The following is a 463637-nucleotide window of genomic DNA, read 5'->3' on the forward strand; positions in this document are numbered from 1 at the left end:
TTAAGACAGTTACAATATCATTTTAAGACAGTTAATGTGGCATATTTTTACTAAAAAAGCATTTTTAGTAATGTAAAAATATTAAGATTTTTTTTCAATGAAGGAAACAGTCAGTAAGAGGTTAACCAGATAATACTGTTAAGGCAAAAAAAAAAAAGAGAACAGATTATTACTACATTAGCTTAATCAAATACTTGCTAGAATAGCTTTACACTGTCATAAAAACCTCTGAATGTTACTTATTTTTATATCAGTTTAAAAAAAACTAAAGAGGGAAAGTAGCAAAGGATTTTTTGGAGAGTAAATGAGTTGTAGTTACCACTGCAATGATAAGGTATTCTCATTTCAATGGCAACTCAAAGCAATAGCATTTTTGTCTTTCAAGCAAATAGCCTTCTTTATGGGTGCAGTAGAATTCCATAAACAATGCCTTACTAACTGTTCTTCCATTAAATAGCTATGAAATCATAGCTTCATGGAATTTACTGTAGGACATAACACTATTGTTTTTATTGGTGATCAGAGAAGGTAATTGCAGAGCTAACACTACTTCCAAGTCATCTTAACGCAAAATACCCAGCAAGAAAGGAAACATTTGAAGTATCTGTGACGAATAAATTAATCATACAAAACAGCACTATCAGACTATTTCTGCCACTGACTCACACCTTCTGACCTCAAACAAGTTTTGTGCCTGTTTTTAAGTCAGGGGTTTGTGGGGATCATAGCCATCAATCCGTTTCTACGGTTTCACAACGAGTCTAGTTTCTGCTGATGCTTTCCATAGCCAGGTTCCAGCTTTTGTACATCCAGCAGCAAAGCACACCAATCTCTCTGCCTTTAGCTCTACTCTGAAATACAAAACCACTCCCTTCTGCTGTGATTTTTATCTGGCAGATTCCTTTACTGTATCAAATTCCATCAGCCACTGTGAGTAATCACCAAAGTCCACGTGACTGCTTTGATAAAGTTACACAGGTGAAGGTTCCCTGAGGCTGGGTGGCCTCCAGCTACTGAAAAGGACTCCTGTGCTGAGCTGTTCGGAATTAGTTATGTGGAATGAGCTTCTGTGCTCGGATCACATTCAGCACATGGGCGTTTGTCAAATCTTTGATTATTAATAGGGTCAGAATTTCATTCCAAATATAACCAGGGAATTTGTGCCCTGGGCTTTGGCAGAACAAGATTTTACACACTGAATTTACAGGAAAAGGCTCACATGATGTTAATCACAACAAACCTGAATGAGAAAGAAGCCTGAAAATAAGCTTTGCCCATGTGCACGTTCCCCTGGGGGTTTCCTGAGAAAGTGATTAATATTTGCCTACTCATATGGAAGAAACACTGTTAAACCACTCTTCCCTTGCTCCAGTCAGAAAATGTGCACTGAAATCAAAGTGTATTAGTGACAATAAAATATTAATGCTCTGGATTTCTTATGCAAACTTTTTCAACACTGCATTATTAATGACACCTAATTGTAGTGGAAATTGCTGTAGGGCAAACTGATTTTACTATATACTTTATCTTATTAACTATAAAATTCTTTCTTGTGAAACCCACCAGGATCTTAGTAGAATTTTGTCATATCTTCTAACACTCAGTTGTTAGCATTTATTCAAAATTATTCACAGGAGCCAGTAACAAGGGAAATATTGTGAAATGTGTTCATTTTTTGTTACAATTTTCTTCTGTGATAGAACAATTTATTTTAAATTGTACTTGCACAGACTGCATTCAAAGGGTGCTATATCCAGACCTTTTTTTTTTTTTTTTTTTTTTTTTTTACTAGAGCAAGAAATGTCTCATAATTAGTATTGGCAATGTGTAGCACACATCTGTGATTTAGGCTGAGGTGGGCAGCATTCAGCTACTCCAAGTTACTGAAGCAGATCCTGAAAGCCAAAAATCACCAGAGCAGCAGCATAATTTAAACACGTCACATCGTTCCTACAATATCTAAAGGGACTGGAAGATCACACAGGATTCCCTTTACCCTGTCTCTGGTGTCTAGGGACCACCAGCTTCTTTCAGTGGCACAGCAACATAGACAGCACCTGAAAAGCAATATCATATTTATAGCAGGAAAGGACGGTATTACTCCAGAATGGGGCCACTCAGCTGCAATTAAGACAGATTTCAGACCAGAACATTTTTGCTCTCAGATACGAGTTTTTCATGAGAGCCTCAAAGCATCCAGCCTTCATCTCCTGCCTGGAGCCCCCTCTTGATTGTAAATGAGCACATTCCTCCTCCTGAAGGAGGACACCTTCTGCAGCAATAACCACATTGCTCTATTGGATACAAAATAGTCTCTGAGGCACTTCAACAGAGTAACAGACACCCCAGTAACTGTGTCTGATTACTACAGCTTGGGCACGGTGAGGTTTGTGGGCTCCTCAACAAACAGCAGCTTCAGACATCTGTGACTGGGAAGAGCAGCACGCAGGGAATCTAGCCAGGGAAATAATGGCACAAGCAGCCCTGCAAAGCCAGGGAAATTAAGAAGGTGCCATATTGCAATGAGTCTTGCTCACTGCAGATCACTCAATTTTTACTGGCATTTTACCATTCTCTGATGTGTGGAATAACTAGAAACAGTTGTAGATGAATGTTCAATTTCAGCAGAAATACAAACTTGTTGAACAGAATCTGACTTGTTTCATTACACTGATTAATAATGGCTCTTTTCTGCAGTGTGCTATGAAGGATTTTTAATAAGCAACTCCCTGTTTATTTCACCTTGTTCCAAGAAAAAGAATAAATTCACTCAGCTATTCTTAACCCAGTGGATTCATGACTCACATCTTGGTCTACTGCTGGTTGCTTTTCTCTTTCCAGTGTTACAGTCGTAGTTGTGATACATTTAGTTATAAAACAGAACACTTAGTTCTCCCTAATTTGAAAATTCAGTCATTTGAACAGAAATTTCTCTGCTTGCTGAGAATGGGAACAGTAATCTGTTGTAACGTCATCCTCTGTGTTCCTTATTCCTACAGTGGATTTGCTTTCCCTAATGGCACTTCTACAGCACAAAAGCTGCTCCTAAGTACTAAGTTATACACCATGGCTCTTGTCATTCAAGGCATGGAGCAGCACAATAATTATCTCGATTAAATACCATGAAAGCACAACAGGCAAACCCAAGTGAAGCAAAAACTACAACATCCAAGATAAAGCTGTTGATTGTACCTCTGTTATTCAGTGCATTATTCCTTCCTAATAGGAAAGTCCATGAGAAAAACCCTGCTACATACAACACTTATCATTAGTTCCTAAATATTCACATTACTAATAGCAATCAAGTTAAAGAGAAATCATACATATTTGTGTTATTAAACCCTAACACATCTGTGAGCCTAATGTAAAGATACCTGGATTTAATAAAAAACCAGCAGTTCTAAGGAAAAAAAAAAATCTGGCCATTTTTTAATGAGAAAATTAAGGAAAAAATTAAGCTGAGGATGTATGAATAATACTGTCCTTGAAGTACATTTAACATTTACCTATTATTCCTAAAAGAAAAAAATAAGTTTTAGACCCTGAGTTCAAACTAGGACTAAGACCACACCAAACCTTATTCCAACCTTGCTTTTAACCATGAAAAAGCTTGCTTTTTTGGGCATTCTAGAATTTTTGGCTTTGTTGAAGAAAAACACCCAACAGCAGTAAGTAATTGTGCAGGTGCATTTGCACTGTAGAAGTTAAATGTTTGCTAGGCTTTCAGATTAATAAAATAATGCCCCTGTACAGAGCTAGCCAATTCCTTCACAAGTTTGCATTTCACAATTAATCTAGTCCCATACCTTAATCATGATAGTCTGGTGCATTACACCAGGGCTGAAAGAGTGTGCAATTATCTGAAAGCAAGATTTTCATGCATGAGATAATTACAGTGCTACCAGCTAGCTGCACAATGGAGACCAGAATAGATGAACCAATTATTATTTGTTTATGTTTTTATTTTACACAACTCTTTCCTATTCCTAGGTAAATATAAGAGACAGTACAGACTGCCACATTTACATGACTTTTGACCTTGGATACTTGCTGTCTCTGAGGAGGGACCCTTTGGAATTTGACTGAGGTGTGTGAAGGTTGTTTTAGCATCTGTACCCATCCTTTCCCCCCAGTACAGTGACCTAAGTGGGACAGCTAGGACACTCCCCATCGTAGTTGGACGAGAAAAAGGTTTAGAGTCTCTGTTTCCTTTTCCTTCCAGCCTGGCTCAGCCAAAGCAGCTCAGCTGAGCTGTGCAGAGATGGCTGCTGCAGGGAAAAGGCAACAAAGCCAGCACAGCTCAGATAAGGTAGTAAAATAACAAGAAGGCAAGAATAAATATTTGCCACCAAGGACAAGAAAATATTCCATTCTCTGTTTTACTCATGGGCAAGACAGAATATAGATCCTGCCAGACATCCCTCAGCCAGAAGAAAAATACAGGGGACTGATTTAGATTCTGTCATATAACTTATTTGCTCAGCAAACAGATAATTTTTTTTCTGTATTTACTCAATAGAGAGCATATCCACTAAAGAAATTTTTTTTTTTTCAAGTATCAACCTGAAAGGGATTATCTACTGGTTTATAAATATGAAATAAACACTGCCTTAATGCTTAACTTTTTTTATCATCTCTCCTTGAACTTAGGAGAATTAAAATAGGTAGAAATTCACCCTTATTTGATGTTGCCAAAATAAGATCTGCAACACAGCATCAAGTTTGTGTTGCATGCACAGACATGACCACCCTTCTACCTAAAACTTCAGCTGAAAAATGGTGCTAAACTGGCAACATACTTGCATCCTTTTCAGGGAGGAGCTGTAATGAATATTCAGCTTGAATGAATGTCAGTACAGGACAGAATTGTAGACATGAAGGATTTTATACTCCTCATGATCTACTTCAGACTTAAAAATCGGGATCACAAATCAGGATGACATAATGTAGATCTCCTAAAACACATTACATGAAGCAAATGAGCTTATTTCTATCACTGTCTTGCCAGTCTCCATTTCTGTAGCAGACAAACCAGAGAGGTCTAGGTTTGCTTTAACGCATCTGAATAATTCTAAATTGATTTACAGTGAGGCCTAAATGGGTAAACACAATAGCCAGTATTCATTAAAGTTATGGATTTAGAAATACTAACAAGGTCTTATAAATGCATATTCCCTTTCTGAGAGGCACAATCAATCCTAATGCAGATCTTACCAAGCACCACAGGTTGACTGTATGCCATCACACAGCCAATACATGGAAATGTGGCAGTCCAGACAAAGGTTCCATGCTCACAGCCTGCAGTTAAATACCCAGTCTGAGCGCCTGAATCTGGCACCTTCCTAAAGGGAATACCCAATCCAGTAACTGCTGAATGAGCTGAGAACAAGCCTCTGACCTGCTGGCCCAGCTGTGCTTCCTGTCCACCTCCAGCCTCGGAGCCTGCCACTTCCAGCAAGTTCCAAGCAGCTTATAGATCAGTAAAACACGGCTGTAGGAGCTATTTAAGTGTTTGAAAAACTGTAAGAACAAAAAATTCAAAGGATCTTGATTGTGTACCCATATCTCTGGGATTACACCTGTGTACAGTACATATGGAAATGCCCCTTGGCAGAGAAATAACACTGTAACACCAGGAACAGTGTCTCAACACAGCAACATTTCTATCTGTTACTTTGTATTGACTTTGGAACTGAGCAACAAAAAACCAAAAACAAAGCTTTCCTTCCAAGCACTTACCTGAAAATTGTGAAGTTGGCACCTACCAGAGACATTTTACACTGACACTGTGGATCTACTGCTGTTATATGCACACAAAATCACAGCATGAATAAGGCAAGGAAACACAGGACACACTTTCAGTAAAGCACGGGCGTCAAACCTCAGCTGTTCTGAACCTCATGGGACAAACTCACTGCCTCCTGTGCTTTTATTGAAAACTGCAGGCCAGCAGAGGCTGTAAAAGGTGCCTTGAACAGGCATGAAGCAGGATTCTCCTGAAAAGCCAAGTGAGCTCTTTGAAAGCAGGCACTCTGAAATGAGAAAACATGCACGATTATCTTTCACACAGATTCACATTTCCACTTAAACAAAGCAAATATTTCTAGCAAAGAATGGAGCACTCTTGTTTGTCACACTTTTATTAGCACTAATTAAGCCCATTTGTTAAAAAGCCTAAAACAGACAAAGGCAAATGGAAAAACTGAAGGGTGCTAATCTATCATAGGAGCCAAATATCCTGGCAATATTCACTGAGCTTTATACTAAAAGCTTGATCTAACCATAACAAAAATACAAGTCCTGTCTAGTATTGGCAAATTCCCTAAGCCCTCAAGGGATCCTAATTCCATAAAATCAATGTAATAAAAGTATTAACACTGAACATTTTCTGGTTCATGCCATAAGAATAATTTACACATGCACATATGGTGTTGATGTCTGAAGCTTTCCTTTCTGAAGTCATTATTACCATTTAATACAAGATTACTATTTGTTGTGTGTATGGAAGTTCCTTACACACCATTCAATGCTTGTTCTCAACCCACACCTTCTACTTTCAAGAAACTCTCCTGATCTCTCCTTCTAACATGAACCCTTTTTATTCAGATGAATAAATGTCAGCAAATAAAATGTTTATACCCACTACTTAAAATTTGCTTTTGTAGAATGAAAATCATACTGGAGGCAGCCTTTTTGACACCTCTTTGGCTGATGCTACTACTTGAACCTCATGAGGGCCAAGGGCTACCACAGACCTTCCCCTGGAAGGCTGCCAGCAACTACAAATGTTTATTTCCAAGCAAAGAATGCTTTAGTAAGTCAGTTTCAGGGAGAAAGTACCAGCATTTCACATGTTTGGGCCCCATTTCAAAACAAACAAAAAGATTCAAACAAAACGTAAACACACATGCTTTTGTCTAACTAATTCTAATCACCGGAAAGAATAGCAATGAAAACAAAATCCAAAAGTCATAAAAATAACATCACACTGCTATGTAAGAGCCATCAGTGCTATAGAATAATACACATTTACCAGCGGGGTAAGAAAATCTTTTACCTTCTAGCGGCCTGTATTTGCTGTTCAAATAGCAAATAATAAAAGTTGAGGCAGTTCGCCATTTCATATCTGTAATATTTTAAGCAGATGTCTTCAATAAAGCAGTGCCCAGAGATCAAATAACAACCTGAAACAGCACTATTTTACTAAAAGCCTTTTGTAAAGCCATGAGGCTGCTGCTTTTTTAATCAAATTTCATTTCCCAGTAATAATTTTAATAGCTACTTTAAACTCCCCCCTCTCCCTCAGGCAATGTTGGAGTCTGATAAAACCAAAACCATGGACTTGTTTCCTTCTATGATAGAAAAAAGCTATAGTAATAGCTATTTTTTTATTAGCAGCCTGCTGGTTGGTTTATTAAGTACATAAGATAAGGGAAACAATTATCCCTCACACATCAGGTTTACAAGCAGGGTTAACCCTCACCTGTCCAAAAGCGCTCAGCAGTGTCTTCTCTCCAGCCTCAGGGATGACAGATAAATACATATGTATACACATACAGTGTGTGTAGATATATAACTACGTAAAAAAGATGTTATCTATATATATAAAACCATAGGCAGAAGGAAAGGACTTCATACCTCACCCAGTGCCACAGCTGAAAGCAAAGCAGCCGCAAGGGGAGGCGGCACAGACCCGCCATGAACAGCCCCTCAGAGCGCTACTCTACTTAAACCACAAAATTTTACTTTCCTGAGGGAGATGAGGGAGGGAGCTCTTCCCAACCACACTGCATTCAGGAAAGACCTCCCAACCCGCCGGGAGAACGCCAGCGCCGCTCGGCAGCCCTGAGGAGCGAGCGCTACGTTGTGCCCTCACAGCCTGAGGAAAGGGGCCAAGAGACCTCTCAAAGTGTGGGAACACCGTCCCCTCACCCCCTCACAAGTCCTCAAAAGAGCGAGAAGAAGTTGCACCATACAGCTTCCCACCCTTCTGAGGATTTCTGAGGGCGGGAAGAGCCCTCCCCTCACGGCGTCCCGCCCTCAGCAGTCTGAAAAAGGGCGGGAAGCCGTGAGGGAGCGGCCTTCCCGCCCTCAGCCTCGCCTCAGCGTCAGCGAGCGGGTGGGGACGGAGCGGCGAAGCCTTCCAGGTGTCTGTTTGTCCAGCTGCCCTTGGCAAGTTCATTTTTAGCTGTTGTTTTTTGTGCGTTTCCTTTCTGTCTGTTTGGGGTTTTGTTTTGTTTTTGAATTTGGTGCCCAAAGCCCCCATCAGAGCTCTGTGGGATTGGCAGGGCCCATCTCCTGAGGGGCTGTCCAGGTGAGCCAGCCCTTCTGTGGGATGCCTCCCTCAGGCCCCAAACCAAAATAAAACACCCTCAGAAAGCCCCATTTAACACAGCACACAGAACAGACTTTTCAGAGTTCCTAGAATATTTAAGGAGAATCTTTTCTGATGTTTCTCAAATACTAGAACTGTTCCTGGAATGGTAGAAGGCAGATCAGCGCAAAAAGTGGTTTAAATCACTAGATTCTCAGTCTAAATAAGTTCTGAGAAAATATAAAGAGAGTGACAGCAAAGACTTGCATTGCTTGTGCTAAGGCCACTAGAAAAATTGTGAATGCATTTTTTGTTATAGATAATTTCTGAAAGGGAACAGAGAAATACCAAGGCGGCATTGGCATGAAACTTGCAAAAGAAATTGATTGATTTATACAAGGTGTGCAGGTGTTTATTCTGAGGGCTTTTTTATAAAGCAACTTATATTTATAAAGCATGAATTTTATTTTAAAAATCTGAAGAAACATGGAGAAGCAGAAACTGACAATCTGCTTTAAATCTAACATAGCATCTCCAACACCAAACGCTATCTTATGCAATGTTTGCTTTCCTAAGTAATTTTAGCAATGCATTTTTTAATGTGCCATCTATTTTCTATCTCTTGCACATTTAATGACTGTTAGAAGTCTGGAGGATTCTAGGAAATTTCTTATACATGGCTTACAAATCTTACTAAAACCACAATTGTTCCCATTTTCAGCCTGAACCTGTACCTCACAGTATCTCATCTTTAATAAAAGACGAGGAATTGTTTTGCTTGTCCCATTTTTCGCTGATAGTGTTGCAAGCAAATCCTTTTTACTTCAGTCTGGCTGGTTTTCACATATTTAAAAATCTGCTCTTGCTTTTGATTGCTTCTCAGATAGCTCTGTTAGTATTTCACTCATGATATTCTGCATTTGTGATTTTTCCTGATTCAGACACAATTAACTTTACTTTTAAAGGAATAGTTTTAGTCATGATTATCCTGACCTAAGCATTCCCTGGCACGTGTTAGATTTCCTAGATATTAATAAAAGTAATATCTCTATATAAAATTGACACTCATTTCTAGTAGCTGAGGTATTAATGATAGATTGAGTAGGTTCTTTTACACCAAGGGGTTGCTCTAATTCCAGATAAAGTTTCACTGCTCATTTTTGTGCTATCTCTTCACTTTTGTGCTGAGGTCCTGGTCCGGATTCAGGCGAAGGAGCTGCAGTGCTACACTGACAGATCCCTGTGTCTAACAGCAGATACAAAGAAGCTTTTAGTAACTCTAAAGCTTTCCTGTCGCTCAGGGCATCGGTTTTCCTTGTACGTGTCACAGACATGGGAAACACAGCTGGAGATATCATTGTAGGAGCATAGGAAGCTTCTACCCAGCCATTTAAACAGTTCAGTTTTACTCTGTGCTGGTGGAACTGTGAGATGTGCTCTCTTTGCATTCCTAATGAGCACAGAACACATGGGAAGGTTGCTAGTTCAATTCAAAAAGCCTGTTTTAAAAAGTCTGTGGTAATTCCTCACTCTTAAAGAAGTTTGCTGTGGTCTATGAGTGTGTGTGGGAAAAAAGGTTTGGGTTGTTTTGTTTGTTTTTTTTAATTTGCTTGCATGTTGCTAACCTGACATTCTAAATAACTCCAGTATGTTTTCAAAGGTTCTTGCTAGATTTGAAAAATTTCCAGAGAGGAAATTGATCTAGAGTATTAGTTTCATCCAATTGTAGAGGAAAGATCTTAGGAAATTTGTAATACCCTCTCAGGTTCTGAAAAATCTTTAGAACAACTTTATACTGATAACTGGGTATAATACTCTGCTTTTCATTCACAAAAACAAAAACTTGGGTCTAAATTAATGTATTATAAAGTAGGTCTACCTCTGTTTATCAGTTCTGTCAAAAACTTTATTGAGTACTAACAGATATGTAATGTCCTTTTGAAATTCTATCCATGAATTCCATGTTGGAATCCCCTAGTTTGGGAAAGGCTTTTTGGGAAGTCTTGGTGAGATAATTTTGCGTGAAGTCTTAACCTGTAGCTGTTTCATCATCCCTGCAGTGTTACCTGTGCAGATGAGCAGTGGCATTGCACTGTGAGCCTGCTGAATACATTTCCTGTGCACAGAAACCACAACAGGCAATTACACAGCAGATTTTTCACTTGGCACATTTGCATTTGTTCCTTCTATAAAAATTCTGTGCTCAGTCTGTGCGAGCCAACAACAGCTGGAGTAGGACTTGTGCCATTCCGGTTTTGTTCCTGGCGTGTTTCACTGAGCAGTGGTTATTCCTGTAGAGAAGGAGCTTTGCAGCTCGGGAAACCACATTGTGACTTCTCTTCTTCTCATGGATGTGGTGAAAAGGCAGGAGTGTGGACACGGGAAGTGAAGGGGTGGTGCCAAAGGGAGGAGAAGAAGAGAAAGCAGAAATGCAATGAACAGCGTGCTGGCTTTAGCTCTGCAAGCCACACAGGAGAGAAAGGCTTTCCCTGCAGCCAGAGCACCGAGGCACAGAAAACCACTGAGGACTGCTTAATTTGGGTGTGCAAATGCCAAACTCTTGGATTGATTCATCAGCCAGAAAGTGGCAGCTTGTGGAAATATTTGGGCATCCTCTAAAGGAGGAAAATGAGGGCATAAAACTGGCAGTGAGAGAGTGATTCTGCATTCATTAAGGACTGTGCAGTGTGAAAGGTTTAAAAATGGCTTGTTCCTGAGTCAGTGGAGTTTCTCTGAGGCAATGCTCTCATACAGGGTCTCTGGTGCTTTTTGGTATAAATGCAATTATTCTCTAACACAGTATTCAGTTGGACTGCAGCTTTTAGTATTGCTTAGGTAATCTCAGCTTTGAGAATTTATATCTGGACTGGAATAGATCTGCCTGGCGTTGACATCTTTGAAAAGGTTGGCTACTTGAAATTCAGTTTTGCCTGGGTGATCCTGCCATTTTCTAGAAATAAGGAAAGCGTGACATTAACGATTTTAACATTTTGTTACAGAGTATTTATGAAATGACACCTCAAGCATTCTATATTTCAACAAATTATTACTGGAGATGCATTTTGCTTTTAAATTCATGGGATGATGTTTAATTTAATATTCATTCAGAAGTACTCGGTGCCATTTTCTATGACAACCAAAAATAATGAATAATATATTTATATCATCCATTAATAACTGTCCAGCCATTTAAGTTTCATCCTGTGTTCTGAAAATCTGCAAATCAGTTATACAAAACCCTGAATGAACATAAAACTGAAATGATTAAGAATTTAAATGATGCAATTAAATGCCATTGCATGTAATTCAAAGTTATTTTCTTCTAATACCTACTCATCAATCTTAATTTCAGTACGAGAATTTAGAAAGAGAATCAGCTTTTATATAGTCTCAAAATATTGGATTTTTGAGCAAAGACTGTCTTTTTTTTCCTCTGATTTCCAGACGTGAATTAGAAGTCTTTATTTAAAAAAAAGTGGTCTTTTTAAAGACAGATTACAATGCTCATCTAAAGAAGGAGAGTGAGGTCAGAGGTGTCAATCCTTGTTCTTTAAAAAAACCCCAATGAATCCAACCATGAGGACTGGTCTCAATCTGTAATCACAGCTGCCTAAAAATCCTGATTAAACTCTGTAGTGCTGGCAAGTCCATACACAGCTAGGACTAATAAGTAAAATTTGCTGACCAGGCTGCCTGAGAAGTTAATGTGTACGTAAATATCTTTACCATTATCACAGTTAATTACCTAACAATAGCAACTGAAGGGTAGTTTTTGCAAAAAAATAACTTAGGCTGTAAAATGCTGAATAAATAAGAGGTCATGCAAACTGTATCCCAGTCAAAAACCAGCACACTGGTGCAGAAAATCAAAGCTGTTGAGTGTACATGAGGTGTGCAGTGAAATCTTCAGGCAGGACAATTGCTTTGAAAATGAAAAAAAAATTGTGATTTGAAGGAAGAGCCAATTTTAACACCAATAGAGAGGGTATATGAGCCTAAGGAAAAATACCCTGAAGTGTCAGGAAATCTTTGATTTGTTTATTTCTATTTGCTTCACTGATATCAATGCTTTTGTATTAGCTCAATCCTTTTGACCACAGCCAAATGACTGTGCTTAGGTAGTCAGTTTTAGGTACTATAAAGCCTGAGAAATACTGAACTCTTCAGGAGTATATTTGTATCAGAAGTTCCACTTTCTCTGTGTATCCCTTTAAATCAGCAATTAAGGGGAGTGAGACAGTTGTTTTAAAATCTCTTCATGGTGTGGCCTGGAAGGCAGCTCAGGAAGCTGAAGAATGTCACCTCACTAAGTCACCCTCACTGCTCAATGCATCAACCTGGAAACCCAGGTTCTGAGACAAAACAAGGAAAACAGAAAATAAAAGCTCAGGTGAAGACAAACTGTAGAGTAGGCAGGGCTGAAATATTTTTGCTAGAAAAGTTTGAAAATAATTTGGTTTAAATAATCTGGTTTAAACTCTTGAGGGTAAATTTATTGAAAAAATCATTTTGAAGAATAGCTTGTGAAGGATATCAATCTTACAGAAACTAGATTCTTTTCTGTACTGTTTTCCTTCTCTTTTCATGGACAACAGGAAAATATATGTACTACAGTAATAAATTATCAGATTTGGGTGATTTCAAGCCAAAGTTAATCTAACAAAAAATTTGGGGGAAAAAGTAATAAGAAAGTGAAGCGGGTTTTTTTAAATTTTCCTCAAATAATACTCGTTTTGATGTTGCATTATCATGTCATATATTATAGGCAAAACCCATTACTTATTTCTCATATATCCTTAAACACAACCAGCCCAAGTCTCTCAGTTCCAACATTCTTTCCTTAAATTCTGAGAACCTGAGTGTTTTGTGCAGTTTTGCAATAATACAGGTGTGTTGGAACGTGTGATTATGTCCTTACATTATGGTAGATGTGTCAGACAAAATCTAACATTTGAGCAAGGTGCTGACTGTGATATTTTTTTTATTTGATAGCTGTTACTGAAATTTCTGTATGACATTATTTGGCCTGGAATTTTCATTTATTCATTTTGATTAGGTTTTGTTGGTTTGTTGTTTTTTTTTTTAATTTAGTAAAAAGGATTTGATTTTATTCCAATTCTCCTTTCATTTTGAAAGCAGAGCAGTGAGTTAGGCAGTACTCCAAGCTTACAGAGCTGTGTTGCTGCTGATTAGAAAGGGGAGGTTTTCTCTTTCTCTTTCAGTGAACAGGAGAAGGGAGTGCTGAAACACTGGGGAAGAGGGAGCCCTTTCCTGACAGCCAGATGTTGGCCGAGCGCTGGAAAACAGCATCGGACCCTGCCAGAAAGGTAATCCATGTCCGGCTTCAATCTCACCAGAGCTCTGCAATCCCATCAGGAGCACAGGAATGGACACTCACCTTCCTTCCCCTTATCCCCCACCGAGGCTTTCTGCATGCAAGGCCTCAGCCTTTGCATCAGTTTATTGATCTTTTAATGTAGGATCTATCTTGCTGCAGGGGCACTGTGAATAAAATATTGCTAAAGTCCTGCCATATCAATATTCATTTATTTTTATTGATTAGTTGCCACTTCTAAATTCTGGGTACTGAACTAATGGATGCTGAATAACTGCTTCGATTAATGAAGCTGGAATTGGCTTTAGCATCCTACACTAACTACAGACATTTTTTTCTATACAAAGCTAATTATTTCTTTTTTATGATCCCAAATTACTTTCATTATTTGACTTATCCTTGGCACTTCACTGGAAGCCACAGAGTAACGAAACAGAAGCTATTTATAAATGTTCATAATTTACAGTATCACACAAGAACATCCTTACTCTAACTCCACATTTTAACACTAGAATTAGTAGGTGAATTTGACCAAATGACTGCATTTCAGAAGGTAAAATTTTAGAAGATTAATTCAAGGTGCTGCCTCTTTTGCCACTGTTTTGGGACATTGTGGATGTGTCTTATTCATGCATAGTTATTAATTACTAGAGGAGATACAGCTCAAGGTGGATGAACACATTCATGAATATTTGTTCTGACACATGGTCCAGGTACCATAGTGGTGTTGCCTTTCCTATTTCCTTTTTTGCACAAAAAGTTCCATCTTTATGTATTTGACATTTGATTTTTACTGAACCATATCTTTTGGAATAGAAATATTTTCCTTTCTTCCTTGGTAAGTATAATGTGGGCCCATTTTTTCTTTTTTCTGAGTCTTCTCTACACAATAAAAAAACCCTAGTGGAGCTGAGCATTGCTCACCCTCCATAGATGGCCTGGAGCCTAAGCACCAACAGTATGAGAGTCACTAGAAGTGTGTGTAAGAAGCAACTCATCACAAGGGAAAATCAGACACTTTTAAGGCAGAGAATTCCCAGATCTGTTTGGCAAACTACTTTTTAGAGCTGCTTGGAAAATGTGACACACCGTGGTGACTTCCCAGTGCTGTGGAACACAATCAGTGCCAGGTGACCAAAGGAGACACAGCAGGAGATGAGGAGTCCAGACTCCATCACTCACACTGTGAGGGTATAAAACCCCAGGGCTTCCTTTGTTTGGGGTTCCTCATTCCAGGCACCAAACTGGAGTTGCTATTTCTCTTATTGCACCATGAATAAAGTACTTTAAGGGTCATGATGTCTGAGACTCCACTGTGGTGGTCCTGGGTCGAGCCGATGAGGAGACCTGGTGTGGCTGTGAGTGTGGAGTGCACAGGTGAGAAGGGGCCTCACTCCCAGGCACAAGAGTGACTCCAGGATGTCCAGACAGGCCAGGTTCCTTAACAACTGCAGTTCACAGCTCTCAAGGTTTGCATTAATTTTTATTTGAGAAGCAGCCCAGGTAAGGCATCTTTATCCGTTGCAGTGTTTGTTCACGTCCTAGACTCTTTTGACTAACCTGAAACTATGGGTCTTTTAATCATATTACAAAAATGCAGAGAATCATTTTGAGAGAGAATCAGGAGTTGAAGGTGTGTTAATTTATCTGGTGTGTTGGGCTGAAGTTCTGCAGGGTTTGAGATAAGGCATTGTCATCAGAGATTCTTTTACACAACAAAATAAAACCATCACACCTAATCTTGATGGGTTTATTTAGATATGAATCTAGAGAAGACATCAAAGAGTATGACTTGTATGTGTATTTATAGTGTTACAGTCCATTGTAATGAACATGTTACAGTGGGGAATAAACTTCGCTCTGAAATAAAAGAAGGAGATGCTTAGATTGTTCCTATCTATTTATTTACAATTTTGTACTTATAATATTTAACTATATTTTGTTATATTTGTGATAGCCTTATATTCTTGGCTTTTTTGTATTTCCATTTACTTGACAGTACAAATGACATATATTTCACTCCTCATGGAGGGGTAAAGTTATGCCCAGTTTATTCATGCCTTTCTAGACTTCCCTGTTAAAGAGGAATGCTGCATTCTTGGATTTTTTTTTCGTCTTAGTAAGCTGCTAGATTGTACAGCCATGCTGTATGGAATGCCTTCAGCTGATTTATTTAAGTAGCACAGGCATGGGCTTGCAATGAGTATGGAGCTCATGCCATGTCTTCTTGATTTGAACACAAAGATTTGATGGCAAATTCATACCCTGCTATGGGAAACTGTCCTTAGACAGAATTAAACTCAGAAAATGGAAGGGCAAAAACCTCTTTTGGAAACTGATGATTGATGAATGTCAAAGTTTGGGAGGGACCCAGCAAGACCCCGGCATGTGCACTGGATTAACAAATAGAAATTATAAGATTTGGGAAAATCTTTGAAATATTTTCTTTTCCAAACACCACCCTTTCAGTTTTGCTTAGATCAGTTTCCACCAGCTGCTCTTCCAGGAGGTGATTTTCCATGCTAGTCAAATATCCATGGAGAAACACAGGCTGAATATGCTCCTGTTACATGACCAATACAGCAAATGGCACACAATCAAAAGGAATGGTGTAATGCTGGCAGATAAAGCAAATCCTATCTTAGAGTTTCTCCCCAAAGAGAAAATCTCCCAGACTCTCCCAATCAAGTGAAGCCACTTGACATCAGACAAGAATAAGATCTTCTGACTTCTCAAGTATCTCAACAATCTGAGTGTTTGTGACATCTACTCTTAGCTACATCACTCATGCCTTGGTACATAGCTTGATGCATTGTAGTGTAATGTGATGGATACAGCCTGACCTGCAGAGCTCCCAGTGACAAATTTCCTTGGAGAACGGATAAAAAAAGAATTTCTTTGTTGTTATTGTCAAACAAAGAGTTTTCTTCTGTAAGAACAACTGGTTTAAAGGATTATCAAGAACTGAAGATGTGCTCTGTGTGCTGTTATATTAGATATGGGTCAGGAGTTTGGGAGTTGTTAAAAATAATTAACATTGATGAAAAACATTTAAATAACAGTCTGTGCATAAGGATGTGTTCTGTTTGGAGCTTTTAAATCCAGTTCTGGCTTGCAGGTGTAACTCAGGCACATGGGGCAGAAAGATGGAGCTGCTCTCTCAGCAGCTTTGCAGAACACAAATTCTCACCAGCTTTGGCTTCAAAGAGAGCTTGCCTGGATCTCATTCCCTCAGACACAAACCCAGTGTTGTTCTGGCAACCTGCCTGTTAGAGAACAGGGCATTCTAAGTCTTTCCCAGACACACACTCCACTTTCAGTGGAGTTGTTTTTTTCATGTTTTTTTTTGCCTATTGAATAACATAAGTGTTTAATTATCTTATGCCAGAATTACCCTATTTATAAAGTACTGATACAGATGCTGCTTACTTTGTAAAATGCTTTCAGATCTATGGTTTCTGTCAGAGGATTAGTTTGTATTGCTGTCTGCAAACCTACCTATATTAATCAATATCCCAGTCGTAGCACCAGTAATTTTAAAATTTGGGTTTAATTCTTTCATTAAGGTCAGTTGTCTGTCAGTCTGCAGACAACACTGTAGGTAGGCATTGATGTGTCTCAGAAGCTACTCCATCTCTTCTCAGCCTCAACTGCACGTTGTGGTGCTCCTTCTCCCTCCTGTTCCTGAGAAAACTTCCTTTCTATTTTAGTCAGACAACTGTTTCCAAAACAATCTTTGGATGAGGGCTCTGTAAGCAGTTAAGTGAAAAGAGAAATCTGCTGTGCAAAGCTTCTTTGTTTCTTGCTTTTGCTGACTGACTGGAAGTGAGGTCACAGTAAGCTGGGAGGACTTGATATAAATGAAAGAATTTAACCAGAAAATACATCTTCAGAAAGATGACTCTGCAAAATGCCACACTTACCAATCTCACATTCATACCTTTAATAGTTGTCATTAAAAAGTGATTATATACAAGTGAAAATGTATATGGTTTCCAGATTGATGCAACTCAAGCATATTACTACTGTGACTTTGCACGAAAATGCACCAAGGTATTCTCAGCCAGCATCAAAATTAATGAATGAAAGCAAATAATTTCAATTCCTGGGGCCATCAGAACCTCACTGATATTGGTAAATCTCCCAGTGGCACAGAGCCATGGATAGTGGCAACATTCTCTTCCTGCTGCTGGCACCAAGAGGGGTGGCTGCTCAGCCACGTGTTCTTTATGCTGGCCCACTGATTCCTGGGGCTGGGGATGCATTTACATGAGCAACAGCAAGTCTCTTTTAGGGAGTTCAAGAGCCATAGTTTATAAAATATTGTTTATATTGGCTAATTTAATTGTTGAATAAAATGTAAATGATATCTGCAATTCCTGTGCCAGTAACCAGGTGTAAAACCTCTTGGATTTTAGCCTATGGTGCTACACATCCCGGTAAAGTGTGTGTAGGAAGGTGGATACCTGTTCACACACTTTTTCAAAAGCAAAAGTAACTTTCAGGCTGGAGATCAGAAGTCAAAATTTGCTTCTGGAATGGACTGTGCAGAGTAGCAATATTTTTGTGCAGGTCTATAGAAACCTGTGCATAACAAATAAAAATAGCATCTCAGGTGTTTAAAAGTCAACAAAGAACAACTGCTGTCCTGTTCCTCTCTGAGCAAGAGCTTAGCTGCTGAGTAACAGCTTCCAGATCAATGCTGATTTTTTATTTGCCATTTACCAATGCCAAGCATGAGCCTCCTTCCCTTTCACTGCTTGAAGTACATATGCCTTCACTGCTCTGTTTTTCATGATTTCTGCTTTTCCACTGAAGCTTGATCCATTTAACAAGACCTGTATGAGGTAATTTGCAGTAAAAAATATGGATTTTTTCGAGTATCTACTGGTTTCTGACTTTTACCTATTGCCATGTTTGTAAATGTGAAGCTGAAACATTAACAAATATTGCAATATTGTACATTTTTACTTGTTATTCAAAACTATTATCAATATTAAGCCCTGTTCATGGATGACTAAGCAAGAAAAATGAAACACAATTGAAAAAAAATTTGGCCAAGAAGGAGCAAAGTCTTGCCCACCTATGCTTTAAAAAACCAGTGTTCTGAGCGGTGGCCTCAGGCAGATAGTTACATGTGGAGTGATGGGAGCAGTCTACTGGAAATAATTATAAACAATTGATTATTTGATAACATAATGCTATCAAGCACCAGCTTCACCTGTAGCTTTTTAGAATGCAGGAAACATTGAAATATTGACACTAAAATGTTTAGAATGGCTGGAAGGCATTTGATTCAAAAAAGGGGAGATATAAAGCTTAAAATAAGAGGCAGATTAAACTTCTGGTGAAGTTATCATTTCAACTGAGCTGACTTTTATTGGACTGAATTCCTGTAAACCATCTAGTGCATCAAAGTAAACCAAAAGTGTAACTGAAACTACATTTTGTAGCACAACATCTTTTATTTCAATATAAGTTAAGGACAGTTTGAACAGTAGAAGAGGAGATTTTAGAGGAGGGGTTTTGCTTTAATGCAAGATTCAAGATTAGAATGTCAGCGGTGAACAGTTTGAGAAAAGCAAATATTTTTGAAGGTATCTCTTATGATTTCTGTTTCTCCTTGTAAAGAATAAAAAAACCAGAATAAGTCACTAAGGTTCCTTTAAAGTTCTCTAGCAAGATTTTAACTGCACATGTTGGTAACTGTCTGTATAGCAAAAGTACTTTATTTTCAGGAAGTGGTGAGAGAAATAATTTGAAATTTTTGTTTGAAAGATGATGTTCATGGCAGTAATGGCTATAAGTTGTCCTAGTCTTTTTAAAAAATATTTCTTTGACAAACCTTGTCCAAATCAGGAAAAAAGAGTCTCAATTGATGAAAATAAATTTAAAAGGCCACTAGTACTTTAAACAAAGTTTAGAAGTATTCACTTTCAACCTACCATTGCTCTTTTTCATTTTTCCCATAATTATAAGTTCAGTAATAATAAATATTTTCTTTTCCATATTCCTGTTTATCACTGTATATATGGCACCATAGCCATGCTTCTTCATTTATGGCTGTAACAGACACACAGGAAAGTTGTGCAGTACCTTATTCTAAATGATACGGTAACCTGGCCAAAAAAAGAAATTAATTATCACTGTACACACCATCTGAGTGAAAAGAGCACGGCTCTGGTTTTGGTAGGTAGTGCGGGTTGGTGCAAGGTTAAGAAACAAGTAATCTTTACAATCTTACAATTTTTGTGAAAGTGTTACTATTTAAAAAAAATTGTCTGCTCAGTTTTTTAAGGTGTAGTTAAACTACAAGAGTCAGAGGCATGCTAACTTTTCATGTGCAGGAACAAATGAAAATAATTTAAAAGCAGTATTTGTACTTTATTTCATTAGTTTTCTCGTATTGGTATTCAGGCTTGGTTCCTGCTCGTGCTTACCCACACATCACCACCAAAAAATCCACCAGGCATTCCCTAGCCCTGTGAGCTCCAAGGAAAGCACTGCAGGAATCAGCAGCTTTCTGAAGGCTGCACACACCTGTACAGGAGCTGGGGTTTAGCTGTTATCCCACCATTCTCACTGTCTCCTGGCTTGCCACAGACCCTTGTTTTTATTCTGGCTGTCAAAGCTGCAGGAGGAGCATTGGTTCCAGAGCGAAGTTTGGGCGTCCTGGGTTCTTGACTCCAGACAGAGAATTCTGTCATTCCTGGGAGCTTGGACATCAGCAAAGCTGAGGGACTGATCTCCTGGGCTGGGGGTCAGCGTGATCCAGTGACAAGGACATCAGCAGTCAAAATATAATCACAGTTGTGTTGTTTGGTAATGTGGGAATCCCAGTAAGGTGCTTTTCAGAGAAGGATGCTCTTTGACCAGAGTTTCCATTCAGAGGTTTATAAGGCATGGTGCTTGTTTTGGAATTTGCTAATGTTCCATTTTCTCTGGCAATTAAAATTCACACAATTAGTGATGGAGATAGAACAATCAAGGTTGTGTAAAGACCTGGCCTATTCAGATTTTTCTTGGAGGAAGAGAAAAGAGGTGTGTGAGGGGAATCAGGTAAAGAAGGCAATACTTCTGTCACCTACAGGGTACATGAAAGTTCTTGTTTATTTAAAGCAAGAAGCCGTCACAGTAACTTTGGTGGATAGTGCCCAAAAAGAGGATTAAATTCAGGCATTTTTTTCATACACTTGTGGCATAATGAGTGGCTGTACTTCTGGCAGGGTATCACAGCACATAAAGTAAGTTCAGGTCACCTGTAATCTTTATATCACAAATGATCTAGCATGGGTCATAAATGCTGTAAATTTGAGGTTGCCTAAAATAGAGAGCAAAATGATCAGTCACTCTCATAACCTGATCTAGCCTGGGTAATCACCAGGAAGAGTTGTGACAGGAACTAAAGGAAAATATGGTTCATTGAATCTTTTATAAATTGATAAACTCTTGCTTTAAAGGAATGACCCTTTTGAAGGAAAATAATCAAATCCATCTCTTGTCAGTTTGGTGAGATTTATAAGTGTAAGCTGATGACTTTTTAGCAATGCTGTCAGTCTGCTTTTCAGATCAATGCCAATGAAATATTTTGTTTACGATTTAACCTCCAGCTCCCCTGGAATTTGTGAGTTTTAATACTAGAAGTAGTTGTGTCTAGCTCTATCGATCCACTGGTGAATTAAATGGCAAACAAAAGCAACCTTATTATTTTGTCAAAATGCTCTCAATAGGAAGCAAAACTCTTTATTAAAACAGGATATGTTGCACTGAAATGAAAAAAAAGTTTCATTTCAAGAATGGTGTTATAAAAAACAGAGAAAGACCTTCGCACAGCTAGATTTATTTGATGGGAATAGTACAAAGGTAATAAAACTGAAATTGTATATTGAATTTCTTTTCCCTGGAATAAAGACAAAGGACCCAAAAAAAGGTGTAAAACCTAACTAAAATGCACATATGATAAATTTGTTCCAGCAATGTGTTTTCTTTTTTTCCTTCAAGTAGTCAATGGATAACTTTTCTGTTTGAAATTATAGGGTTTATGTATTTCTGTTTCATGCCAATTGATCTCTGAAATATGTTGTACAAACATACATTGTGTGTAGGTTATATATTCACGGTAACATTACTGTGGTACAGGAGCACAACGAACACTTGAAGAAAGAGCTTCATGAGAAAGGGAGGAGTGCTCCATTAAAGCAGTAACAATCTTTAGGGGGTATTTCCAGTGATGAGTAAGTTAATATTTCAGCCACGTTCCAGCCTGTGGAATCATTTACTTTTGAAAAGAGCTTTAAGATTATCAAGTGTGTTGACCCTCCACTGCCAAGCCCACCACTAAACCATGTCCCCAGTCGCCACACCTATGTGGCTTTTAAGTAATTCACTAGGAGAGTAGACTTCTAGATAAAGACAGACACATAAATGTTTATTCTTATGTGGCATGATAATTCCATAAAAGACCAAATAGTTAACAAAATAATAATAACTTTTTTAAAAAATCCAAACCTGTACATAATACTAAACAATGATTTTATTTTTTTTCTTGATCACACCAACCTGAAGTGCTGGCATCAGTATTGGCCTTTTAACAAATTTCCAGAGATTCAGATTTGTGCAGCTTACAAAAGCTAGTGGTTATAGAGCTTATCCATCTGTTAATATCTCTTTTAGATGGTATTGGCTATTTAGGCTTGAGGCAACATGAAAAAAATTGGTATTTTTATGATTAAATTCTACCTGCTACAAGTAGGACATCAGGATTCCTTTTAAAGACAGTCATCTGCTTTTGGGATGCTCCCATCTGTCTCTGAGAGCAATATTATTGTCCAATAAGTGAAAGCACCACAACATAATTAACATGTTTGTAAATCCTACATTTTGGACTCTTTTAACCTTTGACATTATGTTTTTTCAAAGCAGCTTTTGTAATGTTTCCTCAAGTGCTTTGCTGTGGCTGAAGCCCTGGCTGGAAGTGAGGCTACATGTCCGTGCAGGATTAGATGGGCTGTGACTGAGGAGCTTTTTCCCACTGCTCCAGGTGTTCGTGCAGGTTTTGTGCTGCCCCAGTGACAAAGCCTTGTCTCTACAGCCTGGGAGAAGGGCCAGTGCTCTAGGAATTTTCAGCCATTCCATCACCTGGAAAGACAGGGTGAAAATGCTGTGGTAACATTATTGAAATTGAAGCTATTCAGCATTTCAGCATTCTGGGAGTAGAATTTGAAATGCCTCTTTGAGGAGATGTTTCTGAAGTCAGCCATACACCTCGTGATGATCTGGTGGAAAATCTGTGTAGGTTGGGTATGTTGCAAAGGCTCTCAAGTGAAATAGTGTCTGCATGGTAACACTTAGTGGTAATGTTCTCATACCAATACTCATTCAGAGAGCAGTGTTCCACTGATCCAGAGAAATGACAAATCAAATTTCCCAATTTACAGCACAGGGGTGTGTGGGATTTACTCTGTAATATCAGTGTGTAATAATTGCAGGAGTCTGTCCCGAAATCTTTCCCTTACAGGCTTTGTCAATGTTATCTTTATATTTATCAATAATTTTTACTAATTAAGAGCAAAAGCCAAGCATAAAATGATTAAAAACAAGCAAACAAATTGTTTACCCTGTAAATATGACATGTTACAGAAACATTTATGCAGAGACCTCAAATTCCAGAATTAGGTATAGCTTAGTAGGTTATTTTCTTTTTCTTCTCAATGTGAGTTCCTGTTGATATTGATAAACTCTGTTCTGTTCAGCATGGGGACAAAAACATGACTTAGGAATTTGCAACTCTACCCAGCCCTATGACAGGATGATATGGAAATTTGTTCTTGCTGTTTCCACAGATCTTATTGATCTGAAAAATAAATGGAAAGAAGAGGATCACTGTTTCATAGCAAATTTAGATTTTTAATCATGTCTATTTTGGTGTAGATCTGCTTATAGTTGCCATTTCAAATTTTCATGTTAACTGAGAGCAGGTAGAATTCTGTTTCCAAACCACCAAAACTCATCATGAAACAGCCCCGGCTGTTTCATTGCCATTCTTGTCAGAGGTACTGCTGCTATTGGCAGAGAAGCTGACAAGAACACCAGTGTCACTGAGCAGGCAGGCTGTTCCCAAAATCTATAATTCTGGGCAGATTATCCCAAAATGACTACATTCTAATCCACACTCTTTCATCTGAAGCCACAGTCTTTGAAAGTTTATGAACTTTTCTCTTTCTTCTTTTTTGGAAGAAGGGAACTGTGCTTTAAGAAACACCAGCACTCAGAGGGATTGGCTTGATAGAATATATTGTACTGTCCCATTGTCACAGAGCTCAAATTTCTGGCATTAACAAGTGTTAATGCTCCTCATAGTTTCAGCAAGGTCTTTTCAAACTCTTCCTGACATGGGCAGATTCTATTAGTGTCACTGACATAATGAATTGCCTTTGCCTAGGGCTGCCATGGCCTCTGAACCCTAAGATACAAATTTTCTGTCATCATAATGTAAAATATACAAGCACTGCTGAGAGAATCTGGAGATTTTTCTATCAGAACATGCAAATTTTCATTTATTTTCACCCTCTGCAGTGAACCCTTTGTCTCCGGTGAGAGAAAGGGCAAAGGTGTTACAGAGTGGCACCTGAAAATAGCCAGCAGCCTGTTAGTGTCCTTTGCTCATAGCCACGCTCCAGCTCTGCCCAAGCCTACAGAGGCCACCTCATCTGGCTGTGTTTTCCTCCTGGGCTGCCTGTGTCTGGTGAGCCATTACCTGCAGGACAGGTCATGGGCATTCTTTAGAAACTCTCATCAATTGTGGAGAGCAGCTGAAAGGAGCCTTTGCAAGGGAATGCTGGGGTGGCAATAATGGCACAAACAGAGCTGCACTGGGGGAACCCCAGAGTCAATATTCTGAAAGTTGTTATGGTGAGATAGTCCCATTTCACCAGTGACCCTGTGAGGCTGAGCTAAGGTTTACTTGGCTTTCTTCACTTACTGTAAAAATTCATCTTCTCCAGTGTTCTGTAGATTGTGATTGCTCGTGGTCATTACTGGCACACATCTGTCTGCTGAATTAGATTTCAGAGGTAAACTCAGGAACTGTAACAAAAACACATTTAGTCTCTTTTGTGATCAATATAATCTCCCGACCTCTTTAACAGAAACAAATTTATTGCTGTAGAAGTGCAGGTAGAATTTTTTTAAGAAGCCTGCTTTTTTAGAATTTTTTAGATGCCTGCTGCAAAAATAAGCTTGAAGTTGACATTTTGACTGTAGGTCCTTCTAGCTGAGGAACAGATTTATTAAAATACTTTTAATTATAAAAATTGCTTAGACATTTTATACTATGAAAAATAGTATTTTACAGAGGGTTGGGCAGTGTCTATTCAACAGGAGAGTTCATGCAGATTAATCTGCCCACTGGGATGCCAGTGAGCCAAATTGATTCTTACCAAGTTCTGATGTGCTTAGCACTGAATCTGATGTAACATGGCAGTTCTCTAAGTCAAGTGGGATTGATACCTTTACAACAGCTCCACTTGTTTTTCTTTCTGCTTTATTTAATTAAATAAGAGTTAGGGAAATTACATTGCCTGTCTTTGCTGTGCAGACCCACAGCATAAGTATAAAGCTGTCTTTGATGTGCTACGAGCTCATGATTTTAATCTAGCCAGATAAATTGCACAGCTGTATATTTTATGACAGTCACAGTAGCTGGGCTACAGGAGTTACTTAGAAGCATAAATTAGCCATATGCCCAGGTATTTCATTAACAAACATCCTATTCTGAATGTGGATCTTGCTGAATCTGGCATCTCGCCTGTAATAACAGTGTTCAAGTTGCTCTGTTATGCTTGGATGTGCACTTTCATTTTCAGCAGATAGAGTTATTGAGTCTTTGACAAATAAACCAGGTAAAGAAGCAGTTAAGTATGTTAAGAAGCAGCTCCTGTCTGCTGTAAATTAGTCTGGATTTGCTGACTTTCAGAAAGGAAGTTCCTGCCATCCCTGTCCATATGAAGATCCACGCACAATGCAAATTAGGCTGGTCAACTGAGATCACACGGTGGAACCCAGCGTTCTGCCCTGTGTGGTAGCAGCCAGTTGAAAATATTTGTGTACAGACAGGGCTTAAAAGAGCTGCAGAGCAGCCTGATGGTGCTCAGATAATGTTCTGTGATTTGGGAACACTATCAGAGACAATTCAGAGCAGCAGTACACTTGTGTTTTCCTGTCTTCGCTATGGCAGGACTTAAGAAAATATTTCTCTGTTAGCTAAATGCTAACCTGCTGTTCCTGTGCCATTGATACTGATATAGAGACAGATACACATATTTGATCCTTAAATACAAGACTGAAATTTTCAGAAATAAAGCTACAACATCTAAAAACAAATAGAATACTCCATAGCTCAGCATCCATCTGTTTAAATCAGAGCTGCAGAAGTTTACAGTATGAAATAGTTACGTGTAATTTTTAACAGTATGAAATAATTATGTGTAATTTTTAACAGGGTAATTTTATAACCAATAATTAACACCTGAAGTTATGTAAACTGAAATAAGTATCATGCTATAATTTTAAAGAGTAAAAGCTGATTGCCTAGGAAGGACATGGGAGCAAGAAGAAATTTCTTCCCTACTAACATCACAGTTGCTTGGAGGTAGATGATGTGCTTCCATCAAGGAAATCATTATCCTTCTTCCTTTATGCCCTATGTAGGCCCTAACAGTGGATCACAGGATTTAGCAGGGACATTTACAGCATCTCAAGATAGATAGAAGGAAAGGTGTGGCAGGTGTTGTAGGCAACACTGGATAATCCATCACTTGAATAAGTGAGCAGCCCATTCTTCCTTCCTATTCTCTTCAATAAGGACTTGACAGACAAGAAATTATGCTATGTGGAACCTAAACTCTAAAAAGTGTACTGGAACTATTGTTGGAGTGACTGAGACTTGGTTTGTACTGTTTCCTGCAGTGTCTGATGCTCTGCATGTTCCAGTTCTCTTCCCCTGATATCAGCCCTTGCCAGGAGGAAAATCAGGTATGAGAAGGACCAGTTGTCTGACACACATTAATGAATTCACCTTTTCCTCTAAAACTCAAAAGACAATAAGGCATGCATAAATATTTAAAAAGTTAGATTGTGCACTAACATGGCAACTTTCAGGTAGAAAGATATTCCTGAGCTGTGTTAAAAGGATCAGTGAATCAATTCTTTAATGAATTATTGAAATTAACTCTCACCTTAAGGAAGGTCATGGAAAACTAAGTTTGATTTCAAAACTTATTAATCTCCAGTAAACATTTCTCAAGATGTTGCATCTGAGATAGGAATCAATAAATTAATTCACAGTGATGATATATTGCAACAACTTGGCTTTAAATATTTCCTTATATAAGTATGCACATACTCACCTGAGTTTATTTTCAATGTTACTCATCAAAAAAAATCTCTTGCCAGTGTTCAGTGCTCATGAACTGAGTTATGGTTTTCTGAGGAATCAGTACTTATGCCAGCACAAGTGTCTGGATGTGGAATGGGATAATTTCATTTCTTGAATTCAGAATATGAAATCAGTGAGTTGCAAAGCAGTATTTGTCACTTAATGGAATCTCTATTTCTGCTTTCCAGTGTGTTAAATTTTTAGATCTAAATTTTCATTTTGATAAACATTCTTTGATTCCTTACTGAGGTTTACTGTCCAGATAATGTGTTGTGTCATGAACCTAAGCACATGCATTGTTCTTTTCATTATTTTTCAATAATAGAAAAAAAGCCTAAGTAATATTCAGCCTAAAAATGTTTTCCTAATCTTATCTTGCTTCTTCTGTTTTAATTTTATCTTGCTTATTCTGATATAATTTCAAAAATCACAAATCAGTTGCATTTCAAAATATTCTCAAAATTACAGAAGAAGCTACTAAAGGTTTGGAGACATTTTCAAATCCTTTTCATTCCATCATTTGCAGAGAATGATTTTGTAAAGATATACATGTTTCCATTATTTCTGAACCCGATACAATGAAATATATTCTAGAGTTGTTAATCTGTTTTTGTGGATGAGTAGAAATTAACAAAATGTTTTAAAATATTTTTCACATCCAGTGATGATCCATGTTCACCACATTATCTGGGTAGTTAGCTGGAAACAAACAGCCAATTTTGTATTAATTTGTGAACAAGTAGCATTGGCATTGCAAATGATGCAAATGATGCAAATGCAAAAAATGCTCACTATAAAATTAAAATCACTGACAGTATGCCAATATTGAATTTTGAAATATTCCTAATGCAGCTCTATTGGTGTCTTGAAAATGATCCAATAAAGATTCTTGCTCTTTCAACTGTAATAACAGACTAACCATTTGAAATATCTGCTATTTCCCTGAATAATTTCTTATAAGCTATGGAAAACCTACGGGTAAATTTGAAAGGAAAAACCAAACCTCTTTGGTTTTATGTCACTCTCCTCTAATTAACACAAGCAACTGTTTATTTTTTTCTGTAGATGTTATTGTGTCACTTTACAGAAGTGCATGCATTTTATAGACACAAAAATGTTTTAAGAAATCTGTTCTTTCGTGTTGTGCTGGAATTGTTTTTATATTCTCCATTTCTCTTATGTTTTACATCTGAAAGACCAGGACAAGCAGTTGAAGTTCATTTTGCATGGACTTGCATTTTAGTGTCAGGTAAAGCACTTTGTTGAGGTTCTATTTAAATAATTAATATTGTGTGAGACTGAGGACACTACAAGATGTTGTAGCCAAGAAGTGACTTTCAAAAAAGATTCCTAAAACGTAGTCATGCAGAAGTCTCACAGAGGCTTGGAAATCAGAGTATTATTTGCAGATGGTTTTAGGTCTTCATTTCCTTCTGGACAGTTTTTCAGTCTTGAGATGGTATTCTCGGTAGAAAAAGGACTTTCAAGGATTCAGTTCTCTGAAGTCCTTGATCTTCCTTCCAGTTCCATTGAGCATCTCTGATATTCTATAGCTCATTATCACTATCAGAGTATCAGTAGCTCAGTCTGAGTAGAATTCCCTCCAAATCACAGGTTACTTGGATGGGGCAAAGTATTCCAAGAACTTTGATGAGACATTTCCTTGGCTGTTTCCAGGTTTTGAGCAGGGAAACTATTTTCCTAATGCCTGTGATACTTTATCCTCCCCAGAACAGTCAGTGAGACATTGGAGAATGTTCATATACATAGATGGTAAGAAGTTGCAGTTTGTGAAATCACCAATGAAACTGTGTAGCAGGTTTTTTCCATACCTTTGCTTCTCCTCACCAGCTGTGGAAGTACAAAACCAGAGGCTGGGCTGGTATCAAAGGAGGTACAAATTCAGCCAGGCTTCATGCTCCTGGAGTAAAGATTCAGATAATGGGTTTGTGTTTCATTAGTAGTTTGTCTTTATAAACCAGGTTTCTTCAGGCTGAATTTCATACTGAAAACAAGATTTAAGTCAACAACATGTTTGTTGGTGTTGCTTTGAGAGAGGTTGATTCTTTCATTTATTCCTTTGCTCCTATAATGACTGAAATGCATTATTTTCCCTAAAATGATAGGTGTGTGATAACTCTAATGGGCAAAGCCCGGCAGTTCCATTTTGGCTCCTCATTGAAAAAGTAGAAAAAAAAGGAAATAAAAAAAGAAATGAACTTCAGTGTGTGCTTCATTTTGGTTTCTGAGCACTGGGGGAAAAAAATTTAATTTTTTCCCCCTTTTTCTTCTTCATTTTAGGTTCTGAAGGAAATGCTCACCTTTTTAAGCCAGCAGGTGGCCAATAAATGTTCTTTTAGAGTAGGGGAGGCAGTGTGCATCTGTAACAGCAGTTGCCTCCATCTGTTGCCTTTTCCTCATTTTGCATTATAATTTTCCTTTAGTATGGAGTTGCTCTACTTCTTCCCTTTCTGACCACCCTCCTTTGTTCTGGGGTAACATCCTGGACAGGAAGATAAATACAACTTGTGATAGAATGTAAATACTGTCTGTGCTTCCTTTTTGATCCCTGATAGCAATTTCTGGAAATTTATGAATTTTTTTAAACAGCTAAACTTGCAAACAGACTAGGAGAAAAAATAAAATTCAGTGTTGTAGAATTGAATGTTAAGAACACCAAATCAAGGTATTGGAGCCTTACCAAACTAATAAAGTGATTCTTATTTATCTCTGTAAGGATTTTTATTGACCTTCATTTTCTGTGCACATGATAAGATTCTTAACAGAAATAAGAATTTGCTATGGCCTCCCAGAAATACCCAGTGCTGTTTTAATAGTCCTCTGAGGCTCACTGAATACAGCAAAAACACAAAAGGTCATGGGATATTGCTGAGATGGTTAAACTGCAAGTTGTCCCTTTATTCCTGAAGTTACCAAGTGAATCCTTGTTACAGATTTCTGTGTCACGTGAGCAGTGCTGACAGACTTGATGCATCAAATCTGACATGTCAATGACTGATTTACCTGGGAATTTGTTTTAAGGAAAAGTAAAATCAAGGGAAAGTAGTCAGTAAGATTTTCTAGGAGACCCACGATTTCTGGGGGTCTCAGGAGAACTGTGATCTTAAATTCTTGTCTTTGGAAAGTTGCCCTTCCTTTGTGTGTTGTGATTGACTTTGATATTTTCTCAGACGGGTTGTTGTTACTGGTAAATGCTGATCAGGATGAACTTAGGTCCTAAAAAGTCCCAGAAAGGCAAGTAGTACTTTTAAGTAATTTTACTTGTAGAAATATGAAAGTGGAAACCTTCCTGAATCACACAGATTAGGGATAACAGCACCAAATAACTCCACAGCTCTTCAAAATTATTCCCTGAGCGTTCCTTTCAATGAAAAGGAACTTTTCTGTATTCTCAGTAAAGCTGCCCAGAAATTGTATTGATGCAGATGTAAAGAAATACTTTAATCCTCTGACAGAACTAGACTTCCATAATCTGCAGAGGGAGAGCACCATAGGGAAAAAAGCAGATTTGAGTTATGACTAGAAATGTAAGCTTTGAAATAAGAGATTGTTAGAAGGTACACTGCACTTCATAGGTAATGTACTCAGTGCTAGGAAGCTGGCAGCTGAGATTTCAGTGAAATATGAGGATAAAATCATATCAAACAATATGATCTCTATATACTTTTACAGGCCAAGCACACACACACAAAAAAATCACTCTGTTATGACAGTGTGAAATATGAAAGGTAAAGCTGAATACAATATTCTGGCAAGTAAACAGTCAGAGGAGACAATCTTAGCTGAAGTGAGTGTATCAGAAGGTTCATGTAGTGTTTCAAGCCTGTAGTGTTTGAAGGGATCAAAGTTCTCCAGACCTTTGTTCTCCTGTTCATTACTACATTGCCAGAAGCTAACAGAGAAAACACTTATAGCAACTAACATTTAAAAGTATTTAAACAGCTCTCCATTCGAGTAGGTCTGTGATAATGATTGAGAATGACAGAAACACTTGAAGGAGAAATATTCAGGGTGCCAAAGATATGTCCTGTTCAACTGCTCAACTTTTCTCTTCACACTACCTAAAAAGTGGAGTTTGGGAATCACAAGTTTTAATTTAAATAATACTGCAGATGTGCTCTGTACTTCTCCAACAACTCCAGAAGAGGTAAACAAAACTCCCCAACCTACAGACAGGGCTGGCCAGTGACAGATGAGGTTTGCTTGCTGACAGTGTAATTATTGGAGGTCAGAGCAGGGACAGCTCAAACTGTCCTGCTGAATAATGATCAAACTGATCATTATTCACAGACAACGGTGCACAGGCAATTGGATGGGCTGCACTCTGTCAAGGCAAATGTTCAAACTGCTCGAAGGTGGGGAATATCCTCGTGGATACACTTTTTTCTCCTTAAGGGTCTCAGTCAAAACCAGTTGAAGTCAGCAACTGATGAATTTCAGTATTTTTGAATTTGGTATCAAGATCTGGAAAGTGCAGGGTGCCTGAGTTTATTTTTCTTTCTTTGGAAGGAGTGCGGAGTACACTATAAATAGTGTATCTCTTCTAAAGCCTTCACCTTAGGGACAGTGTTTTTGCTCTACCATTCCCTTGTTTGTTTAACTTACTCCTACACATTTCCACATGTTCTACATTAATTTGCTTATTATTTCACAGATGAAACATTGTATTCCCTCTAATGATTGCCTTTTGCAGAGAATCATTCTTCTCAATGCATTTCTCTTCTGCTTCCTCAAGTACCACACTGACCTGCCATGTTGGACCCAGAACACAGCCTCACATCAGAAAGGTAAATTAGTGGATTGAAAAGGCTTCTGGAAAGACTCCTGGCTTAGCTCCTCTAAGTACTGCTTTCAGTAAGAGGGGAAACTGGAAGACAAGACAAACTGTTTATAAGCATTCAAGTTATAAATTGTTGTCTCTGTGCATGGCATATCAGAGAACAGTGTTTTGTTTTCCTTGGAACACCAAAATCCAATTGCAAGTATAGAAAAGTATTTGGATTCTTTTTGCTTGCCTCAACCAAAAGTTCTTAGTTCTTGATGGTCTGAGCATTTTTACAGTTCAGAATTGGTCACAAATATTAGGAGACGCAGATTTGCCATCTGACCTGTTCTGAAAAATTGGACTGTGAAGAAGCATGGTGCAGAACCTCAAACCTCCTCAGTATAAAGAAGTGACAGACACTACCTCTTCCCTCTGTCTAAAGCTAAACCTCTTATGTGTGAAACAGAGGACTTTGCCTGTGTTAGTCTGATAGATGTGTGTCTCTAATGGCAGCTGCCGAAGTGCCTTGGCTAAGTAAACACTTGATGTAAGTAAAAATGGATCCGGATCTGACCCCCTGTTATTTTGGATATACTTTCTATGTGTTTGCTGTTTTAATGGTTCAGTTCTTGAACAGATTTTTTTAAGAAACACAACTTTTACAAAACAGTTCATTTTTCCTTTTTTCTTCCTCCTGGCAAGAAGTATTCTTAAATTAGACCCATTAGAAATCTATTGTATTGCAGAGAGTGCACATGCCAGACTTTTTTCCCCTCACGAATGTGGAGTGGGAGAAACAGAAGTTTCACTACTTTAATGGATTGTGGGGAATACACTCAGCTACCCTCCAGCTTACAAGGCAAAACGTAGCAGCATACAAACTATAACAGAAGGAATTGAGCTGCAGGAGGCTGTAATAAAATGATGGTAAATGAAATCTAGCTGCATATCACCATGAGAAGTAGTTCCTAATAGAATTCACTGATCAAAACTCTGCTGCCCTGTGTAAGGCAAAGGAGCTGTTGAAGCCTGCCCTGAAGGCTTTGTGCTGATAATGAATTGGTGAGATAATCACACTCAGTAGTGGGGACCTTCCTAAGTGTGGGACTTACACAAATCAGAATCATGCTTGTGTTGGAAATGCTGGCATCTGCAAAATTTCACATATTCAGTCTTTCTGTTAAAAATAAAAACTGGCTTGGCAGGCCAGTACTCTCTTCATTTCAATTATTCTTTAACAAAAATATCATCTAAAAGGTCAGACAACTTTTACATACTTACCTGTTTCACAGTGTACAATTAGTTGCATGTATTGAAAGATGCAAGATTATCATCAATACTATGATTCATGGTGTGAAAATATGTTCTAAGTGAAAGAAATTAATAAATCCATGTTGGGTTATGGTCCTGATATTTTTATCTTTTTAAATGTTTCTGTGAGAAAACCGTGACTTAAAACAAGGAAAACTCTTAGCTGGATGAAAAGGATAAGGTTCAGGATGACTCCTCCTATGAAAGACATCCTAATTAAGTGTTGTACAATATTTGAGTGATGAAAGAATTGTATGGAATGTAAACAAAAAGTATTTTAAAACATTTGAGAAGTTTTAAAGTTATTTAACAAAGGTTTAGGTATTATCTGCTTTGTTTTCTTTTTGCAAAGACCAAGGGAAAATTGGCATGCTGCATCACAGTAATCCATGTCATTAAGCTAATTGTTAACAGGCAGTGTAGCAGCAGTTACTGTTTGAGCAATTCTTGGCCAATTTATTAATATCAGAGTCTTAATACTTTGATTAAAATCAGACACACATGTCAAGTGGAACCTTGATTGTCTTGCTTCATCATAATAACCATTTTCCAAAATGGATCTATGTAAGAGTTTTCTTTTTGGCAAGTTGAAAATGTGTCATATCAACGCACTAAGCCAGAGACTTTGAATCAGCTGGCAGAATGACAAAAAGCAGAATTATATTTAAGGGAAAGAAGTAAAGTTTCTCTTGGATGAAAGACCAAAATGATTTCTGGCAAGAGAAATGCCTATTGCCAAGGAGATGTAAGGGCCCACCTCAGCTACCAGCACGTCTGGTGTGGCTAGTGACAGCTTTTGCTATGGGGTCATACATGTCTCTGTGGCCTTTGTCCTTCTCATCAAAACAACCTTAATTCTCTAATCATTTGCATGGGAGTGACCATTCCTGGTTCTTTTCTGAAATATTCCATTTGTGCATAAACATTACTAAACTCTTAATTAGTAACCATTCTGTAGTCCGTGTGCCTGATCTGTTTTCACTGCTATTTAATTTCAACTGCCCAAGGGAGAAAACTGAGTCCTTTCTCAAAGCATATGACAAAAAAAGGTTTTAATGTTTTGGTAAGCTTCTTTACTGTCAGGTGACCCTGCTGATCCTCATTTATCAGGAGAGCAAGAAATAATAGAAAGAAAATATTGGTTATACAATTTTCAGTGTAGTGGTTATACAAAGACCTACTCTCATCAAGCATATAGGTCACTTCAGAAATCAGAGCCTCAGTAAGGGAGTACCTGACCTGAAAATGAGAAAATCTCTGAGAAGGTAGACTCAAATTAATTATAGTCGTGGTCCGAGCTGACTTAGGTCGCACACGGTATGTATTGCTTTGGAATAATCGCCTGGAATGTCATGTAGGAAATAGCACAGGAGAATGGCTAGGAAAATAATAATGAAGATAAAAAAGTGACTGTTCCAAGGCCAGCAATATCTAAAACTCTGAAGAGGATTGGTTTATCAATGTAGGTAATACAATAATGCAGACACACACACTCAACAGGTCTCACCAAACCATCTTTGGGTTCTCCATTCTCCTATTCCCTGCTTCCAGCTCCCAATGCACACTGGTTTTAGCTGACACTTGAGTGTACATTTTGAAAGGTAATGGAGATGCAATCATGTGGCTTGCCAATCATTCCTTGGTCTTGGTTCAAACCTGAGAGAGTAGGGAGGGTGGGGGGAAGGCAGTGCTCATCCACGTGCTTGTAGCTGCTACCTTGTAAGGTGAAATCAGACAGGACTTGTGCCTGTCAAAGAATGATTTCATCAGGCCTAGCACAGACAAGCTGAACATGTCCTGCCCTCTGAACACAGATATGGGCCTTTATATTATTTAATGAAAGCAACACTAATATCAACACAACAGAAAGCAAAGTAATATTGCTGAAAAATAACACACTAATTTCTAAAGACGCAATATCTTCAGAGTCCAAATCTTGAAAATTCAAGGAGAAAAATAAAAGGATTTGATTTGCACACTGGTGAAGATGCTCATTTTGATTTCAACCAGAAAGTGCAATAAACGTGCCTGAGAAAAAGTTTTTGTACTGATATATGCAGTTAATCCACTTCCTCACCTCTGTTTCCTGGTCACAGTGTCTCCCAATTAGATTTCTATTTCAGTACAGTTTCTCTAGCAAAGAACTTGCATAAAAGAGAAGGAGGGGGAGATTTTCAAAGTACCCTTGCTAATTAGGTGTCCAGCACTCATTGATTTGGAATAGGAGCGGGGTCCCTCAGAACTCTTCATGCCTTTGAAAAATTCTTCTGTAATCTCTGCAGCTCTCTGCAGCCTCCAGCTTTCAAAGACTTCAAGTCCACAGAAGAGACGGTGCAAGATGCCTGGGCTGCATTCCCCTGCCTGTCAGAACTGCTATTTACTACTGAAAGGTTTCAAAAGGACAGCCTGTGTGTTGTTGACAGAAAGGAATTTTAGGGCTCTTAATGTTTTGCACATTAACTCCTTACCTGCTGCAATGCCTGATTTAGTGTGACTTGAAAGACAGGCTTTCAGTAGGTCTGTGTGGATTCAGTACATGTGACAATGCATTGAGCACCACTGCTTAATGCTCAGGTTTCATCAGTTTAAGAAACATTAAGTAAGAATCACAGCTTTAAATGACTCTGCTGTTTTCTAAAACTATGACTAATTTGTTAGGCAAGATAAGCTGGGAATTAGTTATTTCAAATATCACAGATTAAATCTCATAGGTTTAAAAAGCATGAAGTATTTATTATTTCCCTTTAAAAATCTATTTACTGGCCAGTAGTCAACAACTCTTTCCCTATGATTCTAAATATTCTCCTATTCCTTCTGGAAACCTACTGAAATAACAGAAAAAAGAAATTAATGAGTCTTTTCAAAAAGCTTTTTTAGGAAAATATTTTGTTTATTTTAATATCTGAAGGGATGTACAGCACACAGTGAATGTTCACTGCCACACCCCACTGATGCAGGAAAGCAAAATTTGTTCACCTCTCACTCTTAACTGTGAGGGACTTCTTGACTTATGGGATAGGGAGAGGGAAAGAGAGGATTCTGTTCTGCAGATGTCACCAGTAACAGGTACACACCTCTCATCCTGTATATCTTAATAAAGGCACAGTTTGCAATAAAGTGCCAATTATTAGTCTAAATGTAATTCCACACCACTGGAAATGACACAGGAGTGCTTCTCATTTTGCACAGGTGAAGCTCCTCTAAAATTTAGAAAGTAAGAAAGTACTCTTAGGCTCTAAAAAACAAGTAGGAATTCTTATTAATGCCTGGTTGAATGCATTGCTGAACAAAATGTAGTAATATCATGTGCGATCAAATTAGAAAGGACCTTGTTCTCCTATCTGTTCACTCATCTATGGTGAAATTATTGCTTCTTCAGAATGAAATGTTAATTATGACCCTTTAGATTTTGAATGCAACTAAAATGTTACCTTCAAAATAAGCCCCTTAGAGCATTCTGTTATTTCAACTGCTTACAACAGCTCCAGTTGAAGTGTCTGGGTTGATGTCACAAGGATTTCCTAAACCATATGTGGTGATAATATTTCATCTCAGAAAGTTAGATGCAGTTTTGGTGCTTCCAATTTTATTCAGAACAAGGAAAAATAAAGCTAATAAAAAACATTTCCATGGTTTTCATCTCGTCTTAGTCTACATCTTGAATGTCTCCACTGGTCTAAGAAATGCCAGCAAAAACTCCAAACAAACAAACAAAACCCAAACAAGCAACCCCCAAAACCCCCACCAAAACAAACTCTCATACTCTTATTGTCCACAGGTGCAGTAACTGGAATGTACCAGGCCTCTCCCAGGTGTGATCTCAGCTATTAAGAGGTAGGTAAAACTCCATAAAAACCTCTGAACAGCACAGTGAAAAACAATCATCAGGACTATGATTATTTCTGCAAGTGTTCAGTGCACACACCTATCCTATGGTGAACTGCCAACAAGAATTACTGTATAAATTCTATTCAAATTTTGAAAAAAGAACTGAAAGTAGCGATGTAACATTCAAAAACGTTTAAAAATTTAAAATTAACTATGCTCAATCATCCGAATCATAAGAGCAAATCTGAATTTGGGGTATTAAAAAGTACTTTTTCTGTACTTCTGTTATTTCAGCTTTTAAACAAGTTTCCAAAATTACTCAGATGTAAATAAATATATTTTAAAATATATTTATATATATAAATTTATATTTAACTAGTTTTATAGAAAATTATATTTTAATGATCTAGATTATAAAGTAAATATAGCCTTTTGTCAGAAGACAATCAAACCATAAGTGCTGTAGAAATGTTGCTAGAATTGTTAGATGTTAACTTCCCTTTTCATTAAATCAACAGTAAGAATGGCAACTTATTTTAAATTATTCATCTCCTGGCTCATTGGCAGTCACAATGTCTTTCATTTGATCTTAAAACTAGCAGTGAGGTTTTAAAGAAATTTCTGTTAATATAAATGAAAAAATACTCTACAGAAGTTCTTGAAATGTTAAGTGCATATTTCTCTTTTTCACCATGGCTGTTGTGTGGGTATTGCTGTATTTTCTGAGCTTTCAAAGACATAAAAAATAAAAGTTTTACCTATGTCCCTAGACTTTGTTAGATAAATAATTTTCAAGGAGTTTTTAATATTTTTAATTCACCTGGGCTTCTTTGGAAAGAAAGAAAAGGTATGGCACTGCCACCTTTGTGACTGGGACAATCATTTTTACTGCAATTTTCCAGCTAACCTGCAGTGTCTGCTCTGAAATAATGTACACACAATTGCCTGAGGCCTATGCAAGGAGTCTGAATATGTCTTTTGTTCTAAATTTTCCAAAATAAATTGAATGAAAGCTCAGTGTTTGCTGACATTACAGCCATAAATAGAACATGGTATCTCAGGCCAGAGTTCAGGAAAGGGTAAAAAAACAAGGAGCCTTTTTCAAGGATTTTTTTTTGGTACATTTTCAGGTTTGCTTACATCAAAGATTGCCCCCAAGCTGACAGGAAGGTATTTCATTACTTGCTTGTAACATTTTATGGTTTTTAGAAAATATTGCCTTTATGTTTGATCCAGCGTTAGAGAAAGAATCATTTCCATTTCTGGTTCTGCATAATTTGATCTTTCTGAGGTAAGGCAATTGAAAGCACCCTTGCAGTCATTGTAGGCATACTATGCAGATACCTTCCAGGAATGCTGCTGATGGATTAATTTGGTTCAAGGCAAGCTGGAGTTTAATCTCACCTAACTATAACTAATACAACGATCACAAATACAGATAATTTTCTAGATTTGCACTTAGAGTTTCTCTCCCTTTTGTCATCACAGGGGACCTTGGAGAGCTCTTTCCTTAATTTCTGCTAAAAATGTTGAACAAAGTAAATCTTCACTAGTTCTGTGTCTTGACAGTGACTTTTGATAATAAATAAGTTTCTTTTTTTTTCTAAAATACTCTAGCCCAAGAAAAAAAGGATGATCCAAAATTACCTCCAGTTTTGTGGGTACAGTGGTAAGCAGCACATTCTGTTCACTAAATTCACTGTAAGGAAAAGATTTACATGTTTTATAGAGACCTAAGTCACTGGCATAGAACAACAAAGGTACCACAAGTGAATACATTTCACTTAATTGCAGGAGATGTGTGATTCTTCAAGGGGAAAAAATTTTAAAAAAAATCAAAATTCAGGGAATTTTGTTTCTTTAAACTATTAGATTAATAATAAGCTTAACATAAAAACCCCCAAATTTTTATTATTTTGATGACTAGAGGATGCTGAATTGTCTCATTCATTTAGAACAAGAAACATTTAAAAATGTGATAGCTTTGAGTTTGCTTGCTCTCTTTTCTTAAGAATTCTTCATAACCCAGAGTAAGGGTCGAGGATAAGAAAGGTAGGAGGTGAAGATGGTAGGGCAGTATCACCAATTCAATTTAATTTAAATTCTAAAAGCCTTTTCAAAATCAAATCAAATATAGAGGGAATATTAGCATAAGAATCACCAACAATAAAAATAAGGAGAAAGAATAAAGTAATTGCTTTTCACTAAAGTTTAAAGCAAAGCAATAGCAGAGAAAACACTGCAGCTTAAAAAATGATTTTCCATTGTGATGATTCATGTCTAGCCTCTAATAGGTGTTATTTCCCTGCTTTGCAGTAATGCATTCATTACATGCCCAATTTAGAGCAAAGTTAGCCACAGAATTCTTTATAAATACACAACAGTCTCTCTTCAGCTCATCTTCAATGCTACATCAGCATGACAACCCAGATGGTAACAGTGCAGCATGACAAGAAAATGTGCACAATCCTTCTCTAATACTGTCTTATTAGCTGAAAGAATAGGCAAAAATGACAGCAGTTCATTCTATAATTCATTAGCCCAGTTTCCATTCCCTTTGGAACCTGCATTAAGATACTTGTTGTTTGGAAAGAGTGCAGTGTCAGGAGCATTTGCTTTTCTCATGCACACGCTGGATAATGATTAGTGCTGTACTGGGAGCACTGGTCTGGTGGAGCTCTTTGTGTTTCGGCACATGTCACGTGCTGTGAGTCCAAACATGTCCTGTCAAACAGGAACCATTGGTAAGACCACTCTGATCTAGAAATACTTCTACAGAGTCTTTGTGTCATATATGAGGTGAGGGAAAGGTGCATCCTTTTGAGCCAAGGAAATTACACCAAAGAAAGGTGGGCTTGGCTGAAGTTAAACCCAGCAGCAATTTATCACCATAAATTCTTACCCATTTAGTGGTTACTGTCAGTACATTAATTCTCAGAAGAAGAAAGATGTACTGGTTTACTGAAGGTACAATCCTGAAGAAAGAACCTTTTTAACTAAAGTAGGTAGCCAACTTTCTCATTCTTGAAGTCTAGGAATTTCCAGAGTATTCTACAGTGAACAGACAGCAAGGAGTTTTTAAAGACATCTCTGTCTTACTCTGATGACTGCCTATGAAACTCTCACATTTATTTTCATTGCCTCAGTCTTTAGGGAACTTAAAATTTAGGTGAAATCAGTACATTTGTAGACACCTCTAAAACACTACATTTTTTCAGGTGAGTGGGTTATGATAACTCATTTACAAGAAATTGTTAAGAGAAATATTTGAAATTAAACTTTTGTTTAGGAAGCTTTTAAAGCACCTGTTTTTTTCCAGGTTATCAATTGTATATTGTATAGGTACTGACCTGTAAATATGAAGAATGCAGTATGTATGTTGACAGCTTAACAAGAAAGCACTGTAAAACTTGTCACTCAAAATAATAGTCCAAAAAAGATTAATTCTGCCACTTTGAACAGTAGCCTTTGCCTACCTATCACAGCAGCTTCCAGCCGGGCTATGCCTGGTGGGCTGCCCTGGCCAGGACAGCTCAGGTAGGCTCAGCACAGCGGCGGAATTCCCAAGCAGTTCCCAGCTGCAGGCAGCCTAAGCAAGCTTTAGTGATTTCTGCTCTCAGTGATTATCAGCTCTTTGTGATTTCAGCTCTTTAGCTTGCTGGTGCCGCAGCAGCAGACACAGGGAGAGAGAGGAGAAGAAGCTGTATAAGGTTCTGCAGAATTCTTTATTGGTCCACAAAGGTTCTCAGTGACAGCTCCTGTGCCGAACCAGGCAGAATTAGGGGTTTATATACCCTCCAGGGGTTTTGGAAATTGTCCAATAGTAAGGGTCAGGGGAAAGTGACCTATGGGCTTACAGAGAGATAAGCAGGGTCCGAAAGGAGGAGGAGAGCGGCTGCTAGGGTCCAGTCAACACGACTTGGCATTTCCTAGCTCAGACTTCTGACCTCCAAGGAGGCCTTGCAGGCCCTGGGCCTGCAACACCTACCGTCATAAAGTGATTCTTAGAGCACTCTCACTTCCTAAGGATTGTCTCTAGAAGCAATAATATGAGGAAACAATCTATCTGTCTGGAAATGCCACTGTCAAAATAAAACAGACATATTTTCAACTCTGGGATGTAGCAGTGATGAAAACATAACAGTGCTGAATCAATGGCAGAATTGCCCGTGAGTTCAGCAGGAACTGAGTTGCATCTCAGAGCTTCTCATTTTTGTGATTTTATGTATTCATTTTCAACCCTAAAAGGGCACATCAAGAAATACAAGCATTTAGTTATTCTGATGCAGAGAACAGGAGAGCAGGCCAGGCCATCTGGCATCCAAAAAAATATTATGATTACTGGAGACTTGTTTCCAAAATATGAATTGCTGAATTGGTATTTTCGTTTCAGCAAAAACAAACAGGTTAAGAGCTTCCTCTCTGAAGCTGATGTTATTTCTGCATAATACAACAGATGGAAGTGCTATTCACCCCACTCATCACTAAGCAGGAGGATTGAGCCTTATTTTGAGAAGTCTACCAGCTGAAGTTTACAGCTTCATCAGGAACATATCCTAACTTCTGGTATCTTTTCTTGAACAAGGTATAGCTTTGTGCATTGTGTTTTGCCTGGGAAACATTCCAAGTTTCAGAGACCCGCTCTCCACTGATTTAAAGTGGGTGTCATGTGAAAAGTAAAATGTCTTTCTAATAAGGGGCTGCAAAGTCACAGCAAATTAATGTAGTCAGCAGTGCACAAAATGACATATGTGTGCCAAGTACCCCTTTGTGGGAAGGCACTGGCTCTCAGCTAGCTGCCTGAGAATCTCTGCTCCTGGACAAGGTCTTCTTGCTGCAGGTTGGAATTGTTTTAACCTCATTTTTTGAAATTTAAAAAACCCAAAAAAACAACAACAACAACAACAAAAATACCCCATACAGCAATAAAAAGACCAGATGCTATTAATTGTTAAAACAATGGAATTGTTTTAACCTCATTTTTTTAAATTAAAAAAATATGGAGATACTATTACCTTAATCAGCTAAAAAAAAGCCACTGACTCAGCTGCCACCGTATTGAGTTCCCGCCTCTTAGACATCCAGTATAAAATCAAATCAAATAATTGAATACAAAGGGCAGTGGCCTTAGGTCCAAGTCAGATTCCTCCCGTAATTCCACTTCATTTATAAGTCCTATGTATTAAAGGCAATAATTAATTTTTTCTCAGCAGTCAACAAGTGTACATAAATCATATCTATATCATCCATATTTCTAGGCTGTTAAAGAGGGCTGGACAAGTTATTAACTCTTAATGTTCTTCCAAACATTGGACAGCAAGTTACATTCTGACAGGCACGTCATGAAAGGAGCAAGCATGATGTGGTTTTGGACTGAGTGCCTAGATTCACAACATTGGGAAAGGTGGTAATAAAAACATTTTGCTGTGTAGCTGTAGAATAAGTAAATGTACAGAGAAAGAGCAAAAAAGAACAGAACCAAACAGAAATAAAAATGCCACATTCTGAAAGGTGACAGAGCTATTTTTCTAAGGTATGTAGAAATGCTGGAGATACTCATTTAAGAGTTTCTGCTATAAAAGTTTAATAACAGAGTAATATTAGGAAACTGAGAATATAGGCTAGCTATTGAAATTACCATTATATCTATATATATTTGTCTGTAGATTGCTTTTGCCAGTAAAGGTGCAACCTCTGCACTCAAGTCAATGAAAACTTTTTAAATAGAAAGTCCCATAGCAACCAAACCAGAAAAAGTTGTGCAGCTGTAGGTGAGCCAATAAATACCACTGAGTTTTATTACTCTGAAAACTGAGGAATGAAGAAAGTTGCACCATGACCTTTGTGAGCTTTTGAGAGAATATTCAAAAATCGGGTTGAATTTTTTTTGGAACCGAGCACAATGGAAGTACAATGGAACTGAATTCATAAGAACCTTCTCTGTTACAAGCCATGTTTTGCTGGCTAAAACCTTTGCTATGCTTTGCTGTAACCCAAGCAGAAAAGAATGAAGGCATTGGGAAGTCTCTGCCTCCTTCTGCCCCTCAAGTATTACTTGTATAAATACTTAGGAGAGAAGAGGGTACCGTAAGGCACACCGAGGTAGAAGACAAATATTTTATGACAAATTAACTTCGGAGGTTACAGGAGTCTGTATTAGGAAAATAAAGGAATGCAAAAAGATTTTACTATGGCAGCCATTTAAATCATTCTTCCATGCTGCAGCCTGGCTAGGTGCTCAGGACTGCCCTCGGTGCATCCAAATAGAAGGACTTCTGTGGTTTGTCACTATTGATTGGTGGGGCACAAAATATCAGTTTATTGTAATTTCATTTCTCCAGCCCTAGACTGTTGAAATCAGTAAGCCTCAAACACATTTACAAAGGGCTGTAAATGTAATTAATAAGCAAAACTACTCTGCAGTATAGGTGAAAAAGCCCACACCTTAGGTCAAAGACGTCCAATACACTTTCAATCTTGTCTAACCCATTGGGACTTGCAGATTTGTATTTCTTGAAGGCAAAACCTGAGAAATTGAAGAAGTATTTTCACTTACTTCAGTTTAAATAAGAAGGTGGTCTCTATTCTCAGCTTCTGCAGCAATCTGTGTCTTATGGTCAAATCCTACTGATACTAATTTAGATGGCAAGGAATAATATAATGAGGAGTTAAGTTTATCAGTCAGGTTGATAAAAATAAAAATCCCACTTCAAAAGAAATTATTTCTGTAATGAGTAAACATGTAAACAATTGTTCTTGCTAATTAATTGTCACAATTACTCAAAGTGCACTTGTGGTGTAGTTAAGTCATAAACAACAGAGCCAAGGCAGAATAATTTGAGACACAAGTGCTTGGGCTTGCTGTGACTGGAATATCCCTGCAATTACATTTTCCTTCCTGAAAATGAGATGTACGTGGGTAGTTCCTTTCCCGGCTGTAGTACCAGCATAGCAGCAGGGCTGTTCTCCTTTACAGCTGAGAAGGGAACATGCAGCCTGTGTTTGAAGTTATTATTGTATTTCCTGAATTAGAACTGAGATCTGTAGCACAGAATGGAAATCTCATCACTTGGGTGTTTTGGTAAACCAGAAGCAGCTGATGACAAAAGCATTCCTGTGTTCTCAATGGTACACTTGATGTCTTCTCCTTAGGCTCACTTTGTGGCTAGAAAATGTTCTACTGACAGCTGTATGTCTTATTTGTGTTTGCTTTGTTTTCTGACGTTGACCTTTACTGATTCTTCCCTGCACTGTATCCTTGAATTTGAATGAACAGTTTATTGTGGAGGAAGAGGAAGAATTGTATGCAGAGGACAGAGAGGAGGGGAATCTGAAGGCTTTGTGGCCTTTAGATTCTGTCATAGCAATTTAATTTCTAATCAGAGACTTTATTTATTATCCTGGCATCACCTGTCATCCTGATGAGGATAATGACTCAAGTGTGGTACATATGTAGTTCTTCTAAACTAGAAATAGGCTCTTTTTAGTTCTGTGTCTTTTCAGGATCTCTTTCATTTTTCTTTGACAACTTAATTCTGGTCTTCATTTTAACTGAGGAAATAGTTCATTAAATACGAGTAGACAAATTCTTCCAGGGACCAGGATTTTTAAAAGCATTTAATGATGCAATTTTTGTAGAGGCACAGCACACTTTCTGAATGTTTTGTCTGTAAGGTAGCTATTAATCAAAAACTTTCCTATGTAACAAACCAAACCAAAATTGAATTCACCTCTTTTCTTAAAAAGGAGCTGTTCATAATGATGGAAATTAGAGATATTTTAGCAAAATTGAATGCTCTCAATCACAGAGCTAAAACCTTGCATAATGCACTAAATGCTGTGAAACCTGGCTGGAAATTCTTATTTTCGTATTCTGTTACAAACTTGATGGGTAAGGAAGTAATGGTTGACCTTTCAAGAAAAGCAAATCATGATGTTTTTTTCAGTAGCATTTATTATGTCCCCACTGGATTCCTTATTTATCTGGTGTGAAGGAATCATATACATGACTTCTATTAAAGACCATGTGTAGCTGTATATATTTCTGCTTGGGCTGAGGTTTGCCCTTTTTTAGTACTATTGTGTGGATCACCTTGTTGTGATGAATTTTTCCATGCAGAAAGAGAAAAAAAATATAATATTATGTTTTTTTAATATAAGGAATGCATGTTTTCCATATCTTGAGGCTATCTGGAGCATTATTTAGGTTAAATGAAACATTATTATGGTTAAATTGGGATTAAATGTTAGGATTCCCACTTTAAGTGAATTAGCCTATGTTGATCTAAAGGGTTAGGGACCGTGGCATTTTCAAAACCTTTCCGAGATGTTTCTCCCTTGTTTACTTTGTGTCACTGATATAAATGTATCATTTTTGGAGTTCATATTTTTCATACCAGACTATGTACATTTACAAGGAAACACGCACATTCAACATCACAACAAAACCTAAACACCAGCAAAGTGGTGAGGATCCTTGAAAGGAAATTTTAATTAAGTTTTAAATTATTTATTATTACTTCCATAATCATTTCATGTCTAAACAGTAGTTTATGATAAAAAAAATCTCCATCACCTAGAGCTGTGAGGCAAAGGCTTTCTATTAGTCATCATACTTTGCATAATGAGCAGCATTACTAATGAGACACAAAACACTTCAAAGTTATTCAATCAGCAGTCTGAATAATGGGATTTTACACAAAAATGTAAATAGTGAGCATGAAAGAAAAGCAGTAAGGTGGATTATAGCTTTTTCTTTTAAGCCACCATGAATGGATAGATTGAAGGGAATTTAATTACATTTTATAAATAATATAGGGTTCCACGGATTCCTAAGAAAACAGAATAGGCCAGGGCACTTGGTGCTTTAGAAGAATATGAAATTAAATAATTGACATACCCGCTAAGAATGAGCTTTATTGGAATCTGTAATGTTGCATTTAAATTGTTGTGGGAAACATCTGCACAATGTCTCTTATAATAAATCAGAAGAATGTTAATACCATATTTGACAATTATGTCAGACTTAGAGATCAGCCTGTAGTATACATTGATGCAAATTACATTAAAATATTTATTATATAATATAATAGACATGAAGCCGGTCAGAATTGAAGGAGCCTCTAGACAATGCTCCAGTCATGCTGCTTAACTTTAGGTAGTCCTGAGAGGAGCACAGAACTGGACTTGATCCTTCTGTGTCCCTTACAGTTTGAGATATTCCATGGTAACAAAATACCACATCACATAACAGCAACCTGAGAAAGGATGATGGGTGACTGAGAGTTGAACATAATTTTTTCATATGTACAATAGTATGGTTTTCAATCCTACTACTTCAGAGAAGCAAAATTAGAGGACAATGTTTCAGTTTTATTTAATTGCCATGAAAATCAGTATTAGAACTGTTAAAACTAATGGCAGCTTCATGGTAGGTATTACTGAAAAATCAAAATTTTTACTGATGGAAACCAGGAACATTTGGGATTTGACTTTGGATGTTTTGGCAGGTCTGTGTTGCAGGACCATGCTTTTTTCAGAATGATTCCTATACATTTAGAGGAAATAAAAAATTTCTTTGAAGTAAAATTGTGCAAATATTTAGATGGAGCTTTACAAATCAATCAGTAGATTATGATTATGAGCAGTAGCAAACTCAGTTTTATAGCTGTGTTCTCCCTTTATAATCATGTCAGCAGGGAAAAGCTTTGCTGCTGGCCATCTGCTGTTTGGGCAGGCTGCACTAACCTTTCACCTGCCTGAAAGAATAAAGGTGTTCTTTAGAAAAAGACACCAGAATTGTATTTAAAATTATTACTTAGAGCTGCAAAAATTGTCAAAATCTGAATCAGCAATGAACAGAGTATAACCTAGAATTACTGAGTTATGTTGCATTTAAGAGAAATCTGTGATATGGGTCTGAATTTCTTACAAAATCTATTATCCCTTATGGAACAAACAAACAGACCCCAAACAAAACAAAAAATTGGTCTGAAAAATAGATAAATTCCTAGTGAATGTTTTTTATGTTGCTGATTTCACTAAATCTGTTTTAAAAATGTACGCCACTAATTATCTCTGCTTATCAAACCAGATTCAGTGGCTAGGAGCTGAAGTCCAATGTATTCAGACTTCAAATGCAAAACATGAAGTTTTTGCTCTCTCCAGTTTGGTGAGCAGCAAGTCAACTGAATTCAATAAATAAATTTCAGTTGTAAGAGGCTCATACAGAAGAGATTGGGATTAGGACTTCCAAGTTTGTCTCTTATAAAGGGCAGAAAATTACAAAGGGCAGGAAACTTATGGAGCTTAACTTTTTGCTGCTCATAAATATCTGATGGTTTAAATACCACTCCTCCCAAGATTCATTGCTCCAATGATGAAATGTGTTTTTAGCTCAGCAGCACATCTCCTGGTATGGGACAGGTAGCTGTAAACTGGACCAAGACTTAAAATAATGGCCCTATAATTTTTTATTGTTCTGTAGTAATAATATGAATCATTATTAAGTCATTTAGTATTAATTTGGGTGTTATAAAATGCTTATATATATCCTCTCAACTAATTAGCTTGACCTTCATTTTGAAGGGTAACCAGTGGCTGTCTGGTGTTAAAGCTTGACTTGGAGCAGAAGGCAGGCTGGGAGCAGATTCCTGAGCCCCAAGTTCAGCCTTTCCAAATTTCCTTCCCTCCCTTGACAAGAACTTGCTTGGATAAATGCAACATTGACCTGGTTGCTGGTTGTATGTGCATAATGAGACTTTATGTTGAAAATGAAAAGCTTTTGTGGATCTCCTGTTCCTGTGGATCTCCTTAATTGCTGTGATGTTTGAGGCAATTAAAACTTTCCCACTCTTCTGGGAGTAATGATGCTTGTGCATCAGCACAGGAATGTTTAATTTAGAGTATCTGGGATACAAGTATATGCCTGAACAGCAAGTTTAAACATAAAGAAAGTCTACTTAAGATAAATTCTTTCAAAAGGGGCAACACCACACCAAGTGGGAGAGACAAATAATTCCCTGAGAAGACAGTGATTTCATCTATCCTACATGACTTCAATAAGATCATAAAAATTTCAGCCTAAGCTCTACAATAAGTGAAAAAAAGATTGTGCATATCACTTCCTTTGCTGTGCCTTCCTTCTAATATTCTAATATATCTGTCTCTTACTAAGAGATTGTTTGAAAATGTTGTTATCCAACTCTGAAAATGGTCTGCAAGTCGTTGATCCCCTCATACTCATTTTTCTCCAGGGAACCCTGCCACAAGGGTATACACACTGTCCTACAGTCAGCCACTGACACTCCTGACATTTCCATTTCAACTAAATATTCCTGGAGGGACAGAGACACTCTGGGTTTACAATTTTTTACTATTAATGCAGTTCCAAAAGACCTTTTTTACCTGCAGATTATTTTCCAGCATATGATAAAACCACCATGTTCATTTTAGGATTGCAAGTTAAACAGAGATGTTTTCTTCCTGGGAATGCACCTCTGTACCAGCTGTGTACTGCTAATATGGATCTCATGCATTTTGTAAAGCTCATTTTTCCAGGGTCACTTTATGGCTCAGAATTTAGTAATAATATGCATTTACTTTTCAACGTTTTTTGGATTCCTGAGGTACTTCTTGATTTGATGAAGTTGTTCTCATATCTCTGAGCTCCCAAAATCAGATATTCTGATCATTTTAGCAGCGAGGGAATGGAGTAATCTAAAACATCCCAACTCCATTAATGTGACTATTTCAGATATGAAAAAATTGATGTGGGGAAATATATAAAGTATAAGGCCCTAATTTAAATATTTTGAGGCATTTTTACTCACCTTCTTAATCACACATCAACAACTAAATAAAACCACCAAGGCTGGTTTTTAGCAACCAGCATTCTAGCAGAAGTCTGGCTCTGATCTTTTTTTTTTCTTTTTTTTTTTTTTCCTTGTTGTTGTTGTTTGTTTGTTTTGATTTGGTTTTGGGTTTTTTTTTGTTTGGTTGGGGTTTTTTTTGTTTGTTTGTGGTTTTTTGTGTTTGTTTGGTTTTGGGGTTTTTTGTTTGTTTTGGTTTTTGTTGTTGTTGTTGTTTTGGGGGGGTTTTGTTAGGTTTTTTTTTTGTTTTTTTGAGAAATAGTGATGATTTTGCTAAACTGAGCTTTTAAGGCAGGAGCCAGTGACCCATCCTACACTGACAGACAGAGATGGATACTGCAAATACAATAATTTGATTGCCAGAATATGACACAAAGTAGATAAGGTATTTTATCATTTTCAAACACTAGATTATTCATTCTCCTTACTTTGGAATTTCTGATATATTTTCTGAGAATCAATTTTCTCTCCTATAAATGGTTCTCTGGAGAATTTCATAACTAGAGGCAGCAGAAATAAAAAATAAAACCTGCCATTAAGACAAAAACCTTTCCCATTGTTGACACAAAAAATCATCCAAATATGCACATGGCCAGGCAAACCACTGTTTGAGTTTGTTCAAAAAAATGTGGTGCTGTTCTGTCAAAAGCAGCACTGGTATCTCATGATATTAGGCAAGATGAGCAGTCCAAGTTGTAGACACTTGGTAAATCACTGATGTTCTTAACCAAAGGAGTCTCAGGCTAAGAGCAATATACATTTTAAAATCAAGAAGCAGTAGAAGTGAAGATCATTTGCTAACAAATATAGATGTGTCTCAAACCCATTGGAAAGCCAAACATTCCCTGTGTGCCAAGAGACCGGAAAGAATTTTGAGCACAGTTGAAACTGTTAAAGCACAACAGCAAGGAATCCTCTTCATTCATTACCAGGTTATGGCTGGAAATAATAATTGCACTGAAAGCAGTGACCACACAATGAATAGAGACCACTCCACAAGTACTAACTGCCTCAGTAAATTCCTGATTGCTTGTGGTCTGCAGAGGATAGAACTAAATTCAGTAATTTCCAGCCCTCCTTCTCATTACCCAGCCAGGGCAATTTGTATCAAATCCCACCTGAGGTTCACATCCCACATCACTGTTGTGCAAACTCAGGCTACACTGATGCAACTGATAAAATGTACTCACCACTGCCAAGGAAGAGGGATAGGAGAGATCCATGGTAGAAGGTACCTTCGTTCTACAGAAGGTTTAGAAGAATGCAGGGGGAAAAAATTACTTGACATTATATAAAGCTCACAACGTTACACAGCTCGTTCTGTTTTCTCAAAATCCAGGTTATATTTTTTGGAATCTCCTCAGACTTTATCAGAACATAAATTCTGACTCTTGTCTGCTCATTTTCATTGCAGCCCAGATTTTCTCCTCTCACCACATGTACCATTGCTTTCCTGCTTTACACCTTCCCTCCTGTGGAAACTTCGCATTTCCATTTGGCATTTCTGTTCCTTGCCTTGCTTCAGAAAACCTTCATCTTTCATCCTTCTACTGCAAACTGGTACAGTTCTTTACTTCAGCTACTTTCAGGTGATTTTGACCACTATCAAGCCTCAACACATCTACAGCCCAAGACTAGAGAGATCTCTTCTTGTGCCCAATATGTCGACATGAACTGAAACCAGCTGCTGTGAGGTTTGGCTTCAGCCCTGGCATTGTGACTGTAATTTAAAAATCCATATAGTCCATGTTATCAGACACTGTCAAAATTTCCTCAGAACTAGGTGTCCTGATTTCCCTTTTCAGCTACCTTTTATTTCCAAGGTGATACATTTTCCTGGTTAGAAACTAGTTGAGATTTCCCTGATTCTTGATAAAATACCCAAAAAAGAGGTTCAAGTCTAGGATGTCCTTCCAGAAAATTTAATCTATGTGCAAGAAAGAGAAAAATGCTGTTTCTTTTTTTATTTTTTTCTAAGGTGATGAGTTACTATCATTAACTGTTTTCCTGTTTCTGCTGCTGTGCTTCCCCCTTCTGTGCAAACACGTGCAGAGTTGTTGCTTTTGTATAAAGAATGCATAGCAGTCGTTTATTTTCTTGTTCTAATTTAAAAATTCTGAACATTTTTTCTGGTGTTCTTTTCCCCTTTCCTGAACATCCTTGTTGCTGTTATTGTAGGCAACATAAACCTGGTTGAAAAGAAATCATCTGTACAAGAAGACTGAATTTGGGCAGAAATTGCTGCAAAGAATAAATGCTAGACTGATGCTCTCAAAAGAATAAATGCCATTTTCAAAATTTGTGGATGGTGTGCAAGCAATATTCTGCTGCAATCTATTTCCAGAAATCTTCTGCATTGTGTAAGTCAGTCCTTTCATGAATGTTGGTGGCAGATCACAATATTGCCAAAAGTTGTTCAAACACAATTACTATTTCAAATGTCAATGGATATTTTCTGAGCAAATGGATTCTTGAAAATTTGAGATGTTAAAGGTCTATGAAGACTGAACTCAGAAGCTGGCACCCAGATTTTGATGTTTAGTAAGAAACATGTCATAAATCAAGAGACACTGTAATTACCAAGGTGCTCTTATATTTGGAACAGTTTCATTTTTAATTTTTTTAACTCTTCTCATTCTTACTTAAAGGATCTTTTTATTCTCTTTTTGGAATTAACATTTAATATTCCACATCTGGTTGCCAAAACTGAAAATGTGTATTCTTTGCTTACAGTAGAGGTTGGAATTATTCCTTGCCATAGCACTGGTATGAAGTTTGTTTTAAAACATGAAAGATCCTGCTAAGATTCCTGAAAACTGGTATTAAAATTTCTTATTAGATATTGCTGATTGTGATTGAAAACCACTTCATTAAATTACAGTAGAGAGAGATTAAGGACATCTTGCAGCAATGAAAATGGTTGCACATTTAATTAAAACATTAAATTATTGTTGGAATAAAGGTCATAATCATAAAACCTAATTGAAGGAAGTACATTAGCATGTACCCTAAGGTATCCTTTCTATTTCCAAATATCTATTACATATTTGACATTTGAAGAGGAAAGAGGCTCCATTTTATCTGGATGGATGAATGGCGATGGGAAGAAGTGTTATACATAATACAGTGGAAGAGGCCCATTTTTCAAAAAATCATTTGCTCCTTCCATAGGTGCAGCAGTCTATTTTTATGTCTCTGACTGAGGAAATTCACCTTATTTATTGAGCATCATGGACCTGCACAGGGCAGAGGACATCGTATCATATACTTAGACTTCTTCCCTGTGGAAAAAAGTGTAACTTCTCCCCAGCCTTCAGGGAGTACTCTGGTTTAACTCTGGGTATATTTATGCCATTTTTCACTCCATTTTCTCTCCCTTGCAGTAGGTGAGGGAGCAAACACTGCACAGGGAGAGAGAGGAGAGGCTGCAAGAACACCTATCCATAAAACCCTGCTGAAAGTACACTGCTAATGCTGCTACAGGACAGCTGTCACCTCATCTCCTGGGAATCACTTTTTCTAAACAGAAAATACCCCAGAATGGAATAGACCTTCTTATTAATGATTTCTCCTAAATACTCAGCAGTAGTCTCTGAATTCAGATAAAGTCTTGCAAAATGTTATCCATACTTTTCTGCATTCACTGCTATCTTTTGGAAAAAGGAGAGGATATTTTTTGAAATATCTCAGAGGGGAAAATAAGAGTGAGTACATTGGAAAAATTAAGTTATCTCTGTATAAATATCTTTTTCATGTATATTTGGGAAGAAAATCAGGATAGCCAAGCTGGATTTCATAAATCAGTGCTGCAGATTGAAATGTTTTATTGCAGCAAATCACTTTACACTGTGAAAACAAAATAAGAATCATGCATCAGTTTCTAATAACAAAGCAATTATTAAGATTCTTAAATATCAGCAGATATCCCCCTAAATCTTCTTTAATGAGCATCATTTTTCATTGCTGTTTCTCCAGACATTGTTCCTGTTGCCATTTCCTCCCCATCCTGCCCTGTTGTGCCAAAGCCCTGTGAGGAGCAGTAGGAGACAGCTCAGACTGTTTCCTCTCATCTGATAGTTCACATCCATGGTATTTGCTAAAAAGCTAATGCTGAGAGAATTAGTAAAATACCTTGTAAACCCCAGGGTTTTTTCAAAGTTTAAATCTGCTTGTGCTATATTTTCTCTTTTTTTCCCTTTTTCTGCAAGTACCAAAGGCTTCTTTGCCCTCTCCTGCTTTACCTTTTTCCTGTTTCCCCATGCTTTCTTATATTCAAATGCATTCCTTTATTAGCAAAAAATATTTAATAGTAATGTTAAAGGAGATGAGTCAGAAATTGGTGAAGATATCAGATATTGCTTCTTGGAATTATGACATGAATTCTTGTTGCCCAAACAGAGGATTTCAAGATCCATACTGCTATTTTTCTATTCCATTATATTGAAGCTTCTTGTGAATCCTTCATTATTTGCTTTACAGAGAATTGTGACGTGTGACAATGGGATACAGATTTCAATACCATTTGGATCTGCATTGGGATCTCCAGGAACCCTGGCATGTAAGTGAATCCTAGAATTTGGCCGTTTTGGCAAATGTCAGCTCTCACAAACACTTAAATGAGCCAGTAGGAACTCTCCATAATAATCTTACAGCCAGTATCTAAATAGGGAGTTTTGATCTATTGTCTCAATTGCTGGTCTAAATTAATCCACATATTCTCAAAGGTAATAGGAACCATTCAGGATCATTTTATGAGACGTGTGCAGCTGCATCCTCCAGAGCTGTACTTTCTGTAGATTATCTCACTACTTTAGTTCTCCTCTGACATGAGCCATTTAAAAAAAATTCAAAGGAATTCAGCATAAATTATTTATTACCAATTTTCTGCTTTAAAAACTGAAATAACTAGATTAATTGCATTGTATTTTTTAGTATTTGAAACATCAGAAAGAAATATAATAGGAAAATTAATATTTGGCACTTCTGTCCATTAATGAAATTGGAAGGGATTTCCAGTTTACTGATAAGGCACTTCTGAAGACTTATTTAGAGTTCCAGCCTGAGCATTACACTGATGAAAGACATCAAGGAAAAAATATACATAGACCAAATGAAAAAGGAGTAGAAAGCAGAAATCTTTAGAGCACGGGGCTAAAATGGCAGTGGGTGACTGCAATCATTTCAGGGAACAAGTTAAAAATTAGACGTGCCCAAGAGGCAGCTATATATTTTAGGAACTAAACTGAACTTGAAATTAAGATTGAGGCATTGCTACATTTCCGTTGCTCAAATAAGCAGAAGATTCTCTCTGATAAATGGTTTGGGCTTTTTCCTTCTGCTTTCCAGCACCTTAAAACTGTTCATTATCACCACATCAAAAAAGACAGATAGAGGTATTCTAGAACAGATGAGACATGAAACTTAAGTGAAAAAGGTGTAGATTTTGTTTACTTGTTCTTCTGCCAATTACTGACAAAATGGAAAAGTAGTTTACTGCTAAGTGAGAGAAGGGTTGTCCTTAATTACAACAGTGAAACTTACTTTTCTCTTATAAGCTATACTTTTATACATTTTTATAGTTTTATACCTTTTTATAGTTTTATACCTTTTCTGTCTACTGTCTCTGAATCAATCAGTATAAAAACATGCTTGTGATAATCAGAATGGTCTCGTGGGAGCTGCTGAAACAAATCAACAAAACAGAGGGACATTTACCATTTAGAGATTAGCAGCAAATAATTCAAAATTCATATCACTTGCTTTAGCATGGAGAAAAATTTCTCAGCCTACAAACAGTTTTGGGAAAAAAATGAAGCAGGATGAGTCTCCTAATTTGTTTATTTTTGATCACTTTTGGGAGTTCCTATCTACATCAGTTTTTTATGTTAGTAAAAAAATATGCAGTTTAAAAGTTTTCTATTTTGAGTTATTGGCATCATTCCATTCCATGTGAGTTACATAAACAGATCACAGCTCATCACCAGTTGTCAAACCTAGCTGGTTCTTATGATATTAGGTAAATTTTTTGAATTTCAAATGCACATCATCCATAATTACTCAATACCTAGCTTCCACTTCATTCATTTGAATTTGAGGCATAAAACTAGTGCCAGGTCCTTTGCTGAATCAGGAACATAGAAAAATTAGAACTAAGAGCTGCAAAGACTGGCAAAACAGAAAACCAGATACACTTCTACTTGTTGTTTGCAAGTACTTCCCAAAGCTGCTCAGAACTGACATGGAAGCTGCAGTATCAAATAAAGGGGCAGTGAAAGCAAACAGGTAAGGAAAAGAAGAAGTCTGGTAGCACACAGGGAAAATGAGGCAGTGCTGCTGCTTCTGTGGCTTCAGTGAATTGCCAGTTTACATCTTAGAAACCTTGCAAGACTGCAGTGAAGTATTTAATGTAATACAGAGGGTTCTGAATGCTGCCAGAGAAAAAAATCACAATACCTTGAAGAGCAATGTCATTATCTCAAAATTTACAGTGATTAAATTTTTTCCAGGCTTTTTATTTTCCATTTTTCATCAGTAGTTTTCTCCCTTCTGACTGATCATTCATTTTCAGTCCGTTGTTAAACAGCTTTATCAAATGAAGGCTGGGTGGCTCTGTAATGAGAACACATCCAATAAAAATGCTTTCAATTACATTTTGAAACTGCAAAAGATCAAATTACAGCTGTATGAGGATACTCCATTGAAAACTCCAGGATTACAAGAGAGGTCATTATGTTTCCCTGCTATATGGCTTTCAAGTAGAATACCAGGGTGTCACCTTAAATATGATTCATTGAAAATGTTACAGTGAACAAACCAATTCTTCATTTTTTGAGTCCTGCAATCAATGAGAGTTCATACAAGGAAGGAACAGTGTGAGCTTTACTTTCTTTATTTTGATCACTACTAGAACTTTTGGTTGATAAAATAGAAAATATTTTTTTAGATGTGGTCTAGTTTTCACTTTATCTGTGATTTACTGAATTCTAATATTTCTCCTCATTGCAGTTATATCCATAAGTGCTACTTCCTTTCATCTTTTGCTTCTCATTCACCAGGTATCGTTGGGCTGGTAGAAAACTGATGGAGTTGCAGGAAATCCAAGCTTAGCTCCTGATTTTATCATTCCCATGATGCCTTTCAGAAATTAATGTTCCAATGTAGTTAAGTTCCATTTCCAAAGACATTTAGATACTCAGAAAGCAGTGGAGCAGAAGTGCTGAATCACTTGGTTTTAGAAACCTTACCCAAATCTCTCTGTGGTCAAGTTCCCAGTTTCTCAAGTCAGTCTTTCTTAGTCACCAGAATTACAGATTTTTCAAAGAGGCCATGCCTGGCACAAATCACTTTATTTATAAGAAAACACCAAGCCTCAGACCTTTCCATGCAGCATTAATTTTACCTACCTAACTACTGAATGTCACACACCTATTAATAAAGTTGCCCAGGGCAACACAGCAGCTGTGTTCACTAGAATAAGCCATGAGTGCACTTTCCAAAGTAGGAAAGGTGGGAGTTGTTTCCTGCAGTATCACCTGCAGCACCCCAGCCTCAGGGTGGACATGAGGTCCTCCAGCAGTTTGTTCCCTGGGCACCAGAGGGGTCCTGTCAGGAATGAAAGGCTTGTGCCATGCTCGAGGTTCAGCTCATCAGTGGCTGTGAAAGAGAAGCAGAAAAGTGGATTTCATTCCCAGCAAACAAAAATCGTGACTGCAGTTCCCAAGTGGAGCCCCAGACCAAACTTAGACTCCTTGGTAAAGTGTGCGCATGGAAACAGGAGCAGCAGAATTCCTGGCTGTGGGAATCCAGAGCTCTGCACAATGCACAGGTCACTCACAGAGCTCTGTCCATGCCCTCTGGCTCTGGAGTAGGTGCCAGAGAGCTCAATGGCTCTGCCATCACACACAGATGGAGGCAATCTCACCTCTCAAGCATCAGCTTTGTGCAATTTTTACCAGCATACTTTTCTTTTTACACATTTTTGTGGTATCACAGAACACTATATTCCTGCTGGCAGATGGAATGCATGGTTTACCAGAACAGAGTTAACTCTCAAGAGCAAATCTGTTTTCTTCTCCCCTTGGCAGATCCTGCCTAAGAACAACATGCCTCTCTTTAGGGCTGCATAGGGCCAAAACCTCAGGCAGCAGGGCCTCTGATTCCTGCACTGCTTGCACACCTGAAAGGGGTGTTTCTGTAGCATTTATTCTTCTAGACTGCAAGAAAAACATCATATGGTACTGAGATTCCAAACAATTTGTACTTATTTCCTGCTTGATTTGTATTGTACATTAAGGATTGTTGTCTAATGATTTGCTTTCTGTTGTTTATTGAGCAACTCAGCTTCCAGCTGTGATAACAAAAACATCTGTCCTTTTGCTGGTGCTAACGTGGGAGACCATATGGGCACTGAGAAGTTCACAGCACCAGAGCTGCATATTAATGATCAGCAACTTTCCTTCCAGCACGAGGGGTTTTGTGGTGATCAAAGGTGTGATAGAATAAAGCCATGAAATAGCAGAAAAATTCAGGTGAGCTCTCTGGAGTTCGCCTAGTCAGAGCAGAGCTGGCTAGGTCAGGTTGCTCACAGCCTGGTACAGTCACAGTCCAGGTAATTATCAAAGGTGCATGAACTGGACTAAAACTGAAGAGGAATAACTCTGTCAGTGCCCCTCAGACCATTTATCCCTATCCAGCCAATCCGTTAATAAACAGAGAGGAGTATTAGGCATGACTTCAAGAGTCCTATGCTCCTTAACATCAAAAAAAATGTATTTGTGTAGTTCCTGCTATTGATTGCACAAAATCATGTCAATATTCATAAATACCTGAAGGGAGGGTGCAAATTGAAAACAGGGAATAATGGCATTTTTTAAAGCCAGCATGACAAAGCTGCAAGGAAATTGTACATGTGCAAAGATATTTACAATTATCAGTCCAAACTAAGTAAAAATGCCTGTGATTGCTCTGACCTTCAACTCATTACATTACTAATAACCTTCATATTCTTCAATATAAAATAAACATGTTTTAATTATATTTATGCACAAGCGCATCTGAAGTTTGGATAAACATTCATGAATAAATTAAAAACTCAATGAACACCAGACTTTATAAGAAAAATACTGACAGAAGATTTAATTGTAGCTTTGAGAGTGGTTCTGATGCAACATCAGCCCACCTAGCATAAGTTTTAAATTATATTTGATTATAATGATTATAATCTTTTACATGAAGCAATCACTTGACTGACAATTGCATGGAAGAGAGAATGGAAACCTAGCAACATGGCAATTCCTGTTATTATAAATGGACCCTTGTAAAAGGAATAATATGCTTGAGTTGTAAGTCAACTCAGTGAAGGAGCCTTTAAGTCCTCTATGTCTGTGGTCAAGAGAGGAATTGTGGTGTACAGGCACCTCATGGATCAAACCCATCATTTGTAAAGATTTGGCAGGGGTTTTCTGAATGATCCATTAAATGATCCTAAATTTGATATTTTTTACGCTATCCCTGACTTTGCTGTTTCTCTTTACCTGTCCACGTCTCCTTGCTAGGATTGCCTTGGTGTGTGATGTAACTCACAGTTTGTTTGCTGTCAACAGGGAATTCTACAGCATGTGAAAGGATGGATCTGTCATACATAATTTCAGACATTATAAATTCAGCCTTAAAAGAGTTCCTAACTTTGATTTTAGGTGCTTGTCTCCAATTTTCCAAAGTGGTGACTACTTTTGCTACTACAAGTACCACGAGCACTACACAACCAAAGTATTGCAAGTGCTTTTATTGTATGCTGCTACTTATAAAATAGTTGTAATCCAGAATTTCTCTTCTCTGCTTTCATGCTGTCTGGACTATTAAGCACAGAGTTAACAGGCGGCTTACAGGTCATATCATATATCCTTTAAGTGCATTGGGTTCCCAACACTTTTATCTTGGAAGACTGAACAGTACAGGGCAGGGCATGTAGGACAGCAGTACAGCTAAATCTCAGTGTGGCTACTTTTTCAGAGCTGACAATTCCCACCTACCCCATTTTCTTTAATCATTAAAACCATGAAAATGTAAAAATATTCTATTTTCAGTTATGTACTGAGAATCCCACATTATATCACTCTTCTGCTGTGATCTGTTTAGGGGGAAGAATATAAATTAAGTATATTTATTTGGTTTTAAATTCTTGTGATTTCTTTATGAAGCACCATGAGGTCTGCAGGTCGTGAAGATGTGTCTACATTTTATTTAGGATTCAGTTAAACTGAGCCTAGAGATATCAAAAACCACCCTCTTTGCCTATGAAATAAAGGTCCAATTGTCATAGCTAAAAAAGTCTCCAGAACACAAAATTTAATACAGAAACATCAGTCAACAACTATGTTGTATTTATAGTTACATTTATATTTCTTCATTGATCAGATTTTCAGTGGAGTCTAGTAAAACTAGACACTTGCTATGAAAAGAAGCAATTATCACATCACTTTCAGGTTAAATGATTTTATCCAAATGTCAGTAAGAAGTTTACTCAGCTATTTTTATGCTATGTTATTTTTACATACATGGCCATGGATTATTCAACACACATGCAGAAACAGATCAATTGAGCACTTACTTACCAGACTGTACAGCACTGCAGAAAATCAGATGGAGTATCAGTAGCTTAATTAAAATTCTTTAAAAGTACGTCAAGACTAACAAAATCATTCTCCTTTTCCCATTAATATAATTCCTTTTTCTCCTCCTGAGCTCAATATTTTTCTATCATAAGAGATCTTTGTAGCAATAAAACCTACTTTTTGTGTAATTAACAGGGCTAAGATTTTTCTAACAAAGCTACAAAAATCAATTACTGATAAGGAAAATGTTTTGTCCCACTCAGGTCTTCTTCTCAAACACACTTGAGTTTTATGCCCTTCTGTCCCACAGAAGGGTGTGAGCTGTTCAGGCTGTTTAAAATGAAGGAGCTTCCTCACAGCCACAGGGTGAAATGTGTGCAACAAGGGCCTTGTGTGGGAAAGCAGGGCTGGGTCTGCACAGCATGATGTGATTGCAAAATAGAACTTGAGAAATATGGTTTCTAATATTCAGTTTCTGCTGTTCTTGTCCTGAGGATGATGTTAGCAACCAAAAAACACAGGTTTTTCAGTAAAGTTAAAATTAAAAACAAAATGAGAGGCCAGTACTACCCATCTGGGAGGTCAAGGAACACAAACTCAGTGTGGCCCTGTCCTTCCTGCCTTTGGAATGAGCCCGTCTGTCTCCTGGGAGCTGAGGGTTGCTGCAAACCTCCCTCCTGTGCTGAAGGTTTGTAGAGACAGACGCACTGCTTTCCATGATGTTTTCCACCAGCTTTGCTTCCTGGCTCCTTCTCTGGAAACTGTCCAGCTGCTTTGTTTGTGGGCCCTATAGGAAATTTTCAAAGAACGAAATGGAGGTTTTGCTTTTGAGGAAGTTGAGTTACTGCAGAGAAAACAGGCACAAGGAGGGGAGCAAGGATAGAGATGCTGTGTGACAGCAAAGACACTCTCTGATACCAAGTGCCTCCAGCCTGTCTGTTATATTCAGCAGCCAAGCTCCAACTGCCTTGGAATTACCAATTAAAATTCACTTTTATTAATGAATCTTCTCAAAAATGTACGACAGCAAATATTCCACACTTATATCTAGTCAGATAAACAAAATGATAAGCAGTGCAAAATAAATACTCTTGGTGGCTTCCACTGGGTTTTGTACTGCATGGTCTCCTTTCTGACATTAGTATTGTGTAACTCAGCTTAATTGGGCAGCAATCCCTCCTGCTTGTCTGCTCTTTCCTCACTTTTGGTAGTCACTATGTCTGCCTTTCATTGTGCAGCTTCTGCTATCTCCAGTGCATGTCCTCTGGGGCTGGCAGCCTCAGGGACCCCAAACAAAGGTCTTTTGAGACAAAATTGCGTGTTACAGTGACACATTCTCATCACAGATGTGTTCAGTGTAATTTTCTGCTGGAGATGGCATCTTCTAGGACTCTAAATAATCTTTTTGTTCAGCCTTATCCCCATCTCTATATTTTTGCAAGTCCTCCACGACTCTGATATCCATTCCTACTCAGTGCCAGTAATCTTGTTTTCAGTTCCCAGCTAAATAAGGTGCCAGCAGGTGTGTCAGCCCATGCTTCACTGCTACCATCTCATCATTGTGCACTCGTGTCTCATACCACTGCCACCCTTATAAGAACTTTATTATTTTGATACACTTTTCGACCAGGCTCTTGGGAAAGGGGATAATAAACCAGTGGCCCCATGTCTAAATCCATATTTCACTGTGAACTGCTTCTTAAACAGTGGTCTGCTAACAGAAATTACTGTGCCTGGTATGTCCAGTGAAACAGATCTGGTGTGCATGATCTTCTGTGTAACTGTACTTTATTTTTCTGAGATTATTTCAAACGAGCTGGGGTAAGAGTTTATGGCAAACAGATATGCCTATTAATTCTAACCTGATGTTTGTGCTAGGCTTTGGCTTTGCTGTGTTAGCTGTGTGGATTGTCTTTATGATTTGGCCTCTATTTTTGGCACATGCAGTAGGACTGGACAACTTCCTCACATCCCTTGTGTTCCTGAGACCATGGTATAAATTATCTCTATCTCTCCTCTTCATTTGTTCCCATTCTCAAATGCCTTTTTTGTAGTATTATAATGTTTTCAAGCTGCTTTATGAATCACTGCCATTTAAGCACTGCTCCCCTTTCCCTCCAGAGGAAGTGGGTGTCTCCTATCGATTAACTGTATAAGCTGGGAAATTGCTCTCCTGCCCTCTCTGTGCTAATAACCTGAATGGCTTTATCTCATCCTGGTAGTACAGCTTCAGCAACCACTGTCTGTCTTCTGGATAAGACCAGTTAAGGATTTCAAATTAAACTGATTTTCTCACTGAATTTGCCCTTGCATAATGCTACCAAAGGCCTTGTGGAAGCCTGTCTGATACCCTTAAATTTCTTCTAGATTTATATTCCCTTTGCAGATCATATCTGCAACTGCAAAACAAAACCAAACCAATGAAAATGACGAAAGGTTCTTTGTCTGAATTTGGGTTTGTGAGGCACCACGTGGCAGTGGCAGCACATGAAGCCCCATAAGAACAGGTGCTGGATTTTGTACTTCGAGCCAAGCCCTGATCCTCACTCTGAGTGTATTAAAAATCATTTGACTTGATAGTAATGGGATTTCTGCCAATATTCTCTGCTTTTGATTGTACTGTTGTGAGTTTATCAGTTCCTGAAGGTGCCCAGCAGCAGCTTCAGCTTGTTATCACTAACACTGTATTTAAAATCTAAGTATCATTCTATCCTTTCAAATTTTTAAAATTAACATCTCATTTTGACAAAGGAGAATAAAAGACATACACATCTCACATAGTTGCCATTCAAAAAATCTTTCCACCCATTACACAGAAAAGTAGACATTATTGATGTGCCTTAAACAGCACTAAAATCACCTTTAAAGTTACAGCTTTGAACCCTTTAAAACTGCTAAGAGGCTGATTAATATTTTTTCATTTTCTTCCAGACCAAAAAGTGACTCTTATAGCTGTGATTCTTTCTGTGCCACTATTCCAGGTCAGGCAGGATTCTGGGCGACATGAAAATAAAAAAAGAAAGAGGCTTTGAATGTAGTCTGAAGTTTCACTAAAACATAAATTAGATAACCAAACTTATTTAAAGTAGGAAATATTCATATAAACCAGGACAAACAGAATAGAAATAAGTACAAGTTTATAAAGAGCTAACTAACTTCATATTTTTAAACTTGCAGAAGCAATAAGCATAAATATGGGCTTCCTGTCAGAGCCTTTCTAGTTTTAATGTGTCTGAGTTTGTCTATTGATTTCTCATTCAATTGATTATTTTATAGCATCCATGTGTGTATGCATAACTATACATTTATTGATTCAAGTCTTTAACAGTCCTTCCTTTTGCACAGGCCAGTGTAAAAGTTTTCGTGTAACCTTTTGGCTTTGAGTTTCTACCAAGGCAAAGCTTGAAAAGTTTCCATGGTGGTTTTTTATTTTATCCAATGTGAGGAAAATTGGCAAGACGTGAAGTTCCTGCTGCAAAGCAGTTAAATGGCTTTACTGAACTCATTTCAGTGGTCTAACTTTTAGAATTGTATTACATGGTCTGAGAGATGTTACTTCCATCTCCAAGTTTTGTCTTTCCTACATTCTTTACACCACTATAGCTACAGTGAAACAACTTTGAAGGAACCTATAATTTAAACAATTTGGGCTAGGAGCTCTCTTCTGTTATTCTATTCCCACTATAACAGCCCATAAAACTTTACTTGTGTGATTCTAAAATTAATTCAACACCTGCATAACTCTTCAAATACAGAGTTTGGTGTGCTCAGCAGTGCTAGGTATAAGTATGTTTGATATATAAGTAGGTTACCAGCTGATTGAACAAGTAAAAGGTTGTTCCTTATATGAGTATTTAAGTGGAAAGCTGGGAGCTCAGATCTCTAACACTCCATATCTTTGTTCACATGTGAATAAATTATTCCACAGCAGAGGGATTTACCACTTGAATAAGAGTTGTAAAATTAAGCTTAACCTTTCTCTTCCTTGAGCATTTTGTTAACTGACAATTTATCTTTCACAGATTAAACTTCCAAAAACCATTATGCAAAACGTGCTCTATCCTTTTAATACTTTTATGTCCACAGCAAAGTCCAGTGCTTCAGGATGTGTGAATAATTTTTCCTGGAAAGGTCACAATCAGGTGCATTACTGAGTTTTGGTCACCTCTTGTGCTTTTGTGACTATGGAGATGTGTCTCTCTCTGCCCTGCAACATTTATTACTAAGAGTATGCCAGAGTTGTAAATGGTGAGTAATTCCCTCTCCTCAGCAAATGACAACTAGAATAATAAAAGAGTGTGTCATCTCACTTGATACATTTTTTCCTGGACTTGTCTTGTTGATGGAAAATGTTCAGAGGTAGATTCCACCTTCTGAATTAGTACAGAAAGTATTGGTCGGATGTTGGTTTAGGTCATGTTAAGGAAACTGAAGTGAGGTTTATGTAACAAGTGAGAAATGCATAAATATTTTCTCTTGAAATAAAATAAGAATATTACAATTGGGAGGCTTAACCAACAACAAAGCTGAGGGTAATAGCTTCAAAGAGTCAACTCAGAAAAGTGCAAGTTTGCATGGCACCAAGACAAATTTCTCCCTCAAATGAAAAAAACAGCCAGCTGCCTTTGGGTGAGTAAGTGACAGTGATTGTGCTGCTAATGGAACTGAGCATCTGCTCCAGCTTCTTCTTGTCCACAGACACCAAACAAGTCAAAACACTGTGGTAAAAGTCTGTTTTGGATATTGAATACTCTTGTACACCACACAGCAGGCAGCTCCTCTGGTGTGTTTCCCTTTTCTTAGTCCCTTCCTGCCCACACAAAAAGGGACAGTATTAGTTTTAAATAACTTACTATATTTGGTGTATTCAAGTGGGTTTTGACTTTGTGTACAATTCGGAGCAATTTAAATCTGTGCGTCCTGCTTTAGTCTGCAAACACTTGCTGTTCAGATATGCTTAGGAGTGCTGGAAGAGCACAGGCTCCAGAGCCTCCTGCAGTACCCCGTGAGCTGATTCTCCATGAAATCCCTCCCCACACTGCTGAGACAGACCTTTGCTCACTTTGTGAGGCAGCATCAGTGTCACTTGCTAAAAATTATGAGTGTTGAATTGACAATAATGTAGATGTTTCCTGCTGTTAGTGCAATGACAAGGAGCCCTCACATCCCATTCCTTTCTGTGTTAAAACTATTCCAAGCTTAGCCTGCTATAATATGACCAGTTTACTGACTGCTCACCATGTGCTGAGTTTAGAAGCAGTGAGGCCTTCCTAAGGGATTCAATGCATATAATGTGTTTGGAGAATGTAAGATTAACACAAAAAGTGAGCTCTCTGCTATGAGATCAGATGCTGGCAGTAACAGCTTCTAAAGGTGCTGTCTTCTTGAGATGGCATTGCAAATAGGAATACATTGAAAATGAAATGCACAAAGGCTTGCTGAAAAAAATAAATCCAACTTAAATTTTGGATCCTCGTGCACTCTCTGCTTTTTTTGAGAAATGAAATCTTCAGTGATGTATTTATACCTGCAGATGAAAATACATCTGATTTGTCACAAAATCATTAATGAATATCCAACACTGTGTGCTCTGCCTGGATAAAACTGATCTGCTGGCATGTGAGTCCATATGATGAATTTTCACTTGAGTAGCTTCAAATATATTTGGGAATGTGTTTTCCTTTTCCCCTTTCAAGCTCCCTCTTCCTGCAGTTTTTTGTTGTTTGTGAGCTGCGCAGACCCAAAAGCAGATTAAACACCGTGAGTCAGAGCATTCCACTCAGGATTTCTTAGTCAAGAATCAACAATGGAGAAAATTATTTGCATGGGTTTCTAGTCTATGAAACATCATTCTGTCCCTTTGAATTCTGAAACACAAAGAGAGAGGATTTTAATTCACCTGCAAGGTCCTGTCCTCTGAGCTTGTTTAGGTAAATTGACTTTGTGTGATGAAATTATCATTGCTAATAATATGTTTTTAAAAGCCTTTCCTACATCAGAATTGTTCCATTTCTAGTTATAGACTATATTGAGCAGCAGTATTACAAACCAAGTAAACATCAGCTAACCAAGACAGCATTTTTAAAAGTTAGCTCTTAGAGATTAATTTATGACTGGTGGGAAGGGCTGCCTGAGCAGAAACCCCAGTTTAGAAGGGTGGGAGTCAGGCACACAGCAGCCTGTCCATCTGGGCCTCTCTTCTGCACAGGCAATGCCCAGTCAGTGGAGCCATCTCCTGCTGCAGCAAGGCTCCAGCACTATTCCACACACCCCTGGGAGGAGAGGAGAGTGGCAGGAGGGGGTCTTAAAAGTCCTTTCCCCGCACAGATCTGGCAGCACCTCTTGCTGATCGAGATCAAGGGAATGTTTCAGGCACTCCTGGGTTTTTGTGTAGCCCTGCCCTGGTGCTGCTGCTCTGCATCCCTGGTGAATTCCTGCTACAGCCCTGAGCACTTCAGGACTGCAAAGCACTGGTGATAATGGCATTCAGTGCTGCAAAAAGCTCTGCATCACACTGCACTTCTACATAGTAAAAAGGAAGGGAAAAAGCGGTCCCCACAAATTCCAGGCTCCAGCATCAGGTCTGAATCATTAATGAGAAGCAGCAGATTCAGTTTCTCCTTAAGTGCAAAATTTATTGCAGCCTGAACTGTTGTACCTTGGGCTGGTGCCTGCACAGTGTTCTGTTGATTTCTGTCTAGGTCACTGGATTTGCCTGGAAGATTCAATGCCATTTGACTGGTGAATTTGTGGGTTCTGGATAGACTCTCAGCTATAGAGGTAGTGGAAAACAGCCATTATTTCTCAGTCCCTTTTCCCCTGGTGGCACAATGTGCAGTTACGTGCTTGTGTCAGGGTGAACCTGCTCACACTGGAGTCCTTCCTGTGGCAGAGCAGCAGATGAGGATATGGTGTCATCTGCTGCCTTTACCAGCCCTTCCCTAAAGAGTAAAATAGCTACATATGGGTTTGTGAGAGTTACTCCTCAGTCCATATGGAGAAACTTCTGAGCCTGTGTTTACAAACAAAACCTCACTTTCGTCAGGGCTGTGAGGGAGACTTTTCAGGATTACTCCCTGTCCAGGTCTCACCTCTTTGCCAAAACAGATGTTACAATGTGCATTTCCTGCAGCGGGTTTTTCTCTTACCAGCGTTTCACTCCCCCTCCCAGTCAGTGCCTCTACATTTATTAAATAGAGTTTAAATATCTCAACATCGTGTAAATTACTTTAAAACAAACAAACCACAAACCGCATGCATTTTCTCATGGTAGTCTTTGGTTCAGAAAGCAGAGTGGCCCATGGATTCTGAGAACTCTTCCATAGTTCATTGTGCATCCCAGTGATCAAAGGATGCAACTCTTGTTCTCTCACTGTTACAGGGTTGGTTTGATCACAGTGGATTTGCTTCCAGAAAAAATGAAAATCCAGTGAAGTATCTCACACAGATAGACAAGATTCATTGGCCTGGGAAGATCTCATTCTGCTTCTTTGCACTGCATAATATTTAGCTTACTTTTTACAATTGAATGCTCTCTGACAGACTCTGTTTAAATGAAAATAGTGCCAATTATTCAATATATTAACAGTATTACAATAGTCGGTGGGAAATATCCAAGAATAATTTGTGCTGGACATTTTGCAGAAGTTGGTGAAGCCAGTATTTTCTTTGAAAAGCATGAAAGATAAAGCAAATGATAATATTTACATTATTAACAACTTGTTTTCTACAAGCACAATGTAGGTGTATGACATTATGAATATTTCTCCTGCATGAAAACCTGGAACTCAGATATATTTGCTTTATTATGACTGGAAAAGTGAAAATGAAGTGAGGCAAGTAAATGTCCTCTTGTTTCTCACAGCTCACTGTGCAGACAAGACAAGCTGCAGTTTGCAGCACTTTATCTCTCTTTCACAGAGCCTTGTCTTTAATTGTGTCTCATTAAATGCAATACAACACTGAACTGGCACCATGCACGAGTGCTTCTCTATCACCTGCTTGGGCTGATCCTCTGTAGCTGAACTGTCCAAACTCTGCCAGTGCTCTCCAGCAAACACAGCGAGCAGGAATGCTCCGAGGCTGACCAAGATTTCAGATGTGCAGATGTAGGTGTGGCTCCTGTGTCCACTGAAAACAGGCACCAAATCCTCCTTTGTTTTCTTCAGTAGTTACATTAATGCTGTTCAAAGGAATTGAGCATTCAGGTACAGGGTCTCCTGAAAATTAACAGTGATTCTAATCCTGTTGCTTTTTTTTCATGTACTAAATAGTAAATTACATCTGAAAAAAAACCCAGAATTGCTTTTGACTTTTATTGCCCAATGAATTATTCACTTCAAGTGGGAAAGGCAATTTTATAGTATCTCATAAAAAGTATTTTAAACACGATGGTTATTATACATTTTCCGTCTCTACCACAGATTGTTTTGAATGTTTTAACTGTCATTTGAGATTTTAAATATCGAACATATTGGGTGCCAGTGAATATTTCAGAAAACACAGACAAGCTTTTCTGGCTTCACAGTTTGTATTATTAAACTGTCATAAAGTGGGAAAAAGCCTCTCCTGTCATGAGACTCTGTCAAAGAGAGAACAGAAGTGACTTTGAAGAGAACCTGCAATGGCAAAGGTCTGAAAGAAGGCAAGGAAGGAAGAGGATAAGAAACAGGAATGTAAGGGAACAAGAAGATACAAAGCTGGCTGGCACATTGAAAAAGGGGTTCGTGTTTCCTGGAGTCACAGTTCTGAGCAGTAAGGCTGCCTTGGCAGATGAATGGCACAGGTGAGAGAGCTCTCTGTGCAACTGTCAAGCTGTAGGATTTAAGCTGGGATTCCAGCAAGTGTTTCAATCAGATAGGGAAATTTAAGGAGGAATGCTGACTGCAAGGCCTCAGTCGTAGTCAGAGAGAGGCAGATCTTATGTCAAAGCACAGTTCTCAGTTTGAGGGAAGTAAATGTTACCTGATAGCTTCCAGACCTATGGGCTTGGGTTTGTTTTTTTTTGGTTTGTTTGTTTGTTTGTTTTTTGCTTTTGGTTTTTTGTTTGTTTGGTTGGTTGGTTTTTTGTTTTTTTTTTTTTTTTTTTTTTAATAATTAAAAAATTATAGTAATAATACTTAAAACTAAAATTTTGTTTTCAGATGACTCTGAATTGGTCATGGCTGCCTGGAACTCCTGAGTCTCACAAAGTCCTCTTACCCTAACAGCAAGTACTTCCCTTGGTTAAGGCTGTCCCAGGAAGATGCTATGTTTTCCACTACCTGACTCTAAGGTAATCATTTTGGGGGGAAAGGTTTTATCAACAAGCTGACAGTATGGAACTGGATGTATTCACAGATCAGAGAAACTGGTAAAAAGGGTTAACCATGCATCTAGGAATGTAAAAAAAAAATTCATTGTTGAAATTTCCTAATCAACAAAAATTTACTTTGCCTGAATGGATAAAAAAAAAATAAATACCTAAAGAGAAGCAAGTCTTAGGAATTAGCAGATACACACAAATATTTAAAACATGCCTACACGGTAGAACTGTGTTGCAGTAACTTTTCTGAAGGTACTGACTAATCTGCTGCTACATAATGTACGAGGGACAGGCTTCTTTTCATGCTAATCTGGCAAATCCCCTTGAACTTGAAAAGATAAAAGACATTGCAGGGGCTGTCTTTTACTTTCATCTTCTCTGCCTATTATCCAAGTCTTTACCTTATAAGTCTCCTTTGTCTCACCTCCTTACCCCATAACTTTCCTTTTGAAAGAGCACATTAGCACAGTAAGGAGATGCAGCAATAGCCTCTTCTTACACAAAAATTATGGCAGTATCTGCAGTACAAAAAGGAAGATTGTCATTTATCTGCTGTTTAGACATGCTTAAGTGGACATACTCCTTGGTGTCCTGGAGAGTCATTTTAAGGTCAATACTCTGTGTAAATAATACAATTCAGCTGAAGTTTAACTGACCAAAAAAAGATGGAGGCTTCCCCATGAAGGTTCAAGATGAAATAGCAATTTTCCTACATAACTAATCATTCAATGTGTCTATGTTCTCTTGAAGTCTAATCCTTCTTTAAAATTCCACAAGAGAGGATTGCCTTTGCTTTTATGCTCCAGAGGTTTTCCATCCAGAAAATAATATCCCATGTATATTGCATAAATAGAGAAAGGGGAAGTCTCCTCGCAGAAAGAATTATAAAAAGCCAACTAAACTCCAACATAACACAAGTTATTTTTCCCTGTAACAAATTTCCACAGTTATTCTTGTCTGCCTACTATATGCCAGTTCAATGGTCTTCTGATACCCTTTGTTCCTTTCTGTGTGAGTAATTCATGTTTCCCTGGATCTCACTGAAGGATGCCCAGGAGCAGACCTACATGTTTGTGAGCGTGCTGATAAACATGCAAGAAACAGTTCTCCCAACAAAGACTGGTTTTTTAGTTGTGGCTTAATCAAAGACTCACCAGCAATGTGCAGATTTACCTATATGCAAATATTTCCCCTCTACTCACATTTTCCACATCTACACAGCAGTTATCTTTTTAGTGAAGTTGTGTTATTCTCCTCATGAAGTCCCCAAAGCAAGTGCTTTGTATAAGAAAAGGTAAGGAAATTTATACTGCAGACTGATTGCTGGTTTACTTTTCTTCTTTGTGGGAAAAGGATGGAATTGATGTTACCTAAAGCATCAGAGGTCAAACTTAATCCATTAAAACATTCCCATCAAGCACAGACTCCATGCTAAATAAATGATAAGTAAAAACAGGAATCATGAAGAGTTGGGCGTTTCACTTGTGCACTAATCTTTGTTCACGACTTCTATTTAATCTCACTGTGAATGCTCCAAATATTAAGAACTGGCTTTCCAAATATTAAGCATGGCTGGAAAACAGTTGGTGAAGGAAATTTCCAACAGTTTTGCTTCCTCTCAATAATGAAGCAGAATAAGTGAGGGGGAAAGTGATGACAGTCCTTATCCAGAGCGCAATTTCTTTTTTCATAGAGTCTTTAGAACAATTCGGTGAAGAAGTTGGAACAAGCAAAAACAAATGCTAAATATCTGGGATCATGTATCAAAAAGCAACCTCTTAAGAGCAATGATTTAAATAGATGATACTGCTTAAACAAAGCAGGACCTGGGGATTTTTAGAAAAACATTTACATTAAATCAGAAGTCAAAAAATGCCCTTGAAAGAGGATTTTTTCATTCTCATGAATCAGGAGTAGGAAAGCATTTTCCAGTAATAAATGGTGATGCAAAATGGATTTTCCTGTCATGGTACTAAATTCAACTGTCAATAGGATTAGCTGGATGTTAAAAACCTGAGGTGTTTCCTTCTGAGTTATAAACATTTTCAAAATAATAGAAATTGCCACTTCATAAACGCAAAGGAGAAGCTAAAATACAAGACAATGCAGGTGACTGTTTTAAACTAGAAAAGCAGCTCACTCTGGACAATGAAATGGAGGAGGATCTGTTTTGCTGGGAAAGCTCTTTTTTTTTTTTTTTCCCAGCCAGATGAAAGATTTTGCATAAAAAGGAAAAGGCAATGCACACAAAGCCTTTCCTGCTCTATGAAGTACCAGCTTGAGTGAAGTCTGAAGGACCTGGGGCCTTCCTTCCCTGGCTGAATGTGATGCCAAGTAGCTGCACCGCCCCAGATTTGGACAGACAAGAGGAAAAGGCAAAAATAACTTCCAGCAGTAAAAAAATTATTTTTGTGATGTCTCAGCAGGCACAGATTTAGAAAACAAACTGCATAAACATGAGAAGATCCATTGAAACTCCAACGTGGCTGTTGAGCCACAGCAGGCTGGATTGTTTTACACTCAGCTGGGGGAATTTTCTAACGTAGTAAAGTGTGCAAATCCAGAGATATGAGTAAGATTTAGAGGCATCTTACAGCTTCTGTAAGAAATTTCATTCTTTCCATGCTTCAAAGTCTTAAATAAATACAACAATTGCAGAAATTAGACAAGGCAGGTGCGATAAATGGAATTTAATGCATTCATCAAAAATTAAGGCTTATGTAATGCTAAAATTGTATGTCATTATCATGGGTTGGTAATCTGCAGGCTACCTAAAGTTCCTTTTTGCTATACACCCCTTAGTTTAGCACAAAATCATTATGGCCATAGAAAAATTTGAGGACAAACAATCAACAGTCAGGTTTTGACACTAATAGAAGGGGATTTCTTGGGCCAGGTGCTGTCACTGACTAAAGACAAGCCTATTAATCTTTCATTTCAAGTGTACTGCTTGACAAGCCTGCCCTAATTTCCACACCACATGGTCACCTGTCAGCCTTCTCCAGCCTGCGACACCAATTCCTGAGCACACACCCAAATTAGCATTTGACCTTTAGAAAGCTCAGAATGCAAGTGCATGGCCAAAACTCACATGAAATCCTCATCTTTTCTTGGCCAAAACCAATAAGAAGGAAAACACTACAGGTTATGAGCACAAGGAAAGAGCACAAAAGGAGGGAGTTTTTCAGGACGTGATTTACTTGTGGTAAAAATAGAAACCTTCCTGCATTCACAGCCCACTGTTTCAAGGAAAAAAATAGAAAAAAATAAATGTGCAATAACATCAGAATGTCACCTGAAATAATTAAATTAGTGTTTTCGGAATGCTGAGGAAGAATAGGATAGCAGAAAACTTGTCTAATTTTTGGAGAAGGTATATAGCTTACTGTTTCAGCTGAGGTGTTCTGCTGAAACAATGCTTTAACTTTGGTGCTTTTTTGTTCCCTCCCCAATGTTTTTACGAGGAAAAATAAGCACAAACTTACAGAGTGTTTGAAAAATGACTCTCTCTCTATATATATACACACATATACGTATATATATATGCATATAATTATATATAACAGTTGTATCAAAATTTCTTTCCCTTGTGTTTTTTTCCCTCTCTTCCCATATAATTGGAGGATCCAAGCTGAGGCATTTCAATCAGCTTCCTCTGGACTCCCTCTGTAGCCAGTGGAGGAAAAAAAAGGACCTCTAGAGAGCACTGCAGCACATAAATTCTGAATCACCTCCAGCAGGGCTCTCTCCCTTCTCTCTCAGCTCTCAGGAGAGCCTTTGAGTGTTCTCAGTTAACTGGGAACAAAGGTACATCCACATTCCTGTCGTGAGGCAGCAAATACATTTCCATTGCTTTAAAGATATGAGGTGCCTGTCTAAAGCTGCTGGGAACAAATTCCTTGTTTCAATCATTTCCCTGCTGAATTTTATTTTTTATTTTCCATAATTACCTATAAACTAGACACATTTACCTGATTGAATATAGCATGACCAGAATTCAAATGTCCTGGCATTTTGAGCTGGGATCTTTTTAACTTTAAAGAAATGGAATGGGTTTTCAAATATTCAAGCTGCACAGTTTTTTATGTTCATTTATAAAATCACAAACTTATACCAGACTGTCAATCCAAAAGCTACAGTTGCTAAAAAAATACTGTTGCAAAATACATTGTTGAAAGACATGGTCTTGAAAATTGTCTTTATGCCTCTACTGGCAGGAAATAAAATACTAAGTTTTATATTTCATGCCATTATCTTTGCAACATAGTGTGCTTGAAGAAGTGTATTTTTGTTTCATTAGCAGATTTTTCAGTGGCATCAAGGGGTATGATGCACAAGTCTCTTCAAAGAATAATGTTCTGATTATTTTTTTTCTAAAGGTTGCTTCAAAGAATTTAGGCACTTCACAAACTCAAGGCCAAACAACTCAATACTAATGAATTGGTAATATGATCCATTTTAGAGGCAATTAAATTTTCTTGACTCTAAAATGATTACAGTTAAGATGAATCTTTAATTTTCATTGCCTCCCCATGCACATTATCCTTTAACACAAAATTAATTTTTCCTCTATTTGTTTGTGCTTAAAATTTCCTTCCCAAAAATCAAATGTCCCTTTCACTTTCCATGGAAAAACACTGAATTTGGTAATGTTTCTGGAAGATTTATTCCCAACATGTTCTGGAATATTTAACCAAAGGTACCAATAGATACCACTTCTGTTTCCTTTAAAAATAACCAGAACAGCTTACAAATAAGTGACATTTTAAATACTTGGTGCTACTTTCAGCAGTGCTCTACTCCAGCAAGCAAAATGAGACATGACACAAGCAGTGTAACTCCATTAAATGACAAATATTTTCCATGTTCCTGAACTCTAAAGTCATGTTAAAGACAGAAAGAATTCTATTAGCATTTTGTCTCCACAATCCAGGTCTCTACATTGCAGGTGTCTAGATGACGTCCAGAAAGAAAAATAATAATTCAGTACACAATAGTTTATCCTGAGTAACCAGAAGTCAAATGTTACTGTAAAAAGCTTTTAGAAAATCAGTGAAGGAGTAAACTTAATGTCTAATACAAGAAAGAAAATGTAGCCCTAGCCAGATTATGTTGCCTGGCATAGTGAGGTAATTGTTAAAAGCTTTCAAGCTTTTGTATAATTAACAGAATTCCAACATTATGTAAATATGATCAGATCAGCTTTAACATTTTATGCAACAAGCTGTGTTTTAGCAATTGTCATTTTGTTTTGGTAGGCAGAGAAAATATTATTGATATTGACATAATAACATTCTTGTTTTACTAACTTTGTTAAAAGTAGCTCCAAAAAGTTCATAAATACATAATTCAAATTAAATCAACCAAATGTGCCCAGCTTTATAAATATGACTTCTTTTTCCACTGGCAATATGAATTAATGACTCCTTTGTTCTGCTCAAAATAAAATTGTTTTCTCACTTGCTAAACAGTTGTTAAATTGGTGAAATATACCCAACATATGGGAACCCCAAAGGACTGATGTTCTTCTGTCAGTCTTTTAGGACTCAGGGTTAGTAAGGACAAGTGATAACTAAATACAGCTCAAGAAATCTGCAGAAATACCAATTCATTCTATTAGCTGTCTCCACTCTTCAATTCCACAGACACTAACTGTAGCAATAATTTCTATTTCTCAGGCCTTCCTTCACAAGGGCTGCTATTTGGATTGTTCTCTCCTGTTAACATTTCTCCATTTCCTTTCCATCTTTTACTTCCTCAGAAACAGTTTTCTGCTCTTTCCTCACTGATCAGTTCATTCCCATTTCAGCCTGTTATGGCTACCCTCCTTATTTTATTTTTTCCTTTACTGTAGAATTCCTTCCAGCCATTTTTTACAGACAGTGCTGTTTCCAGTCATCTTTCTTGTCTTTACAGCCACCTTGTAGAAAGGAGATTTTCCTTATGAGGTCTTCTCACAAGTAATAGAATCAGAATGAAAGAGATTCAGGTTCTGCCAGTGGAGGTTCAGGTTATTTGGAAAAATTGCTTCCAAGAAAGGTTGGTCAGACCCTGGAACAGGCTGCCCAGGGGCTCAGGAGTGGAGTCAGTGCTCCCTGAGGGATTTAAAGAAGTGTGGATGTGGCACTTGGGACAGGGCTAAGGGCGGCCTTGGTAATGCTGCACTTCCAGTCTTAATGGTTTGTTCCAACCTAATTGAATCTGTTTCTGTGGCCCCTGCAACTCCTGCAAGAGTTTAACTGAAGAGAATTTTCCAAATTTATCTGGAGGGGAAAAATAGTAAAAGAAACGCTCACACTCACAAGAAGCTAAAACCTATGAACTTTTTCTACCAAACATTTTGTAGAACTTCGCAGTGACTGTGCCAATCCTTTGCAATACTTTTCTCACAGAAACTGTTTCTCCATGCAAGTCAGTAAAAGTAAAATTTTTCAGGGAAAAAACAAACAAACTGAGTTTTAAAAGAATCCAAAATGCCCACCTTTGAAAACATTTTTCTTTAATTTCATTCGCCTCAAATGTGACACTTAAAATACCATTCATCAAGAAAGTTATTGTGGCAACATTGATAGCTGTGGAATATCTTTTAATGTTGTATATGAGCTTTTAAAAACATTCTTCCTGCCTGATACAACTTAGGGGCTTGCTAAATAGAAATTAGAAAAGGAAGAATAATATTTTACTTCAGAAATCCTATGTTCCTGTGGCATTTCAAAGCTCTTTTCCTTCCTGCTACTGCTGCAGGTTTCATTTGTGGTCCTGGAAAAGTCAGTCCTCATCACCCATGAAAATACAATTTCATTCCTTCCAATCTCATTCAGAAGCAAAATCCATCTTGATTTTGAACTTGCTGGGTATAACTTTGCAAACAATTCTGCCATCAAAGCCTGTGCTCAGGATCCTGGGAACATCCTATTATCTGGGATGCCTGGGTGCTCTCATAAAACAAGTAATAAACACTACCATAAAATTAATTGACACAAAGGCACAAATTAGTGAACACTACAACTTGGCCAGCCCAGGAGGCACTGAACTGATATTAATTGGGGAGTTGCAGTGATTTGGCCAAGTACTGCCATACAGACACAATGGGAACTCACCTCAGTAATTTCTGCTGACAAAATCAGATGAATTTTAAGGCTAAAAACTTTCCTTTTAAAACCCTTTTCTCATCTATTGACAACCTTCATTGTTAGTTGCTAACTTGCTTGGGTATGTCGATCTGTGAGTCTCATTTGAATACATTCATTATTATATTGCCAGAAGAAACAAAATTAAACTTAATTAGAGGTCACCTCCCTTCCAGCTCAAGTTAATTAAAAGCCTAATCAAACCTTTTGGGAAACAGTAGCCTGTCAGTGAAAAAATGATAAGGAGAATAAATTGCATTATCCCCACACTAAGGACAGTAATCTGTCTGATTGCCTTTTCTTCCTCCCCCTGCCTGATTTTGCACAAAAAGAAACACACAGAGCAGTATATAACATATAACATTCTCTCACATAACATTCACATGAAATAAATGAGTTTGCCAGCTTTCCCTCAGTCTGGGAATCAATGCCTGTTGCAGGAGGAAATGCAAGAATTATGCTGCACATCTTTATGCTGCCTAGCACATAAAAATGATTAGCCATTACAAGGTCAACTCAGCTGCATTTGGGAGAAGTATGGAAACCAGCTGGAGGCCCAACAGGACCGAATTTCCAATTAATAAAGAGGAGATAGGCAGAACTCCTCGGGTGCACACTCCAACTGCTGGTGTCAGGACACCCGTGCTCTCACAATGCACTGACCTGCTGTGCAGCCTGGAAAAGCCACTGCCTCTCTTGGATGTTTGCTTTGGCCATTTAAATCTGCTCACAAAATGTGCTTTTTCAGACAATTTTTGCTCCTTGGTAATACACTCTTACTTACTGCTATAATATCAATTCATACCAGCCACGCTGTAAGGAACCTACAAAGAAAGACATTTCTCACAGGAGAGGTCTAACAAGGAAAAGTTCTATCAACAGATGCTGAAAAATATTACAGCCACTTGTTTCATATCAACAACAGCCTTATGCAACAGCCGCTCCCATCAGGAGCCCACAGATGAAATTTATAAAAATAAATACTGATTTTTCAATAAAAATTGTTTATTGGACTTGAAGAGATGTCCTGAACAAAAAGCACCTAAAGAGAAATCTGGGATACTCAATATGTTCATGATCTGTATTTCTTCCACCCCAGGTATTTTCTGAGTCTGGCAAGAACCCATTAATTTTAAGCCCAACTGCTTCCTTGGGCATTGTAAGTAATATTCATTATTGAACAAAAAACCTCAAATTGTGTCAAACTTACAGCTCAGTATCATGTCCCTGTTCCATACTGGATTCACAAAATTCCTAAAAAATGAGATCCAAACCTGTGTGCCTCTGAATTTTTCTGCTTGTCCTCACCTTTATTTGCTCCTTCAGGAGAATGATGAGCTGTTCAAGCTGAGCTGAGCTGATGGTTTTTCTCAAAACAACTTTTTATGCCAAACTCTCAGAAATCACATATTGATTTCAGTGTTGATTTGAAAGGAAAATCCAAAGGAAAGTTTTAGAAGACTTAATTTAGAAATTAAAATTCAGGGACTTGAAGCTTCATTTAAAACTTTATTCTTAGCTTTGCTGCTCACATCTGTTCCAGATTGCTCTTTCTATAATTTCATGATATATAGAATATTATTGCTTCTCCTGAGGGCTCCACTTAATGTTAACTGGAAGGCATTATCTCCTTAGATGAAAATACGTTTCCTGTTTGTGGGAAGAACAAAACCACAAGCACGGCTGTGTTTTCTTGGATTGTGCCAGAGCACTCATTTTTCTTACACATTTGAAGCATCCAGGTTTACCTGAACAGAGCAAAACCAGCTTAACATGGAAAAGCAGAAAGCGAATCTGGAATAAATTGCTAACACTGGACATGTCAACATTTCATTTGGGTATTGTTTTTCTCTCATGATGTGTTTTCAAGGAGGGAAAATTAGGAACACACACAAATTTGATTTTTCACCTCCAGTCATTCTCTCACAAATGTTCTCAATTTCAGCACCAAGTGGAAATACCTGACATGGCTTACAGATTTTTGCAACTGAGCAAATGCTTAATAGAAATTAACATTTCAGTTGCAAATCAAGGCTAAAATAAAGATTTATTATGTTTGGAACTCAACTGGAAGAATTTTCATTCCATTTTCCTTCTTCTTATGACGGTTCCCACCCAGCCAAACAATACATATTGTGTGCTACTCAAGAAAATACATCTGTGCTTAGAGTGAAGGTGGGCACAAATTTCTTAATCACATGAAGGAATTCAGGTCAGTTTTCATCAAGGAAAAATGAAAGAAATTTCAGGAGAATGTTGCTTCGTCTAAAAATAAAAGACTACTGAGGTCTACTAGAAACCGTGGAACCACAGATATATTATAAGTGTTGAGAAGCCAACACATATCTGGGAATGCTAAAATCAGAAGGAAAGGCAATCAGTGCTAAAACAAAGTACCAGAAATTATGGATGGCAGGAATGAAAGAGAAATGTATCATGAAAGGAAAACAGATAAGTGGATATTGAAAGGAAGGTGCATTGGAAAGAGAAAGATGAAGGACAAAGTCAAAATCAATGAGAATAAAATATACATCAAGTGAGTCATAACAGGATGCTTGTATTTTGTCAGATGGAGTCATTAGTCTATGAAAAGCAATGAAAATGCAAAGCTGTGGAATAAAGAACCAGCAAAGCTGGGCTGGAAATGCACTGGAGCTTCCCTGGAGCAGCACAGTGCCTGGGGCTTCCCTGAGCTCCACCACCACAGCTCTCGAGCTCTGGTGCCTCCCTTCAGAGCAGAGGAGTGCCATTTCACACAGATTGTCAGCTCTGAGTGTGACAGCAAAGCTGGCACACAGGAGCAGGGGCTTCTTGGGCAGGCAGAAACATGGGCTTCTAGGAGTGCTTTGCATTCTTTTGAATTTGGGCAAGCCATGCTGAAACCAAAACTGGAGTTTGTGTAACCTCGGTGACTGTAGGAAGCCAAGTCAGTGATGGTGAATGGAGACAGATCATGGCATATTCCATCAGAGCACAGGACAATGAGGAATGTGATACTATTAGCTCCTTGAAAAAGCAAAAGACAGCAGCAGTTCACACAGACCTCAGTATTCAAGTAATTTCTAATGCACTTCTGAGCTTTGGGAGGGAATTTTGGTTGTAGCTGGTATAATTGAGAGATGGAGTTCACAATAAAGAATTTATTTGGAAGTCACTGCTATAGTAGCAAATGGCTTTGTGAAAGGAGTTTTTACATCTTGAAACTCTCCTTCTCTAAAGCTAGCTTTTGAATGAGGAAATGTTCAGGTTTGGAGCAGAAGAAATAAAGCCCTTTCCAGGATTATTTGCCAAGGGTTCTATGAAACAGGAACAGACACTGATGCCACAGACCCTGCAAATGCTTTTCCTGGCTGCCTGCCAGATCAAGGGCCTGCTTAGCTGCCTGCTCTCTCCCTAAAATGTGCCAGAGTCAGCTCAGGTGGAACAAACAATTTTCTCTCTACCAAGAGGAAGTTTCCAGGCAGATTCTGTTGTAACAGGGATGTAGCAGCAAATCTTTAGCTGTTGTTAGGCACGTACCTCTCCTTGGTGCTCCTTGTTGGAACACTGACATGGGTAAGTTTGCCTTGGATATTGGAGTCTAACTGGTAACCAAGACATATATATAGAATTTAAAGTATCAGCTGCTGTTCTAGGGAAAGAAGGCAACCACATTCTTTTTTCTTACAATACTTACCTCAATGATTGGGGAAGAAAAAGGATTCCCCATCCTCTTCTTTCTACCCCCCTAAAGGCTTGATCTTTATTTCTCACAACTGCTGTTCCTTGCTCAAATACCACCATTTTCACTGCTAAATATGGTCTCTTTCATTTCCAGAACCATACACAACTTTACAGCATACAGACACCACATCACTTCTTGCTTGGTTTCATACAGGCTTTGTTTAATCTTTCTGTCTGAAGCTTTCAAAAGAACAATTTAGGGTGAAATTGCAAATAAACCATCCAAAGTGTCTAATTCATAGCAGATAATGCTTGTTAATCTTAGGAAATGTACTTGATGCACTACTCAAGGAAGTTTAAAAATCTGTTTGAATCACTGCTTAAAAAATTCCATAAGCTTAACAGAACAATAAATAAATAAAATAAATCAGCTGTGAAAGGTTCCCTATGCTTAACAGGACACCTCAGCAGAAAAAATGAAGGAGTATGAAATATAAGAATTCATTTCTTCTGTCACAATGATATATCTTATTTTAATATATACTAAATACTGTTATGCTTTTTCAAAAATATTAATATATGCCCTGGTACTTTACTATTTCTTAGGAGTCTATAGAGTTTTCTTCCTCTCACACACTCATTCCATTATTCTGGGCTCAAAACTACTGCTACACTCAATTACTCTATTTACATATGAGGGATGGGGGAGGAGGAAGAAATCTCTATGCCAAAAGTACACAAAACTTTTAAAATAGTTTTAAAAGTAAATCAGGCATCTGTTGTCCTTCAGGATTTTGTCATTCTGTCACTTCAGAATAGCTCTTTACCTCTCTACATTTTCCAACACACTTTAGGGGAAAGGGTGGGAATATTCTTGGAAACATTGACAGTGGTGAGTTCCAGATGCAGACACTTATATCTCTCCTTCTTATTGATCATTTTCTTCAGGAACAGGTTGTGTGATACTAATAGGTTGTGTCCATACTAACAGAATTACTAGTTGTTCACAGAGCATTTGTCTGCTCCAGCTGGAGTGCTGGGTGTTGTGCACATGCATACTTGGATGTTAATCTCTGTGCCTGAATCTTCTGCAGGACAGTAAAGCAGAGCTTGCAGAAAATATAAGCTGTATTTTAGCAAATTAATGAATCGTGTAAAACATCACATGCCCTGAAGCAGCAGGCTTACAGCAGCATTTCTGAAACTGAGACTGTTGGGAGGATGGACAGTGTTAAACATCTGCAACTGGCAGTAGTTCACTTGCTCTCAGGCTGAGCATAGGAAATCACTGGCTGGATGTGAGTATTCCAGCCAGGAAACTGCTAATGAACCAGGGTAACTGTACAAGAGCACTTGTGACCAGGCATAATCAGCATTCACTTCTTCATCTGTGAGTGCAAGCCATTCCCACTTCCAGGTCCAAATTGAAAGTCAAAACTGACCTGGCTACTTTGGACAACTTCCCCCTTCCACAGTTTAGTGTTTGCCACAGCACTGATGGGGCATTGCTTCATCCTGTGGATCACATCACTAATGCAGATCTGAATCTAAACAAAGACAAAACACAGCTTTGATGCCTTTGGTTAATCAATGCTATTGAAGAAGAATTTCCTATTTTCTTATGACTTGTTTACAACTGATACTGGGATTTTTCCTCCCAAAACAGTCTATCTCCGTATATTTCAGAACTGGAAAGAATAAATGAGGGGTATGAAAGGAGACTATTAAATGTGAAATGTCGTGGGTTAACCCCACCTGGCAAGTCAGTGCCATGCAGCCACTTGCTCACTCCCCCCTCTCACCCCAGCAGGGGAATGTACAACATCTACGTGAATTGGGATTTCCTTGTTCCAGTACAAACACCGAGCAACCCCTTCCCCCAGGCACAAACTCTCCTTGCACTTCACAGTCTCATATAGCAGATGGCTGGCAGGTTCCTGAGATCCTGGGATCTTGGGATCCTGGCCTGTCAGGCCAGCACAGAACATGGGACCATCTTCTGGTGCCCAGAAAAGAGCTGAAGAGAAGCTAAGGGGGAAGGGCTGAGATGCTGAATTTGGTGGCAGGTTGCTTTCTGCTGGTGCATGAACGCATCTGCTACAATTCATGTGGGAATCTTTTTTTTGTGTTGGTTTGTTTGGATCATGAGAAACTGGGAGGTCAAAACATTGCCTTAATTATAATATCTTTCTAACTCTTGCAATTTTAAAAGGAAAATGGTATTATTATTTTACATAATGGTATGCAGCAGAACCTGTGTTTGAACAATAACCACTGTTAAATGCATTAATGTTTCCCCAGATAACTAGTTTTTACTTTTTTCTTCTTTCTTCCATTTATATGCACATTCTCAAAGGGAACATAGTGTTCATACTGTAAAAGGCTTGAATTATTCTTTTTTTTAAGAATCCTAGAATTAAATGAAGATAAAAAGGGATATGTATGAAATGCAATTTGATTTTGAATACTATCAGTAATCTCTCTATGCACCTACCAAGACACATACCTCTCCTATTGAAGATTTGCTTCAGAAAATGTTAAAAGCACATCATAGCCTGATGTCCCCTGTGTGCCTGTGCAATGCAGGGTGGTGAACATGCACCATTGAAGCAGCTGTAATTCCTTCTACTGTTTTAAATTCTCTGGGAAGAGGAATTCAGTTCACTTTGCAGCGTAAATTTTGTTGCCTTTTCACCAAAAAGTTAAAAGAAACAAATTCCCATCAGTATTGAAATAGTTTGGTTATTGAAGTCAAGCCAAGGTTCATTGAATTAATATAAGTCAGCATATTTGAGTGAAGTTGTATTTTCTGCCTTTTTATATATATTATCTTCATTATAAGGATAACAGAGTGTTATTCATATTATCTGCCCTTGCACATCTTCTAAGTATCCACAAAATCCATATGGATTTCCTGCAGACAAAATTCATCCATTGGCAAAAACCCCACCAAATTTTTGATTCATTGATAAAACCAGGCAGCAGCAGAACAGAAGGAGGGAGAAGGCTTCAAAAAGATTTGTGGTCTACTTGGATCTTATCCCTGCCAGTCATGTACCCAGGGCTGAAAGGTAACGATTCTTTAATTCATCTCCACACTGTACATCTTCCTGTTTGAACACTACAATGGGAGATGAAGATAATGGAAAAGTGTCTGTTCCAAAGCTGCAGGAAAAATGAGGCAGCAGCTACAATGTATTTTACTGAACTTTCATAACTTCTATTTCAAAACAATGTTAGCTCTGCATGTTGTTATACAAGTGCATAATGTATGCACAACAGATGGCAATTTGGGAATGGATGCGGGAACTGAGGATATATTACATACTTTTCTCACAGCACACCTTGAATTCCAGGACCATTGCAAAGAACATTCTCTTTTTTCCTTTCCTTATAATGAAATGCATATTTTCAATAAAGGTGTTTTCTGTTAAGATTAATAAACTAGGATTGGAGGAACACATCTCTTAAACAATGAGAAGACCTGTTTCATTCTCTTTCCACTCCTGTGAAAGCATTAATATTAAAAGCTGAAGTGGCTTGTGGTTTAGAGTGGTTATGAAAAAAAATCACAGATAAAAGGACTGAAATAACTGTAAGAACAGAAGTACTTCATATTTTTATCAGTAATAATGCTCTTCCATTATAAGACAAGCAAAAGGTCTTTGCCCTGCATTTAAACTTTAACTAATCTCTTCTGCTCCAACTAAATCCATTGGTTATCCAAGGTATTCTTAATCAAAAGAAGCAATTAAGATTTACTGTTATTTGTGGACATCAAAACTCTCTTGAGGCCAATTGAGACCTAAATAATCAAAATCACTTGGAGTCTGTATTCCAAGGTATAATCCTACCATGGCAGTAACCTCATCTGCAGAGTGTGGAAGTGAAGCCTTTCCCTCTCACTAAGGGAATTTCTTTTGCAGGATAGGGTATGAAGAGCAGTTTTGTGCCTACATATAGTACATGGATTATGAAATCTGAATGTCCTGCAGGAAACACTTCTGTAATTAACCAAAGCTTTCTTGAGGGACAAAGCAAATCCATCCATTCTTAGTGCTGAAGTTTTTTAATTTCCTTTCATTCCAGTCCCTACATCCAAACTCTACCTCAATAGAGTTTAAAGACAAGACAACACTCTAAAAGAAATAGAATTACTGGGCTGGGTTTTTTTCTCCAAAGAATATCTGCTGCCATCTGTTGACATCTGAAATGCTCTCGAGTCTTAAACAAAATACAATCAGATTATCAGATGCTACACATACAATTGAACCTCTCAACAGCACTTGTAGATATTGTCAATTAGACACTTGAAACTGAGCCATATGTTTTCATGCTTTAATAAAAAAAAGACACAGGAAAGGCTAGAGTCTGTGAAAACTCCCAGCTCCTCAGTGTGGCATGGCACAAAATCATTTGTGTAGCTGTTGAGGAAAATATTTGTAGTGAAATCAGTGGGAAAGAGGAAGGCTGCAGGATGGTGTTTGCAGGGAGGTACAGAGTCATTGGGGTCACAGCATGGAAGAACAGTGCATGGCAACGCAGGGCCCAATCTGCAGCTGAGCTGAGCATGAGTCTGGGAATAACAGTGGCTTTGTGCTTCCCTGTGTAAATATACAGGATTCATTACAAATCCAAATGAAAAAAGTACTTTGGGAGAGTGTAGGAAACCACAACAAAGTACCTTTATGACTATTCTGCATAAACTCTGTTGTGCTGCATGCAGGACTTAAACTTTTTCAGGGCTCTCACAGTTTTTCTCCCTCAGTACTGCATTCAGAAATCTATGAAGTCTTATTAAGGGAAGGAGGCCTTTTTTTTCCCCATTTTTACATCAGCATTGAAAAGTAAAAGTTATTGGCGGGTATACAAGACTTTATGTCCTGTGTTGCAGTTGATTTGAAATAAGTTCATAAACTGTATTTTGCTCCAGAATTTTATTTTTAGGACCATCCCCTATACATCTCTAACACAGTCATGGCCTGTTGTACAGAATCTATGGGCATTAAGCCATATTTTGCTGCTTTTTTTCATAAGTTGCACTGTACCCATGCCTGACAAACTTCTTCATCCAAAAGACAATGTTGCTTTCTCTCTATTCCTTTCCTAATCAGCTTGTAGGAGGAAATATTGGTCTAAGTGTGGTGAAATTCTGTCCAGTAATTTTCCCCATCTGAAATGTGAATTTTCCTTCTGATCCCTTGCATTCTCAGCACCTTCAGGAGAGCATTCAGATCTTTAGTGGTGATACAGGAACTGGAACACCCCTGTAGCAGTGGGGAGACGCTCCCCAGTTATTGGCAGCATGCACAACTCTTTCCATTGCCAAAAGGAAGAAGTCATTCCTCCAGCTTCAGAGCTCTGTTCACATGGCAGACTATACATGTTCGAGGTGTCAGCCTGATCTGTTGGATTTATTTGGATCCAGCAGGTATTTCTTGTCAGGTTTTATGGAGAGGTAAAACAGTGCCTTTAGAACATATGCACATTTGTTTCTCTGTCAGTTCCTGTGGCTCAGATGGATCCGGGCTCATTGCAAGGCTCACCAGTGTCACTGTAGGCTCAGTGCAGAAATCTCCTGGGAGGTGATGCCTGCTTTCCCCAGAGGAGCTGATCCTGCTTTCTGCCAGGAAGTGACAGCTGGGAATCTCCTACCAGAGGCTCTAGAGATCCCCACCAGCACACTGAATTTGCAATCACTGCTTCATCTTGCATCTTTGCTCCAAAAAGAGACTTCAGGCCTTTTCAAGAGTATTCTGATTATTTTTCTGCGCTGTTAGATAAAATATTCTTAAAACAAAATTTTCTCTTTGAAGTTCCCAGTGTGTATTTTCTTTATCCACCAGCTGTAGAGTAGAAACTGGGGGCCTGCTAGTAAGTGCTATCAATAAAAACTGAACTAATTTAGTTTCAGGCATAATCCCTGATTATTATAAATGAGTTCAGTGAAATCTAATATAATGGAATAATAAGCCCCTAAAGCCTAAGATTTAGGAAAGAAATATCAACAGAGCTTAGAATGCTGCATTCTGACCTGAGTGATGTAATTAATGTTTAATCAACTACTACTGATAAATTTTAAGCAACAGAAGGACCTGGATACAAAAGCAATAGAGTGAAGTTTTAGATTATTTGCAACAATTTTACGTCTCCTTTGTTCTTCATAAAGAACAAACAACAGCTTTGATTTAGAGGTCTTCAAGGAATTTGAAAGGTTAAGAGACAGCAAAAATTGGTTAAGTGCCAGCATAACTAGACACCTCTGTGGCTCTAGTAATATATGTACAAATAGAAGCTGGATGACCCTCTTCCATGGGTATCACGATTGAAAGGGATTCCAAGCTGCAAAAGGTAGAATGCAGAGATTTCAGATCATGCATGACCACAACCTCAGATTTATCAGAGCAAACTGTTCTGACCCCTGCTGAAAAGTTTATTTAGGAGCTCAGCTAACACCTGAACAACAGTGTCAAGACCTGATGTCAGATTTTTCTCCCCTACAGGATGCATAACATTGCAGATGAAAGTGTTTTGGTTCATCTTCCATGTTAATTACAGAGGAAACCATTTCTTACAAAGCCAGCCAAGAGCAGATCCATAGCAATGATTTCTGGAATACTATGGCACACCAATGATTAATTGCCAACTTTGCCTGTTCAACCAAGATAGCAATTGAAATAAAGACTGATAATTGTGTTTACGAAATGGCACACAGCAATTGAAAATAATTTGGGGTGTTGCAGTTGGTCCTAGGGAATGTTTATTAAGCAGATTTACACTACTGTCTTCTATTAGATCCAGATTAATATGGTAAAATTCAATTATTACTCCTCAATTCTTTGTTGCATATGTATTTATCAATATGATGTGCTAGGGTTCTGGAGCTTGTAGGTAGGGAAGAATTATAAGAGACATTCCTCTAGAGGCTGCAGGAAATTTTCTATCAATATAGACCTAAAGTAGGTCTACAGAAAGGGAAGTGGAAATCACCTTTCTCTTCCATTACATACCTTGCTTTTCCCCTTTCCAGTCTCTCCTACTCTCTCTCTGTGGTGGATGCTCCAGAAGAAGGACAAGTTTCTCACAATACATTTTTCTCCTGCTCAATTTAGATTTCACCTTGGAAGAAGGTGGTGGACAGGTGAGAGCTTCCTACTTGGGACAAGTATGAATGTATTCCAATACAAAGCAGCAGAAAATTAGTGGGCAGAACAACTTCTAAATCCCTGGGGTTATCAAAACCAGATACACATGGAACACATCATTAATGCCTCTTCCAGGTCAGAGGGAGCACAGTGAGCTGATGTGAAGGTTATTACAGAGAAATCCTTATTTCACCCTCAGTTTCTAAAACTACTTCCTGCTGTCTCTTATTTTGCTTTGATTTTTTTAAAACACTACAGAATTGAAGGCAGCTGTGGCTTTTCACTGACTCATACAAGTATCAGGTGTGTAAAAGCTATTTATGCTCCTTGATTTCCTTTCTTTCTGGCTTTGAGGAGCAGTTTTGCAATGTGCTCTGCAGGTAGAGTGTGGGTTTCGGAGACCCTTGGCTGCTTGGTTCCTCTGAAGGGTTGTGTTGTCCTGGCTCCAGAAAGAGGTCAGTAATGTTCTTAACCTCTGGAGTTTTTCAGCTGGTCTGCAAATGTTCTGAGTTGGGAAATATCTGCTTATTTCATTCAGATGATCAAAAAAGACTGTGTTTTCCTTTTTTTTGATGTGCTTCTTGCTATTCTAATCCTGCATAATTTTGGGTTAAGTGTCAATACATACTTACGCTTCTGAGTAATCTGCCTGAGTACTTGTTTTCTACTCTTACTGACTGAGGTTAACAAGTTATTTTGGTTTTTTTTGTTCCATAGCTTGTTTGGTGGTCTTGAAACATGTGAGAAGTTGAAAGATAAAGTGAAAAATTTTATCAGGTTTTGGTCCTTTTTTAAAATTTTTTTTCTTTCCCTCTGAAAATGGTTGTTCCTTGGCCTATATTTATGAGGGAGTTCTTTTTATGAAGAAGTTGACTTCTGATGAATTAGATGACATAGGTGTGTAGTCATGGTCTTTCAGACAATTTCCATGGGAAATGAAAATAAATTGGAGGCAGGGTTGGGTTTTTCTGGTCAAATTTCGCTTGTGGTGCTCATGGGTAAAGAGGAAACAACACATATGTACTTTGTTGTTTGGGTTTTTTTTAGTGAAGATTTATATTTTACATTAAAGTATTTGTTAAATAATAAGTGATCCAGACCAACATGTGTAAGATTTCACACTGTAAATATTTTAAGTTAAATGCTAAATGTGTGCTTAAATGTCCTTTTTGTGAGGTTTAGGGAGTTTGAAATGCATTTTACTTGTGCCCGGTGGCTTTTGGTGCAGCGAGCCCTGCTGATCTTGCTCTGACACTTCTGTAACTCTCTATAACATGCTGTTTTCTCTTATTAAATGAGACCCAATAGATGTGGTCAGATTAACCTAGCCTGGTTCCAGGCAGACAAAGGCATACAGGGAGGGAGGAGAGGGACACTATTTGGGTTGGTGCAGGATGTTGGTAGCTTCCTGAAAGCCTTCCAGCTCCCTGCTTTTCTGGCTGCAGCACTGTGTCCAACTTAAATCTGCCATTTTCACAAGATCTGATGCGCTAGCTAGGTGAGAAATTGTTTTAGCACACACAAAGAAAAGTTGCCCCAATTTCAAAAAATCCCTCAGCTGGTGTGAATGACATCAAGACCTCTCAAAGCTTAAAAAAAGCAGCCAGTAAGCCTGACACCCTCATTGGTATGTATCAATGTACTTTTGCCTGACACCATGATTAGTGTGCCATCCAATAGAATATGCAATAATTTAATTAGTATTCACGGGGGGAGATATGTGTGGGGAAGGCTTCTTAAAATAGTTGATGGAAAGAGAAATTATGTGAAGCTTGCAGGCAGCTGCCAAGCCTGATGCCAGCTGACACAGCCCGCTCGGTTAACCGGAAAGCATTTGGACAAAATTCTTCCCCAAACTGCCACTGATAATTGAAGCAGCCAAGGAATAAGAGCTCTTTGTGGAGAAGAATGCCAACTGGCTTGGCTTGTCAGGGAAGGCACTAAAATCCTGTAATTTTCCTGAGAATCCTCACTGGGGACCCCCCCTCCAGGCACCATCTGCCTGGGGGTTGGGGGCTCAGGAAGGCTCAGGCCTGGGCACCCCCAGCTGTGCCCATCCCTGGCTCCACCAGACCTGGTTTTATGCCTGCTTTCCCACTTATGTGGTGTTTTGGAGATCACTGTGGAGGAATAAACAGGGTGGTTTATGGAAATAGCAGGAAACACTATCTGCAGGCATTATGCATCGGTTCAAGACTGAAATGAGTGTTTCTCCCTGCCCATGGCAATAATCGCCCATCTAACTTTTAGCCATAATTGTCACACTGATTGGAGCATTTCTTTCTCACTGTGGAAATAGTAGCTTTTCCTTAGGCTTCTGATTGTTATTTGAAAGTCCAGAAAGGGAAAGATGCTGTCCCACTGCAAGGGAGCAAGGTGGCTGTGATGGGTTTGTGTAACTCAGCACAGAGATGATCAGCAGGGTACACAGGGCTGGAAAGTATTTTAAACAAAACTGAAACAAAGCCTAAATGAATGCGTGATGTCTTCCACAAATTGGCTGGACCTTTCCTCTTGTAAATTCCTCTGTACAGCTCTTTTTTAGGTGAATACAGCTCTTCTTTCCTTTACATATTTGTTTGAAGCCTTCCCCAGCTGAATCCTGCCTGGGAAACAGCACTGGTGAATGGAACAATGATTAGGAGATGTAGACAAAAGATAGAAATGAAGTTTTAACTATAAATCTGCATGCTGCGAATGGGAGTTCCGGTAGGGGACAATTAATCCCCACTGAAAACTTTCTTTTAATGGTATACAAGTTACACACGGATGGATGCAGGAATGGTGTGAGGAGTAGGTTGCTGATGTACTGTGGCAGCGGTTGAGACACAAGACCGGAAATCATTCACCATTATTTGAGTGTTTTTTAAGAAGCATGGGAGTTGTAGTGGACCTTTGCTCCAATACTGATTCCAAATAATCCTTATTCAAAAGATCAAATGCAGTCTCACAAGAGCCTTCAAGGTGGGAAGCTCACTTGGGTTAACCATGTGCTTTTAATTCTGGGTGGTCTCTGAAGGACCAGGGCTGTGGGTTGTTTTTCCAGCTCCCCAGTTCTCCTGGCACAGAGTTCAATTGTTCAGCAATGTTCCTCAGTATCTGGTGTGAGCATGTGTGCACAGTGAGTAGCCTTCCTTTGTTAGGAGCATTTGGGTGCTTTTACTACCCTTGAACAACACCCAGTACATTCAGCATCAATTTCATTCCCCTTTTAATTTAGAAAGGAAAACTTATGATCCCGAATGTGTGGCTCACTTCTCATATAAAATATTGTATTTCTGTGATTTATTGAGATATTAACATGGAAATGGTGATGTTAAACAATACTTGGAATAGCTCTAAAAGTGTGGTGGGAATCATGATTTCATAAGAAGAAAATTAGTTATGTAGGTAACATTATTGTATAATTTCCCAGGGGATTTCTGCATCAGGCAAGGTTTTATTACATTCCAAAACAAAGTTGCTTGCACTCACTTTAATATAAAGTACTGTGAATATGACAGTATGATAAGGCTGCTCACAGTACAAGCAAAGACATCTGTTAATGGTACCATGAATAGTTATGAACTGTGGTACTCCAATGGCTTTGCCAGCAAAGCATTGCCTTCTAATTTGTTTTTATAGCAAGTGGATGCCTCATTTTTCATGGTTTGGTAGTTTGCATTCAAATGTACCAATAACTTCCAGGGCAATCACTTCTACAGAGCATGTTTTATTTGCAAACATAGGATGCAGGAGCTAATGGTGTGGTGGTTGGTAGTCCTCTCCATCAGCAGTTCTGTATGGGTTCTTATGGAATTTTTTGGTTTAGTTCATGAAAAGGAATGCCATACATAAATATATGTTGATGCTATGTATGGTTTAATTTCCTTTCTTATCACACAATTTAGGAGGGACAAAGGCTGTGTAATTGCATTGTTCTGCCATCCAGTGTGTTACTGCTGAGCTGGACTTATTACATCTTGATTGGTTCCTGGAGACATCACCAAAAATTAGAGGGGAGCACAAGTGGTTTCAGCAGACACAGAGAAGGCTTTTGAAGGCTCCTCAGTTGAGGAAAGGAGGGGACAGCAAAAATTAATTCCAATTTGCCTATATGAAGTTTTCAAGTTCTTGGTAGCTTTTACTGATCTGATGCTAGGAGGAGTTTGTGATGATGACATGAGCAGTCAGCAGGTGTTTGCCTGAGGTCTTCAGCCCCTGTGTGCTGTACTGTCAGCTCATCCCTTGAAACTAGCACTGTGTGCCTGGAAGATGGGAATGCTGGGCTGCTGGAACACTTGGATTTGGCTGTGGTGACAGAGGCAGAGCTCAGTGGCTCCAGTACTACAGGTCCTCCTCTGTGCCTGGCACTGCTGCTGGTACTTTTAAATTAAATTTAGTTCCACTTAGGTGATGCCACTCATCACTATGGTGTGTATGGTGCCATAAGTGAAGTGCTACCCCTCACATCTGAGGGCAGATGAAATGAGTGACTGGCAAAATAATCCATCTCTTTATCACAGTAGGATGTGAGGTCTGTGGTGATTGGGATTTGAAAAGACATTTGGAAACAAAAAAACAAATTAGGAACTCATGGCAATGTTGATCAAAATGAAATTCATCTTATTGAAACCCAAGAATACAAATACAGTTTTAGAAGGGCTCATTTAAGGCTTTTATAGGGGTGCTGGTTGATTTGGGTAATTGGATTTTTGACTGACATTTCCCTAGGCCTTATCCAAGCACAGGTTCATTCCCATTTCCTCGTCACTCTCACAAAGCAATGCCCTGAGTGTGAAGCCCTGAACTCCACATGCACCCTACCAGCTGTGGGGCTAAGCCCAGGATGGGATCATGCTGAGTGTGCTCCTGCTGTCCCAGAGGCACTCAGCTCTCCACAGGGGGTTCTTGGCTGGAGCAGTTTCAGTAGCCACTCAGGTGCTGGGGTGCAATTCCCACCAGCAACCCTGAACCTGTGACATGCTCTCTGTCCTGCTCTGGTGGCCCTTGTCCAGACACTGCTTGAGAATTGCATTTAATATTACCATTTCATACTGGTGTTTCTTGTAACTAACCTATAGATTCCTCTTGGATGGCTGAAGGCTTTTACTTTTTCCTCACCTTTTTCCCCATTTTACAGTGTCGCTGTCCTTTCAGTGAGTATCACTTCCACAGTGAAACCCTCCCATAGCACTGAAGCCTTTGCATTTTGAAAGAATCATTTTATCCCCCTTTTGGATAGAAGAGGGGAGAAAATAAAAAAAAGGTGTTTCTGACAAAAGCTTTCTCAATCCAGCTTTGTCCCTCAGCTTTGGGATTTCTATTAATTTAAGGTGTTTTTGTTAGGTCACCAAAGCCCTTTCTGCACAAGCCCACTGCTGCTTCAGCTGCAGCAGGAGCTCCATTGTGATCCAAGGAGTAGCTGGAGGAAAGATGCTGCCTTGCCTGTGCTTGCATTCTGTAACTCAAAATAACAACCACTGCAAGCCTCTGAGTAGCACAGGCAAAACAAAAGCCACATCAAGATCTTGTTGTAGCAGATCCAAGATCCAATTCTTGTAGCAGATCGAGTTTGGGATGCTGTGGACAAATGCCAAGCAGCAGCTTGGCAGCTCAATAACTTCATTGTCTCTGTTTTGCTGCTCCTCTCCCTTTTCAGGACCATCACCGCTTCATACCTGCTGTAAAGTGCAGCCTAGTAACTCCCATTTAGATCTCTTCTGAAGTACATGATGGTGAAATATTCTGGTAATAAGGCATTTCCTTTGTCTGATGCTGACTGTGGGTTTGAGATACAGTATAATTAACCGCGCTTATAATAATAGGTATTTTTAGAGCAGTAGTAGTAAAAAAAGCTGGCCCTACACAACTTGAGAATCCCAGTAACATCTTCCTTGCAGGACTCCTCTGGCAGAGGCCTTTTCCTTGTGCTGGAGCCAGGGAAGTTCACCAGTACCCCACGATGAAGGTGCCATGGGAGCCACCCTTGCCAGATGTACTTTGCATGATGCCCCACTTGGGCCATCCGTGCCAAGGGGTGCTGCAAGGAATTTGTCACTTGTGAGGTCTGGAGCAGGCTAAAAACAGGAGCTGCTGCACTGCAGGGGACAGGGATCACAGCTGGCCAGTGCTCAGTGACTGTGCCACAGAAACCAAATGGAGAGAGGACTGGGGGCTCACTGGTGAGTAAAGCTCAGCTTGAGATGTGATCAATCCACCAGTCTGTAGTGACAGAAGAGCACATTAGAGGAGATTGATCCTAGAGCTGCACTAAATCAGGTAAAATCCTTGTCCTTGGGTCAGTTTGTTTTACAGAAACATAGTTTACATGTGATTTCTTCAGTTTCTGTGAAAATTCTTTAAATGTTGCATCTGTCTTTAACACTTTCCTTGTCAGGACTGCTTTCCACCCTGTGCTATGCTGAGTTCTACCCCAGAGGTGTGTACAATAGTCATTTTGTGAGCAGTGAGTTGAAAGTCAATTGTAAACATTCTTTGTGAGCTCCTCTTCAATTTCAGTCTTGAGTGAGCTCAATCTGAGTTGATGTTTGTCCTCTGAGGATGCCAAAAGGTGAAGGGTTGTACCAGTTCAGATGTTTTATCTAGGTGTCTGCCACAGACTTGTTGTCAAGGAGGATGTGCATTTTTTGAGGGTGCCTTGCTTTATCTTTTTATACTTGGATTGGGGAAATGCCTCTGTCTGTGGTGACTGTATGAAACAGAGGATAAAATTTTGAAAATTAAAAATTTCTAGTTTGAGTAAGACTCAGTTTTTGCAAGGCAAAAGTGTGGTGGTCTCCTGCATACATCTGGATAGCAGTTGTTCAAGAGCTGTGTGAAACCTGCTGTTGCCATGAGGTGTTTTACTTTAGAATAGGCTTGGGAAATATGCCAATAATCTCTTGTTGGGCAGCCAGTAATGGTAAGTGCAGCACACTGCAGACTTGTGATCATCCAGCTGGGATGCAGAGTCTGCTGCTGGTGTATTGGCTGTAAATGGACAGCAGTAGTTTTAAGGAAGTCTCCAAGAAAATTTATTGTGGTCTTTGGTATGTGTGATATCTATCAAGATTATTTAAGTATTGTTTTTACTACCTACAGAAAATCCAGTTATCCTGGTTGATATTCAGAGGTGATTGCATTTGTCTGTAGAGCCATGGGACAGCAGCTTTCCTGGGCTGGGGTCCATGGGGGACAGAGGGAGGGAAAATAAACACACATGGAAAACAGCAACCTGCCTGTTCTGCTACTCCAACCTACTCTGACAACTTGAATGTGTGTTTAGGCTGTAACAGTCTTGTGATGTGAGGATTAGTTTATAAGAGACCTTGTACAAGAAAAGAGAGAAATAGAATTAGCACTTGCAACATAGAATAACTGAGTTTTCCCCGTCCTTCCCTGACTATATAATAGATCTACTTAAAAACAAATGCACAGAAGGATTTGGATTACAGCCTGCTTGGTTGTAGAAGTGCCAATGAAATGCTTGTCCATGAGTGATAGGAAAATGCCAAGTATCTAACTATGGTGACATTTGTATCTAGAGCTTTCAAGCTTCCTTTTGAAGTGGTTTTCAGTAGGTGACTGACATTTGTCAAAGCCCTTTTTTGCTAGCAAAATACTTCATTTACCCTGCTGAGTTATTTGAGAAGTCTGTAATGTTTCTTTTCAATCTAGTTAATTACTTTTGTAGATTTTATCTGTTCATGTACAGAAAGAAAGGGACAAAAGAGAATTCAGGTTTGTTACACAAACTGTCACAAAGGTATTTAACGGGAAGACACTTCCACTTCTCTGTGGGTAAGATTTAAATGATGTTATGGAGAGTAGATACTTTTCAATGACTGAAATTTTATCCTTGTTGGGCAATCCTGGTTCTGTCTGAATCATTTGAAGCACCTCATAATAAGCACTGCTAACTTTCTCTGGATTATGAAATCACAAGTATTAATTTCTTCTTTTGCTTGTACAGCAGTTAGGATCAGGAAGTCCTAATTGTTTGTAAAGACTACTTTAATTCCTTAAAAAGGGGAGAAATATGTAATAGATAACAAGGTCCCTAGAGAATATAGAGCAATGAGTTATTCTTTCCTGTCATGGTTTTCAGATAAGACAATTTTTTCTCCTGCCTGCAATCCAGGAGGTCATACTCTATTCTTACCAAGGAAAGACAGGAGTGCCTAAAATCCTTGAATTAGAGGAGAGCCCAAAAGTCCTTGTCCAGGCTGTTGTAGAAGAACAGTCCACACACTCCTTTATTGTCTTTGGAAGGCAAGGATGGTAGCAAAACTTCTTTAATGGAGCAAGCAACCCTCTGGGCTTCTGCCACACTTAAATGTATGACAGTGAGAAATGTATTAAATAATAAACACACTTGAATAGAGTCTTTTGAGGCAGAAAAAATATTTTTGGGGTTTGTGTTTTCTTGTCCTCCTCCTCTGGTTTTAGCTTTTATTTATCTTTTTCTCCATTTCTGGATTCCTTCTGTAGTGTAGCCCTGAATTTCTCAGCTTTGCTGGAGATTGACATTGATAATTCTTAAATAGCTCATTACTTCAAAGCCAGTTGTTAGTCTATCCCGTGTTTGACATTGTCTCCTAATTTTGTAGTCAAGTACTTGTTTTTCAGTATCTTATTGTGTCATGGAAAAGCAATAACTTAGTTTGAATCTACACTTGTGATCTTCTTCCATGCCTGAGGAAGAGTGAGGCAATTAAAAATGCATCTCTTGACATGGATGAGTGCACAAGCCTCAGGCTGCTTGCAGAAGTGGCTTTTGCAAATTTAAGGTGGCCAAAATTCGTCAAGGTTCTGAAATTCCACAATGCAGGTTTCAAATGTGGGTGCTGCCTGTAATAACAATGGCATTTTCAGGTTTGGGAATAAGGCTGGTTGCAGTGAGAGGCAGCAGTGGTGTGCAATTCTCTTCTGGTCAAATGCCACACATTTTAAATGCATCAGCTTTCATACACCTTCACCAGGTCGCTGTTGGATTTCTCTTGCTTTGTCTGGGGTAGGGCTTTGCTGCCAGCCCAGAGGTTCTCATGATGGCTCCAGCTCATCAGAGATTCAGGAGTTCAGCACAAATCCATTATGCTCACCTGAGTCAAGCAGGATACATCCTGACATGCTTGTAAATTAAATTACTGGGAGTGGTCCTGCTTAGCTTGATGATGGTATTCCAAAGTGAGAGAGTTCAGCACTTTGGGAGCACTAAACAGCAATGGTTTTGGAAGGGCCAGGTGGATCTCTAGGCCTTCAAATGGGGAGGTAGAGGAGGAACAGATGGCAAAGTGTGATGCGCTACAATACCTCAATAAGCATTTTTTACAAGGCTGGCTTTCTAGTTCAGAGTGCTGGGATTCCAGAGAGGTAAAATAGAAGCTGTTTATATCCTCTGTTGTCCATAGAGTTAGAAAATCCATTGTTCTGTGCCAGCCCAGAGATTTTGCTGGCTCTGTGGATACCTTTTTCCTGCTGGAGAGGACCTTTGCTTATCCTTCCTGGAAGGAAGGAAGCTGAGAAAGTCAGGAGAAATAAAACACATAAAAAGAAAAATCTGTTATTTAGGATATAAAGCATCTAAGAATTTATATAGGTTAGCGGCTGAAAAGTGCATTTTTGTCTGTTCTGCTGCTTTGATTGACATTTATCCGTAGACATTATGCAAGAAGAACCAGAAAGAAATGGTATTTAATAAATTACTATGCTGTTTCTTCTGAAAATCAAGAATCGGGTGCCAATTTTCCTTTTGTAAAAAAATTATTTAGAAAATAACAGTAGTAGGTGATTATAGATAAATATAGGTGAGACAAGGTAATGCTTAAACAAAATAACTCCTTTTTCCTTTCATTGCTTTGTTCACGGTGTGCTGTACACAGCCTGACATTTCTGGTCAGGGGGTTTCTTACCACTCTAGAAATGGTATCCTGTGAATACTTCCATTGCTTTTTCCTCCACTTGCTTTGTTGATAAAGTTGATGTAGTTCTTTCAAGATAGTTTCTAATTGATGGAAAAACCACCTTCATGTTCTTGTTTCCCTGTTGTTTTGGGAGTTGTTTGTGAAGTTTATTTTAGTTTGTGGCCAAATCTTTTCCCAGTTGGAATCCACTGGAGTTGTTTGTTACTGCTCACAAAGTGTTTGGTGTGCTGCTTGCATGTCCCAAGTTTCTCAGTCTGTAGCCAAGTGGAAATGGGGAAGGAAAGGAAATACCTGTTTTGCTAAATCTGGGTTCATCTGAGGTGGAAAGGATCTGAGGTGATCTTCAGCCTGGCCACCTGCTCGCAGCAGGGGCAGCTCTGACATCAGGGTTGTTCTGGGCTTTTCCCACTCAGGTAACTGGAGTAACCTCTGAGGGTGAAGCCTCTGCAACCTCCCTGGGCAGGAGCTTTGTAAGATGCAAAAGACAACTCAGCTGCAGGAAATGTATTGCCCTGGAGAGCACTGAACTTCAGGGGTATTTTAAATGCATGATTTAAGGGTGCAGTGAGGACTGGAAGTGCTCAATTGTCTTAACATGTAATAAAGATGTCAACTAGTTTAATTTTCTTTCAAGGCTAAAAAATGCATGGGTTTAAACCAGAAAAATAGAAGGCAGAACATCTGTGAGGTTTGTACTTGGAGTTAAACTCAACACTAGAGATCTCTTTTGTAGAGTAATAATTTTTTGTTACTAAAATCTGGACATCAAGGAAAAAAGTCATAGATAATTCCATACATTTTCATGTAGCGGGGTTCTTTCAAAATGCAGTTGCAAATTATTTACAGGTTGTTGTTGACCTTAAATCAGAACTAAGCAACACAAGGTAGCTCTGTGGAAAAAGTTGAGATAAGGAGCAAGTGTTTTGTTTCCCAACTCTTGGAGCTGCCTTAACAGCAGAGGCTTTGATGAATACTGCACAAGTAGTGAAAGCCTTTTTGTCTGCCTCTGGTCAGTAAATAATTGATTACAGCTCCTCACGTGGCTCTAAGAGCTGGAAGCCTTCCCTCAGCGCTGCGTGTCCCGGGTCATGGAGCTCAAGTAGGATGGGGGTGACATGAGCTGTGCTGGCATTTCCCACTGTGCCAGGTGCATCTCAGTGAGTCCCTGTGTGTGCCCCTTCCTGGCACAGCTCTGGGTACCTGTACCTACATGGGCAGCCTGGGAGGCAATGCTGGCCTCTGGTGATTTCTCTTTTATTGCAGGCAAAGGAATGGGCTGGGTTCTTCTTCCTGTCCCTGCATTAAATTCTTCATTGCAACCTAATGTTCGGACAAACCAGAGTCTCTTCAACTGAGGTGTTCTCAGGTGTCCCTGGTAAGAACTGCACGTCTCTTGCACCAGGTCTTCAGACCATGAGTGGGGTTTGGGTGGGAAACTCCAGGAGCTCGTGGGCTTGGTGTTCTGGCACGTGGCAGATCCTCTGCTCTGCCTCTGGACAGCCCCCAGCTATTGCAGAGGGGAAAAAGTGGCTCAGCCTGAGAGTCAGCATTTACACTTGTGCAATTGTGTTTATGCTTGTGTTTATGGTGTGTGGTACATCTGAGCAAATCACAGGAGGTAACTGGGAATATCATAAAGGGTTGGAAATCCCAGGAGTTTACTGGTGGACTTAGTGCCATAAGGTGCAGTTTGAATCAGGCTCTTTTAATTTCCTCTGGGTTCTACTGTTTGGGGATTCTAGTTTTCTTTGGCAGCTCACCTGAAAGGGTAACTTCTTTTACAATTTTGTCTTCAATAAGTGATAAATATTTAAATTAGTAATTTCACTTAGAACAAAGATTAAATATGCTACATCTCCAGGCTGTGCCTTACTTTGACAGTCCTTTGGTAGCCCCACTCCAGCTGCAGCTCTGTTTTGTTCTTGGTAACCCCAGTCCTCTCCTTTTCCCCCATGTTGTGTGATACAATTCTAAATCCATTCTTAAATATACTTTTGTTTTACTGCAAACTTTGTTTTTTGTTTGCTTATTTTTTGAGCAAGGATGAGAGTGAAATAGCTTTCAGCAAAACCTAATATTCTCTAATTGTTCTGATATTGTTTCATATGGAGAACTTGAGGCGTTTTATGTTTGACAGGTCTTTGCCAAATAATTTAAGTAAAATATTTAATGCTTTTGTAACACTTTGCACAGGCATTAATAAGATCTCCAGAGTTATAAGGGTGATAGTAACTCTCCAGGCCTAGGAAGGGAATGTTAATCAGCATTCCCCATCTGAGTTGTACAGTATGCATGACTTAATTTATATTTGATTGGTACATCCAAAAATTATTTGTCATGACTCTTGAGTTCAGCCAGTTAGGAGGAGAAAAGGGCACTTGTCTGATGCTCTAAAAAATGCCAAGGCTGAAAACTTTCCAGCACCCTTCAAGCTGAAACTGGCACATGTTCCCCAGTCTCTGATTTACACGTGGCAGTGACCTTTACAGAATTTCTGTACAGAACATGTGGCAATTGTCATCAGCACCAAGGACAGAGGCTGTCAGCCTTTTCAGGTGTCAGACTGAACTTTCCTAGCTCTTCCAGAGAAGCCTTGTGTTTGTGAAATTGCTGAACATCTCCAGCTTCCAAGTAGCTTCCAAACTTCTCTCGTGCCTTGTATTTCAGTTATGTCTGGAAGATTGCTTTGTCTGCTGAGTCACAGTTCTGATTTAAATTGGGCTAAAAAAATTCTGTGGAACTGTTTATCACTGGTCCATGTTTGAACTTGATGGGAAATGGGTTTCTTTCCAAATCATACCAAATAAAAGGACTCTAGTCTAGCAGGCTGTTTTATTCACAGAATACTACTGAACTACATTTTAAATTTGCACAGAATATGTTTTGTTATCTGAAGGTAGAAGTAACCTCAAGGCATAAAATTAAACTTGTGAACAAATTCATTCAACTAAATCTGAATGTAATTTAAAAGGAAGATATATGCCAAAGTTTTTAGGAAGAGTGTTGATTCATTTTTGAGAGCTAAATATCACAGAAGAGTGTATTTAATTTATGGGAGAAAGTTCACTTTATTGAATAACTTTGGTTTTTAATACAAGTTTTTTAACAAAAGAGCTTTGATCTGTTTTTTGGTGGAGGCTGGGGAGTTGTATTGGTTCATATTGGCTGTCTTGAACTTCCCAGGTCTCAAATTCAGCAGTTTTCCATAGGTACACTGACAAATTTGGGGGGTTTTATCCATGCACAAATGGTCTCTTCCTGTTTAGCATGGACTGGAAAAAGTGCAGCCAAGAGAGAACATGGGAGGGTGCTCAGCTGGGGTTTGTGTTTTGGCCCAGAGGAAAAACAGGCAATGTCCTATTGTCACCCTTCTGATGTGACAGGGGTCCAAACTCGCTGAACTAAAAATGGAACTGTTTTTTTATTGTTGTTTTTAATCTAGTTTTTCTCCAAGAGCAAAGCTGCCAGCAGCAGGGCAATACCATGAAATACAGTGTAAAACACTGCAGACAGTGATGGCAGCTGGACTTGTGTGGCTGGAAATGGGGATGACTGATCATGACCAAGGACACTTGAATTGTTGCAAGTGCCAGAGTAAAACCTAAATTAAATATTTCTCAGGCCATGTAGGATAGCTGTTGTATTACACACCTGTTATAGCAGCACAGCCAATGAATGGAGCTGTCAGTCTTTACTTTTGGCTTAAACAACAGTCTTCACTGTTAGTCTAATTGTTATAATTTGTATTCCATGCAGTCAGGAATGTAAATGGCCTTAAATGTAAGCATTTAGTGCTTAATCCTGATTGTTCTACCCAGGGCTGGCTTTTTAAACTCAACAGTTTTGTGGGGGGAATTAGATAACCTTTCAGAGATCAAGTTTCTTCTTTAATTAAACAATAACCCTGAAAGTACAAACCACTTTCTGAGAGCTGTGAGACTGCTGCAGACACACCAGAAAATAAATTGGGTAGCTCCCACCTGCCCAGCAGTTCCTCTGGCTGCCTTCTCTGCATCTTCCACTCCATTTGCAGATCAGCCCTGGAAATGCAGATTCAGAGCAGCCATTCATCCCCAGAGGCTCATGCAGCCCTGTCTCGTTTGCCAATTAACCCTTCACCAGCCTCCAGCAAGGCCAGCGCTTTGCTCGTGGCTGTGAAAGCAGCCGTGGGACGGAGCGCTCACGTCGCAGCTCGCGGCTGCCAAGGGGGTCACAGAAAGCTGAAAGCTCTTCCCATGACAAAGTTCTCATGGAATGTAAGATCTAAAATGGTTTCTAATTGTATCAAGTCCTCACACTGGCAGCAGCTCCATGGGATGAAGTTTCTCTGCACATTTCTCTTGGTTTTTGAATGAAATAGAAGCAGAAGAAGTGAACATGTTGAGAGTAGAAGATGGGGGAGGTCTCCTAAGCAGTAGGAAATGGAACCAGAGGGAAAGGGAAACAGGAAAGCCATGGACTGTGCTTAGAATTATTTTGTTACCAGACCATTCATGACTGTTCTGCATACTGAACCTTGATGCATTATTTTTATTCCAAGGCAAGAAATTATCTGAACTTGTTCCCCAAGAAGACCTACCAATCACTGTACCCTGGCACGTTTATCTCAAAGGGCCTCATTTCCTTGTGAGCTTTGAGGGGCTGCTCATGGTAGCCCAAGTTGATTCTGTGGCTGGAAAACCCATATATGACTGAAGAGACAACCCAAAAACATCAGTGGAGGGGAGGATAGAGCCAGAGTGGGGTCTGCTGCCTTCTGAAACCTGGCTGCAATGCTTACAGGGAGAGTGTGGCAATGGCTGGCAGTTTGTTTGCTCCTGGAGAGAGCCCTGCAACCCAAGCTTTTGTTATGTGAGTTTGGCCCAGAGGCATTCATAAAGAGAGAAATGAGAGTTGCACTGTAAGGAAAAAATAAATTGCATGTTGCTAGCTGATAGACCAAGGGACTCGTTCATTGAAGAGGAAGTTTTTGCCATGAAAATATGATGGATAACCCATGTAATAAAAATGTAAGAAGCTGCTTTGTTACTCTTTGTAGTGTGAATTTTTCTTAATCTTATCCATAATGTGCAAAAGACAGTAAGCAGATGGAAAGAGCTCTGCCAGCTCTGCTTGGCTCTGAGCTTGGATTAGAGCCAACAGTTCCAGAAGTTTTCTGCAAGGCACCCTGCTTTTCACTGCAGTCAGACTTGAGCTAAGATACATTTGAGATAAATGCAAATCTACCATTGTCTTCTGTGCCTGTGTATTCATGCCTACAGCTGTTCCCCTTGCAAATCATGTTAATTTTGGAGAACAAGCTCATTTGCTGCAGATCTATCCACATGCATCAGTGGCAACTTGTATGCAGTAGAACAAAAATGTTCTTTAAAAAAGAACAGTGTTTCTGCACTAAAATTTCCTTGCTCCAGTTCTGAGACACAGATAAATTTACTGGCCCCATGGTTTACTTTAAGCTACTAGACTAGAATGTATTAGCAGATAAGGTGATAAATGAAGGGGTTACCAAGTATTTGTCATAAGACCATGTAGTTTTGGCTTAATCTGTACTATTTAGAGTAAGTTTTTCCCTGGTTAGCCAATATTTCAATAGTGGGGGGCTTTTCCCACCCTCTTTTTTTATTTGTCTGATCTTGCTAAACTGTGCGATTTATGCTTCATTCCCAAATCCCTCTTTTCCTTCTAAGCTGCCTGTGCTTTGCTTTTGCTTAGCCTTTATTAGTTATCTTACTAATTATGGTATTAATTCATGTTTTCTTCCCTCCTTACTTTATAAAAGATCCTTGGTATTATAACTGATAATTGTGACTCCTGCATGGGAAGTACTTAAGCTGATAATTTATTGGAAGATTTTGAAGAACTGTGGTTTTATAACAAATGCATCTGGCCTGCAGAATGCACAAAGATAAATAAATACTGAAAGAATTCTAGGTCCTTGCAGGAGTTTCCTGTTGTATGTGAGATAAATCCCTGATCACACCCTGATCCTAGTCCTGGTTGTTGGCATAGTGGGGTCATTATTTGCAGGTGTTAAATAAGTTTATTTTAATAAAAAGTAAACATACTAAGTTTAAAAAACAAGTCACCAGGATGAATGATTTTAATTGTAGCTAATAGTGCCTGTGTTATCAAACTTTGATGTCATCATGGAGGGGGACTGACACTTGCCTGTATTAAGCACTTAATGCTATGTACAAGTAAATAGGAGTTAGCAAGCACTGTAAAGTAGGGATCATGGAGTACTCCCAATTTTTTTCTCACTAAAATTCTAATGTTGCAGAGAAATAATTTCATTTGAGAGCTGTGTGTTTGCTCAGCTTCCGCAAAGTGCTAATGGGCCATTTTGGGTTGATATTGAACCCCTTCTGTGATGTCTTGCTATATCTTTTTCTTGTTATTTTCATTTACTTTGCCTCCCTCTCTTTTAAACTCTTCCTGCTGTCCGAAGTTAAGCTCTAACAGATTTTATTTGTAGTTTCCTTTTCTTGGACAGATATTGAAAAGGTGTTTGATCATCACTATGAAGTGGCTTTTTTGCAGTCCCAACCTGAAATATCGTGTTACTGCGACTTGCCAAAGAGGTTCTTCTCTTGGGAAGTTTTTGAACCAGTGGTGGCTTTTATTTACAATCCAACACCCACAGCATTGTGCTAGAGCAGTGTCCTGCCTGCTCTTGCTTCCATAACAAGGGAGGCCACATTAAAATATTCATTTAAAACCTGGCACTCTTTTTAGTTCACCCTGTTATTGTTTTTGCAAAGACAAATTTGCATATCTCTTATGGCTTCTGCATTTGATTCTGTTTTCATCTTTTATTTCTCAAGATTACTTCACCTTTAATAGCTGCACAGTCCCACAGAGTTTGTTCCTCTGTACCCTGTGGTCCCTAAGTGCCAGCCAGGTACCTTTCCCACTGTTTTCAGAGCCCCCCACTGCTCCGTGGGCTCCTTTGTATGCTAGAATATTTCCTTGCTCTCAAAACAAGGTGATTGTTTCTGTGTGCTGTTACTCAGCCATTCACAAAGGTTCTGTGTGCTGTTACTCAGCCATTCACAAAGGTTCTGTGTGCTGTTACTCAGCCATTCACAAAGGTTCTCTCTGTGACTCGGGTTTTCAGTGCAGTTGTCAGGTTGTTCTCATTCATATCCAGAATTCTTAAAATCTGAATTACATCTCTGGCTCTGGAAGTCAGGTTTTTCCCACCAGTGTTTTTGTTGCCTTGCTTTGTTTTTAAATGCCACTTGCACTTAATGTTACTTGATGGCCTTGTCAAAATTGAGGTTTATTATAAAAGAATGAGAGAAATGGAGATGAAAAACCAATGAACTTAAAACAGGGAGAGTTAACTAAAATACAACACTTCAATTGTTTTGTTTGTGAAAGGGATCCTATAGTACATAGAGTGTCTTAGAAGGAAATGTTTGGTTGAGTCACATTGCTACAAACCTGTACAATAGAGGCCTTTCTGAATTATCATCTTGGGATTTGAGTGGCAATCCATCTCCTTTGTACATCCCTGGTTTTGCTGTTGGCATGGAAGGGCATGTTTGAGAGTGGTGGTTCACACAGTGTGTCTGGAAATAACCTGGCCAAGCTCCTTCCTGAGGCTGAAGGGAGGAGTCTGGGTGATGGCAGAGACCCAAACATCTGCCCTGGGCATTCCTGGTGTGGGCAGGCAGACAGGCCTTGGAATAATCCAAGACCAAGCTTTTACAACCTACAATAAAGCTGTATTGAAATTGCCAGGGAACTCAGGTTTCTTTCAAACCTGTCAGACAGCGAATCAAAGCCAGTGTCCCTGAGCCCCTTGTGCATTTCCACTGATGGAATGACAAAGGAGATGTGGCACCAGCCTCTGACTGCCTGCTCCTGGGTTTGTCTTGGCATGTGAGCTCTGTGCCAAGGTGGGCCTTCATCACTAGTCTGGCTCTGCAAAAACAAAAAGCAGGTCCTTGATCCCAAGTTGTTTACTAGGTTTCAATTGCATCTGCTCTTCCTTCCATAAAGCTCAGCCCAAATGGAAACCCATTTCAGTGTGCTGTAGTGGGGTGAGTTGTACAGCTGGCACCTTGTCATCTCTCCTGTCGTTCATTAAGAACCCAGTTTATGGTGCAGTTCCTTGTGAGTGAAGGCAAAAAGTGACAGCCTTTAAACTCCCTGGCACTGCTTTCAGCAGGAGAGCCCTGAAGGAGATGCTGCTCAACAGCATTTATTGCACTGTTTTTCTTGTGCAGAGCCCTTTCTGCAAGCCATGTTCACTGCACTATTTCTTATTTCTTCTCCAAGCCCTTCTGTGATTTATTAGTTAGTCACAAAATGCATATATATGCCATGAAATATTAATATGCGGTTCCCCCTTAAAATATTGCAGCTGAATGTACAGAGAATTTCCTCACAAGCAAGTTTAGGAATGTATAATAGTCTCAAAGTTAAGTTCTAAACTTGTTATACTTATTTTTGCTAATATGGCAATTGCTTGTCTTTATGGTATAATGATGCTCATTTTGGAAAATGGAATAATGTAAAAAATTGTGACCAAGTCTGAACATCAGTATTAAGCCTTGTTCACCGCTTGGGCATGAGAAGAATGATCATGCTAGCACCTGTTTTATTTTTTTAATGCAAATATGCTTAAACATTGTTTAAGCAGGCCAAGTGTTGCATGATAGTGAATGGTCTATTCTGAGTATCATGGAAGATCTTGAATATGAAACACACAGCATTTAAGGAACAGTAAGTTAACAATTATATGAGTTGCTTGGAGTTTTATTTTCATTGCATTAGAAGATGTCGAGATGTGAGAATGAAGCAGCTTTAGACTCGTGTGGTGCTATTTGCTGTTAGACAGCAGGAATTAAGAAGAAAAAAATTTAGTTGTGTGTTTTCATCCCAAGATGAAGTACTGACTTGGTTCAATTCCAGCTCCAGGCAATCTAATCCCTTAAAGTCATGGACTAAAAGAACTAATGGGGAGAGAAAACACTTCTTCAAGCATTTTAAAAACATTATTTACATTATAGAACTTGAGCTATTCTGCCAGTGTACTTGATTTACTGTAGGTTTCATTATAACCTAGAGCTGCCATCTCTTCAGCTCTGCAATCAGGTCAACACAGGAATTGAAGCCCAGCTCAATGGCATGCAAGATTTTGGGCCTCTTACTTGAGATTTACATCTTTAGTATGCAAATACATCTCCTAGGGAAGCTCTGATCAAAAGTAAATTAAATAAATGTCCTATTTCAAGTCAACAGTATGCATGGAACTCTAAAATGGGATGGTCATTAAGGCACTGTGTCTGTCTGTTAGGAATGGTACTGCTTATTGAAATGATGAAGAGGTGAGAGAGCAGATTGTTGTGTGAGAGGGAGCTATTACTCAATACCTTTCTTGCCACAGCAATAATTAAGAAAACCTCTTGATTTTCTATTTTCAAGCAGCTTTGTTTTTGGGGCGGGGGGGTGGGGGTGTAGTTCTTAATCTTTGCCTACTCCAGAAGAGCAGCTGTTCAGGGCAGTGATCAAAGTGTTACCTGAGTTTGAACACAGAGTTTCTATGGGAAGGCAATTTCCAAACTGTCACTTTCCCCTTCCCTCTTTATCTCATCTTTTGCTACAGAAGTTTGTCCTCATTTCCTTGTAGTTGTTCTCCTTGAGACAAAAGCATTTCTTCCCTTATCCAACATAGGCAAAGAAGGATTTTTGTGTTGAATAAAAGAAACACTACTTGGCCATTTGTTTGTGGAAATTGGTGTGCAACTCTGACATAATCTGTGAGGTCCAACTGGATAATGAGCAGCAGCTTTGAGACAGGCTGGCTGCTCAGATAAACTCTGTTCTCTTAGTCATGTCCTCTGCGGAGTACAGAGGTGGCCCAACACTGGGGTTGTGTGTTTAGCTCTTGTCTACTTCCACCCTTCAATTTCTTTATATCATAGTTGCTGCTTCTGAAACCTCCTTGAGGGTGAAGCTATTATAGGATGAGTTGTTTCCATTTGTTACTGGATGAGATCTAATAGAGTGTGGGGAAATAAAGTTTGCAGAATTAAGGGTTTTAGAAAAGTATTTGTAATTTCTTGGAGCTGATGATGTCTGTTCCAATGTGGTGGGTGGTGAGGAGTTAGGGACAGGATTACTTCCTTCAGGACCTGTTTGATGGGACTGTTTGCAGCCTGGCTGAATGCTGTCCCATTTTCTAAACATGCAGTTAATCAGTCTTTTTAAGAATTACTGGGTAACTGTGAATTTACTCAATGATGAGTAGTTTCATTTAAACAAAATAAAAAGGCAATTCTTTTAACTGATTTACTGATCAGGAAAAATGCTTTTAACTGGTTTACTGGTCAGTAAAAGCAGTGTCAAACTTTTCAAGAAATATTTCTTGGTGTTTTGGAATAATCTCCCAGCACACATTTACACACTGATTTACACATTTTAGCCTCAGTCTACTTTTCTCCTGCAGGTTTTTGCAAAACTGTCCTAAAACATTCATTTTAGCTTTCCTTTGTAAAAGGAAGATGAGACACAATTCCTGCAACCATGTTGCTTCCATGCCTCACTAACAAACTAATGGGTCACTCCTAATGGTGTTTGTATTTTTTTGTTTTTTACAATTAGTGTTGTTGTAGCAATTACAGACTTCACTTCTTCCAATGGCATTGATTTTACACATCAAATTTACTTTACTACACTCATACTTTATGAGTGGGTTTTAAAATTTTATTCGAGTCTTTGTTCTTATGCGTAAAGCACCTGATTGACAGGATGCATCTTGAAGTTGTGTAAATCCTTTACTATGATTAAAATTGAGATTAGTCTCTGATCTGAATATTGCATCTCATGGCAGTAGACCCTAATTATTTCCACACATGAAGCTGAAGAAGCCAGTGTCATGTGTTTTTGCTCTTTGTTAACAATTTTTCTGGAGAGGATGTACTGAGAACACTGAGAGAAATATTTCAAGGAAGACAGTGCAATTCTCGAATAGAAAAATGGCCAAGGCAGTCTCCAAGGGATTCAAGATAGCAGGAATAAAAATGATCTGCCTGATATTCATAATTTCCAAAGGATTTTGGATTTCTATAGAAGCCTTTAATATGCTGAATATCAGGTCAAAGATGGAGTGTTTGGCTTCAGGCAATAAAACTAATTTAGTTATAATTAATGACTCTTGGATTTAAATGGACCAGAAGAGCAGGAGCCTATTCCTCAGCAGTAATCACTCTTAGCAATTTTTGTTGGTTTTTTTGAACTTGCGAATATGATACTGAAAAGCATTATCAAAAGGTCTGCCATCTAAAGTATATTCGTGTGCTCTATTTTAAATTGGGTGTGTGAAAACCTGTGAAATGGCTTTTGAGTTTCCAGGTGATATCTGCAGAGCTGTGAGAGCTCAGAGCTGAGGGAGCAGCAGGTAACTCGCTGTTGGTGCAGATGGGCTGTGCTGGGGCAGGGACTGGGTCCAGAGCTCTCCCCTGATCCTACAGTGGGCTCAGACACCTGGTGTGAGAATCAGTGCTCTGCCTACTGCCTGCCCTTGCTGTCTTGGAGTACAAAACAACAATCTCAACTCCCAGTGAGAAATTTGACCCCTAATTCTTTGGAAAAGCCAAATGCAGGGGTTGTGTAAGCAGATGGGTGTGTATTAATATTGGAAAAGTTATAGCAATAAACGCCAAGGCACTGGAATGTGATAGACTGCAGAAGTGGTTGCAATCCATTCTTAGGAGTAATGTGACCTTTGTGGGCGAGGTAACTCTGGGATTTCTGTGCAGCAGAACCAGACCTGCCCTGGCAGTGACAGGGGGCTTTCAGCTCAGGGCAGGTGGGTGCAGGGAGGGAAATTATTGCTTTGTTACAGTGACCCTTTGCTCACCCTCTGAGAGATATTCCTGTTGGAAGATGGTTACATTTACCCTCGGGAAGGAGGAGTGCATGGTTTGTTAGAAGCTCAGTGTTTCAGAACACGTTCTTCCTGGGAATTTTTGGCAGTTTGATGGGACTCTGAGCTTCTGGTTGTAATGGATCCCTGACAGCAGATGGGATTTGCTGAAAGTCTTGGAGTGGAGAGAAGTTTGGCCTGAGGCAGGCTGGGAATCTGGGCAGTCCTTTGGGAAAGGGTGATTCCTGCTGAAGTTCAGTTGGGTCCCTTCATCTTTCCAAACCACTGGGGTTCAGCTGGAGGTTTTGGTTTCCACACCACAATCAAGGAGTAGAACAATAACACTGGCTTGTTTTATTTATTTTCTCCCACTTTTTTTTTCCCTGACTAGAAAAGCTCCCTTATGAAATAGGTGATGAGGGCTTGGGAGATTTCAGGTTTGTCATAAGTGTCTTGGATCTTGAGTGTTACCCGTGGGATGATGAACCACAACTGCTGCAACTTAGAGGAGAGCTTTTCTTGAGAAGGTTTTTTTCACCCTTTCATGTCTGTCATTCAGTAACCTAAGCAGATTAAAGGAACCTGAGGAGATTAGGAATTGCATGCTATCCATATTTTCAGTATTTCTGATAGCAGTATTGGTCTGTTTGCTGTGATTTCTAATGTCGAAGATTTGAATAATAATTCTTGACTGTTTATGATCTTTTGAAGTTGCCAAGTTGGAATAATTTAGAGGTTTAAAGAACTGTATTGCTGTTTGGTTAATACCTGCTTCTTATCAGGACCAGAGTAGTTTATTGTTGCTTGGATGAGCCCAGCCTAGACCAATAAACCTCCATTTCAGCTTGTGTGTTTCTGTGCCTATTCAGTGCTAATGCATGCAAATCCCTCACGATGCTACTGCAAAACTGATTTTTTTTTTCTTTTTTCAATTAGTTAATTTATCTTTTGTACTGGAAACTGGTGTTCTCCCCTCTTGTGTACAGAATATTTAATTCAATGGTGTTTCTCAGCCACTTTAAAATGTGCATTTATCTCGTTGACAGAAGCGGAGATTTCTGGAATTATTCCAAGGGTAGGAGAGAGAAATCAGAACAATTTCAATTACAAATCCTGTTTTCTTAGTTGATTTTCATTGTGGGGGAGCCAAATCAGTGGTCATGTGCAATATAGTTACTTTTCCTATAGTGCAGAACAACCTCAAATACTCTCAAGGCTTCTTAATAGGTAGAGGTGTGTCAGTAGAATTTGTATTTCCATTCCTGGTAACACTCCCTGCTCTCTGAATCGAGACCCTGTGCAGGACCTTGCATCTGTTTTCTCCAAGGTGTTTTAGCGTTATGATCTTTGGGTGTGAACAGACCATTACTCCGATCTTTGTTTTCCTGTTTGACCTTCGTGTTTCCCAGCAGGAATTCCTGTTTGAGACTCAGGACCTGAAAGGAAGAACCAAACCAACCAGGAGAGAGGGATGGAGGGAACTGGGAGCTCAGATTACATCTGAGTTGTGATAACATTCAGATAGCTAAATTCCTAAATGAAGTGTTAATTGAGCCCCTCCTCTTTGCATAAGGATAAATAATTTCTTTTCCATCTCCTTGCCACTTCTTTAGCAGATGTAATTATCACCTAGCCAGAAGGCAGGGACACCATTACACCTGGAGAGAGCCGATGTGAGAGGGAAGCAGTCACTTCAATGAGATGGAGAAGTCAGCTGGTGAAGAGTACCTGTGTAACTTGCTGGAGTGCTTCTGTGTGTGTAGATATACATAATATATTTATTATAATGAAGGTGACACGGACTTGTTGAAGCTTAAAGCATCCAGCTTAGGTGAGCTGAGTGATGCTTTGCTTTCCTCCCACATTTTACACAGTGTGCTTTCACTCCTTTCTGATTTAAACATTTAGCATTCTTCAGTAGTTATTACTTCTGTTAATATACTGTTTTATTTTAAAAGAGGATATGTGGATTTCATTTATTAGGTCTCTTTGTAATAAATTGCTACTATAGCTATTGGCTTTTATACAATTGATTTGATTGAATTTGATTTAATATAAATCAAATAATTGATTTATATTAAGGCTTTGTTTTTTAAACTACAAGGTGTATCTATGAAATATATTTTTATTTTATGGATGAATAGCTGTTTAGGTTATAAGGGAAATGAATTCTGAATTTCTTGGAATCCCTGGTAGTCTGGCTTTTCACTCCTGAGTACTGGATTAATGTTTTCACAGCACTGTCTACCCTGACCTTAACATCCTTTTCCTACGTATTAGCAGCTGGCTTATTGCTATGAAGCTAATTTTTTTTTCCCTTGTGCATCATTTTACAACAATCCTTCCTGAATTTCATCTGCCTTTATCTCTCCCCATTCCTTGGCTGCAAGGGATTTTGCACTTCTCCAGTCATTTCCTATCTTTACCACCATGAATAACAGTAGCATCCTGAAAGTTTGTCATCACACTCTGCTGCTTTTCCCAGAGAACTTAAAAGCATGCTGAACACCAGGGTCTCTCATAAATCCTGTGAGACTCTGCTGAGTGTCTCTCTTTGGAGAGAGAAATGGCTTTTACACTGACCTTCAATATCTTCCTTTTTTAATCAGCTTTTTTATTCATGTGAGGACCCTGTCTCATGACTGCTCAGCCTGTTTGCAAACACTTTTAAAGATTCTTGTAGGAGGCCTTTTGGCAATCCATGTATGTATATTAACCTCACCTCTTACACATAGTGGCCTTGGCTACAAAGGTAATCCATATGTTGTTGATACATGCCTTGCATTTATATAAGCTGTGTCAATTGCTATGTAATAGATCCTAATTGTTGTGGCTTTGCTAATTTGGGGGTTTTTTTAATGGCTTCCAATAATTTCTCAGGACCAGATTACAGAAAAATGGGTAGAAATATTATTAATAAAAAACAGTGATATTAATTTGGGGGAGATGTTCCATATAGTTTTATTTAAGAGGCTTTCTAGTCATCTCCTCGTTGTTCTGCCAGCCAAGTGGTTTAGCATGACATTGCATACCATGCATAAATATTATTTCATTTTTAATCCCTAAATGCAAGCCCCCTGAATTTGGTGTCCTGATGGCTGTTTGTGCTGCCATGGACTTTGGAGGTGACACTTTGGTGTGCTGCAGGTCCCGTGACACACGGCCTGTGGAAGGGAGCTTTACCTTCTGGGAGTATTTCCTCTCTGCTGTGGCTCCCTAGCAAACTTTACTTAAAAGAAAACTAAGTGTCCCAAGGCTTGCTGCCCAGTACAGGAATAAAAAAATCCTGTTCAATTTCCTCTTCAGAGCAGATGTGACCTTGCTGGGTTTTGGACAGATCAGTAAACAGCCACAGTGTCCTCAGTCATGTAAGTTAGTTTCACAACAGCCTTCTGGGGAGTTAAAATATAAAGTCACAGTCCTAGAATTCTCACTTTCTTATTCATCCATTCCAAATTAACAATAAATAATGTTATGCAGTTCCATGTCTCAGATTAAAAAACAGTCACTACTTGGAAGTTAATTTCTGACAGAAGCTTGCTGCCTCACTGTGTTTTTCCACATTTTTGAAGGAGCAGACCCTTTGGAATATGATGCAGCCTTTGGGTCAACTCCCACTGCACAGCACTGGGAACCTCATCCTCAGGATAATGGGCTTTCCTGGCTTTTCCTGTCTGGAGTTCTGACAGGAAGCTGGTGGTGGAACTGGAGCTGTTCAACACCTGATCCTCAGCAGCTGATGGAGAGATACAGTGTGAGATTGTAACTTTGCATTTGGACTCTGTCGAGTCAAACTGAATTAGAGGAACCGAGTATCAGTGTCCAAATATCCATGATTTTAAATTTTAAAAGGCTTTAAAACACAGGTATTATTTCACATTCAAGCAAGTTTCATCTCTCACCTCCTACAAGGATAAACTGTTAGGACCAAGATGTGTACAGGACAATTTCAAGGTAATTATATAAAAAATAATGAAAAACTTTTCATCTTCAGAGAAATTAAAAACTCAAATAAGCTTTGTCTAGTACTTGTATGGAGGAAAAACGCAAGTGCTCCGAGGGATTGATGGGTTCTGAGAGCCTTATGCCTGGTAGCAAATTGTAATTCCCAGCTATTTATGTTTGCGCTGCTTCACCTTTTTATAAAACATAGGTAACATGTAACTAAATCTGAGCTGACACCCCTGGTTGCAAATGCATTTTGCAAAACCAGAGCTGTGCCACAGGAAATTAAGTAAACAGTCATTGCAGCCATATAGCCAAGTAATGGGAAATGTTCATGCTGCTAATTTACACATGCAAATTAGATCAGGTTCTTGTATCAATAAATCAATACAGCTTAATGATTTCCTTGGGTGAAATTCAAATGTGGGAAGCGGAGTTTTTTAGGAGGAAAATGGTCTGTACCTTAGTTTAGATGGTGCTTTCAAACCATGTCCTGAAACATTGTATTCATTTTGTGGGCAGGGGGGTTATCATCACCAAACTCACTTCGCTTTTTGGCAAGCCCTTCATTTCTGTAATAACAGCATTCTTATTGCTCCCTGTTCCTCTGACCTGAGCACTCCCATCATTTTCCGATGCTGTGGCTGTCTTGGCCAGCACAGGTGGCATTTTCTGCAGGTGCCTTTACATTGAAATTCATTTTGCTGCTTTACCCTTCCTTCCCTTCAGCACATGCTCCCCACTGGATGGCTGCAGGCCATGTGGACTTGTCACTCGTGTCCTTTCCTTTTCTCTGCTTTCAGTGAGCTCAGGTTTAAAAACCGGAATAATCATTCCTATCTAAAGCCATTCTAATGACAAAGATTCAATGGAGGCATAATTTTCTGGGCTCTAAGAGAAATATTCACTCAACTAATTTTCATTTTCTTATTTACTAGTCATCCTGCCATGCTCCTTAGTGATCCACAGGAAAATATTTAAAATATCTTAAATGTGGGTATAGGCGCTTAAAGTTAGGTTGGTGTTTCAAAAACTGCTGTAGTGATCATTCCAATTATCAAGTGACACACTCCTTGTTTTGTGAGAGTCATATTGACATTTTTGTGTAATGTGTATGCAATTTATGTAATAGAGTGCACTTAGAACAAATGGAGGAAATGTGTTCCTTTAGTGGGTAATAGTGCTTTCTTTGTAGCTGCTTTTAGTGACACAAAGTTCAGATCATATCAGCTGCTGTCCTTACAATAAAGCATAACATGTTGATCTACTTGTATAAAAAAAAGATCTTTTATGCATCTCTATGCAGAGAGGTGTTTTAGGTGATCAGTCCTGTGAGTCAAAAGAATAATCATAAATTCTTGGAGTTCTTGGAATTTTTTTCTCAGCTGGAAATTGAAACATACCCAAATGCTATTAGCCCAAATGTTTTCCAATTATGTGGCTGTACAGATATTTAATTTGGATTGCCTGTCTGCTTTTTCATGGCTTTCAAGTTACCTCACAGGACCAGGAATCAAGGTAATACAAACTGCACATGGCCACAAGGTATTTGCACAAATGCATAGTCATCTGAAATGGTTGGCTAAGGATTGTCTCTCAATAAATCATTTTCTTAGGGTTTTGAGATGCTTTTCAAAACTCAGCAGTTCATGCTCTTTACCTGTTTTGGTTTGGTTTTTAAACATGGCATCACCATTCACCCTTTAAACCACCTTCACAGCTGTTCAAAGGTGCAAATTTCATCAGCATCATACTAAAATTGATTGTACAGGCTGATATTCATTGGGTTTTTTTCATTGCTTGCTAAGACATCCAGCATTCCTTCTCAGGCTGAAAGATGAGGGAAGATAATCACAGCACTTGGCCCACAAATAAGAACACCAAAGATCACAATGATTTCTATAAAATCTCAAATGGAATATTACCTTAACTAGAAACTGACCTTCTGGAAAAAGAGCAGTTTTATAATGTGGCCTTCAGTTCAAAGGGACAGGGTTTCTTTGTTGGCACTCGATGATCAGTGTGGTCAAGGACAAGGGATTGTTTTACTGAGAAGAGCTGTTGACAGTCAACATTTCTAAATCACCCCAGACTGAAAGGCATAATGGGTAGGAAAGCATCAAGTTAGAAACGGTATGATAAAACAGTAAAACCATCTGGATGGATGGAGGGGAAATAAAAAGTTCTGAATGACAAACCTTGCAGAACCTTTTGGTCTGTGTTAAGGTACAAATGTTGCAGCTCTGAAAATACTATGTTTTGGATCTTTTCAAGTAAAAGATTTTAGGGTGAATCTAAAGAACTACAGGAGGATTGCTACCTAAGTTATCCAGGCACTATTACAGGTTGCCCAGAAAACCTGTGGCTGCTCCACCTCTGGAAGTGTCCAAGGCCAGGTTGGAGGGGGCTTGGAGCAACCTGGTCCAGTGGAAGGTGTCCCTGCCCATGGCAGGGGAGTGCAACAAGATGGTGTTTAAGTTCCCTTGCACCCCTAAGCCTTCTGTGATTCAAAGGTCTTAGTAAGCAGCTGATTGCTCTCCTTTTGGAAATAGATACTTTGCTTTTATTGAGGTACTGGAAGAGATGCAGCTTAAAAAGAAACATGTGCATACAAAACCCACCTCTCCTTATTCTATCTATTATAGAGAGAAAAGCAGCAGGAGTTTATTTCCCTTTTGAAAAAATGTCAGTCTCAAATGAAAAGCATTTAAACCACAGAGCAGCTCTGGAGATGCTTGGCCTCTCACCAGATGATCATGTGTCCTGTCTTTAACTTACTGGCAGTATTCCAGGGAATTTTTGAAGGTTTTAAGGCATTGCATGGGAGTATAAAGATTAACTGTGTGAAATACAGGCAGAATAAGCTGGGTTTTAACAGGAGGATCTCACATCTGTCAGCCACCTGAGAGCAGAACTGGGTCAGAGCTGCAACTCATGGTCCATGAGGGTTAAGGGCATAACAAATCTGTCATGTGCTAAATGTGTTTATTGCCACTAAGCAGTACAGCAAGGAATTGTGCATGAAGACTGGTAACTGGGGTACCCTGCATTTCCACCTGGGTCAGGGCTGTGGTGTTCTCAGGATTCCTCTTTGCTCATTTTTCATGGACCTATTTGTGTTGCTATCAAACTGCTGTAAGGGTTCTTGTGCTGTGTTGTGGCTGGGAAATCTGGTCCTTAAATCACAGAAATAAAAGAAATAAGCTAATTTATACTGGTAGAATAGAAATTTGTGTTGCACATGAGATTTGTATGGCTCTTTCTTCCTTGAAAGGCTTTGGACACATAAGTAAAGGATGTGTCAGTGCTCATATTTCCTCAAAATCAGAGGTATCAAGTCTAATTCATGCAACAATACACTATCATCTCCTATGTGGTACAAATATAACGCATCGTCTTTTATGGTGCCATCCTTCACAACATTTGCCAAGAATTTAGTGAGCTGTTTTCAAGTGTTCATTCTGGGCTTTTTGGAAGGATAGGTTTCAACAGAGTTAATTTTGAGGAGTAGAATCTCTGCTCAGGAATATCATTACTAAATTCCTGGAAGATGAGGCAGACAGGTGTCCATCCATTGCTGCCAGCTGTGGAAAAATGCAGTGAGATGCCATTTGAAGTATGTACCTAAATGTAGCAGGTATCCATTAAATTCTGCTTAATTACATTTAAACAAGTGCCTCAAGAGCAAGTGGAGAAGGAAGAGGGCAAGTTAGGATGCAGAATGAAACAGCCTCACCCATTATAGAACACCTGGATGCCATTACTTATCCCTGCATTCTATCAGAATTTTGTTTACAAGAAGAAAACAGCAGCATAAAGGACATTCAGCAAGGTCTATGAAGCATCCTGGTGAAATAGCCATGTGTTTTCACAAGCTTTATGGGATCTTTGAGATTTTAAACCATTTCCCCAAGTAATTTCAGCTCTAGGTTAATGTTGGGCAGATTCTGGAAAGGGAGATGGAACTGGAGGCTGTGCTGTGTCTTTACAGTCCTGAGCAAGGCTTAGGTCGTTTTTCTCCTCTATTCCCAGCTGGCTTCATGTGCATTCTCACTTGAGTAGCCTGCTTGATTATAGACTTTATGATTAAATGGCTGAGCTTTACTGTGAAGGTTATTTGGTGTTTTTGTGGCTGCTTGAACTCTGCAGTAGCAAACAGTCTGTCCCCTGCAGTGGCACTGAAGGCTGGAGTATCATTTGAAATGCCCGAGGATGGATCCTGCAGAGCAATTCCATTGCAGAGAGAGCAGCAAAGCCGTGGAGGCTCCAGGGCACTGCGGCACTGGAGCAGCTCACTCGTATTCCAAACTTTTCTGTGGGGAGGAATGTGGAGAACAGAGTGAAATGTTGGTGTGCTGATGCACAGTGCTTTACCAGGATGCATTCCAGCCTCCTGGGAGTTTTATCATGGGCAGTGCTGGAAGCACTCATACATCAAATGCCTGCTTTTGGGGGGCATAGCCAAGCCCTGCTCATTGGTAGTTCAGCAAGCCTTGGTGTGTGACCAAGCAGCAAATCCACTTCAGCTGGAATCGTTGGGAGAATGGAAACTGGGAGGAAGGTAGTGAGGACAAAGGGGGGGGTTAGAAACTGATGTGTTGTGGTAGCGAGGAGGCAAGTGGCTGACTTGCAAGTGGCTGTGTATAACTAAGTATTAGGGAAGTGCTCTGGATGAGAAACAATAGGGATTACAGTGGGACAGAGGGGCCAGCTGGAATTCTTTCAACAGGGACTGAAAGTAATTGAGGCACCTGAGGTGTGACAGTGGACTCTTCTCTATGGGTTTCCTTAATTGCTCTTCATGGCAGCTCTGTGGAGCTTTAGGTGAGCAGAGATACACATAAGGATGCATAATCCTGTGTATTTTTTTCATCTTTCAAAGCATTCATTTCAATAATTTTATCATAACAGAAATGCTCTAGCCCACATCTGAAATTGGTTTTAGTATTTTATTTCAGCTCTGTCCTCATACATGAACAGCTTACCTACTCTTTTTAACAAAACTGTACTGCTGTGTTTTAGCAAAACCCACAGACCAACTCTGTACATGCTGCTGGTTAAGGGTTGTCTTCTTAGGTTATTTCAGTTCCTGCTCCTAGCCAGAGGTAACACAGAAATCCCTTTTGAACATGTCCTTAACAGGAAGTTAGTCACTTGTATCTGTGTGTATTTTCCTTTTTCTGACTCCATCCTTGAGCAGTACTTGGGTAGCTTATGTCCTCTGTGGAGTATCCCTCCCTAAAAATATCAGTTGAAGTAACAGGGAAGGGATTTTTAAGGTGAGAAGGGAGTTTTAGTGGATTCCCATGGATTGAACTCCTGTCAGAACCAATCAAGGGTGATGTGAGTGGGAGGAAATGGGAAAAACCCTTTCTGAGGGGGACAGGGCAAACTGCAGGGGAGTGTATGAAACATATTTTCACTGAGATAACAGCAATGTCACAGGATTATAACAGTAACGTGGTGGCTGGTATCAGGGTCAGCCTTCTTTTCATGGGTCTGGAAGTCAGTGTTCTTCATTATATTAAGCCAGGCAAGGATTAAGGACATGGGGGATTTACTTTTTCACACTGGTTTTATGACTTCATCAAAATATTGTGTGTTTTATTGTGTTACTTTTTTAACAACAATTTTTTTTGAAACAAGCATGTGAATGAAAAATAAAATTGCCAAGAACAAAACACTTCAACACTTTAAAAACAATAAATTTTACATAGGCCAAAAGATCCTAAAAGATAGCTTCAAGTATGTTTTGTAAATGTCACATGTGACATTTCGAGAAAACACATTGGGGGCACTTAAATCTGAGCTGTAAGTCATTCTTGGGTATTGATAACATCTGCCCTTCCACTGTAACACTACATAGGAAGTATAATTTTTAATTCTAGCTATTCCTTATTTTTTTCCACTGCTGTCTGCTATCTTTCCTCATACTTATAAAAACACAGATAATAAGCATTCCAGGTATTTTGGATTGGTATCCTGGCTGGCCAAAACTGAAGTTTTACCTGAAATCCCTCTTCTGGAAAATGGGGGGCCAGTAGCACTGAATTTCTCTTTTGATCCAACTATATACAAGCATAGTTTTCTTTATTAAAATATTAAGTATTTAATATAATGTGATGGTAAACAGGAAATCTGTCACCTTCTCTGTACAGATTAGATTCTCCTGCAAATAGAACAATTGCTGCAGAGGCTGATGATAATTTTCAGTCTTAAAAAAAAGGCAAGCCATCATTTCTTTGCTCTTGCTGCTGATAGAATAAAACCAGCTGTGTGAAGTACAGTCTCCATGAGGTAACCAAGTATATTGGAGGGAGACCAGTCAAGAACAAAGTAGTGACAACAACCCTGAGGGACAAGAGCCCTGTATGAAAATCTAGATAAAGGGGGGAAAAAGCCCTAAAAGATTGAAGGTTAGCCATTTTATTTCCATTTATAAAATATAGCCCCCAAATGTTTGTTTTTACCACAGATGAGAGATTTTTATCTTGTCTCAACCTGCAGTAAAATACAGAGGTTGAGAAAATAGAAGCTGTGCTTTTTTGTCCTTGAGAATTTTCATGACCACAAATAATAGTTGCTTGTTTTTGGGCATAAACTTTACATTGTACATTATTTTTTCTTCTTTCTCTGGGCACAAGACTTAAGTCTATATACATGTTTTTCTAATTTGATCCTGAATTTTCATGTGTTATGCTGAGGACAGCAAGTACAAAGAGAATGTAAAAGAAGCAGACACAAACTTAATAGCAGAAAGACCTATTCCATTGAGAAAGCTGTGCTAATCGTGGAGTATGTGCCACATGATTTGTGCCATGAATTGCTGAAAAGACATAAGCTATGAAATTCACCATCTCAGCTCCAGCTTCACTGTCAATTGTGACTGACACCCTCTTTGAAAGCATTTGCACCTTCTTATTTGCTGATGCCTCAGCAGGACAGACCTGGATACTGTCACAGAGCCTGAAACCCTGACAGGAGATCTTAAAAATTACCCTTGTGTTTATAGTTGGAATCAAAACATTTTTTGTCCTCTTACTGCAGGAGGGGTGGGTGCATAGCAACAATGGCTGTTCATTGTGGGCTTCTATTTCAAACATCTGATCCCCTCAGCACTTTGTACAGCATTGCAGGAGCTCGACCTACAAAGCAGCTTTGTTATTCTGAAGGAACATCCAGCCCTTGGTCCTTCTTATTTGTTTTCCCTCAGATGTTCTGCACAAATTTAAAAGATCTATGCCTGGTGGTTCTTCTTATCTGAGCCTAGCTAGGGGCATTTGCCTGATATTTCTTGATGAAACAGTCACAGAATGCAGTGTCCTTGGAGAAGAGATCTGCCCATGAACAAGACTGTTCTCTTTTGGTGTGCAGGAATTTTGCCTTTCTTTGAGTGGAGCAGCTTATAGGGAAAAAAAGCTGCAAGTGAAGCTATTTCACAGTGAAGCACGGAGCAGTAGTGGAAGCACTTTTCTGGAGAAGAGGTGCCATGGCTGAAATGATTTAAACTAATGACTAGTTAATTTTTATTTCAGGGAAACCATCTGAGCCATCCCAGAATCCTGGACTTCCATCTGCTGCAGGAGTGGCACAGCAGCTCCTTTTCCTGGGGGAAGCTGTTGGCACTCCAGGGAGCTGACTTCCAGGTATAAGCACCACTGCTCTAAGGCTGGGATGTCACCCAGGAGGGTTTTGTCCTGTGGTGCTCTTCAGTGTCAGTGCCTTGTGCCCTCTCTCAGCAGGTGGGCCTGGAAAGAGGTTCAGCAGCAGCTTCAGTAATTCCCTGGTGCTCACCAAACCCATGGCCATGGGTGACTTGGTGCTGTCTGATGATTGTATCAGCTGGTCTGAGAAAGCACATGCCTCTTCCCTGCAGATCTTGTTTCATTTGGAAAAGCAGCTGTTAAAAATAATGGGAGCAGAAGGGATTTTGTAGGACCCTTAAAGGTCACAGCGGAATTCTTTGAGATATTCTGCCAATACTTTTGTTTAGCCATGGAACAATATATCTTGACAATAAGTTTGTGCACAGGAATAGGTATTTATCTGCAAATCTAACAAGATGTGAGTATACACCTCTTGCTGCAGGCCAAGTAAATTTGTAAGTTATGTGATTTTGGTTGTGTGTATGAAATGATTGTTATTAACTACTAGGCAATTTGCTTTCTTTTCCTGGCTATAAAATCTCCTAACAGGAAAAAATTCTAACATAAATAATAGTACAACAAAGGGAGTCATATTTATGACTAGAGGAGAGTACTGTCTGACTCCCTGGAAGGTAACATTTCACAGTTTATGTTGACAAGTAAATATTTATGACTGAGATCACAGAACACCAGCCAAGTCGTCAATAAGGGATCCTATAATGTTATGAAAGAGAAATTCCTCATGAACAACATTTTGCCAACTTAGTTTAACTGGATGATGCCTTATTAATTTTTGTAATGGATGGTGACAGTGGCATGAATAAGATATATTAGTCAAATGGAATGCATGTGCGGAATGCTCAAGTTTAACCATCTGTACCTGCACAGTAAACCTAATTAAATGGTGTGTCATCAAAGATGATTGAAATGAAAAGATAATGAAGCAAATAACATGAAAAGTGTTCAACAAAATTTATGCTGAAAGAATAGGAAAGGTTATTATAATTAAAGAAGTAGTCCTTCATGTTAATCACTTTTTAAAATGTCTCATTAAAATCACCAACTTTAGAAAAACCATGGAAACTCAGTTTTTGGCTTGGGGCAAAAGACAGGCATTTTTGTCGCCTCTTTTAGCTGAAAGGGGTATGTATGTTAATTAATCAGTGCTGAGGGAAAGTTTCAGGTCTAGGTCTACATGGACAGATATGCCGTATGGCTCTTTCTGTGTGTCTGACCAGGATCCTGGTTCTTTCCCCTGTGAAGGTTTCCAATAGAATTTAGGGCAAGTATCTTGCAGATGATAATACAATTTCTACCACTGATGAGAACAAAGGCATTTTTATTGAGACACCTGCCAATACCTTGTTCAGAGTAGCCACAAACAGTGAAAGTGAAGGAAAGAAAAGGAAGAGACTTGCAGAGCTCTTCTGAGCCAAGAAGTCTTCTGTTGTTCACCCTTCAACAATGTTGTGTGCTTAGTGAGAGAGACACATGGCAGTGCAGGGACTGTCACCAGGCTCTGTATTGCAGGGATTTAATTGTCCAGGACAATAGCTTTTCTGTGAAAGATGATGCTCAATGGCAATGGAGCTTCAGCCAGTTTCTCCAAAAGCAGAATAAAATGTATTACTAGTCCCCAAGGCAGCTAAATGGTTTTCTTCAGGGAAGCTTGTGACCTTCCCCTAATGGCAGGTTACACGTAACCCGTTACTTGATGCTGTGGGAGGACAGACCAACAGCCAGTTGTGTGTCTGTTACCTGGATTAAACTCAAGTGACATGCAGAGTACTGAGCCACAAGTGTCAGCACCAGGGTTTGATGGCATCCCCCTCTGCTCTGCATGTGTTTGAGGTATTTCCAATTTGTTAATTCCATGATTTGAAATCATCTTTGTACCTTTTTCCTTGGAGCTCATTCCCAGATTTATCTACTTTCTCCCCAGCCGAATTGCTTGCCACTTCTGCCTTCCCCAACACAAGCACATGTTTAGGCTGTTTGTCCAGTTGAAATTTATTAACTTTAGGTTTTTATTTTGGGCCCACCTCAACCTCACTGGTGTTCTGAGACACTGCTGCAGTGGCTGGCAGCAGACGGCACAGCCAGACTGCCCCCAGAGCCTTATGTGCAAGTCGTGTCACGGGTGGTAACCAAGTAACTGCAGTGAAGAGAACCTGTACAGATGCTTCAATCATCATCAGCCACATCAAGGCAACAATTCTTCAACAGCTCTAGCATGTAGAGCAGGATCTTGCAATTAACTATTGATGGATATTTCCTGAAATGTTAACAACGATATTTTTAAAAAAAATATTTTCGTGGTGTTTATCCCTTCAGTGCTTTCCTGGCTGAAGTGAGGCAGAGCAGTGGTGTTTAATGAGATCACAGCTGTGTCTGAGGTGTGACCTGTTGGCTGGCAGAAGGCACATACTTAAGAACAAATCCCAGTAGGTGGTGTAGCTTTTAAAATAAGGTTTCATTTCCACAAAGGTTCTGAGATCTATTGGCAAAAAAGGCTGGAGAGAGATATTGCAGTGCACCCATCTGAAATTTAATCCAGAAGTTAAAGTTAGTGTAACAGAAATAAAGAGAAAGTACTGCTTTGAATGTACTTGGTGGAAATCAATAGGGAATGGCAAGCTCTATACCTGTAATTTTGTGTCAGAATCTTAACATATCTAATTTAATACATTAATATGTAGTCAATAATTACTCCATCAGAAGTGCTACAATGTATGATTATTTCCAAGTAGAACTTCAAACATAATTCTTAATAACTTGCCTTTTTTTTTAACATCCACTTCATAATCACACACAGTAAAGCAAAAACTGAAAAGGTTTTTGTGGGCAGAGCATCTGAAGTAACTGTAGCCTCTAGTTCTGATCTTTGCAGAAATACTGCCACACTTCTAGAGAATGTCTTTGTTCCTGAGCAGAGATGCAGACTGAAAATTTTAAAACTTGTCTCTACTCAGAGTATTCCCCCCCACATTTAAAATGTTGTAGCTGTGTGTTGTTTGTTGATTTGTTTGGTTTTTTGTTTGTTTTTTTTTCCAAGGGCTGTCTTCTCAGAATGTTGTATTAATTCCAAGTCATGTCTTCTGCCCAGGACACACTCGAATGGTCCCAATGACATCTCCTAAGGTGTTAGTTTCTTAAATATGACCTTGAACAGATGATAGAACAACAGAACCTTAGAATCTGTTTCTTCTCCATTTCACTTTGCTGGTGGCTGACCCAGCATCAGAAGATCAAAGTACAGTGACCCTCTATTTATTGAGGTGCCCAAATATTCCTGGAGCAGAAATACTCATTAAAAAAAAGTACACAAAAAACCTGGGTGTCCATTGGCTTTGTGATGGCACCTGTAAAAGGTCAAGGCACTGTGCTAGAGAATTTCCTGTGCCTTGGGGGAAATCTTTGGGCTTTCTTTAGTGAGCAGTATGGGAGTCTGGGCTCTGTCCTCTCCTTGTTGCAGTCTCCCTGTATTTGTGATCTTTTCCTCAGATGCAATCAGACACACAAAATATGTTGCATCTTTTGATCTGCAGTGCGAAGACAGATTTTACTGCAGTCAATATGCTTTCAAATTTGAAATTACTTGGGATACCATTTTTTGCTGTGTCTTTTGGGAAATGAAATTGCACACAAAACTGTTGAATTTGCACACATTATATGTGCAACCTCTTCTGCAGGCACATCTCCCTGGAGTCATGTGCTCTGACACAAAGAAAATGACACTGTTATATTCCTTGGATATAGCTTTTAGATTTATGGTTAGAAACCGGTATTTTTACTAAGGAAATATTGACAAGATCTTGTGTTAGGCCCCTGAGGAGCTGGACAAAGCATCAACATAAAGCTCAGTGAATGGGTCTCAGTGTGTGAGGTGAATTTGCTGAAGGACACGACTTTGCAGCCTGTGGTTAAAGGAAAGAGGAGCTGATTCCAAGGAGGGATGTGGATTACTGCGTAAGCAAAGTGACAGGATTCCATCTGCCCCATTTGGGTGACTCCCAAGATGAGGCAATATTTCTCTTGCTTGTCTTTTACAAACAGAACATGGACATTTCCAAGGACACGAGGGGCTGAGACACTTTGTCTCGTTCAGGCTGTTTGAGAGCTGGCGAGTCCTGGTGCCCAAATGCCCAAACCACAGCCTGGGAGCCCCGGCTCAGCCCCAGACTCAGGATGGAAGATGCCATCTGCTGAAGTGCAGAGTCCAGTTTTTCTTCGTTTAAATCTCTTATCTGTCCTGGTAGGACTAAAAATAGAAAGATCAAGCCAGAATGTGGTGTGCTGCAGGCACCAGTAGCTCAGCTGGCAGATAAATCTGCCTAATCCAAGGAGAAATGGATGGGGTGCTTTTAGTATTGCTCTGCTACTTTAGGTCTCTTCGAGGCTGTTACTGTTGTGAAGTGTTAATTTGTGTTGTCTCATCTGTGCCTAGGAGAGGAAGTAGGAACTTTGGTAGAGCGTGTTCCAGTTTGTCCTTAATACATAGCAGATAAAGAGAAAATAATGCATTCATGCATAACAATCCCTTGATGCCAGGATTTCATTTGAGAGCATCTGGGAACCTTTGAAAGCTTTATTAGCGAGCGATGAGGTGTGTTACCTGAAGCTCAGAGAACAGATAGTAAATCACCTTGTCAGTCTTGCTTCCTCTCCTTCCCTCATCTCTGTTCTGTTTTCCTTTCTGTGATTTAAGCTGCCTGGTACAACCTCCCACTTTTCCTTCAGAGGAAGAGTGAGTCCATCTGTCCTTTCCCCTTGGTGCTGAGATGAGCACTGCACTGTCACCGTGTTGTTTACCTCCCCAGGCTGGGCCAGCCACCTCTGGGAGTTTGTCAGGGCTTTAGAAAGGGATGGATGTTCTTTGGTACGGGAGAGCAGAACCTGGCACTGCCATGGCTACAATTGCCCTGTGGCTAACAGAAAACAGAGTGGCTTTTTCCTAATAAAAGTGTGTATCTTGTAGCCAAAATGGTGCCTTTAGAAATCCCATATGCCTCTTTTTTTTTTTTTTAATTTTTTTGGTAGTTTTGTTTGGGTTTTTTTATTACTCAGCAGCATCCTCAGGATGCAAAGCAAAAGCATTGCTGGTCGCTTGGATTAACCTGTGTTTCCTGCCTTTTTTTTTTTTTTCCTTTTGAAGTGAATTCATAGAAGAAAACAAATGTCATGGCTTGTCTTCACTGGGTTTACGTTGACCACTGACTACCTGGAAGCCTTGTAGAGGGCTACTGATTATCAGAGGCGTGTTTATTGGTTATTTCGATGGCAATGGACAGCAGTCCCGGGCCTCCGGGAGTGAGCTGCTTGGCTGTGGGAGCTGTGACCTGCGGGCAAAGCCGCTTTCCCCTCGGGCCCTCAGGCCGCTCTCGGGCAGTTCCAGAATTGTCGCCATTTTTCCAGAATTCCAGAATTGGCGCCAAGCCGGAGCAGCTGCTGCTGGCCCATCCGCAAGGGGGCGCTGCGGCCGCCGCTGTGTGGGGGCGCCGCCGGCGCCATTTTGTGTGGGCGAGGCGCGAGGCGGAGCGGCCCTGAGGGGCCGGGGGCGGGCGGGGCCCTCGGTGCGCGGAGAGGGGCATGGAAGGGCGCTTCGGCTCGGGGGCGGTTCAGGTGTTGTCTTGGGTTTGCAAAGAGACAAGAAGTAGCTGGGAGGTAAGTCCCGGTTAGCCAGAGGCGAGCTGAGAGGAGGTGGTGAGTCTTCCTTGCCGCACCTGACCTGTGAGGGGAGGCTGCAATAACGGGGGGGAGCTTTGGCCATTTCGGAAGGGCATGGCTAATGGCTGCTGCTCCTGAAAAAACTTAATGCAAATGGTGGGAGGTGGCAGAGACAAGGTGCCCATTTGTTTTATTAAAAATTGCTCCCAAGGGACCGTGCATCACCAAAGGGACATAAAGTCCATGAGGGCTACAGAGAGGGAAACAGGTTGTGGGGAATATGTGATAAAGGGAAGGCGATAAAACATGCTGACTCTGGTAGTGTTGCTTCTGAGGAGAAGATGGAGCTGCTTTTCCCACTCCGAGTGCTGTGGAAGGACAGGATGGAACGGAACAGGAGATGCCGGTGGAGGCAGCGGTGCAGTGAGCAGATCCCAGACACTTCCCCGTGGAAAAAAATGGTTAGTGACAATGACTGGCACTTTACTGAGGGGTTTGTTGCTCCACACCACCATGGCTATATAACAAATATGTTTGGGTAATTCTATGATTTTTACTACATAAGAGTTGAGTAAGTCAAGGAAAATTAAAAAAAAAAAAAAAAAAAAAAAAACCCAAAACCAAAATAAAAAAAAATTTAAAAAACCAAAAAAAAAAAACCCACCAAAAAAAAAAAAAAAACCACCACAAGCTGGGACTTCCAGCTAGTTTATAAGAATATAGGAAATGTTTAGGAGAGAAAAACCTCCTCACCCAATAACTCTGGTGAAACCTGTGAAGCTCAGCCAGGTTTGTAACCAGGGAGAGATGGTTTTGGTCTTTCTTTGGAGTATCAAGTAAGGTTTTTTGGTCTGTGTTCATTGTCCGGGGTTTTATAAAGCATGACTAGTCTTCGTTGTTCAGTTAAGAATTAAAATCAGGAATTTCATGTTGCTTTTCCTTTGGGACAGCAACAACGAAGAATTTTGTTCTGACTTAAAATTTATTGTAGTTTTAAAGCAACATGCAAACAAATTCCAGACCCAGAGGTGCTAGAATACTGCACTGGGTAACCCAAATATTTGAGGTAGGGTGGCAGAAATACTTACTGCGAGCTAAGTGCTCTGGTAGTTATTTGGACAGAAGAATTGACCAAACAAAAATGTAAAATGTGTTTTGAAGAGCAAATAACGTCACTTGTTAATGGAGTTTTCTTTTTGGGTGTGGCAGTCTCTAGTAAGATGTGCATGACCACTGTTTACTTGGGCAGCCCTTGAGGCACACCATGTGCAATCACGCCTCTTTTTAATTACATTCATTTAAATGCTGAAAAATGCAATTGAGATTGCCATCATTATTCAAGAACACTTAAAAGTAATCATGGGAACATGCTTAGAACCTATAAACAACAGGAAGAAAGAAGATGAATTCAGTCAGGTAAAAACATGTGGAGGTCAACATGTGCTGTAAACATTGAATAAAGATTTCTTCAACAAACAGAGTGGTTTTTTTTAAATGTGTCATGCTTTTTGGTTTGAACAAAATTTGACAGGTGTGTACAGAGGAAAAAAAAGATGAAACAAATTTCAGGAAGCTGGATGCGTTGGAATGGTGAGTGTTTAGTTGATCTGTTTAGCAGGATGCTGCAGGGGTGTCACACAAGGTGTCACTCTCTCAGGTGAGTAATTGTCTGTCAGGGACTGTAAGTCAGCACATGCGTGTTTTGGCTCAAGCAGACTTTGTTAAGCTGTGGCCCAGACCTGAACAATGGAAGTTTGTTTTTGTTTTCAGGACCAATCAGTTGTGTTTCACTGAAGTTGGAGACTTTTAAAAAAATTGGTTTCATTTAAGATGATAAAATCCTTAACTGAATGACTGTATATGCATTTTCCTTACATGCGTATTTCACACAGCATTATTTTACTTTATGACACTCCTGTGTTTCTGTGGTGATTATTGCTGGGTTGGGTGAGCATCAGGTGAGGAGAGCAGTGAGCACAGTGTGAGTGTCCCGACCTCTTACTAGCAAGGGCATGACTGGAGTATCAAATGAACACATTCATATAAATCCATGCCTTTATATTTTTAAACAAGAGGTTCATGATCACTGGGTGATGCTCATGCACAGCTGACCCTGACTTGCACTGTCAGGGAATGGAGGAGGCTGCTTTGCTTCAGTGGCTCATGGGGATCTGGCAGAAGGGACGGTATTGAGAACGTTTCTTCTGCTCAGACAAAAATTTTAATGTGTATGGTTTGTGATTTAAGTTGCCTAGTTTGTGAGGGGCTTTTTGTTTCTTCTTAAGCTGACTGAGCACAGCTCACAATTCAATATTGTGGTTCTTGCATTTTGTGCTGCTGTAATCATCGCCTGCTGGGCACCAATCTCTAAAGCTTTAGTGCCAAAGCTCTTTCCTTGGAAAGTGGGAGGATGAGGAGTACTTTGTGCTTTAGAATTAAAAGTATTTCAGCAATGCAAGATTCCTTCAATTTAAACACTCTAGAGAAAAAAGGTGCAGCCCTGACTACTTCTTTCCTGTTTTCCCCAGTTTGGGGAAGAATGGTTTTATTTTTTATTGTAATGTTAGGCACATAGGGATAAATGGCTGGTTGTTATTATTTATGTGTTTACCGCCAGATTTCTGCAGATGTGCATTACTAGTCCCTCTGACAGGCTGGTATTTGTTAAAACGGCTGACGTGGATCTTTAATGCCTCTCGTGCGTATTTATCTAATTATTGGTCAAGCAGCATGACTTAGAGGACGGTTTAAAAATCCATTTTTGTCGCACAAGTAATCATTTGAAAGCACTTTGCTTTATTTCTTGAGGAAACTCGTGTGTCAGTTCTGTCTAAGCAGTTTGTCTCACAGAGAAGTGGACAGCAAGGACCTTTACCTAGACCTAGTGGAAAATGTTGGTGCATTTTTTTTTTCAGTTGAAGTTCAGCGGGCCATGTGCTGTGCTGATGATTGGAAAGGTGTTGTTCCTTTCCCCCCCTGTGACTGCCTGCTGTGACCTCGGGGAGCAGTCTCAGGTTGGGAATGGTTCTCCTTCCACCCAGAGTCCCTGAGCCCTGCTCAGGCAGCTGAGCTTGTCTGGCTCCATGCACAGTGACACACGGAGGGCAGCTGGAAGGAGGTCATGAGGGGAGTAAGGGATTTAAGGATGGGAGGTGAAACACCAGAAAGAGATGGCAGCTATTGGAGAAAATGTCAGTAGTGCACAGCCTGGATCCTGTTCAAATTACTTCTACTTCTTGTACCAAAGAGAAGGAAAACCGGGCAGCAGTGTTGAGAACAATTTCCAAATTCATTTCTAACACACCAACAAATCTGCATCCAGAAATTCAGTCTAAAGTTCTCTTAGAAGTAACAAGAGAAGTGAGAGAGACTCTCTTCACTGTGAGTTCAGATGTTTCTACTAGTGATAGTCACTAGTGGTGTTGGTTGAATACTTTGAAAGAAGTACTCCTGTTGTGTCTTCTGAAAAAGGCAGTGGAAGTGTTTTTGGGTTTTGTTTGCCAAATGTTTTTCCAGTGAAGGCAGTGGAAAACAGTTTAGGAGGCATACAGATAGCAGGGGAGAGAACTTCCCTTTGGTCAGTGATGGTTGCAGGTTTTTCTCTTTTTCTCTTCCATTTTATTTTTCCATGTTTCTACACTATTGGAGGTAAAATGCATGTTTGCATTTTTTAATATAAAATCAGTGGTTTGTAATCATAATCTGAGTTGAAATTTTTAAGGAGAAATTATGGTTAGCATTAATGGATATTATGGATAGCATTATTCTGTGGGGGTTTATTGTAAACTGAGAAGAGTAAACTGAAACCTAAATGACAAGTGGTTCTTCAGAGGTTGATAGCTCTGAAGGAAATGAGTTGATGCTGCAAAATGCAGAAAGTTCAGTGTTGGTCCTGGTTTGTTTTGTTTGAACAAAGGCAGAGCCTTCTCCAGGTTCCTTTGAGTGGAGCTGGAATAGTGTGTGCAGGTGTTGTCTGTTACCAGCACGTTCTCTTTCTTGGCAGTGTAGAGCCTTTACTGTTGGTCAGGCTTAGAAGACTGAGCCAAATCCATTGATCAAGGGCCTTTTCCCTGCTCGCTAGGATAAGGAAATCTTCTAGTGTGTTCAACATGATGAGCAGTATTACACTTAAGTTATGAATGAATACATTGTATCTGTGACTGGCGGAAACCCTGCCTCACTCTGGCAGGCAGGTAGTGTTACAGTGTGTCAGGTTTCCAGCGCATCCTGGGCTTCCCTGTCCTAGGGGTGGCATCCCTGCTGCAGCCAGTGGCTGCTGAAGTGTCTAACCCAGTTCCCTTGCAGCTGTTGATCAGTTTTCGTTTGGTACTGCACTGTCATCCGACTGTCATAACTTGTGAGTTGTCACCGAGAGCAATTGTTAAGGATGCTGTCCTGTGTCTTTTTTCCTGAAATCCTGGTGGTTTTCCCTGTGCTGAGCTGTGAGGTTACTAACAACATTCCTGTTGACTGGTCATAAAAAAAAAGCCCAATCACCATGTGTCAGTACTGACAGGAGTGCACAGAGCAGAGCACAAAATAGAAATGTACTTGGCTGGTGTTGGCTTCTGTGATGGATATTGGAGCAAAAAGGAGTCTGCAGGGGAAGGACTGGCAGGCTGTCCTGCTACAGGATGTGTGGGCCAGCTGCTCTGCACAGTGCTGACCTTGCTGCAGGAGTAAATGTCACACCAGCTGAGACCCACACAGTGTTTTGGTATCTCCTTAATGCTCACAGCCTCAAACACTGTCCTTGCTGAAATGCGTTCTGTTGAAGTTGTTCTTCCTCCTTTTGAAATGTATTTTTTATGAACAGTACACAAAATGAGCTCATAATGTCTGTTCCTGTAGGAGCTGCTGTTGCAGTAGAGTGCCAGACAGTTCTGCAGGTGTCACCTGGTGGAAGTGCAGGAAAAGTTGATCCTCGTGAACTGTGCAGCTGCTGTTGATCTGTGGGTGACAGATCATGTCTTTAGTATCATTTTTGTTGTTTCTAGATTTCTTTGGTGTGTTTTGAGGGGTTTTGCTGGGTTTTTACATTATATTTTTTTAACCTGAACTGAAACCAGTTGGATAGTGTGTGCAATGCTGAAGGGGCTCAAGGTTGTTAGGTTATTTAATTTTTTTTTCCCTCCTTGAGAAATGTGGTCGAACAAAAAGGGTGAAGACATGGGCAGGACTGCTTGTTAGAAATCATGTTGTGTTTGTTTTGTATCATGAAGTAGGGAAAGCTTGTGTCAGCAGACGGGGAGCTGTTGGGGAAGCAGTAGTGTCCCAGTGCCTAGTAATTCAGCTTCTTCAGAGGCTGTGAGTCTTGAGACCAGTTTGGATTGATTGGAGTAGAGTTAGACTTCCTCCATGGCCCTCCTGTTTAGGAGTGTGTGCCTTCAGTGTACTGGAAGTTTGTCCCTCTGTGATATTTCTTGTTGTCTAGATGTACACTGAAAAGGAAATGTTCCTGCTTTTCATAGAAGACAGCCCATTGTATGGTGATGGTAATAGGGATAGGAAAACCATAGCAGCCTTGTGCCTGAAGAAGTATTGGAGTAGATGTGAGCTCTGTGTTGGTTTTGAGTCTTGTTCCTGCATCCTGCTTTCATAAATGGTGAGGTTCTCTAACTTGACAATGGAAACTGCGTTAAGAGTCTGTTGTCCTTAGAAATGTTGGGGCTTACACGATACTGTAGTTGTAAGAAATTAAACCTCTGAATTGTAGGTACTTAAGAGCTGTGTCTAACATGTTAACAGCCTAAGAGAGTCAGAGGCTAATGAATGTACTTTTCCAGTGCCCCACAATTTTAAGAACGGCTGTTCTGAGCCCTGATGTGCTGACCAGCTGTGAAAATTGTGTTCAGTAGCTCTTGACACTTCTCATTTCTGTCCATGTGGAAGGAAGAGAGATGGAGCAGCGGAAAGCAGAGCTGTGGTTTGAGGTATGGATGGACAGGGATTGGAGAGCTTGTGGGGAGGGGGTTGTGATGCTGCCTGCAGTCAGGCACATCTGTGTGGTTTGAAATGTGGTGACTTCTGCTGTGGCTCTGCTTCTTCCATAAAACAAGGATTCATCAGTAAATCCTTGTGGCCAAGACACATGAAACCAAATTGTTTGAACAATGCTCTAGTTCCTTATTGAAGGTCCATCTTCACATATAGCCTGTTTTATTTAGAAATAGGTGATTCTTAGTCCAAAATGAATTAATATGAGTAGCAAAAAACCCCCACTCTGTATCAAGTTAACTTTGAATGAAGTTTTAGAAAAAAGTTAACCTCAAGCACAATGTTGAAATGAAAGGATTTATTTTTCATCTTAAGAAAGGTTACTAATAATCTGTTCCAACAGTATTTCTGGATACAATGAGGAAGGCAAAGTTTTGCTTCTTTGGCTTGTTTTCAGAGGAAAATGGCCAGATTCTCATGGTACTGGACACTTACAACTTGAGACAGTTTAACATCAGAATTTTTTGAGTCTTACTGAGACAGTAATACCATCTGAAAGAGAATATCTTGGTTAAGAGATTAATTATATAGATGACACAGGTATTTTTCTGAGCTCCCTCCAGAGATTTTTGCCTTTTCCATGAACAAGCCCTGTGTTCTGAGTCTGGGCCAGGTGAGCCAGATCAGATGCCTGTAAATTCAAATCAATTAATCACACAGCAGTTGCAGTGGTCTCAAGGAGAAGGCACACCACATGACATGGTGTGTTTTTCCATGGCTATATTATGTCATGATAGTAACAGGCCAAAATCCTGTTGGCTGAGTTCCTTCTGGCACAGCAATTTCTGGTTGTGTGGGGCACTCTGGAGTTGAGCAGAGGGAGGCACTGTGTTTGTATGAAGGGTCTTCTTTCCTTGTGCTGGCTGCCTTTCAGCTGGAGAAATTCCCCATGAAAGACAGGTCACTCATTCATGTTCTGGTTGTGCACATGGAGGAGTGGTGGCTATTCTGTGCTCATCCCTGCAAGCATGAGAGAGTTTTTAGCCCAGAGCATTTTCGGTGTCTGCAGTGGTATTGAAGATTCTTGCAATTATTCTTTCTGTCCAGGTCTCTTTGAGCTGGATAGCTTATTTCATTTTTCACCTGTATTTTCCCAAAGTATCCATAGCTTATCTCCTCAGCATTTTACCCATGGGACACCATTTATTGATTAGTTCTGTTAGGCACAAGGTGAATAACATTTCCTGAGCCTATTGTGGTTTAATTTTAGTAGATATTTCTTTCTTTTTTTGTTCCCTCCACCCTCAGCATAAGGAGCTCGATATTGCGTTTCCTTTGAATATTTTCGGGAACTGCCAGATGGCTTGATAACCTTGCTGTGTCCTCTGTCAGTACTTCCTGAGCCAAAATCCCCATCAGGTATTTCTCAGCATTCTGGCAGTCCATGTTCCAGGCTCTTTGCTTTTTCACTCAACACAACCCAGAAGTGTTTGACAAGGTCCGGATGCAGCTGATGTGTATGCAAGTCCCTCCAGGCTCTAAAGCTCATTTTAGACACTATGGTAATCTGGATCTAAAGCATTTGTGCAAGTTTATTTTAAGTTGTCATGTGTATTTCTGTTGTCATACTAATCAGTAACATATAGCCCAATGTCTTTAATTTCAATATTAATTGTAAGATGGGCTTTCCTTTCTTGTCTAATTCCTGATTCTTGAGGAAAAGTGTATGTAATCCACTGGTCATCCATCCTTCCTGTGCTTTTTCCTTCACTCTTTGCAGTGACGTTCACCTTCAAGCCTGCTGTTAGCTGTCAGTTGTTTTAGATTGCTTTTTAAAACATAGGAGCTGTCTGTAGAAGCACTTTTGATGTTTACTGATGTTTTCTGTGACTTCACGGTGTGTTGATGTATTCTGTACTTGAGTTGCAAAGCAATAACTGGTCTTGAACTGTGGCTTGAGCGGTCTTAAGATATTGTTGCTCGTATAGTGTGTGAGGGAGCTTAATGAGTTGTTTCTGCCCAGCTTATTTAATTATAAAAGGATACCAGAGTTCTTAACTTTTGAGCAGCTGAACAGTGATGACAGAGATGGAAGCAGCTCCATTCTCGAGGGGGTGGAGTTTTATAGCAGCAATGGACTGTGTTTGCTCTGCTGATCTCCAGTGTTTGCCTGTGTGGAAGCAGTCACAGGGGCTGCCAGGACAGGGAACAAGGTGTTTTCTTCATGTTGTATAATGAAGATATAGGAAGCTATGTGTGATTTAAGGTGGAAGAAGAGAAATAGTAAACTATGGCGAAAGAGAAATCCATATATTATTGGGAAAATATGGGGCCGTATGGTGGATCATAGCTAATATGTGATAATAAAGGCCATAGTATGCTTAACACTTTGGAACCCATTGTATTTCCCCTTTGGATTAAATTAAATGTGTACATCATTCCAACAAATCTTTCCCAGCCGTTTGTGAACTTGGGAGGTGGAGAAGAGAATTAATGGCAGTATATTTCATATTGGTGTTCTTTTGTCCAGTGATTCAATTATTTCCCCATAAGGAATTTACTGTTTCTGCACAGCAGATGTTGGTCAGCTCGTGAACAGACATTGCTGAAGGTAGAGTGAAAAATGACCTTCAGATAGACTAAACTCAACAGCTATTATTTATCTCATTGTCTACAGGATGGGCTTAATAACCCATTGCTGAGTAAGAGGGAAAGGGAGCTGGGACATGGCTGAATTGCGGTGCCAAAGTGGTGCCATCCTGAGCTGGCCTGAAATGGGAGAGAAGTGTGAGGTAGCAAATCATAGGAGCTCATCACTTGGGTGTGAGACTGAGGGAAGCAGTGGAGGAAGACAGCTGTCATTAAACAAATAGTCTGAATATAGGAAGGCAATAATGACAAATCCATCCCTGCTTGATTTTTGAATGTGAAGTCAACTTCTAGGAAGTGATCTAGTTGAATAGCTTAGGAAGTGAGCTCACAGAAGGATCTTGTTTAAATAATTGCATGTTAAACCACTTATGACATAGAAGTACAATTTCTGTGATGAGGAATACATCAGCCAAGTAACAAGTAATTGCAGCCTTGTCTTAATCATTAGTGAGAGAAAAAAAATTAATCCTTTTCTAGCAGTTAAATGCAAAGGGGTTTGTCATATAGTTTTTTGGAGGGCTTGAATTTCTCTTCCAGGAAGCTGTATTTGTTTTTTCATTTCACATATGTAAGCAGCCTTGAGTTGACTTGCCCAGGATATTTGGGAGGGACTACGACTGGTTTTTATTACAAGCTACAAATCTTCTACTGAAGTTTGATAAAAAATGGTAACGTAGAGGTACAAGCTACATGCCTGCCAACTTCACATAAAGCTGAGCCAGAATAAGTATACTGTGTAAATCAGTATTGCAATTCATCCTTAAGTATTTGGTTTGCACAGATTTCATGCATGTAATTCCTGAGCTTGGCATGCACAAGCATAACTTGCTTTGTTTTAGATGAACTGTATGGGTGTAAAGATGGCTGCTTACTAAAGAGCTCTGACTTTGCCCTGTTAATAGAGGGGGAATTACCTTGTTTTCATTTAGAAAGCATATATGTAGAGAATGTACTATGTTTGAGTGTTGTGAACTAACTTGGATGTACTCGTTTGCAGGTGGTGTTAGTCAAGTATTGCTTATGATATTTACAGGGAAAGTATTGTAAGAGTAGCAGCGGGGGTTTTTCCCAAGTTTTCTGTAGTGCCATTAGTAAGTATTAAAAACAATTTCCAAAGTGAACGTAACTTTGCAAACTGTGGGGAAAGGTACCTTTGAAAGAGCTGTTTTGTTTATTTCTCACTTAGGCAGAGGTTCTGTAGCATGGTGACTCCAGAGCAGCTTCAGGCTGTGTAACTTGGACTGCAAGTCCTGCTGTCACCCTGAGAGAAAAGAAAATGGATTCTGTTGGTGTTGGGTCTGCCAGGCACTGATTAACAGGGCCAAGGCCCCCTTGGGGTCAGTGTTTGTTTGGAGCAGTTCTCTGAGCTTGGTGGAATTCAAGCTGTAGCCCAGGAGGTGTTGAAGACACCAAGATACAGCAAGCACCTGGTCAGTATTAATGGGGTAGGCTGAGGTAGGGTGGGAAACAATACCCACGTAACAAAAGCAGCAGCAAAGGATTGGCAAGGGAAACCCTCCTCTGTGTGTTTTCCTCTGCTTTGATCTCTTTTGGCCTGCCTCAAGACCTGTCTTTTTGTCAGATGTTTCACTGTTTAATGCAGTTATGAGCAGGCACTAGAGATGGTGTCCTTAGTGAAAAGCAAAGCAGCAAGCACTTTGGGGTGTTTTGGTCTTAATAGGTAGTACAAGTTTGTTATAGTTAACAAAAATTTTCATGAGTACAGTCAATATTCGTGTGTTTAGTTTCCTCTTGGTAATTATATCAAGTAATAAAATGTGCTATCTTAGGGCTAGAATATGTACAGGAATGTTAAACATGTGGCTTATGTTCCAGTGTGTGGAGCTGCACTGCTGTAGGACTGTTTGTGTGGCTGAGTTCTGGTTTTGTCCTTCAGTAGTGGGCTGGAAAACTGTCCTGTAGGTGTTTGAACAGCTGTCACCACTGGGCTTTTCACTTGACACACCTATTCTCATCCTCCAGCTTTTCCATACCACTTCATGACGCAGCCGTGTGTACGAGGTTCATAGTGCCAGACCCTTAATGAAATGCAGCTATACTTTTCTCAAATTCATGTTTTCCAGCTGTCAGCTACCAGGAGAAATTTTGTTCATCATAACTTAGCCAGGCTCTGCTGTTTTTTGAAAGCTCCGTGTTGTTGAGCCAAGATGTTACTTACATCAGCATAGTAATATTGACTTGGAATCTTGCTTTTTCTAAATTAGAATAATGAAGTAATCAGCAGTATTCTTCCAGACCTGCTCCAAGGGAATAGCTTTGTGTTTACCCACATTTAAGCCACAGAGGGGACTGACTGAAGAATGATGAATGTCAAGGACTTTTAATTTGTCATTCCCTTCTGACAGCCTGCAAGTTCTTGTGCTTAGAGCATTTTTGTGAATAATGCTTGGAACAGAACTGTTACCATTTGGAGTTTGTTGCATATCAGAGCAAAACAATACTCTTGTTACTTGTAAATTATTCCTCTGTCAGGAGGAATGAAGAAAAAGGCGGGATTCAGTTGTCTACCTGCTGTGTGTTGTGATTGATAGGTCTCTAAATCGATAGAAGGTGTCGTGTTTTCTGAGTGCCAACCGGTGGATTTTGCAGGAAGAGAAGGGTATTTATTTTGCGAGACCATGCTGGGAAGTACTGAAAAATCTTAAAACTTTCTAAGGAAACTCATTGAAGTTGGTTATAGATGACAAGCTCACTGGTAGCTGTCTTCATCAGCTGCCAGTTGCTGTCTTATGCTTTTTTTTCCTCTGTGACTTCCAGCTCACTTGTTGCAAGCCTGTGTTATAATAATGCCTTGTATTTCATTACAAAAGTCTAATCAAAGATGTTGTTTATCACTGAAACTTCAGTGTTCAGCTGTGTTGGTGCACACTATGAGAGGGACTGAGGACTGGAATGCATTTGGATGTTAGGCTGGAAGTTTGGAGGGTGGGGCAGACCCCACATTGTTCTGAGGTTGTTTTCAAAGCATTTGGAAAAGTATCTCAGTCATCTGACTTGGAAAATAGATTGGGATGAGGCCTGTATTTACATTCAAGAACACAGGCTTGCATTTAAGTTATGCAAGTGGGAATGCAGTGTAACAATTCCATTTGCTGTCAGTGCTGTGGTTTTTTCTTGTAAAAAATAATAATTATTACTCTGAGTTTTAAAAAAGTTTGCAGTGTATCAGAGAAGTTTAAGGCCTCTTGACACCTTGTTCACTTGGCTGTGCATTTCTTGGTTGCAGCCAAATGGCCCTGCCAGTAGAACCAAGGAAAGGAGAGGCTGAGCTGGCAATTTTTAATTGCAGTTCAAGTTAGGCTTTTCTCATTCTTAATTTTACTTCTCTGATTCAAGAATATTTTCTTTAGGTAGTATGTGTTTCCAAAGTTTCCTGCTGTGATTTTCTACATAAGTCAGGTTTAATAACAATAGTCTGTTTTGCAGTTTTAAAATATCCTACCTGTAGTTTGTAGGCATACTTTGCTGCTGTGGTGCTCTTGGCCTGCCTGTCCACGTGTGGACCAGAGTTGGTTTGATATCCTTTCTGGCTTGTTTAGTTTGCGTCATTGAGCTAGGGAGTAAGAACAGCAGGTGAGGGAAGCTGACTTAATACTAAGACGTAAGTTGGAAATAAGTTAAATTAAATTTTTATTACAGAGAGTGCCGTAATTTTCTGATGCAGTTGTAGCAAGTCACCTGGTATGTTGTTGCTCAGTCTTCCAAAGAGGAAGATAAGGATATTCTATTTCATTTACGACCCAGTGGAAGAAATGGAGTCATACAAACGCTTGGGGAATTGTGATATCAGTAAACAAACCTGAGATTTTGTATGCCAGATGCTGTAGGAAATAATCACAACATACAGCTTGACTGAGCTTCAAGCATCTCTTCTGACCCACTGAATCATTCTTGGGGAGAGAAATAAGGATGTTTTGAAGGTAATGAAAATGTCTTTAAGCCATAGGGAACTAAAATTTGAAAAACCACCCGTATTTGTAATGGATCACTGGAAGTGTCTTCCCCTGGGTGAAAGGGAAGGTGTTGCAAAGCAGCTGGGTCTCAGTCCTCTCTCCACTGACAACTGCTGCAGTGTTCCCTGAGTTCAGCTCAGGTGTCAGTTCTGGGTGAAGCTGCACTGGGTGATTGCTGCAGCAGTGTAACAACCAAGAGGGGTGACAGCTTCTGCAGTGTCAGTGGCACATATTGATTAATGGCCTTGGTGGAAAGAAATTTGAGAGGAAGGTGGCAGAGGGACATGAAAGTCATTCTTCTTGTCAGCAGTAAATACTGCATGGTCTTCTGTGGCCTTGTCAGTGTTTTGTAGACTCTGGTTCTTGTAATCAACAGTTGTCTTCCATGTCACTGGTATGGGCATGTAAAAAAGGTATTCCATGGAACATCTGAGAAATAGAAAACAAAGCTAAATAGAAAACAAAACTCAAATTCAGCAGGCTAAAATGTTAACAGCGGTTATGGTGATTCGCTGAATGAAATTAGGTGTTTGTGGCTTTTGGTTTGTGTTGCTCAAATGAAAAAAAATGGGGAGGAGCTGGTGGGGGATTTTCTGTGGAGGCTGTTCTTTTTATTTTGGGGTTTGGTGTTGGATTTTTTTTTTGAGAGAGAGAAAGGCTTACAGGGGGTATTTTTTTTTTTTTGCTGGGATGGGGTTATTTGATAGATTCCTTTTGTGAAGTGGTTTGGTTTTACATGGTGGTGTTCATGTGGCAAATACATCACTTTGTATCATGTTCATGTGTATTTGTAGATCTTAATAGGTGCAGTTTGTGTAATGGTATTAACTGTCGTGGAAGAAACAAGATGGAAAAATAGAATTTGTTTTGCTTTTTCTGTTTATCAGGTATTAGTTAATTAATTTGCTGTTTGTTACAAAAGGAACACTAGGAAGAGGATGCTGTTTCAATGTCCCAGACTGCAGAGTTTATGAAAAGTAATTGGAATTGATGGCATTTTAGTAAATGTCAGCAGGGGACTAAAATGAACAGCCCAGCAATTAGAGGAGAGTATGTTCTGCTTATACAGTAAAAAGTCTTAAGAATTCTTTTCAGCTCGTGAGTGCACTGCTGAGAGATTACTCTGTTGTTCTCATAAAATCATTCTTTCTAGCCACAATAGTAGTGGCTGTGCAGTGGGTTTGAGGTGACAGCAAATGACCTCAGAGGCTCACTTTTGAACAGAGGACAAACACTGGCTTGAAGAGTAGTTCTACTAAATGTCGTGTGTGCATTTCTGTGTTTGGTATGGGTGTGTTTCTTCTGAAGTTTGGTTTTGTGTTTTCTTACTGCCCAAGTCTGCCCAAACTTTCTCCAGGGTCTCTGTAGTGGAAGTGTCCCTTTTAGAGGCTTGAAGGATGTTGCTGATCACAAGCAGATTGTCTAAGGGTGGGTGTGAGCAGTGGATGTAGATGAGCACAGCTCCCCTTGTCTCCTTCACAGTCCCTTTACTCAAATACTTGTCGGTTTCGTTCTGGGTGAGGTCTCATCATAGTGATAAGCTCCTAGCTGAACACCTCATTATTTTCCATGGATGTGCTAAATAGCTTTGTCTGTCACTGTGAAGCAAAGATGAACAAGTTTTTACTGCTCTTCATTGCCAGTGGTGCTTGATACAACCAGGAGAGTTTGTTGTGCAGCAGAGTTGATAGTGCGTTGGGTATCACAGTATATATGCCATCTCTGCAGGTGTGATGAAGGCAGTGTCTGAGCCAGCATCCTTCACAGCTGTGAGCGTTCTGTAACTGTGACCATGCAGAGGCAGCACAAAGATAGCAGTGACAAGCCGTGTTGTTTTTTCTTAAACAGTTGCTCCTCAGAGTCTGGGACTTAGATTCTATTAATTGCTGAAGCTGTCCTGTTCCAATAAGTATTGGATGAGGCAGAGCCAATTTGTTTAAGGATGGTTTACACTTGTGTATCATATTCCTATCTGAGATGAATCTTGAGAGACAGAGAGAAGCTCTCTCCTGTCTTTGAGGATGCTGTCTTAGAGACAGATATTGCTTGTTCTACTCCAGCCATATTGACGGTGTAAGGAGACAATTAATTTTATTAAAGCAACCTCTTAAACAGCAGAATGTAATTTTTAATACAGTGGTTAGTTGTGTGGTACAATACTAATCAGGGTAAGTATATGCAAGCAAAAAATACACGGCTGTATGTCAGAGAGGGGCATTTCTCCAGTCTTATTCAAGCATCTGCATTTTTAGCAGACTTGGTAGTGCACTTCCGTACTCTGCTGAGCATGAGGACAAATTTTCATTCCTTTAAAAGTCCCCAGGCAACCACAAGGGTGTCATGTCTGTGCACCAGAGTCAAGTGTGGCTGCAGCTGCTCTGAGCTACGGGCAGTTCAGTGAGCTGATGCAAGAAGTTGGTACTGGCTGTCTGGGCCAGCTGCTCAGCTACACACAAGAAGCAAATGAACTTTCCAGTGGGTTTTCAGTTGTTACAGGTTAGTCAGATGGCTCTCAGTGTGTGTGCAGTAGGCTTGGTCACCTTCATTCCGTGGGCCCTTTGGGTATGAGATGGCTCGTGCTTTGTGATGTATTTCCAAGTGTATGGCCTTACAGTGTCATTCTAGGTTATTCCTCATCCTTGTTTAACTCTCACTGTCAAACTGCCTCTCTGCCCTTTCTCTGAGGTTTAGCTCTTGTATCTGCCCAGTGACCAATTCCTTTTTCTTAGTTTAGCTGTTAAGAGTAATTAGTGCTGAAGTAATTAGTGATTCAATTGAGACTGCAGAAGTAGTATCAGAAAAGAGCAAATAAAAATAATGTGATTTGGGATGCTTATGTGCTTACAACTAAATGTTAAATTGAAGCTCAGGATATAAGTTGTTACCCTAGAGTTTCATCTGAATGGCTTGGGGAATGCTCTACTAAAAGAAAATCCTTTGTGCTTTGGTGGGTTTAGTGATGTATGTAGAAATGAAGTTGAATTTAGTCACGTTTTCTGCATAGAGGGAGAAGCCAAGCTGTGATAAAAACACTCCCCTCCAATTGTTCTCAGTGACCATTACCTGTGTGTTGTCTTAGATGGCTGATGGTGGCACAAAGTAATGTGCTCCAAGCTACCTATGGGGTTGTTTTTCTTCATGCAATGTAATGAGCTTTTGCTGGCTTGGAGTATATTTGTCAGTTTTGAGTTTTAATATATCTGTGGAGAATTGATTATCTGTACAAGAGAGCAATATTTGTTTACCCAAATGGGACTATTATTAGCAATAAGTTTATTCTCAGCAAATGCAGTTTCACCCAACTTTTTTTCAGGTAGTTTTTGACAAGTGGCATTTGGACATTAATTTCTTCAAGCTGTAGCAGAAATAAAACTGCAGGGACCTGCATGAAAAATCTTGAGCATCTGCTGTGCTAATGACCATGAGGTTCAGAGCTCTGATAGAGCTGTCAGCCCTTAGGAACAGGGCCCTGATCTTGATGTTGTGCTGTGCCTTAATGAGTCTCTCATTTTACATGAGATGGCAGAGAGCACTGCATGCAGAGTTCCTCACAACCAGAGAAAGCTTTGTCTGCATGCTCTGAACTTAAGTTCAAGTGTCTCTGCAGGCCAGTTTTTTGGAGGTGGTGGGAAGTAGGGAGGGAGGGAGGCCTTGTAGGTGGAAAGCAAGCTTAGCTGGGTTACTCTGGCCAGCCAGAATTCATATCCTGTTCCATGAGCCTCATAAGTAATGGTGATTTTGGAGCTGTCTCGGTGCAGAGCTTAGTATGGGTTAAAAATAAATCCAGCCCAAAGGACTCATTTGTATCATGTTGGGTTCCTCTGTGTAGATGACTTGTTGTAGTAGGTGCTGGTGCACTGTAGAAAAGCAGGAGAACTGGAAAGTGCTCCCTGCATAACCTTGGCTGTTCCTCACCAGAAAAACAGTGAAATATAGACGTGACCACTAAGCTGCAAAGTGCCTTTACTTGTTGCATTTCTGGGGCCATGCAATAGCAGTTCAAGACATAGAGGTAACTATAGCAGAGAGAGGACATGAGCTGCAAGTTATTCGCTTGTCACTGTTATGATTGTTTGTTCACTGAATGTTTTTGTCACGTGGGCAGCTGAGCAGAAGGATTAAGCAGAGATGACTGAGAGGAGTATTTTGCTGAGTTTTAACCCTGCACTGCAATGACTGCTCTTAATTAAGCAGTGAATGGTTTTATCTTTTTGTCTTTGTGTCTCTGAATAATCATACTGTGTTACGTTATTTTGGAACAGTAGGACTGTGGTGAAATAGCGGTTGTTTCTGAAAGAATGTGCTTAAACATAGAGGGATAGCATGTTTGGAAACCTAAACAGGAAATGCTTTCTAAGGTTCAATGGTATCAAGTCTTTAAAATGGTCAGTTTGTTCAGGAAAACCCCTAGTAGTTCTAATTCCTGTTTTTTTCATTGAAAGATAGTCTAAATGACAAACTGTTGAAATATTGGCAGGTGTTACTTGTGAAATCCAAGCAGCATCTTACAGGCAACTGGGTGGAGAAGTATGTCAAATTACATCAGTTCTTGGTGTCACATACACCTAAGCACAGGCTTGTTATTTACTGGGTGCCTTGTGTCATTGGGTAGTTAATGCCAGAGCTGGCTGGCTGCTTTTGAATTCCAGGCAGAAAAGCCTCATACTCAAGCTTGTATGACCTTGAGTTGTTTGATTAATGCAAGTTGGGAGGTTTTTTTGGTGAGAAAAACTGTATAGTGTGTATTACAGTGTAGTGGAACAATTAGGATTTTAGCATGGGGTATTTGGCCCCTTATATGTTCATATAGAAAGTGTTTAAAGCGTGTAGTTGGTCTCATTGTCCATGGTGATTCTCTTTTTAAGTGTGAAAGAAAGAAGAGTCTGTTTTGTTTTTCTGGGCCATTGTCTAACTGATAGTCCATGGTTTAGTTCTTCATAATAATTATAATCCTATTAGTCGGTGAGGGATGCTGTAATTATATACAGTGTTAGGGTTTATACTGAACAAAATCACAAGATAATGGGAAATATTTAGAAAGAAGCTAATGAGCATGGGAGAACCTTGGAACTAGTTTTATTCCCTGCCAAGCTATTTTTGCTCAGAGCATTAACACATTAATTTTTAAAAAGAGAGACATCGAAGTCTGACAATGAAAGGAGTTGAGGAGAAAGCTGTAGAGAATGACTCAAATTCATGCTGGTGTGAGTCTTGCTTGAGCATTGGCAAAAAGCAAAGCGCATGTAGCCGCTTGCCATTCCAGCACCAAGGTGAGGTCACCTGGTCTTCAGGAGGCACCAGACAGGGGGATGCATCTGTGCCAAAAGCAGGTGGGGAGGTGACCCACTGGGAATCATCACAATGGCAGAGGGCGTTTTTGCAGCCAGCTGTCTCAGCTTGCAGCTCCCATTTGACAGCCAACAGAAGCTGCTTATAACAAGTGCCGTGCACATGTAGAAGAGACTGCACAGTATGTATGTGATGATATGTAATTCACTGATGCACACTGTGACTGCACTAGTGGTAGCTTAGAGTATACTGTACAGACACACACAGGTTACATATTGCATACAAAAAAGGGAGAGCTGGGCAGTAATTACCTAGAAACGCTGTTTGTTTTTCTAATATTTTAAATCAAGAATGTTCAGTCCATAAATTCAAAGTGAGCATCAGCAAAAAAGTTTTCTTTGAGCAAATTTGTTGAAGAAGTGCCATGTGTTACTCTGGAATTATAACCTTACCAATTGTAGCTTCCCTACCCTCCTGTAAGAAAGGAACTTGGAGTAAGTCATTAAGCAAGCATGTGACACCAAGGAGACTGAAATTCTCACACAAGCTGCTGGTGCCACAATGTGGTGCCTGTTCCTGATGGAGCCAGCTCAGTGTTCAGTGTGCGTTAGAGGCCCACCTGTGCCCTGCAGTTGTGGAATGCATGTCTGACACTGCTTTAGACTTCATGATTTGAAATGCTCTTGCCTGAATGAGAGAAGTCTGTGCAGTTTATTGTGGACAATGGTATCTGCCTGCTGGTCTCTTTCCTTTGCGTTCATTTTCAGGATCTTGAGTTCCTGGGTACACTTAACAGCATGAGGGTTTTGTGCATCTGTGCTGATACGTGGTAGTGTTCTGTGCTGAGTTCTTAGTCATTTGAAACATGCTCTTTTTTGTGTTTTGCTTGAATTGATAGAATTAAAGCACCTCAGTTTTTATTGATAACTTACAGCCTGGAGTTTTTGGAACATGATGTATTTATATTTCTCCTCAAGACAGCATGTCATGTCTTGATTGCTGCTTGGGGTTGTTAAAAGCTGACACAAGGCATGAACAGCCAGTTCAATGTTAACTTGTGCCTTGAAGGTACATTGGTATTTGTTAGCAGCATAATGAAAGAACATGATTTTCACAGATCACAGCTTGTACTTTGTTTTAGAAATGAATGAGGGCTTCATTTTAGCTTCTGCCTGGAGGTCCCAGCTGTACCTGTCCTCTTGTTCTCTAATGGGGTATGACTTAAGCCAGAAAGTTGAGGAGGTTGAACAGTAACCAAATGGAGAATTGAAGCCATTAGCTAAAAGGCTTAATTGTTTCTACTTATAACAAGATGATGGAGTATCATTATTATACTTACTATAATTTTAAAATTGAGAACTTACTACTTGTTATTGTTTCTGATATTTGACATTATTGTTTCTGATATTTGACATGGAAATCCTTTGATGGGATTGTGCATAGGTTGTAACTGCCGTATTCTCCTTTACTAGCTTTAGGGCTGAACAGATGTAACAGCAAACCAAGCTGGTTCATCTTTGTGTCCATCTTTTATTCTGTGGTAAGTTAACTTCAGGAAAAGTTGATTCCTCCTTAAATGCTAAAATCCTTCTGGTGTTTAAGTCCTTTGAGAGCAAGAAGCAATCAGATCCAGTCTCCGGTGGCGCCAGGGTTCAGCTTATGTGGGTTGTCACTGTATGTGTCCTTTTTGCACAGGCTCAAGCCCAGAAATTGAGACATGATGGATGACCTCACTTGAGGAGACCACAGTGCAGTCCTCAATAATAGTTCATAAGGCACATGACTAGTTTAAAAGAGGCATGTGTATTTTACGGATGAGTTTTACTTGGCAAAATGAAGTAATGTTTTAGCCATTTAGATATAGATATGTATTTCCAGCCTGACCTTTATTTTAGCAACTGCAGTATGCCACAGGGAAAAAATGTCAGGGTCATACTTGAAATTACTGCTGTTCCTTCATTGTGAGTAATCCTGATCATTTTTTAGGCAAAATCAGCTGTTACTTAGATGGCAGTCATGGTGCTCAGGGTATTGGAAACACCCTATGCTGTCAGTGCAATGTTTTAAATGTGGTCTGTAGAGTAAAATGGACAGTGCTGTATCAGTTTCACTAACAAGCAAAGACCAGTTGGAAACAAGTTTTTACAGTCCTTGATGTGAATCCTGGAGAGCCAACATCAGACACTTTATTTCACTGGAAAGACAGTTTTTCATGTCACTCACCCAGGGAATATACAGGTCACATTGCCAGGTAATAAGAAAAGAAATGAAACAAAACCTGTCATCAGAATCTCTGTAAAGAGATTCTAATTGTATCAATAATGCTTTTAAAAATGTAAGTTACTTATTGACTTTTGAAATCCTATGAACCTAACAGCTAGCTTTGATTTGTCAAACACTTTGTTATTGACTCTGCAGCAAGGCTGGAGCAGTTTCTAAGGGTGAGGCATATAGAGGAATGCACTGATCCCAGAAATAAAGCAAAGAGTGAGATGGAAACAGGGATGGTCTGTGATTCCCAATGCTTTGAAAAGGAATCACTGTATTTTCAGAATTTTAAGTACAGCTCTTGTGGGGGAAAAAAAATCCTCCACTGAAGTAGTCCAAAGGTTGATTTATTGATCAATGTGTCTTACAAGTACTGTGGCCACATCTGCCAGTCTTGCTCTCTGTACTGTGCAGAGATTGACCTGTCAATGAAAAAGCTGGCAAAGACAAACATTTCATTTGCGCCAAGTCTGTCAGTTAATGGCAGAGGAGAAATGGGATCAGTATGTAATTTCAAATCTCTCTATCATGATGGTGTTGACACAATAGAATTTTGGTGATGCGATGCCTCTGATTTTTAGAACTTTTACCTCATTAGAAGCTGATGCACTTATTTCTGAAGGGATTTTAGGAAAACTGGTTTTGGCACAAGTCCCTCTGTTTGGGCAGAGGAGTGACATCATTCAGGCTTCAAGTGGCAGTGAAGGGAAAGAACAGACCAGCTGGAAGCAACTGCAGTAGAGTGCTGCCACCTAATTGCTGGACACTTAGGATACCTGATAACAAATACTCTCCTATGAACTTACCCTTCAGGGTAAGTTAGGGTAGGGTAAGTTAGGGTATTTCTTGGAAATACAAGGATGATAAATATTCACATGCTTAGTTTCTGTTAGGGTCTCTAGTTAATCTTTTCTTCTGGCTGTTTTGCAATATGCTATGTGTTCAGGTTTTCAGGATGTGAGTGGGACGTACTCCTGTACTGAGAACCTCAGTGTAGAAAGATGTATTTCTGTTCCAGCTGTCTCCTGTAAAGCTTCTTTGCTGAGACTTTCTCTGCTGCTGTGTTTACTGTTTAGCCTGACCACAGTAATTTTGCCATTGAGCTGTTGTAGATGAAATACTACTGATATGCTTTGAGGTGCATTCACAAATGTTGCCACAAGATTATTGTTTCTTCTGGTAGGAAGAGTGGTGTTAATTTTCCAAGCATCATGCAGGGTTTTAGATGTCATCTGAAGACTTCCAGGTTCTTTGTGTCACAAGTCTTTTACTGATCCAGTCATCTTCAAACTGACAACTTGGTGATTTGAAGGCTTGATGCACAGATCTTCTCTTACTGCTGTGGGTACAGATGATTTTCCTATGTTTATTCCTAGTTGCTATAGTTACTGTCAATTTGGAAAATTGTACTATTCAATAAGTAATGGGCTTTTTGAAAGTATAGAAAAGTGTCTTCTCTGTCCACCATGTGCAACCTTGGACATAAACCCTAGTGGAATTTTGTCAGTGCTTGTCTGCAACTTGAAATTTTTCTTCCAATTCCATTTAGTACCTTCATACCACATTTCACACTCCTCTCAATTTTCCCTTTGCTTCCATATCACCAGGCTGCTTTTCTTTGTCCTTTTCTTTCCCTGTTTTGAGGAGACAGGTGGTAATGTTTTATCAGACAAGAGTGACTCCCAGCTGTGAATTAGTTTACTTGCTTAAGCACCAACAGGTGCTTTTGTGTTCTCATGGGGGGATCACATTTCCTTTCCTCTGAAGTCTTTGTACTTTCCATCAGTGCTGACCTGCTGTCCAAATTCTCTGCTAGCAAATTCTGCTTTTCTTTCAGATGTAATAATTCCCTCAGCCTCAAAGTAATAAGCTTTGTTGTCTACCTTTTTTTCTTTTCTTTACATGTATCTGCTTAAACAGGATCGTGCTCTTAAATTGTTCTTTGATATTTAGTGTTACCATGATGAAATTTTATTTCTAGGTATTTTTTAAATTGGGCTGTTTTACAAACTAGAGCAACATTAGCTCCTGAATGTCAAGTTTGCATGTCTTCTGTTGAAGTCATAGGTTTAAAATACAAGTATTGTAAGAACTTCACTGATGCTTTCCTTGCATTTGTTATCCTGATCTATTTTGGGTTTGGATTTTCTCATTAAAATAAGCCAAATTACCCCACAGTTTATCCACTAGAGCAAGAAAACAATGATTGTGGTTTTTTTGTGCTTTAAGATACCTGTCAGCCTCCAAGTATCAGGACCAAAGGTTCAGGTTTGAACTGAGTCTCCTAGCAAGACCTCTTAGGATCTTTCCCTCTCACAGTTTTTTCAGAAAGATTGCTACTGAGTGTCAGGTCAGCTGCTGTGAAGGCAGGTGGGGACTTTTCATTCAGTTGTTTAATCCACAGCAATTCCTTCCAGGTGAGACTCATCAGGAGAGAAGTACTTGAGGGTGTGAGTACTGTTCCAGTGAAGGAGCAGACTCTGTAGGGATCATAAAACTGCCTTTGAGAGAAGTTAGGTGGAGAGTCATTTAGGCTTTCTCCAAGGCTATTTTGGTTTCTAGGAAGGAGTCAGGTGTATCTGAGGTTGTGTAACTGCAGCACAGTAAGGAACCAACAAACAGGGACTCCTTCAGCAAGCAGCTGCCTCCATGGTCTGGTCTGTGCCAAGTACAGTGCTGTAATGGCTAAAAACAGATAAGAGCGAAGTTGATGGAAGGACATGTGTTCAGCCACAGCACCAAGAAAACAGTGTTGAACTTAACTGGCAGTAATAAGGGGCTGAGCAACTGCAGATTAATATTCATTGCGGTATTGGCTGTGAGGTTAGAATTTAATGAATTTGTATATGCATTCAACTTTTATTAGTTTTCCATAACGCCTTTTTTAGACACTTTATAGCTTTTTATTAGGATAACATTGTGGTAAGTTTAAATGCGATTCAACCAAGAATAGGAATGTTATTTTTAACCAGAGCATTCTGTTCCAGAAATATTGCAATTCATTGCCACTCTTGTAATGGAGCCATGATGTTTTTCTGTGATAGCTAATAAATGTTCATAAGTGTGAAAAATCCTTTTGTGCTTTCCTACAACATAAAGCTAAACCAGGAAGTGTTGTTGGAGAGAGGCCCTTTGTTTATCAAGTGTTAACAATCCTGTGAGCACCTGAAACTTAATTTTTGATGATTCAAAAGGATGGAGACTGGAAAATTGCACTCTTACTCAACTTTTAGTACTTGCTTTCAGTTCAGAGGGAAAAGAAAATAAGCAACTGACCCCCAGCCTGACTGAGGGAGACAAGGTAACTTCTGGTTCTCTCCACTAGAGAAATGTGGTTATTAGTAGTGGTGTTTTCTGCTGTGTTGCTGGATTTTGGGAGATGATTGGCAGGGATGTGGTCAGATGGCACAGTCTCTGAAACACAGATCAATTGACTGAAGTCCAAGATTATTACTACTTGAAATGTGCATAATGTGTTGCTCAGGTTATCACTAGATGTAAATAAACGTGGAGTTTTGGGGTTTTTTTCTGTTGACATTTCTCCATGTACTTGAATGAACTAGAGAAGTGAAGTCCTGGAAACTTTGGCCTTTGCTAAACAGTAGATCAGAGGGACTCACCTGTAAAGATTAGGCCTTACTTAAATAGGGGAAGATGAAGTGTTACTAGACACCAGATTTTTTTGTGACACCTTTTGTACCTGTTCTAAAAATTTGGGTTTCAGGTTCATTGAGCCTGACTTGCCATTGCAAATACCTTTACTATGGTATTAATAGGCCTTTCTAAAATCTAAGTGCAGTAAACACAATGACTGTACAGAATAACAGTCCTTTAATAATAAATGGAGTTGCAGCTGATGCTAACAGGAGTTGTATCTCTGTGTAGATGACTGTTTTTCACCAATCTGCCTGTTCTAGAAGATCTTAAAAGAAACTTGTGGTTGAAGAGGCCACTGGTTCATATCCTATGTAACAATTCTGACGAAACTGATACTCAGTTCATTGATTAGCCACCAAGAAAGCACATTTGAAATCATTACTGTCAAAGTATTTCAAGTGCCCAGTTGGCTTTGAAAGCTTGAACATGTGAACTGGTTGTGCAAATTCAACCCTCCATAAGTATTGAGTTTGAGTTACACCCTGCAACATTTGAACATGCATAAGCAAAGCCAAAATGAGTTATTTTCTGCTTACCAGCCACTGAATCCTTATATTTTAAGTTAAAATGTATTTTCTATAATACAGATAACTGCTCAACTTGGAGAAGAAATGTAGGCATTCTCAAAAAAATACTTGAATGGTGTCTTGCTGCTGGTGTGAGTGTGAACTAACAGTTTGTGCAAATCGAAACTGGTTCTTATGAGCTATAATATGTGGTTTTATGTTATTGAGGATAAATATTCTCAATGTTCTTTTTCTATGCCTTAAATGAACAGTAGTCTTCATGAAGTTTGGAGATGCCAGGATAAGCTAACACATTTTAATGTATCATATTTTCTGTCTTTGAGAAAGGTTTTTAATTGTCAAAACAGACTGTTAGTATTAATCTGATGAAATAAAATTAATGCAGACAGCTCATCTTATGAAGTGATTCATATGCAGAGCACAGTATCTGTGTGTAATTTAGTAAAATACAGAAGTTAATTTGAAGAGTTTTAGGAAAGAGGAATTACATCAAGTGTAATTTAAACTAATTGAGATGGATTTCAAAAAGTTTTGAGTGGAGACCTGATTTTTTTCACTGTACATGCTTCTCAGCATTATAAAGTGTTCTTTTTTAATTTACCTGAGGTGCAGCTAGGTAACTTAGTTTGCATACTGCCCAAGTTTGTTCAGTTCTCTTGCTTTCAGGAATTTGCTGCAATTCCTCATTTTTTTTTCTGTGGAGTAGCTGTCATCCGTACAAATCTTAGTACACAAGAAAACAGTGTTACTGCCAATCAAATCTTGAGTTTTCCTTTGTAAGACATGGTTTTGAACTGGGGCTTTTGGGGCTGTTGTGTGTTATGCTGCTTCTGTGTTTTCTGGACTTTTTTTTTTTAGTTGCAGTGGGCTTAATTCTTTGCTTCATTCCACCAATGGCACTGAAATTGGTGTTCTTAATAGAGTGTAAAGAATTTACCTCCATAGCAGTAATGGATAAGCCAAGCAAGTAATGGTAAAATTGTTGTCCAGTTAGTTGTGTTGTTGCTTATGAATTGTTTTGGCAATTGATAGATCAGCCATCACAGAAGTGATGAATAAGCTAAGGAAAAGTAACAAGACCTCTGTAAATTGTGTTACATACCTGAACAGCATTAGTCTTTCAGGCTGTAAATAGGTGATAGCCTGGTCCTTTTGGAGTCATCAAGTTGCTATTGTTTCTTCAGAGTTTTAGAAAACTTGACATTATTTTCAGCATATATTTTACTTTAGGAAAAATAGATTTTTGTCACAAATGGTGCTAGAACTATGCAAGTGAGACATAATTTACATTCAGTCCTCCATAGTAGTTAAGTTGGGTAAAGGACTGGTCTCTTCTGGGATACAATTTATCCAAATTATTTGCTTTCTCTACTTGGAAGAAAGTCTTTTAGAAACGTGTGTTTCTCTCTGATGTTAAAGGATGCCTGTGTAGTTGAGATTTCCCCTGGAGAGAGGAGTCCTACTCTGAATGAGCTGCAGACAGTGCAGCCCAGAACAGACGGGAGTGGGGAGCATGTAAGGAATAGATTGCAGCTCCCCAGCAAGGCTCTCTTCCAGCCCCTGGACAGCTCTGCCTGCAGGCAGCACTGTTGCTTACAGTATTCCTTGCCAACATATGGCACACAGCTCAAGTGCAACACAGCCCACTGGCATGGGCAGCAGGAATTCAATCAGCTGACAAATGAGGTTAGTCTGGTCTAACTCTGAAGTATAGGTAAGACGTGGAGAAAGTGAAGCAAAGGAGACAGGTGGAGGCAGATAAAGGGAAGAGGGAATAAGATCATGCAAATGATGGAGGATGGTTGGGAGAGGGCTTTGGAGTGTTTTTCTAGACTTGTAGTTTTGAGATGGATTATTAAACCACATTTGTGTTCTATGGTTGCTATTTAGTTCACACACCTAAATACCACGGTTTGTTTTGCACATGTTGTACTTGATGAATCTGACACTTTGCTCACTTTGCAAATTACTGATATTTCAAGCTGCTTGTTTCTTGTAGTTAGGCTGAGTTTGAGATTAGGGACTCAATATTAAGGTTATGGATCTCAACAGTGATGTAGAACCACAAGGCTGTTATGCTAACAAAACACAAGTGCTGTATTGTAATGAATGGTAATCACAGTGAAACAGGGGAGTATATGGTGAATTTGGAGAGCATATGGTTTAAAACAGAAGTGTTGAATAAATTAAGTATTGAGAAGTGCCCATTAAGTTGTATACCAGTTGTTTAATGGCAGCTGATAAGAAGGTGAGGAGTGCTGCAGCAGAGGCATGCTGCTGGCATGCTGTGCATTCAGTCAGCAGCAAATGAGCTGGAAAAGATCAATTGCAAGAAGCACAGAGCACTGTAGGTCAAACACAGAGTTTAATTAATATCAGTGATATTTGGCCCAGCATGAGTTAGGGCTTCTTAGTCTTGTACTTTAGATCCAACTTTGATTTGTGTTTTCCTTAGTTGCTTGTGACATGGCCATAATGTTATTGTAATTATAATAAACAAGAAGTGAGGCATGATAGTTCTACAAAAATGTAGAGAAAAATTAATCTTTGTTGCTTTTTCCTGTTTTCATCTATGGCAGAAATAAATGTGAAGGATGAATGAGCTGAGTCAGAACTGGATCCTCCAAGCTTTTGTGTGAGAGCACAAGCACTGATGTCACCTTGTACAGTTGTGTTCTCACGTTCTGTAGTTAGGTGCTAGTTTGGCATTTAGCACAACCAAGAACAGTGTTAACCCCCTGTGACCATTCCTTACTGCCGTTGGAAGCAGTCCCAAGGTGGACATGCTTTAGAATGGTGCTTCCTGCAGTTTTTGAGACTAATCATGGATCAGTGCTCCTGCAGGTTGTGATGGGAAGCTTTGCTCAGACAACACCTCTGTTATCTGTGAGCAGCTATGGACACAATCTCAGTACTTGAGTTGTGCCAGCCAACAAGCAGAACAGCTGAGACCAAGGGGGCTGCTATGGTTTTGTGAACAGCAGTGGCTGGGTGGAGGGGGGAATTTGCCTTTTAGTCAGAATTCCAAAATGTGAAATATAAGGGTCTGAGAGTAAAAAGCACATAGTAAAATACCCCGCTCTATCAGTTCTGAAATATTGTCTTAGGATTCTGAGATAATTCATTTACATAGGCTTTTGAACAATTCCTTAATTTTGATCCTCAACTTTGTTTATTTTTGTTTTTGCATTTTATTTCCGTTGTGGGCCTGAAAATATTTGCTGAGGAGGTGGGAAGATGGGCAAACAGGAAACTGGGCAGGGTTCCAGTAAATACCAATCTACTGTGGAGAGGGCTGGAAATTCAGTTCTTGAGCAAAGAGGAAGGTGTCCAGTGATTTTCTGTGGGGAAAGCTGAAAATAGTACTGTTTTGCCCAGTGGAATTATTCCTACTTCATGATTAGCGGGGAGAGAGAGAGAGACAAAGGAAGTGCTCATTTTATGGGCAGCTCATTGTGCATCTTCTGTGATCTCCATTTCCCAGAGATAAATTTCTGTTCTCTTGTCTGCCTTCTTTCCCCTTAAAAAGACCTGAATATGAGAACAGACAAGTGGGGGATTTCTTGCATAAGAATATTGTCCTGGTTTTTTTTAGTTTCTCTAAAAGCTTATACTTTTGGCCTTTGCAATTGGATAAGTAAAAATCTGTACATAGAGAAAAGGTACAGTAAGTAGGTTTTTATAGAGACAACCTCACAGAAGAGAAGAGTAGCCTGGGCAGGGAGAGGCAGAAATAATGCATGTAAATGTAGGAAAGAGCTGACAAATGGTGTTTCTCAACAAATGGGCTGATCCTGTGATAAAAAGCTCTGAACAGTTACCCCTAAGGAAATCAATTCCCAAATGGCTGCATAATCCTCAGAGACCAGCTCCAGTCCTCCTTTGTCTCCAGTTGTATTGACAGCTGGTAGTCCCAACTTGCTGGCAATTTATCCCCCCACTGCATATTTGAAAGGTTTCTTGTCATAGTATTGACCATACATTAACAAGGGAGCGTGGATCATAGTCAAGTCCCTGTGGTCCTGATAGATGTTTTCTTGGTAGAGAACTTGTGCTGACAGCATATGCACAACAGAACAAAACATTTTTGAATCAAAATAAAGCCTTAGTTAAATGGGAGAATTGAGTCTGTGATCTATATTCAGTTCCTGATTCAAAACTGGATTGTCATGGTGGTTTTTTTTAGAGACACATGCAAAATTATATGGAGATAAACATGCAAAGCTGAAATAAATGTCAAGTGAATGCTGAGATCATTATGGTGATTTCAGTTTCGTTATGAGAAAATTATTCAGAGGAGAAATTATGGTAAAATAAGACTTGCAGATCCAGTGATGTATTTTTGGATGTATGGAAGTCTTTAACAAAATTTCAAGTGTTTTATTTATGGTGTGATCAAAAAGTCCAAATAGATAAACCAACTAAAACCAGCTTAGTGCTGTTTATCTTTGCTTCTTTTATGTGCCTCTTAACATTACATCACTTGGTCAGGCTGTCCATTCAGCTTGGGCAGGTACTAGGAGCTCATAGCCCTTTATGAAGTCAGCTTGGCAGTAGTCCTCTGTTCATTGAAACTAAGGTGCTTTCTAATGTGCTTTACATTTTCTTGACTTCAGTGTTTCCTTTATGTTGTCTGCTGACCTCCAAGTAAATCCAAAGAGCTCCTCACAATGAGCACAGCATCAGGTCATTGAGATGTTTCCAGCTGAGTTACCCTGAAGCTTCACGAGGAAAACTCATCTCTCACTTGCTGAACACATTTGGAAGTGTTAGAGCCTCATGGGGCGCTTTAACCTTGGTCATTAAAACTCCGCCTTAGTGCTGCTTTCTGTGTCTCAGGTCCTCTGGCACTCGCTTCCCCTGCTCCCAAGTTCAGCCCATGTTCCATAAGTAGATCTGGTTCTACTTGTGGCACAAACTGCTATGGTTGGCAAGGCTCTTCTGCAGACTGGACTTTAAAACTTGTGCAGCTGAGGAGGTAATGAACCCAGTAATGACAGAGCTCATGAGGAGCACTAGAGCTAAGTTAAAAGCCAAGGAGCACAGTTTTAGTTAGACACCAGCATAGAATCCAAGCCTAGAATCCTGCTTCTGAGGTTTACCAGCGTAGTTCAGTAAAGCTCAGCAGAGAAATTCCTAACCCATGATGGGGACTAGGATGTTGTTTAGATGCAGAAACCAGAATCAGGTGATATTAGGGTGAGTTTTATAGTAAGGATGCAAATTGGATGGTCATTCACATGGAAGTGATTCCTCTAGAGATTGTATCTGCCTCTCTGCCCTGTGGGTTAAATTCAGGACAAGTATAATAAAAAATTAATCTTTGGGTTTTGCACAGCACTAGATAGAAGAACAGGTTCTGCTTTCTGGTGTGGCTTCCTGCTGAGCTTGGTCTAATACCCCAGAGGATTTGTCACTTCTTGAAGAAATTACATAAGAATGCAAAAAAAAAAGATCCCTTTTGTAAGTGAGAGGGTTCTTTTTCTTCAGTTGTGCATGTTCTCAATGGTTTAAGAGACTAAAGAAAGAGAAGCCTTGGAAGTTCATGAAGTGACCAAAGGGCAAAAATGAGGACAGGGAAGGATTTGACAAAGAAGGGAGAATTGATGACAGAACAAGCCAAAGGTCTGTCCTGTGGAAGGCTGGACATGGCATTGCTGAGTTTGGTAACAAGGGTCATTGTCCTGGGCCCATCTACAGTAGCATATTTGTTTACATGTAGATTTCATGAGAACAGCACAATATTCTAGATGCATAAACAGACCCTATCAATAATGGATTTTCTGCTTCACCTCTAAGTGAATAAACTGTGCTTTCTGGATGCTATTTTAGAAATTTTACTATCTTTTCATGGCAGCTTGTTTGTCTTAGATGGCCTATTACAGGCCTTCCCCATAAGGCACCTTTACTCGCTATTTCTCTAACATTTGTCATTTAGTACATCTTGCCTGTGCTTCAGAAGATCAGATGAGAAGGAGACAAGGTGTTCTTAGCAGGGTATTTTACTTGGAGACAGATATTAACATTGATTTGGTTTTTAGTCAGTTGTATTTTATGGTCTGCATTTTGATTACATGTGATGAACTTAAGGGGAGGCTATGAGTGATCAAAGATGAAGTCCTATTACTTTGAGGGAGATAAAGGATGATAGATGGCAGCAGCTGAGTAACCTGCTTGGCCAAGCTCATGTGCTCAGTGATCATTAGTCACCTGTGTGATACTCATGGTCCATCATCTACAAATGAGCATTGCAAACCTGATTTATAATAGTTGTTTAATGAAAACACTGATTTCTCTCTACTTTGGTTTCAAATAACATTTAATTTGATTATTTTGATAACAAGAGGTGTTTTTGGGAATAATAATGAATCTCCAAAGCTTTTTGTGTTTAAGCATGAATACTAGTTTATTTCAAAAAATTTCGAGCATGTGTTTGTGATGTCACATATCTGTACTGGCTGTGCAGAATTAGAAATTTGCCAGTGTCAGAATCAAAAGGCTGAGAATTACATGGGAGAAGTAACTGTAGTTTTATAATTAAGAATAAATTTAAGACGGCTGCAACTTTTCCAGGTTACATTTGTCCTGGAAAAAAAATCCTCATGTGGAACTTGTCTCACAAATGCCAGTGGTTTATATCTTATGAGATTGTATAACCTGGCTTCTTAAATCTCATTGATGCTAACAAGTAGATGGGGGTTGACTATGTTGCCTCTTGAGAGTGTTTTTGGCAATCGTGTCCAGGGTTTTTATGTTAAAATCTGTTTTTGGTGGGGATCTGGCTGGATTAGGGGAGAGCAGATCAAAGGCTGGCCTTGCCTGGGCCATATCTATAAAACCTAAGTTGGCAGCTTTTTGCTGTTCGTATTTCTTTGGGTATTTAAAGTATATTTAGCATTCCAGTCTTTCTTGGAACAGATAGCAGTTGTTCCTTTAATTGCATTATTTTGAGAATTACACTGTTGATGTGGTTTTTTAATTTACTCTGGATTCAAGAATCAACAGCAATAAAAAGTAAAGGCTGTTAATCAAATAATGCTCTTTTGGAAGTCTCAGGAGTGTGGCAAATGGCATAAGGTTTCCTTTCCAGTGTGAACTAACCTGGGTTAAGAATGAGCCTCTTTAATGGGAAGGGCAGCTTTTGAATGCAGTCCCTAAGGGTAATTATAATTTTCTGGACTCTGATTAGTATGCCAAGTGGCAGAGTTGAATAGCAATATGGGCCTTGGAGCCAAGTGAGGGGACAGTAATGCATATATTTTCATAGCTTGTGCAGTAATATTTAGCTGTATCAGGGGATACATTGGAAAGACTTCTCTGGCTTATCTGGAATAAATCACCCATGCCCAACAAAAGTTTTCAGGCTTGAGTTTTGCTTCTATCATATTGCAAGATTTGCATGTTCCTATTCATATAAGATTTTTTTTAGATTCATTAATCTCTTAAAAGAACAGAAATTCAACCAAGTCAGTTGTGAGTTGGAATTTACAGTTGACAAATGTATTATATGTGTGGCCTGAAACTTGCAGAAGTTACAGCAGGGAAGGAACAACAAATTCTCAAGACTAATGCTTTTATTATACTGTGAGATTTACTCATATCAGCTGTACATTGGATCCGTTAGATTTGGGGGTGTGTTTTATTAGTATTGATGTGTTGTTATAACTGTCAAACTTGGTTGAAGACAGCAGTATATGTAAAAATTTGATTGAGATGTTTTTTCTTCCTAAAATAACATGTTTCCTTTTGTTATTTAATTTCAGATATTTTCATGATGCTCTTGCATGTCTGACTCCTTTTGACATTAGTGGATTTTATTGACTTATTCTTCTAGCTGCCTTGGAAAGCCTCCTTATATGTCATAATTTTTACAGTAATGGCAATCATTGCTTGATGTAAAAAAACAAAAAAACCAAAAACAAAAAAAAAAACCCCAAAAAACAAAAAACCCAAACAACAGAGCAAACCCAGATGAATAAGCAGGCTTTCCCAACATATCTGTATGAATACTTGGAATTTTAAAGCAACTTCTTCACAGTATCTGGAAGAAAACCCTGAACCTTTGACCAGGTCACTCTGGTTTTACACAAATTTTGTTACTGCAGATGAGTTAATGAAGGGAAATATGTTAGACTTCAAAGAGGAAATGCACATATACATGACATGGAGGAATGGGAAACTTGAGCCTGAAGTGTTTATGGATGTTTGTTCTGGTGTAATACTGGAAGTATAAATGTACTGGATGGAAGAGATTTATTCCTGAAGCCTTTAAAACACATTTAAAGGCTTATTAAAAGCCTTTAAAACGCATCTTAAAATCTCTTGATAAGGATCAAGAGGGACACATCCTTGTCAGAGGCTTGAACACAGATTATTGGATGTACATGTTCTGCATAAAACTATTCTACCCAGATTTTGAAGCCAACTCTTCTGTTGCTTCTGTTACTCATTCTTTCTCCTGGAGTCACAGTTCTGCTCAAGGGTAGAGACAGACTTTGGTATAGTTAGAAGAAATCCGTGACGAGTTTTCACCCTCTGTCTGTTCTTTGTGTAGTAGTTGTGCTCTGTACAGAGTGGATCTAAGAGAGGGAAATGCTGTGTGACAGATGTGATGCTTCTGGGAAATCCTGGAGAGGAAATCTCAGTGATGTTATTGGTAGCACAGGTAGGTGGGGTGGCTGTGGCCCAGAAGCTGACATCCAGTGGATCACCAGCCATCCTTATTTCTCAGGGCTGTGCAGCACAGAGACACCACTGGCAGGCAGAGAAGCTTTGTCTCCCTGAACCCCTGGTCTGTTGTAGTTACTTGTTTTGTGGAGAATCAAAAAACTGGACTGGTGGACTGCAGTTAGGTAAAATGATGGTAAATACTCAAACATTCATGGGAAATAGTCTCATATAAATTGTAGGCTGTGTAATTATGGGAGACATTTATCTTTGAAAACATGGCAATAGTTTCATGTAAACCAAAACCTGATTGCATACGTTTTCTTAATTGTATATGTAATTTTGTAAATGTGTTCCTACTTAGTGTAGGAACACATTTACAAAATTTGGCAGCAAAAATTTGGCAATGATCTGTATTGCGTATGTCTGTTTGTATCTACCATGACAAGGTACTGCACTCCTAATTGAAATGGAATAGTAATCATTAGGGAGGAGGAGCAAGTAATTCAAGTGATTCTTTTGGACTTGTGCTAAGCAGAGAGGGTCCTTCCTTAAGGTCAGGTCAGGAAAAGTGCTCAGAAATACCCTGAGATAATGCTGCCAGTGGAATATCTTGATACAATTTGATATTTACCTTCTGTAGAGTAAAACTTCTGGTGGGAATGAAAGTTTGGGGGGTGCGTTGTGCTCACACAGCATTTGTGTGTGCTCACACACACAAGGGAGCATTTCTGTCAGAATGTCAAATGAAAGATGGTCAAGTTTTGGAATTTTTGGGCTGTTTTCTGTTACATCAGTTTTCTGTCCTTAGAGGAATTGACAATGAGGTGTTGGAGTATGTTAAGCAAGCACTCAAAGAGCTGTTTCAGATCTGTGAGAGTGCCAGTTTTCCTTTCCTTTGCTGTAAGCCTGAGGAAGGCTCAGGAGGGTTTTTGGTGCACAGGTGCATTTGTGAGTTTGTTCTGGTGCACGTGCTTTGCCCTCAGCTCAGGAAGTTGGGAGTGCTTGGCCATTCTCATTACGTCAGAGTTTTTACTTTGTCAGACTGTCTCCTAATGCTTTCCTACACTCACTTTAAAAGCAGTGACATTTCAGTTGGAAATCTCCCTGGAAAAATTCTCTACGGTTTGTCAAAATATTTTTCTTTGATGTGACACGCTATGTTCCTTTTCTTATTTTTGCTATTACTGCATACAGAACACTGAAAACTCACAGAGAGATGAAGATAAAGAATTTAGACTCATGTCCTTCCTCTGCTTAGCCATCATTTGCCAAATATGTCCCTGTACTAATAGCTATGGAGCAATGTTTTATTTCTGTGTGAGCAGAGAGGGATCATTAGATCATCCTTGAAGTTCAGGGAGTGTTTATGACAGTCTGCCATGCCTGGTACAGATCTGCCATGCATGGGTGGCATGCAGTGAGCAGTCTCCTATCGAAAGGTATGAGAGATGGAATGGCACACTGTACTAGGAATGCATCTTATGGACAGTCAGTTTAAATAAAAATTCTTGTTATTTTATATGCAAAAATTTTAACTTCAAGTGTTCTTGTCTATCTTATGAGCAAAACTTATATTGGGTCTAGGGACAGAGGTGGTTCTAGTTCTGCTTTTTAGCCTCACACACGGTCTTAGGGTTTTACTGCTGTTTGGCTCCTTTTTCTGACGTTTGCTTAAAGGTAGAGGCTGTTGATGTGTTGCAGCTGTGCTTTTGTGGGATGGCTTCATTGTCCTTGTGCATCATGTTTTGTGATATTTGTTTTAAAAAATAATCTGTTTCATGGAGCTGGACTTAGAAAAGACCCATAGGATCATCCACGTCAGGATATTCTATGATTTAGTTGATTAAAACAGGGCTCACAGGCAATTCTTTTGCTATTAAATCTGGTCATGTGTTAAAGTCACAGGGAAGGCCTGAGATGAGCAGGAAAGGAGAGTGGAGGCACAGTTCACCTTCATACATTAGCATCTCATGGCCAGGAATCAAACATGACTATTTAGTAGTTTATTCCATGTCTTAAGATAATGAGCTTGCTAATAAATCCAGCTGGAGATGATGCTGGTGCATTGTCTTCACCTGAGAATCTGTTCCTAAGTTTCAAGAAACTTAAGAACCTTGTGTGAATACTCTAGTCAAGTGTCTTGTAAAATTTCATTGTTAGTTATGTATAACAAAAGTAAAAATAAAAAAGTTAATGGCAGTATTAGCACCCTAAGATTTGGATTCACCAGTAGTTTGAAGAAATGCTGAAAAGAACCTGACAGCTTGGAGAATATGAGAAATTTGTCTTGAGTGCTACCTTGCAAATACAAATTAGGAGCACAAAGTCTAAAGTTTGCAATTTAAATTACTCCCCTCTCATGTCCAAATTGACATCCAATCAGTTACCTATAGTAGACAAAACTCACTTGCAAAATAAAGACCTGTTCCTGTTAGAGGGCAGAGTTACCACCACCGAAGCATAAAACCTTTGGAATAATCCTAGAAATGGTCTATCCCTCTTGTAGAAATGAGTCCTGGTAGAGAAATTGAGAGGGTCACAGAAAATAGTTATCCCCCTAGAAAAGAATAAACCCCACGGGAAAACACCTTTGCTACCAAACACCTTTGAAAGGTCCGTTGAAAACAGCAGTGCTTCCATCAGAAGAGCCAGAGCACATGTTGTAAGTCTCCACTGAAATGGGAAAGCTCTTTCAAGTGCTGTTGGCTTTGGTGGGGAGGAGAGCCATGGTGTCTTCTGGGAACATTTGCTTTCCTGCACTCATCTTTTGTGCAGTGTTTGAAACTTTCAGACACTGCAAACCTCTGCATTCTGTTTCTGAAAACACAGTTTTCTTTGCAGTTCTGGGCAGTGCACTTCAAAATGGATCAGGGCAGCGTTTGGAAGCACAAGATGTGTGGTGACAAGGCTGAAAGCATTCTGTCTTCCACTGCTCACAGGCAATAAGCAAGCTATTGTTGTTTTAGCTTTGATCCTCATTCTCTCTTTGCCATGGGAATTGCTTGAAAACACTTATTTAAAAACGGAAATGCAAGAGCCATCTTGTTAGCAGCCATGAGTCTCGGGGGACCTGCAGGTAACTCAGACAGCAGAAATTAAACAGATAGTGTCCTGCTGTGACTGGAGAGAGGTGGGTGCATAATCGCAGCTTAATAGCTACAAAAATTGTGTAGAGTTTAAGGTTCTTTGTGAAATCCTGGAGATAAGGGCTTTATACTCAGTCCTTCAAGGAGTTTCAGGTTTTATCTCAGTAGAGGTATTTTTATTTTGACTCAAAACAAGCACCTACAAATAGCCAGCCAGCCCTTTTCATGATGCTGTGCCGATTCCATTCTGGGTGCCCAAGTACTTTTAAAGAACTGCTGTGACTTAATATTACCAGGGTCTGAGATAAAACCTGAAGAAATCCAGCAATTTTTGTTAAGCCCATAGCAAAAATCAACCAACCAAAAAAATTTTAACCTCACAATGAAAAAAGTCATTACATTTTACTGTAGAACTTCCCCATTATCACCTTCTCTTTGAGCTAGAGGTAGAGAAATTCCCTGTCCAAAACAGGAGTAAAATAAGTATGGAGTGGAGGGAGAAGTACAATAGGAATAAGTCAGACTTGGAAGATACCTTTTACACAGAAAATTTAAAATGAAAGGGGAAGAGGCAGTATGTTACTGGAATAAGGAAAACATCTTTACTTGGTCACAAAATTGGAAATAAGTACTGAAAGCACTCAGCTTTGTAGACTGGATGCACAGATGTATGTGGCCAGGCTACTTTGCCTCCTTTTTTCTGTATTGATAACAAATGCGTACAGAAAATAAATTTATTTGCGTTGAAATCTGGGAGAGGCATCTTTAATTTGTAACTCCTGTGTAAGGACACAAAAAGGTTTCAAGATAGGTGGCAGGTAAATCCTTGAGTTCCATCTGAAGCAGCACCACACAAGCTGGGTTGGTGTAATGGGCGTTTTTTGAAGGAGCTGGTATTAGTGTCGTGCGTTCCAGTGTTCTGGGCCCCTGCAGGGTTTCAGGTGTGCCGAGAGGACGTGAGGGGGGCCAAGAGAACTCCAGGTTCTCACTCCTGGGCTACACCCACAGCTCGGAGGCAGTGTACGTGTTTAAAGAAAACACTGTTCTGTCCCCACACTTGTGTAACTGTGAGGAGCATCTCCTTAGCAGTGTTCTGAGTGGAGCCTGGGTGTTTTTATTTATGCAATGCGAGAGTGACTGCTGGGAGTGCTCAAGGGGATGTGTGTCCTAACAACAGAGTAAGTTTGACCTGAATGTGGACTGCAATGTGAGGTCCTCTATTGGTGACAGATCATTTCCTCTGCTTTTGATGTTATGTCCTCTTTTTAAAAACATGGCTAGCACAATCAGTGGGACGCCCAGTGTGACCCTGGGGTTTTTTCAGGCTTTTACCAGCTGCAGCTCTCCTGCGCAGCGTCTTGGGGTACAGGCTGTCAGCATATGTAAATGTCCTGTGGGTATGATTTTAATGGCAAACAGCACGGGAGCTTTGCCTTACTTCAGAGGTGGCTGGGTATTGTGAGAATACCAAGTCTGGATGAAGAGGTCTGCATTCCTTCACAAGTTTTGAGTCCTTCTCAGTAAATGTACAGGAGTGTTTGGTGGTGTGAGCTAGCTGGAGTTTTTAATGTTAGAACGTTCATTGACTGTCTTCACGTGGACATTTTCTGAAATAATTTTCATGTATTTTTCATATACATGTGTTGTCTGCACAAGTTAAGGAGATTTAAGAGGGGAAATTAATTACACAGTGAATACAATTTGGCAATGTCTACATCTTAGTTTTTGCCAGCTTTATCAGGGTAGAAAACTTCATGTTAAGAGGGATAAAGAGGTAGAAGATTAGACAAGTGCACCTCTAATGCAAAGAATAAGCAGCTGTCTTTTATGTTTACTTCTTTATTGTCAATCTGAATTTGGAAAGAAAAGTTACTGTGAATGTAAATGAAAAAAGCATGTGAGATGCTTTGTTTTTTCAACACATGGCTTATGGTCTGCAGAACACACAAAATTGGAGTAAATATTTGAAAACAGTAGTTAAGAGTATTGGCCCTAAAGTGGAGCTCTGCTATTGCAGGATGAGTTGCATGTTGTGGTGTTATGTTCACTCAGTGCTAGAGAAGTTAGGTGTTCAAATGAAGTTTGAATTGAACTTTGAAGACTAATTAGGAAGCTATCACCTAATTAGGAAGCTGTCTTACCTTTGTGTACATCCTGAGCACAGTGAACATCCTTGGGCAGGGCAGACTACTCATGGCATTGTGTAAGTTACATCTGCATGCAGTAGTTCGTACGTTAAAATGGGTGTTACCGTGACCTGCATGGAATTGAACTCTGGATCTCAATGAACCCTCATTCAGAGTCGGTTCTGGAATGGGCAGTTTCAGGCCATTTTCTGAGGCAGAGATGCATGCTTTTTCTTGGCTTTTAAATATTGAATAAATATATGCATCTGTATATACTTGGCACACTTCAGAAATTCTTTCATATTTGCTAAAGCTTTCCTGTCCTGTAGTTTGTCTGAAATTGGTTTCTTGAATATTATTTTGGGTTGTGAAATATAATTAATTTACTGCTTTAATTTTTTTCTTTTAAATAATGCATTACAAGTATTAATACTGCTGAGTTATTTCCACTTCCCAATAAGACTAACAGATTTAAACTGCTGTTTTGAATATTTGTCCATGTTCCTTCTGAGGTAGCATACCCGCATCTTAATGGGTAAAGTTCCAGTAACAACTGGGAATGGCTACGAACTCCATTTTGTATCAGTTACACTGGGGTTTATCCTGATCTTTGGTGAGCCCTTCTGTTCCAAGCTGGGCTTAAGGAGCAATTTGTATGGCCTAGTCACAACTGGACTTTAAAGCAAACTTAGATTATTTCTGCTTTTCCATTGCATGCACAATGTGCTATAACAGACTCCTGTGCCTAATGCAGGATTCTTCTCTTTAGGATACATTTAGTGTGCTTAAAGTGGTCTTAATTAGCTCAGCACAGGTGAAGAAGCTCACAGTGAATTAGACTCTATTCTCCTCTTCACATAAGCTGTCCCTGTTGTGTTTCTCTTATTCCTGTTAAACCCTTCAAAGATGCCTTCCCTTAGCCACAAGCTGTGATGTGAGCTTATCCAAGGGTCTTCACTTGATCCTGGCTTCTGCTCTTCAAGGGGGAGAAACAGCCAGTGGATCAAAGAGAGGTGTTAAACCTTAATGTGTTCTGGCAGAAAGATCCATAGCCCAGTGGGGACAAGCTGTACTGATATTGACACAACGTGCAGCTATTTCCATAATCCATTCAGGGTAGCTCCTGTTACTGCAACACAGAGCTGGGACCAAGTTTTCTTCTGGTCCCAAGTTAGTTATGTAATTTGTGTAGGCACTGTGGGAGAGAATGCAGAGCTGATCAGAGCAGTAGATAAAAGAGACAAAGGGACAAATTCAAGCAGATAATTAAGTCTTACCAAAACCTAGTAGCAGAGCTAATCAAATGCACTGAATGTGTGCAGCTAGGAATGAGTTTAAGTAGCTGGATCCTGAGGCAGGTGAGGTGTTGGTACAAAACAGTAACCATTTAGCAGAATGAAAGCTGAGAGTTAATGAAGTGATGTCCTCGAGGCTGTGCAGTGTGAAGTCAGTAGTTTTCAAGAAAACCAGGAACACTAGCTTTTAAAACCTTGTTCTGTCTACTGGGGCACTGGAGTATAGAGATGTCACTTCCAGGCAGAGCAGGAATTGGTTTAAATACAGCTCAACCAATAAGTGAAAATTGGTTGAGGAGTGGCAGATGTGAATGGATTTGCTCTTTGTGCCTTTGCTCTAAATTAGCAAGGCAATATTTTACCTTTATTGTAATTTAGTGACATAGAAAATTGGTGAAATACAAGTACTTTGGGAAGTGTAACTCCAAAACATAGGTGGTCTTCTTTTGTGCCCTGCATTGTGTGTTATTGAGCCATGTGCAGAACAAAACGCTGCCAAATGGTGATGCATGGCCTAGACTAATCTCTGTAGAGCAGATGGAGTTTGACAGGGGAAGAGACAAGCTGACAGCTTTTTCTCAAATAAGAGTCATACAGTGTGTTTCCAGTGCCAAGCTGGATTTGACATTTAATTAAAAATTTACCTCATGAAAATAAAAGACCAAAAAAACCTCCACCTCCACAGCCCCCCAAAACAGCCTTTCACAAGCACGCCCTGGTACAGTGAGAGAATCTGTTTGGTCTTATTTAAACCAGAACCCTCAGTGCCCTGACAGCCATCACTGGGGAGAGGGCAAACATGGAGCTATTGTGGGGTATAGAGTCAGCATTAAAAATGGGTTTGGGCTGGTCTGTGACCAAACTTTGCTTGAAAATATAGTGGTGATTAATAGGCAAAATTAATTATTACAAATGTTCAACCTCAGCTACTGTAGCTGGAATATGCTATGGATGGTATATGTTCTCATAGGTTTGAATACAATTTTGTCTTTTTTTTTTTTGGTGGGTGTTTGGAGTCAAGAGTATTGAAGATATAAAAAGCTTAGTACCATTGCAGGAAGTACTTGCAGTCAGAAAGATGTTCCTGCATTTCAGTTTTCAGTTCAGGATCACCTCATGATGCAAACCAAAAGCACCCACAGCTGGCTGTTGTATCCTTTTGGTTATTCATAGATTTTATGGGTAGGTTTTCTCCTGTCTGTGAGCTGGTCCTGTGTTGCTCTCAGCTCTCCCTGTTGCTGTTCTCTGCCTTGGCAGCAGCAGCTACTGGCACTCGCTTCCTTTCAGAAAACTTCTCACCCTCTAAGGAGAGAATGAAGCACGGGAATGGGTGTTAGAAAAGGCATGAGATTGTGAGGAGGGTGCACCGACTTCTCCATGAGGAAACATGTTCGTTTTCCTCAGCTTCTTTTTTGTTGCCTGCTTATGTGGAGAAGGTGTTGAGCCCTTCTGGTTATGTTCTGAAGGTGATGAGCCCAATGATGGTTATGTGGAAAAGGAAGACAAATGAACGAGTCTGAATTGTTCCCTTTGCAGTTCGGCCTGGCTTATTGTAATAATTGTTAGGTTTTTTTCTGTTTTCTAAGGGTCAGATTCTGTGTCAAAAAACCGATGGTTGGGGAGGGTGGAGGAAACACAACACGAAGATCCTTGGTGTTTCTAGGTGAGTTGGCACATAAATATGTAATGGATTTTATTCCTTGTGTGTGTACCTCATACTTACTGCTCTGGAAACGAAAGGTTATCAGTTCATTTTCCAAAGTGTTTTTCAGTGTGGATGACAGATATACAGATAGTAAGATAAACTATCAGGTTCTGACTTGGAGGGGTTTTGTTGTTCATTTTTGTAATAATTCCTGTAACCTCCTCACCATAGTAAGTTTAATAAAAAATAGGTACATAATTTACTATTACATTGGTAATGTGAACTACTCAAGTCCTATACTAATTGCTTCAGTCTGGGTTGGAATGTAGGACAGTGGTTATTTCTACTTCATAAAGGGATTTAATAACTTTGAGTAAGATTTTTAAAGGTGGTGAGGTAGGTGCTTAATGCTGAGATTTTGTCAAGCGCTTAACAAAAGCTGCATCAGATTTCTTAATTGAAATATCTGCCATTATCTGACTGATATTTTTGGTAACTTCTTAAAATCCTAGTAGCTGTTTATTGCCACTTTTAGACATGAGTTTCTTTCAGCTTTTGTCTGTGTGGCTGTACCTGTCACTCAGGGATGCACTCCAAGTGTGTGGATGTCTGGGTTCCTGCTGGCTTGGGAAGTCTGAGCCATTGAGCCCTCGGGCATCTCTGAGCACAAAGCAGGTGTTCCTCTGAGGGATGGCTGAGTGCTGCAGGGCAGGGATGGGCTCTGAACAGAGTGCAGAGGGATCCTCGGCCAGTGGTGGGAGGGCAAAGTGCTCCCAGCGCTGACTGATCCCAGTGGTCAAGGGGGAACTGAGGATCAGTGCCAGCATCTTCACTCTTCCTCTTATCTTGAGTGCAGATCCTGAGCTCAGGCCCCTGGGATTCCCCCTGGGGACAGCAGTCCCAAAATGCCTTCAGCTGGCACCATGCTCCAAGGAATCCTTCCCTGGTGTTCTTTCCCTGCTGCTTTTAAGCATAGTAGTCCAAAGACTGTTGTCTTTGGAGTCCTGCCTAACTTAGACTCTCTTGGAAACAAGTTATGCTTTTATTATTTGAGATGACTCATAATTAGGTACCAGATTTCAGCTATTTTGGTAATTGTCTTAATAGAAAGAAGCTTTTGGAACTTCTGTTTCTACTTAATTTAAACATTTCTTACTCAGGACGATCGCTACTGGTTCTGGCTTTGTTTTCTTAAAGCACTAGGTGTATTGACATTTAAAAAACCAACCACTAGCAACAACAACAACTGAAAATCAGCCATTTCTCTAGACAGTCAAGATGAAACATTAATATAATGTGCCCCTGTAGAACATTTAAGTCCCACTGACAATATATCATGAATGTTTTACAACACTTTTGATGAGAGCCAGGTAAAGAAGTTTATATAGACAATTTTTTTTCTCATTTTATTGCGTATTGAGTTTAGTCCCTGTAGGATTTTAATAATTTTAGCTGCAGCATGAAAAGATACTTTTATCCAAGTAAAGGATAGGTTGTCTACAGTTCAGCGAGTTTTAAGTTTATTAAAAGTTGAAATTTTTTATAATGGTAGTAAAATTGTATGGAAACATTATTTATTGGGTCGGAGACTATGAACATATTGCTGGGCGTTTGGTGAACGAGAATATCACAGCCTGTGCCCAAAACATGTAAATACTTATGTGTAAACAAGAATTTGAATTGCTTTTATGGAAAGCAGTTTTCTTGGTAATCCAAAAATTGCATCAAATGCATTGGTGGGGTCTTTGTTGTGAAATAATTCAGGCACTTGTGTATTCATTGCTCCATCTTGGTGTGGTAGCAGTGGTTGAATCAGTGCTGGTCTGTAGTCAAAGCTCTTAGCTGGCCCAGGTGGCCATGTATCACAGCAGGGCATCACTAGGAAGGAAATTTCTGCAACAGAAAAAGCACAGCTTCCTTATATTTTGTCCATTGCTTATATTCCTTGTGGATTAGTTGAAATAAGTTTCTTTCATCCAAGCTTGTATGAGACTTTAATTGGTAGTTTTATTTGTAAAGCATTGAGAGGTTTTTAATCTGTCCAAGAGACCATAGCAAGGAAGAGTTCACAAAGGACCTAGAAAATTCCTATGAAAGATAGCAAGTTGTTATTGATAAAAATGAAAATAGAAAGCAATACTGACTTCATAAATAAAATCAGGAGTGTCCTAAATTTCAGCAATAACTTCTCTCTTTGCACGCATGCAGTAAAGAATTGAAATGATACAGTTCAGAGCATTTGTCTTATCTAAGCAGTAAGTAGGGAAAGTACACCTTCCCAAAAGCAAATGATGCTTGGATAATTGACAGCATTAGTGCAACCTCATGTAAATAGAAGATGAAAGGTGAGAAGAAGGAAGCAAATACCAGAATTTTTATGACTTTATCACTTCTCCTTGAGAGCCTGGAGATATAACACTCATAAAATGTTACAGACACCAAGAGTTCTAATGAACACATACAGCATCATAAAGAGATGACATTTGCATTAAAGGGGGCTTTATCTGTTGCATAATTGCACCTCAGCTAATATAGGAAGTTGAACATATGAGCTGCCAGTCTGACTCACTAAATCAGAGGGCGGTTATCCTGCAGGAACCCAATAATTGTGCTGTGGTCGTGTTCTAACGGTGCCAGGATATGGATCTGGCAGCAGCAGCTGCTGAGATGGTGCAGTCTGGGGAGCCTGGCTTGCAGTAAACTCTAGAGCTCTTTGTCATCCACAAGAAAGAGCAAAAGGAGTGGCAGAACATCTTAGTAAGTGACAAATAATCAGTGTCTTCAAGGCAGTAATATAAAAATAATTACCTGTTTACCAGCTACCTTTACATGACAGTCACAAATTGAAGAGCAAACGATTAATTCTTCTATGGAGCTGTGATGTGTATTTTATGTTCTGTTTTATGGAATGCTGGAATTGCTGCTCCTGTTTTTTGTGTTCTGGAAGAAAGCAGTTCTTGTTCGTACATGGAGATGGTATCAGTGCTGTGATGGGATTGTGCACCTCAGCAAACTGCACTGGCAGCCCCGAAATGTGGGACCGTGCACTTGGCTTGAGTCAATGATGTGCAGGAACTGGAAATTACTCACAATTCTGCCTACAGAAAATGTCAGGAGGCCTCAGATATGGCACTGTTTTTCTCACTGTGGAGTTTATAGCATCTGTGGCATCTGCTGAGCAACAGTGCCCATTCTGTGCACTTAGAACGAGCACTTGAATATGAATTCTTAACAAGGCAGTAATTTGTGTCTGTCCATAGCTGCAGCTGACCTAGAGGGTAGCAGCAAATGGACTCCCTGGCGTGAAGGACCACACTCATTTTCTTCCTAGGGCTTCTGCTGGTGTCCAGGTCATTTGGAAGATCTTGTTTTACTTAATTCAAGTTTTCCTCAGACCTTGTCCTTGTCTCTGCTCAAATACATGGGTGATCTTGCCAATGCATTTCAGGCTGTGTGAATCAGATTCCCCCTACTGTGACCTTGCAGTCTGCTTTTCTGAAGGAAAACACCCAAGATTGTTCTTCAGTCACTTCCTTTGCTGCTTACTCTGTCTTTGGGTCCTTCTCCTGTTCTTTTTCTCTTCCCTGTGATTCTGCACGTGCTTGAACTGACCAGTGAATCTTTACATTTGGAGCTAGTGACATCATTTGGGATTTCAGAAGGGAGAAAATTTTGCTGCCTCCTAAAATTTTTACTGGGCTGTAGTTTAAAGTAAAAATGTTTCTTTGTATTTACCTATTTTATCTTCCAATATCTGCAATTCCTTCCTTATGTTTTCCATTTTATTTTACCAAGTATATGTTTTGCTTTACTATGGGGATCTGGGCTGGACCTCACAAAGTTCAGGTTTACCATGAGTGAAAACTGAAAAGGAGTTTGCAGGCAAACTTTGTTCTGAAAACATTCTCACGTTGTTTTGATTTCTCAAAGAAACATTTGTTTAAATAAGCAATAAAAGAAACATTTGTTTACATAAGCTATATTCGAATCCTAGCATGTTTCTTTTCCTTATTTTATATTAAATGGGCTCCCTCACTGAATTTCAGTTTTCATGTCACAGTTTCCTGACATGTGCTGAGCCCTCTCCCCAAAGGGACAATTCCCGTAATGCTATCAGAGATGTGAAAACCAACAGCAAGCTTTGCTCTCAGGGCTACTACAAGATATTTTGTGGGTATCAGGAATTCGTCTTTGTGCTTGCCAAACATGAAGCTTTTGTGGGAAGAAAAAAGTGGAAAATTCCCTGACACTTGATCTCATATTTGTATGCCTTTATTTTTAATAAATGTTTAGATTGGAAGGTTACATGTGGGTGAGAAACCCAGCTTTACAAGCCAGCGAACACCTGTAAAATTGGAAAGTAATAAAATTCCTTTGCGTTTCGCAGTGTGTTTGATTGTGCTGTTCCCACGCGGTGGCAGCAGTGAGCAGCAGCTGCACGTTAAGCATCGCTGTGGAGCCGTAATTCAGATTTTACTCAAAGCTGCAATAGAGCTGACATCCCGTACACACACCTTGGAGTTGGATGTATGGGGAAGACATAAGGAGATAATAATCCAAAAATTTTTTAAGCGTTGCCATCTGAACTGTTCTTTCCAACTGAAAGACAAGTTGTATGAATGTAAACTGTGCTGAGAATCCAAGTGCTACGAACACAGTTCTGATGTTAGTGTAACTGCATTAACAGTACTGATATTTGGCCCTGACAGGTTTTCTTAATTCAACTCCCTCTCATCATTTTTGTAAAGGTGGGGGTTTTTTAAACTCCTTTTCCCTCCCCTTTACTACCTGGAATTTGTATAGAATTGCAGGAAAGGGAAGAAGAGGTAAAGAGACAATATCTCTGTGCAAGTTCAGGAATTCCTGCAGTTACTACTTCCTTGGAATGCTTCTATGGGTGTCGCTGTGCTTGGGATTTTAGTGCTTTTTGGATTATTGTAGTTAGAAAAAAGAAGGATCAGATTTCTTTGTAGTCTTATCAGCAGGGTGACCAAGCTGGGATGGGAGCTGGTCCTGTAAACTCCAGGAGAGATTTGCCCTGTGATATCTTCACTGCAGGAAAAAAAAGTGTTGGAAGTTTAACGTTTTGTTCTATTTGTGAACTTCTCTGAGTTGTTTTCAAATGATTTGGAAAGGGATTCTGTACCAATGCTATTTTGAAATGCTTTGGAAACACAAGAACAGCAAAAATGTTTTCTTTCCCCATGGTCTTGTTCCTCTGCAGAAAAAATGCATTTGAAGCTTGCTGTTCTTGCATCCTGAAAGGATCACATTGGGGTGACTCATTTGGTTTGGTTAGAAAAATGGCAGAATCCAGGCAAAGGATGGGATCCACCACCAGTACTGCTGGCTGCCATGTGAGGATGAACCTCTGTCAGTGGGACACTGCTGTCTCTGTATACCAGTAAAGAAGGGATAGCTGATGGTAACAAAGAGGATTTAACATTTTAGTTATCAAGGTGCACATTATAATTGGGCATTGGGAAGCTTCACTCTTTCTACTTGTCATGAAGGACTTTCACGTAATGTGTGTTTTTAAATTGTGTTCTTCCTTGAGGAACATTTGAGAGCTGAATCTACTTTTGCTGTTACTTGGCTCAGACTCATTTGAGTATAAATTGAGTAAATGTGGGAAACAGTCCTTTTTGGGTTTTTGTTGTTTTTTTTTTTCTTTTAGTACAATTATACCACTGTGGAATAGAGAGAGATAAGTGTGAGTAGAAACATGCAAAGCTCTCAGTGGAAGCTACTCAGGTAAATAACTCCACAGTAAATGTATTTGCTTGATTATATCTCTGTTGGAGTTCAGTTAATCACTGAAGAGTCTCTGACTTGTGTTGTCTTCATAACACACTTGCAGAAGAGCTTCTTTTTTTTCTAGTGCTGTTTGTATGATGTGGGGATGTTATTTTTTTTTTAACCTGGCAGAAAAGCTATCTGTTTGCTCTTAGTGTAGTTGAAATACAGCAGGACATGATTTTGGTTTTATTTTTTTCTTTACTTTGGGTTTTTTGCCAGTAGCATAAGCAGTAGGACTTCATATTTATGGCTGTGTTCTCTTCTAAAGTAAAATGAAAATAAGTATTTTCTGCCTCATATCCCATACTGTAATAGTTTACTGCATCACTTTTGAGATGTTTAGCTTCAGATGATGTGCTTCTTAAAGAAGAATTTCTTGTTAAGTCTCTAACATTCCAAAGATATTTCCGAGACATTGATTCAGTGGATGATGCATCATCTAATGTGTAAAACAACCCTGAAAATGAAAATCCAGCTCTGATGAGGAAGTTTTGTGGCTGTCATTAGACCTTTCTACATGTCTTAAGAGTTGTTTCCAGACAGCTTGTCCAGGTCCTTACTTAGGCTTTCCAGCCACTGAGGTCTGGCTAAATTGCTAGAAAGAAAGCAATTAAGAAAACATTAAATGCAAAATAATTTTGATGTAGCCTTTGTCTCCCTGTGTAGACATTGTGGGCAGAGTTGTAGTGTATTTCCTCCTACTGAAAAACACCCAAAACCCCAAACTAAAACCTAGGGTCTTTTCTGCCTAAGAGGTAGTTTTAGTTGCTTGTAATTCTACCACACAAGTCAGTTGGTTTAAAATTTTTCCTTTTAAGCCTTTGAAAATTCAAGCCTTTCTCTTTCTTGGCCCCTTACCTGTATGCCTGGTGCTGCAGTTAGTTGAGTAATTCACTCCTGCTGAGTGTTTTTTACTGCTGTATGGCCACCAGGTAACCTCCTCTGCAGTCAGCCTCAGCAGTACTCATTTTGTACAGCAACATGCAAGAAGGAAACAGTCATCTCCAGAAATATGGAGGCAGCAGTAGCTCCCTGCTAATTCAGTGCAGTTACTTAGGGTCTGTTCAGCAGCACCCCAGTTTGCACTGTGGTACCACAATCACAGGAGACATGGGAGAATTACGGGCAGATATCCTGTACTTGTGGCTACCAGGTTTTTAGGAGATGCAAAGGGAAGTACAGGGTGTTTTGTGGTGTTCTGTAGCCTGCAGATAAGAGAAATCAAAAGTGCCAAGTTGTCAGCTTAAACTTTGTCAAGGAAAATATAAGAAATAGTTTTGCCACCCTGGGAGGTTCCCTCTTGTCTTCTGAGAGTGCCAGCATACCATGAGAGAGTCATTAGGAAAATGTTTTTAATACATGTGTACATTACAATGTTTTTAATATATGGTGTGACCAACGTGGACTTGTGAGAAGATGTTTTGCTTGACTACCCTTCTTGATACCAGCTGTGTAACAGGAATTAGTACCATATCTTTTCAGAGAGCAGGGGTGCTAAAATCTTTACTGAGCCAACCCATTCTTGTTGGAGGATAGTAGAATAAGGAAAGATTTCCAACTCTTCTCTGTTTTAGAGACTTACTGTGTGGCGCCAGTTGATGTCAGAAATTGTTCTGTGCATAGTCTTTTTTTCCCAATTAAAACACACAGGAACTAACTGAATCATGATTGTGAAAATACACAACTAGATGGTTCTCTTATTTTTTTCCTCTTTTGTCCCTTGACATGATTTTAAATGAAAATCATGAGGTTGGAGTCTGATACTTACTGTGTTGTGACTCTGAAGTAACTGCATTTGTATCAATGCCGAATGTGGGTGATAAGGGAGATTCAAGTCTGACTCTTGGCACAGTATGGGGGGATTGATTCTTACTTAGTTTCTTGTTCAGGAAAGTTGGGAGAGAAATGGAAGTTTGCATTCAAGGAATGTAACCTCCCAAAGCTCTTCATTAGCACTACAAAGAGCTCCTGTAGTTGACCTGTTACAGTCTGTAAGGGTTTGCAGCTATCGCTGTTGTGGTTTATTAATGCGAGTTTGATTTTGCCCAGAGATAAAGCAGGGAACATAACCGAGGCAAGCTGGCAGCTAAGTAGGGAGACTGCTAAAGAGACTGCAAACCTTCTTGGATCCTTCCTTCTTTCTTTAGGTGAAAATGTGGTTCTCTAAGAAATCAAACTGACAGCACTGAGAAGTCACATATATGGCTGATTTTGTACAACAGGTAATGGTTTCTAGAGGTCAGATGCATTTGTGAGTAGAAAGGAACAGTTTTGTTCTTAGCTCTACCGGTGAAAAAAATACGGCCTTGATCTATCAAATTGAAATGGATTTCATTTTATATCACTGTAGCTCAGGTGCTCTGTCAAGCTTGGAAAATTCCCCAGAATTGTCAGCCTGCTGTTGCTTAACTGTAAGCATTTATGTCTGCTAATCCGACCACTTAACTAGAGGTAAAAGCTGTTCAGTTCTAGTTATTTTTACAGTTTCTGAGGATTTGAACTGCCCCATGACCATTTCTAGCCACTACAGACCTGAGACAAAGATAAGTGTCTTATGTAGGCACAGGTGTTGATGCAGATGGGATGGTTCCTTTGTGTTTTAAAGTCCTGGTGAATGAATAAGCGAGACACAAAAATATTTGTGTGTAAGAGATCTGATGAGGCTTTGTTTAGATGAGGAAGGGAGCTGCAGTTTTTGATTTTGTTCACGCTTCTACCGAGTGATGGTTTGGGCAACTTCCAAGTCCTGGTCTGTGTCCTCGATGCTAGTGCTTAAATAGCCCAATACTGGGGCTTCGTTATCCTTGTCTGTAAGACAAATGGGTGCCATGGTTCCGGTTTTTTCCTTAGTGACTTCTGTTCTTTGAAAAAGTCACCTGTGTTTTACCTGTGGAGCTTGGTGCTGGTATAGTCGGTCGTGATTTCACACTGCGTTTTGTAACTGAAAACATAGAGGGGACAGCCTCAAGTCTCTGTTGATGAGCAAATTGCTTCTGAGGTACACCACTGGCAAGGCCACATTTTTTCCAGATACTGCACTGCTTATTTATTCAGAGTGGAGAGAAAGTTTTGCATGTTGCCTAAGGCAGCCTACAAACCGAGTATGTGATGTAACCCATCCATGAGAGCCAACAGCTCTGAATTCTGTAGCTTTGACTAGTTTTTCAGTCTGTGTCATTGTGAATAGTCTATTTCTGTTGAGGTGAGAAATAAAACCAGCTTTCAGGGTAGGATTTTTGTTGGCTTCCTAGGGAGTTGCGTGACTAAACACTAATTGAGGTTCTGAGGTTTAGTGCTCATTTCCCAACAAACTCCTTTTGAAATTTCAGCTTTGGAATTTAAATCTTCTGTACTGATTTGAAAAGCTCATCTGCATTTGTAATGCATAAAAGTATGGGGTTTTTTTACTTTCAAATTAATACTTTTCAGTTTCTGGCTACTCATCATAATTTCCTCTATACAGGCTTGTGTTCTCACTGGAAAAGTAATATTTGATGGAAATTGTGTTTGTGTCCAGACTGCTGCCTGAAAAGTAAAAAGTGCGTCTGACTTTGCTCTGACCACCCTCTGGGCTGGTCAGTTTACTCTTAGGAGGCCAGGGCAGATGAGGGATCTGTGCTTCACTTTAGGTGTACCCAGATTACAGGCATGAGACTTTCTTTGCCGCTTGAGGACCAAAACATTGATAACAGAAATGGCTGTCCACAGTCCTGGCTCTCATTCCTTAAAGAGAGGCATGAAACAATTTTAAGGAATTTCCTTAAAAGTTTGCATCCACAATTGTTCTAAGTGGCAGCAATGACATGAGGAATAGAGAAACATAGACCTAAGTCTGTTTCTGCTTTTACTAGCAGATACCTAAGAAACAGGAATTAGTAATCTACCATCAATTCAAGATTATTTTTTTTAAGCAACCTGAATCAATAGAAACTGATCTGAATAAGCTGGAAGTTCTCAGAACTTTTGCTGTGGAAACGGGGTCATGTCGTGGTTTAAAGAGTCAGAAAGGGGGGAGATGATTGTGAAGTTATCCAGGTAACTGCAAAATGTGTCCTTTAGTTTCTCGGGGTGCAGTATGTTTCTCTACTGTTCCTTCTTGATAAGGTAGACCTGAAGCTTGTAGACAAACAGGTTTCTGGTGTGACTGCACAGAATCACATGAGATTCATGAAATTCATGTGGCTTTGTAGAACAGTTTGGTTTGGAAGAGACCTTAAACATGATCTCATTCTACTCTGTGCCGTGGGCAGAGACACTTTCCTCTAGAGCAGGTTGCTCAGAGCCCCATCCAGCCGGCCTGTGGCCACTTCCAGGGAGGGGCAGCCACAGCTTCTCTAGGCAACCTGTGTCAGGGCCTCACCAGCCTCATAGGGAACAATTTCTTACTAATATCTAACCTGACACTTACTTGCCTCTCTGTCATTTGGAAGCCATTCCCCGTTGTCCAGTCACTACATTTCTATTGGCAGAACCATAAATTATATGAAGAGGTGTTTTCCATAGTCTAATATTGCCTTGTATTTCTCACATAGATTTTGAAAGTATGAGGAAGAGTATAAACAGGAAAGGGAGTACTGACTGTACTCTGAAAGGCATGAGACATGAGTATTTTTTTTCTTTCTGAAGTGAAGGCATTTAATTTTGTAGAGCAAAAGCTGCTGAACTAGGTTTATTTTTTTGTATTTATCTTCTGAAATCTTAAAACTTCCTAGGAAAATGTCAGTTTATCAAATTCAATTATGCAACCTTCAGACTTACTAAAACCTTACACTTTTCTACTTCCCACATGCTTTCTATATTTAAGAGGAGTCTTTTTCACAGTAACTAGCCTTGACAGAGATAATTAGGAAAGCAGTTTTCTTTCTTCCTACCTCCCTAATCTATATTTTTTTTACTTTTTAAACTTGTTCCTCACTCCAAGACAGAACACCTCCATCTTGAGAATATTTTAGTGGTCACAAGAGTTTCCTGCAGGAGCAATTGTTTAGGAGTGTTTTGAGTCTAGTCTGCAATTCATTACAATTCTAATGCCAGGTTGGTTTTAATGGTTTATTTTAAGGCACTCCAACAGCAGTGATAAATAATGAGAAGGCAGATCAGCCAATCCTGTTTTCATTTACAAGGATTTTATACAGCTCTTATTTTTCAGTGGTTTATAGTTGCTTTAGTCAACTTGTCTCACAGCATGAGGCTGTCTTCTTCCTGTTAAGTCAGGTAGTAACTCTGTGTGCTGGGAAGTGTTTGGCATTGTGAGGAGCACAATGGATGACAGGTGTGGCACCTGCTGGAGGTGTTGAGGCATGTTTGAGGACTCACTCGAAGCTTTTATGCTTTGTGATTCAAATGGGATGGCCCTTGGTTGGAGGGTTTGATCTGGAATGCCTGCATGTTGCTGGTTTTGCTGTGAGGAATGTTTTTTCAACATTATGTCAGTTACAAGGGAAGTTTTTACTTCATTTTGTTCCCAGAAAAGAATGAAATTATAACTCATTAATAGTTTTACACTTAAATATAGACTTTAGTAACTCTTTTTTCCTTTTTCTGTCAGAAGGTCTCATTGCTATCAGGAGGATTGGACATGACATAAATGTTGTCTGTTAGGACTGTTTCAAGTAGCTTCCCAAGAAAATACTACTGCAGATTTTGTAGGGCTTTCCATTTATATCTTTTTGTATTAAAAATATACCTTTGTGTTTTATTTTTCACTTGCTACTTCTAAGTACATTTGGACCTGCATACTTCAACACAGTACCTCCTAGACTATTTGGAGAAATTGGAAGTAAATGGTTTATCTTTTCTTTGAGATGAAGGGAATTAGTAAACAACTACTTGCTACTTGCTAAGTACATTTGGACCTGCATACTTCAACACAGTACCTCCTAGACTATTTGGAGAAATTGGAAGTAAATGGTTTATCTTTTCTTTGAGATGAAGGGAATTAGTAAACAACTACCTCTATGCAATAAAATCCTGTGAGGAAATCTGAACTTTGATTAGCTGGTATTTAGAACTGAGCTGTCGTGATAGTAGAAAATTATTTCAATGATTCATTCGTGTACATAAGTGCACTATAGAATAATATGTATCTGACATTGCCTGTTCCTCTGAAGACACAGGTGGACAATGGCCTTGGCAAAACATCACAAGGCTGTAAAAAGACCAGATCATAGCAGTGGCAGAGACCAAGGTGGCAATGGCTGGAAACAACAAAGGCATCTTGGACTTATGCTTCCTTTGGTCCTCCCAGCAGCTGTAATCCTGTGCTGGGAAGGAGGGTCACAGCAGGGCAGCTCAGTGGCTGTAGGGCCTTTCCTTAACATAAAAGGAAGAGGCTAAGAAGGCCATGCATTAATCCTTTCTTTCTCCAGAGGTTAAGTTAATAACTCGATGTAGGAAAAGGAGCCCAGAGTTCTGATGTCAGACCAGAATTCACAGCTGGGTGCATTTCATGCAGTAACTGGTGAATATGAAATGTGTTGTCAGTCCTTAGGACCAGGGCCAAGCTGAGTTCAGATCTCCTCTCCGCTGGGTTACCTGTGTAATCACTGCGCTGCAATGTCAAGCTCACTTGTGTTCTCACATACTGCTTCAATTAAGGATTCCTTTTAAATAGGGATCCAGAAAAGCCTCTCTTGCAGCAGATGTTTGGACAGTGTCTCCCTGAGGCCAAGACGATGTACATTTGGGTGTGTGAAGCAATCAGTTAAGACATCTACTTTCAGTGCTTTTGGATCAAAGAGAAGTGTGGCTTTTCTGCATCTGCTACAGGGACCTTTGTGCACTGTGGAAGGGGAGTACTCAAGGGCTGTGCTTTTTATTTGAGTGTGTATTCTGTAGGTGGGAAGGGTATCTGCATGTTTGGTTGAGCTTAGAGGAAGATGAGCAGGTGGCATCTGTTTTGATGCTCCATCAGGCTGCTCAGGTCCATGAAGATGGAGTCAGTTCTAGGTATAACATGTCAATTATAATTTTAGTCACACACACCAGAACACTTAGGGACTGCTAAAAACATTGACCTGTAGAGGATTGATGATGGTTGGAGATTAACCTGCTGGGATATTGATGCCTTATTCCGTTTTAGTTTCTTTTCAGCATTTTAGTCTTCTTGTAGATCTGGGTCTAAGATATCAAATTAATTGAATGAACTCTAGAATGTAGTTTTATAAAGTGTAAGTCATTTTTCCATTAGCACATTTTCAGAAACCTGTTAAAAGTAAAAAACCTGGTTTTGATGTAATCACCTGCAACAAAATAATGTTATGTCCAGACATCATTAGTCCTTTGACATTCATTTAAGAATGTTTATCCTAAATAAAATGTTGTTAACAGTCTTCATAAGAATATGTTGGATTTTACAAGCCTCTATTAACCAGCATTTTAATAACTTGGTAATTGGTTTTGTAATTATTAGGCAATGAATAGAAGTGGTTTAGTGAAACTGGGCCCCACATTAGAACTTCCCCTGAAAAAAAGAAGCATAGAATCTTCAACAATCAATGGCATACATTTTCTGTGGCCACTTAATTAACTGTGTATTATTGTCATACATTCTGAATTCTTAATATTTACTGAGTTTTTCTAGAAATCAGCAGGAGTTAAAATGAAGCACCTCAGCTCTTTAACCACACCACATGAAATATGTCAAGTTTCACTTCTAGTTTTGAGGATAGCTGGTATTTCAGGGTCTCATTTTCCATCCTGGTTGCTGGGCACAGGACAGGCAGGCTAGGACACGGCCATGGGATGCCACTGTGGGTCTGAGTCAGTCCACACAGGTTTTGATCAATCTCATCCAGTGAGAGTTTGCAGGAGCACCTAATGCAGTTGGGCTCCAATTCATAGATGTTCAATTGCTGCATCACTGCATGAGTCAGACTATAATTTGGGATGAATATTAGGTCCCCATCTGTTTCATTATGTAGTGGTTCATGTCATGTACCTCCCACTTCGCAGTCAGTACAGTCTTGTAACCAAAAGCAAGTTGGCTCTGGTTTCTGTAAAATTTTAGGAGATGCCCTTTCTCTCAACCTTTGTTTCACCAAAAGGCCAAATCAAGAGTTTTCTCTTTTGGTTTTTTCTTAAAGGAAAATCAAGCCTTTCCAATGTGGAGGAAAGTGAAACTGTTTTGAAGAGCCAACTGACACTGTAAAATCTCTGCCCATATTGTAAACTTCTCTCATTTTTCTAAATACAAAATAGGGAAAAATAGCTGCCAGAGCCATAGAAAAACATATTCTAAGCAGAGTGGTACTATTTTCATTTTTCATTAAACCTAGCCCTTCTTTTTTTTTTAATAAATTCTGTCTAGAATTATGCTGTATTCAATTATGCATTTCACCTTCAGGCTAATGAAAATCTAACATTTGTGATTGTATCAAATTAGCCCGGAAGACTGAGAAAGTATTTAGTAATCTATGCAGCTTGGCCTGTATTAAGTGCTGATTGATTTAATATGTGAATACATTTTATAAACTGAATAAAATAGCAAGCCAAACCCTAAAATATTTGAATAATATATTGTCATAGATGGTATATTATAATTAGATTGTGCTTTTTAAAAAATATATGTGAACTCTAAACATTTAGAAATCATCTGGAATTCTATCTTTCACCATTTCTACCATCCTTTTTTCAGCTCATGATTTTGTTTCCTCCTCCTGTGGTTTGTCTGTCAGGTTTTTGTCACATAGAGCATGTTGATGCTGTTGGGGTGGCTGCATCCAGCAAAGTTCTCTGTGTGTGACATGTGGATTTTCTTCTCACAGGCATTTCTAGTTTGCCTAATCCTCTGTTTGTTACTGTGAAGTGTATCACTTAGATGAAACAATTATAGGAAGAATAATAGAGGACAAAGTTGGTGACTTTAAAATAAGTTTAAAGTTTTTTGGGGTACATTAACTTAAGCTTGATTTTCAGCCATGTGAATTTCTTTGTATTATTAAGGAGTGTGTCCAAGCTGCTTCTGAACTTGAGAGCATTTACTGTAAAGAACTTGGAGGGAACAGTTTAGGGCCTGCCAGGCTGGCAGAGATCAAAGATTAAGGATGAGGACCTGAAGAGTCAAGTCTAGGTGTGAGTAACTGAGTAGTTCAGACAGGTACCACATTAAATTTGAGAACATTTGGTTTCTGTGCCTCAACAATCAAAATAAGGTTGTGAAGAATTGTCAGCACAGATGTGCTGAGCACAAATCACATCAAGCAAATCTAGTTTTTTCTTTAGATCAAAAGAGCAGCAGAACAGATAAACAGGAAGAGGGAAATGTGTTTTGAATTAGGAAGCTTACTGAAATTTCTTAGACAAAGAGTTGAATTTTCTAATCTTGAGACTAAATTAACTTCTCGTTCTCAATCAAGTTCTATTCACCAGTTTCCTTGAAAAGGTCAAATGTCATAATGGTGGGGAGAACAAAGGGGAGGCCCTTCAAAGGGGACAGTCAGATTTTGGTGCCCCTTGGTGCATTACAAGGAGTATTTAGGAAAATTAGGGTAAATGTCTGAATATAACCATATTCAGAAGCATGTGTGTGTGTATATATATATGTAATTATTCTTGTCTTAGCGCTTCTGGCCACACATTTCCATGATTCTATCACTAGTATTTAAAGTTCTAACATGACTATATTACTGCCTATCCAAAACCTTGTAATATGTAAACTAAAAATAGCTCTATATCCTTCTCCGTTAGAATTTGTAAGCACAGCTTTCCTAGCCTGCAGCAATGCAGACCAAAGCATTCTTCACAAACAGCGCTATTAAACTACTCTGTGTGGCACACAAAGATGTATTAAAACAAATACAGCGTATCGTTGTCTGTCTGGATGAGGCATTGAAGGAGAAGGAATGCCCTGAGCAACACAGCCCTTCTTCAATCCTACTCAGTCCAAAAAAAAATGAAAGAGGAGAAACTGCCTCTTGCACATAAATGCATTTGAAACTTTTCTAAATAGAATCTTTATGAAGGGAGCTGAAATGAAAGCCAGGCCTTAAAAAGGCTTTTCCAAGACCAATCTCCTGAAAGTTACAGCATATTAGAGAAATTTTAAAAGTCACGGAACCTAAGTTCAGGCTCTGGCATCTTGGAGTCTTAAAATTTATGACTTCTTTTTGGTGGGAAAAGGGAGGAGGAAGTATTTCTTGTACTGGGTTCGCTTTTCTCAACCCTCAAGTATAATCCATGCCTGTAATGCTTCAGTCAGATTTCAAAGTGGGATCTGAACTGTTCTTTGGGTTGCTTAGCTTAGGACAGATCAATGTATTCATTTAATAGCATAGATAAGGAGAGAACCCCCATATTGTAGCAGACGTGAAATCAGATAGTGGGGAGAAGCTTACATGGACACAAATTCTCTGTGTGGAAAAGAAACCAATGTTCTTGCTGGGTTTTTTCCCTTGGTTGCAAAGTACTGAAAGCAGACAATACCCATAAGGCAGTTTTTGCCAAGTGTTTCAGTCTCCCAGAAAAAACACAAAGCAAGAGCACCTTCTAAAACCAAGTCCTTATTCACTTGTAATTAAACTTTGGCTCCAAGTGACAAGGCCAGCATGAAGCCTGTTTTAGTCTTAAAAACAGTCACAAAGGAATTCGGTGGAGCCAGAAGATCCTGACTGTGTTCTGCTACTCCTGCCTGTGGGAGAGGGAGCGTCCAGAACAACCTGCGCACAAGTTCCCAGGTGCTGAACCAAAGCCTGACCTCTCTTGTACTCTTAAGCAATTTTGGTTATAGCAATGCAGTTGCCACTTAATATTGCATATAGGGAAAGAACTTGTTGTCTAACATTTTTCAGTTATTAGAAGTGTTTAAAATAAAATGTAATTGAGTACTTAGTGGAAAGAAATACATGTACAACTTGTCGTGTCTAAGTACTGCAGCAGGCCGTTGGAGTATTTGGAATACTTAGTAGAGCTACTCTAAATTAAGACTGGAGTAGTGAACCAAGAACTACACAGCTGATCCAAAGAGTTGAGAGCTCTGGGTTTTTTTTGCACGGAAAAGGCAAACAATGTTGGTATACACCACATGGAGTTTGGCTAATCATAATCCTAAATCCAAAACACGGTGCTGCCCCAGCTACTAGGAACAAAATGAACTTCATCCCAGCCAAAACCAGGCCAAGTAGTCAAAATTCAAGTAGTGCTTATCAAGCCTAAGAAAGCTCACAAGTCCTTCAGCATTTGCTTTATTCCATTCTTCATGTAGAAAATGTCAAGTGCCACTTGAAATGAAGTTTGAAACACCCAAACTATGTTGAGTTTTCTCCAAAATGTAGATCAGCTAGTAGGGAATGGCAGTGTTTTGAATTTCAAACAAGACTGTGTCCTCAGGACAGAATGTCTGCTGAACTCCCACCTGAAGTTCAGTTCATGAAAAACCTAAATCCAGACAAGGGATTGTTACAGCAGCTCAAATAGAATCCAGTGCCAAATGTGGTGCTTGCAGTTTGTGGGAGAAACAACAGTCTGTGTAGATCTCTTCCCTTTACTGTAGAGCACCTACAAATTATTGGTGGCATTATAACGAGTTGGGTTATTTCTGACTCTAGAGCAACATGCTGACCCTTTCTTTAAGTGTGCTGAGCCATGCTGAAGATGGGCAAGAGGCATCTCCTTTCTCTTGCCCTTTCCATTTTCAGAAGGGAGGCCAAATGCAGAGGCATTTCTTCCCTGTGTTTCTTGATCAGTGATGTGCATCATGCTGCCTTTCTGCCCCTCCACCCGTTGTGCAGTTTGCCACCTGCGATGTGTACAGACAGACCTCACACAGCTCCAGCCTCAGCCAGTGTGCAAGAGCAGCTGCAGTGATGGCAGTGGTGGAGGAGTCGGTGAGCTGTGCTGCTTCCCTGCTTCCCTGCCAGCCCCTGTGCTTTTCCAGCAGGAAAAACAACCAGTCTGTGTTTTCTCACTCTGCTGTTTACTGATTGTGTTAATTAAGCTGATTGAATTATTGGTAGCACAATTACACACCTATGCCTGCTACAGTTTTACCACTGGTCTTCTCCACAGACTGTTTCTTCAGAGTCGCTGGAGCATTTACAAGCACCATCTACATTGGTTTATTAGGAGATTTCAGTTCCTAAGGCTCTTGGTTGCTGTTGGATTTCACGTTTATGGACAGATGCTGGGAGAGAGGAGGAGAGGGGGCAAGTTAAAATGTGTTGCTGTGTGCGTACAGAAAAGTACAAGGCACTAAAATTCAATGTGACTTATTTCTGTCAAGGCCAGGGAGTACATTTACAGTTTTAAAAAGCTAAATAAGTAAACTGAAGTGTGTTCTGTTGACTCTTGTGGGGATAGGAATGGATCTCAGGGATGCACAGTTAGCATCAAGAAGAAAATTCATGCTGCACCTCTGAAGCAAGTTCTTGGGTGCTGTCTTCATCTCTTAAGTGGCATGCAGGAGGGCATACTGATGCCCCCGTGTTTGTTAAATGTCCACAGTGTTTTAGTGTGTTTACATTTATAATTAAAACTTCTGTTCCTTAGTATTCCTCTGATGCCTAGAAAAATGCCAGTGCATTTCTGCTGGAAAAAACTTACTATTGAGGTTTGCTGCACTTTACAGAGCTTGGAGAGAAGCAGATTAATTCATAACTATTTAAATTTTTATTTTGGCTTTTGGTTCATGTTTTCTTAATTTTAGGTGATAATGGGTGTAGCCATCTCCCGTACCTTGTTGTTCCTTAGTCTTTGGACTGTTGATCAACAGGTTTGTGTTGTATAGAGAACACTTAATTGTTACATTAATTTTTCTAGAAAATGTGTTTGGTTGTGTGAGAGAGAACAGGTTTTTAGAGCTTAAAGGATGGAAATAAATTTTCATGAGGTTCCTCTTCAAATCTCATGACTGTGAGTGTTTACTTTTTATATCAGGTTAGTCTGTTTTGTTTAATTCATTGATGAAAGCAGAAATAAGCTGACAAGAAATTAAATCAGTGGAAAAGTTAGATCCAGAATGAAAAAAAATGTTAACCAAGGAGCTATCAAAGGTGAAAACTCTTGGGCTCCAGGCCATTGGTGCTGTGGTTTCTGGAGAGGCAGAGAAGATGCTGTTCCCATCCCCTAGGATAGGAAGTGAAATCAGAGTTAGGCTGCTTTGGGTGGATTAGAGACCCCTCATGTGAAAAAGCATTTGAGATTTACTGACCTAAGGAAGCTGCTATGCTTTGGATGTTTGCTACCTCTGTACATGAAAGATAACCTGTAGTGACTTTGCCTGTCAAGTGCTCCCATTCTCTAGTCCATATCCTACTCTGTGCCTTCCATTGTGGTGCTGAACTGGACCTCCAGCTGACCAGCACTTGAGAGTAAAGGCTTGTTTGCTGTTTGATCCAGTCCTGCTGCTGACTGTGGTAAGGTTCTGTGTTACAGTAGTACGCAACAGCTTTGTGGAAATCAAAAACGTAGAAGGCGCAGTCACAGCAAGGAGAGAACTTGATTTAATAAATGAACAACGACTGTAGCAAAATAGATCAGACTGGCTCAGAGGGTCAGAACATTTCTTTCCCCTAAGGCAGTAATTTGTAAGTAAGGAAAAGAAGCAAAATCAAATAAACTGGGAGCAGACTAGAAGAGAAACAATAGCATCCATGATGCCAGTGCTACAGAAAAGTCAGAAGTAGAAGGAGGGATGAGCTAATAAAAAGAAGCAGAGGAGAAAGGAGATGAAGGCTCCCAGCTCGTTACAGCACCAGGATCCCTGGTGGTGTTCCCAGTGCACACACACTGCTACAGCTCTGTGGCTTGGAACACTTGGTGAACTCAGAAGGAACGTGTCAGAAATGGGAAGGACAGCAGGGGAAACACCAAGTGAGTAGCTGTCCTCCTTGTAGGGGATGTGGGTTCCATTGTTCACAGGGAAGAAACAGATTGATCTTCTCAGAAATGCTCCTGGTGGATTTGGATAAGTTTATAAGACATGATAGGATTTTGTCAGCAGTGATGAGATCTTCCAGGGAGACTGATGATTAATATAACAAGATTGCTGTTTAAAGATTTAGCTGTCAAAATTACAGTGTTACTTGGGAAAAATTAACAAGACTTATTGGTGTTACTTTTACAGATGCTAAATTCCTCAACCAAGACAAAACCTCAGTATTTGATTGCTGTTTTTCTCTGTGGTGAAAACCATCTAAAACAGAATCACAAGTGGTTAAGGAAAATTCACATCAGTAAGGGTAAGAGGCAGAAGGAAAATCCAGTGAAGAGCAACTCTATTATCTCAAGATAAGGTTTAGATTTATCCATAAGACTTTTAGGGCTTTCAGACTCTCTTACAGCTCTGACATTTTATGAAAATTACTGAAATTGTTGGTGAGTTGCATGAAGAGACCACTGATAGAGAATCCAAACTCCATGGTCACAGATCTACATTCACAGTGACAAACATTTACATTTTTGTTGTTTTATCCTTGCCAGTGCCTTATCAGCACTCCACATAACTACATCACAGTTCTTACTCCCTCACTTGAGTTATCTCCATGGGATTTTTTCCTCTCTGGTAGGTTTCAATCAGATATCCATCATCACAGAAAGGGACATCCCAACTTTGGGAAAGAGTGTGCCGGAAAGGATGTGGAATTGACTGCTCTTGGCAGAGCTGTAGCCAACAGAATGCCATCTGGTCACACCAGAGCCATTTGGAGGGAAGCACAGAAAGGCATGTTGGAGTTGGCCATCTGTCCTCATGTCTGTAACTTCATGGAGGGAGGTGTTGGCATGGCCGGGAACTGAGGCTTTTTCCAGGGCGTGGAAGTAGGATCTGGCACAGCCCTCCTGTGCTAGAGCTCTTTGGGGTTTTCAGACTTGAGTGTGTAAGGGGAAAAATGCCAGCTGTAGCCTGAGTCCTGGGTTTCTCACTCACATTTCCTGGCAAGAGCATGAGTTTGGGGGGGTGTGTTGGTGGTGGGGATAGGTATATCCAGTTCTGAAATCACTGTCTTGGGAGTGATTGCTTTCTCACTTCAGGCAAGGTTGTAACACAGAGCTAACAGTTCCAAGTGGTGAAGATATTTCTGTGGTTTTGTCTGTTCATTTAAGGGTTCTTTTTAGGTGGGGAGAGCACTGGTTTGGGATTTTTTGGAGAGTGGGGTTTAGGGCTGGGAATTTTCTGTGAAGCCACTGTAGGTAAAGAACAACTTTGGCTGCCTACTTCAGATCTTTGGTGTTTATACTGAGTTCATAGGTGCAGTTAGAGTTTGATGGATGAGTCCATCCATTTGTTACATTTACTACTCATAAACTAGTGCTGATCTTGTAGTTCATTTATGTAGAAATTAGAGTGTGTATATTTTGTATGAACTCTTTGCACAGCCTTCACAGTTCAGGAAAACTTAATTCAGTTCTAGGACATTTTCCTTACCCATGGGTGGTTCTGCCTGCTAGGATGTAAAGGGTTTAGTTCCCTTTTATTTCACATCCTGACTTGTCTGGTGGCCAGATAGCCACAGAAACAACTGCCCAAAATCCACCAAATGCAAAGGGTTTTCCAGAGAACTAGAGGCTGAGAGCTTCCTAAAAGTCTCCTGCTGGTCATGGTGTGCAGAGCACATCTCCCACATATCCTGTGTGGTGCTCTGGGTGGGAGGTTGGTGCCTGAGCTGGATTTGCTCCCGTGGTCGTTCATCCCTGAGCTGCAGTGCCTCAGGAGTGTTGTACTTGCAGGGCACACTGAGCTGGTTTGTGCCTCCAGGGCTCCAGGCGCTTCAGTTTGGGTTCAGCCCGCTGGTGGCAGCGGTTTGTGCCTGGGCAGTTCTGTGCCTGCTGGGACAGCCTGGGAGCGCCTTTGTGTGCGTGTGGCATGTGGACAGGCTCAGGTGGGGCTTCTCTCAATGCTCTTCCAGGCTTGGTGTTTGAAGAACTGAAGGCTTTCTTTGGTCTTCATTCTGTTTGATGCTGTACCAGCAAAGCACATGTGAGTTCTACCAGTGACTTAGGTGCTGAATCAGGCTTGAACGAATTTCATCCTGGTAATACTGCTGTTGAGGAATGGATCTGGTAAATAATTTTTTATTAAATTAATGCCTTAAATTCTTACTCATATCTCTCAATTACAGTCCTCATTTAGCATGGGGAAAATGTGATGCATGTTTTTGTGGTGGGGGTTATGGGAAGGGGAAAGGACTGGGACAACATGTTTTAGCTGAGAGCCTTTTTTGTTTATGTGCAGAAAGTAGAAATAGATGGAAAGAAAATAAATTATAATATAGCCAATTGTGAATTCTGTACTTGTGGAGAGCAGGAGACTGTCCTGGCCTTTTGGGAGGCAAACTTGGGGAAGTACAAAGTGCAGATCACAGCAGTTGTTCCCAGTGTGCTGTTTGGTATGCAGCGACTCCAGTGTGCGAGGCCCTGAGCAGCAATCTTTGGAATCCATTACATTTGTTCCACAAAGTCACTCTAAACCCATTTAATCTCCTGCATCAGTGCTGCTGACATCTGCAACTTAGGCACTGAGGAGACAACTGAAGGAGGAGATTTCTGAGGCAGCTCTGTCCATTGATTCTTAGCAAGCCAGTTCCTACACTTCAGGAAGGGGCAGTGCTTCATTTTACTTCAGCCTTTACTTGACCAACCTCCGTCTTCTTCCATTCTGGATAACAGTGCTACTGCTGACCAACAAAAACTTGTAGGTTTTATGAACAGAAATTAAATGGTCATTATTAATGCCACCTTCCCAGGGATTACCTTGCACAGCAATACAGTCCCCCTTCTCCACGTGTTATGTGGAAAGGCTGGGAGTAGAAAAACTGTGAGGGACTATGGCTTTTGTGCTTATTCAAAGGCTTTTTCAAACCAAGCATTTAATAGCAGATTGGTCTTTTTTTCCAAGTCCTTTTGAGGGCACAGAGGGCACAGAAGCTGTGGCAGAAATCTGAATGCAGCAGAAGGAGCAGCTTGTTTCACACACTAGTGCTGGCACCAGCAAATGGGTATTGGCACGGCAGCTGAGTGAGGGACTCTAGACTGGGAAGTAAATCAGCAGCTTTTTCTCTGGTTTATTTTCTGTTGCTTAAAAGGCCAGTGCAAAGAAAGGGAGGCAGAGACTATGGTAAACTTGCTGTGGAATTTTTAAAAGCTTTCGGTATTGATCTGACACCCTGAAGTTACAGAAGCCTCTATCTAAAGTCAAAGAGGGAAGAGTTTGTGCTTAAGTTAAGAAATCATTTAACTGGAGATTATACTTTGGCTGAGTAAGGGAGACTCTTAAGGCAGTTAGATTCCCAGGAGCAGAGGCAATTTGTCCCTGTATTAAGGTGTGAGCTGAATTTGCAGGAACATCATTATCACATCCCACCACAAATCCGCTGTCGCAGCAGCAGCATCGAAGGTCTGTCTGTCCGTGGCAGTGTCACAGCAATGGGGATTGCTTCACACCTGCTTTCACAGGGAATGGCTTGTCCTCTGGAGGCACATGGGATCTGGGAATCACACTGGTCAAGAGCTATATAGCTCTTTCCTCAAGACCTTCCACAGTACAGAGGTCAAAAGTACAGGAAATTGAGACTAAAAATGCTATTGGAAGGCTAAGCAAAATTAACCCAGAGCATAAAGGACCTTGAAGACATTTTCTAGAGAGAAACAAAATTGGACTGAGGTCTTAGTGCTTAGTAAATAATGCTAATGAAGTAATTCAAGCCACTTAGACTCCGTTCTCTCACCTAATATTATATTGTTGTAAAAAGCGGTATTTCATCAGTTTACTAATGATCGTAGATTATAATGTTGCTCTAAAACTGTTAGTTGTTTCCCAGGTAAGTGATATTTGGCCTTCTTCAGCTGATACTGCATGCTAATCAGAGTAAGGAGCTCAGTAGGTAGATGGTGTTAATCAGTAATTCCCACTTGGCTTTTCTTGCTAACATCTTGACTTTTAACACACATCCTTCACAATTCAGAAATAGAAATGTGTCTCTGAGAGATCTGGGAGAGGTCAAATAGAATCTTAGTCACAGGCTTTGTGGGTCTATAATTAAATACATTTCTGAAACATGGCATAATGTGCAAAAACTTGCCTGGTTGCTGTTCTATGGAATTCCTTCTCAACAGAGAGCTATTACTGTCTTGGAGGTTTCTTACTGCAACAAATTAAATACCATCTGCTAACAGAACTGTGGCAATACTGTCATCTAGAGTACTTCCCTTCTGGTTACTGTGGGCCAAAGAGAGGGAATATTCATAGAAAACAATGAGATGGACTGGTGTCATCCTTACTTTATTGCATTGTGGCCACACAGGTACCCTCCATAAAGATCTGGGAGCGCACTGTGTTAAGTGAAGTGTAAATTTGGTGTGGCTGGGTTGAGGTCAATTTGTAGCAGAGAGAAATTATGTGACCTCATTGAGGCAATCAGGGTTGTGAGAGCGGCCTTTTCAAATAGTTCACTTTTATTTTTATCATGTGAAAGAAATTTAGAGAGGGATGAGAAATGTACAAGGGGATGAATGACAGCTGAGCATTTGTGGAAAAAAAGGATGGGTGGGAAAGTGGGTTACTGTCACAGAAGAGATGATGCTGCAAGGGAAGGAGCCAGGGAGCAGCTGAGGTACTGCAGCACAAGTCGTATTCAAGGGTTTTAAGGGGATGAAGTGATGCTGTCACCTCTGCTGGTGAGCTCTGGGTAGTACCTGCCACGAAGGCCCCAGAGATCAGCTCCAGTTCAATGATCCCAGAACTAAAGACCAGGAGGCAAGAGGAGGGTACCAGTAGCTGAGAAAATGGACAAGGGCAGCCTTTAGCTTCCCGAGAGCAGTGAACATCTGCTGGATGCTTTGCTAGCTTGGGAGCTGCTCTGTCATTCTGCAGCACTGTTTTCATTTAGGCCAGTCCTCATCTGTTTACCCTAACTCATCAGGCAAACATGGCACATATCTTCAGAGGAATATTCTCTCCAGTAGAACGAAATCTGAAGGCACATGCAAGTCCCAGCTGATCTGTGTTAGTTTTATTTATTCTCTTGTTCCAGACAGTAAACTAAACAATTTGTGTCTTCCATTAACTAGTTTCTCTTCTATGGAACAGCACACTTATTGAATAATTTCCTTCACAGAAGTTTCTTTTAATGAAAAGTTTAGAAAGCCCTTCCTTCTTTCACTCCCCCAGTAAGAGAATCAAAAAGGTTGCACAGAATTATAACAAATTACAGAGGTGCATAGATAAAATACTGCTTTTGTTTTTCATGTTTGTCTAAAATTAATGGGTTTAAGGTTAAGATAAACATTCTGCCCTTCAGCACCATCCCTATATTGAACATGCATACAGGCAGCTTTCTCTTTCCCTGCTCAGAGAATAAATGCTTTGACTCTACCTGCAGCTTTCCAAGGAAGCACCTGATTCTTACACTGTTTTTCCAGTTGAAGAACCTCCTGAGGTGTGCATGGAGTAGTTCCAGAGGTGTGGGTTTCTGTGTATGCTGGAAGCTCTTCCTCAAAGGCAAATGGATTTTTTTCTCTCATGTTTGCATGTCTGGTTGATAGCTGAAAAAAGCCTACTTGAGACGTTTGTAATTGAATCAACGGGTGTTTATATAAAGAAAGGAGACACAAGTTTGGAGAAATATTGGCTCATATCTACTGCTTAAGGAGTTCAATTTATGCAAAAGTAAAAAAAGCCTTTACAATTGAACATCTTCTGTTTGGCTGGACTTGGTGTCTCAGCACAAAATAAAAATTAACGCAGATACAGGTATGAATGTAAACATTGGGAGGCATTCAAGATAAAAGTATTAAAGCTATTTTTAAATACATGAATATATTATTGTAATCACTTCACCTGGTTTAATCATTCCCTTTTGGCTGCCAGGGAAAATAAATTTGTAGTGTGCCATAGGTCAAGGAACTGGTAGGGAACAGAATGTACAGTCCATAAATCTGTACAAACATGCAGGAAGTTCAGCCACAGCTGTAAGTGCAGCAGTGGCTCCAGCCTTTGCTTAAGGAGGAAATTTTAAGAAATTTGGCCTACTTTTAGGGGATGGGCTGTTAGACTGGACTACATTCATTTCTGTGTGCTACCTGTATGGACAAAAAGAATTGATTCTATTCAGCCAGCTGGCACACTGCATTGGCAGGCTGTTGTTCAGGTGCTGTGATGACACTGCTCCATCAGAGAAAGAAAAATCCCCTGTGGTTTAATAACACTCAGGGATTGGGTTGGCAAAGGCAAACCCTCAAAAGCTGAAGTACAGAGTCACAGTTTTGGATCTCTGAATTTAGCCTGGCACTTCTGTGCATGAAATTTACCAAACCCTTATTTCTGTCTCCAGTCTTTCTATGGTGCTTCTTTTTGGCAGCCCACAGATACCTGCCAGTACTGTGGGGAAATTCAGTCGTTTTTTGTGTTCAGTGTAAAGTGCACAGTTCTATTTACTACACAGTGCCCTAATATCACACTTAGTTACAGATTTAATCCTGGTCTCAGGGACTTTCTGTGCAGCTCATTATCGTGGCATCGGAGCATTTCACAAATGTTAACGGGTTTATCTTCACAACTCATTCTAAGTGCTGGTATCATTACAGGCTCCTCTGAGAATTTCCTTGCCACTCTTTAATTATTTTTCACTGAATATTTGCAAATGGCAGCTTCAGACCCTGCAATTCAGTGAAAATTGGGTAGATTTGTTGCACCTCAATAAGCATCCATAATTCCTGAATCTTTGCCAGTAATATGGCAATAAAAAGTCATCCACTGCACACTGTAAAAGTATGAATGCTGGAAAGCTCCTTAACTAAGCGCTTCTAAGTTTGTTTGCTTGTTTTTAATTGTTAAACTTAGGTATTTTCTCTGGTTTTGTTTTTGGAAAAAGCTGAGCCTTTTATTTTTTAAGCTTGCTTAACCAGTTTTTATGGACTGTTGCCCAAGCTTTTCAAAGCCCGCAAAATGTTAAGCAATTGATAATGAATTTTTTTTAAAGGCATGCCAGAAAAAACAACTATAATTAATACTTATAAACATCATGCAGTTCGGTAGCTTCAATTTGTTATAACCCAATTATTAAAATAAGTCACGGTGTTTCAATATGATATAAAGCATGTAGAAATGCTATTAGAACATATATATAACTTCTAATAAATATTTCTAACTTCTTAGTGTTATGTCAGCTTTAAATGAAGTGAAGTTTCTCCAGGGTGTTGGTGGGAGCCCATTGTGTCTCTGTTAGCCTTCCTGTTGCTCTCACCAGCCGTGCTGACACCTGGTCTCCAATGGCCACCTCCTTTCTCTCTGGTTGCAAGTAGGTCACCACTGAAGCAGTATAGGAAGTGGAAGGTAGAAAAAACAGAAAACAAAGAAAAGCAGCCAGGAAACTGGGAAAGGTCTGTTCAGATTCATAGAACTGGCATCATTTGTCAGTGGGAAATCCAAAAGTACTTGTCTTAGAGAACCACATTTTAACCCACATTATAAAAGGTTATAAACTGCACAGTCACAGCATCATCTTTGTGAGAACAACTTAGTCCTTCATGTGTAATTTTCTACTTTAATTCAATGCTGATTAATTTTTTCCTTTTTCCATTCTAGAGTGGAGAACCTTGATTAGAAAGATATAAATTACTAGTGTGTTAGGTAGATGAAGAGGAAGGACCAGATTTGAAGGACTTTAAGGGATCCTGTGATAGTGAGTTTTAGCACATATCCACACACATTTTTATGTGCTTTTGCACTTAGTTATTGATGTGAAATGTAATTCCCCTTAGGTGTCACCTTGGAGGTGCTGAAATGGCTGTGAAAATCCCTTGGCACTGGTTAGCAGAATTAATGTGTGTAAAAGCTAACATATCATGAGATGACATGAAGGCAGTCAGCTAGCCTCAGCTTTTTGTGTTGTAAAGCTCTCTACAGGTCCTTCACTTCTAAGCATGTTCTATTTTGCCTGTGTTTAAATGAGTTTTGCTTTTATGACCTAATATAATTGTGAGATGTTTCAGGACAGCTTCTGAAATGAAAAATCTTATATCTCCTCTATATGTGTGGCCTTTGGAAATGTTGATGACCTCTGGGGCCAGAGTTCCAATGTAATTTTTATCTGAGCATGCAACAGTTTTATGGGATTTTAATTGGGTATGAAGAGGTGAGATAGATATGGTTTTAGAAAAAGATGCTTTCACTCCTGATCTGTGCTTGAAAGGGCTTTGAGGTATGTCAGGAAAAGGATTCTTCTGCCAAAGCACCAGATGTGAGCAAGGGCAGCAGGTGTGAAGGCTTCCCTCATGCTCCATGCCCAGCCCTGGGGCAGTGGGTGAGACATGTTGTCATTGTCCTTTACAAAGTTTAGAATAGGGAATTGAATGTTAGAAAGAATGATGCTCAAAGAAGTGGGAACACCACAACAGCATTATCTCTAAAGATACTCTTCCTGTGTGTAGCTGTTTCCTTCTCTTTGCCTGTGCATTTTGCTGATGCTCTCCTGTTCCACATCCTGGGACTATTGTATTCAAGCAGTGTGCCAGAAGTCATCACATTTACTGAGGAAATTACTGTGTCTGCTATGGAATCCTCACTATTTTTTCATTGCAATGTTCAGTGGCATATTATCATCCTAAATGAGTCTGAATTGTTGTTCAATCTAATTTCTAATGCATACATGGATAGTCTTATATATTTAAAATATCACAGTGGCCACCTCTTCCTGATTTACATACTCTTACAGACTTATTTTTTTGTGCAACAAGAAGATGGAAATGAACCTTGTGCAAAAAGGTTTACTTGCTTAAAGCCAAGGGGAGACATTTTAGGGGTGGTATTAATCCTACCCATCATTGTCCCAAACAGTGAAATTAAATTGAGTTAAATAAGGGTCTATGGCATGAGCTGAACATGGCAAAGATAAGTCTCTTAATGTTTCTGCAGAGGTGTAGGACAAATTTAAAAAATAATTTAGAGTTACTGAATGACTGAGAGCGAAGGAAATTAAGTTTAAAAGAAAAATTAAAGTATATTTATACTTAAGTATATGCATGTTTTGGCCATGTGTTCATCATCTGAGGGACAAGAATGCTTTAAAGCATGGTGATTGGTAACTAATAGAAGAGTGCAGGCAGATGCAGAGGAATAAATCTTATGCTCTTGAAGTTAGTAAAAGTTCGGTCCCTCACATCAGCTTGACTTTACTCAGCACATTCAGAAATACTCAGCATCTAAGTTCTCTGTCCGTTTGTGTAAGAAATTAGACTTTGCTACAAGGAGGTAGCAGATAAAGGTGCTAGTGAGGCAGCACCCGGAATATTTCAGGAGCTAAGTGGCTCTTGTCCCTAAGAACCCCCTGTGCTGTATTGAGTGTAAACATAGCTGGTGCTCTCTGAGTGGGCCTTTATAGCTTGGTTGGAGGTCTGTGGGCATGGGGATGTTGAACAGCTATTGATATGCTCTGATGAGAAGAAAACAGCCAGAAGTAGCAGAAAATAGCCTAGAAAACCTCCCATAAGTTGGATTGCAAGCTGTTGAGCAATTATTGCATTGTAGTTTAATTATGTTAAACTGTAGATATTTAAACCTATACTGCAACTACAAAAATCATGGTCATTCGGAGCTCCAGGTTACTGTTACTGTAGCAGGATGGTAATGCCATGGATTAGGACAGAAATTATATTTATTTGAGGGGACTGAGAAGAAAATCCATAGTTGTGGACCCCCTTGGATGGTAGGGCAGTACACTGACTTCTTCAATGTCAGCACAATCGGATGTGTAGATGCTGTTAGTAACTGGGCATTCTGCTAATTGAGTTCTCATCGAGCTGTGGTGCAAGGGAAGTTCTTTCAATCTCTGCTGTGGTGTCTGTGCGACACACTTCCCTTTAAGTATCTTAAATCTTTCTTAATTTTTCTTTTGGTTTAGTTACTAGCCACTGTCAAATCAAAGAGGTAGATCTCAAGTTTTGGGGCAAGAGAACTTGAGTTGATACAAATCTTTGCTAGCTCTTCTCCTCCATCACATATTTTGTTCTTTTGAACTTTATTGTGAGAATCTGATGGTTTTAATTCTCCCACAAGCCAAATCGTTTTTCATTACTTAATTCTGAAAAAGTTCCATTAACAAATAACATTTGTGTAACATTCAAATTAGAAGTGATTTTAAAATGTTTTTGAAAGGTACTTAGGTGTCTCTTAAGCTGTGACCTTGACAAGTTCCTGTTTTCTGAGATCTCTTCAGATCTTGAATCAGTAACTGTAAGTACCATTTCATTCACCAGGAGAAATTTCAGCTTTCTCCAACCAGCTGCCAAGACATAGAGCCCAACACCTGACAAGATCTAATAGTACATATATAGTGTAAAATGAAAATTCACAATCCAACATCTGCAGTCCACAGGCATTTGGAAGCAAAGTAAGGTTGCTTGTGCTGAATATCAAGTTGAGGGAGGTGACACAATATGTAACAGTTGTTTTGGAAAGAAATTGAGAGAATTTATTTTAAATGGGAGGGGAAATGTGTGAATCTTGGGGCCTGGATTCCAACTGGGATCATTTAGAGCTAGTGCAGTTGCAAGTAAATTACAGCTTCCAAATACCTGAACTGCTTTTGTTTTCTGTATTTCGCAGATCCCAAAGCTAAAACATGCACCTCAGTATGGGGTTTCAGTTATAATGAGCCAAACAGATTTTCAGGTCTTCAGTGAAGTAACTTTTATATCTCTATTGGCAATTGTGATCTCAAAAGTAGTCATTTTGCCGCCTCAGCTTTTGTGCAGTTTAAAATGCTTCCTTTCTCCTTTAGTTTAGTTTGTAGGTTTCTCACAGGTTTGTATCCTCCACCTTAGAACTATATGCAAAGCTGAGTTATTAAACTTCAGAGCACTAGAGGAGGTAAGCAAGTTTTTGTGGTGTAGTGGTTGATTCTCTTGTGGCTGGAGCAGCTGATGCCCATCTGGGTTTGTTTCATCTCAGCTTTATTACTCCTTTCTCACTGTATCATTTAGTTCTGACTCAGCGCTCCATTGGCACTTATCTTTTTTAGAGCCATCAGCAAATCCATGGACCACATCAGGCCTGAGATGCTTAAGAACACAGCTTTGGTAATCTTCAGCTTGGAATTTCTTCTGCAAATGAATTAACGGTTTCAGTATTTGGGTTCATTTGAGATTTCCAAAGCTTTGGAAGACGATAATAGCCGATTATTCAAACTAGTCTTAGCAAATTCATTAGTGCAGAGCTCCGCCTAACCAGACCCCTGGAGCATTTATCTCAAATGGCATGTTTTGAGATTTTTGATATTGTTCTGTTGTCACTGAGTTGATGGCATAAATAGTCCATCCTAACGTCTTTGCATGCAATCAGCAGTTTGAGACCATTCTTCCATGGTCTGTATTGAGTACTTTCTGCTTTAAAAGTGTTGTTTAAAGCCTAAGCAAGCCTTAGTTTTATGCAAAATAAGCCCATACAGTTCAAATAAATAAATTATTAATTAAAGGTGAGTTTATTTTTTTTGAGTTGTTCAAAGTTGAAGCTCTAAAGTAAAGTGTTTCTCAGTTTTGGCACAAGGGCAATTTGGAATTGATTTTATGTATCTTTAATTTAGTGTTTGGCAGAAAAAGAAAATCAGTAAGAGGAGTTAATGATTTCTATTCCTGAAAGGTGAGGAGTATTTTTTAAAGCAAAAATTTGTTATAATTTACTGATTTCTCATTTACCATCTCCTTGACTTTGCTTAAAAAAAAACCAAAACCACAAACAGATCTAAAAATCAGCAGAATGGGAACAGTTCCAAACAACCACTTTCTAAACCATGGTCTTTTCTGACTGAAATTTTTGATGTGAATGTATTTATGTGAATGTTTTGTTTTACCAAGGAGAATAAACTAGATCATCATCTGAAGTAAATAACTTTTTGTCCACTTCCCTCCCATGGGATTTCAGTGATCTAAATCAGAGAAATTCTTTCAGTGGCAGACCAGTAATAAATATAACTGTATGGAACACAGTCTTAAGTGTAGAGTAGAATAAAGGGTAAGGTGACCTAGCAACTCTGTCATCTCTCATTTTTATTGCTCCTTGGGGTAGGAAAGAAAAAGTCTTTTGAGCTGACTATGTTCATTGTAGCAAAATTACTATGAAAGATTCCCGTGGGACACTTGCATAACTGACCGTTAGGAAAAAAAACTGGCAGTCAGGAGAATAGAGAGATACATTTTCTGTTCTCGTCATTATCTTAGTCCCAAATGGAGGGACAGGGTTATATAATCGCAGCTCAAGTCTGTCTTGCATTCTAATGCACTCATCAGCCACTGAGAATCTCTCTAAGATGGGAAGATGCCATTTAAGTAACTCTGTCTTGGGGCAAATTGGAAACACTGCCTGAACAGAAAACAGCTACAGTTATGTTGAACTTCTTACATATGTTACAGACTACACAAAAATCTCTGCAGCTTCGTAGCTGTTGTTACGAAAGCATGAAGTGGACAATGTAAAAGCTGATTTGGGCTATGGCATTTCCTACATGATCAGATGTATTTATTGATTCCTTACTGTGCTGCTGCATTAGGCACTAGGATGTTTCACCTCAAAAAACAAGAAGTATGGGTCTGTGAAATGGAGGATTATTGGGTGGGGTGTGTCTCAGATGTAGTACAGTTTTTCTCAGAGAGTGTAAACTTGAGTGTTGGAAAGCAATGTGAAGATTATGCTTAATTCCATATGTGTAATTCCTGATGAGGCTCTGTCTGGGTGGTGTTGGTCTCTAGGATGTTTGGACAGAGTCATGGGAGTGAAAACATCTGGAATTGTGCTAATTGTGTGTGACCCAAAAACTCACAGAAGTCAGTGGAAAGGCATCCATTAATTACAGTAAGTGCTGGAGCAGAAGGTCCTTGGCCTGGTCTTTTGAAGGCCTGTGTGTACTTTGTTCCCCTGTCTCCCTCAGTGTCTTCTCCAGAATTGTTCAGCAATGTGCATAACTGAGTTGCTTTCCAGAAAGGCCTTTTATTGACAGCAATTTAAAATCGTTTAGGTTGCATTGGAGTGGTGTGAAATGATACATTGATATGTGTGCCATGTGGCAGGGCAGTAAAAGGAACTGCACTTCAGCTTGCTGGAGCAGCTTCCCAAGCACCAGCCCATTTTGTGCATTTTTTTTTTCTGTACCTTGTTACTAGTTAATCTATGTTGTATAGAGAGAGGCTGGTGAAAAAAATGTTGTCAGCTCTTTCCTGTATGTTTCCCTAAATGAGCTCTGAAATAACACTTCAAACAGATCAAAATAATTTTTTTAAGAATTTTTAAAGATATGTATTTTCTTATCTAATACAGTACCAGAGAATCCCATATCTTCAACTGTGAGTGTTCAGTTACTGATTCACGCACAGCAAGTGATTCCCATAAGTGCCATGTGCCAAGTGACATAGTTCCTCATGATTTTCCTATTTTGATGGACACACACATACAAACACATTGTGTGGCTACAGGTGCACAGGTTTTCTGTAATTGTTTAAAAAGTGCTGTATCTAAATTATCAAAGACTCCTGAACAAGCAGGTTTCTTCTTTGTCTGAAAAGGTAAAGCAGGCTAAAATTAGAAGCATCAGTTGGGAATGATAAATATTCATTACCCTGGGTGTGGGTGCAGTTGAACAGTATTGATTTCTGCTGTTGAGGATTGCATTCTATACCTGTCTGACTGTGACACTGAAATCTGGGTGGTGTTTGTCTGGGGACACCTTGTGCTTTGGGTCTGCTGAGGCACAGTGAGGCCATGACATCAGGTATTTTCAAGCCTCAGGGAATTCAAGCCATAAGTAATACAAACCTAATGTAACTCTGGCATTTCCAGACTGCTTTGGTCTGTCTTCTATCCTGTTTGTCGTTCCGAGAGCCTGGATGTTACTCTGTGCAACAGCAGGTCCTATTCAAAGTCAGGAAGTGACAGAGGATGTGGTGTTGCAGCCCAGCTGTGCTTCCCTGGGCTGCTGTAATAGGAGAGACTGCATCCAAGCTTTTGTTTGTCCTTCTCCAGCTGCACCAATTTATCCTCACTTTGGGAAGATTCCATATTTATTCCTCTTGCATCTGGGCATGCTGCATATAGGTGCAACAGCAGTGCTGTGGTCAGTGACTGACAGAGAAGACACAGAGCCAAAACCAAGTACTAGAGGCAGTTTCGTCTTGCAGGGAGTTTTTTGTGATCAAATTTCGTTATTCATTTACTTGTCCTACTGCTCACAATTGAATCTCAGCTCTGTGCTATACATTTAATCCTCAGAGATTTCTGTACAAATGCACAGTAATGTGTTTGTGCACCTTATAAACTGTACTAGAGGTATTTTTAGCTGTCAATAAGTGTTTATGATTCAACTTTAAAATGCCTTTGTCAAAGTTTTTTTTCTTTAAAGAAATGACTGTTCATATGCTTGGAAGTATTTACTTAGAGTCCTAGACTTGTCTTCATTAATATCCTTTTCAACATGTTGGGAGTTGAAATGTAAAATGGAGAAAGAAGGAGCTGAATGTTGGTTTGTTTTTAAATGTTAAAATGCTGTATTTCCAAAATATGTGCCTGGCTTTAAATTGCAGAAATGCTGAAATCTCGTGTGTTTATAAACTTCAGAGATAGGCAATTTTCACTGTTGTCTGTTATTGATGAACTTATTTATTAATTTCACTACTTTCAACATCAGTACCTAGTTTTCATACTCAGAGTTCATGCTGATCCAGGACTTATTCAAGGGTTACTTTTTCAGACTTTTGCTGTTGTAGAGACATATATTTCTTTAGGCTCTAGTACAAAGAATGCACAAAATTTAGCCACGTGTAACACAAAAGCTAAATCATTCTTGCATAACAGCAACATAACTTAGTATGAGAATAACTGCTAGCAAGTGTCCACACAGTGCAGTGAGTGATGTATGAGCAAACATATGTACTGTGGTTCATTGTGCAAGAACTGCAGTCTTTTCCTATTGTCCTTTTCTATTGCGTTGCTAGGCTGACAAGAAAAATTCTGCTTTTGATTTGTGTTATTAAAGTGTGGTGGTGGAAGAAGGTGTGTCAATTAATGTCAAATTCAACAGAGAAATGTGATGATTAAATGGTCAGCAGCAGGTGAGGATTATGAAAAGTGGTAAAGCCCACAATGGGAGCTGCATTCAATAGCAACTTTCTGGCACAGGAATAAACATGAACATGTTGCTGAGGTTTCCAAGTACACTTTAGTTTGACCTTGAATTAAACACCAATCTCTATAAGGTAACTTAATTACCTTTTCCCTAGGATGCTTGTGGAAGGTAGGTGGCATTGTTTGTGTGAGGTAGTTGAATACTATATAGGCATAAGAAAAATATGCCAAGAATAAGTCTTCCCTCCTTTCTTTTCATAAGCTGCCAAGCTATGACTTCCCTGACGTAGTTACATTTCTTTTGTGCTGCTACCCAGCAGTGCCTGTGTATTTTGCTTGTCCAGAAATGCCTTGTGCTTTTGTTGCACTGAAGTCAATTAGAGCTAATAGTAAATGATTATGTGGAACATCTTGGGAACTGAAAGACAGCAGAGCCTTTCCATGCTCTGTGTGCCCATTTACTGTTCTGTTTGCACTCCCTTCTTTTATGTAATTACTTTATCCTTTTTATGTCACTCATTTCTTAGAATCACTCACAGATTGAACCCCTCTTGCTGCGTTTGTCAGTCAGTTCCACTGGCTGGTTTCCTGCTGTACACAGAGAAGTTTCTCCTCAATTCCTGTTGTGAATAATCTTTTGCATATGCGGGCCATAATGTCTTGTTTCAGGACAGGCCCTGTTAGCCAGAAGACTGCCTAGGAAATGTAAGTCTGTGTGTACTTACTTGCACAGCTATAAGGGGATGTAAAATACAGCATGGACCCTGAGGTTCTCTGTGCATTTCAGGCTCTGTATGCATCTCACCTGATGCACTGGAGGATGGGGAGAGATGCAATGAAGAAGAAAAAAAAAAAAAAGAGTACAAAGGAAACTTCAGTTTTTTCTCTGAGAGATCAGGCAGGACAAGGCTATTAGAAATATCTAAGAAATGCTTGTGCTTGGTGAAAAGAATTTGCAAACTGAAGTCTGTCTTATGCAACAGAGCTTTGTTTGTTTTTGTTTGTCAGCTTCTTGTTATAGAATGAAGACTGAGAAGAGATGAAATGAGACTCAGGAGCTGGGAGAAGGGGGTGTCCCTGGCCTAGCTTTTTGTTGCAGTCATTTGCATTTCACCTTTGCATATTAAGACAGTGGAACCAGGGCCCACAAGTGGGTCTCTGTGTCCGGCTGAGAAGAAAAGAGATTGAAGTGAATTGGTGAGTTTCTGTTGTTTTGCTGAATGTGTTTGGTGTGCTGGACTTTTCTGGTGATTCAAACATTTCTATATCTGCAGCTGATTCACCTCAGCTGTTAAATTGACAAAAAGACTCAGCCTGGTTTAGACCTGACTAACCCCTTCCCAAACCATTTTGAAGTGTGGCTTGGGCATGCATCAGCTTTCTTTTCAATGCTAACACAAGATAATAAATGGAAAGGATGTATCGCTTAGGCTGTCACATGTTTTTCTTTTGAGCTGAGGTTTTCCTCTCATCTCAGAGAGCAAAAGGAACAACCTTGCCTCCACTTGAGCTGTGTTGTGCATATTGTGTATATGTGTATGTGAATAAAAGGTGTAGAAATACTGAAAGGCAGAGGTGAAGAGTATCTTGGTAGTGTGAAGATGGTGGATGTCACCAGTTAGTCTCTCTAGCACTGGAGAAATGAGTTTAAAGTTGATATAACCTGTTTAGCTGAGCTCTTGGCCAGGTTATTTCCACACATAATGAAAGCCTTGCCAGCCACTGTCCTGCCTTTGAGGGGACTTGGTGAAGGGTTCAGATAGCGGAGGAAAAAAATGGATGGTGTGTGTTCTTGATCACTGCTTGTGGAATTTTGTGTTAACTTGCAAGTGATGAATAGGAGCGTGTCAGACAGGGAGGCTGTGGCAGTAGCCCAGATATCCTGCAAGGACTTCTCCCTGTGTCAGCGAAGGATATGCCAAGCAGAAAGCCACTTTGGGAATTGGCAAATCTGGATGTTTTAATTTCCCACATATCTTTTAAGAAACTGTCTCCATTCCACTCAACAAGCCCCGAATTTGTTCCATAAAATGAAAACAAAGAGAGCTTTCTCCTGAAACACTTCCATGAAGCATCTGTTTTCAGTTAGACACTAAATTTTGCTTGGAAACATCCTGCTGGAGATGAACACCAAACTTGTTTAATAAATCACTGCCAAAAACAATCTGAAGAGATCTTAGTCGATAATTGGCTTGACAAGATTCCTCTCCAGCATATTTGCCAAGCATTAGGGGCTGCTGGTTCCCTTGCCTGGAACAGTGGGGCCCTTTGCAGCTCAGTTACTAGCGGTGCTGGTGAGCACAGAGAGCCGGCCATGCCTGAGTGACACCTGCATGCTGATGAGCCTGGCTCTGCTTTTCTCTGGGCTCTGGGGTAATCAGCATTCAGGGGCATGGGCTTGTGCAGCCACCCCTACCATATTCTGTGTATGGAATTGTGCACTTCTGCCTCAGCTGCTTTCGGGAAGTGGCAGCAAAAGGGCTCCTGATCAAGTGGACTTATTTATTTAACTGGATAAAATGAAACAATGTGCTTGAGAGAAGAGAAATTCTTAGTGGTGTGTAAAAGTTTTGTTAATTACAAACATGCTTATACAAGTTGTCCAACTAGTGTGCTATAATCTGCAGTGTCAGGTAATCAGGATGGAAATACTTCGGGGTTTTTTGCCCTTTTAATGTTTTTGTTTTCCCCATCTGGAGAGGTTGCCAGCCAGGATGCTACAATAGAAAAGCCTAGGGAAGCGCCTCTTGGCTGGTGTTCATCTATAGCAGCACTAGATATGCAGTCATCATGTTTCATCACTTCTGATTTTCACATTTTCATCTGAATCACTTCATGGCACAAAGACATTAAATTGAATGATTTTAACCATTTTGAAATAGAAGAGTCTTTCAGCATTGATGGTGCTGAACAGGAGCCCTGACTGTTGAATTCTATTTAGAAAATACCTTGAAGTATCCATGATCTGGAGTTAGCTGACAAAATGCGTCTTCTGAATACTGAAGGAAACCTCTTCTTAGCTTCTACTGGAGTTTTTTAAAGGCAGAAAAGTAAGAAGAAAAACCCTGAGTGATTTTTCTCTTCAAAATATGAAGGAAGGAATGTAAATTTGATTAAAGGGTTTTACTTGACTTACTTTCTTCTTTACTAAATATCATCCCTTACATTTTGTGCAAATAGCCACTTCAGTTTCCTCAAATAAATGCAATGTTAAGAACAACATGTTCATTAGAGCTGATACATCCTGGGTAAGGAAGTGGGTTTAGGTTTTCTTTTTTATCAGCAGCCTATTTTTTAGTGTCACTGATCACAGTTAACCTTTTAAGAGGCAGTTAGGATTTTAGCTGGTAGGTTGTGTTCACTGGAGCTGTGCCACTCTGTGGGACATGAAAATATCTGTGAGGTGATGGTACAGGAGCAGGTTCGTGCTGCCCACACAGTGGGCAGTATTTTGGTGAGTAGTGCTTCAGCTCTCTCTCCTAGTGCTGTGTAATAATACCCTGCTTCAATGGAAGTAGCAGAGATAAAAAATCCCTGTTTCACTGTACATCAGTATTGACTTACCTCACAAATCATCTGCTGATTTCACGATTTCTTTTGAGTGTGGCTGTGTGGCACATTAGTTTTTCTTGGAACAATTCTTTGCTGAAATGGCTTCTGATGATACATGGGCAAGCTACAGAAAAAATACGAGTTTTGGTGCCATTTTTTCAGCAGGACTCACAGTAGCAGAACACTTGTGCATATAGTTCTTCCAGACACACCATCTTTAGTAGAACTGAATGTTGGGCTGTATTTATAGAACTCCTCTTAAGCTAGAAAATTACAATCATCTACTTTTCAAATGTGTGTGGGTAGAGGCTGCAGATCCAAACTGAAGCTTCCTTTCTGTAGAGAGAAAATCAATGACATGTTGAAATTCACAGCCAGCCTAGCTCCAGGGATTCAAATTCTTGCAAACAAGCACCCTGAGCTTATGAACTTGGCAAGTCTTGCTTCAAATGATTTTGAAAGACAGTTTCAAATTTACTATTTACTTCCCAGAGGATAATAGTAATTTCTGAAATTCCCAGTGATACGAGTAAGGACTTTTGAAGTACTGACTACAGTAGCTGGATTGCTAGCACAGGTAGAGCAATGAGGAAATAACACAGTGGGTTCTGCTTAACCAATATGCTAATGGACTGAATGCCAGCATACTTAAAAAAAAAAAAAAAATCATTGAAATTTGTAACATCACAGCCTACTGGTCAGTCACCAGTATCCCAGATGCACATGACCAGTACCTAAGCAGTGTCTTTAGAAGGGGAGATTATGCAGTGTCTAGAATTTGTTGCTTATGGAGCTGTTAATTGGCAAAGTTTGAATTAGGCCTGGAAAACTTTCAAAATAGACTAAAATCAGACGGAAAACATGGTTAGTCATTATGGATCATGTAGTCATTCTGTTTTATCTAGTGTGCAGCCTATTAAAGTTGACAAAATCCTCATAAAACTGCTTGAGAAATGTCATCTGAACCTAGTTGTTAAAAACATTGAGATTAAGTGTCATAATTTGCTCTTCTAAGTCATAGTAACAACTTCCTTAGAACTCAAGGCAATGTGTCAGGTGTAGTCAGGCTGTGGAGAGCAGACTGTTAGCTCTTTGTGGTTTTTATAATATGAATTTCTCTGCAGCACAAAATTGCATTAACCTTTCAGACTTACACACCGCACGACGAATAGAGGCCTAATTATCTTTCCACTGTCACCCCTAGGTTTATTTCAAAATTACTGATTTCCAAGTTTTCACATCTCTTGAATTACCCTTATTTTGGATTTTTGTTCTCCAGCTATTAGCTTGCATGTATTCCAGTCTGAATCTTATTTTCCTGGGGGAACTCTTGTCTATTTTCTTTCATTTCCCTAATAATGTTTTCTTTAATCCACATTAGACTTTCAATTTCATTGAAACTTAATAATATGAGCAGATTGGTTGAAATAGTATTGCTGCTTATTTCCAGCTGCTTATTTCCAACTGTCACTATTTGCCTAGTGACAAAATTAATCACAACCAGGTATGTGGACTGCTCCAAATTCCATGTCTCCTTTTGCTCCATGCCTGGTATTCAGCCACAGTCTTAATTTATGGCCTTCAACCTGTTTTTAATCCAAACTTATGCTAACAATTAAAAAATATATATATAATTCTTTGAATATATGAAAGTTATCCTTTCAGCAACCAATTCTGATTTTATATCAAGGCAAACCATGAAATCTCAGTGGTATAAATGTTAAAGCAAAAAATCGTGGTTATACACTCTTCTTCCAAAACTTTTTGCAACATTGAGACAGGATTTAGCTGCCCAAATGTAGGCATGTATTATATCTATATCTGAGCTTGTCATCTACATTCCCTTTATAGCAAATGAAGCAAAAGAAGCATTTTTAGGCTGTAGTTCGTGGCATCCTATAGAGAAGCCTCAGTCTGTGAAACAGAATCATGCCTGTGTCTGTTTCTTCACTATCTGAACAAAGCACACGTAGACACTACAGACAGCTCACATTAAATGAGGGGAATTCTGTCCTTAACAAAACAATAATTCATCTCCCTTATTAGATTAGGCTTCTAACCTCTTGCATTAACATCAGTAACCTTTTCCATACGAATTTGGAATCCCTTTTTGTAATATGCCAGCTATAGACATCTCATGTACCATTTGCTAATACCGAAATAGAGATTTAGGGTTTTCTGTGTACATCAATGACAAGCGTTTACAAAAACAGTCAGAAGGTTTGCAATTTAATTTTTGCATCAAAGATCTTAATTTTGATCTACTGAAGTTCACATACACAACAGGTGTTTTTCAACGGCAGCAGCTTCTGGATGTCACGTTAGTCATTTAGGGTCAAGTTGTGTAGCTTTTCGTTAAGCCTTGTTAGCAAGTTCCACCCCCACACTGGGGTCAAAAAGGAATAAGTAACAGGATTGTTAAAAGTATTGTTTTCTTCCAAGTGCACTTGATTCTGCTTCTTAGACCAGATGGAATAAACAAGTGATCAGTGTGTTGTTCCTCCCGGCAGCATAGCTTCCACAATTCAGCCGGGGTTTTTGCAGACACTGCCTTTAACAATAAGCTCCAGGACAGGATGCTGGAGAAATCTCTAAAAGTGTGTTAGGGCATTAAATTCTCAGAGAAAATACCTTACATAGTAAGGGTTAGGGTGACAAATCTGGGTGCTATCCCTGAGGATAAGTATCAATGATAGCCACGTAAGCCTGATACATTGGTATAGCATAGAAAGCTGGAAATTGAGTCTCTGTTAATGTTGAAACTTAATTGCATTGTCCCAGTCACATTATTTAAAGGTTGGTATATAAAGACAAGTTTTTTCAATGGTTTATTGAACTTCTCTATGTATATTCCTTTTCTTTTTTGCAACCTTTGGGGTCCAGCATGGAGCAGTCTTCAAGGGTTTGTGCTGTGCTGCCTTTGCTATTCCATTTGACATTCTTTGTTAACACAAGAGTTTGGTCAGAGCTTGTGAGACCTGACTAGCTCTCCCACAGGTCTCTGACCTGATTTGCAACATGTACATTCAGCAGATTGGAATCTTGTCCTGGAGGATTGCTGTGTCTAAATATCACTTGTGCTTAACTGCAAATAGAAAGGGGAATTATACCTTTTCATTGATTAGGAAGCCTGTCCATGTATTTTATGCACAACGATAAAAAACCCCAACAAACCTAGACACAAGGGGTTGAATACTTAGTCATTCCAGCTTCCATTTCATTCATTGGCAAATAGAGGTAGATTTAGATAATTTTAAAAGCCTGTGACAAAGAGGGCTGCAGCAGATAACTAAGTAAAAACAGAAACCAAACAAACCAAGACAAACAGGAAAAATAATCTGGAAAAGAACCTGGAATTTTCAGTTGTCTAAAACTGAGGAGATTCTTCAGGGCATTCTGGTCTGTCTGTGCCCTGGCTTGGGATGAGTGGTGCAACTCCAGTGATATTGGTGGGATTTCCCCTGTTAATACTGACAGAGCCCATGCCTGTGGGTGCGTCAGAGGGTTCAGACCTGGACTGCAATGAGGATAGACCCTGGCAGCTTTTGGGCTGTGAAGGGTCTTCTGCAATATCACCTTGTCGTGTCATACCCTGTTGCTCATTTCAAGGCAGGATAGCAGGTCAGAGCTGCAGGGAGCCATTCAATCAGCTTGTCTGTGTAAGAAGTGCTGGAAATGAAGGGTGACAAATGTGCAGCTGAGGCAGCCACACAGGAGAGCAGAACCAAAGGTGCAGCAAAGTCAGATTGCTTTTGTAGCCATTGAATGTTGTAAAAAGCCTTGCAGAGAGCCTGCCTGCCTGAAGCTGCTCAGGAAATGGGAGACACAGAATTGTCTTTGCTTTCTCATTTTTAACACTATATGATGTGCTGCTTCTGTGCATCCTTGAGGAGTACTTTTGGAACATACTATGTTGAAATCAGTAAAATATGTGCTTTGATTTTTATCTTCTTCCTAATGTTTACTAGAGTCATTATATTGGCCTTAAGTCCAGTGAGTGCTGTTTGGTATCTTTTATTGGAAGAAAGCCCTGCGTTGAAAGTGCAAAAAGCATTATGCTTCCCTTTTCCTCATTCTGCATGGACTTAGGTGTCCTTATCTTTAGGTTACGTGGTAAAGAGTTGGTGTGGCACATGGGATTTTTAGGCAGAGATGCCTTTCTGTAGTTTAAATACAAAACTTAGCAGCCAAGGCTAAATGATTGATGTCTGGTGCTGCTCTAGACTCATCCAAATAGCATTCCAAATATCTGCTGGCTTCACAGTATGGGTTGTCTGTGTTTCTGAGCCCATTATTACCTCACTTTGCCAAAGGAATCATTCCCGGCCCTGCATTTGCACATACATGCTCCCCCTCGGTTGCTGCCCACATGCTCTGGGCAGTTCATTGCACGAGTTTTGCCTTTCTGCACACTCCTCTGGGAGCCTGTGCAACTCACTGAGCTAGCAGGAAGATAAAGCAATGTGTGTGTAAATAATTTTTCTGGGAGTTTTTTTTCCTGCAGACTTTGAAAATTGAAAAAAGTCAGTGAGGGATAGGAGAAGCCCCAAAGCAGATGCAAGGGGAAGGAGCCTGGATATAAGGAGCTGGATGGGATCATCATAGCATAACGTCAGGAAGCAAAAGGAAGGGAGACAGAATAGCAGAGGAGGGAGGGGAATGGAGATGTTTTCTAGGCTTTTCCACCAGCCTTTCAGAATGCTTAGATTATTGAATGGGACAAGTAGCTGTTGACAAAAGCTGTTGTTGGGCAAAAGCCTATGACTACTTTGAGGAATGAGACACATCTCTTCTTGTCACAGTATATGCCCTTTGGTTGTATGTTCTTAGAAGTATGAATTTTTGAAGGTAAGTCCCCAGTGTAAATGCATGCAACCTCCAGTGAGCTCAGACCAAGCTGGCGTGGGATGTTTTATCCTTGGGTAAAATGATGTGCTGTGGCTGAGCCAATGGCATTATTCCCTGCCACTGAAAGGAGTATTCCTGCTCCCAGTCCTCAGGCCCACTCCCTTCCTTGTGCTGGCTCCGGGGTTGTTGCACTCTGCAGAGCCGCTTCAGCTGGCTACAGCTGGAAAAACCAAATTCCATCTTTGTTCACAGTCTAAAGCCAACTCAAGGCTTTTTCAGAGGTGTGGAACTGGTAGAGAAGTGAATGTGTCATTTAATAGCAGTCTGGTTTAGTTCTGTAACATTAGGTCAGAGCCACTTTGAAGGCACAGATGCTTTTATATTTTATTAAACATCTGAGAATTTAGTTTCCAAGAAGATTTTTGATGATGCGGAGTTCTGGGGTAGAAATAATCTCATTTATTATGTAAGTATTCTTGCACAGACAGTTTCTTTAGAATCAAAGCTCTCTATGCCTTTAACATGAAGTCTTCTGATAAGATCTAAACTTAAAGTGGTTCACTCGAGGTCTTTGTCGTATTTAGTAAGGATTAAATAAGATTTTTCTAGTTATGTATGATAGAACTGCGCAATGAGAGCTAATGAGACAGTCAACAGAAAGCAATTCTGTTTCTGCTACATAATGCTGTACAGTAAAATTTGAAATTCACAGAGCTTTTATAAGTTTGATTAAAGCACATTTCATTCTCTAAACAAAGTTTCTTAGGTGTTGGATATTGAAACTGAGAACTGGAATCTCTGGAGTGTTTCCTAATGATTGTTTAAAACCATTACCTGAATCAGTTATTATTACATTAATCAGCACTGAATTCAAAAAGGATAAGAAACAAAAACCAAGCAAACAAAAACAACAATGCAACCCACAAAGCAACCAAAACAACCCAGGGAAAATTAGAATTTCACCTCATATAAACTTGAAATTCTGTAAAATTCCCGGACAACTGGATGTCATGCTGCAACTGTGATACAATTACTCTTTTGCTACACATAAGCAAACTTTGCAGTTTTTAGTCTCTGTGGACACTGTGTATAGCCTTCCCAATCAATTGGTGATTTGTTTTGTGCAAAATGAAAGTTTCTTTCACCTAAAGAAATGTGTAAGTAGCTCCTGCTGGTGCAAAGTGTTACAAGGCAAGACTTGTGCCTCTTGCTGCTTGAGTGCTCAGCCAGTCTCCTGCTGCTCGGCCTCAATTTTCTAGAGGCAGTTTAGTTGCAAACATGGGACTTGCTATGTAAAATAACTCAAACTCATCTACTGGAATTAAAAGTACATTTCTGAGCTAATAACTGGACAGCATGAAAGGTATATGGTCTGCTCTCTATTTAGGGACTGAGAAAGGAAATTGAAAGGTCAGCTGAACTTAATGTATGATACTTAAAGGCTGGGCATGCAGGTTAGTAGTACAAATATTTATTTAAAGCATTTCTTTAAAATAATACTGTAATTCTCTGATATCCCTGTTGTAAATCTAGGAACTGCAGGTAATGATGCAGAATAATCAATATCATTCTTTTGGATGACTTATGCATCCTTGAGAGAGGGTAAGTAATCTACTGCGTGGGGTTTTTTCAGCTGCTGATAATCAGACTTCTAAAAAAATCACTGCTTGGTGGAGAAAGAATTCTGGGATTGCAGCAAAGGACTGCAGGCTGTACTTCTGGTAATGAAAGTATCCGAAGGGGCTGTGCCGTGTCTTGCAATTCACTCAGGTTCTTTCTCACTGTTGTAACTGTTATGTTAGTCACAGTTACTCTGTGTAAAAAGGTTTTGATAATGCTTTTCTTTCAGCCCTAAAAAATAGTCCTTCAGTTTACAAAAGGATGCTGTCCTTTGTGCTATGTGTGCACATAGCTGTGATGTGAAGCTGCGCATAGTCAGACTTCTAAGTGCATTTGTTCACCTTATGAACATATGAAGTACAGGTTATCTTTTTCTGATGAAGCCTCACTTCCTCCCAGTGTGGGTTTCTTTCCTTGATAAAAATGCCACTACCATTCACACCACAAAATACATTTTCTGAGGCTCTACAGCAGATGATCAGAGAAATTAAGCTCCTGCAGTCCAATAGTCTTGGCCATATGTCTGAAAAGTTTATTTTCTAAAGGCTTTAGGTTTAAAGGGTTTGGCTGCTGAAATGAGCTTCTAGGCAATGAGTAAGAGTTTGATCTGATGATGGAATGGTCCCAGTTCCAAGAGTCTTTTTTTCAACATGTTGCAGACTTCTTCAGTGTCTGCTAGAGCCCAGTGTCATGGTTCAGGCTGCCCTGCTCCTCTGAAGACTAACAAGCAGAGGTGGTTGGGCTGGAAGCTTTACCTGCTTCCTGCTCTTGGAAGCTAGCTCAGATGCCAGCCCTTGTTTGCTGGTGGAGAATCTTTTACTGCCTAATATCATGAAAGAATTCATCCAGAACTTAGTGGACTAATAAACTGGTGCTACCAAGAATTCCCTCTGTTAGCAGAAATCCAGGGTGCTTCTCCAGCACCATCATTCTTTGGCTTCCAGCAACTGTACAAGAACCAGTTGCTCCAAAATTGTTTCCAGTCTTGAGCTCAAGGTGCTAGCTCTGGTTGTGTCCCTGAGCCCCAGCCTACTCAGAAACCTTCCCAGAAGAACCTAACCCTCCTCTCCAGCAAGGCCTTTAATTTCCTGCCAACTCACTGGATTGTCAAGGCTCAAAGGGGAGTAGCTGAGGTTTTTTACACTGTTAATTATGTAAATTAGGATCCACAAAACTTTCCTTGGACTCTGCTCATTCATAAAAGACACAAATGATCTCATTTATTTTAAGTGCTGAAAAGCCACTCCAAGCTCTGTGTGTTTCAGCATTGCTTCCATGGCCTCTTGGCTCTCCCCAGCAAAGGGAATGGAATGACAAGAGCATTTCTCTGGAATCACACTGCTCCTGAGCAGCCTGGTAACTCTGGTGAAACATGTGCTTCATGGTGCCTGTTGCCAGGGCTGGGGCTTCAGGAACTCTTCTCTGCTATGAGAAGTGACCTGGCTGTCTCCAGGCCACAGCTCTGCCCCTGCCCTGGGAAAAGGGCACAGAGGAAGCACTGGAACAAACTGAAAAAAATGGAGATTTTACCACTTTAAGCGAAGAAATCAGTCATTACTGATGCACGTTAAAAATGTTAGGTTAGTACTGGACAGATACATTGTAGTGCCCTTGTTTATCTTTCTTGTTGTTTCAGTCATTTCTCTAATTTGCTCTTAGGCCAGAAATGGACCTGGAGTTTAAAAGCATTGGCTGGTGTGATTTCATGACCTTACGAGCCATTATTTTTATTACATTTAGTGGCTTTGTAAATCAGTTGATTGAATTGTTCAGTAGATTTGGTCTTGGTCTGTAAAAAAGCCTCTTTTAATCTGAAGTGTAATTATATACGAAGATATGCCCTTCATATCTTTCATATAAGAACTTGGTGTTGTTACCTGTTATTTTCCAAGTAAAATGAGAATTAAATTCTTAATTAGCTGAAGCATATTTTTATTTAATTGTGTCTTAATTCCTCACAGAATTCTATATTGTCTGTTTGGGGAATTGCTTTCAAAAGATTAGCATTTATCATACTGGAAAACCCATTTTAATTCATTATTCAAGTGGCTAGTGGCCAGTTTGTATTTTTAATGCTCTTACAAATGCTAAGGCCTGCATGATAGAGAAGTATCTATGGGAGGTGGACTTGGACATGAGAAATCCAAAAGGTTTTGGGTTTTTTTTCAGTTTAAAGTTTTTTTATGACTGTTTTTAAATAGGGTCTTTTTTGCACATAGAAAATGCTTATTTCTGAAAACAAATGAAATTTTATGTAGGTAAGAATATTAGCATGAAATCTTGTAGATGTAAAGATAAAGAAAAGTATGTTTATGTTCATTAGGTTATATGAATCATTGCTAATTATTTTAATGAACGACTTCATTAACCAATTCCAATTGGAAGGTGCTGGTGAAATACAAGCTGTTATCACTGGTTGTTTTGGTCCATAAGTACCAATTAATATTGCCTACATCCAGGGCTAATTGCTTGAATAGATGTATTTAATTAAAGGAAACAACCTTGCAATTTGTATAGATGCTTTTCCCTTCCAATAGGCTTCTGCTCCTACTGCACATAAGGGGGGAATGTGCAGGATCAGGCCAAAAATGGTGTTCTGTGCTTTTTTAGTTTCATTTTTATGTTTTTAATCTCTGGTTGGCCAATGCTCACCTAAATGTTATGTAACATTCTCTCCTCTTCTTCCAGAGCAGTAATATAACCAAGAGAACCCCGCAAAATTTATTTTTTAGGATGTTTGTAGCAATATTTCATCAGGAGAAAGCTCTAATGGAGAGTAAAGAACTGTTAAAACCTTAATCCATGACTCAATTTCCATGATTATGCTAAAGGAAATGAAATTGTCAACTGTAATTACCTTTACATTTTGAATATAACAATAATTTGGCATGAGCTGAACATTGTAATGTCTTTGTGTATAATTAATACAATTAGAAAAAGTAGGGAGGAAGAGGTACATGGCCTTTAAGAGATGAGGACAGAGAAAAAAGCAAAATGAGACAGTGGCAGGGATTCCTGGAAAAACTTCCTTATGTCAGAGTAACTTTTTTTGATATTGTGAAAATGCGGGGATTTCTCACATGGCTTTATAAGGCAAGGTGCATATCCAGAACAGCATTTGAGGAAAGCATAAATGATCATCTCTGTAGATTTACTATCCTTTCAAGAGCCCTGGTGTAGCAATTCTGTGACCTCTGACACACCTGTTACCCTTTTGTGAGCTGAGATGGGGCTGGCCCATAGAACATGATGATTTTGGGTGAGGTCAGAAATTACTCTCTTTTCTCACAGGGGGCTATCATTCAAGGGTTGTTGAAATCTTAGTTACTCCTTAAACTCTGTGTGATGATGGCAGCCAAAACTCTGAGTAAGGGAACAAATAGGTAATTGAAGGAAAATTCCTTGCCTCCAGCTGGATTTTTCTGGAGACTCTTACACTTTACTGTGAACTTTAGTTTTTCCTTCTGCCCCTCAAACACCTCATTTACTGTTATTTGGGCAAGTGTGAGAACAGTTGCTTCTCGAGGCCAGCCACTTCTTCATATCTATTTTTTTTTCTGTGTGTTCTGCCTTATCGTTGTTTTTTGTGCCTGACTATATATAGATTACAGTAATTATAGAGAAATACCAAACCAGATCTCCCACAGGCTAGAGATGCAAGGTCTTGAAAACATCTCCTTGTGATGTTTCTCAGCAGGATCCATTTCATCATTATGAAATTTTTGCAGGAAACCACAGCTTTTTGCCCATAACTCTAGACAATAATATGTCAATACTCTGATAAAAGAGCAGTGATCTTAGGCTAGTAAAGCAAAGTCTGGTGCTATGAAAAAAAAAATCGTGGCTTTAAATATTTTGATTAGAATAATAACTTGCTCTGTGCCAAATACGGGATGATGTAAAGGATCAGATTAAACCCAAGAACATCAGTGTGTTTGCAGTGCCAAAAGATGCACAAGGAGATAATTCATTTCTGAATTGCTTGATTTAAAAGGTACTTCATCTTCATATCAGAAACTTTGCTTTATGTAATGAAAAATCACACCATTTTCAAAGCAGACAACATAGGAAGGAGACACAGGTGTGCTGTTTATTTTGAGATCAAAAAGATATGGAAGGGACATTTAGATTGATGGGAAAGCAAAACAAGCTTTTATCCAAGAAAAGGTATTTTTCCTTGTCACACATGAAGGATTTGTATTTATTTCTCCGTTAAAACCAAAAAGGCAGTGGGCATGTAGTGGTAGAACAAAATAAGTGATGCAGAGAATATGTGATCTTGCTTCATGTGAGTTTTCATTGTGTAGAAGTTCAGGCAGTGACAACACTTCTTCAGATTTCTTCAAAATTCATGTTTCGTGTTTGCCTTTAATCTGATGTCAATATTGTGATTTCATTTGCTCTTTATCCATGTTATAGGCCATTTAATATTTAATTGTTTACTTGTTGCTTTTTCCCTATAGAAAGCTCCAAATCTGATTCCAGATCCCTGTCTTGATTTTTGACACAAAGAAAAGCAGATTTTAAAAATGACAAATGAGCTTTCAGGAGTATAAGAGTTTGGATGGTCAGAGAGGTGGGGTTTCCTTCTCTCATCTGATGTGTGACCTGTTTCTTAACCTTGACACTTTAGACTTTACCTGGTAAACCAGAGTGAGTTATCCCAATTTCCATTTATTGGTACTTTGCAGTTCCCATTTTGAATGTTTACATCCTTCGTTTATCCATCCCTGTGGTATTTATACATAAATCTGCCAGGGTTTTGGTGCATGTTTTGGGCAAAGTCTGCATTTGATAAAAGGTGACCTTTTGTTTTGGTTGTCTGGCAGACTTGAGTGCTAATAAGCTGAAGGATGAGGTGTTTAATGAGTCCTGTGTATAGAAATAATGATAGATGACTTATTTGGAATTCTACAGACACAGCATGGCCAGGCATGCTGAGGAGTGTCTGGAACTGCACCAGCCTTACAGTGGGAAGCTTATTGATTACACAGAGACAGGGTACATTTTAATAATTTTTGGAACACCGTACTGCCTCAGGTACTAAAATCCATTAAAGGAGGATTATAAACTTCGTTTTAACCTGGATCCTAAATTGTTTCTTGGTGTACAGTCAACAGCAGCTCTGTGAGATCAATCACAGTTACTAAGGCATATTAAAATCAACTTGTTTAATTTTAATTGCTGGTATGCCTGACTCTCTGTGAGGCAGCTGTTCATAAAGCTAAATTGTTTTCTGCCAGACAGGAGTTTCATTTCACATCATGGTAGATTTTTGCCTTATACACTAAAACCAGCATTTTGCTTTCCTTTCCTCCTCCTACCCCCTCGCCCATGATTTTCATTTCTCTCCAGATAATTTTGTCAGTTTTGCCTTCTATCCTCATTAGCAGAAGCTGCAGCCTTGCCGATGAGTCAGCTTTAACAAAGTAGTTGGATTGTTTGAATTTAGTTGAAGTAAAGGTACAGATCTGGAGCCCTTTTTGGTAGTCTCTGTTAACCTGTGCTATGTGAGCAGTTTTGCCTGCAGACTCCTGATCAGCTCATAAAATCTACTGGCTCTGTTGATGGATAAATTGTGAAGAGATACATTTATTTTCAAGTTGTATCGTATTTTCTGTTTAGCTGCCTGCATTTTAGTTTTCTGTGCTCTGGGTTTGGTTGGTTTTTTGTAGGGCAATTCTATAAAGCCGTTTAGTATTTTCATTCCTGGTTTTGCATCTCCTGTCATCCTGTGTTTTGATAGGGAAAAATCCATGTTCAGTTTTTAACAAGTGATTTCCTTGCTCCAGTCTCTGAAGTTAATCATAGACTTTAGTATCAGAAAAGGAGGAACACACCTGCATCTTGACCTCCTACATAATGTATTGAATATGGCTGTACCCCTCATTTTCTTTCAGTAGAATGGGCTTATAAATAAACTTCCTGCTGCCCAGCATGGAGACAAGATGCTGCTCTCTTCTGAAAAGTATTGGATGCTTTCCCATTTCCAGTCAATTTGAGGATTTCCTCTGTCCTTGAAGAGTCAATTGAAGCTTCTATATCAGGTCAATACTTTCAGGCTTATGGTAAATGCAGGAAGATAAGAATAAAATTACTGGTTTTCATTTATTTTAAGGCAACACTTTTTGGAAAGAGAAGAGGTGGATGCAAAAGACAGATGAGCAAAAGCAGAACACTGAATTTTGGGAAAAGAGTAATGGTTCCAGCACAGCAGTTGTACAAGTGCTGAATTTGTGCATGGCATTACAGTAATGGCCTATTAGGGCAGTAAGTGGCAGCAGTTAGGGTGATTTGGACATGATGTCTGTGATTCTGGAGGCAAAGGGAGTCAGTGGCGCTGGAGAAAAGATGCACGGCTTTGAAAATTGAACACAACGTATAAAGTAATGTAATATTATCAGGGACAATTCCAGGAGTGCACAGCACTGAGTAATTCTGTATTTATAGATTTTAGTAAAATTTTTACCCTCATGATAGACCCTGTAGATTTTAGATTTTAGCACGCTCTGTGGATTTTCAACAGCTTCACTCCTGTGAAATAATGAAGGGGATTGTTTTAATACGGATAATTCCCATAATTTCACAAGTTAAGTTCAGATGTTACTTGTCTGTTTCTGCTTTATTTCTCATTTTTCATTCATATGCATTCTGTGCCCTTCTGTAGCAGATTTTAAAATGCAGGTTGCAGGTGGAGGGGGGCAGAGGGACAACACACACTGCTGTGGTGCTGGGAAGCTTGGTAAAAAGGGAGCTCTTCAGAAATCCCTTTTCATTTTCTCCTGTCTCCATATAAGAATTTGCACTGACTTTGGATTTTGGAGGGTTTTAAAGTCAATTAAAAATGTTGGAAATTAGGGAAGCATTCTATAAATACAGCCATATTGCAGATCTCTTGAGATATTCTGGAGGCCGCATTCTGCTTTAGTGGCCCTCAGTGATTCACATAAAGCCCATCCCTTGCAGCTGCCTTGCTTCTCCTTAAGCTCCTCTTCTCAAGGCTTCTATGAAAGCAGACAAAACACAAAGCCCTCTCCTGTGGCCTCCTGTCTCCTTCAAGAGGGTGTTAAAGCCACACTTCTATGTTTCTGTGCTGAATTTCTGGAGATATCATCACTTAGCAATGCAGAGAGTGCCTTAGCTCATCCTTTTCTCACTTGTGTGCCTGCTGAACACCTTCTTCTGCTGGGTCTGCCTTCAAAGGCAAAGAGGGTTTGCAAAATTCAGCCAGTTTATGGGAGAGCTTCCTCTTTGCAGAGATTGTTCTCTGAGGGCTCCTTGGCTGTGGAATGCACTCCCTCGCTGATCTCAAGTAGCTTGAATTTGGTTACATGGTTTTGGAATAAATAAATGGCTATCTCAGTGCAACTTAGCTCCTAATTACCTGGAAGGACGAAATTTTAAACCAGAGGTGTGTTGAGGTGAATTTACCCTCTAAATAAAGCACCAATTTTCTTCCTTTAAAAAGGCCTGTCATGTGACTAGTGCTGTTGATGTCGATCTCTCCACAGAATTGCCAGATAGTAAAACAAAGATGTGATTTAACAGTTTTTCTCTGACTGGGCCTTCCCCTTCTGTAAGAAGGGGAGCAAGAATTCCTTCTCTGTGCATGTAATCTGGGAGTCATTGTTATGAATAATGAGCCATCTGAATCGGAAGAGCCCCATGGCTCACATATATCAACCAGCTACCATGGTGATGGACGTTGTATAAAAATCTCAGTAAAATAGAACCCTAGGATATTCTCCCTAGTCTTTATTATAAGTCCCAGGCAAACAGTCCCAGAAATGAAAATCCTCTAGGCAATGTTAAATGTAACTCAACCTTGACTTGCAGGAATTCATCTTCAGAATGGAAAAATTGTTTGTCTCTGTGTCCAATTAATTCTTGGCTTTCATTTGAAACTGCCAGAGACTTTGCCAAGCCAGTTTTGATGGGTTTTATTTTTGTAATATAAATCCTTGTCAGCTGAGAATTAGTCTCATATATTCATGGGGAAGGGATTTTTTTTATTCATCGGCAACCTGGATGTTGTACACAGGAGACCTGAAAATGCAACAATCTGTCTCACCTTATGAGTCAGAGCTAAACAGTCTTTGAAGAGCTGTTGACCCAGCATGCCCCATACAGGTAGCAGGTAAACCAATGAAACATTGATTATTAATAGAAAACAGATACATTTTCTTCTTCCTGCCTAAAACCCCTGCTAGTAAATAAGATTTCTGAGTTCCTCAACCTTATTTATATGAGTGAAAGTTTTCAATTTTTCCTGCTAGCACAGTCTCTCAATTTTTTCTCCAAATGAGAAACAGTAATGACTGTAATGCTTTTGATCAAACACTTAAGACATATTGATGAGTGTTTTGAGAGTTATTGCAAGTTTCCTTTGCAGATTTTTCTTGGATTCATTCCAACGTTTGGATTAGATCTGTGGTTTCTTGCTGTTGTCAGTTTTGCTGTTATGCACCAGTACAGATTTCCCACTCCTAATTTTCTTTAGCATGGCGGAAGATGGGGTGCCGTTCCCACTCTCAGTATGTGGACATCAATCCTACCTAGAATGTTTTGCTCCTGCCTGAACCTCATGCTGAGCTCTTAACTCTCTAGTTATTTGGCCAAGCCTGTAATAAACAGAGTTCTCAGGAGGTGAAACCTGCTGGTTCACCATGTGCTTTGGCAAGATGTTGATCTTCCACAGCAGCCTGGGGTGTTTGCTTTGACAGAGTGCCTGGGAAAGGTTATGTGTGTCCAGCAGGAATCAACAGTGGCTCAAGCAGCTACCTTTTCATAGAGACATCATTGTAAGTGTGTGACCTGCACTCTTCAGATTCACTGTTGCATGTCCTTACAGACTTGTGTGGATTCCAGCTCAGGATTTTCACTGATGTCATGTGTCCATGTTCTCCAGGAGAAACCTCTTAACTCTGTGGAAAAAGTCAGGACCAGATCCATAGGAGTCCATTGAAATCAGTGTTGTTAGGAATGTGTCTTGGTCATGCTTAAGGAGATACTGGAGTCAAAACCTCTTTTCATGTTTTGCTTACTTGTACAGAATCCTCCATTTTGCCTACCTATTTAACTGCTTCCAAATAATTCTTACCAAAAACAGTTGTAGAGTAGGAAGTGTACATCAAAAAACTGTGAACCGCAGAAAAAAATTATGCTGACCTTGCAGTCTTTCCTGAACATAATTTGTATTTCTGCATTTTCTTGTTCTTTAATGTGCTTTATAGAAAGTGAATGTTGAAGAGAGCTATAATTTAGTATATAGAAAACTTTAAATTCATTTGCATAATTCTATACGTACAGGCTTCCAAAGGACAAATATGGGCAAGCACAGCTAGCTGCCTTTTTCTGCAAATACACAAGTATGTGAATGTGTATAATCATGTAATGTACTGTATAGTTTTCCCATAATGCATAAAATACCTTAGAAGTATAAAATAGTTTGTAGTTTTAGTGCAAACTAATATCTGCAATTGTAGCATGAAAATAATGGAAATTTTAAAAATAAAGTTTAAAATAAAGCTCTTATAATCTACAAATTACTGAAGCAAGCAAAAATAAAAGTTAAGCACCAAAATGATAACATGAAAATCTTTAATTCTGAATCTTCCGTTGAAGACTTTACCCACAGGTGGTATGAAGTCTGCCCTGAAATAATGGAGCTGAATTTCCAGGAATCCCTTCGTTAGAATAGGATGTGGGAGTTCGAGCCCTCCTAAGCAGCCAGAGCAGGCTTGTTACCAGGAAAGCAGTTGTTGCAGGGGGAATTATCTGGTAGGCAGTGCCCCTCAGGAAAGGTGTGCACTAATCCCTTTGCTCTGCTGAGCGAGGGCAGGATCTCATCCAGAGTCCCTGTGCAGAGTCAGGACACTGCACTGCAAGGCACAGTCTGTGCAGAATGAAGGGAAACCATAGGAGACCAGAAAGAACAAAGAGCTCCAAAATCAGCCCTCTGGGGAAAGACTTCTGGAGCTACTTCACAGAGAGAAGATAAAGGGATGGTATATGAAAGGTAGTTGCAGCGTGGCAAGGGAGAAATTAGGATATGTGTTACAGATAGGAAAAAAATACACTTAAAACACAAATTTATCTTGTACATTAGGAAAACTTCCTAATGGAGAGGTTAATTAATCATCGGAACAAGGTGGATTTTAAATGAAAACAAGCCATTGTAAATAATAAAACTGAGCGGAGGTAAAATCATAGAAGCAGCAGATCAGCTTTTTGGTGTCCATGCCAGGCAAATCCTTTGGCCAGAAAAACAAGAGGCTGCACCTGACTTCCCCTTCTCCAGTCCTTGCTTTGAGGAATGCTTTAGTGAGCTTAAGCAGTGGAAAGGGTGGCAGGGAGGACCTAGAGCTCTTCCTCTGGCTCCCCCCTCTTGGCTTGCAGCACCTTGTTCAGTCCAAACTGCTGTCACAGACCAGACACCGTGGCTGAAGTCAAGAACAAACCACTCTTGTCCCCCGGGGCAGGTTCTCATTGCCACATCATTGGTATAATCCTAAGTAGCCATGAGTAGCCACAAATTCTCCACTACTGGAGAATTTGTGGCTACTCTTGTAGTATCAAGTGTGGGAGACACTGGGTTATTTATCGAGATGCTTTCAAGTAGTTGATACCAGGCTAATAAGATTTGTTTTACACAGATAGCTGTATGGGTCATTAATGAAGAACTGAAACAGATGATTACTGAAAATAATTGATTTTCAAATACAGTTCTTTCTCAATTAAAATTATCCTGAGGCACTCAAAAGCTATAATTTAAAGTTGTAACAGAAATACAAACAAGTCCTCACTTGGTATTTTAGATTCAATAACCATTTTGAGTCATGTGAGCTGTAAAAAACTCTCCTTTTTATAGTAAGTTGTCTACCTGGGGTTTTTTTTCACCTGAGAATGAGAGAAAAAATATCAGCCCTGGCTCTCGTGAGCTTACTGTGGGCAACTAGGTTGGTCACTTCAGCTCCGGAGTGCTTTGTGCAGACCTGCTTTGTCAGTAGAGACAAGTCAATATCTCTAATGAAGAATTTTAATGCTTAGGGCATGGGGATTGTCTTTTAAAACAAAGCTGTTACACAGCAGCAGTATCCACAATATACATGTGCTGGGAGACGTTTCACCCAGGCTCTCTTACCCTCTGTAGCCCTTCTGCTTTTGATCCCTGTAGGATCATTTCAGCCCAGTTTTAGGACTCCCACTTCTGTTGACTCTTCAACCTCTTCTTTTTCCAACTTTGCATCTGACTTGGTGCAAAAATTTGTGTAGGCTTCATTTTGTGAAATGGAATTTGTAAAGGGTTGTGGTTATTTGACATGAGAACTTGCGAGAGACAATTCATGTTTGTGATAGAAATAAATTCTTATCCAAGAAGTTCCCCCCCTCAAATCTTTGCTGTGGGCTGCATTGACAGAGTATCAATATTTGATACTCTGGTATGCCTGTATCTTTGTATCCCTGTATCTCCTCAGTGCTTTGACTTGGACAGAAAATATCGATCTGTAGCATGATCTGTCCAAGGGCAACAGCATCATTAATTGCTAAGTGATCTGCAAAACAATTAAGAGACATGCTGGCTGGTGTACAGAGAGATGAATGGAGCTGTCTGCCCAATCAGATACAGTTGTATCTATCTATGGACCCAATTGTGTTGTTCCTAAATGCCGTCAACATCTGTCACTTCCTTCTTCTCACAGTAACATATGCCGTGCTCTGCTCTTCAGGGTCCTGCTCAGAAGCCTTTGAGGAGAATTGTATTGGGCTGGGACAGAATGGGTAGAGTTTTTAAAGAATTTTTTATCCCCTGTTTAACCTGTTTAGATGATCTTTGCGAGAGAAGAGCAGAATTAAGCTAGAGGTTCTAAGCATCGAAGAAGCTGTAATTCACATCTGCATTAACAGCATGAAGGCAGGACAAATGTATTAGAAATTACCTGAGCCTGAATGCAGTGAATTTAGCACTTAAGGAAACAAACAGGATCAATGGTTTTTGAGACTGTGTTCTTCAGTACCTAGTGTTTCAAAAACAAACATGAGCACTGCATGCCACACATGGATGGTGCTTGTGTGTGATACTCACTTTAGTGCCTCAATATTATCTGATTTTGTCTGCCTTCTTTGTTTACATGTGTTACTGTTTGTTATAAATAAAAAATGCGAATTAGCCAATTTTAATAAAAATATGAAAAATAAAATTTATTCTGCGACCATAAAAACAGTCTCGACAGCCACCACCGAAACGGCCAGCGTACCACCCCCGGGAAGTGATACGGGTGAACGTGAAGCATGGACCAACTGGTACCTAGACTTCCCCGTCCACACTTACTGCTTGCAAGGTAGCAGTTTTTATACAGTTTATTTGGCCTGCGGCAGAAAGTCTTTGTTTCCTTCTGAGTTCTTCATATTCAAGGTGGTTTCTTTCCCTGGACAAAGCCTCGTCCGGGGGTGGAATGGTCCATTTCTCTGGTTCCCGGAATCTGGTATTCAGATTCAATGTGTTGATGGTTCTGATCTCCACAGATAGGCATCTTGTCTGGGCCATCAGCACCTTGGTGTCTTTGGGCGTAGGTGCTGATGAATGTTCGTCCCTGGTGCAGCTGGAGTTCCTTTCGGATGCAAATACTGAGATGTCCATCAGCTGCGGCTTTGTGATCTCGTCACCCTGTTGGATTTCTTAACCTAAAGGGAACGAAGGGATTCCCCCCCGCCTTTTTCTCTCCCCAGTTCACATATATATTTTTATATACTATTTATCTCCACGAATTACTACTTATATTCCTAACACTGTTTGAAAGCTTTTTTTTTAATCTGGTGATGAGATTTGTTAGGTAACTTCCCGTGCAGTCATTCTGTTGTCCAGCTCCAATTTGAAGTTGGTTTCGGTTTAAATTATATACAAATTTTAAGGAATTTTCTTCTCTGCAGTATTGGTTTAACACAAAGCTAATGAGAAATATACCCAGTGGGTAGCTTCCAATACTTTCGTTGCGGTTTCTGGCCTAATTTTACCAGCAGAATTCTACAGAGAAGCTTTTATTTCTTTCAGTACAGGCCTTGCTGTGTTCAGTGCAAGAGCCAGAACACAAGCAGGAAAGCTCATAGTGGAGAGTGTGTAGACTCCTGGTTTATGTGGGATTTAGCACCTGCTTCTTTTACGGAGTGGTTAATCTTTCTAAATTAGCTGCAGATCCACGACCATCCTTCCCATCCCTCAGAAGGAAAAGGGATGAGAGTGTCCCTGCAGTGAGTGATTGAGTGCAATCCCCATTATCGTGTCTCTGGGCAAGGCACTGGGAAAGAGCCAAGAGGATTTATCTGGTAGATAGAAGGGTTGGAAAGGGAAAGTGATCCTTCTAAAACCAGCTGAAACTCACCCTGCTTTTTGTTCCTTTAAGAAGCAGTTCCTAAAAAAATTGAACTTTTCTGTAAAAGTGGCTGGATGTTTCCTGTTCTTATTTTGTCTAATCAGTATTCCACACATGGAATACAATCAATGCCGTTTTTACGAAAGCGTTCCCAATTTTGTAGAATGGTTTTGTGATGCTTTCATTGACATCACATTCAGGCGTTAGGTGGTGTGACAGAATAATAAACTGGCTTTCTGTTTGTGCAGACAGGTGTTCACTTACACCATAGATCACATGTAAAAATGAGTCTGGCACTCCTGTCCCTATTGCTCTGCTTTATAGCCCAAAAGGGGGAGGAAGAACATGAAAAATACTTAACTCTTGGCAAGCTCCCAATTTAATTTTCATCTATATGTTCTGCTGCCCTCCATTCAAGTAAAAAAAACACCACAGTTCCTAATGCCAGTCACAAGAAAGGTACCAGAAAGTCTGAGACAACACCCTAAACAGCAACAAGGAAATTCTCTAACAGTGCTGTGCTGCAAAGGGGAGGTGTTTGTAGCAGAGGAGATTTGGTCTTTATTCATGCATGATTTTAGTTTCCACAGTTACTGGGATGCTCGGAGGAGTTGGTGCTTGAGAAGACTCCCACAACTCAGCTGTGCTTTTCCTAGCACTGCTCTTGTGTTACTGGCTGTGGTGGATTTTGGAGCTGCAGCTCCAAAAGCATCAGTATAGGGACTTAGACATAACACAAGAATTTTTCTGGAGTACAAGGTGTAGGAATGGAGGATCTATAGTCAGTACTTTTTCATCAGAATTGAGCAGAGCTGTTACAGTCTGTGTAGAGATTCTCTGTAGGTCAGTCTCTGGATCCAGCCTCTACCTCACGCGAAGCACTGGAAATAATTTCACTCATGGTGTCTATCCCAGCAGTCCAGAGCAATATTTGCTGTTGAGATCCCAACCCAGAAGTGCAAGAGGTTTTCTGTAACACTGTGTCATCACATCTTAGTACAAAGAGTCAAAACCAGATAACTCAACATGGGAAGAGCCTGCATGCTCTTCCCATGGCACAGTCTTTGCAGCAAGACCCCAGAAAGTCATGACCCTTGAACTTTTCCTCTGGAACATCAGTGATTTGTCTGATGCTGGCACAGTTAAACAGGGCTGGGTCCTGCTACCCTTAGTGATGCTCTCTAGGATTTTCCTATGGGAGTGAGCTGGGCTGTCTGTAGATTATAGTGGTACTTACTCAGAAGCTGGGAATTCAAAACTTGTTGGTTGATCTAAAGTTTTAGCTTAAACTAAACATGAAGCCTCTGAAGATGCCTGGGGCTGTCCAGAGTTGTGTGCAGCAGTGTTTAGTAAACAAAATTAATTGTAAACTTCCTTTTTGTGTTACTAGCCATGAAAGCAGAAAGAAAAACTTCAGTAAAGGCAAAATTGCTTAATTACTTCAAATAAATACTTTGCATCTGTGCATAGTTGTTTCTGGACCAAGAGCACAGGAAGAGGAGAGCAAGAGGTTCCAACTTTGAAACAGGAGTTTTAAGTTTAAATGTGCATGCCTGTGCTCAAATGCAGAAGTTAAAAAAATGTACATAATTGTAATGATTTTTCAGGGTGGCTCTTGAATTCACTTCTGTTTTGCTCTGCTTAGGGTAGAACCTGATTTGTTAGGGAGAGATATTCCTCTTTTCTATCCCTTAACCCTGTTTATCAGTTTCTTGCTCCAAATAAACTCTTTGATCAGACATTGTCATCCTCCTCTCAATTTATATTTGCTAAACGGAATTAATAGCAGCTAAAATCTTTTTCTCAAAGAAGACATTAACTCTCTTACTGCTGTCACCTTAGACATTTACCTAACCAAACACACAGATTGCAAGCTGTTCCCTGTGTTTTTTGAGTGCTAGTCCCCGGCTGTTCCATGTCTGCCAGCTGCTAAAACAACAAGCATTCATCCTCAAGATGTCTCTAATTCCCTCATACATTAACAGTGAAATATCAATACACTAGAGTTAGGGTTAATATACTAGATATGAGAAGTTCGAGATTTGGAAAGCATATTAAGACTAAATCACTTGAGATATAAAGTAAATAATGCTGGCTATTGCAGCCATCATTAATTTCCATGGTAAATGTAGCTCCTTTGCTTGGAATGCTGAAGAATTTCTGTAGGGAGAGCATATGGCCAAGATAAAACTGTCCTTCAAGTTTGAAGATTACTGTGGGCTCTGTGCCAGGGGCAAAGGCTGCCATTCCTGCCAGGGCACTTGGGCCAGGACACTCCTGGAGATGGCTGGGGCCTTGCCAGAGTAGCCAAGTGCTTTTGGAGGGAGAAATGAGCACAGAGTGGTGAGAATTGATTTCTGCATGGTTGTTACTATTGCCCATTGGACAATATACAATATGTGTATATTATGTCTATAAATATAGAAATAAAAGACAGTGTATTTCAACATCCATTCTGTTTGTGGCATCAAGCTTTAACAGAAAGTGTGCTGTTTCCAAGGCCTGGTGTAGCTGTTGTTATTGCAGAGGAATTGAGGACTAAGTTCTGGGAACTTCAGCTCCTAGATGGAAATGTAAGTACTTCTGCCCCTTGCTAAGAGAAAATCCACCATGGTTCCAAGGGCATTGTGCTTTATTTTTTCAAGTGTGTGTGACAAAGTATCTGGAACACATTTGACACTGTGTAAAGGCAGATTTACATTTAGGAATGTGAGAGTATTAAAATTTTGTACCCAGTTCTAAGTTCAAAATAGTATCACTATAGCTAATTTGCAAAGAGGAAGACAGTTTCTGGAAGTTCTGTATCACAAAATAACAGTCATATTTATAGGCAGCATTTCCAGAAATAAAACATTCAGCAGCATCTTCACAGGCAGGTAAGAAAAGCCTATTCCTGTTTACAAGATCCTGGTAATGAACCATGAAGGATAGTGCTTTGAAGCCATCTGTCAAGCACCTTAGTTTTTGTTTGTAATTGAAAGTGATTTAATCCATCTCAGAAAAGAAAGGTCGAACATGTGCTGTAATTCTTAGCCTGTGCTGAAGTGGGAGGGAGCAGTTTCTTAGGACAGTAAGGAAGGGTAGGTGCTCCCTCTGTGTGGCCAGAAAGTGCAAATGGAGTGTATGATACAGATCTCTTCTCAAAAAGAACCTAAAGGTTGATTTCTGTCTTCTACAAGCAGATGTTCATTCTTTTATTGTAAGGCCTTTGATACACGTTTTTTGTAAAAGTGACTTTAACCCAGATTGATTTCACTGTTACAAAGTTCTCTTTCCCCTTTTCCAGCAGTAACCCCTCTGTTGATGAGTACTGCATTCCCTGAAACCATAGCAGTTAGATCAGGTGTTCCAGGAAGATGTAGCTGCTGGTAAAGATGGCAGACAAGTGCAGTGAAATGCAGGGTTTTTATCAAGGAAGGTTGGGCTGACCTGCCCACCGAGGGACTAATAGCCCTGAGCCACCTCCGTGTGTGAGGTTACCAACAGAGGGAAAAGAAATGCCTCCAGGTTATTCTGGCTGAGGCAAAATAATCCTCCCTTTTTAGGAGATTTCCTTCATTGCTAGCTACAGTAACAGAGAGTAAGAAGACTGGTAAAATGAACCCAGCGTGGGGTAGAGTTCTATGAAGCTTTCTTTTGTCAGGACAAAGCACATTTGAGGACTTTCTTCCGTTTTCCAACTTCTGAGCATATAATTGGCACACACCTGCTAGAATCTATTTAGCCCTCATAATCTTTAAAAAAGTAGATGGTACTTATAGACAGTGTAGAAGATCAGTGCCATCAAAGTACTGATTTCTGTTATAGGTAAAAATGAAATATGTCTAATTCTAATAGAAAAACAAAAAGAATTTATTTGTGACCGTGGTACAGTCCCAACAGCCGACAGTCAAACTGACAGCGCAACACCCCCGGGAGATAGGCTGGGTGAACGTGGATTTGGCCTCTATGGCACCAAATCCCCCTTCGTCCACACTGGCTGCTCCGAGGGGACAGTTTTTATACTCTTTATTCCGCCCGCGGCAGAGTCCCTTTGTCTCTTTTTAGAGTTCTTCATATTCAAGTTGGTTCTTTTCTTCAGTCTGAACTGCACAAAGCCTTTGTCCGGGAATAGATTGATACTTCTCCCCGATTCGGAATCCTGTATTTAGGTGGCAGGTGTTGATGGCCCTTGTTATCATAGATGGGTATCTTTGCGGGCATCTCTGGATACATGCCACCGTGAACAACCATCTCCTGTGCAGCCGAGGTTCCCTTCGTATGTAAATGTCATGGCATTCCCTTGCCAGTCTGCCACGGTTTCACCATCCTGAGAAAGAAATCCCTAGCCCCCTCTGTACAGCCACTTTGATTCATGTACCTTATAGAAGTCTATATTTTATTGGCACGAATTACTAACTATATCCCTAACAATTTCGAACTCAGTTTACTAATTTTTTTATTAAATTAAACCTGAAGAACTGTCAAGTTTTTTTCCTTTATAGCTACATTTATGAATTTACTGTCCCATTGCCCACTGTTTTCTACAAGGACCGTACTTCACCTCGGGTTGGTGATTTTATTAGTGTTACCCTTTCTTGGGGTAATGCAAAGCTTGAGTGACTTTCTGTGTCACAATTCCTCCAAGGAATTTGTTCCCTAGCACGTAATCCAGATCATGCTACAGTTAGCCAGAGTTCTTGCAATTAGCATGTGTCTAAGTGTAAGTGTGCACTAAGTGTATGTGACTCCCTGCTTTTTTTTTTTCCTTAACAGAGGTTCTGCTTTGAAAGAAATAGTTTGTTGCTTTTTAATGTAAGACCAATGGTGCTTTTTTTTAATGTAGGACCAAAAAAAGAGCCATTTAAACCTTTGTTGCTTCCATCTTTATGCGGAAAACAGCTGAACAGTTTAAAACTTAGTTGAAAAATTGTATGCAAAAATAGTTTTGCAGCCAAATTATCAAACCTCTGAAAGAGCATTTATAATGGAATTGCTGATGCAACCTTAATTATAGGGATATGAATAGCTATAATGAAGGCTTCAGCTGATGTTCTGGCAAGCCTACTGCAAAACATTATTCTGAATTTATCTGGCATTCAGAAAATGCTTGAAGTGGCCAAAATGTTTACCCCATCATTATCATTTTGACAATATCTCTTTTATCCCGAAGGAAGTCAGTGATGAACAAACTGAAGCAGCATGTGAGAAGTGCGTATTTAGCATCTGTTCCTCATTCTTTTGGCAGCATTGTTTGATTTGAGAAAAGCAGGACCAAGGCCCCAGCCACCAACTTGCAAGCAGTTGTGTTGAATCAGCCATTATTACCCATTGTGTCATTAAAGTATATCAGTAAGCAGCATTCTGCTTTTCCTAATGATTTGATTTTGGTTTGTAATCCAGAAATGTTTGCCTTGAGCAAGAGTGTGCAGTTCAGCAAGAGAGCACTTTGGACTTCGATGTCTTTCCTCTGGTTCTTTCCTACCAGCCTTTTGCACTGTTTTGAAACACCATTCACTCATTTTTTTTTTAGAGAAATCATCCAAAGCTTTGTTAATTGTGGGTTAATTACAGATGCAGGATTTTCCTGTCAACGTGTGGCTTCAGCCTCCCTGAGTAGATCCAAGTAGATATCTGAGGATATAGATGGAATCTCTCTCAACAGCTTTCTTTTATCTACTAGTATCTTTTCAGGTGATGAAATAGTCCAATTCCTCTACTTCTGCTGGTTTGGCTACTTGTGGGATTGCACTGATTAATCAAGTTTGAGTGCTGGACTGATTGTATTAAGCTCTTGTTCAGGGAGCTATCATGTGAATTAAACCTGTCCTGTATTGGCTTCCCTTAAACTGAGAAGGGCTTGACATACTAAATCAATATAAACGAAATTTAAAATTATTTAAATGAGTGCACAGAAATGTTTGCACTAGTATAATGAAATAACCTCTAAAACACAGTTTAGATGGGTTCAATAAAATGCAACTCAGGCTTCTGGGTATGTTTTCTAAGGTTTTCAGTGCTGATGGCAGTAAACTATGCAAAAAAGCTTCTACATGAATTTTCTTAAAAGATACATATTTTAAAAAAACTCTTTTCTATCATAGAATTTTTGTAGAGAAAATGCTATAATTTGTTTCATTTTAGAAAGATCAAAAGAAAAAAAAGGCACAGCATCATCTAAAAAAGGGTTTTTAAATGAAATAAATGTTTTTGTGAAACTTTAGTTGCACACGCTCTTTTGTGTCAGTTGTATGTAATTCACTAAATTTTGTGAAGCCTTCATCTCTCCCTTTTTTCTTTGAAGAATATGGAAAAGGAAATTGAGACTGAACCAAAAAATTACTGCTTTGGTTGGAAGGCTTTAAATTGGGGTTGATTTGAGGATTTTTGCTCCTAACTGAATTTGCTGATACGCTGATTTTAACAAAACTTGTCTCAGTGCAGCTGGGGCACTGTCCCAGAAAGGGGGAGATTCTTGCTTATTTTCTGTTTGTCGTCAAATTCTAAGCAGAGGATTAGGATTTTTTAATAGGCAACCATTCTGAATAAAATGGGAAAATAGTTGAAATTTCTCTTGTACAATCCTGCACTGAAGAAGTAGTCTTGGCACATATTTACGTGTTCAGGAATTAAAGAGTCTACTGTTTCAGTTAGTCAATAAATTTTCATTAGTGTGATTGAAAGGTTTGACTGTAGAAATATCCCTATTTCTAAGAGGGATAAGAGAACATCCTGGGATGATGGAAGCTGCTGTGAAGTGGGGTTCCTCTGCTGATATATTGTGTCAGCAAGGCCTAGTTGGCTCTGGAGTTTTCTTGAGTTGTTCAGACTGCACTTAGCACCGGTTTCTTGATTTGCCAATTACTGTTATCATTCTTACTTCCCCAAGCAACTGGGTGTCTTTGCTCTGAATTTAGGGACTATTTATGAGGAAACTGGAAGTTACAAAGTACATTGGGTAACCCCAATATCTTCTTCAGGGCCAAATATGGCTTAGAGAGGCAATCTCTTGTACTGAGCAGGAATAAAACCCCCAAACTTGCCTTGTTGATGGTACTTGGCAGAGTTGCAGCTCATTGCAAGCTTCACTGATAGTAGGTCCTTTCTCAGTGTGAGATTTCATTTTCTTCTGGGTGCTTGTCTGTGCTTAGTGTCAGCAGACATAAACCAGCCTGGCATTAGTGGACTCTACACTGAGCTGGGGAAGCACCCCCTGGGAAGGGTGCAGAAAACCTCCTCTTAGCATCCTGTCCACTGCAGGACTGTGCAGTGCTGTCACTGTCAAGGCTGAGCTCATACATTATGGATGTTGATCTACAGGATAACTTATAATGCAAAGCAAGGAAGCTGAGGTACACTGAGAGAGCAGGAGAGCTGTTCTAAATTCTGCCACCTTAACAAGGCACCCAAATTACATGGGATTAATCAAAGCACCTCTGACACAATCCAGCCCACTGGGGCCTGCTACAGGAGCACTTTCACCTGTTAAAACCAGCCACCAAATACTTCATAGGCTTCCAGAGTTCAGTCCTGTCTGGATCAGATGTTAACCTCATCCTGGAAGTTAAGGAAGAAATCTCCCCCTCTCTCTGCCACCAGTAACATACGTGGGAGCTGTGGGAATGTTGATGAAGGTGCGATCCATAAACATTTCCAGGTACAATTCCATGAAACACCAGCTGGCAGCCAAATGGGAGTGAGGATTTAGCAGGTGATAAAAGGCAGATGAGCACACGCTGTCTTTGATCAAAGATTACAGTTGCCAGTCTGATGATGGAAGGGGAGAGAGCAGGAGCTCAGCTTTCCAGGGGAAAGCGTTCCAGCTCCTGAGACTGCAGGGCACACTGGGCAGTAAAACTGTTACCGTTTTTTGGCTCAGGCCATCAATGGAAAGGGTTGGGAAGGAGCAGCCAGTCCATGGGATGCCTGTTTATCTCACCCTGGTGTGCCTGGAGGGCTATGGAGCACTTCCTTAAAAAGTCACAGATCCCCAATTACACTCAGTGAAGTAAGTCTATGTTACTTCAGAACATTTTGGGAAGGTTTCATGTCAATCTAAAAATATATTTCAAAAATTGTTCTAGAAATATTTCACTTTTTAAAATTTGGAAATAAAATCACACTGACTAAACCAAGATTCGGTTGGTCAGAGAAACCTTTGAGGTTTTTTTTCTGAGAGAAAATAAAAGTTTTGCTTCAAGTGACCTGAAATGATCTTTTTAATGGCAGGAGGTCCAGTTATTTACACAGCTCAGCCTGTCACTCAGCTGAATTGACAAAGATCACAAGTTGTGACAATTTCTGGGTCAGCTCTAGCCTTCTATCAATTTTCTGGCTAATACACATTGACAGCAAGCACACTTGAGTATAGTGGTAATTGGGCATCTTGTGAATACTTAATGGCATTGTTTAATTTGAAATATGTTTTATCTATTGCTATTCTGATCTGCTCTGCATGGAGGAGGGGAAGCCTGGTTATGATCCTAAGCCTGCCCTGGATAAACAGCACTGGCAGGAATAAATGGGAGCGTTATGTCTTGTGTCTTAAAATCCAGGGGAGTCATGGAATAGGGTCACCCAGGAATGCCTGTGGGACATTGACTCCCCACACCCCATACGCTGCAAGGCTCAAAACTTCCTCCATCTCTGCAGAACTAGCTAAAGACTCATAACATGAAATTCTGTGATTGCAGAGGTGTTTTCCCTTTGGGTAAAAAAGAGCGGTTTAATAGTTAGTTTTTGGTATATCCATTTTGATAAATCTCATTTTAACTAAATTTTTTGCATTTGCAAAAATAGTCTTTTACAAAACTCTTTTGCACATGACTCTGTAACTTTAGTCTCATCAAACCAGCAACTCTTTTCTCTCCAATAGTGCTTTTGCTAATTGAATCTCTTTCAAAAAAGGTAAAAATTATTGGAATGGAATTAATTTCTCAAAAACCTGTAGCAAAATACTTCACAAATATTCTTTTAACGTACCTCCTATCATATGATTCACTGTGGTGAAATTATCCAAATGTAATTTAAGGCAAAATTGAGCCCTCAGTAAGCAGGTGGACTTAAGCCTGACTTTGGAAATGATAGATGTGATCAACAGCTATAGCTGTAGCTCATTTTATCATCTGAAATGTGTTTTAGAGACATAAAGTATTTAATTTAAACGATTCCAGCACTTGTGATAGACAGAAGCAGGGAGGGTGGCCTCAAATATTAAGTTTCATTATTCTTTAAGCTGCCAGTCATTAGCTAACTTCTCCCTTGTTAATAGTAATGCTTTCATGAGTATGTGCTGAATAATGGATTGAAGGTTTTCCCCACCAGCAGGCAGGCCAGTGGGCAATTTTAATTCAAAAAAGCAGGTTAATAAAATTATATTTGGGGAGCTATAAAAGCAGTTTAAATGGAGCTTGAGCTGTCCTGAGATGCTTTATTAGGCAAAGGATGTTGACAGACGGTAGCAGGGCTTGGACCTCCACTACATGCCCAAAACTTAGAAAGTGTAGACTTTATAAAAATCACATTTAACATCTGATTTATCTGCAGAGCTGTGGGAAGATAAAGAAATAAGAATGTGGTGCTTCTTTTTATTTTCTTTTTATCAGCATCCCTCTACCAAAAGGAACATTGCCAACATGCCAACTGAGAGAAGGTAAGAGAGGCAGAACTAGTGCTGCAAAGTGGGATTGTTATGTAAGTGAGGGTTGGATTTCTTTACACCACACACGTGGAATAACTGCAGAGACAATCTCCTCTTTCAAGAATTAGTCACCAAAGTCATTGCCCGCCAGCCAGGGAAAGTGGCTTAAAAATGGATTGTAATTAGGGAGCTAAGTATAGAGCCAGTTCTCCCAACTCCCTTACACGTGCCCCTTCCCCTGACCCTGATAAACACAAGCTTGTGTGTTCATCCTCAAAAGGTGGAATCCCGCCAGGATAATGGGTACTCCAGGCTGCTTATTAGAAGAACAGGGTTTCTAGGGAATGCGCTGCTTTCACATGGAGGAAGGCAGACTGGAAATGAGGAATAGATGAAAGCTTTAGTGAATCAAAGTGGAGGATGACCTGGTTGTGCTGTTTAACATTTCATGTTAGATGTGGTTGGGATGTCAACTGGCTTTTGTTTCTTTGCATAATCTTTCATGCAAATAGGAATGTGTCAGCCGCTCTTTGAGGGGCTGGAGCTGTGCTTTGCTGAATTTTGCCGCTTGGTGAAGTAAAATGTACAACTTAGGCAAGACAGTTTTTGTTTGTTTGTTGGTGGTTTTTTTTTTGTCATTGTGAATTCTGCCTAAACTCAGTCCTGTGAGAGCTGTTGCAGGAGGTGGTAAACCTCTCAAAACATGACAACTTTATCCATGATAGCAAATACTACCTGAAACTGCTCCTACAGAGTCCAGAGAAAGATGTGGTGTTTTTTGCTGAAAGACTTGTGTTGTAACCAAGATAATCACCAAGGCTCTGTGAGCCCAATAAAATGGAAACATTGTGTAGTATTAGAATAACTCAAATTACTGAGGCTGGTTGGCATTCTTTCCAAAACAAGTGAAGATTGGTCTTTGGACACAAGCTGTGAGCTGTGTAAAATTGCCTCTGCTAAATATATGCTAATTGGCATATGAATGAGATTTTGCTCATCTTCTGCTTAAATAAGTAGCTAGAGAAAAGCTGTGAGTGAGTCCTGATTTCTCCCTTGCAAGCAAAAAGACATTATCTTAATAATTTAAATTAGCAAATATAATTCATATATGGTTTTGTAGATACAGCAAACAATTAGCAACAATTATTTGGGGACAATATACCAAAATATGTGGTCTTGCTGCACTAGAGTACTTCTGAGGGTTAAAATTGATAGGAACCCAAATAATATATTTAAGGTGTTAAATGCAGTTTTATGTTCCTCTGGTTTTTTCAACCATATGGAAGAATCTTCCAAGAAACCCTGTGTTGAGTTAGATGGTGTGTTAATGGTGTCCTAGTGAGGCATAAAATCCAAGTAATGGAACAAAATTTGGAGCCAAAATGGGCTTTTCTCTGCTTTATTTTTTGAGTCAATTCAGTAACACATTTATTAACTGCTGTAATATGAAGAATAAGTAATTGCATTTTTAATAGTACTTCACCATGGGACAGATCTTTGTGTCTCTAGGGTGCTGAGCACTGTAGCAGGCCATGTGTCTTAAATTTCAGAAGGAACACAACAATGCAGCACTAGAAACGAGTAGGATTTCAAAGTGTATGGGGTTTGTTTGAGCCTGGATGATTTCTTTCCCTTTGGGGCACTACTTTGCATCGGCTGGTGGTGGCTGACAAACCTGTTATTCTCAGGACCCATTCTGGTCTCTGCTTGTGGACCAGTCAGTAAGAGGTGTTATGAAAGGGATCATTCAGCTAAAGCAAATTCTACACTGTAAGGATCACTGTCCTGAGAATTGTAATTCTGTATTCCAGGGATATTCTGCACTTTTTTCATAGTAAATGCAACTTAGTTGCCGTAATGAAGAAATGGGTAGTACTTCATACAACTTATACATTTTTTAGCACACCTAAGGCAAAGTTCATTAATTATGTCACAAATCACCTTTGTGTAGCTTCGAAGACAGCATGCATTATAAAAAATGTTTAATACATGAACATAATGCTCTGTCTTGTTAATACTGTGCTCAGTAAAAGGGAAAAATACGTTCTGGAGTGCATATGAATGGATGTATTTACATCCAGTGTTATTTCTTTATGGTAGTAAGCATCAAACCCATTCACCCCCTTATGACAAATGCACTTTTCAGAGGAACTTCTTTTTCTTCTTAAAGCAGCCAGAATTGAGGAATGGCTCATTAAGTGCCCAGCATGCACCATTAGGTAATGCAGGTAGCCCTTCATGCAAGCTTGGGTAATACTCACACCCCTCACCTTGGCCTTCACTGCTGCCAAGAGGAAAAACGTTGCCAAGCACGACATTGAGCCTAAGGCAGTAAAATCTCTTTGCTTTCATGTCTTTCTAGTCTATATCAAATAACATTTTCATTTTCGTTCAAACAGAATTACATTCATTGGCTATACCATCTGATGCCATTATCTGACTAGTAGAGAAGATGGTGCCCTAGAGAAAAAAACTTCCTTCAATAATATATATTTCCTGTCAGAAGTTTCTCCCCTGCAGAGCAGGTGAAGTGCTAAGACTCAAATCACACAAGGGATTGGCAGAGATGCTGAACTCTTCTCTGCATTCCCAGTGTGTGAAAAACAGCAGCACTTTTCATTCATGACAGGATGTGTCTGGTAGCACACCATGTTTTTCTTATTATGTAGGCTCAATCTTATGAAAATGTGAGTATCTTTTATAAAATACCAGAATTCCTTTCTCTTCTTCCATGTAAGGAATACAAGAAGTATCTCTTATGCCTCTTAGCAGTTTGCATTAGAAATAGAATATACTCTGGTATCTATGTGTTGTAATCCATCTGTTAAGATGTAGCTTTTAGCAGGGGAAAAATAACTTTAATTGTCTTACTGTAACTTGCAATCTTTTTATGTTATAAATTATGTCCTCTTGTAAGATGGAATATTGCAAAATTGATTTGCAAGTTTAGAGCTGGTCTCTCTAGGAGTACTGTCTGAGATGTGTGTGCATGGCATCTGCATGCTGACAAGTGGTTTTGTTGCTCTGTTTGCAGTGCAAAGTGGAGTCAGAGGGTTTTAGACTCAGTTTCCCCAAAGAAATGCACACTTCCTAAATGGAAACGTGGGATTACACTTAAGATGCTTATATCTGTATTTTATTGTCCATCTGCTTGTGCTCTGCTCTGGTACTGGGAGAACAGTTCATGTCTGAAGGCATATTCTCCAAGCAATTAATTATCCCCCATATTTGTGTAATTGTATTGTCCTACTTGTTGTAATTGAGCGACGTATATTTGGCACTAGGCTGCTCTATATACCTTTCTCTCTCACAGGTGAGTTGTGTAACAAATTGGTGCAGCTCAATTGGAGCCAGGGAAAGAAATGTGCATGGCTAATGGGTTCCATGATGTATGGACAGCCCGTGCAGGGCTGCCTCCCTGAGTATCTTGGCTGCACAGAGCTCCTGATAAATGAGCAGCCTGGCCAAAGAATGAGGGCAGACAGGAAACGCTCAATAAGTACTAATGGGTTACACAAAGTATTATGCTCAGCAATGAAGACTTTTTTCCATAATTCCAGATAGCAAACTGTATTAGTCATGCTAATGTGATACAGTATTTGTGACTGCCTTGACACTGTCCATTTAAATATTCCGGAAGCTGCTTCTTTCACATCTCTGCATGTCCAAGTACATTGGTGCTGGATTAGCTCTAGTCAATTTAACACTGTGTTGTCAACTGTAGTTAAAACAAATGTCATGGGCTGCTTCATCACTGAGTGACTTGCACTCATTATACAAAAACTGGCATTTATAAACAGCTCTTCCATGAGGTTGTCTTCAGTTTCTGGGTGACTGAGGGAAGGGTCACATCCTGGCAGCTGCTGCACTCTGGATCTGCTGAGGCACCTTCAGCATCTTGTGCTCATTCAGTTCAAACAAACCAACCAACCCTCCTGCATCTGGATATGAGGAACTGCCATTTTACTTTGTGGTGACAGATCTGCAAGGCTGATGTCACTTGTTTATATGGCAAAAGCGAGATGGATAAACTCCCAGGGAATTCAGAGCTCACGCACTGTGTTTCCTAGGGAGGATTAGCTGAAAGGAAATGTCTGACAGCTCTGTGTCAGCTTTGACATTGCAAGCTGAAATATTCTTTCTTCCCCTTCACAGTCTGATGCAAATGAGAGACGTTAAACTGCTATTCACTTAAACCTTGGCCAGTCATTTAACAAGAAGTGTTGTATCAAATCAGTAATTTTGTCTTCTGGAATATCCTAGACCTTTAGCAAATACTTAGGAACACATCAGCCTTTCTTACCAATCAAGTCTAATCATTAGTTCTGCCATCCTTACCCCAAAAAGTGCCAAAGCATTTCTTAGTCAGGAATCTGCTAAGGGTTCACAATGTAGATTGATATGAAAGGGCCAGGAACTTCCAGAAATGTTTTGCTCCTCTTTGCACTTTGAATCTTCCTGATAAAGATTGTCCTTGTCAACTTCACTACATTGCCATATATTTATTGTGCCATTTTTACTGCTCCAGTGCTTACATCTTCAGGACCGATGTTCCAGGGAATGCAGTTAGAACTGAGGGTTTCCTTGAAGCCATGAGACAATAGAAATACTGAATTTAGCATGAGGTCTTCCTTCTCTCTTTTCAAAACTCAAAACAATTATGAAATTCTAAAATTAATAAACTGCAGAGGCAAAAAATGGTTTTGGTTATATTTTGTTATATCACATGGATGAGCTGAGGGTTTTAAGCTCTATTTCTAGGCCATAGCTGACTCTTCCACTCCTGAAAGTACATTCCCTAGTTGCACAGTCAGTGGCCTTGTTTCACCACCATGTGTTTTCCTACCAGTTGCTGGCTTGGAATACTGTGTGCTTTGGCAGAAGTAGCAGCCCTCCAGTATTGGAAATAGAACAGTGAGCATGAAACTGGATGTAGCTTCCTCCCACAATGGGAATGACCCTTTCTTCCTCCAGATGTGCTTCTACAAATATTGAGTTGGAGTAAATTATTCCTCTTCTCTCACAAAATCCAGTTTAAGCTGAGTCCTTCCTAGCTGAAGTAACTGGAAGAAGCCTTCGTAGCAAGATGGAATCATTCTTTGTTTTGATGAAGATAATACCTCTTATAGCACTGTGGCACAAACACACCAAGCTTTGCTTTTAGGCAGGGGGATTTGTTTTACTCATTTTGAAGTGGAAGCTGGTAGGTGATAGGCAGCCCTATATTTTTCTACAAATCTCTGCTGATGCTGTTTTTAAAAACAAAATGAATAAAGGTCCCTTAGGAGATGCAGAGTAAGACAACAAGTACTTCCATTTGCTTTGCCTTTTCTACTTAAAAACTGCTGATTATAAAATCTGCCATGTTGTGTTTATTTTGATGTGCAAGTTTCCACAGTGTCTTGCAAGTTCCTGTACAGGTAAAGGGAGAGGTAACAGAATTCCTTCACTGCCGGCTGTGTTCAATCTTTCTTCTTAAGGCAAAGCACTTCTGCTTTTTGCTTGGATCACAGCAAGTCCCTGCATCTCCATCTGGCTGAAACAAAAGGGACCACTGTAATCCCAAACCAGAAAGGATAGCAGGAAAATACTGTCCCAGTATGAAAAGGACATAAAAAAACTACACCAAAAACTCTGATGGTTCAGTTTGAGTGGGATTCCAGCCTGCCATATGCAGGAATCATTTAAGATTGTCAGTTTACTTCTGAAAAACTCCCAGGCTTTATCTGTTCTTTTTTTTCTTCAAGGACTTCCTTCATATTTTAGCGGTGAATAAATCTTAAATTAATTCTATAATAGATGATGGAAAAGCACTTTGGAACATGAAAGAACATTCCACATTCATTTGAAATTCCTCCTAGAAAATCAGTCACAGCATAGTTGATCAGAAACATTCGATTATTTGCATTTTATCCAGTTTGGTGAAGTTTTCCATTAATGTGTTTTCTCTGTTAATTCTGGAGATACCATTCATCTGCCAAAAATATTTTTTTCCTGGAAATTAACCTCCTACCACTTTTTTTTTTTTTTTTTCTCTCTGGTATGTTTATTTCATGTCCTGCTTTCTGCACATCTCCAGACTTTTAGCATGCTAACTTGCATATCTTTGGGCAAACCATTTGGCCTCTTTTTCAGTGATCTCCATCTGCTGAGGGGGGACAGTGCTTCCCCATCTCCCTAGGGCTGCATTTAAATGGACTGATGTTCATAAAATCCTTTCAATGCCTCCTGCCCAAAATTCTCCAAGGAAAATCATGGCACAAAGAGCTGTGGATACCGACTACACTTTGAAGAAATTGCAGGCAGCCTCTTTTTGTCTTCCCTGTTTACTTTGTTTTTCTGAAATGTTGATGCACTGAAAAGTCAAGCCAGGAAAAATAAGGAAAAAAACCCTTGTACTCCTATTTGACAGATTTTTGCTGTTGAATTAAAACTTCAAAGAAAATTAAAATAATAACTTAGATGTTTTAGCTGTCTGACCTTTTATCTTTGACTGAGTTCTCAAAACCATTCCTGAAATAGAGATTTCATACGCACTTGTGACATGAGCCAAGTGTCACATGAAAGGACAGGCTGTTCCCATAACGCTGAGGTAGGAAGCCTTTACCCAAGTTAAAAGAAACACCTGAACACCCTGTGGCCATGTTATTCTGTAATTATCCATTCTAGACAAATCACCCTTGCTGTGATAAACAAAAGTACGTGGGGCATGCACACTTCCCTGGAGGGGATCAAACAGAGAAAGGATTTAGAGATCACAAATGCTTGTGGCACAATGGAAAACCACTATTAAAAGATCCTCTGATATCAGAAGAATTTCAAACTACTGAAATCAAAGAAAATTTATGTTAATTAGTAGGGAGCACTTGCAAAGATGGGTTGTACACTTCTGAACTGATTCTGACTGACAGGTTCCCATTTATACAGGGGCATAAAAGAGAGAAAACCAATCTGCCCCATGACAAGCAAGTCACTTCTGAATTCCAAACTTTTTACTTTGGTTTTTCAGCTTGAACTCCTTGGCCTTGGTGGTAATTTTCATCTTTAGTTTCTGTTCTTTGCCTCCCCTATTTTCACTAAATGCCACGTCTGTTACCACACTCTGTGATGTGCTCAGGTGTGGAACATCTGTTCTGTGTACCAGCTGCTTACGCTTAATGTCTACTTCCTCTTAAACACACTTTTACAATGAACTCTCCAACAGTAATGAACTCTCCAACAGTGATGAACTGAGAATGAGTCCATAATGTGCATAAATGTGTGTATCTGTAAGTGAATGGTTTTTTGCACACTGCAATTCTAGTACTCAAGTTCCCTCTTTTGTAGTTACTTTCTTCCTTTACACAAGGTCACGTTTTGCTACTCTTGTTTGCACAATCCCCCTGTAACATTATTAATAAAGACTTTATTGTACCATTTTAAAAATCTGATTTTCTGCACCTTGCTGTTCATCATGTTATTATCTGCATTTTTCCAAAATTGCTCTCCATTTGTAGAGCACAAATCACATGATGTATGTATGAATTCATAGGAAAAAGTTAAAGATAATTCCTCTTCATCAGGCTCTCTGTAATGAAAGGTGCTGTTGCTGTTTCATGCTGTGGACTGCAGCTGCCACGGCTGATCACTTGGAATGTGTGGTACTGTCCCAGAAAAAGAAATAAAATTAAGCAAAGGGTTTTTAGTGCTGTGTTCTGCAGTGCTGTAAGTCTAGGAAGGTGTGGCGAGGCACATTTTGTGTGGGATTTCTAACGCAGTGAAGCCAGCAGATTGAATTTGTCTTGCTATTACTGTTGTATGAATAACAATAATTACCCACTTTTCCTTTCATTAACTTTGTGATTTTGATAGATATGCTGCTTTTAGAAAGGCGCACACTAAATCTCTGAATTCTGACTTCCAAAAAATCATCCTCTCTGGGAAACTCTTCCAGAGGCCAAGGAAATACTTCAGCTGCCAGTAACTCTCTTTTGAGTTGGTTTCCTCGTGTTCTTAAGAAACTGGTCTCTGATGTGCAGATCTCATTTGAAGCCGCTTCAGGCTTGCACTGGGAAGAGAGAAATTTCTAAGCTCTGGGTCAAAGTTTGAGGGAATTGCCTTTTGTCTACACAGGGTCTTGTGTGTGATGATTTCCTTGCATCCTTTTGGAATCCTGTTACAAGTTCACACAGAGTGTCTCAAATAAGGGCTGTTGGAATAGACTTGATGAGGATTGAGAAGCTGGATTTCTTTTTGCCGGTCTTGCATCTGAAAATACTTTTTCTTGTTATTTCTTTTCTGTGAAGCAGAGATTTCCAAGTGATGACAGTCTGGGGTTTTATGTGAGCTTTTCCATGGAGCTTACCTTTTCCTGCAGCTGGCTCTCAGCCATGCATCCTCTGGAGCATAGGGATGAGGCACTAACAAGCAATAGGCACTCCAAGTATCCTCAGTGCTATAATTTATTTAAACACCAAAATATCAAACTGCTTCAATGAGATGATGATTGAGTAGGTTGAGGAATTTGAAACATGGGAAGGCTGAATAAATAGCTAGTTGATTATTGACTGAAATGTTTATTTAATTTAGGTGTAATAAAATATTTTAAAACCTAGGTGAGGTCTTACTAGCACAGATTTTAGTATGCTAAACTCTTTAAAATAATCTGGTATTTTTTCAGCAGCCTCCAGCCCCTCTGTGCTTCCTCTGGGTTCCCACATCACTGAGCACTTGAGTGGAAATGGTGCTGCTGACTTTCGTTTTAGGATAAACCCAAATTTCATTGGTGCTTCTCTCATCCTTAGTTCATTTGTTAAAGTGAGCAATGTAAAGTTGTCCTTCACCACTGTGAGCTTTCCACTTCCTGTTTCTGTGAACTGATTTTGGTGAACTCCACTATCTACATCATGTACAACCCAAGCAAAAAAGATTCATTTGGGCAAAAATAGTTTATTTTACTTCACTGACAAAGAATATCTTTGAAAATAAAAGTGGTATCTAGGCCATTAAGCTTTTTATTTTTTTCTCTCTAGTCTTTTTTTTTTTTTTTTCCTCTTTTTTTGTCTTCTTTCTTTCCCCAGAAGAGACACGGTAAGCTTTTAAAAAGTATATCTGTGAGCACAATAAGTTGCACACTTTTGTTTTATGTTTGCTAAGGAAAAAATTTATCACATGTTGTTGTTGATCTCTATAGAATTATTCTGTGGAGAAAGGCTGCTAAAATGACAGTCAAAGCTTAAGGCAAAGCCTACAGCCATCCTTGGGTATTAAAACAGGAAGAAAAAAGAGAGGATGATGAAAACCCCGATCCACTGAATAATTAGAAAGACTTTTTTTTTTTTGTTCGTGTTGTTGTGGTGGATCTGGCCTAAGATTCTCACCCGTGATGTCACTGCTGAGTGAGGATTATTTGTAAATTATGCCTGTACCAATGTTCAGTTGGGATGTTTACCACTGCTCACAGTGCCCACATGGCTCCATGCAAGGGCATCGAAAGGAGCCCCAGTTCCAGTGGCCACAGACATTCCTGGCATAGATCAGGGATCTCCTGCAGGGAGAAGCTCTGTCAGCTGTGGAGCTGCAGTGTCCAACACAGCCCTGTCAAGTGCTGATCCTCTCATGGGGCTGGTGTTTGAAAAGTCTCTGGTGCTCCCTTCTCCTTAAGGGTGGGATGTCACAGTGGTACAGTGAATTTTTGTTGGTGACACGACTGCACCTGCTTTCCTTTTGGAATGACAAGTTGGGATGTGTCATTTATCTCAGGCCCAGTATTAAGCCTATGGGCCTCCTCCAGCCCTAGAATTTATGGTGAGTTGTGGGGGAAGAAGGTGTGTGTGATTGATGTGCTTGTTCACTCCACTGCTCTTGCATCTTCTCTTCTTTCGTGACACTTGGTTCACCAAGCCCTCATTATCTTGTGTTGCTGAGACAGCCAGTCCCTTGCTTGAGATAACTTAGGCTGCTTCAGACAGCTGGGAGGGAGCAGGGAGTGGAGACCATGTCTTTTGGAGCATAATTACAAGTTAATGTCCAATTCGCTTTGTCATGGTGTCCACCTGAAGGAACACTCTGGCTTCACTGTGATGTGCCTATGATCTGTTGATTGCTATCTTCTCCCTGAGTCAGAAACAGAATCCCCTGATGTTTAGCTTGAGTTGAAGGGGTGCGAAAAATTGATGGCACCAGCAAAATCAAGGCTGTAATAAAAATCACTGGTTCTCAAAAAGCATTCATTAGTGCTTTCTTTTCACAAATCAAAAACTTTCCCAGATAATGAGAACTGATTTTTATGTCCTTCATATTTTTCCATGGCTAATTGTTTTCTTATCAACTCTGCAAATAATTGGCATGCCAATAGTCTCTGAATATTTGTGTCAACTAATAGCAGACCATTGTGAGTTCATCTCCCTAGACTGGTAAACAATGACAAAAAGAGTAATTTTCTTACTATTTATACCAGTTTTTAAATTGAAGAGGTTAACTTTGATTTAGAATTGATTTCAAGGTTCAAGGGAGACCAGGTTATACGTATGTTAAGGCACAGATTTATCTGATAAAACCTGAATAAGGATTTGCACAGCTAGGTCCCTAATTACCCAGCTGATTGCCCTGTCAGTTAGGAGTCCCAAGCCTGCACGGCCGTTCTGTTTCTGGCCTGTCTGGGCTCCTAATGTTCCTTGTTTGCCTGCTCTTTCCTGCTGCAGTTCAGGCAAAGCCAGAAATCTTTGCTCATACCTCTTTTCTCAGAGCCCTCCTTCACAGGAGGATGCACTCACTGATATCCAGCAGCTGTCTTCCTGCTGATATATTGACCTAATTTTAAAATCCATTTCAATTACTGACATAAAACATCAATTTCCTCCAAATTCTTGGAAATTCTTGTTGGCTAATAAAGAAATGCCTATCTGGTTTCTAAATAATTCTCCTTTTTTTCTTTTTTCTTTTTTTTTTTTAAATAAATGTGTGGTGCGTGTTTAATCGCATTAAATTACTTGAGATGGAAGAGCTTACTTAATTTAGTAAATTACTCTGTGGATCATAATAAGGAGGATTGACCTGTTCTACTCATGCTCTGACTTTCTGATGGCATCAGCAATAAAAAGCACAGAGGACCTATTTTAATCATTAAAATTGCAAAGGCATGCCAGAATGCTCAAGTAAAACAGGTCTTCTGAGTGGATGGCATATTTATGTAAGTGCTTTCAAAGGAAAAATGCTTCCTATGGTTGTATCATTACAACAACAAAACATGAGGAATGCAGCAACCAAGTTTTCAATCTTAATTATAAATCAGTTCTGTTACAGGTACAATGTAACTTGTATTTCTAGTTGTCTTCCTATAAAATTAAAGTATCTTTGTTGATATAAAAGTATAGTACACATCTGTCAAGTAGATTAATTCAAAGCAGTAAGAACTGCAGATTCCGATTCCTTCTCTTCTTTTTTTTTTTTTGTACTTTTAGCTACACGTATCTGAACAGTGAACTATCACAGAATTTTTATTATTTTAATTTAGTTTCTAAGCATTAACTTAGTTCCTTCAGAAATGAACTACCTGACATTGCCATCTGAGTTGTGGGCCAATTTTTTATTTACGAAGTAGAATTAGTGACATGTACATATTTGTGTGGAGGTGTAAGACATTTTGCAGTCCCAGATCAGCAATTGTAATCCAAGGGCTCAGATACTCTCCCAGAGCTGGGCTCCAACACAGCACAGTGGGGAGCATGCCTGGAGGCACAGCTCTTCAAGCAGGCTGAGGTACAGGGCACTGGCTAGAAAGCAGAAAGAAACCAAAAATTAAGTAAAGAGAAAGAGAAAAATCAGTCACAAATGTACAATCAAGAAAACAGCTGAAAAAAGTATAGCTTCAAATTCCAGAGGAGAACAGAGCCAGTTCTGCCTGTGAATGCCCTCTCTAATGAAGAGCTCATTGTGAATTTATTGTGTGCCTGCAGTGCATTATTTGAAGTGGATCTCTGTAGTTCATACATGCATTTATGATACTGGAATAGTGACAGAGTGGGTGCAGGAGCCTGGGAATATATCTGGCACATACTGAACATCTGGAATAACAGGCATCTCCTTTATGTGTTGCTGAGCTGAAGCACTCTGTCATTACCCAGTCACTGAGAGAGATTTCAGCATCATGGTCTAAAACAGTGTTTGAGAGCAAATAACCACATAAGCCAAGTTTAAACTCTGAGGTGGTATTTATTACTGTATCTAGATAATTTACAGTGCTCAAGGATGGCAATGCAGTGGCTGCTCTGTGAGTAATTAGTTGGGTGAACAAACAACTGAAATTAGCAGAAAAATCTATTTATGGAGGAAGTCCTTTGTGAATTCCAGCAATCCCTTGTTTGCTGGAACAGTGTAATCACAGAATAATGTAATTAAGGTTCCATAGGAAAACTAGCTCTTTCATTCCAGCAGGGCTCTGGAATGTACTTGACAACATCCATGTACCAACAGAAGTACCACACTTGCACTTGTTCAGTGATTTTAGAAAACCAGTCACTGCAAATAATGTGAATGAAATGTGCTAGAGAAGGTAACTCGTGAGGAAAGGTTTGACTGCGTGTGCAGGTGGGGCCTGCAGTGTCCTCAGTGCCTGGGCAGCATCTGTCTCAGTTGCACAGTTACCTTCTCAAGCCTGGGGAGAGGACACTGCCTCTGTATGCTGAGGTGATGTCAGATTATGGCCAGAGCGGACATAAGGTCTTGGAGATTTTAGATATATGAGAGAAGAACAGTGCTGAGAAAGACTTTACCAAGCAAAAAGGCTGATGTGCCTTCTCTGTGAGGCCTCAGGGACCTGGCATCCCTGTGCCTTTGTGTTGCTTAAACCAGACAGCAGGCTGAGAAAGTCATGTTACAGGGTAGTGATGTTTTATTTAGATTGGTTTCTGAAGAGGAGAGAAGCTGAAATAATAGCCCTGGGTAGCAGTGGATAGAAAAATAACTGGGTTTTTAACCTGCCTCTAGTGGCAGAGTCTATTCACAGGCCTCTCATGAACATAGGCACTGTCACTCTCAGAGTGTGTTGTGTTTCAGCAAACACCAAGTGAATAATTTGTACTGTTTTGTGGGTGCTGTCCACACAGGAGACTTCAAATGAAGGCTGGTGCACTGCTCATGTATAGTATTTGTAAAACTCTTAGACGCAAAGATGTGTTTTGCTGGAATTTCAAAACATGGCTCCCAAATCTAGTCAGCAGAATCACCTGAACAAAACCATCTGTGTCTGGGTACAGCTGAGTTCTAGCATCAGTTATGCAGAGAAGCAATGCAAGAGTAGGAAGTTGTGGCTGTCCTTAATATTGAATATTGCCAGGGAGCTTTTTTGAGAATTTTTTTTTTTTACATAACTTTATTTTCAGAAGTCAGTCCCTGGAACATCTGTTCTTTTGTGATGAAATTCTCTTATCTTGATTCATGATCCAATCCTTTTCTCATGCATCTCCACAACCCAATTATTTACATAGCACCAAAGAGAATTTTGCATATTAACTAAATCCATTGCTTTCCAAGGTTTAGGGAACTGTAATTATTTTCAGTTAAAACTTTTCTTGGCTTTGTAACTGAAAAAAAAGATGTTAAAGTTTGGGGGTTTTTTTGGTAGTTGGCAGTAATTCTTAGAAATAATTAATCTTTGCTGTATTATTTCAACAGTCTCTCCAGTTGGATTTTGGGTAAGTTCTGTTACTGTTTTCAGAACATGGATACCAAACTGGGATCCTCTGCAGGCACTAAGCCAGGAGAGTAGAGCAGGGAGAGGTTGAGCAGTGAGAGGATAAATAGGTAACTATAGGAGTAGTTTCTTCCCATTCTCACCCACTTGTTAACATACAAGAGGAGTATGTAGTCTCAGCAGTGTATTCACTGTCCAGTGTTTCAGGAAGTTTTTACATGCAGAAATAATGGGATTCCAGAGGGCTTTCACCAGGTTTCTGCAGGACTTTGGTGGTGTCACCATTCAGAATTTGTTTCTCTCCAGTAGCAGAATGCTCTGATGGAACTTCTCATCAGAGTGAAACATCACCTCAGTGCCCACGAGAGGTTTCAGTAGTCTATTATCCTTCCTTTGACATTGATCGATACCCTGAGATGAAGGATGATGTGATCAGCTCAGCTGTTTTGCTGCCCTAGGATGTCAGGAGGGCATCCCACCCCAACAGCTTCAGTTTGCACTAGTAATTAGAAATGCTGGAGTCCTAAAAAGCTCTGGAAATATAATTAAAATCAAACATCGGACTTCCTGGGACAGAAATTGGCAGTGGTACTTTCTGTTCCTTAGGAAATGTCCAAAGCAATAAAAATGAGACCTTCTTTTGGACAGATGGGAAGCTTCCTGTGTAGGCCAGAGGAGTGTGCATGGCTGTTTTTACCTTCATCTTACCAAGAGGGACCAAAAGGGAAACACTGTTCCAGTGAGGGAGATGTTCAGTCTGCTTTTATCTTCTGTGTGGAAGATGCAGTTTGTCTGTCTGAGGGATAATTGGACACCAGATGACAAAGTGACAAAGTGAGCTAATTTAATAAAAAGACTGAGGAATAAAATTTTAGTCTGCAGCTGTGGCTAATTCTGTTCTGTTTGCAATAAAAATAATAATAACTTTCCTGTGACGTGGCCATTTTAGCATCTATGTTGCAAATAACTGGCATAGCAACTTGATAGAAAAAGACATAAAGATCCTTCCTGTATTGCAACCATTTTGATCAGGAGATAAAAATGACCAAGCTGTAGAAGTAGTAATATCTGGGTCATTGAATCAATCCGACACCAATTTATGACTGTGCAGGGAAATGGAAATGGAAAACAAATAGTCCTAAAGGCCTGTTAACAGGAGATACCTATCATTCACTCTGTTTTTCATTTTTAGGGATAAGAATACTACAAGCACTGAACATGACTCTCAGTTCATAAATCAGTTTTGAAACAAAAAATTTTTGAAGTCTACAGGGAATCTTTACAGAAATGCTGTATAAACCAGTAATAGAGATGTGCAAAAAGCAGAAAGAGATTAAATGTTGTATCTATAACCTTAGACTTGGTTGAGGTTTAGGAAGGATGTCATCATTCTTGTGGGCTGCCAAAGGCAGAAACACTGTGATCTCTCCCTTGTTTGTTCTTAAGATTTGTAAAATTAGGTGCTAGTAAACTTTGTCAAGGAGCTGAAGTGCCAATCTACCAAAATAATGGAACCTGCTCCTGAGAATCACTGATGAGTATTTTATGACTCCATATGTGTGGTGGATTGCAGTTGCAGTATCCCTCTGAGTTGCAGAGGAATTCAAGCTGAGAGAAGCTCCATAGATTCTGCTTATTGCCTCTCTGGTTGTTAAAGGAAAGCACATGTCAAATCAAGCACTGATAGGATAATATGTTGCCAGCAGCAAGATATTTTGAGCTAACATTTACTTATATACAGTATAGAAATGTCAGGCACAAAGCGTGTGACCAGTTCCCTTATTAATTTGAGATTTTATTGTTTACTAAGATGTTCCACAGTCCCTGTGCATGGTGTTCCTGCTGGAAAGGTAAAGCCAAAGCTTAGTGCTGTTTCTTTATCCTGGCTTCAGTTTGTCTGTCTGCTCGATGCCCTGTCTGCTGCTCTGCCTGATCAGGATCACCCTGGACAGGGACTGCAGCTGGAGCCACTGGGGCAGTCCTATGGAATGATATTGGCACTTCAGGAGCTTTGCTCTGTGAACTGTCACCAAACCAAGTGCCAACCAGCACTTAGTGGCTCCGTGTCACTGCAGGGTTTGTCTTCTTCAAGTGTCCTCAAAACACTCAAGCATAAAGGGTTCTGCTGGACAGGAGGCTTGATTTCTGCCTACTTGTGGTTTCCTGGGGAATATGTAGGATTTTTTTCCTCATTTCCTATTTCACTTGTTCCTATTGTTGAGTTAAACCCTTTAGCTCAAGCTGCCTACATTTCTCTTTTGGCTGTGGTAGAGGCAATTGCTGATCATGAACGGGGCAGATGTGGTAGCACTGATCCGTACACAGATGTTTCACTTTCTGTCTTGAGAGGGAAAAATTTACTTTCTCAATTGTTTCTATATCAACAAATAAAACTGTCTTCCAAAACATTAGGCATGACCAGAAGAGCAGTATCTCATGGTGTTGTGCAAGAGCAGGATACCAGTACAAGACTCATGGCATCTTCTGAGCTTGGCTGGAGGGCACTGAGAGTGCAGGGAGTTCTTTTTCATCCCATTGTACTTCCTTAGCATAAACAGAGTCCAGCTATTGCTCCCAGTTTGTAAACTGACTTCCATCTAGTGTTCTGGCAGCCTTGTCCATGGGACAAGAGGGATCTGCTGCCCTGAGCACACCTTGCTGTTAGGTCAGTGGTGCTTTGGTAAGACTCCATCTCTCACAGAATTCATGTCTGGGGGATGGTAATCTAGTCCTGCTTCCTGTGGGATATTCTGAAGTTTGCTAAAGATATGCGGTTTTAAACCTTCACTGGAAAAGCATTGGTTTTACTTCAGTTGCTGCCAGACATATTTGAAGATTGGAATAGGTTTTAAGTAACCCAGCAGATAAAGCACTTCCTTCCCTGTCACACACAGACATGACTTTGTCCTGGTACAGCATTTGGAAGGGAGCTGATGTGTGATCCAAAAGAAGAGGTGGAGCTAGGGAGCTGTGCCAGGAAGATGGGAATGGAGCAGATGAGAGATCCCTAGAAAGAGTCACATGAGGAGAGAGAAATGCAGACTGGCTGGCCATGGTGTGCCAGAGGCACCTAGAAGGGAGTTGCTGGGGATATTACAATACAGTTCTGACAGCACAGCAGTCTGTTGAGAGCTGAAACCCCTGTTTGCTGGTTCAAAGGCCAGAAGGGCCTTTTCGGGGGAAACTGGTGAAGGGAGTGTGGGAGGCCTGTTCTGGCAGGGAGTGACATCACCTGGCTCATGCATCTACCACACACACTGCCAAGGAAGCCACTCCTTCCTGCTGCTTTTATGCTCTTCATGGGTCACCGAGCCTGCAGTTGTAGGGAGTTAATCAGCTGTAGTACCTGGAGGGCCTCAGGCTCCAAGATGGTAATTTCATTCCTGGGACCTCCCACATAGCTGTGAGTTTGGGTGCTTGGGGCTCACGGGACTGGGAGTAGTCATGCTCATGCACGCTGTTCAGGTTGCTCTTTGCTGCAAAGACAAGACATTTTATAGCATGAGGTTGGAAACTTTAGGACTTCCTTTCAGCTCCTGCTGCTTTGGGGTTTCCATTTACAAACTTAGAGCCCTCTTCTTGGTTTGGAAAGGTGATGTCTAATCCAAATGCAGAATGGAAGCAGCTTGTAGTGTAATGCCCAGTTGTTTTGGTTTCTTGCTAAGTCTGACTTCTCCTAATTTTGTGGCTGTAACTCAGATTACCTGTAAATTACAAATGTTTGAGTACCTCATCAAAAGGGAATATAAATTTACAGTCAGAAAGAGTGAGTTAAAATGTCCTCTTTTCTCCATTTCTCTTTCAAACTCCAGTTTCCCACTTTCCAGAGTCTGCTGCCCTGTCCCTGTGTGTCTGATCCCCTTTCTGCACCTCTGCCACCAGCTCTGGTTAGGTATGGGCTACCAAGAAATTATTCTCAAGACCCTAGTTTAGGAAGGCTGATTATCTGCATGTAAAAGTGTCACCCATCTCACAGTGTGTGAGTCTGTAACTGGTCTGTCCTAAAGCAGGTGTGTTACTCTTTTAAAGCTGAGTCCAGCAGAAACGAGCACTGGGTTATTTTACAGTCCAAATGTGATGCCTGGAGAATAAGGAGCTCCTGGATAACTCTCAGGTACCTCAGATGGGAATCACTGGTGCTTTCCAATACTCAAATCATCACTTAGCATGTCTTGAGGGCAGGCAGCTGGGGTTCTTACTGCTCTCTGAGGATTTTACCAGAAATACTCTCTTCCTGAAGCAGTACCTAAAGGAACAATGTAACATGTCATGGAAATGACTTTACTGTAATACATCAAAAAATAATGTGCTCAAGTTATGTGCATGCAAGCTATTAGTGCTTCCTCCCCTTCACATAGCAAGCTGTTTATCTTTCAAAAGGCTGGAAACTCCTCATTTTGCTTTCCAGAGATTTCCTTACGGAACAAACAGTATAAATAACAGCTGCAATATGAAGCTTTGGGGATAAAAAGAGTAGCTTTAGGCCATGATGTCTGTATTCATGTATTATTATTATTATTATGTTTACACTCAATCCCAAGGAGCAGAGAAGGCAGGGAAAGAGTGCATTAGGACCACCAAGCATTTTCTGTTCACAGGAGGAAGAAGCTGCTGCTGCTGAGATTCCTGAACCTTTGCTCTCTGCCTTATCTGGAAGAGCAGCTAAGCTTACCTGTGACTTGGTATTCTCACAAGGAATTAAATGCGGGGCTTTGGAGTATCTTTCTTGCTGTTATTTATAGTGAAGTTACACATACAGCCCCAGCTGAAACTGGGAACCATTTTTACTAAACATTGTACAGATTTGTTGACGCAATGCTGTGTCTCAAAATAAAAGTGGGAAGCAGCTCTACAGGTGGTTTTTATAATTGCCCCAAAAGCCACTGCTGAAAGCCACAAATAGATCCTGCCTCATCCTTCTCAGCCGAATGCTCTCCCCACTAGAACAGGATGTATTTTGGGCATATTTTAACATTCTAGCACAGTGATGCCAAGCCCTGTGATTACATTTTATGTAATTTGTCATTGCTGCAATATTTGACATTTTTCTTCAAGTGTCAGTTTCTGTACTCAAGCAGCTGGAAAAGAAGCCTCAACATTCTTTAAAAACAAACGTTTTAAGTGTTTTGTGGTTGCTTAAAAACTCTTCCATCAGTTGATTTTGAAGACCAGAATGTTTGTATTTCTTCTTTTCATATTTAAATATTTTAAAAATCTGTAACTACTGATCACTAAACTAATTATTGCTGAAGTTTTTCAGCTAATTCATGACTGTGTGATCATTTGCCATGGCTGCACTGCTGAAAAAAACCCAACCCTGTAAGGAAAGCAAGCCCATGTTTTTGGCATAACTGTTGGATGAGCCTCTATTAAAAGGCAGGACTGCTGAGGTACATTTAGTTTTCATTCCCGTTTCAGTGAGACATTCCTGATGGTCCATCACAACCACCATACCATCTGCTTTTTCCAGGCTATTTATTCCACCCTTGTCTAACCTCTTTCTGCTTTAAAAGCAAGTACATTTTCTCAAACCTGTTACCACTCACTAAATTGCTTTTTAAACATACTCTGGAAAAATTAATCCAGCCTCCATCTTGTCAAATATTCTGTTGCTGGACCAGCTATGGCTTCTGAGGGAAGAAAATCTTAATCTGAATTAAGGTTACAGCATGATACATACACTTTGGAAGAGTGTCTCTTGCACTTTCATCAGTCAGTCATCATTTTGCACAGGCTGCTTAAACTTCTTCCTAATTTTGAGTGTGTAAGTTACCATCATGCTCTACTTAACGATATCCACAAGTGAAAATGAGGTTAATCCTTGACTACATTCTTGAATCAATGCTTGAAGAATGAGGTGCTCCTCTTTCATCCTATCCTGTAGTATTTTGTGATTGTGTTATTAGGAAAGTTTTTTATTGTTTTCAGGAAGAGGTGTGGATTTCATAGCTGTGAAAACAGCCATCTTTCCAAACCTCATTGAGTCCTTGCCTTCGGTGATTGTGATGATGGGTTCATTATGCAGCACTTTGTATCAGTTTTACATTTCTGGCTTTCAAACATCCTTCTTGATCTTGTGTTTTAAGAAGGCCTGTAAAATGCAGGGCTTATCTGCACAGTCCTTTGTAACCTGGTATCATAGCTTCCCTAGGATGTATCCTCTTTAATCAGGGCAGCACTGGTCTCCTTGTCCTGCTTCTCATTACTGTTGTGGCTGGCAGTGCATTATAGGGAGCACTGCACCAGCAGAACACAGAGACCAGCCCCAGAACTTGTAAATCGTCCTTCATATGGAGATGTCCTTCTTCCTTTAATCATTTTAATCTATGCTTTTAGAGTCTGCTGTCCCCAAAAACTTCTGTGTGTCTGTTACCAGTGATGAGAAATGAACAAAATGTTTTGGGAAGTGCACTTTGGGATTTGCATAACAAAACTGCAGAGCTGTGTTCCTACCCCATTTCTTCACCATTCTCAGAGGGTTTGAAAAGGATTTAGAGTCCTGCAACACTGACGTGCTACTACCAACCTCACTGTGAGAAATTGCTTTTAGAAGCTCTGTGGCACAGACACAGTAGGTTTTAATGGCACTGTCCCTTAGTGGCATTCTCTTCTCTTCTCTTTCTTGGGTGATTAACTCATTTAAATGCACAGAAAGTGCAAAGTTTGAAGTTATGATTATTGGTTATATTTTACTTTGCTTTTACTCACAACTAATTCCATCTGCTCTCATGCTTTCCTTCTGCCCCGAGCTTTCTTGGGCTTCTCTGTGTCCTCCTAGACATGTTTGTTTTCTACATTTTATAGTATCACCACATTTGTGTCCTGCCTGTTTTCCATATGGCTGTTAAATATATTAAAAGCTTTTATTCTAAGGCCAGTATAAAACCTTATGACTGTCTTTAAACATACATTGTTTATGGCTTACTTACACTGTGTTTTTTCTCTTCTGGGCTAGAGCTATGCATCTTGTTGATGCTGCCAGGGATTTCTGAGTGCATTTTATCCTGCTGACTTTGACTTATTAATACAAGGCTGTACAGTTTCTGGCACTCTTCTTTCTACTTGATGTGGTGAAAGTTACTGGAAATGGTAAAATTTTGCTTGTATTTCAGTGAAGAAATAAGAGCAATAGGCCTGTGTGTGAAAACCTTCATTCCTGCAGCTGATCCATCCATTCTTGCTCCAAAGAAGCCCAGTTTCCCTTACACCTGAGGAGACAGTGTCTGATGTTTGGGAAGGGGCTCAGGATGTTAGGCTATCCCTCACAAACTGCAGTGAAGTCACTTTTTTAAGGAAAGATCCTTCCCACTGTCCTCAGGGAGCTGCCAGCACACCTGGAAGCCCCGGATGAGCAGTAGGATGTGCTGGGCAGGTCTTAGGGAAATTCTGTGGTGTTCCCAGGTACAGCCCTAGCTGCTGGATTGAGGCTGTGGGGCTTTGTCTGTCAGAGAAACACCCAGCACAGTACAGATCTGTGTTCGATTCCAAAGTATCCCACACAGAAAGCATAACCTTGCCTTAATATGTGCATGCTTGCTCTCCCCCCCTCCTCCTGCTCTCTAATAGTTTTCCCTAAGATTCCTGAACAACAGAGCAGATGGAAACCTTATTTAAATTTAGAAACCGTGAATACCACATGCTGAGCTCAATGGAGCAATTCAAGTTGTTTTTCCTTTAAATTATTTTTTTAAAATGCTGGATTCCATTTAGAATTTTTAAAACGGCACAAACGTGGGATACAAAGCATTTGAAGGTACCTGTATTCCTTGCCACATAATGCCTCACTTGGACACAAGTGTGAAAATGTGTCCTAAACAGGCCCAACTTCACAGCTAGTCATCCTAAAAGACATTAACACTCCATTATTTATTAGAGCCATTATAAAAGAAACTCCAGCACCGTCCCCAAAGAGAGAAAATCTGTCATGGTTCCCAGGAAAGAGAAGCAAGGATTATCCTTGAAAGCAGTCAAAGGAGAGAATAGTTTTTACCAACTTGTCAGTGGAGTTGCCATGGGCACCAGCCAGGAGCCGAGGTTTAAATGTCAGATTTCCCTTCCAGTACTGTTTTTTTTCCTTTCTTTTGCTGTATTTTTGCATTCATTCCATTATTCTTTCTCCTTTATTTCCCCTTTTATAAGAATTTCTCTAACCATGTCCCTGTTTTCCCAACACCCAGTTTTGCTTCTTTTTATGCCTGTCCTTGGACATCATGCCAATCCAGGTAAAAAAAATCTGTTTGGGTTTTTTTTTTTTCTTTTATGCAAGAGAATTTGCTCTTGGATACTGGTTTGAAAGTCATTAACATATCAATATTTGTCCATCAAAAATTTTAAAAGCCAATAAAATTGCATTAAGAGACTGAGGCAGTTAAAGAAGAAACTGTAGCGTGGAGTGGGGAGCAGCTCATTTCACTGTTACGTGCGTGTGTTTTGGGAGACATGTGGTACACTTCATTATTTGCTAAAATATTACAAAGAGAAGGATGGGGGAAGGAAAAGAGCAGAAAAAAGCTCACATCTGTGGTAATGTCTCTGCAGGGGGAAAGAAGGCAAATCCTACCATTTGTGGAAGGTATTCATGTGTTGTCGGCTGGTTAAACTGCACGTCAATTGAATTAATGTATCCGTTAAATCTAGATAAAAGCTCCGAAGCGGCAGTTTAGAAAACACTTTTTTCTTTTCTGTTTTTTTTTTTTCCCCTTTCCTTAATTCCTCTAAGCTGTCACAGGACATCTGGGTTGGTTTTGTTTTGTATGCTGAGTTTTGTTTTGTCCTGTGCGTCTTCACTGTCAAAATCCCCAAACAGGCGCAGCTGCCTTTAAAAAAAAAAAAAAAAAAAAAAAAAAAAAAAAAAAGGCAAAAAAAAGAGCCAAAAAAACCAACTCCATTTGTGTTTTGCTTACTCGTTAATAGCGTTAGCATGTAAATGAACACATCCCGGCTCCGAAGTGAGCAGCTCGGCAGTGGGCGGGCACTCGCACCTCCTTTGGAGCTATTGTCTCAGCCTCAGTCTGGCTGCGGGCTCAGGAGGGCCGGAGTGCAAGGACAGCCTTTGGGAGAAACAAGGCAAGAGTTGTAAAACGAAAAGGGAATTTTTATAAGAACCAACTAACGCTGTCATGGACTAGGTGCCTGTAACCTCCTTTGATCACTAAGTTTGTTCTGGAAAGCAAAGACGAAATTGAAGCAGTAGCAAATGCTCAGCTTTGGATCCTGGTTTTGGCTTGAGGGTTTATTTTCTCCCTGTGGCTGTGGAAAAGAAGTGCTTGTGGTTTTGAAACCCATTTCTGATCTCACCTTGCATTTAGGGAGCTGAGCATGCTTCCATATGAATTATTGACACATAATTAATAGGTCAATACTGACTTGAGCGCTGGATTATTAGTAGAGCTAATAGGATGCAGATTTTCAGGATGTCTATTCTTAGTGCAGACTGAAGTTCCCCCAGTGGTTTAGAATTATGTGATTTTTTAATTCCCTTTTGGGAATAATTTCTGTGTTCCTGGTGCACGTGGCAATGGTGCTGGGTGGTAGAGGTGTATGGTTATGGGGTTTGGATGATTGTGGTACAAAACCAAATCTGTGTTTGGAGGCAGGACAGCCTTGAGTCCTTTGTGTACAGCCTGAGGTGATTCCTATCACATCCTGTCCCAAGATCTGTTACCTCCAGACCATCCAGCCCTTGAAACAAATGTTTCAGGAAGTATCCTGTGCAAGAGGGAGGAAGGTGTGGAAGTTCAGTGCCTACAGCAAATCATCAGGAAGATTGAGATGGTATCAGTGATGTTCATTGAAGAGCATGAAAGTTTTCATTTGCTGAAATCTGGGAGGTGGGAGCATTGATGTAACCAGTTACTTGATTTAGAACAGGAGTGTCGTGGGTGTACTTGGCTGAAGAAAAGTGCTGAATATAACCTTTCTGTCATGGAACAGTGGGAAGGACTGGGGCCCTTTAGTCTGGGTTTCCATGAAGATCCAGAGTTTCAGACATCTGATGAGAAGTCTGGCTTAATGACAGCAGTAGCCTGTCTACCTTTATGTACATTCAGAAATTATTCATGACCCTGATTCATGAAACCTCCACTCTTAAGCCTAGGAGTCATGTTAAAAACAACTCAGAAACCTCTACTAATTTGTTGGGAAGATTTGGTTTTAGGATTTTTTGCAAGTATGCATCACCATAGTAATTTAAAAACTTGTATGTAAAATGATAGCAACCCTTTCATTGACATCTCTGAAACCTCTCAGAGTGGATATTTTGGGTGTGCTGGAGGTTTGGAACTAGGTTTTTACCTATTTACTAATTGTTTCTTTGTGAAAAAAAGAAATTAATTCATCCTGCTTGGAAGGATAACTGAGTGATTGATTCTGGTATTTTATTTGCCATCTAAATCTAAAGTAATCATCTTCCCCAGTGCAGTACAAATAGTCTTGCCTTTTAATCCTTGTCCATTCTAAAAAATCTGTTTTCATGACTTATTGAATATCTTAATTTCATTTTCGTTCTAGTATAATCTTACTCTGAAATAAAACAGATCAAAATATAAACTCAGAATACAAAGAGATTGTTTTTTTGCCAGAGCCTTTCTCTGTCTTTACACATAAATTAAAATCACAAGAGTGTGTATGTCATGTGTGCCATGCTAGTGAAATCCATATGAAGTACATTCTGCTGGGGCATCAGCCTTGTCATGGAGAGATTCCAGCCCTTCCAAGGGAGACACACAAAATAGGAAAGTAATTGTTACCATAACTTCCAAGATTTTGAAGTCAGAGACCTCCTTTTTTCCTGTCAATAAATGAAGGTATATGTCTTAGACTGCATATATGACAAATGGTGATTATATAAGTTGAGGTACACAATTCTCATTTTCAGTACAAAAGTGATGTTTTTCTCTTTGTCTTCCTGCCCCACCGCTGTGATCTTGGAAGGGCTTTGCTGTGCAGCAGATGGCAGTGCAGGTGTAGCCATACGTTAGTTTTGCAGCCTTGGCCTTCCACCGTGGGGGAGTGTGGAGCAGGGAGTCAGATTACCAGATGGAAACCTAAAGCTGACATACGAACACAGATTAATATTTCCAAGATGAGCCTTGTTACCCTGTTGTTCGCACCAGACAAAACCAGGAATTAATATCCTCATCCAACACTTGAACAACTTGAGAGATGAAGTCATGTGAAAACTAGGGACTTCTCCTGAAACCTCAGTGAATGTGTATGTCTGGTGCATGGGATTCATCTTAAACTTTTATTGTGCAATGCCACTTACATTAGAGAACTCAGGGAAAATGTCTGCTAAAAATGGCTTAAATTCAAAAGCTGCACCAACAAGTCACTTTTTCAAGGATGGTAGAAAGCCCCTGGTTCCAGTGGCTGCCTTCACACTGTAGTGGCCCTGGAACCCCCCCTTAATATTGAAGCTCTGCAAAATGTGATTGCTGAACAGGCAGTAAGCACAGGGGTGAAATGATTCTCACCTGAGGTGCCCAGCCAGGGCAGTCTCTAACTCAGCTGGGTCTTAGGACTGGTACTTGATGTCAGGAGCTGGAACCTCCCGGTGTTCTTTTACTGTTGTGTGTTGGTCAGCACACAAGGAATTCCTTGTTCATGGCTGAAGACAAGCTTCTAGATAGTCAGGTTCTGGGAAGAAGGGAGCAGGCTAAGCCACGCCAACATGCTGATCAGAAGAACTAGGAATTGGCCTGCTTCAGGGCTCCATACACCTTGGTATTCCCTTTCCATCATTGAACATAAGCACGTGTTTGGGAAGAGTAAAACTAGGACAATTTCTTAAAAGGGTTTCAGCCCTCACCTGATGCCTGCCTCCAAAATGCACGCAAAAATGATATGATTTCTTTGTGGTTAGTAATGTTTAAGGGTTTCCATGGACTTGTCGAGTTTCTCCTGGAGTCCCATTCAATCTTTAGGGTTCACAGTGCTGTTACTGCTCTTATCAAAAAAACTTCTGTTTAGATGCCGGGCTCTTCCTGCAAAATTAGGCCATTAACTGTGAAAATCTAAAGCAAAATACAGGTCTCATAAAACATGTGAGAAAGGCAAGCCACCTGAAAATGTAGCCCCAAACTCTCAAACAGGGGGTCTGTGTGTTAGCATGTAGGATCCTTAGTATTTTAAATGTGCTTCCTCATATTGGATTGACAATTTGCCCATTAGAAAATGGTGTCATCGTGCTCTAGTGAAAACCTTTGTGCATATGCTACAGAAATTGCCAGAAAATTTAACAGACTTCAGCTGACAACAGCTGCCCTTTATTATGATGCCAGTGTTAGAGAGATGAAAAGTACAGAAATGAGAGTGAAGAAAAAAAACAAAACTAATGGAGGTAGGGGAGCAAGTAGAACCGTTGCAAGATTTGTCTTTCTGAAAACTGCCTGATTGCTTTTCAGATCTATCCTTTTTTTTCCCTGTTGACAAGTAAAGCTTGGGAATAATAAGTGCTGCATGAATTAAATCCATCACACTTGACTGACTGAATACCATGTACTGGATCTTCCAACCAATTTGGGTTCTATCGGTGTGCCATTATAGATTTTGGTGCCTTGACAGAATATAGCGGAGAGACAAATGAAGAGGGGCAGGAATCCTACAGAGATTTGGGGCTGGTTTAGAGGGTAGCTAAGGTAATGCCAGATTTCCTCCACATAAAGTACCACAGAACGTGCGAGCACGGCTTTGTACAGCTCAGTCAATAAATGACAAACATGTCTGTGTTGGTGCTGCACACTGTTCTTCTGTGGCCCTTTAGGAAAGGCTTATTGACAGCAGAGCAGGAGGGTGGTTATTCTTGTCCACCTACACTGTGTCTGTTCCAAAGCAGCAGCAGCTTTCTCTCGGCAGTACAGCTGTGCTCTGTCAGAAGTACCAGGGATGAGAATGTCAGTCTGTCCCATTGAAATGCAGATGATCAGAGATATTGCACAGGTCTGTCACTAAGTGCTGTTTATTTCACTATGTTTTTATTGCTCAAACAAGGACTAGCTTTGAGAAGTTCCAAAAAGCATTTTATTTTCATTTCCTCTTCTCTTTTTTCTGGGTTTTCTCTGTTCTACTTTACTTAGAAAGTTGAAGAAAGATCCTTGGCTGGGCTAGGGGGAGAACTGGACCAGAACTGGACAAGAACTGGCTAGTACAAGGAATAGCAGGGACTCCTGATGGAGCACTGGGGGGCTACCAGTTGTTTTTCTGTGGAAATGTGTGATAGAGTAGTGAATACTGAATATTCCATGGAGTGCACTATGGATTGCTCCTGGGCATGGAGCTGTGGTAAGGCTGCTAAGGGAATGGGAGGTTTCAGCTGAAGTTTTCCTGTTTGCCTTGTGCCACACTCAGGTAGGATACAATACCTTTCTTCCTTGTCATTGATCTCTTCATGTTGCCAGTCCTCTTGGGCAGGGCTGTTTCTCCTGTGCTTGTCTAGGACTTGGAATAAAGTTTTCATGAGGGATCTGTAGAAGCTGCTGTAATTCAAATCATCCTTGCAGAAAAGGGAGTTGTGTTGGAATGGCTGTGCCAGGTAGGTACAGTAATGAAGTTCAGCACCTTCTGCATGCAGGCAGCAAAAAGAATAGGGTTTGCACCATGCTGCCCTCTCCTCTCTGGTTTCTGGTCTTCCTTTTGAGTTCTTCCTTTAGATTACTTCATTTTCATTATGTTCAAGGCATAATACAGAGTTAAAGGACTTCCCTGTGAGTGTAATCCAGTTGTGTTCATCCCTAATAACATCTGTAGCATATTTCACCTGAGTGAGTATGGTCATTTTGGATAAACTGTTTTTCAAGGGTAAATACGTATTGGTGGAGGGAATGGATGCAGCAGTTACTGTTGCCCAGAGCAAGTGACATTTTCCACAGCAGGCTTCCTTAGGGAGAAATGTTAAACCTTAAGTTTTCATCTCTCCTAGGAGATGACTTTAGGTATCTTCTTTTGACTGTAGACTACAAGTATAGAAAATAGACAACAATAATGAATGGTTACATTGAATAATGTACTGTAATGATCAATTACACATCTGGTTACTAAACCTTTCAGTATTTGAGGCAGAGGTTCTTATTACTGTAGGAGTCTACTTCAAACCCTCGTTTCTGTAGTCGCAATTTACTGTAATTCCTTACAATTCCCAAGCAATGAATTTTAGGAGAAAAGCATCAGAATGCTCCCCAGCAGGTACAGCCTCATTTGGCTGTGGTGGCTGTTCAGGAAGGCATAGTGCTGATGGGGGGAGTTGAAGTCCCTGCCTTTTCTATGATGCAGAAAATGTGCCATTGCCACATAAAAGGCCATTTCAGGGCTGTTGTGCAGCTCCTTTACAACATGCCTGTGGCACAACGACAGGTTTGGGCCCCTTGGAGACAGTTACTTTCCCTCTTAATAGTTGCTGACACCACAAGGCAGAAGTTGCCCTGCCAAGTACTGTTAAGGAGCAGCCTGAATTCCCAAATCCCTTCTAGGGTAGCAGCAGCATTCTTTTAGCTTCAGTACTGTGTGGTGGCTCTTGGAGGTGGTGAACTAATGAGACCTGGTCTGACAGGAATCCTCCTGCCTCTGCTAAACCCATCCCATGCAGTCTGGTCCAGAATCAGATTCCCAGTCTGTCAAGAAGGCTTTGGAAAGGTGGAATCTCTTTTTTCAGCCCAGCACTGAAAGACAGCTTAGACAGCTTGTGATTAAAAGGTTAAGATTTAAAAAAGGCAATAAAAGCTGTGGTAAAATATGGAAAAAATTTAATATTTTCCAAGCAGTTTCTACTTTAAAGTTCTCTGTATATTTACTTCTATAATTTTGGGGTGTGCTTCATTGAAAGAAAATAGATTTTTCTTTTTAATTTTACACATTCTCAGAATTTAGAGAAGCTCATTATTTCAGTCTATGTAAGAGTTACCACTTGTTTGAGGAGTGATGGACCCGTATCACTTTAGAAAACTTGATGCACACTAACCAGACCTTTTAAATTTGAATCTCCTTTTATTTTTAATATTGTCTTTTAAAAAATGGGGATTTCTTTGGCTGTCTTAGGTTGGAGGTGTTTACCTTCACTGAATTTAAAAAATGCCTCCACCTTCAAGAGCAAAGTGACATAAAGAAGTTCTCAGCATCTCTGGTTCCAGTAAAGAAAACATGGAAATAAAAACAAAGACATTTCCAATTACAGAGCAACTGTTCTTGAGACGTGATTAAAGCTGTTCAGATTTCCAGTAATGTATATATAATATATTCCTGTATCTGCAACATATTGGTAGCAAACCTTAAACAGCAGATGCTCCGTGGGACTCTTACACTGAAGTCCAATCTATATAGAAGACAGAACTTATAATGAGGCATAATGTAGCTGTGAGACAAGACTCACAGGCAATTTCCTGCAAGAAAGAGTGAGATTTAATCACTTTGGGCTACTTCTGCAGCTACTGCTAAGGCACGTAAGTTACTCTGTCAGAGGGGGAGATGCTTGTCAAGATTGTAAGCAAATGGAATTGCTGCCAGCCATTTACTCACAGACAACAGATGACTCTCATAGACCATTTGTTTTATTTCTGTGCTTTGCTGTCTCTGTAAAATCCATGGCCTTTTATGTTAGGACAACAGGACATTAGCAATTATGGCTGTAACAGTGCTCCACACATAAGCAAAGCCCCCTCTCTGCCACTTTAGTCATCAACTGAGAGCTCAGTTCAGTTATTATCTCTATCACTTCTAAAAGTTTTCATTCTAGTGGCTTTATTTACCTCAAGGAAATAACTTCAGAATTTTTGATTGATAGAAGTAATTGTTGAGGTACTTGGAGAAGCCAGTCTTGTGTTACATTTAATGGCCTACAGGTGAGTGACTGCTGCTTCCTAACTGCCAGGCACGGAGAGAGCCGGGGGATGGAATCCAGGTTGTCTCAACGCTTGTATTTTCTGCAGCTCACATAAAATACTAGCCCCAATTAGCATTCGTGTTGCCAGCCTCAGCTAACACTCTGTGCAGCAGTGTGAAGGAAAAGCCATACCTGGCAGATAATGAGCCAGGTAATTACTCAGGGACTTCCTGGGCACTCATTCCCAGTCCAAAGGCAGGGCACGGACTGTCTAACCAGCAGCTCATGTACCGTCCTGCCAAGCTCCACGCTGTGCAGTACCTGCCACTCCTCAACAACATTTATCCAGTCTTCCTCATCCTGTTGGGATTATTTGCAGCCAGCAGTCCCATCTTGAATTCCAGGTTGATTGCACAGATTGTAACCCAGGGCAAATTTGGCAGAGGGACTACTGGCAATAAGGCAAGCAGAGGCAGATGGAGGAAAACGTCATTGACCCAATTGCCTTGTCTGAACTAGAAGGAAAATTATATCCTTGTCCCATCACTCTCCACATCTCAAACAAACATAGGATTCCTAGGTGAATTCTGTAGCACCACTTCCACAGCCCAGGGATGAGTGTTAGTGAGGTGAATTTATGCAGTAATTTGAAGCCAGCCTCACTGTCACCACCTTTTCTTTTCCCTCTGAATACCCTCAGCCAAGCATCTTGCATGGCTCAGACTTGCTGTGGGCCGGGTGCACCAAAGGCCCAGCAGTGGATTCCACACTCTGCCTGCATCGTCTGATATTGATGTATTCCTTTCTCATAGAGCATAATTCAGGACAGCGACCTAACTGGAATCTTTTTCCAGGATAAACATCACATATACCAGTACATTCCTAAAAAATGGGAAACAGATCTAAACCGGGCTTTTTTTTAAACACCTGGTTTTTGTCAATAGTAGGACCATATTCCAGGTGATTAGCATTCTGCAGGCCACTTAGTCTTAGCCAAGAGCCATGACAGAAAGGAGACTGAAAAGACAGAAAATTTTAGGTTTCCATGGCAGTGAATCAGGGACAGCATCACCAGTTTCAGTGCAGAAAATGTGGGAAGAGGAAAAATATGGTCCAAAGGATTATGGCTAGAGAAAGGAGAGAGGGTGGGTGGGCTGGAGACCCCATTTGCCAGAAGACATGAGATAGCACATTTTCCTTTTAAAACAATAATTTTCATGAGAAATTCACTTCAGCGCTCAGATTTGTTCTCAGAAATGTGAATGTGCATTAGGAGTGTGGGGGCAGCATTTAAATGCAGAAAGCAAAGTTCTCCAAAGCAGAGGGAGATCAGTGGTGCCTTCTTGGCCAAGACACCTCTTTCTTGACTTCCATGAGATTTGATGGGCTACTGAATTGTCAGGGTATCCATAAATCAGGATAGTGCTTTGTGATTGATTCTTTCTTTCTTTGATTTTTAGCAAATACCATTACAATAATTCACACTCAGAAGAACATTTTTCCCATTGCATCTAATGTAATTTCATCAAGTTAGCACAGTCCAGATTAAAATGTGAACATGATCTGTGTTTAATATATCAAAAGCAAATTAAGTCTGGATTTGAAAAGGTGTTAGAGCTTTTCCTTTCATAAAATAAAATTAGTGCTAATTTGTCTCTGAAGTTTAAACTGAAATGAATTTATTGTTGTAATATAAACCAATAGCTTAATCCAAAATATATTTAACACTGGGAAAACTTCTTAAGGAATATTTTTGTTATTCTTACAAGCTGAGGGACAAATCAGCAGCACTGCTGAAATTACTAGAGCGACAGTGGGTAACCCCTTTGGAGTTTATGCCCATGGAAGAGTCCAGGGACAGGGAAATAAATACACAGTTATATTTTTAGTAAATTCAGATAAATTTGTATAGGTGTTTAAGGTGGGACATGAATATTTTGAAGACATGTGAGGTCCAGTATTGGGTATAAATATGGACTAGCACTGCCATTATGTTTTACTTGGGGGTTACAAATTCTGTTTTCTGTGTTTGCATGCTTTTGCTTCTGTTCTTCATACTGTGTAATGAATGACTTTACTAAGCCTAATGTGCACACAGTTGGCAAACACAATATATAAGCATTTGTCTAAATGGCTGAAAACCAATTTTGAGTTTGGAAATGTGACTATTTGTTCGAGAGTAATTCAATTTTAATAGAAAACCACAATACAGGCCGTCAAACTAAATGACAGAATCCAAACAGAAACCATCAGATACCTAAACAAGCAGCCTGGGTTAGAAAATACTGGGATGTGATCATCAGGAGGCTGTTGATCACCTAATTCTGAATTTAGTTCTGCATTTTAGCCATCTGGTTTTTTGAAGGGTTTGTACTCTCAGCCTTGGTTTTCTTTTAGTAGTGTTGGAGTAGTGATACATCCTCTGCTTACAGAAGTGGTAACAGGATTGCTTCTCTTCACACACTGCTTTGCCTAGACAAAGTCCTATTATAGTGCTACCTGAATATTTTCAGAGGGCTCTGGTGTTATCCTATTACCCACTCACAGAGGCAAGTGGTGGATAATTGGGTTCCAGCTTAGCTTCATAGGATAAGAAATTCCTCTTTTAACTCTAGCAATAGAAAGATTAAGAGTCCTTGTTATTCCAGGAGAACAAAGTTGTGTAGGACAGGAGAAGTGAATAATAGTGACTATAAAGCCATGGTTGTAAACCAGTAGATCTATTGCAATAAAGAAGTTTCAGACAATGAAATATCCTCTCTAACTTTTATGGTCATACTTACAATTCAGTACATGGAGACACATTAGTCTGGATCACGTGAAGCAGAATAAAACAGCCCATTAATTTCATCAGAAGTTTGCAAGCTGACTTCATATATTCACACCTGTCACGGGAAGACAGATGGTGAGACTCCTGTGAGAGCAAAGCCAGTGGAAAGGCACTTGGAGCTCATCTGCAGTTTCATGACCTCCCTGGGCTGAATGGCACTGCTTATTGTACCTGTGCAGGATTTGGTTGGCTTTGTACAGCATTGCTGTGTTTGCTGGCTGTACACAAGACTTCTTCTACTTTAAACTTCTTTTCCAATAGAACCTGCTTTTGCTTTACAACTGGCAAAAGCCTTTCGAAAAAGTCTGGCCAGAGAGGAAGGATAAAAATTAAGTTTCATTCTGGGGATGTGCCAAGTTCACAGTCATGTCCAGGGAGGTCAGGTGCCCTTAACTCCTTTGGTTGTCATGGCTTGTGACACAAATAAAGGGCTTTTCCCACTGGGAACCTAGGGATGTTGCTGGCAGCGGCTCCTACACCTAACTAATAATGTTTCCTGGGGTTCCAGAGATGGTTTGTTCTCTGTCTCTATCAGGCAGAATTTTGTTACAGGAGATCTGTTCGTTCTGCAACTCTCATTGCTTTCTTTGTCAGCTTTTATCTGGGAAGCACATGGAAAAGCACTTAGCCAGCTTCCACGCAAGGCTGGTGTCTTTTCAGCTGTGCCATCTCTGCAGGAATCTATGGCTGATGGAGTGTAAGAATGTTTTTCCCACAGCTGCACAACATTTCTAAGCTATTCTCTGTATTTATCTATTTATCTGCAGTGACCTTACAAAAATACCTCCCCCCTGCCCCTTTATGGCTACAAAGGTTAATTACTGTAATTCTGATTTAGTTTGACTTCCACAGGGGTCTCTGTGCTCTGGAGCAGCATTTATCAGCACATTTGTTCCTTGCAATAAATGGATGTGTATGGGATACCGTAGGGTGCTGTCTGCCTACAGATTGTCTGTCAGGCTGTAACTTGCACTGTTAATTTTTAAAACCTGTAAGGGAGAGGCAGTATTACATTGCAAGGCCACCTTTCTGCAGCACTCTCTTCTGCGGAGAGCTTTTTCTCCCCTAAAAGCTCTTTTTGTTTTGATACTTCCCATATTTCTCAGGTTTCCACTGTCCTTTCTGTAGCAACCAGCTCCTTGTTGCTGCAGGGATGTTGAAAAACTGAAATTCTTCTGGGTGGTTCTGTCTGTTTTGAAATCACTGGAGGGAAAAATTTCGGGGCATCTCCCCATAGTCCCAGCTGGACCTCCCTAAAGACCTGATTTTTATCTCCTCCTTTCCGGGTCTTTACTTTGCAGCTACTCTACTGCATTGTTTACCAATTTAAAAATAATCCTTGTCAGTCTCTGAAGTGCAACCAAAATATGCTTTTCCATGGCATTGTAGCAAACCCTTAAATAACTGTGACATTGTATTGGTGATGAGAAAAGAAAGCATTTACATAAGGAGCAGCTTGCCAAACCTTAGCAATTTCTTCTACAGTCAAGAGGAAAATAAAGCCTCTTGATTCTCCTAGCATAGATTTAAGTGATTATTCTGTGCCATTGTTCAGTAGGAATGTTTTCAGGAGGATTGTAGGAAAAACATTGCTTGTAATCATCTCCTAATGGCAAAACATAGGTATGGGTCAGGCACTGAAAAGAGTGGGAATGTATCAGTGGGCTGCACAGGTCAGCTATCCATGGTTAGGGACAAGCAGTCAAACGTAGGTTTTACATTGTCATTGACATGGGTGTCTGAACCTTGCTAGGGAAAATTGAACATATTTTATCCACCAGGTACAAGTGTGCACCAGTTCCTGTTTCCCAGACTTCACAGTATTGAATTATAGTGCTATTTTTCAGTTGTAAACTTTTCAAATTTATGAACCAGACAAGTTTAGATGACTATGTAAAGGAAATAAATGAGATATTTCTCCAATTAAACCAAACAACTTCTTTAAGTCATTGTTTTAAGAGATCTTGTTATTCTGTAGGCAAGGATGGGTAGGGAAAGATGCTTTATCAAAAATACTGAAAAAAAGCTGTATTTTGGAGAAGGGGAAAAAGAACATGAATAAAATTTGTAGGTGGTGCTGAGGTGGCAGGTATTATAAACACTGCAGGAATAGAGACATAAAAGAACAAAATAGTGCCTAGTGAGAAATGTATATTGCACTGGAAATGCAAAATGAGAATCAACCTGAAAAAAATGCAGAGAGATCCCCCCTGGGGAAATTATTCCTGAGCACACAGGTTCAATGAGCAGGAGAAAATTGGAAATGGTAGTGATTAAAGAGGCCCTGAGGTGAGGCTAGTCAAAGAATTAGACAGAAGCAAGAGTATGATATGGATATAGAGAGAGGGAATTTTAGGATACATTGTGTTCCAAATACAGTCATTCCCTGGCCAGGGAGCTGGTGCAGGGTTGAGGTGTTGCAGCTCACTGATGGCAGCAGCAGGCTGATGTTGGCTTTCTCTGGTGCCTGGAAATCCATACTCTGGCTTTTTGCAGCCCTGAGTTTCCTCACTCCTGCTGGGTGAGGAAAATAGAGATTAATTGCTCATGATGTGAAACAGAACAGCAACTTTCCTAATCACTATTTTCAATCAAATCATTGTGATTTTCCTATGAGAAGGGGAATAATTAGAAAAGCAGAGTCCTGGACTACATTGCTTTAAATGTTTCCAGTTAGTACTTCAATCTGCGAGGAGAGCAATCATTTCTCTTTGTCTTCTGATGGAAAACTTCCTCCTTGCTCCCCACTTCGCATTTTGTAGTAAAAAACTTCTGTTGTAACGTAGAAGTAATCTCAATAGTAAAGAATTGCAATCACCAGCATTCTTCTACAAGACTGAGGCAGACATGTGTTCAGCCAGTAGAAAGGGCTGAATGTGCAAATCCCAGAGCCAGCCTTTCATAAACTCCCTGGTGGAAAAAATATCAGGTGACAAATTGAGTTAAAGAACCACTCAAATGTCATCCCAGCTCTTTATTTGCAACCTCCCTTTTAACTGGGAAGTATGTCCTGAGCCAAAGGCTGTTGAAATACATCAGTTCAGGGGGACACTGGGGCACGTGTTTAACGTTGGACTCTGGGGTGGTGCATCGAGGGCTCATTCATGGAGTGGTCACCTGTGGCTTCACTGGGAAGCACCTTCACATTCAGGTAAAAACAGACATCAGCAACCTGCCCAACTAACAACTGCCACCCCCAAACATCAAAATGTGTTTCTTCTCCTCAAAGAAAAGGTTTGCTTACGTATCGGCAGGCTCTTTCAGATGAAGGAAGCCATTTAAATTTCATCCCTGACTTGTGGTTTCTTAAGTGTACAAAGTGCAGAATAAATGAATGTGTAAACACTTAATTTTTTTTGTTGTTTCTGTACCTGGGTCTGCCACAGCCCAAATTACTCCTGCGAGTCTGTTATGCTAAGTTTGGCAGAGATGTTAGTCCTCAGCAAGTTCAAGGTCAGTGCTCAGGCTTTGAAGGGCTGTGTGTCCTATCTCTAACTTGTGCTCAGTTCTTATCCTGCAGTGAAAAAAGTCATGTCTGCATCTCCAGTTTATGCTGCTTTTTTTTTTTCTTTTTTTTTTCACTGGGGGAAAAAAAGTGAAACAAAACCAAATTTTGGTCCCAAGGACTTTGATGTAAATATCTGCCAAAATAAATGGAATCACACTGGAAGAATATTTTTCCACTGCATTGTGCTGTTATAGCTTTATTCTTCCCAGCCACTCATGTCCCTCAGCCCACCACATTTCTTGTGATGCCTGTCACTCACAGAAGAGAACAGCAGCTCCCTGTATATCCTGACTGAGCAACATGACAGGCAGTGGATTTTTAATGAGATAATACAGCTCATGGAAGAGCTGAGCCACAGCTGATAAGTGAATGTAAAATACAGCCCTTGCTCTTTTAATCCCTCTTGCTTACTTTACATGAGAACAAGTCTTTGTAAGCACCATACTGGAAGCTCATTATACGAGAGGAATAAAATTCAGCTCCTTGTTTTTTATGTTATTTTTGTTGGAGACATATCCCATGTAGGGATCTCAACTATAAAGAAGCCTTAATGCAAAAGAAAGAAACAATGGGATCAGTGACAAGCCTAATTGGCTTTTTCAGATGTTTAAAACATGAGGCCAGCACATTTATGTATGTGATGTACATGACATGAGTTTCTGGTAAGGAATTAAGAATCTTATAATGGCGGACTGAGTATGTGGATTTCCAGGCTTTGGTTTGGGCTAAGACATTAAGTGAGGGTAAATAGTCCCCAGTAGTTATTTATTTATTCCATTGGAACAAGGAGTATGATGTATCTGTAGTAGCAGTGCTAAATTTTGCTCAAGAAATCTGGCAGAAGTCTCTTTAGGTGAAGAGGAAAACCATTTGTTACCTGGGATTCTGGGAGCCTTTCAGGGAAAGGTACCCTTGTTCTGCAGAGCACAGGGCATGCATTTGTGGGATGCAGGAGGTGAGGAGCCCTGTCCTGGTCCCTCAGGGGCAGTAACACACAGTCAGACCCTGCTCCTGTGCTGGTGTCAGTCAGCAGGGATGTTTCTCAGTCCCATGTCCTGCAGGGTGTTCATCAGCAGCCCTAGGAGACACAGGAGAGGTGGGTGACAGTGCAATGTTGTCCCTAGGGGAATAATTTGTCTGGTTTCCACTTGGTCTCCCAGCAGCTTCCACTATATCTCCATGTCACCACAGAATCACAGTTGCATCACAACATTTCTCTTTTCTTGCTGTTATTTTGTCTCCTGAGCACATTTCTGGAGCTTTGTTGTTCCCTGATGGCTTTGTGTGTGCTGCTTACCTTGAGGAAGGTTTGTTTACAGTTGCAGAGTAGCCTCTGAATTCAAGCCACCACAGCCCTGACAAACATTAATTTCACTTTCCAGTGTTTACCTTTATTTTTTCTTTCTTTTCTGTATCAGGTTCCATTAGTGTAACAGGATCAGAGCAGTGGGGAGTTTGACATTTGCTCACTGACATGCAAAAACTCCAATGAACTTGGGTGGATTTTAGATTACAGCTTCCATAGGAAAAAATAGGAAATTCAACAAAGGTGATTCAAATTATAAGCAAAGTCAGTCATTCAAAAAGATCCCATTATTTATTCTCAAATGCAGCTTTTTTTCACTGCAGTTTGGGTGCAGGAGCATAACATTTGTGAAAATACAGCCATGTGCTATTTGAAAACATTTATTTTGAAGCAGACAAGTGTTCTTTTCTTCATCAGACTATTTTAATTAGATTCAGGTGTCCTTTTGGAGACGGTTACTTGCTGCATAATTGGTTAACTCATGGCACCTGTGAGTTTGTTTGATGGATGGGGACAAAAACCTGGCTACATAGCAAGCTGTGTCCCGGGCGCTTCCTGAGCAGGGCCCCAAGAGCTGAGCTGAAGCCAGCAGCACTGGGAAAGGTCAAAAACCCATTTCCAGAGCCCTGGTCTGAAGACTGTTAGAAATTCTGCTGTGATCTGCTTTTATTGCACATTAGTTTTAATAGGATATTATTGGTTTGTGAATACCCTTTTCCCAGATGCTGCTACAATGTAGTTTTTATTGCATAGCAGTTTTAATGTGATTTTACTGCTTTATAAATACACTTTTCACGATTCTTGCCTTGCTACTGTGGCTGTACCAATATGTTTGCACATTACTGTTACTGCTGTCTTAAAATCAAGGTTAAAGCAATCACAGTAGGGCTGTGCAGAATGAATGATAATTGAAAATGCACCTAGCAGGATGCTCTTGATATTCTATAAACAAACAAAGCAGAATCTTTATTCATTATTTATCGCTTGTTCTTTGTGACATTTCTTTACAGGATGTATCTTTTTCCTTTCACAGAGCTGAGCCAAAACATATGTCAGGCCAGATGCATACATTTACTGCTCTCCTTTCTCCCACACTGAATCACAATCACTTTGATTTTTCCCAAATTGTGCTTTCCTTATGAATTTACTCCATTTGCAGAGAGTACCATACAGAAGGTTTTAAATACTCGCACAAGATTTTGGTACCTAAGTGTTCTATCAGTGCCCCTGGTATTCCAAGATGTATTAAAAAGTTTAAATCAGTAAAAATTGCTGACCCAAAATTTTAAGTTTCTGGGTAGAAATAATCTAGATTGCCTGACTAAAAAGCATGCATCCCCCATGGTTGTAGTTTAGCATCCTCTTTACAACTGGTAGGCTGGAGAGCACCTGTTTTCACAGGATACAGGTGCACTGTCCTGTTTTTTTCAGTTTCATGAATATTTATGAAGTAGTTCCAACTCTTCTCTATCTCTGTTAACAGCTGTAGGTATTTGCCTCTGGTCGTCATGGATTTGAGTCTTTATGTCTTCAGCAAGCCATATAAACTTCCTGTACTCTAACCTGTCATTTCTGCTGGTGTCTATCTCATTTATTCCATCCCTAGATTTAAAAGTAGGCTTTGTTTTTATTGTTGCCTTTATTTCTTTACCAAACCAAAAGTTGCCTGGAGTTCTGTTCCTTTTTCACAGGATGGCTTTGATTTTAAACAAGTTTTAACCATGGTTTTCTGCATTAATTTTCTTCCCATTCCATCTCTCTCATGTTTTCTTCTGCTTTGGAAAGTGAAGCCCTCAGAACTACATATGGATATGTGTTTTGGTTGGGATGCTTTTCTCTTCTCTCAGGCTGGACCTGCCAGGGTGAAGATCCCTGTTCCTCAGCCAACAGCCTGTGCCTAGTCCAGTGGTTTATCCAACCTTCTGCATCACCCTCAAGGCACAGCTGACTCACTCGAGGTGGGCTCTGGTACCTTCTAGGTTTGAAAGGCCCTTGCTGAAGTCAGTGGAAAGATGTCAGCTTCCTTGGATGAACTCTATATTGAAAACTACTTTCTGGAACCCCAAGCTGTTTTATTTCTACCTTCCTTAAAAAAACCTTTTTAAAAAAATGATCCTTCAGACCACAATTGTTTTCATACTCTTTTTTCTCTTGCATTGATTGCTTTTGATTTGGATATAGCTTTGCAATTCTGTGAGGAGTAATGTCTCACTGTCCTTTGCTCTTTCTCACATGCTGGTATAAATCAATGAGGTTCTGCTATGCACATATCTTCTGATCTGTGAAGAAACTAATTTAATTCCAAATTAACTGCTCTCAAAAGTACTTTTTTCCTTCTTCATTTCAACACATTGCAAAGCTACAAGTAACTGTACACCAATTGTAATCAGAACAGTGGAAGGAGATAAATGTCAGTATATGTCTGAGCATCTTGATTTCTGACTGGTTTAGAGAGCAAGGAGGGCATTACTGAGATCCCTTCCATATTCATAAATTCTGTCCAGCTTCTCACTGCTCTTCAGAAGCCCCCTGATCTTCACCTTAATTTCCTTAACCCGGAGTCCTCCAGCTTCTCTGATCTCCTATTTCATCCCCTTCAGTTACTTAGTTCTTAATTTTGCCTGCAGTGCCTGGGAACATTAGAATGACTTCAGACAGGTTTCTTTGCCTGCCCTTGGTGTGTCTGTATTTATGTCTTCCCTGATATTTGCATTCTTCAGCAGACACAGGTTTTGTTCTCTGTCAAGCAGTTAACAAAGTGAAGAGGTTCAATGTCAAGGGCTTACAGGCAATAATTTTGGCAATAAATATTAGGATAAAATGTTCAAACACTTCTGCACCGAGATATTTTGTTAACTCCAACCTTGTTTTGAGTTTAAACACTTTAAACAAGTAACAAGCTGAGCATTTCGTCAGCTTGTTACTTGTAGAAGGTTTGCTGTCATATTGTAGGGGTAAGACAAAACAATTAAGGGATCCAAGCACAGCTTCATTTCAGTGGTCACATGTTCTGTTCTTCTGTTTCCTGCTAAGTGCCTGTGCCTTGTTCTTGCAGCCTGCAGGAGGTACATCCTACCTTAGAGGCAGCCTTGACTATTTGCATAAATCACCAGCCTTCCATATCCATCATCATAATAAAGTCTGGAGAAGTTATTTCTCTCTCCTTTTCCCTCTGTACACATTCAGAGCAATTTAGACACCATCCCCATTGCTCTTAGAGGGAAACCACCCCAACATGCTGTCAAGCTGGAAAGGTAAAATTCTGTGCAATAAAGGAAATATCACCATGCACATATTTACCATATAAATATAAAAAATTATTTCAATTCTATGTGTGGCATGAAAGTACATGGACATACAAAGATAGTAAGATAGTATTTCCTAAAGCTTTCTATATTTACCTTAACTCTGAGTTGTCTATGTCAGAGTTAAACCTGTCCTCTGGTTCATACTTTAATCAAGTGCACATCCCTCTTTCTATATTAAAAATAAAACCAATAGAAATAGCTATTTCTCCACCTAATTATCTCAAACTGGCTTAGAAAAAGCAGGAGTTGTTTCACGGCTGTATCCCTGTGTGTAGTGTTTCCACAGATACTCCTCAAAAACCATGACATGAAATAAATTATTTTTAAGGAGATACATAGTCCATGAATATGAACAAAGACTCTCTTAAGTATTCGTGGAAAAAAACACCATTTCCTTTTCCGTAGTGGACTCTTTTTGTGACTGCTCTTCTTGAGCATAAGTCAAATATCAAGCAGAAGAAAAGAGTGATCAGCTTTAAGTTAAATGTTATTTATATATTTATTTTTATGTATTTTTGAGGTCAAGAGACAGTAAAAATGCTCTTCATTTTTTACTCTTTCCTTAAATTCCTGAAAGATAGGAGAAAATAGGATTTTGGGCTGGTTTTGGTTTTTTGGGTGTGGGTTATTTTTATGACTGTGATTTAGTCTGATTGCTTCTGCATAGAGTGGATTGAAACTAAGGCAAAGCTTCATTAGCATCACGACATGTACTTGTGCTTACGTTTCATAATTCTTCCAGGTCTGGCAATAGAAAAGACATGCTTTTTGGTCACAGGGAGAGAAAACTAATTAAGTTTTCATTGAAAATGACATCAGGTATCTCTGAGAAGATATTTATTTTTCCAGCTTTTGAATTCTGGTATAGTTCAAAAGTTTCAGACCTAAAAGACTGAACCAAGCAGAGCAGAACATTCTTGTAAGAACATCTCCTGTGCCTCAGAGATTTGTTTGTATATCTGATGGTAACATAATTTGTACTTATTCTGGTCCCAGCATCACAGCTCGCTTTTAAAGCAAAGCAGCCTGTAAAACTCAGAGGCTGCCAAGGTTGGCTAGAGCTGTCAGGTTGGCACAGCAGAGGCCCCTCCAGTCGTTCCTGAGAGCAGAGAGACTGGATGGCTGCTCACAAGGCACCAGGCTAAATTCAAGAATGAGTTTGGAACATCAGGGCTTGGGTTTCAATCATATCAGCTATCAGCAGGGTGAAGGTTTTGCAGCCAAAGAGCTGCAAGTTGTGTATTCCTGTACTCTGAAGCACAAACAAACTGCAGGAAGCACCACAGGTAATTTGCCTCTAAAATGGAAATTACAAAAAAAGAAGATAAAAGTTTGATGATTTTCTAGGGCACAGTCTTACAGTAACTATGGCAATATTGTCATTAAAATCACAGCGTTTTTGCCTCATTGAACAAGGTCTACAGGAGCAAGATAATAATGTAAGGAAAGGTAAAGCATATATGAGGAGAATCTAATTTGTCCTCAAGGAAGTCAAGCAAGTCAAACAATTATCTCACCAGTGACTTTTGAGAATGTACAGAAGTTGAGTTTAAGGCATTTGTGACACAACACCCACACAGCAGCATCAAGTGTACAGTGAAATCCTTTGGTGGTGCAGAATCGCTGAATGGCTGAGGCTGGAAGGGCCCTCTGGGGGTCATCTCATCCAGCTCCCCTGCTCCAGCTGTGTCACCCACAGTGTTGCCATGATAATTTAGGGAAAAAGCCTCTGCTAGGATTTTTCCTGTCCTGAGGAGCTGAGGGCCTCAGGAAAGAAATGTAAACAATAACTCTCTGCTGCTGTGGAAGGCCACAAGTGCATCTTCCATTGGTTCATGTGGATTGTTTTCAATCAGTGACCAATCACAGCCAACTGTGCCAAGGCTGTGAGCAGTCACAGGATTTTTGTTATTCATTCCTATTCTATTCTTGTCTTTGTAGCCTTCTGATCTTCTTCTCTCTGTTCTTTGTAGTATAGTTGTAATGTAGTATTTTAGTATATTATATAACATAATAAATCAGCCTTCTGATCAACATGGAGTCAAGCCTCGTGTCCTCGCACCAGGGATCACAGTTTAAGCAAGACCACAGCAGCAGCCCAGCAACAGCTCCAGGGATGGAGACTCCACAGCCTTACCTGTGCCAGTGCTCGGTCACCCCCACAGTGAAAAATGGGGCAACCTCCTGCCTTTCAGTGTGTGCCCATTGCCTCTGCTCCCTTGGACTCTGTTTATGTACAGGGTGTCTCAGTTAAGGTCATTTGTGTGTCAGAGAACTGGAGGAGGCAGCAAAGATTCAAGTGCCCAACTGGTGTGATAGACTACAAGAGAACCATAGCAACAATTTCTGTCCAGCACATTTTTTATTAATCTTCTTACAGCTCACAAGGCTCATTATGGATTCTCCCACTTTAGGCTGATCCACTTCAATCCCTTCACCCAGCCTGTCCCAGCAGAACCACCCAGTTTCACAGAACAGATCCAGTCTCACTGGATCCCTGCTATTCTGGACTTTACTTGCTCTTGTCAGTTTATGTCCCTTTCCATGTGTGTCCAAGCTTCATATCTTCAGTCTTAGTGCCTTCATTTTAAATAGGAATAGAAAAATAGAAAACTAATATATTCTACTGTTTGCAGTTCTCAGAAAGGAAGACATTTATTTCTCATAGAGGTAAATGAAATTCAGCAGCAACATGGACATAGGCTGTGCTTACTCTCAAAAGAAATCTCTTCCTGGATTTCTACTATGTGAGGAGATATTGAAAATGAGCTTTAAGACTGGAACTTCAGTCTCATGGACTGACAGGAGAGGTTTCATTATGTAGGAATATTTGGATAAGGCTCAGTAGATGTTTTTCAGCCACTTGACAGACCAGGTTGTCTTTTTTCGTGTGCCGTACTTTGTATGGGAAAAAAAAAAAAGAAAAAAAAAAAAAAGTTCTGAGAAGATGAGGTAGGGGGAGCTCATTACTTGTCAGGAAGTGTGGGTGACTGCAAAGTGCAAACTTTGTGAAAAACATTATACTGATGTTTTTATTTACTTTGATTAAGAGAGATGCCAGTAACTGTGATGAATGTTGGAGAAGTGCACATTATGAACATTTTTGAACAAAGACACTTTATCCCAGTAATGCTGCTGTCTTGTAATAGGATCAAAGAAAGGGTCATGTGGTTTTTGACAAACAAATGTAGAAGTCCTTCATCTCATTCCTTAGAGGCTAATTGATGAGCCACAGAGACAAAATAGTTGGGGAAGGATCCAAGGATGTTTTCCAGAAAATAGGACCGGTTCCTGAACAGCAGATTACATAATAGAATGTTAGCAATGAACACATGCATCCAGTTTGCCATAGGGTTGGTTGTATATACAATTTGTTCTTAGCTCAACAGGAGTTTTTAAGGCTCTTGTCAATAGTTTCAGTTCAGAAAGGACAAAATAGTATCAGATGCTGTGACTTCAAAAGCTTGTCATTGCAAGCACAGAGGCCTTTCTGATTTGTGTTCTTTTTTGTTTTGTGCTTTACGTTTTCCATCATGTCTACACCTGTGAGACTGCATACCAGCACAGCTGGAAAAGGGAAGAGAATAAATCTGGGCTCCAGTACTGCCACTGAGCACTGGATGATCTCTGGACACTCACTGGAGATCCTAAAAAAGGTTTGAGTATACCCAGACCACCAGGTGATAGAGCTCTTCTCCCTCTTGTGCACAATAAAGTACAAATGGCTGTTCAGAAAATGTATAATTACAAGGAGGTAACTCCTGAAATCCTATTGCTCCTGGTCAGCAGTGGAAGAAATTGGTTTACCTGAACAGGCACTATAATTTAAATACCTGTTTGCCCACAGCCATCTGAGCATGAGATGATAGGAGGGTTCATGTCATTTAGCTTCTCCCAGTTCTCCTATAAGAATACTGCCCAAGCTGGCAATTCGGGCAGGAATAATAGAGTGTTCAACATGGTGACAATTTCCCAGCTCCCCAGTAAGTCTTGGATTTTTCCTTTCTTGGCTTCATAAAATAGTTTTAAACACAAAGCTCTTGGTAACAAACTGATTTCAAAACATAAACCTAATGTACTCTGTTAACGACCAGGGATATAAAAATATTTCATATTCTATCTACCCTATGAAAACTAACATTGCATTATACTGACTCTTGGCTTGATTTAACAATTTGAATTGCCAGTTATTATGTAAAGTTGGATTTCTGTTCTATTCTTTGACCTGGTAGAAGGTGAATTGTAAATGGCACCTCTAATGGAAAAAAAAAAAAAAAAGAAAAAAAAAAGGAAGAGAGAGAGAGAGAAAGGAAAAGCTTATGTGGACAACGACAACATGTACAAGCAAATGCTACAAAATTCAATTAAGGCTGAAAGAAAAAACATTGCATTAGGGAATGTCTACGGCAGAACAAGGGGACATTTTCTGTGCAATAGTTCTTCAAAGCATACAGGAGTTGGCATCACTCTTGTTAGATCATGTTGGAAGTGCAGCCTTACAATTATATGGAAAAGTATTGTTCTTTTTATTTGAAGGCTGGGAAAAGGGATGTGATTCATTGTCTTTAAAGGATAAAACCTATACAACTGCGTGTCTTAAGGGCATCATTACCCTCACAGATTTTTTGCTTCCAGAGCTGATGTTTGAAGCTGGCTCATGTCTGCACCAGTTGGAAATCACCACCATCTGAGGCCTGGTCCTATAAAGAAAAAATTCTCTAAGGTTAGTTGTAGCTTTGTATGCAGGGGGTATTCATAGTGAACCTTTCCTGATTGCTGTTCTGTGGCTTTTGTGGAGTGAGAGTTCTCAGCTGAGAGCCCAATGGATGCCTGCAGCAAGGAAAGCACCCGGCAGCACCACAGGGGGTTTTGTCTGGTGTCTTAGCTGGGATACAGGAGCTGAGCAGGAACCTGATAGCTGTGGCCCTGAAATCACAGGGTATTGCCTCTTGCAAGCGAAGCTGAACTGAATAAAATCAGAACACAGACTGTAATGAAAAAACTTGACAGAGAAATTAAACTGTTGAAAAGTATTTTAATATTCTGGTCTGAGACTAAGGGGTAGGGACATTCTTCATTATACTGCCAGTTCTAGAAGAGGAGTTCTAGAAACGCTTTTGTAAAGACTGATTTATTAAAAACTGCAATTCAGCTTGTCTCACAAGAGTGCTGTCACTGTGTTACTTTCAGAAGAAGGAGCTTGAAAATGGATTTTTTTCTGTGTTTTCATGGGTAGAGAGTCAGATACTGTGGGAGGAAACAAATTAAATTTGAGTTTGATCAGTTCATACTAAAAGCTGAAGAAAATGGAAGGAGAATGGGAAAAATTAGCTTATTTGTTGTTAATTTGCTGCTTTCTTGGTTTGAGCAATGGCTAATGTACCTGTCCAGTTACTTAAGGACAAACTGTACTGGGCTTTTTCTGATAGCAGCTGAACATGTATCAACAATTCATGGGGTTTAAAACACATTTTTCCCTAGAAGGAAGCATCAATTCCATACCATAGCCATGCATAAAACTTCACACAAGATGCAGACCCTCGGTCTTCTGTCCAGTATCAACAAAGTTAAGTTCTTGCTCTGTGTATAAATGGACAGGCTTGTCTCAGAAGTGGCTACGAAGGCAGAGAGTCCAGTGCATGCAATGGTATGATGTGGAAGGAAAGAGGGAGAGGATTCAATCTTTTGCTTAAATAACGTTATCAGCATATGGCAGAAGTTGGGAAATGACACCTGTCCTAGAACACAAGAGCAGAGTGATTTGGAAGTGAGAGGCTGGAGCTGTATGTTGCAGCTATGGCAGTCTGCTAGCAAGGGAACCTCCCTCAGTGCTCTGCCAGGGCCACTCTGCTGTGTGTGGCATCAGCAAGTGGAAAATGGCAATAGCATGCTAAAATACATTTGCACAAAGCAGGAGATTGAGCACCAGAATCTACAAAGATGGATTTTTCAGGAGAATGTGTCCCTGTCCAGCACAGTAATTAATCTTCATCTAATAAGATATAGAGTGCAGTCAAGCATGCATAAATCATTCCATGTTTGTTCTGTTTGTACTGGGCATGGATGGGATTAGAGTGCTTTGGACACTGTTTATGTCAAAGAGGAGAAACACTGTAGTGTTAAGATAAAGAAGGGGAATGCTGCTTTGCTACAGGCAAAACATGCACCTCCATCAGTCTGCAGTCTGCTTCAAACAGCAAATACTGTTTGGAAGAGCAAAATACTAATTCTAGAAAAGAATTAACTAACAATGTTCTGTACAAATTGAGAAGTTCTGATAGTGCCCCTTAGTGAAAAATACCAGTCTCAAAAGTGGACTGAGGGAGGAGCTCCTCAGGAGAAATCCCAACTCCTTAGTTCTTTGCTGGCTGTGGTGCTCACTCGTGGTGAACTTGGGTCTCTGAACTCAGTGTGGCTCAGCCTTCCCAGAGCCTCCTGGCTCCAGCCCTCTGTACGCATCTCCTGTGCGTACGGTGGCACTTGAGTCGTTTGCAGAATCAAGACTTCAAACACTATCGAGATAGTTACAAATCGTGTTGGAAGGCACAGTGAGTTGTTACAGCGTCACAGTTGTGGTGGTGTGCCAGAGATATCAGCTGTGCTCCCCCTGCTGCACTGAAGGATGGCAGGAGCATCCCTCCCTGTGCACGCATCCATATAATCACAGATGCTGGTGACACTTCAGGAGCAGGTAGTGGGCAGGGAGCTGCATCCAGATTTCAGATGATTCCTCTGAGTTGTCCAGCTGCCTCTGTGCCGTGTCCTGTGGAGTTCGTGGCCCAGGAGTGGGCGTGATGTGCGAGGGCTGTGGCACACAATGCGTAAATGAAATTAAGTGGTAAGGCTGACATGCCAAAGCAGCATTTTGTAGGCACAGCTCCTAGGAGACTTCACAGGGAATTACATACAAAATTTCTGGCATTATACATCATTATAATTCACTGCTATTATATGACCACCAGCTGCTAGCTTAAGCCTACTATAATTTCTGCTCTAGAACAACCAAGCTGAAAGGTAGAATTGTGATGGGAGTTACCTTTTTCATATATTTGCACAATATCTAGTGCAGTGGGGCACTAATAACAATAGAAGGTTTTAGCTTTTAATTTTAATCTTTAGTACTTCTGGGTTAGCATTTGCCTTTAAGTTGACTTAACATTTTGCATGTAATTAGTCTCTGGATCTTTGAAAAGAACTGTTTCTCTTGAGTTTTCTGAGTGGAATGAAATATACTTATTAGCCTGTAACCTTTTTTAAATCCCTCTCCCATATGGTATTCATGTGGCATCACATATAACAATATAGTATAATACCCTGGATAATATGGGCTATCATGAATATTGATGAACAGGGTAATTAAGATCTCTGCGCATAGTGCATGATTACATATGGGCGACCTATTGACGTAATTTCTTGTGATTAAATCAAAATAATATATGACAAACATAAGAGTTCTACCAGCTTATCTGATATTTCAATCCATTTCGTGTTTGGGGAGAACTGAAATATTAATAAGCAGAAAGATTTGGTATTCAAATTAATTCTAGCAGGAAAGAAAACAATTTTGCCTTTTTTTTCTTTACCTGTTGACTTGTGGGACAGATGACAAGCTGATATGTTTCCCTGGAGGCTAACATCTTATGTTCCAGTATACAGGCTTTCATTAAAAAATGATGACTTGTGAGGAGATGCTCATATTCATGTGAACAGAGTGCAGGTGCTCATCTTCTCTAGTGCCTACAGACAGCCTGAAACAACCGGTGTGACAAACAAACCACTACAGCTGAAACAGCTGATAGCAACTTCAACATCAGTGATGAGGATTTATTCGTGTTCTTGTTGGGTTTTATCTCCCAGCATTATAAAAACTTTGGGGTCACTGATTGATGGGTGCTCTTAAGCCATCAAGGCCAGTCCAGCACTGTGATGAACAATGTCTGATTGTCACTCAAGCTCCATCTCAAAGTTAACCACTCTTTTTGCCCTCATTACTCAGAACAGGTCTGCTTCACTCTGGTGATTTAAGAGCTTCTTCTAATTTCCATCCTCGCTTTCTGCACCAGTTCTACCCAATCATTATTATGCCAAAAATCTCTTTTCCATAAATACTTGTGAGCTACCACTGCCTATTGATGTCTCCCCCTCGAGTGCTGCAGCTATATCACCTCTCAACCTCACCTCGACTATCATGGGACAGGCTGTGTATTCACCTGATCATGGGAACAGCTCTTCTCTCCACTTGGAATCACTTTCCCTGAACTTTAACCAGCCTTCCAGGGGAGGGTGTACCTCAGCCATATGAAATAGCATCAACACTTCCATATATCCACCTCTTCTTTTCCTCTCTGAGCACTGCCTGCAGTATCTTCCACACACATCCCTTTGGCAGCTGACAGAGACTCCCTAACTTTGACTGGTCCCCACGTCCTTTCTCACCTCAGTGATTCCCAGCTGATGAGCTCTCAGTCTGGAGCAGACAGTCATGTCATTGATCCTGCAGCATTACCTTGCATGCTGAGTAACTTCCCACTCCTGTGCACACTCCTCTGGTTATTGTTGCCACAGGGAAGCAGGGCTGTGCTTTGGGTGTTGAGGAGCACAGAAGGCAGGAGGGATTTTTTTTTTATAGAGAAGAAAGGGAAGAGGGTGAGGAAGTTGAAGGCAAAAAAATCAGATAAATTACCCATTTTCTCCAGAGTTACTTCTGCTAAAGGAAAGGAAAGATGAAACTATGATGATTTTTCCAGCTGACTGTGAATGACATTCTGGTTTGGGAAGTGTTTGGATTATTACTCAACTGAAGTGCTGGGTATAGCAGTTTAATGTTTTGCCTCTCTGCATATTACAAGACTATTTTAGAACTTTTCCTTTATTATTGGTGTAGAAAATGAATTGATTTTAGGGTAATAATACAAATTCTTCTTAGCCCTATTTTATTATATATTCTAAAATAAATTTTTAACATAAGTTTTAATTGCATATTACTTTCTTTAAAAGGGCAAAGATGCTTCAGACTGTTGACTGTGCTTATAGAGACTTGGTTTCTTTTTAATTTTCTTCCATCCCCATTATCCTTTTCCTGTAACTAATTTCAATATTGCTAAGGAGCTTTCACTCAAATTGACATACATTCAAAACAACTCACTAAAATTAATACATTCTAAATCAGTGCTGCTATTTTTTTCAGTATATTTATTAACTTGGAACACCTCTGAACCTGATATAATGGGAAGGAAGAGTCTTTTCTCTCTTTTCATAAGCAAATTTCCTGGTAAATTGCAACAGAAAATGCTCAGTGCTCCTCATTAATGGATCTGTCTTACACTTCATGTGGCATGACTTGAGCGGTAAAGGGTGGCTTTGCAGCTTACCACAGACACACCTAATGAATTCCTGAGCTGCCCATTTGATCATTGTACAAAGATGACAATTGTCTCGATACCCTGATTAACATGGAACAGAACATATTTATAACAATAGTTTATTCTAAGCCTGGAGATAACACTGCTTTGCTGCTGCCAAGCAGTCAGCGCCCACGGCATGTAATTAGCAACTTCCTTCCACTGGTTTGAAAGGTATTACTGCAATGTATGCAGATAGTGGGATTTTTTAGGCTAAAGTATTGAAAATTAAATAGAAAGTTGTGAAAAGAAACAATGAGTGGGTTTTCCATCTAAAAGATAGTGGCTTTATAGGGAAAATCCCTAAGTGTGGCTGGCTTCCTGTATTGTTTGCTACAGAACAGTCATTACACACTTCACAAGTGAAGGGTATTGTAACAATACTGGAAAAATGTAGTTCAGTTATCAACTTGAACAGTGTTGAGTTTTTTTTCTTCTCTGAGATAGCCTCTTAGCTGGTTAAATTTTTGACCACAAGCATTTCTTAAATCTTAGGCCACATTTTTCTCCTCATATTGATGAAACATGTAAGGAAAACCTTTCCCAGTTTAACAAGTTTCTGATTAATCCAAAGAGCATTTTAAAGATACAGTAAGTTTGGCTTTTGACTAGTAGCATTTGTAATAGCTTTAAAAAAGTAATCACAAAATGACTAATAACAGGCAGTTGTCTTGATGCTCCTTGTTTTCAAATACCTATGTCAGTTTAATGGCTTCCTGCAAGAAAATTCCAACAAAAATAATACAAATAAAAATGAGTGTTTGGTTAAAAGATATCTCTAAACTTGGAAATGGCAAGACTGGATAAAGTATTTCTTTATTAATGGGAAAGTGTTGCTGTTACAAGTAACGCTCTAAACAATGACCTTTGTGATGTGCAGTATAATCAATCTGTCCATTGTATAAGCAATTTGTGCTGGGAGTTGTAGTAATGATCACCATACCAAAAATAACCAAATTTTGCACAGGTTTGAGTGAGACCAAGAGTTCATTTGCAGATGTAGAACCATGCAATGGCTAGAACTGTTTCTTGCAGTAATTGCCTGAAATTGGTGAGACCCTGAGACAAGGTGGGATTCAGTTCATATGAGGAAGAGAGGCTGCTGATGATGCAGAAGGACATAGTTCAGGTGAAGACTTGAGTTGGAAGAAAAACATGACTGGTAAAGGGAGCATTCATGTGTAGAGGCCAGCAGTAAGAAGGGCAGAAAGCTGAGTTCTTAGTTCATGGTGGAAGGTAGCAGTTGTCTAGATGAGTCTCAGTTTGCCTGCAGTTCAGTAGGTTTTCCTCTTCCCTAATTTCTTGTCTGGATTTACTACTCATTTTCCTATTTTTTTGTGAAATACTGTGTGCCAGGCAGAAATCTTGGCCAGAAGCACAGTCAGCGGTACCTTAAGATGTATTGCTCAAAGAATGGCTAAGACATCATTCCCAGTTCAGGCTGCTCTGACAGCTCAAGAGCAAAAAAACCTGAAAAGTAGCACCAAGAAAGATGAAAGCTGTTAATATTCCTGCCAGAAGCACTCGGTGCTGCAGCTGCTGACGTGCAGTGCTGCAGCTCTCAGCTGTGAGGTGTCTAGCACATCTCTGTGAGCAGCCAAGTGCTTCTGAGGACAGGCACTCTCCGACACATTACTGACCAGGCTGGCAGTGATAACCTAAAAACAGCTGCTCAGAGAGAAGGGAAGGAGGGAAACCATGAGTTTGAACTCACAGCTGAGAATTTTGGTCACTTGTGGCTGATTTCCAGCCCATGCTTCCTAGCCAGTTGTAGGAAAAATCCATCATAATAGAGAGTCCCCAAAACAAGACTATTCAACAAGGATATTCACCCAGTCAAGAAGCTTAATCTGGGAGAAAATCCCTTTCTGTAGAATACTGAGAGGGCAACAGGATTTCAGGTGGACTTTCTATTCCAGGGATTAATAATGTCACACATAGTAAACCCTTGTGACAAGTTCTCTTTTCTACTTTAAATCTAGCCCACGGAGCTTGCACTGTTTTGTAGCTTAGAAGGCAGTAAAATTTGGGGTATTCAGTGTGTCATGAGAATAAAAGGGAGAAAAAAAGGAGAAAGTAAATAACAGTATTCCTGAATTAAGAGCCATAAATGGATGTTTGGAAAAGCAACATTCAGGTGACTGTAGCTTTTCTCCTTTATGTTTTTGCCTTGAGTTAGTCACAGAAAGGAAGGTTTGGACAGACAAGCGCCAGTGATGGAGTTAATCCGATGTATTGAACTGTCAGCCATTAGGTGAGCTAACAATCATTGGGCAATTGCGAGGTAAATTAGCTAGATCAAGAGGGCACTTGTAAAATTTATTCATTTTATTTCCCATTTGTGAAAGCTAATGCAGTTCACACAGGGAATCGTAACTCCCTCACCTGCAGTAATGGAGCAGCTCCATCTCCAGAGCAAGGGATGCAGGGTATCAGTGAAAAATACAGTGAGACTAACTGTGTTTAACATAGGGTTAGAAAATTCAATAAAGAAAAGCAGCGAGGCTGCAAACACATTAACTCGGCATTCTGTCGAGATTTTAACCCTACATTGTTTTGACAAAATATAATTGACCTCACGAAATTTCCACCCTTGTGTGCTACCTTTAGACCGGCTCAGAAATCGGCCGTACCTAAAGCTGCACCGACGGCGAGGGATTTGGCGGGAGGGTGCGAGTTAAACTTCCCCTCAGCGCGTCTGCACCAGGGGCTTCCTAAATTGGTTTCGGAGGAGCGGAAAAAAAAATAATAAAAATCATACTTTATTTAAGACAGGGACTAAGAATCCCACAACCGAGGCAGCAGCGACCCCCGTGTGGGACGGGGGCGCCGCAGGTGCCGTGAGAGGCGGAGCCCGCGGGCCGCTGAGGGCGGGCGCAGCCTGAGGGCCCGGGGCCGGAGCCGCCCCCGGCCCGGCCGAGCCTCGGAGGAGGGCGGGCGATGTGGGAGGTGGCGCAGCGGAGCCCCCGCCCGCCCCTCGCCGGCGAGAGCGGCTCCTCCTCCGGGAGGGCGGGCGAGGCTGCCGGGCGGTGCTGCACCCCCGGCGGCAGCCCCGCCGCACCTCCGCGCCCCGGGCGGCTCCGCGCCCGCCGCGCCCCGGCTCCTCTCCCGGAGCAGGCTCTGCGGAGGGCACAGACGGCGGCGGGATCTGAGGCACCTCGCGGGGACATGTCGGCGGAGCGCGCCTGGAGGTAATGAGCGGGGCGGGCGGTGCCCGCGGGCCCGGCGGGGCGAAGCCGCACAGCTCCGCGCTCGCCGGCTCCGTGCCCCCGGCAAAGTTGTGCCCGAGGCGCCGTCAGGCTCCCGCTCCGCTGCGGAAACCGCCCGGGCCCGGAGCGCGGCGGGACGGGGCGGCTCCCGCTGCGGAGGCAGCGTTTACGGGGTTGTTCTATGGGGTTTCTTGGGGTTTGGGTTTGTTTTTCTTGTTTCCCGGCGCACTGAGCATCTGCCTGGCGCGGTCCCCGCACCAGCCTTTCAGTGGCTGGGCTTCTCCCTTTCGCTCTCCTCGCGGACTAGTTCAGCGCAACGCTGTTGCCCTCTAGTGTTTGCGGGAATTGGTTATGGCTCCGTTAGGGAACAAAATTAGTCAGCCTAGTGCAGTAATTATTCATAACTTCAGGTGGTTATAGCTGCTTGAATTCCCCAAGTCCTGTCAAAAATTGATGTATGCGGCTGCTCCGTTCAGCTGTCATGTGCAACCCTCGGGAAATGGCAGAAAACTTGCATATTATTCAATTCGATGCCTGATTTTCTGGATAATTTCTTCAAGTTTTGGTGTGATGGGGTTGTCTCTTCCTAATAGAATGGTAAGTGAAAGAAATAGGATTTCTCTCACTGTCAACATCCCCGGTCAAGTGTCTCGGAAGAAATGGTGCTAACTCTGCCGTATTAACTCTTTACACTTGGCAGTTGTGGGAGAAAAGAGAGGGGAAGTAAAGGTGTGGGCATGGACCGGACAGTGCGCTGGACATTTATCTCAGAGACCCTGGGCAAATAATTTATTCTTTAGATAGTGCTGTTTTTTTCAATTGCTGAAAAATAACAGGGTTTATCTCAGAAAAATTGTGTGATGTCAAGAGCTTAAAGATCTTTCCGTAGAAGGTGTTGTATGAGAGTAATTTGAAGACTAAACCAAACTTCTGTGTTCTGTTAAAGTCTTTAAAACCTTCTTCTAAACTATTTTTAAACATTGTATGTTTAATCTTTATAAATATTTTTTCTTGACAAACTGTAATGCTTGAATCCCTGTCCTGTAGGGTTCTCTAGTACTGAGTTAAGCAATGCAGCATGGAACTTAGGGTATGACAGGTACAGTAGAAACTAGGAACTGCTTGCCTCAAGGACTTGAAAAAAAATTCTATCCACCAGAATTGCTGTGCTGTCTGAACCATTCCCCTTTTTTCTAACAGCTATGAGGGAATGTAAGCCTTTCAATAATCACACATTCCAGGGTTTGTTATGTGATACTAAAGAGTCTCAAAGACTTCCCTTGACAGCTCATGTCTCATATCACCTTTTTACAAGTTGAAAATGACTTTTTAATATGCAGTTGTAAGGTCTCATTCTCAGCCTGGATTTGCTCATATGAGCTGTTAATGCTTGAATATTTTAGTCAGTAAAATAATGTTGTAAGTAGGGGTACTCAGAGGTTACTTTTTCGTAACTGACTTAAAAATCTGAGCCCTGCTGTTCACCCCAGCTTTGGTTGTGTTCAGTTGTACTTGCTGCTTCCGACCATGGCGTTTGTATATCCAGAGATTTCCTTTTTAGTAACACTAAAATGACTTCAGAATATTTCTTTTGAAGTTGTATTTCATTGTGACTGGCCAGAGCAGACCTCTATGTTCAGAGCAGTTAAGCAGCATTCTAATCAGTGGAGATTTAAATGTCTATAGTAATATGCTAACCAGTATGCCTCCTTTTATTCTGCTCTTTAAAACTCATCCTTCATGTAATACATCCCCAGCACGTCACTAGCACTGGGGTAGAGTCCGGGTTGGTAAAGAACAGAAAGAGAATATAGTGATGGGGATTATTAGAAGAAAGTTATTAAAAACATGTCCCCAGATAAATGCAGTATACATCAGTAATATTGCTGACTACTCAATCCAGAACTAGCACGTTTTTAGTAGTTCTTGATGAAAAGGATTTTTGTTACCCTTTAAGAGTAAGTTTTTTACCTGTATGTGTGACCCAACCTTATTGTTTCTAATCAAGAGTCACAGTAAACTGTTGCCCTAGCACAGGCCTGACGTAAGACTAAACCAGTTTTCTTACTGTGCTTTGATAAATTTGATTTGGGAACAATTTCTCACTTATTTATGAATATTGTAGTTGAACACATTGCTTTAATCTTGATATTAGGACAGCGGAAAAAAGTTTCTTATCATTTAAAAAAATTGTGTTGATACTCATGATTCAACTTGGATAGACATTTTTTTAAAATTCTGTGCAGTTTTATGTGCCTGTGCAGTTTCTTACTTGAGCATTTGTTTTTACTGGATTGAGAACCCCTGTGAAGAATTCAGTAGGCTGCGTTCCCAGCCTGTGTTGTCTCCTGGAAGAGTTTCCATTAGGGTTATCAGGGGGAAATGATTTACAGAAGTCAAGAATTTGGTCATTTATGCTTAGCAATGAAACAACAAACTCAGGAAAGCTGCAAGTGGTAGGAGCTCCCTTGTGGTGTGCTTCGGGTCTTTGGGGTTCCTCACAGTATTTGTTCTGTCATCGGTGCTACTTTGTTAGTGAGTTTAAAACACCTGAAACAGAACAAACAGAACAAATTGTAAACCCACCAAACCAATCCAAATTGAAGATCTCTATTCAAATGCATTTATTTCATGCTGGTTGCCTGCAGATGCCTGTAATTGTGAGTACCCAGCAGTGTGTTCAGAATAGTAAATCTTCTGCTTAATAGGGTGATATTTCTTTCCTGTACCAGCAAGATTTTCACAAGAGCTGGTTCTGGGCTGCAGAAACCACTTCTGCAGTAGATGACAAGAACATTGAGCCTTGCTGTCTGTGTTCATAACAAAATGCAAAACTTGCTTCCGTGACTCAGCTTTCCCTCAGCAAGATCTTCTCCACAGTGAGTCTGTGAGTTAAAAACCAAATTCTGAATATTCAAAGATGCTAATTTTCACCTTAAGGGAGCATTTTGATACCTCCTGCTTTGAGCAGCAGAGGTAAAAGGTCCTGGTCTGAATTTTAACACGGTAGCATGAAAATGTAAAATAGGAGATCAAATGCAGGTTCTTCTAAAGAAATAAAGTTCTAGATAAAAAAAACAACAGGCCAATTTTATTGCTTCAAACCATTAAAAAATACCATCGAAATTATTTTATAGATAAAACTTATTGCAACATCAGCATTACAGAACTTTGGATTCATATAATTTCTGACTCCTGTTTTCAGGTACTTTGAGGTACAGGTAGAACCATATTCCTCTGTCACAGAATTCCACATGACTGTAGAAATCAAGAAGAGCTAAAACTGCTGATGTTATCTATGGGTCTTTTTAATGTTTTTTCACCAAAACAATACTAACAAGCTTGAGCTCTTGCAAAGACTTTCTAGACTCTTTAAGCCTTTTTCTTATATTTATTCTTATATTTTTTTATTTATTGAAGCTATTATGACTTCTCCTTTTTTTTGGTAAAGTATTGTATTCTTTGGTCATGAAAGCAAGGCTCCTCAAGAGTTGTCCTCTTCTGAAATGTCGCTTCTCACAGCTTACTCACTGTAGGTACGTTACACTTTTTGTCTGGTTTTACTGTAGGGAATGACAGCAAGCAGGGAGCATCTTCCCTGAAGCCCTGTCTAGAGATGTGATAAAGGTCACTGTCACGATCTCCATAGGTCCTGCAGTGTGTGGTGTGGTGCATCCCAAGGATGTCACTGTCAAGGGGGTGCGTTGTGAGTTATTTTAGCATGCTGCTCTAATACAGCACTAGAGTATCCAGCAAGTACTATTGCTCAGGGGAAATGCTGCTGTCCCTCTAGGAAAGCAACTGTCAAGGCTTTGAGACTGTTGATATTGTAAAACACATGTTCTCTTTCAAATTTTTGTTTTCTTCTTGCTGTCTTCTTTGGAACTCCTGCCATGCAAATCAGTCCTTAAGCAAGTGAAAATTTCCTAAGCCTCAACCTTGTGCCTTGCTCTGTTCCATCCCACTTCCTGACTGCCTTCAGCAGGGAGTGTGCCAAGTCTGGCTTTGTCCTGCTGCCTCAGAGAATTCCTTACTCCTCACAGTCAAACCTCACATCTGTCTTGGCAGTTCCAGCCACTCCTCCTTACAGCTGCACTCTGTAGCCCCAGGGGGTACCTGCAATTAGGAGCCAAGGATACAATGACAGGGCTTTTCTTGAAACCTGCACGGTTTTCTGGGCTGGCTCCAGATTTTTCTCTCTATGGAATGGCATTAGGAATTGTGTCCTTGCTGCAAATGTTTTTTGGGGTGCAACCCTTGTGTAATACCCAGTTCAAACAGCTCTTACTTACTATGAGCTTAGGTCAGTGTCAATTCTCTTTTTTTCCATGTATAGACCAACCAGATCTGTGGTTATCAAAGAGCAATAGGTGTACGTACAGCTTTTCTACAGAATGTAGTCAGTGTTAATTTTAGGCACTGAAATTTTGTGTTTCTTGGCATTCAGGCAGCTGAATTGGAAATGAAGAGAACCCTTCGTGTATGTAATGAAAAATCATCTGTCTGGAAACTTCTCTCTGTTGTTAACTCATTCAGGATGGAGCTTCTCTTTGTCACCTGACTTTTTACCACGTTGAATATCTCTGTTATGCTATGCAGACTGATATTCTTGAAGCTAGTGTGGCAAGGATTGGACATTTCAGTTATTAATGTCAAGTTCTTCTAAAGGTACTTCTATATCGTTGTTTGGTCTTTATGCATTCTTCAGGTTTTTTTCAGATAGAAACCAGGTAGCTGGGGTTATGTTATTTCAGTCTAACACTAATTAGTGAGCCTGGGTGAAAGGCAGGTCTCCTTCCCAAAAGCTCTGAGCAGGACTTTGTGCAGCTGCAGGTAAGGTTCAAGGCTGGGTTTAAGCCTTGCCAGAAGAGAAGGGGCTGCTAAACAATTATCTGTGAGTAGAAGGTGAGGAGAAAATCTATCCAGAGTAGAATCTATCCAGACAGAAGGAATCTTGGTATGAATCTTAACTATGAATGAGACAGCTCACATACACTTGCCCTTAATGCTGAATTTTGCAGTTTTGATGAATAGAATGACTTGGAGTTTCTTTTTCCCCTCATCTGAGTTTTCTCATTTATTTTTACTTTATGCTCATCATGGCACTAGGAAGAACTGTCTTCGGGATTTAATTAAATTTGTGGACATTACATAGGTACTGTTAAGTACATATTTTTTAGCTTTTTTGAATATCTGGAGTGAAAGACAAGTTTGCTTACAATGTAAGATTAAAAAAACCCCAACTAGGAATGGGAGGAGTAAGCTCTCAGTTGGGAAATGACCATGTTAATGCCACACCTTATCCTGATCCCATTTCCAGATGGACCTGGTTGCAAACTACACTGAAGTTACAGTGGCATGTTCTAGATCTTGACAGAATTAATATTCTTCAAAATCTGCTTTGAACCTTTGTTTATGACTTATGATCATTATTTTATGCTTGTCACACCATCCAGTTGTTTTACTAGGGAGTTTTGACAGCAGCTGTACTGCTGGCTTGAAAAATTACTCTTTCCTTAAGTACAAGATAGAACATAAGTATATCCTTAGGTGATCTGCCTGTTATGTTTAACTTTTGATTTATTACTTTCTCTTCTCTAATTTAAGAGCTTGATTATTCTATGGGGTTTTTTTGATGCAAAGAAATGCTTCTAACAAAAAAAAAACCCAAAAAAATATGCTTCTAACAGTTTGCAACACTCCACAGTCCAGAAAAATGCTTTGTTTTCCTCTAAAGGAAGGAAGTTTTGCTTTAAAAAAAGTCCTATAATAGGTATAATATAGAGTGTATCAGTATATGTTTGTACAGCAGTTAAGATGTGCATGTTCTTGGTTCTTTGAAAAACTAATACAAGATAGAATTTGTTTAATCATGTTGTCCTAGCTTTTTAGGAGTAGAAGGTTATAAATTTTCTTCAATATTTTGGTTGTTAGCAATTGTCTACTTGGAGTGAACTTTTATCTTTAGGTAAAAAGAATTTCTAAAACACTGTAAATTCTTTGCTTTTATGTCTTGCTTTTCAGTGCCTCTGCCTACTTTATTTGATCCTCTGAGTTGAGTAACCTGTGAGATCTAGAGACCTTCAAATGAACATGGCAAGTAGTGGGAGCAGGAAAAAAATATATTATTGCAAAATTTTGAGCTGTTGGTCTCCAAACCTCTGGCTGGCAGTGATTTCTTTGCTCCCCATTAGTTTAAGCAGATGATACTTCACAAGGTGATGCCTCAATTAAATCTCTGATTTTCTTTTCTTCTAGATTATACCTTCGGTAAAGCTCTGTGGAAGATAGATGTGTGTGCTGCAATGGTGACATAAATATTTCAGAGGACTGGAACAAGTTGTTGAGAATCTGTGTTTGTTTTTCATGCTGCTGTTGAGAGCTATCTAAGGCAAGTAAACACCATGAGTTTTATCCTGAAACTTCACAGACATTTTCAAAGAACAGTGATTTTGCTGGCCACTTTTTGTATGGTGAGCATAGTTATTTCTGCCTACTACTTGTATAATGGCTACAAACAGGAAAATGAACTTCCTGAAACCTCTTCAGAAGTGGAATGTGGAGATCCTCAACTGTTGCCATACAAGCTGATGGAGATGAAGACCACGAAGCCTGTTGATCCCCTGAGGACAGACCTTGTAGTGCTGGTGTTTGTGGAAAGCCAGTACTCAACTTTAGGCCAAGATATAGTAACCATTCTGGAATCTAGCAGGTTTCAGTTCCACATTGAGATTGCATCTGGGAAAGGTGACCTCCCAGTGCTTATAGACAAAAACAAAGGCAAATATGCTCTCATAGTGTATGAAAATATTCTTAAATACGTGCACATGGACTCTTGGAACAGAGGCCTTCTAGATAAGTACTGTGTAGAATATGGTGTCGGTGTGATCGGATTTCACAAAGGCAATGAGAACAGCTTGCAGAGCTTTCAGTTGAAGGGTTTTGCTTTCCATGTCCACAGCAATCTGGGTATTAAGGACTGTTGCATTAACCCTCATTCCCCACTGCTCCATGTGACTAAACCTTCTAAGCTTGAGAAAGGGCCCTTGCTTGGAAATGACTGGGCCGTTTTCCAGATTAATCACACAACTTATCAACCAGTGGTATTTGCAAAAGTAAAGACACCAGAAAACCTTTCTCCACCTGCTGCTATAAGTGCTCTCTATGCCACGGTAATTCATGACTTGGGGCTCCACGATGGGATTCAACGAGTTCTTTTTGGCAATAACTTGAATTTTTGGCTGCACAAGCTGATTTTCATAGATGCCATCTCTTTCCTGTCTGGAAAGAAGCTCACACTGTCCTTGGATAGGTACATTCTGGTTGACATAGATGATATCTTCGTTGGCAAGGATGGAACAAGAATGAACACCAACGATGTACAGGTAACGTATGTGCACAAACCAATGGTCATTACAGCAAAGTGATTTTTTTAATCTGGAAGTGAATAGTTTTTCATAGTTGGAACGTCAGGGCTCCACCCTGGAGCTGTTCATATTTAATGCACATGTTAAGAATATTAGAAGCAGGAGGTAAATGCAGTGAGCAACAGTAAATATCATAACAAACTTTGAAGAGTGGGCTGGGTTATTGGCTGTTTGAAATAGGTTTGGATGTCAGGAGTTGCTTGCTGCATTTCACCTCTCTCATCTCTGTTTTATGACACTTGTTTGCAAGGAAGGTTTGTGATACTGTTGGTCTTAAAAGCTCATTCTGTCACTAAATGACTTGACAATTTCCATTTTTATGTTTAGAGTTGTACGTTCCTGAAGGTCCTTTTCCACTGTGTTGTGCTGTTCAAGTGAGGTGATAGTTGTTGGTCAGTAGCACTAACATCTTAACATTATTTCTTCCTGTAAGTATTTCTTCTCTGCTTCTTGTGAGGAGTGTTGTCCCAAAGCAGGCAGTAGGAGGTCCCTTTTCTAAACTTGGTCTAGAAGCTAAAAATCTGTAACACACTGATTGTTGCCCTGTTTGTGCTAAAAATAAGTGAAAATGTTTTCTTAGAACTTAGTTAATGGGATGAGGAACTGCAAGAAGGAAAGACAAGGACAGCGCCGCATGCGGTGGGTTATTGTTGTTTCATTTTTGACCATGTTTTTGGGTTTTTTCAGTGTTAATATACTTGCCAAGCTACGCCAGTGATTCCTTAAACAAAAGGCTTGACCCTGCAGTTAAACTTGTAATTTGTGTTAAAATTGCAGTATACATTCTTTTCTGAAACATCCTCTGTACATGCAGTTATAAATGAGATTTGCCTCCTTGTTAAGTCAGTGTTTTCCTTAGGCAAACAAATCGTGTGGGAGAGAGCAGAAATAAAGGTGAAGCTTCCTAAATGGTTTTCCTGTGGAGAGCACGATGGCAGTGCTCGAGTTAGATAAGTGAGCATGCTTGGAGAGTCTCCTAAATGCAAACTCAGATGGCAGGAAAAGAGTCAGATCTGATGAACATCACTGGCAGAACGTGTGTTGTTCTGCAGAAGCAACACTTTCTGGTAACAAAGTGGGTGAAATAAAGCCTGAATAAACCAATCCATCACTGTGTTGTGCAATACGAGTCGGAGACAGCATGTTTTGTATTGTTTCTCTTTGCAAGTGACACCTTAGGATTGTCATTTTAAAATAAGTTAAGATGTTTAATTGCTGGAGTTACATACCAGAAACAGGAGACTATTGAGACAAATTTGATTACAGCAGATACAGAAGGATAAACCATATTGTTTGGGGAAAATAATTTGCAGTATGTCAGAAAGTAATCTTCCCAAAATAAAACTGTCAAATTAAATAGAAGTAATATCAAAGTGGAAATAACTTCTAAGTAGGATAATTTCATTTATACAGGACTGTGTTCTGAAACAATGGAATTTAAAAAAAATGTGTTCCCTTCTGATTCTTCATCTACTTGTAGTTAAAATGTTGTATTAAACATGTTGTTATGGCTGTCAGATGCAATGCATCTTCATTACTATTAATATCAAAAGAGTTATCCTCGGTGGCACAATGACATGTGGAAGGAATGAAACAAAATCAGTTTGCAGTAGTTGGAAATATGTTATTGTAAAGTGTATTTGCAGATAAATGGCATCTCATTAAAGAGGAGTTTTGCTGAGTTCTGCTGCAGTGACTGTGACGGAGAATTGGGTGCTGCAAGTGTGAAAAGAGGTTCCAAATGTAGACTGCATTTAATTTCAGTACTCAAGATTAGCTCATTTCCACTAAGCTTACGTTTTAACTACTGGCAATATAGAATTAAGGAGGATGCTCTTTTGTGATTTAATTTTGTTTGCTATATCTCCTTTATAATATTTTCTGGATATACTCACAGCTGCTAGGGCTGTGAGCTGGAGGAGAGTAAGGTGAATGTTTCTACAAGTGTTCCATTAATGCTAATCAATCTGAAACTAAAGGAATCTCCCAAGAGCCTGAGGACCTTTGTGGCTGCTCTGTGGATAGGATGGATTTCAGAAACTGGAGGGTTGATGAAGAACCAGTAGCAAACTCAGGTGGTCATCTGCTCAACCTGGGCCATGGCCAGGTGCCTTTTGACTGTCTCCAAGGAGACAGTCTCTCCGAGGAGAGAGATCCTGATTGCATGTAAGATTATGGTTTCAAAGGAATTTCTTCTTTAGATACCTAAAATAGGTTTCCAAAGTGGCCAGAATAGTTAATATTTGGGAGCTTAACCCATTAAAGCTTAACTTCCCTCTCCTTTAAAGTGTGTGAATTGGAGTTAAGCACATAGAAAAATTACTATTATAAGGTTTAGTGTTAATTTTTTATCAGTGTTATATATTGACCTCAGAAGAGGTCAGATTAAAAGCAGACCTGCCCAAATGAGTGTCTTCTGCACCTCTAAAGAGGAGTCAAAGTGGTGCCACTCCAGCTTGAGTACCTATAGTGTCGGGAACACAAGTGTAAAGAGCCCTTCTGAAAATGTTTTACATAGATTATCAACCTAAATCCTGTTGTAAGTGCTTTGTTTTGTTAAACAGCAGATTAGGTTTATTCTAGTTTCACCACATCATCTTCAATTACAAAAGAAAAGGTCCCCAAGAACTTGAAGCAGTGGTTCAGATTTTTAGAATAAGTACCTGTTAGAGATTTGCCTGTCTCTGTGTAACATCTGTACTGATGGAACACAGTTCTTCGATGTAAGATACTGAGTAGCTGTCACTGTGCATCAGCAATAACCATCCATCCTTATATTTATGTACTTTATCTTCCTCTGATAAAATAGAAATAATGGAAGAGAATGTTTCCATGGTCTAATTGCCTCCCACTTTGAAAATAAGCTTGGTAATAATCAACTCAACATTCATCTTCCAGTCAGGTTTTTTCTTTCCTATTGTCTGTCAGGCAGGAGAGACCATTAGGCTGTGACAATGTTATATTTTATTTTGTTTCTTTTAGAAAGATTTAAGAGTCTGTGCAGTGCAAATAATTCATTTGAATGGACATACATAGAGAATAATCTATCTAGATATCCACAGAATAAGTTTATCTTAATAGACTGTGATTGTCCTGGCTGACAGTCTACTAATTTAATATCTTCATTTGTTAGAGTTACTCTTTGTGAAATTTTTATTACTATAAAGCATTGAGATTTTTCAAGGGAGAAGCAGATGATAAAAGAGGGGAAATTAAATGTGGGTTCTTTTCCTGGTGACAGTTTGTTCCATGCTGGTGGTCTGGCCATCTACTTCCCCTTCATTTCCCCGATATGTGCACTTGCTGGGGTTCCTTGAGAGTTAATCACATTTTTCAAACGAAAAATGAGAACACTGCCAAATTATTTTTCCTAATAATTAGCTGTGTGAGCTCCTCTTGACTGTCTGGTCCTTTATGTGCTTTTCAAAAGAGACTGAATTGAAGTCAGGATGGAGATTTCTTCAGGTAAGCCTGACCTTTTTCTATACCTGCAGTTACTCTTTATAATTGCCAAGGAAAAATCTTCGTATTAACCACATCTATTACTGGAAGGGGATGATAGATCCATATCTGTCATTTTGATTTGGGAGTGCTTGGGCAGTGCATCTGTTAGTGTATCTCTGCATTGCAGTGGGCAATACAAGATTCAGGCTGCAGTCTTCCAGCATTAATCACTGGAGAATTGGAGGAAAGAGCTGTGCCAAACATTGTTCTGGTAATGGAGAGGGTTCAGCCAGAAGGAATCAATTCTTAGCCCTTCAGTCTCCTTACAGTCTCTCATCTTGCCAGGATGATGAGGTTTGTAGGCAGACACCTCTAATGGAGCTGCTCCTCTAAATTCCCACAGTAGACATAAACACAGAAAAACAGCTCATCTTCAAAGAGGCCTTGGTTAAGTGAACTGCACCTTAAAAGTGACTTTGTTCATAAATTGTTTCCAGAGTGACTAACATCAAATATAAACATTTGTATTTGGTCAGATCAGTCCTCTTCCATTTTCCCTAGCCAGTGCTGTCGCTTCTTTGTTGCTTTCTTAGTAACATTGGTGGCCTAACCTTTTGCTTAATTTAGTTCTGTTTGATAACAGATTTCCCCACTAAGAGCTAATTGCATATTCCCTGCATTAAATTCATCCACATTACTCAGCACTGCTTAAATTATTGCAGTTATTTAAAACCCATTAAGTATCTTTTCACCCTCTGCAGCATGCATGGAAAGAAACCAGAACTTCCCAAGGCAAAGCAGACCACTTGGCTATAAATTTTTAAAATCCAGTCATGAGGCTGTTCAGTTTTTCATGTACAGGAATGACCTAAATATTTGTCTTGGAAGAGAATTTTCCATATATATTGTGTTAAGGAAGGGGGGCTAAAAGGTTCAAGCAGAAAGCCTGAACTGTCAAGACAAAGGGATGGTCCCTGTCACAGGAGGAAGTCTAATTCTCTAAGTTAATTGCTTCTTTATCTGTAGGATCACGTAGAAGGTTATCAGAAAAGAAATGACAGATGTGTCATCAAATGTGTCAGCTGCAGAACCACTGAGCCATAAATCTTTCCTTTGGGGAAGTTCAAAAAATCTATTTAATCACATCTTTAAATTACATACAAAATTAATGATGATGAACTTTTGTTCTGCTAAATCATTCTGCATTCCCAGTCGGTTAGCTGTAATACCTGTATACCATTGTGGAATGTGTCTGCTGTGTGTGTACACACATTCTTTCTTAATTTGACCTAAAGCTCCTAAACTATTTCTTACTCACTTGTTGGAAATAGCAAGTAAAAAGTGCATTCAATTCTTCAGAAGTGTCGAGGAGAAGGAAAATTACTGACTGGGGTGTTGCTGTAGCTGTCTGATGCCTTAGCAAGACTGGTTTACTTGAGCATATTGTGTCAGCTGTAGTAGTGTGGAATATTGCACACTGTGAGACAGTAGAGAGTTAGAATTAGATTTCAGAACTAAAATACAACTTTTAAAAAGTTATAAAAATTGTCTTATATATTTTGTGGGCTGCTATAAGCATATAGGGCTCTCTACCAGTCAGTCACCGTAACATCTAAATTCTAAAAGCAGTTTGGATTATGTGCCAGCCTCTGTGAATTTTAATCTAGTAAGAAAGATACAACTGCTGCTCAATAGAGCCTAGCTCTTTTTATTAAAGTCATACTGATGTTTGAAGTTGAAAGCAGGATGAAAATCCTCTCCCAGAGCAAGGGGATGGCAGAGGGGCCACAGGGATGCAGACAAGCTGCTTCTGCTTTGACTATGGCACTTACGGGGCTGCCAGAGCAAGGCTGGTAATTCCTCGTGGGCCTCTTCCTCTTGTTCTGCACCTGTGTGAGCAGGACACAGCCAAATCCATGGAATGAGCTTTGTGCTGAGTTTAATTTAGCAGTTTATCCATAGTGGATGATGACAAAAACCGTGCATGCAGTTTTGGTATTGCAGTCTTCATTCCTGTAAATTCAGTGGTTTGCATTAATTCTGCTTTTGATGAAATTCTTGTTTGTCTCATCAGGTATTTTGTATTTGGTTTTCTTTGAAAAATGCATTTCTGGGTTTTTTTCCCCTCTGTTTAGTTTTGCAATACTGGAATAACTGAATCTTTTGTTTGGTTTGCTTTTGAATTGTAATGTTCTGATGCTGTACATGAAAACCTAAAAATTTTTTATACAGACCTGAGTCTTGAGACAGTGATACGTCAAGGATTGCCCCATCTACTACCTTTACAAATTCAGTGTCAGGTAGCTAAGAGAAGAAAAATGCATTTGAGTTGTAATTTTTTAGTGTCAGAGAGACTGCAGAAACTGTTTCTTAGCATGGTAAATCCCATGAGGTCTTTGAGGGCAAAGAGGCTGATTTGCTTCAAGCTCTTGTACCCCAGCACCTGATCTGACTGTTGGTTATACACTCCTTGGTTTCTTCAGGATACAACCAAGCTAAGGAAATCATGGCTTCTCTGCATCTGCTGGTGCTTTCCCAAGTAAGGTGATGTGCACTATGGGTTCAGTCATTTGCATCTTTCCAGAAAATCAGAATAATTTGTTTTCATTTTTAAATTCCCCATATTTCTCTGTGGGGGTGAATACTTTGCTGTCCTTAGGCTTAATGTGACAATGGTGTCTTCCTGTTCTCAATGGAGTTTTCTGATTCAAGAGCTCTTTTAAATGAAACTTAAGGAATGACACTCACCTGAGGTCAAGTGATCTAACTCTGAATACTTGGTAATGCTGTTTCTGGTTTTTCCCTTGACTTAATATATTATGCAGAGATATCTTTACTCTTGAGCATAAGGCTTCCCATCCAAAGGGATCCATCAGAAATGCTTATGTCCAGCCAGTGTGCCAGCATGCACTGAGATAATTCTTGCTTCACAGCCACATGGTTAGCAAGCTCTATCTTCCTCTGTGTACTTAAAAGTACACACTTTAGGAAGGTAGGTGAGTATTTTCATGGGCATGATAAAAAATGCATGTGATTCTGCACACCTTGAGTGTTGTCAGCATGACCTAAACTCTGCAGTGGTTTAGGAAACAAGCTGCTGTCTGTCTGTCCCTCTCTTTCCATGGATTGCAAGCTCTGTTGGTCAGAGGCTCTTTTTCTTCAGCAAGCACCTCAATAATACAAACAATAACAGTGCATTACAGCTTGCTGCAGAGCTGCACAGATTCATCAGCAGCATACGAGTGGCTGCTGCAAGATTTATTCTGGGCTCTTTCAGTGACAAGTTAGCCATCCACTTCCTGCTGCTAACAGAAGGGAATAAAACTTTCACAGCCAACAAATAAAAACCAAACTGCAGACAGATCTAGAAATCAAAGCCATTAACTGTAAAACATGATACCAAAAGTGAGCCTTCCTCTGTCCAGCTCTTCAGTCACATCAGGATGCACAGTCTGGCGAGAAGAGAAAAATGAGAGTGGAAGTGGGACTCCTAATTCATTTGTTTCCTTTACAGTACAGCAGCATGGGAAGTGGCCTTGCTTCTCCTGTTCAGCCTGGAAGGTCAGTACAATGACATGACTGATTCTAGGTGACCATGCTTACAAAACCATGTGAAGGAAAAGCAATTGGTTGCCAGTTTATGTGTAGCCCCTCATGGAATAACAATTCCCTATCTATTTCCTGTTCCAGTTTATTTTCTGTGCACAGACCATAAAAACCTTATGACCAATTTTTAGAAGTAGTTACTCTTTAGGAGATTCCTTCTTTCACTTTACAGTCCTGGAGATGAATTACTGTTGCTCCTTAAAGTGTAGCTTCATATCTGAGATAAGTAATAAATTAAATTTAAAACCACTTTATATTGCAGAAATTATACTGCAATCCACGTGAAAATAGAAACAGTGGTGAGGACAAATAAAAAAGTCTGTGACTGTGAAAAAGAGTGCTCCTCAAATCCATTCCAACCCAGGTCAGTAAATCCACATGACAAAGGCTCTCCAGAGGAGACCGGTTTGATTTGCTTTGGGAACACTGACTGCATTTTTCTGGAACTAATAAGCCACAGCCCTTCCTCAAGCTCCCATTTACTCACCTTTTAGTGTTAGCAATCCTAGGAATACGCCAAATGTCTCTTCTCCATTTTAAAATGGACTTGGACTAAAGATAGCTCAGAGTTGTCTTTGATAGAATGCTAATGGCACTCAAAAGGAGGCTGAAAATCAATTTTGCATTTCTGTAAAAAATGTTATTTTATGCTGCAAGATATTCCTCTTATCCCTTGTCCTTTCCCACTGCCATTGTTAAAGGTAACAGAAATGTTGAAAATGGTAATCCTGAGACTCTCCTAAAACAAGATGAATACGAAAATGTATCTAAGTTTGTAATGTAAGCTGAATTTAAACTCAGACCATGAAAAATATTTTACATCAGTGAAGTACTTCATCTTACTGACTGAGGAGATTTCTAGGTTGTGCTCAGTTCTTCACTACTGGATTAGAAATATTTGGAGAGTGCTTAGAGACACCAGAATAATCAGGAAACATCTGAGCAAAAAAATGAAAAAATAAAGGCTAAAGAATGCAGTAAGTAATGACAACCAAAACAGAAAGCAATAGGCTGCAGATGTCTGCAGGGTATAAACAGTGAGGATGGATAAAAATATTTAATGTAAGGCATAGTGATATTAAAGTGTAGACTGAATAAAAGCAGCAGAATAGAGGCTAATATCCAAAAGGAAGTTGAAGCATTATGTAAGTCTTTAAAAATTAGATTTGGCAAAAGAGTATGAAATATGCTATTGCAAGGAATATAATATTGGCAGGGGATTTGTTTTAAGATATGTTCTCAGTCTCGTGCAGTAAATCAAATGCAGAGCTCGGTTGGATTCCTGTGCATTGGTTTGAGGCTGCAAGTGTAGACTTTGCCAGCTGGGATGTTTATCTAGGCACACCTAGCTTTTGTAATCCTGTCTTTTAGGAATGCAAGCACTCCTGAAAACAGGTAAGGCCTGCATTAACACTTCTAACAAAATCATCCCACTCCCCCACCCCTTTTTCACAGCGATTTTCTGCAGTTACATCCTTTAGACTTAGTACTACTATGTGGGAGTCAATGAAATTGTCTAAGTTCTTATTAGCTTGAAATAAAATTTTATGTTATTTCTGTGTTGGCTGCACATAATCATGAAAGTATGGCTTGAGAAAAGAGGTGTATTTGTTATTTTGTGGAAACTTTCTCTTGGTTTTTTTTTTTTTTTTTTTTTTTGTTTTTTTTTTTTTTTTTTTGCAATTTCTTTGATACCAGTGCTGATGTAGCTGGGGAATTTCATTCAAGAGCTTTAGAACTACTCATAAAGAGAAGGACAAAACCATAAATTGTGACCCTTGGCTGGTGAGCAATCTGAACATTGAATTCCCATCTGTATCTTACCTGGAGCTTTCAGACAGAGTGACAAAATGAAAATTTTTTTGTTAAAGATTGTTTTTTCCTGTCAGTTAAGATGAAACATAGAAAAAACTTTTGGGTTTTTCTTAGCTCATCTGAAACACAGGGACAGAGGTAGATAGCTATTTTTATTCAGAAAGAGTATAAGAAGCAGAGGAATCTTTTGGGCTCTTATTAGGAATAAAGAGAACATCTAAGAAGCATTTGTGAATGAGCTGTGAGGCATTGATGCATTGCCCAGCACGTGGAATAATCTTTATTTAATATGCCAGTAATGTGGTATTTTTGTTGTGTTTGCTAATCAGGGAGAGCAACCAGTTTATTTTGGTTTTTATCTAGATTACAGGGTTTGAGTCTTGTTTCATTTGCACTCTTTGTTCTCTAGAATGTAGAGAATTAACACAAGTACTGTGCTTTAGTCTTACCTGGGGGGGGAAGTATCAGCTGAGAGGTGAACAAACCCCAAGGTGTTTCTCTTTGCTTGGTGTCAGCATTTTAGACATAGCTTGTAGTCTCCAATACTTCTTCCAAGGTACCTAAATAGCCCCTTGTTATACCTTGGTCTGTGGAGTTGAGTTCTTCTGTAATCATGTAGTAGGTTTATATTGTAAGTGTGGCCATTTGTTACTCTGTGGGAAAGCAGTGTCAAAATTTAAATACTTTGAATTCTGTGTGCGATGGAAAAATAGATAAATTTCACCCACTCTTGAGGTCTGATTGTTTAGATAATGCTATAGACCAGACTTGAAATCTTATTTATTTAATATTGTGCTGAGCAGGAAGCACAGCCTGTAGGCCTTTTGGGGATAAGTGGGTCTTAGTTTGTCCAGGCTCAGACTTTGGTGTCCAGAGAATATTGGCACTGAAGATAAAAGTAAGGCTGAGGTTTTTCCAGACTGCCATATTCACACTCTCTTGGATTTGATATATGTAACACTGACACTACATTTTTACTTTCATTACCTAAAGAAATGGATCTTTATTTTTTTATTTCACAGTCTGCCTCTGTCAGTCCAGGAATTAAATTGACAGAGGGTAGATTTACACTGGACATCAGGAAGGAGGGATTTTTGCAGTGAGGGTGGTGAGGCCCTGGCACAGGCTGTTCAGAGAGGCTGTGGTCTCCCCTTGAAGTGTCCAAGGCCAGGTTGGACAGGACTTGGAGCAACCTGGTCTAGGGGAAGGTGTCCCTGCCCTTGGCAAGGGGTTGGAGTGAGATTACCATTCCTTTCTTATCTGGGTAGGATGTGTGAGGCAGAGCGGGAAGGGAAGGAGGTGCTTTCGAGACCTGACATGGAGAGCAGGTCGTACACAGCAGCATGAAATGAGCTGCAGGCTATTGCACCTTGGGAATAGCAGTTTTGGAATCAAAATTTTGGTAAAGTGTGTTTTACAGAATGCCATGGTGTATAGGTAGGCCTGAAACTGCACCTCTAAGATTTGGTGCTCTGGGCAGAGGAACGTGGCCACAGACCAACTTCTCAGAGCAGAGCTGGTGCAGTGCCCCAGCTGCAGCTGCCAGTGCATGCATTGAGCCCCGAGCTCTCTGCTGCTCAGAGATGAGACCTTGATCTTCTTCCAGAGCTGAGCCTTGCAGGTGTTTCCAGCCACCCCCTGCCAGTGGCAGGGTGACAGGGCCCAGTCAGGGATTGGGATGTGCTGCAGCCCTCCTTGTCCTGCAGCGAGATCTGCCTGCTGGGCCTGCTGCCTGCAGTGGGAGCTGCAGCTGGAGCTGGCCTGTGAGGAAGCATTAAATAAGGAGCAAATGTGCTGTTGATAATGAATGGGGAGCTGGGAGCTCGGATCACAACCTCTGTCCTTTCTGAGCTGGGTGGCTATAAAATACGTGTCCAGTTAGACAGAACAGCCATGGCACTGTTTTATCTGTGACAGAGCACTGTGCACCCTTGCAGACAGGATGTGAAGCTGCAGAAGTGTGGGTTGGCTACTGAGGGATGCAGAGGTATAATGCCTAACATTTCCTGGGAGCCAGACAAGTGTCAACACAAATCAATGAACAACCCTTAGAATGTATCTGCTGCTGGTGGGATGCAATGGAGACAAGCCAGACTAACAGGCAGAGCAGTGGCCCAGAAGTGACCTGGAACATCATCTGGGGGATGGCCTGTTGTGCTCGGGGCTGAGGCAGCTCTGGGGCTGGGTGTGACTGACTCAGGAGTGCTTCCACTGGGGCTGACAAACCTCACATTGCCTCTGTATTGACCATCGCCTGTACTGATCACACGAACTTAAAAATACCAGGAGATTCTAAACGTGTTTTAGAGCCACTGTGGTTTTACTCTGAGTTCTGTAATACTCTCAGAATTCACCTCTTAATTCTTGGTATTACATAAGCAGGTCAAGTATTAGGTAGAAATGCAGCCAGCAAGATTTCTATTGAAAACTGACCAAAATCCAGGAGAAAATAGGTAGGAGTAGGGTGTTTTATTAGTTCTGTTTCAACCGACTTGGGATTTTTTTTTGACCTTTAATTAAAAGAACTGCAGGATTTTATTTCTGCTAACTGCAAAATAACGAGATCGTTTAGCTGTTTAGTAACAGTAACCTCTTTCATCTAAGTACAGTTTAATTAAGAGCTAATAAAGCCGAAGTTCAGACAGAACCCTGAAAACAGCATGCTAATTACTTTTCTGTATTAAGTACTATTGGCACCAAGTATTTATAACCTTCAAGTTACCTTGCCGTAATTAGCTCAGTTCTCATTAGCTGGTACCTCAGGCTCCAAGAAGTGAGAAGTTGGTGAAGGAAGTTAGAAATATTTCTTAAATCTCTTGGTTGTCCAAATGATTTACCTAGATGAAAGAGCCTAATTACTTGAAAATACATAATTGCACTATCATCAAGATCATTATTGTATGGGTAAAAAAAAACAACTCTAAAGGAAGACCTGGTGATATTTAAAACAGTGTATCCTGATGAAAAAACTTTTTATTGAAATCATTTGAGCAACGTTTTCCAAAGTGGCTCTTTATATTTTAAGGATCCTTCACTGGACACATAAGTTTTGGACCCTAAGGTGAAGTTGTGGCTCCTGAATTTTTTTCTTCTATTGGACACTAAAAAACTTAGGGGGTACATAATTGGGCACCAGCTGATACTTTATTGACACATAGAGGGAAAATTGGGTTACCTGTTCTCTGGCAGCAAAACACTCTGCAGAAAAAGCCAAAAGTTTTCTTTGTTTTTTTCTCTTGCCCTCTCTATAGTGTCAGCTCTGCTGAGAGTGCACAAAGACAAATGAAGCTTTCTTGTCCTTTTGTCTGAAGGATAGATAAAATGTTTTTTTCAGGTACATCCCTATACCCAAAGCAATTATTCTTTCTCCCGCATAGATTAAATGTTTATGGTAATGGGTGTCAAATTGCTACTCTTGGAAATCCAGAAAGAGTAGTCATTGTATTTTAATGATGTTCTAAAATACATAATTTATCATGAAGGAATAATTTTTCCTCAGAAGTCCAATGAAATCCTGATTCCCAGACACTCAGGCTGGCCTTCACTGAGGCTGTCTTTTGTTGCTGCTCGTCGTGCTGCTTCCCAACACCCCGGGTCTTGCAGGAGGAGGAGGGGGAGGGAGGCAGGTGCTGTGCCACTACCTGAGCAGCACTCCCAGAGCAGGAAAAGGCAAAGTGGTGTCCCAAAAAGTGCAGAGTAAAAGGACATTGCATCTGTTACAGCTCATTGAACCTCTCTACACCAAGAGCTGCACTCAGATAATGGCTTTACTTCTGGTTCTTCCCTCTCTTGCAGGGGTTACAGAAGAAATACAATATGGAAAAATTAAAGTTACTTCTGAATAAGAGCTCCCCTAGAGGGGCTTGCTCTGCTTAACTCAGGTGCTTTCACATTGCACTTTCTATGCATTTGTCCTTCCTTTTCAGAAGGTCCTTGCCTTTATTGAAGAGCCAACACAGCATCAGAAATTTTACTCAAAAGCAAAATAACTCCTAATTTAATGGCCCCTTTGATAGTATTTTCAGACAGTTTTTACTGACAGTTGAGCAAGCAAGCGTTGAGAGATGAGATGAGCTCTGTTTCCCAAAAAAAAGGAGGTGAAGGACTTTCTGGAAAATGATGAAGCTGCCCTTGCATTTGTTGCTGACATGAAAACATGTACTGATGTGAAGTGTGGGATGTTAATGCTGCAGCACTGTGAGGCTCTGTCTGTCTGCTTGCCAATTTAGTTGAAATGTACGTGATTACAAACAGAATTACCAGCTTATTGAACTATTTCTCTTTTCAAGTGCCTGAGTTCTTTAGTAGCTTTTCAGCAAGAAAATAGTCATAAATATATTGGTGTGACTGCACAAAGAAGGTGTCATTCCTCTTTGGTGAACCAGGGTTCAACAAGGCAATCTTGATTTATTCCTTTGATCAGTCGAGGCTTTTGAGTCTGAATATTTGTGTTGTTGTTGAAGAAATTACAACTGTCTGTTGGCTGAAGACGGGCTGACACTTGGAGCTTTTCTGTGGCAGGCTCTGAAGTGAAATCACATTGAGGTATTTGAGGGCGGGATGGCTTCCTGGCTATGGAAGTGGGAAGCAGGTTTGAAGACAGGAATTTTATCCTTGGCTTTTCAGCTGATTTACTTGAACAAAAACTTGAGACAGCCCATGTCATCTGTCCATGCCTCTGTCCTCTGTTTGAGAGATGAGAAAGTCCGTTGTTTTGCTGTCAGGATAACTTGTGTCTATCCCTTGATTTGTAACAGGGCCTTTTTTGAGATTTTGATTTTTGCTATTAGTGAAGAAAGGGGTCTTTCATCACATATTGAACATTTACATTTGATTTCTGGCACTAGGAATTTCCTAAACTTAGTCTGTGAGCTTAGGAAAACTTCAAAAGAAAGTACTCCATTGAAGCTGTGTACATGAAAGGGATTATGCAGCCAAGGTGTTTTATTTTCCTTATAGTACCAGCAGAAATATAACATGTACTAAATAATTATTTATAAACATAGGAAGACTTGACTAGGTGGTTCTAAAATATAATCTTCAGTACTGGTGTATTTATGTAACATCTCATACAGATACCCAGAAGTGCTGTTCATAAACAGGTATAAAATATCCAGAAAATACCAGCAGTTTACCTTCAGCTTATAAAACAGCATGTAAAAATGAAATTTCAGGCTTTTAGTCCCCCTACATTTCTCTCTTTCTGTCTTTCTGATGGAAACTCACAGTAATACACCCTGCCATCTGCTACTATATATTTTTCATGAGTTTTAACATTTTGTTTTTAGAACCTGAAAGATGAGTAAAATGTCAAGTCGCCCAGAAAATAATCATAGGCACGACAACTCAAATGTTAGCTCAGTTTGTGTGTACCCAGAGTGGTTCACAGCAGGTCTGTGGCCTCCCTCTTTGAAGGCAGAGCAGGTACACCATTGGAATCAGCTGATATGTTCCCAACACAAGGCAAGAAGGTAGGAGCCACACTGGCAAAATTAATTCCTAGTGAAGAAGTGAGCTCTGTGTTGCATTGTTACAGAAATGTCTTGGGCCTTTTGCCACCTTTCTCCCTCCTCCCTTTTAAAAGCCTCTTGTCATTTTAGTTTTCCATCCTGCTGGGCGGAGACCAGACCGGGGGTGACAAGCTGGGAAGGTGTTAGGTGTTAGAAAGTACAGCGTAAAACCTTCAGCTCAAAAAATGCTCCCAGCTCTTAACGTGGAGGGACAGAAGTGAGCAGCCCTTCGTGCCACCTCGCTGTCAGGCTGTGCTCAGGGTCCCTTCCCCTCAACAATGTGTCCCCTTACACTAGGGGGAATAGCTGGGTTATTTGCCTCCTACCTTTTTAACCACACTGAGATAAAGCTGTATCATTGAGGAGGTTCCAAGCAGCCCAGGGTTGGTTTTCATGTAAGTCCTGTGCACATTTGCTGCTTTTCATTAGAATAAGAAGCCCCCTTGGAGATCTTTGCCCTCTCTGCCTGTGCAAAAGCTCTCGTTACAGCGTTGCACTATTATTCTCTTAATGTTCATCTCTTTAAGTCTGGAGTTTGGTTTCAATTATCTCCATTCTGTGCTTCATTGTGCTCATTTCTTTAGAATGTCTCTTGTTCACAGGACATTTTTCAGGCTTTGCAGGAAAAGATGATGATCTTTACCAGGTGACACCTGGGAAAGACCTGAAAAAGAGCTTGTATGCTCTAATAAGGTGGATATAGCCTCAATTTGTAAAATGGGTCATATTTTAAGGAATTGTAAGTTGAGTGTACTGTCCTTAATACCTCAACTGGAGTGGACTTTCTAGTATTTTGTTGTCATTGGCATATAATTGTAGGCAAATCACTTATATAATGAAAATGTCCAGGGAAAGTAATTAAAATTACTGGATCATATTTTTCGAGACACTGAGTTGTCTTTGCGTTTCAAGAGTAGGGTGCCTGCTAGACCTTTCAACCTTTGGAAAGCTCCAGTCATTTTCATCTTTTTGTGCTGTTAAATACATTCCCCATTCATAACACAGTTTTGCTTCTGTGACAGTAGTAATGTTTTCAGCCACTTTATTAAAATCATTGTGCTATACTGTATGTTGACTTGGAAAACTTTTCTGTGACCTTTGTTCATCTGTTTGGTTTTGCTTTGCAAAGTTTGGAAGGCTGGATTTCTGTGTTCCACCTGGAAGACTGAACGAGAGACCAGCAGGGTGTAAGGGTTTGGGAGAGAACTCCTGAATGTGATATGTAAATTTTAGGAGTAACAAATCAAGAAGAGCATATTGAAACCAATGAGTGAAGCTGTACCTGATGAATAATGCTTCCCCCTTCTTCCTACGTGCTGTTATTTTGTTTGTACTGCTTTAGTGGAAGTACACAGATGTGACAGTCAGTATGCTCACTGTCTGAGAAATGAGTCAGAGTTTGGGGGAATCTGTGATCCAGTTCTTTCATGTGGAATAGGTTTGATTTAGCTTCTTGCTGTCTCTCTAGATTTTTCTTTTCGCCTTGCCCGTGATTTTGAAACATGACTGAAATGCTGTGGATATACTTGAGCTGATGCAGAGAAATGTAGCTCTGACAGTTGTTCTTCACCCTTGTGAATGGAGCAGTGCTGGGGGGCACAAGAGATCTGAAATGAATTCCTGGCTGTGGCCCAGGTTTACTGAGTGACTGGTAGAAGGTCTTTTCTCTCTGCGTGCCTTTTCCTATCTCATGATTCAGGGAGTAACCCAGCATTGGTAGCTGGTTATCTTCATGAGGAAAATTATGGAGTTTTCATACGGTCTTTAATCTTTATGTGCTAGTAAAAATATCTGTATTTATCTGTTGGACATAAAGAGCTGTTTTTAAATAGTAAAACCAATTGAAAAGGCACTGTAAAAATATTTATATTGTTATACTAAGTGTGTTTGCCAGGTTGTGTTCTCTACAGATATGTTTATGTGCTGGTTTGCTTCTTTTTCAGGCCCTGCTTGATACTCAGAATCTTTTGAGAGCCCAGATTACAAATTTTACTTTTAACCTGGGATTTTCAGGAAAATTTTATCACACAGGTAAGAATGAAACACTAAAATTACTTTGATTTAGATGGTGTTCTGTCTAGTGTGAGGACAAGTAGGAATGATGGAATCTTAAGGGCTTTAGTATGCTGTGTTCCTGCATTAGTTGCTGGTGTGGAACAAATTAATTGCCTCTCCCCTTTTTATTAAAATTTAGCTGGTTTCAGTCTACTTTTGAGTGGTAAATTCCACCAATCACATAAAATTTTGTATTGATTTCATGAGGGATCTGTTGAGCTACCACAGTTTAGCCTTGTGGTTGTTTCATCTGTGCTGTAGAAATACAATAATATAGATATTATCCCTTAAAATAATTTTGTTTTCAAACCATATAGAAATAGGAGAGATAAAAGAAAGAGTATTAAATAGGATGTGGGCCAGCCAAGTGGTCCCATTTTGTCACCAGTGCCTCAGCAGGAAGTATTTTAACTGGTCACAGTTTATTATGTTAATATCATTCTTAGTGTTTCCAAAGTCTGTAAAAATATAATAAAAGTAGAAACTTTACTTCAGAAATGTTTGAGGGGTTTTTTTTGTTCTTTTTTTTTATTTCCTCTGCAGGGACTGAGGAGGAGGATGAGGGTGATGACCTGCTGCTGAGATCTGTGGATGAGTTCTGGTGGTTTCCCCACATGTGGAGTCACATGCAGCCACACCTCTTCCACAATGAGTCCTCACTGGTGGAGCAGATGATCCTCAACAAAAAATTTGCCTTAGTGAGTTCTATTTTTGCATTTTTTATTTAATTTAGGTACTCAGAAACCATTATTCTGTTTAAACTGGAAAAAAACCCCCACATTTCTGAAAGAATAAATACTCCATTGAAAGGTAGCAAATGACTCGGTGAAATCACTGGATGTTAGGGTTAGGTAAGTGTACCACATTTTCAAAGATGCAATTCTGCAGTGATACCCAATAATATCTTATATATTCCCTTTGCATCAACTTTATGTAAACTTGTTTTGAAAAGCATTGCCTTTACTAATTATTTATTCACAGCAAAGCTCTGAATCAAAATGTTTCAGCGAGAATACAAGAAAAAATCAAAACAGATTTTAGGTCTGAGGATATTGGAGAAACAGATCACAGTTAAATTCATACAATAAACCAAAATTGCCATACATAAAATGTGTTATTTGTCTGAAGAGGGGCTCTGGTGTTAAGACCTAATCGTATCAAAATATCTCAGCAGACACAACTTTTTTGCTGAACTGCTTTTGCTCTTACAACAGCCTAATTTTACTTCTTCCTTTTCAAAATCCACTGGTTGCTCTTTAGCTGGCAGGTGGTGTCTTTGTTCCTGGAAGGAGCAGGGGGATTTGAAATACTAGAAGAACAAAGAATGTACTTAATGGTCATGTGTCAGTGAGTGTAGGAGAACAGGACAGACCTGACTATCAGCCAATTAAAGTTTGTATTTGAAATCTTGGCTTTTAAGTGAGACAAGCTTTCTTTCCAACAAAGACTTCACCTAGCTTGCTGTAAACTGTAGTTGTACTGAGTACAGGACAGCTCTACTTTAATGTTTCCTTTCAAGAAAGCATTACAGTAGGTGTTAGATTCCTGAAAATTTAAAAATCTTGTGTCCAGAATTGCACTTTTCATATGATTCTGTGTACTGGTGCAAGCTCCACTGGAAATAAAATGGGTCCTTGTAGTTCAGTGTGATTTAAGACATCCTCTGGGGTTAGTGTGCAGGATGTAATCATTAGAGTGTTAAAAGGACAATGCATTTTCAACCCTGGTTTATGTAACTTCAGCAATTGCCATTTTCTTCACTACTTTCAATGCTCTTAATGCTTACAGATACTTGCTATTAATTTTTTTCATGTTTAGGCATACAGACATGAAGCTACTCACTGTCTTTCATATGCTCAGAGCATTTAAATTAAAACAGAGAGAAGCAGCCACTTCTTTGAAAGAGGCTGATATTGCCAATGCCTCGTGCATTTTTCACTCAATGTGTGTATTGTATGGGAGATGCTCAACTGGGGAATAACAGTCAGTGAGGAATAATGGAGACATTACTTCATTGAAGATGGTAGGCCCCTTATTAAAGTGAAAGATTTAGATTACGTTCTTATTACTGCCTATTGTGAAACTTGAGGGGAGAAGCCTTTAAAATCAGACTTTTGTTTATAGATAAATGAAGGAGATGCAGTGGGATGTTAGAGAATCCAATTTCTTACATGATCTGTGAATATTTTCCTTTCTGATGTTTATGCATGCTTAAGGGCAGTAAGAAAGATAAAAGGAAGAAGAATTGGATTATCTGTGATGGAATTAAATCGTGTAAAGCGGCGTAACTGATGGAGTATCTACTCTTTATCTTCTCATGCAGTACTGCCAGGAGGGCAGATGTTACTCATTCCTGGTTGGCAGATTACACATGGTGCCCTTTCTCTGTGACATAAATTCCTAAAGGGAAACAAGAATTTCACCATTCTTTAAACCTAGAGAACTCAGGGTTCTCCGCTGTGATTGAAGCAGGCGTGTCTGTTACAATGAATGGTTTTACTAACATCACACGCCCATATTCCTAGAGATTTTCATGTTCCTTAGTACTTAGTTTATTCAAAGGAAGAGGTCTAGGTATCAGCCAATGCTTTGCATACACAGTATGATTAGGAAATATGGTGAAGATGACTGTATCAATTCAAGCCATTTTAAAATCTCTAAGAATTCAAAGGCAGTGCAAAGGCAGTCTTCCTAAATCATGGCAAAATGCTATTTTATGGACTGTCCATTCCACTGATCTGACTGAAGGAATATCTGCTATATTCTGTTCCTTTGAAAAGTAACCTAAAGGAAAATGCATTGTGGAGAGAATGTAATGGCACCAAGGTATGTACACACTATAAATGCCAACAGTCTTCAAAAACAGTCAGTGGGCTACAGAAGGGTTTACTGTACAGCATCTGCCTGTACACTGTTACAAGTGGTTATCTTTCTTCCATTTTTAACATGACACTGAAATAGTTAAGCTGGATATTGAAAATGGATTTGTCTTTTGAATGGACTAGAGGGAAAATGCAGTGACTCTGAAATTCAGCTCCTCGTCCAAGTAATTGGGAAGGGATATGTAGTGGAAATTGTGTTTTGTGGCTGTAGCTGCCAAATGCTACGTGTTGTGTTCAGTATGTGCCAGAGATTATCTCTCTGAAACCAGAGTTTGTGAACAAATTCCTTGCAAGAACTTGAAAGTGTGCAGCTTTCTGTTTCATGTAGATCAAATAAACCAATGTAAAATGCATTTATATCCTTCTTCCCTGCCTACTCACAAAATATTTTATAAAAAGGCTTTTGTCTTAAAATCCTGTGTTTCTTCTTCACCATGCTGCCCTCCATCTCCTTCCAGATCATCATATTTTGATATTACTGTTATTTGCATTTCAGACCTGTTTCGGACAAACAAAGCATTTAAGAAATGCCAAACATCAAGTTTCTTAAATTTTTGAGTGCAGCCATTGTTCTGTCATGTTTTAGGAACATGGTATTCCAACTGACCTGGGCTATGCAGTGGCTCCACACCACTCAGGAGTCTATCCAGTACACGTTCAACTTTATGATGCCTGGAAAAAGGTCTGGAACATCAGAGTAACCAGCACAGAAGAATACCCACATCTGAAACCTGCAAGGTATAGACGAGGCTTCATCCACAAAAACATCATGGTGAGTTGTGTTGCTGATGTTCATTTTGTACTCTGCCATTTCATGAACAATTTCCTTTTAAGTGGAAAAGCAGGGTATCCTGAGAGTTCACACTGTGAGAAGCACATATTCTTATGCATAAGGAGCAAGGTATATTTCACAGTGTCTTGTTAATTAAAATCAGTCTGTTGCTGGTGATGTTTCTGCTGATGAAGGTGGCATCCAGGCACCCTGCTGACAGCAGTTAAGAGGCTGTTAGCTGTTCTAGTCCTGTGGTTAACGCTGGTTCAGAGAGCTCAAGGAAAAAGTCAGTTTTGCATCATTTAACACAATATGCTGGGTTAGATTTCTATCAGGTTTTTAATTTGCATGGTACCATTAACTGCAAAAGAGTATTGCCGGGTTATGCCACCTCAGAATCTGCATCTGGGTGGGTACATGTTTTTGTCTTCCCTAGGAACTGTGCGTGGCTGCCCTGGTTTGGCTTCCTGCCGTACACAAATGCAGGCTGGGCTTTGCAGCCTGGTTTAACCCAGAGCCTCAGGAGCTGCGGGTAGGGAAGACACCCCCCACACCACCTGCAGGCTACCAAAGTGCTCTCAACCCCCACTGTTTTCCTGAATTACATGAATTCCAGCACTGTCACTGACAGCCACGAGTGCCAAAGGAAGGGCTGGTACCCAACTGACACGGAAGGCGTTGTGCTGTTGCCATCAGGGCACTGGGGTGGAGGCTATTTCAGGTTCACATCTCAGCATTATTACCTCAGAAGTATTTCAAAACAGCTTTCCAAAATACTTGGTGGCATGTTCCCAAGTAACTTTCTTTTGGAGTGTGGGGGAGAGCAGTGAATGGAGGCCCTGTTGTACCTCTGGCTGCAACAGGCACTTTTGGGAGGTCGAGAGCCTTGGCACAACACTTAGAACAGAATTCTGGTATTGTTCTGGGGTTGCTATGGATACCACTTTCCTGAGCTAAGTAGTAGTATTTTAACATTTTGATCTATTTTTGGGTGAAGCAAATGAAAATGATCTCCAGAAATCTAGGAACAAAACTGACACCAATATAGGGTTGAGCTACAGTTTGTTCTCAAAGCAATCACTGCCTGTGAGAAAATGGGTTTGTGGATGTGCTTAGGGAGCACAAAGCATTTGGGAAAGACAGATTGACTCAGAATCTCCAAAAATCCCTTCCATAAATATTTGTAAAAACACGTCATTTGAAGACACATAATGAGATTTAACACAGGGACACTGCAGCCAAAAATCTATTTCCAAAACCAGTCATATAAAACCACCTGTTCAGGGAGTCTCAGGCTTTCAGTTCTCCGGGGCAAATGCATCAATATTTTACATCTGCAGGCTAATAGTAATGAGCACACTCAGTAGGAGCATCGTTGTGTAAGATTTGTCAGAGCACCTCCCATCCAGTACATCTTCATTCCCTGCCTCTGTGAAAAATTGTTCTCATATTTCCTCTATGAAATCCAAATGTTTTTTTAAAATTTAGGCAACTCTATAGCAGATGTACAAATTCCATACATTTTCTGACAACATAGTTTACAATCCGTGATCACAGTATTCTCTATGTCACAAGAAAAAAAATGTTGAGAAATTAAACTGCAAGAAATAAAGAGTATCTACAAAACCACAGTCAGTGTTAAATAAGGCATTTGTATGCTGAAAAAGTTAATTTATCATAACAATCCCAGCAAAGCATTATACGTGAACTTCCATACTTAGCTGTTGATTTCCCATAAGGAATAGACATGATTTAAATACTCTCCAGTAAATTATTTTCTGAATACAGGAGAAAATATTTTGAGTTTCTGATGAAAAACATAACAGCATTTAGTAATTCTTCATATTCAAAAGATTTGTTCTTGGAATGTTTTTAAAAATAATTTTGCTTGTATTGCATATTTCAGCCAGTCTTAAAAAAAATAGCACAGTTGAATGAGAAGTAAATCTTTCTTATAAGGTGAGCATTACTGGTAAATTTCCCCATGTGTCAGAGTAGAATTATTGGTGGTGATGCCTAAGCCAAAGAAAACACAATTTGCCTTTCCAATTACAGTTTAAATTTACAACAAAGCCATCATTCCGATAAAAGTGGAACTGATTGATACGATATAGACTGATAATATTTTAGATTATCTTTCACATTATTTTAAAATTTTAAATTTCAAATACTTGGATTTAGGATGAGGTGTTATGGACAGAATGAGTTACAGGAGACTCTGGAATTTTAATTTGGTGATAGAGATCAGTCTCCAATTTCAAACAAAATATGATGAAGTTTTGGATGTTATGATTTTAGTGACAATAATTCATCTAGATCAGTATTGATTTCCAGCAAAGTTGAGAGGCCAAATATACCCAGCAATTATCTGTTATGTGTTACTTGTCTGGCTTTTATAATCTCATTAAAAGTATAAGCTCTTGATTTTTTTATGTATTTTTCATAAATTCAGGTGCTTCCTAGGCAAACTTGTGGCTTGTTCACGCACACCATTTTCTATAAAGAGTATCCTGGAGGTCCAAAGGAATTAGACAAAAGTATTCAAGGAGGGGAGTTGTTCTTCACAGTGGTTCTCAATCCAGTAAGTACAGTGGAATTTTTAAATGTTTTTTAAAAATTAATTGAAGAAAAAGTTACTGAATGTTCAAGGGCTGATCAGCTGGGTCTCCCAAACAGTAATAGTTACTGACAGGGAGTTCTTTTGCTTTTTCAATTATTTAAATTAAGATCTAATATTATATATGTTCTGTTAGTTGTACAAAGCAGTCTGCACCTTTTTTTGACATCTGTTTTGTTAGTAATGCAGCAGTGCCAGCCTCTCTTGTTCTTTACTTTTTGCATGAAATAAGGGCCCTGAGATTTAATATTTCAGAGAATTCCAATGTGAAGAACTGCTATGAGTATCTCAGGTCAAGTTCATTTCTCTGCTGTGCCTAAGTCTCATCATCTCTGCTGATGCCAAGTCTTGGGAGCACTTATTGAGGTGAGAAGGATGCAAGAAAGGAATGCTTGGGCTCCAGTCAGTTTGGAGAAATTTCAGTTGCTCTCTCATAGCAGCTTCCAAGAGGAGATCCAAGTAAAAGAACCACACAGTTGAAAGAAAAGATCTGAGTAAATGAACCATATCTGCTTAACCTTTCATTTCTCTTTAATGGAAGATAAACAAGTGAGGTGCTGAGACTACAGAACACTGACAGAAGAGAGCAGTGTAGTACTTCAAAATGGGTGGGATTAGGTCAGCTGCCTCAAAACTGACCTTTTGGACAAGGTTTTCATTTGGGATCCAAGTAAAAGGTATAAATAAAATTCTGCTGTTTTATAGAAATGTAGTCACTGGGAACACCAAAGGGAACAAAATATATTTCTACTCAAATCTTTTTGAATAACCTAAATATTTTTTTGAATAAGCCTAAACATTTTGTGCCCTTTTTTAATCTTTTGCAATGTAATGCAGTCCAAAGGAAAACCACTTCTGAAAGTTATTTCAGCAATTTACATGCAGGTATATTTTTCAAGCCCCAGATTCTTTCAGGTTATAGTTCTGGCTCTTTGAGAGCAGTTACTGTATTTTGTTCCCCTTTTTCATGTTCACATAGCAGAATTGGGAAATAAAAACTTCCCTTCCTTAGCACACATGTGGTTTCCCTTCTAGAGGGTGGCAGTGATGGCAGTCTTGTCTTTGATGATGTGTATCATTCCAGGCACAGCATGGAATCACTCATAGAATGGCTTAGGGTGGAAAGGACCTTCAAGTCCATCTGCTTCCAACCCCAGGTTAATAGAGCTGAGACCTGGAAAATTCATTGGGTGGGGAGGGTATTGGCACCATAGCAGTCCTTTGGCAATATGTGGGTTTTGACTAGAAGTTACTAGGTGAGCAAATTAGAGGAAGGCACAGAACAATATATTCCACCTTTAAATACAGCCACAACAGCCAAAAACTATTTTACAATGTAGGGAAACATCAACATTTAATATGAGTGCTTGAGGCATAAGCCTTTTAAATAAAAAGAATTAAGAGACTGGAAGGGAAGACAAGCAGTGAAACATCCCTGATTGTTGATAGTCATCATGGAGGTTTGATCATGTCTGCCTGACATCCTGGAACGTGAGTACAGCAATGTCTTTTTACACATTACAGTTAGGTCTTTGGTTCATGCATTGCTGTGTAGACTGTGTGATCACTTGCTTCTGAAAATTATGATATTCCAAATACAATACAGGCTAAAAGAAGAGACGCTAAATGCAGTGTTTTCTAAATATAACTGTAAATGAGTGTTATGCTAAAATTTGCCCAAGACTCCTTCTAAGGAATGCCTTTGAAAATGCAATGCATCTGGTTTCTAAATATCTGCCTATAAACAGTTCCTGAGGTTCTAAACATTAGCCTGGCACATAGTCAGTTTAAAGACTGAGGTTTTTGTATTTGTGGGGTTTAGGTTTTGCATGTATTTATGTCATAGTTTGCAAGTCAAAGTTGGGCAAAAATTTAGGCATTAAAATGAAGACTAAGGAGCTTTAGGAGTGTAATTATGGAGCAGCATTTTGGATTTCATAAGCTTTCTTGTGTTTTCATTAAAATTGCTGGGATTTCTTTATGTGAAACACACAGCTGTTGAGAAGATGCAAAAATTCCATTATGAGGCATTTTCAAAATGTTATTTTTCACTGGTACAAAACTAAGAACAGAAAACACCACCCATGAATCATTACAATGTCAGCTAAACAATGTTCTCAGCAATGAGTACATAAATACTGGGAAATGTGAGTGTGGATTAAATGTTAATCTTACCAAATTTCTTCATTATATCTAATTTGGAAGTGAATATAATTTTTGAAGTGTAAGTTACCGGGCTGAGATTTCAGGAACTGAGTACCCTACTCTGAAATAAGTGCCCGTAAGAATGAAGCCCAGAATTTCTCAGTGCTTTGGCTGTGCAGTGGTGTAAGAGAGTCTCTTCCTCCTTATGGTGTGCTCAATCAACCACCGTGGAGGAGGATAAGCCACAAGAAAGCACAGGACCATGTGTGCAGCTGTGAGTTTTTGCCATGAGAACCAGTGGGATGGCCCTGTTCCCAGAGCATTGTACGTTCTGCAGGTATGGAAGGCCTCAGGAAATCCTGTTCTGCAGATGCTGTTTGTGGAACTGGGAACCAGCAGTTGGTTTGGTGGAGCAGCAAATCTCACGGCTGGCAGGGTGTGCTCCTGTGGTTTGCATTGGTACTGGGACCTGATCCTGACCATTGTTCCTGTAAGCCATCCCAAAGTCTGAAACTGCCACCAAGCTGAAAAAGAGCCCAAGCACTAAGAGAACACTGTTACCCACTCTTGAAGTACTATTTTGTGTGTCTGTCTCCTGTTCAAGATCTTGCTGGCTGCAGCGGCCCTTGGGCGAGATCGTGCTATATCAGAATCTTGCACAAAATGTTTCACAGGAAAAGAAAAAGCAAGCTTCAGCAGCCTGTATTATTGGCATAGTGGCATTATTTCTCCCACATTATCAGTGAATAATTGACTTACAGGGAGGTTGAGGGACTTGTGCTGATTTAGCCAGGGATTTCTGGGGCAAAGCCACAAGGAAAACGTGCATTGTAGAAATGTGTAGTGATGAGTATCTTATCCAGTCAGACACATCTGTGGTTTATTGTCTCACATTGTTACTGGTTTTCATACCACTGCACTGTCCTTAAAACATGTTAGCAAGTATTTTTCCTGATAAACTGGTTAGAATGTTCAGTGATTTCAGATTCATCTCTCTCTGCAATATGTGGCTATGTTCTTGGATTAGTAAAACAAATTTCTGCTCAGTGTTTCTTAGAATGAAATTGTACCAGTTTCCTAAATCTGCCCCTTGTAGGAAGTGAGCCATTAGGTTTTGGGCTATGTATAATGAAGGGGTTGGTGTAGACACTGCTGTCAACTGTACCATTGCTTCTCAGATCCTTTGAACTGCAGAAGATACAGATCTGGAGCTTTTCTATCCTATGAGATGAATGTTGAAGGGTAACCAACAGTCCATGAAATTTTTCTATACCTTTTCTACCCCTAAGAAGAACAAATAGAATGCAGTAATTGCATTACGTGCACTTACATGCACTTCCTTGCAAAGTACTGTGTGTCTGCAGATGGAAAGAAAAGGGAAAATGCCCTGTGGAGAGGAATTTGGTGAAAGCCTTCAAATGGTTGACAGTCCAACAATGAAACTAATGTGTAGCCAGCTGTGTGCTCTTGACATGGTTACAGCAGTGCTGATGAAGAGGAAAGGCTGTTAATGCTTCAGGCCCTTCGACTGATCTTAAAATAATGGTAATCTTTGTGTGCATTCGGTTCTAAGTATTATTTTCTTCTAATTTTTACCTCTCCCCAGTTGCAGTGAGTAGAGCTGTTATTAAGCTAATTGACTTGCAGCAAGGGAGAAATTATCTCCTTTAGCACTGAAAATGAGAGGATTTGTATGAGCATCAGCAGAACTTGCTGTATCTTAATGTGACCCTGAATTGGCACTACAGAAGAAAATCCAAATCAAAGATATTCAGACTCAGGTCTTCCCTTTCTGTCCATCTTGCTTGGCACAGCCTCGTATTTAACTGTACTGAGTGTGAGAAGCAGGAAAGATGGTTCAGTTTGACAGACTTGCTCCATTTCATAGGTGAGAAAGGCATCGATTTAATTTCTTCCCTGTCCTCTCATGCCTGTAACTCAAGCAATAGTTGCCATCAGGCAGGGCAGGGGGAGAAATCAGTTTGGCCAAGCATTTTGGCTGACTGCAGAGCACAAGTATTCTTTGCCTTCCTATCTATTCTTTAAAACCCACTCCTAAAAGCCAGACACTGTCTGATATTTTGTGGGTGAAATAAGAAAAGTGAATAAGGCACTGTGGAGAGGCTGTAGAACAGACCGGAATATCTGTCTCTTTACAGTTGATTCCTTGTAACAGTGGGCAGGAAATGCATTGAAACTGTGGCAATCAGAAATCTTTACGTTTCTGTGATCCTTAAAATTCTTGAATGGAAAGCTTTGTGCCAGTGGTTTCGAGTGAAGCAAGTCTTTTGAACAGTACTACCATCACTGAGTCAGAAGGGAAATGAGCAGAAGCAGAAAATAAACTTGAGGTTCCTGACTGTCAGATCAACAATTCAGAACTACATCAAATACATTATTTTGTTTGAACTCGTAACCCCTCCTTGGCTCCATCATATTTATGGTGGAGAGACCACTATGTAAATGGTATTCCACTCGTTGGCAGTCTGTGAGTGGACAGGTCCATGGCAGCTGTGAAAGCAGCAGGATAACCTCAGGGCTAAAAAAGGAAGTTGTAAGCTGGAATCTCTGTGGTGGAATTGAACACAGCTTTTCTGTAAGCATCCAGGTCAGAAAGAACTGTCTTTCAGCTCTTAAAAATACTTATTCAATGTAGGTCCTGCTCTGATTTGTTATTCCATCCCTTTGGCAGTCTAATGGAGCAAAACCTGCTGTTACTGAGTCTCTGAATAGCTGAAACAAAACTGTTCAGAATAACTTGGAAACAATAGCAGAACTGCAAACAGTGTGTAGAATGCCAAATTAATTGGAATATAGGTGTTCTGAGAGTTGGATGTACTCTCATGGCCTGTAAACATGTGCTCAGTAACTAAAATACCAGCAATATTCCAAAGTGGTAATGCGTCTGCTGCGAGTGCCTAGCTGAGACTGCAGAATTAATTGTCAATCATAATTTAACTTCAATTTGAAGGGTTGTGCATAACTACGTTGAGTTGGGAGGCCTCAATGCTACCTTGTAATGTTGTTGCACAGATGGGAGGGTGACATAGTGCCTGTGACTGAAGTACCTTGATGACTGGTTTATTAGTAGGAATTTATTCAAGCTGGAATTGCCTGCAACAGATCTATATATGGTAAATAAAATAAGTTCCCAGTATGTAATAAGTGTTCATTATCTGTTTTTTTCTTATAGCAGCTCTTCTAGTTCTAGATTCGAAATGCCAAAATAATTAAACTCTTAAAGATCATCGGTGTCCTGCAAGTCTCAGGCTTCCCTCCACTTCCCTTGCTGCTGCAGTTGATGTCTGAAAAAAGAGTCTTCTCTCTGCGCTGGGGTCTGATCCTGGCAGCTTAAGAGAGACCCCTTGACTCCAGGGGAAGAAGCCAGGAGTCCTAGGAAGGGCTAGTCACTCTTGGGAGTGGTAATATCATTCCTTGGGGAGGCAGGCACCTCTGTCGTGTCAGGAAACAGCAGCTGCTACCAGGACTCCAGAAGCTTGGTTTGAGTAGTGTCCTTGTGTAATTTCAATAGGTGTAGCATCCTAACAATCATGACTTTGTTGTGATCAGTATTTTCTAAAATACCCAGCCAGTTAACATCCAGTACTAGAAGCTGGGTAAGTTGCTGCATTGTTTCTTTCTGTGTAAGTTGTTTGTCAGACATCTCTCTGCTCTTGATACATAAATTAGATAATGCTGGTTCATCTTTTCCTGAGACATGATTTAATAGCAGCAGCTCCTTCTCGGTCTCAGCTCTGGTGTGTTGACCTAAAAGCTATTGCCTCTAACTGGGAAATGTTGTAGTAAGGAAATACACTGTATAGAATGAGCAGTCCAAAAGTTAAAAGCTCTTTCTCCTGACTGCTTGCTCTCATTTCCCTACATTTCTGCAGTACCAGTCAGGATCCCAAATAAAATCAGGACTGGGGAAGGAGAGCAAATGGAACTTAGACCCTTTCACTCTGGGGAACAGGAAAATGCTGAGGAGAAGCTGGAAGGAGAAGGCAGAGCACAGGAGAGCACCTTTGCAGCTCTGATGTGCAGCTCTGATGTGAAAATGTGTTACATTGTACACACTGTGAGTAGGAAAGGAGCTGCTGCCCAGAGGCCAGATTTAGTCCCAAACCATCATTTTAAAAACTGTCTGCATTCCATTTCAGTTCCCTTGTGAAGGATATTAAATCCCGTGGAGAGTGTGCATTGAAGTGCAACCAAAATGATGGTTTGTTTATGAGGAACAGCTAAAAAAGGGTGATCCTTCTGCACTGAAATAAAGAAAATGCTGAGATGCCTGAAAGAAATTATTTGAGAAGAGTGCTGGAAATAATAAAATCAAATAGCTTTTTTTATCTGAAAGGGAGGTTAAAATGCTTGTTAGAGTAAATATAAATCTATTCACAGCTGCTTCCCTATTGAAGGAGGAATAAAGAAATATATGAAGTTCTGTTTGTATTTTACAGCATTTTCCAGAGGTGGAAGATTATTAAACAAATAGTGTTATTTACTAGGTCTAGCCTTGGGACATGGCCACAAAGGATTCTTTTTAGAGCTCCTAAAGGAATCCTAAAAGGATGGTGGTTCCAAGAGAGTAAATCTTTAGAAGCATAGCATGCTATTAGTTGCAGAAAAAGAATAATGATTCTTGTTAATTAGAACTGGTTTGAATGACTCAGGACGTGGTATGATAGAGCAAATTATAGCATCATAAACCCAGTGTGGAAGGGAAAAAATAATCATGATGTTTTGTCCTGGTGTGAAATGGCAGGTGGGCATTGCTGTGTGTTCTCATCCTTCTGCACAGGGAAGTGGGGAGTGATCCACCATCCCTCTCAGCTGATCTGTGATATTTATGATGCCATCTAGAAGAGTCTTTTTCTAAAATGCAAAAGCATGTATTAGATCATGTACCAGCTTGGCTAAGTATGGATTTCTTCACAAGATTTGGCCATTTAAGTTTTCAACCAGCATTTGATCATCTTTGTGCTGTAAATAATTAACCATGAAGTATTTGACTTAAAAAATATAACTAAAATGGGAGCTTAGGTCTCTGGTAATTTTCCCCCTTCACTGACACAGTTTTATATGCTGGAAATTATTTATGATGATATGTCCAGTCAATTTCTCAGCCTGTACTGACATTCTTGAAATTACAGTGATATTCTCTTCAGGGAAAGAATAATTATATTTTCCCTGAACTAGCAATCTTTTCAACTTCTCTTACTTTTTCTTTCAAGGCAGTGCAGTAGCTGTTGGCAGGTAAGGAGTTGCCAGGAGGTGAATTGACATTAAAATGTCAGAGGTCAGCCCACGTGGAGGAAAGAAAGGGGCTGTCAGGAAAGCAGGTTAACCTTTTTTTATGGAAACCTGCTGATTGTGACTTTACTGAGAACAACGTAGTCCTGTGGCTGCTCTCTTCCTGCTTTGAGAGCTGAAATGAAAAAGGAAACATGAAAAGGTTACACATCTGGTGCCTAAAGGGAAGGGGGTTTCAATCTCAGTCCTACCCACAAAGAAAGATCATCTCCTAGTGATTTGGCAGAGTGTATCTTCTGATTTTACTGTAAATACCAGCTTTTCATTATTTTCTTTTTAAGCTGAGGACTGGAATTCCTTTGCCAAAGATTAACTTCAGTTCCTGAACTAATTTCAGCATTGTGACCATGATAAGCTTTTCTTTTTTTGAAGTGGCTTACTTCAAGTTTTACTTTAAATAGAAATTGCTCATTCATGGCATTAGCAGATTTATTTATAAAAAGAGTCATGTTTCTAATTTTTTAATGGAAATTTGTCTGGAGAGTTTATCTTGGGTGAGTTCTACTTTAAAAAGAACTTGAAGAAAGAAATCACCAGTGGAGAGGTGAGGGTTTGCAGATTTCAGTGTAAGAGCAGACTGTTGCATCAGGAAAAAATTTCCTTGGAAAGGGAGCCCTGTAGAAAACGGGGGGTTCTGTCTGCAGCCCTTCCTCAGTCCCTGAGAGCCCATCCTTGCAGTCTGTGCATTCCTACTCTGTTCACAGCTCGGTTTAGGTGTATCCAAAAATGCCCCTCCTTTGAGAAACCTTCATGGAAGCATTGCTTCCATTGGGAGTGCAGAAGTGCAGTTGGAGCAAGGGCTGGAATGGGAGGGCATATCTGGGTGTCACCTTCATAGTAAGGTACTGGGAGAGTAACACACCAACAGCCTTAAAACTTTGGTGTTTTTTGTTTGGGAATATTCCATGCTGTTATTTGAAAGTAGTCAGGTTTCAGATTTTTTTGGTCTGTTTTGCATATCAAAGCAATAGTGCTCATCTGCTTCCCTGGTCTGTGGCTTCTTTACTCTTCCATGAAAACAGAAATTATATTTTTAACATGGCATTTGTATTCCTCTTTAAGAAAAGCAGTGGGGCACCGTTTTTGCTGTATCCTATGAAGTAAGTGCACATAAAGGTGCTGTCAGTGTTGCCCAGCCCAATGGCAGCATTGCACATCCTGCAGCTCACAGAGCTCGTGGGACCTGTTCCAGCGTTTTCCTCTTTGCTTGCATTGGGTTGACTCGAGCAGAAGGATGCAGTTCAGTGAGGGGCCAGGGTAGTAAGGGCTGTGTGAATGTGATCCAAGGCTTGCTGCTCAAAGAGCAAAATGCAAATGAGATTTGCATTACCTGGGGCTGCACTGCCATCTAGTGATGAAGGACTCGAGGCGTTCTCTTCATTTTGTCTCCCACAGATCAGCATCTTCATGACACACTTGTCCAATTACGGGAACGACCGCCTGGGCTTGTACACCTTTGTGAATCTGGCCAACTTCGTGCACACCTGGACAAACCTGAAACTGCAAACCCTTCCCCCCGTCCAGCTGGCTCACAAGTATTTTGAGCTATTCCCTGAGCAGAAGGACCCTCTCTGGCAGGTGAAGGCTGAGAAAGGGATCAGAGAAAAATTGTCTTGGTGTTCATTTTGTTGCTTTTTTTTTTTTTAATCCATTGTTTCAGTTTCTTGTAGAGAAAAGCAGTATATTTTTAAGTTGGTTCCCCTGAAGCTTCAGGATGTGACTGTGGTCCCTGTCACTTGTACAAGGCCATGAAATTAAAATGCATTAGGATGTGTAATTAAAATTATCTTTGTTTTATTTGTGACACTACTTGCCTTTAAAAATGTGGGGAAAGGCAGGCAAGTGTATGTTGTTTTACTTCTCCTTTTGAAACTAACAGGAGTAAAGCATTTGACAGGCAGATTTATGTGCATCTTCTAGCAGTTAAAGAAATTTTTCTCCAAGTCTGTAAAGAGAAGAGGGCATCCAAAAAGAGAAAAGTGCATCAAGACCATGGATACCCTAATTAGGGAAGTGGAAGTAGATGAGATACATCTGAAGTTATTCACAATAGGCTGGGAGCTGCCCAAGGAAGAAGTTTGGCAAGAAGCTGTAGATACCTGCATCCTGACAGTGATAATATTAACCCAAATAAAATCTTATTAAGGTGGCTTGGTGGAAATACTCTAAGGAACAAACTTCACTAAATCAAACATAAAAATGTATTTAAGCTTGCTTACTAAAATGTTTTCCTGCGTTGAATATTGAATTGCCAACTTAGGGTCTGAGATTGCAAATTTTGGACTTAAATATGCATCTTGAAATTCATTCTGGTTTTGAATAAAACATTGAACTAGAGGGGAAAATGTCAAGAATTTTGCATAATGCTAGGACAGAATCATTTTAAAAAGGGAAATTAGCCTGTAGCCAAATTACTTGAAAAATTATAATTACTTAGAGAAGACATTTTTAAGTTACAGCAACTAAGACATACTGTATGTGGTGTATTTAGTCCATAAGTGATGTGACTTTGAATGCAGGTATATGTTCTTAAACCTCAGAGGGGTATGTGAAGATAAGTCTCTTCATCTCAGTGCAGTATTGCCAAACAACAGTGTCAAAAATGGTTTGTGAGTAGCATTTCCAGAACAAATTTAAACCAATTCAATTGTGAAGCAGCAAAGATTGAAGATTAATATTAGGTAATGATTTGAAATGGAAGATCAGAATATGTATTTGTGAATAGAAAGCCTTAATCATAATCAACTTACTCTTTTAGTTTTAAAATGCAGCAAATATAGAGTGGTAGGTGTTACAGGAATGGAGAAACTATATATATGTGTAGGATATATTTCTTCAACATGTTTCTCCTTAAAAAAATTTCCAGACTCTTAAGCAAATCAGGTTCTGACCTGGTGACGTTAGAAATACCATTGTAAATCACTGGAATAGTTCTGGAATGCCTTGGTTTTCAGTCGTAAGGCAAAATAATAATTTCTGGTAAGAATATTTGTACATGGGCAAAAAATATAAAAAAATTATATATGAACTTTTTCAAATGTGATTACCAATGAAATTCTGAGTTTTCTTCTCTGTTTTAGAACCCCTGTGATGACAAACGGCACAAAGACATCTGGTCTAAGGAAAAAACCTGTGATCGGTTACCAAAATTCTTGGTTGTAGGACCCCAGAAAACTGGTGAGATTTTCTTTTATTCCAACAAGATAGGCTGTGTGTAAGTAAAACAGTTAATCACTGCTGACTCAGGCTGGTGTGTAGAGGTATTGATCATCCAACAGCATTATTTTACTTTTGGATACCATGCAAATATAGCTTAATCATGTAAGTTACAACAGCAGTCAGTACACACTGAAAATGCAGGGTTCAGGTGTGTGTCAGGTTTTTGGGCTTTGTCAAAATGAGTAAACTTTGATGAAGAGGTGAACAAGACAGACTAGCTCTTGTCAAAGTGGAAGAAGGAAAAGGACAGGACAGAGACATCTTTCAAATGGGTTGGAGTCTGAATTGCAAATTCTTACATGTGTTTTGTTTATAGAATATTGTTATTTCCTGGCATTTTTTTAAAAGTCAAGAAGTTTCTAATGGGCAGTTTTATTACAAGATTGCACTAGCTTATAAATTTACTCAATGGTTATTGTTCTTCTCTGTAATCAGAAAATTGCAAAATTTCTTTCATCATCACCAATCCCCAAAAGCTACTGAATGCAACATTTTAAAATCGTTTTTGTGACAGTCTCATATACATAAATCATTATTTTTTAAAACACAACTATTTTAAGTTGGAAAAACAGATTTTAGCACTGGTACTCCAGTTGTCTGTATTAACAGTTTTTAAATGTCCTAATTCTAAAAGTTCAGAAAGTGCAGGATCTTAGGTTACATAAATCAACACCCCCTCAGTGAACTGAAATGGAATAAAGCTGATTTAGTCCCATCTGAAGCTATGATCCCCCCAAAAATATGTATGTGTGTGTGTGTATTTTTATTTTAAATCTTGGACTTTTATCCTATTTGCAGGTACTACAGCCTTGTATTTGTTCCTGATCATGCATCCTTCCATCATTAGTAACTCCCCCAGCCCAAAAACCTTTGAGGAGGTACAGTTCTTTAATAGAAATAACTACCACAGGGGGATTGATTGGTAAGATGGGTTATTAGTATAAATATAAAAGTTTATATATTGTGAACAATAGAAAAATTACATTACTGTTGGTAATGGTAATTGTGCATATATAAAGTGAAATAAGAAATAGCCTTTAGTGTCTTTCTGAAATGAGAAATAAATGCAAGTGAATAATGATCTTACTACAGAATATCTTAAATGGACAAACTTTTGTGAGGCTTTCTTGTAAATATCCAGATATGAACATGTGCAGAGCAGTAACAAAATAATGTATTTCTGTTACATATGCCTTTAAAAGTGGGACAGTAACAGTTGGTAGTTGGATGTATGGACACAAAAATTATGTTCCTGCTGGAAATCTTATTTATTAAGAGGAAAAGAAAGATACTATCAGGAAGGGGCATTTCTTCCTTTAAATAGGATATAGCAGTAGCAATAATGTAAATAACAAAAAATGGGGGCAGGGAAAGCCTCTCAAAATGTTCTTTAAAGATCAGGTAATTAGGAGAATGTGTCTGTGTGGCTCAGTGAGTGGTGCTGAGACAGCCTGTGTCCCTGCTGCCCCGCTCACTGTGGCTCCCTGGGAGGCACCAGGCACAGCTGCCCCACAAGGTCACTGCTGATTCCTGTTTTCCCAAAGTGTGCACTGCAAAGCACTGCAGCATGACAGCTGGTGACATGCTGCAGCAGCTGGGGAGAGCACTGAAGGATTATTGATTTCTTGTCTTGTTTCTTTATTTTGCCCCCAGTTTAAGGGAGAATACTTTTATTGCCTTTGACTTTGTACTCATCCATGAAATGAACAGGGTGAACGCTGCTCTGTGGTCGCAGTGCAGCCACATCAGATCCAATTTGTTTGCACGCCACTCGTTTTCCCAGAGTTGTAATTGCTGTGGCACGTCCTCACGGGGAAGGTGCTGAGTCAGCTGCTTGTGCCAGTGGAGAGGTGCTGAGGAATGGCTGGCACTGGGAAATTGCTGCTGAGGAGGACATGCAGGCGAGGCAGAGCAGCTCCATGCTCATGGAGCAGTCGAAGTACAGCGAGCCCATTCTTCCACAAAATCAATCTTTTCATGTTGCTACTGTGCTGTTTCTCTTTCCTCCTGCCTTATCTGCTTCCTTAAGGTGCAGGTACAATTTGGCTGCCACACACACGTTAGATTACCTTCATCTTAACGTGGCACTGGTGTGTAAAGCTCACAGTGGTCAGCCTGTCTAAACCAGGCACATCCCTTTGACAGGTTCTCACCACAGCACCCACTCTGTGCCCCACTGTGGTCTTTGTGAGGATCTCCAGAGAAGAGATGGATCTGACTCCATGTTCTCAGAAGGCTGATTTATTATATTATGATATTATATTAAAAGAATGCTATACTAAACTATAGAGAAATTATATGAAGAATGAATAATAAAAACTCGTGACTGACTCAGAGAGTCTGACACACTGGCTTTGATTGGTCATTAAGTAAAAACAATTCACATGGAACCAATCAAACATGCACCTGTTGGTAGATGATCTCTAGACCACATTCCAAAGCAATCAGATAATGATTGTTTTCATTCTTTTCTGACGTTTCTCAGCTTCCCAGGAGAAGAAATCCTGGCGAAGAGATTTTACAGAAAATATGACAGTGGCACCTTACCACCCCTGCCAGGTTCCCTCAGTTAAGTCTCAGATCCTCAGAACTACCTGTTGGTGTAGTTGCCTAATTCTTAGATGTGCATTCTGTCTGCCAGGCAGATCTCTCAGACCACCTAGTCTGATAGGGTGTTTTAATGCTGGCTTGTAATGAGCTTGCCACTTTGTAATTAGATACAAGGGCTCTCCTTATTAGTCCATTAATTGGCTGGGATTCCTGCAAGAATCACAAATAGCAATCAGTTCAATTTTGTTTACAGTTGTGGAGATAGGGCTTTATCCCTGAGCTGACTCTTAGTCTTTGTCCGAGGTTGGATTTAGAGCAGGGCCAACTACAGAAGCAGAAGAGGGTTCTTACAGCCCTCAGAACCTCAGTATTGCTGTTTTTATTTGAAAGCAGTGTAGGTGTAAATTGTAGGCTTCCAACAGACATGGCAGAAGAGTAAGATAAGAACTGATCTTGCTGTTGTTGAAATGCAGAAGTCTAAACAGACCAGTCCTGCATTTCTTTATGTAAGCTTTGTTACAGATTTCTTGGACAAGTTTCTGTAAAGCCTGCTCAGCTTCTGGAAAATAAAAGTCCATTGACTTCAGTGGTTACAGTTTCAGAGCCAACAAGAGCACATCATTTGTATTGGAAGTAGCTCATTTGTATGAACAGAGCAAAGTCTAAGCACTGGCAGAAATCTCGGTCCTTAAGCATGGTCTTCAGAAGAGGCTGTTTAAATAACATTTATTTTCTCCATACAGGTTAACTGAAAAGTCAAGAGGGACAAAATCTCCTATTTATTGTTTTCCCCAGCAATAACAAGAAGTGTTCTGAGGGCCAGGGATAGAGAAGTCCTTAGATGACAAAAGAATTGCAGGAATTTACTTACAGCTTCATAATGGATGAGGAAAGCTCACAAAAAACCTTAAAACACAATTTTCCCCTAAAATGTGACTCACAGAAAAAAAGTGAATTCTGTCACTGCTCAGGAGCCTTTTACCTGATGAAGCTGTGGGGAATTGTTTCAGTGCATCTTCCCATATCAACAGCCTCTTCTCAGTGAAAGCAATCCTGATTGATACTAAGTAGCTTTTTCTTACAGTATTGCACTTCAGTTGGTGTCAGCAAAAGGCCAGATTTGGAAAACTCAATTTCTACTTTAGACTTCAGCAGTTTGTTCTGACTGAAAAGTGAGAACTCACAAATTTTAAAATACATAAATACTGTAACATTTTTATCCAGTTTAAAAAAAAAATAGCTGCAATGTCTAGTTACATGTAGTGAGAAGCAAGCTAGTACCAAGTAAAATATTATCAAAGATACAATGTCAGCTTTGGTTTGCTTTCTTTTTTTTGCACTTAGATTTTTATTTTAATTGAGTGCTCTAGAATAAAGTATGCTTAACAGATGTATCAACCTTTGTGTGATTTTTAAGTAGTTCTGAGGATGATGTTGCTTTCCCAGGTACATGGATTTCTTTCCAACTCCTTCTAATGTCACCACTGACTTCCTCTTTGAGAAAAGTGCCAACTATTTTCATTCTGAGGAAGCTCCCAAGAGAGCTGCTTCCCTTATCCCCAAGGCCAAAATCATCACCATCCTCATCGACCCGTCCGACCGTGCGTACTCCTGGTACCAGGTATGCACCTGGGGGAGCATGGGCAGGCACCAGGCCAGGCTTCCACCCTGAATCCTCTCTGTATGTCCTCTCAGGATATATCCCTGTAGTCAGTGACCATCTCTGATCACCCATGGGCTGAGATATCTGTCATATTTTAAGGGTTAAAATACCAGTAACCACTTTTTCAAGTTATCTATGATGCAAGCATGTAAAAATGATTACTTAATTAATTAATGTAATCAGCACCTACAGAAATTGGTATGCAGACACAGTTATGTAGTTAATGCTCAAAATACAGGCTAGGCTAAGAAATTTTTGTCAGTAAGAGCAGCCAGTTTTGCCAGTTTTGCCAGTTTGTGGTCTGTAAAGTTCCAGCAATGTCACTTCTTTTTCAGCATCAGCGATCCCACGATGACCCCGCAGCTCTGAAATTCAGCTTCTATCAGGTGATCACAGCTGGCCCTCGAGCCCCCTCTGAGCTCAGAGCTCTCCAGAAGAGATGCTTGGCACCTGGATGGTATGCTACCCACATTGAAAGATGGCTCACTTACTTCCCACCTTACCAGGTGAACAAGAGACTCTTGACATCCTCATCCTATAGATATATATGTATATATATACTGTCCTTAAAGTTTACCTTTGTAAAAGTCTTGCCTACTGACTGCTGATCTTGGGGATAATCCTACAAATCATTACCCTCCTTCTGGCCCCGTGAAAGGTCAAGCTTCAAAAATGCACATCCTAAGCCTTGAATGTCATGTGGTAACAGCAGACCAGGCAGACACTATCACATGATTGGTATCTCCTTGGGGATTTATTTCTGGAATGGAATTTTGTGACATTGGCAGCATGTCTGGCACCGCTCCCCACCCAACAGTTAGAGGGAGATTGGCTGCAATCCCAACCTTCTGTTTATCCAGGGCTCTTGTAGCTGAGACAAGTTGGCTGGAGTCTGCACCTTCTGTTTCCCTGGAGTGTGCCAAGGAAGTTCCAATGCATCTAGCTCTGTTATTCCCCACATACTCTCCTTTCAGCCAGCCTTGTATATCTCTTCATGAGATGCACAACACTGTAATATCCTGACTCTTGAATGAAATTCTCCTCATTATGTTTTCATTAGCTTTTCTCCACAAGTAACCCGTGAATATCGAATAATATGCATTGTTATACAGATTTTTGCCAGATTTTATGTCCCACAGTGATAGTGAAGAATCAGCCCTGATGGCCTTATGTTTTATCTGGAAAAGTAGTAGCCATTAATAAAATTTTTTCTTGGCTTGGCCAGTCTCTCAATTTCCTGACAGTATTTCTTATCTTGCTAGTTCCTTCACTGCTATTTCTCTGTTGCCATAACAGCTTCCAATGCAATATAATTTTAGATTTAATTAAAATGCTATTTACCCTGCTCCCAGGTCATTAATGATGATGACAATTAAGACTGGGCCCATAATTGTTTCCTGGGGCAGTACTCTCCATATGATGAAGGAGTTTTACAGAGGTGGAAGTTCCAGCTGCAAGCCTGAAATAATGAATTTCAAATTAAACCTCCATTTATTTTCTCTGTTGTAGTTGCTGATTATTGATGGACAGCAGCTGAGAACTGACCCATCTACTGTCATGGATGAAGTACAGAAGTTTCTGGGAGTCTCTCCTCATTATAATTACTCTGAAGCCCTAACGTGAGTTAATCAGTTCATCATTGTCACATGTTCGTGCATTCCTAAAATACCTGTAGCTAGCCTGTAAGTCAGCTCACTGCAGAATAAAGCCCTTCATAGTTTTTTGAGCTGTCGGTAGGGTGATTGTTCAGAACACAATTCAGGGTTAAATTTTCTGTGCATCATTCCCTGAGCCACTTGGCTGTTACAGGAGTAGAGCTCTGACAGGCACAGTGCTGCTTTGTGAGAATTGCATATGAATTTTAAATCTATCAAAATGAATTTTACTTCCATAAGTGGAACGTGGAATGCTGATATGCAGAAACAAAAAGCAAATAGAATAATTTCTCTTTATTTTTGGCATTAGCTGAAAAACAGATTCAGTTATATCAGTCAGGAATGTAACATCCACTCCTTTGGATTCTGACTCCTAGATTTGGTTACACACAAATTTTACACCGCACGATATTTGTTTCAGGTTTGATTCTCATAAAGGATTCTGGTGTCAGCTCTTGGAAGAAGGCAAAACCAAGTGTCTTGGAAAGAGCAAAGGCAGGAAATACCCTCCAATGGATTCTGAGGTAAAGCATGCTGTTCATTGGCATTCAGTACAGGACTTCAGTTGACACATACAGGACATGACATAAGCAAAATCATGAGAAGGGAGAGAAGACAAAATTAAGTAAGAGTTACTTATTTGGCTACCTTTCCCTACTAGGAAATGTTTAAGATGGCTGTAGGCTGCATGGAGGTTCAGTTCTTTATTTCAAATGTGAAGATTAAGTAATTAAAAAACAACAGCAATGAAAACCCCCACAAATTCTAAAACTTTAGGAAACTAAATGTGCTGCTCCTGAAGTCCTGTCCCTTTTACCTTATGGACTCAAGCAGCAGAAGTTCCACAATGCAGGTTTCTTCTCAGTCATCATCAGATAGGTGTATTTGTGTGGTCCCTTGTCTTTGAGAGTAGTTAGACTGTGTTTGACAGGTAATTCAGGCACTCCTATAACCCAGTTTTAAGAGAGGTTAGGTTCTGTTTCTATGAATTTTAAAAACACCTTCCCCAGACAATGCTCGAATGGGGAAATTTCAGTCGGATCAAATGCTGCAGCCTGTACCCAAGGGCAGTTCAGTCTCCTGTTCTAGCTGCTACTTCCACGTTGATTCTGTCTTGCATTGCCATTTCATTTAGCCTGGCTAAAATGCAAATAAGAACTTAGAGTTTGAACAGCAGTAAGAATTAATGTACCAGGGATTTTCTCCTCACAGTACTTAAATTATAAATAACTTCACATCGGTAGAGTCATACCAATACCAAACCATTGGGGGAGAAGGATTTTGTTCAGAGATAAGACTGTATTTGTGCAAACTTTTGTCTTTTTCGTCTCTAAACGATTCTGAAAATTGAGGTGTCTACATACAAAGATATTTTAGGAGCTGTCATTTCAATCACACTGCAGTAAAAAGTATCTCCATACCTTCAGTACGATTCTGAATGTACAAGACTAAGAGTAGAATGAAATTCTGCTTTGACTTTGGTGTTCATTTTGGACAACCTCTGTTTCCCTTGAAATCAACCTTTCAGATTACAGCTCCTTGCATGCAGTAGATAGCACAAAACAATATAATTGCTTAAAGGAAGTAAAGTTTTCAAACAGGTCAAACCAGCTTTGAAACCTGAAAGCTGGTTTCAAACCAGCTTTGAAACCTCAAATTCACAGCATCTGCAGTACAGCATTTTATTAAATAAAAACTTCTCCTTTTGTATCCCTCAGTGCAGGGCCTTTCTGTCGAGCTACTACAGAGATCACAATGTGGAACTGTCAAAACTCCTCCACAAACTGGGACAACCCCTGCCATCGTGGCTGAGACAGGAGCTACAGAAAGTGAGATAGCATTGGAAAAGAGCTTTTTGAAATCTCCTTCCACACTTCAGTTTTCATACCTGAACTTTCCTGCAGCTACCAGAAGGTCTTGTAAAATATACCTCTTCAAAAAAGTGTAAAGGATAGAAATTATTTCCATGTGCTGGCATGTGGATTGTAAAAATACGTGTGTTCCTTAGAGCTCTGGTGGGCCAAATCTTCATCATAAACATTTCTGGGCCTGTGGACTTGTGGACTACTGTGCACATATGTGGAAGTTATTTACAACTGGTATAAGCGTCAGAGATACATGACCTGTCCAATTTCACGGTAAATATTCCCATTTTTATATATCAGTTTTAAAGTATTGTGTCTCATGTAGGTTTTGTAGCCCTTTGTTGGACCACTGGCAGTTTTTCTTAGGATTCAATTATTGTGTTGCATAGGATAAGATAATGAAATGTAGCATAAAATGCCCAGAGTACTTCTGCCTTTGGAATCAGCTTGCTAATGCCCAAAGTGTGTGCAAACACTGGGGAGCAGTACAGTTATCCCGTATCATTTAGATCTGCATGGCAACAAATGCACCCAGCAACATCTGCAATCCACAGGTGTAGAAAGAAAATCACAAACAAGCCAAAACAGAACCTGATTATATCTGGTAACAACAAACCCTCACAGTGCAGGAAGGGCCTTTGCCTGGAGTTAATGTGTCTGATTCTGTAGTGACTGAGATGTGTTATCTGAGCAGAAATTCGATTGGATATGTGAAACACACAAGTTGCAGTATTAGACTTAAGCAGTTGTGACCCAAACTGGAGCAGTGCAAGGAAGAGGCTTTCACCCCTGTTCTGTGAGCGGCCAGCCCCAAACACTGCACTCCAGGCTTACATTGCTCTGAGTCAGCAGTGACTCCACTGAAATGGACTAAAAACTCCTAAAAAGCAGCAACAGATCCTTACTTTTATTGCCTTAATTTGCACCACTATTTTTTCCTTAATTTATTTGTCTTTAATGTATGTTTTTTCCTCCTCAACCTCATAAAAATTGTAGCATCTTTCTGCAACCTTCAGATGACATCAGCTGCAAAAATTACCAGATTTCCAGATGAAAATACCAGTTCTGTTCCCAGACACATTAAACATGCTTGATATAACCTTTAGAGGTTGTATCTAATAGAGGGGACAAAAATAAACACGGTGTGTAGTCATGGTAGAAAATTACACTCAAATCATGGGAAAACACAAACACTGCCCTTGCAGGCAGATATTTGTGATAGTTGTCATTAATGCATCTTTCAATGCATCAGTTTAGATGTGAGATAAAGTCTAATCAATAGAGCTTAGCAGTTGAGGAAGATCATTGGAAACTTAAGCTAAGTGTGGCCTTAATGCTCCTCACAGAACTTTGGCTCTGAGTGTTTCTAAAGGCATGAAGGGTTGGTGAAAATAAAAAAGAACCACAGTACTAAATGCAAGGCTTTATACAGGAGCTCTGTAATGTTTTCATCATTTGTTTCAGGGTGAATATTTAAAAACATGCATCAGATGGTGGAAAAACTTCCTGTGTCTCAGTGCTGGTTTACAACATTTATGTAATCATGCAATTTAACTTTGAAGGTAACGGAATGGAAACCAGTCTGATATTCCCTAAATAGAAAACAGATATTGAGATCCTTACTGTACCTCTAACTGGTAATCTTTATTATTTATTGATTTTGTCTATGTAATACGTGGTTTTGATAGGCCTGTAAAGAAAAAAATCTAGACAGATTTGCTGTATATAACAATATTCTTTACGCAGCACATTTTTGCTAAGGGAATATGCATGATTAAGGATGAGGACCTACTACAGTATACATTTTTTCAAGATGAACATTTCTATTATTTATTAGAATGAGAATTTCATTTCACTTTAAATATTCAGTCATATGGATTTGTCTCAAAAGCTGACTTGTCTTAAAGTACTTATTTGATAAAAGAAACACTCTGGATTCTGAACACCTGTAAAAGCAAATACTCTGCATGCTACAGACTGCTCATGCTTCCTGCAAGCATCCATATAGATTTGTTACAGTTAAATTGAATAACTGGAGAAAATATCTGGGGTTTTCATCCTGTCATGATTGATTTTACTCTTGATGCAACCTGGTGTAACATCATTCAAATGTTTTAAAAATGCAGGGATTGCACAAAGCCCCTGCTGTGCATTGCTGCCTCAGTTCTCCATGTTCTTCAGTGAAACAGTGTTATAAAATAGAGGAAAATGGGAAAAACCTTGGGCACTGTCAAGTGCCTGGTGTTTTCAGTGTGAGAACACAGACTGAGTGCCTCCTACATGCAGGAGGAATGGCCTTCAGCATCATTCCCAGTTCATTCTTTGTTTCAAAGAATTCCCTCTCTGTCTTCTTGCCCTGGGAAAGCAAGGCCCTGACAGATTGAGAATGAGTGGGCAGTCAAGGACAGAGTGGTGACATTGGTCACATTGTCCCCTGGGGAATTTTACAGCCCATCTGGGGTCACCATGAGGCACTGGGACAATAAATCCTCCACATGCACGGCCTCGGCTGGATCATTAGTTGTTTGTAAAAGGATGTATGAAGCCATGGGGGGTTTTATTCCAGAACTGTTCTATTGAAATGTGTTCTTACATTGAACAGGAGCCTTTAAAAAGCACTTTTAACATGCAGCCAGCTTGGTGAAGGAGGAGGAGGCTGAGCACAGCATGCAGACAGCAGCTGGGTGTGAGTACAGCTGAGTAACCAGGTCATAGCACACGAGTTACCTGACAAAGTGTGACCTCTTCTGTTCACAGCTCACCTGCAATCAGGGTTTGATTTCCAGAAGTACACTGTCAGTATTAATACTCTTAAAAAACCAGGTTTGTTACAACAAATCTGTTTGCTAGTCCAAGTCAGATGTTTTGTTGTGGCTGCTAACACAGCCGTGGTTCCTGTTCCCCTGGCAGGTGACTGCACAAGCGATTTCTCTAACAACTGCTCGATTTTGTGAGTTTCATCTTCATTTTCATAAACGTGATTCTGAAATCTGCTTTACGTGGACATCAGTGCCATTAAAAAACCACGTGTGGTTCTGAGCAGATAATGACCATTTGGGGGTGTAAACACGGAGACTGATCAGAAATCACCTAATTATTTGAGCTAACATTCCTGAGAAAGAATCAGTTTGGATGATTTGCAGACTATCTTGTACAGAATATCCTTTTTCATTGCTTAAAAATGTGAAACTTCCTCAGGAAGAAATTAAATAGATATTTCAATGTTTATAGATGTAATACTCTTGTCATTCACATTGAATGAAAATTGCTGGAAACATTTTTCTCAGAGTTTTTTTTTTAATAAAAAATAGATATTCTGATAGTGGCATGGTATTTGAAGTGCAACAATAAACTCTGATAAGAAAATGTAGTGCTGTGTGGAAGTGACTTTGATGTTCACAAAGTTGTCCTTTTCCAGTTTGGTTAGCAGCCATTGCAGCTTGATGCTGAGCTCTAACACAGTCCAGCAGCACAGGAGCAGCATGAAATGTTTTCAGAAATGAAAAATACTGCTTCCTCTTGCTGTGAGTGAATATTGCTGCTTTATGCATCTGCTTGTTTTACTGCTTTTGCTTCCTGCTTACTTTTATTTCTTGTGCCAGCACTTGCTAATGCGCTGGAGAAACATCTCCAGAGTTTGCTATTTTTCAGATAACAAGGAAAATTTATTCAAATCATTTGCCTTGGGGATTCAATAGTTGTGCCAATGCATCAGCCTACACAGACATGAGAAAAGCTTTCTTTGGAGAAACCTCTGAAGCTGGTATGAATGTCCAAAGGAAAATTCACTGTTATCAACAAATTCAACAGAACAGAATACAAAATTGTACTTATCTAGCTGGGTAAAAGCTGCTTAGGAGTGTGAGAGATAGGAAACCTACGTTAGCAAAATATTGCATTCATTAAAGAGAAATGATGCAACTTTAAATTAAGAAATCTAAGCTTCCTGTATAATACCCATCTCTGTAAGCTCTTAAAAAACCAGTAAACTACTAACAGGTAATAAGAAAAGGGGAAAGATCCGTGCTATAAATAATAAGAGCTTTTTGGCCTCTGTCTTTGATGTATCTACTTTAATATAATGTTTCTTTTCAGTTCTTCAGTCCACCAATTCCTAGAGCTCAAAGGCAAAAGACACTTTTTTTTGTTTTTTTGTCTCTCCTGACGACATGGATGGAGAAAGCACAACAGTCAGCAGATCCCAGGAGCAGGAAAGTGATCAGCAGCTGAAAGAAAGGGCAAGGGAAACCTGAGTGGAGGAGGAACTCAGACCAAGTAAGGGTGATCATCTGACAAACATACACTGAGCTTGAGGCTTCCCTGGACTGAGGATGACTAATACTAGCTGAGTAAGCTGCTGTGGTGTGAAAGTTGCAGTAATTAGGGGAGGTTTAGACTTGACATTAGCAAGCATTTCTTTATGAGAAGGTGTTCAGACACTGGAACAGGCTCCCTGGAGAGGAAGTTGATGCTCCAGGCCTGTCGGTGTTTAAAACTCATTTGGAAAATGCCTTTGCAACAGGCTTTAACTTCTGGTCGGCCCTGAGGTGGTTGGCATTTGGACTGATGATCCTTGTAGGTGCCTCCCAACTGGAATGTTCTGTTCTGTTCTATCCTGTTCTAACACCAAATTGTGGACATTTGGCCAGTGTGCAGATGCTTACGTGGACTGGAAAAGGAAAATAATCTGTGTTCACCTAGACGGATGGCTTCATTTTTCTAGCAATCTTTCACGACCTCTGATTTTATTTTAGTCCATGGTTTTCAGTAGCCAGCAGTGTCATTGTAGCATTTAAGGCCACCTTATGACTGGACCAAGCAGACACACACGTTTATCTCCACAGTCAAAGCAGCATCGCTGCCTCAACCTGCTGCAGGCCTCTGCTTTGTTTTGGACAATGCCTTAGCCCGTTCACCCCCGGGGCTGCCGCTCGGTCCCTTGGGGGAGGAGCGGGAATCAAAAGGCGGCAGGGACCGATCCCATTTCCCTGCGCGCCCTCCCCGGGCGCTCCACCTCAGTGCGCGTGCGCTGCGTGCGGCGGAAGCCCCGCCCCCAGCGCGGGGTCCCGGCGGCGCCCAGTTCCCGCCGGCGGCGCGTGAGGCTGGGGCGCGTGCTGCTGGGGCTCCGCGTGGGCGGGCGCGCGGCGCGGCCGTTGGCGCTGAGGGGGGAGCGGGGGGCGCGCGGCGCGGCCGTTGGCGCTGAGGGGAGAGCGGCGGCCGCGGGAAGCGGAGGGGAAGGGTGAAGGGAGAAGGCGAAGGGGCGGCGGCGCTGCTCGCGGATCGGGCGCCTTCTCCTCCACGGCGGCAAAGGAGCGGGGCGTAACAGATAGAAGGTAGGCTCCATGGAGCCGTGGGCTGCGTAACAGGGAGGACGGGGGGGAGCTGGCCGCGCGGGGCCGGGGCCCACATGAGGTTGGGAGGGAAAATGGCGGCCGCCACGTGGCGGCCAGGGGGGTGGTGGGGGAAGCAGAGATCCATGACTCCATGGGAGCTGCCGTCTGTGGCTCACTCCCTTCCTAGACATGGAAGAGCAGGGCCTTGCTAATTGGCAAAACTTTTACCCTCTCGTGGGTAGGAGTCGTTGACTGTGGCAAGTAACAAACCGATTATACTGTGGGGTTAGCCGTCTCCCCCTTTTTTTGGCTGTATTTTTGTTGTTTGGTTTTTCAGGTTTCTCCCCTTTTTTCCCTTCCAGTAAACTATTACAGCCCAGTTTAAAAAAAAACTTTTTTTCTTCTTTTTTAATTCCTCAGGCGCACAGAAGCTGAAAGGATGGAGACGTAGCTGTTAAAGATTCTCTTCCCAAAAAGTATTTGGCTGTGCCTAATAAGCTCTTCGGAGGTGAGATTTGGAGCAGGAATAATACCGATTTGATAATTTATGTTTAACGACTACTCTGCTGTGACTTGTACTTTGAAATCAAGGTATCATGGTGTTTTATTTTAAGGCATGCTTCATTTTTATGTGTTTTCTGGACAGAAAAGTGTAGTCAAGTACATTAATGTGACCAGAAGGAATTGGGGTTGAATGTAGAGACATTAGAAAACATAATCCTCTATCCTTAGCATAGAAAACACACTGCCAGTACTTTGCCTGCCAAGCTAGAAGCATCTAAGTGCACAGATTTGTCAGGGATATCCTGGGTAAGAGGAGTGTCTTTTTTTATAAGCATGTGAGTACTAAGAGAAAACTGCAGCTGTAGGAACAAGGCATATTGGAAGTTAATACCAACAGCTTTGTTTCAGAGCAGCTTTACAACTTCTGGGAAAGCATCCTGCTGTTTGGTGATGATTGCAGTTTGTGTTTCCTGTAGCAATATTAAACTGCCTCAAACTTGTTTTTACAGGGGAAAAACCCTCTTGAAAGAAGATGGGGCTAAATTCCACGTGTGGATTCTAGGAGTAGCTGTCTAAACCTGTTAATTTTCAGTTAGAGTAGGGTGGATGTGTTTAATCATCTGGAATTGATGCCTTTTGGGAGCAGTAATATTTCTGAATGTCAAGCAGAGCTAGTAAAAGCTAATTTTAGGCTAGGTCTTTACTTCGATTTTTAAACAAAGTTAAAATATGAAGCGTTAATGAGAGCTTCTGCAGTCTATCTAATCTTGATGGAGAGGGGCTGGAACCCAGCTTTCTCTGCCTAAAATTAGCCTTGACTGCTTAATAGAGGCAAATACAATTAGGATCTCATTAAGTGCTGCTCCTCTCCTCGGGCTGTCACTAAGCCTGAAGCTATCACAGTTCGGTTTTGGTAGTTGGGTGGCTGCTGCCCCGACAGGGACGGCTCCTCTGCTCTCCGACTGTCGGAGAGGTTTTTGCAGTGAGTGTCCCTGGGCCGCAGAAGCTGTGGGTAAGTTTTTGAAGTCTGGAAAATGGGAGTGGGAACTCCAGCTGTAGTTTTGGTGTCTGTGAATGTAAAGCATTTGAATGTATGAATAAGTCAATAAAGAGACATGGCTGGCTGCAAGTGTGGTTCCTTTCTTGAAAAACTGCTGGTAACTATGACTAGACCTAGACATGTTTGTCGGGATTACTTACACATGCCAAATCTGCCTGTTCTGGGGACACACCTTTTGGGCAGAATCTGTGCTTTCAGGAGGCTGATGCATTGTCTGGGAACCACTCCAGAAGTGGTATGGCTTGAATCAGAGGTAAGTGCTGCAGGGCAGAAACAACAACTTTAAATAAAGTTGATTTTTGCAGTTGCTGAGGGATCCATATGTAAGAAAATTGAGAGCGATCCAGTAGATAGTGAATCATTGCATACTCAGACAAGATATTTTACTTACATGTACTGTCTTAGTGAATACCAGTTATGCTGGCACAATCTCGTATGGAATATCTTGAATAATAATAATGTATTTTTTGCAAATAGTTGGAAACTGAAAAGTTGGAGGGAAAGGGAGGGTTTGAAAGGACTGGGAAACAGAATCTGTGAAGCCAGAACTGAGATGATCAGCGTGGGTCTTAATTGCTGCTGAGCGTTCAGCAGCTGAGGTCAGGATTCCTGCTTGAAATGAATGGAGTAGAACTGTGGGCTCTAATTACAGCAGGGACTAGATCTGAGGAAATGACTTCTGGTGCTTGTGTTTGGTAGGCAAATTAGGGAGCTATCATAGGAAACTTTCCAGTTTTTTTAAGCATATCCTCTTTCTGCCCAAGCGGAAGTACAGTTGAATGTGTTTTCTCGTGTGGCGCTGTAACAAGTGACAGCACACCTGTTTAACTGGTGGTGCAGGATTACTCTTCTTGTAACAGCCCCATCGTATGGCTTACTGCTCTGCATTCCGAGGTGGTGGCTGCCAAGCCTGGTAGCCAGCCGTGTGTACTGTGAGCTCCCTTTTCTCCTAAACCACTGGGCCTCTAGTAACCTCAGCACTTACAGAAATTACTACGTCTGTTCTGCAAGGGCAGTTACTTGCTTATCTTCAGTAGGTAAATGCCACGCAGACTGGCCCTTTTCTTTTGGGGAGTTGCTTAGGGTTGAGAGAAGATACACATTAAGGAGGCTTTGTGTAACAATTGCAGTGATATTCCTGTATTGTGTATTCTCTGGCAAATAAAAACTTAGGAAGTTCAGGAGGGCTCTGTCTTCATGGTGCTGGGGAACCTGGAGAGATGTCTCTTGAGGATGGTCTTTCATCTGGTAACCAGTGCCAAGTGTTTTCTTGGTTTGTGCCACCATTAATACAGTTACTACAGTTACTAAACAGCTTTAAAGGTGTAGCATTAACTTAGGACAACATAACTGGTCTGAGTTAAAGCACTGGGAATGAGACAAACTTTCCTGGAGAAAACAGCCCTACATTTATGCGCTTTGAGGAAGATGATTCCAAGAGTCCCCTTTCTCGGGTACAGCCTGTGTGAGGTTTGCCCAGCTGATGTTCTGCAGCAGCTGCTTGTACACCCACAGTATTAACATACAGAAACTGTAGTCAGTGTGGCAGCTTTTATTGTATACATGTACACCATCAGGCTCACTGAACAAATGAGAATGGCATAAGATGGAGGCAATTTCATTTTGTTAGAAACTGAGAAGGCATGCTCAGCATGGAAGCAGTAGTGCAACGTTTTAAAATCTAACAAAGCATTCTATTAAAAGCAAAAACAACAAAGTACTGTACTAAATCTAAATGTTTACTACACTTAGTATGCAGGCTTAGTTCCCCCTCAAAGTAACCTATTTCTGCGGTGCAGCTCTTAAAGGACGGTATATAACACATATATTGCACTATGTTGCCTACTTCACCACAAGTCGCAACGGGTCTTGTACAGCAAAACTCAGATGTTACATGCAGATACTTTTTGATAGACTGACTTCCCTTGTAATTAAGGGCTATATAAAAATTAAAATGTAATGGTTTTGAAGTTGACTAGCACAGTGTTTTGCATTGGTCTAACAGTAGGTGGTCACAGTACAGTGATTTATGATGTTTTAAAATATTTTACACTATTTGAAATAGTGTGGAATTACAGAGAAATAAAATGTTTTAAAGCACCTCATGTACTAGTTTAGCACCAGTTACAATAATTAGTCCTGACTCTTGAAAACTTAAATTTGAGGTTGGAGATATTAAGGGCTAAATGTTCAATTATATGGGCTTCGGCAATGTCATTGCCACTTCACATGCAAGTGAGTCATTTGGACATTTGTTATAACACCAGAGAGACACAACAATACAAAAATGAGTAATTGCCCACTTACAGCATGAATGCAAGCACCCCACGTTTTCACAAAACACCACACAACACAGTCATAGCCAGTTTGGGGAATAGGAAACTGGGAAACACTCACTGGTGGTCGCAGTTTGCACAGTCACTATGTGGTGACGCTCATCTGCCACTCTTGTCGCACTGGAGTGTTTCATGACCCACAGTTTTCAGTTGTGTTTTTCTGAGCATGGTTGTCACTGTGATGCCTGGGGCACTCTTGGACCGTGGGGATTGTAGTGCGGAGCTGTTGTGGCTCCCTCCCCGGTGGGTCAGTTCACAGGCAACTTGCGGACTGATGCCTTTCAGTGTTACACAAAGGCGGTGATTACCTGCTGTGTTCCAGGTTCAGTGTGGTGGCCCTTTCTCAAAGGACAGTAAGTTGGTTATCAGTGCATTTTTTAATAAGTTGTTAAGGATTTCATAGCATGGAGAACAGTATTTGGAAATGTAATTAAACGAAATCAAGATGTGTTGGTGCTTTAGAAGCCACTGAAAACTAAGCTTTCATGTGAGATCAGTCTGAACCAGTGTTGCAACTAAGCAGGAGAGAGTTGTTTAAATATTACTTTATAGAAAACATAGTTTAAGACTATAGAACTTTTCAGACAAGTTTGAGCTCAACTACTCCATTGTACATATAACTTCGTCTGGTAGGGTTGACTGAGGTTCTTTGCACTGCTTGAGCAAAGCCCAGCAATGAAAGGATAGGGATGTTTGTTAGTCTGACACTGTACTGACAGCTAGTGGTAAATAGAAAAAGCGAATCGTCTCCAAAATGCCGTATGTACTCAAAAATACAAATTTCAGAAATAGGACAAATGCTGCTTAGGTGAAGTACTTGCATCTGTTCCGGATGTTTGTGGGGAAACTGTCACTGTACTGCCTCTTTTACTTGGGAATGTACTTTAGGCACACTAAACTGTGAGGACATTTAGCCAATTAGCTGGGAATGTGATTATTGACCATTATTTTCCTTCCTGCATTTAACACATACTCAGAATTACTTCTCAAGAATCAGGCTATGAGTGGTCTCAGAAGCTACTGGAACATGAGTCAGATTTAGGGGACTGAGTGTAAAATCATGGAAATAATAGACTAAATAAACTAGACTGAAAATTAATTGAGATTGGTAATTAAGTGTAGAGAAGCTTGGAGCATAAATAGCTTGGCGCTACAGTCTTGTGGGCAAAGTCTCCAGCTGTCCTGCTCCAGTATTACTCTAGCTGGCTATCACTTTTCTCCTTAGATACATGGTAACTTGTTCATGCAATATTTAAACTTCTGGAACGGGAAGGACAGTAATCCCTAACTGGAAGGCTTGAGTGTATGTATACAGCTTGGGTTTAATGAAAACAAAAACACATGAATCAGGAAAACGTCTATTTCCACCCACTGTGGGCCCCAGCTGTGCACTGCATGTGCTGTTCAAGTTGTCCTGCCTCAAAGTTTGGTTTTCATTATGGGCATTTATAGTTTGGTCACACTTTTAATCCAGGGTACGAAAGATGATACTTTTGTGTAGACACCTGGGGAATCTTTGACCCCACAGCCGTAGCCCCAGGAGGTCACACCGTACACAACCCAGCTTTCCCCTGGCCGTTCACACATCAGTGGTCCACCGCTGTCTCCTTGACAGCTGTCAACTCGTTTCTGTTCCTGTACGTTTCCAGCACAGAGCATTCTTCCTGTGAATCTCCTTTTGTAGCGCTCTTCACACACCCTCTTGGGAAGTAAGGGGATGGCAGCCTGTTGCAGTGTTCTGGAATAAGCCCATCCTAAAAAGGAGATCCAAATTATTGTCTCATTACAATGGTCAGTCTTGGAAACATAGATGTGATTTAATCCAGTTTTTGCTCTCAGGTCTTCACACTGCTTTGTCATTACATAAAATTTTTGGAAGCAAGATACTGAAAAAAATCTCTGCATTAAATATAATACTAAAATATGGTAGATAATGTAAATGTAAAATGTAGATGCTTTTTTTAAAAAGTCGCTTTTCTGCATGTGTTCTCTGGATCTTTCCAAGACTGCAGTTTGGTTTATTCCAAGCACTTTGTGTCTTCTGCAGAAGAGCATATGCTTTAATACCTCTATGTGGAAGCAGTTTTGGGGAGTCTTGAGCAGCTGAGAGTAAAGCAGTAGAAACCCTTTATTTCTATGTCACCAGTTCAAATCTAGTGTAGCTCATCCTGAACAGGTGCTGCATCTTCTGGTGGCTTCCAAGTAGAGCATTCAAAGGGATCTTTCTACTTTTTTTCCATAGCTTGCACCTCTTTCAGTTGAAAGCATGGGAAATGAAAGCCAGTGTTGGCTTTACCTTTTTTTTGAGTAAAATCTTATAAATTGTGAAGCAATTATGATTCATATAGTAAGTGTGAAATGTCAGCTGAGGTAGTGCAATGATGTAATTTCTTACCATAAATTGAAGCCAATTACTGCAGTGGTTAATGTTTCCTGAAATAGATGTCCTAAGTTAACAGTATTGCAGAACTTTCAGTGAACTATGTAAAAAGGCTAGACAGAGCTAGCAATGAATTAACAATTATTTTTAGCAAAATACCGACCCTACGTGTCTCTCTCATTTACTGTTGTGCGGTGACCCTGACATCTGCACACACAGATTAGTGCATGTAAAGAGGAGGGGCAGATACTTGTCTTGTGTCTTGTCTCCTTGGCAGTTTGAGTCACTGGAACAAAGGCTCAAGTGTGGTTGCTGTCTTGCACTGTATTCAGCACCACAAAAACACAAAACATGGTTATTAATTTGTGAAACATTTCAAGGACAAAGGCCTTTGAAGAAGAAGAATCTTGTACTGACCGAAAAAAGCAAGTAGATGCCTGGAGTGCAGATTGCATTGAGGCTCTTGCAAATTTTGGCAAGATGTTCTACTATTTAAATCCAAGCTGGTTGAAAATGTCAGTGGTAACAGGGAATACAAAAATGTTATTTGAAATTCCATTATGTGTATATTTTCCATCCATTTTTCTATTGAAGTACTGTAATTTCAATAACCTTTTTAAAATTAAAATATTCATGGTCCTTACCTTTGAAACCTTAAATGTGTTAGAGCTGTTAGTTATGTACTGAGGCAGGGGGTGATAAGCAGCTGTGCAGGGTGTGCCTGGCAACAAATAAGCTTTTTATTCCTGTTTGTCATTCTTAATGAGGCCGCTTTACTGACAGGGTCTGTGATTTAGAGTGGCATGGTTAATCACTGCTTGGATAGAAATACAAACGATAATCAGTGAGCAAAATACTGTCATTCCTTGTTAAGGATCAGAAGAGAAAATATTTGCCTATGTTAAAAAAGAAGAAAATACTTTCATTTTGAGCATTTTCTTCTTTTAATTATTTGAGTTGGCTTTTTTTTTTAAACAGCCTCAGATAACCAGATTGGTGCATGGAAATTATTTTACCTGTGTCACCCCATCCAGTGATGAAACAGTTGGGAGCAGTTTTGTGTGGCCGCTCCCTCCTCAGTGGCAAGCAGGCAGGTAAAACATGGGTGCTGAACCTTGCACACTGTTCCTCGGGCCCCTGCAGCCTCACCAGGGCAATGTCGTAGTCACTGCTGTCAGGCCTGTAGTCCTTGTGCACCACAATCTCCTGGACTCCGATTTCCTCCTCGTACTCCTCCAGCACCAGTGTGTGGTAGTCTCCAACCCGCACCACGTAGTTGCGAGTGTTATTGCCATACCTGAGATGGAGGTGGAAACAAACAGGGCTGGCTCAGGCTGAGTCACATCCTGTGTGCTAACCGAGTTCATCACTTTCTTTATTGTTCACATTACTAATGTTAGCAAAAGATTTTTTTAAAGAGCAAAAATGCTTTCTCAAATGTTTACACAGGCATTTCAGTGTGTCCTAAAGAATATAAAAACCTTCTGAGGTTTCAGGTTGTGCCCTATTCTTTTTAAATGTTTTTATGGGCAATTTCCTTATGGCCATGACTCGCACTTCAAATGCACAAGGTATGCATTATAAATTTATTTAGGAAGGGTAACACAAACTGCCAGTAATTGCAACCTGAGTACTGACATCACTGTGATGCTCCAAATAATTACTGGAATCACAACAGTGTTCAGGCCTGCTTCTTGGGTTGATTGAAGAACTTCAGAGGCTTAGGTAACTTAATAAAAACCTCTTACATCAACTCAAGTTACAGTAAGGATAACAAAGCATTTGTGCATCATTAGCACGAACTATTGTCAAACTGACAGGAGGTCTGTAAATCTTAGGCTTATTTGGCATCTGATATAATCCCAGTTTCTTTCACATTGTGGACTAAATGGTAAATACATTAGAGATTATTACTGTGGCTGAAATAACAGTTTTTTGTGCATGCCTTTGAAGATTTTTTTATTACACACAGCCCTTCCCAGGGAAAATGCAAACAAGGGAGTACTGTTGGGTACATCTATTGGTTTTAAAATATGGCTAAGCTAGAAAAAATATTTTTCCTTTTATTTCTCCCTTTCCTTAATAGCCTTCAACAGGAAGTTTCTAATGTGCTTGGAGAAAATAGTACCCACAGTGGTCCATCACTTTTCAACCTATGCCTGTTCTTTTTAAGCCATCCAGCAATGTTCTGGTCTCCATAGCTTGTTAAAGCCTGCTTGAGGAGCAGCAGACAAAGCAGAAATGTTACAGTTTTCTGCACAATATATAGCTGTACCACTGAATATTTCTTCTAGTTGTGAGTTGCATTCCTGGTTGTCTGTAAAGCTTCCTTGGTCTAATCCTTCAGGTCTTCCATGAGCAAAATTTCTCTTCTAGACTTTATGGAGAGGGAACTGCAGTCTGTGAACAAACATCCCTTCATCCAAAAATTAACTTGTATATAGGATACATTAAGGGTTTTTTCTATGCTTCATGTTTCTAATTATCCAGTTATTTGTTTTAAATGTATAGGTCTTCCAATTTCCCTATACCTGTTGGAATAATGCAAGACAAGGATGGGTTATAAAACAAAAAAATCTTCAAACATTTTATTTTAAATAATATATCCGCCAAAGTATAGAAACCAATAATTCCACTGATGAACAATTCTAATAATCATGCATAACAACCTGCTTAATTTTTATTCTCAGTATAGATGAGCCCACATTGGTTACTTAGGCAGTATTCCAATTTCCAGGATATGAGAAATGGTATACTGGCCTTTCTGGTGTCCATCTGTGGAAAATATGTGAAGAAGGCACTTGATCTATAGATAGCTCTTGGAAACCTATCCCTGAAAATCACTCTGAGATCATTTGGAAGTTCAGCCTAGCCTGTCCAAAGCCAGCTTAGAGCTAAAGGCTTCCCTCATTTACAGTGAACAGTAGTGCATCCACCGGGGTACTGGAGCTGCATGCTTAGGTCTAATTGCAGTTTAAACATAACTTCTGGGACAAAACAATACTTTGGTCCCTGAGGCCATGGGTAAGTTTCAGGGTAGCCTGTGACAGCCCCTTGAGTGGCTGCACCAATCTGGAATACCACAATGTACTTTGCTGCCCCATCCTGTGGGTGCTCAGCAGAGTATCCGAAATTGGCACTCCTTGGTGCCACATTCAGTGTAATCAAAGGCTTTCTCAAGACCTTTCTCAGGCAGCATCCTTGGCAATCACTACAGAGAAAATGAACAGGGAAATAGGAAGTCATTGTCTATGAATTTTGATATAAGCAACTAAAGAGCTTCCATAGTTCTGCAGAAGCACCTAGGACATCAGTTGAAATAGCTGGAAATTGTAATAACTGACTATTTCAGCTTGAAATATTACCAAGGAAAGTCCTTCATGGTTTCAGGACACAAGAAAAGATGTGCATCTGGTGCACAGCAAAGGTAATACACACTGTATTTGAGTAAAAGTGTATCTGACTCTTCATTTTAGTTACTAGTGTGCAAAGGGAAAGGCTCAAAATCAAAATTTGAAACATTTGCAGCTCACTTGAGCAAACTCTAGCAAATATCCTCAAAATTGTAGTGCTCCCCTATGTTTTTTCCCAGCCTATTCCAATGAAATAATCACTAATCACAAGATTAGCTTCCTTATTGTGCAAGTTAATGCTTTCATACTTCAGTAACTTCATCAGTAGTGAAGTCCTGCATTTAGTTACTGCTGTGATACAGTAAAAATGTCTATCACTGTCAGGACCTGTTGTTACCAAATTTAATCTAAAATATTCCAGTCCCTATGTTTGGTGTCTGCTCAGTTGTCTTCACTATAATCTAAAAGCCATAAGCTGCATTTTTTTGGAACAGAAAGTTAAAATTTCTGAAGTGTTGTCTATATTTTTTCATTAAAATGCTGAAATGGTGAATATAAATCACATGAATGATAACACCCAAATAATTTCAATGCATTCAGGTGTTTTGTTTGTTTGAAGGAAAGGAAGTTGAGTGGTAGGGTTTTTTAAAACCAAAGGCCAACTCTTGGAACAGTTTTCTGGGCTTGAACTGTAATGGTTTTGCATATGCCCAGAACAACACAACAGTTTAAACCACGGTGCACTACTGGAGAGAGACCCACCTTTTAAAGCAGTGTGCGGCAGTGAGGACCCAGCAGCTGCTGATGAGAGTGGCACCGCACAGGAGTCTCCCGTCGCCATGAGAGGATTTCAGCCGCAGCGCCACCTGCCACGGCCAGCCGCCCCTGCACACAGACACGGTGTTCAGCGTACAGCAGTGGGGAACTCGGGTTACCTGCAACGTGCGTCCTGTCGGCTTTCTTTGCCTGACACAGCTTACTTACAAAACGTGCTGTTTATTAGGGGTGGGGAATATTTTATATCCTGGCAACATTCAGGATTCCTTTTAACAATGGTCCACATTACTTCACAGAGAATTTGGGCATTCCAGCACTCTTAAGTGCTTCCTCCCACAGTCAACTATTTGACTTTTCTCTTCTCAGATTGCATTCATTGAGCCAAAAATACATTCTGTGGGTTGCTTGCCAAATACCGTCCAAGTCAACAAACCAGAAATTTCCTGTCAGCTGGAGAGGAGAAAGGGGAATTTCTTGAAAAGCTGAACCCAGCATCCATCCCTGTCTTCAATGAGAAAGGAAGGTGGCAAAACAAGAGGTATAAAGCAAGTATAGAAGTCTCAAGTATAGAAGAGCACCTTTTTTCAGACTGTGATACAGGATGGATTCCTTTTTGCTGGTTTAATACATTAGGAGTCAGAGAAGGGAAAGAGGGAGAGATGCACCTGTAGGCAACAGCAGCATCTAAGAGTAAGCAACAGGTAGTCTAGGTGTTTTCTGAGTAGTGTCAACTTGAATGAGGGTGTTGGACAACAAGAGCTGCCAGGGGCCATCTAGTCCAGCATCTCAGAGTTACCTGTGCCAAATGTGTGAAAGTAAGGTGGAGGAATTTACTTCCCATAAAAAATAAAACACTGCTCTAAAGAATTTAGACACTTCTCCATTTTGAAAGATAGGATTTAATATGATTTTCTAAACTGAGGTGATTCAGACATCTTTGGATTTGCTGGTACATATGTAAGTATCCAGTTCTTTTCAAACTTCCTCAAGTTCCTTGTCTTAATGACTTCTTGTGACATTGAGTCCTTTTCTGATACATACATAAGCTCCCTTTCTTGAATTTGAAGCATTTCTGCATGCACTGCTGGATTTTTATCACCTTTTTGCTTCATCTAACATCCCTGTACTGATTTATGATGAGACCAGCTTCTTTGCTCTGACTGAATTGTGCAATACATTGTTTGTCACTGTTGCATTTTAGCAAGTGTCCTTAGAACTCATATTCTGAGGCAAGAAGTCTCAGTCTCTTCCTGTGCTATGCATTATCTGTTATCTCATCTGTCTGTTTCTAAGATAAGTAATCCTACTTTACTTTATCTGGCTGTGTTAAAATATTTTTCTGGGCTCCCTCTTGTAACTGTGCTTTGAAGCTCTCTCACTTGGGCAGTGTCTTCTTAGAAATGGATTGATCAGTGCTGTGCATGTACTTTGAAGCAGGTTGCACAGTGCCATGTAATGATACTGTTAGTGTATTTTTACAATGCCTTTTGTAAGATTGTGTAGATATATTTTTTTTGTGTTTAGTCACAACTGTTAAAAAGTAAAGTCAGTGCCTCCTAGTTTTTTAGTTGTGTCATCATCAAGGCTTATTTTATGAAAGAAAATAAGGTCTTAGGCAGTGAATCATACCCAGGCCTCTTTTTTTTTTGTGTAGGTGGCATTTAAAACCTTCTACTGCATTAATAGCTGTTTTTATAGCTCACATCCTGATATGAAGATATCCTCTGATAAAAGTAAAATAGCTATTTTATAAGTTAAAAATTTAACCATTCAAGGACTTTACCCACAAGCATCTACAGATTTTCAACTAATGCTGCAAGTACTTATCAATTAATACTTTTTAATTTCCTGCCAAATTTGCTTTGGCTATATTTCTACTCCTACATCGTGACAACTCAAAAGAAAAACAAACAACAAGCCTACAACAAAATTGTAAATTTGGCAAACTGCTTGTGGCAAATACACGTCTTAGAAGCTTTATATTCAAAATTATTTCTCTTTACCAATTATTTACCGTAAAGAATTTTTCCCACCAATTATTCGCTTTTGTCGACGATGGAGTAACCTCAGCCCGCAAACAGAAGCAAGAGAATCTAAACCAGAAAGGGAGATGTAGAGAATGTTAAACTCAACATGAAAAGTGGCCAATATTCAATGAGAAGTAACTTAAAAAAAAATGTAAAAGTTGAAGTTATTCTGTGTTTCATGGTAGTTTTTAAAAGGCAGATTTTGATTGGAAAATAGACTTAGAAATTCTTTATCGCTGAGATCTTTTGACTGGGGAAAATACACTGAATTCTTTCAAGACTTGGAAATGCTTTGTAGCTGAGTTCTTTTGACTGTGATCATAGTAATTTACACCTTTGCTTCTCACATGCAGGATTTTGTAGGGCTCTTCCTTACTTCCTGTAAGTGGAAGCAGACCATGGCCAACCACACAGGTCTTAGTCCTTATCTGAGGATAGCCTACACCTTGAAAAGCTGAAAGGAGCTATTTAGGTTTTTGCATCATGTCCCTCAAGCAGCTTAATAAACATGGCTGCTCTAAACCATGTCAGCAAATACCCTGTATCGATGGAGTAGTCTTTGTGCTTCCTTTGTGCGGCTGCAAAGAATAAGCTCACACGGTGTCAGCAGAGAGGATTCCCACCCCTTTTGTTCTATAACTGTTTTTGATAAAACTGTTTCCTCTGTGAGGTGGGGTTGTTAAGTCTGTCTCTTCCTACCATGACACTTGCCCACCTGGACCTGCTGTTCTGCCCCTCATGACAGGGCCTCACCTTTATTGCTGTTCCCAGGGACTTTCTTGCTGGGGTGGTCGCAGATGACCCCCGCGTCCTCACTGTGCCGGCAGTTGTGCATCCCAATGTCCTGCTTAATGCAGTCTGCCAAGGACCTCTCATTTCCTGTACACTTGACGTTATCCACATGGATCGGGCCTTTGCCCTCACCGAAATAGGCCATTGTCCTGGCTCTAGCTGGACCTCTGCAAACAGAGCATATTTTTTTATTAAACATTTTGAGGCATTATTCTACATTTTACTCAAATTTCCAAGTGAGTTGTCAAAGACATTAAGTTTAATTCTAAACCATGTCACTGTTTCACTTGAAAGCAAGCACCTTCCATCACCTCTCTTATTCTGGTAAGTACAAAAAATAAAACTTTGACAAAATTGCTACATTTCATTAATGTTTAAAAACTGCTTTTGTGTATCTGTTAGAAGGCAGTGTGCAAATTATTTTACATTGTATCAGCATTATATTTTGCCATAAAACAAAACATGTGAAAGCTGCTTTTTCATAATCTCTTTAATCCTCGTATAAAGTCAGCATCTGTGAAAGCTAAAAATAATTTGTTCAGGCCTGATTCCCTCAGATAGATGGGCCAGTTAAATACAGTATACTTGTGGTGCAGTAGGAGCGATGACGTACAGACCTATCAGTTGTTAGTAGTTACTAAAATATTTTTTATCATGTTTTTTTTACAGGGCACCCCATATTTGAGGTCTAAAATTGTCATGTGATTGGAGACCAGTTCAGGGTCTGCACCCCCCTGTTCTTGGGAGGAACCCAGTACTTGGTGCTTGTGTTGCATTTGAGCATCTTGTTTGGCAACTCCTGTGATAGAGTATTACTGTTAATTAGTTAAAGTAATCTTCTTAATTTATAAATAGATGTTTTGTTGTATATGGTTTAAGAGGCAGAAGGAATTATGAGTGAGAGACCACCCAACTGGCTATACAGAGAAATGGGGCAGGAAGACACAGACACCTCTAAGTGTGCCTGAACTACAAGTTTACCTATTGGTTAAGAGCAATTTACTGACATTTTACTGGGGTAAGGATATATGGAATTTCAGTTTCCATTTTAAAGGATATTTTATAATTGTATATTGTAAAGTACTGCTTCTGTGCATACTGTAACTGTGCAGAACTGTAGCTGCAGATGTGGTGAAATGCTGGAGCAGAGAAACAGAATTTGACTATGAAAATGTATTAGGCAAGAAAGTATTTCTCTCCCTTTACAGCACTTTTTGTACCTCTCTAATACCTGCAGTGTTGGGGAAGGTAGGTGAGAGTGGGATGAAGAGTTTACATCCCTTCTTGAGCTGCGTTTGGTCTTTTGGGGAGGAATCCTGATTTGTCCAACCATTTTCAAGCTCAGTCGCAGTAGAAGTGTGGATGGCTCAAATTGAACCAGCTCTCAATTGCCAAATCCATATAACTGAAACATGAAAGTAACACAGGAGCTTCCTCTCTTTTGAAACTTTTGCATGTGGATAGCTTTGCCTGTGTGGATTTTTTTACTCTGCCCTGAAGGGTAGGTGGGCAGGATTTCCAAGCAGGGAACATTGTTTAGAATGCAAAAATTGCAAAAAGCCAGGAAAGAGAAGCCCATTAAACACTACATGAGAGACAATACCACAAATCATTACAAATTTTCAATTTCCATGGTTAGGAGGTATTTGCCAGATAATCCAAAGCCTTAACTGCCTTTGGAACCAGGAACCAGTATAGGACAATCTCTGCCTAATGAGTTTACTATGATTTGACTTGTCAGTCCCAAATAGTGTGACTCTTGCTCCAAATGTTTTTCTTTTGTGAGGGGTACTCTGTTTACAGATAACCACAAAAAAATAAGTCTGACTCTGTGATACCTGTGGGCAGCTCGTGTGTTCATGTTTGCTGTTACAACACAGTGACACAGTACAGGCACTCATTGTAAATTCTTACCTGATTTTGGTATCTCTGTTAAATAACAGTTTCTGCCTTAGGGCATTGTTCTAAAGTTCCTCAGGTTATTGAAAAGTACTTTGTTATCAATCACCAACCACAGTATTCTTATCCTTCCCCAGAGAAGTATTTATTGCAGTTTAGTACAGAATTCTCTCTCCAGATCTTATCAGTTACTTAATAAGGGCACTACCTCCTTCTTCCTACCTTTGTATGAAAGCAATCTATCTCTTACTGTGTATCAGTAATCTCTCAGTTTGCTGATAATGGGAATAAAAGCTTTTCAGACCCAACCAACCAACCAACCTCCACTGAAGAACATCTCAGGAAACAACTGTAAAAAATTGTGGTGTTCTTGAGCAAAGCGTGCAGCTTAACAGAGGAAATTATTTCATATAATTGGGAAATCTCTGAAGGTACAAATGTACTATGTATTTGTAACATGCTGGAATGTGCCCTTACAACTGGCTTTAGTGCACCCCCACAAACACGTGGGGTGTCCCTTAATTGCTGCTTTCCAAGCCAGCTATTTATGCACTGATGACCCTCAGAGAAGCAACATTTTTGTCAGTTCACATCTGTTCCTGGAGAGAAGTGGCGTCAGGTCTTTTTCCTCTCAGTTCTCCCACACCAAGGGCCATGCACAATAACAATGCTGAGCTTTTCAGATGCAGTATTATTATTATTCATTATATTGTTAATGAGGAAATCAAGTGGATTAGGATAGATGGACACCTATCCTGGAATTAACAAGTTAGGTAACTTGTAAGAGTGATATATTGAGTTGTAAGTCCAGTTTTACCATTTTGAAGCCATAGTGTAGTAGTAGGGCTTTTAAATAGGCTTTTACTAAATCAATACCAGGGAGTTTTTACAAGATATATATTGTGTGTTCAGACATAATGTGATGATATTTGGTTGGACTAACTTCACATTGTTAAATACAACAAACAGTTAATAGGATTTGTATTTCTTCAGCTCAAATTTCTTTATAAATACACTTGGAGAAGACATTTCACTAATTTCCTGTTATATATAATACCAGAATAATACTATTCTGGGTATTTTTCAAGTCTTATTAGTACTGCTATTTATATATCTGCCCTATAGTTATCTTTTTGCTGCTCTTGGGTATCCAGAAGAAAAATGCTGATGAGTGGAGTAAGCCTGATTAAGTGATTTCTTTCAAGAGTGACACATATATTGCAGTGGTTTTAATTAGAGGGTAGGTTTGTTCTGTCAGGTCTATTCCTGTATTAAATGAAGCTTATTGAAATTACTGTCATGCAGACTGGAGCCATTGTGTAACTGTTTCATCAGATCTTCGAGCTACAGCAAATCTAGCCAGATCAGTAGATGAAGGAGAAACTGCATTAAATTAGGAATTCAGTAGCTGGTGTCCTTGCATCTGAATCTGCAGTCATCATATCCATACCTCGTGACAGTGGACACTGACCTGTTTTTGAAATTAATATGACAACTAAAATTTTGTATTTAATTAATAGACTAATAATTCGGAATGTTTAACTTCTAATGAATAATATTTAATAACTCACACTAACTTGCATTTCTGTTTCCAGTCAGACTGGCGCATTTTGAATACTAACATTCCCATTCCCAGTTGTGCTGCTTAATGAATATTCTTTTTGAAGACGTAGCCTTACTACTTTTCATACAAATAGTAGAAATACATTTTTCTAAAAGTATGCCAAACTGACAAGTTTTAAAAGACACACATTATCTTATTAGACCTGTTTGTGCTATTTGGTTGCAGAAACTTAAGATCTTTAGATGCAGAAAACATAACTTGATAAACAGCTTAATGAGTTTGCTTACTTGTAGCCAAGCTGTCGGCAGACTACAGCTGCATCCTTATCAGACCATCCATCATCACAAATTGTGCCCCACTGGCCATTGATAAAAATCTCCACACGTCCTTCTTTCTTATTCTCACCATCCATCAGCCTGATGGGAGGACCTGGGAATAAATTACTGCTGTCAGCTCACAGCAACAGAAGCAAGAACTGGTACTTTTAGTTATTTTCATTATATTTAGTACAACTGATATTTACATTCAACAAGCCTAATATCAGCAGTTAAAGTAGTCATATGCATCCTGGTTGGCAAAATGAAGCAGTTTTTACAAATTACAAGACAAATACTAAATACTAGCATACTTTACTCTTCAGCTGATTCCTTAATTCCAAGCCAATATGTGACATAGTTCAGAAATAGACCACAGTTCTACCCAAATGGTAGAAAATACCTGAGATACCATTGATACAATACCCATAAAGCTGGACAGATTTTCCTTACAGACACTTTATGGGTGAATGTAACTGTATCTCAGTCCATAAATCCATTCACAAACTGGTTGCTGCTGCTCCTTCTAACCACTGTCTTAGCAAAACTAGTGCAGCATTGTGTTGAACTTCAACTCTTCCTTATCACTATGCATATTGTTCTGCAGCATGTTATTCTACATTATTTTTCTAGCAATTTAAATTGATTGTTTATTCAGATACATTCATAATATGAAATTTCCCTTATGTGGATTGGTCAGACTTAGTTGATCATGGTTTCTGCAGTGCTTGGTCTCTAGTTAAGTATTGACTAATTAGGCAAAGTACATGCTTAATTCTTACTTACTCTAAAATGCCTCTATAGCCTGCAAGCAATGCAAATACCCTTAAAACAGTTATGAATTCCTCTGTGGCCTCTTTGTCTTGTTCAAGGGAGGATCACCTTCTCAATCTTTTTGTATAGCATACTTTATAATCTTTAATATACTCATGACAGTTGCTTTTTAGAATAATGAAAAAGACTCTTCCTTATTCTTCTAATCTGTTCCCAATCTTTTCTAAATATGTGAGGATGAGGAATTACTTAATTTCACTCTTAAAGCTTTTGAGATAGCTGCATTTGATATTTAATTCAAATTTAACTTCTGCATAGCAAACATGAATCTGGTCAGTGCTAGTTAAATCTGGCCTAAGTCATTAAATGAATGGGGAAATACTTCAAGATAAAATCCAAGTATGTTTGCTTGCAATGTAATTTAAAGCATGTTGTGTTGGAATTCATACTGCCTGGGCAGTTACATGGATTAGCTTCACCAGCATTCTGTTTACTTACGCTGTCATGATCTTACCGAACAAATGTCATTATTGTAGGATACCTCCTTTTCAGTGCTTCATAATATCTGTGTTTCTTTAAGTCCTATCATCTACTAATTTCTCTTTTTTTTCCCCACTGATTTTATCCTTATGGGAAAAAAATGCTTTTTCAAATGCTGGGAAGTAAATGGTAACAAGGCTTTGTCCACTTTCCAATCAGAAATCTCCTCAAAAATGTCAGATAAACTCTTATTTTCTTGTTGAACTGAAATGTTCTGGAAGAATACAACTTAGGTGAGAATTACACTTCTATTAACCAAATAGAGGCATGGACTACGACTAATATTTTTTTGTTATTTATTTATTGTTTAGGTAATATTTTATTGTTATCTCGTCTTCTTGTGGTTTCGAAAACACATATATACATATTTTTATGAGCACAAAATTAATATAGCATTCTTGTAGTGGGAATGTGAGAATATTACCATATGGATGTATTTAACTGAACCAGACTCCTTCAGCAGAGATATTTTATAGGAACTTGAGCAAAGTGGCACAGATGGTTTGCATCTGTAAAGACAGCAGTCATGGATTGAATTCCTGTTATTTTTGGTTTGAGAAAATTCTTTCTAACAAATAGGATTTGATATATGTACTGCAACACAAAACAGTCACTGGATGGTGAGAGGGCTATATAGAATAAGCCTGTAAAGAGGGAGAGACTCAAAAAGTACATGTGGAAATGCTGAATGTTGTTATAGCAAGTAGCAACATTGTGCAGTAAAACCATGTTGTAGTTTGTGGGATAAACCTTCAGTCTGTGATTTCAAGGAAACAGGCATATACTACCAATGTCAAATTCAACTGAAATAGTCTTTGGTAAGCTAAACGGCATTCGCAGCAATTTTCTAAAAGGCTACACACTGACAAGCTACACATGTAGCAAATTTTAAAAATGAAACTTTTTCAGAATTGCTGTGCAACCCCTTCTTCCCCTGTAGTTTCTACTGCACATATCTCATAGCAAGAATTATTGTTTAATTATCTGCATGTGGATTTAGGAATCTTTGAAATTTATTTGTTTCTATTTTATTGTGTTTATATTTTTATTACTGTGTAATTGGTATTTTTCTATCATTTCTTATCAGTCTTTTTATTCTCTTTATTTTCATACAAGTCTGTAGGCCTTTGACATTGGAACTAGCTCTTTTATCTGGGTTTGTAGTATCATTCTGTCCTGGGCAGTGAGTGGGGCACATTCACCTAGACACAATAGAAATGATAGGCAATAGTAACACAGAAATAATTCATGCTTCTCCCCCTGCCTTCTTGTTATTTCTGAACTTCCCATCTTCTCCACGTCCCTTGTTTTGGATTGTCTGAATGCAAAGCTGTAGGAGGATGTGCTATTGATTTGTATTCCTCAGTACTCAGGTATATCTCCAGCATTTGACACCAAGCATTACTTGGAGGTTGAGAAGCACCAAGTAAAATTAGGTAAACCATCAGAAAATGCTGAATAGGTTCAAAATCTAGTGGAGACTGACACAACAGCATCTCTGGAATGTGACAATGTTACCTTGCAAATCTAGGTTGAGGTTTAGTGTTCTGGACGCTTACATTCTAAACAAAACTTGACTACTTCCTCTGATCTTCAGGAGAAAACTTAGTTTTTTTCCCCTTCCTGTTCTTTCTTTGCACCTATCTGACAAATACTAGGATTTTGAGAATCCTTAATTATCCTGTACTTTGGTTGGATCTGTATCCACAGCAATACTCATACTGTGACATTAGCAAAGAACTTCCTTACCAAGTGAGCGCTTGTGGCTGTCGTTTTCTGGGTGGCAGATGAGTCTGACATCCTCCTGATGGTTGCAGTCATGCTTCCCCCACTCCCGCCGTGAGCACTGCAGAAGGTTTGTCTCCTTCCCAGAGCAGACCACATCATCCAACCAGATGGGCCCAGAGCTTCCTTCTGTGTAGCTCTCTTTTTCCATACCTGCACTTTTTCCATACCTGCACAACACAGAGAGGTGTTTTGGTCCACAGTGATCAGAGGACACATGATAATTAAGCATGAGAAAAGAAAGTGATATTCCTGAGGAAATAAAGATTTCTCAAGCATTCTCTGTAAGCAGGTTCAGTTAGCATTAAATTCAATGAGAGCACCATATGCTGCCTCTTCGGTAATGTTTTTTTTTTTAAAGAATTACTCTTACATTAGTACAAACTTAAGAATGTAATGCCTTTGATTAAGGCTGCTCTTCAACCAAGCATATGGCTGGCTCAATGACTCTGAGGCTTTAAGCATGTTCTTAGTATTCTGTATTCACTTAAATGTCACAGTCTGAGACAAAATCCTTTTTTGAATGTCAGCTGTTACAGTTTGAAGGCAAGAAAACAGTCACCTACTGAGAGTGTATCTTTGTTGCCAGAGATCAGTAGAAAAAGTAGGGAAGATTGAACCATAAAACAAATGGGATTTTTCTAAAATGCTTTTCAATAATAACTGTTCCAGGGTCAGGCTGTGGGATCTTCTGAGGTAGTGCAGAAATACTTACACTTTGGAAATTTCTCTCATTAATGGCTGTACAACGAGCAAAGATTTAGAAGAAGCAACCTTTTATAGGGAAAATAGAAATCAAAATCGGTTCTTCCCTATAGCACATGCATTGATCTCAGTAAAAAAGAGTATTGGAAGGAACTCAGTGAATAAAGGCTGCTAAATCACACTTGTTGAAGGTTTTTCTACCCAAACTAAGGCCTACATACCTCTGTAAAACTGAGGAAATCAGGCTTTAATGAATTTTAACTTGTTTCTTTGAAGCACTCAGCTAATATTAAAAAGCAGACTCTTAAAAGAGTGTCCATGTAGGGTTCATGTACGTGTTTGTCATCATGCTGAAGTCACAGTGTCAGATATCCAATACCAAGTAATCTTACTTAAATCCCAGCTGCCAGCAAACCACCTGCGTGTTCAGCTCCGTCCAGCCGTCGTCACAGACCGTGCCCCACTGGCCTGTGTGGTAGACCTCCAGGCGGCCCTCGTGGCTGCCCTTCCCGCCTGCGAGCCGCACTGCACCATCTGTGCCGTACAGGGAAACAGAACAGGGGTCAGCGTTTCTTACATCTCACTGGTGTTCTAAACAAAATCATTGCCTCTGCTGCATCTGCTTTGGGTTTGTGCTTCTGCAAACTTCCGGTTTTTTCCAGAGCTGTGAACTCTGCCTTTGTCCCTTTTTTTTTCCTGTGATGATTGAGGACTGGAATACCTGTGAGAGGTGTGCAGGAAACGCCAGCATCTTCTTTGTGGCCACAGTTGTGTTCTCGCCAGGAGCTTTTTGGGCACTGTTCTATTGAGAGTTCATTTCCTGTACACTGTACTTCATCCAGCAGCACGGGGCCAGAGCCTTCTCCAAAGTAAGCCTGGCTCCATGCCTTGGCAACACCCCTGTAGAAATGCAAGGAACACCCAGTCAGAAGGAAGCAAGCTGAAGATTTTCCTTTCCTGTGCCTTTGACTTTCAACTTTCCTAGGAGAGATTACAGATTAACAGCTTGGGTATGAGGATTCTAATTTTAATACTCATTTAATATCTATATATAGTAAAAATAATCCAATATATATTTCTAAAGTGACTTTCACCTGTTGTCCTCAAATACTCAGATAAATGTGATTGTTCCCTATTCAGTCCTATGAAAACCACAGCAAAGAGATCTTAAGTGACTTGAGAAGTGTCATATCACCCATCAGCAATAGAAATAAGAACAGGAAGCAGACCAATGACTGGCCTTGTATGGGGTATATTCTCTGTCAGCAGAATGGATTTTGAGCACAAAAAATATGTTTATTGAAAACACTCCATTGTTTTAAAATTACAGAAATTATGCAGTGTTTAACCCTTTATCATCTATCAGGATTTTTCCAATTCTATTTAAAATATCATGTCTTTCATATATAAATGTTTGCCATGGTTTGGTTTCTTTCCACTCAATGTTTTCTCTGTTCCTATATCCAGTCTAGTTTGCAATGGCAAGATTGAAATGTCTAAAGTTTGAACTGTAATGATTTACCTATCTAAAGCATTAGTTTAAATTGACTAAAAAAACATCTTGTTTTTCCAGTGTATCTGATAAAAATGCCAGCAGAAATGTATAGAAAATATTAAGGAAAAAATCCTTATTCATTAAGCAGATGGCTGAAATCAGAGATAATGATGGACTGCTCTGAATGCTTTTATAATGTATACCATATTCCAGTAAGAGTCTCTGGAGTTAGGCAGAGACAACACATCCCATCATTATAACCAGGGGAATTTCTGTCAAGCAAAAATTCTTTAGGAATTATTTTCCACCTATTAATGGTAGCTTCATATTCTGGAGTTTTGCAGGAGTGCTACAGAAAAGTTGAAGGGGTGTGGGAAGCTACTTACTGAGAAGCTTTACTTTTACAGTTTCTGGCATGTTTCCAGATGGATTAACAGTATGCAAATTTGGATTATTTTTAGTACTTCAGGACTGGTCTACTGCCACTGCTGGTAAGTTGATTTCACTTCATATTAATTAGCATGTGTGTTGTAACATCTTGCTTACTTGAGAAATTCTGTAAATCTCTAGACATATTTCAAAAAGACTTAGCAGGTTTAGCACCATCTTAATACAATTGATTTACTGAGAAAAACAAATCAAATTAGAAGCATCAGTTTGTGCAGGTGTGATGATTAAATGTTAGTAATAAAAAGTTTGAGTGTCGTCAGGAAGGAGGCAGACTAAGAGCATTACACTTGTCATTAGTATACAGAAATGCAAAGCAGGGCTTTGTAACTCCCCAAACCTATTAACAGCAGCCCAATTCAAAAGCAAGAAAAGCCTGCAAAAAGATAGACTTTCCATTAGGTATTCCCAATTGAAAATGTACAGGAATATAGAAATACAACATAAAATAAGCTGGGGGGAAAAAAAATTCTCTCAGAGAAGAATATTGGTTCCTATGTTGGCTCAGCGGGAGATCTACAATATTTTTAACTAGTCCACAGTTCTCATCCTTCTGAGCTGACTTGTGTGGCATGGGCAGCCCAAGCCTCAGTTACAATTCAAGTACACTCTGGGAATCACCCATTAATGCCACAGAACTTTGTACCTTCAATACCACTTCTTTCACTTCATTGTAGTTCCAGCAGGCTTGAGCAGGCAATTTCTGTTCCAGTCTCCTCTGCATTTACCTGCTTAGTTCTCTCCAGTGTGCCTCAGACATAATCCCCTTCTTCTGCATGGGATACAACCCAGCATCTTCTCTGCTTCTTGCTCCTAGTTCTTTCCCTCTTCAACCCTCCTGGCCTTCCATCCCAATTGTCCTCATCTCCTTCCTCTCTGGTCCAGCAGTTTCCCTCTTAGTCTCCCACCTCTGCAGCATTTTTCTGCAAATACCAATACTTATCTTCCGTGGGGTATCAAAATCCCCCCTGGCTGTTAAGAAAGTGAATCAAGAAAATCCTGTTCTGCTGCTGTAGCTGTATTTCGGACCATGCTTAGTTCAGACCGAATGACTGACAAGGGTTAACTGTCAAAACTTCAAACAGGTCTCTAGCTCAGTATGCAAAAATGACAATCTTCAGAGATGCGTGTTTTAAACAAATCTGGAGAGATTCTCACAAACATGCCAATAAACATACCCTTCCTGACTAAGCAGAGTTCTGGTGCCAAAGCCAGGAGGCTGTCAGACTGCAGTAAAATGGATTGTAAGGATTTGAACAGTTAAAAATGTCTTCACCTACAGGTGGTTTCGATTGAAACTTTACAGGAATTATAGTGAGTTTTCACTATAAAGTCAACATTTATTCTGAGACATTCTTTATCTGTCTGGCCAGACAAAATTCACCCTATCATATGACATATGACACTGAAAACTGGTTCCAGGGAATTGAAATTAATGTCACCATATCTGAATCTTCTAAAAATAAACTTGGTTACTGCTCCAAAGTATATCATTATGATTTTAAAGAAGCTTTTTTTTTGCCAATTACGCCTCTCCTAGCTTCAGCTGAGGGTCTGATAACTCTCCTGCTTTGCTGCTGGAATAGCAAACATAGAAAAACAAACCCAAGGCCGAGCTGCCGACAGACAACTTCAGCATCTGCATCATCCCATTGGTCATCACAGACTGTGCCCCACTGGCCACCATGGTAGACTTCCACTCTTCCTTCATGGGCATTGCTCCCACCAGCCAGCCGGATCGGAGTGAAGACAGGGCCTGGGAACAAAAACAGCTCCTAAAATATCATTCTGATAGTCAAGAGGGAGGAAGATGGCTTAATGGTTTCTCTGACATTACTCAAGATCCTCATTTTCTTTTTTCTACTAGATGGAAAACCTGAAAGTAAAGTGAGTTCCTTTATGCTCCACTTGCAGTGGCTGAAAAAGCTTACACATACAAGTAACCATACTGATCTTGAATTACCTAAGTATCACAGCATTCACAGGCACTTATTGCTGTAAGGCCAAATACTCAATCAGTCAGTAGAGCTACTTTTCGACAAGAGCAAAATCGGGTGAAATCTGAGGTAAGAGGTAAAAATTAAGTGATGGACACAGAAATGAATCCTTGGGTTTTCTCGTTCCATTCGAAAATGCAGTCAGAACAGTGAAATCTCTTTGAGCAGTGGAGTCCCAGTTGAATTGTGCAAGTATTGTTCCCTGCTTGCTTCCAGTCTTTTAAAATCAGTAGCTCTCTTCTGGTATACCAAGAAACTGTCTTGAAAGCATTACTGCTAAATAAATCTATAACAATGGAAAAAGTTTAAAGCCACCTAAAACCCCATAATTGCTGTAATATGAACAAGGTTATTTTAAAGTTCCACCATATCTAACATCCCAATTATTTAAGTTTGAGTAGTATTTATGTAAATCTCCAACCAATTAATGCCACTATTTCATTCTTGGTTATTAAAAAACAAAAAAACAAAAAAACAAAAAAACCCCAACAATACTGAGGTCATCTCTCCAATTTCATATTAGAATGTCACTGATATGGGGGGGAGGGGGGTATAAATATTTTAAAAGGCTATTTTAAATAGAACCTGAAAAATGTGAAAGCATTTCTAATTTTCAGTTTCTTTAGGCAAAAACTCTCATTTTCATTGTTTAATTTGTCTCCTACCTTAAAAAGATTCTCCCTTCCCTCTACTCAAGAGTTTTCTAAGGCCAAAATTTTCTTTGAAAAGCCACTTAAAACCATTAGTAGGAGAAGAAAGGCAGCACAGAACTGGCTGCAGCCACATGTTTTCATTTCAGCTGAAGAGACTGGCAGTGCCAGATCCCCAGCACTGCCAGCCCAGCTCCACTTGGTGCAGCACTATCTTAAATCTGATGGCATGCCTGCCCATTTAGTTAGCATATTGATTAAAATAATATCAAATATCTTAAAAACATTAATGATACTTGTTTTCCTAAGTGACATTTAAAAAAAAGGAGAGAAAAATCCTCATTTTACAGACAGAGATTCTTGCTACTTTACTCTTTCTCACAACCTACATCTGAGAGAAACAATTTGTTTTTAATTATAGAAAGGCAAAAAGTTGTTAAGTTAGGTGCTGCTTGAGGTATTTGGAGCCATGAATGATGCAATTATTCAATCTGTATAATCTGTTCCAAGAAATCTTAACACTTTTTCTAATTTAATTATTGGAGTTATTACAACTTCTACTTAAATAAAACAAGGACTTGATAAAAACATATGCATTTTTTTACCCATGGAGGAGCTACATGTGACAGCAGCTGCCATTTTTTGAGGACATGTCCCATCTTGCCAGGTGTCTTTTTCACACAACAGTATATTTTCTTCATCACCACGACAACGCACTTCAGTCCAGAAAACAGGAATAAGGCCTAATCCAGAAAAGGGTATATGTTTTGCTGTACCTTTTTCTCTGTAAAAATAATCAGGATAGGGCGTCAGAGTGGGAGGAAGGGAAGTGGCAACATTTTCTCAAATATAAATCTTGGAGTAGAAAAGAAAGGGCTTTCTTCAGTAGTGTAAATTAATCACATTTTCATACAGTTTCACCATTGTCTTCTGCACAAAGAAAAGTAACAGATGTGACCCAGTTCTCACCATTTTGTTGTGGGATATTTTAGTACAGTGACTGTGTTGCTGCAGAGCCAGCTACATTCCTGCTCTCCCAGTTCTTAACTACGGAAATCAACACAGACTCCACAGTCCATAGGTGAATCTATAGTACCAGCCCACTGCAGTTCCAGTTCCAGGAGGGGTAATGCCACCAGGTCTTTCTTCCTTATTGTCCTTTACTCCATGAAGACATACCATGCTCAGCCCATAAATGCCTTGTATGGTGGCTGTGATGAGGGGGCAGTGCAACCCCCTCACACCCCATCAGATCAGGCCCCCACCCATTTTTCTCAATTCAGCCATTCCCATCCACCCAGAACATTTTATAAACAACTCTCTTCCCTTCTCACGCTGAATCTACAGCAACGCTTATGGAGCCATATTCTCTTCCTTGCAAAGCACAATGAAGTTAAAACAAAGCCCAGATATGGTGATATCAAAGAACAGATAGATGGAGCACCTGAAAAGCACCAATAATACCTCATGAGTTCACCTGGTGGTACAGAGATCCAAATTTCTGTGAAACATTCAAGACAGCTCAAAGTTTTAGCTACTGTTTGCCTGGGGCTTTTTGGCCTCGGCTCAGCTTTGAGCCATTTCTGTTGAAAAGACAAAACCATTCACCCATATTGCTGAACTACTTTTGCTAACAGCAGCCTCGTTCAGCTGAAATGTTCAGGGTATAGAAAGCAGATAGGACTCACATGAAAATGAGGGAAGGAGCCACTGCACGTAGACAGCTGAAGTCATAAGCAAAATCACAGCCTCCAGATGGCTGAACTTTTATCTCATCTAATCCTTATATTTCTATAAGTTGGCATGGTGTGTCCAGATTAGTATTGAACATTATAAACCAGCTTAGATTTAGTTCTGGCTAGCAGTCTTGGATTAATCATTAGGAATGTCACAGTGCAAGTCTGCTATAAAAGCCCCTTACTGCTTGTAGCGAGCAAAACCTGTGCTTTGGTATATGAGTGAAAGAAATGTTAGGAAGTCAATAAAGGCAGCCAAATTATGCTAAAGGGTGCTGTTGATTCACTCCATTCTGGCAGCAGTGGGAAGCAGTGGTCAGCAAGGACAGAGCAGGGATTTTCAGCCTGTCCACTATGGCTGTAGCTCTGAAGTGTTGCCATTTGCCAAAAATGTAGGATGAGTTCCAGGTGTCACTTGCCATACTACAATGGGTGATTACTGGGATAACGCCTTGCCCCTGAGAATTAGGAATTTTCCTGTGATGAGGAGCCCATGTAGAGTCTAATCCTGGCCACACTGACATTGTTATAGATTCAATAACCTCACTGGAGCTGTTAATTGACACTTAGATATGTGCAATCGGGATCGGACCATGCAATTCTGTCCCTGTGGGCATCTCCCAGATGTCCAGTAGAGCAGTTTGTTGAAGCTTGCTGCCCCGTTCACACATTTCACTTTGAAAGCAAAGCATTTGCCACAGTCTGCTCCTGTGCAGGTCCTAACTTTAGCTTTCTGAGGAAATACTGATTTCCTCTTTGAGGTGTAATGCGGCTGAAGCCAGCAAAGTATTCTGGGAAGAACAACTTTAGCCTTCAAACACTTTCAAACAGAAAAAGCAATCATCAAACACAAAAAGCCCTCAGGATTTACAACTTTACACTGAAACAGCATGAAAATGAGTAGATTGATTTTTACTCGAACTGAAACTTACCCAAGTGCAAGCTGTCGACATACAACTGTTGCATCATTATTGTCCCAATGGCTCCCACAGATTGTTCCCCAGATTCCATTGAAATAAACCTCCACTGTACCTTCAAACTCATTCTTGCCTCCCCGGAGTCTCACTGACCCTAGTTACCAAAAATTGAAAATAAAACAATTACACCTCCAAGATACTCTATTGCTCAGTTAATGCATCCCACACAAAAGACTCTGAACCTCATTTTCCCTGAGTTCTTGTTTCATGGATACTGAGCTGTTTCCAAGAAACATTCTGGCACACCTAACATTCTCATACAATGATACACAAATTAAGAGAACCCTTTTTGTACATGAGGAAAGCATTATTCTCCCCATACTGAAACTGCATCATATTTCTGATCCTTCTGATGCTGTAACTTAAAGACCTAACAAAGTATTTATACACACATAATTATTGAAATGTGATTTCCTCTACCCAAATGAGCAAAACATATATATGTATGTATATATATATATATATACATACATACAGTGTGTCTGTATGTGTATATATATTTGTATAAAATATGCTATACTTTTATCTTTCACAAAATTCCATGGATCTTAAGGGAATCAGAAAATAACCATATGGACTGCATAGCTTTTGCTCTGACCCATGTTACATTATGCATGTCATAGATGACAGCAGTTTATTTTAGCCAAAGAATGCATTTGTTCATACTTTTCTTAGACAGAAAAACACTGCATGTAGTTCTATTAATTCATGAGAGGTCTTTACCAAACTCTCAGACAAAGCAAGCTAAAAACCATAAGGAATTGTGTGAAAGAAGTGGGGAGGGGAAAAAGCGCTGCTTGAGAGCTACAGAGCACAGAAATCTAAGAAAATGAGCAGATTTTGAATTTTTGTATTACAGTAGTTTTACTTGAGATGTCTGATTCATGTACTGTTGAAGGTAGCCAAGTGCCCTTGGCAAAGGTGGGAAAAAGCTGGTCATAGGGATAACTACACAGAAACAGAAAAAATCATGACAGAGCTGTAATTCAACAAGAAACATATCTGTTAAATTATCAAACACAGCCCAGCTATATGAATTTGTATTGCCTGAAATCCCAGTTAATCCACCTGCTTCTGCTCTGTGATCTACTTAGAAGCTACACCATCATCCAGTTTGCAGGAGTTTAGCAATGGGATGAAGATAGTCAGTGTTTGTGCCTGCATTTCACTGTGTCCGTGTTTATCTTTGTGTAAATAATAATAATAATAATAGGTAGATCCACTTTTTCTTCTCAGCTTCTGTCCTGGATTTAGTTCTGTGTATTTTATAAAACCACAAAGCCAAACAACTGCCAAATAACTCAAGGGATTAATTAACCTCATGTTTGTCTTGGCGTGTTCCTTTTGCCTCCTATTTACCTTCTCAGCAGTAACTTACTGTGCAAGTAAATTACAAACAACATTTCTTTGACTTATGTTACAGAGTGAGCTATCATTCCTGAGAGAGGGTTATTACTGAGTCAAATATAACTACACTGTAGACATGTTGCACATCATTTATCTGTCTTTAAAATTTTTCTCTTTGTGTTTTTCTGTATGTGTCACAGACAGACAGAGTTTGGAATTCTGTTTATTTCTGCTCTTCACCAGACTTTTGTATAGACTATTATTTTCACTTGAAACATCAACTGCATTCATAGCAAAGTGATTCCTGACATACCACAAAGCGAGTTTGAAGATGTCATCTCCAAAAATAAGTTTATTTTAGTGCTGCATGACACCTACTGAAATCAATACAGTGCTTCCTGAGTACACATTACACAATGTTTCTATTCAAATATTTGAATAAGGGAGTACTTGAAGAATAACATTTTCTTCTAAAGTCTCAATGGCAGAATTTGGCTCACTCCTCTTTCTGTATTTACAGATTTCCCAGTGACAGTGGTGGAAGAACTTAGTCATATACACACAGCAAAACACACAAGAGGATTGCTAAAGGTAATTTTGTAATCAATTTTAAATATTCTTGATTTTCACCTGATAAGTTAATCTAGAAAGAAATAAAAAGACAGCCTATTTTTACATGTAGCTAATATTAAACCTGCCATTTAATAGAGGTAACCAAATATAATGTATGTGTACTTTGAAGTACGTATCTGCCTCTGTCATATGACCAAGTCATAATTATGTAGCAAACATATCAAAGGTACTAATGAGAAAATTATTTCTCTGTTGTTTACTCAAAATGTTGTGGTGTTCAGACACCTGGTAGTTATATTACCAGATCAAGAGATACATTAGTTACAATAGTGATACCTCATAAAACAGAACCTCAACATCAAGACTTTCATTACAGTAGCTTAGTTTTCTTTCCAATATATAAAACTCTTCCTTCATGATGAAACACAGCTCTGTGTTTCCTGTGTACATTGATCCTAGAGAATTGCAGGATAACACCATGATCTGCCATCATGTGTGTTTATGCTGTATTACCAACTATCTCTTTATGTGTTAATATTTTAATTGCAAGCTAGTCAGTGTTTGCATTGTAAATTGCCAGGAAAGACTTTTTCACTTCATAGGAAGCAAAAAACCTAATATTTAGCTTGTTTGAAAGGATACAGGTGAATCTTATTTTGACTGGTTAAGTGTACTGCTGCTCCAATATAACACCTCAAGCACCAAACGCGTGTCTCAGGGGATGCCCCTGGAGCACAACAACTCTGCAGGGGAGCATCTGCATTCCCTCTTACCAAACATGTCTGGTTTAAGTGTATGCACTGGAAGCTCTAGGTTTCTGGACTAGAGGTATAGTAGCACCTCAGATTTTTAAGCTATAATTTTTCAGCTCTTTTAGTTGCTGAAGAAAACTAAACCTATTGGGAGTAGAGCTAATGCAGTAGTACCTACTCTTTCTGCTCTCCACCAGTTCAGTATGGTGTCAGACCTCTGCTTGTCAAACCTACCCTGCCTCAACACAAAGCTCAACAACAGGGAACAGCAGGACCAGGATCCTGCCCATGGATCTGCCCTCCTCAGCAGTGTTAGGAAGAGGGAGGATGAGGAGAGGTGGCATGACCCCACAGTAGTTAGAAACAAGAGCACAGGACACAAAGCAGACCTATGAGACAGCTCCAGACATATACTGCGGTCTTAGGACAGACTTAATTCAGCCGTTATTAAAAAATACAATCTGCTGTCTTGACAGAAACTCCTTCAATTATAAAAATGAGTATAAATACTCAGAAAGTATCTATGCATTTACTGTAGTTTTGTTTCAGCTGAGGTTACTGATGGTCAATTCCTGTTGTTTACCTACAGTCTGGTAATTTTACTTGCCCTGGTATCTGCCCAAGTCAGAGTCTTTCCTATCTGCTATCACTGTTGAAAGGAGATTAAGTTATACTTGCAAATGCAAGGAAGTAAGGGTATCCAGTGGGTGCTGCTGAGACTTGCTCTAGAACACCTGCCACACAGGCTGAAGATGAGACACTCAGGAAAACAGGGAGAGGAAAACCACCCAGACAACTTTTAATTAACTCGGAAAAGCAGAAGAGCTTCAAAGGAATTTCACTGTTGTGCTTGGCCTCTTTTCTTATACATTCTCTTGTGTGGAGTTGCTCGGAAACTTCAAACCCTGTTTTATATTTTATGTTTCACTGAGAATGAGCATTGTTACTGTGTAGCCAAATTGCAAATAGGAGAGGAATCATTTCCACTTCTGCTGTACGTGTTAGTGCTGCAGCCGTAGTGCTTATGATGTTGGCTAAAGGTGTGCCGTAGTTTCTTGGTAAACAACTGTCCAAAGGTTTGCAATTTCACTGTAAATGTAGGATGAGAAAATAGGAATCAGAAGTAAAAATTGCCTGTGCCTTTCACCCTGGTGCATTGTGCTCTGAAATGGCAGATTTAAAGCAAAGCAAAAAAAAGTAATTTCAATTTTGGAAATCTGTAAAAACAACATATTTTTATTTGTGCCCTAATGTTCAAGGTGTTCCCATGTGGAATAGTGCTACAGAAAGGCCCTGCACTGACAATTCATCTCTGCTGTCTTGGAGTCAATTAGGTTAGTCCAAACTGACATCAAGTGTGAGGGTTTCCCATGGATACATGCTCTAAATCCCATGGGATCACGCTGGTACTTGTAGTATTTAGAATACATGGGGATGATCCATAATACATATAAAAGAGTCTATCCCAGTTTCACAATAAAACTAATTCACTGGTTTGTATGAGGTACTTGTAAAAAGCTGCACGCAGCACAGGTAAAACTTCCCTTCCAGGATCAGGCCTGACTAAAATCAAATAAATTAATCCTGTTAACTTTAGCAAAAGTATGCATGGTGCTCACTGTGATCAATGAATGCTGTTGTCTATCACTTTCCTGAGCACTGCTCTTAGTCTAAAATTACAATTATTTTCTCCAAGTATTTTAACCTTGAAAAAGGGGGCCTCCAGCAGAACTACTTTTTAGAATTGTCTTGAGGATCAGTAGCAGTATTGCATACTCAAGGATTCTTATATTAGAACTTTCATAAATATTGTATACACTGAGTGTGTAATGTGCTGCGTTGGCTCCTCTGCAGCACTGAGATCCATCATGTCAGCAACCAATGGTTTCAGGCTCTGAGAATCTAAACTGAAACTGAGCAATGGAACTGGCTCTGAAGGACTGCAGTTGTCTTATGTGGGCAGAGCTGGAGAAAATGAGGGGTCTCACCCTGTGCAGCTCTGGTAAGAATGGTTCCAGAGGAGCTGCTTCTTAGAAGGAAAATATGGACATTCATGTTTCAGTTCTAGTCATAAGCTATTAAAAAAAAAAAAAAGAAGTCCCAAAAGTCATTCCGTCAACTGCTTGGACTATAGTATAACAGGTAGGGATAATAATCTAGTCTTTAGATTATGAGCCTGAGGCTTGATTCTTCTCTCACGAAAGTTTAGTGAACCTTTATTTGATTGACATTAGTGGAATCACGTTTTGATAAAAGCAATTTTAATGAAAAGATTCTAAAGTCAGGCCTTCCTGGAGATATGGATATGGAGATACTTTATTTCCAGTTCTGCCACTGACCTCTGACAAAGGCACTTGCCCTGTTTTGTACTGGTCCCTCTTCATAACAGAAAAGCAAATAACTAACCCACCTGATTCAAAGTGCTTTAAATTAGATGTGGAACAACATAGCATGAACAACATGTGGCTATGTGCCACACAAACATTGTGTGGCAGCAGCTGCTGCCGGGTACTGAGCTAGGCCTCATTCTTGGAACCTGAGTACACCACAGGTAAGTTGTTATTAGCAGCAACTAAAATACTAAATTCTGGTGGACTGTGTAGAGAGTATGTTCATATTCATTTATTGTCCTCCCTGGCATCCTTGGCTAATCATGATAATTTATATATATTTGTATTTTTTAACTTGCTTTCAAGGCATGAATAAGTAATGTTACCCAGATATTTTTAGAAGGAAGGAAATGAAACATCAAAACCTATTATTTTAAACAGTAAAACTGATTTTAGTCTAGTACTGTACAGTATAATTGCAAAGGCACTTAAAAATATTGCACTGTTTAAATATAAAACGATTTAATATATGCATGTGCACAAAGTTTAGCCAATTAACTTCGCAGATAAGTCGTAATATTTAAGCTAGAAAAACCCAGAGATTTACAGGTAAGCCTTTGAATATGGTATTGTATTTAGTTATGGCAGGTGCCTAACATTGGCTATGGGCTTCCTTAGCCCAGGTACTAAAGCAAGAGGTGCAGTGAGTTTCTCTCTGAGCAGTCTGTCCCTCTCTAGCTAGAACCACATCATGACATTGCCTCACTGGCATCTTTTTGCCTCTTGTAAGAAAGGAACATACTTCAGGGGGAATGTTACCGTAATCTTTTATTTACTGGAAAAATGGTTTGATTTGTGTCCATGTTCCACCTTCAGCCATCTCACAAATTCTCTGATTCTTTCATCTTGCCCCCATGGAGGCTCTTAGACAAACGCTGGCCTTGGTGATGCCACTGGAGTTTACCACCAAGTCCAAGAGGAACAGATGATCTGTCCATTACAAAGTATTGGCTATTGTTCAGTAGCTGTTCTTCCCTCTTAAGCAGGGGCCAGCCTGGATTTCCTTTTTCTGGAGGAACAAAGCAGCATTCTGAAAAGACTGGAGAAACACGGCTAAACCCAAATGATGTAGTATTTTTAGTGGTTTTTTTGCTTAAATCCCCTTCATGCTGAACTTACAGGGGATTCTGAAACTTACTTTACTAAGTGCAAGATTGGGTTCTTAGCAATAAACTGCTGTGTTCTTCACTATCATATTAGACTAAGTCCTCATAAAGTATTTTGGGAACCAGACTGAAGAATTCTAAAAAAAAAACTATTAATATGCTGGGCTAAATTAGAGAAGCAACTGTGGTACCCTCTCTGAAAGTGAGATCAGTTAAAGGGCATGAAGTCTTCTGGGTTTTTTTTATGTGTGAAAAAAGGTATCTGTTTTCTCCTTCATGCCAACAGCTGCCTGGTATTCCCAGGGAAACATCTGTACTGCATAACATGACTCTGTCATCTTGAAGGAGTGCATTTGACTTGGAACACAGCTTTGGAAGCTGCATTTTTTGATGTGTAAATGATCAATAGGGACCGTGGTGCCTCCATGTCATCTTCAATGGGGTATTTTGTACTAATGTGTATAATTGTTCAAACTAGCTTTTTTTTCACACACCTTCTATGGGTACTGTTGAAAGACAAGGATAAGAATCCTTTTCAGTCATCTGAAAGTCAATTAATTTTTAAAAACCCTCACAACCCAGTCAGCTTTCACAACAAACAAAAAGGTAATATTAATGATCAACCTCCTTGCTGATTTTGTGCGATTAGAAAAGCTGTAAAAGGAAGGACAATGAAGCAGAGAATTTTCATTTTAATTTCAACAATTACGCTTGGTCATGTTTAGTATAGCTATAGATAGGACACAATTCTTATTTAGGTAGAAGATAATACCAGAGCAATGTGGGAGAAAATGTGAAGTCATTCAAAACCAGACTGTGCATCAATTTATTTAATGCCAGCACTGATGAAATGTAAAGCTGATCAAGAGCTGGATGCTAAAATTGCTGTTCAGTCCTTACACACTGAAAACTTCCACTGAAGTCAGTGGGAGTTCAGCTGGGAGTGTGTGAGGGGAGCACAAGCCTCTTGGCTCAGCTCATGGATGTTGTTGAGCACCAACACTAACTTGGGAACCCCATTATCCTAAGATGGGGGCACAGAAAGTCATACTGTGTAAATAGTTCATCTTTGGAGCCGGCATCCTTCTGTTTCTCTTTCTGCCACTTCACTTCTGTAGACCAAATGCTTTCCCAGTAAGTGAACCCAGTTACAAAAAAGGAATGCCAGCCAGCCTTGGCAAACTGAGCCTGCTGAACGCTTATGGCACCGCTTTGAAACACTATTCACCTACCCAGTATTAGAATAGCGGCGGAATAAACCCAGGCGGGACCTTCGTATTTGCACTGCATCCTCTGATGCACAAGTTTAACTCTCCTCTGCGAACAGTTTTGGCCGTCGCTTTGGTAGACGGTGTCCATCCCCTCGTTCCCCGTTCCCTCCAGGGACACGGAACCGGGTACGGTATGGGAGAACGCCGCCGCCCGGCCACGGCTTTCTCAGTGTCTGTCTCCCCCCGCGTCCCGCAGCCCCTCGCACTCTCCCGCTCCGCTCCGCCGCCACCCCCTGCCTGGAGCTCGCCCTTTCCCCGCTTACCTCGCTCGCAGTCAGCGCGGCCGCGCTCCGCCGCGCTCCGACCGGCGCCGGGGGCGCAGCCGGGTCGCCCCTCGCCGCCGCCGGGCAGGGCGCAGGAGCTGCGGCGGCCCCGCGGCGCCCGGCCCGCCGCCCCCCGCCGCGGCAGAGCGGGCGGTGCCGGTGCCCAGGGGCGCTGGGCCGCAGGGAAGCCCCCGGCGGGGCAGCCGGCGGGGGGCTGTGGGGCGCGGGCGGCCGGGAGGCTGGCGGAGACCTGCCCCGGCCCGCGGACTCCGGGGATCGCCCCTATCACCAGCGCCACCACGAAGCCGGCGAATGTCATGGTGCCAGTCCCGCCGGCTTGGGTCCATCTCCTCCTCTCATCGCGCCCGGGATGCGAGGAGGGAAGGCGGGGCCGCGGCGTCCCGCTAATCCCCCTCGCCGCACACCCCTGCCGCCCGCCCCCGGCTGCCCGGCCCGCGGGGGCAGGGCGAGCGGGGCGCGGAGAGGCGCAGCCCCGGCGCTGCGGGCTCCCTACCTGCCGCAGCCTGCCCAGCGCGGCCCGCGGGGAGCGGAGCGGAGCGCCCGCCCGGCCACGGGCACGGCCCCTCGGGCAGCCCCGGCGGGGTTTACAGGGGTTTACAGAGGGATGCATCCCCCGGCCCCGGGGCTCCGTCCCGCACCCCGCCAGCCTCGGGGCTACCACCCCTGTACCGTCCCTCGCCCTCGCCGGCTTCCCTCCGAGTTCTGCTCTGCCCGCGGTCTTACCGCAGGCTCACCACACCCCTCGCTTTGGGGCTTCCCCAGCAGCCACCTTCTCTGCCCTGTCCCGTGCCTGTCTCTCCCCGAACCTCCGATAGCCTCACAAAGAACAGAAGGAGCCGGGACAGAGCCTGGCCTGGGGCCCGCAGCTTCGGGGCGAGAGGCCCTCAGGGCCGTCGAGGGCGGCACAGGGGAATGGAGAGATCCCCAGACGGGTTAGCGGGGAACAAAGGGGCTGCAAACAAATACCGTGAAATGTCTTGGAGGGTTTAGCATTATCCCAGTCCCATGTGCTCTGAATAGTAATCTGCTTATTTCTGAGCACTGCAGAGGTCTGCATGACCTGATCATCTCTGATTTCATCTCTTGTCCCGTCGAGATGGCTGTCAGTCAGACGACTTCTTTGTCTCATATTGTTCAGTTGTTAGCTTGGGTTAGTTACTATGTTTTACTTTACTGCTGGCTTTAATCTGTGCCGTTCATTCCTGAGGTCCAATTCTGCCTCGTGGAGCACGTATGCTTTATTTGGCAATTTGTAATGTGAATCTGTTGATTCACCTCTCCATAAGATCCCTTTTCCTCTCTAATTTTTTTGTCTGGAAAGTGTTAATCTGGTTCTTGAGTGAGCACATGAGTATTTCCACTATCTTTTGTTGAGACAAAAGTCTAAAAGAAATCACCCTCTTTCCATGCAGAACGCCACATATATCCAGTGAACTGTGCCCTTCCTTTAGCAACCTCCAAACTGTTCAAAAGGTGCAAAATGCATCTTTGTCAGTTTAAACTTTTGTTTATAAGAACAAAAGAGCTTCAATGCTAAGGAAAGCAGGTAATGTGGTGTTTGGGATTGCCTGTGTTCATCTTAGTTCTGCTTATCTGTGGTTAATTCTTTATTGCAGCATTACAGTTTGCATTTTAATCACTCACAAAGTTAAAGCACACTCTGCTGGGGTTTCTACAGCAACATGAAAACCATGCTATCACAGTGTCTGTTGCACTTCTATGTGGACAGAAACACACAGATTGTTCTTTCTTACTGAGACTTCTTCTGGGGATATGGATATGCATTATTTAAAAAAACATCAGGACTGGCAAGAATTTAATTTGTTGTCAAAGTGTTTGACTATATTTGACTATATACAAGATACTAGCCTGAAAGCAACTCATTATGGCCATTTTTAAATTGTCTGAAATTCTGTTTCTGTCATGACAAGTTGCTTGCTTTTATCCTTTGGGAAGGACCAGTTAAAAGCATGCTCAGCCTAGCTAGTTAAGGTTTCCTTCTTTGCCTAGTAAACACTTTTTGGCATCAAATAACAGTATTTCGTTTTCCCTGACCTAAGCTCTTTTTCCAACCCTGTGTAGCCTGAAAGAAAAAAGGTTCTCCTGATCAGCACATGGGGAAGAGAACAAATGAGTATGATGAGTCTTGCAAAGTGCTTCAGGCAAAGCTCTGAGCCTGGCACTTGATTCGTGTATTCAGATTGCATTCGCCTCCCCAAGGTGTGTGGCATGTGCAATGAACCTGCTTTACCGATTTGGGTAGAGGTATTTGTGCTAGAGCTTGCAAAATGGTACTCAGCAGGAGGTGGGGGAAAAGAGGGCAGGCTACTCAGGGAAAAAGGTTTGGAAGTAACTACAATTCCAAAAAAGCATCAAGAAGAAAAAAAGCAGTGTCATAGTGATTCACTCCCTAGACAGGGTTCATGTTTAATGGAAAGATCCCCATGTACAGACTGACTCTTGAAGATTTTAATTGTTATCGTGATTGTTCTTTTTGATGTGGCCTTATAAGGAGAAGGAGCCTTAATTTGTTTTAGAAACTACAAATGAGCTTTCCCTATGATATGAGGTCTGTTAATGCAACAGGAAATAAAGCTTTTTTAACAGTTTACAAATTAGGGACTCAGTCTGGTGTCCATTCAAGACATTGATAGTAAACTCACTGTAAAGAGGAGGGGCACTCTCCTAAGGAATCCTGGAGCTGATGGAGGGGTTTTTTGCAGGATGTATGCTTTGCACTTTGCTCGCAGCTTCTGTCTTGGCTTGAGCATTTCTGAGTGTCTCCCCCATAAGGTTTCTCTGGTGTGTGAACAGTGTGAGCATGTGCACACCTTGTCCTGCGGCTCTGGCACTTACAGGTGCCATGCAGAGAATCACTCTGATCTGCTTGACTGCTTTTATCACACTGCTAGGAAGCTCATTATCTCTGTGACTTCTGCCTCTGTCACATGTAGTCACAATCACTCCACAGTTATTGGAAAGAGCAAAGACAAAGCAAGAGTTACATTTATAGACTGTGGTTTTGAGAACTTTGATTCTTTTGGACTTAAAATGGACTCTCACACTTAAAATAATGGTCAAAAATTGCATTATGCTTTAAGGGTGGACTTTACCTTCACATATTTGGAAACAAGAAACAGAGGATTATTACTCTGATATAGCTTTAGAAAGATGTCAGATATTAAATGCTCTTAGTGCATTTAGCACCTTAAAAAGTGTTCTCTCTGCTGTACAAAACTGTTTAAAACTCATTCACAAATTCAACTGCTTTTGAAAAAGGAAATGCAAATAAATAAGGAACTGCAAATGAAAAGGAAAGCAAAAATATGTTTTCTTAGTTAGGAAAATAGGCAAGTAGTTCTTTGGAAACCTTAAAATCAATCTGGGTGTTACATATAACTTGGGTTCTGAAATTACAGCATCCAGCTTTTCAGGAAAAAAAGGCAAAAAATGCTGAAAAATCACAAATCTTTGGAAACTGCAAGTTAAATTCCTGCTGCAGCACTGGGGGATTTAAAGTCAGCAATCTGTGTTTAACAAGGCCTGTATTTTTATAGCAAAGCAAAGGCTTGTTATGGTCTTGTGGGACTGGTAGGGAAAAGAATCCATTAAGATGACATTACAGTGGGTGAACTGGCTCCAGGTGAAGCCTGTTCCCCATTTTGTGAAATGGCTCCAACACTTAGTCTCGGTATTTAGCTTGTTTTGACAGCAGTCCCGAAGACCAACACTCCTGACCAAAGCTGGGGAATCTGTGCTGTGCACTGGCAACTCCATGACAGCAGCTGGAAATCATCTGATGGAAATGGGTTTTAGTTTCTGTACAATTCCACAGGGTTAGCTGTTTTTTTCTCTATTGATTTTTGATAGTCCCAACACCAAACTGTTAATAAAACAAATTATAATAAATAATTCATAGTTGTGAATGGATCTGACCACTTCAACACCGCCTGCTCCCTTCATATTTCCATGCATAGCTTCCTTAGGTTACCCAAGAAATGGAAATAATGGAAATAGTCACATAATACAGAGCAGAGTGGGTTATTCATAATAAGCAAGGCTTTAAAGGAAACTTACTGGAGAACTTCCTTCATCCTAATAGCTTTCTAAAAGCACTTGATAGTTCTTCCCTGTGGCTGGCTCTGATTTTACATCATGTGAGGATACAGGTTATTAGAAGACTAATTTTCAATGAGTGGTTCATGTGAATAGGTGAAAATATCTGATGTGTGGGTTAACCATGCAAAAATAGTAGTCCTGCATTTCAAAACATTTAATACCCAGCATTTAAAATTCCGCTGGAGAATCAGTCTAATTCTGCTGCCATTTGAATCAATAGGAAAATTCACTGATTAGCCTCTTCCTGTGTTCAGTAAAGCTGCTTACCTTTATTTTTGAGTCACTCATGCAGTGTGCTGTCAGCAGAGATTTTAGAAAAGCTGAGCACTTCCAGCTGTTGACAGAATTCAGTTAAAATACTGGTGACAAGTAAAGGCCTGACTCAGTCCTGCCTCACTGCCACTGAGAGCCCTATCCAAGGTATTCTCTCCTGCCCACTTCAGCGCCAAGCAGCAGCACAGGTGGGACAGCTCAGACCAAGGGCTGACTTCAGGCAATGAGCTATGGGAAAAATTCCCCAGGGAAAGAAGTACAAAGCAGAGAAAATGTAGTCAAACAGCCAGGCACAATAATGAAATTATTTCCTTACTATCTAACTAATAATTTTGTACTTTTATATAATTAACTAGGCTGGGGCAAATAGATCAAGTGCTGGAATAAATGGAAAAACTTGTACACATGACCTAGTGGGCACTGGGTGAGATCAAACACCAGGCTGAAGTCAGGAATAGGAGAGGAAGCAAGGCTTCACACAAAGGAGACTTCCATGTGCAAAATGAGCCATGGAATGGGTGCTGAAATGAGTCAACATTTTTCGGATGTAAGTCAGCGCTCTTATAAAATAATTTTATTCATTAGTGTCATTCTTTTTAACTACATGGGCAGCACAAATTTGAAATGCTGCCAAGTCTGACTCAACATTAATTTGGGTTTGTGCTTATGTGGAAGAGAATAGGCCTTTTGTCTGTAATTCCATATAAGCTCCATAGGGTGACCCTGCATTGCACAGGATGTAGCTGAACAGCCGGTAATTGATGAGGTTTCCATTAACACATAACACAGTGTGCACAGTAATGAGATCACAGGAAAAGCTTTTTTAAAGTGTTAAGTACTTTCTTGTGCAAGGAGCCGAGTTTGTATTATAACAGAATAAGGAACCTGTTTTCCTGGAACAAGGCAATAAGAAAGCTGATTTCCTGGAGAAGTTCAGTACATAGGTGTATATGTGCTCAACACTGGGTTCCACAGACACAATGAAGTAACTGCAGTTAAAATGGAAAGGTTTAAAACTGGGGACCACTTTCTGTTGCATGTGTAAAGCAGGCAACAGGAGTACAGGGAGTAACACTTTGGAGCACTGGAGGCAGGATGTGTCCATGGAATGTGCAACTGGCCCAGCATATGGGCCTGTTCATGCACTCCCAGTGCTGTGGGGTTTGAGCCTGCTTTGATATTGCTTCCCTGAGCAACCTCCAAGCACTCCTCATGCTCCTCTCCCAGAAGGAGCGTTCAGCAGATCCCAAGTGTGCGGTGCCATGTGGCAGCGTGGGGAGTGAGACTGGAGTGTGAGAGCAGGAGAGCCCCAGCCTGCCTGGGGAAATACACTGGAGCTGCTGCTTTATCTCCAGATGCTCACAATGGGAAGTAAAGGCAGCATCCCATATGTTGCAGTCTGTTAACTGGGTGAAAGGGGAGGCTGTGTAGCCAGCCTGTAAATAAGTATATTTAAAGGGGCAAGAATATGCCAAGGAGGATATTTTGAAGAAATGGTATAGAAAATCACATTTGTTATCAAACAAGCTAAGTGGAATTTTGCTAAGAAATGGAACTTCAGTTCCAAACCTGACTACCCTGAGTCTATGTGGGATCTGGTAAGTGAGTCAGTCCTTTAAGGGACACAAAATGTGGAAAAAAAAGATAAATTCATCATAGAACATACATTTTGAACACTTTTTCATATAGAAGGTGGCTTTGCAAATGAGTCAACATTAGGTAAGCCTGCCATAGAGCAGGATTAAACCTTATTCATACAAAACATGCCCTGTCATTGAGGACAACTGGTTCACAGAGCTGAGATATATGATCTTCTACAATTTCCTCTGACATTCATGTGTAGAAGGCTCCCTGAGGTAAACAATGCTTTAGAAATGTACTTGTTTAAATAAGTTCTTCTCTCACAAACAATCCAGGTAGTTCCCTCCAATGATTTATGTCTGGAATGGTAGCATTTGTCTTCTCTTTGCTCTGAGATAAATTTCTCAAAACATTTCTTAATAATACCTGTTTCAGAATTCTGCATTTCATTGTTGTGAAGTGTAAGTGCAGTGAAGGCAGGCAGGGTTGGTTTGTGTTTTTGTCTTCCACCTCACCCAAGTCCCACCTTCCCATCAGAAGCAGTGGGAAGAGTAATTTCTGCTATTTGCTACACTACCTCCAACAGCAACACACACAGAGTCTGTAAAGACTTTTTTTTTCTGCGGAGTTTCAGAGGATGCAGGAGTTAATTTAGTGTTGAGCTTACATATATGCAATGATCCTTGGTCAACATTACCCCAATTTAATCCTATCTATTTTATAAAAATTGGTTTTCTGAGAAAGATGGAGGCTTCATTCTCTCTTTGTTCTCTTCTCTCATAATAGTTTTGGATAAGAATATTGTTATTATTTTTTCAAAGGAACACATATACTTACTGAAGGGAAAGCCAAAAAACCAGTTTATACTTACTTGACTCCGGGAGACTGGGATTTATTGGTTTGTATTGAAAGCATGAGGACTAATTTCAAATTGCCTTTTGTTTTACTTGAATTATTTGAGAAGTGTAACTGTTAAGGAGGGAATATATTGATGAGTGTTTATAATCCATGGTCTCTTGGCTGTATAGGTTAATAATTTCATTGAAAGCAGTGAATCTTCTCATGTTAGTGGGAAGATATTGTGCATTATGAATACATGCCTTAGTTTGCCCATATTGGTACCACTTAAAAAAATACAGATCCCAGTAGTTCCTAGCTTCCTTTCACAAATATATGCAGAGCTGCAGCAATCATTTCACACTGATTGTGATGTAGACACATATGCTTTAAAATAAATAAGGTGGAGATCCTGTGTACAGTTTTAGGGAGTTTCTGTGCCAGGTGGGATCAGGTGCCTTTGCACTGTTGAATCAAGTCTTCTGTAGTTAGAACAGCACTGGCATTGCACAGACCTGTGACAGACATTGGCACTTAGATTGCCTTCGCTCCCACAGGATGCAGGTGGGAAGGGTGCAAAGCGGGAAAGTTCCACTGCTGGAACTACTGGCAAAACAAAGAGTTTTCTTGTAATCATCATTGTTGGCTAAATCCTCCCTTATTTGTCTTCTGACTCTCTTATCTCCTCAGATCCCTCTTATCCTATTATTGTGAATTCCCATTGCTTTTTCCTTGATAATCTGATGGCTCTGTGGCATTACATGTTCCAGCTTACTGTTTTCATACTTAGCCATCTTGGCTGACATAATGATATGTCAACTAAAAGGAAAAATTAAAATTAAGCCCATTGGATTATGAAGAACACTATTTTTTCTATAGGTACAGCTATATAAAACATAGATAGTGATTTCTGTTTTCATATTGATCTGCTTAGCACTCCATTTATTTTTTGAATAAGTGCTGTATTACACTACACTCTACTTTTTTTACTTTAGACTTTTAAACATTTTTCTTTTACACAGAGACCTCCTCAAGGTAAGTCATTAAATTCTACCAGAACAGATGTCCAGTTGTCCAAAGTAGTACTGCTAACTTTATCAACTGTAAAATTTCAAACCTCTCCTTGCTTTATTATGATTATTACTCTGTTTTGGAACCAGCTCTCAGAATGTTGCCATTAGTTTCAGCAGAGCCTTCATTTAGGCCTTAGAAATCAAGTAAGTAACTTGTGCTGGGAGCTATAGGAGGTGGACTTGCAATTTGAATCACAGGATCATAGAGCACCATGTTGGAAAGCACCTCAAGGACCATCTGATCCAAACTTTCTTGGCAAAAGCACAACCCAGACAGGATAGTTCAGCACTCTTAAAAGTGTCCAGTGTTGGAAAATCCACCACTTCCCTGGGGAAATTATTTCAATGATGTGTAGTCCATGTGTCCACTTTTTTTTTTCCTCTATATGTGGGTTTTTTTTTCCCTGAATTTATCTCTGAATTTCCTAGGATCCAGGAAAAGTGAAAAACTCCTTTCTCTAAGATTTCACTACAAGCCATATTCGGGAGTAACAAGAAGATAAACAATAAATTCGGGGCTATATTTGAAAACATTTAAAATATTTTGTGCAAATAACATGCTGATGTTATACCTTCTGTTTAGATAGCTGTGGAGGTATCCAGGAGACACTAAATAATACTGAAAACTAAAGTACAGAGTATGACAGGTAATACATAAAGATGAGTTTTCTGGAATACACAGACATCAGACACAGGAGGTTTTCAGTGTACAAAGCTGCCATATCCTGTCACATTCTGTACAGTATCATTCAGTCTTCTTTACTGCCAGTCAGCACAAACAAGCCAGCTCTGAGACACAGCATGTGTACAAGTAAACATAAAAATGAATGGGCTTGTTTTGCAAGCATGATGGAACACAGATTATGGCTGTAAGATGAAACTGGTGATATAATTTTAATGTATTGTGTGAAAAACACAGGGAAAGCAGGAAAGTGATACATAATATTTTCTGATCTCGGTGCTTGTAGAGTTAAGTCTGTAAGTCAGTGAACACTGAGATGCATAGAAATATGGCTCTCTGTTATTCAAAGCATTGCCAATTCACACTTGGATGCTTTGGTTTGTAACAGTAAAGCCAAGAGATGTCATGTCAATAGATCTGTACTGCCCTGGAGTGGATCAAATTCAGCTCAGTGCTAGAACAAATAATAACACTGAATTGTATAATTACTAAAGATTTACTCCTGCCTCACTAAGGGGCAGTGTCTTAGTGAAAAGGAATCAATACAAGGCTAAATGCTACGCAACATAAAGCTGCATACCACCCTCTCTTCACATGCTGTATTTTAAGGCATATACACAGACATTTCTGTTGAAAAGCATTCTCTGAATGTGGTGAGAAGCCTGTTGCCCGGTCTCCAAATGAAGTGGGACTTGAGGGAAGAAATGTAAAAAGGCCGAGTCTTATATTTTGCAATACAAATTAACACACTGAATTTGTAGAGTAGAATAAACTAGACCAGACTGTTATGTGGTCCAAATGCCGGAGTACCTCAGGGCAGACCAAAAGTTAAAGGCTGTCGTTAGGGCCATTGTCCAAACACCTCTAAAACACTGATGGGTTGCCTGGGGCATTGATGCCCTCTCCAGGGAGCCTGCTCAGTGTTTGACCACCGTCTCCTAAAGAAGTGCTTCCTACTGTCAAGTCTGTATAGCTGTAAACAGGATATCTTGAATTAAGAATATGGACTATAAGTTTGGTCGTTTGTGACGTTTCTAGAACAAAACATTGATCAGAGGAATTTTTAAAAGCAGAAATTATTTTTTTTCCCAGCAGTTAAACAAATCCAGTGCAAGGTCGTAAAACCCTCTCTTGACCCATTCACATTTTTCAGCAAAACAAAGTTCTGTTCAAAAAGCTACTCTAAATCTGCTACAGTCCTGCTGGTTTTCTTCCAGCAATGTTGGATACTGCCTGTGAGGAAGCCAGAAAAATGTTTAGTTCAGACCATTAAATAAGTTTTTTTTCCATGTAGAGGAATTAGAAATATTTTATAATTTTTTTTAACTTTTGTAAGTCACTTATTCTTGCTGACAAAGTAGAATGAAATACGATGCCATTCAAAAGCAAAGGAGTTACAGAGTCTCTTTGAAAATTCCTGTCAATGGTCACATCCAGGTATGATCAGTTGGTGCAGGGGCAGCAGCTCCAACATCAAGGCTCTATGTCCATCACAAAGGACATGTCCCAGGCTGGATCAAGTGGCAGTGCAACTTGATCCAGATGAAGTGTGAAATCACAGCACATGCCGGGCAAATTATCCACAGCCAGTGGCAGGGTGTTTATGAAGGCTCTGTTTTGGCTGGATGCCTGTGGGCTTGCTAAGGACAGGCAGTACTCGCCTGATAGACACTGCTGCTACTCAGTTCCTTCCAACAGATTTTTAAACTCAGTTGGAGCTGCTACAGTGAGCTTGTGCAGATTCACGGGTGTGGTGTTTTTGCAATAGGCTCATTAAGTCAGATTTGCTTTCTGGTGGGGACACAGCCTAAGGCAGGGGTACAAAATCAAGCCCAGCTGCAGTCACTGGGTGTGTTGGGATACTGTCACTTGTTCAAAATAGGCTCCAGTATTGAGGTAACAATTTATAAAGACATTGCTAAAGAGGTAGATCTAGGTACTTCATTGAAAGAGTGGGGAAAGGGGGCATTAAATAAGATGGTGATGTTAGTCCATGCTAACATCTGTTTTTCTATTATAAAAGGTTCTTATATTTTATGTTTTTCTAATCATCCTTTTTGAGTTAAGAGACAAACTTTCTCATTTCATCTGTTTGATCCATTTAGAGTTTTAGTTTATTAATTTATTTAGCATCCAATAGGGCACAATGTAGTTTCAGTTTTGTGATGTGAAGAACAATTAAAATGAGAGAACAGTGCTAAATTAAGCCATTTGTGTCTAATTGTGTAACCTTTACAATCATTTCTGCTGACACAAAATAAGTAGCAGTTTTCTGCTAAATGGAGTAGTCTAGACTTGAATATATGTCAATGTAACACAATTCCCAAATGGGTGAGAATTTGTGTCATTATTTGTTATTGTTTTATAAACACTTTATAATGCTGTAAATGGTTAAACAAAGTGGCAGAGAATATCTGCACAACCACCTGACACTGGAAGTAGATACAAGTAGGCTGGAGTATTTGAATTCAAAATTATCGCAACAATAGAAATAACTAAAAAGACTGAATGCTTGTCATTAAAGAGAAGTGCAAGGTAATGTACTCAGGGATAATCAGCTAAATAAAAATAAGATGTGGAAAAACTATTGGCTTCATAAATATGCAGGGAAAATGGATTATGGATCAGAGTTGATGGCAATTCCACAAACTCTTTAGTCACCATTAGACCAGGGAGAATTCTGTCTGATGCACATGCACAGAGAAGCAGAAAGGCATGGAGCATTCTGCAAAAATACAACTTGTTTGTTTTGAAAGAGTGCATGTATACAGCAGAACTTCTTCATAGCCATTAATGTTTGTAAAGACCAGCTCATCTTAGCAACCAGTTCTAAAAATGGAGTGCAGGCTCCCACAAACCTCATCAGATCACATCCAGGAGGAAGTGATTTTGTTACTGTGCAGAGACTTCTACTGTATTCATTACAGCAACAATATCAGAGCAGTGTACAGTAGCACAAGACTTTCCCCATAACATTTCCATGGATAGGACAGTATAACTAGTAATGTATTCCCTAAGGAAATTTAAAAAAAAAAAAACAAAAAAACAACTTTTGGCATTATAGGGTTTTAACATTTCAAAAACTCCCTCATATTTCTAGGATATTTTATCACTGAGAAATGTGAGTTGCTGCAAATGTTTAGGGTTTTTTTGGTTTTTTTTTTTTTTTTTTTAATTAGTCTGGACTTCTTTAATTTCCTTCTCTTCATGCATATTTCTCAGTTTTCAGTGTGACCATGTGACATTCATATTGTGTCATGTACACAATATAAAAAAGGAGAATATTTACACATTCAATAAAAGGATAGTGACACATCTTGTGTCACTAAAGTGTGTCATTATCCAGCATTCAGAAACCAGGCAGAGGAGCAGCGTGCTGTGTGTAGCAGGGACCTGAGTGTCACTTCTCAGCTCTTGCTGCCCACATCGCTGGGGCTGGCAATTACGGGAACTGGTCCGTGTCAGGAGAGCAAACATCAGCATTAATTATAACTGTGGGATCATTTGTAGTGTTTCTTTATTCTTTTGTTAAGTTTCCTTTTGTGAGACGGTAGGGACTGGTATTTATTGTAGGCCTTTATTTCCATCTTTATTCTTCACTGCATTCTCAATCTTTCTCAGAAAGTCGGCAGGAAATATGGATTAGATACATTCCCAGACAGATAGTACAGAGGAGAGGGGAGACAGCAGGAAGCGGGAAAGGTACCGAAAGTCAGATGAAAAGAGCTTCAAAGATTCTCTTCCCTCATAGCGGAAGTTTCTAAAGGATCAGAAGATGAAGCAGAACATGAAGGTTAACCTACGAATAACCACGCTGGCTATTGGAACTGGATATAAAGGATGTACTTTAGAAAAACCGACAGGTGCTTAAGTGGTCATAGCTGTGGCACGGCCTGAGGCGGGTGCGAGCACTGCAGCGGCTGAGTGAACGCGAACCCGACACCGCGAGCATCCCACGGGCACGGGCGGCGCGGCGGCACCGGGCCTTCCCTGCGGGCATCGCTCGGCACGGAAGTGACGCGCGGGCGGGAAGTGACGGCGGCGGCGGCAGCGCGGGGCCGGCGGCCATGAACAGCCGCCTGCAGGAGATCCGCGAGCGGCAGAAGCTCCGCCGGCAGCTCCTGGCGCAGCAGGTACGGCCGGGGGCAGCGCAGCTACCGGGGCACCGCGGGGCCAGGGCCGGGGGCTGGGCTGGGCCGGGCCGGGCGCGCCGTGACTTTGTGTTCCCGCTGTGCAGCTGGGAGCCGAGAACGCGGACAGCATCGGCGCCGTGCTCAACAGCAAGGATGAGCAGCGGGAGATCGCGGAAACCAGGGAGACCTGCAGGTCGGTATCGGAGGGCGGTGGCTGTGCAAAACTGGGGGCTCGGTAGGAGAACAGGCCCGGCACGTGCCATGGGATTGCACTCGGTGAGAGGAAGTTCAGTAATTAGCCAAATCAGAGCCGCGACTAAGACGAGTAGGGTGTAGTTGTTCCCTTCCAAGAGCAGATTGGAAATACAGGCTGACTTCTGTTTCTGGTGTGAAAAAGCTACTGTATAAGAAACTGAGATCTGAATTTAGAATGGGCCATCTGCTTGGGTCCCAGAGCCTTCATGCTTTTCCTAAGCACAGTTCAGGGCAGTTCAGCTTGAAAGTTCTCGTGAAACTACGGATATGTCTAGGACAGAGCATCTACTGCTTATCCATTCTCTGTGTGTGAACAGGCTTAATTTTGTAGGCAAACTGCTTTGGGGTAAAGCAAGCTGTACCTTTTAGAACAGAAAAATGAGAAACGGAAGGGAGTGAGCTTAATTCTCTAGATATACTGCATTGGTTAAAATAAGCTGTACTTTTGAGAACAGACAATTGAGAAAGGCGAGGGAATTAGTCTTTTAAAGAGTTCTGTTTTTAATAAGTTGTGCTGAACTCAAATATACTGAGAGAGGAATAGCTTTCCATGTATGATGTTTTGAAATAGTTTCAAATTTGTAACGTGCAGACAAGGCATCTTATCAAAGATTCCTGAACACTTTTCTTTGGAGACAGAAACTTTCTTATGAGGATTTTTGGCTCTTCATAGGGCTGCTTATGATACTTCTGCACCAAATGCAAAACGTAAATATCCAGATGAGGGAGAAGCTGATGAGGAAGAGATTGAAGAATATAAGGTAAGAAAAAGAGGAAAAAGTTACTTTTCTCTGGTGTTGTGTCCCTGAGGTGCTTAGAAAATTTGTGTGCATGTTAAAATAAATGTGATGTGTATACATCCTTTAATATGTATGTTCCACAGTGGCGTCTCCCTTGATGCCTTGGACTGCTGAAGTGTGAGAGAGAGGACATAGATGCTGCGTGGTTCACCTCAGGTGTGACATGGGTGCACTGGACTGTACACTCAGCACACCTCAGTGTGTGGAGGCTTAGTGAGCGCTGCTCCTGGGAGGAGGCAGGCCTGGGAGGAAGTGCCCACAGGGAACAGCGCTGAGCCGAGGCTGGCTGTGGGAGGAGGCAGTGAAATGTGTTTGTGTAGGGGAAACAGAAAGAATCTCGACCAGAATTTCATTGTGTCAAAAGAAAAGCTGTGCAGCTAGCAGCAGGCACAGGCCATGGGATGAGACAAGGGAGGCTGAGAGTGTCTTCTGGCCCATCTGTGCAGTGCCAAGGGATGCAGTTCTGGATGAGTGGAAGAAACACGGGATCCTAAGGGAATTGGAAGTAAGAGTCTTGGTTCAGGATGTTCTTTTAAGTGTCCAAAATGTCCAGGAGGAGTTTGGCTAAAAAAACAAACCAAAATTCCTCCATGCCTCCATGGTCATTGAAGTGTCAAACTCTCATGCCCTTCACTTTTCAAATGCTCATCCCAAAGCTATGTGACAGCTTTCTCCTCATGTGATGTTTTGGCCAAGATACGAGATAGAAAGAGCTTAAATAAAGGCATGATTATGATACAGCTGTCTTTATGATTTGGTTTGGGAATGTGGTTGCAGTGTACGTCCTCCTAACTTTTTTCCATGTCCTAATAACCTTGTTTCTGTGGTAAAATCAAATCAATGTCAGTGTATTTATGAAATAGCTCGGTGTCTGCTATTCTCTTGGATAAAATAGTAATTTTTTAAAATACAAAGCCTTCATCATGTTACATTTGTGTTCAGGTTTGTAAATCTTCCTGTAATAATGTCTACCTTTTATCTTACTAAACCAAAAAGTTAATGTATGACAGGATGTTTTTGACGGTTGATTTTGAATGTCTCTCTGTGAAGGGACAGACATTATTTTTAACATGATAAGTGTATCCTGTTTAGTAAAGAAATGGTCACAATGAGTTAGAAGGCTGTGAACCAGTATTTTTATTCTTGTATTAGTAATCAGTTAATATCAATTAATTTTACTTCTTCGCCAAGTACATGGTGAAAGAACTAAATTTTAATTACCTATAAAATATATGTGGATAAGTTACTTGTTGGCAAAGTACATGAATCTTATCATTAAGATTTTCTTAATCATTGTGGAGAAGACTTACCCTGAGGTGGGCTGTAAGTGGCCAGACTTCTTTTATATTGTTGAAATGGAAGAATATTTTAATAAGAGTAGCTCAGATAAAAATTCAGTCGAGCAGATGAACAGACTTAAGAAACTTGAAACCCCAGAGTAGAACATCTATTGTGGAGTTATCAGCTGTTTCCTGCAGGCATTGCTAATTCCCTATTGGCAAGGAGATAAGAACAGTAAAATTCCATCTCTATTTTCCTGAGTTCTCTGAGCCTGCTTAAATTTAGTCTTGTAATACGAACTCGTACAAAAATTTGGATCCTTAAGTGTCAAGCCCTATTGTATTGTGTTTAATGCAACTTAGACAAAAGCAATGATAGACTTAACTAGAAGTGTTGTGGACAAGTTTTGCAAGTTTGCCAGTTTTGTTCGGAAAATCAGAGGCATTTCTGATGTGAAGGGACTTGTGTCTATACCCCTGACTTGCAGGGTTGGGTTCTATGTGATGGGATCAGGTACATCTTCTGAAATGGTTTAAAAGTTTTGTGCCCTGGCTTCAGATTTGGTGGAAATGAATGTACCCTCAAACCTGTGTGAGAGCAGTTTATGAGATAAAAGGTGAAGTATTTTACTTTTCTCAGCTGTGTAGGAACATCTGATGCAAGAAAAGGAAAAAAAAGCAATGCATTTTAATTTTGGTGGATTTTTTAAACTTTCTGTGTGTCTGGTTTTGGTTTTTCTGTAGAATAAGTGTGAATTTGTAGTGGTGATTCTTCATAAGGCTCAGGCTGATGTGAGAACAAAGGGCAGCAGTGACTCCAGTTGGGCAGCTTGACTCTGGTGTTGGAGCCTGGCTCTGCCTGGCCAGCCTTGGGAGGTGGGTGCACTATAGGGAAGAGATGCACTATTGGAAAAATGAATAATGGATATTTTAAAGTCAGAAAGTTCAGCTGTGCTTTTGGAGAGCTCCTAAAATACTCCTTTCTTGTGGAATTGTAACAGTTGTCCCAGGGTCAGTTGAGCTCCCTGGTCTGTATTTGGAAGTGAGATATCATGGGAGTAGAGTCTGCTGCCACTGTGAGGCTTTTCAGCACGCTCTGGGAGCTGTGGGTGCTGTTCCACCTGTGGCCTTCCCCAGGTGATTTGACTCCATTGTTTGAGCCTGTATGAGTGTCTGGTGTGTGGAGTGCAAAACCACTTGTGGTTCTGTTTTGCTGTCTGCCAGCCTAATTTGAGACTGTCCTGTTCTGCTTTGTTGGTGCAAGCAGAGGCCTGTGGGCTTGGGATGCTTCCGTGCCATTGTTGTGGAGACTGAAGAAAGCTTGCTTGGTTGAATCATGGATTCCTTGTATCTCCAGTCATTTGAAACAAGTGATGTTTGGATATTGTGGAGTTTCTGTTTGCCTATAGCAGGTGCTTTGGAAAACACAGATAATTCATGTGCAAGTATCTTGTGTTACTGCTGGTATCATTCTGTCTCTGCTGTGACTGTGTCCTTTCCCTTTGAAAGTTGGTGGTGTGGGCTTTTGTTTGTAGCCACAAGACTCATTTTAAACTACTTACAAAGGCATAAAGAGAACTGGGATCACTCAGGTATCTAACTTATCAGCAAAAGGGCAAGATTTAGAGAATGATGAAAGAGGGAAACAGGTGTAATTTATGATGGCATAAGCAGTTTTTAGTAAAACTCAAGCTTTCAGCTTTTTTTTTTTGCCTGAATAACACTTGCTGCTGCTTGTCTGTACATTTCTTTTCCTTGCAAACACTCCTGCTGTTTCTGATTGTAATCTTTTCTTTGATCTGGTTAAACAGACAAGCAAAAAGACTGTGTATCTCTAAGTTCATCACCTGAATAGGAAAGGGGATGCTGTGACCTATTTGCCACATCAGGCATTTCAGAAGTCAGTTGAAAGCTCCGCTTCGGAAATAACAGAAGCTTACCTGAAGATTTCAACATTTAGAGGGATCAAAATTGGGAGGGACAACACTTAATTTTTTATTCTGCATTCAGACAGCTTATGTGACATGAAGTAAATGCAGCTGTAACAATAGGGCAGATGTTATCAAATTATTAGTTCTTCAGTTCTGCTTCTGTGTTCTATAAATCTATAATACTGGCTTGATCCAGGATCAGGGGGAAGGCAGAAAGTGATTTGAGGTGAGTCTCTCTTGAGTTTCTGTTCTCTCCGAGTTCTGTGTTGGATATTCAAAGTATGTCAGTGTAACAGATCTCTGAATCCCAGAAATCTGTTGAATGAACAGTTGGTGGCTCTCTAGATAGTTTTAATGTAAATTCTGGGGCTGTAGAAGAGAAATGTTAAAGTTACATTTAAGAACAGTCCAGATGAAATACTGACTTGTACCATGAGCTGTTTCTTCAAAGTGTGGACTTTGCTAAGGCTGGGAAATAAGAGGTGACTGTGGATATAAATGCTCAGAAGTTCTGCTGCAGAAGAACCTCAATGAAACCTATACTTTCAGTCCAAGGAATAAAAGTTTTGTGGGACAAAAATGTAAAGTTCTACACCTTGTAAAGCACTGTCAGGGGCTGCAAGTGAAGGGGCTCTTACTTTTTCCTTCTTTCAGAGGCCTTTCCCAGTAATGCTGTCCTTGTTAGTGAGAGAGGTGCAGACTTTTTGGGGAACAGGTAATTTCTTTTTCCCACTCCAACAGTGTAGCTGGATCTGCTGTTCGTAGACAGTCCAATTCTCCTTATGATCTGCTTCTTAAGGAAAGGACAGAAACAGCTTTATCTTGTGTGCACACTTGTAATACCTGCTTTATTTCCAAGGATGAAGTAGAGCTGCAGCAGGATGAAGAAAACCTGCCCTATGAAGAAGAGATTTACAAAGATTCCAGTACCTTTCTCAAGGTGAGCTGCTTTTGCAATTGGAAGTGTAGTCAAAGCTGGCCTAGGTGTCTTAAACTGTTTCTGCAGCTGATGGGATCTGAAATACAGCTTTAAAGGCTGAAGTAGTGGCTTGGAACTCACAGGTACAGAAGTTGCCTGTGACAGATCTGACTGTAACTGGTGTTTGCATTATTCTGAGGCACCTCACAATGGCCTGCAGGAATGGTGGGCCTGGTTTGGAAAAATGATGGTCTTGATCAGTGGAAATTATAAAGGCATGTTGAAAAGATAATCTGCTCCTTTCTCATTTGTCAGACTAACACGTACAATGTGTCTGTGTATGTCCAGTAATCTCCTGTTGCTCTCACTTGTTCTTCCTATTCTTCAGGGCACTCAGAGCTTAAATCCACACAACGATTACTGCCAGCACTTTGTGGATACAGGACACAGACCCCAGAACTTCATCAGAGATGTTGGTATGTCACAGCCAGGCGCTGTTTGAAGATGAGTCATTTGATTCAATAGCACTTCTTTTTCTTCCCCTGTTGTTACTCTTCGTAGGTTTTATTGTATCAGTGTGCATACATATCAGGGTAGGCATCTGCATGAATGGTTTTATTTTCAGTTACTTAGGAGGCCATAATTACCAAGGCTGTTCTTACCCTTGGTTTTACTTGAAACTATTTCACCAGGAAGATTTTTTTTTTCAACCTAAGCTATTTTGATTCCAGAAAGTAGGTGAGTTTAATGAGGAGATCTTGAAACCTCTGGAAGTTTTCAGTTCAGCTGTGTACTGGGCTATATTGCCTCTTAAGCATGTAAAGTATGGCAAATAATGACACTTAAGTCAGGAAGCAATATGGATAATGTTTCTCAGCTAAATTAGGTAACTGCTGACAGCTCGTTAGTATGCCCAGGTGTAGAGGACGTTGCTTTTCAAGTTTACATATATCCAGCCATAAGTTACTACTGAAATGATGCTGCACTGGGCCTGAACTTAGACTTGCTAAAACTAAGGCACAGTTTGGTCCTGTTTCCCAGAATAGGCTTCTGGCATTTGGTTTTTAAAAGGAGCAGAACATCTCCCTCTGCAGTTTCATGCAACAGTTTTCTGTATTTTATCAAGTGTAAGATTGCCAAGGCAAGGGGGTTCTGTTTTTAAATGGCAGCCCAAAGCGGTTTGATTTGCCTCCAGAGGCTTTTAGTTTATTCTTCTCTATATTTTGTGAATAGTTCTGTGAAATACATCTGGATGTTTTTCTAAAAAAATGGGCTGTTTTGATTCAATTACATTTCAATCTCAAAAGCCCTTGGCCTTCACAGTTAAGTATTTGAGGCAGTTCTGCACTCTTCTTGGAAATGAATATGGAGAAACAGCAGCCCTGTTGTGTGTCATGACTTCTCTGCTGTGTCACAGATGGGGAAGGGGCAGGACAAACGGGCAGGTGTTGGTGTGCAGATGAACGCAGCAGCAGGGCCTGAGCTGTGTGGAGCTGTACCCTGCTGAGCACACATTTTCTGCACCATGATCACAACTTTGCTGAGGTGCTGCGTGTTAGTGCACGTGGCCCAAAGAAGAGCAAGTGGTTCAAAGAGAACACCCCAGCTGTATCTTTTGGATGTTGCTGTTGGAAAAGAGGGAGAGACCTGGGGGTCTGCGTTGGGTTAGTCTGAGGGTTTTTGATTGAAAATTGTTTTGCATCTATTGCTGAGCTGCTGCTGCTCAGGGGTATTGGCCTCACAATGGCTGGAAGCAGCACAGTGGTGGAAATCAGGAGAACACAGCAGGAGCTTTAAGCTGTTACATATGTAAGGCAAAGGATGAAAATAACTTTTGGGTGTCTCATGCACGAGTGGCAAGAGATAATAAAGGTTAGGGACTGAGAACTTCACTTTTATCATGGCATTCCTAGGATTGGGACTTAAGAAGTTTGAATTAAAATAAGGAGAGAGATGAAGGGTTTGTGGGTCTGGGTGAGGTTTTTCCCCCACAATTTATTAGTACCATTCCAAGTTGTACTTTTAAATGAGCATGAAGCTGAAGCCTTTTAAATAACTCCTACTTAAGCTGAGGTGATACTGCTTGGGAAGCAAGAATGGCACCTTGTTGGTTTATGCTGAACCTGCTGCTGGGAATAGCAAACCCATTGTCTGTAAGGGAGAATGAAATACACTTCAAAGTATATTTTCCATTTTACAACATTTGCCTCAAAAGATCTAATGAGGGTTCTCTCCTTTGCATTCTGTGTACATGAAAGGTTGGAAAATTGACGTCATAAAGCTAAATGTAGGAACATGTCTTCAGATCTTCATGACTGCCACCACAGCACCAAATCTCAGTGGGAGGGTTGCCTCAGGGAACCAACCACACCCCAGGTGCCATTTGGAAACAGTTGTCAAAGATTACACAGACTATGCTGTGAATTAATGTTAATTATATCTTAATAGGAATTTATGGATGGGGGAAAACCAAAATAACTTCTTTCATCATCCTGGCACTTTCAGTTTAAATGAGAGGTTGTTTCCTTCTGGTAACAGGAATAGTGAATTCCTGATCCACTGTAGTGTTCTAGAGAAGATCAGAGCACAGGCACTGCATCAGTAACAGCCCTGATTAGCTGGGTGAGGGCAGGAGGCTTTTGTCAAGTACTGGACGAAAAACTGCTTTAAAGGGTTTGCTCTGTTCTAACAAAGATTAAAATGAGGCTAAGTATTAACATTTGGATCTATTCAGAATACTGGACAATGCTTAATTGATAGAGATTTACTCTGTTAAGTAGTTGTTAACTTCATGTTTTCTTCTTCTTAGGCTTAGCAGATAGGTTTGAAGAATATCCAAAACTTAGAGAGCTCATCAGATTGAAGGATGAGCTGATATCTAAATCTAACACTCCTCCCATGTAAGTGTTCTTGTGGAAAATGCCTTTCTTCTCCAGACCTGTTTGAAGTTAGCTGTCTGCTTTGCAAATCTCTATCTTCAGCTTAGAATTTACATTTTCTCTTTCTGTTTGTGTATACAAATGAATCAATTGAGGCATAGAAGAATAAGATCACTCTGGTGTTGTTCATTTAATCTAGATGTTTAATACGATGTATGAACCAGATTTTATTTCCAGTGTGTGATTATTTATCGTTTCTAAAGCTTTGATTTTTTTAAGACCAAATTGTCAACTGGCTGCAGGCTTTAATTTGGGAACTAAGAGAATATCATGTGGTGGTGAATCTCACATTATCATTGGTTTAAAGCTCTTCTTATTATCATGTGGTTTATGATAACAAGAAGAGCTTTAAAAAAATTGCCTCTTAATATAACCTTAGCTTTTCTTGTAGCGGCTGGTTTTTGTATAGTGTTCAACTATTATCTCAGTCCATCAATCACATGTTATTTTGGATTTGAAGACAAAAATGTTTAGGCTGATTGAAAGTCATTTGTCCTTGTTTTTGCTGAATGTCAGACACAGCCTCAGAGTGCAGCGTGTTACTTCAGGGATTCAGACCTCTCTTAACCTTATGCTTGTCATGTGCAGTAGTCTTGATCTGTACCACAAAAATCCACCTTATTTAATGATAGTCACATAAAACCCTCTTAAATAGCTGTCTGAACAACTGAGTGCAAACTGCAAATTCAGCCTGCTCTTCTAAGCTATGCATGTGTTTTGGTCATAAAGTACAAAAGGGGGAAAACCAGTAATCAAATGCTGCCTTCTGACAACACCAAGTACACATGGAGTCTTTTCCACACACTTTTTGGGAAGGGGAAAGTGATGGTCTATTGATCACCTCTACAAAAGTTAAAGGAATTTAGGGGAGGGCAATGTCATTTTTTGGTAGTGATAGAGCAGTGAGTGGTGTGCAGGCGTGAGGGAGAGTCATGAGTGTGTGAGCATGTACTTCATAGAATCAATGGGGGTGGGTGGGGAATTTTGCTTGGTGCAGGAATACAGAAATACATGTATACTATAAAAGGTAACCATGTTTCCAGTATTTAGAATCTTTGGAATAATTCTGAAAATATGCCACTTTTCCAGTTAGCTAGGCAGTGAGTGTTTGTTTCTTAAATGTTTATGTTTCCTCCTATTATAGTCCACGGGTGTACAGAAAGTGCAGTGAGTCTGCACTAGGTATTGTTGTACATGGGCATGTGTTTCCTGCTTGCTAAGTTAGAAACCTAAAAGCTGTTTATTAAGACTACTTAAAAACCACAATACAATAGCATCCAGCCTCGATTAAGTGCGGATGTGTAATGGATCTCCTCTGGATTTAGAGCATTTGAGATGTACAACCCACCCAGGAGACCCTGCTCTTAACTGGCTGCACAGAAGTGCTGTGTGGAGAGTGGTTCTCAGGCCACTGTTGCACCTTGTCTGATGCAGTCTGGCATCTTCTTTCTAAACAGGTATTTGCAAGCAGACTTGGAAGCCTTTGATATTAGGGAACTGAAGTCCAAATTTGATGTGATTCTCCTGGAGCCACCATTGGAAGAATATTACCGAGAGACTGGCATTACTGCCAATGAAAAATGCTGGACCTGGGATGACGTAAGTACCTGCTTTGCTGGGAAGAACATTTCATACATTTGTTTAAGCAAGTCGTTTCAGGGTTTAATTTAGTAAACACAACTTTTTGTTCTCTCTGAGCCTGGCTGAAAATGTGAACCTAGTAATAGTGGGTTTTCTCTCTGCCCTTACCTTCACTGGGCTTTCTCTTTGATTTTTGACTGTTGAAATACTGAATGTCCATTGAAAAGATTCCCTTGTTTCTTGAAATTCCTGAGGTTATTAAGGCATGCTTTTTAATATGCTGGTCTCCTGGTAAAAAGTGCAGGTTAGTTTGCTTTACTGACATTCCTCCATTCTTCAACTATTGACTGGGTAGGAAATTTTGATGGTCACGTCAGTAATAATCCCTAGAAACTTAACAAAATAGATAAACCTCTCTTGTGGAAGTCTTTCTCTTGTATTTATTCAAAAAATGGTGCCTAGCAGTGCTGTCCAGGGGGAAAAAAAAACATTTCCATCCTAACAGAAAAACTGGAGTGTGGGAGGCAGGACTCATCTTCATAGTGTTCAGAGTTACATCCTCCTAGAATGGCTCCTACTGCATTATTTTTCCTCGGAATAGCATTGAATGAAGCTTGATTAGATGTGTTAGCAAGTTAGAGATGAATCCTTTCAACTTGTGATGACTAACAGATGCTTTGCATCCGAAGTTATTTCATCTTGAATGTTACTCATCTGCCATTGTTGAACCACTGTTCTCATAAATTCTGGCTGCTTTTCCTGAAAGTGAAAATGGAGAGAATGTCTTTCCTATTTAGTGCTAGGAATTAAGCTGAGATTTTTAGAACGTCTTCACAACCTTCATGTAAGTTCTTACAGAGAGGAAAAGAAACAGAGTACTGTTGCTTCTGTATTAAATATTTTTGCTGCCAGTGGAATGATAAAACAAAGCAGAGATTTGAGGAGGAGACCATGTGGGTTGTGCTGGTCTTTTAAGTCTAGAATTTCTTATACAGGTAGAGTTTCTGTTTGTGATTGTTTCAGCTCAGCCCCAGGCAGCCACTCGCTCACTCCTGCACCAGTGGGACCAGGGAGAGAATTGGAAGGGTAAAAGCTGGAAAACTCAAACGTTGAGACAAAGACAGTTTAATGGGGAAAGCAAAAGCCATGCACACAAGCCAAGCAAAACAAGGAATTAGTTCCTGCTTCCCTTGGGTGGCCCCCAGCTGTGCTTCTTGATGGTTTCTGTGACAATGCCTCAAGACTTAGTATTCTTCCTGATGCAACTGGTGATTTGTATTTAATTCAGAAATACTTTTATTGCACTAGATCATGAAACTGGAAATTGAAGAAATTGCAGCCCCAAGGTCATTTGTGTTTCTGTGGTGCGGCTCGGGTGAGGGTCTGGATCTCGGCCGAGTGGTAAGATGTTGTTTTAATTCAATTTATCAGGGACAGGCTTAAGAGTTTATTTTTATCTTTGACTTTTCCCTGTATAGAATTGTCAGCCCTAACTGCTGAGGGATGTTTTGTTACTGTGTTAGAGGATATGTGATTTCAAATGGCATTAACTGTTTAGATACTGTAAATGTCCAGCTGAGCCATTGACTGTGTGAGGAAGCATAATTCCTTGGGGTCATGGTTTGGATGTATGTGTGTTGACAGAGGAGCAGGTTGCCAAGTTACAATTTTTTAACAGAAGTCTCAGTAGTTTTCTGCCATAAATGTTCATGCTAAGAGAAAGGTCCTACTGTTTCATAAATTGAGATCTAATTGTCATTTTTCTGCATGCCAGGGAAACACTACTTGTGTTGGGGATGCTGCACTAAGAATTCCCAACTGGCTCTTGCAGTGCTGAAACATTCTTTATTTAGTTCAAGCAGTGCTTTCCATGAAAACAATTCACAGACAACTGTTTAAGGGCAGCCTGTGATTACTGATCTCTTTGCTTTGGCTGTTTTTCAGTCTGAAGTTGGCCAGATAACTGGGTTTGGTCATAGACAGGTTTGTGTAGCTGGACAGTCCTTGAATAAGAGAAGTCAAGGGCCTGAGTGAGTGTTCAGTTCGGGTCACTTGATGTTTTTGTGCAGTGTGAACCTTTTTGTTTATAACATTTAGTGCCTGCGCAAATGGGGTTACAGAAGATGTGAGGACATTTGCTGGATTAAAACAAATAAGAACAACCCTGGCAAGACCAAGACTCTAGACCCCAAGGCTGTCTTCCAAAGAACCAAGGTAAAGGATTGGCTCCATTCCTCCTCTGTTTCCATTCTGTCTCTCTGTGCTGATGACACAGCCAGTGTTGGTGACAGGCTTGTGAGAAAGCCAGCAGGAGGACTTCCAAGTTCTGCTCTGCAAAGTACATTTTATGGAACTAAACTTAGCAATAGAGTTTGACTAAAGTCAGTGTCAAAAGAAGTCTTCTAAATCTGTAGATTTTAGCTGAATCTATTAAGAAATAACTATAGAAGATCGGCTATTGGTTCTAAATGCACACAAGGTGTGCGCCCAGAGCTTGGACCAGAGACAAGTCTGGGGGAACCAGAGCATCACCTGCCTTCCTGGAGGTGATTGTATAGCACAGGTGACAGAATGGGTCAGCTTGCTTTAAACCAAACTTTTTTTTATGATGCTTTGTGGAGGATGTGTATTGAAGGAGGTGCAGAGAAAAAAAAGTGTTCTGGTTTGTGACTCAAATGTCTGTTGATCAGAAACTTAGAGAAATGTAAATGGGACTCATAAATAATTAGTTTGGGTATATGTGAGTGTAGCTGGAAGTTGGACTGAGTACAGACAGCTGAGTGACCATTTATTCATTTCATGTTTTCAGTGAACCTCAGGACTCCTTCCTCTTTCATTCATCATCATTAGCATTAAACATCCTCAAGTCTGTCTCAAATTGGCCATTGTTAGGAGTATAAACTTTCCTTTAGGATATCTGGAATCTTTCTCTGACTTGCGTTTACATTAATCTGAAGTTTGTTTGAAAGTGTGGTGTATTAGTTATAAATATTTATAACTATTGTGTGTTTATTGTGTGTTTTAGTTTAAGGCTAAAACTAACACAGGAGGATTTGAGGGAACTATATGTCTTTGTTTAGCACAGAAAAATAGTTTCTGGTATGGGGGAATTCCTGTGTTTATCGAGCGAGAGTTGAGCTGAGGTCACTGTGATAAACACTGAAAATTGAGTGAGTTTGCCCTGACTAAACAAACACTGTTGCAAGCTGTGTTTGCCAGTGCTTAGAGCAGCACGTGCTGTGTTCTGTTTGGCTGAAGCATCTCCATGGATGCTGGGTGCTGTGCCACCTGTCAGAGAATCCCAGGATTTGTGAGTGACATACTGTGTGCTATGGAAGAAAAAGGTTGGTGATGGTTCTCCTGAGGACTAGACTGAGGAGGCTTGGCTTGGTGGGTGCTTTGCTTTGCAGTATTCTGCCTTTCACTTCGCTACATTCCAGGTCCAAACCCGTGTTGCATGAGTGCAATACCATCTGCATAGGTTTGACAGGTCTGATGTTGTGCCTTTCATGTTTACCCACTAGCTCTACAAACCCTTTCCAAAATTCAGGAATGATTACGTGCTCTTGTCTGTGACTGTTTCCTGAGCCATCTGGTGGTGCATAGTGAGTCAGAGCATTTGATCCGGGGGAACGTCGCTCATCCAAGATTGATATTCCCAGAAACAGAGCTCTGAAATGAGTCTGTAGGAGCCTCTTTTCATCCTGGAACAATCCTCATTCATGGGTGCCACATATCACTCACTTAAATTGGTCTGCAGTGTTGTAGAAGGAAGGAAAACAATGCATGTTACAGCTCAAGAACACTTCTGATGCTGATGAGCCTGAGAGTGTGATACTGGTTGTGGGGTTTATGCAGAAATATCTTCTGGAAAGGAATCTGAGGGGAATTCTGAGGGTCACTTCATTAACAGAGGTACAGGATGAAAAAGTACATATTACTTCCACTGCCTGTTTCAAGACTGAAAACTTTTAAAGTTATTATATGAATAAAGTTAGGATCAGAATGCTAAGACAGGTATTAATCATAATTAATAACCATTCCTTGCTCTTGCCATCACGTTTTTCTCTTTTGCCTTGTGGAGACTTCTCAGCCTTTCCTGCCTGAAGTTCTGTAACTGAAGAAGTCCACGTAGCTGACTTCAGCCTTGAATTGAGTTTTACCACCTCGTAGTGCAGTTTATCAAGCTTCAGCTTGAAGTACTGCTCTGCTATGTTCTCAGCTGGCTCCTTTGGTGGCTCCAGCTTTTCTGCTCTAGTTCTTGTTTCAGACTTTTCTCTCCTGTAAGAGTGGAATGTGCTTAGAACTGTCCTTGCTGTCCCTTGTGCTCACCTGGCACAGCAGGACGTGTGACACGTGAGAGCTCTGTGTGTCTGCAGGAGCACTGCCTCATGGGCATCAAGGGCACCGTGCGCCGCAGCACCGATGGAGACTTCATCCACGCCAACGTTGACATCGACCTCATCATCACCGAGGAGCCTGAAATCGGCAACATAGAGAAACCTGTGGAGATTTTTCACATCATTGAGCATTTCTGCCTCGGGCGACGGCGACTTCACCTTTTCGGGAGAGACAGCACAATTCGACCAGGTAACTGCTATGTTGTTTTTGGTCAAACAGTAAAATTCATTTCAGGGTCCCAAAGAGGTTTCCAGATGTATGTCACAGGTCAGATAGCAGATCTGAAGGGAATAGTTTTTTGTGTATGTGAAGATCTGTCAGTCACAGAACTGTTGTTTATAAAGTTTATGAGAACTCTCATTTCTGTAATTTTTCCAGAAGAGAGGTTTTTGTTAACCAATATTTTTGCCTATCCATGTGTTTAATTCATCAGTGAGCATAACAAAATCCAGTTGAGATTCCTTTTCTCCCATATGTTTACGCTTCTCAGAAAAGTGATTTCTTTTTCCAACTGGTTTTCAACCCCTGTGAGCTTAGTGTGCTTGCCTGTGTCTGAAGTCGCAGTATCTTGCAGTGGGTGCTGCATCTGGCATGATGCAAAATGCAAGAAATACATGGATCAGGACACATTGTTCAGGTATTCCTTCAGTGCAGCTACCAGGGGATTCTGTCTGTCAGCGTCTCACAGTCAGGTACTTGAGTATTTTTTAAAAACACTGTTGTGGTGTAAGGACAAGTAAGAAGAAGGGGTAGGGGTTTGTGAAAGCACAGTGTGGATGTTGCCACAGCCGTGTGTAATAAAAAAATTTAAAAAAAGGAAAACAAGCCCTTAGAAATACACAACTGAAATCTCAACTCTGCAGCAGCTCTAGATGTGACTTTGATTCTGTTCAGTGCTGCTGATGCGTAGGTGAGTGTTTCTCCCTGTCACTTGATTGTTCATTTACTGGGAGAAGTTTCACTGTGGCCTTGAAGCCTGAAGTTTGTGGTTGCTTCTGCTGACTGTGGTTTTGTTCCCCAGGTTGGCTGACGGTGGGACCCACCCTCACAAACAGCAACTTCAACGCGGAAACGTATTCCTCGTATTTCACGGCTCCCAATTCCCACCTGACCGGCTGCACCGAGGAGATCGAGAGGCTGCGGCCCAAGTCCCCGCCCCCCAAGTCCAAGTCCGACCGGGGTGGGGGTGCTCCCAGGGGAGGAGGAAGAGGAGGGACTTCGGCAGGACGGGGAGAAAGGGGCAGGGAGAGGAACAGAACCAACTTCCGCGGTGAGCGGGGCGGATTCAGAGGGGGCCGTGGAGGGACCCATCGAGGGGGCTTCCCCACCCGATGAAGAGGTGATGGCTGCTTCCTCTGCCTCTGCCTTGTCTGGGAATCTTTCCCGTAGTCTTGTTTTTCCTACAGTGAATTCCTCTGGGGACTCAAGCTAGATGACTTTTACAATTGTTTTTGGTGCACGCCATTCCAAACAGTCGGCCTTGCAGTCTGGCACAGCCCTCACCTGGCCATGTCCTGCACGGGCAGCACTGAGCTCAGAGCAGAGAGCACCAGCCCTTCACACCACGGCTAGGATGGAAATGACCCCTTGCTCTCCTCTTAGGAACCCTGCAAGGTGGAGACTTCTTTTGCAACTTCATTTTCTCCAAAACATGGATTCCATCTCCATTGTTGGAGGTTTGGGTTTGGACTGATTTGCATTAATACAATGGAGCAGGTATGAAATGCAGCTCTGAACTGCATGGCCACAGCGGACTTGCTGTCCTATGGAAGAAAAAGTGCTGTGTCTATATTGACACCTATTTTAACTTCTTTGAAACCAAGGTTTTTGTTAACCTTGTTAACCTGAAACCAAGGAGCAAATGAAATAAATAGAATTCTATTTTTCCTTATTTGGTTTAAACTTTAAAAATTATTCCTGGGAATAGGAAAAGGTTAATTTTTAATTTGTGGTGTATATGCACTCACCTGCCGTGTCAGTAGTGGGGAGAGTGGTAATTCTGTGCAGCTGTGTGTTCGTGGACAGCACCGAGTTGTGCATTTATGTGCAGCCCAGAAGTTGTGCACAGGTCTGGGCTGCTCCTTGGGTGTGTGTCTGTAACACCTTGTTCCTTGGGAGGGAAGAGCAGCGTCACTGCAGAGCAGTCCCAGAGCCCTTGCTGGAGGGAGGATTGCACCCGGGAGCTGGTTTGAGTGTGTGATCCCTGAAACAGGGAACAGGGACAGAACGGAGTGCTGCCTTTGCCTGCGGGTGTTGCACACATCTGAGAATGGCTGTTGCTGATGCAGTGCAGTGTGGATAGAAAGTGACCCCCTTCCCTACGTACCGTGTCCATTTTTAGCAAAACCACAGCTCTGAGCTTCTTGTGCAGTTCTTGGTAGGCTGAACAAACGTGGCTTTTGATGTCTCAAGGTCTTAGGTGTGGGGTTTGGAAAACTGGCGTTTAAGTCTGAATGTTTCTCCTGAAGCCCAGCTTTTAAATAACTGTCCTGTAAAGTAGTGGATTATTAAACATGTTTATCAAAGCTGATGTTTAAATATTTTCCTTAATATTTTGTGTGTGTGTTTTGAGGTGTTGGAATTGCTAAGTGGTTTCCTCTGTGCTGTTGTAGACAGGAACTGTTCTTTTGATTTTGAAGATTTTGATGGGCTGGGGAACTCCCTGGCTTTGGTCATGTTCAGCATGGGATTGCCATAGTGCCAATGGAAACTGCCTGTTGTTTACAGCTTGTTTCTTCCTCTGTCATATGTGCACATCTGCAGAGTGACTGGATTTGGGAAGGGGAGTTTTAAAGTTGGTGTTTATCTGGTCATTGGTGAAGTCTGCTACAGCTGAGAGAAGGTAAATGCCCTAGCAGGGATTTTGGCCCTAATTATGTTGTTATTCGAAAAGTAAAGACACTTAGGACCACTGCTTTTGTAGCAGGGAAAAATACTTTCTTGTTTTTCAATGAGTAGAAAAGGTTCATTTCCATTTGCCCCTTTGAATTACATGCCCAATACTGATAGTTCAGTGAGTGAGCTGCTCTTAGCATACACTTAGGCTAAAGGGAACAGGAGGGCCAAAAACTACTGGATCTGAAGTGCTTCTGTTTTAGTTTGTGGTGCTGCTCAAGACTTCACTGACTGAGGAAGGTAGTGGCAGGTGATGGAGGTTTCTTGGTCCTTCCCATCAAAGCAGAAATAGCTCAATAACTGCAAGGAAAAAAATGAATAGTTCTGCAGCAAGTGTTAGATTAGAGCTGTCTGGATGGGCCACCTTTGCCAGCAAAGTCTGATGTCCATGTTGTTAATGAGCAGCTGATGGAATGTTTTAATTGAGGTTAATGGACAAGGAACTTGGCCTCTGCACTTGTCCTCCATAAAGAACAACACTGCCCCTGCTCATCTGAAGGTGGAATTTCAGCAGTGACAGACTGACAAAGGCTGTACAGGTAAGGCAGTAGGGCTGCACACTCCCAAATCCTGGTCCCTGTCCCTCTGGGGATGGGCATGAGACTTAGGAAGTACTGGAGAGAGACACAGTCCCACACACCTCGTTACACAGGAAGAAGATTGGGTCATTTTCTCAGTCACTGGGATTTGGACCATACAGAAATGGTGACTAGAGATGAAAAGCTTTTAATCCCATTAGTAGTTGTCAGTAATTTCTCACTTGTAACACTTCCAGAGCAAGGGAAGGATAAGGCTCAGAATCACTGAGCTGATGAGGATTTCATTTGCCACAGGTAAATGAAGACTTGAGCATGCTCTCCTGGAAGATAAAAAGCCTGATGAGTTTCTTCCTTTCCACTTGCATTAAATGCATAATGTCTCCAGTCTGATTTGTGCTGCCTGTCTAGACCTTGGCATGTCTTTCCATCCTGGAGCAGGCTTAGAGCCCTTGGATTGTTTTACACCCTGTGAATTCAGTGGAGGACTCAACACCTGCACTGACAAGGTACTCAGGATGTGTCAGCATTTGGCTTCACAGGGAATTTAAGAGCCCGGTCAGGTGTAGATCACGGCGTGTAAATCAGCCATCAGCTGCAGAATTCCATGCACTCTCTGGCAGTGGTGCTTGCAAGGAGCTGGCTGCAGTGCTGCTGTGCTGTGCAGGCTGGCTCTCAAGCAGTTTTGAAAACAAAAAGCTGCTGTCAGGAAGAGCCACCTTCTCTGGGCACAGAAGGCAGATGACTCCTGCAGTCAGGGCAGCCTGGCAGTGCTGCTGGCAGCTGTAGCACCAGCAGAGCTGTGGCTCACAGGGACATCTATCAGACATTACAGAATAAGTTGTTAAAATTATCACAGTCCCTAGAGGGGGCAGTGAGGTTTAGCAATAGAGAACTGCTCTTGAATAGAGAGGTCATAAGGAATACCACAGCATTAGCTATATAATAATGTCATGTAAGTACAAAATGAAGGCACAAGTCAGGGTCCAGCAGCAACACCTTTTGACACAACTTCCTTGCAGTCCATGCTGTATAAAAGTAAATTAATAAAGATCAATGCCCTGTTAAGAGAAATGCAGTGTAACAGCAGTCCCCTCTTTGCTCAGAGCAGAAAATACCTTTTCCTTATCTGTATTAAGCAGCTTTTTGTCATCTCTGTTTTTCAGCTTCCCCGGTGCTTCCGCAGTTGGCAGAATGGAAGAATTTAAAGGAAACGGAAAAATTCAGTTCAGGCACACTGGCATTCCATTTTTATAAATGGGTGACAATTCTACCCCTGTAGCAGGTTCCACATTGAAATCTACACTGCCAAGATGCAGACACAAATTGGAAATCACCACGTTCACAAAATCTTCCACCTTTCAAAATAAGCTGTGGCATTCTGGCAAAACAGAAGTCTCTCTGCTATGGCAGAAACACACCTGAAGGCAGCAACTGACTTTTTAAAGAGCTGAAATTTCAACCCTGGTATTTCAAGAACAGTTACTTTTGATCACCAAGGACAATTCAGTTCCTTCGATGAAGTCTTCTGCTGGACAACAAAAGATTTCCCAAATACCTCTTTATCCTGATATGCATCGGAAATTGCTTTTAATAAAATTTCAGAAGTGTGTATATATTAACAAAATTTGTTTTATAATCTCTTCATAATGGTTATTACCCCTGTTGCTACCCCATTGCTACCATATACTGCCATTAATGTTCCATTGTTCTATATTTCTTGGTTTCCATTAATAATCTGTTGTGATCTCACTGCCTGCCCTGGGTCTTGTTTCTGATTCCCCTCCCACTCCCGCTGCAAGGGTGGGAAGTGAGCGAACCGCTGCTGGCACAGCGCTGCCTTTGGGGGCTCGGGACAGACACCGAGCCCTGCAGCTTTGGGCTCACGGAGACGCTGGGCTGTATTTTGGGAGCTCAGAGCCAGACTCACTCGATCGGTTCTTGGGCGTCACCAAGAGAGGCTGAGGGCTGCGTTTGCAGGGCTTCAGTCAGGCCCAGATGCCGTGCTCTGTGTGCGAACCGGGCTCATTTGGCCAGCGGCAGCCGCAGCCCCGGGCTCACCCGGCCCCGCGGAGAGCTCGGAACCAGCGCCCCGGACCTGCCTGGGGCTGGCGGCAGCCCCGGTGCCGCGGTTCGGGGCTCGGCCCGGGCCGGGGTCAGGGCTCAGAGCCGAGCCCGAACCCCGCGTTTGGGGCCACGGGCAGAGCCCAGCCCCGCGCCTCGGGCTCGGTGCGGCAGCCCGGGGCTGCCCCGGCACCGGCAGAGCCCCGGCTCCCCGCGGCCGGAGCGGCAGCGGCAGCGCCGGACTCGGCTCCAGCGCCCGCCCGGAGCAGCTCCTGCTGCACGTGGCGCTCCCGGTGCCGATCCCAACCCCAGTCCGGTCTCGGTCCTCCGGTCCGGACCCGCGCCCCGCCCGCGGGAAGCGGCGGCAGCGCCCGGGACCGCAGCGACACCGGCAGCACCGGGCGCGAATCTCCGGCTCCCGGCCCGGCCCCGCCGCAGCGCCCCGGGCTCGGAGCGCTCCCCGCCGACAGCGGCCCCGCGGGCCGGGCTCGAACAGCGCAGAGCGAGGGCCCGAAGGACAGCGGGACAGGGGCGGGATGAGACAAGGGAGGAGGCAAGGGCGGGGCAGGGACGGGCCAAGGGCGGGGCGGGAATTGTCCAGGGGCGGGCCAGGGCCGGGCAGGTGCTCGGGATGGGGCGGGCCCGAGGCCATTTAGACCCCGGGAGTCGTCCCACCCGCCATTTGCTCCCTCAGTGCGCGGTGGGGCCGGCAGCGGCCAGTCCGGGCTCCCGGCGGGGCCCAGGTGAGGTCTCCCCCTCTTATCCCTCTTTTCTCGCCCTCCTAACCCTCATCCCGCTCCCTGTTCGCTCCTCAACACCCCTGCCGTCCTGTCCTGCACATCCTGACCTCCCACTCTACCCCTTCTTCCTCCCCCGCCTTAGCCGGCTCCCTCTCCCCTCCTGAATCTCTCCTTCCCTCCCTTCACTGCTCCTCCCGTCCTCTCCCCGCACACCCCGACCCTCCACTCTACCCCTCCTTCCTCCTGCTCCTTACCCCGCTCCCTCTCCCCTCCTGAACCCCCCCTTCCCTCCTCTCCCTGCCCCGTCCTACGCACCCCGACCGCCCCCATTCCCCCTGTCCCCTTCCCAGCTGCACCTCCCTGCCCGCTCCCCTGCGAACGCCGCCCCCGCTGCTCTTCCTCTTTCTCCTTCCACCTTCTCTGCCCCTGCTGCCCTCCGCTCTCGCTGCCCTCTGCCTCCCTCTTGTCTCTGTCCCTCCGTGCCCTTTCCCCCTCGCTGTCTCTCGGGGTGCCGGATAATAAAGCCCCGAGGGCCGGAGCCGGCGCCCCTCTCTCGGTTGCCCAGGGCCGGGCCCGCTGTGCGGGTCCCCCCGGCAGCTGCCAGCGCCGCCCGCAGTGCGGCTGCGGCTGTGCCCGCACCGCCCGGGGCCAGGGCGGGCCCTGCTCGGGGGGTTTGGGATGGGCCCCCTCATCACCAGGGGGTCCTGGGGGACCCTCGGCCCGGAGTCCAGAGGAAGATGAAGTACAGGTGCACAAACAGGCTGGCACTGCCCAACACAAACCCAAAAATGGGGAGACCAATAAGCAAAGTGAATTGAAAGGGAAGAAAAGCAAAGCCTGGTGCTCCAAGAGGAGCAAACCCCACTCGCTGATGCCCCATCCATTAGGATTCTCTCTGGGACCCAGGTGAGCACAGCTGATGCCGGTGCTGCTGCAGGTGCTCCCTGCAGTGTCCCCTGCAGGGTGCAGTGGATGTGGGCAGGCTGAGGAGCCCAGGCAGGGTGGTGTTTAATGGGCCCCTTTTACAGCATCCCCACCTCACCGAGCCCAGCCGTGCCCTGCTGAGCAATAACCCTGCCCGGAGTGGTGAATATTCCTGGGGCCATTGATGACGTGAGCCAAGCTGCTGATCTGAGTGGGAGGTTGGTTTGCAAAGCACAGACAGCACAGCAAGGATCCCTCCCACAGCAGCCTGCGTGCTCCTGTGTGCTGAGCAGCTCCTCAGTATTTACCAGAAAAAAAAAAAAAGTCCTTTTCCCTGTTGCTAAATGCCACTCAGTGACCCTGCTAGCCCAGCTCAGCCTCTGAAAACACATCCCTCAGTAACGCTGAGACAAACCACAGCCAACAGAGGCAGCTTTGAGCTCTGCAGCCGCCGTCATCCACAGCCCAGTGGTGTGAAATGGATAAATGGAGCTGGATCCAGTGATGAGAGTGGCACCAGCAGTTATCAAAAGGAAGCAGAAATGAGGCTGAGGAGAACACCGGGCACCTTTTGCTCCTTGTGCTTTTGTGCTACAGAGATTGGCATTATTATTCTTCATTTACCATCATGCTGATAATTGCATGTGCCTCCAAACCGCACATGGAATTTCCACCAGGATTTCCATGGCACAGCTCTGCTCTCTGTCCCATGCTCAAGGCTCCACTGGATCCACTGAGAGGCTGGGAAGGAAGGAGGAGGCCCTGGAGCTTCCTTCTGCTGAAGGAGCCTGGAGGCTCAGGAGGGACTTTGAACAGAGGGAAAAGGGCTGTGCCAGAGCACTGTGTGGGACGCACAGGGCATTGAGGTCCTGCTGCAGCTGGGGTCGGGCAAGGAAAGGCCAGAGAGTTCTTCAGAAATCATAGCACTGCACCAAATAAACAAATCAATCTCTTGGAAGTACAGAAAGAGACAGACCTTAAACACATCCTGGTTTAACCCCAGCCAGCAGCTAAGGCTCACACAGCCCCTCCTTCATTCCCCCTCAGTGGGATGGGGGAAAGAATGAGAAAAGTGAAAGTGAGTGTGCTGCTCAGCAGTGACCAAGTCACTGAATTATCAGCACAGATCTAACCCACAGCCCTGTGCCAGCTGCTGTGAACAAAGTGAACTCTCTCCAGCCAAAACCAGCACGCCTATCAAAAGCATCTGTACTCACAATAGCAGATTTGGTGTGTCCAGACCAAGTATTTTGATTTCATCTTGACTTACAGAAAAATACGGCCCAAGAAATCTTTCACCTCACAAATATCCTTTCCCTCACCTCCCTACAAAGGGAAATGTATTAGATGTGAATTTAGCTATAAATATTTTATTAGTTAAGATTTTAGTTCCTACTACAGCTCTTGCTCTAATGCTAACTTGAGCATAATCCTTCAGCTTCAATAGATTTTTAAAACACAGGATGTCTTCTGAACACAAGTTTACTACAAGGAATGACTTTTGGATTATCTGTACATTTCTCAAATTCTCATCAAAATTCAAATTGCCTGACAAAATATGTGTTCCTGCCCCTGAAATGTCCACATGGAGTGGTGAGGGGGAAATATCACTGCACCACACTTAGTGCTGATACCTGAAACACACTGGAACCATGACATACAAAGAACAAGAAAAAATGTGGGCAAATCCCAAAAGTTACTGCAAGCATCAGAAATCTGGCTAGATTTTCATCATCTCTCGATGAAGGATGTGCACACATCCCAGCAGAGTTTTCCATCTCCAGGTGAACAAGGACCAGCTGCCTCAATACCTCTCCGAGCTTCTTTTTGGCCTTCAGACCAGGAACACAGTGTCAAAAATGCCACATACCTGACAAATCCCCAGGGTGATGCAGGGTGCTGTTAATGTTTCTGTGTGTTCAGCTCACAGGCCACAAAGCACACCCTGGCTGGGCTTCACAGTTTCTCTCCAAAAGCCAATCAGCCCTTCCTCATAAACAAAACAAACAAAAAACTGAAACATGCCACAATCTTTGTCTTTCTCACAAATTCCTTGCTTTTTCACTTTTCGCCACAATTTCTCCTCCTCATTTTCCAGCTTACATAGCCTGGATCCAAATCCTCTTCCAGAAAACATGAAAAAATTACTAACAAGCTATTTCAGAATAAACATTGACTGTCACATCTCTTCAAAGCCTTTTCTGAGTTTCTGCCCCACCCTGCACCATGCCACCTACACCTGCAGAATTCCTTGCAGACCTTCCAGGCTGTGATCCTTTTCTAGCCTCTCTAGCCTGTATCCCGTTCCACTGCTGCAGTGCCACCACCCAAAGGCAATGACAGGATCTCTGGTGACACTCCAGACACATCCCACCATTTCTGTGTAATTCCTTGCCATTCCTGTCAGTCCCTTCCAATATTTAAGTAGGTGAAAAATAAGTTACCTATACTTTAGTAACTTGAGCTTATTTACATACTTATTTTCTCTCACAATAAATATATTTTCTAAAATACTCTAACACTGGTATAATTTCATGTGGAATTTTCTTGTCATTCCCTTCAGGCAGCAGGGGGAATGTCACTGAGTGCAGCAAAGCCAGCCCCAGTTGTTTTGTGCTTTCCCAGGAATCAAATAATCTGTCTTGATTTGTTTTCTGGACCCAAGCAGGTTTTGGTGGGATGGCATAAATTCTGCTTAAACAGTGAGCAAACACAGCTCAGAAATTAAAGGATCTCAAATTATGCACAAATAACTGTAGGAGTGTCACTGCAAAAGGAGCTCAATAATGAAGTAAAACAACATTACCATTTCCAGTTCCTTACATGTGGTACCCACAAACACATTACAAATTGCATTACAAAATCCTGACCACCAGCAGGAACTCAGGATTCCCAGTGAGTTTTTCTGCCCAGTAATATTAAAACCAGAAACTCTTAGAAACAAACAAGTGGGAGTTAAGTGTTGGTAACACAGACATTGCTCACGACTTGGTTTGAAACACACCCAGACAAGTGTCAGCAAAGTCAAAAGCCATCAGAATTTCAGCTTCAGTCTGCAACAGAAGCAGCAAGGGCCCTGCCTTTCATCTCCCTGCAATTTCAGAGTTCCAGCACTTGCCAAGTATTTTACTTGGGATGCACCTAAACAATCTGAATCCTCAAATAACACCATTACCCGGGCAATGAAATGGAATATCTGTAGATGGTTCAGGATCTCCAGAGAGTACAGGGCAGGGGGAGGGAGGGTGAAGCCTTGTGAATGGAAATACCAAGTGAAATTGGAATTGAGGCATTTTGGGAACATTGCTGAGCTGAATGGCAGTTCAAAGAACCCTCACTAAGTGGCAGATAAAAGCCCCAAACCAGCTTTATTTCAGGCTTGGCTGCACAGAGAAGTGTGTGCTAATAAACTGAATAATCAAAAATGAATTGTTTCCATGTTCATTCCTTCAGAATGAATACCTGGAACCACGGCTTCACCACAGCTGTGCTCTGACGTTGCACAGGACAAGTTTTGAGGAGCTGTGTTCTCTGTGGAGAGCTGGGCTACAGGGAAAGGTTTTCTCTCCCAGAACAGCAGCCATCCACAGTGATGGGTTTTAATTAGGGACAACTTCATGTACACTGCTCACTCTTTAGGCTGCAGGGGAAGAATTCTGACAGGACACTGAGGAATCCAGGCACATAATGCCATTAGCTGAAATACTGAAGGACATTGCTGAATTCCCTCATAATGAATTAAAATTTATTGACCTTGACCTTTGTTGACCAAGGACAGTTATAAGCACCTTTTTGTTAGAATTTCATAGAATATTAAACAAGAGAATACTAACATTAAAATGTTTCAATTTTTTTTTAAACTAGCACAAACAAAAATAAACATGCCAAGATTTTACAATAGTTTTACCAGAAAGGAAAAATGTGAGTTCCTTTCCTCTCGCCTGTTATGGAATTAAAATATTTAAGTACCATCTTCAGATTAAAACTTGCTATTTCTGTTTCAGACTGGAAATGTATTAGTGATCCAAACAGGACTGTGCTTTTCCCAGCTATGTATTTTACTCTAATAAAAGTTTTGTCTCTTTACAAACCCTACCTGCTCATGCACACAACAGCATTCTCACTAATTACACAGAACATCCCTTGCTGCAAGAAGCAGGGTTTTGGAATTCCCGCTGTTCCTGAAATAGAGGCAGTAGAGCCTTTGGACAGAGACATTGTTTGCTAAATATAATTGTTGATTTTTCAGTGATAAGCAATGACACCTCATGGAGCCTGATCCGTGATAATTGCACCTGTCCCAGCAAACTAAACTTCCACCAGCAAGGACACAGATTAAAGCCTGGCCAGCACTGCAGGCAATTCTCTGCCCAGGTCTGAGGTGTGCTTGGGAGCCCTTCTCCTTCTCACTTCCACACACCACGGAAAAGGACATTTACTGAGCACATACCGAGGTCTAAGGCCGAGGCTTCTCTCTGGGAGAAGCAGATACACAAAGTTTACTGTGCCACCTCCAGAGGCATGCTATGCCCTGCCACATCCTCACTTAAATACTGATTTTAAATGTCAGAAGCAGCCTCTTTTTCTTGGAGTTCTGGTCTGGTTTTTTACCATTTTCCTGTTGGAAAAAACCAGGATGATCCTTTACATGAGAATGTACAATTTTTTTTTTTCATCTGCTGCTTTACCTAACTAAATACAGTATTTGAGAAGGGATTTTTTTCAGTAATTTACTCCCTTGAGAGAAACTTACAGCAACTAAACTAATTAGGCACGAGTCTAAGTACACATGAAAATACTGATATGTGCCTAGTGCCTGTGCCTAGTTAATTATGTTTTGGTTTATATTTATCTCTCAGCCTGTGTGAAAGTCTCCCATGTGGCAGGAGCGCTGCATTTCCTTCCCATGTTCAGTGCCACCTCACCTTCCACAGCTCCTGTCTCATCAGGAGGGGAGAGGCTGCCCCAGTCCGTGCCCCAGCAATGACAAAAAGGAGGGGACTGAGGGCTGTCAAATAATGGCCGAGTCACTGCTCCCGACCCAGCTCTGTCTAAACCGTTCCAACATATTTCCGATCATTCCAAACACTTCTAACAGCGGGGGTTATCCAGCACAGCTCAGCCCAGCACTGCCGGCCGGCGGAGAGGCTCCAAACGCAGCCACACTGCCAGGTCTGAGAGACGGGGACTCCAGGGAAGGGCTGGGAACGGCTGAGGATGAGGCGTGGAGCAGCAGGAGACCTTGAGCACAGCTCCAGCATCCGAAACTGCGCCCGGCAGCAGCGGGACCGTGCTGGGCCAGCCCCACGGGGCAGAGGGCACCGAGAGCAGCGCGGTGCGGCCGCACAGCCCCGCGGTGAGCTCCGGCCCCGGGGTGAGCTCCGGCCCTCGGTGAGCTCCGGTCCCGGAGAGCTCCGGCCCCGGGGTGAGCTCCGGCCCCGGGGTGAGCTCCGGCCCCCGGGGTGAGCTCCGGTCCCCGGGGAGAGCTCCGGCCCCCGGTGAGCGCCGGTCCCCGGAGAGCTCCGGTCCCCGGGGAGCTCCGGCCCCGGGGTGAGCTCCGGCCCCGGTGAGCTCCGGCCCCCGGGGAGCTCCGGCCCCGGAGAGCTCCGGCCCCCGGGGAGCTCCGGCCCCCGGAGAGCTCCGGCCCCGCCGCCGCTGTGCCCGCGCTCAGCGCCCTCCGCAGCGCCGGGGCCGCAGGGCACGGTGACAGCGCTGCCGGGCCCGGGGACAAACCCCGAGGCTCCTGGAGCTCCCGCCCTGCCCCGGACACGCCCGGCTCGGCGGGAGGCACCAGGAACAGCTCGGAACGAGCTCGGCTCCAGAGCCGCTCCCGGCAGCTTTCCAAGGCGCCCCCGCCGGGCCTGAGGCCTGGAGTCGGGCACAGGGAACAGCGGGGCCGGGGTGGTCGGAAGGAGCAGCCCCCACACGCGTGGAGCGGGGCAGAGCCGATCAATGCGTTTCCACAATGCCCAGGAATATTCCTCCCTGCCTCTGCCGTGCCGGCTCCGTGCACCGGCCCGGGGCCCTCCGGCTCCCTCAGTTTTGGGATCCCCTTCCCAGCTGCTCCCGGGGCCGGAGACGCCTCCCAGAGCCTGAGGAACTCCTCCCGCCCCCATCCCTCTCCTCTCTGCCAGCGGCTCCTCCAGCCCAGCCTTGAGGAATGGCAGAGCCGGGACACCGGGGGCTCCTGCAGCACTTCCCAGCCCGGCTGTGTCCCAGGGCTCTGCCAGCACCACCCGGAGCCACGGCACCAATTCCTCCTTGGCTTTCCACCAAGTTCTCTGTATCGACAAGTGAAACTGGAATTCTGTAACTCAGAAATCCCAGCACTGCCACTTCACATTTTTCACAGTTCTACAAACAGAAAAGCATCACTTAGCTGAATGCCTCTAAATCTCTCTTTTACAAAGATATGTAACACAAAGTCAAGAAATGCAGCAGCAAAAGGAAATAAAAACAATATTTTTGCTAGTTATTTTCCTTTCAACTGTATTAAAAAGCCCACAAAGTTGTTCCCAAGGAAACACCAAAACATTGAATTTCTTACCTAAAAGATGTGCAGAGCCACGAATCAGGTGCCTTCCTCCTTTTCCAAGTCCTCCTCCATAGCTGGATTCTTTGACACGTTTCCAGGTAATTGAAATATAACTACTTACCTGGGGTCACCTCTTTTTGCCAACTATTAGCTGGCACTAATACACTATACACACCCACTGTAGGTAACCTTGAATCCCAAAGGGTAAGATTTCACTCTGAGTAGAATTTCTTTAGGGAAAAGTGATCTCTCCTTTTTTCTACCCTCCTATCATGTTCTCAGAACAACCCCTAAACACCAGTCATTTCCAGAAGGGAATGACCTGTTCCAGCCTGTGGCTCCCAGCCACTGGCTCTCAGCAGGGACCACTCTTTGCAAAACAGTCACGTACTAAGGGCAGAGCAAGAATTTACACCATAAACCTTAATTTAAACTCTTCCCGTCTCAAAGTACAAATATTACATGGAAACAGTTGGTTCAAAGATAAACATCAACTCTAGGGGGAAAAAAAAGATCTCTTGATATTTTCAAAAAGAGAATGTTATTTCTTAGCCTTGTTTAAACTGTAGTTTACACTGGCTGTTTGTTGGAGATTTAGCGTTGGGAAACAATTTGGCAATTAAAGCCTGGGACATTTTCTAGCTAGCTGAAGTTCACATTCCATGAATTAGAAAAAAACCCTGGCACTTAGAGGAAGAGTTGCTGAGAGCACCTGATGGCTGCAAGTTACCGTCAGCTTCAGCCCCCTTCAGACCCTCCCACACCCAATGGAGACACAATACTGAAACGTTTCCATTAAAGCGTTTTCCTACTGCAAAACAGTCATCGTATAGATCACACAAAAACCTCAGAATTATTACAGACCAGAAAAATTCCAACAAACTTTTGAAATCTGTGCATATTCACAACTGCTTCCTTTCCCAGTTGCTGCCCATCTGCAGTTAACAGCTATAAAACAAAATATCTTTAAAAATGTAGCACCCACCCGGTCACGGTGCAGTCGCGGCTCCTGCAGAAGGCAGAGGCGGTGGATGAGGAGCGCTGCTGTGGGATGTCACTGGCCCTTTGCACCTTCACCCCTTGTGTCTATCCAAAGCATTTTCATCACTTTTCCAGTCACGCTTCAGTGGCAAATACAAATAAAATAACAAAAACTACAAAGTCCGTGGGATTTCAGGAACGCTCCTCGGCCAGGGCTCCTGCCTTCCCCTCACACACGCATTGGGTGTCTTTAAAGCTTGCTGATGATTCAGGCAGAAATCATTGAGTCCGTTCACATTTAATGACTTCTTCAAGTGGCTGTTTTACCACTTTTCGAGCTATAAACTCAGTTATACGGGTTTTTCTCCACACTTCACGAGGAAATTTCCGCTCTGCAGCGCGGCTGTAACACTGACCGCAGCCGGCCGGGCTGTGCCAATGGCGGCGGCGCCGAGGCAGGGCCGGCCGGGCTCAGGGCGCTTGGAGCGGCAGCCAGGGCTCCCACCGGACCCTGGGATTGCCCACAGCCGCAGCAATGAGGTTTCCAGGGAGGCAGCCCGGGAGCAGAGCTGCAGGGACGGCAGCTCCCACACCTCGATCCCGTTTTCATGCGGACTCCGGGAGGGGCTCCTGCCCTGGAGGCTGAGGCGGCTCCGAGCGGCCCGAGGGCTCGGCTCTTCCCGCCACACCAGCTCCCACCGCCTCAGGATCCAAGCTTCCAGCAACCAGCACTGAAATCTGCTGGTTCCTTGGAAAATCCCTCAATTGAGACTAAAAAGTTTTAGGTGGAAAACACGGGATTCTGAGCAGTGTCACAGAGCCACCTCTACACCTACCGCCCTCAGCGACGCCCATCAGGCCTCAGAGCCACCCAGGCCCTCAACCAGCAGAAACTGATGGGTTTTTGCCCCTGAAAGGAGTTTAAATTAAATTAGAGCTGTCTGGATAGGCAACCTTTGCCAGCAAAGTGGGCTGTCCGTGCTGTTAAGGAGCAACTGACCACATGCCCCATTACACTGTAAAAAGATAGGTCATTTTCTCAGTCACTGGGATTTGGACCATACAGAAATGGTGACTAGAGATGAAAAGCTTTTAAAAAAATCCCATTAGTAGTTGTCAGTAATTTCTCACTTGTAACACTTCCAGAGCAAGGGAAGGATAAGGCTCAGAATCACTGAGCTGATGAGGATTTCATTTGCCACAGGTAAATGAAGACTTAACTTGAGCATGCTCTCCTGGAAGATAAAAAGCCTGATGAGTTTCTTCCTTTCCACTTGCATTAAATGCATAAAATGTCTCCAGTCTGATTTGTGGTGCCTGTCTAGACCTTGGCATGTCTTTTCATCCTGGAGCAGGCTTAGAGCCCTTGGATTGTTTTACACCCTGTGAATTCAGTGGAGGACTCAACACCTGCACTGACAAGGTACTCAGGCTGTGTCAGCACTTGGCTTCACAGGGAATTTAAGAGCCCGGTCAGGTGTAGATCACGGCGTGTAAATCAGCCATCAGCTGCAGAATTCCATGCACTCTCTGGCAGAGGTGCTTGCAAGGAGCTGGCTGCAGTGCTGCTGTGCTGTGCAGGCTGGCAGTCAATGCCCTCAGGGGGTTGAGGTTCTTCCCCAGCAGCAGTTTGTTGTGTGTGTTCTTAGGTGCTGAATGCTTTGCTCAGAGGAGTGGAATTCAGGTTCCAAACCTGAATGAGCAGTTTTGAGATGATCATGGAAGTTAACTGGCAGTATGTAGTGGAATTAATTTTAGAATATTCAGCTAGTTTCCTATGCCCTGCTATAGACTTCAATATCCAAAAGCACTCTAAAAAAGAATACATGAACATTTCAAGCCCATTGCACTGAAAACATCTCTGAATCCTGTGGCTTTATAAAGACACACTGAGTAATCTGAAAGTGAGAGATAAATGAACCCACTCTTTCTGTATATAGTAGAAATGGTGCTTTCTCCTGGCAAAATTACAGAAGTTGGTGGCAACTTTATTGCTTTAACAGAAATGGCAACTATGTAATGGGCTCAATGTTAATGGGGAAGACAGCTGCACTAATCCTTTTCACAACAGGGTCATTTTCATGGGCTGTAAAGAAAGTAGTGGGCAAGTTCTGTGAAACAGAAAGTAATTTTGAGTATAATTACTGCAGCAATGAAAAAGGAGGAAAAAAAGGCCTAATTTGTGTAGAACTGAGTTCAATACTCCAGTCCTGCAGTTCATGGTGATGCCAAGCACTGCCCTTGCAGTATGTCTGTGTGATAGTTGTCACTGTCATGACTGCTGTCCCCACACGCCGTTTTCTCCACCGTCATGTCTTACTGTAGCTAACACTGCCCAGGCAGACCAGAGCTCTGCTGCACTAGCTCTGCCAGTAGGAACAGCTTTGGCTTACCTGAGCTTGGTTCTGAGCAACTCCTCTTTGGGACACTTTCCTTCACTTGGATCGTGTCTTCTCACCATAGCATGGCTGATGACAACAGCAGAAACACACTGAAAATGCTGAGGCCATGGAAGCTGCCTGTCTTGAGAGTCACAGTAGGAGAAGGTGACCTACAGTGTACTCACTGCTGGATGCCATGGCCATGAAATCTTGGAGAACTTGGGAGGTATGAAATAAACACACACACAGATTATATTTAATAATTGATTATTTCTTTACACAAATGTTGCTGGTGTCATTTTACAAATGAAATGGCAACGAATACTTTTTACAGGGTATTGTCTACAGCTAAAAAGTGCTTGTCTTGGCAGCTGAATTCAGGCTGAGGACTCTCTTGTAATACAGCCACTTATTTCAAGAGCTCTTGGTCAATGACAATTGACAAGTGGCTGTATACATAAGCTGTTGAACCAAAAAACTATGCATTTTCACTGCTTATTGTGGATATTAAATAATTAACATAAGTAGCAACACTAACATGTTTAAAGGCACTTTTTTCTTTACTGAGGCTTAACCTTACTTTTGAGTGTTTTTTGGCTTTCTTTGAAACACTATTTTATTTAATAATAGCTTTTCAAGCTTGGCAAAGTTCAAACCTCACGTTCAGAGGCCTTGGTCCCAAAGGGACAGAGACTGATGAAGTATCTGAGGTAAACAGCCATTCCAAAGGCTCTGGCTTTCCAAATGCTATCTTCAATATTGGTATTAGCAAAGGCTAGTTTTTCAAAGCAGTGACCATCGATTAAATCAGTCATGGGAGAGAAGGTCACTGTAATAGAACTGGTATTAAACAAGAGGCTTTATAGCACCACAAATAACCTTTGGTTAATGTGTCAACTGTCTCATAGCTGGTCTGCCACAGAAATTTTGAGGGACAGGTTTTTCTGAGCTGTGTTGGGAATATTCCAGTTAGCAAAAGTACTAAATAAAGCCTAAACTGTGCAATTTTGAAAATGTAATTAAGTAGTACGCTAAGCTAATTGCTGCCCCCAAGTGGACAGAATTGTACCATAATAGTGCGACATCATCTGCCAAAGGTGGCAAAAGGATTGTCTGATCACTGTTCTTCCTGTGATCCCTGTTGTTGTTACTTACTCAAGTCCAGTTACAAAACTGAGGCATTTCTGTCTCCTGGATAACCCTGGCTGTGGAAGGGTCCCAGGAGCTCTACTTCTGTATATAGTAACACTTGTCCCTTCCAGGGAAAAAGGGATTTACTTTACAGAGATTTGCTTCACAGGAAGGACTTTGAAATCCTTCAAACTGAACTACATGTTTATTTCCAATCTGATTAAACTCCATGTTCTCACTTAGAAAAAGAAGTGTTTTGTCTTTTTCCATGCTCTGTACAGGTTCTGATCATCTTTCCCAGCTCTGGTACAACTTATGACTAGCAAAAGGAATAACTGAGAGTTTTCTAAATTGTATTCAAAGAAAGGTATACCACATATGCTTTTAAGCATTGGTAGTCTGAAATCTGGCAATTCATGTAGAGAGTCACAACTCCCAGAAGATTAATACCTGAGTGCAGAACTTCCTATTCTACAGCTTAAGAAGTAAGCAAAATACTCAGGGGGAGGTGGGCTCAAATGAAACTGTACAAAAAGAGCACAGAAAAGGGTCAGGAAAGCACAGCAGAAGGCCTGGGTCTGGTGGAGCTGTGGGCCAGCCTTCAGGCACCAAAAACTGTCCCTCCTGCAAAGGCAAAAAGGAACTGAACATTTTACTTGAGTTGTCTTAACTGAGCAGCTGGCTGATCTCTTTGTGAATGCACACCAGGAAATCCACATATGAGGCTCCTCCATAAATATTCTTGTCTTCTACTAGGAACTGGCGGAAAAGCATCTCTGGCTGCTCCCGTTGCTTCACTATCATCAGCTGGAAAGATAAGAGATACAAACAGGTAATTTTAGGATGTAGTCAGACTAGATGGCAGCACAGTTTTCCTATGTCTCTTAGTGGATGCTCTTGAGGTGGGGAAAACCCTCAAAACTAATAAATCTGCACATTGCAGAAGCTGGAGAGACTAAGTGAATTGAAGAGTACAGAATAAAATCGTTACCTTTTAAACTTGACTGCCTTTGAAAATCAGTTTTGATTTGGAATAAAGCACATTTGAGATGCCTGTGCCTACAAATCATACTGGAACTCATTTACATGCAGGAAGACTCCCGATACATAAAAAACCTTTTACAACCACTGGTAAGTTTTGGCAAAGCCTGGAATGTTCCTTTGAACAAGTATGAAGAAGGAGTTCAAGCAAAAAGCAATTACCTTCATAGTGTGGGGCTTTTGGCTCTGGATTTGCTCCAGGATATGCTTCAGTTTCTTAGAAAATGGATTGTCCAGGTTAGGCAGGGATGTCTGTCAGAAGGAAAGCAGGTTGTTATAGTCCAGTCACATCTCTAACCCAGACATACTGCTGATAGTTGCATTCTAAGGTACTGTGGATTTCATACTAAACCAGGAAACTCCATCTCTTTCACTCGAAGGTCCCATCTTGAGGACTCATTTTCAGGTTAAAATAATCACTACATGAAAATACATCATCAGGAAAACTTAACCATTGCAAAGTGTTTTGTTCTAATTTTAGTAATACTCAGTTGAAAGGACTTTGACATCCACAATGAAGTTTAAGAAGATTAAAGAAGTTGTGAAAGCTTCTGTCCTCCTAGTGTTCAGAGCATCAAAGTGTTATTAAGTTTTATGTAACTTAAAGCAATTCTGGTGTCTAAACACCTTTTGCTGGTCACCTGCTCTTGTTTTTAAGGCTGATGGATGAGAAAAGACCTCACTTGTTTCTCTGATTAGCTTAGTCTGGTCTTGCTAAGTCCTCAACCCTCAGTCTGCATCTACTCACGGTCTCGGAGCTGATGTGTGCGAAGGATGGCACGTTGAACAGCCCCTGGATGAGCTCTGGGGACACGCTGGCTCCCAGCCACAGGAACATGCTCAGCCCGTTGGCCAGCAGGAAGGCCCCTCCCTCGGACAGGCGCTCCTCGGAGCAGCGGACGGCGGCTGGCACCGCGTCACTCTTCAGATCCAGGCTGTGCTGTGGGGCAAAAGACACAACAGCTGTGGAACAGACTCGAAAAGGAACTACTGAAAGGCTTGGTACATCTTAGTGGCTCCTTTCCAGGTAAGAGGGGTTAGAAATTAAAGTGAAAAAACTCACAATTGGCAGCAGCAGGGGGTAGAAGAAGAGCTGGGTGTCAGCCACCCCCATGGGCATGACCAGCTGGCGGTGGAAAGCCCTCTCATCCGTTGGGATTTCGGGCCTGCTGGCCAGCACACAGCTCTTCAGCAGGCAGTTCATGTACACAGGCAGCACCTTCATCGTGTCTGGCAGGATCAGCTGAGAAAACAACACATTTAATAAGAATTCAACAGAAATTATTTGCTCTATAAGCTGTAGTTGCTGTCTTGGTTGCTATCATCCCCCTGTAACACTTAATTTTTGGGGCGCTTTCTGGAGAATTGAAGAGAGAAATAGTGGCCCACAATAAGTGGCTCTGGTTTTGACATATTTGGTCCTCATCAACAATGGTGTTCAGTGCCCAGGCTCGTGGTTACTGGCAGCACCTCTGGGATGGGAAAGCCTGAGTCTTTCTTTGAGTTGAATCACTAAAATGTGACTGAATAAACTGAATGGAAACAAATCAGTCACTCTGCTTAGTCAAAAATTAGATACTACAACCATCTATAACAACATAAGAATTAAAAATGAAAGCTTTTTGAGTCAGTGTGTAATTCTAGCCGGCTGAGCTCCTTTGTGTGAGTACAGGCATCAGTTTCATCAGCAGCATTGCCTTTTGTTCCATAACAACGGCTTCTGTGGGCTCTAAGTGCCACCACTGAATCCCACCTGTCATTAATTCTGTTTGAAAGAAAAGGACAAGTCTGTCCTGAAATTTTGCTTTCTGGCTCTGCTGATGCTGAGGGGTGGTTGTGCACTTGTGGCAAAGTCTGGGTGAATAGGACTGGGTGTGGAATTTACCTGGCTGACAGCTGCTGGGCTGGCACAGTTCTTCTTGTAGCAGGCCAGCATGTGAGCAGTCTGATTCATCAGGATGTCCCTGACTGTCTTCAGGGGCTGGCTCAGAATGGCTTTAAAAGCTACAAGCACAGAATAAAAGTGTGTGTTAAAAAAGACACTCTCTCTGCTGCTAATTTCTGATTTTACAGACCTGAGGGCTGAGGCTGCTTTTCAGTCTCTTCCACAGACATCCAAAATCCCCATCAAACCCCAACACTGTGGTAGGACATACACTGCCACTTACTGTACCTGCCCAGTTCTGTGTATTACCTACACACAACTATTACTTTCATGACAGTTTGTCTAAAATAGGTCATTATTTGTCTTTTCATTTTCATAGTACTTCAGGAATTGCTCAGGCATGGAGCAGCAATTTATAAAAAATTATTTCCCACTAGGTAATCATGTCAGCCCCCTTTCCTTCCCTTTCATGCACGCCAAAGTACCAAAGGAAACAAAACTGCCCTGTTGCTGTACCTGACTTAGCAAAGAAGTTGATAAGTGCATCAGTCTCACAAGTCCTGTAGACATCAGCTAACTGGGAGCTGCAATTCAAACCAATGTTGTGTATGCGGATTCGCCTCTGCCCGCTCATCGAAGTGTACAGGACAGCACACTGCAACAGAGGCACAAAGTGTCACCACAGAGCCACCTTCTCTGGGCACAGAAGGCAGATGACTGCTTCTGCAGTCAGGGCAGCCTGGCAGTGCTGCTGGCAGCTGTAGCACCAGCAGAGCTGTGGCTCACAGGGACATCTATCAGACATTACAGAACAAGTTGTTAAAATTATCACAGTCCCTAGAGGGGGCAGTGAGGTTTAGCAATAGAGAATTGCTCTTGAATAGAGAGGTCACAAGGAAAGCCACAGCAATAACAATTGCCATGTAAGTAGCAATGAATCTCTTACTTCACATAATTTTTTTCCATTTCACTGTAATTAACAGCTGATGAGGTCTCAGTGAGCGTTTAGAGAGGATTTGGGTACCCCTGAATAGAACATGCAGAACAGATGTAGGGGAACACACTTTTTACTTTGGTGTTATGGCTCAAGAGCCAGTGCAAACTGTGCCTTGTTCCCATTACTCTTACACCATCACTTCTCTGCTCTGGCTGCAGAAGATCTTTCTTACCATTTTATGGTATACATGAATTAGGGTTTTTTACCTGAATTAAGGCCCCAGTATCTTCATTCAGTTTGTCATCATGTTTGAACTCCACTGTCACTGCTTTGTCACAGTCAACTGCTGCCATCTCCACATCCGTGGTGTTGTTCATGTAAATGGCCCCAAAGAAGTCTGTAGCCCTGAAGCCTGCAGCCAGATTAAAACAGAGCATTTCATTTAAAAATGGCAAATTAAAATGACATTACTTCCTGAAGCAGGAGCAATTTCCCCTCAGGCAGTCCCAACAACTGTCCTTGCTGATGGCATTTGTGAGTGCTGGAGAAAGGGAAAAGCTGTGACTTGGACACCCAGAGCTTCTGCACTGCTGGCTTGGCTTCTGTCCTCCTAGTGTTTCTAATACTTTCTCTAATACCTGCATTTGAGCTAAGAAGGAATGAAAGAAGCTGTATAGACATAGGAATATCCTTTGAGTACGAAAATGAAGGCATAGGTCGGTGTCCAGCAGCAACACCTTTTTGCACAACTTCCTTGCAGTCCATGCTGTGTGCAGAGTGAGCAGAAGCCTTTCCCAGATTTGAAAATCAGTTATTAAGGACACATACACAGGAAGTACCTGTATGTGTGTGTGCATGTATATGTATATAAGTACCAATAGAGACACACACAGCTATGGATTTTGTCAGTATACTAAATGAATTTTCAAGAGGTACATAACGAAATTAAACCAGCCTGATCTTACAAGTGATTTGCACGACACTACATTATTTCAAGTTCACTCCCATGGGTCCTATTACCTGTACTTGTCCGAACCCTCATTGTTGCATCAAATCCCATCTTCTTTTGGATGTCCTTCCTGAGGTCACTTAAGAACTGGGGGCTGTCAGTTTCGAGCTGCAAACACAAAACAGAAGGTTCAGAGGTTCAACACCAAAGGGCAGCAGCACAGCAGTGCCCCAACATCCCCATCTCCCCACAGAAAATCTGCTCACAGCTCTTGAGTCCTTCAAAAAGGATTTCAGATGTGATTGTTGTTCTCAGAATCAGGTATATGAAAGTGTCCAGCACCCATCACCAGGCCTAACATTAACTGCACATTCCTGCACTTAACCTTTCAGCAAAATTTTAGGATGCCAACCAGCTTATTACTACTTCAAGATCCAAACTTCAAGATCCAACTTGCCATTATTAAATTTGAATTTTATCCCCTGGAATTGATAACTAGGTTTTCCAGACTCACTCTGCTTTTAAGTTAAATGTCCAAGCACACACTGAAATGAGATTAAAAACGACAGCAACACCCCAGTAGTTACTATCTGAAAAGCAGGAAACTCACACCACTGACCTGGAAATTGTTGTACTTGAACAATGTTCCACCGGTGTACATTGTGACAAGGCCCATGGAGGCTACATCCATGTACTGATTTGGAAAGAGGAACAAATTCACACAGCAGCCATTGGCCACACAATCCTTGGCTAAGGCTTCATAATTTCCCTGTGGCTGGAAGAGGGTCTGCACAGGAACAAAAAAATACAAGTACCACCATATTGGATATTAATCATAACTCAAAGTGCCACATGAAGACACAAGGATGAAGTGGAAGTTTGAAGTGAGGCATGGCTATCATCAAAAACATGCTTTCCCTGCCCATGGATACAGGGAGCACCTCACTATGCTCTTGGAGAACCCATCACTACAGAGGCATCATATAACCAAACACTTCTGTGTGAAAGAAAATAGATTAAAAAGGATCAATGCCCTGTTAAGAGAAATGCAGTGTAACAGCAGTCCCCTCTTTGCTCAGAGCAGAAAATACCTTTTCCTTATCTGTATTGAGCAGTTTTTTGTCATCTCTGTTTTTCAGCTTCCCTGGTGCTTCCGCAGTTGGCAGAGAAGAGTGGAAGATGAACAATTTCCCAGCACATCCTGCAGCCTGTTCCAAAGACAGCACATTGGCACAGTTACTCCTGCAGGGTTAACAGGCCCATGTTCACACACAGCAGGGCTCAGAGAACAGCAGCCACTTGCTGCAAGCTCCTCAGAGGGCCAGAACTCATCTCCAGGCTCACAGCCTGATGGAAGAAGCCCCCACACAAACGGGGGTTTCTCTCAGCAAGTAGCAGCCCAGCACACAGGTTTGCTGCCTGAGGCATTCCAACAGCACTTTCTCCAGAGGCAAAAGGAGGAGCTCCTCTCTTCCAGGCTTTCCAATTGGACACAAGCATTATGCAATGGCCACCAAAATACAAACACTCAGAGTGGATCAAATTCAAAGGAAACGGAAAAATTCAGTTCAGGCACACTGGTATTCCATACATTTTTATAAATGAGTGACAATTCTACACCTGTAGCAGGTTCCACATTGAAATCTACACTGCCAAGATGCAGACACAAATCCCTGGTTCTCCAGATCTTAAAATGTTCACAGGACATTGCACACTTCAAAATAAGCTGTGGCATTCTGGCAAAACAGAAGTCTCTCTGCTATGGCAGCAACACACCTGAAGGCAGCAACTGACTTTTCAAAGAGCTGAAATTTCAACCCTGGTATTTCAAGAACAGTTACTTTTGATCACCAAGGACAATTTCTTCAACTTCTTTGATGAAGACTTCTGCTGAAGGCTGAAAGACTTCCCAAATACCTGTTTGTCCTGATATGCATCAGGAATTATTGATATTGGCTTGACAAAATTTCTAAAATATACATATTTTTAACACAATACATTTATTCTTTTTAGAGAAGAATTGTTTTCTTCAGCAAAGGTATTTGCAGATCAATAATTCAGAGAGAAAATCCTTACAAATTATAACTTAAAAATCCTGAGCTAAATGAAACGTTTAATTAAGAGCTGCTTTCTTTTATAGCCATCATCAAAGGAAATTTACAATTATGGCCCTTACATTTGTTTTGTAGAAGTCAAATATTAGGAAAAAGCATTCAGATGTGCTCTGCACACATACCTGCTGGTAATATAAATAACAAGAAAGCAGCTATTAAATCAATATATAAAAAATATATTTGAGAAATGTTCATTTTTGAGTACATAAATCTGTCAAAACAAAGTGCATGCTTTACTCACACAAAGCTCCCAAATCAACCATTTGAAAGCACCACTGGCTGTGCTCTGCCTGTACAAATCTTGTGGTGAACCAGGGTGGTGTGCATTTAACTGGCAATGCTCCAGGGGAATGTCAGCACTCCAGGGGATTTCCCAGACGTACAGAAAGCAACTGGGGAGCACCTCGGGCTGTGGATTCCCTGCCAGCTGTATCCAGGCTGGGAGAGCTTGTCAGTTAAAGGAAACCCTCCAGCCATGGCCTGATTTGGTAACAGACAGATAGTCCTAAATCTTCTGTTTTGTAAAACAAGTTTTGCAGAAGCAAGAGAATAACCAGAGCAAAGTCTGATGTTATTAGTGTTATTATTATACTGACTTTCCTGCCCTTCACATGTGCAAGGAGTGGGTATGTGTGCAAACACAAGAGTAGTGATTTGTTCTGTTGTGGTAACTAAACGTTACTGAATGAACGTTAAATGCTGAACAAGAACCTGACTCCTGCTCCTCATCTTCTCCTAAACATCCCTCCTACAAGGAATAGACTCTGGGGACTGGTTTCCCTCAATAGGAACATCTGGTAACAGACGTTATGCTTGTTAGTTCTCATTCTGCAGTGCAGTTGGAAGGCACTGTTAGAATAACGGAACATTAGTGCTGGAAACAATCAACGACCTTTTCTCCCCTAATTTCCCATGGTGATGGGACTGGCTTTCAGCAAACCTGATTTCAAGCTGCTTCTCTGACAGAGAGGAATGTTCTAACCTTTAGTGCCTCCATGCCAGCCTGGATAACTGGAGCGAAGATGGTCTCACTCTCGTTAGTATCTGCAAACAACTCTGGAATCTGGTCCAACAAGCTATGAAAGAGAAAGGATCAGTGTCTCAACTGGTCAGTGTAAGGTAATCCCCAAACACACCTTGTTTTCACATAGGAAGATGTTGATCATGAAAATTTATAGTGCAAAAAATAATACAAATTTTCCTTGTTCAATTTCTTAGGCTCCCAGCCAGAATAAAAGAAAATATGCATTTTTTATTTCCATGAGATGCATTGTTTCAAAGCTTGTTACCTAAAGGAACAGGCAATAAATAAAAAAAATAGCTAACCATTAAGTAGTTCTGGTGTGCTGTAAGGACTTCAGAGTCCTAAGATCATACCCAGGCACACATCATGTGCATTGCAAGAGGGAAAACACTATGTGTCTCACACCTGGCCCACATAACCTTTCCAGTTTGGCACCACAAGGCCACAGCTATTGCTTTTTCTTTGCCTCAGAGGAGCAAACACAGGGCTTGAAGCATCTGCAGGCTTCTGAAGTATTTCAATAGATACCTGCATGTCCACAAATCCAACTGATTAAAAGACATAATGCACATCATAAGCATTCACATCTTACTCTCATGAAGTATAATTGTACTTTACTTGGTAACAACTGATCGGGATTCCTCAAAGTCAACAAGGAAGCCATCCAGCAAAGGAACAAAAACTTCTGCCACATCTGTGACCACCATCATCTGAGGCTGAGCTAAGCTGCTCTTTACATTGAAGAAGTGGAGGACCTTGTTGTAAGTGACAAAACCAACTCGAATTGCTGAGGATTCTTCTTGCTCTTCTCTGTAAGAAAAACAAAACCCAACTGGTTATAATTCTGAAATCTGGCCTTGCAATAAAAGTATCCCTTCGACATGTAACACTGTTCTCTGGTCATTATCAGTACTGGGAACAACCAAGCAGATGTAATAATGGCCTCAACCAAGCAGATGTAATGGCCTCAATCTTTGCCTTAGGTCAAATTCAAACACCTCAATAAAATCAGCTGCTCTATTGTTTACTCTTTAAACAAAGGTAATAAAGTTACATCAACCTATCAATTGTGCATTCCCATTCAAACAGTCAAAAATCCCAAAGATAAAGAATAAACCAGGCTGACATCATAACATAGCAAAGAAAGAACAGCACAATTAGTTATGGAGCTTGATGAGGACAGTGTGCTATCCAATTTCTATACATACAGCACTTTGCTACTTCAAAGACAAGCATTCACATCATCCCAGTCCCAAAGGAGTTACACACCAGGTGTTTGGGACCTTTATTCCAGATATTGCTCTTACCAGCGTCAGTCTGCACTGCCCCACTTCCATCAAGTTCTATCATTGTTTTAAGGGTTAGCTTTAAGCAGCCAACTGTCTCTGTAGCTCACACTCTAGTTATTTTTGAAGACTCACAAGGAGAAACCTGACCCATATGCACAGAAATGCATTCAAATACTTTTTGGTTTTTATTTTTAATTATATACCTAAAAATCATAATTGCACAACTCATTACTCTGGTTTTCTGAACTCACAAGCACATTTGTACAAACACATTTCTCAGTATTTCCCAAAATGAAGTCAAGGAGGGGGTTTTTGTTTGGAACACAGGTTTGAAAACATCTGCTGTAAAATTTCAGCAATTCTTTTGCTGCACAGATTTCTTTGGTATCCCAAGTCCTTCCTCTCAAAGATACAAACTCAAGGTGAATTCCCTGCAGAGGCATTTTCCCTCGTGTGGGAACAGCAGAATATTTCTGCAGGTGTGCTTGCCCAGCAACAGAAAATGAACACACAGTGACCTCTGTGTCTAAGCAACATAGTAAAATTTTCACCATAGATTTTGGTGCAATGCCTTATGTTTGTCTTCTTTTAAATTAATATTGTTTAAGCCAACAGAAAAATCTGAGGAAAATGAAGGGCCTGGCTTTCCTTTTTTAATTACTTTTTTCAGTAGACATGAAAACTTTGGTCCAAATTATTTCACAACAGATCTCTCAGAGTGCTGGTGAGAAGCATGAGTATGTCTCTTTTGTGATATGGATATACTTGCTTTCATTCCTCCTCTACTTGCCCCATTCAAGTTTCCAAACTGCCAAATGCTTTTTGTTACTCCACTCATGCCTTTTATTCTCTTAGAGTCATGACCAATCCTGATGGAAAACTCTGAGGTATGTCCAGGATAATATCAAACACTTGTGTCTCCAGTGTAATCTTCAGTGAAAAACTACTTGAGAGATGGCCTTACATGGGCATCTGATAAAATAAACCCCCACCCAGGACTGGAATTTCTTTCCGCCAGAGGGATCCCAGAAGGCCACAAGAAAAAAGATTTTTAACATATCCCAGATTGTCCCAAGGATGTCATCTCCCACCCTTCCTCACACTGCTCTCTCCATTTCTTAAGTCTGTTCTCCCTCTGCAAGCTTTGTTACTTAGGAAGCATTTTCTTTTTGGATGCTTTTTTAATAGGCCTTTATATGTAGACAAGAAACATCTTGTCTACTTCATTTCTCAGTCTTTCACTGCTCATTTCCCTAGATGTCTGTGTTATTTAAACTCTATTGAAAACTACACTAACACACTGAAATACACTAAAGTAATACACTCTCAATAATACTGAAGACAAGGAACACTACTGCTGTGTGTTTCATGCTCACAAAGCACACATGCTCTATTTCATAAAATGGCTGTTGCTTACAAGATTTGTTCTCTCAGATACAAACCAGGACAGAAAGTCTCACAGTGCAGCAAGAAGCTTTTAAAGTTTTGCTAATTAACAGTAAGTGCTAAAGATATAAAGGCACCAGCAGTATGGCTTTAGAGAGACTGGCTGCTCCTGAGTATTCTGGTTTGGGTGTTTCCCTGTTCAGTTCAATGAGAAAAGCAGGGCCCCAGCAAACACAACTGCTGCCAGTGAAGTGGAAGCTACGAGCTGTGACTGAGCTGACAACACCACTAGAGTTCACTGCAAGCAAGGGAAAGAATACAAGCTCCAAGTGCAGTAGCATGGCAGATCCTTTCTGTTCATACAGTAAGCCCAGACATCCAGCAGCATTAAAAATTAACATTTGGTCACTATCGCTCAAAAAACTCCTGTTCTGGAAATTCTGATGTTTTCCACACCTCGGCTTTGCCTTTCAACATGCAAAGCTGCATGAGAAGTGCAGCCTAGTGAGTTAAGCCAAGCACACTAATGCCTCTTTACCTTGGAAGTTTATCTAGCAGAGTCTTCAGTTCATCACATATGAGTTTCACTAGGCCACTCTTTATGTTTCTGTATGATACATCAATCATGAAGATAAAAGCTGGTGGTTTAGGAGGCTTCTTGTCCTACACAGAAAAAAAAAAAAAAAGACTATTCACAAGGAAAATTAGACAGTGTCCTGTTATAAGAAAAAAATTTAGAGGTGGTACCATAAGGCAATGCAAATACAGTGTTCAGTTGTTTAAAAATGCTGTGAATTGTAAATAGTAACTACTGCAGAGAGCTGACATGTATTGGGTAAAGTCCAGCCCTGGAATAGAACACTATCCCTGAAAAACAGCATCCTAATGGAATAAAATATCTAAAGGGTAACAGTTCATTAGATAAGATGAAGCACCAACTTTTCTGCTGGAATTCAAGTGTTTAAAAAAATTTGTATTTTGGCTTTTTTCTGTACCCCTGCTCTCCTTGGAGAGTTCCTCTTAGGCACAGTGTAAGTTTCACACAAATCATGCACACGCTACTGACACAAGTCTCTGGAAGTAAGAAAAAGTAAGAGGAAGGTTTGTTAAAAAAAAAAAGCAATGCCAAGAGATGTACCTAGGAAGTTAATACAAAATGAACAGAGCAAGAATAAACATGACCCTTCCTAAAACGGGTTTTCTTAATTCCCAATAAATGAGTAGTAGCCATTATTTGGTGTCAAATTCAGGACAGCTTTTTCATTACAGTTTCACTTCCTTCATATAGAGTTCTGACCTCTTAAACAAATTATACTTGTTAAACCAAACCCTAGAAAAATTCCAGTTAAGGATAATTAATCTAACCCTTCAATTATGACTTATAAGTCCCTGGCAAACTTTAAACTCAACTGAACGTTATACCCTTGATCTGACTCATTTGACTCATGCAAATCAGGATTAATTCCAGCGAACCAAAACCAGGCAGTATCTTTCAAAACTGTTCTGTTTACTGTACTTGCATGCTTGTTCCAGAAACTGCACCAAAAACTGCTTCTAAACTCTTGTATCAGATCAGCATTTATAAAGAATCTCTGTCTAAGTCCTGACAAATATATGGCAGAAACAAGGACTTGTGCTCTCACCACATCCGCTTAGCAGGAGTGCAATAATGCAAACCAGCTGGGATTTGTTAACATTCTTTGTAGCTGTTCATCCTTGTCATTTGATAAGCACAAAAGGAAATGACTCCTCAGTTCTGGTCTTGTACTGGATTTATAAAAGTAGGGAACCAGTGCAACTTGGAGCCAAATGAAAAGTGAATTACAAAATAATGCTACATTTAATGACTCAGCATTTTCAGCGCCGAGTGTTACTTTGTAAGAAATTTTTTCTTTGTAACACTGCAGCAAGTCTGAGGGTGCATCTTTGTAGCAAGCAGAATGGATAACCTGTAGAGGAAACTCCCTGGCTTAAGATGAGTGGCAAAAGTTGAGTCTTCAGAATTTGATGGAGCTTCACTGGATGTACACTGAGTGTCCCACACTGCATTTTTGCAACATCTCACCGCAGTTCTCTCCTGCTTTGGGGTTTAACCCAGGTTTCAATCAAATCTTGTAGGTTAGCTCAGAGATCTTGCTGGGTTTTGGAGTGGTGCTCTAGTGAGCATGCAGACCCAAACCTTTCCATTTTCTTCATACCAGCAATAATTTGATGGTCCGAAGAAGATACTGGTAGCTACTTCAAGATTTTGTAGGATCCAGTTGCCTTTTCTAACCTTAGCTGGTTAGAAATGGCCTCAGCTGCACTTACAGGAAAAAAATTCTGCCGGATTCCAGCAAGAACACAAAAATATGTCTGTGCTGCGGTCAGATGAAGTCACATTTGCAGTTTTGTAAAATGAACTGAAGTTTGAAAAGATTAAGTAATTTATGCTTTCAGAAGTATCAGAGTTCTGTAATAAAATCAGCTACAAATATTTAGAGTAACATGAGTGGGCTCTGGATTGAGTTCTTCAGTGAGTTGATATTAAAAGAGAGAACCAATTCCACTGTAACTTATTGGTCAGAATATTAGGAAGACTCTTGCCAGGAACAGATTCCAAGGTCAAATTCCCTTGCTAAGGTTTTGGGTATTAGGAAGGCAATTTAGACACATGTTGGTCTTCAAAATCAGTAGAAGACATACACCTAAAATGCAACAATGCACCAGAATTCCAAAGCTATCCTCTGAACAGTGCAACATGCTGCTAAACGTGCACATGTCTCACTTAAAGACTGGTGATCCATGATTTTGCTGCACTGCTTGTTCTTCTTTCTTGCATCATGTTCTGCAGCACAAAAGAACAAACCACTGTATTGTCCACACCTATCCATACTTCCTAGAATGTTCCTGGAAACTGATATGCAGCTTACAAGTGCATTTACTCTGAGGAGCTTGTTTGCTTTGCCACAACACTGTACACGGGGTGCACGCTGGCAGTACTCACCCGGCAATAATCCAAAGTAGCCACGTATTCATAAGATCCCAGGGACAGCTCAGGCCTCTCATAGTGGTCTATCCGTCGGCCCACGTGGTCCAGGTGTTGAAAGAAGAATGGGGGGACTACAAGCCAACACAAGAACAGGAAAAAATATTTAGAACTGGGTAAAGAGAGGAACAACACAACAAATCCTCTCAGCAGATGTGATATACTCCAAAGCAGTAAGAAATCAAGTGGGTGCAGCAACAATTTACACAGAGCCAGCCGTATGGTTCCTCAATGAATACATACTCAGAATGCTTATTTCCCACATTTTTGCCTGTAAAAGTGCACGTGTGTGTGAGTGAGGGGATTATCAACCTAGTTTCTTAGCCATTTTTAGTCCTTATCAATGATTTTTTGTTTCAGTAAGTGCTTTCTGACTAAGACACTGTAGCAATACCAGCATGATTTAAAATGATACTGCAACTTAAATGTCTTTCTTAAAGTGCTCCCAGTGCATCTAAATTTCCCTTTATGAGAGTTTAAATTGTTAACAAACGATGAAATTTATTATCTGCTATGCCTGCACAAACATTAGAGCTCCAGGCAGCAAAGCAGTTGGAGGGAGTCTGACAAGGTTCACGTTTCAGAGTTGAAAAGATGACTGTATTAGGGAAAGCACCAAACCCCTGTGATCCAGCTGAGGAAATCCAGCTTGATACAAATGTCTAGAAAGGCTAGTTCTGGCAAAGATTTGGGATTTCGCCAGGAGCAGAAGAACAGTTATGAGTCACATGCAGCACACTTGAACAAATATGGCATGGTATCTTCTGTGAAAACCAACACTTGTCACAGCAAGATTAATAGATTATTTAACTATTGCACCCACAGTCATGCACAGGAAGAAGCTAACATGCATCTAAATATTTGCTTCTTGCTGTAAATTTGCATTTCTTAAAGAAATTAATGTTTTCTTTCAGCACAAAAATTGCTTTCAATTAACAACATAAGCAGTTCAGTATCCTGTATTGTCACAACATTTTTAAAATCAAGGTTTGATTATACCAGACTGGACTTCATGAGTCAGCATTATTTTTCATCTATTTTTTTTAAACTGTACTGAACAAACGTTTCCTTCTACTATTCTTGGGAACTGATTTTTTAAAAAAATTTGTGAAATAAGCCTAGTTACTGCGTCTCCCTGAACTATTTTTTGTTAAATCAGAAAGTCAAGAAAATAATTGTAGAGATACAGTTTCTTTTTAGCCTTATGGAACTGATTTGAATCCCAGATTAGAGAAACATCACTCACCATCATTTATACAGTTACAAAAGCCACACTGGTACCTCCTGCCACCTTCAATGAACTGCATGAAGGGACACATGTACGCTTTGCAGCGGTTGCAGCGGATGGGGCCGGTCTCCCCATGGTTCACGAGATAAAGAGGAGTCTGCGCAGGAAGAGGTACAGACAGAGAGCAAATCAACATGACACCAAGGAGAGCTACAAAGAGTTAATTCAGGTTTAACTCGTTACAGACCACCTGATTAAGAGATCATTTATTGTTCAGCACTCACACAAAAGCTGTTGAGCCCCAGAGATCCCCTCTCAGGGGTTAAATTCACGGGTTTTTTTATCCGAAAAAAAAGAAGGATTCAGACCAAAATCTCACAACATTTTGCAAGCATTGGAGTTTAGGGCTCCAGGCTGATTTTCTCCAGCAAAGGGTAATTTTTACAGCTCACTAAGAAAAATCTGCTGGAGCCAGGTCTTTTGGCTTCTCTGTCAGATGGAACTTTTCCTGAAGAAATCTACAGCTGCTTGTCAATCGCAAAAGGGTATTTGCTGAGAAAGCCCTTAATATTTTGTCCTAAATGCTACCTCCCGTGCTGCCTTGTTACATGCTACACTCCAGTCTAAATGATGTCAGAGTCATCAGCTAGAGGGGGAGATTGAGGAGAAATACTAATATTTATTGAAGGAAATACATACAGCAAACAAGTACGGTACCTCAAGCACTTGTCAGTTTAATTACACTGACCACTCTTGCTTACAGCCCCTGCCAAAACCCATGGCTAAGGGAAGACATTTTCCAGATGTCTCTTTCCATAAAAACTGCAGCTATTGAAAGATTCCTGTGATTATTCTCAGAGTTAGAAAAGTCATCCTTGAAACCATTGCAGAAATGGAAGTTTGCTCAATTATTTGTGAAACACTAATTTATTTTTTTTTCCTTACTCTCATCATCCCCAGCTAAAAATCTCAAAAAGGCAGGAATAAGAAATGTTCAGAGTTTGGACACAGCAGATCCCTACAAGAAGAAAAATGCTGACAATGTCTTTCAGTGCTAACACATCACACCAGCACATTCCTTTTTAATTTTTTAAAATAATTATTCTGTCTCTTCTTAAGGAATGGGTGTATTTAATCTATTATACAATTTATTTTTTACTGCTGCATAAGGATGCATTTTACCAAGGATTTTCTACATAACAGTAGATTTTTACTACATGGGTTTTAAGTGCTCCCTCCTGCTCCACTAAGATATTCTTTTACTTTGTGTTCCTTCCTCTTTGCAAATTGAGTTTAACCCAAATTAACCAATAATGTCAGCTGGCAAATACAAGGGTCATTTTTCAGACATGAAAGCTTTGGCCATGAAACTTGCTCATCAGCCACAACGGCTTAATAAGGTTTAAAAGTTCTGGGTTTCGTTCATTACTTGGCAATTTTCTGATTATCATTCTGCTGTATAAGTTTAATGAGACCTGGATCTGGTTTGCAGTTAATATTATCATAACATCTGACCTGGTATGGGAAAAAAACCAAGACCAAACCAATTCCTGATGCATTTATACACATTGATGCAGTAACTTTCAACCTTGGTTTGATACATTTAACATTTAATATCCAAGAAAAATTACTCCCCAAAAGTGTTCACATTTTGACACATTAAAATTAAAATTTTTACATAAAAGGCATCAACAACAAGAACAATCAAAAAACAAATGCCATGAAGTTCAGAGCCCAAGTGTCTACATTCTTACACACATGTGATAAATTACCTTCTTGACGACAAAAAAATTAAGAGCAAAAGAAAAAAACCTAAACTAAAAATGTATGTGACAGAATTAAGGAGTTTGCCTAACAAAATTTTTTTAAAGCAGCCCTATTTGTCTCCTTAATAATTTATTAACTGGAATTTTTAGAAAATAAATGAAATTTACATCTTAGTGTTTTCTTTAACACTTCAGAATGTTACAAAAATAAAATTCCATTTTATGACAAAGCTATCTGCGTGATAACTTTATCTGCATGATAAATCCACTTCTTGATGAGAACACCAGAGCTGTGAAAGAAACTTCATCTCCAAAAAGCTACCTGTCAGTGCATTGCACTGCAGAGCCCGACATCCCACCACCCCATCAAGAGAAAGGAATTCCTATTTCTGTGTGTGAATTGCTACTGCACTTCCAAACATCAAAGTCATTTCTGTCATAGTAAAACAACTTTTTTAAAAAAAAGTAAATTTCTGTGAGAATATACAAAGGTAAGTAATACTGTGCATGCAAAAAGTCTTGAGTTTAAATTAAGGATACATAAAAGCAAAACAGTAAAAAAACAAATAAAACAAAACAAAAAACCAGTGATACTGAGTGGGAAAGTCTTGTTTGGTGTGCTCCACTCTCTGTAGATGTCACTGTACACCAGAAGAAAAAGCAGAGATCTCTTTATGCTCCCATCAAAATCAGTGGCAAACCCTCACAGCAGCAGGGGAATGGGGTAAAATTTAATAAGAGGTTTTTATATTTGGGGGGGGGGGGTGTTTTTGTTTTCTTTTTTTGTTTTTGTCTTTTGTTTTTTTTAAGTTTTTTAAGTAAATGCAATACTCCTGTTTCCTTTGCCTTTCCACCTACAAAGTACCAGCATTTTCTTTCTCTCTTGTCTCAGAAAGAATCTCCCCAGTTTTCCTGGGAGGCACAACATTGTAATTTTATGTTAAAGCAAAGCAGGGTTAGGCAGAAGATGGAAAATGCTGCAAGTGACCTGTACAAACTTAAATTTCTCTGGAACCTTGAGGCCCCACTGAAGTGCAAGCCCTGAGTGCTGATCTGATAAACCATAACTTAACCCCAAATATAGCTGCAATAAGAAGAGTTTTATTTTGGAAATATTTCAGCAAGACCATCTCTCAGGAGTCAGAAAAATATCACAAAGCAACAGACAGACGTTGGTGGCACAGCTCCAAGATAAAACACATCCATGAAAATTTCCAAAGGGACTTGAACCTGCACTTTAAAGTCTGAGAAAGCTGAATTTCTATTGCTTGCTATAAAAATGAAGTCCTGACATGCTCCTGAGGGTGATGCCTGCAAACTATCACCATATTCTTATTGCAGGATGTGGACCACAGCTGCAAATTATAAGTGTAGGAGTAAGGACTGTACTAAAGCTCCAGATCATCATGGCACACCTCTGGGAAAGCATTGTAAAGAGAAAAACCCTAAGAGAGAGATCCTCTGGAGAATGAGACAGGCACATACAGATACTGCAGAAAATTACCCATTTCTCAGACAACAGAATAAACAGATCATGTCTCTATAACACCCTTACAGTGTAAGCAGTGCTTCTAGAGTTGTTACTAACAGTTACACTGATGAAAATCTAGTCACTAGAATATTCCTATGAAAATTTCAAGATATGCTATACAATATAACTTTCCAATGAACAAAGGAGAAGGCTTTGTTGAAGCATGGCACTGCAGCCCCAGGAAAATGTTATGTTTAATTAGTACAGTAAAAAGATGACAAAAAACTCCACTGGACAATCAAAGGGAATTCTGAAATATAACACTGATGTTTTTGGAAAAAAACTAGGTCATGAACCAAAGTGTCTCTGTTTCCTAGCACTGTTGAAGGGGTTTGTTTTCTTTTTTTCTATCATCATGGATTGCTTTTGAGAAAGATTAACCAGTCTACAAATAATCCCTTGGTTTTGAGCTGCTTTACTGATTCGCGTTAAAACGTCAAGAAAGCATTTCCCTTTGTGATGTCCCCACTGTCTTTTATCAGAAGCCATTCCCTCTGAAGGCAGGAGGTATTTTGCCTATTCTTGGTTTTCAGATGTTGAACATGCTGAGGCTCCTCAGCTGATGACTCAGGCCAATTTGGACTATCTCATCTGCAAGGTTCACAGCAGGTTCAACTACTTTCCGTACCACACTTCTTTTCCTTTGATTTCCTTGTTTGCTTGCAAGACTGCAGCAAGGCTAAAGCATCCCCCATGTGATGCAGGGTCTCCTGGCTCTAGCCTGGTTTTCACAGACCACATAAAAATGCCAAAAGCATGTTCAAACCTCCTTGCTCAAAGCCCCTCCAGGCCCAGGCTGCACATTCCTCTGCACACACAGCACTGCAAAACACACCATGGCATGGTAGCTGAATTTCAAGTGGATCCTGCACGTGGGATATGATCCATTATGTAGGAAAAAACCCAGAAAACTATTTATCAGCTTCTGTGTATCACACCTCAGCTTATCCCTGAAATCCTTACTCAGCATTCCCTTTTTAAGGGGAATTTTGCAATTAACTGAACAGAGTTGGCACCGTGAAGAGTGTAAATACAGACTATTCATCATGACAAGGATTTGTACAAGTTTGAGGATGGGGGGAAAATACACATACTAATGATAAAATGTTGATGTAAAAATACCAAAATTCGTTAGCTTACTTCTTTAAAACTTCTGTATCATACAGGGGACAAAAGGAGAGGAAAAAAAAAGGACACAAGTTCATTACCCATGCCTGAGAGAGGCACCCCCAAGTTCTGCTGGTCATGATCCCAGGGTGGGAGCCCCAAGTGTTGCTCTGCAGCACTTCTCAGCTTTGCAGTGCTCACTGCTCTTTGTATGCAGGCACAGGCTGGATCTGGAGGCAAGGCCAGCAGCCAGGATTAACTGGTGATAGAAGCAGGAGTGTGAAATTGGCTAATCAAGAAAGTGCACAAGTCACTTCCACAATGCTAGCACCTGAAAGCCATCAGCTCTCAGCCAGACCTGCTCAGCCCAGCAGGAGCGGGAGCTGCTGCAGAGGCACAAACCCAGGGGAAGAACAAGGGCCAGGCAGAACTGCCCCAGCACAGCACTGTCACTGCTGTTAGCACCCCTGAGGGGGACAAGCACACGTTCAGTCACATGCCAGGGCTGAGGCTCAGGGCTGTACCAATCCACAGCTCCACTTCCCACCTTATCGGTATCACAAGGTGGAGCAGCACTGCACTCCTTGTCTGAGACTCTTAGGCAAGATTGTTGCACTAGCTGTAAAACCACTGAAAAGTAAGACAGGCAAGGTTCAAAGAGCTTCTCTACAGAAGTTGTAAGTAGTAATTACAAGGGATTAGCTTTACTGGTCATAAGATTTTCACATTAAAATTAAAGTTGGATTTTCAGTGACATCGTAGCTGTCTGGCTTATTTTACAAAACCAAACAGAACTCCTAAAGACACCTCATTCAGGTATTATTTCTGTTTTTCTGCAAATCACTGCAGGAGAGTTCTAGAGAATCTTCAAAATGTCACACTGAATTTGGGCATGAAATACTGATTTCTGGACAGGACCAGTCTCTTACTGTATGGTGCTGTATGATTTATCAAGGTAAGTTTATCCTCTCATAATTTTTTTTAAGCTAGCTAAATAAATTATCAACTCAACACCACAGTTTAAAACACAGGCACAGCCTGTAAAATACAAAGATAATGGCTTACTTGGCACATCAATTTTGTTTTAAAAAGTCCAAGACCATTTAATGCATACAAAACTGTGACCATTTCTGTGTCCTCAGGACAGGCAATAAAGCAATACTCCAAACAGTGCTCATGGAACATGCAGCTCTAGGTTTACAGAACAACTATTTCAGTTTATGCATGAATCTAAGTGTGCTATAGTGGCCTCTGAAGCAACACTCTCCCAGAGGAAATTCTGTACCAGAACATTATCAATGTTCACATCTTCACAGTAACAACAAAACCACAACTCCACTTTGGATTTCAGATCCATTTTGGTCTGCTGGGCTATCAGCAACTTCAGGGACCAATTAGGTGTTGGGAATTTTTCCTTTTTATACACACACACATATATAGGTGGATAGAGAGATGTGTGTCCATAGACTTTACATATTTTATCAGCATATGAGAGAAAAGTAATTGCTGACCTGAGATCATGCATGAAATTCTAATGAGTGAAAAGTTTCCTTTCTTCTCAAAACTGGAGCTGTTTCTCTTTTGATAGAAGACATTACTTTGACTTTTTAACCTGACTACTCATGTTTGCATTCCTGAGAACTTTCACAACAGGAACTGCATGGATCCTATTTTTGCCAAATATATTAAAGAAACTAATTAGGAAAAAAACATAGAAATGTTTAGGGGTATTTTAATTAGAGACTGAAAAAACTGTTCTGCTTACATGCAGCCTTTCCTGGACAATATTTATTAGTGAAAATACCTCTAAGGCTAATTAATTTATTTCCAGTGAGATCAGTAAGAACTGGGCATAGTTAAAGCATCATGCTGCATTCCCAAGCCAACTAGAGCTAGCCAATTGCCACAGGAGAACTCAGAAAGTACAAGGAGAATTTTTGCTATGTGAACAAAAAGCAGCACTGAACAATTTCACCTCCGTAGCAAGGCCATTTGGGATGCCCTTTATAAATAATTCAAGTCCTTTCTAGGATGGTGGTTTTGAAGGTCAATAGTAAAACTAACTGTTACTTCACAAATACCCCATCAGGTCAGAATGTTCCACTCTGAGTCTCTCTTTCATGAATATTTTTGCTACTACAATAGCTAGGATGCTTCAAGCAAACTCCAGAACCTTCAAACATTAACAATATTTGTATGTGACTTGCAACCACCCTCCTCTCTTTTATTAGCACAGCTGAGTGCAACAACTGTGTGGAACTGAGTTATGGCAGTGTGCTGCTTTGGGCTGGGCTACAGTTAGTTTTCCTCACAGTGCCTGGAATGGGGCTGTGTTTTGGATATGTGTTGAACATGGGAGATAACACATGGATGTTCTGTTCCTGCTGAGCAGGGCTCACCCAGGGCCAAGGCCTTTCCTGCTTTCCACATTGCCACACTGGAGGAGACTGAGAGGAGACACAGCCAGGAGAACTGACCCCAACTGACCAGAGGGATATTCCAGACCTATGGCCTCATGGTCAGTAAATAATAGCAGGGTGGGGAACAAGGAGGAATGGGGGGAACAAGGAGGAATGGGAACACTTGGAATGATGGTGCTTGTCTTCCCAAGGCACCATTACTGTGATGGGGCCCTGCTCTCCTGGGGATACCTGAACATCCAGCTGCCTAAGGGAAGTGAGAACTGATTCCTTTATTTGATTGGCTGGCAAGTGTGGCTTTTGCTTTCCCTATTAATCTTTGTCTCAAGGCATGAGCTTTCCAGCTTTTACCCTTCCCATTCTCTCCCTGATCCCACTGGTGGCAGAGTAATGCCTGGGGTTCAACCATGACATGAGGAAAGCAATCCTGGAAAGACACAGACCTGCTCTACTGAGATGATCTGTGCCTCTGCTTAGCAAGCACACAACTTCCATGTAATAACACACTTTACACAGTGGCATCCAGTGTAAATACAACATTGCATCATGTGCATAGATAAATGAAATACTCAAGAAGGAGAACTCCAGTTTAAAAAGCAAAATACAAACCTTTCCTCTGGAACTTAATACCAGTGTGTTCTGACTCTCTGAAGTTTTCAAGGAACAGATCAATAGCCCAAGTGATTTTTAATTTGAGTGTCATTTTTGTCGGCAAAACAAATTATCAGTATTATTGGCCAGTTAATTAAATGGATATAACTATTACTTTTTATTTCCCTTTTATATACACTGCTGCTTAGTTACACTTTTCTTCTGCCATTACAATTCTGAAGGACAGTCACAGTCTCTGACTTACCAGAAACTGTATTACATCATCCTCATAAAGGCTTCTTCTTGGTTTACATTTCAAAGTTGTGTAAAATCAGTCAGGAACTCTGATTATAACATTAATAAAATTTATATAAATGTCATATTTTTAAGTCACTGTTCTCATTTCTATCAGAATTACATCCTTACCATAATAACAGTGGTGCAGAGACCAACATACCACAGAAGTATCTTAAACAGTACATTTTAGGACTATTTTTCAATGTACACTAAAAACCAAAAGCCAGAAGAAAGTAAATGAGAAAATTGGCTTCAATTAGAAGAAGCTCTGCTGCAAAAGCCATTGCTAAACCTGCCTCTGAAGAGTGTAGTTACAGGCTAACAAAAACCTTTCTCCTTGATGACGAAGTCTTGGGAAGCAATCCAATTCCAAATGATTTACTACCAAGTGCAGACTAGCACAGGACATACTCCATGAAGAAAGCCTCATCTAATACAGGATTTATGCACCTCTAAATTTGGCATTGTGAAACCATGCTTACAGGCACTGATCTCCAGAGTGGTGTAACACTTTCTGGGTGAAGCACCTGCAGATGCTTGAGGGTTCTGGGCTCTCCACACCATGAATGGCAGAGTCTGGCACCTCAGAGGAGCTTAGCAAAAGCCACAGACATTAACCTGCCACTAGTGAGCTGAAAAAATTAAAATAAAACAGCTTTGACAGAGCAACAAAGATCTCCCTGCCCCAACCAGACTCAAAACTATGAGCCCAAAGTCTCAAATGAGACTACCAACAAGGATGCATTAGAAATGGTTTTATTTTAATACCTGGAAAATGTGTATTTAGGCTCACACCAGCACGATATACAGCAACGTGTACTAAGGTATATTACATATGCAGGGCTTCTACTCCCACCATCTTTTAGAACAAACACAACAACCCAAAGACACTGACAAAATCATTCCCTGCTGGATCTTGGACAATCCAGACACCAGAACACACAAAATAATCCATACAGACAGCAGGACAGAAGTGTCAACAGCAGCTCTTTTCTCCAAACAATTTCCTCAGAACTATCATCTTAGTAGCATTAAGCATGACCTGGTTGATATAAAAAAGAATCTTTCAAAAGAATCCCTCATTAAAAGCTCTTAAATTAGCCAACTTCCCATGCTCTATGCAGTAACAGCCTCCTGTGAATAAGTAACGAAATAAAAGAAATCAAAGGGTAAAACCCAAATGATGGTTTTTTACAGTGTGTAGGTGTTATCAGCAAGCACCTCTGCTCTTCAGAGCCAGCCTATTCACACATTCCTAATAGAAAGGAGCCTTCAGCAGGATGTTTAGCTGGAATAATTTCATCTTGCAGACTAAGCATTCCTCACTCTCCTCAAATCACAGTTCTGCACAAGCACATAGCTGCTAATGAATCTGTGTGTCCATGCAAACCTGTGCTTCAAACCACAGCCACAGCCTGCCTGCCCTGCTCACTAGCTGTGAAATCTGGGACAACAGAACCTGGGCCCCACGGAGTCCAAAGTGGATTGGAGGAGCATAAGGACTTCCCAAAACCAAAAACTACACTGATAACATTGGATCACATTCTAAATTATGCCCCTCCCTCGATTTTTAGCTGCTGCCAACTTCACAACTCCCTCTAGGAACCCATACTATCATCCATGTAAAAATCATGGCTTTCCAAACAGCTTAGTGGCAGTGGGCCTCATCAAATTTCACTATTCTTAAAAGGTAAAGTGGCTTTTAGCTCATTAACTAGATTTCTGAGAAGCAATTCCATTCTCTTAGCTAGTTAATTAACTGAGGAGAAAATGGAAGTGAAATATTAGATTCCCACCAATAAATATTTCCAAAAGCCAATAAATCTAAATAAATAGGAAAGAACATGGCAGAGAACAATGACACAAAACTACTAAGGAGCAAAGAAGGCAAATATCTAAAGCTAGAGATAAGTATTTTGAATTGTTTATATTGGATTTTACAACATGAAATACTCTTTTAACTAACTTTTGATAGCAAGTAGTATTAATGCTAAATCAAGATCACATGGTTTATTCAGGCTCTGGAAATATTCATCCATCTCCAAAACAAATTCATGCAGGGCTTGGTCTAGGATGATAACTGTGAGAGCCAGTTTATTTTTATAGACGGTTGCTAAAGCACTGGTGGACTAAAAATAAGTTCTGTCAAACAATGATACTGTACTCTCAATCTATAACAAACAAATACTTTCCAGAGACCATCCAAATCAGGAGAGTGAAAACGAACTGTTATTTTTGAGAAATTATAAATATGGACTTGGAAAGATAAGACTGTGAAATCTGTAGTGCTTTTAAGACACTGGCAGAGGAGGGAAGGCATGAATGTTTTAACAGCCTTTGTTTCCAGTGATAAATAGTGCACAGGCAATGTTCACCAGTTCATGATTTTCTAGATTGGTTTTTTGTAGTAACCTCTAAAAGAACCTGTGCCCTCCATGGATTTTCCCCCAATAACTTTCAGCTTGAGAGCTTTTCTGAATAAGTCCCTTTCACTTGCCCTTCTGAGGCTCAGTGCCTGCATGCCAAGTGCTGCTACCTCACCTGCTCCTGGGGTATCAAACACAACCCTACAACCATCTTTGCCCAGTGGTCTCCACTTGTGCCTTAAATTCGCTCTCATGTGTCATTTCACATTTCTGAAGTAAAGCCTCATTTGTGACCTTTTCCTCAGTGTGACCACTTACTGTCTCAATTTCATTATTATGTTAATTATGGCTTCTCTACAATGCTTTCATTGTGCAGCTTTACCAGGTTACATTTTTCATTTTTTTCTTTCTCACTGCAGGGGCAAATCCTGTTTGGTTGGGGGTTCACTTAAAACACATTGCCCTTATTCAAAACATGCATGACATCCTTTCATTTACCATCCTTGTCTACCAACATTATGATTTCACTTTCTGCTCTTATTTTCTCCTACAGAGATATCTCCATTTCTAGTAAAGACTAGGATATAAGTTATCTGGTGTACACCTCTCCAAAAGACATCCCTGTTCAAGTTTTTGACAATTATTTTCTCCTGATAATTTTTTATCAGATCTTAGCTAAAATAAATTTTTAAAAAATGCACTTTGCATTTGCACTTCATTTTTGGAGGGAGGACACCAGTCCTTCTGTGTAGACATTCCACTCAGCCAAAAAGAATCCACAATGACTAATGAACTTAAATCTGTCTTACAGACTTTCTGAAATCCCAAACTACCTTTTCCCCTTTGGAAAACCTTCCAACTGAAAGTGTGAGAATACTGTCAAGTTACCAGGTCTAAACCTTTTAGTTGAAAGCTCTCAGGATCTTTTATCTCCATCTCCTCTTTTATCCTTAGTCAAAGGAAGCAAATCCCCAGAAGTCAATTTCCAGTTAAGTTACTGTCTCCATTAAGGCAACTGACAGTTTATTTTCTAAAAATAAAATCCATTACCTTTACAAGTCATCCACCCAAACGGTGACAGTGCTCAATTAAGAAAGAGAGGAAGATCTGTACAACTGGGCTCTCCCTTTCATAAACATACCTAATTCTGTTACTGCCAGAAGACTTGGCTATTTCTCCTATTTCTTAACTAAATTTTTGCTGCAGTTACTGTGTAAAACATGCTGTATATCAAGAAATAAAGACATTAAGACATATTTTCACCTTGTAACCCAATAGCACGTGATGAGCATCACCTGTAGACACTGTTAAAAGGCACTATCTCTAAAATAGGGTGGATATTCTGAAACAAAGAACTTCCTGTGCCTTGCAGCCACCAGTTTCAGGCAGAACACACCATAGTAGGAGGTTCAGAAACACGAATAAACCCCTGAATATATTTTACCTCTATAAAAAGCCCAGTTCCTTCAAATTAAGTGGCTTTTCAAAATTAAAGTAGTTATAAATCCCATATGGATGACCATTTTTATTAGGATATCTTAAGAGTAAGATCTTTGGCAGCAGCAGTGAAGACAAAGGGCACATACACAAGCCATGGAAAAACTGCCTCAGCTAAGACTGCCCAGTCTTCCCACTCCAACACTATCTCCTTAGTCCTTACAATTTTACCAAGCTATAATTGTTCTGACTAGAATTTTCCACACTGGGCTTTTGCCAATTTTGAGAGACATTTTTCAGGCTCCTCCAAAGGAGAAGCTAGGGAAAAACACACAGCTCCTTACAGATTAATGAGCCCCACTGACCTTTCCAACAGCACGAGAGCACTAACACTTCACAACGGGTGGGTCACCGAGCACATCTTCTTGCCAACCTCAGGAAAACCCCCCTGAACTTGGCTGAGGATAAATGTTTGCATATACTGCAAACTGATGTATGCAGAAGAGATTTAGATTTTAGCAACTCATTGATCACCCTGTCCAAACACAATGCAGAAGACAAGGAAGCCATGTGTGGGAAACACAAAGGACTAGAGGCACACTCTGAGTGCAAGACGCACAAACCAAAAGCCAACGTGGAAATGGATTTTGTAAGTGCAACCTGGGCACAGAAACTGGGATCAAGGGTGGTAAAGAGCAAAGGTTGGCTGATAAAGTGAAGGGGTGGAGAAGCAACAGCAGGAGTTTCATCTAGGAGAAAATGCAGGGCAGGGGCAACAAGCCAAGTGTGCACATTTCCCTCAAGAACTGGAATGAAACCCGAAGTTGCTGTCTAACTGACAAATGGTGAGACTTTGTATCTGCAGAGCCATCAGTAATACATCCTATTGCCCTGTGGACCACAGAGCAGATAACTACAATCTACCCTGCTGAAATAATACTTTCAATTCAAACTACAGAGGTCTGCTGGATTGGATGTTATCCATCCTGATAAAGAGCAACATCTGCTTTTTTCCAAGATATATTTAAAAAAAAAACTACCAAGAATTTATAAGCAATAAAACAAAGTTAAAGAAAAATCAGACTGCAAAACCAAGCACTAAATGTCTTAGCAATTTTAATTAGGCTTTCCTGTGCAGGCAGTTTATGAGGAGTTTTTGAAGACACAATCACATACCACAACTTTGATGAAATCCTTGCTTTTTCCCCCATGACACAGCACTCTGGAGTAAATCAATGTAAAACATGAAAAGGAAATGCATTCTGCAGACCTCGCAGAATTTAGAAGCTGAAGAATTTAGAAGCAATGGAGGACACAGCACATGAAGACCAAGCAAGATAATCCCACAGACGACGTAACTAAATGCTGCAGTAGAAAAATGGATTTATCCCTGCCACTGACAGAATCCTCTGGGGGTGACAGGAAATCTGGTTTATTGTTTTAAGACTAGAGAATACTGCAGAAAAAATCTGCAGAAGAACTAGGGATACATTTTGAATATGGAGGGTCATTAGAGATGGTTATGTGAGAAAAGGTTAGTGTCTTCAAATAAGTGCTAAAAATGGCTGGTTACATTTGTCTTCTTTCTATGACTCAGCTCATCCAAGTAGAAAACCCAATTATCTTCTTGGTCTGTTGTGAAATTAAATTATTTTGTAAAGACCTCGATGGAAAAATGTGTTTCTTCCAATCTAACTCTCCACATCTTAAATTTAACTTCATACAGTTTTTGGTCATCCTCTTTTAATACCTTCGCCTAAAACTGCAGAGTAAACAACTGACAAAGCTGGCATGAACTAGAGGCAGTTGGGGAAACACCAGGAATCTAGGGGAGTCACTCCTGTACCTTTTCCAAATGAAAACTTTTGTCCTTTGAAGTTACACCATGACCCAAGCACACCCCAGTCTTCTGCCACCTCATGTCAATTCATAGTGTGAGCTGAAACACCCTCCCCACCGACCCAGTCACAGACAAACGAGCCCGCAGCAGTTTGGAGCCCGGAGCCCAGTCACAGACGAACAAGCCCGCAGCAGTTTGGAGCCCGGAGCCCGAGGACGCCCCCAGCAGTCCCTACCTCGCCCGGCGGGGCAGCAGCGAAGGGCTGGATGACGGCCGCCAGGGGGATGCGGGCCTGCCTGGCCATGTCCGAGGTCAGCGGGAAGCAGTAGGTGGTACAGCGGATGTACCGCGGGCTGGCGTGCCCTGAAAAACACCACAGAGCAGTGAAAGGCTGCCAGGAGGAACCTGGCCACCCCAGCACAGAGCAGGAAAACCAGAACAACACAGAGCAACAAGTGCATGTGCTACATTAAACACAAGGTTGATTTCCTCCCATGCAGGCTTCTACCCATCTTTCCTCTTTATATCCCAGCCCATTGCCCCCCTTCCTCTGATTAAATATTTTCTTCCTGAGTTTAAAGCAGATATTTAAACATGACAAGAGTAAGCCAACAATTACTTGCAAGAAGAATCTCAGTAGAGATTACTTGGAAACATCCCATATGTAGGATCTTAGAAGAAAATATGGATGACATCCCAGTGGACATGCCAACATTACATAAAGGAATGAGGCAGACTGATACCTGCTGTTAAGACTGCTCTCATGAGCTACCTCTGATTCAGAAAACAGTGTCTGTCCTAACATCACCATACTGACCTGCATTGCAAAATACAGGGTGCAAAGTCACCACCACACTTCCAGACACTCAGCACAGGCCCCTCAAAGAGAAACTGCTGTGTGTTGCATGCAAGAGCACTGAAAGGAGTTCAGGAATCAGCTTCCTGATGCTCCCTGTGTAACCAACAAACTGCAGCTCTGCTCAGTTTCATGAAAGGAATTTCTTGGATGACCAGAACGGATTTATCCCATTCTTAGATAATGCCAAAAAAAATCTTGGTGTGTTTGTACGTTTTATACAGTTTATCTCAGCATTGATAAATTACTGCTGGGCTGAATAACACCATCAGTTTAACCTGTATTAAAATATTGAGCCTGCTGTCAAGAGCAGCATGTGGAAGACTGTAACCCCAGGCTCCAGGCAGAAGCAAAGGCAGATAAATTTTTGCTTTGGCCAGTGTATATCAGCTAGACAGCTTGCACACTGCCTCTACCACTTTAATAGAAATTCCTATCTTAAAAGGTAACAGTGCTAGGCTAGTCTTACTGCTTCTTCTAGTGTCCACCTTTCAAATTTTCAGAATAATCCAGAAAGGATCTTCAACTTGAAATGTAACACTTTTAAAAATTTTAAGTTAAAAAGAAAAGTTGTCTCAACTATTCATACTCTTTGAAAGGCTAGGAAGGGAAAAGGAGATGTTAAAGTCAAGGTGTAAGAACTCAACTCCCACTCCCCTCCTCCCCGGTTTTTTCTGTTAACAGAAGTCTGCAATTTCATGTACAATTTAGAGCAAAGACCATCACTTTCAGATGAGAAATTTGGGAATTTAGCCTTTGTTTTATCTAATTATATTAGATTTCCCCTAGAAAGACTCCCAGAGCAGTAACAAGGACAGTTACCTTGGTCCTGGATCACGCAGTTGGTGGTGACGAGGGGAGGGACCTGTCCCCTTGTGTTTGTGGCATAGACCTGCCCTCCCCTGGCAGCCTTGTCATTCTCAATCACTTGAATCTGATGAACAAGAAGCAAGAACAGTATGAGGAAGGTAAGTCATGCATTCAGCTACACTCATGAACAGGCTAAGATCTACACTAAGTAAGACTCTGGTTGAAGCCTAATTTATAACAATTTTCAATACAATGTCATGACATATTCATGCAGCTGACTTTGCTGCCCAAATTCCTTTCCCATATCCTGCTCACTGTTACTTCTGCACGATCCCTTAAGGCTGACACTTCTCAGGATATAACCAAAGTTATATAAAGCTGTATTTTGTTCCACACCAGAAATCCAGTCACTGATACCATCATTCCTCCTCTCTCCTCAGCAACCTGGTTCAGAGTGCAGCCAAACAGCTGTGGGAGGCAAGAGGAATGAGACAGGGAATTTCTCAAACTGGCTTTGCCACTGCTGCTGGTACCTCATGGAAATGTGTCTTTACACTGCACATGAACTTCTAATAATAGCTAGGGAACTTCAGAAGCCTCTGTTGGAAAGCAAACAGAGAAGAAAAACTAAATTAGTTGCATGGAGTCTACTGATCAATGTCCAAGAGGTATTTTCTAACACACTGAAAATAGTCTGGGGCCTATAATTTTTTTCATCAATAAAGTTTTCTGCAATTTAAATATATAAGACATTCCTCAGAGAGCTTGTTATATCTTCTGCTTGATTACTTTTCCCTGCCTCCTTGGCTTGTATACTTATAGCTAACTCTTGCATTAGAAGGAAAAAGGTTTAGCTCTAAAAAGGTCCACCTACTGAAGAAAGCAAACCACTCTGAGACTTAGCTCTGCAAAGGATCAATGTGCCATTGTATTCTGCAGCTAACTGACCTAAATATATCATTGTTGACAAAGTCCAGATGTGAGTTTTCATACATGTTGTCAGGGTACATATCAGCCTCTAACATATATAAGAGAAACATAAATCCACAATGGCTACAGAGAAGAAGTAAATTTATCTGGCAACACTACTATAATTATATAATGTAAATATAACAACAGAAATACACATGGTCATACTTATTCCTCATTCTGAATTAGCTTTTTGTCCTTTACAGACGTTGACCCAGATCATGTTTCTTTTAAACATTCGCTCTGATCCTCTCTGCAAGGCTTAAACAAACCTTTTAACCTATTTTAACATGGCTGTTGCAGTCAAGGCTGTTTATACTGTGTGCATAATTGAAACAAGACATCAGCCCATGTTTTCATGCCAGACCTCCTTCCCTCCCTGCCCTTTTTTTTAAATTAGACAAGATCATTTTATCCCTCTACTGTAAAAAGCATTGCACTGAAACACTAGGAACGAGTGACTTAAGGGCATTTGTTATTTATACAGACACTTGATTCAGAGAGTTTTTTACACAATGCTTTTCAGTTAAAAATTGCCTTTAACAAGGCAATTGCAGTTGTTACATTAACCCCTAAGGGATTATCAACAAGTATTTTTCCAAAGTTATGGGGCAGGGTGGGGAGAGGGGGGGGAGGTGTTTGCATCAAAATCATCATTCTAAAAAAAACTTTTCTAGAAGGACAAACGAATACCCCAATTTAAAGAAGCAAGACAGTTTCATACTAGACAGTGCTAGGCTTTTGCAAAAGATGTTCCTCCTGTGTCAGCAAGAAGTGTAAGATTCCTTTACCCAGACTAGCCTGCTGTGCAGTGGTGAAAACATTTTTCTAAAGTAGCAAGTTTTAGGTTGAAGCTGCTTCAAGAATTCTGACTCTCTGAGAACCTTTTGACCTGTCCAGGTGATTGCTAGAACCACTCTAAGTGTGGGCACCAGAACATTTTCTCTGGGAGTTTAGCACACTATTGCTTTCTATTTCCATCAGCTGTTTCCAATAAAGAAGTTAAATGCTGCCTGTGCCTGACCAGCCCTTTCTTTGCATACCAATTAGACTATTTCAGAAAGATGGATGCAACCGTAATCCTGTTTTCTCTAGCACCATCCTAAGAAGAGACACTGCACCACCACAGTTCAAGAGCTGAGCCTCTTCAGCTTGCATAAAGCTTAAGCATTAGGTATATTCCAGGCTACTGGAATCTTCACAAGGCTGCAGCAACTGGAAGGATGGCTGAGGCAAATAATTCTCGTTGCCTGAGAAACTCTTGAAATCAAAAGGTGAAGTGGCTTCTGACCATGTGACTTCTCAGGGCTGCCAGGACTGCACTTCCAGAGCTCATGTACCTGTATTGTGTACAAATCCTACTTCTGGTACCTGTTACCAAGTTCAAGCCTTCCAACTTTTCAGAATGAAAAGGAAAGGTGATAAGCTACAGTGAACACAAGTAGTTCTTCAGTACTGGTCACTGTCTCATTAATAATCCTATTGAGAATTCCTAGCGAAGTATTTCCTACAAACTATTTGGTACATACTCATGTATGAGTGTTCTATGTTAGATAAAGTTACAAAGCCTCTTCAGTACTCAAACTAATTTCAAACACTAATTGATACAAAACTGACAGCACAGAATACAAAACTGCATTAGAAACTGCAAGAACTAGAAGGTATGTTGAGAACCAAGCCATGTAAGGCACATATAAGTGCCAAAGTATGTTATGAAAAACCCTACCAGCTAAAATGAACACAATGTTAGCATCTGTCACTCCTTTATCTTAAATGAGCAGGAAGTTACATTTATAAAAAATTAGAGCCATGTTACTTACTGGGCTTGGAATAGAGTCAGGATCAAGCTTCTTCTGTGGTGGGCCTGAGAGCTGTGCTGGACTGCCAGGAAAAGCACCAGGATAGGACAGTTGAGATGCTGCCATCTGAGGACCATAGTTTGCTGCAGAGTTACAAATGACAATTCATTTGAAGTATTTAATTTCTATTATTGATGCTTAGCAGCAACTTCTGCCATGCAATCAATTCTTACTCAGCTAAGTGCAACTCCTCCTTCCCCTGTGTTTTCAGCAACTAAAAGAAATACATTTCTGTGGCTCAGTTTGGTTTTAGTTTGTGTTTTTAAAAAGTAAGACCACCACCAGATGTGACAACTTTGGCTCCAAAGTTTTCAGGTTTATATCAAGTAGGACAGTTAGTAGAGATTACCACAGCTACCCACGCCAGGCCATTACCTCACTGAAAATCTCTTCACTAACATCAGTCAATGCAAACTGAGATCATCAGCTGGCTTTCTGTATTCAGTTACAATCCATTATTGCTATAGCAAAGCATTTTTGAAAGCTGCTTATGACAGTACTACAAGACAGAAAGCAGCCTATACCTTTACAAAGTGTAAGAAAAACCCCCTCCCGTAGTGTGGTGTGCTTTCACCAATTACTAAATGCTAATTCTGTTTCTGATCCAAATTAATCTCCTTTTTCTTGTTACCATCTCAACAGAATGCTAAACTTATGAGCAAAAGCAGAGCCTGTCTCAAGCATACTGACTGACAATGCACATCCCTCCCTTCTACAGAAAGGGAACTCATATTTCATTTTTCCCAGTCAGCTGAAGATTCAGCCATGAATGGACACTGTTCCACCAGTGATTGTGCCTGCACGCTTTGTTTTCAACCACATGGCAAACATCCTTCCCTACCTTGCTGAGGATGATATCCAGGCCCTGGAGGCTGTCCCGGAAGGTGCTGCAAGTTAGGATTTGGAGGGACAGGTCCAGGGATTGCACCCTGCCTGGCCATAGGAGGCAATGCTGGCTGAGCACAAAGGCCATTAACACTGTTTGCTGGTGGAGGAGGCAGCTGTGGTGCAGGTGGCAAACCCATCTGCTGCTGGGCTGGGGGCAGCAGCCGCGGGCCCTGGAAAGCCGCCGGATGCCCGGGAGACACGCCAGAGCTCAGAGCAGTGCCAGGACCTGAGTGAGAAATGGTATCAGGTGAGTCAGAAATGATAACCTCCCAAAGCTGTGTCACAGGTGCTCTGGTTCTGCTCAACACCTTTCTGTAACATACAGGCAATATTGGATCCCATACTGACAGTGCTGCCTCACGGGACTGTGTCTGAGCACATGACAAATCGTGGTTTAGGCCTCAGCTGACTCTGTTATTTTATTTCTTTTGGCTCTATTTGCAATAAAACCCTGCAGCTGGGGTAGATGGGGAAAGAGTGAGAGAAGCCAGAGTTGGACAGTTCTTCACTAGAACACACATAGATCACTCAGCTTTCAAAATACTACTTCATTTCAGAATGTGAAACAACACACTTTTTGCTCAATAATCCATTTCTCTTATGTGGCATGTTTTTGTTACTCTGCTATTTGTATTTCACCATTACAGGTTTGACAGAAAATAAACCCAGTTGATACTAAAAGATGAAACATGTGGGAATTATTTTGTACACACTGGCAAGGAATTGTTTGTTGTTTGTAAGAGCCAGATTCCAATTAGAATTAAGAAGACCCTGGAAAGAGAGGTTTTTTTGAGACTTACAATCTGTAAACACTTATTACTTTACAAAACCTGCATTTTTAAATCAGAATTTCCCCCAAAGACAAAACAATTTTAAAGAGAGCTAGAAGAATAACCAATATTAGGTTTGCAGCAAAAGAAGCAATGTGTTCATATATAAACACTGAAATACATCTTCTGTCACATACATTAACTGAAGAAAATCTTTACATGCAAAATACAAGCCTCCCAGTACATAAAATGAGAACACTGTATTTTACATAATTGTTTTAAAATTGTTTATATATTTTGTATAATTTAAATACATATCAGCATACGTGGTTGGAAGTAATTTACATGGAAGCATCACATCATCACATCTTCATGGCCTAGGTTTGAGATGGTATAACATCAAAATAAACACAGATAAATTTAGATTAAAACCCAAAAATGTTTAGACAAGAAAATAGTTTTGTTACTAGAGAAATCGTAAAAAGTTGAGAAAAATGAAACCCTGTCTGCATATTATTGCTCATGCCTTGGCTGTTACTGACATGTTCACTAAGTATTTTAAGAAATGAGTGATGGGATATCTGAATTTTACAGAAAGTTTGTCAAACATCAATTCAGAATTAACCCAATACTTCTCATTTAAGGAACTGGATGAGATAAAATTGCTAAGAACTGAAGCCAGTGATGGTGGTCAAAGGTCTCATTTTCTGTTTATACAGAAGTTCAATAAGGTTTTAATTATCACAGTCTTAATGCTTTAACTGGAAGAAGTCAATCAGACAAACCCAATTACCATAGCTATTTATCTGCATGGTGTTGAGCTGGTCAGCAAGTTGTGCTGTAGAGGAAGCAGGTGCAGTATTTGGGAAGGCTGCTTGGGTCTGATGACTGTAGGGAGGATAGGAAGGTCCTGTGCTACTTGGAGGTGAAGGGCCTTGAAACCTAAAGGAAAAAAAATCAATGAAGTTATGCAAAAAAATTACATCAAACAATCATAACTCGCAAAGATTTCATACCTCCTCAAGATGGTGCTGAAACAATTAATTTGGACAAAACCCTAATGGAGTATGCCCACATTCTGCTCAGAAAATATACACTTGTATTAAAATACACAGAGGACAGAGAGATTGCACACTTGTTTAATAAAAACAGACAGTCCATGTTTGTTTGCACACTTGTTAGAAATGAAGCAGAGTGAGTGTACAGCATGGCACAGTGAGAGCAGCAATAAGTGCAAGCCTGGAGATTAAGAAACACAAGCTTCTGAACATATCACAGCACTCCATGGCCTTTCCAAGCTTACAAAGAAAGACTCCCTACCAGGGATGGGTGAAGAAGATTAGGAGAAAAATCTGTGAAGAGAAGAAAACAAAGTGAGGAATGCTTGAGGAGTTCTCTGTAGTAGAGGAAAAAAGACATGGGTAGAGAAAAACTTCATGATTATCAGGTTTGGAAAATGTGAATGCAAGAAAAATAACCAAAGAAAAGAAAGCAGTAACATACACATGGCTTACAAGGGCATTTTCTACCAGACTATTTCACTCTGGTAAAATAAGATCCCAGGCAATGTCCCAGAGACATTCAACACAGATTTTCCTGTAACCCCTTGTAAAAGGGGGGGATGAGCCCAGGATGAGCCCAGCTATTTCAAGAGAAGTAAAAACCACTTTTCTTGAAATTTTTGTCTAGATACTTCCCGGCCTAGAACAGCAGCTCTGAGCAATTTTGGAAAAAAAACCAAGACCAGTTGAAGAACAGGAGATGTGCAGCTGTCAGGGCAACGATGGGAAGCTATGGAAGAGAATCAGTATTTTGCCAGGTCATGTCAACCTGACTCTATTCATCTTGTTCTCCATCTTCAGGACAACCACCACTTCTCCCTGTGCATGAGTACATCATCTTGAACAACTGATCACCAGTCTTTTTGGGTGCTCCTTCCCACAGTGAAATGAAATAACTACACAGAAACTAAGAACCACAGAAGGAGATTAAGATTTCAACCAACTACAAGAAAAATGTTACATGGTGTCAAGTTCCCTACAACTGAAGGACCTATGGGTACACAAACTAATTTTGCCACTCCTGGCAAAACGGACAATAACTAATATTTGACAGAATTAAATTTTTTCTCCCCTTCCCATTCCTGCCTCCTTCACAGAGAGGTAACAGAGGTCGAACAGTTCAGATGTCAGGGGTTGGTCCTCTCCAGTCACCTGTGAGGCTGCTGTCCTGGGGCACCAGACCCATTCTGGAAACTGGTCTGGCTGAATTGCTGTGCACCAGGGGGTGGAGGCCCAACAGGAGCTGCAGATCCAAAAGGCACAGTTGATTTCGAGATGCCTGCAAAAGATCAAGCACTTTTATGTAAAACCCTTAAGAAACAACAAGATGGGCAAGAAATGCAGGTGTGCAGCTCTGCTCCAGCATTAAGAATAACAAGTTTGGGTCACCCTGCTTGAGCAGAGGGGTTAGACCAGAGGTCTCTTCCAATCTCAATGATTCTGTTGGAAAGCACAGATTTCTGCTCAGTTATAAAAGCAGATATGAAAAACTAAGAGAAAGAAAAAAGCAAACAAACAGTAGTTCATAACTTTCCAACAAAGAACCCAAGAGGAACAGTAAGAAAAAAAAAATGAACAAACAGACACTGCAATTGCCAGTTTGGGGCAGTGCTAATTCCCTGACACCCAGTTATATTTCAAAGTAGAAACAAGAGGTCCCTTTGATTTCGCAGACCAAGGTAAGAAAGAAAACTTAAAACAACTTGTTAAAGTAAAAACAAAAAGAGGTTCCATGTGTAGAACCTGCTCTTCTCTGCTCAAAACTGTTCCTAATTCAGACCTAGTATAGAGACTATGAAGAAACTGTGATTTATGTAAACAGCAGTGTTGAATGAACAGCCTTTCAAACTGTATTTCTTGAACTATTTTCCCTTTAAATTACTCTAACATTAAAAAAATCAACTGGTATGAAAACCAGTACTTACCCCAAGTATTCTAATAAGCTAATTACCAAAAGCATTTCTATCAGAATTCTGACTATATTCAGCTATATTTAATTAGAATAACACAACTCCTGCTGTTTTTAATAAGTTTTAGAGAAACTGGGTAAAACTTTTTTTGCTTCCTCTTGCAGTATCAGTATAAAATTTACACAAAGTAGAAAGAGATGCAAAACACTAACACAAAGGTAGACTCTGAAAACCAATTTTAAGCCAAAATAATACCTGGTTGAGGTGCAGAGTACGAAGAGTTAGGGTCCCCATAATGTCCATAATGAATTGAAGAATTGGGTGGTCCAAAACCTCCCATTCCTGGCTGGGATTGGGAATATGGAGGAGCTGCAACATAACCTTGTTGACTCATGATGGCAATTTTCTCATTCCAAGTATTGTGGCCTCTACAGGAATCTGCAACAAGGAAAATGACACCTGCTACTATTCATCACTCTCTCTGCATTTTGAAAGGCTGTGAATTGTATTCTCCCCCCAAAAAAGATAAAGGACACATTTCAAGGCAAAAAATGACCTGAAGTCAGGGGCATATATAGGTTTTTCTTGATAGCCCAGTTTCCTTGGCATTACCACATGCTGCATTAAAATGGGATTCACCTCTCCCAAGCCCATGGAGAGAACTGTAAGCAATGGATGTACAGATGGAAAAAACTCTCAAAGGACAGTCCCAGACTATTCTTTTTACTGGGAGAGCCTTGACTTCAACTACACATGGAAAATACACTGTGAATCCTGCTCCCCAATACCAGCCATGCCAAAGAACCCAGAACTCACTGAAAAATCAGGAAAGGCAGAGTGACCAGAGCAGAAAACTGCCCCTAGCAAATGCTCCTCCTGTGCTAGCACACCTTATTTTAGAGGAAGTGTGGAATACGACACCAGTTTTCCACCAAACCTTTTACAAACCTTGTGCATCAACCCCACTCCAAGCAAGTGATGGAAGATTCCTTACTTTTGATGCTGGTGAGACAGAGACTAAAACACAGGATAGAGAGAGTTCCCAATCCTGGTTGTCTTCTGAATTACTGGCCCAGGCCTGAGCAGCCTTTTAACTCCAGAACTCCCCAGTGTGCCAAAACTGAGCACAAGACGTCCCACGAAGGGAGAGCTGAGGCAGTATGGCCTCAACAGCACTGTATGCTGCCCTTGTTGTTATCAGGCATCTTCTCCATAAGTTTCACATCTTGATCCTGTTGTTTTAAATAAATGAAACAAGCAACCCCCAGAGCTGGACAGACAGCAATTCAGAAAGAGTCTTCTAATGATGAGAGCATTCATAAGATATGATATTTCTTTCTTGTAGTCAGATTTTGTTTAACAGAGTAACATTTTAGAAAACTTTCAGGAAAGTGTCATGGTAACTGCCATCATTTTTAGAAGCAGAAAATTTGAAGAATCCTGCAGTGACAAACCATATGATTGTATTTCACCAGATTAGTTTTCAGATACAGAGCCCTTGCCACCAAGGGATCTTCAAAGTCATTAAAGTTGTACACTCTGCAGCCTTGATAACAAGATTCCTCTTTTCCATGTGAGAGCTTCCATTTTGATAGCAGGTTGAATTTAATAATAACAGAACTTCACTTTCCTGAGGCCCAAATTAATCTGTTATGAGAAATGCTGAGGATTCAAACCCTGAACAAGCATTTACTACTCTCACAGTGTCTCAAGCACATAAGCCAGGCATCCCCAAAGATCTACACAACATAAATTAGCATTTCAGGTGTTAAATGTTCCTTTGAAATAGCTTTCCCAACCACCTGTACTTCACATTCTTAAGCTCAAGCTGTGGAGTCATCTTTAAACATGGGAACTGGACGAAAATAAAACATGAACTGTGTCAAAGCACACACAAAGGCACCTCGAAATTAGAGCTCCAAGAACACACTGACAAATTTATGCTGCACTGGCACATGCCAGTACAGAAAAGTTATCCCTATGAGAAAACCCATTCCTAGGCTTCCCAAATTAAACAGATATTTCTGAAGAAAAAAACTGTTTTACTGACCATCCCCATCAGACAAGAAATCCCTCTGAGCTTTGTACAGGGCCTGGCCCTCTCCACACTCTTCAATGCAGCACAAGATTTCTCAGCTGCACTGGTAAACTGCTTCCAGGAGTTAATCCTATGGAGTTTTCTCCTATGTGTTGGTTAACAAGGTAAATGAGAGAGAAAGTAACAGGCAGAAGAGACAAAAATGTTTAATCAGAGGCTTGGTGCTGCCAGCTGTACCTTCTCCTCCCCTCAACCCCACCTCCATCAGAAAAGACGTGGCAGTGAGAGCTTTAACTGTTCCAAAAGACACTAAATTAGCATTAAATTACCTACATACCAGCACAGACATATACATATAAAATATCTATATAAAGGAAGAGATTTTCACTTAAGAGGCAGCTGAAACAACCAACAACTTAAGCTGCAAGAGCATTCAGAGGAAATTACTTCCTCCACAGCTTACTCACTCACACACACAAAAAAAATATCTTGCCACGTCAAACTTCCCACAGACAGTATAAACACACAGAGGTTGTGCTGAAGTGAGACAGGAGCTCTAACCACAGATAAAATAATACAAAGTTCTTCAACACATTTCCAGCTTCTCTTTAGCACCAAGGATATTTAATCTCTTCTCAGGCTAAGTTTATATACCAACTATCACAAATGAGTATTTAGCATTTCAGAAATTGTACCGGGGGAAGGGGTGTGTGTGTGTGGATGTACCACCACACCATGAAAAGAGTTCATACCGAAGGTCATGAAAACTTTTTTCTTCCTGTCTCGACACTACTTCACCTTATATCCCATAACCTGGGGAACAACACCAACGCTGAGGAACAGCTACAGAATTTCACTGACTTCTATTACCGAATAGGCTGTCACCTCTGCCAGAGGATCGCTGCACCTATGCAACGTTCTGCTGTCTCTGGGAAGATGTAAAAGTTAACTACGTGCAAGCAGAAGTGGGACAAGAGCAACAGAACCAGGCTGGAGTCCTTGGCCCCCCGAAGGAGAAGTATTAACCTTGTATTTCCTCGGCGCTCCCAGCCCGTCCTGCAGGCAGAGGTGCGGCGTCACTTTGGTCACCAAAGTGCCGTACAGCCACGCACCTACTTCAGGGCTCTTTTCCAGCACCACACCGCGAACCAAGCTATGACAGCAAAATCTAAATTCTCCCCCTTTCACCGCCGAGCCTGCCGAGCTTTATACACGTAACCTTCCTATCCCCATCGCCTACGAGTTTTCAGCCGCCGTGAGCTCACAGCAGGTCCGGAGCCACCGCCCGCCCCGCGGCAGTACCTGTGCCTGCCCGGGGCCGGGCTCCGCTGCCGGCGGGCGCAGCCCCGGGCCCCGCGCTGCTGAGGGAGCCGCAGCGCCGCTGAGGGAGCCGCAGCGCCGCGCCCGCCCCGCGCCCGCCGCCTCAGCCGGGGCCGCTCGGGACCGTTACCTGCGCCCGCGCGCCCGCCGCCGCACGCGCCCGAGTGCCACGTCTGAGGCGGCCCGGCGCGGGCCGCGCCTGCGCAGTGCGGGCGGCGGGGCCGCGCCCGCGGTCGGGCCGTGGCCCGGCGGGCGGGGGCGAAGGGCGGCCCGGGGCGGCCACAGCGGGACGGAGCTGCGGTGCGGGACCTGCCGCTCCGAGCACGGCGCCGTGGTGCTAAAGGGGCGCTTGGTTTGCCTCGTTATGTGCTTGATAAACAGAATCGCGGAACCAGTTGGGTTGGAAAAGACCTGTGAGATCATCGAGTCCGACC

The 463637-nt window shown here is 40.4% G+C and overlaps 4 protein-coding genes, 2 long non-coding RNA genes and 1 other non-coding gene across 26 annotated transcripts; 5 read left to right on the plus strand and 2 right to left on the minus strand.

The window, feature by feature from the left end:
• The first annotated feature begins 8089 nt into the window (after positions 1-8089).
• On the plus strand, positions 8090-69224 carry LOC135299920 (uncharacterized). 3 transcript variants are annotated; one of them, XR_010361756.1, is made up of 10 exons: positions 8090-8172; positions 13537-13641; positions 36960-37015; positions 38140-38179; positions 41403-41594; positions 51058-51239; positions 52263-52583; positions 53359-53437; positions 63579-63740; positions 68636-69224. It is a non-coding gene; the product is annotated as an uncharacterized LOC135299920 (long non-coding RNA). The 3 variants fall into 3 exon arrangements; XR_010361755.1 differs by lacking the exon at positions 38140-38179; XR_010361757.1 differs by lacking the exons at positions 38140-38179; positions 41403-41594.
• A 17842-nt stretch (positions 69225-87066) lies between these two features.
• LOC135298600 (bifunctional heparan sulfate N-deacetylase/N-sulfotransferase 3) lies at positions 87067-339697 on the plus strand. Of its 6 annotated transcripts, XM_064416353.1 has the most exons (17): positions 87078-87189; positions 125264-125364; positions 126098-126236; positions 293814-293885; positions 294048-295174; positions 311535-311622; positions 312190-312344; positions 315115-315300; positions 317753-317881; positions 326771-326953; positions 328456-328552; positions 329393-329516; positions 332591-332765; positions 333143-333313; positions 334317-334426; positions 334884-334986; positions 336181-339697. In XM_064416353.1, exons 5-17 carry the CDS (start codon positions 294194-294196, stop codon positions 336298-336300), a joined length of 2622 nt encoding a protein of 873 aa, XP_064272423.1. In that variant the 5' UTR covers positions 87078-87189; positions 125264-125364; positions 126098-126236; positions 293814-293885; positions 294048-294193; the 3' UTR covers positions 336301-339697. The 6 variants fall into 6 exon arrangements, with proteins under 6 accessions (XP_064272424.1, XP_064272423.1, XP_064272422.1 ...); XM_064416354.1 differs by lacking the exons at positions 125264-125364; positions 126098-126236; positions 293814-293885 and having other exon boundaries at positions 87067-87189; XM_064416352.1 differs by lacking the exons at positions 87078-87189; positions 125264-125364; positions 293814-293885 and having other exon boundaries at positions 126110-126236.
• A 1803-nt stretch (positions 339698-341500) lies between these two features.
• On the plus strand, positions 341501-422609 carry METTL14 (methyltransferase 14, N6-adenosine-methyltransferase non-catalytic subunit). Of its 8 annotated transcripts, none has more exons than XR_010360626.1 (15): positions 341501-341660; positions 342081-342168; positions 371640-371710; positions 389682-390193; positions 390298-390386; positions 391122-391209; positions 395319-395399; positions 395767-395854; positions 398188-398278; positions 399775-399916; positions 401207-401299; positions 401996-402112; positions 404278-404488; positions 405321-407733; positions 420179-422609. XR_010360626.1 is itself a non-coding variant. In XM_064416357.1 (14 exons), the coding sequence occupies exons 4-14, from the start codon at positions 390128-390130 to the stop codon at positions 405632-405634; spliced, it is 1380 nt and encodes a 459-aa protein (XP_064272427.1). In that variant the 5' UTR covers positions 341501-341660; positions 342081-342168; positions 371640-371710; positions 389682-390127; the 3' UTR covers positions 405635-407924. The 8 variants fall into 8 exon arrangements, 6 of the variants coding, with proteins under 6 accessions (XP_064272427.1, XP_064272430.1, XP_064272432.1 ...); XR_010360627.1 differs by having other exon boundaries at positions 405321-407141; XM_064416357.1 differs by lacking the exon at positions 420179-422609 and having other exon boundaries at positions 405321-407924.
• LOC135300168 (small nucleolar RNA SNORA24) lies at positions 341800-341930 on the plus strand. The gene has a single exon (XR_010362057.1). It is a non-coding gene; the product is annotated as a small nucleolar RNA SNORA24 (small nucleolar RNA).
• Positions 344762-378120, minus strand: PRSS12 (serine protease 12). The gene is made up of 13 exons (XM_064416350.1): positions 377475-378120; positions 369728-369866; positions 367665-367843; positions 366018-366168; positions 363192-363370; positions 362863-363004; positions 361730-361935; positions 358640-358781; positions 354851-355056; positions 354085-354163; positions 352056-352178; positions 348957-349237; positions 344762-347314 (listed from the first exon to the last, which is right to left on the minus strand). Exons 1-13 carry the CDS (start codon positions 378103-378105, stop codon positions 347007-347009), a joined length of 2766 nt encoding a protein of 921 aa, XP_064272420.1. The 5' UTR covers positions 378106-378120; the 3' UTR covers positions 344762-347006.
• Positions 421606-463400, minus strand: SEC24D (SEC24 homolog D, COPII coat complex component). Of its 6 annotated transcripts, XM_064416344.1 has the most exons (24): positions 462910-463142; positions 461896-462028; positions 460101-460283; positions 459088-459214; positions 457668-457816; positions 456058-456330; positions 455178-455299; positions 452401-452512; positions 450958-451085; positions 437386-437524; positions 436098-436213; positions 433650-433774; positions 431055-431246; positions 430395-430488; positions 428390-428506; positions 427918-428085; positions 427370-427466; positions 426616-426761; positions 425929-426067; positions 425413-425531; positions 424591-424770; positions 424276-424467; positions 423690-423779; positions 421606-423293 (listed from the first exon to the last, which is right to left on the minus strand). In XM_064416344.1, the coding sequence occupies exons 3-24, from the start codon at positions 460237-460239 to the stop codon at positions 423153-423155; spliced, it is 3105 nt and encodes a 1034-aa protein (XP_064272414.1). In that variant the 5' UTR covers positions 460240-460283; positions 461896-462028; positions 462910-463142; the 3' UTR covers positions 421606-423152. The 6 variants fall into 6 exon arrangements, with proteins under 6 accessions (XP_064272414.1, XP_064272417.1, XP_064272418.1 ...); XM_064416347.1 differs by lacking the exons at positions 461896-462028; positions 462910-463142 and adding an exon at positions 463334-463400; XM_064416348.1 differs by lacking the exons at positions 461896-462028; positions 462910-463142 and adding an exon at positions 463186-463291.
• On the plus strand, positions 428479-431196 carry LOC135298604 (uncharacterized). The gene is made up of 2 exons (XR_010360629.1): positions 428479-430531; positions 430631-431196. It is a non-coding gene; the product is annotated as an uncharacterized LOC135298604 (long non-coding RNA).
• Positions 463401-463637: the final 237 nt, after the last annotated feature.

Source organism: Passer domesticus, chromosome 4 (genome assembly GCF_036417665.1).
Source record: "Passer domesticus isolate bPasDom1 chromosome 4, bPasDom1.hap1, whole genome shotgun sequence".
In the NCBI taxonomy this organism is placed as follows: Eukaryota; Metazoa; Chordata; class Aves; order Passeriformes; family Passeridae; genus Passer; species Passer domesticus.

Excerpts from the sequence above, each read along its gene's own strand:
- LOC135298600 (XM_064416354.1), top strand. The coding sequence starts at position 294,194 with ATGAGTTTTATCCTGAAACTTCACAGACATTTTCAAAGAACAGTGATT. Across the intron at positions 317,882-326,770 it reads TCACAGTGGTTCTCAATCCA|ATCAGCATCTTCATGACACA; the intron begins GTAAGTACAGTG and ends TGTCTCCCACAG. Across the intron at positions 333,314-334,316 it reads CTTACTTCCCACCTTACCAG|TTGCTGATTATTGATGGACA; the intron begins GTGAACAAGAGA and ends TCTCTGTTGTAG.
- METTL14 (XM_064416357.1), top strand. The coding sequence starts at position 390,128 with ATGAACAGCCGCCTGCAGGAGATCCGCGAGCGGCAGAAGCTCCGCCGG. Across the intron at positions 390,194-390,297 it reads GGCAGCTCCTGGCGCAGCAG|CTGGGAGCCGAGAACGCGGA; the intron begins GTACGGCCGGGG and ends CCCGCTGTGCAG. Across the intron at positions 402,113-404,277 it reads CTGTCTTCCAAAGAACCAAG|GAGCACTGCCTCATGGGCAT; the intron begins GTAAAGGATTGG and ends GTGTGTCTGCAG.
- PRSS12 (XM_064416350.1), bottom strand. The coding sequence starts at position 378,105 with ATGCATCCCTCTGTAAACCCCTGTAAACCCCGCCGGGGCTGCCCGAGG. Across the intron at positions 367,844-369,727 it reads TGTCGACAGCTTGCACTTGG|AGAAAAAGGTACAGCAAAAC; the intron begins GTAAGTTTCAGT and ends TTATTTTTACAG. Across the intron at positions 354,164-354,850 it reads CCCTGGGAACAGCAATAAAG|ATTCTCTTGCTTCTGTTTGC; the intron begins GTGAGGCCCTGT and ends TTTCTGGTTTAG.
- SEC24D (XM_064416347.1), bottom strand. The coding sequence starts at position 460,239 with ATGAGTCAACAAGGTTATGTTGCAGCTCCTCCATATTCCCAATCCCAG. Across the intron at positions 436,214-437,385 it reads TTGTAACTGTATAAATGATG|TCCCCCCATTCTTCTTTCAA; the intron begins GTGAGTGATGTT and ends GTTGGCTTGTAG. Across the intron at positions 425,532-425,928 it reads CAACTTCTTTGCTAAGTCAG|CTTTTAAAGCCATTCTGAGC; the intron begins GTACAGCAACAG and ends CTGTGCTTGTAG.